At 34.1% G+C, this 487,182-nt stretch overlaps 13 protein-coding genes and 2 non-coding genes across 40 annotated transcripts; 6 read left to right on the plus strand and 9 right to left on the minus strand.

Moving 5' to 3' along the window:
- Positions 1-18,938: 18,938 nt before the first annotated feature.
- On the minus strand, positions 18,939-20,037 carry LOC125059237 (serine protease snake-like). Its single transcript, XM_047663563.1, has one exon. It carries the CDS (start codon positions 19,960-19,962, stop codon positions 19,045-19,047), a length of 918 nt encoding a protein of 305 aa, XP_047519519.1. The 5' UTR covers positions 19,963-20,037; the 3' UTR covers positions 18,939-19,044.
- A 56,464-nt stretch (positions 20,038-76,501) lies between these two features.
- On the plus strand, positions 76,502-104,846 carry LOC125059139. Its single transcript, XM_047663375.1, has 6 exons — positions 76,502-76,955; positions 90,733-90,868; positions 99,503-99,642; positions 100,145-100,245; positions 100,487-100,594; positions 100,948-104,846. Exons 1-6 carry the CDS (start codon positions 76,913-76,915, stop codon positions 103,426-103,428), a joined length of 3,009 nt encoding a protein of 1,002 aa, XP_047519331.1. The 5' UTR covers positions 76,502-76,912; the 3' UTR covers positions 103,429-104,846.
- An 853-nt stretch (positions 104,847-105,699) lies between these two features.
- Positions 105,700-109,954, minus strand: LOC125059345 (germ cell nuclear acidic protein). The gene is made up of 8 exons (XM_047663727.1): positions 109,625-109,954; positions 109,415-109,545; positions 109,189-109,296; positions 108,230-109,082; positions 107,632-107,809; positions 107,288-107,479; positions 106,403-106,510; positions 105,700-106,329 (listed from the first exon to the last, which is right to left on the minus strand). Exons 1-8 carry the CDS (start codon positions 109,755-109,757, stop codon positions 106,059-106,061), a joined length of 1,974 nt encoding a protein of 657 aa, XP_047519683.1. The 5' UTR covers positions 109,758-109,954; the 3' UTR covers positions 105,700-106,058.
- An 8,900-nt stretch (positions 109,955-118,854) lies between these two features.
- Positions 118,855-155,959, plus strand: LOC125059156 (solute carrier family 41 member 1-like). Of its 3 annotated transcripts, XM_047663438.1 has the most exons (13): positions 118,856-119,075; positions 127,637-127,837; positions 142,972-143,064; positions 146,880-147,010; positions 148,995-149,099; positions 149,701-149,767; positions 151,483-151,595; positions 151,957-152,101; positions 152,226-152,372; positions 152,543-152,690; positions 153,032-153,237; positions 153,723-153,871; positions 154,116-155,959. In XM_047663438.1, the coding sequence occupies exons 3-13, from the start codon at positions 142,974-142,976 to the stop codon at positions 154,311-154,313; spliced, it is 1,500 nt and encodes a 499-aa protein (XP_047519394.1). In that variant the 5' UTR covers positions 118,856-119,075; positions 127,637-127,837; positions 142,972-142,973; the 3' UTR covers positions 154,314-155,959. The 3 variants fall into 3 exon arrangements, with proteins under 3 accessions (XP_047519396.1, XP_047519394.1, XP_047519397.1); XM_047663440.1 differs by lacking the exon at positions 127,637-127,837 and having other exon boundaries at positions 118,855-119,075; XM_047663441.1 differs by lacking the exons at positions 118,856-119,075; positions 127,637-127,837; positions 142,972-143,064 and adding an exon at positions 145,457-145,720.
- On the minus strand, positions 123,044-123,125 carry Trnal-aag. The gene has a single exon. It is a non-coding gene; the product is annotated as a tRNA-Leu (tRNA).
- A 1,360-nt stretch (positions 155,960-157,319) lies between the features above and the next one.
- Positions 157,320-247,199, plus strand: LOC125059038 (plasma membrane calcium-transporting ATPase 3). 17 transcript variants are annotated; one of them, XM_047663194.1, is made up of 26 exons: positions 157,320-157,461; positions 168,041-168,304; positions 197,219-197,283; positions 205,455-205,662; positions 223,115-223,315; positions 224,078-224,086; positions 228,436-228,556; positions 228,769-228,934; positions 230,073-230,166; positions 230,439-230,555; positions 231,536-231,580; positions 231,944-232,104; positions 232,185-232,400; positions 232,636-232,878; positions 232,949-233,187; positions 233,263-233,425; positions 233,827-233,928; positions 234,005-234,184; positions 234,326-234,520; positions 234,589-234,795; positions 234,874-235,072; positions 235,202-235,413; positions 235,486-235,637; positions 235,978-236,104; positions 244,350-244,418; positions 245,589-247,199. In XM_047663194.1, exons 4-26 carry the CDS (start codon positions 205,506-205,508, stop codon positions 245,793-245,795), a joined length of 3,582 nt encoding a protein of 1,193 aa, XP_047519150.1. In that variant the 5' UTR covers positions 157,320-157,461; positions 168,041-168,304; positions 197,219-197,283; positions 205,455-205,505; the 3' UTR covers positions 245,796-247,199. The 17 variants fall into 17 exon arrangements, with proteins under 17 accessions (XP_047519150.1, XP_047519152.1, XP_047519157.1 ...); XM_047663196.1 differs by lacking the exon at positions 157,320-157,461 and adding an exon at positions 157,554-157,656; XM_047663195.1 differs by lacking the exons at positions 157,320-157,461; positions 168,041-168,304 and adding exons at positions 178,234-178,620; positions 186,302-186,325.
- Positions 247,200-248,500: 1,301 nt separating this feature from the next.
- On the minus strand, positions 248,501-258,650 carry LOC125059037 (transcriptional regulator ATRX-like). 2 transcript variants are annotated; one of them, XM_047663190.1, is made up of 20 exons: positions 258,440-258,650; positions 258,037-258,211; positions 257,647-257,775; positions 257,181-257,345; positions 255,270-256,371; positions 255,058-255,195; positions 253,863-254,048; positions 253,560-253,754; positions 253,018-253,132; positions 252,363-252,483; positions 251,808-252,289; positions 251,660-251,719; positions 251,076-251,171; positions 250,789-250,995; positions 250,577-250,712; positions 250,015-250,120; positions 249,372-249,535; positions 249,185-249,251; positions 248,853-249,076; positions 248,501-248,679 (listed from the first exon to the last, which is right to left on the minus strand). In XM_047663190.1, the coding sequence occupies exons 1-20, from the start codon at positions 258,488-258,490 to the stop codon at positions 248,576-248,578; spliced, it is 4,023 nt and encodes a 1,340-aa protein (XP_047519146.1). In that variant the 5' UTR covers positions 258,491-258,650; the 3' UTR covers positions 248,501-248,575. The 2 variants fall into 2 exon arrangements, with proteins under 2 accessions (XP_047519146.1, XP_047519147.1); XM_047663191.1 differs by lacking the exon at positions 251,660-251,719.
- Positions 258,651-260,735: 2,085 nt separating this feature from the next.
- Positions 260,736-263,167, minus strand: LOC125059132. Of its 2 annotated transcripts, none has more exons than XM_047663361.1 (5): positions 262,951-263,167; positions 262,539-262,711; positions 262,245-262,423; positions 261,574-262,003; positions 260,736-261,349 (listed from the first exon to the last, which is right to left on the minus strand). In XM_047663361.1, the coding sequence occupies exons 1-5, from the start codon at positions 263,040-263,042 to the stop codon at positions 261,243-261,245; spliced, it is 981 nt and encodes a 326-aa protein (XP_047519317.1). In that variant the 5' UTR covers positions 263,043-263,167; the 3' UTR covers positions 260,736-261,242. The 2 variants fall into 2 exon arrangements, with proteins under 2 accessions (XP_047519317.1, XP_047519318.1); XM_047663362.1 differs by having other exon boundaries at positions 263,122-263,146.
- A 290-nt stretch (positions 263,168-263,457) lies between these two features.
- LOC125059133 (protein lethal(2)essential for life-like) lies at positions 263,458-264,206 on the minus strand. The gene has a single exon (XM_047663363.1). It carries the CDS (start codon positions 264,112-264,114, stop codon positions 263,515-263,517), a length of 600 nt encoding a protein of 199 aa, XP_047519319.1. The 5' UTR covers positions 264,115-264,206; the 3' UTR covers positions 263,458-263,514.
- A 1,438-nt stretch (positions 264,207-265,644) lies between these two features.
- Positions 265,645-266,379, plus strand: LOC125059134 (protein lethal(2)essential for life-like). Its single transcript, XM_047663364.1, has one exon. It carries the CDS (start codon positions 265,719-265,721, stop codon positions 266,259-266,261), a length of 543 nt encoding a protein of 180 aa, XP_047519320.1. The 5' UTR covers positions 265,645-265,718; the 3' UTR covers positions 266,262-266,379.
- A 4,391-nt stretch (positions 266,380-270,770) lies between these two features.
- Positions 270,771-291,597, minus strand: LOC125059089 (tyrosine-protein phosphatase 69D). 4 transcript variants are annotated; one of them, XM_047663291.1, is made up of 27 exons: positions 291,328-291,597; positions 288,605-288,743; positions 286,260-286,531; positions 283,529-284,271; positions 282,821-283,000; positions 282,186-282,292; positions 281,792-281,936; positions 281,598-281,677; positions 281,204-281,341; positions 280,674-280,937; positions 280,170-280,297; positions 279,981-280,090; positions 279,360-279,496; positions 279,133-279,274; positions 278,174-278,350; positions 277,577-277,597; positions 276,946-277,157; positions 276,401-276,504; positions 275,572-275,711; positions 274,927-275,118; positions 274,596-274,745; positions 274,253-274,430; positions 274,030-274,145; positions 273,703-273,834; positions 273,121-273,275; positions 272,323-272,458; positions 270,771-271,696 (listed from the first exon to the last, which is right to left on the minus strand). In XM_047663291.1, the coding sequence occupies exons 1-27, from the start codon at positions 291,410-291,412 to the stop codon at positions 271,625-271,627; spliced, it is 4,455 nt and encodes a 1,484-aa protein (XP_047519247.1). In that variant the 5' UTR covers positions 291,413-291,597; the 3' UTR covers positions 270,771-271,624. The 4 variants fall into 4 exon arrangements, with proteins under 4 accessions (XP_047519247.1, XP_047519246.1, XP_047519249.1 ...); XM_047663290.1 differs by having other exon boundaries at positions 278,174-278,359; XM_047663293.1 differs by lacking the exon at positions 277,577-277,597.
- A 297-nt stretch (positions 291,598-291,894) lies between these two features.
- Positions 291,895-317,670, plus strand: LOC125059416. Of its 2 annotated transcripts, none has more exons than XM_047663833.1 (21): positions 291,895-292,175; positions 299,509-300,153; positions 300,429-300,608; positions 304,698-304,849; positions 305,979-306,086; positions 306,290-306,441; positions 306,575-306,678; positions 307,230-307,398; positions 307,804-307,913; positions 308,064-308,250; positions 308,497-308,666; positions 309,037-309,200; positions 309,311-309,442; positions 309,521-309,681; positions 309,868-310,440; positions 310,521-310,632; positions 310,916-311,048; positions 311,545-311,699; positions 311,794-312,656; positions 312,873-313,148; positions 313,267-317,670. In XM_047663833.1, exons 1-20 carry the CDS (start codon positions 292,076-292,078, stop codon positions 313,141-313,143), a joined length of 4,641 nt encoding a protein of 1,546 aa, XP_047519789.1. In that variant the 5' UTR covers positions 291,895-292,075; the 3' UTR covers positions 313,144-313,148; positions 313,267-317,670. The 2 variants fall into 2 exon arrangements, with proteins under 2 accessions (XP_047519789.1, XP_047519790.1); XM_047663834.1 differs by having other exon boundaries at positions 306,581-306,678.
- Positions 317,671-322,446: 4,776 nt separating this feature from the next.
- On the minus strand, positions 322,447-376,437 carry LOC125059417. The gene is made up of 8 exons (XM_047663835.1): positions 376,255-376,437; positions 343,970-344,131; positions 339,938-340,054; positions 334,740-334,836; positions 326,655-326,764; positions 326,104-326,211; positions 324,255-324,353; positions 322,447-324,097 (listed from the first exon to the last, which is right to left on the minus strand). The coding sequence occupies exons 2-8, from the start codon at positions 344,128-344,130 to the stop codon at positions 323,968-323,970; spliced, it is 822 nt and encodes a 273-aa protein (XP_047519791.1). The 5' UTR covers position 344,131; positions 376,255-376,437; the 3' UTR covers positions 322,447-323,967.
- Positions 331,515-331,587, plus strand: Trnar-acg. Its single transcript has one exon. It is a non-coding gene; the product is annotated as a tRNA-Arg (tRNA).
- A 15,919-nt stretch (positions 376,438-392,356) lies between the features above and the next one.
- On the minus strand, positions 392,357-467,391 carry LOC125059229. Of its 2 annotated transcripts, none has more exons than XM_047663550.1 (27): positions 467,138-467,391; positions 420,840-420,938; positions 419,578-420,390; positions 419,316-419,475; positions 418,868-419,003; positions 418,439-418,543; positions 418,303-418,369; positions 402,294-402,378; positions 401,954-402,080; positions 401,305-401,445; positions 400,972-401,173; positions 400,250-400,472; positions 399,787-399,913; positions 399,329-399,471; positions 399,096-399,246; positions 398,422-398,820; positions 398,236-398,337; positions 397,642-398,137; positions 396,927-397,222; positions 396,705-396,818; positions 396,483-396,619; positions 396,038-396,163; positions 395,796-395,915; positions 395,459-395,554; positions 395,133-395,221; positions 394,432-394,575; positions 392,357-394,087 (listed from the first exon to the last, which is right to left on the minus strand). In XM_047663550.1, the coding sequence occupies exons 3-27, from the start codon at positions 420,359-420,361 to the stop codon at positions 393,930-393,932; spliced, it is 4,728 nt and encodes a 1,575-aa protein (XP_047519506.1). In that variant the 5' UTR covers positions 420,362-420,390; positions 420,840-420,938; positions 467,138-467,391; the 3' UTR covers positions 392,357-393,929. The 2 variants fall into 2 exon arrangements, with proteins under 2 accessions (XP_047519506.1, XP_047519505.1); XM_047663549.1 differs by having other exon boundaries at positions 396,927-397,225.
- Between the last annotated feature and the right edge of the window lie 19,791 nt (positions 467,392-487,182).

A 487,182-nucleotide genomic window follows, 5' to 3' on the forward strand; every position in this document is an offset into this window, starting at 1 on the left:
CTCAACGTCGTGTATTTAGAAAGTGGCACTTTGAAGAACTTTTGAACAGTGTCCAAATATTAAGTGCAGTCGACGTTCAAAATCCCGTAAGTTGTCAAGTAGGGATGCCAAATATTCGGGAATAAGTGTACGCATAACTTAATCCAAACAAAAAAAATACAAAACCTTTTTAGCGAGTAATGATTTAGGATGCAGCAGTCACACAACAATCGTTTTCTTATCGTGAAAACAGGCCAAAAATATACAAAATAAATTAATAAAACTTGCACATCACCCACAACGAAGCTTTTAAAGTATTCTGATCTATTTTGTATGTCTCGGTGGTCCTGGGATGTGAGTTGTGCGAAGAATGCTCAAGAGTGGAACTATTCCTAGCAAGTTCGCAAATCTTTGAAAGTCATCAGGGCGAAGGTAATTATTGAATTCCACGAGATCCTGGGGCCACTAAATTTCACTTTCGTTCAGGTGCGGTTTTGAATTTTGGTTAACTGGTAATTAAGTGATATTACGAAGCAAACAATTTCTGTCAGTTTTTTTATTGAAGTAAAAAATTGGCTTTACGGTTGATATATTGAACAATCCCAAAAATAATTATTCTCTTCATTTTAAATACATTCTCAAAATAAAAAATTACACGTCAATCACACACTTATTGGGAAATGTAGTGCGAACAAACTCACGAGCCAGCAATTTGTTATATCAATTTTTCACTCCCGTCTTATTAAATACGGGATCGACATTAGCAGTTTTCTGACATCATTCCTTCACCTCGCTTTGTAATAAGCTTTGTAGTGTGAGTGTAATCTCCGCTTAAGGCCAGCGGTACATTTTAAAATATTCATACATTGCTGGTTTTTTCAAGTAATCTAACAGAAAATTGTATGCACACGCAGCAATGAACGCGCCGTAGATCGATAAATCAGCGAAGGTAGAGCCGTGTTTACGTAGTGGCGTAGTATTCAGAGAGTTGATTGTGTTTACCCACTACGGTTCTATATAAAAGCTAATTTTCAGCAGTCCGTCCTCGTGTTACTTAATTCCAAGATTCCGTTAATAGAACGGCAAATAGATTTTAGGAAATTCAGTACTTGATGTAAGAAATAGTTGATTCGAATGTTGCGCAAAATAAAATTGAAATACACCTTATTATTTAAAATTGTACGCTAGAGAATAACTCTCTAGTTAGTAAAGACAGTTTAATATTTATTTTTTTAAAGACATATGTAAACTAAAGTTACCTAATGTAGGAAAAAAATTATAGAGTTTAGAAATGGTAGGTACTTTAACGTCTCTTTACTAAGTTAGTTACGAAACCTATAACCCATAATATTTTATTGACTAAGACAGTACGATGAGGTGTAGCAGCAGTACAGTTAAAACTGGTGTTACTACAATTGAGTAAAAGAAGATACCCGGCAACATCCAACAAATCACGTGAACATCATCCTCGATCAGCTCGCAGCCAATAAGCAGGAATCTAACCGGCTATATTACTTCCACGAAACTATTATTTCCCTATACGCTAGTTTGTTTTTCTTGTCTTCTTTTCTCGACGAAGGTAAAACTGTACTTACTGTACATTGATGCTTTAGTTAAAAATATTTGCATTCAGTAATTACAATTTATTTGAATATAGGTGCTTAACATTTTATACACACTATATTACAAATATAGTAAATATAACCTATTTATGTTATTAGTTTTCTTAGATGATCTACACTCTCCCTTATCTTACCTGCTATGGACCTTTTGAAAATGCGAGTTAATAGTTGACTAAAAATAAACCAGCAATGTATGGATAAAAGTAAATAGTTTCGTTGCCGAGAATATTTAGTGTGGCGGATATCGGGAAAGGATTGATTCACGGTTTCAATTACCTACATCCAGCAATGTTGTTCCCGGCTCCGATTTGATCTTATAAAGTAGCCATTGTGCTCCTAAAATACAATCCAAGTTTTCTTTCCTAATTTGGCTCGGGACGAATACTTTGACATACATTTGTAGGTCGGCTGCACAATACCACGGCTCAAATATATTTTACAGTTTCAGTTTTCGATTTTGTAACCCCCCCACCGGGGCATGGGGCAGATTTATGTCTGCGTATTTCATTATTTGTTGCAAATCAAAACATTTATTTTTTCCCTTCAATAATTGTTATGTGCGTTTGCTGATGATACTTCAGCTGTCACGATGTTATGTACCAAATGGAAACGTGTCATCTACCTTTGAATTATCTGATTAACTTAGTTTTAAAAACATAAGACAGCAAAGCAAAGCAACGTAAAATCTGTTACGCTGCTTTATATAACAAACTGTTCATTGAAAAAGCAATATACGTCTAAACAATGTAGACACGACCTTAGCCTTATTCGCGATGTTTCCGAGAAAATAGTAGTTTTAGAATGTGATGGAAGTTTGATTAGGTATCCCCTGATCGATGTTTGGTCGAGGGGAGAGTTGCATTTGTTGACCGCATTCCGGTTTCAAGATATTTACTAGATATTTTCTTGAAAGGTTCAAGGAATCATTAAGCTTTTAATATATGTATATAGCTAGCAGGCTAATTATGCCTGAGTTTCGATATACGTAAATCATTTTACTGCAACATGAAACATTTGGATTGTGCAAACAAGTGATTTAAAGCGAATTCGTCTCAAAAAGAGTTTGGAGTCATTATGAGTATCAAAACTAAAGTTAGATAATGAGAGGCGCATTAGCGGAGTGCGGCGAGCGATCCCCGGGGCGCCGGGGCTACCGAACAATAAATACCTCGTCCCGAACCGATCCGGCATTCAATTGGCGGGTTTAGTGCCGATAAATATCTTGTTAAATAGCATTTCCTTATGCTCCGTAGCTAGGAACAGATTTAAGTTTATCGTTGAAGATGATTTCACAGATATATATAAATTCTTCAAAAATTGTTAAGTTATATTACTACCTATTTGATATGTTTTGGTGATACAATTGCCAGTGTTATTCGGTGGAAAATGGCCAGTTTGGGCGGAGAGCGGGAGTGGTGGCAATTGAGAGGAAGCGGGCTCTTTTTGTCAGCAAGCGAGGCCAGTTCAAACAGGAAAGTTGTTCGTTAGCACAACTGGTGCCGCCGAATTCAATTTGGCGAGCGGAGCCGTCTTATTCTCTTATTGTATTACGATGTCCGCGCGATGACCTGAGAGACTCGCCTTCAATTGGGATTTTTAAATTCCAACAAGTTTACTCTTTTGAATTTCTTTCAACTTCAATTTCTCCCCGTACGGTGAAAATAAAACTACGATATTGTTTCATCGTTTCAATTGTTTTCTTAAGTTGAGCACGCCTTACGTCGATCTTTGCCGCTAATGACGTTGTATATATTTTGAATAAATACATTTCATAGATTATATTAAATTTATTTTTACAAAGACCTTCAAAATTTAATTGATTCATTCCCGCATATCGTCAGTAAGAAAATGGCAATTCATCAAAAATGTTGTTATTAGTTCGGAATTGCGGAACTGACCACAAACAACGATATTCAGCTACTGTGTTTCCGGCTTGACCGATTTTCGCTCGCCGCTAACTTTGCATCGACCACCGCATAATCATTTTAGTACTACGACTGCTGAATATCGCTTAACTACTTTAACTATCGAAAAGTGTTTACTACTTTGATTGCAGCATTGCAACGTTAAAGGCAAAATAGATGCATAATTCGAAGGAAAAAAGTAGGATAGCCATTATTTACTTTTTATTCAGAGTAAGGTGATCCTATTTAAGATAAATTAGTGGTAGAAGCTGTTTTTGTAAAAATGCTCTAGCACAAAAGGTGGATTTAGGTCGAGACAGTCGTTAATTAACGGCGCAAACTTAAATAGGAATACTTCGGGCACTCGTGTGAATGAGGATTTAGTACAAAGTTAAAAGTCATCGTATTATAGAGGAGACAATTTGCAAGTTACACGGGAATTACCCAATTTTCATTTAAACTTTCATAGCGCTGTCTCATTCTTCAAACGGATTTTCCGACGCTCGAGGGTCCTTCATTTAAATACAATCTCAAAAGTATTACGTACTAGCTTCCGCCTGCGGCTCCGTCACCCACAGAATCTGAAAAGTTTTTTTTGCTCTCTCTGTTCAAGGGCGTTTTTCATCGAGTCTTAAAATTAATGTTTTATTTGGTGCTAGAAATCGGAGTTGAAATCTAATCAAAAATAGTTTAAGGTTGTCGGGCGGCAGATAGCGCTTAAATATGTGAATATTGCAAGTCAGCCTGAAAGTATTTCGATGTTAACATTTTCCGCTCGTGCTATATTGAGTATGAAATTGAAATTATTGCAAATATATATTTAAAAAATAATTCACAAATTTCATTTGATACATTGCTTTTTATATCTTCAAACTTTAGTACTTAACTACCTAACTTTATTAATCTGTCAGACCTTGTGTGTATGTTCAATTTCAAAACACAATTTCATCGTAGATTGTTCGTTGAAGTTGTGTCGTTTTTTACGGTCTTGAATATAAATTAAAGTTTAGAAAACGGAGTGATGTATTACTTAGGGTTCGATTGATCTGTATTAATTTATATATATTAGATAGATAACAACTTTGAAAAGGCAGGTCAATTGAAGTGTAGAAAAGGTGTCGCATAGATGCAGGCTTGCGAGATAGGGCGGGCGGAGGATCGGGAACGTTCGAACCGGGATTGCGGATTCAATAGGTATTTTCGCGTAATTGACAGCTCTGTGTCGACTTACCGCCTCAATGCGATCTCATTCTCAGCCAACTGAGCAGTCTGATTGATTGATGGACTTGGAATATGTATTTTGAGGTGCATCATTTTAAAAATAAGGGTCAAGCATAAACGACTTTGTATGTGAGTTCATAAATTACAGTTAAACCAGTAAAAATTGAATGTTTGTGGACACAATACTATTAATAATACTTAATGAGAACGAAAACCCTAGAAAAAATACTTAAATAGACATTTGCTTACTTTTAAACGAATGATTCTTGTTTATATGGAAAATGCTGTAGGTACAGTATCGCCACAAGATTCTTTATTAAAAAAAATATTATTAATTCACAAAAAACTGAAATAGCATATAATGTTTTGCATGAATTAACGTTAATGTTCCAAAGCTTTGTTTTACTTCGCCAACGCGTTTGAAAAGATTATTCGGTTGTGGCAAAAGAATAATAATTGTTTTGGATTATTATTTATCTTTATGAGCTGTTTTGCGTTCACAAGAAAAACAAGGTGTATTAATGAAAGCGGTTGATTAAACGAACAGGCTAAATGGTTATCTGCACAAACAACGCCAGGGAAAATTGGATAACGGCTAAACGTTGAGCTTATTTGTTTCGTATTCCTCACACACAGTGCAGGCGGCAATTAATTTCGCAGTTTTTGCCGTTTTTTGGGCCAGGAATGATTGGAATGGTTTTATGACAAGCCTTTTGTGGAAGGAATATATAGAAGATATAGACGACCTTTGCCGTGCGCATTTGAACTTCAATTTATAGAACTGTTTGCACTGCTTGGTCAAATTCTCGCAACGTATTTATTGTTATGTAGCATTAATATTTGTAAGCTATTCTCGGTCTTCTCCTGCCTTCTATCTTCCCCACCAAGATGGTCTTAAAGAAGTTCTCGTGTCGCACCAGGTGTCCAACCATCTTCCCTCTCCCGTTTTCTATGGTACTCAGCAGATTTCGTTTCTCACCGACCATACCCAGCACCTCTTCATTGGTCTTCTTTTCGGTCCAGCTTATCTTCATCATTCTCCTATCCATCAAGATGATCCAACAAGAGATGATCTCCACCATCAAGTTTTGGTCGTGACATAACAGAAGGTCAAGACACTTGCGCAGAACCGCACTGAGTGGCGTTTAATCCACAGACAAGAGCCCGGCTCTTAAATTTGAAAGAAGAAGAGAGCATTAATCTTTACATCTAATAATTATAGTGTTATTGATAAACTAGGCGTTTTTGTTAAAAATAGCAGTAGGTACTAGTCGTTTTCACCTAAGTACATAATATGTTTACTTTTTTAAGATGGCATATTCTATGTAGTTACGGGCAGAAAGAGCTCAACTATAAACGCATTTCCCGAGAAATATAAAGCCATTAACGTAAAACTGTCTCAGCAGACATTAAAACAATAGAGTTGATGAATACGAGCGACGTTGTCGCACCGCACTTGCGGCGCCGAGAGCTCGGCTAAATATTTGAATTTCGGATATTCGCACTCAATTCCATAAACAATGCGGATAATAATTAAAATTGGGATTTAAACAAGATTTATGTTATCACTCTGAAACCATTTAAAACGTTTACGTGTTACCAGTTTAGTTCCTTCCTCCGCGATTTACTAGTCTTGAGCTAAGATGTAAAGATGTATTAGTGCTCATTAATCTTTTTTAGTCAGATCTGTTAATTATTTCGAAATATCATTCTGCTAGAGACTAAGGAAATGCGGAGAAATTTTGCCAGTGAGCCAACCCCAAGACTGTAAAATAAATAAAACGAAAATAAACATAAGGTGTGAGGAAGCTGTATTGTGTTAAGGGGATCGCGCAAAACGCCTATGATATTTGGATCGGCTTTGCGGTTGTAACTTGTGAACTGTAATTGCGACAATCTGCCGAATAAGCGCTTACATTGCTGCTTACTATTACTTAACACGATAAAGTGTCATACAAATATAGTTTAATTGTTTATTTCTCTACTCTACGTGCCCGCACAACTTTTACATGGCGCTTCATAAGCCCTGCATTATTTAAGTTTCGTTTTTATTTAATACGCAATGTATAGCTTACCATGTATGAAGTCGAACGCGATGAGGCACGAGTGTCGCAGTATGTGCCCGTTGGAATCGCACGAGATTAGGGAAAAAACAAAAGGATTGTGTTGGTTATGCTATCAAAATATGTTTATCTATACCGCAACTAGTGTTGCCCAAATGCAAGACCAAGACGAGACTTAGCCCAGTCTTGGTATTGTCTTGCGACAATACACCTGGTCTTGATCTTGGTCTTGGTATTGCGCTCTCAGTCTTGGTCTTGGTATTGGTCTTGCAGCAAGAGTCTTGCAAGTCTTGCGAGACTTACAAATACCTATTAGCCTATTGCTATTTATTGAACACGTTAGTTTAAATTAGTTTTATTTATTTAGTAAATTTTTTTTTTTTTTTTTTTTTTTTTTTTTTTTATAGAACGGGGGGCAAACGGGCAGGAGGCTCACCTGATGTTAAGTGATACCGCCGCCCATGGACACTCTCAATGCCAGAGGGCTCGCGAGTGCGTTGCCGGCCTTTTAAGAATAGGTACGCTCTTTTCTTGAAGGACCCTAAGTCGAATTGGTTCGGAAATACTTCAGTGGGCAGCTGGTTCCACATAGTGGTTGTGCGCGGCAAAAACTGCCTTAAAAAACGCTCAGTTGTGGAACGGCGGACGTCGAGGTGATACGGGTGGAATTTCGTATTCTGTCTCGACGTCCGATGATGAAATTCAGCTGCAGGTATTAATCCGAACAACTCCTCTGAACACTCTCCATGGTAAATGCGGTAGAAGATGCAGAGTGACCCCACATCTCTACGCAACGCCAAAGGATCAAGCCGCTCGGAGAGGGATTGGTCGTCGACAATTCGAACCGCTCTGCGTTGTATACGGTCAAGTGGAAGGAGCTGGTACTGGGGAGCCCCCGCCCAGAGGTGAGAGCAGTACTCCATGTGGGGCCGAATTTGCGCTTTATATAGTTGCATGCGGTGGCCCGGAGTGAAGTACCGCCTCGCCTTGCTGAGCACACCAAGCTTTTTGGAGGCTAATTTAGCCTTTCCCTCCAAGTGACCGCGAAACTGAACGTCGTTCGATATGTCAACGCCAAGTATTCCAATGCTGGCTGTGGCTTTAAGAAGAGTGTTTTCGAAAAGAGGAGTAGCGACAAAGGGTGTTTTTTTAGCGGAAAACGCGCAAACTTGTGTCTTCTTGGGGTTAAATTGGACTAGGTTTTGTCTGCCCCAGTCTGAGACTCCACGTAGTAGAGTTTCGACTTCAGACACAAGTTTGTTCCGGTACTCATCAACAACTGCCCGAGAAATACCTGCCCGGCCAGTGTAAAGAATATCCCCAGTGCTGTCATCCGCATAGCAGTGAATGTTGCTAAGTTGCAACATATCATTGATATGCAGAAGAAATAGGGTCGGGGATAGAACACAGCCTTGTGGGACCCCAGCGTTCACGGGTTTAAGGTCGGAACATGCTCCGTCGATGACGACCTTGATGCTCCGATCGGCCAGAAAGCTGGAGATCCAATCGCATAATTTCTCGGGAAGCCCATAGGCTGGAAGCTTCGAGAGCAGTGCTCTGTGCCACACCCGATCGAAGGCTTTCGCTATGTCCAAACTTACCGCCAACGCCTCCCCCTTGGACTCAATTGCTTCCGCCCACCTATGGGTAAGGTATACAAGGAGGTCACCAGCTGAGCGACCACGACGAAAGCCGTACTGAGAATCGCTAATCAACTGGTGACCTTCTAGATAACTCAAGAGCTGGCAATTAATAATGGTTTCCATTATTTTGGAGAACAAGGAGGTTATAGCTATTGGGCGATAGTTGGACGGATCAGAGCGATCGCCTTTTTTCGGGATCGGATGTATCGAAGCGGTCTTCCAGCACTTCGGGACAGTGCCGAGCGAGTACAGGTACCGGAAAAGGCGCGTTAAGACCGGAGCCAACTCAGGAGCACAAGTACGCAGCACAATTGGGGGGATACCATCCGGCCCGCTCGACTTATGAATGTCCAAGGAAGATAGTGCTTTGCGGACAGCACGTTGCCGGAATGTGATTTCCGGCATCGAGGAATCACACCGCGAAATGGTCGGTGGTGATCTCCCTCGGTCATCCAAAGTCGAGTTGGACGCGAAGAGACAGCCCAAAAGGTCGGCCTTCTCCTTCGCAGTGTGGGCCAGAGAGTCATCCTCCCTGTGCAGTGGCGGAATGGAGGGCTGACAAAAATTCCCCTGGACAGCTTTGGCGAGAGACCAGAAGGCTCGAGTCCCTGAAGGGAGTTGGGCCAATCTCTCGCCAAATCTGGCAATGTGCTCTGACTTTGCCTTAGTGATTTCTCGTTTGAAGGACCTGGAGGCTGAGTTATATGCTGTTTTAAGTTCGCTGGTATTGGCATCACGAGATTTCGCCGCTTCCGCCCATGCCTTAAAGCATTCTCGCTTTCGACGCGAGGCCGCCTTGCAAGAACGTTTAAACCAGGGCTGAGACTTGCCGCCGATCGGCACCGCAGAAAATGGAATAAAGAGTTCCATGCCCTGCAGAACCACTTCGGCGACAGAGGCGGCGACGGAATCTGGAGCTTCCGGCGAAAAGCACATAGGCCCCCAAGGGTAGGACGCAAAGAAAGACCGCATCCCGTCCCAATCTGCTGACTTATAGTGCCAAATACGGCGACAACCCATAAAGCGGGGCCGTGAAGGGCGCGTAGATGGCACAGTACTCCGGACCACACAATGATCTGATGAACCCAATGGCGGGTCAACAGAGACTTGATAGTTCTCCGGATGTGAAGTCAGCAGAAGGTCCAACAAAGAGGGTTTATGACCATCCACATCTGGTATTCGCGTAATCGCAGGGACCATTTGTGTCAGGTCGTAGGCTAAAGCAAAGTCGTGAAAGGATCTTCCCGCGTGATCGGTAGTTTCAGAGCCGAGCCAATCGGCATGGTGGGCGTTAAAATCGCCAAGTATCACGATTTCAGCGGTAGGAACCCTTTCGAGCAGGGAATCTGTAGCCATTTGGATGTGCTCAATGAGTCGGTCAGTTTCGATATTTCCGCTATGGGACCTATACAGGCATGCGTAGAATCGCGGATGGTCATCGCAGTCTACGCGCAGCCAGAGGTTAGATAGGTCCCTTCCTTCAAGCGTCCCGAGGCGACGAGAACAGATATCCTCTCTGACGTACACGCAAACTCCCGCCCGCGGCACAAATGAATGTTCCAATTTGTACCCCGGGTAGGAGAGGTAGGAAGTATCAGCCGGGGAGGAAATCTGAGTCTCGGTAAGAAAGAGCAAGGCCGGCTTCGCAGTCTCTAAATGGTAGTGGACTGCGTTGATATTGGTATTGAGCCCCCTAACATTTGTGAAGTCCACGGCGAGTGTGGACGGGGGTGCCTTTGTAGGTTTGCTCCGTTTGCCCCGAGAACGAATTATGTTATTTTTTCCGAGCGCAGAATTGCCCCCCCCAGAATACGAAGGGCAGCCTGTGCGTCCACCACCGGGCGCAGAGTGTCCCGGTGTTGGACGCCCAGAGGGGGATTCTCCACCGCGAGCGCGTGTGGTACCCCCCTGGGGTAGATTCTGTCTTTTTTTCTGCACCTTCATATTTCTTGTAGAGGGGGGGGGGGGGGAATGGGCTCCGGGAGTCTCTCTCACCGCACGAAACGCGAGTACAATAAGGCAAACTTATTGCATCACTTCACGCCGGTTTTCTGAGAGACAGTGGTACTGCCCCGGTCGTGCCTGCCCATTTGGCTGAAGCCCGAAGGCAACAGCATGGCACTCCCACTAGTAGCATGAATTTATTTAATTATTTAGTAAAGACTATTGTCTTCAGCGATGATTTACTAACTAATAATAATTAATTTGTTTAATGGAATGGGATGGAAGAGTTGTAGAATAAAGACAATCTATGCAATTTAACATTTATTTAAATAAAAAAATTGCAGTACAGTACAGAATAGCATCGACATAATTAACTTCCAGTAGACTTGCAAACGTTATACAAAACGAGTTCAAAAAGTTATAAGTACAAGTCAAAGCGTTTCCTTACACAAAAATTCTCCTAATGTACCTATGTAAATACCTATGTATTATTGTATCTACCTATAAATTGGTAAAGAAATGATATGAACGGCTCGCCAACATGCAGATATAAACCCCGAGAGGTTTTTGTTGTGTGGCTAAAACTAAATATGAATATGGTTGTTTTCGAATTAAAAAAAATTGGTTACTTTATATTAATTCTTTTGACCAAGAATTAATACAAAGTAACCACCTCGCTGATTCATCACTTAATCTATTTCTATGTTTTCTAATTACTAGCGATGCTTTAGAAAATAATCTCTCAGCAGGTACTGAAGTTGCAGGTATCGAAAGAAAATCACGAGCCATCTTGGATAAAATCGGATATTCCGTCTCATGCGTCCTCCACCACTCTAAAATGTCTTCCGAGCTGGCGGCTCTCGGTTTACTTAGATACTCCTCCAACTCGTCAGAAACTAAGCCTTGAAGACAAGATCCAGATGACGACGTAGAGGGACATGCATACAGTTTCTCAAAGTCTATTACATCTTCATATTCCTCATCCTCACATACTTTGTTTTCATTTCTTGTTAATTCTGGAGATTTAGACACCGAGTGTTGCTGTACGTGTAGACTTTTATATTCTTTATAAAGTTCATTAAATTTGTGCAGGCTTTCTGTTTTAATTTGCTGCCCCCATAATGTAATATCAAAAGTCTGAGCTTTGTGCCTTGGGTCTAAAATTAAAGTGGTACAGTAAATCCAGTTGCTCTTCTTATAATGTTTAAGCATTTTATCTCGGGCTGCTTGGAAACCTAAAATGAGCCTTTCATCCACTTCAGTTCGATTTGGTTTCTCATCTAATTGTTTTACCATTGATTCAATTTTATCAAGCAATAGATTGAATGATACAATGACTAGCGGTAATGTAACATATTTTTCTCCACCAAGTTTCGTTGATAAAAGTTTAAAGTTTATTAAAAACTTATGTATTTTTTCGAGTATTTGCCATTCCGTTTCTGTGATTTGAAAATCATTCAATTCGGTTACTGAAACGCATAATATGTTAATGCCAGGTCTCACTTTTAAACCAAATCCAATCATATCATGTGTGGAATTCCATCTTGTTGGACAGTCGAGTATAGGATTGAGATTTGATGGCACGCCAACTGCTTCACAAGCAGACTGGAACTTCCTCTTCAATATCTCGCTTCTTTTTATTTTACTGGAAATACTGCGTAATTTTGTAATACCTGTACGTGAGTCAGCAATATTTGGCACATATTCTTCATCTTCCTCAGTTTCGTCTTCATAGTCTTCATACTGCTGTTCTTGTTCTTTATTGTCAGTTTCAATGTGTAAAGCTAAGGTCTTTAGTAAATCTTGTACACCAAGGTTCAAAATGTGAGCAAAGCACCGGAAATGTTGATTGTCTGAATCAAAATGCAGCAGTTGTTTGCCAAGTTCACACATAAATTTGGTATTTGCAGTTGCGTTGTCCACCGTGATACCCTGTATTTTATTAATTATGCCATATTCCAATAAACATTCGTGGAAAATCGTTGCAATATCTAACCCAGTATGTCGACCGCGCGATGGTATAAAATCAAGGACTACAGATCGATACTTCCAGTCATTGTCTATAAAATGAATTGTGACCCCGTAGTAACTCCTACCAGCAATGGACGTCCATCCATCAATGGTAAATGACATTTTACATGAATATTGTTGTAGTCGATTTTTAACATTCGATTGTAGTTCTTCAAATCGCTCTTTAACTTTCCTTCTTAGTGTCGACCTTTTAGGAAATATCGTATTCGGGCATATCGATCGAAAATATTCCTGTGTATCTTCATCATCGAAAAATGAGAAAGGAAGATATTTTTTTACAATCCAATCAACTGTAGCTGTCATGAAGTTGTCACTTCGGTTTTCAGATACTGACTGAAATAAAATATTAAAATATGTGTTAATAATAGTAATAATAGGTACCTATTAAAATTTAAAACTATGAACATAGCATGATATCTATAAAAATATAATATAGGTACTAGAAAACCTAAACTATACCTAAACTAGCTTCGCATTTGAATAAATTACCTAGGTATAGGTCTGTACCTATATCTAGGTATCCTAGGTATACCTATAATCTGTATTATAATCGTGTTACGGAAAGGATATACTTAATGTACATACATATCAAAGGCACGGATTCCTATGGTGATAAGTGATAAGAAACCAATAAGGCAACATTTTTCAATACCTATAATTACCTACATAATTATTAATGTTTGTAAGTCTATACGTACACAAATCATTCATTACATAGGTACCTACGTCAGCTGATCGGTGTCAAATAGTGTCAATCAATTAATAATCGTCCCCGTAGAGCGAAAACACATTAGGTTGAAAAATGCCCAAATCGAGTTAACAATGCCAATAAAACTATAGTTTTTTCCCCTATTTAACTGTCTAACCGTCAATTTTGTAGGTATCCTAGTTTCCGATTTACAAAAAGTGAAAATTAAATAAATCTATTCTTTGGTCCTAATAGAAAATAAGAGAAATTACGAAATCATGTTAACTATTTTTTTATTTATCAAAAACTTACATAGCTTATAAAATAAAAGATTACCTAAGTTACTTTTATATTAACATTTTTAATTCATAGGAAGTGTAGAAGATTTTTTTTATATAAAAGTAGTTAGATTTTATACTATTATAAAACAAAATGTCTTTTAACTCTTAAGTTTTTTTTCATTATGTATATTTTGTATATCTACCAGTTAGTCGTAAATTACCCAAATCAAGTACATATAACATAAAAATAAACTCGATCTGAGTGAAAAATCACTAACTAGGGGCAAATATTAACTAATTCATAACTACATCGGATATTCTACAGAGAACAAATAACTAATTGGTTTTTTTTTTAGGTTTTCTCAGTAATAACTTAATCATCACTTTGGGTAGCTAACATTTTAACTTAATTTGATTTCCTTCAAAATGAAACTAAAAACATTAAAATATGGCATGACATGCTAAAGTTATGGCAATTTATATTTTTCAAAACTTTAACCCTCATTATCTCAAAACAGGTTTTTTGGACTTAATGAATTTTCGCTCTACGGGGACATATATTCATCCAAGAAACAACTCCGTATAACATTTGTTTTTCTGGTATTTTTATTATTATATTGATAGTTTTATGCCACAAAATAACAAATAATTGAACACATATTAGTTAGTACAAAATCGAAGTAGGTTTTGTAGCTTGGGAAATTGTTTTTTGTTTGTAGTAAAATAAACTTAAGTAGTGCCGCGGCTGCCTCAGTAATTAAGTAACTATGTACCTGCTTAAGTAGAGTACTTTATTTAGCTCACGGTTCAAATGAATGCAGATTCTAAACCAGATACCTACCTACCCTTTCTGTAACACGTAATACAAGGATACCTATACAAACACCCGTTTGTAGAAATAGAGATTAAAATCGTAAAAAAATTTAATAACTACGAACTACTAGAACGTCCACTGCTGGACAAAGGCTTCCCATTCGGGGTGTAGTTGCCCATAATTGCCACGCTGAGGACTACGTACTACTAAATAATTTATAAAAAAAAAATTTAAACTATAAAAAGTAAAGTAGGTATTTATGAAACACCCTAATTTGCATTGTTTTTTTTTTCATAAATTTACAAAAATAAAGTACCTACGAGAAACAGCTAGGTACTTTACTCTGGAAATTACTGTAATTATTAATTGGGTACCTAGTATTTACGTAACATATTTTTTTCTTACCTGTCTACTTATTGCAGTGGTTGTTAAAAACCTTGTGATATCTCCACTTTGACTTTGACTTAATGTTGGTTTTCTTACAGGAACAAATATTTGCGATTCCTTCCCGTGAAAAGATACTAGATGCTTTCTTAAGCCTGAAGTGTTTCTGTTTTTCATTTTTATTTCGACTTTCTTATGTTGGCACAATTTACACATACCAATTTGGGACGCATGAGTTATTTCGAAAAACTCGTCATATTTGCTTTTAAGTCTTTTAGATCTAATTCTGCAACTCTCACTACTCCGACTAGAGCTATTTGAATCTTCGTCACTCATGTCAAATTGTAAACATTCACTCCGAAAGTAATAAGGATTTAGAGTATCTAGCTAGGTAAATCGGCGAGAACAATAAATAAGATAGACTCGAAGCGGAACTCAATTGGAAATGACTGAAAATTATTTAAAAACTCATATTTATAAGCACAAGCCGAAGACCGACAAAGAAAAATGCGGCGTTCTTTGATAGATAGAATAAATCTTTGAAAGATTAAAAAACAGAAGTATCAGAATCAGAATCAGATAGGTTTTGTGCCTACGCAAAAATATAGTGCAGATAATAAATGCAAATAATATTGTTTATCACGTTCCTTTTTTATTGGAACTAGGCATGTTCCGTTAGGTCATGCCTCACGTCATGTAGGTACGATAGAAGTTGATAAACCGACACTTTAAATCTCGATTTTTGGAAGTGTGTGATTTTAAAACAAAACCCACGACGTCACTCATATTTGGAGTTTTTCCACGTTTCAAGTTTGTTTAAATTAACCCACTTCCAAATTTGCAGTGCAATGTCCTTTAAAAAGGTATAATAATAATATAAACTAGGTATATTGTTATTACAAATTTTTTTATAATATGCTTACGACTACAATCTTCCTTGCGAGGACAACATAATCTATTGGCGTCCGTTCTGAGCACCCGGAAACCTATTTTATTCTTTGGAACATGGGCAGTGGCGGCGACCTTTGACATGAAAGCGACGCGACGGCGGCAACACAAAGTCTAGGACTAAGGCGGACTAAATTTTTACCTATTTTGGTAGGGTTGTCAATGCTGGCATTAGCACAGAAAAATAAAATTAAGTAAACACAACGTTTTAACTAGGTATCTACGATAGAATATTTTTTCTACTAATTCCCTAAGTACTCAGTCTAAATATATTTTTCATAATTTGTTGTGTGTAATAGTGAACTCTAAATCTTACTTAAGAGCTTTTTTTAAAATAAACTTATGGAAAGCACTGACATGGCATATACAATTTTCAATCTTGCTGCTCACATTTTAGTACCTAGGTATATCACTCACTATCTATCATTTACCGATATTAACAATGATTAGGTATTTCGAAATTAAAATATTCGAAATTCAATAGATGCAATACCTACTTAGTTATTAATTATGATCTCGCCGGACAGCCAGTGTGAGAATGTATTTGTACAAGAAACTCAGAGCATTCAATTTATACCTACCTACTGCTGAGACATTTAATTTTATCCCCCTATACCAACCCTACCAAAATAGGTAACAATTTTGTGTGCCTCTGTCCGTACTCTTTGTCGGCAAATGCGGCGCTCAAACAGTGTCAAATGCTGTGATACACTTGTTGCAAACCGCGGCGTCTTTGTCGGTAAATTATCAAATAATTAGGTATATAATACACCGACCGACCAACAGTTTATTCGCAGAACGTCACATTTTCCCAATTAACCTTGAACCTTAATACTCTAGCGATAAAGTTGAAAATCTGTTAAAGAAATTTGACAGATTGTAGGAGCTCAATGTGCTGGCGTCTGTACCATAACATTGGCTGCCGTAGAAACTGTTACTAGACCTACTCGACTCGCTAGCTTGTTAGTTTTAAATTTTTCTGAATAGAAGAATAATATAAACTTTGAAACATAAGTAGCTACCTACATAATGTTTATATAATTTTGTTGGATATAATTTTAAGCACATACCAACCTACGAGTACTAACGTAAAATCTGCACATTAGACATAAACAAGCATAATATATTATTATAGGTAGATCCCAGCGTTGCCATACGTCCCGATTTTTTAATGAACATGAAATGCCCCGCGCGGGACATTTTTCCCGCTTTTTGGGGTTACTCAAGACACCACTGCCATGCTCAGAAATTGCACCAGCTCTTTTAACAGCTACCAAAAAAAGATACCAGGTATATCATATACTCATTCCTCAGATTTCTGACAATTATTTGAAACGCCATTTGTCTAATGATATGAATACTTTTTTTGGTTTAGTTTTGTTTTGTTTTTTTTTTTTTTATTAAGAAGACAAGTGTTTAACGATAGGGTAACTCTGATTTAAAATATCACCTTTAGTTACTATGTCCCGCTATTGACGAGAGATTCCCACTTTTTTAACTGAAAAAGTTCCAAAATCCCGCCTTGACAATAAAAAATCTGGCAACGCTGGCAGATCTGTGGTAGATCAACAAGGTATGAACTTTGCTAGAAAGTTATTCTAGGTACATTTACATCACATGGGATGATGGGAACAGATTTGTGAGTATTAACACGCTACCTACTTAATAAATAGTTGAAATATAATAAGTACTTACCTACCTAATCAATACAATACCTTTCAGGGTTCTTTCAGACGAGCGGCACGTTGCCAACTGCAGATACAACTGCAGCCCTTAGTTTAGTGTTATGACGATACCTACGGTTTTGATACTGGGGAACGTTTCTCAAAATCGGGATTTAATACAAATACCTACTTAATAATGCCCAAATCTCAGTTTGACTTAACTGCAAGACGCAAGAGTCTTGCAGGTTTAAGTATTGTCTTGCTCAAGTCTTGCAGGCTTCAGTCTTGGTATTGGTCTTGCTACAATAAGGCGGTCTTGGTATTGGTCTTGGTCTTGCAAAAGTGCAAGAACAAGACCAAGACTGCAAGACCAAGACCGATTTTGGGCAACACTAACCGCAACGTGTTACGTCTATTTGATGAAACTAATCCTAACTCATCGTGAAGATAAAAATATTGCAAAAGTTGAAAGAATCGGATTTTATTGTTTGTAAAACACGAATACGGTTTCCAAGTAGTCAACATATTATACACTATATTCTTACTATTGAGTAATAAAAATGATTGGTGAGTTAAATAATTAGAAAAATGTTTCGAGAGTGGACTGAAATTACACTTTTAATAAATGTTGCAATTCATTATAGTTGCCTTTACCCTCGTTTCACGTAACGTGTTTTGTGTGTATTCATCCTTTAAACTCATAAATGAATGCATAATTTGGGGAAGTTCAATGGGTAATAGTTTTTTTGTAGGAAAATACGATAAAAAATGTAACATATATGTTTTTAAACGAAAGCAGAAAGCTTCCCATCAAAAAGTAAATCTTAAGAAAATCCTTGCTCATTCCAAAAATAAATATTGTAAGATAACTGGCTGAAACACATTACGTGCGAGGGTGCGCATACATTTTCTCGCACCCCCATTACTCGAGCACCGCACCTTGACAAGCACATAGCTGATAAGTGATAACATTGCCTCCTTGTGTTTCAGGTAAGTCGAAACCAACGTCGCCTTTAGGACGGAGTACGTAAGCTTATTTTCTTTGAATGAGATTATTGTAGTTGAAAGTATCGATTGCCTGTGGTCCCGTGACTACCCCTGGTGCAGTGGAATTTAGTGGTGCTCCTCCCTCAAAGGCCGGCAACGCACCCACTAAAAATGCTCTTTTTATGCGGCCCGGAGGCTCGTTTCCCCCTATACTAAAAAAAATATGGCAGATACACTTCTGTGTCTTTTACATTAATTGTTTTGTTTAGCCACTGATCAGCGTAATGGAACTTGAAAATCGAGCACAGAATCTCTCTATTATACGTTACCTCATAACAACTATACGCAAGGCGTAAACAAGGACACACTCGTATAGATTAGATATTGAATATAAAGTATATAATGCCAGTCGCTTCTTTTGTTACCTATATTTATGTTTATTTTTCACAGAAATCCATTAGTGATGTTCTTTGTCAACAGGTTTTAATTATTATTCACTCGGGCTTTTTAATCAACTTGTGTACTATTAAAACTTTTATGTGCAACAATAAGCGGGCTGAGACAAGGATGACTCCAACCTGTGTTTTAGGTTCGTTATTGCGACGATTTATCACTATTACTGGTGTTAAAAGATTATTTTATTGAATCATTTAAACGGTAATATTAAAATGTTTAAGTAAAGCAACCTTTACAATTACATCATATCACAAAATCTTAATCTTGTGTTTTCTTATTACAAGTGTATTTTAGAAATAAATACACGCGCATTTATTTATGCATAAATCGGTTTCTAAGCGATTCGTAAAATTCAATAACTTTTTATTGTACTGAATTTTATAAACTTTTCCGTGAATGAAGATTTATTTATAATTTAAGATATATAAACCCCAGGCCAGACAACACTTTCGATCCACTCAATGTAGCGAGAAACCCTCGTGTATACACCTGGAGCCATTTTCCTTCCACAATCCCTTCCAAAGGACGTCACTCCGACCAACACGTGAAGAGGGAATGTCCTGATGCAGTCCACATGCTCCTCCATGTACTGAAGAGGGCCCCCCGAATCACCCTGACACGTATCCTTTCCCCCGTTCTCGTAGTCGCCGGCGCACATTTGCTCATCCGTAATTCCATTCGCAAGAACTCTTCTTCGAATTAAAATCCTCATCGATCGATTGCACACTGTGCCGTTGATGGAATCGACATCTACCTTCATTAAAGTCTGACTACCCGCTGCTGCACCCGACCTTGTCGTCCCGAAGCCTATGGCTGTCAATTTAACAGGTGGAATATTGTCATCTACTTGCAAGCATGCGATGCGGACGTTTCTACTTAGTATAAATGGTGGTTCGGCTTTCATCAACGCTATGTCGTGGTATTTAGAAGGTGGCCTATATCCGGGATGTGGAACAATTGCAGATATAATTCTTTCTTGTGCCAACTCATCGACCTCGTCAAACTCAAACGTGGCAGTTCCGATTCTCATGACTTTTGCGGGTCCGTACATGGGATCTTCAATACAGTGCGCAGCGCTGACCACCCATCTGTCGCTTATCAGTGTTCCACCGCATTTCCAAGTCGGTTCCTGGTTGTCGTTTTGAAAGCCAATTAAAACCATGTGCGGATAGAGCAGAAGGTCTACTGGAACTCTCACTTTCGAGTTGGGATATAAAACGTTATGACACTCGAGCATAGATTGGCCGTGGCTCGTACAGGCCAAGATGGCCTTTTCGCCGACTGAGGCCGCAGGAGCGAAGTTTAGCGCGACGAGCACAAAGCATATTATCATTTCCCATGAAAAACGTAAAGGTAGTTGGTGGCGGTGCGCGCGGAGCACTGAGGTCGCCGCCGGTAGTGGCAGTTATCAATAATTCGTCTCGCTGAGTTAATGGTATGTGAATATTAGCCATTAAGGTAATCTCAGCGTTTCGAATGGATTTACTGCGCCGCGGTTATGTAGTAATGTGTTTTTTCCTTACGGTTTGCTTGTTTTTTATTTGTTTTATCGAATTAAGTAAGTGTCACTAGGGAGATTTTTCTGGGATTTCATAACCCATTTTGAAATACAACATGAAATTGTTCCGAAAGAAAAGCCAAAAAAATTATACATATATAGGTATATACTAAAACAGAACCACAAACTTGTCTGTCGTCCTACTTGACATGATTCGCATCGAAGTATTGAATCTTTTACGTAGTAATTGTAAAGTAAGAACGGAATGTTCTCACATTTCACTTCAATAAACTACTTAAGACAATTAACATGACGGCAATTTGTCTGCTCTTTAATTAAGTTGTAGTTCACATTACAATTATTGTCACTCATGAGTGACAATAATTCGGTATATTAATAGTGTGACTGCGGAGGAAACAGGCTCGTAATTATAGAGACTGTCTGTTTCACAGCGACGCCCTTTAGAGTCCGTACGCACGTATTGTATCGTAATTCAGTTTGGCGCAAGTGTTTCCAACAGAAAAGTTATAAGGCGGTAATCGGAAGACGTGCCTTCGACATACCATCCTTCCGAAAAACTTCTCTTCGAGCAAAAGTTATGTAATTTTTTCGAAAAACCCTAGTTAAATAGTAAATAAAGCTCATAATTTCTGAAAAAGATATGACTGATTACCATTTCTCGTTTACATTAGTATTTCTAAATAATGTTGTATATAGTAGACTAATAAATTTAAGGTCCGTCCTATATTTCTAGAGATGTGACGTTTGTCTCATAAAGTAATTAAATATATATTTTTTATGACATAATTTATATATGTTATTTTACACTTGTTTTATTATTTAATATATAACCAGTTATCAAATTTTCATGACGATTGAGACCGCTTGAGGTTTTGTGCAATAAAAGAAAACATCTCAAACAACTCTCTCACAAATGCTTCATGCGTGTATGTGTGTGTTTAACGTCTAAATTATCATAAGCTATATGAAATTGCTCCAAACTAGATACATAGAGATGAAGAAAAAGTAGGTGAGAGTAGCTGAATGACAATGAGGTCAGTGTAAAAGTTTTAATAATTCCGGGAACCTTGAAACTCGCCTAATGAGACTCGTAAGATTCTTGAATGTCGACATCGACTTATCGACATTTAAGTTGCGGTTAAGTAGGTCGGAAAAATTACTCATTCAAAATATATATCTACCATTCTTAGATGCCAATTAGAGCTAAATCTATATAGATTTACACGTTTAAGATAATTGTGACTCATGCTGCACGTTAAACCAGACTGCAACTTATAAGAAGAAAAGATAGAGTTAGAGTACATGTACCGTACTTTCTTCTTTAAAGCCACAGTCAGTCATTTTGTGTACTGAGCACATTATTTAATGAAAGCTTAATAAAAAGCAAAAAGGCGAATGTCATCAATTCGGAGATTAGCAGCAAAACGACCTTAACTCGGGGTATAAAGCTCGTCACAGATTACATTAGGAGCGGTTGGTCTGCTGCCAACTTGCACTATCTCGCGGGTGAAGCTAAAAACTTTAATTTTCGCATTTGGCTTAATTGTCGCTTTTGTGTGCTAACTTCGAGTACACACACGATATTCCTATTGGAACTTGTGCTATAGCGTTCCTTGGCGTCGTTAAAATTGTCAACGACAGTAGCATTTCGCCGGGCTTAATTAAAAAACTCTCCCAAATGATTCACCTTTCTGCATCCGATAGCGAGTAATAGGTTTACCGAGGAGGAGCGGCCTTTTATAATTTCGATTAGAATTTTTTTCTGCCGCCAAAAAGATTCTTTATAAACGGGAACCCGAATGGAAATAATCTAATTTGCAAAAGTCGGTTTTTGTTTTGCCGAATCCAATATAACGGTTGAATAAGTTGATAAAACGATACCCGTTCGAATCTTATATTCATGGGACAGTCGCGCAGAGAAGCGGCCTTTCCCCCGGGGGGGCGAGGGGGGCATGTCTCGCACTTTGTATGCTGAGTGTACTTTGAGAGTTTAGCGATCGTTGACTTCGGGACATGTGTGGCGAATGCTTTTTTGAAAAGTCACTTTTTCTGCCGGAAAAAACAAGTTGAGTTTGTCTAAGTGTCGTGCTTGAACTAATTTTTACCCGCTTAGTTATTCGATTATTATTTATTCAATTAACCGTGAAGGTGTAAATGGCATACGCTACTTAATAACTACATTCTGTATTATTTAACGATGATGTTTTTATTGTTTCTTGCTACACTGTCAGTTTCTCAAACAAAGTTTTTCCATTAGTAGGTATAGTCCAATGAAGTTTTGTACGAACTAAACATTTGTTGCATTTACTAAGTGCATATATTAATACACAGTATGTATAATATTTAAACGTAGACAAGAGACATAAAAATTGCACGCACTTGATTAATTAACAACGGAACAATGGGGTTTAGTATCCGTACTATAAACTTCGGCGCCGAGATTCAATTCAACCCTTGAGGTGTAGGATTTCTACCCTTTTGTGGTTTGGTGGCAGGTATGGTTTGCATGTGTGTGTGTTTGCGGGGACGAGAGATGTCAAGTGAACAATGGTTTTACAAGGATAAAAGTTTACTCACCTAAGCAAAGACGAAATTACAAGGTTCGACATTTTGAGAATTAGTATTGGACTCAATGCATGAAGAAGTAAACATTTTCATGTAATTGTACACTTTTTGAAGTTATACTTCTTTTGGCGCGTAAGGGAAAAATGATGAGAGTAAATATTTACGATGCGCGCGCACACCGTCACAAAAAACCCGATACCCTGAAGTTAGCTATAGTCAACATTTTAGTTTTTTCTATTGTTAGTGTCGTTATTTCTACAAACGTAGAATAAGGCGAAAGATAAAAATATTAAAAATATTTATATCTTGTTACGACAAAGAAGTATAACTTCTAACTCGTGTACATAAATAAGTACACACACGTTTTTTTTACATATAATTTCGTTCGTTCGTTTTTACCTATGTCAGTCAGTTATTTCAGCAAAATTATAAATTGAATTCACGTGATGACCTGATTAGGTAAATGAATTTGATAAATATCGGAAGAATTAGAAGTGATTTCAGAAGTTGTAAACTTGGTGAGGGGTTTCAAACTTATCATAGTCATGTTGAAACAAATACAGTTGCGGGAGACAAATCGCTCATTTTAATAATGTATAGGAAGCCATTTAATTCTATAGAATTCGTTAATTTTAGAAAAAAATATTTGATATTAGTTATTTGGTGTATTTTGTTAACATATCATATTTAAGAGCACAATGATTTAATCCTATTGGCAACTCATTACGGCTATTAGCTTTTTAGAAAAATGACCGCATTGCTTCAGAAACTTACATACATTAGTACATCACATTGAAATGATTATGTGTCAGCGAAATTTACGACTAATTAATTAATTAAACCTTTTTAGCTTTTATTATCGCTTGTTACTGTACATAACATTCTGTGCCCTCAACTTATTGAAATTTGAAACTTTATTTGGATAAATTAATCGTCCTATTTATTATTTATTAAGAAGCAGGGTTCCATAAAATTGTAACTCTTAAAAGTTTCCCTAAAGATTCAGTCGTATGGAAATGTATGAGGGATAATACTAAGAAGGAAATAATATCTTACAAGTCTTCCAATAATAATGGCTCGTTATATGAATAGTGAATGGAAAAACGATGCTTCTCAAGAGGAACATAATAATGCCAAAATCGATTGTTAACAAATCTAATTACGATTGTGTAGGATCGCAATTAGATCGGGAATTTGTGTCGGCTAATTTGTCATGGCGGGGCGCGGTTAGGCTGCTCATGCACGATGCGCTTAGTAGTACTGCCAAGCAACAGCACTGAATTATTATCAGTAGATATAAATGTATTGTTTTATATGTATTTAGGATTTAGTATTGTTTGATGGTTGAAACAATAATAAATGATTTAAATTTCTTCCTTAATTTTATTTTTAATTTACATCTTATACAAATACAGAAATATAGAATATTTACAATGTATACGACGAAGATTATGTATTAATAATTTGCATGTAGATTTGTGTGTGCACAAAGTGAGGTGTGAAAGCACAAGGTATGGGTTCACCGGTACTGTCTACCAACTGCACTGGAACCCCACGGCCCTAACATCTACTCCAAAGGGAACGAAATCCAAGTTAAAACTATCATTATCTTCTGTACTTTTGTTTAAAGGCAAATAAAAGCTAGGCGCTGAAACAACCTACACGCGACACCGCCCCATTGTTTTATGGGAATCTTGACAGGAAATGAATCGTCGGAGGCGGCTTCCTGTCGATCGGGTCTGTGTTTTGGTCTACCAATTAATTTATTAGATTAACGACATTGTTCGGGAGTAGGAGGACCTCGGCGTTCAAATTTAAATTTCTAGTAATATTTAACTATGAGGATATATTGATGTAACAATGGAGTTTCTTAAACACTTATACTTTTTTATGAAGCTCTATAATGAAATTATACGATTGCATACTGATGATTGATAAAATGTACTATACTGTTACTACTAAAAACAAGATACGTATAAAATAAACAAAATGTAGAAACTCTGATCATTCAAACTTCGTGGAACTGAATCGTAACTGTAAAGTAATTATTAATACATATCACATTACTTTGTTTGAACAACATTTGTTAGTGTTATAAAATTAAATTTAAACAATTATTTACTTCGTATAATTCGAACCCCCATAAAATAACTGAGCAATTTTACGTATTACAAATACGTCATTCCTGCGGTATTTGTTGGTTCATGTTTCGGAAACTATAGCAGTGATGATATTTTCACGCTCTCTAAAACTCCGTGAGTAAGAATTTCAAAATACTCGCTTTTCTAAATATTTTCACTGTTTTTCGAAAGTAATGACAGACGGACACGTGTAATTTGTCGATGTACGTAATTACGAAACAACAATACATGGGAATGGACAGACGCTGCATTTATTATTTAATTCCGCCACGTAGAAAACAAAATGAATAGGAATTTGTGAAATTAACATAATACAATTGCAATGGATAAACGCTCGTCGTTTTAACGAATCCTATGTATTGAAACCAAATCAAAGGTTTTTTCCATTTGTTTCAAGAGATAATATACTCGTATGACTTGAATCATCGCTTTGTATTAAAATCATAGTGATAAGTACATTCTTTAATGTGAGTCAACAATACGTATTTCACTACGCTAAGCGATTTTCTTTTTCCTTCCATTAGTTTAACTTATTTTTACCACAATCAATTCGTCGACATACACACAATCATGTAATAATATAAGATTGGCTAAATGCCTACTATAGGTTGTGTTAGAATACACAACCTATATATGGTACCCAAAGTGAATATGTCGTAAGACGGCCGACTAAACTAGTACGAAGAATCAACGGATCCTTAGTTGTAAATAATAGAGTTTTTACGGGAATTGTGTTTCGCGACACTTTTCATAAAGGTGAGAACTGCACCATATGTCGTCAACAACACTTGAAATTATTAACTTAACAAATCATACACTTCCGATTTCTTTGTTCCTTTGTCTTTCGTTATTCACATGAAAATAAGTAGCAATTGGAGTTATTTAGACTGTTAGGTAAGTTATCGTAGCAACTGTCACATTTAAGCAGAAAAGCTTTTGTTTGTTAACAGTTTTTCTATAACAAATAAGAATCAAACAGCGTGACCACATCGCGTGCTAGCGTTGAACAAATTACCTGTCAAATTAATTCCACTAGACAAATAAAGCCAACGTTTGCCTATCTAGCCCTCGGCATCTGCCACCGCGCACCTGGTCAAGATTTTCTAGTTTAATTATAAGCATATTTTATTTCTGAATAAATGCTTTTATTCTGGTAGGACCCATTAATGAACCCACATGACGGCGATGAACGTAAGCTTTGAGTTAAACAAAGTCTAAAGTAGACAGTAGTATAGTGTGCGTCGTTACGTGAGGGAGCCTTCGCGCGGAAAATGAAAACTAAATAAAAGCGGCTTCTCAAATATTGGCGAACATCTGCTATCAAAACTTTACGCGAACCGATCTTTTCGAGATACGGATACTGGATGTGAACTGTGTGTATGTGTGATGTGGGAACTGGCAGTAAATGTATATTTAGAAGCATTTAATATTTCTTTATTGACGTTCATACGTGTTCGTTGTTTACCTAAATGAATAAATGATTTAGATTTGATTTGATTACTTAATGTTGACTAACTGACTTTATTACTATTTTAAACAAAATATTCGTATATTACGAAACGTATCATATAATCACGAACGACATTGTAGTAATCATGACCGAACTTCGGACCTATTCCATGGAAATAAAAATAATAAATACAAATTATAGTCGATACTACCTTCCATTGCCTTAGAAGAAATAATTGTGTAAAAGGAAGGTATGTTCATCCCTTTCGGTCACATCCATTATGATTAGATCCACGTGCTTTGGTCGTCTGGGGCCTATCGTACAGTTATTGCTTCTCAGAGTTGGACGATTTTTTTCATATATATATTCTGTCGGTTACGAGCTGTTATATTGAGCCTCTGTGACAGACAATTTTCATGAAATTGCTTCTGTATCAAAGTTATGTACTTATGAATATTGAATCATTTATCTTACATTTTATCAAACGTTATCGAAATGTGGCTACTTAAGTCCATCGTTTTATATTTTGTCTCTACTGTATAGGCTTTATAACTGATGTAGTACATAGTAGGTCCATATAGCACTATCTATCCAGCCTGTAGACAAAATTCCTTTGGGATAACATTAATTTGTACGTTTGTCTTAACAACAAAAGTTTTGGTACATGCAAGTATTTTATGATACAAAATGTACGTATTAAAAAAGCAGTTTTCAATAATAATTCAATAAATAAATCCACGCGAATCAAAAACCTATATGGCATTTTGTATATTTACGCCGTATTACCAGCCAATAATTGATTTATCCCACATTAACTTATACGGAATAATTAATTCAAATGAGTACGAATAATTCAAATAGAGAGGTATTCCGTAATAACGAGGCTGTAATCTGCAAAACAATGAACACATCTACATAGCCGACACTAGTTTATTTCATAATAATGGGGTTTTCACAGAAAAATCGCTCTACTTCTTGTTACAGGTCCAACCGAATACCTAGTACTGAAACAGGCTTTTAAATACTTAACATATTGCATGTTATAGCAAGAGCGATTTCGGCGTTGTAATAAAATGCAAGTAAATGAAGAATTTTAACTACATATATATACTATTATACTATGTACTTTATATTTTATATTTGTACTATATAAAACAAATATCCTAGAAATGATTGTTAATAAAATCGATGACAAGTAGTCAGCCGAAAATGGTGGATAAATCTATTCATTATTAGATCGCGGCACGTGCGCCTCACTCCCCTATTTTTATACCCCATGAATTATTCTTATAATGGCCTCCGTTTTTACTAAATTGATTGAATAATAAAGTAACAGTATTGGTATGTATTGCTCATAACAATTGCTAATATCATCCGCCATTTTGAATTTTTTCGCTGTGATACAATGTAGTGTTTTGACTTACTACTTTGCATATTTTTTTTGTTTTTAGTAATTAACAATTTAAAACGTTTTTTTGGGCGGGAATAATGTAAGGAATAAGCCAATAAAAATGTATATTTACATGGTAAATGTAACCGCAATCACAGTCAAGTTAATGAAGCTCTCTGTGCGAAAATAGCGGCACAACTTAGTATTAATAATCAAATATCACACCTTCGTAAATTGCTACACTAATGATACAGGGGGACGAGGGGGAGGGATTTTATTAACCATCATGCCGAAATGTTATTAGAAGTGATGAATTTCATTATCACTCGTTCGTAGTTTTTGACATAGCAACGAACTAATTAGTTATCGTGGCGGTATGGATCTATAAGCTTTCGCCGTCGCTGTTAAGACAAGGTTTAATTTGCGGTTTTACGGTGCTGAAACTTGTATTCTAATATACACCGATGCAGACAACTTTTATTCGACTCCTACGCAGGTAGAAAAAGCGTTTCAGGCTTCAGGAGCTGCCAAATTAATGGTATAGATTCTTGTCTATCGAACCTCATTCCCGAACCTTAGTTGCACAAAGGAAGTAAAATGGTATTTCTTAACGATAAAATAATAAGTTTACCTTTATTTCTAATAACACTCCTGATCTAGGTTTATTAGGCGTAAGTTTCAGCTGCAAACGGAATACGATATGAATCTCGTCACTCAGATTGAGTGCTTATAAATATTTTATTGTTTTGTTTCAAGTAAACATAGGGCTGATAATGAATTGAGATGTCAGATAATAAAGAGTGGAACATTCCTCCATTTTAATGGGTTACCTAATGAAATATCACTTTGTACCTACTTGTAAGTGTCGCAATTCCGTAGTGGGTTGCTAGTTTATTCTATAAATATAAATAGCTATAAAATTTCCTCAAAACGGTTTTTAATCTCGGTATGATTTAGATCAATATGAAATGAATCAGCCGAAATCTCGGCCTACATCTGCCGTTGAAAGTGGAACAATGCGCGGGGAATGCGGGTTCGGTGCAGCACACATGTCGTAATGAAATATAAACAATGCCCAATAGAGGTCTTAGTTGATTTAGGGTCTGCAAACATATAATAGTGGAGTGGCTGCGACCCCTAGATTAGGATAAAGGGGATAAAAGGGTACGTTTTGTTGACCTTGCGCTCGGGGGTATTAGCTGCACAATATATTGCATCACCACAGTCGATGCACAGACGACAAGTAGGAAATTTATTTTTTTCTTTGCCTCATGTTTATTTACTATAATGTTAACGATTTTCTAGTTGATAAAAGGGCCTGGGACTAGTGCTAGACAGGCTAATAACTAAAATAATCTAATAACTAAAATATATATTGCCATTGTAAAAATGTTATCAATTGTGCCGTTTTTCTTGTAGCCGTTTCGAAGATTCGGTCGGTCTGTTGGTTGTCTATGGCGGCGGTGTATTTTTCGTGTCTGCAATTTGCGTAGACTGTGACAATACAGCATCGTGGAGGCAAATCGGCGGCAATTTGTTGCGGTAGCGATTTTTACGGATCGAGCGAAATCGGGATTGATTTATAGGAATAAGCTTATTGCTGTTTTAGCTTTAACAATTTCTACAAATATTTGCGCGAATTTACGGGACTGCGACTGGCTTTTGTGGTTTATTGATAATACAAAGCAAATTACTCTTATTGAGTAGTTATTTAAATTAATTCGTTTCGTTTTAGGTAATTGCTAATTATCGAAGATACGATTGGCATTGTTCGCTTATAGTAATTATTGAATGGAGTGGAACCTTTCGCCTTTGCATAAAAGTATATAAATGTTTATTTATAATTTAACAATTCATTTAAAAAATGTGTATATAAAATAATCCAGTAAACGATTAAATTTAATATCTCTGAGTCGTATGTAAGCAGTGACCAAGTGCATTGGTTAACTCAAAGAATGAACACAATATATATCTTAGTGTTCCAGGCCGTAAATGTTAACTCTCACATTTTATTATGTTTGAAAGCTTAATGTTATCACGACTATATTACTCATAAACTTTTATTGGGTCTAGTCATAGCGCTGCGCTTTGGAATCTAAATTATGTGTAGTCCAAGAAATAAGCGCGTTAAATGTACAAAAACATAATTATAATACATTTTTAAAGTAACGAAATAAAGTACCAATTAATAAATGTTAATACATGTGACAGAAGTTGTTAAATAAGTTAATTTATTTTGAGGTGAAACGTGTTCTCATGCCAAATTTTACAGATTGTTTGAGTCTTTAGATATTTTACAAAGTAATATGAAGTAATTCGTTTCGCTAGGCGATGTCCAGTTTTGTAAAATATATGTAAAGTTATTCATGAAAACGTGACCTTGCACTTTCCCCGCCAATGTTTTCCGTTCCAAATTTTCACCACACGTCGTGGTCATCAACTCATGTATGTACATAAATTTTGATTACACATAGCTTAGCATAAAACACTAGGAATGTGACTTGGATTTGCACCAATGGGATACATTTTTAAATTAGATTTACCAAACTAATTGATAAAAAACATGGTAAACGCAACTAAAAATTTTTTTAATCGATCTTTGTAGTAATATTGTAGTCAAATTTTTATCACCCCAATGCTTGGGTTACAAATGCAGTCTCTCAATTTCAACATAACCTTAATTCAAAATTGTTCTGTCAGAATCAATAGTAAATTTAACTATTGTTCCCACACCAGATCAAAATTGCGAACGCATACCATACTTTATTGTTTGTGTCTATCCCGCAAAATCTATTACAATAAGAAATAACGTAACGGTAAGACTGAAGTGTATCATCGCCTACTTGAACAATATCGATGTACTTGAGGCTATGTTTACTGAAATAATGCCATGACTTGTGTTTCTTGAAGTTGAGATTCGATAGACTCAGAACTGATTTCTTATTTCATATTTTTTCTATCTAAACATATTATGTTTAGTTGTACTAAGTAGTAATTGTAATTCTTAGTTTTGGTTGCCATATAAATAATATTAGCACTACATACTTATGCCAATTTCTTAAACATACAGTTATAGCGGAATTCTTTTACTCTCTGTAAAGGTAACATGGGCTTATATGCTAATCTCCAAAAATAGTTGCATTGATGCTGTAGGTAGGCCGGAGAGTGGTCAGATGATAGCTCGGTGGATGCCGCAATCTCAGTAATTGACGGACATTACTTCGTATCGCAATATGAATTGATCTGCGGTATGGAACTGACCTAGAATGTCAGTTTATAATACAAGATTTACCGTTTCTCTTTAACAAATGCAAGACCTAGAAAACGTTTCTATATTTTATTTTAAAGATATCTCTCGGACGACAACTAACATATATATATACCTAAAACAACCTTGAATTAATCACAGTAAAACAATACAGCATTTATGTACTCATATTTTGTCAGTTGATTCCATGTGTTTAAATGGGTATTTAGTAACTAGATTATTAAAATCACGAGTCTTGGGGCGAAAGTTTTAATGAAATTAAAATGAGAAAATAAAAGTATAGTGTAGTAAATAAACTGGTAGCGTATCGGTGGCTACTGACACTCGCCATATCGAGAACAATAAAATATGCTCCCTTTGTTGTTTAAAATCATTGCTCTTGGGAATCGCATATAAAATTTTATTACACGAAAGCCGTTTTGCTATAATATTAATTTATTTTTATAAAAATGTGTCAGAATAGGTAAACTTAAAAACTGATGCGATTTATTTCCGCTCGAGGAGATGTTAGAATCTATCAGTGAGGTTGTGGTGGTTGAGAATACCATTTAACTAACGATGCTAAATCGTTATTATATAATATAAAATGAACAATTATGATTTTCAAAGAGTGAAAATATCGCTTTCAAAGCGATGCTTTATAAAGCGTTTCAAGTTAGAATTTCCGAGTGGAAGTTGGAATTCGCCACTAGTTGTGTTTATTTAGCGCTGCGTCGTGTTGAAGTGAGTCAGTTAAAAGGATTTCGTACTCGCGTCCAATCACGGCCCGATGCCTGTCCGGAGGCTGAGCTGTGTTTGAGTGAGGCCTTAACTGGCGCTAGTGATCCAAGGGAGTGAGAAGGTTGATAATCTCTAATCGGCACGAAGTCAAAATGTTCACAGTAAGAAAAGTTCACTTACCACACTAGCAAGAAAACACGCTTTGTCTATTTGAATAGTTATATAAATGTCGCAATATGTTTTACTTTATTAAAATTAATTATGAATTATTAAATTACATTTGGACTTATTTATAATTCATACACATTTGTAGTTTTGGAAGAAATAATGGGACGTCTAACTCTCCCGTTCAAAGGTGGCTCTAAATGTCTGTCAAGAGACGAAATGCGATTTGGCGACTGAATCCTCTCGCCGGATTGACTATTGTTTGAGCGTTAATGAGATGCGCTTCCCTCCCCTCACCCCCTACTCGCCCCCTTGCCCCCGCCCCGCCGCACTATAAACAAAACTCACCGCTTGCGTATCAAAGCGAAAGCTAGTGAATTCTGCCCTATTCTCTGCGATTCGTTTGATTCGAGTTTCTATTTCGATTTTGTTGTGCTCTTACATTGTTTGTGCACTACTTACGAAAGAGAATAAGGAGCCGTCGCCGATGATTGCAGTTTATTCTTATTGCGTTCTCATTAAAGATAGAGCGTTGATCGTGTAGCGATCCTCTTTACTACACTTTCCAAATAGATTTTTAACTAATTAGAATATAAATAATAATAACAATTAATACCAAAAGAGATAATGAAAAAGTGAACATGATATAGGATTCCGAACGAACTGCATAACAATAATATAATAATAATATAATATAATAATCTGTAAAGTAGGTACACGAGAATATTTCAAATAATAAAGTTTGCTAGACGAATATAGCTAATAGTGATTTTCGGTGTTATCATAATTGGTTACGCGATATAAATAGAGCTGTCTTGTAACTTGTTGGAAATGTTAAAGGATTTTTACACGAATATTGTCACGTCGCGATCGTGATTTTCGTGATGTCATAAAAACAGCCAACGGAGTGCTGTTTCGTTCTTTTTACTACCGAACAAACAACTATATTGAATATCGTTAAATTTGTTTGAGGTCCATACAATATCATATGAATAGTAACATTCAAGTTGGCAGGTATCAAACAAAGGTGGCGAGGTCTCCTAAATAGGTTTTCAGAGGTTTTTTTATAAATTAATTTTAATACCTATATTAAACAATATCACTATAGTATTAACACGAGTATAATTAGTTTGTCAGATCGAACTCATTGCAAATCCAGCTTCTAAAGCATATCTATTGAACAGTGTATTATGACGTCATCAATAATTCATGTAGTTCGCTTTAATTAAGGCTAATTAATTCAATTTATCGAACCCTCACGCATGGGTGACCTATTGGGTCACGTGACTCTGTTCGTTCGAGCATACGTTTATGTCTCCATATTACTGCCATCTAAATTGGCTATAGTGGCGTAGCTCTACGTAGCATCGCCTACGACGTAGGTCTTTCAAGTTAGCCAGTTGTCTATTATTAATTAGTTATACATTATGCAAGTGTTAGTAGGTTGCTACGCACTCTCGCTTAAATTGTTTTGTGTTATCGTGTTCAACCCGGATATAGGTTAACTCCGAAAACGAAAAAGGCTACTTTTAAATTTATATTTAAGCAGTAAGTCCGTAAGTAAGTTTTAATTTTCTTTGACTCTAATACAAGATGCCCGCAAGCTAATATATTTCAACTATATTTACCCGAGAGACAGAAGAACAAGGTCAAACAGTATCGCGTAGGAACTATTAATTATTTAACATTGTAAGAAATCTCAAAGTCGCTTGTATAGGGTGTTATTACCTGCCTTGATTTCTTTTAAAATACGCAGTCAACCAGAAAAGCCTTTATAAGACAAATTTTCGGAGGAAAAAGTGTCGATATTGGAAACCTAGTTACTCAGTGAAAGGAGAGCTTTAGAGGCTTTTAATCTGAAAGCTATCGAATTACTCGCCTCTTCCTGTAGCTTTTGTGAACTGATTTTTGACCCAAATGCACGTAGTGATTTTCTGATGCCATGTCTTTTCCAGCGTGTATGTTGATCTACTAATTTGGCGATTGATTTTTCCTCCGGTTTCTTAAACTTATAGGGTCATAAAAATATATTTAAAATGAAATAGTGTGTACAATTGATATCAGTCATAGAAACTCGTGAAATTTTTATCATATACAACATCATAAAAGTTGTATGCATGTACCACAAAGAACGGTTCGGTGGCTGTCGATACTCTAGAATAAGTCCTGAGTAGATACCTCGTTGTACTGCTCCTTACTAGGAAGAAAGACACACAATAACGTCAGCAGTAAGGATATGGAGAATTTGTTAGTGTGGTAACAAAGAGAGTTGAGACTGATGCTGTATCTTGCCTTACTTATAAAAGTCTAAATGGAGGACGTAACTATTGACAAGAAATTAACAAACAGTAGATATAAAAATGCATCTAACGTTACCCGAGTGAATCTCAACAAAGACTAAAGACAAAAAATGTGAGGATCGGCCGAGTAAAAAGATTTTTGATGTCACCCTCATCAAATTTAATAAAATTAAATATATGTATTTCGAACAGAAGTTTTTACTTAAATTTTATTAACTTGATAATGGGAAACGCCTCGCCATAATTTAACTCTACTTATTTTCCCTAACTACGAAGGGTACCAAGACGTCACGCAACAAAACAAAATTACCTTGTTGCCAAATATGACTTTACCTAGCAATTTTGTTGCTAATTATACGCTACACCTAACACAACTGTCGCACTACAAAGAATATGTCTTGATATTCTGAAACAATCTTTAATGTCTTAGGATAGGACACAAAATCCTCTAAAACTATCGTCAGGACCTTTCTGAACAGAATGAATGAGTTTGTAAGGGATGCTCAGATGCAACTTTCAACTTCGTATTACGGCTACCAAAAACGCTTTCACGTTTTACACTTTTCAATCTTATATCCATACAGTAAAGCCGCATTCTCGTTGTATGTTTTTGGAGTTTATGATTCTTGGAAATCGCAGATTGATGCCTTAAGGGTCCATCTCTATTGAACTCTGTTTGCCATATCCGCCCTTTTTTTAAAGCACCAGATGTATAAAGGCGCCTTTGTACGCGCAACGTGAACGAGTGCCCAATTATATTGTTAATTTTGAAAATATTATATCAGGAATTCTCAAATGGTAGACGTCGCGCTATTGGGGTTGAACATGCGATAAAATTAAAAACCTTGCCAAAATTATGGTTGTTAAAAAAAGACTTCAATAACCGATATTGTGACCAATGCGAAACCTTCAGAATCAAAAATCGAAGACATTTTTAAAGTGATAGTGTGTAAAGAGAAAGCTCGCCGCTTGACTCACCGTTTACCTCGCAACCCGTGTTTAGATCGGCAGCATAGATCACAGTTTTGACGGCAACATTACTTCGGTAACGTCAGCTAATTCGTCATTGTCCCAACGTAAACAGGATCAGCAGCAGATAAGCAAACTTTGGGAAACGCTAACATTGAAATACGACACGTAGCCATTAAATAATAAGCTATTATGATTTGGCAAATGGCGGCCATTCACTGAAACTCGTCTCGGGTTTCGCGCGAGGTGTGACGGAATTTCGTATTCGTTTTAATGGGAAAAAAGTAGTTGTTAATAAGCTTTAGTGGGCTTTTGCTAATGGACACACAAAGGGATTTATTGACGCCCTTTTTACCCTTTTAATAATTTATCTACGTAAATAAAAGAGATAGAATTTAAGTATTCAAAACGTGCGTTTGTGCGTGGAAAAAATAAACATGTTTAGATTTTTGTGAAAAATTTAACAGAATTCCCAATGTAATCCTAACTGTCTTTAGTAATTAAATTATTAAATTTAATAGATATAAACTGTTAACTCGCTCAGACAAGTGTAGAAAGTTAAGCAATTCCTCCACTTTATTTAGGTCTCATAAACTCTTAGGTAAATCTCTGTCGTTGCCGAGCGATTGAGCCTTGCTGGATTTAATGAAACCTGGCAAGGACCCTCGCTTCCACGAAGTTTATTACAATTTAAAGAGGTTCCAAGTATTTGTTTAATATTGATGAGCGCACAATGTAAAGTCACACTGAACATGGATTGATCGCGCTGTCTGCATACAAACACACGCCTTGGCTTCGTCGATATTCAATAGGGGCTATCAATTGATTTACATTTATAAAATATTTACATATTCAACGAAATCATTGTACAAACAATATATGCAACTCAATAAATGTGAATTTAAATTGATTTAAAGTTTACAAGTGTAATATATGTTTTTGATGACATATACTAAAAAATAACTGTTTTCGTATGTCAAACTGGCCACCAATTCTCTACAGTCGGTTAAAAATCTGAAGAAGTCTATAGCGACATTATGTCGAGTCGCCCTTTGAGACACAATAGCAGATCTTACCCTGAAATTCCTTAACGAAATTGAACGTAAGTTAGTGTGAATTTAGTGTGAGATGTTATGCCGGGTACAGGCGCGCCCGCACGCTTCGATAACCGGGAATTTCATCCGGAATAAACCGGGTGACGCCCGGGACAATCCTGAGATTCTTTGATACTATGGATCTAAATATATCGAACAAAAGGATTTCTTAACCGTTCACGCGATAACGCTAAGAAAAATCTACAAAAAGATATACAAAACTTTATCAAGTTAGGTTATAAAGATTCGGTAGATGTGTGCACCTTTCAAGACTGGTATGGAATATTGTAGATTTACACAAACATTCAACAATTTCTTAAAAGGTGTGACAATCACACGGGTTCCTTGGTTTCGTTGTCTTAAAAACCGAAATAAAATCTGAATCTGACAATCTTCAACCGTAAAAATTTTAGATATTCCGACAACTATTGTACAAATTTACTTAACACTTATTACTTAAAATTGTTTACTTTATTAATTAAAATTTAATAATTAGAATAAAATGAGAAACTTTAAAACAGTGTTTGTTGGTTTCTAAACGTTTCGACACAAAACACTGATAACAGATGAAAAGGTCCAGATTGTCCCTTTTACCGAAACTTAATCAATAACCCTAGTAGTCCTACTTACAACAGTGGAGAAATCATTTTGTTTATCTTTTATAATTACTGGACAAGTAATTAAATTGTTTAATAATAAAAACAGGTATTTATTTTAAGTTATTTTTTTTAATAACGTAACTTTTCCAATTACAAGAAATAGAAATAAAAAAAATACTGTAACGGAACTAATTATTGAGTAATTCTCTGTATATGTAAATTTTAGTCAATGAAACCGTGATTATCATATCATCATAATGATTTATTTAACATAGATATTGCTGTGCGTTTTCACCACTGTACAAGTACAAACTGCTACGCACGCAGCAGATGTTGCCGATAAATTAATCTTGTAAGTACAAAAAATGTAGGATGTAGCGAGGTCACATCGATCACCTGCCGAGCACAATACACTAATGTGTATTGTGTTCGCTGTTCAACTAAAATATTAGGTACTAGTACTAGATCACTGTTATAAGGAATTAAATGGTAACATTCGCTCTACTCTTTTTAAATATTTTTTATACTAAGCTACGTATTTACCATAAATAAAATATTTGCCTCATTCTTGTCTATCAAGATCAATTTCCGGTTAAGTCGCTTCGCAGACATTCGTAAGTTGGATAAATCTAAAATAGGGGTAACCATGCCGATAGGAGACGCTGCACTAGCATGTCCAGTGTTGGCAATACAACACTGCTCTGAGAAAAATATTAAAATCACTTAATAGTGCAAAGTGCACCTATTAAAATCAACAGTAATATTTTTTTTTACATTATTTTTGTTGTATATAATATTGACAAAATTCAAATTCTGATTTTAATTACACCAATATTAATAACGTATTCAAATGGCTTCACTACTTGTGCTACATTCGAAAACTGATTGAACGATGCATACCCACCCGGCTCTAAGAAAGATATAACGGTTAGTTCGTAGATGTTAAATACCAGAGTCGCAGCGGGCGGTCGGAGATGGGATCGTTCAGTGCAGGTCGGGTCATAGCTCCGTTGCTTTATGAGAGCTTGGTAAAGCGTACACACGTACGATCTCGAATACGATTGTATAAAAACTGAGATGAGGAAGAAATTGTACTTCTACTTCTTCTGTGTTGCGAACATTAAATTTGCTTCAAAATGCAAACCGTTGATTTATTCATTTATAAGTCCACACTTCATCAATGACAAGTATGCACGACATATAAAAAGAGACAAAGAAAATCAATCTTTTTTATTAAAACATATTTAAAGTTTCCGGAAAAATTGCTGCACCATCTTACACTTGAAGACATGGATACTATCGGAAAAAGGCTTCGCTTCGCCTGTCCTCAAAGTATCGTTCACAACAGAGAGAGATCTACTTAGAGGTGCGTTGGAACCAACGTTTGTTCTCACTACCCGGACGTTTGAAAAGGTTTGGCATATCTATCAGGTTAAACAACATACATGGAGATGAAACGACGCCTTTCATAAAATGTTTTCCAGAGGGTTCCAGACAACGCTACTATATTCCAATATACTAGGGATCAAGGAATTAAATAATATATTTTTAGGCTTTGCATTTTGAAACAATTACTCGATCGTCCTAGACGATTGAATAACTTTGTCATTGTAATGTGAAGAAGTCTATCTAGAATAACTTCTAAATCCCTTATCTCGTCGATCTGGAGTAGTAGTGCCTCTTATCTTATGGTATATTTAGAAGGAACACGCCGTCACTTTTTACTAAAAGTGTTTGGCATTGATAGTCAACATTTCGATTGCCATTTATTACTTCAAAAATATTTCGGCCTATAGAAAGAAACACAAACTAATATATGTATATATCATTCATAAACAACGTAAAAAAACAGGGCCAAGATAGCCTTGTGGAATTCTTGAGGTAGAAGTCGATAATCCTGATTCTATACTGCTAACTGCTAGTCTTTTTGAATAACTTAATAAGTAACTTTGTCGAAAGCACAAGAAAAATCTATATTAATACAATAGTCTCATACCTTTTAAATATCGGTATAACTCTTGCTTCTTTTCAGTGTAGGAAACGTAGCCTACTTCTAGTGATTTATTGTATATTAAGTTTAAAGAAACCTTTTAAACTTTTTAATAAAAACAGGTAGACCTCTGGACCACACCCTTTACAAATATGTAGATCCTTAATTATATTTCTTTTATAGTAAATTTAACATTGCATTGGACATTATAAATTGATGCATTTTGTATTTGATAAATCGAACTGTTAATATCGCAACTGAAAACTGACCTGAACTGCTCCGCGAATAAATTAGCAAATTCGCAAATTTCTGTAGCTTTATTATTACATCGCTTCATTTCGTATTATAATATATAATTTTATCAAACACGTCGGGTAATTAGATTTTAAGATTATAAAATAGGTTCTTTAGCGGCGTTGTACACTTTTTTTGGAATGGGTAAAAAAATTTAAACTCGCGTCATGTTGTTAAATGTTCCACAGAGGCAATACGTTGGTTAGCCTTCTCCCTTACGGAGAGAAGGATTGCTTCCCATCCCAGACTGGTATTTAATTTACCTACGAAATTTTGTCTTTGTAGAAACTAAAGCTAGCAGCCAACAAATTTTCACGGTAACAGCTTCTAAACAGTTTAACTACACTACTGACCTTGACAGTCCATCAGAACAACACAGTCTCAATTATTACTGGAGAGTATTTCACTAATTCTGTCAACGGTTTTGACCAGGATTTCATTTCTAAATTCTGGTAGGCCATGAATCTCAACTCGACTCTCTTGAGTGTTATTCAAGATTTGATAACTAGAAAGTTAGAGGGTTAGAGTTTGGACATTTCCCTTCCATTCACTTTTCCCTCAAGTAAAGAATTCGACGCTGACCGTCTTTTTTACCAGTCTCGCTTTACAAGCATTGATTTCAATGTCTAATGTCTATTTGTTGCAAATTGCACAGCTTCATTGAAAGCATTTCCTTTTTAAGCGGCGCTATGTATAGTAATAATCTTGCAGCTTTCGCAATAAGTTATTTTTAATTGGTATACGGAATAATAATATAATATAATATAATTACCATTATCGACCTACAATAAATTAATGTTCTAGTTGTTGTAATTGTTAAAGTTAATATTGTGACTTGGTGCAATATGTTTTCACGCAACTTGCAAGATCGGTCATAAATTGTATCATCGCTGCAGAAAAACTGTTTGTCTTGATTCTAAATTCACTTGCACAAGTATTCTTCTATAGTCTATGAAGTAAGTAAATATACTTTCCTGAGTCAGACAATCCACTGGTAGTGCCTAATGATTACTTTTAACTGTATAATTCTACTATTAACAGATTATTAACCACATATTCTTCCTTTCGATAGTGAACTACGGCCAAAAACAAACAATATTATTTTAAAGCCTTTTCAAGATAAAACTTTAGGCAGTAACAGAATAGGAGAGTGTTCAATAGAAATTGTTGTCTTGTTTTAAAATGAGCACTTGGTAAACAATGTGTACGGGCTAAAGAAATCAAAGTTTATCCGCTGTTGGTCGGAATCCTTTTGTTATAAGTTGGCGCTAACTTCCTGACTCAACTATGCCGCTACCTTGCAACTTATTAAAATACCTAACTGTTATTGCTATTAAACGGGAAACTGTCGTGTCGTACCTACAAGGCTTCAAGGAACCGTTTTAACTAAATTCAACATCTTACATCCAAAGTATATTTATAAAATGTAAAAAATTCATAATAATAACTCTTTGATTATTTTACGACTGTCGACGCTAACGAACCGTTACCTTAAAAACTTCCCAAAACAATTTTTTGCTTTCACCGCGATCGAACCCACGTCCTGTTTTTTCAATTCACGTGCTAGGCCACATTGCGCGTCATGTGCGGAGTCCCCTCAAGTGCGGTAACTCGATACGGAAGCCCGATGGGCAGGTGATTGCGTGCCACTGCACCTATGCACTATTTTTTACCTCTGTACAAAAAAGGCCAGTTATAAGGTCGACCGTTAATCGTTTGTCAAATTAGTTTGTGTTAATTAAAGAGTCCCAAATATTTGTTCGTTGCGTGTAGTTAATTTTTTACTTAACGATTTATGTCTCGAAACAGTATTGAACTTGTTAATAGGCCTGTTGACGTAGCCATTAAATTTTGTATATTAACATAACATAAAATATTACAGTTTATAAAACAAACGGGAAATGGAGTGTAAAGCGTCAGTTTCAACGCTGGATAAGTTATTAAAGCTCGTGAATCGTTGAAAGCTTTTAATATATTCAAAAATGTGTCGCGCGTACATAACAGAATCGCATATGATTAGCATACATATGCATATGCGTGTCTCTGCGATTACAGTCATCGACCCAGTGCATGTTAACGCCGACATGGCTCACACAACGCTTTAGCGTCCTAACCACAGCGAATGGGACTGTAGAGATGCCAAACATTTACTTCCACGAGTATTTTGTTTATTCCTAACTTTAAAGTAACATTAATAACTAAATGATCCTTAAGAATATGAGATTGCGGTGGAGATATGCGGATGAAATGCGGTTATTTTGGGTGTTTCACGAATCTAGGGAAAACATTTATTTCACTTCTGTGATTATTATGTTACTCTGTGGCACGTGTAATATGCATATTGCATATTGATAAACGTTTACGTAATCTGTACATTAGTTTGAAGCTTGTAGACCAGTGCAGATAGCCTTTAAAATAAATAAAAAGTGAAAAAAATTACAGTAGGATGAAACCCATTAGAAAAGGAGGGGAATATGATCAAAATGAAAGGAAAAATAAATTACGGTCGATCTGAGGTCGGGAAGGGGCAGGGGGGGGAGTTTTAAGGGTAAAAAACGGTTTATCTCGATTTCCGGCAAAACTAAAAGCCCTATCGAAGAAAGTTAAATGGCAAAGTTGTAGGCAATAAAAAGATCTACAACTTTTGTATTTGCAGATTTTTCACATAACCTCAAAATTTAGATGAAAAATTCAAAAAACCAAGTTTTTGGTTTTTTATTTCTATCTTAGAAGTAGGGAAGGGGATGACGGGTCTGGGCGTTACTGCATACGATTTTTTGCAATTTCCGAGAAGATTTACTATGGTAATATATATATATTTTTTTACCATAGGAAAGTAGAGATTTCAACGCACTGAAAGCACATCAACTTTTTGAAAAAAGCTGAAATTTTGACGTCAGAATTTTCGATTAAAAATTAGGGTGTTTTTTCGATATTAATTCAATATAAGGTGAAAAAATAAATATTTTTAATCAAATAAATTACAGTATATTTGGGACATAATAAGGTAAGTTTTCACCAAATTTCGTTTAAAAAAATAATTTTTTGTAAAAGATAGAAATAAAAAACCAAAAAGTTGGTTTTTTGAATTTTTCACATAAATTTTGAGGTTATGGGAAAAATGTGTGAATACAAAAGTTGTAGATCTTTTTATGACCTACAACTTTGCCATTTAATTTTCTTCGATAGGACTTTTAGTTTTGCCGGAAATCGAGATAAACCGTTTTTTACCCTTAAAACTCCCCCCCCCCCCTGCCCCTTCCCGACCTCAGATCGACCGTAATTTATTTTTCCTTTCATTTTGATCATATTCCCCTGCTTTTCTAATGGGTTTCATCCTACTGTAATTTTTTTTGGTTTCAAAAATTATCGGCACTGGTCTATTGCGCTTAGCACCTCTCTCGCTGCATTACCTGAATTAGGTTGTGAAGAGAACTTAATTCTATAATGGCTATGTGCTATATCTAAACACATATAAAAAGTAAACTATACTAAAGACGAATGCAATGAAAATAAATAATATAGAAAACTTTTCACTCGAAAATTGTAATTCTAATTGTAATTTATAACCAGTGTCGAACAAGCGTATAAAAAATGAAAAGCGGTTAAAGTGGGATAAAAACAACGTGGAAACTTCAATAAATCAAAGATTAATGCTCATTTTTAAAGTGCGCTCCGCCGCAGTATTTTATGTAAGAGCGAACTAAACCAACTCTTTAAAAAGATGTCTTAAGGAAAGATAGCAGAGCTAAAAGAAAAATCGCAGCTAAAAGAATGAATAATGTCTAAATTGCGAACTTTGTTCCTTCATTACGAAATGCACCTCAATGTTTTAGATTTGAAATAACCTCATTAAAATGCAACTCCAGTACAGTCTGTTCCTTTGATACCGACTAGCTGTTAATTTTAACTGCTACATTTTTCATTTGAAAACTGATCAGATAGAACGACACAAGCGTATTACACAAGTATTTAACCACCTCGAAAGGCATTTGCCTCTTTAGTGCGGATGCGGCTTCAAATGGTAGCTTTGTAGGGAGAACAGAGAGATAGGTAAAAAATATGAAAATCTTTTGACCCGGAGTTGAAAGAATGTCTAGTGGAAAGCGACAAAAACCAAGGCAAAACGGAAAATACAACTTTACAGCTAATTTATTACGCTAGCCAATTTAACAAAGAAGTTCATTTGAAAATTTAAAAATGTCTACAAAATTAGTTTACTACAAAGTGAGCTTTTAGTAAACTTATCCTGTTATGATGCTACAGTACCAGTTTTACTGCTTTATGAAATATCAAACGTCGTGGAGCGTCAGATCAAAGCTAACCAGTTCGGATGAATCTTGTCTATTACTTCTATATCAAGTATTTACTATTTTACTTAAAAGGAAAGCATGAAGATGTTTAAGAAAGTGATCGATTTGCGTCAAATGCATCCATGATTCCATGTCTGGAACTTACCAGGTCCTCCTGGTAAACATTTGAATGCCGAGACATCGAGACAAACAGACCAAAACTCGCCCAAAACGTTGCTATAACAAGGCTAAGTCTAAATTAATAGTCTCGGGCTAACTACCTCGGCGGTGCCGCTTCGATGCTCGGCTAAATTAATTAAGATCGGCTTTGACGGCTCCGGCTCCGTGTCATTTAGCTGAGGCCGACTTAACCGACTTATAAGTTAAGAGGTTATGCTGATAACTATTAGGAAGTTGCAAGATCCCATTCGAATTTCATTTAACTTGAGTAATCAAATTTCGGTGCATGGTTTTAGTGTTGTTCGCTGTTGGAGTAGAGTTGGCCGTTTATTGTTGAGCTACCATCACACACAAACAAACTAAAATCTTAGAAGTAATTTGTTATACACTGTTAATATTATCCCTAGTGAAATAAAATTACAAACCAATATTGCAGGTAGGTATACGAAGATCGCGTGTGTGCCCGATTGGACCGTGCATCGTAGTGACGTTTTCCTGCCAATATCAATATCATACGCAACTTTTAACTGTTTTTATTATTTCCATAGGCTTGCTATTAGAGTAAATATATACCATGTAAAAGTGTAATCGAAATAAATAGCGCATATGTCGTATAATTTGTCAATATTGTTCAATTAGTAGTGTTTGCTATGGTTGCATTATTGATGTTAACTCTTTAGGGTTTCGTTTGTGCCCTGGCAATGACTTGAATGTGCCAATAGAGAAGTGAGAATTGTTTAATGTAATATGATCTTGACATATATAGTACAAAAAATCGTCTTTATGCCGGGTAATAATGATATTTATTTTTTAGTTTTTCACACGAATATCTAGCATCGTACTGTTTCAGTATATTAAAACTAATATTAACAGGTTTTTTGTTAAGCAGAAACACTCGAAAAATTAATATCACTTCCCCTCACCAATGCTAAACCAATTTCGACTATCACTTTGTCAAACGATTTTAAACTTTAGTCCCGAGACATAAGAGTCTGTTTTCGGTTATGTTTTTAAGTAAAAAGTGCGTTCTGAGATTGATTTTTCATTCGGCCTTTCAGAAACGTCAAAGGGAAACCAAAATATTGGCAAATGGGGGAATTAATGGTAATCTAACCATGTCGAACCTTGGATTTATTTTGTAATTGAGTGAAATCATATGATTGATTATTTTCTCCATTGCAAGAGAAGTTGGAAATTTTAAAATTTAATTTAATTTATTTTTTAGGAATCAAATCAATCAATATTAATATGTTTTCTTATATATAAAAAATCTTAGATTTGGTCTGCATGGTATCCAGTCTAGGTGACGTAATCAAGTGATAATAGAGACTGTGTGTGGCGTCGCGTCGTTCCGATGCATTCCAATTCAATATCACGAGCTGCAAAACCTCTAATGTGCATTTAACGTCGTACACCTAATGCTCTGGCCTCAATGGAGCTTAATTTCACCGATACCTCATTCGAATCCCGGAGATTGCAAATCAATTACCTGCTGTTGAGGTCAAATCTAGTCGAATTAAATTAAAATAAGAGTGTACAGATCTTAACAGGGTATGTAGAAAGTTTAAAAACCGCGTTACCACACATGTATTTGTTCACAATGTATTTCAAGGGAAATATGATTTGTCCCAGTTAAATGTAGGATAGAGAAGTCATTAGCAAACATCCATTTGTTAAGGCGGGTTAAATCTGCAGGAGAGCGAGTAGCGACGCTCGATAACTTTTCTTGGCGTCGAATAAAAGAGGATGCAAATGTGGCCTCTCGTCTGTTATTTTAAAAACATGTATAATTAGCCAGTTATGCCCCTACAGACAATAATTCCTTATGTAGGCGGTAAAGGACTCGGAACATCGGGGGATAAATAACATACAAAAGAAAAATGTATCGAACGAAGGTCCGAGGATTCGACAAAACAATAATTGTTTCTAATTGTGTAGTTAGCACACGTGCTCTATTAAGGGACTTGAACTATTCGTAATCATTCTTTTAAAATTGCATTCCTATTATTTCATTTAAATATAAAGTTTCTATATTAAAAATTCTAAATGGTTTAGTTAAAGTAGTACCTACACAAAACCGTCGGGCAATGGGATATAAAGGAATCTCTGGTTCTTCTCTCTCTCTCTCTCTCAGCCTAAAAATGTTACCGATAGGCAGTTGTTTTGATTACTGTTGGATTTAACGATAGAAATCCTCATATCACAATTTTATTATTTTTGTTCTTATAAAAAACATGCCATAAATTACCTAAACGTATTTTTGAAAACCAGTAAAATATTCCAAATTACCAATCCGTTCTCCCATAATACGATTCATATAATAAGCATTTATGTATTTCAAAATATCTCTATATGTAGTTGTATAGTAAATTTATTTACTTTTACCTTTATAACATATAACAAAATAATGAGCAAAATGAAGGGTTTTCGCGAATTTTCTGCATTTACATTTATTTGTACATGATCCGTAATTATACCTTGCGGCCTTTATAAATATATACGGCTTTTTTCATGTAACATTCGGATATTAAATCAGATTTAATATGCCTACCAATAATAAATAGGTATATTGTTTAACAAATAGTAATAACATGAAAATTTTTATAATTAAATTTATTACTGCTGAAAATATTAAAAGAATTTCACATTTTAAGTTACAACTTTTTAGTTAGTAGGTAATACATTTATGAAAAAAATATATTTTAACAATAGCTTCCATAACTATAATATAATATTCGTACTAAAGACATAATTAGTGCGCCAACCACAATGCTGCATAAACTGAGTAATTCTTTCCAAGGAAATTACATTTATCTTTTGTTAATAAAATCCCCAGTGAGGTTTGATGTAAAAATATATAGAATATACCTATATCACGGCTAAATACCAAACATAGGGGCAATCGTCAACATCAGCCTCTACTAAGCTAACTAAGAAAGCAAACCATGATCATTTTTTTTCTAACATCCATATCATAAAAAGCAGTAAGGGATTATTCTATTACATGTTATTTGAATACCTATACAAAACTCATATTTTTTGTCATAACAATTTAATATTAATATTATTAAAATTCTCTCAACGGTGTTATGCTTAGGTATTCTTTTTGCAAATATTAGATACACAAGTAATGATTTATGTATATTATAAATTACGTTCACAACAATATACATAAACATAATTAAGCTCTTATAATCTTATATCATGTATTTTGTACTTCTTACAGTGTTTTTCCACTTCGGTACAATACAATACTTGGAAGAAGATTTTTTTTTGCTTTTTCCATGATAAAGGACATGAACACGAGTCGTGTCGTCGTAATTAATTAAATATATTAATAAGTTTTCTGTTTACATTTTGGGAGACTCTTTGTATTTAAGATTTAAAATTACAAATTATTTTCTTCTTAAGTTACATTTTTGTACCGACAATGTGTAAATTTCTCTTTAACAAAATTAATAAAATTCGCTCCGAGTTAAATTAATAACGAGATTATTCCACATCAAAAACGTATCAGATTACGCGTAAAAATCAATTTGAAAATGTTAAATTCGGGCACTTTGATAATCAGAGGCCGACGCGCGACAATATTTTAGACGAGTGAAAATGTTTCACAAAATACAAGGCTCTGGATTTTAAGCTAAACCAAGGTTTGCTTTAAAAGGGAACTTCATGTTTCAAATCGTGTGGGTTTCAATAGATTTTATTTCTATGAAAGCAATCGAACGGTATGTGTTAATAGATAGGTTCAATTCATGTCAACATGCGTCATTATGTCACAAAATAAATATAGGGCCTCTATTAGAGTTACTGATCGCATCTGTCCAATAAAGTTTCACTTCACGGAAATTGCTTAAAACCATTATTCGTACATATCAGTAATAAAAAAACTATCATTTAAACTAGAATCGTACTCCACTTTTACAGAATCATAAAACGTTCCCTGGTGTCCTCGTAAAGTTAACATTCTTCGCGTTATGAAGAACCTGGTCACGTCCATTATTTGTTTTAATGAAGAATTCGTAGATTGTGTCAAATATTGTACTCTTAGGATTAGAATTAATTAAGTTTGTGAATCGCACGTAAAAGAAAAGGGTGGTCTGAGGAAGCAAGGCATGAATTATGACAGGATGCAATAACGATAGCATAATACACCGCAACGCGACCGCGTAACGTCTACAACGGTTCCGATACTTGTAAAATGTCGGGTTTCGTAACGAGTTTATTTTCATTATATTACATTGTTGGGAAGTTAATCGTTAAAACGGTTGCATAAGATATTCATAAAATAATTTAAAAGAAGGATTTAAGTAAATAAATTAGCGCAGAGATTGAAAGCGCCTGACAAAACTAACTATTAAAATTTAATTATGTTTTCATCTCATTTGTGAATTTTGTTTTAATTAAATATAATTTTAACACTACAAAAACAGAGCACGCTCCCTAGCCATTGTGCCAAGGCGATAATTCCCTTTTGTTTCAGACCATAAATTAATAATTTGTAACGTTGATGATTTTGTCAACTATAAAAACAACTAAACAGCCATAAATAAGTGTCGAGTGCACACAAAAACGTTGTAAATTAGCCTCAACAATAGCATTAAATAATTATCACTTTTTTAACAAAAGGCACCTTCCGAGAACATTATACAGCGTGTTCTTGCGGTGTCACTGTTTTAGGAACACAAATCGTCTTATGAATGAAACAAACGCATTTAACGGAAAACCAGCGTTGTCGTATGCCAATACGGTGGCTATTGCTATGGACTTGTTGTACCTACATTTAGAAGGTATTGTTTTAAGAATTCAATGTTCAAATTGTTAGAACTCTCGTCCACATTGTTATTTATACAACTCTTGTTAGTTACGCTTTAGTGAGCTTTCAATGGGAGTTAGAATATTTCTCAATGTTTTAGATACCTATGCTTTTCATTAGCATGATTAACTTAAATTGTTGTAAAAATGTAATTTATACTTGCTCCAGTTTATCTAAAAAAATAATACAAATAAATACATTTTGTATATTCAGTCCTTACATGAATGATGCTGGTCTATTGTTTAAGCGGCTCGTGAATTCAAATCTTAGCTGTAAACCACTCTCTGTGTACCATTAATACTCGCTCTTATATTGAAGGAATACATAGTTGGGGAATGGCTAATGACCATGTCTTAGACACAAAAAGTCACAAGCATTGATACTACGAAAAATTATTATCGACGGTATTTTTCAGTACATTTTATAATAAATATCTACATTTAAAATTACGCTTCAGACAATTTCAATTGCAACTTTTAACTCAACCAATATAACTCCGCAATATCGCTCTAAATCCAAAAATGGGCAGACCCAGCACTGAGCGGATGCCTCTCACGTAGTCACTTAAAACGTACTTATCTGTCTAATGGCCGGTCGCTTAATGGAAATGGCTGATCGGTCAATCGGACGGTCAGTTAACCGACGCTTATTGTCTTCCACGCTTCCATTACGATTTGTCTTCCCGCTCTACGCTGAGATATTTCTGGCAATTGTAGATTATGATTGGCACCTCTCTTTAAAATAGTCCACTGTAATCTAGAAATATTTTGTTTTATATCTGAGCGAATTGTACTTCACGGAAGATACAAATAATGTTTATTTCGTACTCAAATAGACCGTCTCTCGAGTGAGGTGGCTCTTCGTCGACCTCGACACAAACTTCGTATCAACCCAATCCTCATTTGGTATTTTCCATAAAAAATATTTCGTTCGGTGTTCTTGTCTCGAAGATTATCATATTTTACTACACCGAGATGAGATCGAAGATAAACTTAATTAGAAGCTTATATTGAACGTTTTATTATCGTTCGAGATCACCAGACATAATAAAAATGATTTGTCTAACCGACTGCGTCGGAGTGAGTGATTCGGATTTTGATTATGTGGTTTCTCTATGTTGTGGTTTCGAATCCGCCAATCTGCCGTGTAGTTATATTTTGTATGACGGTCTGCGATCTCTACAAAATCAAAGATACTTGTATTGTTAAGTTTAGTTTTAGATTTAGAAATCCTAGGATATTAATTAACAACGCAGCTTCTTATTGAATATATAATTTACACGACGACTCAACAATGCGTCTACACCGTGTCCCAGTACCATTCATTAAGAGTAGGAACGTAATTACTAAGTCTACGTTGAGAGTAATTAACACGTCTATTAGCGACTAATCAATACGGCCACTAAAGGCATTAGCCTAAACGCGATAATGTATCGATCACGGCCGATCGAGTTGAGAGAATATTGAAAGTGATGTAAATAGGGATAGTTAGCAATCAATGTCGAGCAGAAAACCGTCCTCTGGTTAATGCAAATGACCCTCTACGTGCCCAATTACTGGCTTGACCTGCGGCTAACTGGCAGGCCGCTTGCACACCGACCGACGCTACGAAATGTCAAAATATAACCAAATAAAACGTCACTTCTACGTAAGATACATTAAATCATGACAATGACAATCCTTTTTCCAACGGCGATGTGTATAAATCTTCTAACGCAGGTTCTGTGTTAATTACGGCGGATTTGATTCCTCGAGAGTGTGAGACGCAGACTAGAGGGGCGACAGACGACGCGACGAAGATTACCCCGTCTTAGGGGAAGCTTCGATGCAATTAATGTCGGAGCTTATTACACAATACTTAATTTATTAGTTCGGCATCTCGTACACTGTAATTGTATTTACGAAACTTTAGCTGATTATTTTCATTAAGCTCTGCATGTATTTTTGTGATACCAGCCTGTATTATATATATGTATTCCACAAAATGTACCATGAACCAGGCGATACATGCAAAACTTTTTCTTACGTTATTAAATAAGTGTGCTTGTTATATTAAATAAATAACATTTATTTTTATAGAAGAACATTTACCTAGTGTGTATACAGCCTATTTTCATTCGGTACCATTCCTAATTATGTAGCTAGATTTTGATTTCACATCCTATGTGGTTTCAATTTTATAACATACCTGTGTACCTCAGTAGTACCACAGTTCAAATAAGGTAGCAGTAGGTACTTTACTTATCCAGCTCCATACTAAATAATGATAATTATCCAGTGGCGCTATAACCCTACAACCTCAGGGATGGAAGTTGCACGCTGAAGCCATGCTATGCTGAAGGTCACAAAGGCAATTTATTATTTTTCGACCTCGGCTCTAGACTCTTAAGAGTAACATAGTGTACCTACCTACTTTTTAAATTTTCTGTATTGGGTCCTATTGGTTCCAGTGGAAGGTACCAAGGTCAGGACTAATTAAATGAATTATTTACTGCTTACCTACTTCCACTGTGCCAACAAAAGCCGGAGACAGGATATTGTGCTGCCACAAGTGCCGGCAACCACTCTGCGTGGCTCACGTCTTGTATGCAATTCCCTCACGAAGCAATCACAAATAATATCCAGGTACAAAGAACACGATTTGATTGTAATATTATATCGTGAATATGACAAAATTGAAGGCTCGGAAAATGAGGAAATGAGATTTTAAAACAACTTCGTTACCACGTTTTCATATTTTGGTGTTATGATATTTATTTTTTCACCTACTTAAGAGGCTTTCGATGTCATTAGAATATTTTCAAACTAATTCTTAAATCGTACGAATCTATTTAGTTAATCTGTCAAAAAACTTAGACATTTTAACTTCTAAATTCAATGAATTTAAATAACTAGTCACGTTTATTTCATCATATTTATTAAACCCCGTTACTTTATTCGTGCTTTATGGAGAAAAGCTCTAATTTAAATTTAAATTAAACTTTTCAATACGAATTCAATTTCATGACGGAACACTTATAACGTTTAAAACGCTTTCAATTATCTATAATACATAGATTACGTCCATTTTGTTATATTATTAGATACATAATAGTCTGTTTTGCTCTAATCTTATAAACAATATATTTATATTAATCTCGCGAGACGGGCATTGTATGCCGAAATAATTTCACTAATTAATTCCTTCAAGTTTGTGTGGGGAGCTGGAATGCCTGTCCTTGACTTGGCAACAAAGGACTCTGGTCTTTTGTCTAAGCTTCGTCGGCCACCGAAAGCTTTGCTACGTTTTGCTTCATACCTACTTTGATACAATCGATAGCATGCTCCTCAGCTACGATATTATATCTTTGCAAGTGCACTGGACGGCAACATCGTGTATATAACTAACCTTAGTTTTTTGGACCCTTAGAAAAAATTTAAGTTCAGAAAATTTAAAACAAAAAATGACGGTGTTCCTAAATTATTTATTGTCGACGCCGACAGAGACAGTGAATAAATTATTATAAGTTTTTAATTCAATTCGGGTTAACTTGAATGACATTTTTTGTATAATTTATGAGTTAGTTTCGATATTTAGTATGCATTGTTATTTATATGGTAATATTAAATTAAGTTTAGATCTCTATTACGATAAGGAGAGTCGTTAAATGATATAAGACATGCTTCTTTGACAATTTAACTTTCGTCTTGGTTTTTTAATACTATAATTTATTTTAAACTAATGTCAATAAAGTTTATTAATTTCTTTTTTAATCGGACAATTTAGCTTAATTTAGTGACTATAAGATTGTATTATTTTTAGTTAGGCTCTGTGAATTATGTATGTATTGTGTCCATTGGCATTTGACGTTTTAATAGAAGAAAAACAAGAAAATATATTTGTTTAGGAAGACAAACACTCGCATACTTATGTTATTAGTATACGACATACGTAGGTATAATTGTCCTTGGTCGACATTCCTGTTCTATAGAAATATCGAATACAATAACGCTTCGTTCCGAAGTATTTTTTGTGTGTTTAGTGATTCCATTGTGCTCGCGAGTAGATCTTTTTGATTTCGTTAGCAATTATAATGTTCTAAGAACAATCAGAAACTGCGGTTAATATAAACATAAAACATTCTAAGTTTTATTATTAGATATCAGCTAAACTTTGAATTTTGTGAGTGATTTTTTATTTTTAACAGTCGAGCAAGCTTACCCTATAAGTTCACTACCAATTTAATAATTCACACCATGAGTAAAATAATCATCGTCATATAAATACCGAATCAAATCGCTTTTAAAGCTACGTATGCAGTAGTCGCTAAAAATACAATAAACCTTGTCCACATTTTTTAATTTTCATTTATTAGAACCTAATTAATCATTAACCTATCTTGATGTGGTTCATTAATGTGCAAGATTAATTCAGCCGGCGAAGCAGATGCCTAAGCCCTAGAACAATATTCCCACCTGAATCCTAATTGCAACAATGTTTTGAGCAATCGAGGCGAATGAAGAGTCATCTCAACTTGCGCGGTAGCAGTATTTGCTTCTAATTTGTAACATACAAACTATCCGCCGCGAAATAAACTCAATTTTGTAAGCTATTTTTCAATTAAAGCGCCATCAAAGGATTGCTAATAGAATTAGACAGGGCGCGCCGTGTTGAAACGGTTAATTACGGACTTTTTAGTTCGATACCTGTACAACGTGGCGTCCTCTGAAGGATATTGAGTACTAGCTTCCTAATAATTTCAGTCAGCTTGCAAGTAAAATGGTGACCTGACCGATGCGTGCGAAAAATTAATCAGCGAAGTTAGCGAGAACAGATTCATAAAATGTCGGTGCACACGGCACGGCCGCGGACAAACACCGATCCTATGAATAGTAAATTTCATGAATATTTTAGAACAATTGCGAATGATGTTCGATTTGATTCTGTATGTAGGTCGACGGAAATAGTTCAGGGATTGTTAGATCTAATTATCTGGGAGAATCTCGACTAATTGAATTAGCTAATCAACTGTGCCAGGGACGTGTACAAGTTTCACTACAAACTCAATACCTTTCGAATGACAAAAGTTTCTATTGTTATGTCAGCCACTTAAAAATGTTCGTGAAATAGAAATGTTTGTTCATTTCTAGACTCTACATTGAACTTGTAGTCACTAGGTAGCTTTATCGAGGCTTTGATTTCTAGATTTCGATTCTAAACTCTAGTATGCTTTCATTTTATGATAAATTTTATGAACTAATCTTGTATAGACCACCTACAACTTCCAAATCGGTAAAGGTGTAACCTCTGGATCTACTAAACTGAAGTTAAAAATTATTATACTAATTGAAAGCCACGTTATTTGTGAGTGTCATATTAACCCGATAAAGTCAAATAGTCTTACCTGATGCAAAAAAAAAACCTTAATTAACGTTGGCAATAGGAAATGTCTAACTTTTATATTAAATAAAAAAAGTCTTCGGCCGCGTTTATCCGTCTGTCTGTTCGCACTTCGCGATAAACTTAAAAATTACTGCACGGAATTTTTAGCAGTTTTATCTATTATTCGTAAGTAAGGTTTAGGCATATAATTTTTCAAGTTTTACAAGCTTTATAAGCTTACTTTATACAAATATTCACGCCCACGCGACCCTTGAATAATATGTCTAACTCACTGTAGAGCAACTTTGTCTTACTAATCATTAACAAATTTCCGGCTTCGACATTCCCTTCGAATGCCTCGAATGTATTAAAATTTATAGTAATTATTCATTAATGAACCACGTACCCACAGTGTATTGTCTTACCTGAAGTTAATCCTTTCAGGATCGACGCCGCGTACGAGTGTGAATTCTATTAAAACTTATCTAATATAACGCATAACTAGTTCCCGGATCATTCGCTATAAGTTTAACTGCAAATCGTATACTGCATACTCAATAAAGACATTGTCTGTATGGATTGTCCAAAGAAACTGTAATGTCTATACAGTTAATGTAATTTCATGGAAATTGTGTATTAAACAAACGTTTCACTCTATTTTTCGTATGCGTTGCTCTGTTAAACTTCGCAACTGTAAGTAACGACGTAGAATTCGTACATTGCAAAATTCAATAGCTCAGTGATTCATACGAATATTAAGTCATTAATAACACCCAGCTCACTGATACAATATTCAAGAACTCGTCCGTCTCTATCAATCGATATCTCATTGCATATTCACATTTTAAATCGGCTCGCTTCAATCCAATAAAATGCCTCCGAGACGTTTACTCGGTGCGCCGTATCGCACAATAGTGATAATGAAACATGCATTACCTCCTTCTTGCATTTCCTCCTCCACGTCACCCGCCAATCATCGCTCTTTTAAAGCGCCGTTCGAAATTTAAACTTATTTGAATTCTATATTACACGACGCAAATTAGAAAACTTTTGTAAACGAAATGTCTGAATAATAAGCCCGTAAAAGTATGTGCCTAGTTAGTTGAATGAGATCAAATATTATAATACAATATTATATTATCTTATGTTAGCAGATATACGATTTGATAGATCAATTCATCGTTGTGAAGGTTTAACAAATTGTTTACGCAAGCCTGAGTTGTGCTCATTTCGATGTTTAGTTTATTCTGCGTGCGTTTATCCTTTTAGTGCTTAGCCGGGAATGCTCTGAGCGAACTCAAAGGAATATTATATTCACATATAAGCGAATATGTTGCTAATGTATGAAGTGCGCTCTTAGCAGTGCTAGGATTATGCTTCGGGAAACCTCTGACTATAAAGCGTGCTGAGTGCCATGAAATAACCAACATGAAGACAACACAAGCAGCACACATTTTAGAGACAGCAGACGTCATTTCGATTTTGTTAATTCTAATACAGGCGTGTGGAGTTCCATGACCATATTTGCTTGCAATAAAGTACGCAACACGTCAGTTGTTTATTTTATAAAGCAAAAATCTGTAATAGGTCATAAGTTACAACTAAATGTAAGGTGTAGAAATTTATGGAAGGCTGTCGAGTTTTGATATAAATAAATACTCGTATAAAAATACCCTTTAATATGAGAAAAATATTTCAGGGATTCTAAAATGTATTATATTCAATTTCGTATTATAAACTCTTGTACCAATTGAAAACTGATGTATATTACATTCGTAGACTGCTTTAGAAAATAACGTCTATTCGGTATTGAAATACGTCAAAGAGTCCAGGCTGGAGTCGAAGCTCGATGAGGGTAGTCGTTGAAAGCCGTTACCAATTTATAGAGCGCTAATACTGCCGAGTTAACAGCATAATCTGCAATCAATACACCACTGGAGTGTGCCTTTGGATCATTTGTGGCGGCTTAAACCCGGCATCTACTCATGACTACTCTGAGATATAGGAAATACGATTTTCAGCTACATTGCGTGTTGACAATTTGGCAATTAAATATTGAATAAATACTAAATATTTAAAATAAAATACCGATCTGCACTTGGTACCTAACGTGCTTTACTTATTATATATAGTAGGTCTACGTTTAAAGCGAGTAATGTATATGCTCCATAGCGATGCCACAAAAGGGTCAGAAGCGGTTCAGTAATGTATTTCGTGAGAGCGATTTCAATATGACCACAATCGTCTGCGCCTTGTACTACAAATTGGTACTATACCTGGGATTACTGTTAGCTATAGAGCGCAGTTTGTAGCGTATTAGCGATGTACGTAGGTAAAAAAGGGCTGATATTCCTATTTAAAGGGAAAAAAGTAATTGGTGAATAAATTTTATTTCAGTACTAATCACAACAAATGATATATAAAACACGGTAACTCTCCTTACGTTGCTTCGTTGTTTGGTTATGTCATTTTGATTAATGGTTGAAGGTGACTAATGTTCACTCAACTTAAGTCTAATACCGTAATGGTACTTTTTGTGATACCTCTTACTGAGTGAAATAAAGAGGAGGTTGAGTAGGAAAGAGGAATCCGCGCTCTATAGCTAATGAATAGGTATTATAGCTTTACCAAAATTCAGCGTTAGCTTATTGAATAGAGGTAAATTATTCAAATTTCAATTGTACCTTATCGCCGGGTATCGATATAATTTGGTTGGGCACACAGTCTTCGCTGAATTTACCGAATTCTATGATCACTAGTATATTATTCAACAGCCTACGAAATATTTGATGCTATGACCTGTGGAATCTTACCAAGGTCTTATTATTGGCTTGCGAAATATAGATTATCATACAATCTTGGAAGTGTTTCATATATTAATAAATTACTTATTCTTTCTATAAGAATATAATTTCACCTCTCTATATATTTAAAAGTACCTACTGTTTATACTTTATAACATTTCTTAATTTATGTAAATTCAAATTTGCCGGTTTAATTAAATACGATGAGTAAATGTAATATACCAACGGCTAGGATAAAGTAGTGGAAAGTCCCACAACAGTTTAGCTAACCTCTCGACGTCGATCGTCAACTCGTTTTACCGCCTACCCTCATTACGAGCCGACAATTTCCCCGGTGTACCCACTGTTACAATCTATTCACGTTGTATCGAACCTCCCTCGGGGATTATAGTCTGTTTACCAATTACAGTTAGGAAATAAGCTTGCAAAAAAATTGAGTGTAAAAGAAAGTTGAATAAATACGGAACGTGGCTAAGGCTGTGTTTGTTTGGTGTGTGTTTGATTTGCTTAGATAGTGGGTAGCTTACACTTTAGTTTTCTCTTAATACTTAAACTTTGTGAAAAGTTTTAAGATACAGTTGCTATGAAATATGAAGCTACAGTCAGGAGACAAAATGTATAACATGGACTTTTATTCTCACATTTTGATAAATCTACTTAACGATCAGAAAAATAATTATGTCAACTGATTTACGTCCCTTAAACTAAACCGACCACTGTCAGTCACCTGAACTGTGGTATGTACGACTAAGTGATTGCCACTATATCTACGGATCTACGGGGATAGCTGAATAAATAACCTATCTGTCATTTGTACGAGCTATTGTTCGGATCGCTTATTCGTCGGATGAGATTGCAGTTCGCTATCGCCATATAACCCACCCAGGTGCTTAGCCTCAATTCTTTGAGTGTGCTTATATTTGTTCACGATACAGTTGACAGTTTGTCGAAAAGGTTTGATTTTAAAGTTGAAGTAGAACTTATAGGTATTCAATCGAATTTTTTACCCTAAAAGTAGGAAATTTTTCTCTCTTTGGTCTTTCACGGGTTTCCTCAGTTATGGTTGATATACATTGATGATATATTAATATATCGACAACCACCACCAACGGATTGAGGCACCTGAAGTTGTGAATAGCAAACACTGCTATTCTGTGTCAAAAATTATGTATTATGTTGTCATACTAAACTTTTTAACATTATGTCGTTACTTTTACTTTCAGTAGATTAATTTCAATAATACAAGTTGTAAGATAAACCTTAGAAAGGTAAGAACACACGTTTTCCGTGCTCACAAGTACATAAAATAAATCCGTGTTCTCAGGAGGTAGGCTCAAGTTAGTAATAACGCGAGTGATACCGGTGTGTCGTGATGATAACGCGAAGTGACGTGTTATCGGCGTTCATATTGAGGTATCGAGTTACGACTCACATGTTTACTTCAATAACTGTAAAAGAGCTTTATTCATTATTTTCGGAGATTATCTCAAACTAAACACGTCATCCCTCCACGCCATATATAGTGTTAAAGTGGGATATTGCTATTTAAATCTAAATCCAATCCAATATAGGATGGCCAGCCTTGACAGTAAAAGGATCATTTTTTAAATCTCATATTTTACAAAAAAGTATTTCATAAAATTAATAGTGACCAGTTTATTTGTGATGATTTTTTGTTAATTAAAAAAAAATACGTTCAAGTACCTTATGTCTTGCATTGGGTATGTGATTTTGTTAGGCTCTACATTGGATAATTAATGGCATATATCACATTTACATAGTAAGTAATAACACTTGAAACCTTGCCTCAGGGCATATCCGACACCTTATTGAGCTGAAACTAATCCACAATGCTACAATATTGACTCAGCAGATTGGTGTATCCTATCAGCCAGTTAATACACGACACGAGCCGTATTTACTTTGAATTAGTCTCTGTTAAACACATTCCCGGTGATAAGACGGTTATGGGATCATAAGGATTTCATATTGATGAGGGCGGAGTGGGTTCACTATAATACTTACTTACTCGTGTAGCTAATGACTAAAATAAGCAGCATGTTTGACCTGATATTTGGGAAAAATTCAAAATAAAATATATTTTTTATTCTAATTCTACTACTCTCTTTGAGAAAATCACGTTATTTACATGCGCATTTCGATTTTCTTGTTAACATTCGTTGACTTAATTCATAATATGGGAGTACAGGACTCCCAAGGTAGTGAGTGCCGCATTGAGCTTATAATAAACCATTAACACATTCCACTGATTATAACAGATTTGCATAATTTTAAGCCTTAATACATGAAACGCATTAGCTTAATAACTTTAATTAGAAAATTGCCAGATAACAACGGCTATAGAGGCAGATTGGAAAATGTATGGAATTAAAGATATAATTTTATAATGTATTGTAATGTATTGATAAAATTTTAATTGATTAATATTAAAGTGCTATACATATCTTAGAAGTCTTCTTGAATGGTTGCTCGGTTTGGTCACACAAAGAGAGAATTTAATATATTCAAAACGACTTTATAAATTCATCTCCTTTAAGACATATAATAAGTTCAATACGTATGAAGAAACGCGTGAACATGACATGACATCCTCTCAGATAAAATTATTTGTAGCTCACTACCAACTAGGAAAATTGCCCTTCCATGTTCCTGCCTACCAAAATCGTAATCGTGCTTTGTTTCCAAAGTTCCTATGCAAATGTGCAAAATACTCAGTTTTCTATCGCGCAGCCAAGACATGCAACAACTACTATTTAAGCACTTGTCTAAGCTATCGCGGAATATGCTCAAAAGGAGTATTAATAATATCCGCTATTATATAGCCAAAGCTAAAGAATATAGCGCCAAATATCCTGCATGATGAACACATCATCTACCCACCCACTAACACAGCCGCATAAGTAATTAGGTATTGCTTAGTTAAATGTTTTTAATATTTTTTATTTATTGATTCCTTTCAAAGTGTCGCAAATGTTTGAACCTTTTTGTATATATTACGTATTCCATCTTTGGCTTATATATCATTCAAGTGAGCTGTAGAGTACAAAATAAATATATAATATGAAAACATGATACTTATTTGCACAAATACCATCCAGTCATAATGTGTATTATATTATCCATTGTGAGTGAAATGTTAAGAATTTATATGAAAGTTTTCATTACGCGCTTCTCTGCTCAGGTGTAACAGCCTTGTCTTTCTAGGCTTGATTGGATTAATATGAGTATTTTGCCAAAGACATTTATTAATTTTTCATGTATTAATAAACTATTTTCATTTATTACTGGTACGTGGGTCTGCTTTGTAAATAACTTGTTGTAACTTGTAACCTTCAGTTTGACCAGTTGGACATACAATACTATACGTCTTGTAATTCATTAAATAAGTACTTTCATATATATATGCACTATGAATGTAAAAATCAGACAGGGAAAATGGCATATAATTTTTAAATTTTTCGGTTGCGTGCGAGGTGAATAATTAATAAAAATAATATAATTAGACAACCGGGGCTCTGCTCATTTGTTTCAATCGGATGAGCCGACATAAGCGCATTACATTCGGTCGAGATTTGCGAAGTGCGCCTTTTATAAATATTATTTTAATTATCAATTAATAATTGTTATTGTCTTTTGTTTCAGGTACGTTCAATACAAGATTTCAGTCTGAGGTTACATTCTTCAGTAAAGATTTGATTACATCAAGCTGCGTAACTTATTGAAGGAACACCACACATTTGTCATTCGTCTTAAGTGTACAGCGACTCCGATGAAATCTCTCTGTTACTTCTATTTCTTTATACCTCATGCCGAATATCTTGGCTGGGACACGTGATGTAGTCATTAAATTATTTAACGATGGCTGCCATTATTTGGGACGGATTTCCAGTTCCCTAGCTCAATGGCAAATGGATTTTTAATGCACATGCGACTATTTTGATAATAACTTTTCACTTCCGCGATAGGTATAGTATAAGTTTAGAATAAATTCACTGTAGACTTTAAGCACTGATGATTTTTTTTCGGTCTAGTGGTTTCTTGTTTGAGATTTGTCTTTGGTGACAAACAGCGGTCTGTCTGTATTTGAAGCTTGTAGCAACGAAGCAAATAAACGTGAATTTGTCGCTGAAAAGAATTTTAGTAATTTTAGTAAGCCCTGACCCTTGTCAAGAAAAGTAAAAAGAAGAAAGTAGTCTGGCCTAATTTGTTTAGCTTCGGTAATGATGCGCCGGCGTCACATAAACAATGCCTTTATTGTACAAGGCTTTCAACTCGTTACTCGATGACCTCACGATAACTTATTGATATTTAAATGTACGTCATAGTTTTATGTTAAGTGAAGTAACTTGCCTTCGGGGCTATTGAGGCATTTACGAACTTATTGTTTCTCTGTATTCTTCGCTTTGGACTTTGCTTTTAATAAGAAATGTGGAAAGATAATCGTTTTGTGCACTCCTTGGTTGTGTAATCTCTATTCATAATCTATTTCAATGTAATGTGATTATTGATTATTCACTTAGGTACATTTAAATAAGTAAGCAATTTGCGTCGTCCCTATACGTTAATATCTATCGTTACTCGTCTCGGGGCTCACCTGGCTAAGTCGGCCGTACATTAGGGCGGGTCTAATGCGGCGTATAACGGTTTCCGTCGAGGCCTTCGCTTGTACAGAGATCCACTATCGGGACGAGATGCTGACGGAATGACATGCGCATTTGGATTACTGATTATTTGGCTTATATAAGTACTGGCGAGACAGATGTTAATGTTGAATGTGGTGGTCAAATTCAAGGTCAAGTTGAATAATTTTAGTCATATTGAACCGATTATGAAATTACGCAAACCTGCCAAACTACTACTATATACGTAATATATCTGATACTCGCACCAGCGCACATATTGAACATGGAAGCTATATTGCTATATTTTGTAAGTGTCTAACTGTTGAAACAGAACAGAAATGAATTGACACGTCAGTAGCGTCTCCGTACAAACGAGGCACAAAAGCATAAACTCGGAAGAGACCTTTTGACCTCGTTCAAATATTTAACTTAATACATTTAACGGACAGATTGTCCCGAAACGAGAGAGCACCATCGTCGGAATTATAAAATTCCCGCCAAAATTGCCAATTCACGCCAAATTTCATAACTTTTGTCTTCACCCGCCTCTCGAAGCCCGATTAGATGAATCTTATAAATGTTGAGAAGAGATTTCCGTTTTAAATACCATTACGTGCATCATTTTTACTAAACAACCAAATAAATATATTTAGCAAATTAATATTTCTTATATTATTTAAATTGCTTCATTTCAAAGTAGATCTTGTCTTTAGTGTAATATTATGTAATATAGAGTACGAACTTGGGGTTTTTTACGGGATTTCAGAAGACTACTTTAATATAAACTTAGTATAATGTCTAGTTTACAGAGAACTCAAAAGCGAAGATCTTAAATGAATCTAAGAGTTAGGAACAAAGGGGAAAGCCAATATCTCAAAAGTAAAAGACAAACAGTGTCGGCTAACAGACGGTCAGTCGCTACCAGCTACGATTAGTTGTACACGATGTGAGCGCAGTGGATAAGCGAGCGAGGACTAACTTGGTAACGTTATTATAAAAAAATCAACTCAAAAAAGTGAACAATATTCCATGAAAAACACTTGTTTTTGTTCCCAGCGAAGTTTGAAATATAATCATTAATAATATTTCAAATTGTATTACAGTTAGCATATACAATAACTATGTAAGAGGATATAAATGTGAATGTAGTTATCAACAAAAAAAAATTTAGTTATCCCGCTTATTTCCACTTAAAGGGCGCCTACAGTTTGGTTGACACAACATCTTCTCGCCTTTGTCCGCTCTTGATAGTGTTGATAAGGGGTATATTAGGCCTTCCTTGTTTAGTTTAAAACTAACTTCGACACAAAAGGTCCTTAGGGTTTGTCACTCGTCGAACTACTTGAACCATATTAATTGGTAACTTGATTCTATGAGTGGTCACCATATGTTTATTACACATAATAACAAATATTTTTCAACATTAATTAAAAACTTTGTTAGTCGTAAAACCTTAAAAAGTATCAACTTATCTTTAAGGATTTTCCGATAGACGATTATTTAAATTATGGTAAAAACGTAGATAAATGGAAAATCTCTTTTAAATTTTAAAGGATAAGGCATAAATATTCAAATATTTCAAGTAGAAGCGATAGCAGTAAGTTTGTCGCTAAAAAATCATAGCAATTTATCTCATAATACTTTTAGTTGGAGAAGTGCAGACGAGTTACGACTCTGTTTTTACTCGCAGCTTAATACGTTTATGCTCAAATAAAAGGTTTTAAAACTTGTGAATAGTTAATCTAATTTACGCTTCACTGCTCCTTTGTATTGAATACAAATATATTTCTTAATGTATAAGGAATTTATATGAGACAATTTAAATGATTTATCCGGCCAATTTGCAATTGAGTTGCGGCTATTTCAGAAGCCGTTATTATTATTGTATAGAGCCGCAGACGAAGCCATGGCAACGTTTAGATTTAGCAAACAATTAGCATCGTGTATCGGATGAGTATAAGCCGATTTTAATTTCCCCTCTCGGATCGTATCACCGGCTTTCCACTGATATCTCTTTGTGCCCGGATTAACTCAAACGCATGAGAAACACTTCCAATTATTAAAAAAATAAAATTATATTTTACGCTTTATTTCTGAGGTACAAAAATATATGTATTGAATTTATATAGTCACATAAATTTTTAAGCAGTTAATGTACCTTTCGTGTGTCATTATAATGGAACCTATTAGTTCTTAAATAGGTATTAGGTATGAAACTTATTTTTATTTGAATTTGTAGTGTCTTTAAACCTGCATTCACAAGTGTGTCTATATTTGTACCTGGCTAGGAAAATCATATTTGAAAAGTGTAACATTTTATTTATTTATTATATACATGATCTTAAATAGAAAGAAGTTGGTGTGGTGGAAACATAAACAAGACACACAATTACGCTTTGTACAATACATTCACTTATGCTCAAAACTCCTTTGACATTTTCAAATGCGTTTTGATATCCCATAACGTTTTAAACGTTAAAGTAAGCAAATACAGGTATTATCAACCAAAGACCGACATTAACAGTCAATATGGATATTTTTAGAGAATGGTCGCTGAGTCAATAAAAAACAAATAAGCTCTTAAAATCGAAGACGTCAAGTGATGCGTATAATTTGATGCGACGTTGCCTTCTTAAATACACTAGCGGACACAAATCTCGAAACCCACCCTTAGTAACGATTGAGATACAGTAGGTTCCTTTGCTCATTGGCTTATTGAATCTAATTAATAATTCAAACTCTAATAGCCAAATACACCACATATTTACTTCTATAGGTGTTAGGATATTATTAGCTCGTTACAACATACCTATCAATCGAGCCGTGGGCAGTAATTACCTATTATTTATCCAGCATTAAAAGCAAAACATCACTTTTACAATGTGGTCTATACTCTATATTGAATTGAATAAAATATGTGAAGGCTAAAATGTGTGATTTTATATGCTGGTGGGTGTACAGTGTATTTGTGTGTATACATAATGTGTTTGCGCAGGCCGCGTCTCCGGCCGGTCAGGTAGAGAAGGTTTAGAATAACATTACTTTGATGCATCGCATTGCCGATACCCTAGCCTTACTGTGCGTTTACTTACTGTACTAAGCCACGTTTAGCCTTTGTTTAGATACAAATTGTTAGTACATTTTTATTGGTTAGTTTCGCCGTCAAAAAAGGTGTTCGTTTGCCTTTTTTCCGGAAAACTCCCTCGACTTCCTGAATTTCGCTTTGTCCCGTGTTTTCCGGCTCCACGGGCTCCCAGGTCTAACCTTGATTTTGCCTTCCCATCTTTGTCTTCCTTCTTGGTTCTCCACATACATGACACATATATATAGAGAAAATCTGTCTACATTGTAAATTTTATTGTTAATAGTGATTTAGAAGTATCTACTAGGTAGATACTTTAGGTCTTTAAATCTAAAGTAATTAATACATAAACCTATTCTTCTTGAATTGTTCATCGGTCGTGTAGTGGCTTTATCACGTCCAAGCAGACAGCTGTCGGACGTCGCGCAAGGACTTTTTTCCCTAAACATATAATATTTAAAGATTTTTTAATGCTTGCTTCTATTAACTATATGTAAGATAAAAAACCTGAGTAAGTAACTGTATTTTAGGTATAAATGCGGTCTTTTAAAATAGACAAGTTGATGAAATGAGTGTTGCACAGTGCGTCAACGTCGTCGTTCAAACACTTTATCGGCGTTGAATCGGTAAAAAGCACGGATAGGGTATATCGGTTTGTTTTGGATAAAAAACATGGATATTTTTCTCGGGATTCGAACTTTCTTAAATAATATTGACATACCTCACACGAACATAAACAATAAATGTTGAGCAGAAATAAAGTGCTTTATAATTTCTAGATGTTTGTTATTAATAGAATTCTACACTTTTCATGTCTGACAAAAGGAACCATTAAAGGTAAGTGAATTAATTATATAGAAACACTTGTATAATGTATTTGCAATGTTTACCTTTTTAGATGTGACATGGGAAAGGCTAGTACTTTCAGTAAGTGGAAGAAGGATGATGGAAAATTAGTACCTGAGTATATTAATTAATAAAAATTTGTGTATAGAATCTTTCTCCTGACTATGTTTGCATACGCAAACGCAGCGTCTTGATTATAATATTCTTCACCTAGTATTTTTGAAGTGATGGCAGCAAAAAACATAAACGGATTTTATTGTAGTGTCTTACTTACTTACACGAGTAACACAAGATAGATAGAAACTATATTTTAATAGTCTTAGCAAGCACAATAGGTACAGTGATTTTCTTTTTTTATAGTACTGCAATAACATTTCCAGAATTTCCAATGCCTCTGTTTGCCTTATTCATGTTCTCTCTAAACCCCATAATGTTCACAGTCTCCTCAATTCAAAATAGAAGCGAACTTGCAACTCATGCGCCACAGAAATAGGTAATTCATACAAATTTTTGGTCCATTTATCTATGACACATTAAGGAGAATAAATGACCAGCAAGTCATTTGATATGATAACATACGGTGCTATTGTTATATGGCACCTATCTCGTTCACTATTCTGAACTTTATCTTTGTTTTTATATAATGTCTAATAGTAATTCTTCAAATATATCAATTCTACTATTGCCAAATACTTACTTTGCGACAGAGCCATATAAAAGCTGGCTGGCTTTTAGGCAGCATAAAGTTAGACCAAAGTACAACTTTAAAAGCCACATCAAATTCAGTTTCCACTTCACACCTTGAAGTTTCAAACATATAGGCAAATTTAAAATGATATAGGTACCTCTATATTCCTGTGATATGTTTTGTTAATATTTTAATTATTCTAGCTAGTTTATACATATATTTTTGCCTTCTTACGTTAGGAGGGTGTATTTGAATCTAGCGTGCTTCAACCTATTGTCATATGGGTTAGTTCCGTGAAAGAAGCCAAGTCACGGGCAAAACTGCTATGTCATCGTATGATTTAATTATGTGAGGCATTCTTAGGGTCACATGTTAATTTCAAGTTTAAACCCTCTTTGTATGGCTTAATTTGATTAACTTCTCTTGTTGGTTGTGGGTAGTTTCGAACGCCATGACATAAATAGTATTCAAAATTTAAGGTCGCATTTTTTTGGACTTTGAAAATTACATAATACTCAGTTAAGGTGATTCTGGTCCGGAATCCTCTTCGGAAATAGTTACAGATAGTTCGCAACCCTATGCCAGGACTAAATCCATCTAAAATGTTAATGCGTACCTAGTAATAAATAGCTACCGTTTTGACCTATCAAAAAAGCTAATCACCAGTGTCGAAGCTGCTCCGTAAAACGACCAATTAGGACATTTTCCTTTCCAAACTCATTGGCAAGTGCACAACCAAAAAAAGGTAGATTAGTATCTTCTTTTTTCAATTGGCAACTCTTTCTGTATAAAATGGAGAGAGGGGCCGTATTTTTATTTTTTGGACAGAAATGCCCGAGAACTTTTAGAAGTTTTGGGTCTGTCTGGACTTTTTCAGACTTTTAAATGTTATATTTGAAGAGAAAATTTAGGATGCTGCTTATTGAATATTTTTGTATTACGTTCTTAACGACTAAAGAGTTTTAATGAAATGATAATAAAATTCCATCGCCGTAACGAATGATTGTATAATTGTATATGCCTAAAAAATGGTTGTCGAGGCGTCATTTAACGTCAATTAATTTTTTGATTAATAATAGATATAAACTATGGTGTTCTTTAAATACAGGCTCAAAGGGCTTCATAATAATTTTGTTACGTTGGAAATATGTCCATAAATAGATTTAGCCCAGAGCAGACGCGTCCGTCAAGCCCGAATCACGAACGTTTACGAAAATGTCATATTTAACGTCTTCAATTAAAAGGAAAATACCAAACATATTCGAATTCGTTTTATCAAGATGAGAAATTCCATAAAATATAATATTTCATTATTTTAATTAACATTCAATTAATTGGACGCTATTTTCAGTATTAATTACGAAAATTGGCGTAATTACTCCCAAAAGTGAAGAAGTGGGGTTAAATTACTCGTTAAACGGCTGCTTTTATCAATTCGAATATTTTTACTCTTTCCGACTCTTAAGGTTCCGTAGGGGAAGATTGGGTTAATAGTGAGCGGGAAAAATATGTAAACAATAAGCAATTATGGAATGAACTCCACTTACCGAGTGTCGTTTTAAATTCCTGCAAAATTGTAAACGTAAAAGTTTTATTATGCAATAAAGGGCAGCGAACGGAACTCTTGATAAATTTAATTAATTCAACTCGATACAGCGAATATTCGAATTTCCAGGGAGAAAAAATAAAAACGGATAGATTTAAAAATTGTTAGTCTTTATCGACGCGAGCGGATAAACGCAAACATCAAGGCTTTAAAACATATTTATTTTGTGTACCTATATAAATGGTTCTTGTTTATTTGTATTTAAAAAGTACTCGAAGCAATGTATTTAGAAGTAGTAATATCATTAATAAGTACATATTGGTAATTTAAAGTAATTAATCTAACTTTTACCTTCTTAATTTAAAAATACACAAATAAAATGTATAAGAATTTTGTATAATGTGAAATAAGGATGGCTTCGAAGAACCAGAGAATTCCCCTCCGTGTTTAACCCGCCTTAAGCTTCATTGGACCCGACACAGTAGGAGTGAAATGAAATGCAAGAATTGTTTGCTCGCGTTTGTTGCGAAGCTCTGCTTAATATACCTTTATAGGATTTGGTTAACGATGATATTAGATATGACGGGAATTATTAAAGAACAATTCGAATATTGAAATTGTCAAGTTGTATCTTAATCCAAAAAGGTCGGTTAATCCATAGCGTGCAACTTGTGAACAACTTTTAAATACGTTTTTACTTTGGTATATTACAATACTTGTGCTGCTTTTGTGAAACATTTCATTTCCTGACTGACAGATATAAGTTATTATTAATATCACGCTCTTTTCCCGAAAGGGTAGGCAGACACCACGGGTCTCCACTTGTTACGATCTTGGCATATTATTTCACTTCATCCACATTCACCATGCATGCTCGTCAGTTATGGGTACTTTTAACTTGTCTCTCCTCTAGTACCTCCTGGATTTGGTTAGGTTAGGTTATGTTACAAGGCCCACCCAATCCGATCACACCAGAAATAATCATAAATAAATGAGCGGACGACTCTACGTAGGTACAACTGTTATTTGATAAAGTTTTTTTTTTAATCACAAACATTAATAAGAATAAGAATACAAAATACCTATAACTATATATATTATATATGATTGGTGTCTTTTCACTAAGTAGGTTTAATTGAAGTAACGCTCCATAGTGATGAATGTTCCGCGAATGCCTGAGCATACAAAGATAACCTGTTGTAATGAATTCGTGTTTCCCCTCATTGTTAGCGTAGCACTACACTGAGTGTGAACTGGAGTTATTAAGATAAGAAATTATAAAAACTCAACGCTTTTGACGCTGAATAGGTACGCATAGTACGGTATGTGATAAAAGTACAATAACATAACATAAATTTGTTTACCTGTATACGTTTTTCAGCCTTAGCGAGTCAAGGGCCGAGTAAATTAGCTTATTATAATTATTTTAATAGTTATAAACACTACAATTTGCTAGATTGCGGCCCGCGCCGGCTACACTAATTAAATATTTAATGGGACATTTAAATAACCGGTTCCGATGCGTCTCGGAATATAATGCAAAGCAGAAATGCCACACATTTCGTAGTTTAAAAACACAAGAAAGAATTTCAATCGCTATTGAGAGTAAACATGCAAGCTTCATATATTACATTTAATGTGCATATTCTGAGATATGCGGATTATATTACAAATTAACTTCTAAGAATTGGTGTCTTAGAGTATGCCTTCCCAAGAAAACTACATAAGACCCTATGCTTAATGCTAGCGACTCTTGACTGTCATTAAAGTTGGAATTGAATCGTAATGATTAACAGGAGTGAGTTTCAAGATCAATTCCGATATCCTGTGGGCGTTGTTACAATTTCATAAATTGCCATATTACCATCGAGCCGACCGCAAATCGTCCAGATATGCCCACCTGCTCGGGGTGACCATTACTTGTGTTGAATTTTCCCCTTTTATATTATTGTGCTACCCTTGGAAGAATATTTAAGAGATAGCTATTATATCTGTTTTAGTATAAGTGCTTCTTAGTACAGGTAATCTTTTGCGAACTAGCTTTAAATTATATTTTAAGACATTGAAAGCTACTTGGCATCAGTAATAGCTAATTGCCAAAGTTAAAGATTTTTTTAAATGAAATTCAAATAATAAATATGAAAACAAATAAATAATATATTCTACTGTAATTAAATTTGTTGCTGTAGATAAATATGCTGCAACACAAAAATAAAAAATCTTATAAAACGCAGCCCCATAAATATAAAATGTTTTCATAGACGTGGCCTAGCACTGAGATGGGTGCAATTTGCGGCCAGCTTTCCCATTACGCACACGCCACCACTGATTGCACTATATACAACATATACATATACTATATGTACTGAACGAGCAATGAACAATGGGTCACGAGGAAATATCGTCCGATCGGCTTCCAACTATTTGTTACATGGAAAAACTGTGTGAACAAACATGAATGCAATGGGCGCGGTTTCGATTTCTAAACGATTACAATAAAAAACGCAAACTTATTTTAACGAAGTTTAAAGCCTTGATGCAAAAGTAAAGTAACGCATAATATTAATTTCTTATGTCTCGATTCTTAATCAGTGACGTTAAGAGAAAGTCGAGATCTCAAGAAACTTAACAGAAATATATAAATAACTATGCTAGGCCTTTTCTTAAATACTTATTTTATTATATGCTTTTGCATGTCTTGCCTGTATTCTATAAAAATGGCATTAAAATTAATACTATACATCGCTTTCGCAGCAAAGAATTTTAATTAAAGAATGTTATCTCAACATGAAACCCGTCCGATAGTGTCATTAAAGAGGCGCGTAATGTAGGGGGGCGGGACTTGTCTTAATTATACAAATAAACAATCCCAACCAGAAACGTCGCAATACCGTTGATGACACCAAACCCACTCCTTATAAAAGCAGAAATTGTACATGCGTTAGACATTGCTAAATTAGGCAGAACTCCAGGTCCAGATTACATCCCAGTAGAGGTCGTTAAGTTCTTGAATAACATAGAAATGCTCAAACGACTATTCAATCACATTTATGACACAGGTGACCTCCCAACTGAGTGGTAAAGATCTTCGTTTATTACCCTCCCTAAAAAATCTCTAAACGTCTTCGTACATTAAAGCGAATTGAAACAATATAAGCAGAAATTCCTTGATGTTCATAAGTGTACATTGTGTTACCTAAATGAATAAGTGATTTTGAGTTTTGAATTTTTCGGTTTTTTGACAAGGTGAAGCACGACGTTCTCATAAATCGTTTAGTTGATACCGGTCTCGATGAGAAAGATCTAAGAGTAATCAGAAATCTATACGGAGACGAAACAGCAACCTTGACCATACATCACTAATAAACCGATAAAATTAATATTTATTGGGGTTTTCGTCAAGGCTGTATTTGAAAACATTAAATTCCGAGTCTGAATTCTCCTGTTCCATGCGGCCAGGTTAATGTTGGGACAGTGGACATTAAAAGTCCGCTAGTAACTCGTCGGCGCTTAGAAGCATTGAAGATGTGGTACTATCGTGGCATGCTTCGTATTAGTTGGATGCGGAAAGTCTCTAACGAGAAACTTCTTGATTGAATGTCTAGAAAACTTATGCAGAACATGAAGCAACGAAGTTACGTATGCAGGTGTTGCGCCATCGCCCATCACCGCTATCACCTCCTTCAATCAATTATAACGGGTAAAATCGAGGGTAGGTAAACGGCGTTTTGGTAGAAGGAATAAATCTGGGCAACTACCTATTCTCTTACAAGATTCAATCGTTTCCACAATGTGATTAATAAAGACAATAGAAATTTAATTATTTTAAATTATACCGATAAATAATTTAATAATAAAGTACAAACAAATAAAAAGTGTATTGTGAGAGGCCGTCACGATCTGATTATAAAATATTTTAATCAATTTCTTTTTCAATGAAGTCATAAACCTTCGAAGGTTAATAAAAAACGACCTCAGCAAGGCGAAAAGTTCGCGTATTGTTTTTTAATTCAGTTTTTTACGAGTTCACTATAAGGAATATTATACACTTAGCTCAATATAATATATTGATTTTAACAAGTCCGGTCCTCGCGCAGTGGGCCGTAGGGCACACACATTGTGTTCGTGTTCCGTTAGCATATCCTTCATTATTTTCTTAACAAGACAAATAATGTGTTGATGTCAATACATTAATAACAGTAGTTGTGGAATAAATACGACGTCAAAATTGGTTCGGCAATTGCAATAAAAAAGTCGGTTTGTATAAAGCCTTAGCAAACCCACTCGTTCTTACTTTATTGATGTCAATGTCTACGAATAGCGTTATTAGGCTTTATGGGTACTTATTCGGGCTAATTTCGCCCGATTCCAAGTAATTTTGACAAGGTTTAGTGAGTAATAAACGGTTCGTCGCTTGTAACTCTATATTTGTTTGAGAGTTTTTTATTGGAAGACCGAAACTTGATAGCGTGATAACTGATAAGTGTTTTGAGAACGATATTTATGGTTATGTTCGTTGGGAGATAGAGGGATTGGGCTAATATTATTTCATTACCTTTGTCTCTGAGTAAACCAGCCCTTGGATTGGATTTCAGTTAAATACGTAAGAGATGAATCACAATCCGATGAAGTCGTTCACTTGTTGCGTTCTCTTGCCAGTTTTACACTCTTAGGTAGTACTGAATCAGCTACTATAATTTTAAACAATTTGAATATTCCATTGGAACAGCTGTGGAACAGTCTGCTCCTCAGCATAATGCTGAGCCAGGGCCAAGCACACATGCATTACACACTCTGAACTGAAACGAACTGAATGGGAAAAGGTAGTTAATTTTTTTATCTTTTGTATATCTCTCATTATATTTTACATTAATTTTTTTCTTTGATTAATGTTTATTTGTGTGTTTTTTGTTTGTAATAAATGATATGTCTATGTCATTATATTAATTGAATGGGCTTATTACAAAAACCTTTCGATAATTTTAAGTTTCTTATTTAATATCTCTCATTACAAAAGTACCTATGTTTTTTTTATTACACTATATAGAATTTGCTACTGTCCTATATATCAAGGCATTTTAAAATATATAACAAGTGTTTAATACAGCAGTGGTCAACGACATGTGGCCAGCGATGGTCGGCAGATGGAGTGGCTCATGGCGTGCGCGCACTCAATGCTTACTTTGCAATTACTTGCAATTTATAAAAAATACTGCGATTCGGACATCTGCTAAATGTAAAGTAGAAGAGAACAAGTGGACACGGGATACTGTATTTTCCTTTGTTAACAAAATAATGCTGCAAATAATATAATAAAAAAATATTTGCAAAATGTCACAATATACTTGACGTTAACTCTGTGTCGAATCCGTAAAATAGTCAAAACTGTGTTTAAATAATGGGTTCTATATTTTATGGTTCTCTGTAGTCTGTGTTAGTTTATATCTATATCTATTAGATCTATTAGTAATGATCTATTCTTTGCACTTTCGGGCTTTTAATTGATTTCACCCTAGCCATGTTTGTGCAGACGTTGTTAAATTGTGTCTGGTTCTAATATTAAATTATTAATAGTAAATAAAAACCTTTTCAATATTAAACTCATAGTAATTAAATACTGAACAAAATGAATTTTTACCTGAGAGTGTAAGTATAACGCAGGGTTTGCGTTCAGAGTTCTTGTTTTAATAAACAACTCGCAGGTGTATCGGCACACAATACATAGTATAGTCTACCAGTTACTACAGTGATTCAAAATTATAATTACTAACTTTATTGTGTTCTTTTAATAGTGACTTCTTACTTTTATCTATCAGTGGAACAATTCTTGAACAGTAATGATCAAGGAAGGATTTCGAAGGATGATTTTATTTCCAGAAGCACCACAAGGAGAAAAACAGTAAAGCTATAATTGTTTGATCATCTCATTTCTTAACTGTGCCGTTGTATATGCTGTGCGGTAGGTGTAACTCTGTGTATCAAATGAGCGAATCATTAATCTTGATAACAGGCTTAACTCGTTCGCTATTTTTTTTAATTTGAACCGCGCACACAAGGGTTGAGGGGGGAAAGGCGGTTTAAACGGAACAGAAAAATTGCTTTATTAACTAATTAAACACTTGTAAGATTTTTAATTTTATATCATATTTAACTATACGCAAATTTGCACAAACACACACTTCTGTGTCTGCTTTACATTAAATTACAACTAAAAATATTCATGAATCTTACCAAATTGTAGAAACTAAGCCGCTCAAAAGGCGCACAGCTGTTTCAGTGAACCACATGAAAGACTAATTAGTAACATACATATTTAATTAAACTTATAAAATGTATGAACTATGTTGTATGTGTCTGAAACGCATCGTCTCTCGACCTATATTAGGTATGGTATGAATACATCCTAATTACTTCGTACGCAAACTCAAGTGAAAATTTGTAAAAAAAAAACTCAGTACAGATATTCTAATATTATTCCTACCACTGCTAGATTAGGCACGGAGATTTCACGTAGAGCAAGCTAATTTTATGCCCGTTACGATGGATATTCTATTAGCAAGGGACTGCTACCTGCTATTGTACTTTTTGCTTTTTTGCCCCCCGAGGACTAAGGAACTCGTTTGCGAGTTTAGAAACTGTGGTTAGTGTGGTGTAAATACTTTTCGAAATTATTGTAAAAAAGCGTATTTGATTAATTAATTTACAAGTATCAAATTATGTCCTCGCTTTATAATTATAAAAATAACTTAAAATTCATATTCCAGTTAATTTGTTGATATTAAAACAGCCAATTAACTAATTGAAGCAATTTAGCGCTTTACGTTCGAAAACCATTCTTTATTTTGAATATTTATTTACAAAAAAATAACCCATTTGGAAAGCGTTAAAATATGCGCAACGAATTAAAAGCAAATCGTTTTCGGATATTATTCGTATTCAATGTTTTTGACATTATGCATTTTATATTTACAAAAACTAAATGGTTCCGAACGAGTGATCTCGCTTTTTATAAAACGAAAACTAAATATCTCGCTGGATTACGATGTGATTATCAAAACGCCAATCACCCCCATCTTGCAGCACTGAAACTTCAAACGAATAATTCACGTGAATATAAAATACTATGAATAAAATAAAAAATAATAATTACTATACATATATGTAACGTTGTACTCAACAATATTGCATAAAGGAATGCAATAAATAGGTAAATATATTGAGCTGTGCTTGGTAGAATTGCTAAAGAAAATTTACATGAGCAGACGAATATTCAGCATATTTTGTCACAAGAATATAAAAAGCATTGAAGAATGCGTTGTATTTATGTTTGAAAGGAAAGTTTTTCGGAATGAGATGCTTTGTGGTTTTATCTCGCAGCAAATTGTCTTAAAAAGGGTTTCAAATAGTTATTTTAAAAAGAAAACTCTTTATTATTTGAATGGGTAAGCGTCCCAACATTTTTTAGATAAAGTTTTATGTCGGAAAAGTGGCAAAGGAATTGTTTTTGAACTTAGACCAAGAGTGTTGTTTGTTGTTTCTTGTAAAGTTTACCTCTTAATCGTATTACAACATTAAATATGCTAAAATAATATTGATGGGTCTAGCCGAGTGAAAGGAGCTCTCGACCATTTCTAACAGACATTGATAATAATAAGCTGTAGTCCTAGAATTCATTCGCTTGGGGATGTTTGGGCAATTATATTATGTACGAAACTTATGACATACCCAATTTATTTATTTGACGGATAATTCTAAGGAGGACGTTAAATACGTATTTAATTAATATATTGATTTGTTTGATTTCTTTAATATTGTATATTAAGAGTAGTCTCTGTCCTTTAAAATCGATTCAATATTTGATATTTTTTGAGTCTTTTGAAAATTAACTTTTGAAATTGAGAAGTTATTTTGTGATGTATCATTTGTCGTAATCCGAATTTAATGAATAGTAATTAACTGTCAGAAATATATTTGTTTTAGTAATAAGAGTATATCTCCTGAACTAAGACGTGACGCGAAATGGTTGTCCCGTCAACAAGTTTAATATTCAGTGTGTCCCAAAGTGTTTCGAATATATCGGTCCTGGATTCGGCACAATTTATAGATGAAGATACCCTCGCATTTGCTTACAAAATATTTCTTTTGTTATCTGCAGTTTAGGGGCGGGCCCACGTTTCGAGTTTCGACCCTTTTTTGCTCGATTTTAGTGTGTAATTGTATTAAAGTAATTCATATAGTGTACATGTCTGAAATTTTTAATTCCTAATATTCCTTTATCTAATTTTTCATTGCATTGATAATATCATCTCAAAAAAAAATCTTTTAAACGTTTCAGTATGTAATATTTGAAAAAGTAAGTAAGTATATCCAACGCTTAGAGTAGTTATAATGTTGCAGTACGGCGAAATAACATTTAATGGTGTATTCGAAAATGCAGATGTAATCAATAATATTATGCAGGCAGTTATTAAACAGTAAATTATCCTTTCAAATTGACCGATAATTTGAATAATCGGCGCTATTTTTGTTTCCCATCTCTACGCTATTAATTTAGTCTGGATTTAAACCAATTGCCAATTGGCGTGTTAAATAAAATCGCCATTTTGCCAACACTCATTTAAACGATTACAACGCAAACAATACAAATCGAAACGCGAATAAAAGCAGCGAAACGTGGTCATTATGGAAATTTATTGCGCTCGTACGTGGAAATTCATTTTTTCGTTCATCATGCATTGTTCTATTGACCGCGGTTTGTGGCTCGCCACTCCTAACGGGAACTTTGATAACGTCAATTTTACATCTCAAATTATTCGATCAAAATGTGTTTCGTTTTGTCGCTAGGCCCTCGCCGTGGGCATCTTTACCTGTTTTCTTTGAACTCGCTAGAAAGGGACGGCCGATCGGAATCCGTATGGAGAATGCATTTCGACAATGCGTATACCTACCTACCTAACGTGAAATGAAAGCGGCCGGGACGGAGGGCGACGCCACCGCCAATGCAAGACTGTCTTACTGGTTATGCAACTCGCCAGCTTTCGGAAGGCCGTCTGCGTTTAGTGAACGGTCGCGGCGCTCCGACTCCCCGATTTCGCTGGTTATTCGGCCGACCGTGGCCGATGAAGCGACTGTGCGCCGCGCATTCTTGCTTCTTCACCAATCGCGACAAACTTCACGCCAGTTGTGCCCCAAACGTCGAGCGGGAGGGAGCTGTGCCAGTCGTCGCTTCAAAATCATCGTCATTACATTACTTCATTAATTTCGAGTGACTCTAATCAGCTTCTAAGTTTGTTATATTGACTGAGTGGTGAATTAAACAGTGATGGATAAAGTTTTGTCGAGAGGAAACGGCTCACGCGATGACTAAAAGTTTTAGTTGTGAAGAAAAAAGTTGTCTGCATGCATTCGAGGACAAAAAATATTGTGTTCGCCTAGTGATGGCCTGATGGGATCGCAGTGCGGCCGACACCGTGTAGCTAGTGATGTGTACTGTGATATAAATTATCGACAACCGATGATTGTCGTGTGTGATAAGTGTAGTTTAGTTACCAAAGATTCCTGATGATCTTGTACATTAGTTTGTGTTTCATACTAGTAGTTTTAGGTGAGTACCAATGGGACGAGCTCTCGTTGCGATTTATTGCAGTATCAGAGTTCAGAGTATTCAGAGTAGTTTATATTTAATATGTAGTGATGTAGGGAAACAGATATTTGCATTCATTGCAGCGGACGCATGATCATAAATCTTAAGAGCACAATGCGTGCTCTGTGCATGTAAATTGAAGTCGCGGAGAAAATGTTTATGTGCCGAGATAAAATTAAAATGAATAAGTTATAATTAGGAAGACAGTGGTTGTAATTAAAACAATCTCGTACATGTATTTACTCTGCTCGTGCGATAAAAACTTAGTTAATTGTAATACCCTTGGTTTTTAATACATTATGCCGTTATAACGAAATTACTTCACTCACTTGAACATTATGACAACGTCTTACTGGTAGTTATCGATCAAAATGATCGATTCTCGTATTTTATTGAGGGAAAAGCTAAAAGCACTCAAGTCCAGTTATAATGCAGTAGATAAGTTCAACGCGTCGCGTCATTCGACACGTAATATTTAAAAGCGATAAATAACGTCGTTTAAAATAATGTAAAAGTCAATATAAAAGGCCCGCATCGTTACAAACTGAATTTAGGAGAAATACGTGAGTCGGCCCCGTTTCATGTCAATTAGCACTGCATTTTAGTAGTTTACAAACCTGACGGCTCTGAATATCCACAATTATTTCAGTCAGACGTTCGACCGTTAAACAAGATTAATAATCCACTCATTCGGGTGGAATCGAGATCTATGATAGGCGTCTTTAATTTATTATATCTGTCAATCTGTCACCTATACGAGCTGTGTTTTTATTTTGAGTTCTCGTTACAACAATATAGATTATATAAGGATGTATTTAAATGTAATACACAAATTCAATCAATCAAATCAAAATACGTTTATTCAGTTTAGATGCATCTTAGGGCATGCTTTTGAATGTCAAAAACGTTTACAAAATTGGCGAAAGAGCAAAACCACGCCATCCGTTCGTAAAACTAACAGGAGTAGTATGGATTCCCGGCGACTGCCTCACTTTAAAGTTCCCCAACCGGTTGCCCGCTCCTGGTTGACCAAACCTAAAAATTATGGCTGACCAAGCCTAAAAAACCCCCACTAAACAGGCCGTGCGGAGTCGAGAGTACTCACTCCCGAAGCGATAGCTCTTACCGTTCCAGAGATAGCTTTCTCAAAACTATTCAAAGGAAAATGTCATAAACCGCATGACACCATATAACGACTAATAATAAATATACCGACTAATTAAACATTCCGAAACCAAATCGAGCGGAACTAGTCGCGGCTTCTCTGTTTACATATTGTAAATGTTTATAATAAAAATATTGATTCTCATTTAAACTCGTAATAATTAATTATTCACCTAAGCGAAATGATACGCTTAAACTTTCCAGTTAATTAAAATTTCTCTCTAATTAGTTTTCTCGAAATAAATTAATTTTGTTATTAACTAAGTAAGCTACGTTGTTCAATTATAACCACCTCGGATAGTTTAAAGAATGGAAACAATAAATAATGCGATATCATATTTCGGCTTTGGTGTAGGTGTAGATAAAATCAAATAATTATGATCAAATAAAATTTTATACGTGGAATTAATGGTTGTTATGAACGCGACTTGGCGAGATATAAATCCATAAGGCTGTCTATTCACGAAGGGTTATTATGTAGAGAAGCTACTATCATATGATATAAAATATAATCCTGGATGCGTTTTAAACCTTTCGTGAAAAGCTTTCATATAAGATTCCAAGAAAGATTACCTATTCACCGTCACTCAAATGTTAAGGCTAAGCTGCTTTTACATTTTCCTCAGCTTTTGTATTGTAAATGTAAGATTATTTTCACTATCACAGTTTTTTATACCTACTTACAAGCACATGCCTTTAAAGCTAAGATTTCACTACAATAAATGCCCACTGCCTATACATGATCAAATATCATGTACACCAGCCCTAAAGCGTGGTTCTAAATAAACGAATTATCGCTGTCATAAGATTTTAAAAAGATATGCAAATTACACCGTGTATTTATCTAATGCCACGAAATTAATTAAGTCCGGAGATTGAACTCGATTCGGGCCGTTATTTAGTCCAAGTTGTGGGTTCACGACCTTTGTTGGTATGCGTAATAAATAATATTATTCAAATTATAATCCCTGCTTAGCTTTTGTACCCGTAGAATATGATAAACTTAAAGCATTCGGCATACGTGACCGCTAACCCAATAAACTGATGGTGCTGCTCTTTGCCACAATTGTCAAAGAGGAGTACTTTACCAGTTTAGGATTGTATAATGTACTATGTCAAATAAAATATGTAACACAGAGATTCAATCTGACATAAATTATATCTAGAATTGGCCATAAGTTGCAAAATTAACTTGAAAATATAAACATTTTATAATATGAATTAAATGTACTGATTCAACAAAATATAACGAAATAATGCATATGAGCCACGACCGCAATGTATGGTCGGTTAAATTGCATATTAAAATAATTAAAAAATAAAAGAGAATTTGCAATTTCGTTGAAGTTAATTATGCAAGGTTTACCGAGGTTTGTAAATGGATGGGCGGTCGAAATGTCATAAGGTTGTCAGATTTCCTAACGCAGTTACGTCCTGATAAATTCTAAATAGTAATAATAATAAATGTATACTGAGTTTTTGTCAGTTTTCTTCTTCGTTCCAATGAAGTTGAATGCTACTCAGAGAACTGAGGGAGACGTCAAGATAATCGGTCTCAGGAGCTTTTTAGATCGTCATAAACCACACATCATACATCAGTAACATACATAAATAATGTTTCGATATTTTAAAATTGAATGACCTGACCTAAAGCGTATTCAATTTAAATAGCCTTTTGAAGTTAGATTAAAAATAATGATACTCTCAATATTTAAAACAAAGCTCTACAGAGCTCTATACAAGACGCATTTCCTTTGAAAGGGAGTCCTTTAATAAACCGGCGTTGCATTCTTTACAGGCAGTCTCAATAGTTTTAAAACTCATTTCAAATTAAAAACAGAAATAAAACAATTTACACAGAAATACATACAATGTCACAACATTCATGTTTTTAAATGAAACAACTTTGGCATTAATACTTAAATTCATATTAATTCTGTCGATATTATGAAACAGAATTAAAACGTTTTCCTAATTATTTATTTCTTGATTCCTATAGGTAGGTACTCATTTATTATATACACAGCTAGCTTATTTACCGAAAAAAGTGCACGTCATGCGTTGTATTGTACTTTTATATTTTAAGCCGACCAGAAGTCGAAAGCACAGATATTATATTTTTATAGAAAATGGTATTTCTATGGGTCGATATTTAAGTGGTGTTATTGTAGTGTATAGAAAGTGGTCCGGGCCCAAGCCGTGGCGAACCAAATTACATAGACGTGACTCGAAAACACGACTTCGATTCCGTTTTAAGACGCTTTTTATTTTATACTGTAAACACTTTTTTCATTATTCTTTAATTTGTCCGCTGCTCCCGAAATTTACTCGAAACGTTTTTCAATTTTCGCGACTTTGGCCCCACGACTTATTTTTTTGTCAGGTACCCAGAATCGAAGGAACGCTTGTACAGATGACATCACTTCTTAAATAGTAATAGCTAAAAATGCTTTTAACATTATTATGCGTACAAATATCGAGTTAGTATATATTTTAAATTGTCTAGATAATAGAATATATTTTTTTTGTTATAACGCAATTTTATGCCTATTTTAGTACAAACAATCCTACAAACTCCATATTATATATTCTATTGAAATCTTAAAATTGATAATCCTTAAATTAGACAAATTGCTGCTCAGGGGTTAATGGATGTTCAGTTATTAGGTTTGATGTGAAAGGGAACGGATTTTAGATATTTTGTCTTTTGACTGATGAATGCTCGCCGTGTGCCGTTTTCAAATTATTTATTAATTGAGAAAAGAGTAAAGATTAAAGGATTGGTATTTTTTAGCTTGTCATATCAATAGAAACAGAGGTTTAAATATATTTATCTACAGTTTAAAGCTATTACAGAGAGTATTATCTTGAGTTTATATCCTATTAAAGTGAGATTTTCCAACAATCGGAGCTGTTGTGGCTTGAATGTTAAAAATAATAATTCACTTACCTATTAAGATCACGGATTACTTGTCAGGTCTACGTGAACAAAATATGCTGATATTTCAGAAAAATGCCCATCGGTCAACTAAAATACCTCAATTTTAATTAATTCCTTATTGAATATTAGCCGAAATTGTCGACAACGGCCGACAGGAATTTGTTAATAACTGTTAGGCTGAATACCGAACAGGTAATATTCAATTTTAAAGCGTAAGCCTTTGATTGCGGCCTACTTCATGGAAATCAGCTTTTATTAGTGGTCTTTTGGGATCAGTATGTTAAAGATTTCTCGGATGAGCAGAAATAGCAAATAGTTTATCCGGTTTTAACATTATACCTATAACCAAATATAATATCTTTAAACACAATTCGTAAAACTCCTGATTCCCCAGCCTTAAAAATAAGCACGAGGAATATTTAATTTCGATTTAATGAAATAATTGAGCGTTCGCTATGTAATTATCATCCTAACGTTTTAAATCTTACACCTCGTTGTGGAAATTTAAATATCACCGAAAAAGTTAAGAAAATATGTATGTACTTATAAATATTTATTTTTTCCAAAGTAGCATGACTCAATGGACCGGTTACCCACATTAAATATTATTCAAAATGGCCAAGATCCCCACAGAGGATATTAATTATTCTAATAGCTTTAACTTAAGCCGATAACGTCTTCCCAGGACTTATTTAATTATTCTTTAGCCATGTCAGCGACATCTAGTGAAGAGTGAAATACTTGATTTTTCTCAGTTTTAGACCAACTTTAAACATTCTAAAAGCATCAAAATCTAATAACGAATGCGAATAATGTAAAAAAAATAAAAGAAACATTAAAGTTAACTCAATTTATAGCGAATATATTTTTACGGGCGACCAGGCAACAATGCTATTTAAGCATTCTATTGAGCAATGCGAAAATGTTTTCCTTATAAGCGTTATATTCGGGAAACCGATATATTATTTAGGGAATATAAACGTCCCCGCCGTACATCAAAGACTCGGGTCGGAAGGACGATCGTTGCCATGGACACTTCGTCTTTTGCTTATTGTTTTTCACATAGGCATATGTTGATTGTTGATAGGTAAATTAATATTTAAATGAAACCCGGTGTCAATGATTCTGTTTGCCCTAGAAGTAGCGTGAGTTCTAATTAATTCCTTATATTATGGGTTGTATGTTTACCAACTGTTACATGTAAATAAACAAGTCGTTTTACAAAGCAATTGTACACATAAGGGCTTCCCGGTAAAACAGTTACAAGTTTGTTTCTGCGGAAGACAGCTGACGTCAAAACAGCTACTCTTCGTGAGGGCTAAGTATAACTCTTGTTTAAACCTGAATAGTGTTTATTTTATGTATTATTATTACGTTTAGAAACATGATGATTATCTGCCCGTGTAGTTATTAGAGAAATATTCAAATAAAGTATATAGAAATGGTACTACCGAGAAGAGCTTGAGCGAATAAAATAATAATTTTTCAAAAACAAGTATCCATATTCAGTTTACGAATAAAATGGCTATGTTGTATGATATATCATTAATAAATTATGTGGAAACTGCGTCGGTTACTGTACGAGCCAAGGCTGTACATTTTGTTCACTCAGGCTTTCTTAGTTTTATAAGCGTGGCGATTTCCTAAATAGTCGGAGTTACGCCCCGAGAATATAGCCAGTCGTAGGCACTGTCTTCAACTGTTATTTTGCATTCATGCGTTACATAGCAATTAACATTTCATTAGTTCACTTATATTCTATTGTTGTACCCGAGTGGTTAATATAGAGTAAAAATAAAATCCTCTATTATTTAAAGCACCCCGATGACCCAGGAACCGTATCACATTGGAATTTTTGTTTCATACCGTGTTAGATATCCAGGATATGTTTCCAATACGTGCAATATTTGTAGTTTAGCTACTTCATGTATGATATTTTGCTCATTTATTATGTATTAAGAATACAAAGAACCCACTTACGTTCACATGACCCAACGTAAATGACTACGAGGAACTAATCATTGTGAACAAGGCTCGGGGAATCAAAACCTACGCGTAATATTTTATCGATGATTACAGCATTCGATAGCAATAAATATTCTTAGTATGCACAATTTTCTTGGAAACCGAATGCAAGCAGCAATTTAAGCGAGCTAGGGCTGCCGACGCGTGTAATCTTAATGTGATCTTGATTAAGGCACGCTGTTTATTTTGAATTTAGCATATACATTAATTTCTGTGGAATGTTATTAACAACTCTGCAAAATGTACAGCTATAACAAATAGTGTTCGCTTTATAGTCACTTAATTGATATCCTGGTATTTTTATTGAAATATTTTCTACTACCTACCTATAACAGCTACACTAAACAATACAAACATATGTATATCGTTTTTATCGTGGCCTAATAAAATATTGTGATAGCCCTAGCAATAGCAATAAATATCTAGCCGTAATGGCGGAGGGCAATCAATTTTTAATTCGAAACTAAACAATACGTTATGGGTGTTTAAAGTAACCAACACATGTTAAACCGGCAGTTTATCTCCCAGTTAAATTTAACCGCTCCCAGCTCTATGCCGAGAAATGGTTCTATCCTAAGTTTATTTGACTATTCAATATGTTGAATTTAGTCTGGGCAAGCGGGTAAAATTCTTATACTTATAATTGTGATGTTTTGAATAGTAAAATTAATGTTATCAGCCCAGCGATCACGCACTGCTTTAATTAACGAGATATATTAAAATAAAATTGCTCTAAACTTAATTTCTGGGTGGTCTTTGATTCATAGATTTCTTTAAATAACCCAGGACAGCCTTAAAACTAAGCATAAAATAAAATATTAAAATTATCTAGCTATTGCTTGAAAACAGGTTTATATGAAGATATTTCTATATTTGTTTGCTTATAATTTTATAATCTAAATGTGTGAGTCTTTTAATCTCGGATAGCGTTAATGCATGTTTGTCCCGTTTCCGTTACTTTTAACTATTTTATTGCTCTCTTAAATCCTCTACGGTTACCACTTTCATAATTGTGTCATCTTTTATGACGTCTCATTAAATTGACAAAGTTGTAAGCAAACGGAATTGATATTAGCCGAGGCTTAGGCGAAGTGGCCTTCCTCGGCCAGTCACAGGATAGGCTGGTAACACACGCTACCTTCTTCAAGTTGAAGGTACAAAATGTGCAAGTAAAACTGATTTTAGTAGTAATGTTAGTTAGTGTGTTTTGTTTTTAAAAGGGTTAATTATATTTACAAGCTGTCCTCCTACAAAGTCTACGAAGGTGCCTACAACCTCAATTCACATCTGATTCCTTAATGGCAAATATATATTGAAATAAGATTCCGGAGCTGATATTATTAAAATATCTCGAGCGATCTAATCCCTGAAGTAGCACTTAGAGATATAACTTATGAAGTGCCGAGTATTTTTAGCAACGGATGCCGCTCTTCCCTCTTGCCCTAGTCGGTACACCTGGCTTTATGTCACTTAGTTATTTGTGTAAGTTATATTTTGAATGACGTGCTATGAGAGAAAACAATTATTGATCTGTGAAAAAGTAATATGAATTTTACGTATATTTTTTTCTTTTAATACTTGTAGTTTGTACTACAAGTTAATTTCTAAAGTTAAAGTTTTTCCGTTTAAAAAATTACAAGTTTTCGTAACGTTACCTGTTAAACATTAAACGAGCTTTAAGTCAAGATTAGTTGATCCAAGTTATTTAAAAACACAATCTCGCTAAAGTTACGAACTGCGCTATTTAAAAGTTTTAATAAATGGTTCTGATGAATCGAGGGCGGAATCCTCGCGAACTCGTTATAATGTTGATAAAACTCTTTTTTACTTTATCGGACAATAAATAAGGATTTTACGAATGATCGAGCCGACAGAGTTCAAGCAGAGATACTTTATCATTTTCTCAACTTTTCAAATTCATTTGAGTAGGTAACCTTTGATTTGGATTAATTTGCTTAGATAAAACTGTGTTTCGTAGCTTTATGTTTCATATTAAAACGATTCATAAAAATCGTCGAACATTCATAAATTCTTCAAATAAATCCATCAGAACAGGATTTTTTAACGAAAGGCCTTGAATGATACAATTATTTAATCTTAATTCCTTAAATAGCGAAAGTGAATACACCTGTAAATCTTAGTCTTCACATTTTCTAGTATTTTGTAAGTGCAAATTGAATAAAAATCCTGCTCCATTTCTTTCACCGAAGAGCAACCCTAATGAAAGCAGATGGTTGCGGTAAACCGTATCCAAACTTCGGATTTTCTTTAGCCGAGAACGCAAACTTTGAGTAGCAGAAACCACATTTACTTCATACGTTATTATATTATATGATAACCGTATGTTAAAACTTCTTATGTACACGGATAAAGGTGTTGAAATATACGTTGAGTGTTGTCAAATGTACTGTAACAGTACTAGTCTAGTTGACAAGTTGAAAATGGAACAAAATAGAGATACTGCTCTTAAAATTATGTGCGATAGCTCATTGGATCCGGAATGACGTCTAGAAAAATGTGCTAAAAGCGTGTATTAGCACATAAAAAATTGCAAAAGTTATAGACCATTAAAGATGAAAAAAAAATGGCATTTAGTTTTTTGCCAATATTTAATAAACTATTACTATTTAAGAAATTTCAATTTCTGAAAGAAGAGGAAATTTCCAATAAAAAACTCCTGACTCCCGGAACTCTATCTCCATTATTTATAATTTTAATTTAACGCTGAAAATAGGTCTGCGGGTGACATTTTTAGGATTCGCGCGTGGCGTCAAAAGCGACTACGGCACATTAATTAATTAATTTAAGGTATTGAATATTTTTTTTTAAATTTGAAAAAATTATGGTGTGTTCTGAACACTATAATTAATTTATTCCCGTTGAAAATTTTACTTAAAGTTAATTTTTCAACAAGTTAAATAATTGTTAACTAACGAAATTTTCTCGAACGACCGTCTTAATTGTAAGTGAAAAAAAATGTTTAAATAATGGTCGTAAAAATATTTCGCTTCGTAGAGCCTTTCTTACATACTTAACAAGATCGTGCCATAAAAGTAAAAAAAATATTTACACTTTGTTTATAACAATTTTTTTACTTAAACAAAAACTTAAAAATCCATGTAATGTTGTTAAAAAAATTTTTTTTTTCTAAATCATCATATAATCGTTTTTTTATTAATACAAGATATTTATTGATTTGCAAAAAAAAAATTCCCGCCATTTGTTGTTAATTTTTTTTTAAACAAATTGATTAAATCAATATTTTTTTTTTAAATTTTAACACAACTTTATTACATTAAAAATTTTATGATTTTAAAAAAAAAATTTTCCTTAATAACAATTTTTAATTGTATATAATCGTTTTTTTTTAAATTTTCTATTGTTTAAATAATTAGTTAATATATTTTTTTTTTAAATCATAATTGACAGTCCTCTATAAAGTAACAGAAAAAAATTTTTTTTATCAACAATTCTATTGTTTATTAACTTACCAATTTGTTATAAACAAATATTCAACTTTTTTTTATTTTTTTTCTAAAACTTCTAAAATTAACAAAAACAACCATATATAACGAAGTATAGAATTTTTTTTTTTTTTATTTTCAAATATTCATGATAAAAAATTTTCAAAAAAAAATTTTCTATACTTTTTTTTTTCATCTTTAATGGTCTATAACTTTTGCAATTTTTTATGTGCTAATACACGCTTTTAGCACATTTTTCTAGACGTCATTCCGGATCCAATGAGCTATCGCACATAATTTTAAGAGCAGTATCTCTATTTTGTTCCATTTTCAACTTGTCGACTAGACTATACGTAATTAACTCCATTTTGCAACAAACTTAATAACGACCCACAATATTTCCGAAATCCCTAACAATAAATCGCGAATGTTCATAAGGAAAACTCGTAGAGATAACAGAAAAACATTATTTAATACCAAGAATATCAACACGAAATCACACAGTATAAATAAAAGGATAAAATATGAGTTCAAATGAAGGGACTCTACTAATAGCGAAACCTTGTTAAGTGGTTCAGAAAGATACGGAATAGGGACTTGACGAAGAAAAGATATTTACCTTAAGCTAAAGGGCAAATTGAATAAAATCATCGAAGAAAAATACAATAAGCCGACTGTCGATTCGTAAGGAAAATTAATGTTCGAATTTTGTCGGAAGGACAAACGGAGGGAACTGTTATTTAATTTTGATGTAGAGATTTATGTAAAAGTGGCCGAAACGGATACGGGTAAGCAAGAGCCTATAAAGTTTAATTTTGTTTCAATTAAAAGTTTATTCATCAGATTTACGTCCAATGAACTTAACTTTATTCTTCTTAAATATACGGTACATCAATGGTGTTAAAAATTCTATCCGAAGTAGGAAAGTTGGTCATCAGCTTTCAGAAAGGCTTTTATTCCTGCCTGAGATATTTGATTTTCGCTTTCAGCTTTACGTTGCGCTTAAAAGGTTCGTCGTTAACAAGCTTAAGTTGTAAGAAATTCGGTGAAATATTGAATCCAAAATTATTCGTATTCGTTATGATTTCGGCTCATTTGAATAAGGGTCAAGTTGTTATTGTATTTCTGTTTGTTCTGTAACTTAGCTGCTGACAATTGCGCCTTGTAATTGTATTATGTAAAAGGACAAAACATTGTTCGTAAACTTTTGAAAATTTATGTTTCTTTTACAGTAAATATTAGCGCTTACGCATGATCTACAAATTTCTCTGAATTCATTTATAATTGTATTATAGGTACACATTAATTTTTTAAATTAATGTAACTTGAAAAATACCCTTTTTTAATATTATATGCGTCATTAATTTTAGTACTTCCGCTCCCGCTTTAAATATTTCCGTCAAGGTTGCATTACACCTTTTAAAAAGTAGTAAGTAACTTGGAAAACAACCAACACGTCGCCACAGTAGATTTGGTGAAAATGTGGAAAGTTCACAAATAATTTATGTGTCGATTTCAGCGGGCAAATAGTCGCCGAATATTTCAGTGGGTTTCAGCCGAATTTGCATTTGTTGATAGCGCCTTGTTTACGGGAAACATCCACATTTTAGTGCCTTTCTTAATAAGGTTTACTAGTAAACAGGTTGATAAATTAAATAAATGATGATATAGTTTTTATGTTTGTTTAACATAACAAAGGCATGTCAGATTAGCTGATGAGATCCGTGCGTAGGAAGGCCGACAGAGCACGGAGGAAAGTTAATAAGCAATCAATTCCGGAGCAGATTATTCAATTATTCGTAAGTCAGTTCAATTAGTGAGTAAGGAAGAAGCAAAAACAGTGGTTTCTGGCTGCGCTTTAATTGAAGTGTTCCGTTAGGCGCTGCGGGCTGACCGCCCTGTGGTCACCCAGGGATGCCTTTGCGTTATTAATTCCTAATCAACGCTATGCAATTATCAGTTTGCAATTTTGCAATACCATGTTTTGTTGATTATATGTGTACCTACTGTATTATAAGTTAAGATAAATATTTCTCAGTACTAGTGGTCTACTACCCCTTATACTAGTACTAGTAGGTTTTGTACCAAGTTCTTAATAATTATAATTTTTTTTAGAAACTACGATATTCTACTAATTACTACTCTGATTTTTTATTCCGTAGAATTCTGACATTTCATAAGTTCTCCACCGAAAAAGGGACAAATTTGACTTATTTGTGGGCAATAACAAAATGCTACATTTACATTTCACCTACAAAAAGGTAAATTTTAATACTTTCTTACTGAAAAGACTAATTCAAAAATAACAAATATTTCAATATCACGAACAATATATCGAATTTCAGGTTTCGTAAACCCTTTGAAAAAATATAATGTTATCTTTACTAGTGCGTGTTTTACTGTTTGTGATGAAAAGGAACGTAATTATCACTCGCCGTTGATAATTGAAATTGAATAATGTGCCCGGCCAAAAAGGTTTGCCATCTATGACATGTAAAAAAATGAAAGCTGTCAGAATTCTACGGAATTAAAAATCAGAGTATATATATATAATAAATGTTTAATATTGCGACGTTTTAAAGTTGGTTTGTGGCAGCCCTTTAAATCATGAGTCAGCACTAAAATTAATTGATATTCGATAGTTAATGCAAACCGCGAGAGTTCCGTAATTAGTTTTATTAATATTAATTCTCAGAATGTGACTAAGCTCTTGTCTGCTTCGAGATACAAATAGTGAAGGTGGGTCATTTTTTGTGTCATAGCTATTTTGGAAACAAAGATCTTCTTCAGAACATAGTCACCACTTTTTCGGTTTTCCCAAATACATAATTTGAAAGTAAAATAATGTAAACCACATTTTTCCCAGAATAGTCACAACGTGTGTGTATGCATACAGTATACCTGTATGTAAAAAATAAATATCTGAGTCAGCTCGTGATTCACCGATTACCAATAGTACCGCAACCAATTGTACCAGTTTTGTGTTAATTTAATGTTAAATATAAAGTTTTTCTCTTTCAAAGTAATTAGCGGCGTTGTTAGTGGGGTAAGACTATTTGATTAGTTGATTGCTCTTAATTTGTCGTTGCGGCCGTTGACATAGAAAATAAAAGTTGCTTCGGTAATTTAATCAGGAAGTTGGGACGATAAAAAGACTGTCAAGCATGATTTAATATCGAAGACGTGGCTTGATTTGGGTAAAATAGATTATAGAGAAAACGTTGATTCTGTCTGCGATGGATATTTTAGTTTGGACTGGGGGATACCCTAACTCAGCTAAAATATGTATGTGATAACATAACGAATATATTTCTCATAGACTTCTACAAACTTCATTGATTGTTTTGATTTATAAGCGAGTAGATCAAATTTAAGTCTCCCACAAATCTAGGGCTTGTCGGTTGACTTGCTCACTGTCCGAAAAAGTGTATGGTATATAAAAACATTAAACTGCCAAGGCACATCAAAATTATATAACAGTAAAAGCATTCCAATCGTTGTAAAGCTCGTAAATCCACCAAATAGTAACGGATTAAAAGCTTATCAAACACTGGGTCTAGTAACGTTTAAAACTTTGCGTGGCTCGACAGCTGCGCGCCATTACCTAACCTGTCTAATTGTGATTTTCCCAATATATGGATGCATTTTCTATGTGCTTTTACGTGGTTTCAGAATTGTAACACACGCTTTAAAGTTGTATGAGTTTTATCGTTAGCTCGCTAGGGAGCTCGCAGCCGAAGCGAAGTCGAGAGCTCGTTTAAGAGCGAAAAGCCCTCAGAACTTTCCATATCAACAAACGTATCAAGTAATCATAACAATAAATGGTATCTAGAGCGTACTTAATCAAAACTGACCCAGCCGTTATTTACTGTTCCCACGGGTTATCAGACAGTTAGCGATAAAGGCGATTGTTCATTGCGCGACCTGACGCGTGTTTTGTTGGATGCATTTAGTGGAACTCTTTGTTTATCGACCTACTTCACGGTGCGATAAACAAAATTTCATATCTCTCATCGTTTGCTTAGATTATGATTATTTAGTTATTTCCCTACAGGAAACAAAGGCTTGTCAGCTTTAGTATTTCATGGAAATCACTACCACTTTGAAATGAAGAATTTCTTAAATAAGATCAAAATTGTTTCAGCGGACCCCTTGCCCGGCAAGCACGTCCCACTAGAGAGCTATGAGAGCGAGCTGGAGCGAGAACATGCCCTGCCCACGTCCGTCCCCAACGCCGACATACTCAAGACAAACAGCAACCCCACATACCACAAGCCCAGGTGAGTTGACAACAACATTTATTCGAGATGAACGTCACTATGTTATTGCAGAATAAGTCTTATATCTGGGATTGAATTTTAGCAAAAATAGCATGTTTTAATTAAATTATACGAAGAATAAATAGAACTCACGTTAATTACACGATAGTAACTTCAAAAGTAGTTTTATAAAATCCCGAGAGGCCGAGCGACAGTACTTCAAAATGAGTTTAATCAAATGCCTTTAGAAAAAAGTCATTTCATGACATTACTGGCTTTTATAAGTTTTCTTTTATTTAAAATTAGCTCACTTACAATAAAGACATCCTTGACACATTAACCGAAGTAAAGTGATTATGAATTCAGTGAAAACTCGTTGAAGCCGAAAAGTTAATCAATAGGAAACTTTGAGATGGACCGATATTTAAATGCGAATGTCCGTTTTGAGTATAATTTTTGGAGGAGCAATTTTAATAATTGGCTCGGGCACTCTTCGCCAATTCCGCGAATTAATCCTTATCGTAAATTTTAGTTAGTGCCTCTTAAAGTTAAATAATCGTTTACGTAAAAGTTTCCCTTCCGAGCTGTTTAATTCGTTTGTAATAAAAACTCGTGGATCGGATGGTACCGGTTTATCCGAATTGTTATGTGAACATGGCGTAAGAGAATATGGTGTCTGTCTTTCGTCTGAAGAGGAAACTCTAAAAGATAAAGTTTTGACTATTTTAACAGTTGTTATTGTCGTACGTCACTTGAGGTCAAAACGTTGACATTGGTAGGAGGCCTTTATTTCAGTTTCGATATTTATAACTAAAGTCGTAAAAGACAAGTAACTGGTGATAACAACAATACTTGGTCAGTTGGTTAGGTTAGTTTTCTTCGTGTCTTTCGTGCCACGTAGGCATTCCTTATATAACTGTGCTATACTGCAAACATAAACGTTGATGCTGTAAAATCAGTGTTTTCAATGATCCAGTAAGTTGGTGTTTATTTCTTTACAACTAACTTTATGGCTCCCATTCTGTTCTCGTTGCCCACCCGTGTCGTTGTCTATTTATTGATATCTTTCTAGAAAATACCAACCTGGTATATTATATAGCTTTAACACGCAGATGATATAGCAAAATCTAAATGGGTGTATAAAATCGGTTGCAGCTCACTAATTAGCAAATACTGCACATTAGCCATTTGAGCTTTAATCATTGTCAATCAGTGACCTTCTGATTGCTTTTTAATAATTCTTTAATAATAATATTTAATATTTAATTTGTTTTAAGTAAGTCAGAAGTTTAAGTAAGTAAGTCAGAAATTATGATGCATTCAAACTCAAACTCAAAATAACTTTATTCATATAGGCAACCAAGTACACTTATGAAGTATGAACGTCAACAGAAAAGATGTTAAATTGATTGACGAATCAGTAATATACATCTACTCTTTGCAAGCTCATATAGCTTTTTGTATAAAATAATTTTTAATCATTTTCGATAACATTAATGCAAATTGTTGCTCCATCGAGTTGTCGATTATAATCGAGAAATAAGCGATATAATCGCAGTTAAATCTCACGGCAGTCCGATTCTATTAGTTGATAGCGATTTATCTCGACAGCGGTTGAAGCTTTGTGAGAATAATTCTGATTATCGGAGGAACGGACAATTATAATAATTGCTTCGATATTCGCCTTAATCAAATTAAAAATGGTTATTAATCTTGTTATTAAAATATAGTAAGGCTCAATTTTGTAACCTATGTGTAAGTTATGTGGTATATATACACAAGACAAATGATACAAGTTTGTTCGATATATTAAGAATTAGAAAGCTATTTTTTTCTCTTGCGTTGATTCGATTGTTAGTGGGATAATATAATGATTCCGGCAATATGTTAAATAATTAAGGCTTTGTTATTCCATGCAAGTTCAAAGTAAGTTTAACGTAATACTAAAAAATTACAATAAAAATGTGTAAAATATCATGGACCAAACAACGGACTCTTGTCTGTAAAAACTAAAAAGAAAAGTGCTAAAATGCTTAATAACTCCTCTAGGGCTATACATGTGCTAATACTTTGGAAACACTAAAAGAAATACATTAGTAAAGTTCTTAAACTCGCATCTTGACGAACAAAAGAACCGCAAAAGTTTTGAATCGTTCATTCTTTTATTCACTTTTTATTTAGTTCCCGATGTGAGCCCATCACTAACACAATGCCGAACTTTGTCTCAGTTCCAGTAAGATGCCACAGTTGATAGAACTCGCAGTGCAAAAGTCATTGTTAAAAGTCAATGAAAAACTGTCTCGTTGTTGTCTAATTATTATAGCGTTTAAACTGTAACAGCAACTAGCACGGAATTATAAAAATATTGTATAACTGCAAGTTAGTAAACTGGAAATAGTTCATTCAAATTAGATGGGTATATGGTTATATATAATAAAGTTATCAATACTTCCGACTGGTTCATTGTGCAGGAAAAGCCTGCCTATGTAAAATAAATGATGCAGCTTTTTATCATTTCTTAGAGATGCCTAAATCAGACGTTTCATGATACTAAAATGTTTTTAAAACTGTCTTTATTACAAAATTTTACAAAAAACTTTGACTCGGCTATGTCTCCCTTTCCTTCGAACCTTTTACAGTGATTAATTTCAACATATAAGTACATGAGCGTTATGTAAGAGCGTATGTATCGTATCAGTTGGCAGGCATCCCGGGTATGTAGGGCATATCGAACATGACATTCCAATGTACTATGTCGCTTTCGATCTAAGTCTCAAACCTAATTTGGTGCTTAAGCCAATAATATAGTATATACAGGCTGATTTAATATGTTATTGGTTAATTCCCTTTAATCATGCAACTTAGTCGTAAGTAAAAATTAAGTATAACTTTACTACCAGAAACGCTTTTTAATATATTCGTTTTTTTGTGTTATTGCAAGGAAATTCTTTGTATTAAAGGGTTACCTACTCTTTAAAATTATAGTTGCTTTATTGTGAGACAGCCTGTACGTCCAATATATTAGCCAATTTAATATGGTTGAGATATTGAGGGCGAGTGTTTATGGCTACAACCATTAATGTTTATAGACTTTCGTACTAATGAGCCGTTATTAAATTTTTACTTTTTCCTATAACTCGCGGTGGTTAGGAAATGCACTCGTTTTATGGAACAATAGGTTTAAGCAGCTGAAATCTTTAAAAATTTAATTTAAAAAAACTGTTGTTATATTTAATTGTCAGTGTAAAGTTCTATGAGAACGGAAGAGTATTTGATTAACACCATTATTTTCTTTCAACAAATCCAACAGTCACGAGTCGTATTGTAAAAACTGAATGGCACTCGAAATTCCAGGCACCATCGTTCGTTACATCCAATTAAATCAATTTAACCCTATTATTACTCGCCTTAAACTCATTGTTAACTATTAATTTTAACCTTCGGTGTTTTTGATTTGAAATCTCACGGGCCTTACAAACAATTAAGCAGTGGTAAATCGTGACCAAACAGAGTTCTGCAATCGATCCTATTGACGTCCTAATTAGAAATTATTCATGCGACTCCACCAACAAACTTAGAATAAAAATATTGAATCAAAATATTACACATTACACGTGGTTCAACAAAAAAGGAAGTGTATAATTTATATCGCTCGAAATAGAAGTGCTCTACGAAAATAAGCCGTGGAAGTTACAAAAAGTTGTTTTTATTGAATAATTCCACCGCCATTATCCGTAAAGGATTGCTGACTCGGCTTTAGGGTTAACTAAGAATCTGTGAGTGTCCGTACGATGATTTCTTTAATCAAGTACAAAGGAACTGCTTCGGGCGTTTCTTTATTATATTCATTACAGTACGGTAGAAGAAGTTTAATAACTTATTAAATATTAACGAGGTTTTTGCAGTTTTCCGCTTACGGACGAAAACTGACGGATCTTATTACAAAAATTAATGAGCTAGTATAATCTCATCCCTGCATTGTTGTGCTTCTGTAATACACTTAACTATTTTAAATTGGTTTGCGAATGGAAAATAAAAAAAGGTTCTAAACGAACCAAGATGTATTTCTTTATTATACAAAAATCCAAATCCTTGCTTTAATTCATATTGTATATAACATCAGGTTAACCCCAAAAATCCTATAAAAATCAACGATGTTTGCGTTTAACCCCAGGCTCAGCAAACGTTACGATCCGTTACGTAATATTACCGATTAGGACATTTGATTACATTCACTGTGCGATTATGCAAATCTCTATTGCCTGACGATGCGTCACGATTCACCAGAGCCGTGCCTTGCCTTCGTGAAACAGGCGGTATTAATTAAGCAAAAATTATGCAAAGAAGTTTATTTCATCAGAACACAGAGATCGGGTTGCGATTATGCGAAGATGGTTAGAAAGTCTCACGTTACGAGAAATGGCATCGTAATACCTGTTTGGAAGACGAAGCTCTTATAACGACCTTATATTGGATAGGAATTATTGAGTTATCTAGGTAATTACTGTTTCAGTTAGCCTTTGTCACGATTTGCCGTATGGAAATGTCGTGTTATACAAATTTCTATATAAACACGCAGACTTTGATCGGAATAATTATTTAAAGATTGATATAGAATGAATAGTTTGCAACATTTAATTTACTGGGAGCTCTCCGCAACAGTTATGAAATACATGGCAATTTCAAATAACAGCGAAGGCGGGCTCAAACTTCGTTATTACGTTTTTTCTTGTCCCTGGTGCTGAGCCATAAATAAATCACACTGACGGCACGGACTTGCTTATTTTTCCTTTTATATAAAAATATTGCGTTTCGGAAGTACTCTTTAAGGCTACGTAATTTTTGGTGTCCCGCTGATATTGGGGTGTTATAATAACCGGAATTTATATAATTCAGAGGGAAAGAGTTTAGTAATTGAGTAAAGTGACAGTACATCGATGAAAGAAAAACCCTACCTCCAGATTATAAATCTGTCCCAAAGGACCCGATGACGCATTTTTAAACGCGTTATGCAGTGAGAAGTTTCCAAAACGATTTGTTGAGGAAGCAAATATGTGTTAAGGTGAATACATATACCTTAGTATTTGTTCATATTATTCCAAATGCAGTTGAAATATAGCATAGCATACATATAGTCTTAAATTCTTTCCACACGTAAATTGTTTATAAAAGATTAGAATCTAATTTAAAATGTATGCATTATGTATAAATAAGCAGCACATCTGCGATCTCTACAACTGTATCTAATAATATGTTGCAGTTCTTTGATTTCGACAGAAGGGAGGGGTGGACTCACAAAAGCAACCCCATGTCTCGGCGAGTTTGAATTTTTAATCGCGAAGCTTAAAGTTGCACCTTCCTTTTACTCCTTTTTGGAGCACTCAAACGAGAGTTGTTTGATGATTGATGACTATGTCTTGTTCTAGGTAAAAAACTTAGGCATGTAGTCTCATGGTGTTTAAGCTTTGATAAAAAAAAGGCCAATTAGTCCTTTTGACTGATAAAGAAAGGGGGTATAATTATTCTATAAACCTTTAGATTTTTTACTAAATTTAATTTTAAATAAAATTGTATAAAATCTCAAAGCAATATTGTATCGTAGTATACAATAAACTTATGTAAGCATAAATTGTGTCTGTACATAATGTGAGATGTAGAGATTAGCAGAGTCGAATTTATAAATCCGAGCTTTAGCTGAGTGATGCATTAATCTTGCCTCGTCAAAATGTATTCACTCGTGTGGCTCCAGCGAGTTATTGGAATAAGATGTTTAGGATCTTATATACATAATAAATCGGCATAAAAAGCAATTAAATTATCTCGTAAATAATAACCGTCTTATATATTTTTGTAGATTTTAATCTAGCGCGTCAGACGCTAAAATTTATAACATAATCAAATTTTTATATACACCGGTATAGGTAGCACACACAAAACTTCAAAGCAGGCAAATAGTAGTATTAGCAAAAGTACAAAAAACGCAGACAAGCGCTTGTTTGATTGAAGCCGTGAAATTATAAGTTGCACCAGCCGGTAATCGGATATTTTACAAAAGTGGGGATACTTGCAGCGCTGCAATTCTCGAGACCACTATTAATCTAAACCGGCATTGTTTCTCCCCATTGTTGGACGGCATCGAACCCCGACCCGCTTTTAACCGCTTAACTACTTGACAATTGCTTTCTTTCGCTTTTCGGATGCAATTTCTAGGGTTTAATCATTTTGCCCTTCGTTTTTATTGTTCTTTTTAATTTTCATTAATGAAGAGAAAGAAATGGGACAGGTCAGTTAAAATAGAGCTTTCTTCTATTGAAAGTTTTCTATGTTATATTTGTTTCCCTATAGTCAAATCCTACAATTTTAGATGACATCTTTTAATGCGATCTACTCAATTCGGGGTAATACACGTCGGGTGAATGTACAATGTACTTCCTCGGAGAGAAATTTCATATCTTTAAGGTTTTCCTTCACGGGTCATAAAAAGTTTCCTCTGGTATACAATCTCATATAGGAGTAATAACATAATGCCGAATCCGAACAAAGATAATATCATGTAGATGGAAATTATACATTTCATGGTTGCACGACTTTGTGTGAACCGACCACGACTCTACGCGTGTAAATTATAATAACTACAATGTAATCTTTGTGTGTTATTCGGGTAATTATTTGCTACCAGAGATTTACGAAATTGCTTATGTTTTTGAAAAATAATCTTTAATGTATCAACCCTAATCTAGCCGAAAATGTATCCTATTAATACAACCATACGATGTTGGAAACACGAAGACCCCGCCCTTGGCTCAGCATACCGTTGAAATAAAGTTATGCCGAGCTTATGTTACTTAAAATTTCCACATTCAAGTCAACCTTCAAAACGCTGTTTAATATTCTGGCATCATCGCAAAAGCTGCCGCTTGAAAATATGACGTTAATTCGGAAAGCGTCCAGTCCGAGTACACTACACTCACGCGACAGACAAAACCTTGTTTTGAGCAGATTACATTTTTTCGCGTGGGATTCATTAAAATGCGGTTAGCGTTTGTAAAATAAACCGAATAGCCGCGGCTTTGGGCGCTTTGCCAATCCTCGCCAGACTGAATCACTGAACCGGCCAGCTCCAGGGTGACTGCCTTTTCGAGGTATTGGGATACTCTGCTGGAATACTTATACGCCTATAAAACATTCTTCGAAGGTCTTTTGATTACCATTTCATGAAAAGGGATTATATTTCTATTTATTAGCTACTATGAAATTTGGTAAATGTTTTAGTTTCGTGTCTGGGATGGCGTGTGAGAGGTCAGTCTAATCTGGTCGCCGACATTTGGTTCAAGTCTAATATTATTGTTATCTGTTCGTTGGTCTCTTATTTTATACTATAGCATTAAAAGGAAAAACAGTCTGCTCCGAGTGTATGATATGATCGTTTTGGAATCGTCACATTCACCCTATGTTTACGTGCATTGCGTTTATCCTTGGGAAAACTCTCCATTAAGAATACCTCAAAGAATAACATAGGTCAGATGAAGAATACCTCATCTGACCTATGTTAATATATGTCAACGTGGCAAAATTATAATATTTTATTCATTAACATTAAAAGTATATGTAAATTGAGATAAAACAAACTTCTAAATTAACTACTAACTGGGTACTTAATTAAAACTTTGAATTAGAGACTAAAGTGATTGGCTTGGCATTAAAGTGGAACCTTTTCATACTGTCGGGTATAATTTATTACCCTCAAGGTAGACATAGACATAACATTTATTACTAACAAACACACACACACACACATAAACACACAAAATAACAATAATCAAAGAAAAAAATATAATGGGAGGTACATATATTGAAAAAAAAATGTATCCCGAATTTGAATTTTCTTTAGTGCCTATCTTATATGTAGTAAAATAAAAAAATAAATCTCTATTTGAAAAGGCAGACTTATGAAGGCAGGCAGACAGAAAAACTAATATGAAACGTTATGGGTAATGAATATATGTTGTATTCTATTATGTGTTTAATACAAAACTTTAAATTTTCCTAACAACATATCATATATTATATCACATAACAACATATCAAGTGCAAACCGAAACACCCAAACACATATCGTACGTTGGCAGATTTGTGCAATAATGGACCTCCGCTTTAATAGAAAGCTGCAAAGCATTTTCACAATTTAATATCACACGAACACACATCCGGCCGCATTCCAAAGTTAAAATAACTTTAACGCTATTCGTGATATTCGGGGGGAACCCCCCGTATTGAAAATTCACTCGAACGTGCTTTTGCGAAACTGTCCGAGATTTAAGCTAGGATTTGAATAAACAGATACGTTTGACTTGGTTCTAGGAAATGTGCGAGCTAGAAATGACTAGAATGTAGTCGGTGTTAGTTTTCGTGTAGCTATCGGTATTCTGTGGGTGCCATTGTTGGTGGCTCGGTTTGAGGTGAAACTTTTGTGTACTTGAATAAAAGAATCAATTTTATTGTTGTGGACGCATTGTGTGCACGGGTGTGGTTGTAGATGTTATCTATTTTTAGTATTGCGCCTACTTACCACTGAGATGACGTTGGCAAAGCGTGCTATACCAATAAAATTCTTATAAACGGTCGATAATTATTAAATAATTTATTTGTTTACAGGCCGCCGGCTCACCACGGCGCCGCGCTGTTGGCGGGAGTGGGCGCGGTGCCGTCCTATGCGCCGCCCGGACGGGCCTTCTTTACGCCGCCCTTGCCGCCCGAGTATAAGAATCCATTCGCCGATAAGCCGACACTCAGAGGTAACTGAAAACATTACATGTGAAAATAGCACTTCATGCTAAATTTGGAAAAGATTTTTCTTCACTGTGTATTTTTTACTTTATATTTTAGAAGATTAATAATTTTGTTGCTAAAGTAACAAAGAAAGGCTGCATCATTCACAGATAAGTGGGGTATAGTGAGTGGGCGCTGAAAGGGACAAAGTTCAATTCACTAACAATGTCAAAGTTTCAAAAGTACTAGATACTTTTTGTCAGAAATTTTCGACAAACCATTTCGAGTGGGCTCCAAACAATCAAGTTTTTTAGGAGTTTTGAAGTTAAATTAATTGTAGCTTTAGTTTTGAGCGCTTTATCGACCTATATTGTTCGTTGTTTTAATATTTAACAATGCTTAAATATAAAACAGTGTCGGCGATATTAAAGCGTTATCCAATTAAAATTTACAAATATAAAATATATTATGATATAATTCTATCGAATCGGTTCTTAAGTAACGGGACCTCTTTTATGTACCTCTCAGGCACCAACACTGACGGGAACAGCTACCTCAACCGGCGGCCTATTCCCCCACCCTCCCTCGGACCCGGACACGAGAGGATCCCCATCAGACCTCCTGGACAGGTAACAAATAACAAATGACGTATCAATACAATTCGCAATCCGAATCCATTACACAGTAATTGGACTCTTACGACTCCCGTGCGAGCACATTGTCTAGTGCGATAAACTCGAGTAGCGTGGCATCTGTGTAGTATCAAACAGAGTCGTCTAACACGTAATTTGCATAAACAGGTGTCGGATGCGAGTTAGCCGATTGGCCCATTTGCAGATGCAGTGAAACGTTGAATTGTACAATTTTCAGGAGACGTCTTCGCCGCAAGTGCCCGCCCCGCCCCCCGCACCGCCCGCGCCTCCGCCCGCCCTTCCCGACGTCTCCAGGAAGAAGGCCCTAAATACGCCCAGCCATAAGGTTCGTATTCCTCTCCACCCGACTCGAAACAGATGCGATATTGCAATAAAAATTCGGCAATATTGCAAATAGAAATACACTGTCTCTTCCAGCCGTTTTTGCGAATTTATCGATAGCGTTTCTAGTTGTTTGCCAAATATGTAAGAATTTCGTTTAGTTAACTGGAAAAGTTTAATAGAAATGAGGTCGTAGTGAAATTACTCTCGGTTCATTTAATGTTTGGCTACGGTGTATAAAAAAGTTTTAATTGGATATTATTTAGTAGGATACGCTAGCCGTAGCCGTTGGTATTATATTATGTTACTCCAATACCACGACAATATAACAAGAACTATTGTTATTATTTTTTTCAGCCGGACGAGCTCGATGGCGACAAGCATGGTTCGGATCAGGCTAACTTCACCGACTTTGTTCCCAATTCCCTCAACATTCCCACTATATCCAGGATCCTGTCGGGCTCCAACGGGAGAAAAGAGGACATCCCGGACGTCCTCCTCAGGACCGTCACGGCGAAACCGCAACACTCTCCGGAGAAAACGTCCAAAAATGAAATCTTTGTCACCAAAGACGCAGGAGTCACGCTCAGTGACAACAGAGATGCGTCCACAGAAGGTGTTTTAGCCGTTTTAGATCCAGACATGAACAATCTGGACAGACCCCTCATCGTAGACCAAAACGGGGAGACGAACACGCGAAGAAACCTCCAGTATGCGACGAAAGAAAGAAATGACAGCAGAAAAGAATACACTCCCGCGACGACCGTCGGCTTTGAACTGAAAGATCCGGAAATGTCGACGGAAAGATACCACAACCTGGCGAATGTGAATTCCGACAAAAAGGTCTTGAAACAGGACGTAAACAACATGATCGGGCCTCAAAGGGCCGGCGTCACGTGGCCCTTCGCTTGGAACCTGCACATTTATTTGGCCACCGGCATGTTTACTATCTTAGCCATTTACTCAATCTTTAAGATAATCTGCTACAATAAGTTCACGCATCTCTTCACCCAATATTACTTCATCATCTTGCACCTGATCCTGGTGTTCGTGTGTCTCTTGCGGATATTCTACATGTGCTACGACCCTTACAACATCAACAACTCGCTCCCGATATTCATCAGCGAAATCTTACTCCACGTGCCCGAAATATTCCTCAGCGTGGCATTCGCCAGCACGATTCTATTCCTTCTCACGAACAGCATCAACTTCAAGACGACGTGCTGCGCGTTTTTGTTCAGGTCTCGGACGATAGTGATCGCGGGCGGCCTTCATCTGTTGTCGTGTGTGACGTTGCATATCTTTGAAAATAGCAGTACTATTTACAGGACTCGGCAGGGCGTCGAAAAAAGGGTACTAGGTCTAACGTGTCAAATTATATTTATCATGGCGTGCCTTACCCTCGGTCTGTGCTACTTGTACGTATACAGAATGCTCAAAACGGTGCTCCAGAAAAAGAGCCACACTTACATTCACGGGTTTCAGAATTTGTATCAAGCGATACACATAAACTTGGCCACGGCCCTGCTCTTTGTTCTCATGGCGGCTCTCCAAATATTCGGAATCTTCGGAATAAATCAAGTGAATATGACAAAATTCGATTGGCTCCAGTGGGGCTATCAGTTCTCGTTGCGACTCATAGAGATCAGTGTCGTAGCTCTCATTTCGTGGGTCATAAGTTTGAAAGTGGGCATCGTTGCGTCCCTACAGCACGAGAAGGCCGACGGGCAAAAGATATCGGGGCTGGGTCTATTCCCTTGCGCGGGCGGATCCAGCAACGAACAGTTCGAATCGGACTATCCCGCGATCTGTAACACCAACACGAATCTGCACACGTACACCCTAAGAACGGGAAAGCCCATTTACGAGACCGCCGGCAATCATCACGCGCCCGACCAGTGCTGCGTGGGACCCGTTGACCACCAGAGGTTCCACTTGACCACGCTCGCGGCCAACTGCGACAATAATTCCGGCACCGAGAACTATTCGGGACACAGCTCTATCGCGAACGCCGGCCACAGCAGCTCCACCGAGTCCAGCAACGCCACCTCGAGCCAAGGCGCCAATCTCATCAAGCATCACCCGAGCGTGGCCGGGTACAACGGCATCGAGTCCGCCTCCGACGACCACTACTCCAACTGCGACCCCGCGATGCACTCGCTGCAGGGCGACGACCCGCTCGACCACGAGTACAACGTCATCCAGTACGGCAGCAACAACGACTTCATCAGAGACATCAAAAACCAGACCTACACGGGCGGCTCGAACCGCAGCTCGCACAACTTCAAGCACGCGTCCTACGACCGAGCGTCTTCCAGGACGAACAGCAACCCGCGTAGGAAACACCGGCCCAAGAACAAAAACGTCCAAAACTGCATGACGATGGGCTACGACCCCGCCATGAGCCATCACTATCATCGGCCGCACTCCCCGGACGAGTACGGCGCCTACGACGCCGAGAACGCGTCCTACCACGCGTCCGGCATCCAGACCCTGAACCCCGGCAGAACTTTCGAGGGTTGCCAGGCGAGGAGTTCGCAGCGACGGAACTCGCCGTCTCTGGCCAACTCGGCCGGCGGCAGTCAGCGGAGGGGCAAGGTCAACCCGTACCCGGACCGACCCAAGTCGACGGACTTGTACGGATTTAGCGAAGACCCCGACGAGAGAAACTACCCCCGGACGTCCGGATCTCCGCAACAGGCACCCGGAAACTGCGGCTACGAGTACGCTCGGCCTCAGGACGAAATAAGCTCAAACGACGCGGCCGGCACGATGCTCGTAGCGCAGGACGGCTTCGTCAGATTCAGGCCTCTGGAGGACGGGCCCCCGCAGACCTGACTCTCGTCAGAGGACCTCGGCTTCTGAAGGCGCGCTTCGACGGCGCATGTAAAATATAATGTCGGTGTATAGTAGATATAAGCGGTGTGGACCGCCGGCCTCTTGTACATAGCGTAAGTTAATCGAGATCTCGCCTGAGACGATGCCATTATTTTTAAAGACGCGACTTCGACGATGCGATGAATGTGTTATCCGTTGAAATCCGAATCTGTTGTCCCGTTTGTGGAGTATTAGTGTTGCCATTAAAACCGAATAATTTATTTATAGTTAAATGTTTAGGGAATTTTTATTTAAACGACAAACTGCCATAGTTTTAATTTTTGCAATTATTGTGAAGGACCGGTGCGACCGACCTCTTTATTATGTGATAAGTTCGATTCGGTTCGTACGTAATTCTGTCCAACCCTTAAGCGAAGATTATCAGTTTACCCTTTACGTTTCTGTTTTAGTTTCTTTGCATTTAACGCGATGTTCTTGTAATATTTCAGATAAATGTTATATTAATAGTATACATGAATGTTATTATAATGGTATATGAGCGTGAAATATCAAATAATCATAATATTTATTTTATGCACGAAGATCGTAGTACTTACATGTTTAATATAGTCTGTGTCCTATTTAAGTGTTACCAGGTTTAGATGTTTTTTCTTACGTTTAGAAAGTATCTGGCGATCGGTGTCTACATTTTCAAAATATATTGTGTTGGATGTACAGAATAGTCGGCACAGAGTCGGTCGATTTAGGATCGTAATGAAAAAATATCATTTCTACTTTCAAAATTATCGTAACCTAGTCAAAACGGATGTAATATGGTTATCGTAATCCTGCCTTTGACGTGAGAATAAAGGAACCCTAGTAAAATCAGAATTTATTGTGGATAGCACGGGACTATCCTAATGTTATGTCGAAATATTACGTTGAACATATAATGTGCGTTATCAATTAGATAGGTGAAAATATAATTGTATAAATTAGGACGAAGAGTTATATTCGAAAAGATATTCTTGGTCGAAAGATTGGTGTCTTCGAGGCTTAAGCGCGAGTGAGTGAAATGCGTTGTTACGCGTAAAGTTAAATAAATGGTAAGTTTACACTTTCTTGAGTTTTCTACGAAACTGCACATTTAATTGATAGTAACCCTGCATTTTGCCCGTTCGTAAAAGTCCTCGAGGCGTTATTTGTGCTCACTTTAAAGTTCTATGTACATAATATAATCATCATATTGTATGGTGTATTTACCCTTGTGATGAGTCACTTTTTATTTGTAAGAGTGTATATATTAAACAGCTACAAAAGTAGCTAATATTGGCAATTTCAGTTTTTTGTAAATTATATCATTTAAATGTTCCAAGACTGTACCTATGTTTATCATTTATGAAACAACTGACATTTAATATGTATAATAAATAAAATGATACATACTTGGTGTTTGATTATTCTTAGACGAAGGCTGGTGACGCTGACTTAATTCGAAGTCAAAACGATGGGAAACAAAAATAACAACCTCTTGCCGAATGCGCAAACGTATATCACAATGTCAAATGAACCGCATTTAAAATTAAAGCATCACAACTTAAAGCAAATCATAAGCATCCGACTTCTTGATTTTTAAATTTGTCAATGAAAAAAAAAACGAGTTGGTGCCCACGACATATGTTATAAATTATAATAGTATTATCATCTGATAAAAATGGGCCAAATAAGTAAGCTTATAATTTTTGTGCATTTTTGAAGCTTACCTTTTGCCGCGAGCCATAAGCCATCAATTGCTTAATAAAATTATCAACAGCCACAAAGATTCCAACAGATATAATATTTGAATATTCTGTACGGATGAATAAAATTCACATGTAGAGTAAAATAGGAAATTGTATTCGCTACTCAAGTACAGATGGCATTATAATCACTAATCGTCATGTCAGGTGGCGTACGTATATGTGGCTTTTAGAAGCCATTTCATTCTTAGATAGATGGCGCTCATTTAAAAATTATCAATTAAACTTGTAATTCTATCCAAACATAGATAGCGTAATTATCATATAATTTTAAGTTAAATGTATTTTTTGATGTGCGAATACAACTCTTACAATAAATTTATATTTGTAATTATATTGTGCGTTCACGCTGATTTTTGCTATCTTTTATTTAAACTTGAATTTGCAACTAAACATAAATAACAACATGTAGAAATAATAACATCCATTTTTATTTAATTATTGTATATATATTATTAAATATAACATGTATATTATAAACATAGTACAATCGTCCTTAATTATATACAACTGCATTACCTACTTAGCTGAAGACCTGCTGTCAAACCTGTAGTAAAAAAATCTTGTATCTTGCCTATAAACAGTTTTAATATAAATTAACCTTGATAAGTAATAAAAAAGTCGTAAACAAATTAGTGTAAAGATACTTAACTTCAGAGCTGCGTTATTAAATGAATTTAAAAAATAATATTTTACTTTAAAATATTCTGTCATTTCTACTAAAAACTCGCAAAACGTGATAATTCATAATATAACGCTAAATGTACACTTACTCAAAACTGTATTATATATTTTGTATTATAAAAATAATTGATTTAAATAATATTCTACTCTCAGACCATTATGGAATCGTCATAGATTATCGGAACCTTTTGACTTTTTCTTAACGGAAAATTGTTCCCCTAAAAGCTTCATAACCTGCGCGTGAGTTTGTCCAGATTTCTTAATAGATCCATAATTCTCCTTAACGTAAAGTGCGAATTCGTTGGTGTTACCGGAACGTGCCGGAGTAGATACGACGACGCCATCTTTATTTTTTTTATTTACAATGATTTCAAAAGTACCGCGACAGTAACCGCAGCACTTTTTCGTTACGTCTATTGATTTTGAGTGGCGTTTTATACTGTAAACAGGTAAACATTTTATTTATAAATATTTTTATAAACTGACAATACTTCTGGGATAAAAGAACAGACCTGTATCCACATTGTTGGCATTTGTAGCTGTATTTGTAGTGGATTTCTAGTTCGTGGCATCGAGATATTTCTTCTAATTCGGGAAAAACTCGCAGCGCCACTTTGCACCTACAATTTATGGAAATTAGAATGGTTTCTTGTCTGTACAATAAATACAGGGTAAACTCCATGAAACATCCCTCTATTTAACGACAAATCCCTAAAGCGTCGAAATCACTCGGCACAACCAACCAAGGTTTAGCTCTATTTCCATACAATGATACACTCTACATAGTATACACCCTCATAACGACATCAAATAAAAAATAAAAAGTACTTTTTAAGTTGTTTACGAAATTAGTTAAAACTGCAGAGCTGTATACATTCTTATGTCGTTTATTGTCCTAGCCCGGAACAAACTCGACTGTCGGCATCATACGTACAGAGCTTTCTAAGAAATCCGTTCTTTTATTTACTAATTGAGATTGCTTGCACGTGCTTTATCCCGAAGATGCCTCAATATCGGAAGGTATAAATAAAATAAGTAAATAATACGTCAGGCGAAAATAACAGACTATACGCAATAGCGTTCAAATAATTGTTTTTTTATGTAATTACTAACACTACCCAGTCTGAAATAAACTTTTTCTTTTTCTAATTCAGAATTTGCTTTTCAATTAACATTTCTTTGTAGCGTCAAAATAGGCACAGTTCCTCGGGTGTCATTATATAGATTTTACACTGTATATTAGAATCACAAAGACTAAAGATAATTGTATTTTACCGAATTTACCATAGTAATGTAGAATTATAATGTAAAAATTCTACAATTTCAATTAAATGTTGTCTAAATAATATTTTATCAGACAATCTGTTTACTATTTCTTTGAACATTGATATACAAACCATTTGACCCACAACGGCCCATGGCCAGCCTTGAGTTCGCCGTCCAAGATCCAAGTGGCCGCGTGACACATTTCGTGGATTAGCGTGTCTCGAGCTCTTTGAGCCGAATCCAACACTTTCGTCGACAACTTGACGCTCGACACGCGCAATTTCTCACCCGTTGACTTCTTTATCAGGCGGTTTGTCGTTGTCCTGGAATTCAATACAAGAATTATGAGACAAAAGGAGCAGATTTATTTATCTTATGAACATATAAATATGTAAACGTACAATAATTAATCAAGTCATGTCATTTTTGACAGTATGAACAATTTCATCATTTAAGATTTATAAAATATTTTTACCCAGCCGTACTCCTCAACTTTGTGTCCCAAATCAAGGGCATGTCTTTGTCCAACTTGTTTCCAAACACCTCTCTGTTAAATTCTGAGTACAGTCGTCTTGCTAATTGTTCCCTGAGAGTCTTGTATTTGTCATGGTACTGCAAAGCTTCGGGGTGACACCGCCATGAAGGTACATTATCTGAAAGTATGGAAAAATAAAATAATTTGAGTTGTAAATTAGAGGGTCCAGAAGCTTCTGTAATGTGTAAAACCATCTAATCACTGATATTTCATCAAAATTGGTCAGTTCAAAAGAGTTGCATATTGTAAATATAGATAATTATGATAATATATCATCTATCTTTTAATCTGAAGTCACACATAAGGAATAAATTTATCAAATGTATTATTAATTTAATAATTTCAATCTAAAAATCACAATTTTTAACTACAGTCAACTGAGTCACCACCCAGTAGGGGCTAGCGGCGGAGACATTGCTGCTTCTGTTCCATTAATTACATAAAGCAAGTGACCAGAATTGTGGGCCTTCTAATTAAAATAATTTTTATAAGATACTGTAAATAAATGGATAAATGAAAAAGTAACATAAAAATTTACCAGCTAAAGATGCTACAAAACTCAACCGTTTTGTCTCAGGTGTGTGGCAAACATCCAAAAGTTTGAGCCTATTTGTCAGAACATTAATATTCCCTTTCTTTTTATTAATATCTACTTTTTCTTTCTTAGTAGATGTTTGATTCGGTCTTTCAGTCAAACCATTGCTACTAGTTTTTTCTGATATGTTTTCCTTAACTTTGTTCAAACAAGCATCTACCAATTCTGAAACTTTTTTATCTTTAACATTACAGCCTCTAGTTAAATCTTCATCTTTCAGAAGTTTATTCTTTTTAATATTGCTATCAAGTCTGACTTTATCTCTTAAATCATCATCCATTATCTGTACCAATTCTGTAACCGTCATTGCTTTTGAATTTTTCTTTACAGTTGTTTTAACATCACATGGGATATTGATTTTTGCTTTTGGCACCTCAGGAGTACTTACCATTTCTGTATACAATTTCTTTCTAGATTTTTTGTCTGAACTTTCTGCATCACTTTTCTTTTTTCTTTCTGAATCTGTTAAATATAACTCTTTGTTTTTTTTAATTACTGATCGGATGTTTTCTTTATCCTCATCCTCATACAAAAGTTTTTTTGACACACCATTGGGTGCTCTAAAGTTATTCCATATATCATCTCCATATAATTCAGAAAGCAGCTTATGATGAGATTTTGTAATTTTTTCCTTTGAACATTGCTCTTGTGATTCATTAAGAATATCAGCTGGTGTAGATGGTTGAGGTTCAGTTCTAGGTCTAGCACAAAAGAAGTCCTGAGCAGGAGACCATCCATTGCATCTAGGATGTGAACTATTGTGTGTTGGAGAACATGCTGATAAGTCAAGAGATACCTGTAAAAGATTTTGCATTAATAACATAATAGTAAATTAATGATTAGTTTCATAGATATTGATGTAATAACACATAAAGAGCCAAAAAACCATATTATACACATACCTCTCCTGACTTGCTTGAGTTATTATCTTTATCTAACAATAGTTCTTCATTTGTCAAATCATTGGACTCTTCTAATATTATGGGTGAGTATATTTTCTGAGGTACACACTGGAATTTGAAAAAATATTAATATTTTCAAAAAACTTTTTATTCTAGAAATGCAGTGTAGGTAAATTATTAGTTTTTCTACTTGTAGTTATTTTTCCAATATCGCATTATAACTTACGGGTTTTGGAAAGTCTGACCGTAGTCTTTCAAACGACTCATCGATAATAATAACATCAGAACTATTATTTAGTTTCTCTAATTTCTTCTCTTTATGTATTTTATTTTTCTTTAAAGATAGAGCTAGGAAACCTAAAAACATCAGTAACATTTCAGTCAAAAAAATATCATATTAAAGTAAATCATAATAAGTGTCTGTGGTTTTACTCACGTGTTTTCTGGTTTACATGATCTTTTTTTGTATCCATTATCATAAATTTTGCAATATTTGAAGCGTGGACATCTATGACTAAAGTTAAACTCGGAAAAATAATCAAATTTAAATTATCAGCCGTTACATACATCTACTGAGAGCCCCACACACGCCAATGTGTTTGAAGTTTGAACTTTGAGACTTTGAGCCAGGGTTGCCAACTCCTACAAAATGTTCCCCCTAGGACCAACTTCAAATACCCCTAAATGTCGATCAAAAACCCCTGAAGTTGTTGTTGTACACTTGGTTTGAGAGGTAAATTCAAATATGAATTAAAAATACAGTGAAGTAGTAAAAATAGCTGTTGTATTTATGTGAGTATATTTTACATATTTATATGTATAATATGTTAATCAATGACCGAATAATATTAATGATAATAACAATGAGATGAAACGATTCTTATTTCTTAACTTTTCTTTCTTCGAATTCAGTTTTTCTTAACGTTTCTTGGCAGACAATTTTGGCGTTTTCGTCATTTTCTTTTTATACATTATTTTTAAGCTTTTTGTACTTTTTCTTTTTGAAGTTATACTTCTTTAGGCGCGTTATGAAAAATTGATGAGAGTGAAATTTTTAGATGCGCGCGCACCGTGACACAAAATTAACAGAATGAAGTTGCCTATGGAAGATGCTACGGCATTGGACATAATTTAAAAACAACATTCGAATAATAATAGAATCTATGTTACACTTAATGTAAGAGAATAATAATAAATATTTATTTATTTAATTTTTGAAATGTAAACTAAACTTTACTGACTATAATCACTCCTTTTCCAGTCTTTGATTATTTAATTGTAATTAATTATTTGCATGCAATCAAAAACTATTTTTAATAATACCAAAGAAGTATAACTTCTTACGCGCGATCATAAGTACACGCACCCTTTTTTTATCTGTTCTGTTACACTTAAACGAGACAGAATTAAAATAAAATAAGAATAATTGCTTCAATGTGCTTTTTTCCTTCTAATACAATATTATTAAATGTCATTGGGATAAGATTCTAATATTTCGTCGAAGGCATCGGCCTGAATATCGCGCTGCGATTTGGTGTTGCTGATAATTTTGAAATCGTACATATTGACGTTGAATGATTTGATCATACGGTCAGAAGGAACAAATTTGACGCATGAAATTATTGTTTTTCGATATTTAAGCTGTAGCCAGGCTTGGAGTTTATACTTGGTTTAGTTTGTTGATTGCGTTCGAAGCTTAATATAAATTTTATAGAATCGTGTGTTTGTAGAGAATTTTTGTTGGAATAAAGTACCCTCTAAAAAATCCCCCTTAAATAAATGTACCCCTGGACATCTTGATTACCCCTAAATTTGGGGGGGGGGGGAAACCCCCAAGTTGGCAACACTGGTTTGAGCAATGAGCGTGTCAAATATTGTTTAGGGGTGCTCTGTGCTAATGAGCACTGCTGGGGGTCTAGCCATATTGGTGTCGAAAAGTATTCTACATACACTACCGCTTTTGCGTAATTGTACTGTCGAAAACGCTTCGTTCGTAGCCAAGAGGCATGTCGATACATTACCGCAAAGTCGACAGCGTAGATGCGAGCTGCTGTTCGTAGCACCTTATTCCGTCATATTGTCTCTGGATTTAATGTATTCCTAATGTCACTTTTATAAACAAATAGAAGTTAAAGCTTTACAATATTTTTGTAAATTTGCAATTGGAAGCTGCAAAAGGGACATTAGAATGTCAGCAAGGTTGGAACAATTTTCGATTTAAGTGGAATTTACGGAAGGTGCAAAGTGAATATATGAATTTTAATTGCATGTTTAATTTAATTGTTTTGCTTCATGTTTTCTCAGAAATTTAAGGCTACAAATAAATACAATATTTTGAAATTGCAAAATCGCGATATATAATAATAATTAGTAGTACTCATACTTTGATATTTTTAGGATTTGACCTCACAACTAATCTGCAAAATGAAGAAGCAACATATTTTGTTACCGCTTAGAAGAAACAATAGAAATAGTACTTTGGATTGATAAATAAAGAGTGAAAATAAGGTTGACTAGAAGTTGATAAAGTCCAAGGAATTAAAAAACAATAGAAAAAAAACGTAGACTAGTGTGAACACTGAAATAAGAAATTAGAGTTTGATTTAAGCTTTAATTAGGTTTGGTGTTTGTGCTTGAACATTTTTAATGTCAATTTGAAAGCAGATTTTTATATAAGTGTAGATTTTATTAGTGATTTGCTACTAGTTGGAATTATCTCTGTTTATGTCCATCAAACAATTTCAGTTTAAGTTAGAGTCATAAAGGTTGATTGTTTATAATATATTTATAAAAAAGAGGGATTAATTAAAATTATAAAATAGAAACTTAGTCTTAAATTATAACCCTTAATCAACCTTTGACTCCATATTGATGCTCCAACATCTTAGAAATAAATTTAAGTTTGATGCTTATTTTAAGTTAATATTTATTATGTCAATTAACTTTTGGTTATATCAGTGATTTGCTACTAGTGAATATGTAAATGCAAAATCTGTTTAAGTAAGAAATGAATAAACATTGTATGTTATGTATTTGTCAGTTTTATTATTGGTAATTTACCTTTCTTTAGTAGGAAAAGTCAATAAAGTGGTTCACAATATTAGTTTATTTTACAAGAATATACAGATAATGCATATATGAATGACCCGTACCTACTAATAGTTAGGAATATTAAACAAACAGGTAGCAAAATAAAAATGTTTCAGTTATGGTTATTTTTTATTAAAATAAGGCACCAAATATCTTCCTTAACATAATGCAGTCTACATAGAAAAATAAGCATAAGTAACAACTTATTAAACAAAACAGAACACACACAGGTGCATCAAATTAAATGCATTACTACCTAATGTAGATGTATTCATATTTATATATGTAGATAATTAACTAATAAATGTAAGTGTTAGTTTGCAGCAATGTCAATATCTTGTTTGTGTGCTGTTATATACAAAAAATTGTTCAATTCATAAAACCTAATGTTAGATGTTGTGATGATTTCATAAAATTACTATGATACCTACAGTTACTATGAATACATCCTGGGCGATTAAAAAAATAGTGATTGTTTCCTTAACACAACAATTGTAAATAATAATAGTTATTGTAAAGATATAATTCTTCCCAAAATCTACAAATGCAGTTTGTTTATGATAATGTCTCATTAACATTCAAACTGCTGAACTTATTAAGATTAAATGTAGAAGAACATAGTTTCAGTTACTGTTTCCTGTTCTTGAGGTAATGTTACTTAACCAACCATTATTTCATACTCCATAGCTTCTCTTTTTCTGAAAAGAAAATATTTTAGTTAGTAGTTTGATCAAATAGAAAACTGACAAACTAAACTGTAAGATCGGTCCAAGGTTTGTTCAATAGGTAACTTTAGTATTAAAACTCTTTACTTAATTCTAAACTTAAAAATATACTTAATTTGTCACTGCTGCTTATTGTCAATTAAAGTTCTTAATAACCAAACAATGTCAGTAACTCCCAAAGGACTTGAATTCAAACTTCTCATTCATTAACAATATTATAATAACTCCTCTAGTATATTAACTTAGTAAATAATTAAAGAAAATATCTACTTACCATTCCTTAGTAATGCTCACTAGATTTTATATTTCCAAAGTTTATGAAGTATAAATCCACTTTATTTGATTAATATAATCAATATTATATCATTAGCTTCTATTATAATTACAATAAAATATATTTAGAACTTCTAATTATGTTCATTAGTGACTGCTTTATCATCTGAAATATACAAATAAAATGTACAATAATTTTACTTTGTGATTACATAATATATGCAATATTAAATGGTATATGTATTTTTTAAATTAAACAACAACTTACATGCAATATAAATATCAATAAGAGATATCCAATATAACTAGGATTTACCTCTACTAATTTGCTGATTTTCTTGATATTTTCATATTTATCTGTGTCTATTATGTTATCCTCGCATTGATTCATAGAAAAACTAAAACTCTTAACTTAAAAATATGAAGTCTAGTTTAAATTATTATAATTACACGAGAACGTTAAAAAAAGACAGATAAAAAATTAAAACCATTTCGTTTAAAACGTCCAAAATATGAGATGTTTTTAAAACGGTAGTCATTAAAGATGGCAATAGTTGTACTGAATTATTGCAAACAGCAGCTTTTGAGATCACGCTAAAACATGGCGGAAAAACGCCGTTTTTTCTACACTGCCGAAACATTAATTGGCCGTTGGCTACCGAATAGCGTAAGCGTTAATGTGTGTCTTTTCGTAGCACTGTCATGGCGTCGCTTATTGTATCCCGACTCACGCCTTTAGGGCCTAGGCTACCGACTGTCGACACGAGCTGTCATTTTCATACAAATTTAGTTTTCGACTTTCTACATACACTACTGTTAAGCCATCTTGGCTAGACCCCCAGAACACTAAAGGCGGAAACATACTACCAAAACGCGACGCTACACCACGCCATCCGACGCATGTCAGTACTTATCAATCCCATATATTTAATATGGTCAGATGCACATAGACAACACGCCATGTGATCACACGCGGTAACATCCAATCGATTTGGATCGGCGTGTTGTGGATGTTGTGATGATGACGTCATGCGTCAGTCTTTCGAGTTTTTGACACGAATGTCAAATTATATACTTAGATATTTTTGGATTTATTTGGCGAAATGAACGACGAACAATTAATTGAGTTGGTGAAACAATATTCTGTTTTATATGACATGAGATTACCTCAATACAAGGACAAAAACAGGGAGTTAGGATGTTGTTAGTTTATTACAAATAACCTGCTAATTAATTCAGTTAATTAAAAAATATAATAAAAAAACTAAATACAATACACATGCAATTTTTTATTTCAATTAAAATAGACATCTGGGAAATTTATTTCTTAAAAATAACATCATCCAGGTGTGCACCATTGCGCTGCAAACATTCCTCGAATCTGAACCTCAAATTGGTAAAAACTTGCTGGCACATTGCGCGGGGAATAAATCAGCTAAATGACTTCTGAATTCGCAAGCGTGTCGTGGTGTCGCGTGTTGGTAATGTGCACGATGGACATCGGGTGTCGACACGACACGTCGCGTCGCGTTTCAGTAGTATGTTTCCGCCTTTATGAGTGTTCGATGATCATCGAGGTTAGAATAAATGTTGCTATACGAAAAATATCGTAATATCGATGTTCGAATCGATCATCAATGTTAACTCACGGCCTCACGCAGGACCAATTCAACTTACGAAATACAACCAGCACAAAGTCATTCCCAAAATACGAATGCTAACCCTATTGACAGTATACACCCTAAAACTCCACGCCACCGCATAGTGATCTCGAAATGACGTCCGAGTTGAGCTACTTTTTTTAAAAATCCAGTGTCTGATGTTAAACAAGATTCTATCAAAGTTTGGAATAATGTAATCGGTTCCACTTACCCGAAATTACAAAAACTAGCGTTGAAATATTTGAGTATAATGGCGAAATCAACGCCATCCAAAAGACACTGTTTTCAAATGCTGGCTCTACTCTTTATAAACAAAGAAATAGATTAAAAGGTTCTTCTTTATCAAAATTACTTTTCCTTCAGTAAGTTAATAAAAAATATTGGAATATGTGATAATTTGTTCTGTTTCTTAATAAGTTTCGTACCATTTCACTGTATTTTATTTCTTTCTCAATTATTAATGCAAACATCATCGATGTTGGATAGTGGTTTTCGATAAATAGTTGTTGGGCTTTCGATTATGACATCGATGTTTTTCGAATATCAACCATCCCTATTGTTGTTTTCATGTGGCAGTTGGCAGTTGGCACATGCAGGGGTTTGAGCGGTTTCATTGCTATCACTGGAATTGATACTGACACAAACACGTCGATAATATTATTTAAAAACTACCAAGATAAACAAATTGTGTATTATGATGGTTTATAGTTTCAATTTAAAACAATCTAATTGAAAAGAGTTATTCAAAATGTTGTATTGTCACTTCTGTGTACTTAGTAAGTAGCCGATAATCAATAATAGATGGCGTGATATACAATAGCAAAAGTATTTCTTAAAGTAAACATATTATTCAACGATATACCTAATTGTATAAAATTTTACATAGAACACGATTATATAATATGTTCTATATATTATGTCAAGTGTCAACCTATTCCACACTTTCTCATTTTAAACCGACGCATTATTTAATGATCTTCTAATATATTTATTACCCTGTAAAGTTTATTTAATTAAAAGAGATCTATTTAGAATCATGAACAACATTATTTGTGCAAGATTTTGAATCAGTTAAAAAGTGACAGTAAACCAACTTATCTCATCACACAAAAATTCAAAACCATTGGACTATAGTGACGTATGATACAAACTTTTAACAATAAATTCATTTTCACAGTTTCACTGGCCTTTTTAAGTGCCTACTTTATGTTTTGTTAACATAAATTTCGAGATAATATTAAGTTAAAGGGGTTTTACATTAGTAGGTATCTAAACTATCTATTATACGAAAAGGAAATAGGGCAAAAACACTCATCGTAAATTGAAAAAAAAAGTGCGTGCGTACAAAGTACACATGTCAGAAGTGAAACTTCTTTGGCAAACTAATTTTTAACTCTAAGAAAGATATTTTAGGAATTTAATTGTCATTAAAATAGTCGAAAATAAATACAAATAATCAATTTAATTTTTTAAATTTATTTCTTTGGTGATAAAAATTGCATTGTGGCATTTTAATTTACAATTCGTCATTTGAGATTTCAATCAATTATTTTGAATACTTACTAATATTTCATAAATTCTCTTAACGAAATTTTAATTTTAAAAATATAATTTCTATAAGGTAATTCACCCTTCGCACTCTCTTTCTCAATCAATCTCAATCACTCTCTCCTTTTTCTTCGACAAAAACGCTGCACATCTTGGTGATATTCCCTCATTCGCCTAAAGAAGTTTCACTTCAAAAAAAATTAAATAATAATATTGATTGGATGAATCTACGGACTTAAACGTTGTAGTCTACCTATGCTTTAAATATTTAAAGTGATGACAATTCTGTGCCTACAAGCCAAGCGATTACATATTTTAAGATTTTCAAAGTATTTCATTTGAAAAGTATCCACGGACCTTCAGATTTGTTGTGCCTTTCATTTCGTTTACGCAATCGCAATTGGTCTCGAACTGGGTCGAGAATCGTGCTAGATGTTCACGGTGTATACTTATTATTGCTCATTAAACACCGAAAGTATAAGTATATGGTTTTTTTTCTGGCTACTCTATCCTAATGCCAGTACGTAAGTACAAAGTAACATACAACGCTTCTTTCAAATATAGATCTTTATTCAAATAATTAAAATAATACGACCGATAATGATTCTTCAGATGAATGAAGAAACTAGAAATTTCCAGGACAATCGTAAGTTGTCTAATACACATTTTTTGAATTGATCGATGTTTTGCTGTTCATTACTACAGAAGATATGTTGTCATGAGTCGAAATATAAAATCAGAAACTTCCTTTTTCATTATAAATAAACACGTTTATTCCTGCCGTTCTGAATATGTAAATTTATTGATAGGGTTATGCTTTTTGTCTATTTCTTTTCTCGATAAATAGATAATCCAAAACATTTTTCAATTCGCTTTATAATGTGGAAATAATTCGTATGGATTTAAAAACCTATACGATTTTTATGGAAATTTCGTTTGAACAACGGCCCATACGTTATGATAACTATTCATATTTGATAATTATAATGAAATCATACTTAATGTTGCGGCTTTTGGTATACAAATTATCTATTTTATTATACAAAATAATTGCGGAAATATTTTGAGAAGGACGGTAGGTAATTGAATATACAATTCACACATTCAAGGCTCCTATTTTGAAATGAAGAGTGAGGTTATTATGAACAATTTGTTCATCATTTTTTAAATATCTGTCATATTAAATATAAAAATTAAAAAAAATATCTAATAAAAATTACGCATACAGATTATATCATTGAATGGCCGAAGTGTAATAAAAAGATTAGATGTTTTGTACGTATTTTTTGTTGATCGGTTGCTGTTGCTGTAAGGCTCTTAGGCTAGTTTACTTTACTTTAATAAAGTACCACATTTATCGCTTTACTGTAAGGTATATTATATTTATAATAAAAAAAATTTACCTCACAATACGGTATTAAATTATTTCCTCAGTATCACATAAAAGAAGAGAGATGACCGCGTCTTCATTCAGAAAGGCATGATCTCATGCTTCATTATATGTATTACATTCACGATTGCTTTTAATAAGTAATAGTCTATACCATACTTACAATAAGTACATAGAAAACCCAATTGTTTTAACAATAGTAATACTTAAGTAGTAACACATAAGTAGCATTTTTATTCGTACACAATCTTTTGCTATTCTTTATTTATTAATTATTACATACTCGTATACATTTCTGTCCGTGTGTCTAATAACACGATTTTCGTTTAACCATACAACTGATACAAAAGTATGCTTAGTCTAAGTAAGTTAATCAATGACCGGAAGAGCGTGATTTTGTAGATAGCCCACGTCCCTTAACAGTAATTTCATCCTAAGTCTAAAAAAATAGTGAGAATGTGGCTCGCGCACTGTTCATATCCATGTCGTTAGAAAATCTATATTAGATTACGATCTTTGTCATAATAAATTTCGTTCGTAATAATAATAAACATAATTTCCTGTTTATTAACGTTCTATCTCCATTTGGGCATTTTTCAAAATCATCAAAACGAAAAAAATTGCATTAGGTACAGGGTTTATAGTTTGGGAACCTTGTTTAGCATCATTTATAAGAAACTATATATTGTAATGCCGTGAATCAATATTATAGGAGATTTGAAAATCTATGTTTAAATAATATTTTCTATTGAGAAAAGTATACTTAGATTCGTGAAGCTTATTAACTTTCTAGTCCAGAAGTTTTTTCCATAATTCAGATTAGATTATACGTAGGTACGTTATTAGCTAGCTAGTGCTTTATTATATTATTCAGTCTAGTCTAGAGACCGAAAATGTCATTGCCAGCTCTCACCCTTGCCCTATCAAGACGCATGCGCACCATCACGCAAAATGGCGACAGTTTTTCATAAAAGCTATTTGTGTTGTATTCATATTTTGAAATCTATTCATTGAGTTTTTGTCTGACCTCAAATTGAGGTCAACAAACAGAAAGTCATAAGGTTTTTTATAACAATGTAGATTTGTTGGTTAACCTGAGGTCAAACTCAGTTGTTTTTGAAAAAATCGAAAATTCAGAATTGTTTCAGTTTTACGTATACTGTGAGAGAGCGCGGTCGTGTTATATTCAACTATGTAATGGTGAGTTAGTGAATAGTGTATCGTAGTAGTTTATTTCGGAATGCGAAGTGTTTGGTGTCTAGTTAGTGACTGTACTAGTGCATCGCTGTAATTAGATGCTTACAAAATTAATAGCAGCCCCACGTGTCGGAGTAGCTCAATCGTATTTGTTAAATTGCACAATAGATCGTAATTTTTATCGATTTGCGTCTACAATTTATGTGTTATTATTTATACGTAGTGTGACAAATGCTCTTTGCTGCAATTTACATGAACATCGTAAAAAATATATTACGATAAGACGTAACTGTGTCTAATAAATAATTAATTAATATATATGTGGTTAATGGCTTTTAATAGACTAGTAATAAATATCTTAGTAGTAGCTTAGGGAATTGTTATTAAAATAGCCTTGCTGCGTAATCGTCTTCGTATGAACATGGTTTGAGAAAATTGCAATTTTCTATGCAGAGAATTAAAGTGATATTTATTTTTATAAACTCAATCTGAATTCTAAAACAAAGCCATTTAGGACTTTTGCATTGAACATCATCTTGGTTATCGATAATTTTATTATAATTTCATTCATGGAAGGAAAAGGCTTTAAAGATTTAAACTAATAATTGATAACACATGCCTACATTTTTTTATTGTAGAAAAAGTGTTTCATATTTAACAGGTACCCTATAGTAAATGGAGTGTGCGAATCAGGAATCTGTGACAGTTTTTTCTAGCACGTCAGATTTTCAGGAAAAGTGTGTTTGAAAGTTTTTATAGAAACAGCCAAAAATATTGAGAAAATATTTATTACAAATTTACACTGGCAAATTGAGGTGTTATAAACAACCAATTGAACCAATGGAGTATAAATAATAATCTACATTAGACAATCGTTCTCTTTTTCCCTGAAAACTAGCGTTTCTTTTTGTGGATTTTTGTAAACGAGTCCCTCTTCAAGGTAGTAATCAGCCATCATGCTAATATCCCATCTTCCTTGGTAATGTTTCTCCATCTCCTTTATGTCTTGATGGATCCTCTCTCCCTGTTCCTCGCTGACTGGTCCAAGGTTTTGAAAAAAAAGAGTCAATGTGGGATGGTAATAAAGGTAATGAAGTTTGCCGCTCATATTGCATCCCAGTTTTTTATAATTTTTGACCATGTTGCCTACAATTGCTTTGTACAATCTGTCCGATTTTAAGGTTCGAATTTGAGCTCCTACAAAAATTCCTTCTTTGCTCGTGCAGGAAATTTGTCGCACAGGCACATTTAAAGCAGTCACCTTTAAAGCTTTGATGAACTGTTACATCAATCCTAACTTTATGTGAAGGGGAGGCAAAAGAACTTATTTTGGTCCAACTAATGCATCACGCTGCACATTCTTCAAGTCTTTCTCTGAGTGGCCATTCTTTCTTAACATAATGTAAATTTCGTCCTCGACTGTCCCACTCGCATAGAAAACATGGATACTTTGTTAATCCAGACTGCTGACCAAAAGCTTGGATATTATGCTTGGAACATTAACTATACTTTATTTTATTTAGACATGTCAAGATTCTCACACGTTTCTTTGAGATGCACAGAGAGAGCAATAGGCATAAGTAATACCTTTGTGCAACAATACCTACACCCTTCAAACTTCACTTAGAAGAAATAATAAATAATCTCCATGATATGGAATCATAATGATCAGATCCCATTGAACCCTCTAGAAAGAAATATTCCGCGAACACTTTTTCACGATGCATATACCACGAAAATGTGGTTCCTGGAGCCAACAGATTTTTGTCTTTCTATCGTGATCCTAAGACAGTGCAGCATCCTTTGATAGGCCCAAGTCTCTCACTAAGTCATTTGGTTCAGCATGAATAAACTGGTTGGCCTATATCAGGATTGAATTCGTCTTCATCGGTTTTTTCGTTTGAACTTTCGTCTGATGATTGCTGTTGGATGGTATGAAGAAAAGGTGGAGGATTGGGAATTCCTGGTACATGAGGTAAGTATGAGAAAGTTCGTTAGGCAGACGATATATATCGGGATACTAAAATATAGTATGTTTATTTTAAAGAAATATTTTTAATGCTATTTAGGAAATATCAATAAGGTGCTTCTTTGCTCTAGTACAAAATATCTCACAAGGTTCTTTTAATTTTGTGAAAAATCTTGACGCGATGAGCTGAAACCAAATCATCATGATCAGAATCAGCATACCCGTATTAGCTAAGGACACTTATCAAATCCAAAACACCAAAAATCATGTCGGCCTGTGTAAATAACTGCGTTTTTCATTATATTTTAATACGCATTAAGTATGAATGTATTCAATAAACGAAAGTCAGTTTCTCTGAAATACATATATTGTTGCGTCGATTCAATTATAATTTATAATAATTATTACAATTGAAAATAACTTGCTATATTTTATTCTAGATGGAAGTATATTTCATTAAAATTAAGTTGTGATAGCGTGATAAATGAATTATTTTTATCGCATATATGTACACAATCGATTCGACGCATTATATGAAAAATATATTTAATTAACACATTATTTTTCTCTTTTTCTCTTTCTACAAGTACAAGGTACCATAAAATAGGTAGGTAGGTAGAATATCATGTCGTGATTTTCCAATTATTTCAATTTTTATTATTTCTCAGTAATAGCAACTCTAATAAGCATTTTGATTTGAAAAAGACGACCCTTTATTCTATTTGAAGATAAGGTCGTTGACGTTTTAAAGTTTGTAGTTTTATTAAGTACTAGACTTTTACAATAAAAAGTAATTTTTTATCTACAACTAAAATAATCTTAATGCGTAGGACACATATTAAAGTTATAATAATAAATATTGCATTAAGATCCGCTGTCTAGTCGTGACATATCATATAAATAAATCGTCACCTGATTATAAAAACATATTATTTTTAGCATTTAGGAATCGTTTATATAATTTATTACGTTACAAATGTATTGTACGATAAACAATTGATGAATGTGCGGATTAAATATGCAGACTATAAAAGTCATCAAGAATTTACAGATTTTATCATCATCTAATTAAGTGATAAAATCTCAAATTTTATAATGAAAATAATCCCGTATATGTCTCTTAGAGCGTGACCAAACAGATGCGCGACACCAACGTGCGGCATTCGAATCTTGCTCAATGCGAATTAGGGATGTTCGATGAGCATCGATCTTGAATGCAAAAACATCGATATTGCCCTACGAAAAATATCGTAACATCGATGTTAACGGAATCGAACATCAATGTTAGCTCACGGCCTCGGCACGACCAAGGCAAACTACGAAAAAATTTAATTCTGCTATGAACGCATCCACAAATCACTTTGTTCGTTCGTTCTTCGTAGTCTCGCTCGCTCTTTCTCTCTCACACTTCCTCACTACTCTTTATCAACAAAGAAATAGATTAAAAGGTTCTTCTTATGATATTAATGTCAATATAACTAGAACTAGACAAATTAAATACTTTTATTGTATATAAATAATACGCAGTTTGGCGGAAATTTAAAGAAAGAATCTAGTCGTAAAACAAGAAAATATTAATATTAGAATTACTGTTATAATTATTGTACATATTATAGATTGTATTCTTGTTATACTCTAGTTATTAAAAAAATAACAATGTGTTATTTTATCTCGCAAATTGTAATACATACACTTATTTAAATATAAATTAATAATTATTATATTTAAACGGAACCCACCTCATGTTGCCATGTCCTCTTCCTAGGTAAACCTAGGAACGCATTAGAGAAAGTATATCTGAAAACAGTGTTTTACAACTATTTTTTAATTTTGTCTCTTAAAGTATTTTCGTGTATTGAGTTGTTTTTTTTTTAAATTAGTTATTAATAACACTTTTTTTTAACAAGAATCGATTAACAATAAGCAATTTTTATAAATTATAATGTAACATTATTACTTAAAACAATATTATTGTTAATAATAAATGGGCTATAAAAAGAAATGGCAGCGGTGGGATTCGAACCCACGCCTCCGAGGAGACTGGTGCCTTAAACCAGCGCCTTAGACCGCTCGGCCACGCTACCTTTGAATGAGACATTGAATTTAACAAACCATTCCCACGTCTATTCAACGAATAATTAAAACGTTTTTTATAATACCAATTCGTTTTTATAACCATTATAGTTAAAAGTGATTATTGTCATACATAGGACTCTCCACCTTAATTTTTATTATACACACGTATAAAATATAAATAACAAATACTTAAATCACATTTGTATTGAAATTACCGTATTTTTTTTCCAGGCGCTTCTCTTAATTCTAGTCTTACTACGGTACATCAACGATATATTAAAAATAAAAGTAAGTGTGGACTTACCTTTGTTTTAATTATTGCTACATATATTTTCTAATGAGAGTGACTCAGTTCAATTTCCGGTTAATTCTTTTATCTTTTAATTACAATTATAGAAATACGTATTAATTTTGAAAGGTACACTGCGTGTATTTTTCGATATATTTATGTTTTATATTATATTTACTGATCGAATTGTTCTAGCTGTAATGTTCACCACTATGAGATTTTGAGATCGAACCTCATAAATATATACATATATAATTCTTCTGTGAGTGTGTATGTCACTGAACTTCTCTCAAACGACTGGACCGATTTTGATGAAATTTTTTGTGTGTGTTCAAGGCGCTGCAGTCGGTACTTTCATACTTTGCTTTACTAATCGCTTGAAATATCATGCAGGACAACGTCTGTCGGGTCCACTAGTATTACATATAAACCACTATTGCGATCTATTTAAGAAAAGAAGAAGTTGTTATTTGGATTGATTGGTCCATCGGAGTACGACAGTTACGCAATAGTCCACTAACTTGTATCTGCTCGTATACACTTAAATACTTCGTAGTTCAGTAATCGTAGCAAGTGACAGACTCGTCTTTCGAAATACCTCAGAAACGCAAAAGTACCGCCGAGTTGTGTAAACAACTAAACAATCGAACTCTTATCTTCCATAATGTAACGGGTATTTGAGAAATGGGTGAGGAAGTTAACTGGTGCAAAGAAGATAACAATCAATAGTATTCGGATCAAGTGTTCGCGTCGGGGCTTTACCCCGGGTCTTGTCACAAAGTCAACATCGGTAGAACCGTTCATGATTTATTCTTCAAATATAATTTAAAAAATTCACAAGCGACAGGGAGTGGAAAAAATTGTTTTAACAGTATAAAAACTAACGAAAAAGTGAGACTGCAGATCCAAGAGGGGGTCATGACCCCTATGATGTTTTTGTGAAATCATCGAGTGGTTTTAAAACTTTAAAGATACCCTCACAGGGGAGGCCCCTTTACCTGTGACTCAGAGAAATGCTAATGAGTTTTCTTTCTTTAAAAGCATATTCATTTAAAGTCGAAGGTTGTTCGATTTCCGTCAGAGAAACACCGGCTTTATTATTAGAATGCCTTGAGTGATGTATTCGCAATATAATTGGATGTGAGAAATAATTTAAAACGCTATCTCAATTACAATGTTCTTTCTAAGTCATAATTTCGTATTTTAGCTAGGCCACGGGAAATTGAAAACCTTTTTCTCTGAATCTTTGAAGTCTGAAGTTACTTTATTTCTATAAATTGCTACTGCACAAAGACACGTTTTAACATAGCGATCTAACTTAAGCGGGCCATAGACGGACCGCATGTTGCAGTCAAGACCGACTGCAATATGCGGTCGCCGCACGGCGATCTGCAGTTTCCATACTAAATTAATATTCGCAATACACGGACCGCTCGAGCAGTTCCTGAGCAAACCGCATATTGCAGTCGGTCTTGACTGCAACATGCGGTCCGTCTATGGCCCGCTTTAGGAATAATAAGTTTTTAAAACCAAATTTACTAAAAAGCATAAAAAGTCTGAAGATAAAAATTCTTTCAAACTTAAAGGTTTCTTAGTACTCTTGTATTTAATTATAATGTGTATATCTCTCTTTGTGAATATTTTTTTACAATAAAATATTTTTTTATTTTACAAAAAAAATCGTACTCAAATGGAAAGAAGGAAGAACACAGCGATGTTTGACGAAACGTTTAATTTCTAAGCTAAAAACTTAAATGCGGGGATTCCGATATACCTGGTATCGCCCAACAAAAATTATGGATTCTGGTCACGATCATCTGGTCGTGGCGGAGGAGGAAAACGCTACGGGAATTACCTTCGATCTAGTATTGTATTTTCATAAGGCACGTAGCACTTTATAATTTATTAAAGATAATAAATTACTCATTGTAACCACTTAACTTATTAGTATATAAATAACACACTTAATATGCGATATAGAAGAAACATTTTTGAATCGGTTTTTGCATCTGTACACACACCTCGAATTGTGTGGTTTTCTCAATTTATAACAACATAATATACAAGATAATAATATACAGATATTCCGCTCTTTTATGTATTCAATTTAACGTATAAGCTCAAATACTTAGAAAGGGTTCCAAAACATTACAGGTAGATTGCTAGTAGCTGCTAGTAATAAAGCTTCTAGGAATTGTCATTTGTAGATTCATGGATAATGGCATAGTAAATATGACTTTTAAATTAGTTTTAAGTATCGATTTCTCGTCTATTAATTATTATACTTTTACTTTGATTGTTCTAATCTCGGTACTCCAGTTAACTATGTCATGGCTTAGGTTTAGATAATAGTAATACCTAGTGCTCTTAACAAACACAGTTGAGTTGTTGGTAAACATCATATGGTTTAAAGAAAACAATATGTGTTCGAGTTTATTATATGTACAATTGTCTTGGATATGGCGGTTGAAAAGTTTAAACGCTTAAATTAAATCATTGTTTTTAAATTCACTTTACGAACAAACTATAAAAACTCCTAAATAAATAAAAATGCTTTATACCGGTTTTGTGATACAAAAATATATATAGAATGTATCTATAAAATATGATCTAAGTCGCTTAGAAAAAGCAGATGTACAATGATTAAACATCGGATATCTTATGTTGTCGATTTTTTTGAGCATAAATTGCAATCTTCCTTTAATATATCTTAAATTCATTTTCATTTTAATATAATATACAGCTAACGAAATAATATTTTTTTTATTGCATTACTGTCAATAAATAGAGCACGGTCTAGTTGATACAGAAATAACAAAGCATTGCATTATCCGAAGGGTTGTGTTGTCTTTATCGTTGATTTATTATTTAAAATAATCCTTACGTTGAACTAAGAGGAACTTCTTAAAAAGTTGTTTGTTTTGAAGATTGAAATCATACCTGAAGTACAGTTATTATAATAACTAGTGAATTTATTGAAATCATTCTATTGTTAACTATTTCGTAAGTGGCGATAATGTTTCAAGTGCTTGATAATACCGACTAAACCACACATCGTTATATCAATAACAATTGAAGTAATTGTCTTTGGTTATAATCAATTCAATAATCAGTTAGAGAAATATTTAAAAGATAAATAATAATATAAATGAATACACAAGTCTTATGTCAATAAATTTGTTTGTTTTAAAACACGCGTTATTTACCATGTGAACATTATTAATGTGTTATGAAGAATATATTTTCTAAATAATCAAAATAAATACAGCATCATACGGGCATTAATTACTTTCGTTTATAAACTTAAGCCACGATGGTTTTTAAATATGTAGTGTAGTTCTTTTTTAATTTGGGCCTAGTGCTGAATCGTATGATTATGAGGTTGGCCGAAAACTAGAAATAAAACAAATGATTAAGCACAGTCGCGGCATTACAATGTCAACAAGGCTATCGGTTTTTTTTACACAAAGCCTTTAGACATGAGTCTGGCTGAAGTCAGAAGGCTGCTTCTGGAAATCCTTAAAAAACGCTTGGTAAGTTTTCAGTTTTCTCATTACGAAACCGTCTATTTAAAGAGAAAGCTTTGTTTAAATTTTGTGAATACAGCATGTGTTCTAATCGTGTAATCTTTATTCACAAATGGCGACGTTGATATATTGAGTTGTGACGCCCAGACTACGTATTTGGGTATAACTTAGTCCAATAGCAACTGCATAAATCAGTACAAGAAATTTATTGGTAAATGTTATCTTATAAAAATCGTACGAAAGTACCTAGGATGTGAAAACTTGAACGATAATAGTTATTATCGAATAGGAGTTTGTGAAATAATTTTAAATAAAACAAAGAAAATATACCATAAATAAAATATTTCTCTCGGTGTCTAACCACGGACTTGCGACGCTCCACTCAAACCACTAAGTCACAAAGCCGGTTTGTAATGAACTTAGATGAACCGGAAAATAGTTATTTTAATCGTACAATCTAAGACGCAAAAAAATATCTAATATCGTCTAGATATCAGTAAAATCTTCAATCGTTAAGGTCAAGGCCCTTAAGGTTAACGACCCGTAACCTACCTTAACTTGCCATCTGCATAAAATCTAGACATCTGGCAGCCCTGATATTTTCGGATGATTAAAAATTCACACGCGCTTGGGGCCGAACCAGTCGCGGCAGACAACCCTCCTTTATTATCAACCATTGAGCTACTCCTCACCTGATTTTAAGACACGCCGCACACCTTACTAACAGTCAGTATTTACATGGAGGTGAAGTCGTACGGACGCGAGTGTCGGTCAGAAATGTAACTGTTTTCGCTCAATATAGACTGCATGGGGTAATTTGGCCAGTGTATATACCTTGTAAATATTTTTTTAAGTGTTTGTAAAAATCCTGTGATATTAGTTATAAGAAGAAGCGACGAAGCAAGTAAGTTATTTTTATTTTACTAAAATATTTTGTCGATCATTAATTACTATAATAATTTGACAAGATATTTTAAATGTTATTTCTAATTAAGGTTTTTTTTTAAATATTTTATAGAACAATTAATGCATCAGTTTATAATTTTTTCATAGTTAAACTAAGCAACAATTTCGTTATCTATAAAACTTCGTCAATGTGTAAGTTAAATACAATATTAAAGGAAAAAAAGCTCAGGTACTCCTGGGTTAGGGATGCTACAATTATCAGTTTAGGATTTTTAATTTTACTTGGCGTGATCCTGTTATAAGTTTAAAGAGGTTTAATTGACACCAATGGTTTGTGACATGTGTAGTTTTTCTATTAAACCATGTTTATACTAGTTTACAGTTTAAGTAAATAACAGTAAATAAAGTGTATTAGGCGCAATTCAAATCAGTTATGCCGGTTTCAATATTTTTTAGTATAAATTGTATTCTTCATGTTGTTTCTTTAGGTAGTAGCCTACCATTTTAAATGTATTTATTTAGAAGATAGACGGATCACATTATAATAATCAAAGGGACAGCCCTGAGTCCAATACAATGGAATAAAGGTTTTTTTAACAAAAGCCTCATTCATGTTTGAAAAATGTTTGATAATAAAAATGTTTAGAATACGAAGAATGTTCTCACATACCTCTATTTAGTTTGAAATTATTTTTGAACACATTGCCCATTTGCATTCCATCGCCGATTAAAATATATCCTCTCAAGGTCACAATTTCCTTTGAAATTAAAAACTATATGGATATAGTATAAAAATATCCCATAAAGAATTTATAATTATTTTTATCAAGACTTAGCATGCATTCACAATTCGCAATCGAAGTCGCTGTCATAGTGACAATTATTATACTATAATCTAAAAATAAATTATTTTTGTTTATCTCTGAGTAGTTAATTATACAATTTTTTTAAGGCGTGACATAAACACGCCACATCCTAATAATTTATTATGTTTATTTTACCATAGTTTATTAGGTATTATTTATGAAGTTCGATCTCTTCGGTCTGCTTTAAAAAAAAATGTGTTAAGATCTGACACAAATATAATATACAGGTGATTCTAAGATGACCCGGTGAACTTAGTATCACCTACTTATTGGAAAATTCAATTAGAAGTTTTTTAGTATTTTTCTTTACTTATTATTTATAATTCCCATTTAAACCTTCTCTGAACTTCCACAAACATTCAAAATCTTTATTAGCCAAATCGGTCCAGCCATTCTCGAGTTTTACCGAGACAACAAACAGTAATTCATTTTATATATAGATTAATAATTAATCTAATATAATATGTTCAGAATTTTACTAAAATCTCTTGTTGAACTTTTAACTATTAAACTAGTGATATTTTCAGTCCGGGAGTAATTAAGGAATTAACTGACCTACATATTTTCTCACTTTTGAGGCTTCGTTCGTAATTTAGTGCTGAAGCTGAATGAGACCACTTCTAATTACTTGTAATCTCATTTTTATATTTTACTAACTGTTCCCTGCCACGCTTCGCTGTGGCACGTTGTGATTGAATGGTAGAGAAATGAGAAACAAAACAAAGAAACATTTCATACAAGTTTAATTTTGCAATACTTGTGGGAAACTAAATGAAAAAAATAGATAAAAACAATATTTGATGCGGATTATATATATATATATATATATTATATATATATATGCTAAAATATCAGCTCGATCGGTGCAGAACTTTTTCTTCAGAAGTTCATAACATTTATATATTATGTATAATACCTATATAGATTGTAAATAAAAAAAATATATCCAATCGTTATTCATCATCTACCTACTAGGAGATCAGTTTTCTCCGTCTGTATCTACTTGTGATTTTTGAGAGTGTTATGTAGATTTACACACCAAATTAAATATTCTAGAACATAATAAATTCTTGAAAAGCACATTTTACAACAATATGTTAATTAATACCATAGAAAATTTTATATTCACAATCACGTTAGACAATGAACCGATATTTTTTTTTCTTTAGCTTCATGTATTTAACGCCTAATTTTACAAGTTAATTAAATTAAATTGTATTCATTTACATACCAAAAGCAATTTAGGCAAATTTCTCTTTTTAAAGAAATCTCACATATTTGCGTTGTCGATAATTTACAAAAAATCTTGAGTTTACTAATTTTATTGAGTCAGTTTTCGACGTCCTTCAGACATATTGATTTGATAACGAAAAAATTTCCAACAATAAAATAAAAGTTTTATTGCTCATACTATGTAAATTACAACAAATATTATTGTGTCACCCTTCGAAGTCCCTTATCGGCCCAATAGAGCCGACATTTTTCTGCATCGGTTTTATTGACTTTTATTTCACTATAGTTACTATGAAATAGGTATTGTTATCAATGGGCTGTATGATTGACATTTGTTAACATTTCGCTCGACTGTGTCGCGTAATAGGATAAAGTTTAGTCTGCAAGTTCTAATGACCAGATTAAGTGCAAACATCAGCCGTTGGTCAAATTTATGCAGCCATTTTACGCAGACTTAATATTGATAAGATTAATATATTATGTAGATGATTTTCTGGCTTTTCTCGATGTTTTGTTATCCGATGCTCTCGTTTGGAACTAACGGGAATCGAAAGGGATGTCGTTGATACCAAAAATAATAAATGCCGTCGACAGATAATTATATAATGACAAATCATCCATGGTACTATTATGTGTTCACATGATCGAATTATCACATAAGCAGGTTCAGGATCTACAAAGTTACTAATCTTAATCTAAGTCTACCATTGAAATGTTTTCTAGGTTTGACCTTTTAGAGAAGATGTGAACGAATTTTGGATTTAAACATTAGTAGATAAGAAGAAAGGACTTTATAAGTATAAATCATAAGGTAAAAATTGCATGCAATTGTTTTTTTAAGTGCTCCGGCCTGATCAAGGCCAGTATATAGATAATACTGACAAGATACATATGTCTGCTAACGTCAAAAATTACTTTTTTATCGAAATATTCAAGTGATTATTAAATCACGCCTTTGAAATACATTTTACACTGTCAGTCAGTCTCAGACATATTGATTTGATAACGACAAAATTTACAACAATGAAATAAAAGAGTTTTATTGCGCATACTTTAAACTACTGTAAATTAAATATATTTTAATCATAATATCTTCAGGTATATCAGCATTTCTTTGAATTAACTATAGAATTTGATAAAACCCTCATAAAATATATTAGTTTAAAACGCAATAAATAATGTTATATATGTGTATTCCTTACATTCTTGAGAACGTAGTTTGAAGTTTAAAACCTTAGATTGCCATCAAATAAATTTAAATGCAAGCAATGCAATTTAATAGAAATTATGCATAAACTGTAGTCTTTCACCTTTCCTAAACAAGGAACCGTGGACTCGAAACAAAGCAAAGAAAACAGAACGAAGGTATTCCATACATCGCCATTATTGTACGACAGCAACTTCGACTTCGATACATCAGAATGCAATAAAGTTATGGAGATATCTAGTTGAGCCTCATGAAAATCACAAGGCTTCATAAAGTCTACCTTAGTTTTATTTAAAGTTATGTAACCTAACTTCAGTTAAGTTGCATATAAATATTTCAGATAATAATTATAAGCGTAAACCAAATGTAAACAATCATCGTACACTCGAAACCAATATTGAGCCCTTTACTTTTTGCCACATTTATAAATTGTATTTTAAATTTCTCGTTTCCGATAATGTCCAATAACATAAGTGTTATTTACATTTATGAATCCTTAGATAAGCCATTGTTTTTGTTAGGGTCGCAACCCCTCTACCCTCATTTTGTGTTATCTATAAGCTCATATTTTAAACCATTAAAGTCAGTTGTTACCTAGCTTCAAAGAGTTTTATTTAAACATCTCCATATCCGTACTGTATCATCCCATAGCAACAACCGCCCTGCGCGCGAGAGTTCTCTTCTTACAACAAACTACATAATGTCTATGAAATGTAACGCCGAGCATTAGTCTCCTTGTAACATTAGTTTGTCCAATAAAGAAATTAAGAAATCATAATGTAAAACCGGATTACATTGAATTATATAAAAGTTATTTCCGTTTGTCATTTGTTAAAAGAAAACGTGAATTGATGATTAATCATTTTAAAAATTACGTGTTTTTTAATGATTTCTTTTGAGATTCATAATAACATTTCACTAGTATTTTATGAACAAATTTTCTTTAATTATGACACCTAAATGTAAAAGCTAGATGTTATGCCACCTGTTTACGTTTTAATTATGTTACAATTATAACAACTTATAGTATAAAGTGTTTTTTAAAGTCAAGAAAATATATAAAAAATATGTTGTATTCATATCAATAAGTAATTTGTCTAGGTATTTAGGATTACTTTAATCTCATAATTTATAATACAACATTTAGATAACTCTGAGTGCACGTGTTTTCATATTATACCTTAATTTGTCAATTTCCAAGATAAAATGCTTTGCATAACAGAGATAGAAGTATTTTTATCAGTATTTCTACAAGTAGCGCAATATTAAACGATTTCATTATGGCACAATTAGACATGCGATATGGAGTTCGAAAACGTAACAATTTTTGTCGTAATAACTAAGTAGGAGGCTTTTAGTCGAAATTGTAATAATTTTGGACATGTGTAATTCGACTAGAGATAACCGTTGATCAACGAGACTCGGTATAGTTTCGGGGTAAAATATTGTATTCATATACGTACGTAAAGTCTTAATACTAAATAAATAAATATTAATGGTATTTTACACTGCGCGTTTCAAAAAAATATAATTTCGAGGAATACTCGTTAGTCTCACAACGCTTTTCATAAAACGACGCTGTAACGTATTTTCCCCACTTTTTGTCAAGTAAGTTATCACTTTTCCTTAATCGTTCAATAAGTATAAATAATCATTTATCCGGTAATGGGATTACGTTTATCAGATTGTATATCATATTAATTCTCATGGTTTTAAAGTCAGACTAATCGGCCGACTCGGAGTCGGCCTGGAGATCTTTATTATTACGTGCATTAAATTGACCGTCTTTTAATATAACGATTCCCTGACCGAAGAACAGAACAATGAGATTAAAATTTTAACCGCGTGACTACAATATCTCATTAATTGTCAATCAAAATAAAATATTAAATTTAGGCGAAATGATTCGAGTATTTATTGTATTAAAAAAGGCAATTTTGCAATTATTGATGAAAAATGATTTATCCACCACGGCCACGGTTACAGATGCCCATTATTTTGTTGTTTAAAAAATCACGTCACGAATTGTCTATCTAAGGCAATCAAAGACAGATTGTTGACAATCCTTTACACATTATATTCACGATAGAAACATTACCAGCTCAGAAACGGAACTTGACAGTCGGCGTGTCTTTCACGTGTTTATATCAAAATCCCAGACAAGATAAGCCATGAAATTCACGAGCTACTTAAAATAGCATACACAACATAGCGTTTTAGAAAAAATCTTATAAACTAAGCGCCACGTTTAAAGACTTTATTTATTTGTAAAGTGTAACTTTATAAATGAGGGGTAAACTATTTAGTAATAATAGGTATATGATATCCATGTTGTCGTAAAAAGAAAGTAATACTTGGTATTAATAGAATAGGATAAGCTAACCACAAGCACATTAAAGAAGTAACTTAAACCGGAAAATACGTAGGTATTAAATTATGTCCTCGAGAAAAGCCACGCATAATTCTATATGTCTATGAAAGGCTAATAACATGTGTTATTTTTTTAAATATCATCAATATGTTATGACTAAGGATCCAAAATATAAAAAGGAAAAAAAATAATTATTATTATTTCTAGTCCTGATTTCTTGTATCCTACTTCTCTGGTGTAATATAGAATGTGAAACTTAGACTTACTAAACACTTTGCACTATCATAAAGTTTAGGCGTGAAATCTGAAATTTTTTGTTAATTTTAAGATGTTTGTTTTCCATCATTATTCTGAAACCGTACAACCACGTATTGTCTTCAACTCGAAAGATAAGTTGAATAGAAAATTTGCCAGATATTCTAAATTATTTGCATAATAATATAAAGAGATTAATATTTTACTTTGACGAAACACCAATAGACAAACGTTGAATAGCCAGACTTAATCACATTGTACGCCTAGACAATTGAGTATAATAAAATATAAATGGATTGATAAATACATGGACCCAAATGGATGAATAAGAAATGGTGAATTTTACTTTTGTTTTTGTCCTCATTAGTAAACGATTTACTAATAAGGACAAAAATTTTAATATTTTTATCTCTCGTCTCTTGTTTCCGTCTTTCCTAACCCGCTTCAGACATTTTCTTATGCCTAGTTATTAGATTGGTAGAACATGGCGAGAATGGATGAAAATACAAGTAATAAATGATTTCGCTTTTAACCCCAGTTATGACAATGAAAATGAACTTATTTAAATATGTTATTACGTTATAGAAATCGTAAAACTTCAAATACTTTACTCCAGAAGATATAATAAAGCTAATACGGATTAAAAGAACATGATATTAAATTGAACCACAACAGGAAAATATCTTTAGCAAACAAACACATCCGCAGAATAAATTTAACTGCTTGGGTTTACCTGTACAATATTTATAGATAGAAAATAATTTATTACCCTTAGTAGGACATTTTATTATTTGTTTGCCCGTGAACTACGAAGCATCATTTAAAAAGTGTTGAACTGAATTCATGTGAACCTACTGTGTATTTTAAATTGTAAAAATCTGCTACTAAAACAAAAAAACAATTATTATTTCGTTTTTCTATAATATAACGGTATTTAATATATTTACTTAATGCTCCATTTTAAATTTATTTGTTATTGTTAAGCGAAAGTTTACCAATTTGTAGGTATTATTTATAAATATAAGTACATATATTGAACGTATACTTTAGGATTAACATATGTTATTTTTACAGAGATTTTATCTTGTTATTACAAAAAGCATATGAAGATAAGATATATTACGCCTGTGTCGGACAAGTACCGATAGATCTAATGACATATCTTATTTTATTATCATTTATATATTTTTAGTTATATGATTTATTACTTTCCAATAAAATTATTCCCAAACTTTATCTTTCAAACCCATAGTAACTCTTATCTAAAATGTACCGTATTTTTTAAATAATCTTTTCCTCATTTCTATATAAAACTGAGATTCAAAAGTTATTTGAAGGTTTCTTTGACTTTGAATCAACGTGTAAAGTGCCTCCTGAGACCTGAACATTACCTAAAGTTTCAATTTCATAGTTACTTTAATCACATCTTTGTTTAAAGATTATAATACAGTAATGAATAAGTATGTTTATAGAGGGAGCCGATGTTTTGTAAGCATTTCAAATCGAATCACGCATGTTAACACGATTAATTTTCAAGCCTTATTAAGATTATATGGATATTTAATATTCACTATAACTTAAGAGTTAAGTAGTTTGGTCAGTCTAATTTCCTCACTTTTTAAATGGGCGTCTCTATTTAAAAAAAAAACAATCAGTGGTGATACAACCTTTTTATGTCTGGGCCTCAGATTTCTGTATCTGTTTTATGATCATTTGTTAATCTAATAGGCAAGTAGGTGATCAGCATCCTGTGCCTGACGCACGCCGTCGACTTTTTGGGTCCAAGGCAAGCCGGTATCCTCACGATATTTTCCTTCACCGTTCGAGCGAATGTTAAATGCGCACATAGAAAGAAAGTCCATTGGTGCACAGCCGGGGATCGAACCTACAACCTCAAGGATGAGAGTCGCACGCTGAAGCCACTAGGCCAACACTGCTCGTCTCTATTTTATGTATGTATAAATATGCCCTATAGTAAACTTCAGGTTAGAACCTTTTAATTAGATAAAACACTTAGTGACATTCTTACACGCGCGATATTAAATCTAGCCCACTTTTTATTTTAAATTTATCTAAGTCTTTTCTAAGGTGAATAAACAACAAATCATTTTAACTGTTAAAATAGAAACTTTCAAAAGAAAATTAGGCTAAGGGCAATTGACCTCAAATCGTAACAATGGTTATTACAAAACCAATTAGAGCAAAGGAAAATTATCAATTTTAAGAGTCTATTACATAATATTAATAAGAATTGTACCAGACTTTAATAATAATTTTATAGATTCCATAAATGTTACTGAAAAGATTTAGATACGGTCGTATTGACAGTTTCTTTAATTGTTGAATAATGTACCTAAAGAAAGCTTTATAAAACTTATTTTTACGCTATCAGGGTGTCTTCTAGTAATTTATTCTAATGATAAATAATAATAATAACGCCCCATTCCAAATAAGACATCAAGGTATTATTCTATTTTTGTTTAATTATCTGAATGTGATATTAATATCTTGACTGATCTTTTCATTATATATAAAATAACGCAAGGTATTTATAATTAAAATGATATAACTTTCATCAATTATGATATTATACATTTGTAAAAATAATAAATCGTTTTATCGTATTATAATTAACTGATCACAATTGCTATCTAAACATTCCCATCATAAAAAGTTGCGACATCTGATAAAATAATACCATTGTTTTTTTTATATTTATTAATTATAATTTATCACTTACATACCTATAGTCGTATCACATAGTCATACCGATTTTGGAGTATCTTTTTAAGGCGCATAATTCCGGTAAAATATGACCTATGTGTATGGACTAAGATCCTATTACATCCTAAGCTATCTGTGTTTGGGATAGGTCTATAAAAAAAATGCCGCAATTACCTACTTATATCTAATTAATTTGCTGATATAAATTGCTACTATAATAGCAAATTAATATTTTATATTTCCTGTTTACGATGGTTGTCAGTTATGCCGCAACCAGAGTTTGCCATGCTTTCAATTCAATAATTGATTCTCTCTCCATGTGTGAATTCATTGAAAAATCATCTGTAGAATTGAACCTGTAAAATGAACAGATATGATCCATGCTTTTAGTAAAAAACCTGTCACGATGACAGCCGTCAAATCGGAACAATTATTGTAAGGTCACAGATAATTGTAAAGCATTAAGTTACAGAATCATAAGACAAAGGTTACTAATAACTATCTGTGGTTAGATATTTATGCACAACCATAGAAAAACTAATAATAATACGTTGATGAAATACCTATCGTTGCTTGAACCACAATTACACAGGAGATGATGAAGTACGTATTTTAGTACACGATGGTATTAGTATGTAGTGTAGTGGTAACAAAACGGGGGCAAACGGGCAGGAGGCTCATCTGATATTAAGTGATAGACCTCTGCCCATGGAAACTCAATGCTAGAGGGCTCCCGAGTGCGTTGCCGGTCTTTTGAGAATAAAATATAGTATTGCTGTTAAATCAATTCTAAGTTAATTATATGTTCCAACGGAGCTTACCATTTGTACCTATCACCAACGAATTAATAAAAAACATAATTAATATGAATTTGTGAAATTTTGCTGTAACGAGAATGTCATTCAAACAAACACACTACAAAAGTTATTAATCCTTTTTAAATCGATTGTATACTCAAATTTCAAAATCAAGGAAAATCATCTTGTTTTAAAACAGGTAAAATAAGGAAAAGTATTAAAAGTAATTATAAACAATTTTCTTCTTATTTTCCCGGTCATAATTAATAGGTACTTCAAACTACGATGCAATTAGTCTAGACACGCTAATTCGTCTGGAGATTTAGTCTAGACTTTAAACGACCCCTAAAAGTAACAATATTACATAATTTTTGATTTATACACTAATCGCCGTTAGTAAGCGGCAAAGTTTAATTTAGATATATTAGCCCCAGATTGTGACATTCTAAACATTATTGAGATGGTACGTAAAATATAATATGTATACATATTTACTAGCTGACCCGACAAACGTTGTTTTACCATGTATGTATATTATTTCTAGGAAATATTTTTTTAGTTCAATAAAAATTACTATAGTAAAAAATAGGGGTTGATTGTAGAGGGGTGAAAATTAGGGGTTGTATGTATTTTTGTATGCTGTATCATAAAAATTAAAACAAAAAAATTTTTTCTGAAAAATAAAAAATAAAATTTTTGGGTGGAAGCACTCTGTATCACTTAGGAGTTATGAAAGATAGATAGTAGCCGATTCTCGGACTTACTGAATATGCATAAAAAATTTCATAAGAATCGTTCGAGCCGTTACGGAGGAGTATGGGATTGAACATTGCGACACGAGAATTTTATATACATAGAGATAATGGCTACTAGAAGACCCGATAGCCCTTAACAGCATCAAATTTATTTCCTGAATTTGTAACGCACAACTTACTTATTTTTTCTTTCATAAGAACCTTCTGAAAATAATAAACACAACCAAAAGAGAATTAGGGAAAGGGGTATCGAAGATAATTTTCTCAGGATTTTTATAATTGTCACACAAGGTAAATTTGAGTTTTCCATTGCGGATCAGGAAAACCTTATTACTCACTGAACGTGGATTAAATGATGCATTTACTATGGTAATACCTGTGTGAGGCACTTAATGGTTTAATATTACATGATGCAGTTACAACCTTTTTACCTTATACGATAAAAGAAAATTAAGATTGTTTAATTCGATTTTAATTTTATTAAATACACACACATACTCTTTCAATTTTATCATGGAGACTGTTCAGAGGAGTTGTACGGATTAATATCTGCAGCTAAGTTTTATGATCTGACGTCGAGGCAGAATACGAAATTCTACCCGTATCACCTCGATATCCGTCGTCGCAAAACTGAGCGTTTCTTAAGGCAGTTTTGCCGCGCACCACCGCTATCTGGAACCAGCTGCCCTCTTAAGTATTTCCGAACCAATTCGGCTTAGGGTACTTCAAGAATAGGCCAATTTTTAAAAGGGCGACAACGCTCTTGCGAGGCTTCTAGCAATGTGAGTGTGCATGGGCGGCGGTATCACTTAACATCAGGTGAGCCTCCTGCTCGTTTGCTATATAAAAAAATATGTTTTAACAATTTAATGAAAACTTAAGAATTGATTTAAAATACCTAGTGTGAATTTTGGTGGGATTTCATATCTCTCTTACAAAGTTCAAAATGACCTGTGAAATGAAATATTTAGAAAATGGTTATAATAGATATAAATAGTCCGTGTAACAAATAAATTCCCTGTTACTGCAGAGATATAATAAAATAATTAAGAAGTTGTTGCAATCGACGCGGTTCGTTGACGCTTTCACAATACATTTCAAAAGGGCCACGTTTTTGTGCAGACTTTTTCGTTCTTTACTTGAATTTTATTGTTATCAGGATCAACTTAATTAGCTCCCTTACTGACCTAAACCAAGTTTAATGTTGGAGTTTATACTTAGCTGTAAAAGCTAAACTTCTAAGAAAATATCCCAATTTCGACACAGTTCTCTTAATATCTGAAGAGCTGTGTTGCTTGGAATTACGAGTCAACATGACTTTTATTCCCCCTATAAGTACTACACAGAAAGTTATAGTAAACATGTGTGTATAACTCACATCTACACATACATTTTACAAAGTTGAGGAAACTCTTTAAATTAATGTGACAAATTCTAGCATAGGTATAAAATTGCCGACTTCTCACCTAAAGTGTAAATGTAATTTTATGAAAAAAAGCTATTAAATATGGCATTGAATAGATGATTAAAATGTTACATATGTACCTACATTGATAAACAAAGTTTTAAATGTTTGCTGGAGTTTCTTATTATAAAGTTCTTTTATTTTATGTATTCAATCTGCCATAGATAAGAAAAGACTTTTCAAGTAAAGATTGAAAGAAATGCAATAATTGATTGCAAAACGTATGGTAATTACAATTGTTTTGTTCTTACTTAGGGTCCTCCAAGAGTGTAATTCTTTAAGGTCGGTAACGCCCTTTCACCTCACCTTATTGTGTCCATCATGGACCGATCGCTTAATTTTATCACAAAGTTCGAATTAAAAACCCATTTAAATGTTGTCAAATGGGCCTTTAGACGCTGCAAACACGCAGGTAAAGGCCTTAAAATCCGACAATATTTTTATATATTCCTTTACTATGCAGTGTGTATTCAGCAAGGGATAGGGATAGTTAGAGATATGTTTCACTCAGTCGGTTAACATATCTCAGTGGTAACAAGGAAGTGTCGGTCGGTGTTCGGTTTCGGCTGAACCAGACGTCTCAACCTTGGCTTCATTAATGCACTTAAGGGAATTTCGAAACGTTGCAGCAATTTGCAAGCGCTTTTTGTCAATCGTCGAAAAAATACAGTAATGCAATAATGAACAGTGGTGACCGACTGGCTTAGCAGTGTGACTCCTATGCCTAAGAACGCGTGTTCGTATCACCATATATCGTGTTGCTCCTATGGTGAAAGCTAACATCTAGAAGAAACTAATATAAAAAAAAATAACGCGAAATTCGTCATGTGTCAGACACAAAAGGGCGATTTATCACAAAGATGTATGAGGTCTATAAAAAAAAATCAAACTGACAGAGGCTATCTGAGGACAACACATATAGGGTTGTAACGCTATATGTTTATTCCATAACTAACTAACTAACATTTCTGTAAAAAATATAATAGGTCAATTGTAAATGCGTCAATATCTAATTATATTTACGACTGTTAATATAATAATATAGCCATCGTATGGATTTAAAATACCAAAGGGACGAGGTGAAAATAACATCTGAGGCAGGTATTTTAGTAGATTAATTGTATAATCACAAAATACATGCCGAGTTGTTTAGTTTTATGCAAAACCTCTGATATTTATACACAAATATCCAGATATTTCTATCATTATTACGATTCCCACGTTCTTTGTTGCAAAAATATCCATGTAGTGACGTCAATATGATTGTATGCCTTTCCTAGTAATTACTTTTATTAACGAGTGCCGCATTCTAGAAAGAAGGAAGGAATATACTCTGACGCTTTAGAGGTACGGATCAAAGTTTTCAAACAAAACATTTGGGTCCAGAACTAAATCGAATTTGATAGATGTACCAATAGCTTAAAAGGTTCTCAGGTGTGATCAGGCGAATTCTGCTAACACAACAAAAGAAGGAAATCAAACTTCTAAAAATTAAAAAAAAATTCACTTCGTTTTTCCATGAATTTTAACCTTATCGATTGAATGGGTAATAAAATTCTTAAATTATCATAGTTTTATTAACATTATCGGTAAATTACACGCCGTAAACAATATTACTTTGTAATATATATCTGGCGCCTGACTTGGTCTACTTGCAATAATGATATTTATTTTATTTGTCAGTTTTTCCTCTCATTTTCGTTAACTAGTCTAGTTAAAAGTTCACGTTAATAATAAACGTTAATTTTGAAGTTAACTGGTGTAAGAATATACGGGCAGGCCGTATTCTCCGAAGCTTTTGTCCTTTCGTTGTCTGATTGATTCATTTTCATTTTAGTTAAATCATGGTGAACTAATTGCTAGAACAATTCAGACGAAGTTATTACGTAATAAGTTACGTAATGTACGTATGTTGATAAGGAGAGAAATTACTTGACTTATTTCTTTACGCTAATACGATACTATTAATACACTAATTCATTTTATTACTGATAAAATTTGACTTTTTTCTTTTAATACCCTGTACCTAATCATTCCCACTCACAAAAACAATAAATGTGTCGGTCCCTAGAAAACACATGGTTCTGTTACTTGGCTTTGTCTTAACCGAGTGTTACGTTAGCTGCTGAAAATATTATTCCCTCTCCACCATGACAACTAGCGTACCAAGTTAATCCACTTATATCTGACCTGAATACAGCGGCCCTTTTATCAATTTTTATGGTATCATTTGCGAAGTGCGCTCCTTATAACCAATAAAAATATTATTTTTTGATTTCACTTCATTCTCATAAGTGTTATTACGCGTTTCTATGTATGTTTTTTATTTAATTGATAAAGATAAGTTAGTCTGGTCTGCACTTATAAATGTTAATCTTATAGGTTTACGTAACTATTTGCCATTATTTTATAATATGTCATACAAAGCATATAATAAAGTTATTAAGTTCATTTGCTCGCTGTTCATGGCAGAAGAGTAGAACTTTGATGATTATAAACGAGCTGCTATACCTTGTATATTCAATACAACTCGGAAATCGGAACCTTTATTTGTCTTTGAACTGACCGTGCATAGAAAACCGCGAAAGAACAAAGTCAGGGGCATATACTAGTGTCGTAATCTCGGGTTACAGTAATTATGTCTCAATGGCCAAGTCAAATTATAATAATCCCTCGTAATCAGACGCGTGAGTTAATATTTATTATGGTTATATTATTGTTATATGTGTAATAAATCCTTATCTTGATTTGCTCGAATATTTATTTTGTTAAATAAATCTGTCATTACATGTAATTGTTTCCACTTACCTCTAGGTGGCGCATTACTAAAAAACTTTTATAAGTATTTTTTACATTAATCATTTTGTAATACATACATAATTATAACTTTTCATTATAATAAGTGTGACACATTATACTTGTGCTGTCTTATTTTAATAAGTTATACACAAATCGTGACACAGAAATCGCTAATTAATGACAAAATTTAACGATTCAAACAATGTCATTATTGTAAAACTTCGTATTATTCTGTTCTAAATCACGACGTATTTCAAAAGTAACTAATTATCACACATAGTACACAAAATTGTAGCAATGTATGAGTATAATTAAAATCGCCCACATATTCCCCTTGCTATTGCCATCATGTATGGGACCATAAAGTAGCCATGTAGATTAAATAATAAGTTATATTGTCTTTTACACATTTAAAGAAAACACTTTTTTACCGGATTGAAGTTATGTATTGTTAATTATACCTAAGTTTATAACAATGCATAACTTCAATCCGGTAAAAAAGTGTTTTCTTTAATAAGTTATTTTATAAATTTATGGGACGCTTCTCTCTCCACTCTTCTTAAAATAAACAATAACTTAATTTAAAGATCGCTTTTATTTTATTTCAAGCTACGTATTAAGTGTTCTTAAACCCTCTAAACGAAATTTGCATCTTTCCAGGCATGGTCGGAGTGCCCGATGTCATCAAGCCATCAGAGAAAGTCGAAGATTACTCCCCGCACATCAACGGGAACCCTGTCTTCACCATCAGCGGTACGTTTTTTTGCTTCTCACATATTTTTGATTAAATCAAGATCATCAATCAATTAAATCTTATTAATGTTTAATCTTCCGCTATAATATTTTCACTAAAGGTCACTTATCAGAACTATCGTCAGGATAGAATAGAATGTTCTTATATAATTGTAGTGTTTTACCATTTCATCTTTCCTTCATAAGAGAGAGTCCCAATCCTTGAAAGTAAGCAACGCACTCACAAGCCTCCTCCTGCACGTTTGCCTTTCTTTAAAAAAAAAAAAATGAAAGTTTTAATTGAGTTTGTGAAACTGATCGCAATTTCATAAATCTTGAAACTTTGTGAAACTAAATGGAATACAAGTTTTAATTCTGTACGATATACCTTGAAAAATAAACATTTAAAACAATAAAATTAGCAATGGCCACGTTTTCCGATGAATAATATTATGAAAAGAACTATACAATGAAAATTCCGTATTAGTCAGACGTGTGTATGTTTGCGCGTCAGTTTGTTTAAACATTGTTACAGGTAATATAGTTGTCTTAAGATACAGACGACGCGTGTACAAATATAAAAAATTGACTATTAGATAATATCTTAAAGTCATAAATTAAGTGCAAATTTATATATAAGGTAATTCTTTAATTTTAGAAACTGTCTAATTAAGTAATAGTCAAAGGGGTTATTCACAATTCCACTAGCCAAACATTGCTTGTACTTAAAGATATAATTGTAAATCAAATCAAAATAATTTTATTTATTCTGGTAACTTTGCACACTTGTTAGGTGCATGTGGATATGGACCCCTCTTGGGTGAAAGCCAAGAAACCCCCTTTCAGGCGTCCCTATAGCCAATAGTCTGTCAGTCTTTTCCTGCTATTTCTATCAAATCACTCTTCTTTTCCCGGGTGGTCCATTCCATTCGTTGTCTTTTATGTCCATCTGTCGTCTAGGTATCGTGTTACATGACCAGCCCATTGCCATTTTAGTTTTGAACCTTGTGATGGTTATAACCATAAAGCAACCCATGTCCTGAACCATAAGGCTATGCACACTTATCATCAAAAGAAGCAAAAAAATTGATGGAAAAAGTTTGACTACAATTTGTAATTAAAAACTATTTAAATGTACTATTGATTTATTAGGTTTTGACTCCGTATAGAGAATTTTCACGACTATGCATGAAAAATATCAAACCGCGTTCAATGAAACAAAAACTAAATTATAAAAAATAATATACAAATAATATAATATACCTAAATATTTGTTATTCTTCTAAATAATATTTTCTTAAGGAGTTTGCATTCACTCACACTGATTGTCACTGTTGACTTCATAGACTGCGTCAAACAAATTTATTACGAGCGTATTAACAATAGTTGGATAAAAGATAACCGCTCGAGAATCGCACGTTTCCATCTCGCTTAAGAAAGTTCTAAAACAAAAAATAGGAATATAAATTGCTAAATATAAATTTGAAATATTTCATAAAATGTTGTACTTATGAAATACTACTAATATGCTACTAACTTTATAACAAGTATGTTGAATTTATATTGGCTTATACACATATGCTGAATAATCATCAATCATCAACAAACGTCTAAGTACAATGCGATTCAAACCATATTATGACTTTTACGTTTGACAATTTAATGATTGGGCTTTACCGCAGATCGCTTTATACGATTAAGATTAGTGATTTTTTTATATATTTGATTCATCCTATTATAAATTGCGACATTAATTATCTTTTTATTGATTAAACCCAACTGCTTATTATCCCTACTGTAATATAATAATTATAGTATAGCGATTACCGTGACATTAAAGTGATAAAATTAATAAGATAACGGGAAATGAAAGAAACGTGTTTATTCATCTTATATGTTGAACGGAAACTATATTATTGGCAATGTACACGGATGAATTGTATATAGTATACAATTCATCCGTGTACTTTTACGTACACCAACAATAAATTCATACAACATTTAAAAAAAAATACATTACAGCGTTAATTTTGTATCGTTTTGCAATTATTTGACTGACAATTAACGCCCGGAAATTAATTTGCGATCACGGCCACGAATTCACTGATCTGTTAATGCCAGTGAAAATTTAAGTTAAACCACACTTAGATACATTAGTTCTCATTGCTCATAATCACATCTACGTCTAATTGTTTCTAGATTTCAGAGATTCAAAACTAATAATTATGCCATACGCCCCACTACAACCCCTTATCATTTTATCGGTAATAAAATCATAGCTGACTTAACTAATTACTGTACGTGACTTCCGCACACATACACAAAACAAAACATTGATAAAATTGTTAGTTACAATCGTCTCTTTGACACATTTACGCGGTCTGAACAACTGTTGTAATTCGACTGTGACCCCTTTGCACGTTGTGTCATTCGAGAAAAATTATCATTTTTAATGTGTGAAGATGCTGATAAATGATAAAAGACTTAGCTCTCTGGTACAAAAACGAATGGCATTGCCGATGTTTTTTTTAAAGTGATTAGTGTTTCCGCTACTAAACAGTGCTATTTTGTTATCGGTTGAGTGCAGTGTTTTATTAGTTTTTAGTAATAATGGGTGTTAATATAGAAATGGCTGTACATAAAATGTGGAGGAAATTTAATGGTTATACCATTTTAGGTATGTTCATTATAATTATTTAATCATAAAGGGTGAATTAGTTTTATTACACTGTTTTGACTAAGGTACTCATTAGTTTCTTTCTGAGACAAAAATATAATAAAACAGTGATAAGAGTGAATCGTTTTAATGAATAAAAGGGGTTACATTGTACAAATTAGTTTTCTGTGTGCTTTAAATTTATTTGAGCAGATTTTGGTGAAAAAATTAATTGTACCTACTCTTTTTAAACATATTGCTTCCCAGACCAAGAACAAGATTTAAATATATTATTGTATAAAATATTTTTGATACGATTGATACTATTATATATAACTATAGAGACGACATTTTCCCATTTTGATAAAATACAGACGGTAGCTTTACTTAAGAAATAATAAACATTTGCAATTTATTTATTAAATCTATGTCTGATTACACATAAATTTTGAAAAGTTTACGTCCTTGTAGGTATTTTCGCACTCGCTATCAATACTATAAGATATAGATAATAAAGGTTGAGTGTTGATTATTTATGTTATATGAGTGACCCGGTAGTATAATTACTTAAATAATAAAGTTTCTGCGAAGTAAATACTACTTCTTGAGTTAATTTGATTTTATAACAGTAAGCTGTCGAGACTAAATACTAATTAGTTAATTATCGTTTGTCAACAAATTATATCCAGTTAGTACAAAAGCGTGAAAATGTCGATGTTATTAAGATAAGATAAGATTTAAAACAATGCGAGCAAATTTTATTAATATTAACTAAAGGGGAACAAGACGTCTACTGTGTTAGTTTAACTCCGCAAGAATTTCATACAAATTATATAAAAGCCTGCGTTGATTGATTGAAAATAACTTAAACAAATCGCAAAATAAACAGAGGGTTTCATTACATATTTTGATGAAGCCGTCAGGGTTTTGGAACACATTTCTGCGTCTGTTCTATTGATTATTGTTATAGGCTTTGGAGATGATCAGTCTACTTTATCTGACAGTTGTCGTCGCTTTTTTTGTCTCCGGTTCCTTCATATCCTGTCCTTTACAGTTTTCTGTCCCTTACTGTACATACAAACACATCATTTCCTTTATAAAACCCTTAAACCGTGAATATTTTATATTTACAATCTAAACCTTAATTGGACAGCCAGACAATGATGATGAATTGTTTTAGATGAAATTGGCAGTCCAGACAGCGGATACACGATGGCGTCCATAAACACGAATGGGGAACTGAAAAGCCCCGTGGATCTGCCCGAAAAGAAGTTACCTGATGATGATGCTGAGAAACAGCCCTTATCCGGGGTAAGACAATATTCTGATTAAAATATTCGTAATAAGAGATCATCATTTTGATATGATAATATTTTAGTTTCTTAATTTAGTCACTTTTACGTACAAGTGACATACATACAAATGCCTTATTTTAATATCACTTTTTAGCAAAAGACTTCATCATGTTTGCAATGAGTAAGTATTAAAATATATTAAGTTTTTAGATGCCCTTTCCACTCAATTATAATTTTGGACCACGCCTCTACTTAAATTGCTCATAACGAATATCTATCAAATTAGTTTCGCGTATAAAATAATAATAAAAGAGGTTTTTGACATAATGAGCACAATAAATTCAAACTAAATTACAATACACAAAGAGCTGTGACGTCAGCAAACGGAAATGGCCGATAGCTAACATTTTATTACAATAGGACCAAATATAGTGCAATCACCCAGATATTGTACTTCTTGTGAGGACTCCTTTCCTATTAAAGCCTAATGCTCCCATTTATTCTGGATGATACAGCCTTTTCATTATGATATTGTAAAGGTTAAGTGTATTTTATTTATATAGATTAAAAACACTTTATACCACAATGATAACTGTGGATTAGTGATTACCTCAAAAGAAAAATTATTACGTCAATGTCATTACAACATCTGCGTCAGCTTAATTTGAGAAAATTGGTTTTTAAATGCCCTTTGAGATAAAACATGCGAGAATGTATAAATAACTCACGAATTCCAAATTAAATTGTTGATAAAGTCAAGGGATACCAAGGAACTGGGCGTTTCATATGTTATATCTTTAATTCCGATGTCTTTCCGTCTGTACTTTTGTCAGAAGAAATATAATAACAACGCCACAAAATTACTTAATATATTATAATTTTCAGAATTGTGGAAATATTTTAAATTATATTTCAGACAATCAAGATTACATTTAAATAGAAAATAAACGTGAAGGACTTGACTCAATCAGTGAAGAAATCGATTGTCATAGCGATTAAAGTGCTCGTATCGAACAATAGGATATGTAACTGAAGAATATAACAAAAGAATGATTAATACGTTTTTATACAATTAGTACTTTTTGCTAGCTGAGTTTCAAGATATCCTTTTTAATTATGATGTTCTATTTGACCACTTTCCAATCGAACCGATTTCGAAATACATTTCGTAGTTTTTGCTAATCGTGCACAAAGCTCATTAGTCTCAATGTGTTTTCTAATTGAAAACATAAATTTTCCAAGGGGAAAATTTATAAAAATTGTACCGCGACTTAGCACGATTATTTATAAACGAAAATCCAAAATTCTTATTGATCATGGAAATAATCTGTTTAAGAAATGCGATTTTAGTTCTATGGAAAGCATTCTGTAATTTAAGTTTTTAATTTCAACATTAATTAAGAGAAATTAGGCGATCAAAGTTACGGATTTTTAAAGTTATAGATAAATACTTTGTTTTGTTATAACAAACTATGTTTTATTAATTTTTGGTTAACGTCGCCTTCGTTCTCATTTTCAAGTAAATTACTCAAGAATAAAAAAAAGACAAATAGGTGACTTCCATCATTTTTTTGTCGCTTTACACACTATTTCATGTAATGTCGTAACTAGGTAATTAACTTTTTATCGTAAAAGACGGAACATAAACTTGTTGATTAGAATAAACGCGTGTAAAATATAGTTCTTTGTTAAAGATTGCAATTGTAAAAGTATTGACAAAGAATGAATAGGGAAATACTTTAAAAAATTAAGATATGTGTTTTAGTTTGTTTATAGAAATAATGTCGTCATAAAATATATTAGGGGTTTGACTGCTCAAAAATATTTTTGCTTTTAAACGTACCGAACATACAGCGATAATATAATACTGCAGTATTAACGGCGTATTGCCTTGTATTTTCAAATAACCAACACGTTTTCATGCCTTTCAATATATAGCTTGTTTTTTAATAATTATATTAATCATATACTAGATGATAACTTATTGGTTTCTTTGGCAGAAAAAGGAAGAGAGATGGTGGAACACGTTGATGCAAGTGGCCGTGCCGTTCTTCATAGCGGGATGTGGCACCATCGGAGCTGGGTTGGTTCTCGGCAGCGTCAGAGTTAGTATAATATGACTTCTATAATAAGCGAAAATAGGCTGATTTTAAATTATAATGTCTCTTAAGGCCGTAAGATTATTTTTCCACAGTACCCGTAAAAGAAATAAAGGGTTTTTATAAACACCCCATAAACGGAGCACATGTTTTATTATATTATATATACTATATTATCAATACATTACCACGCTCGGTTGGAAATTTTAAAGTATTAGAAATCGTTATAAGATAACGTTTGTTAACCGCATGCGCAGGTGATTCCCAGTTTAACAACTTGTGGTTGATAGCATTGTTGTTTTACCTACAGATTTATATGGATAATATAATAAATATGTTGGGTTGGCGAATTAGTTTCGTCACAAAAAAATCCATAATAATATAAAGAAATGAAAATAAAATAAAATCCTCTAATGTCCCGAATACAATAAAAAAGTTGCTTTAAGTATTTTTATCATAGCACTACGCTATTTCATTAAAAATAAAATAGTAAATGACGCATAATGAATATTCTTGAATTTATAGATGACTATCAATTTGAATGTACCACATTCTTTGCAAATAAACGATTTATTATTTATTTTTTCAAATTAAAAATAATTTTCAGGAATGGGACGTGTTCGTGGAAGTGTCAGCCATATTTGTTTTAGTACCATCGCTATCGGGATTGAAGGGTGAGTAAAAATATCATACTTAATCAGCAAGTGAAACAAAAAGTTGATCTGAACTCTCTGGTTTCAATCATAAAGGAGAGATAATAAATTGTATTAAGTACATATTATTGCGCTAGTAAAAAGCAATTTTCAGCCAATTTTTGTAGTTATATTCTATAAAAACGATATGTGTTAAGCCCAATAATTTTGCCAAGTTTAAAAATAATGCATCTATCAAGCCATTAACAATAATATTATGCTAAATAATACCTAAACGTTATACAAGTGTAAAAAACAGTGTTATCAAAGCAATCAGAAGACATTAGAGCGATTTTAAAATTATGTCCGCGATAAAAATCTGTCATATACGTCTATTACTTTGTAATTTTCCAGCTAACTGTGGTTATACTAGGTGCACACTTTTATTAGAATCAAACGTCATCCTTTGTTATATTTATGATTTGATTTTGAGGCCTCAAACCCCAAATGGTCCTATTATTCGTATATGATTAAAGTAACCTCAAGTCTAACCTAATCCCTAAGTGACTAATTGTCGTCACTTCAGCACCTTATTATTTTCAAAAGCTTTATAATTCGCAATTAATTCTAGGATTGCTAATAAAATGTTAAATTAAAACAATTATTACTATTACTAGATTTCTTTCGTTTCTGTGTACGCAGCATACACTAGCGGTTAAACAATGAATGATGCTACAGCCTACACGTTTTTTCTCTAATTTTTAGAAAACAATACGATTATTACTGTGAAAACAAAAAATGTAAGACTAGAGTTATGTAACCATACATTAGTTAAGTTACATATATATATATTTTAGTAAATACTTAGAAGCGTAAACCAAATGTTAGCAATCATCGCAACCCCACTATCCTTAATTTTATGTTAGTTATAAGCTAATATTTTAAACGATTAAAACAATTACGATAGCTTCAAACAAAGTGTTTAATTTAACATATATTTGAACATATCTACAATAACCTTCACTAAAATTAACTCTAAGCACATATTATTATTAATACTGTAGTGTTAATCGTTTGGGTGATTTTTCACCACGAGTGGAAATTTTATATCATAAATTTAACTGAATTCTTAATATGTATTTACAGAATAAAAATATTTATAATACTTTTTGCAGTTACAATTTAACTTTGTTTAACCTTCCAGTTAATTCCTTAATTTACATAAAAATGCCTTAGAAGAGTAACTTGAAATGCAAAACTGTGGATTTGGTATACCTCCTTATTGTGATCAAGATATTGTTTTGAAAGCGTATATATATGTTTAAATAATCTGACGCCTTTTGTCTGCGTGCCGATATCAACACACCATGTTCGTAACGAGCGTAGTGTAAACATTGTTTTGTTTTAACTTTCAACCAATTCGTTAAATACTATTCGCAATTCGCATGACATATACTAGTTCATAGAATAAATATAGACCGACAACGAAATATAATAAAAATGCTCTTTTCTGGGTAATATTATGCATACGTTCGTCTATTTATATCATAGATTGATATCCGAATATGATAGTATTGTGATTATCTGCCACGTGACAAATATACTGAATTGTAAAACACGTTTTGAAATATAAGTTTGATTATTTTCAACTATAGTACAGTTTAGTTCTAAAAAATGTCGTACTTGCCATATGCAAATCCGGCTTGTAGGATTCTGTGATAATATTTGATGTTTATTTACTAGTTTTTATATAACAGGTAATCTGGACATGTGCCTGGCGTCGCGTCTGTCGACACAGGCTAACTTGGGAAACATGGATTCTCCGAGGGAAGTCATCTCTATGGTCGTCGGGAACATATCACTCGTACAGGTTGGTAGATCATGTCTCCACAATTTACTTCCTCCTAGTGCAATCCTTAGTGATGCTTAAGAGCTATATTGTTGCCCCTAAGTCTATATTAAAAAGCCAGTCCAGAGTATCACTATTCCTATACTATCTTTCAGAAATTGTGGGGTGTGGTGACTGCAATTATTGCTATTAACGTTATTATTTCATTTGGTGAAATTCAGCTGTGTTTTAAAACATACAGTAGAACAACACCTTAATAAGACCTTGAATTGTACTTTTAGTAATAACAATTTATCATTCATACGAATAGATTACGTTAATGAGTATTCTATCTGGTTTTAGAATGTTATAACTTTAAACATAATATTTTTGCAAATTTCAGGTTCAAGCAATAGTAGCAGCGACCGTGGTCTCACTGTTCGCGATTGTAGTCAACACAATCACCGATCGGGAACTGAACGGAAACTATGTTCTTCTCATCATTTCTTCAGCTATCTTCACTGCAACTACTACATGTTTTGTGTTGGGTAAGGAATCATTTTGTTAAATCAATGATATAAGGTCGATATTTAATTGGAATTTCTATGTTATATTCTGACTCATAAATGAGCATTAAGCAAACTAATCAGCTAATTAAATGTTTATTTTTAGATTTCGTGATGGTGATGGTGATCTTTGGCTCTCAAAAGTTCAAAGTTAACCCAGACAACGTAGCTACACCGTTAGCGGCCTCTATCGGAGACATCGTCAGCAACTCAGTGCTGGCTGTCACAGCGCAGTATATGTTTGAACAAATAAGTGAGTATGCTGAGATTTCTTACCTAGTGAATATTCATTAAACCGAAGTCTGTTTTCAATAGTTTTTATGAAAAAGTATAAATGAAGGCAGGTAATCTTAATAGTAATTCTTTTAGTTTTATTTATCCTGACACCAAAATATATTCTTAAATATCCGAATTCCTTTTCAGAAAAGTCTTTGTGGCAGCCAATAACGTTGCTGTGCGTGTACTACTGCCTTCTTCCGGTGTGGGTGTTTATTGTTTGGCGAAACAAATATACCAAGACAGTTCTCACCACCGGGTGGACTCCAGTCATTTCTGCTCTCTTTATTAGCGGGTTAGTTTCCATGTTGGTGGAATCGTGTAAAATTTCCCTCGACATTGATCAAAAGTATATAAAGTTTATAGCTTCTGTGTTGTCTGGAAGAAACTGCTTTTACGTACATGTTAATGATGACCACATTAACATCCATTGTTTGTTATTTGTGTTCTTGTTTGTTATTTCAATACTTATTATTATTAATAAACATTCAAACGAAATTGAATAAAGGTTTATTCAAAGCCGACCTTTAGTGCAAACTGTGACTGGTCATATTCTATATTAGATATATGTATGTGTATATCTAATATTAGTACATATGTACTATTATTTTAGTAAAAGAATATTTATTTCCACAGTATCGGAGGCATTGTTCTGGACCAGGCAGTAGACAGGTACCCGGCGTATGAGGTATTCCAACCAATCGTCAACGGCATCGGTGGTAACTTGGTGTGTGTGCAATCCTCTCGTCTGGCAACACATCTACACCAGACAGCAATACCAGGAGTACTCCCGGAGAACACGAGGATTATCGAGTGGCCTTGGAAGACATTGTTCTTTGGAAGTAAGTTAAATAACACTTACCCGTACGATATATATATATATTCATATTAATTACTCTCTCGATTGATATAATGATTTCATACTCATTATATTAATCCAGATTCCGGATACTCAAAATGTTCTCTTATTTAAAATAAAATCTTATAAGGTTTTGTTAAGACTTAACTAACCAGAGCAGTGTTGTCTTCAGCCTGTGACTCTCATCGCTGAGGTAGTGTGTTCGATCCCCGGCTGTGTACCAATGGACTTTCTTTCTATGTACATTAACTCGAACATTGAAGGAAAAAATTGTGAGGAAACCGGCTTGCCTTAGACCCAAAAAGTCGACGGCGTGTGTCAGGCACAGGAGGCCTGCACTTGTCTATTAGATTGACAAATTATCATGAAATAAATTCAGAAATCTGAGGGCCAAACCTAAAAAGGTGGTAGCGCCACTGACTAATGCTATTTTTAACTAACCATTACTAATCAGTCTATACTTTGCAGCACCCGCCGCGAAAGTCGCTCGAATGTTGCTGGTTCTTGCCGTTTGTGGCCAGATCGTTTTTATGATCGTAGCTGACTTCGTCTACCAGGGATTCGTTACCATTCAAGTGTTCTTTGGCGTCACTTATGTTATGTGCAGCGTAGTACAGGTGAAATATTTAAAACTTTAAAACTTTACAATAGCATTTTCAATGCAGATTTTATATGAACTTAAAGGCGCTTTGCCACCAACCAAAATACTGCTATTTTTCTACAATAGTTGCCATTATCCATACAGTCTATTATACACTATATTCTCCATACAGTCTTAGTAAAATAAAATAAATAGATAACATTGAAAGTTCCTCAACTTCTGGAGCTGGGAATGCCTTAGTTATTTTATTGTTTTTTCAGGTTATGGTGTTGCTATATCTAGCATACATTCTCGTTCATTTTATGTGGCAGAAGAAGAAAGACCCTGACAACGCAGCTATTCCATATCTGACTGCCCTGGGAGATCTTTTAGGCTCTGTTTTCTTAGGATTAGCATTCGTTATCCTCTCTATATTTGGCTTACAATATGGTAATAATGTTCCGGGTTCAGGCACCTAATCCCAAGCGAAGAACGTGTGAAGAATACTTTTTCCGCTGATCATGAAAAAGACCTTGGGATATCAGGCTTCTTAATGCTTCGCAATTTAGCTGTCATTTTAGAAAGTATTTTACATTTTGATCTGTAAATTAATATATGATCAGCGAATGCCTTTTTAGAAGACTAGAATTGTTATGCCAAAGGTTATAACGAAAAGTTTTAACGGATTAGACTTAGATTTGCGTAATTTAAGCTGCTATAGATTGTTTTTTATTTTTATACAAAATCAATTACATAACATCACAGTATTAATATTTATTACAATTGTAGTGCCAATTATTTGTGGTTTTAGTAAATGTTAACAACTATGTCACACAAATTCGTGTTCGGAACGTTTTAGTGATATCTGTGATAAGTTCCAATTATGTGATCGTAACCAAAACAAATTTTAGCCTCGCTGACTTTGTTCTGGGTGGACGAAATGGATTTCAATAAATTTAACGAATTTTACTGTCTCTCTTTTATGTATTCGCCTCCTTATCTCTTTATTCTTCCTTGGACTTCAGAAAATAAATATCTTTTGGAGTGAACGGATATAAATATCACTGGACATCTTCCATGTATTATAAACATTCCATTATGCCATCGTGCTTTGTTCTTATATGTGTTACAACTAACCATGAATTAATATAGCTACTTGTAATCCGTTTTTGTTACTAAAAATCTTCCATATCTTAGATTTCATCTCCATCGTTAACACCGTTTTCAGCGTTAGTTGTTCGAGTTAGTTTTAGTTTAGACGAATCAGTACAATAAAGCAATTGATAGTATTAAGAAATTTAAGATAATGCCGTCAATATACCGTATTCGATTAGCCATACTGTAGTGTGCGTATGTGTGAACCAATTATTGAGAGTAAAAATTGTAGATATAATATTTTGTTTAACGATCTTAGTGCCTGACTTGCCAACAGTTTTAAGATATTTTACTAGTGGGTTTTACAAGTTTAAATAAAATTGTCTCGACACCATGACGTATCTGATCCAGTGAATAAAGATTGTTGGTGACAGCAAATAGCTGATTCTAATATCAACTAAAAATGCAGCAGTATCAGATAAGTTCGTGGCATTAATTAGATTAAAAAGTAATGAGTGAGTTTTAAATGTAATTCTTATGATTTTAAGCATTTTTAGGTATATAATATGCATATCTACGATTTTTATTCTCATCATGAATTGCGACAATATTGTAAGATCTCTGAATTCAACATTATTATAACCCGTTTGTTTCGAGCTACCTCTAAATAGTTACTATTAACAAAATTTGTTGGAAGAATAGATTTAAGATTTCAAGAATATCTGATTTAAAACATGCAGGTAGATTAGAAATTTTGTCAAACAGTTGTACTGTCAATAAAGTCACAAACGTGACGGGGATATAATGTTAAGCTATATTTTTGAATGAATGATGTGATATACGAGATTTTAACATGTATATAGTTATAATTGTTATATAGTTTGTAGGAAAACGTCGCTAGCACATCACTTATGAAATAGAAAACCGTTGAATTCTGAAAATTTAATATGAAGCGGATTTTAGTTTAAGACATCAGTAAAAGATATTGTTTCGTGTACAAATTTGTTTTAAAATAAATATGTTCAATTATCTTGTTTTTTTATACAAACAACCCTTCAGTTACTTTGCAGATAAATACTACTTATACATCTTTCTTGAACATAGTTCAAAATATATAAAAACATAATGATACTTAATGTCGGAAAGATCTTTTAACTCAAATTATTTCTCATGTACCGTTGTAAATTTGAAATAACTTCGTGTGCGGGAAGTAATAACATCGATTATGAAAACATTAATCACTCTATCGAATTGAAATGGCAGCTTCAATTTAACATAATTTATGATTACTGAATGACAAGTAAAAAATTTAACGGCATTATATAACATTATAAACGTATAATGTAATAACTCACCGTTGTGGTGAATATTCAAGACGGACCTATGTAATTGAAGAATCTAAAGGGAGTTAGGATGAATAACCTTCAAATATTTAATATTGAAGTTCATAAGTGTGTAGTTACGTATTTATTGTAGGTAAATTAAAAACACGTGGCAACCGTGAAAGAAAAGATTTGATTGCTATTGATTTTTCTACATTAAAAATGATACTTTAACTATATTGTGTTATCTATTTATTTATTTATTTTCTTCAGTTTTTGGCGCCAACACCATCGAATGTCAAAATATAAAATTTGCATAGAGCAAATGTTTTCATAATTAAGATAAAGATTTTTAATTTTTAACATTCATAATTTTTGTTCTGAGAGCCGATTTGCCATCTCGGCCGTATTATATTCAAAGAATTTTGTGAAGCTTTCTTAACCTAACGTATTTTAGCACGTTCAATGACTTTCAATTATCATAACCTAGGTGAGTCAAATCTACAGTACGTTTTACAATGATAAATTTTATTGACTAATGTACTCAAAGATGCCATAGTAAAGGTCATCATCAGTAAAGTTGGTTAGTTATACGCTAACACCTGTTCTTACAAGATCAGCGTGGATCGTTACGACAACGCGCGTGCGCGGTTCGGTCTCGATCTCCCTGAAAATAACGCATATTATAATTCACTGTGATTTTTCAAAACAGGGTTTTCCTGAAAAAATATCGAGAGCCTAATACAATTATCCTGCGGCAACGCGACAAGTGTTACACGATCGATATATTTATTGTCTATTCATTATTTTACGATATACCAGTACAAACAAATTTAGTAAGTTCAATTTTGTTATAATCTATGGGTCTGCTACGTACAATTACTACGCGTGAGGTCTACAAGCTACGGGTTATGAGCTACGCGTAAAAAAGAAGTAGATTTTCTTCAATAATTATTATATTGGTTTTGTTTTTCGATACACCCAAGGCGATTAATAATAGCGAATGAGTAAATCACAGTGAAAACTGTTCCAGCTGCTGTTAGCAGCAAGATAGCAGCGATTTAGCAGTTGAAGAGGTTAGGGCGAGCGAGAGTCCCAGTCGGTCGCGGTCCGCCGCTCCTCACGCTCGTATCGCGCTCGAAGTGCGCAGGCGAATATCGATCGCACTCGAAATGGTTCCCGTATCTAGGTTATCCGGCTAAAATTAAAGGTGCGTTCCCAATTCAAGGTTGCAAGCGCCGCCGGCGCAGCGCCGAAATAGCCATTGTGCATGGGAATTCTTTCCATCTCAGAGCAAGTTTTACGGGCGTTTTTCGCGTGTCGCCAGCAATTATGTAATTGTGGTACCGGTTTGGGGTCCTTTTCAGATCGATAGTGTGTGATTGGGAGTGCCTGTGCCTATAACGTAAGATTATGCTTACGCCTTTTCAGCTTTCAGGAAGCTTTCATTGCACTAATTTCATTGTACGCTTCATAACCTATTTCATCACTGAAAACTTTTACAACCTCATCCATAAAGAAATATTATAGTACCAAATATTATTATAGAAAACCTAGTTAATTTATCAGATTCATATGCTAGGTGTAAATTTAGTTCAATAAGTTACGGAAAAACTCTGATAGATGTCGCCAGCTGCTAGCATATTGACTGCGTACAATGAATTAAATGCTGATGTATATATTTTTGTAGTATCCTTGATTTTGACATATTATTCTAGCCTTCCTGTTTGGCTGAATTATCAGTTTAATTATCATCGAAAATAGTTGGCGGACGGTACCAATTTAGATAATATTTCAAAGGGCGTGCCTAAAAGTGATCTACAAGAATGTCTGAATTTTATACAAACTAGTATAATTTATATAATATTACATTTTCATATTAAAATCTGCAAATATTAAGATTAAATGGTTACTATATAAGAGGCAACTTTGACACAGAACTTATTTTTTAACAACATAGTTACGGTTTTTTATTAGATAATATAATAATTATTAGCCAAGCAATTTTTCGAGAAAACTTTACATATTTCTGATGGTAAGATCAGAGTATTTTAAAATTTATACAATTTGAATTATGATGACAAAATGTATATAAATAATTACATAAATTACTAACAAAAATAATTATTTACAGTGTACAAATATATACATTCGTACATAAATGTATGTATGAATATTCCACATTTCCTTTTTTTTTACAAAAAGTCTACAACTCGTAGTAATCTCGACTCATAATTTTAATATAGGTAGAATCCGTTCGTTACAATTTAAATATGTAAATACAATAAACTTTTAGGTCGAAAAAACTTTTAGCGAAAGTATAAGAACTAGAGACTGAAGTATTGCAAAATATTTGTTTTGTATAAATGATCAGGCTGTCAGGTCAATGTTACAGTAATCAGTGCGGGAAAAAATATTTTTAGTCAGTTGTACAAACAATTACATTGACGGCCTAAAAATAAACTCACCCAAGTTTTAATTACCATATTTATAACTTCTCTCCTCTACAGGAATAAATAAAAGTCCCTGTAAATCGAAATCCATCTTTATAAATGCATTCTACAAGATATATTATATACATTTAGGACTTTTTATAACATACATAGCTTTTGTATGGCATTTCCATCCACAGTTCTTATAAAATAATCAGTTTACGTAACATGCTGTTTGCGGGATCTGGCAGGAGGCTGGGGTCGTTGGTTCAGTGCCCTGCTGACCCACCACACGCCAAATGTCAGAGGTCAACTTCAACAAATATTAATATTAGGATTGCATTCGTATTGCAGAATTCACGAGCCTCACACGCTGTACAATTTTTAGTAAATTATTTTATATGTTTCTGTTTTTTTTTTTCCAATAAGTCATTACTTTAGTGAATATTTAAAATACGGCTGCAGAAAAAATTTACAAGAGAACCGTTATTAGTTAATATATAAACGATCATACACCATCAAACTAAATCTACCAAGATTACAAATAAAATATTACAATTATTTTCTCGTTTTATAGAGTGGCATATTTAGATATGTTGTAATCAGAATATTTCCAAATCAAAATACCAATAATAGCTCGCTATTCAGATGTTATTTAATTAGGTTACGACATGTGAAAAGAATTAGTACATTTTCTGTTAAATAAATAAAACCTTTTGTATGTTGCCAATAAACAGATATTGATTCTATTTATTTTTTCAAGTCGGTTAACGGCGCCTTTGTGCGCAATGTGTAATTAAAAATATATTTAACTCAGTTTGAAGTAAACTAGATTTTTAAGCCTCATTACAAATTAAATAATTCGGTTTGAACATATCCCTGCTAAGTGCCTCAAAGTATTTTACAGTTTATTACTCTATTTTATTCTCAGTTTTGCCAGCAGCGTTTCTACTATAGGAAGATAGAATCGACCATTTTACATAGATCCCGATCAGCGTCGCCCTTATCATAGTACAGTAGAAAAAGCCGATCACTCGTTAACTAGGTGGGGCTCCTGTTATAATGGTCTTCCAACAATACAGGCCTTACTGTATCTAGTCTAGATTTCTAGGCTTCGATGTAGGTCGGAGGTCTTTAATTAGATTATTAACTTATATATAACACCCACGTTGGATTAGTTTTGATTACTATTAAATAATATGAAAGTATAGAAAGGTGAATATACTAAACCTAAGTTTATGGTTTATTATTAAAATTTACTAAATACGTAACGGAGCGTGTCGAAAAAGCTTGGTTGGTATTTTTATTATAAGGTCTATTTCAATTATATAAAATCTACAAATCAATAGTCAACCAATAGTATTGATAGTAGGTACTATTCAGAAAAATATTTTTTGCATTGTCAAATTAACTAAGATTTTTTACAGGGGTAAATTATGACATATGACCGCCCATGGGCGTGGAAGGCTCGTAAATGCCAGCCTTTCCAGAATTCGTACAATTTGATATAATTCATTTAATTCAAAGTAAACTGATATGCGGCATATTTAATATAAATTTATAATTCTGGGATCACCCCGTCAATTATTGTGACTAATAGAAAGTTATCTCTATGGTTAGTCAAGGTGACACGAGCCTGCCACTCGTCATAAATTAGTAACTTCTTTTAAAGGTTAAAAGTTTTATATCAAATACATAACTACATTTCTGTCGACATAGAGAGCTATCTGATAAATTAGTGTCAAAGCTAAACTTTGAGGATGTAGTGTACGGTGCTGTCATATTGTGCCCATACTTGGGCAATTGTCCCGGAGAGCACATGTGATGCACCGACAAAAAGCCGAAAATGGAAAAAGGCGTTTACATTTCGCGACATTGCCTTTTGGGATCGTTGAAATAAATAAGCCTCGTTACCTCTTCGATAAGATTAGGTCTCCGAAGTAAATGAAACATATCCGGCTACCTTGCAAAATATGATGAGAATTCCTATTCCTTATAAGACGGCGGCTTTCAGAAGGTTTTGTACAACAAAATGTTGGCAAAACCTCGCTTAATCATCGGAATATTCAATTAACCTTTAAAGATAAGTACAAAAAATATGTATATCGGCTGCAGGTGGAAGGGAGGGATCACGATTTGTTGGACAGTAATGTTGACTAAAAATCAGCGGTTTGGGGCTTGCCCGAATGTCAAAGTCAAATCATTTATTTCATTTATTAGCAATTTATTTAAAATGGCACTTTTGAACGTCAAAGAAAATTCAAAGAAGTTTCTAGTTGCCCCTTCCAAAAGGTAGTTTCGTGTGACGAAGAATGGGCAAGAAACTCCACACTTACTCTTTTAAAATAGGTTTACAATATTTTGTTTACATTTGTTAAATAATTATATGTGAAGACAATGTACTCTTAGAATAAACTACTATACTAAAAAGTTATTATATATGTTCCTCACATAATATGTCCACAGTGAACGTACTGAGTGAGTCCAAATTAAAACTAGTATGTCTTTTTTTGTTATATATACTGTAAATATTAAATGTTAGCATCATATAGATTTGCAAAGATAATAAGATACGGTGTAAATAAAAATAAATTATTGACTTTTGAAATTCTTTTACTTTTTAAACAGAATCGGGAATAACACAAATGCGTGTATGGGGATTTGTAGGATAATTTCACACTCAAATAAAACATCCAACGAAATGTAGTCATAAATAATACATTCGTTTAGGTCATGCAATCTAATAGATTTGTCCCTCGGGGCTCTCTGGCCAAACGACTCTTCATATTAGATCTGAATGTACAAACCATCCTCTACAACTTTTGAATAAGTATTTGTTAGATAAGGCATTAAAAGTCGTAAATGTATTGATTTTAGTCAACTATTGTTGATTTGTTTGAACGCCATCTTATATTATTGAATTTTTCATATTTTCGTTCTCTAAATCTAAAAAAAACTATTGTACGTGAGGCGGTATATGTAAACTAGTAAAATCAATAAACGATACAATATAACGTGAAGTCAATTAAAAAGTTGTGTCCGTGTGTCTATTTGCGTCTGGTTGGCGTGACGCCAGAACGGCTCGACGCTAAACGATTTGACTTACGTTAGATACGTCCTTAGTACAAGCGCCTTCTATAACGGACTGTGTTCTTGATCAATTAAATAAGTATCATTAAATATCAAAAAGTTCGTTACGTTTTAAGATTGAAAATGTTTATTTAAATCCCAAATTTTCAATTAACATAGACCACGATTAGTTGAAAACATGCACACATTCGTACTCCTGTATTATGTACAGACCCAGAAATGTGCCTGATCTGTTGAGTAAAGAAATAATTGATAATTTAAGAAAATAAGTATATGCAAAATTTATTTATTTAGGCACGCAAGTACTTGCTGCTTTTTTAATATATTTTTTTGACAATAATATATAGCGTATCTTACTAATAATGTAGCACTATATATAGTGAAAGAATTTTTGAAACCAGCCTTGCGATTCTGTAACTCACTTTTCGAACGATTTGGCATTCTGATAAACAATAAACTACAAGCTCCCTCCTTATCAGAATGCCAAATCATAAAATGATTGCTTCACGACTGATTTGAGAGCGACCGCCGCTGTGAAAACCGCTGTGTCAGTTCGAAAAGTGAGTTACAGAATCGCAAGGCAGCTCAGCGGTAACATGAGCTTTTATTCCAACCTAATGACAACCTACAACTAAACTGCATCGCTTATTCATACCATGACGTCCAATAAACCACCCAGATTAGGTTTCCATGTGACCTCACCGGTAATCAAATTTCGTTCATTTAATTTGTATAAATATTCGTACCACGACCTCGCGACGGAACCTGAATTGATCCCTCAAACTATAACAGAATAAGCGATAAAAACAGTAGTAATTTAAAAAATAAACCAAATGTAGATATAGATATATCATATTTATTTCCAACACACAAATATACAGTAATAAAAATAATAATTAATAATTGATGAAGACAAAATCGAAACAAATTTAATAAGTTTGCCCCTATGACAGTGTACCTTCCTTCTTCTTGTAACAGCAGAAGCATTTCCTCGCTGTCGCCATACTTATTCGTTGAGTGAAGCACCAGCTCTGGGGTCACCGGTACTAACTTCCAGGCGCCAACATAATCTCGTCCAAGGGGAACAAAAACGAAGTTGAAGGAAATACATGATACATATTCGAGCCGTTTAGTATTTTCCTATTTTTAAGTATTAATTAACTACTTATATTATAACTTCACTAAGTTTATATTACTACTTATAAGTTTTTCATTCGCTGCGACTGGTCGTAAGAGAACTTAATGTCTGACGCAAATCGCAAGCAATAAAGAGTCGTAACTCTGTCGCAGTACTATTCGAAACACGCAAACTGTTTAAATGGCTAAAGTGCGTTTCCATTATACGATAGAAAATAAGTATCAAATTTAAAATGGTATTTCCTAGGTTTAATTTTTATTAATACGCGCTTACAATAAATAATACATATATGAAAAAACTCAAAACGAAAAATAATACAAAATATTCCATTTTTTTGATGACTTATAATTAAATATGTCTCACAATGTTATTAATTTACAATTTTATTTAGTCTTAATACAAAATCTCTTAGCGAATCGTGTCGTTAGTAACATTGGAACCAAAGCCAGCATGTGTCGTTCAGGAAACGGGCAATTGCGGGTTAGCGCGTGCCACTTCCTGCCGCATTAATGTTTTAGGGCCACCGCATATACCGCTTTTATTGCTTTTTATACGAATAAAACGAAAATATTGAAATGTATTTTAACTTGAACGCAAAATAATTATTTTACTGATAAAAATGGAGTAATACTAAATATAAACTCGATCTTCCTAAAAAGCAAAATCTGCATGTCATTGGCAAAAGTAATTTGTATGGTAATGGTCCGTCACCTTCTGAGCGGTTTAACGAAGCCCTACGGAACTCGGTCAGCCCCGCGTACGCCCACTGTACGGTCGACATGTCAAGCCTTCCAAATATGTATTACATGCATTATATAAAAATAGCCCGCAATTTTGACTACAAGATATCACTGTAGAAACTGACGCAAAAAGGAGATATTAAAACCATCCATCAATCCTCGTACCGTGCACGTCATGAATAACTCGTCTATTAACAGAAATCCAAAGTTAAATCTCAGGTTAAGGTATTAGACCGACCTTCATGACTTTGTTGACTTTGAAATCATCTTTTCAAAGAATAAAGTTAATTTCCTTTTGATTCGGTAAACATCAGACAAAACATATCGTAATTTCTTCTTTTAAATGACAAAGCAAAGTTCTAATGGAGTCGATTCCTAAGTTTACCTACTAGTTTTAATTTCAGTGCCAAACAATTTCATAATTCTTAGAATAAAAATAGTCTCTGAAATAAACTGAACAAAATGCGGATGAAGTGGGCACTTAGTAATATGTACGTAAATAAGAACTTATTATTATTGTTCACTGCACAAATAAATCCGAATATAAAAAACAAATTCTTCAAATAAATAATAAAAACGTCATAATGTCCAATAATTTGTGACCTCTCGATCTTCATAAACGTAATAGATGTATGAACGTATTTATATATAACAACAATCCAAATTAGCGTAATCCACCAAAAGCTTGAGGAAGTAATGTTTGACCAGTACAGCTAAGATCAACTCTCAATCCATTACATTTATGCCGATCGAGAGGTCACAAATGATTGGACACGTACGTCATTGAATTCTAGCCAACAAGTCGATAGTATGGCCAAAATAAACATATTGAATTCAATTATTGCTATAGATAAATTATTAATTAAAACTACACACTTACTGTTGAAATTAAACACCGGGGACTTAATGAGTATTGTACAAGGTTAGTTATCACATTCATAATAATAAATAATATTATAAATTGAATGATATGAACAAATTCATTTGTAGCTCTAAACATGACTGCTGTCAAAAGAAATATATCTTTCTCAGTCTATATCGATATTAAAGTATGAAAATTTCTATTATATATTATTTATGACCTAATAAAGTATAACATATAAATGTAGTTATGTACCATGCACACCACTAAAACTGCTTACGTCTGTATATCGATCAACCTTTATAGGTGCATAATTTATTTAATGGATTGATTGATAATTCGGTATTTTCTCTAGATCAATTGAGGATAATTTTGTAATATTATTATATAGCAACACAGTGATTTATTAGTCATATTTGAAACGGAATAGTTTTAATTTAAGTATCAATTAATGATATTCGAATCAATGTCAAGCTTATTTATAATAATTAAAGTAAAATAAACAGTTTTTTTAGTTTGATTATAGTAAGGTTGAGATTCAAATCGTTTGGCCAGGACTTTTATTGTTTTTGGTTATGGGAAACTTTTTAACTTATCTAAAACATTTTTAAGCATATTAATATAATCTGTAACATCAAGAAACATCATTTTGAGAGTGTGGAACATGAATTTGGCATCAAGTCTCAGAATCTCGTCCTAAAAGTTGCACGTATTTATTCAATCTTAAGGATTCGTGCGCCTTGCACTTTTATTCAAACTTTGTTTGTATGTCACATTGCCTTTTAATAATCACCAGCAAAGAACGTACCCATTCTTAAAAGGCCGGCAACGCACTTGCGAACCTTGGAAATCTGAGTGTCCATGGGCGGTATCACTTAACATCAGATGAGCCTCCAGCTTCCTGTTACATAAAAATAACTCCCACACTAATCTTAGTATCGTAATTACTTACTAAAGGATTTGGCATTAGAATTAAGAAATAAATTAAGATTTTTCACACTTATTAATCTTCCTATAAAAAAATAGTCTTAATTTTTTGAGATTCCTTTTTTTAATTAAAAATAAATAATTGTTTCTTGTGATGCGTAATTGCGTGTGTCCTTCAATACTCCTAACATTAATGTCAAGGCTTTATCGGGTGGGGGGAGGCTCAAGGGCGATCAGACGCCGTTCAGGCGCCAAACGCGAATAAATGCGTTTTAGGTATCTTTGTCGCAGAAAATGGCAATATTGTTCTTCGTTTGTATTCTTATGAAAGTAATATGTTATTGCTTGCCGCAATTTTGTCTGTATAAATGAGAACAAAAGCATTGGTTTTAGAACAGATCATTTGCTATGTTTAAAAAAACCCCTTTAAAAATATTTTGAAATCTTTAGCGCCGGAAGGAAGAAGTTGTCATAACGGTCCATGGAATTATTAAAGTTAGGATTATCTTCCAGGGGCACTGCAATTATAATCTAAGATGGAAGTTATAATACAAAAGATACTTATAAAAAACACGTCTTTATTAATTAATCAAACTAAATGTCGAAACTCGTAAGAAAAGCCAAGAAACGTGGAAGTTTTATCGCGTTGTTCGACCTAGTTTCGACAATAAGTAGCTTTTAGTGCAAACGTCATCTCAGCCCCGAAGGCTTTTGTGCTTGCCTACAATGGCCACAGACTGAGACAACAAGGAGAGGATTAATTGCTTTTATGGCTTTCAAAATCATTTAAAAAAAATAACTCTTCTTACTTAGAAAAAAAAAACATTTTATTTAAAACTACCACGAAAAAAGCTAACAACATATTATAATTTCGTTGTTATTCAAAACTAAAAGTTCATAGATAATTGTTATCATTTTATGGCAGTTTCCAAAAGGTTCTACCATCGATGACGTCACACAGAAGGCGCCAATATTCCTTATTAGATTTTGATTACTCATAAGCAAAATGGTCCAGGCTCATCTGCATAATATTAATTGCTAGCAATTTTACGACTATTCCTACTTCCAGGTCATAAAATGCTGACCTAAAATGCTCTGAGTACGTCATAATAAATAAGTTGACTTCTTGATTAAAGCATGGAAGATCGGAATTTAATTTTTAAATTAATTTCTATCCGTCAATAGAGGGCGCTTAAATTATCAATAGTAATATTTATTGCAATAGTATAGATATATCTAATAACAATTGACGATAAATTTACAACATTTCAATATACACTGCTCCAAATTTAATTTGGTATTCAAAGTTAACGTTTAAGAATAGGGTGATCCAAGATTTACAGCTACCCTCCAACGTTAATTCCCAATCGCGGTGACAAAGTTATTGCAAATATGACACTATATTAAAGAGCGGGCAGTTAGTACCAACGGTGGTCCCTTTCTACGCAGTAAGTCAGTTTACGAGAAGCTGGTCTAAGTTCTCTACTCATTTAACACTTCTTCTTTCTCTGTGTTCGAAACATCCCAGAAAAAAAAAATGTGGTACTTGACCGTTTAGAGATGTTCTCAACACCACTGTGTAGAAGCTTCGACCGCCATTTTAATTTTTTGTTTCGAAACATTTTCTACATTATTTTTAACTGTCTTTTTTTGTTTCGTTTTATTACAATTATATAAATCAGAAATTTTGAAAATTATAATTGCCTGAACAAAACCGAAATTAATGAAAAAACAACTAAATATTACTTAATTATTTATATTTTTAAAATTCTATCACTCGTTTGTGAATAAATGCTCTCATTAAAATTGTAGGCGTTAATTTCTTGCGGTCAAACACGGTACATCGAATAAGATTTATTATTTACGTGACTAATTTATCATTATTATTTTTTATATATCAGTGGGCAAACGGGCAGGAGGCGCATCTGATGTTGAGTGATACCGCCCATGGACAGCCACACGGCCAGAAAGAAGGCTCGCAAGTGCGTTGTCGGTTTAAGAATTGGTACACTATTTTCTTGAAGGTCGATAAGTCGTTTGGTTCAGAAATACTAAGGTATTTCTTATTATAATAACAGCTGGTGTTCCGTGACAAAATTAATATATTCATTGTTTTATTTTATTTTAATCTACTACATTCATAAGTTGTATGTACGTAAACTGTATAAAGGTATTAAAAATATATCGATGAAAGTAATGACGGCTAACCAATCACACGCTACAAAAAGAGTTATCCAGCTTAAAGGCTTTAAACCTCAAGAATACACCTGAGATCGGACCCTGATTACAACGTCTAATAAACATCAGACCCATGTCAACTTATTAATTAATATTATTATTAAATCTAGCTTTTCTCGGATGTCTTTCTCTAATGTTAGTGGAAATCACTTTTTGTCCCACATTTCATAGAAAAGTGCAATTAAATAAATTTAAAATAAGTTTGGAATATTCTATTTGTACCACTATAGTTTGACCTCACTAAATACTTCTAGCTCATTTCTAGCAAAGGAAATTCAATGCGACAGTTGTCATTTGTTTAAATCTTGGGGAATAATTTGGATGACTCTGATAAAAATATATAACTCGATGTTTTGTTACAGACTGCAATCGCGCGAAAAAGACAACTGTATTCAATCGCCTTATATGGAGCGGGACGGGTATACGGCGCGTGCGTCGTCACGTATTAAAACACACAAAAACCGCTTTAGGTAACCGCACTTTTTTGAACTTTCGGACAATCGGTGTTTAAAATGTATTTTTAGTATAGTGACTGGGATTGTATAGTGATTTCAATAAAACATTCTGTGATGCGGGGGCTAGTTACGGCAGAATCACGACTTGTGCTCGTCTGACGACGCGTTAAGGTAAGATTTAATCTTATTAATCCTAGTGATGTTGTATAGCAAGTGTTGCTTTACAACAGCACTGCTTTAAATGTCAAATATTCTTATTCTTATTTTTAATTTAATTTACTATATACTTTTACACAAGACTTCATTACTTACACTGCTAACTTTTACTAATATTATTTTTTTCTACTAAGTATTAGTATTATTACATTATTTTTCTTTTTATGCGACTGAGGCGCAAACTAGCCGATGTGGTCTCTGGCAGAATGACCAGCGCTGTGAAACAGTCTGCTCCTCAGCATAATGCTGAGCCAGGGCCAATTACAACCACAGCACACACGCATTACACACATAAAACGTTTTTTTTTATTATTGTTATTTTGTGTGTTTTGTTACTAATAAATGTTATGTCTATGTCGAAATAATAATTATTTTGTTGCAAGAATGTGGTACAATGTGGTGGTGGTACATCTAAACTTCGCATATTCTGCCACATACAATGGTGTGCAAATTTGTCTTAAAAGGTAGAGTTTTACATATTAGGTACATTACATTATCATGAAAGCCAATTCTTATATTATTTTATCACTACAAAATCCCATTGTTAAAATATATAATACCGTAATCTAATTAATATTAATTATAATGTTTCACCCTATCTACTAATTTTCCAAAAGTAGTTAAGTCGATTTTTAGAAACTCTAGTAAGAGATCTTTGAATGTTTTAAAAAAAATATTATACACCTTGATTGTCATACAAAAGTTGTTTTTCCTATACAATTCCAGATAATATTTTGGCATAAACAATTTCTTCCCATGTCTACTTCTGCAGCTGTCCATTTCCGTTGACTTGAAAATATTTATGTTTTTGTGAACGAATAATAACTGGAAATTAAGGAAGGTAAATTAAATAATGCAAGATTACTTTATATTAATTATGATTTTACTCTTATTTTATAAGTTTTACTTTATTAAAACAAGTAGGTCAAAAGCTACGATACGGTGATACGGTGCTACGCGCCTACGTCACACCTCGTAGCATGACGTCATATTGTAGTCTTATTATATCATATAAATTCACAGTTAGAGAAGTAAAAAATCTCTATTACTCCCACTAGAAAGACATTTTCTTTCCTGAATAATTGTCTAATTATTTATTAACTTAATAATATATAAATATTATTATTCCGGTTCGAAATTTGTGGGCGTTTACCAAAATATATTGATGGACTGCACGACTCAGAAGCGTAAAGTTCTGTCCCTTTATTTATATCTTTCCCTTTGATATAAATTAATTATACAAAAGTATTCGATTAAGTATTCAGTAATGAGTAGCCAAAATATCAGTATTATATTAGTTAAATACTTCTACGGTATTTCTCTTTTAAATACAAATAGAAAGCTTACTTCATAATAATCTGAGATTATATACGTACAATAAACAAACCAACTTTTCAAAATATTTATATAAATTGAGACTGACACATAAGCCTAGGGATTTAGATATGATTCGTGATCTGCTAAAATTTTTTTTGTCCCCACGCAATATGTAATCTGTTAGTATTCGGAACGTATCGGCCCATCGTAAACGAGAATGATGACTTTCAGAGAACTGGAATAAAGGCAAGCCTGATCATAAATCAAATCAACGTCAAACAATACTCGCAAACAAGGTGCAAGCGAGAGCGAGTCAGGTGAAAACCATCACACACATTTGTTACAAAAACTTTTGTATGAAACAATATTTTCTCTCATATAAAACAATAATATATTTTACATAAAATATGTATGAAAAATCATTAAAACCTTGGAATATTCATGAAACAGTCCAGTGCAGACTCTCAGGCCCCGTCTACTATCTTAAGCATTCAATTGCGGATATTAGCTTTGTATTAGAATAGCTTTTCCCTTGTTGAGTACGTCCCAGTTTGGATAAAGTAGGTGCATTACGTCACTTGCGTGCCTTTTACGTTAGTGGCTTGTGAGCACGGAAATGCCTTGAGTACTGATGCGTTAGTGGAATTTTGTGCTCTCTTTCAGGTTACTTTAGTAGCAAAGATTTGTGTATAGTCTTAATAAAAGGAAAAAATTAATAATTTGCGCACATGAAACGAATATGAAATTGCAAATATTTGTAATAGTATTTATTTATTAATAGAAATCGACTTAACTCGAAAAGGCTAGCCCTAATTAAAACGATTTTTAATACTGTTAATATTTCCTTGAAAAATAACATGTTTAATTACTGCAAATAAACATACACTGAATCTGTCTGTTTGTTTTTCCTATTTAGAATAGTAAAAACAGCTATAAAATAAGTCGAATCGAAGTTAAATATTAACATAAGATCTTTACAGATTGTTTGGAGGCTGCCATACTTCCGCTTAATATCTAAATATCTATTGAAATGTTCAAGAAAATTGTGTTGAGTATTTACTATTTAGGTCAATGGCTACAGGCCAAAAACGAGAAAACTTCATGTTAGGAATTTCACAAAATTCTTTTTGTGATCTATGTAATGGACCAATGTTACATTATCATTTATTTAGTACAACAAATTGTGAGTTTATTAACTCAACCCTTAAATATTACAGTATTTTTTATATATCTTAATTGTTTAATAAGAATTTTTCATGATAGTAATATAATCAACCATTAATAGCAATGTGTACTTATAAGATAACAGTTTTTTGCATAATCAAATTGATAAATTATGTATGAATAGAAATAATAATGTAGGAATGTAAATTGGTAAAATTCTAACAAATATAGCGCTTTATTGTGTCTATCTTGATTAATGAGAGCGCTGTAGCTGCTAAAGAGGTTGTGTTCGATCGATGGCGGATCATGCGCGCGCAGGCTGTGACGTCATCGTCGCCGGGTAGCCCGGTATATGGGCAAATACAATACATTTTCATCCAGATACGCTAGTTCTAAATAAATCATTTATGTTTTATTTTAGCTGAAAACAGTAGATATATTGCTTAAAATGCAGTTGCCAACTTTCGTTCTGAGTAATATTTGTAACGGGACTATTCAAATTCAAAAATAGTTTGTTTTCTATCGAATCATAGATAGGTATATGTTTATAATTGCTAATGGAATCAACCTATTTTTGAATGTTTCATTTTAAAAATTGTAGGTATTTTCTTGATTTTCGTTCTACTTTTAAACTTATAGTTTTATGTATTGCGACAACTGTTTTTCACACAAAAAGATATTTAGTTAAAAATAACACCTGAGTTATCTAGTACTTATCTAGTTATTAGTAGTATCTATTAATTCTTGAAATATTTATATTTAGCGTCTTATACAAAATTTAGAACGACAGAGTCTTTTTTTTATTTATATCGTGTTAGGCATTTCTATTAGCATGGTTGTGTTAAATTAGTTAACAAACCGTTTGTTTTTTATAAGAGTAATTAGAGTAATTAAATACCGTTAAAACTAATTTAAACTATACAAATATTCTTGGTTCAAATGAAGATAATCAATATTTTGATTAAGGTTATAGATTTTTAATGTTTGTAATAATTCCGTTTTGAAACTATAGTTATTAGTTTTTATTTGCAAAAACAAAATGAAAGCCAACATTTTGATTTACCAAAGAAATAATTTTGATTTACGTAAATGGTGATAAGAAGAAATATCTATATTTAAATACAACTTGAGTCTTATCTCGTACAATTCTGTTGATTATTTTTACTTACTTGAAATAAGGATGATGTGTTTCATTTGATTTAAATTGGTCAACTATTTCTCTAGTTCAATATCTCAATCAGACACGCGACACGATCCGTCCTTCCGTTTACCTACCAATCACAGTCTAACAAAGAATTAAGTTTTTATCCTTACTAGGGTTGTCTGGAAGAGATCGCTTGTTAGCGATAAGGCCACCCGTTGCATCCCAATTTTTTTTTTAATTTTTAGACAATTTTTTTGTTTTTATTTTTTTATGATACAGCATACAAAAATACACACAACCCTTAATTTTCATCTACCCTCTGCTTAGTTTTCATTCCAGAAAACCGAACAGTCTTTCGGGTAGCATAGCAAAATGTTCCATGTTGGTATGTACTAAAAAGGTAGGCTAAGTAAAAGCACATTTTATGATATAAGGTTAGACTAATAGATAAAGGTTTAAGGTTTTAATCTTTCTTATTGCATCTTTAATTTCGGATTGAAGTATGTGGGTTCTATACCCTGTTCATCTATGGATTGAATATTTGCAGTTCTTGTTGCATCGTCAGTATATAGAGCTTCCCTATATGATCGCCACCTGTTTGTAACTTCGTCTATCTCGGTTAGAATTCCATCTTGCCATCTTGTTTCACGCATGTTCTTCATTACCTTGGCATATTGGCTAAAATGTTCGTTATAGTCGCTGCGACACAAAAATTTTTACTTTGGCTGAGCTTGAGGTATTTTATAAGGTCATAATCTATGGCATAAGGTGCATTACTATTAGCAGTTTGTTTCTATCTTTGTTGCTTCAGTTATCCATGTTTTCCTTGGAGCATTAACCTTAATCCAGCTTTCCTTATGAGTCGTTAGTATTAGGTGTTTGAATTTTTTCCACTTCGTGTCCATGTTCGCTTCAGCCACTTTTGATTTTAAGCAGTCTCTGAACATCTGTAGTTCGACTTGATTAGGTCTTCTTTGTGGCGGTTAAATAATTCGCTGGCATGACTTCAGCTTGATGTTCATCACTGCCACCTAAAGTTTATGGTCATTTCCATAGTCAGCACCAATGTAGGTTGTCGTGCAATCCTTTAAGATGTGTTTCGGTAATTCCTACTAAGTTTTTGCCCCTTCTCTATGATCTCCTCTTTTCCTTGTTCTAGCAAACCCCGAACATGCCAAGTTCCTAAAGCTACCTTCTTGCGAAGTGACTGGTGAGTAGGTCTGGTGCTACCTGGACTCGTCATGGCGCCGGGCTTAAGTCAGATCACATATATTTACATTCTCGTTAGTGTTACCGTCCATGTGAGTTCCTTCTACACCGCAATGGTATTATGAGTCACAACGTCCTGCTGCCAACGTTCGACATTCGGGTTAAAATATTGTCACCCGACCCCCCCTGTTTTCACATTACTGAGCTGCTATACCCAGCGATAAAGGTACAGAAATGCCAATATTAGCCAAGTATGGCGACTACCTTCTTTTTGAGCTTTTGGACTAAAGCTTCCACATCTCCGAATTGCCACTAGTTCTTAACCCAAAACCGCTAAGCGTCACCGTTAAAAAAATCGAATCTTCAGACTGCTATACTCATTTTTAGACTCTCAATACGAAACCCAAAAAAAAAACATTATTTTATCGGGGAATTCTCCTCGTAATAAAAGGCAATGATGTAATTAGTTAAATGAGGTAATTCAGCACTGTATAGTATAATATAAATAACATCAACATGTACAATAAAGTACAACGAATACTTTTATGAAGTCTTGTTTGCAAATAGTATTGCTATTTTAAATTAATTGAATTTTAAACAATTAATTGATCATATAAACTTTCTTATAAATAACTATGTATTACATAAGCCAGGTGCTTAAGATTACCAATAATCATACCTGATAATTTGATCAATCGATAACTCCAAGAATTTACGTCAAAAATAACAGACCGTGCGTCAATGCGGTACTATTATCATGAATTACGCTGCAGTATTTTTCTATTTACTTACGTGAACATCAAAAATGCGTTTACAAGTTATATAACTACTTATTTAAAGCGTTTTTGTAGTAAGTTCTGCTAATTATTACTGGCCTTCTACAAGCGTGTAGAAGTCAACATTCTCAAGAATAGTCAGGGCAATTTTCATAGCTCTCTCCCATTAAACAATAACGCCGCTACTAATCTAGGAATGATAATTTCCACAGAATAAGAGCATAGTCTCTTTGTACAGTATTTTTAATTTATTACGCGTCTAAGTAATTAAGAGCAGTGTTGGCCAAGTGGCGGAGTGCGTGCTTAAGGCCGGGTTCCCACTATGCCGGACCGGCAGATATCCCGGTCCGGTAAAATTGCCGGAAGGCCTAGTGGCTGTACAAATTGTATGAAGCTATTCACATTATCCCGAATCCGGCTTTTTCGCCGAGCCCGGCATTTTTACCGAGCGTTTTGTCACTACAAAATGCCGGTAAAATCACCGGACCGGAGTAATGTGAACCTGCCCTGCGATTCTGTAACTCACTTTTCGAACTCACACAGCGGTTTTCGCATCGGCGGTCGCTCTCAAATCAGTCGTGAAGCAGTCATTTTATGATTTGGCATTCTGAAAAGGTGGGAGCTTGTAGTTTATTGTTTATTAGAATGCCAAATCATAAAATGACTGCTTCACGACTGATTTGAGAGCGACGGCCGATCCGAAAACCGCTGTGTGAGTTCGAAAAGTGAGTTACAGAATCACAGGGCAGTTCCGGAACGTGTTCCCTGCCCCGCCCGTGCTCGGTTCTACCCGCACTTCATTCGGCTCGCATTTTCTGAGTACAGTAGACGTGTAGCATAATGAACGACATTCAAATAGAAACTTTAATTAAATAGTTGAAGAACTTTGCTCCATCACTTCCAAGTTCACCCATCAATGTTTCAAATGTCCCAAGTGAAAATCTTTCCCGTAAAATAGGATGTACCCAATACTTTCGTCTTTTATTTTGCTTTCTGTACCACCACCACCACAACACAACAATTTCGTCGTCCATTGTGGGCACTGGTCCAAATTCAACTGAGTTGCTTGTCCGATTTTCTTGTGGGGTCCGGTGTAATGTGAACACTCTGTCCGGTGTCCGGTTACCGGCAGATCTGCCGGTCCGGTATAGTGGGAACCCGGCCTAACGCAACTCCTTACAAACGGGTTCGAACCCCGGCTGTGCCCCTAGGGGCTTTACTGACTATATGCTCATGCGGTAGACACAAAAAGTCGAATGCATGTGTCAGACGCAAAAGGCTAATCGCTTACTTGACTTGTTGAAAAAAGTTATGACAAGACATAGATACATAAATCGGAGGCTAAGACCAAGGGTTGTAACGAAACTGATTTTTTTAATATAATTACATGTCTAAGCATTGAGTGAGTCGTGTGTTTACCCAATGGTATCCAGGGAATACACCATCAATAGATTGTGATGTGACAATTGTGATTTTCAACCGGTTAAATTCGCGAACTGCTTAAAAACTGGTATAATAGTTTCAAAATATGTTTTCTATACTTTTTAATGGTCGCCCATTTTATGTTATAAAATATTTTATTGGTTTTTTAATAAAAACTAAATCTAAAAAGTAGCTTACGTTTAAACCTCATTTGAAATGTTTAGTGAAATTTGACAAACAGAGAAAAACGGGAATAAAATCAGTTCGATATAGTTTAGTCCATTTCAAAACTGCTTGTGTTTTCAAGGAATTTGCATATTTACTTACATAAAATTTGCAATTCAATTTCTGATTCTACCCTTATCAAGAGAACGTCGCAATAATTAATTAATCCTTTATGATAAATATGTTATTCGTTAGACTTTATTTCTATCTGTCAGTATGTGCTATTTAATTTAATAATCTGATTAGTTGAACTTAACTATTTATGATTTTATGAACACAATATATAAGTATTCACTACTATCACCCAGTGGTATTAGTCAGCATTTTGTACCTTGATTTGTTGTATATTTAAGTAGCTTGATTTATTTTCCTTACACAAAATAAATTTCTGAACGCACGCATAAATATTTGAGAGATTTTTACCGTATTTATAAACCGTTTGACAGTTACGAATCCCATGAACATTTTGGATTGGATTTTTTTCTTTCATAATATATATCCTACCTAAACATAATTAATTACCAATAATATATATTTTCATAATTTACTACTATGATACTGACTTACATTAGGATAGAAAATACTTTAAATTTTCGATGAAGTCAGATATGTGGAAAACAAATCTCACGCGAGCAGACAATGAAGTAATCACTATTTATTTGTTTCAATTCTTTATAGTCCAGATGGTATAGCCATCAAAAGTTTACTGTTTCGGACTTCGATTTCATTTTAGTTTAACATTTTTTGCTTATTTTTATTGTAATCCCGCCTAATGAAGATATAGGTAAAGCAAATATATTATGATACCAATGTATTTTATTCGATTAAGGTTCAGTTCACTACGGTTACTAAGTTGTAATTGTCATATGCAATACTTTTAATTATTATTTTTTTGTGATTTCAGTTATAAATTATTATATACGATGTACGGATTTATAAGTAGTAATAATAAATGTAATTATCTACCATTTAAAATTGTAAGTACATCTAAATTGTTTTAAGTCACGAAAACAGTCATAAATTCACAAGTCACTAAAAAAAATTCAAAAATTCAAAAAACCATATTTTTTATTTTATTTTTTTTATGGCTCTGGCACGATTTGTGCATTAGCCAGCGTCAAGAATAGGATTTTTTATAATTCGTGCTTGTCTTTAGAAATTCGACCCTGTCCTCCATGTACGGTTTAAGCACTCGCCCGGTACCGCACAGCCCTCCCAAAGGCCGAGAACAAATTTAAATTAAATTAAAACTTGCCCTCGAACCGGGAATCGAACCCGGTACCCCTCACCTAGCTGCCACTTATAAGACCGCTAGGCTATGAGGCCCCTGAAAACCATATTTATGCAGCAAAAAATTGCAGTTGATAGATAAGAAACATAAGAGAAGTGACTGCTTATATGAAAGTTTTCATCAATTGAAAACCAGTAGGTATTACAGATAGAGTATTGGTTATTATGGCAACACTAACTACCTACTAAAATATCTATGGTTGCTTATTAAATATACGTAATAAGTAAACGTATCATCTGACTGCGTGTAACTACACTCAACTTTAGTTTTTGTTATAGGTAACCTTATTTTATCCATTTGGCAAAATTGCAATTCAATTAATATTTAATATATTAATTGAATCGCAAAAGTTGCCGATACCTGATAATAATAATATTGATTAAGTATATTCCTGATAAAGCATTGACGCACGCTCTTATCATAATTTGCATCAAACTCTAAATAATAATAAAAATATTTGAATTTATTGGTATTTATTACCAAATTTTTATTAATATTTTAATTTAATTACACTTGGTAATATGTAAAACTAATTGTTAAAATTTGGTGTTGATATATTGACTAGAATAAAACAATTTTCGTGAATTAAATTTTTGTGTGTGGTTTTGTAGGATTTGAAGAGTTTGAAGTCGAATTTCTACTTGACTACTTCTAGTCGCCTACAGATACTTATATAGATATTTGTGACACGACTTCACTAGATGGCGCTTTCTATACGCTTTTTTCAATTCTTGAACAGAATTATTCCCATGCGCTATTCAAACATTATAAAATACACCAAATATTATTTAAATTATCTAACTTACGAAAGCTCAATTTCGCTCAAGATTTCTTTAAAATCGATCTTCTTATACAAACGCAGAGCTTGTCATTCACTGACGTAGTACGACCGTTCTCGGATTGACGCATGCGCGTCTACCGCCTGTCTACCCCGCACAAATTTGAACGACATCACGGATGCGAGATTTTGTATGACAATCCGATCTTTTTAAATTAGTCGCATAACCTTATCGCCTCAATATGTAGTTAACTCATTTTGTCGCAACGAGGTATAGATAAGAACAACGTTAGTAAAATATTCTGTCAATTATGTGATAAGGAAGTTGCTGCTGTTTAATTTTATAAAATAAATATAAGTCTTATGCAAATTGCGACAAATTATGCTGTAGAAGAGCGATAAAGATAACGTTTATCAAGGCTATGTATACCTAATTTAAATGTCTATCGAATAAAGAGTACTACTATAATATGAGTTATCGTTAAAGCATCATATATAATAAATCATATTATCGTATTGTGTGACTCGCGAGTCGTGAGCTTTGACTCGAGGAGGCGTTACAGAGAGTCGTCTTGTGAGTCGCGAATTGCGATTTGTGATCTGTGGACTGTGACTGTCAGTCAGTTGAGCGGACTCGGACCGCGCGGTGGCGCGTAGTGTTGGTGCTTGTAGGTTTTTAGTTTGACAGTTGGCGCGTTTTTTCGTTCCTGTTCAATTAAGTCTTTCTGTGAAAAATAGATGTAAAGTTAGTGTACTCGGTGATTTTAAATTTACCGTTTGTGTTCCGACAATACCCTGTGTATTACTCATCGCCGGCTGTGAAAAAGTGCTTGCACGCCCAAGTGTACTCTTGCGTATAAGTGCAGGATTTTGTGAATTTTTCCACCTTCAAACTGTATTCCAGTGCCTTTTTCTAGTGTCAAGCTATTAGCGATAAAGCAACAGGTAAGAATTTGGGTATATCGTTCATAATACTATTGAGCACGGCTATTTAGAGCGTTGATTTTGTGTCGGGTTAGAAAAGTTCCAAATATAGCAAATAATGATCATGGATCATTTATACAGTTACAACCATAAGAAGTTATGTAAAGGTAGATTTATTGAATTGTTGAAAATCACGCTGTCCCTTGTCCGGGCGAGAGGCAGACAGCTGTGTGCGTAATGGGTAAAAATAAATACTCGAGTATTATCTAAAGCAAGACAAACCGGCTTCGTGAATAAGCCGCGTAGGTATTATTAGTGCATAATTTACAATATTGTGATTTTTTAGGTTATGAGGTCTTATACAAAATCAAAATATTCAGTGACAAATGACCTAAAGGTTAGAGTTTTATAATTTATAGCCTTAATTTAAATGCAACAAGGCTTATTTTGTATGTAATACTTAAAGCCAAATAATGTAGGTAATACACTGGAGTATGATGTATATATGTATTTTGTAATATGTTATAAATAAGTACATATATTAAGGTTTCTCATATATATAACATATCAATAAATACCCTTACTCTAATTGAAAGTATTAGATAGGTGATTACTAGAACTTAATTTACTGCATATGACTTACAAGTCTATTTTCAGAATGTATTTAGATTCTGAATGTAAAACATATTTATTCATTAATAACTAAAGAATTAAATATATTTATTAATTAATAAACTAAAATAATAATTAATTAAATTTTTCCCTTTTATTATCTATGTTATTTACAATGACTTAAAAGCTTTGTAGTTAACTTATGGTTATTGTTTATATAATAATTTTAGATTAAACACTTGCTTATCCCAAAATAGTGTTGAAATATTTTTTTACTATAATCATGACTTACTAGGAGCTACTACAACTATTGTTGTAATAATAGCAATTATTGAAATATACTTAAAAATGATATACTTTGTGCAAGATAAAATAGGAGCATCATTTTATGATCAATACTGTATTAAAACAACCACATCAGCCAAAAGATGAATTTAGATTTTTTAAATATTTTAAGTCTAGCTTTCATTCAGACTATTTGTTTTTTTTACATTTACAACTATTTAATATGCTTGTCAAATATAATATTTATGGATAACATTATATATTTATAATGGTTTTCATCTTATCAAAACATTCTCACATAATTGAAAAAAAATTATCAGAAGATGAAAGACTAAGACCCTTGAGCATACAAAGTGTCTCATAAGTGGCTACACTTAATTAGGCAGCTGACCGAGCAATGTAGGCTACATGGTTTTGTTCCCCTAGAAACCTTATTTGTAACAATGGGCAATCTGCCAGAAATATAATATAGATGTCAGAATCACAACCACAATTAACTATTCAATGTTGGCAATAAAACTTTTCTATTTCATGTAAGAATGGTGTATGTCATTTTAATGGCAATTTTATTGTATGAAAAATATATGATTTATATATAATACATACTTTAACCTAATTCTTTGTCAGTTTCAAAGTTTTAATTGCAATACACTAGGGACATTTGCTTTTTGCTAAATGTTCAACTTGGGAAAGTCATGGTAAATAGAAATTTAAAAATCTTTACTACTGCTGTGTTGGGAAGAATGTTTAGAAAATAAATGTGACAATGAGCACTTACATTTAATTTTTGTACCTTGTTATGGTTGTAGTGAAATGTTAAGTTCTGAGAAATTACACACAATACATGGAACAATTGAAAATTATTTACAAGTATTGGAAAATTTCAAATAGAAATTTTTATACTTACTGATCTAATAAGTTAGCCATTTTCTATGTTTAATAAATATTCTAAGGTTTAATTAACTGTCAATAATAAAGGCTTCAAAGAATTAAAATTTTAACCTGTCTAGTAGAATATAAGAAAAGTAAAAAGTATTATTACAAGTATGAATAAATAATGATATGTACTTGTAAACTTACTATTTAAATTTATTGCTATATAACTGCAAGCATCGGCAACACCACTGGAGCTGAGGTAGAGGATTTATTTGGCAATACATTTCATGCAATTTGGCACAGCACCACATAAAGCTTGTTTCACACTAGTATTTTTTATATTGAGCAAAACACATTTAGCAAAGCATAGTTTTTGCTTTTGTTAGTCCAAAAGTCCAAAGTATTTTTTGTTAGTCCAGAACTCACACACACATATAGTCATACTATTGTTCTACATTTACATTTATTGTAATTTTTTTATGGTTTATTAAGTCAAATGTAAAACTGTTTGTTTCTACCCTGTTACCTTGGCTTACCTTTCAGGGCGTACAAAATTATGTCGCGCACACGCTTTTACCTAGTGACGGAGTGCAATATAGTATTAATCTTAGTCGGTAGGAGCGGGCAAGCCCCAACAGGTGAAACCTCTGGTGGCCTGGGGGAGGCCCAGCGATGCGACCAGTATTAATTACGCTGTAGGAGTGAGGTATAAATATACGCGACAGGAGCATCGTCAGTCGTCACTGCGCGTGCGTCACGCTCGCGAATAGACCGTGTGACGTCACGTGACAGATTATTTGCAGGATTCCGATTATTAGTCTTCAGAACTCAATAATTGGCATAATGGTGAAGATCCTTTACGCCTTAGGAAACTTTAAGGAAATTATTATTTTTGTACCACACAAAACTAAACCCTCAAATCTTTCAAAGCCTGTGAAGGTCAAGGTTTGCCGATTGGTCGGTCCATATTATTGGGCTCAATCAGTGCATTAAAGTCACGCCATACACTAAGCTAGAAATCGTCAGAGATGTAAGTAGCTTTGTCAATTAAATGTAAGTAAATGTGATTTTTTTATCGTTTATAAAGACATACGTAAAACTGTTTGTCTCTACCCTGTTACCTAAATTATGTCGCGCACACTGGGCTTTACCCCATGACGGAGTTCCATATCGGTAGGAGCTGGCCAGCTCCCGGCGGGATCGGCTAGACCCACCGGGTGGTCGCCCGGGGGAGGTTCAGCGGTTTGTCAAAGATATTTCAAAGTATTGTTTCTTTTCGCTATATTTTTAAATTGGTAATGCAAATATAATATTTCTTATTTTTAATATTTGAATAGATACATAAAATTAAATACATATATATCAAGAGTAAAAGTTAGAAATGCATCTTATATGGAACCCAATTCAACAGTCAAATATTGAGACTACATAAAGTTACGAGCCTATTTACTCATTAGCCATTCCAATACGTAATCGCGTAATGAATGAATGTAGATAATAGTTATTCCTAGCATATTTATGACTCATAACCGAGGTCGAGGGTTAAGAAAAATGACATCAGTGCCTCAACGAGTGGTTATTTGGGTCGGCATTTTTAATTAATCTAAGACCTTCGTCTATGATAGCGTCTAGGAGCAATTGAGGGTAATAAGATTTTAGATTGAGACGTTTAAATTTGTTTGAGATTTTATGTAAAATAATTTACATCTTTACGTTTTTGCTCTGCCATATTTTTATTTGTACAATACATTTAAATCGGCTAAACAATGTTTTTAAATATTTAAAAATATCTTCTGAACTCGAATTAGCGCCTAGGATCGTTTGTTCTGCTCATTAAACCAGATAAGCGCCAACATTGTCAATTTTCGCATTAAATTGTTGTGAAGTTAGTTTTTACAGTTTAGAGAACATCAGTGTAAACTATGAAGTTATATAGTTAAAATGCTGGATTTTCGTTACGATCCATGCGATTCCTCAGCTAGCGAATTCTCTTCTTTACGAGATATTTTTAGCAACTACTAGGACTCGAAAATAAAGTTAAACTTACGACTTATCATGGGAAGTTTACATTTATGTTCAAGATAATACTTTGCGTACAACAAACAAACTCCCGTGTCGATAATTACCGATTGTAGTCAGCCATCTTGTATGACTCATGCGCCTACGCACCAGACACGGCCAGATATAGCTAACTGAGCTTCATAAATTCCATTTTTATGTGTACTTAATTTTAGAGCCAAGTGGATCATGCAATCAGAAAATTTTTCCAATGACATTTAATAACTTCGCCAATATCCATGTTGTACACATGCCTGTATACCAGTACTTTTAACCTTGCCTAAAGGGACTCCTTTTAATGATATATTTTAGTTTATGTTAAGTTTAGTTATTTATTTCAATGTATAGTACTTTTTATTCATTGTATAATTCCATGTCAAGCATTTTAAATCAAAATATTTGGCGATTAAAAGGGTTTTTGTCTGTATGGCCTTAATTTGAGTATTGACGGTAAATGTAAATTTAGAAAAAAAAAAAGTTAATAAAGTGAATGGCCGTTCAAGTATTACGTAAGCAGATTTACTGCAAATTATCCCCCCCCCCCCCCCTTCCTCTTGTCAGAAAAAGTAAGCAAAGCTCTCAATTTTTTTTTTTAGGAATCTTCGAAAATGCTTTTCGTTTTCAAGCATGGATAATTCCTTAGCAATTGATATCAGACGAGCTGTCTTTAAATTTATTTTTAAAAAATCTTCTTTTTGGTAAATTTTCTTCTGCCTCGTAATTAGCTAATAATGATATATGTATTATATATATTAATTGTGACTCAATTAACCTTTGGATTAGCTTTTACATTTTTGTTTAATCATATTATTATTTATATTTTTTCTTTAGATTTTATTTTAGTTATAGTAACATGTTATTTTGATTTTTTTTTTGTTAATTATTTATGCACTTCTTGTACTTTCCCTCTGTAGGTGGGTTCTTTTTTTATTATTCCATATCCCTAATATGCCTGGAAGAAATCGCTTGTTAGCGATAATGCCGCCCGTTGCCTAATAACTTATGTAACCTGTTTTTTTTAATATGTATCTTTTTGTATAAGGTAACGAAGTGTAAATAAATAAATAAATAAATGTGTAGTTAATATGTGGAAAAAAGTAACTAATTACTGGTGACGTAATCACCAAATAAGAAAATCAAAGACCCCCTCAATCAAAGTATAGTGCTTACGTAATACTTGAACGGCCCCTAAGTGATACTTAAAATTATTATTGTTTTAATTTGCTGCACTAACTAAAAATATTTGAATTAGTAAGAATAAGCAACGTTTGTGTGACACTTATTATTATTTTTTGTATTTAATATAAATAATAATTGCGTTACCATACACAGTTTTTGTCAGTATTCTCATGTGTGAGTCATATTCACAGAAAAGTATAAACTTTATTTTGCTAATTTTATTTATTTTTCTTCATTTAAATATTTCTTGTCTATGAATTAGCCGATGAATCGTGCAGATACGTGAATCATCAAGACCTTTTAAATTGAATGACTCGAGTACAACCTACCGTTTATAGTAAAAACACAGTGACGTAATACATGCGACCTCGTCGTAATATTGCCACGTGGGCAGGGCGACCAAACAAAAAAAAACACATAAAATATGCGCGTACGCAAATTTTAACATTAGGTTAATAATAGCAGACTAAAATAAAAGTATTAATTATGTATTTTATAGAAGGGATAAAGTCACAGAATTACCGTTTGCAATGTGTTATATTATGGCTTGTATGACAAAAGAACTTAAATGAAAAAAGAGTGGCGGAGAGTTTATTGCCAGTTCTCTTCCGTTCTACGCCCTCGATTTGAGAACTGGTAGTAAATGTAAAATTAGAAGCATTTGTATATTCTTTTTTGAACTTCATAAGTGTACATTGTGTTACCTATATTAATAAATTATTTTGATTTTGAAATCATTGGGCGTACGAAGAACGGGCAAGACACTCTGTTCCACTCCTTTTAACCGTCAAATATTATGATTGTAATATAGAATTTTTACTTCTTAATCTCACAGTCAAGCAAACAATACACACATTGTCTTATATTTCGCCTGACAATGAAACTAACAGAAATTCGAATACAATCATATTTCATGCAAAGAGCACATTCGAGGCTTAATACGTACAAAAGGAAAAACTGCATTGTTTGTAGTGGTTTTCTCTCAGTTCGCTCCAATTTATATTTTCATTTTGTATGCAGCATCGGCTTTGTAACTATACACAGCTTATTGCAATCATATTTTACTGATATTAAAACATAAGTTTTTTTTCCTATTTTAATCAGAAGTTTGAACTTATAAAGATTTCTATATTTAAAAAAAAATACTGCATGAAAAGGCTAATATTTTCATTAAAAGAACGATGACAAAGCGAAAGAGTATTCCAAGACCGTAACAAGTGGAGATCCGAGAAGGTGATGATACATAATTATATAAATTATTAAATAATAAATTTAAAGAAATTCCTTATTATATATGTATAATAAATGCGAGTATTTTAATTGGCACGTTGTCTGATTTTCCGTGAAAATTTATTGTTTGTTTATAAATTAAAAAAGATTTAAATGAATACTTTAAATTCTTTATATATATAAACTTAATAATCTTAAATTACTTTTGTGAATAACTTTCGTTTTGCCCCACCTACAGCGAATTCCACACTTGACTAAGAAAGCGTAAACTCACTATCGGGCTCATCTTTAGTGATTACTTTACCAATGTTAAATGTTTGTTTCTAATCAAGGTGATTCACAGTTGCGTAACCGTAATTTACAGACTGTTGAAGGATAATTTGCAATATATCGTCTTTAACACCTTTCTAATGTTTCAATAGCTTCGGCGTTGTCTGGTCTTGTCAAATTAACACTGTAAATGACGTGTGCGTCGTAGATTTTTTTATATCTATAGGAACAGCAATTCATAAACAGGTTATTAATTTTTTGAATAATGCTATAATCTTTACTTACTTAGATTCGATACTAATAGTATATGAGATTATTAAAATTAACATACTATGAGTTAATTCCTATTTTAATATACTGACTGATGAAAATGCGAGCATAAAATATACTTCAATAGATAACTTTCTGTAAATTGTATTTCGAAATGATCTATTATGTTGGGGCGATTTAAAAATTCTAATATACCATATGGCAAAATAAAGCAGTTACTCAAATTGTCTCCAGCTCTCACGATCATACTTGACGTAAAACTGCAGTAAAAACTGTATCTTAACGATTTTATGAAATCCATTATTTGGAGTGACATACTTACCAGTTACAACCATTTTGTTGGCAAAGTTTTAATAAGAGCAATGCATGGCTTGCACAGACTTCCAAGAAAGTTTTACTCGGCGATTATACGTCGAAAATTGATGGATTTTTATAATATATTGTCATTCTCTGTAACGTAGCTTTTTAACCAACTGCAAAGAAGGCGAAGATAGAGTCAATGATTAAGAAGGTCAAATGATATTTTTTGTTTCTGAGACATTTCACTTAATATCCTATAATCTAAACAAATATATTCTGAGAAAACTAAAACACTCGCCGTTGCGTCGTGATTAGTCGATGGTTTAAATACCTGTGTTGATAAATTAAACGGTTTTAGATTTAATCATCAGCCTCTGTACACAATAAATAATGGCATGATGACCATTCAGAAGCACAAGCATAGTCTTAGTACTTCCGAAATCCTAATAGGAAGGACCCTTGCCACTTTTATTTTTAATTATAAAAAAATAAATAAGTTCATTATATATATGCAATTTTCTAAGTAATACAACTCAATTCTTCTTTAATACTACATTTGCATTTTGGGATTCGTTATATTTTTTGTAAAAAGCAATTTATCTAATAAAGTTTTCTTTTTCAGGTTCGTACCAGCAGTACAAGTTTTGTAAGTATGTTTTGAGAAGTGTTTGACACCTCAAATGAGACTTTTCTCGAATCTCTTCTCTCATCTTCCAATGCATGAATTTAATATTTAAATACAAGCTACATTATCTTTACTGTTATAAAATGTGGCCTCGATATCGATAGAAATTCTTCGGTACGGGAAGAACAAAGCGTCTAATCTCACCTATAGCAAGCTAAAAAGCGTAAACATTGAGAAACATCCGTGTTCAACATCAATCGAGCTGTCCAAACAGTGGCTAAAACAATTCGCCAAGGCGAGAGATGATGAATATGAAATTCAGGAGAATTTCACGAAATTAATTTATATAAGCAGTTGTTGGTCGAACACCTAGCAAGTTTGTTAAAACTGTAAATCTTACATCGTCTTTGTAAGAAATACTAAATCTGATGTATGATAAGAATCTACTCTTAAATCTCCTCTTGACTTCTTTCTCGAGAGTATGACTAGAAACTGTAAGTAAGTGACGATCACAAACGATTATATTTTACATAAATTGAAATAATTGTATTAGTTAATTCAATTAATGCTAAGAAAAGCTTATGTGTAATACGTGCTGAAACAAGTATCTCCAATGAAACATTTCTAGTATTTACGAATGCACGAAAGCCGTGAATTGAGGTGCTGTAAGTGCACTAACTTGTTAACAAGTCGAAGGTTTTAGTGTGAAATAGTTCGCGTGCAATTTGCTAATGAAATGCAAGAATCGATGGTCTCGTGGCGGTAAAATAACAGTCTGTAAGCAAGTACTTGCGAAAAATAAAACCACATTTTTAATGGTTTTGTCGCAATGTTTGATCTGTTCAAGTTTTAAGTTTAAAATTAACGAAATCGTAAAACAGACGATGTGTGTCTTAGTCAAAGCTAAACAATATAATATGTAATATAACTGCAATTTTGCCTTTTTTGTTTTGCTTAATTCAAATACTTTAAAAATAATTAAGGGCTCTTCCAACATCATTTAAAATAGTTGAAAAAAACATTTGACAAACGATTTTTAGAAGACAATTTATTGTTACTTATATTTATAGAGGTATTTTATTATTCCCCGTTCTTTAATCGGCTGTATAAGGAGTATAAATTTGATACACCTACCTTATCAGGTCAGGTCAATTATTAATAATAATAATAATCAAAACAGTTCACTGTGAGTTATGCATTGTGGTTATAAATAGATGCCGTGCTATATTAAATAAAAACCATACATAAGAAATGTCTGGGAATTTAACACTTGCATAATTTAATTTATTTTCTCGTGGAATTATTTCTAAGTGCATACAATGACCCAGTAAGTGGCTGGCTTATGCGGCGAAGCGATTGCATTTATGACCACGTGTGGTTTAATATGAAGCTAGGAATGTTTCTATTAAAATAGAATATATTCTAGGTTTTATATAATATTTAATTTTGGTTTTCGTTGATATTTATAGATAAATCCATATTAAATCCTCTGTCTTTAACCAAACAATGAAATTACTAAAACTTAAGACCTTGGGGCTTGACTAATCAAGCTGCACAGTTACATCCTGTATATATGTATTCAAATTTAATCAAACGGCTATCTGTTATTATGAAGAGCTGACACTCTATTCAATAACTTCAGCGCAATGTCATTCATGTCGAGTTAGAGGGGAGCTGTGCGTCTATTCAATTTGACTCTGGAGCATTAAATTATGACTAAAATACAGTAGCTTATCTCTTTTGTTCGCAAAGATCACTAAACTCACAAAATAAATAATTTAAATACAATTCGGCACCATTTAAATTTTCTACTATAAGACAATCTTATTCGATTGTTGCTGAAGCTGTTATACTTTGTTTGCCATTTAAACTAGTTTAGTTGTACAGTAATAAATAGCTTAAAATAATTTTAATCTAAGGACTAATATTTGTTCAAAAAGCTTAGATCATCCCATCAAAATGCGTGGTGTGTCTTGTACAATAATATTGAAGGTCGTCAAGTTATTACAAAGTACACAATGTAAAACTAAAGCTGAACGCCTATTAATATTAGCAAATAGGAAGTACGAGAATTACACGTTTAAATAAAACTACTTTAACGGATATAAACGGGAATGAATTACATTACTTATTTCTCTACTTTTATTAAATAGTAGTATTATTTAGTAAACCACCGAACATAGTAATGTGCGGCGATTTCTCTTGTGTTAATTTCGAAGTCGAAGCATTATATTAAGCCTTCCCCGTAAATGGCTACGATTTAACACAAAAGGAAATAAATTGAAACTATCCTTTTCTTTATCAAAGGAAATATCTATATGTTATTGTATTGTATACAGTATTAATATACAATGATCGTATATTTTTTTTATAAATCAATATTAAATAATATAGGGAACGCTAAACATCAATAATAAAATTGCGATAAAATAAAGCCCTTTTTTCTAAATATAACATTGAAACTGTAAGTTAACGCTTAAATTCGTAAGTCTGCCAATTTGAATACAGATTTATGTAATCAGAAATAACGAGAGGTCCTGTAGATGTATCCAACATAGTTAAATTTAATGCATACCCAATGATTAGGCTAAAAATTAAATAACCAATTACCAAATCCAATAAAATTAAACTAAAATGTGAACTTTCGTAATTCGTAAATACATATTAAATAAAGTTTTATATAACACTAGCGACTTTGTCTGAGGATTAAAATAATATTTGACCAAATGATGTAGCGTAAAAGACATATTTTATCTACTTTAAATACCAGAAGCGATAAAAGTATCTATTTTCGTTTAGAAATCAATTTGTTACTACCAAATCACAAATGTGCATTTGAAATAAATTATCAATTTCTATTGTAGTAGTAAATAGTGAACTATTTCGTCTATAATGGCTTACACATATTAGACATAGATATATACTGTGGCAGGCTTTTTTGTAGGACTATATAAGATAAATATTTCCATATTTTTTGTTTTTGGCAGCGCACGCCAGAATAGCTCGCAGATGATAGATTTTTTCCTACTTACTTGATATTTTGGAAAATACACACAATATCTTTTTTAATTGTGTGCCTATGTGTTGTTCTGATGAATAGGCTACATTATTGTAAAGTTTCATTAAAATGCATTCAGTAGTTTTTACGTGATAGAGTAACAAACATCCATCCATACTTATAAACTTTTGCATTTATAATATTAGTAGGATAGTTTGATATTTTACATCCCAGGTATAATTCAACCTAAATTCACAAACGTTAGTAAATATTTGTATGCAATTGCGGAGGCCTTGTCAGCGATTGAAGTCTTGATAACATTGTTATTGGCCAATATCCATATAATATACCTACTACTTATATAAAATAATACATCATGATTGCGCTTGTAACTTCACTATGCTACTAAATCCACCTCTTCAATACACGTCTGATTATAAATATCCTTATTTGCATTTTGTGTCCAAAAAATGCATACGCGACAATGATTTAATACAATTATTAACTAACAGCATTCTAAGTATTTGTTGATTTTAATAAAATATGTATAAGACTTTTTTTAATCTACAGGGGTTGTTTTTCAACATTACTGACGAAGCCGTGCTCACTATATGTACATACGTACAATGTATATATATATATACTAACTCGGTAAGAATAGACTCTAAAAGGAATTGAAAATTTCCTACTAAGTTTTAACTTCCCTTTACTACTAGTACCATTAAAAATAGCATAGAACAAATTGAGGAACAATCCAATTCGAACCAATTTGAGGAGCAAAACTAATAGTCGTAATACAATATGCTAATAAAAACCCAAATGCGGTAAGGAAGGAAGCGACACCGGAAGCTATTTAATATTTATTATGATAATATTAATTTATGTATCAGGGTCAAAACATTGTTACGGTAAGAGGGAAACTATGTTCGTTTATTGTTTTTTTGTCTCTCGTGCACTTGCTGTAAAGAGCCATTACTTTTAAAATGTCTGAGATTCTATGTCCCTAACTTCAGGGAAGCTCTTTCTCTTTTGAGCAGATAGATAATGAGTAATTGTGAAAACCCTTTTGCCGTATAATATATAGTTACCATAGACATCTGCTCTTACATATATATATGTATATATTTTGGCTAAGATCCTAGAGGTAATTTGAACAAATTGTTTTACCTTTAGACAGCTACATAAACGGTTTTGTCTATATTTTTCAGTTATTTCATGGTGAATTAATGATTTTCTACTTTAGTAAAGGAGAGGTGAAAGGTAAAGGCAAGCTTTGTAGCTATAGACGGAAAAATCAATGTTGCCGATCCATCCATCCACATGCTTCGTACTTATCTTATTATTTAAGATTTGACCAACAGTATATACCATATGTATTCAAGAGAATTGCATTTGTTGATTTACTGCAGTTACATATTCAGGTTTTAAAACAACTTCGGCCCTAATTAGTTCTTAGATAAACTTACAATGTTCTATATTATGTGTACAAGTGGAATACACCCAGAATAATATTTTTCTAAATCGTAGTAATGTTTGTCGAATAAGATAAAAAAGGTACATTCAAAAGCCACAGGCTCAAAGTGTCGTGTCATCGTGCATGATGTATGCGATTTAATGATGCGAATTAATTATAAGAGGCTTATCCAAAAAGGCGCAAATGAATTGCCCAATTTTAAGAACCGAAAGCCCTTCGTGACGAGCGGTTTATATTTTTTTAAAGCCCAACATTTTTAAAATTTTACATTTTTTGACTACAAATTTTTTATCCTATTCTCTGAACGTGATAGTTGAAGGAAACCTAAACAACACTTAAAAGCTCAAACTACAAATACTTATCACGATACAAAAGCAATATGTGTGAAATAAATCCCCTAACTTTGAAGAAATAACACCTTTCGGCAGTGCTCCGCTTTTTCCGCCCAAAGAGAGTTTTAGCTTGTTTAACAAACATTTACTCCGATTGTAATTAAAAATAAGAAAGCGTTATTTCACCTTCACAATTTCCAATCGTCTGTAACCTTTTGCAGTTTTAGAAGCAGTATTTACTGTACCTAAATGTCGCTGTATGCTAAAACTGTAATTCGTGTTAATGTACTCAAGTACCTGGGTGTATTTTCATAGCAATCTACATTAGTACTATTATACATTCCGTGGTAAAAGTCCATATGTCCATTAGGATACCCTATGTCTGGGGATGTCAGTTTATAAAACAAGCAAAGGGTAATTGGATTTTCAGTCAACTAGGCTAGGCTACAGTGCCAAGTAATTTGAGTGTGACAAAACAGTTTTCACTATAGAGTCAGGACGTTGTGACGTTGAAGCATATTGGTATATTATGAAATATGTTTAATAAAAATCGATCTCTGTTGTAATTTTTACTTAACGGAATTGTATTAAACTAAAACTTCCCTCAGTGAAAATAGCTTCAAATAGAGAACTTAAAAGAGAATAACTGTCACCAAACGCGATAATAAATAATGTTTGCATTTTAACAAATTAATTTTGAACTGAAATATGGGCGTAATACATCTGCCTTTCAAGTATTTAGACGTAGCATTGCAAGAACAATCAGCAGTGCATAGCAATCGACTCCATTCGATGCCAAGTTTACACTTGTTCGACGGGTATTTACTAATGTTGTAACTCATACAACGCGTGTTGGAATGGCTTTAGCTCAAATATTTGAGCTTAATCTTTTTAATTCATCTAATTAAATCCTGGACTGATCGAAGTGCAATGATAATTGTTTTTTTATTGTTAATATTAAGAGAGGAACCATAGTTTCTTTAATGTTTTAGTAGTAACATCAACATCCGATTCCAGAAAGGGGTGTGTAGGAATTTTATAGAATTACGATGCGTTACGTCATCGTGCTAGGCGGAGTTTTACGCTACTATGTTTATCAATTAGGTCTGCATAGTTCTGTTTCCACTAATGGCCTGGTAATTGACCTTGCTTTCTTGGCATGAATTTCATGAAATAATATTTTCTAACTCTTATATTATTCTTGTCTAGAATAGTCTTTTCGTAATTTACTAAATCTCGTGACTACAGCGAACGGATAAACGTTACGTAACGAAAATAATGTTGCTTACATTTTTCGATAGGTTTCAAAAGAAAGAAAATTGGTTACCGCCATTCCATTTACGGTCTCGCATCTTTGGCAAAGGCGTATCATTTTTAGACGCGATTACGAGGCAAGATACAGAACGGGTCTCCCTTTAAGAAGATTAAATCGCTGCAGCAGGGACCCTAAATTGAATGAAATAATGTTGAGTGTATCCCTGGTAATTTCCAAGGGAAATGTGAATGTTAACGCTCGCTTTACTCCTATATCATTAACATATTTCAGTATGAAGTGATAGGCTGTACTAATTAAACTTATATTTCCGTATTGAACGGGGTTTTACTATTGAATGAAGTGGTTCAGCATGAATGCTTTAGATTTTATAGGTTGCGTAAATGTTCCGAAGGTTACACGCTGGTGTCGCATTTCAAAGTTCGAGTATTACATTGTAGGGGCTGGCCGAGGCAGGCAGCACAACGTGAAACTTACAAATAAGACTATATATAACGGTAATTTTTATTCAGAGCTGCAAGCAATGGTCTGACCTACTTACTAAAGTCTTTATACCCAGTTTAAGGGTCTGTATCGCAACTCAGAGTGAATTACAGGAAGTGCAGAATAATTCCTATGTAACCTTGATGCAGATGCTGAATCGCGTCTGCCCGGGCCGACGTTCGATTTTCACTTGGAGGATCGGAGCACCCCCTTGCCCGGGTGGGCGTGGTCTGCAAGCCGGTCAATAGCACGGCATTGCGCATCTCGCTCTTGCCAGCGCAGGCCGCCATATCAACGTCTCCCTCCCCCCAGGGATGATTGAAACGTCTGATGCCGCAGGCGCCCCCTCCTCCCGCGCGCCAAGGACGTTCAGTGAATCCGTCCCTCTCTGTCGATAGCACGTGTGCCCGCTACTACTCCATAATATGTGTGACCCCCTGGTGCCGCGAAATTCACAAGCAATTATGACTCAAGTGTCAAACGAATTCAGTAAAAAATTAGTTTTGTGAAAGGATTGATGACGAGCGATGTGCGCTCTTTAGTGGACAATTAGATGCTCGTGTTGTGATATGGAGATAAGGGACGGTTCAAAAACCAGCACTCATTTTCCGTCCTCACTCTTCCCCTGTACTCGACGTTCCTTCAGGTATGCCAACTTTGCTTTAGATTGAATTCGCCACTTATTTATCTAGTCCACTTAAACTTTTAACCTAAGAGCATGGTTTAAATTTTGAATATAGAAATAAAAAAGGAATAATAAAAATTAAAAAAAAACCGTAATTCTGCATATGGTATATGTACTCTTAGTTGTTACAGAAAATATGAAATAGGCACATCCTATTATTATACAACAGTAGGGTGTGTCCTCCAGTTCCACCTCTAGATTTTTGTGGTTTTATTTCCGCTGAAAGAGTGCGACATCTGCGTCCCACTTTCACGATACTCATGGCAAAGTGACTGCAGCATCGTTATATTACCATGGACGGCGCCGGGTCGCCGCCGGTTGTCTAGACGCGAAATAATTATATATCGCGCCAAGAGCCGCCTCTCTGACTCAGCCCGAAGTCGTCTCAGAATCGATTCTCGTCGATTTGCCGTGGAAGGTCACATCCAATACCTTGTTTGCTCCAGAAGCCTGAATTCGATACTTTCGAGTATTGATTGGTCCTCGAAGATTTATGAATACTGTTCTTAAAAGGAACGGGCAAATGAATTGAAATATAATACGATATTCTATCGTGGAACTGACAAGTTGTGTACAATTCTAATCTTTCTACATTTACTTAACCTTCATAAATGTATCATTGAAAATGGGGTTCTAATATTAATATTATTATAAATTTATATATAACCTTGTTTATCCATAACATTTTTATTAACCCTTTAGGTTGACTGTAAGAAGCACTCGATACTTTACTGGTAACATTAATCGATCATACCATATAAATAACGGTTGCCATGTGTGCGTTGCGTAACGATATCGATACTGTAATTTCCGCTTCCGCTGATACTTGTAAATTTTTGTTTGCCGTATTGGCAATGTTGGGTTCCGATATTAATTTTATCATGAACTTTAAGAAATTATTACCGACTGCACTCGTAATAGTCCTTTTTTCATCTTTAATTGTGTAATCCAGTAATAGCAATAATTATTAAATCACGCAGAACGTGTACCATTTTGTTTTAAGGGGATACTGTACTCATGGCTTGTCTGCGTAAAGCTGATAAAATCGTTATGGTCTATAGGTAATAGGTCCACGTCTTATTTATACAACTATTGATAAACTTACTATTAATAATAGAGAGATTAAATAGATATTCTACAAATAAAAGATGTCTATGAATAAAGTACGTAAGTAAGTAAGTATTTCCTTAGTAGGTACTAAAGAAATACCTAACGTTAACAATGTTTGGTCACTAGTACCCACTAATAAGTAGTGAGCAATAAAGTCACGATTGTAGCTTTGCTAGGAAATAAAGTAATTCATTTCTATGAACTGTTTTATGACCAAGCAGTCGATAAAAACGTGGACGAAAATTACAATTTTAGCTTTATATGAGTTCAAAATATTGTAAATATTGGTTAATTTATACATTCAATTCCTTTATAAAACCTTCCTAAAATGTCTGACCACTTGGCTCTGCGTGACGATCAATAGTTCGTGTATATAATTTATGTCAAGTATAAAAAAGAGTATACTACATAGCTATAGAAATTGCGAGTTCATTTCTAAGCATAGAACATCACAACCCACGAGAACAGATGACCGTAAAACAATAATAGCATTCAGTTGTCCATCAAAATATCATTTTAATTCATTGTGGTGGGCGTAATCTGCTCGATTATGTTGGCTGCTGATATGGGGAACTATGAGTCAATTTGTAGTTGGTACATTTAGTTATAATAACGCAATATAAATGCGCAAGTATTATTTGTAGTATATCGGGTGTATGATAGATTGGATCTCGAATAGATCTTATAATCGGTCGCATAGAAGTTTGTCAATTTCCTCTAACCGCACGCGTTTTTATGAGAATCAAAGGGTTTAAATTGGTAATCAAAAAACCTTAGAACCCTACTAAAAATCAATGGAACAGGCGAAAAGAATGTGTTCTTCTCATCCAATTCAGGGCTAAGGTGATTTCGTTCAACGAAGTTGAAGGCATCAGTCAGTAGTAAATGTATAAGGATGTGCTTATGGACTCGGGAGACACAAAACCATTGAAGCAAATGTCCATTACAAATGAATTGAGACGCGTCAAATCGAAACGGAAGAAGCCACTTACATGAATTGGTTTGGTTATCGCCAGATGAACGAAAAAAGGGGAGTTCGCTTAAGTTTCAATTAATAATTCCTAGTGCGTGAGTTTTAATTGTAAAATCCATACAGTAGTCTATGTTTTTTTACATAGTACGTATAGTTAGATACTTATATGATACCTCTTATTGTAATTTAAAATATTTTGTATAAAAAACTATACAAAGTATATATTGCAAGTAAAGTATAATATATTGTATTGCAAGTCTGCGTTACAGAATAGACGCAGTGTCTATGGCTCAGATTATCGCGCGTTTTGTCTTTTCCGAGGAGATAAGGCCAAGTTTCTCAATCGTCATGAAGCGCTAAGTTTGTGACTCCCGTATGTCATAAACCGATTGGGTATTGAGATACGGGAATCATAGTTCGCGCTGGGTCTCCTTTCAGAATCTAACCTTAACAAAATACTGTCTCTTTACCTATAAAAAACAGTTGAAGAATCTCAAAATGGGACATTTCGCCTTCAAGGTTGTTTATGAAACTAGTGCAAACAGGACTTTTATAACGATGCGGATAAAACAAATAACTGTAGGAATTAATTAAGATTCATATAGTTATCTTTGTGATAAATAGACAGTGATAAAAATGCGCCGTTGTCGTATTTGATTAGTATTAATTTCAATGCCAGTGGGTAATAAACGTACGTGTACAAATTTATCTTAACATTTGGTTAAATTTAAATAACAGTTTGTGCGTGACCGTCTGTGAGTTCAGTTTTGTAAAACAGTAGAGTAAACTCCCAGGTGAGAATTAAAGCTGTTTTATATAATTTAATTTAAATAGAATACATACAATATTACATCGGTACATCGAGAAACATAATACATCGTTATTTAAATCAGTCCTAAGACATAACATTTATTACTATTCTGTTTGTGATTCTGGTCTGTTTAGTGAGATTAAAAAATCCTTTTTCTAGATTACTTTTAGGTTTATACTCGGCGCAGGTGTTTATAACTTAGGCGTGGGTGGCGCTACAGCTCTGAATAAACCTGACAACACCACTTTAGTTTTCTACGATAGTAGCTGAAAATATAATACTGTAAAAATAATTCTGGTTAAATTTTGAAGATAGGAGCACTGATTAGATACTAGAAACGAATAATTTTAAGACCCAAGAAGCTATTGACTAGTCTGGCACAATCCAAATATTTACGAGTAGCAAGACGCCGCCCTAATTGACTATTTGTTCTGGTGTGGGCGTTTTTCCTCACTTGATGTGCGCTTAAACGTACATATAGTGATGGCAAATAATAGAATAAGGAACTTAACTTACATTCAACTAATCTGTAAACGACGGGGAAATGGGTCACGATTACCATCCATTTCATTGATTATTTTTCTTAGCAAGTGATCAGCCATCAGGACACACATTGTCGATTTTACTTCAACTTAGTTAAAAATCACACTCCCCCATCAATACTTAAGATACTAATAGATTCTACGGTCCCTATGTGTCACGGATACGGCGTTATTATTGATACATGGTATAGAAATTATCAGAACCTATTTGAATAATGTTTTTTGGTTTTCAGGTCGCCATCTGCATAATAGGGAGCCATACCCCGCGGCGGAAAGACGGGTGCGCTACGCACTCGTGGTACGTATAGTACACAATACTGATTAGATAATACCTCTCAGCTTTTAAAAGAATATTAAATATTTTTTTTACCGCTACCAAATTCTGCGATAAGAGGGGATTAAACCTCTTGACATATGTTTCTGCAGTAATATTTATAATTAATACGATATTATTGGTAAATACTTTTTTTACTGGTTTTAATAGTTAAGCATTTTTATCGTTAAAGATGTTACAAGCTTGCCATTACTAAAGCGCACTATCGTTAACTCTCAACATATCCGATAAAGCTTTTTAGTCGCCCGCATCCCGTCAGATTGATATTGGACGTGCAATCAGACGTCACTGTCACCCATTGATGCCACTCGCAACCGATTGCAATTTCTGTGTCCTATTTTAAACAGAAATTTAAACTTCCAAGCAAAAATGATTTAAGAATATCACTATCAAAAAGCTTTCATAACATTACTTTGATTTATCACTTGTTTTAATTTTTTTATTTAACTTTCGAGTGTGTTAATATATCGATGAATTGTCTTTGTGTTATTCAAATTCACACAGACAAACAAATCGCTTTTTCGTTGGGCTTTAAAAACACTGGATTATGATTGCATGTGATACAATGTAAATGGTAGTTTAAATTCAATTTCCGTGCACCACGTAACACAGACTAGGCGAAGCTCATACGAATTATGTATCACACCTGTGTCTTGCACTTAATTAGAAAGCTAGAATTGCCGTCCTCCATGCTCGTGTTTGCTTTGATTTCAATTAAATGTAATTAAGCTTCTACAACCTGTTGTGTCGTGGTATTGCAGGTGCCGTGATATTATTTAGTGCTCATCTCGTAATTGAAATTTTAAATATGAACGAGTTTTTATTTTTGAACCAATAAGTTTCTTAATGCTAAACCGATTTTCACTTGCAATTCAATATATTTACTTTACAATGAAAGCGGAGTCAATCATCAAAGAAGAAAGGAAGAAATCTGACATTTAATAGGATTCTTTTTTAAATTACACAAGGTACAAAGTGACAGCTTTGTAGGGAAAAACTCATTGTAAAATATGTAGATTTAGTTGTTTCAGGGCACAGGGAATCTGTAATGACTTGCTTTGATAACAAAAGATTGTTTGGAGTGTTTGTGCTTTCCTTGCATATATTTTCAGGCTTTTTGCGGTGGGCTGGGCAACCCGCCAACATTAGTATTAATAATTGAGTAAATTTTGTAGATTCAGTTATCGCATCTTTAATTAGGAACAGAAATCATTCATGTTTGCTTTGAAGATTTCATAGTCTTGCTTCTCAAATATGATTTTTTTAAGGTCACTCCAGTACTTTTAAATAGATAATGTAGAATGATATTTAGCGTCCGTAAGGGTTAAACTGATGTCAGTTGTCTTTAAATGATACCTATACTAATATTATAAAGAGGAAACATTTGTATGTAAGTATGTTGGTTAAGAATTGGCTTAAAAAGTACTGGACCGATTTTAAAAATTCTTTCACCATTTGAATGCTACATTATCCCTGATTAATATAGGCAAGAATAATAAGGATCCCTACTAAAACTACAATAATGGTACCCAAGGTGTAAAAAAATGCCTATAAAATATCTTTCATCGCATGCGCTTCGAATACTATTGATGTTAGAACAAAATAATGTTTAACAATATTAAAGAACATATCAATATCTACAAAAATATTTTAAAACTAAATGTCCACCCGAGCGAAGCCGGGACGGGCCGCTAGTATTAGAATATTTAATATTTCGTACGTGAAAATAGTTGACATAAACATTCTAAGTAAAGATCGACGACAGCGAACGATTGAGCACAAAATAAATTTTATATTTTTCTCGCTATAATTCTCTTTGTAAGAATATTTTTCAAATCAAATTCTTTAAGGAAATGCTAAAGTGAGTTTATTCACTTGACTTAACAAATTCCAGTTGAGTTATCCTCGTGTTGGCGTCACTCTTTGTGGTCAGAATACATTAGTAGCGCTCACTCGGAATACTAATGAAAAATATAGATTACGCCTTCATAATGCCCGCATACTTTAGTAAGGCGCAGTGGTGAATTAGCACGAAGGGCTTATGTCTAAATTTGTTGTGTAATTAATCATATCTACATTTATGCTTGTGTAATGAAAGTTGCATCATTCCTTATTAAATAAAATAATTAGATTAAAATCTCTAATTCCTCATAAATGAAGATAATATAGAAATTTCAGTTCTCAGTACCCTTTCAACCTATTCACCAACACGGGTGCTCTCTTGAGGGTTCTGCCTTTTTATTTACCAACATTCGGGGCAGCTCCCAAGAGCACCATTGTTTAAGTGAGGCGAGGTTCCAACAAAAGAAAATAAAAATTTATACAATTTAATGTAGTATTTCCACGGCAAAGTTAATTTGAGTAATTGTAGTTTACCACTTTTTGCAACAATTCTTTTTTATAATTTGTTCATGATACTTCGAATTTAATTGCACGAGCTCTGGGTGTGATATACCAAAAATATTAAAGCGAGATAATGTCAAACATTGATAAAGTTGAATTATTACATTAATTATTGAATAACTTAAATTTATTGGATGACATTTGATTTTTAAATTTACTTATTCATTAATACAGAAATTAATAATTCATTCGTATGTTAGAAATCAAAACTGTGTCTTTAAAATGAGAATGAATCCGAACACAATTGTGATGGTTGCATACTAATATAGTGTTCACATTTTACACTATATAATTATATATATTACAAGACTATACACATGTCCTTGCCTTCTTAAAATAGTACTGCACCTTCTAAGAAACTAGTTTATGAACCTGCTTATACATCGATAAGACCTAAGCGGTAACGTAAAGTTGCTCGTCAAACTTTTAACGAACTTGAAGCGAATTAGATGGTTATCTTGGCAAGCGTTTGGTCCAAAGATTTATCAGCTCAACTCATTATTCTAACTCCTTCGTTGCATGCCGTCTTGGGGCTGAAATATCAAACAAACTTGCTTAAGAGTAGAACGGCTTAATTTACAGATATAATTTGTTTCAACACAATTTGGAAAAAGTTATTTTAATATTTCAATGATTAAAAATTTTCATAACCTGTTAATTAACATAGTAAAAAAGCCTTTAATATGCAGAAGTTCCGGTGTATTCCATCTATGGGTGTACTTTTTCTTAGTGTCATCGGCCGCATACTTACCAACTAGATTTTCCACTTGATACGTGCTATGATTTATAACTTCACGTATATGGAGTGTGGAACCACGGTGACTGAATTCCAGTTAGCTTTCTTTTCTTAATTGACGGCTTAAAAGGAAAACCAACTACATACAAATGCTAACAATTTAAATTGTGTATTTTATCTTAAAAGATACCATTTCAATTTTAATTTTTAACTCGGTTGCTTAGACTAAAACCTAAAGCACTTGAATTCTATATCTTAAATAGTTTTAAAAGACATTACCACTCGTAGAAATTACGACTATTACTATTCCTGTTAAAGTAGTTTTTAATCTGACATTGAAAACTCAAATGTTTGTAGCTATTTAAATCTTCCCTCTTTTATTGTATTGCTTTATTTACTGTTTCGATTTTTTTAGGAACTATAAATAAACTAAATGATTTTTAGTAGAAGAACAAGTAGAGTATAAATAATAGTAACGATATTTGTTCATAACAGTTGTCGAAGAGATTTATTGGTTGGTTTATTGTGTCAGTTGAGCCACAATATAGTGTGACTAGCGAATGGGTTGCAGCGCATGAACTGAATACGTTATCGGCGTTATTCAACCTTCTTGCCAATTGAATGTGGCACGTGGATTTTAGGTAAATTCGCTTTACTTTTGGTATATCCTATCGCTTACTAATCCAACAGGCTATGTAATCGAGTAAATGTATGTAAAATGACACAGGATATAAAACTTCGATAGGGGTCGGCACCACGCGATGTGATCGCTTATCAGACTATCTCGTAGTCTGCGGCTTTAGCTCGAAATAACCTGATAAATCTCTTTGACGACGCGATAGATTTTCGATTAAATTGCCAGGATAGCAGGACGAAATAATACTAGTGGTGTCTGCGTACGTTTAGGTAGGTACTGTTTTTTCTTGTAGATAAATTTAAGCACGATTTGTTGTTGCTGTGGACCTACAGTTTTGTATGTCTCTTGATTTTATTTCGTTGATTTATACAGTATTAGGGCTTTTTTCCTGATTATATTACTTTACTGAAATATTAAGACAGTTCCTTATTGAAATATTAGATGTCGGATCGGATGAAACTTTTTTCATGAAAGAAAGTTCCGTTTTTTTAGATTTTCCGTCATAGTTTTATGGCCATTCGATATGGACTTGGATGCAATCCAATTACATTGTCTTTCAATATAAGCCTTGAGGTTTCATTTCAAAGTGTAAGTTATGAAATTAAGTGCTGGTCCTTTGATTTGAAACAGACCTTCTATGTTAAATGCGAATATTTTTCATTGGTTAATAATTTAAATATATAAATGATTAATTACATTGTACGTTGGCTTGTTATCTTAAAACGTGAACAAAGTAGGATGTTGGGACTAAAAAACTAATATTCGTTGTCTCACAAGGAATAATAAAAAGTATATAGATCTCGTCTAGTAGAATAGTTCATTCTGAGCACTCTAACCGCACTTAGCGCTTCCCAAGAGACCTAATCAGGCCACTGTCTATCACAGATACTGTGTTGTGTACGATGGTTTTGTATTTGTTTCAAAATGTTTTTGTCATTATAAACAATTACAAATGTAATATTAACATGATATGAAACATTTAATAGTGTTTGAAAGGTCATAATTTCAGAATAAATCGTTTTTAAATTTTTTACAATATTCACTTTGGATGTAGTTTAATTACATCATTTTAATATATGCTTGTTAACATTTGTCGTGTTTTATTGACATATCTTTAGTAAGTAATCTCCTTAGTATCCCTAGTTGTTATATTTAACTTAGCGCTTAAAGTATTACTTAAGTTTAAACCAACCCTAACTTCAGGATATATCCAGTAAACTTCTCTGTCAGTTAGTGCTAACTGTAATCTCGTTACAAGTTCTCGCCTCCAATAAAAGCAGAGTTAGCTATTGATTATCGAATGCGTTTAACTTGGTCTATTAGATTCTAGATACACCTTGGAACTTCAATATATGTAGGTGCTTCTTACTGAGGCCCTACCTGTTTCTGAAATTTGTATGAGCCAAGTCAGCATTTTTGATTACTTAACTTGACGCAACGTTACTTATAGTCCATTCCAATCACTGTATTTTCCTTTTTTTGAAAAGTGTTTCTTGTGATTTTCTTCTTCGTACGCGTGAGTGTTAATTGCACTTATGGAATTATTGATCCACAGTCGGGGTTTGAACGCAAGATCGAGGGAGTTACCTAGTTAGTTACAATTTTTTTTTAGCTGAGGTTCAGATTTGTGGCACGATATCAGTCTTACAAATATACTCGCTGGTCTGACACTTATGGAGACATTTTTCATTTGTTAGTTTCGTAGTAAGGTGGTTAAAAATGGTCTAGGTGCGGTTAAGGCGTACTTGTCACGCGATCGTACGCTCTATCATGCTAACTTTAGGATGCTTGAATCCACAAGATAAAAGTTTAATGTATCAGCTGATTGTACATTAACCTTATAATATTTTTCATAAGAAAAAACTAATAAATATAAACAACATTTTGATGTAATATTTAGGAAAAATTTATGTAAGTTACTACTTGCACTTTTATTTATAATTTAATAATTAAAATGTAATTGTTTGTTCTATAGTATAGTAAAATGATAATAATATACAAATAATGTTTAAATATTTTGGCAATCAATCGGTTATATTTGTACTTATAAATAGAATTTCACAAATCCACGTTGAATAGCTAGTTATTGTCAATATGCTGCAGGTTACCAAATGAATCAAGTCGAGTAGAATCAGTGATTTGTGGCTGAAACCGACAATAAAATATTAATTGTGCACTGCCTTTTGTATGAACTGTAATGGACGGAATGGTTTTAAATCGATTAGTCAATAATAAGCAGCACACATATCTAGTGAAATAAAAAAATATTTAATGCTGATTATTCATTATATTTCACACGATTCATGCAACTTATGATGAATTTAATGCATAGGAAGATAAAGATAACTATTCAACGAACTCATTATATTAAATTCTCGTGTCACAATGTTCGTTCCCATACCCCTCCGAAACGGTTCGACCGATTCTTATGATTTTTTTATGCATATTCAATAAGTCTGAGAATCGGCTACTGATATCTTTAACCGAACAGTCTCTGGGGTAGCAAAGCAAAATGTTCCATGTTGGTATGTACTAAAAAGATAGGCTAAGTAAAATAGGAGAAACGAAGTTCGCGGGGTAGCTAGTTTTGTATGAAAATTTAGAAAAAGCATGTCCATTAAAAATGTAATAAATACATTGACGCTGAGCTGTCAAAGATATAAATTCGTTTTCGCGTGATAAATAGGTTTATAGGTCAATAGTAGCGGGCCAAAGTTGGCACGTTGCGAACATGATTGTCTCCCTCACGAGAGGAATCTACTAATGATCGTTAGTAATTGAGCACAGTAGTTTTTTAGAAATCGGCTTACTCTCAAGGGATCTACAAGGTACAAAGTTAAATTAGCGGTTAAAATAATATAAAAAATTACATTTGTTCACATCCAGTCGATTTTAGTTAAAAAAATACCAAGGTTTCTTATAGTTATACTTAAATTGTATGGCGCAACTTATGAATTAAGAATACTTTCCCTACATACATTTTTGATAGGTTGTCTAGTTTTTATTTGGTTTCCAACATTTCTGTTTCCTTTTACAAAGTTATAAGGCATTGAAATGAACCAAACTTGGATCCAGTATTGGATTGCGGTGGTGCAGAGTGGCTCATGAATTATTTACATGTCGTCAACAGGACGTGCTGGAGTTGGTTAGATTTTCATGAAACGCAGACACAGCTCGGCCAATTTAAGCAGATTCAAATAGATTTGACTCAACTTGAAACTAGCTAGTTCCGTGGAATTTGTATCATCGGAGTTTATTTATTTTAATAAGTAACAATCTTTTATTAAACGCTTGAAGTAGGGCAGGTTTGTTATAAAACTTATTTGATTGTTTGTGTATGTCAATAAAGGAAAGCCTACTTGTGTCAACTGACTTTATGATATATCGAAAATTGGTTTCAAATTTATTCGAATTTAGTCGCATGCATTTCCTAGAGCTTGCAGAGCCTGAAATATCATAGGAAGTTTTAAGAGTATTAGAACAAGTTCGCTTTATTTGAATACCAAGTTTTAGTTGCATCAACTTTAAGCATTCAAATAAGTTACCTAACTTAACCAACGATAATTGCTGTAAGGTAGTTTTATTGTGGTGATTATGCTATTTTCGATAGCCGAGTGGTATGAATAATAAAGCTGGTTTAATTAGCGCAGCATGAAAATATTTGCATAATAATTGATATGAGAAAAATAAGTATTTTTCTCTATGAATATATTAATATTTTAGGTTTCAAGATATTTTTGTCGAAGCAAAAACAAAACACAAGTCTATACAAGTATATTATCCTAACCTAACAACGTTGTGCCTTTCGTGTCGCTTAGAGGGCAATGCTTGTCATGTTGTTTGCTTTTCATGAGTGCCTGCTATCGAATAGCCTTCGATTTGACGTTTTTCATAATTCTTATTGACGTGTAGGAGGGTTTACAAATAAACTCTTACCCGTATTACTCACATTACAACTAATTTGTGTGGTTAAAGTTACCGATTATAGGCTATAAGATTATTAGTGAAATGAATTAGATATACAGTCAAAACTGTTTACGACGACGCCGTTTAGAGCAACATACCGGTTATATTGGCCAAAATCAAAGGTCCCGGCTGAATTCTATTATTATCATTTTATATCATTAGTATTAGGATCTTAATAACAACGTCATCGGCTGTTACGACTATCGGATTTTACGACCAAATATTAGTAGATCCTTCGATATCGTTATATGTAACAGTTTTGACTGTAACTAGAAGAAGCGACACAGACATGTGGCAACGTGTGCGTATTATGGATATAGAGGAAGGGTTGAAAGAAACAAAGATGGTATTTTCTACATTCCAGTTTTTATTAACGTATATAAATTGTTCCAGATCTAGTGGGTGGTCGGGCGTGGTGGCGGCAGGAGCCGCGAGCCCGGCACCATGGCGACGGTGGAGGGGCGGCCCGCCCAATATGGGGTGACGCTGCGGCAGCTGCGCGAGCTGATGGAGACGCGCGGCGCGGAAGGAATAGCGAAGATCAACGCGCTCGGCGGCCCACAGGAACTCTGCAAGAAACTTTACACCTCACCCACGGATGGTAAGTAGCATAATTATAACCGGCAAATTAGTTATTCACAATGGACTACGACATCCACATTCCAGAAGACGAAGGAGAGCTTTTTATCGTTTTGACCTAATTAGATATTCCACAGCAAAGTTTGTGAATCGCTTTTCCTGACTTACGTAATTTATTTTAAAATTAAATAATGAGCGGTTGATTCCAGTTTAATACAATAGAGTCAGTAATTAGAGTCCATTGAGTATATCGTATTATTGTATTACAAAGCTGCTTGAAATAGCTAATGCTCGTCACTTTATCTAGCTACTACCTTTGCTAAAGCTTGTATATATTTACCACGATATTCACACTCAAGGGTATTCTAAAATTCGCTCACACAAATACGAGCTAATTATGTATTCTCGTTCAAAGAGATGTATAACTTCAGTTTCGGGACTTTGTTAATGAACTAAACTTATACAATTCGCGATTTCTGTATCGCAATTAATTCTAAAGTTTGGCCAAATGTCAAAAATAGCACTCTGAGGTCGTGAACTTTCAGCGCTCAACTCCTGTACATATATATTCTATATATACAAGGTAAACATAATATATTACACGTATGTTCAGGATTGAATACATTAGGAAATTATATTATCATTTTTTTTATTGGAACGTGAACTTTATCAAGTGGAAAAATCTATGTTCAAAGTATTCTGTATGTACATTTCAGTATACTCGTAGTAGCAGTTTTCTATTTAGTTTTTCGAGTTTGTTTAAAGTTGTTAGAAAAAGTTTTGGAGTTTTTACAGTACCGTAGTCGGCTTGTTTTGTTGTTCGTTATTACAACTGTTATTTCACGTAGTGGAGATTTTAAATGAACTTTTTTACTTTATCGTAGTTTTTGTTGAGAGTTGTCTTGCTCCAAATTTGATTTTGCACGTTCGCTTGCCCCACGCTGATAATATTTCGATCGTTATAACCGATAATTTGTTTTAAAATTAAAAATTCATTCTGAGGTACATTTCCCTTATTTCGGGCTTGCTCATTTCGTAATACAAATGAATGTTCTGCCTCATTGGAACTATTGTAAGTGAAAAATGACTGTAAGGTTCATTCATCATTCTGACACAAAGAATTTTTGTAATTATTATCAGATAGAATATTTTTTCAAGTTTTAGTATCTGTACTAACATCAGTTTCAAAAAAAGTTTAATAATACAATATAAAATATAATAAACCTTGGCATGTAAACTTAATTCCTGGATCTTAAGTGAAATGGGATACTCAATCATGACAGTCTCAACCAGGTTGCACCGACGAGAATAGGCGAATGCAACTAATTCAATATCACTATATTAACATCTTTATATCTATACCATTACAAAATATAACTCTTTTTTATATTTATTCCTTTTTATAAAAAATATCGAATCTGTTTAGATCTTCGACAAAACTTTCGCTCACTACGCTTATTGTGAGATTCAAAATACGCTGGAATTTTAGAAAATAAATTTTCCTATCGTAAACAAAGTGAAGCCTGCCTAATCTAGTGGATTGATCAGGGCTCCATAGTAGTTGGTGATAGGCATCGTGACATGATGGCACGATAATGTCTGAGGGTACGTCGAACATTATTGCCATGGATTAGACTTCATAAAAAACTTTACTCTGAGTATACTCTGAGAAAACACTGTTATATCTTTTAAATTACAGAAACACTTGTTAATTTCTTACATGAGGCAACAAATTGAAACTCAACAAAACCGTTTTTCTCAAGGCTCTGTTTAGACATGACGTATCGAAATGAATAAAACAACGAATTACTTTGATCTCTAAAATGAACGGAGATAATCAAACGAACTCTCGTGCCCAAATTAGATATTTCGGTTCGCGTGAAAATTTGATCATTCAAACGTTCGCTCGCTCTATCGATCGAAGTTCACTGAACCGTTCTCGTTCGCAATACGAAAATCATATTGAATGGCTTGGATTAATCACTGGCTTTTCCGTTTGCGTTTTAAAAAGGTCCTGTAAGCTTTTTTGTATAAACTGAATTTGCAATGAGCGAATGGATTTAGTGTTAAAATTTCTAATTAAAAACAGTCTAACATCTATTGTTTTAGCGTTTGCCTTGGTTACCTTAAACATAGTATTGTCTTTGATTGACATAACTTTTATTCATTTAAATAAAACACTATTTTGACCGGATTGAAGTTATGTATTATTATAAATAATAATACCTTAAACATGATTGTATAAGCAGAATCAAACTTTAATTACTTTAAAGTTGATACCCATTTTGGGTCCTAGCATGTAGTGTAATTGTAGGATGTTAAACAGGAACGCCATGAAGATGTTCTACGAATAACTTTACAATGCTATCTAGTGATTGACCTAAATTAAAAGAAAAACTAATGTTATTGTCGTAAAGCAGTGGCGTGTGGCTGGCGGTTAAATTACGATTCCAATGAAAATCGCTACTAAAACCGTATTAATGTTTCATTAATGCTATAGAAACCAGATTAACACGGCTTTATTACTTCAACTAACTTCACGCGCGGATTCGTTCACAATACATTCGTTTGCGTCTTAAATCTTAATATACATATAGCACTCGCATAGTACAAGTAATCTACATACGACATATACTGACATTATCAGCCTATAGCTATAGAAGCAATATTGCCAGTGTTTACGCCGTAATATTTGTTGGAAATTACCTGCTTGCCTGTCAATAAATGTTTTAGAAAAGGATGTCCCTTCTTACCATTGGGTTGTACTGTACTTACAAACTCTTGAGAATAAGCCATGTCATAATTTTAATCAGAAGGAAGGAGTAGGCTTGTGCGCTTTTCAGTAAATATGAAAATACTGGTAACACTTTTAATAAGAAGATCTAAGTAGTCAAATAAACTATATCGCTTTTGCATCTTTTTGGCAAATTGTGTTCGTCTGTAATGGAAATATAAAGGCTTTATTGTAATTAACCTAATTGTTGTTACCTAATTTACTTTTTATTAATAAGATTTCACATTTCTTTTGAAAAGTGGGGTATCTGCTGATAACGTCGAGTTAATTTCCACAGAGCCGTACGAAGGCATCGATCAAACTTCATATGTAGGCCAAGTTCGTATTGTGATAGCGGATTGTGGATTTTGTATTAGTTGAGAAAACTAGATTACGTAGGTATATGATAGTATGATATAGTTTGCAGTAAAGTCTATAAATAATATAGAAATTTTTAAGAAAGTGTTATCTGATTTCCCATTACAATAATGTTATCATATATTTGGTCACATCACCACGGAGCGATGAGGGAACATTATCTTTTACTGCGGACTATTTTATCTACTATCAAGGTTAATTGGCTTTCCAAAAACATTACATCATTGCACACTCAGCGTCGTAAACCTTGCGAATTCAAATCTTGTTGATACAAGTGACATAAGTCTGATCTCATCATTAATTCCTGTTTTGTATGTTTATGTCTACTGATTAGCCCGTCAATCTATTTGTTTTTTTTTTGGTTATTAGGTGGATTAGATTATTTACAACTGTTCGTTCATTACTGGTTTTCCTCTACGTAAATGTCAATTTCCATTTGTATATGCCCCGACTCTGCGATTATAATTAAAAAAAAAACAACTTTTCCAAGAGATCTCGCACACCTATTGATTATAATTAATCGATCTAAATGAACCACTTTCTTTGCAAATAAACGATGCATTTATAAACTTATCTGAATTGCAGAATATCGTAGCTATCTACTATGAAATATGAACAATAGCTTGAAAGATTATCCAGAAGCCTTACCTTTTGACGTGTTGATAGATGAGCCCCGACGCTTTTCACGAGAAATGATCTTAACAAAATAGTATGCAGGCGTACTCGGCTGCATTTTTGATATGGCACGATGCCAATGCCTCGTATGCCATTACGGGCCTTACATATTCATTTATCATCTTTTTAAATGGTTTAATTCAATCTGTGACCTTTTTGAGTGTTATTCCATTGAAATTACAATATTTTACATTTTATGAATTCATTCGAACAAAATAAATTCATTTATTTCTGAGCCAAGCAATTTTCTTGTGATGGAGTATGTTAATTCGTATATCATATCATTAATCATTGAAAAAAAAATTATACAATTATCACACCATCACGCATATGTGTTAAGCTAAAGCTATGTGTTAAGCTAAGCTAAAGAATTAATTAAAAAGTTATAAAAACTAAGAAATTATTAGCTATATACTTTTAGCTGATAAGTTTTAAAAACACCCCTTTTTGTTTATATGAACTAATAATAATAATAACTCCATGAAAGTTTTACATAAGATGATTACAAAAAACAGCATAATTAGTAAAGTCAAATGAGCATGCAAATGTCAAAATATAATTAAAAACAGGCCAGTGGCCCCAGAGCTGGTCCTTTCCTCGCTTAACGAATAAGTATCACAATACAGCGAGGAAATGCTGCCAGCGTTATGTATGTACTGCAACAGGGACCAAACTTTTTAAATTTTATATTTAATAGTATATTTGTATGTTGGAAATAAATATTTGAAATTTATTCAATAAAATTATATATAAAATCATAATATTTTCTACGTCACTATGTCGAAACTTATAATCAAAGAACTCCACTGAGTGCGAAAGAAGTATGTCTATTGTTGTGTTCGCGTAGTTTAAGATAAATTATTTTAATACAACCACTTTTTAACATAGATCCAATTACATTATCAATGTTAATTATAAACATTTATGTTTTCCTCGTTAGCAATTAATGACCCAGATGGTGTGATGTTGAATCAAGTAGTCCTTGTACCAATTGAAATAAGGAGTTCTCGCCCTCAATGAAACTTAATCTTACTATTTAAGAATGGCTACATACAAAGCTTAGGTTTCTTTTTCATGTCATTAATGATATTAATAAACTGCACTAGCTAAAATAATATCTAAATTATATTTATTTTAGATAAATATCACCAAAAGCAATTTGTTATCTTTATAGAAATTAGGATTAAACTTATATTTGAATCAAGTTCGAACTGATAAACTAGTAGCTGACAACCTTGGTAAATAAAGATTTTGTATTTTGATAATTATAAAGATAAAATGTCGTTTTAATTGGAGACAATCAAATTTTGGTCACGTAACAGCTCACGCTTTTATTATAATTGGAGAATTCGGTAATTGGCCTTCCCCCAAGTAAATAATATAACCAATTCTATTTACTAGGCGTGAAAGTGTTACACTGTAGTTACACAGATTCAGATGCTTCGACTGAAGTTGGAAAGTCCTGTCTTTTGTCCGTGTTGTTTAACACTAGATTGTAAGAAACCCATGATCTTGTATTACCCTAATTCCATAAATGTATCAACCATTTGCGTCCATCAGAGCAAGACGAGGCCGGCGGACAATGTACATCAGAAATTCAATTTCATGCCAACTGCTCGCCATCTATTTTTCAATTCCTAAAACTATATTAGAATTGTATGTCAAAGGTATTTTAATGGATACTGTTTTACAAGGTTTTTGTATTTTAGAATTAAATTACAATAATTAGAGGGATTTGGTAAGTTATCTTGTAATCAATATAATCACGTAGTACAATATCGAACGGAAGCTATAGACACAATTGCTCTTGGTGTTAATTGTATTTATATTAATTTTAAATTACCCATTGCACCAAAGAATATATTTAGACTTGTCAAAATATAAACATTATTTTAGTAAATACTAATGCTTAGTTTCATAAAAGATCAACAACTGAACAATTATAAGTTACTGCTCATAACAACACGCCTGCGTAGTATAGGGGTTAAAAATAGCCTATATTTCTTCCAAGGTTTTATATTCGTTAAGGCCAGCTTTATGCCTGCGCATTTATTAGATTAATCACATGTCCATAGGTGACAACTTAGCATTAATGCTCCTTGTCAGAGCCCACTGGGATCAAAATATATCAATTATGTATGAAAGCGTCAAACGTTTTGTTAATTTTATTATAACTTTACAAGCTGCCCCCGCGAACTTCGTTTCTCCTTAATGTGATTTTACTTATCCTACCTTATGTATACCAACATTTTGCTATGCTACCCCAGAGACTGTTCGGTTTTCTGGAATGAAAACTTTTTAGGTTTTTCTGTGAATTTTTCTCTATATAAAACTCAGAGTTCAAGTTATTAGTTCTTAACTAACAAATAAAAAATAGGGTTTGATCGTAGAGGGTAGGTGAAAATTAAGGGTTGTATGTATTTTTGTATGCTGTATCATAAAAAAATAAAAACAAAAAATGTCTTCTAACAAATAATAATTGTTTTTTGGGGTGGACACCCGATTCTCAGACTTACTGAATATGCATTAAAAAATTCATAAGAATCGGTCGAGCCGTTTCGGAGGAGTATGGGAACGAACATATATTAGATTTAAAATTTTAGATCCATTTAAAATGTCCAAACAGATAACTAACAATCAAGATTACTACACTTGTACGACTGAATCCGGGAAGCCCTACATTATTATAGGCTTATAGACTGCGCCTTGGGTGCACATACCTAAACCAATTTACGGCGTGGGTTTGCAAAACTAATATTTTGGACAAAGGCTTTATTGACTAGACTTTTCGAAAGCCTAAATAAATACAGCAATATTATTATAACGTTATTTTTTGCGTACTCAACGGAATAACAGTTTTTGAATTTCTATATCAGCCCTTCAAGGTTTTTACTCAGTAAATTTCCGATGCACTTATTACAAGTCGATCACATCCAATTGAAGCTATCTGAAGATGTGAGGGTCAACCTTTTTTCATAATCATAATAATTGTTTCGCGCATATAACGGCATTGTTCACTAATTCGATTTGCCTAACCTCGCTCCATTCCGCTTCTATCGAGATCTGCACGTTGTCATATTAAATCTCTATCAGGGTTACTAACCTGGTTCTGAACTGGTCTTTCAGGGTTCCACCCTGCCACCATAGGCTTATATGGCTTTACAAATTTCTTTCAGGCAGACGGTCAATATGTTGTATCTTAAACAAAAAATAAAAAAGTCTTAATATTAATCTGGCCATTATATTATAAACTTCATAAATGGTTCGAAAGAAAGCCCTTAAGGAATTGTGAGGTTCAAATACTTAGCTATTCGAATTTGTAACCATTTACTAACCCGTAATTTACAGTAATGACATATCAATTACATTTCGAAATAATTTATTGATTAATAGATGACGTTGTTCATTAATAATAATTTAATTGCATTGTTTATAACGTTTTCACACTAAAAGAAAATGGTGACGATACATTCCATAGACATTATTATATAGAGGCTTAAAATACATATAAATATATACATATATTGGGCCTGAAGCAACGCAAAACGAGGGCATCGACGATTACCTTATAGTTACGTAAGCTGATGTCATTGCCTCAAGGATTATGACATCATATAATTTCATAAAGGACTACTACATATATTATTATGTGCTTTAATATCGTTAAGTTTCATATCGAATATGTATCTTTTTGCTTTCTTAAAGAATGCGGTTATGAGACGAGTATATTTATTCAGTTTAAGGTGATACAGCACATAACTTTATGTACATAATTTATTACTTGATTGTGGCACTTTGGAGACATTTTTGCATGTACATTATGCAAATCTTATCTGTGACGTCATGCTGTTACTATCTCCCATTATCAATCCTTCAATTGAAATAATTCTACCACTTTTAACGATTTAACTTTAAAGTAGTTCTTGCGAAACAACTTCAACTACAACTACTAAACAATTTAAAAAGGCGTTAAAATTTTGACAGCAAAAGGCACATTAGGCTGAAGAGATAAACGCTAAATAGGTCTACACCCAAGTGGGTGAAACTAACAGCTACTATAAAAGACACGTCATTAGGTTCCCCCCACTCTGACGTCACCCCCCTCGACCTAGAATTCCATTTCCGCCCAATGCCTTCGACTCAAAGCTATAAGTTATCTTTGCTTTATAGATTGTATTGTATGATAGGACAATAATACTTCGAGAGCCACATATATAAATCATTACTGTGATTTTGAAAAATGATGAGTTTCGAAAATGTACCTGCCTTAGTTCTCACCTTTATATATAGTGTGTTCAGAAGAAAGCCAGCTAAATAAGAACGGTTAGGGCGAAGATTGATAGGTGTCTTTAAATTACTAGAACATCTAGCAGAGAGGTTTTCGTGAACTATAGCGTTTATTCAGTTCGATTTTTGAACATTTTCGTAATTGAAAATGTCAAGTGACAGAAACGTACTTGAAACTGCCCTTTTAAGTTATTTCGCAAACGAAAACGGGTTGGCAAGAATTCAAATTGATTGAGTGTGCGTTTTCATGTATTATGCATCATATTGCTTAAGTTTACATATATTGTCCTTGCAAAGTTTTATTGAAAGCAACTTGGCGATTGTTCGTTCTCGACTAATAAATTTGTTTCAATGCTATGGAAATTATTTATATACTCGATACTATTTCTTATATGTCATTTATTGTTTAATAGTCAAAGTATGTTTACTATGCCTTATAAAAATCCTAGTGGAAATAATACTTTAATTTTCCTTTAAAAATGTATTCATTCGTTAAGCGAATGAGTCCAATCGAAGGGTACAAAAAGTGTTAAAACATTCCCGTTAGTAACAGTTGAATACACAAACTTGTTGACGTGGACAAATTGAGTCTATTTCGCTTCCGTATTGTTCTCATATTGCACTTCTTTCACTAGGAAAAATGCTATTTATAAATGCACTTTGCTAAATATACGATATATAAACAAACTCTATATCGAGTTTTTCTTTCTAAAAACTGTGGCTTTTAGTTATTAATGTTTACGGATGTTTTGAACGGCAAAATCGGCACCGAGGTGCTAATTAAAACTTTGCTCTTTACGTGTTTCGAATTTCATAGACAAACAATTTTGGTTATTTAATTATTATGTGGCATTTGTGGCCATCCGCTCTCAAAATCCCTTGTTGGATTCGCGCTTTCGGGTACAAAAGGCTAGTTACTATTCACGTATACGTTCTGCTACTCATTATATTTTTTAAAACGTGTTGTATTATAAATGAACATTCAATGACAAGAGATGTTTGTATAAAAAGAACTAAACAGCAGTAAAGTTGAATCATTAAAACCTCTGATGGTAGACCGTGTGCAAGAGAAACAAACCAGGTACGAGCCAGTTATGATTGAACACTCGCAGGTATTTCTGCCGCCTATATTAATATTGAGATTAAAATAAATCCGGGCCTGCTCTCACTGACTGGAGTTATTAATGAACTGTACCAAAGCGGGATTTGACTTGTTCAATATTCAGAAGCTTTCATTCGTCGATATTTATATTTAACGTTACATTTTAGTCTTTGATAAAGTATAAACTGCTGATAAAAACGTCTAATATTTTTATCATTTATTTTATTTTAAACAGTTAAATGACATTATCACAGATTTGTCTTATCACTGCCTTCTACCTTCATACCGTTTATTTGATTTCCTGATTTGATATTAAAAAGTAATTGTAGTCAGTTCCTTAATCGATAACCGAATGTGAAAATGTTTGCGAAATTATATAATTGCATAGTATGGAGTCATATGTTATTATTTGATTAATCTACCTAAACCTGAACTAAAGTACCTGTCGATCATTCGCACACTCAATATGTATACTACCTCGCACAAAACAAAGACGAACGGCCGGTGCGGTGTACGTCTAAAACAAACAACCGAAATGTTCCCAACACACGTTACCCACACTCGTTATTTAGGTGCTACATCATATTATTTACAGATCCCGCAGGTTAATGCTAGTGCCTTACTAACAACAACACTCTATTGTTAGCAGTACGTAGCTGTCAGATAAATAAGTCAACGCCTCAGTGGCTGCTGGCTGCTATTAACTCGACCGATTACGACAAACCTGAGGGATTATCATGATATTACAATGTAACATTGATTTTTCCAGAAATTTGGATTACTATTAACTCGATTTTACCTTGGGAATACGCAATGGAATAGGTTCAGGAATTCAGTGATGACATACTGATTGATTTATTCGCCAATTTTGGCAGTCACCTGCCGTGTACGCGTAAGTCACATAACGTTATGATGTCATTCCAAGGCAGTAGCCCCGCTCACCTTGCGTCATTGTATTTGCTGGAATACTAAACGATTATTTTATTGATTCTGCTTTCGTCCATCGTCCCAACATCATCCGAGTGTTGACTGACCGAAAATTTGGACAGTTTTCACTTTGAGATCATTAATCACATGATTTCTGATGGTCCCAGACATATAGAACCGAATTCCGAGACATGTTTTGCGACGAGCAGAAATAGCTCAGAGCGGGTACTATGTGATCTCCCTGCGTGACGCCAGCGGGCAGTTTCCGTCCCGCTCGAGCTTGCGACGTAAAAAATATACCTTTCCTGTTCTTGCGCACTCACTTCATTGTTTTAAAACGAAGCTGTGTTGGCCGGCGGACTGAAATAGGTCGGGAGCGTCCGAAACAGACCGTTCATGATATCGAAAGCTATTGCGAGGTCACTGCCGGAGAATCATGAACAACGGGTGTTGAATGATATCCTATACACATTGTAGAAAAGCTTTTCTCATAACTTATTTAGACGCAAACAGCGTGCTGTAGAAGTGATCTCAAACATCTTAATTCTATTGCCGTAGGGACTGTAATTGTTACTCTAGAACAATTGAAGTCTTATGAGTCTGTAGTTTTACTTATTTTGTCGTGTTATATTCAGTATATATTTAAATTTTCCTGTATTAATTAACTGCGTGTAAGACCAACTAGGAATGAATTACGTCACAGCGGAATAGAGTTATAACATTAGCGTTGTTTCATTTGGCTGCAATAACCGATTAGCCGATTGTTTCCATAAGCACGGGTCTCGTGTTGTACAACTATAAGACTAATATACACTTTCGTTCTAAGTTTCATTACACAATGCTAATAAAAGCCATTCATGAGTAATTTCATCGCTTGCTATATTTTGCACTCCTTTATTGTGAGTGCCAGTTCCGCGGTCGTTTGCCGAGAAACAATTACCTGAATTCTTTGATACTCAAGAATTTGGCTTCGGTATTTCCTAAATGTATACCGTTAAGAATTTGCATTAGTTTGAAATGTTCTTTTTTATTGTTATTAAATTGCTTACGTCGTTAGAGAAAATGAAAATAAGATGATCAATGGGAACACCGAGATCAAACGATGACATTTATTTTGTAAACGTTTTAATTGACTATAAATATCAAAAGTTCATGAAGGTAACGTTTTAGACGTCATTGCTGCCCTGTAATATAAGTAATAATGTAATTTATAATACTGTTGTATATAACTTGGCAAGACTGGACGCGTTGACGAAATTGCACGATCTTATTTGGACGAATTCACGTGACCTCGTATCACGAACGGTAGTTTTGATACATCATTGTTTTTAATATCTATTTCAGAACATTCTATATTCGTCAAACCCACGTATCATATTGTGACATAATTTCGAAATGTCATAAGCGTATAGAGTATAGAAATTCAAGCGTTGCCAAGTTAATGCCTCCATACTTTAGCCTACTGTGTACCGTACCATGCCTAGCCGCCCTTTGGCAACAGTCAGTGCCGTAAAGAACCATTCACGGAGACCTCTGTTAGTTCATTGGCTTTCATTTCATTAAACAGTTGACAATAATGCGCAGGGGTGCGTGGTAGATCTCTATCGCTGGTTTCCTTGATGTTGGCACAGACGCACACGTCTACATCGATTAATATTTCGTGCTCCACGTTTCAGTTCCTAGCTATACTGGTATCGAATACGTATTACTAATAGATTGTGGCGATCTATCATTCATTATAGGAACGTTGCCAAATATCCCAGTTGTTCTTTCGGGTGTTGGTGAACCGGTCATGTGATGACAATGGTATCAATACAGCATTGATGAAGCACATATTGTTAACCTTCTTTTATTCAATTCAAGAGAAGTATTGGAAGTCTCTCATTCCGGGTTTCCACAAATTTCTATTTAAAATGATTTTACTGAAAACTAAAATAGCCCTGTCTCGTGATGTCGTATGTCGCAGAGAGATTTACAAATTTCGTCTGTGACGTCAGGATTTTTGACGCTAAGCAGACGTCAAATGCTGTTTGTGACGATAAACCCTCCAGATCCACTTCGTCTACTATTATTCCAATAATATTAATTACGAATTTTGCTTGTAAGCTGTGACGCCCAAGGCAGACTTGTTTATTTTAGTCACACGGTATTATCTATTTGTGTTTATTTAGGCCCATTGCATAACAGCATTAATTTGTTGACTCAATTTAGATTCGATTTTTTCTTATTTCAGGTAGATAGCTTTCCAGAATCCGTTTCGTTTCATTCTATCGTGCAGTCTAATAGGTTTCTTAATCTTTAATTATTTGTGTACTGTAATAAAATAGTCCGAGCTGAATAACTAGCGGCTTTTATAATGTGAAAACGAGCTATTTCAGAAGTAACATTGAAAACACAATAGTTTTTCCGTTGATTCATGGACTGGCATTTATAGGGCATACTGAAACAATCCGGCTCGTTTGTTTTATTTAACCGACGGTCTTTCATCAGTAACAACGGGCCTCGAAAGCAATTTAGTTTCGTAACCCTTCTCATATAGCCTGCGATGTAGGGCTGCCACTTGCTTAGAAGTGGAACTTTCAAGATAACGTTATTGCAACTTCAAGTTATCGGGTTTTATCAACCTTTTTCCAGAATAATTCTGGCAATATGGATTAAGTTTAAGAATAAATAAAGGTTTAATAAGTTAGTTATCCGTTCTATCAATCGTACATTGAGTGATTATAATTTTAAAAAGTTTTTTATTCATATTTCTACATTAAATGTATCTTCGACCAACCCTATATTATCCCGTAAGTTCCCTCTTGATTCCGCTAAAGTTTATATACCTCTGGAGATCTACTTGAACGCCTCGTGTTTTGAATTCTTAGTTTAGCCGGTTCCAGCGTTGTTCCCAATTTAATTGGCTGTTGATGCTTTTAAGGAAGATTTGAAAGTGACAAATTTTTGCTTCCTATATATCGAAGTGCTTGTTTTTATTTTATTGTATGTTTTATTAATAAATTAATGTTACAATACATTTTACATTCTGAGAAAATTTAACTTTAAGGTAGGTTAGTTGTGTTATTAAATTATAAGAAAATAATCTATATAAGATAAAAATATTAGTTTCTCTTAAAATATTAAATAAAAACTTGTTCACATCGACCTTATTAGTACCTACGTTTAAACTTAATTGTACTAAAGCAGTTTAATTTAGCTAAAATTATTTAGTTACGTAGTACAATAGTAAAATCTTGCGGTGATTAACAAATATCTAATTTCCCGACATAAATCGCTTTTTCCTTACCGCACTATGAGTATCTGCATTGGCATTTATATTTGGTTTCACGTCTTCCGCAATCTCGTCTTCTGCTACGCGATTTTCAATGTTAACAGTTTATTTTAAAGGCTCAAATGGTTTGTATTTGTGTAGTGTTATATTCGTATCGTTGAGACTTGCATTAACCGATTAAATTTCATTTAAGTTCAGTGCATAAGCGCTTAGTTTCTATATTTAGGGATTTCCAATTTGGGTGAGTGAAGTAATTTATTACCCGTACATACTTCAACCACTTCTATAGCTTAGTGGATATTATAGCAATTAAATCAATATAAATTTCAAGCAAAATTCGCAATAGATTTAGCGTGAATACAATGATATAAAAAACTGATTGTTTATGTAGATTTGATGACGCTGACCTCATAGGTTTAAATGGCTTGAAATGTTTGTAATACTCTGAGTCAGCTATGATGAATTTGTCATTTTAATACACACGTCCTGTAACATACGCTGCACTTCCGCGAGACAGTGACGTTGGGTCTAATTATACACATTACGTGTAACTATGATGATACAAATTGGGCCACAGAATTAACATATTCACTAATATTATGCGACAGGTATACAAATGATTTTGACAGCCCCCACGGCAATAACATTAAAACTCACTAAAAATACTAAATTCATGAACACCTTCCATAAAATTATGCTTGTCGTACTCATAGGTAGGTCAAGTAAGTAATAATTCCTGCAATGATGATGCCAACGTTTAGGTCTCTTAAATATTATTTCTTTTGAAGTCTTGTCAATTTTAATTAAGTTATTTTTTAATTAAACACGTTTAATTCGCAAAAAACTTACGTAACTCGCTTCGATATGACAGCAAAACAGACGAGATGTTTTATGTATGATGACATGTAACTAAATAAAACAATAAATTAACGACCATTTATTGTTTACTCCTTGCTGTACTGTGCATACATTCTACAAACTTTGCTTAGTTTATTTCCGTAAATGTTTATTTGTCAGTGAAAATTATGAAAAACAAAAATAATGAACGTCTGTTTCGCGTTTAGTTTATACGCGGTCATTACACTTTCGGGTATTTATTTGTTTATACTCAGAAAATAGCACTTAAAAACATGTTTTAAGTTCATTTTAGTTATATTGTATATTATCGACTGCGGCTTCACACGCGAGAAAATTAGAAATGATAAGTAATAACAAAATTTAATTTTCAAAAATGTTTCCTTTGTTTTGACTAAAGCAAAAAGTTTTAAGTCTAGACTGCTAAGATCAATATTTTGAATAATAATTTAAATAGATTGTATTTTATAAGCACGTGTGGATTTTAAAACGTATAATGATTTCAAAGGAAATATTTACTAGCGAAGAAAAGGGTAGTAAATATTTGTTTGTCTCTGCTGAAATTTATTAAAGTTGTAATATTTAGTTGTACCGGTTTTTAAAATATCAAGTCCTATGTTAAGAAAAGAAGCCTTGGAGTTGAATATAGCCTTTTTAAATCCAGAAGTAAGATACCTAGAGAATAAGCTAAATAATGCGCATGTCAAAAACATATTGGATTTTTACATACGGTCCAGCCATTGTTCGCGTTTAATCTTACCCTAGTAAACCTAGAAACCGCGGATGCCAGAATATAACGTAATCCCAAATTTCCGGCCTGAGCTGATAAGAAAGGACGCGGGCATCGACCTACAGATTATTTTAAACATCATCTTAAGTTTCGTTATATATATATATATATATGTATATATATATAATATATATATTGGTAATATCTATAAGAAAATTATATAAACTGATAATAGTTACCAATGTTGGTTTAAAATTTGCATATATAATACCAACATTTGAATTGTTGGATCGTAAAATAAAATTTCGATAAAATAAAGTCGTTTTGTATATTAACCAATTTCATAATTTAATTATATTAAAGTTTTCATTCATCAACTATTGTTATACAAGTTAAATATATACAGCAGGAACGGGAATCTGTTAACATGTCCTCCGGGGCACAGCCTTATCAGAATACGTGTAATTATGGAAGCTGCCTTCGCTGTTTATGGGTTTAAGGGAACTATGCAACGTTACGTATTCCTTTAAGTAATATGTCTATATATATAATATATACTATGAAACATGCATTTTCACACGATATTTTATTTCTAAAAAGACATCCTAATGGAAAAATACCGTTTTAAAACAGTAGTTTTTAGGAACCTTTTGCGATAAGAGTGAAAGTTGTCTGCAATTTAAATAATTATTATCAGTCTTGGAGTTGTTTTACGAGGATTATAAAACGTAATCAATGTGATCTCAAGTCGGATCTTGAGTTCGGGTTAAGTGTGCCGTTAAATTTATTGTTTCCTCTTCCGGAGTGCGAACAAGTCCCTAATGTGTTGTATTTTCTTATCCATCGCTGTCATGTTTTAAATTAAAAAAACTACAATGAATAGTTAGTAATGAATAGTTGAAGGTAACTTAACATATTTAAGAGAAAGTATTTAATTGTATTAATTCGTCACAATAGTTTAAAACTCACCAAAATAATGTACAATTGATCAGATTTCCGTACATTGTCCATATGGGACATGTTAAGCGTTTACTGCCAATAAAACGCTCTCTGGCGTTTTATACGTTTGCGAAAATATCGTTAAAAAGGTGATTTGATTATAATTAACCCGATCAGTTTACGAGTTAAAGGGATTACTGAGTCACTTTTTATTTTCCATTCAAATATATTTTTAGTTAAAAGTTTTCCTAGACGAGTGTGTGTTAGTGTATTGAATTTAAGATGTTGAAGAAAGATTATAAGTATTTCATGATATACGTGATCGTACTTTAGAATTTTATTACAGAAGCTACTTTATGATAAACAAAGAAGCGAATGTAGTCGAAATATTATATAACGAAGCGTACGAGGCGGAAGGTGTAAATATAGATCGATAATCGTAAAACATGCCATTGAGTGTAACGAGGCAGCGAGCGAACTGCCGGGACATACTCGCGTATCTTGTGCATGTGGTTTTGGAATTAAACTACAATAACTTAACTTAAGTTAACTTAAATTTGATTCTATAAAAGGCTGTAAAGCTTTCGTAATGAACTACTGCCTTTTTATAAAAAATCATATTTAAACATGGTTTACAAACTATGATTAAAAACTGCGTAATTCGGCAGTCGTATTAATAGAATTAGTCTGACCTTTACGAAATGTGAAAGAAATTTACGAAAAAGGGACCTTTTCAATGTATGAAAATGTTATTTCAAGCTATCTTTACTCGATCGAATTATAATCACGATTAACAAGTATGTCAGTCGAGCAAATTATCAGAATCTGAAAAATTGGAACGGTTTTCTTATCAGAAATCAAATCATTATCATTCTTTAAAATCATTTACAATTAACTAATCAAGTAATCAAATAAATATTATTTAATGTTATATTTTAATGGTTGTTGATTTTTTTATCGATATAGCTTTATTGATTTACATCCTTTACACGATCTCTGATCAACTGACTTTATTTTATAGGATCTTAAACATTGCACGCACGAAGAGAATACAAATTTTAATCAAATAATTACCTATGTCAGGATGCTAAGAAACGATCCGGATAATCCTGGCTTGAGTAAAGAGCGATAACGTAGAAATTTAGTGGTTACGTAATGTTCACCCTTATTTTAGTAGGTATACGGACGCAATGGTATCTTTGATGTTGCTTTCCAATGCAGCTTTGATGTTTTATGATATTTGTTAACAATCGAAAATGGATTTTATTTCTATTTTGTTAATGTTGGTTTTGCAGCGATTTGAAACTTCTTTATTGAATTATTAGTGCTAAGTTTATTTGTTTCCACAATATTTTTAATATTGAAGATTTATTTTATATTCTTACTAAAAAATACTAATGCATATAGAGTTCATATATCTATTGTGTTTAGACAGATAACAGAACTTTAATATTGCTGCTTAAATTTGAAAATGAAAAGTGAACCACGCAACAACCTCAAAAAGAGTTTATCTAAAGTTTAACATTGGTTCCAGGTCTTAGCGGGTCGAAAGCCGACCAGCAGCACAGGCGGGAAGTGTTCGGTTCCAACTTGATTCCGCCCAAGCCGCCCAAGACCTTCCTAACGCTCGTGTGGGAAGCTTTGCAGGACGTCACGCTCATTATTCTGGAGGTAGCTGCTGTGGTCTCGTTGGGCTTGAGTTTCTACAAACCGTCCGAAGACGAAAGTGATATTGGTGAGTGATTTAGCTGTTATTTAGAGTTAAATTAACAGTAAAATAATATCCGAATACTCGAAAAGCACATACATTTAATGCCTTTTTGTGCTTTTGTTTGTTATAATTTATAAATACGATAGGAAGATTCATACTGATAGGGTGAAACATTTGCTGAAAAAGCTTTTTAGGACTGCGTTTTCGATTTTATATTTAGGTAATACTTTAATAAAATTTAAAGATTATTTACTTGGTTTGCATAATGGTTATATAATTAAAACCTTTTCGCAACTTTATTCTGTTGTGTCATTTTAAATGTAGCTAAAACAAAGAACACATTGCTATCATTCAAATGGTACGCAACGCATAGAAATTAGCCCTAGCCCATACTAATGGATATGAAATATTGGCACAATGCAGCAAAACTAATCAAACTTTATAGGCACGAATCGATTCTAACGATTCAACTCGATTTGCTGCTTCAATTTATATTGTAATAGTGTTCAATTTTATCGTTTTCGAGATGCGACCCTTTTATTGCAAATCGTAAAAACATGTGTTTTATGAATTTGTGTAATATGTAAGGTGAATCTTATCTACATTACTCCTACGGTTTTCATATGCCAGGGTTTTATCAGTAAATTATTGGAGTGTTATAGAATATTGTAAGATACAAGTAAAATCTGTTTCTTATGTTTCATAGACTCATATTGTATATAAATTATGTTTTATAAGAGTATATAATGTTATATGTGTTCTTTTATATGTCTATTGGATCATTAGACAGTATTGGTAAGATATCGGTGTAAATTTTGTGCTGTCCTGCACTCCCCCGGTCCTTTAGTTTGGTGTACGTTTAGCATGAATGTATATTGTATATTATATAATATATAAACTGACATATAATATGTAAAGTAACATGACCTGATTTGAAAGTTCCTTTTTCTGATATTACTTTGATTAGGACAGGTAATTTGACCGATTGAGTTTTTATAAATATCGGTTAAAAATAGCTTAATTTATGTTCAATGTACGCCATTTTAATGCTTGCTCTGACAAGGTGTTTTGTGATTAGAAAGTGAGGATATACATCAAAGATAAAGCGGGTATCACCTCCTCGGCCTTTGAAAGATTTGCCTAAGGGCACTAAATATTAACGATACTATTCGAAGTGATGCAGGCTTGTTCCTTTGATGTATGTATCTACTCGTAGTTGTGTTTAGCACATGGTTATTTTAGCATTAAAGGACGTTTATAGTTTTCTTAGTGCCTTGGAATATTCCTGGGTATAAAAAACAAAACATTGAATACTTCACACTATGTCAGTATTGTTAGATTTCTTAACCCAAAATATATTCTTTATCTACATATTAAATACAAAACATTTTATACTGTAATATCCACATCTTTATACACTGTACACTCGCACTTTCAAAATCAAGAATAGACACTAATGTCTCACTCAATGACCTTAAACTTTTAAATTATACATCTTCAAGTGTTCTCAACTGATGACCGATGTTACAAATAAATTTCGTTTTTCCTTTATATTAAAATATAATAGCTTAATAAGTTCTTAAAGTCGGGCGGAATGTATATTTAATTCCCCGGTATAAACCCTAATACACGTGTATTTACAGGCAAATTCTTTGTATCGGAATATCTCACAGCCACTGGTTATGTTAAATCAGTCTCGTGGTTGAACTGTAATCATACGAAGAACCAATGATCCGAGATATTGCGTTTGGTTAAATGTTTAAATTTGTTGGTTAGTTTTAATGGATTAAAAAAATTATCATTATTCATTTTAATGATTAAAACCTTTTCATGAATAACATTCCCAATTCATCCATCCATAAGTATATATGTATTTTTACCGTTACTGTATACTAGAGGTACTGATTATAGGTACTTATCTAGACCAATTCCTTATATGCCGAACGCGGTGTAAAGAAAGCAATATATATATCTTTATGAAATTTCCTTAGCGCCGTGACTTTATTGTAATATCAATAAACGGTGTCGTGAATTCGTGAGAATATGAACAAATGTCCCAAATTACTTAAGGCAATGACCCCGAACTAAAATTAATATTTAGTCCTTCATGACATTGCCCTATTCTAATAATCAAATTAATTGAAACCGAGAGTTTATATAGTATTTTATTTTAGAGATATTTATACATATATATGCCGAATAAATAACCTACTGTGCCATGGAAAACCTGTTTTATAATAAAACAATAAAACTCACTTTGCATAATTAGATTTTCATTTCGCGAATTGAAAAACATGTTTATTTTCACATAAAAAAAACTACACAAATGTTGCACAACGGAACACTTAGAGTATCTTTTATACAAATTAATTTTAACTGTAGCCTGTAATGAAATCCGAGTCACAATTCCGGTGAAAGTGGTTGCATAAAGCTCTGTTATAACGATGCCACCCTAAGCCGGGAACAATATGTTGGTACATATGCTTATAAGTGTTTGTTATGACAGAAATGAGCAATTTTTTCCACAATTATATTAGATGGCCTTTTGGGGTTGTTCAGAGATTGTTTTGTATTTAATTTTGACCGCAAAATAGAAATACATAGAAATAAATTGAGGTTAATGGTAAGCATTACACATTCTAGCCTTGTAAAAATGGCCTGTTTTCAGTTTCAAAAAGTCATTCATTAAGACTTGACGTTTAAAAACGAAACGCTTGATTACAACAGCTAGGTACTTTAGATTGTTTAAATAGTCTAGTCGACAAGTTGAAAATGGAACAAAATAGAGATACTACTCTTAAAATTATGTGCGATAGCTCATTGGATCCGGAATGACGTCTAGAAAAATGTGCTAAAAGCGTGTATTAGCACATAAAAAATTGCAAAAGTTATAGACCATTAAAGATGAAAAAATAATGGCATTTAGTTTTTTGCCAATATTTAATAAACTATTAATATTTAAGAAATTTCAAATAAAGATTCTGAAAGAGGAGGAAATTTCTAATAAAAAACTGCTCACTCCCAGAACTCTATCTCCATTATTTATAATGTTAATTTAACGCTGAAAATAGGTCTGCGGTTGACATTTTTAGGATTCGCGCGTGGCGTCAAAAGCGACTACGGCACATTAATTAATTTATTTAAGGTATTGAATATTTTTTTTTAAATTTGAAAAAAATATGGTGTGTTCTGAACACTATAATCAATTTATTCCCGTTGAAAATTTTACTTAAAGTTAATTTTTCAACAAGTTAAATAATTGTTAACTAACGAAATTTTCTCGAACGACCGTCTTAATTGTAAGTGAAAAAAAATGTTTAAATAATGGTCGTAAAAATATTTCGCTTCGTAGAGCCTTTCTTACATACATACTTAACAAGATCGTGCCATAAAAGTTAAAAAAAATATTTATACTTTGTTTATAACAATTTTTTTACTTAAACAAAAACTTAAAAATCCATGTAATGATGTTAAAAAATTTTTTTTTTTCTAAATCATCATATAATCGTTTTTTATTAATACAAGATATTTATTGATTTGCAAAAAAAAAAATTCCCGCCATTTGTTGATAAATTTTTTTTAAACAAATTGATTAAATCAATATTTTTTAAAAAAAATTTAACACAACTTTATTACATTAAAAATTTTATGATTTTTAAAAAAAAAAATTTTCCTTAATAACAATTTTTAATTGTTTATAATCGTTTTTTTTAATTTTCTATTGTTTAAATAATTAGTTAAGAAATTTTTCTTTTCCTAAAAATCATAATTGACAGTCTTCTATAAAGTAACAGAAAAAAAATTTTTTTTAATCAACAATTCTATTGTTTATTAACTTACCAATTTGTTATAAACAAATATTCAACTTTTGTTAATTTTTTTTCTAAAACTTCTAAAATTAACAAAAACAACCATATATAACAAAGTATAAAGTTGTGTTAAATTTTTTTTAAAAAATATTTTAAATATTAATAGTTTATTAAATATTGGCAAAAAACTAAATGCCATTATTTTTTCATCTTTAATGGTCTATACCTTTTGCAATTTTTTATGTGCTAATACACGCTTTTAGCACATTTTTCTAGACGTCAATCCGGATCCAATGAGCTATCGCACATAATTTTAAGAGTAGTATCTCTATTTTGTTCCATTTTCAACTTGTCGACTAGACTAAAAGGCATGATCCGACCGGTACACCCTTTTGCCGTTTTCCCACTTAATCCGTCTTAGATGAATTCTTATCATTTAAAACATAACTTATGAAAGAACCTAATGGTCATCATTATACACTTAAATAATTAGTCATTAATTTCTACAAATTTAGCTTTTTTCAACAGCAAGCAATATTTCATACTTATGTTTTTGTTTGCCACCGAAGTTAAAACGTGTTATTTCAACTCATAAATTACATTACACACGCAAACGGAAAATACCCTTATTAATTACAAGGGTATTTAAAATAGTTTTTATACGAATAATTACTTTATTGAAGGGTTCAAGAAATGGGTGAACCACGATAAAAAATTATGTAAATTCATTATTGAGTTAAATTTAATTTTTGTCGCTAAAAATATATTGTACATATTGCTACGTTGCCCTAAACCTATATTAAATTTTCATTCATGTTCAATAAACTAGACAAATTCAATAATGCGAAATTCAGGTCACTGTATAGTAAAATCCTTCTAAACACTTTCTTATGCTCTAACCTTTGCCTCACACTTCACCTATATTTCAAGTTGCAAGTTAAAATTATTAAGACACCTTTAACATTCAAAATGTACGCCTCATTTGAATGGATTTTGATAGATCTCTGAATCTTAGCTATCGACATGCTTGACCAAGCACAGTCTTAGCCTGATTACCCAATATTAAATTAAAAATCACAGCTTGGAATATAGATCGAAGTTCTTTTTTTATGTCTGTATGTACACTTTACAAATGAGCGTTGTTACGCTAGTTCACGTGTGTTTTATATTAGTGTAGCTCATATTGCGCCATTAAGGTGGATATGTGTCAACTATTCACGCAGAGGAAAAAAGATTAACTCTCCTCACAATATATTAGATCACAATAAGCAAATTAGGTTATGACGAACACTCTAAATGTTGATTGAAATTACTCCATTTTTATATGTTTTTCAGGACACATTGATGAAGAGGAGGGTCACTACCAGTGGATCGAGGGTCTCGCTATCTTAATATCAGTTATAGTTGTCGTCATAGTAACAGCGTTTAATGATTACACGAAAGAAAGACAGTTTAGGTGAGTTATTTAATACTTTTTATGAAGACTATATTAATTTTATTCTGACCATTCTTCCCATATCAAGTATCTTAAATATTCTCCAAAAAATACTGTTAAATTAATGATTTTTTAATAATAGCAATGAAGGATAGAAATAGGACTGTGTGAATACTTAAATTACCATCTATTATATTATTATTCGTGTCTAATCTACGTAATTCACACTCCAGAGGTCTCCAGTCTCGGATAGAAGGTGAGCACAAGTTCGCGGTGATACGAAGCAGCGAAGTAAATCAGGTACCGATAAGTGAAATAGTGGTGGGGGACATCTGCCAGATCAAGTATGGAGACCTTCTACCCGCTGATGGCGTACTGCTGCAGAGTAACGACTTAAAGGTATATAACCGTTATGCTTATGTTATATTTAGAAAACATGTTTTTTATTGTAAATTTCTTAATATCCCCTCGGCTCTTGTGGTGCGGGACACATTTTATACATATATTTTGTTAAGAAAATTCCTAATATATATCCATAGGCGAGTAGTGTCGCCTAATAGCGGACTAATTTACTCAACACATTTTTATTTATTTTACACATTTCCCTGAAACCCCTATTTAATTAAAAGATTGATTTAAAGGAAACATACAAGTAAATACCAAGTCTTGAATTGAATTAATTTAACATACTAAACCGTGATCTTGGAAAAACTCTTTTTTTTATTACAAAACTATATTTAATCAATAACTAAATTATAATCTATACTTAAGACAATATCAACAATCAATTGGCCTAGTAACATATCTGACACAATTATAAAAGATAAAAATGCCGCATAGCTGTTATCAAATCACTGTAGCGTTATCTTATATCAATTTGCGTCAATTGTCACTGCACGTCGCGTGATTCACAGAATGCGACAAATTTATCAAATAATATTCAATGAATCATTTATCTGCGCTTATATTAAGAGGAATTTTTATTTTATCGCAATATCCTAAAATACAGTCAAATTTATTCATTTACAGAAATACATACATTATTCTAACAGTACTAAACCAATACGATAATGTCGAACCTAAAGTTATATCACTAAATACATAATATACACAAAAACGATACTATGAACTCACATACAAACATGTCGAAAGTGTCGGAGACAGCATTGCAACAGATTCTGGCCCCTATTATAGAAAAAATCCTTCCCGGCCTTCGCCGTCGTACATATCCCATAGGTACAAAGAAACTGAGTTCTTGGAGAACACTTGGGTTGCTCTCCACCCCAACAAGACTTTCAGTATATAGTAGGGCAACTGAAAGTCCCAATAATTGAAAACACCCGTAAATTGGCATTCGAGAACTTGCATACATATTATCTTTGAATCAGTATATTTTTGATCCCGTAAACACGACCGACCACATATTATCACTAACTTCCTTAATTGTTTAGGCACAGATGTCTGATGAGTTATATTAAATGACACTAAGAAACTATTTTTTGGTCGATAGTAGTATATATGAATGTATGTATTCCAGATCGACGAGTCTTCGTTAACGGGTGAATCGGACCATGTGAAGAAGGGAGAATCGTTTGATCCCATGGTGCTATCCGGTACACACGTTATGGAAGGTAATAAATATATAGGAATTGTCACTAATGTTTCTCTTAGTAATTGATTTCTCCTAACATAAATATTCACATAGAAATACTAGTAAAAAATTGTGAAAAGTTGTATGAGACCTTATCTATATGTACCTATATAGGTAACTATACTTATTATAGACTTGAGAATTAAATCTTGGTTTGTTTCAACTCGGATTATTTAAAAACTCGTAAAAGGACATTCACTGGTGTGAATTTGTTATTTGTCTAAATTAAAATATAATAACACTGAATTCCAGGCTCAGGAAAAATGCTGGTAACCGCAGTGGGAGTGAACTCGCAAGCCGGAATTATTTTCACCCTTTTGGGTGCAGCCGTCGACAAGCAAGAGAAGGAGATCAAGCAGATGAAGAAAGGTCAGAAACCTCTCCGCTTAATCCTCTAGTTCTTTCTGGTAGTCATTTGAATAAATTGTCAAAATTTAAAGTTAAATGCCAGAAAGAATAAAATATAATCGCTAATAGCTATCTAGATAATGCTCATTTAGAGAACACGAACCAGTGACTGAGCTTTTAGAATCTTAGTTTGCTTTGACAGGTGATATCGATTATCACAAAAAAAATCAAAAAATCTTCTTCGACGACATTTTAAAACGTTTTTTTTTCTTTGAATTTGTTACATATCAACGTTTTTATTGCTTAGATATCAAATGTCAAAGAGTTTGCGTGCATTAGCGACATGATTGCGATGCTCATTCACGACGCACCTGTGTCGAATTAATTTTAGATTAAATTGGTGAAATGACTCTAGTACCGAAAACGATCTTTTTGAATTAATTAATATGAGATCAATTTCACCAGTTTCATCCCGCATATGAGATTATTTTATGTTTTGAGAACCCATTATTTAAATACGGTGCAACGTTGTCGTCAGTTCGTGTATGTGTTTGACTAATGCCCGAAACTGTCTCGTCAGCATGGTCCCGTGCCCCAACCCCGTAGTCGTTAGATTAGATGTCATCCCCTATCTGTTTAAATTGTTCCCATATAAAATAATCTCGTTTCCAGTTTAAATAAATGAAATAAACGCATCGAAGGTTTTGCTCGAACACTTTTGACCCATGTTACGAGGAATTAAGTTTCGTCACACTCAAAAGTGTTGGAGCGAGACGACCCTAGAGTTACCCCACTAGTGAGCCATACAATGACATCCGGTTTCTCTTTTCGTTTTTCTCCACCCCGTCCCGGCCCGCCACACCCGCCGCACCCGCTGACGAATAAACGATAAACATACACATTTACCCGCATCGTGTACTGTCGTGTTGGCATGACGTTAATCCGATATTCCTCTCGTGCGAATGCTCGTATCGGATACGTTTGACAATTTGGGCCGCTAGAAGCTAAAAAGCAGCGCAAGGAGACGCAGCGCAAGAGCCTCACGGGTAAGTCTCCTCGCCTCAGCCCCGCTTGCCCCGCTTGCCCCACCTCTCGCTCTGCTTCCCGCATTACGCTTTATTACATCGCTCGCGACGCTTCCGAATTAAATATTTCGAAACTGTTCAATATGTAAAGATTAAAACTAGTTTTAAACTATATTTTTTAACAATTTAATGTGCACTTTAAAATATTTCCTTGTGATAGTTCCGGTCAAAGCACGACGTACGGAATTAGTCTATTTTGGATTAACATTGATGTTTGCCACGCTTCGTGTGTCGAATGAATTTCGGGCTTCCGCTACGGGTTCGGTTCGCCTCGCTCGACGATAGCGGAAGCCCCAAAGATTGAACGCAGTCTAAGATGAGTAGACGGTGGTTTAGGTGACGACGACGCGTTGCCGGCCGCCGCGAACCACGCCCACCCCGACGACAACCACGTGGCTCCCTCCGGAGACAAACCGGCGCCGGAAGCCTCTCACAAAAAGGAGAAGTCCGTGCTGCAGGCCAAGCTCACCAAGTTGGCCATTCAGGTCAGAATCGCTTCACTTTCACGTTTATCACGACGTTCATAGAAAAAGAGGAACAGAAGAGATATTCTGAACGATTACAGATCGGGTACGCCGGGTCGACGATAGCAGTGCTGACCGTGATAATCCTCATCATCCAATTCTGCGTGCAAACATTCGTGATAGAGCAGAAGGTGTGGAAGGCCACGTACATCAACAACCTGGTCAAGCACCTCATCATCGGAGTGACCGTGCTGGTGGTGGCCGTTCCTGAAGGTCTACCGCTGGCCGTCACGCTGTCGCTCGCTTATTCGGTCAAGGTATGGTTTCAACAAATCACTTCCAAAGGCAAACATTTCACTTCACAAAACATTCTTTATAGCCCACACTGACTTGGCAGGAATAACGCAGGTAGCATTCCTGAGGAAACCACTCACTGCTTACCAGAATGTAGTTCCACAAGAGTATATTACATTATCTACAATAATAGTTATATAGTTATAGTACAATATGGTTCTAAAACAATTCAACATTTGACATTGACGATGATTCCAGAAAATGATGAAAGATAACAACCTGGTGCGGCACTTGGACGCCTGCGAGACCATGGGCAACGCCACGGCCATTTGCTCCGACAAGACCGGAACCCTCACCACCAACAGGATGACGGTGGTCCAGTCGTACATCTGCGAGAAGCTGTGCAAGGTCACCCCTCACTTCAGGGACATCCCGGCCGACGTCGGAGAGACGATGATCGAGGGCATATCCGTCAACAGCGCTTTCACCTCCAGGATCATGGTGCGTAGAGGCGCCGGCTTCTTTGTTTCTCAATAGGACAGGTTTCATATCGAAGTAATTCTCGTTCCAGCCCTCCCAGGACCCGACGGGCCCTCCGATGCAAGTGGGAAACAAGACGGAGTGCGCCCTCCTAGGGTTCGTGTTAGGCTTGGGGCAGAGCTACGAAGCGGTTCGCGAACGACACCCGGAAGAGTCGTTCACGCGCGTGTACACGTTCAACTCGGTTCGGAAAAGTATGTCCACGGTCGTCCCGCACAAGGGCGGATATCGGCTCTACACCAAGGGTGCTTCCGAAATTGTACTTAAGAAGTGAGTCTCTTATTCAAATCGGTCGCCGTTCCTCTCGTGTTTCCCTTTTATACATTTCCGTTTGTCGCGCTTCAGATGTGCGTTCATCTACGGTCACGAGGGTCGCTTAGAGAAATTCACGAGAGACATGCAGGACCGGCTCGTGCGACAGGTCATCGAACCCATGGCCTGCGACGGACTTCGGACCATTTCCGTGGCCTACCGGGACTTCGTGCCCGGAAAGGCTGAGATCAACCAGGTATCGTGTTCTGTTAATTCGTTTAAAGAAAATAGTTTAATCCCGGAGAAATAAATATTAAATTTATATATTTATGTAGAGCCGTGTCGGCCTAGTGACGTTGAATCACATACAGAAATCTGAGGCCCAGACCTAAAGAGGTTTGGCGCCACTGTTTTGTTTTATTTTATACTAACGATTTACTTCATGGCAAAGCTTACGTAATGATGTATTTTATTGACTACTTTTTAAGAAGGACACTTAGTGATAATAAAATCACTTTCCGCCCTATACTAGTATTTTAAATTGTTATAGGTTTCGTTTCAATGTTTCAAGTTATTTTTTTACATTATTTTCGGAATTGTCATGTTGAAATATGTCTGAAGGCCAAATATGATTTCACAACGAACGATGACCCTCAGGTGCACATAGACCAGGAGCCGAACTGGGAGGACGAAGACAACATCGTCAACAACCTCACTTGCCTCTGCGTCGTCGGCATCGAAGACCCCGTCAGACCCGAGGTAGGGTTCTCCGCCGCCGCTAAGTATTCGATTGACGTCGCAGAAACGATCGTACTGTACTCTCCGTCTCCCACAGGTGCCCGAAGCCATCCGCAAATGTCAGAAGGCGGGCATAACGGTCCGCATGGTCACCGGCGACAACGTGAACACGGCTCGCTCGATCGCCGTCAAGTGCGGCATCCTCAAGCCCACCGACGACTTCCTCATACTCGAGGGCAAAGAGTTCAACACTCGGGTGCGGGACGCCAACGGAGAGGTGATTATGTGCTTACCTCCCGTGGGTTTAAACGCACGCGCGAACAATACTCTGACTCCAACACTTTCGTACAATTAACTCGGGGTTGATTTAATGGCATTTCATCGAAATTAAAATCTCATTCACCTCGTCCAAATGCAGGTCCAGCAGCACCTGCTGGACAAAGTGTGGCCGAAGCTGCGCGTGCTGGCCCGCTCGTCTCCCACGGACAAGTACACCCTGGTGAAGGGCATGATCGAATCCAAGGCCTTCGACAAACGGGAGGTGGTGGCCGTGACGGGCGACGGCACCAACGACGGGCCCGCGCTCAAGAAGGCCGACGTCGGATTCGCCATGGTGAGTATCTTCGTTTGCCTTTCACTTCTCTTCATTCGGAGACCTTCACCCTCGCCTCCTCCCTCCAGGGCATCGCGGGCACGGACGTGGCCAAGGAGGCCTCGGACATCATCCTGACGGACGACAACTTCTCCTCGATCGTGAAAGCCGTGATGTGGGGTCGTAACGTGTACGATTCCATCGCCAAGTTCTTGCAGTTCCAACTCACCGTCAACGTGGTGGCCGTCATCGTGGCCTTCATCGGCGCCTGCGCCATTCAGGACAGTCCGCTCAAGGTGAGACTCTCGCGACGTTAGAGATCCACATTTCTTTATCTCCGATCGAACTTCCGTGACGTCGAAATATTCTTCCAGGCGGTCCAGATGCTGTGGGTGAATCTCATAATGGACACCTTGGCGTCTCTGGCGCTGGCCACGGAGATGCCGACCCCTGACCTGCTCCAGCGAAAGCCTTACGGCAGAACCAAGCCTCTCATCTCCCGCACTATGATGAAGAACATCCTCGGACAGGCGGTCTACCAGCTCTTTATCATCTTCTCTCTGCTCTTTGTCGGTGAGATATTACGGTCGCCGAACATATCAATAAATCAATCCGATAGTTTTTTTTTCATTTCATAAACGCTTAAGTTCCGGCGCTAAAGTGTATCTACTGTTAATTTATCGTAAACAATCCGCGATCCAGGCGACAGGATGCTGAACATCCCGTCCGGGCGCGGCCAGGCCTTGGGCACGGAGCCCACTCAGCACTTCACCATCATCTTCAACACCTTCGTGATGATGACGCTCTTCAACGAGATAAACGCCCGAAAGATCCACGGCCAGAGAAACGTCTTCGAGGGCCTCTTCACCAACCCCATCTTCTACTCCATCTGGATCGGCACCGCCTTCTCACAGGTGATCTCGGTTACGAACTTGAACTCGTTTCGTGAACGACGAGATTAATGCAATCGTCCGCTCGCATTCCAGGTCATAATAATCCAGTTCGGCGGAATGGCCTTCAGCACGGCGGGTCTGACCTTGGAGCAGTGGCTCTGGTGCCTGTTCTTCGGAGCCGGAACCCTCGTCTGGGGACAGCTCGTCACCAGCATCCCCACCAGGAAGATACCCAAGAAACTCTCGTTAGTACCGCCGTTCGCCTTCGAACTCAGCTCGTTCCTAAATTTTCCATTTCTTTTAATAATTCGGTTTAAGCTGGGCCGAGATGCGCAAGCGCCCATCCGAACCGCCGACCAGACAATCCTCCAATGTCCCCACCACTAGCGCTAGAGTTAAGCGTCGGGATCTACTGTGAGTGCACGTTATCGATTTCCGAATCATTCAGAAGTAGAAGTCGGGTTCGTAGCGTCGAGTAGTTCGGACTTCAGACAGTTCGACAGATCTCTAGTTCATTTCATTTTAGCGTTAGCGGATTCCCTCACTCGCTTTCTACGGCGCTCTGACCTCGCTCCTCTTTCCCAGTTGGGGCCGCGGCCAGCCGGACCCCGAGTCGCTCCAACCGGGGCCGGACTACGACTCCGACCTCGACAAGAAGCCCCGAGCGGGACAGATCCTCTGGATCCGGGGCCTCACGCGCCTTCAGACACAGGTACGCACTCCGGGCGACCGCGGGGCCTTAGGTGACGGGACGGGGGTCCCGGGGTTTGATTAATTTTTAAAGAAATCAGTATTGTCGTTAATTAAATTACAATTTTGTTCCTATGAAGACTGATAGCGATAAGGATAGAAAATAGTCATTCGATAGCATAATTATTATTTTTACTTACGTTTTGAAACCCGTCACTTATCGCCATTTGGGAAGATGTAGGGTTGTGAGTCTGTCCGCTTTTGATTTCTAAATTTATGTGAAACTGAGATAAATAGGGTAATTGGGGGATTATATGTTGGGATTTGTCTTTTAAAATTTTATTCGACTGCTATTTAATGTTTTATCAAAATTATGAGGGTAACGAAACCGTTAGAGGAAAGTCACATTATGTCCGCGGGCTGTGAAATTTAAAAGTCATAATGTGGTTTTCTCATATCGCCGTACTGGACTTTGACCGTGGAGCCAAAGTCCCGTCCGACGAGAGCGTTTTCACGTCGCACGACATTCGCAAAAACTGAGTCGGAGGACGTGAAGACGCTCCGAGAGGAAGGAACGGTTAGGAATGGTAATGCTAAGAAAGAGGGATAAGTTTTAGTTTACAGCGAATAGTTTGTGGAGCGCAGCCTCCGAGGACATAGTTGGGCATCCGGACGTCGAGTCCGAACGAAATCAGTTCACTTTTCCCGTCTCTGCATACAGAGCAAACCATTGCATCCAAATATCCAAAGAATATCTTAGACGAAACTTCATTTCTGTTACACATTCATACAGTGAGCCGGATTATTCACAGTTCGCAATGTTTAACGTCGACACGACTTATTGCGATTCTCGTAACTTTAAATATTTTTAGATTTATTTTATTTAATTTTGTTTGTTTTATTTCGTTTCTCGGTTCAGTTAATTCTCCTACACCTAAGTTTTTTCTATGCCTACACAGAGAAACACTTTACATATTATGAGAGTAGTGATGCTATTATTTTTGGCCCATTAACGTAGCGACTCGTTCGTTCGCTCGCCGACGCCTCGTTCGCCGGAGACGCGACCGGTCGGCGAGCGAACGAATCGGGATTGGATTGTTTTTTAATTAATTTTATTTACGTCCTGGTTTCATGACACTCTTCAGCTATCTCTCCACGTTTCCGCCTTTACCTTTCGTCTCGCTCTCGAGTAGTACTGTCCCTGTCATGAGACCCGGGGTAAACCCGTAGACGTCGGTGCCGGCCGTGCATGGTCGGCGGCACCGAAGAGCGTACGCTTCCCGAACTATCTATTTATCTCCCGCCTTTTACCCGTCGGCATGCGATCTGTAGGCTGTGACGTCGTTACTTATCCCTCAGTGCGACCCCAAACAGTGACTATGACTAGCGATAGAGATAGTTTAGCCACATTACGAAACACGAGCGACTTCCTTCCGTCTATCTTTTATTTAGTCGTACTGACTGTTTGTTTTTATATTTATTTGTCTGTTTATTTGAGTTTGGTTTAAGATAGTGTTCGCTTGTGATCGCCATCCCGCCCCTCGCCCGAAGGGTGCTCCCGAACCGACTCGCGACCCGCGCACGGCCCACTAACACGCGTACACGTGTTCCGAGCAGTAACGTTCGTTTGATACATTTATTTCGATTCATTTGTTCGATGTTTATTATTTTATACCGAATTTTTTGAGTTACTGCTGCCGAGGAACGTTTTATTTGAGTGTGGAGTGGATTTTCTCAGACCTGTAGAGCATGCCGTGAATTTGCGACGTACTAACGACTCGTTCGACCCCACCCCTCTCCCCTAGTGTCAATGTTTTGTGTTTTTAATTTGTTTTGTTCCGTTTGTTTGTTTTGTTTTGTCCGTGTGTCGTCCCGAGGAGGTAGCGGCCGACGGTCGCGCGTAGTTGCCTGCCTTGGAAGCATTCATTGTGTTATGTTGCGTTGCGTGTCGGGCTTGTGTAGTGTCTCTCAGTAGTGTACATAGCGAGCCGACGGCGAGGGTAAGTAGCGTTAGTGTTACTCATACGATAAAGTTAACCTAGTAAGTTGTGTAGCTTATTAACTACTGACCTCGTGCGTCCGCGCAAACTCCGAGGCGTTTGCGCGCCGTACCGATCGTACCGTAGGGAAATCCTGGGCTCCTCCGCTAACATAGCATGGTAGATTAAGATGACTGCGTGCATAGCGAGCCGTTCGACATGTATAGACCGTGTTAGGCGACGTAGTCCCCTCCTTGCACTGGGTGGCAGCTGCGGCGTTGTCTGGGCCTAGAGTAGACGTCGGGAAAGCTAAGGCCTCGTTCGACCTCCCCTAGCTCCTCAGTACGTTTTGGTTTGTTTTTCTTTAGTTGGCACTTTCATTTACAAAGACACCGGTGTCGACACACACGCGCACACACACCACACACGACTTCGGTTACACACGCTCTGAAGCTGTCCTATTTTCAGCCCGTTTGGTTTGTTTTCCATACATTGAACACTCGACTGTGATAAGCCGGTAACTCGAGCTCGCATCCCTTTCACGTCCCTCCATGTACAGACACACATAAATAAATGTATTTTTTAAAGGTGTCTGCTTCGGCTGCGACAGATTGGGGAAAGTCATGACGTCATCTGCTTCTTTACGCTGTTGATTTCGATGTTATTTTGTTTTATTGGTTCAATCTTCAAATTGCATCCCTCCTTGTTCGTCGTCGCTTTAGATTGGTCTCTGTTCTGGCCCTTAAATTCGCCAACGTTGGAGATGACGTCATGTCACCCGCTGGCTGCTTTCCTCATAATTTCACGTCTTCAAGTTCAAAGATTACCTACTTTACGATACAAAATGAAATTACTCGTATCAAATAAATTGTTGTAAAATCAAGACTAGGCTCACCTCGACTGCATTTAGTGTACCCAGCAAAAATGTCAAAATCGGTTTAATACACATCACAGTTAAATTTTAAAGTTGGTTTTGTAAAAAAATTACATCTTTGGTAACCTATTTCTTGAATACGATTAATCATTTATATTCTAAACGAGTAGTTTCATACGTATCGCTGTGACGGGAGCGGCCAGAGGGCGGTAGGGCTGTCCCCGGCCTGTCGAGCTAAGCTAGGGCTGCGTATAGGACGGTGTGGAATGGGGCGAGGCGCGCGTGGTAGAGCGATGTTGTTGGCAGCCCCGACCCGTGCTCGAGACTGAGGTGTAGTGGCGGCCGCGGCGAGTGCCGGCACGCTGCGTGCGACGGACGCTCACGGTACCCCTAGCGTGCCCCTAGCCAGCCCTAGCGTGCCCCTAGTGCCCCAGCGCCTCTAGCGTACTCCAGCCTCCTAGCGCGGCTAGCGCCGTCCCTCATCCGGCCGATGGACGCTTCTCTCCGACGACGTTTCAGGTGGCTCGTTGACGTTCTTTCGATAGGAGAGAAGCGTCTCGTCGGCTCCACCCGTCGTCCTCTAGTGGGTAGCGTAGTTTCTTCTCTCGACGCTCGCGGCAAGCCGTTTGACGTTCCGGTCGCAACCGCAGTCTGTCGTCGGCGGCGACGCCTCGTTCCGCGAGTCAAAGTCTTGCCGAGAGCCGCGCACGGTCCTCACACTTCCGGCACGCGGTCTTTAGCTCGGTCCCGGGTCACTGCACGTGGTCGATTCACTCGGCACAGGTCTGCATGCATCCACGCCACACTCGCGGGCGGCGCGGGGCGGGCGGACGGTTCGGCGGCGCAGGGCGGGATGAGAGCGCCTTTCGGTTGCAGCTCCGCGTGGTGCGCGCGTTCAAGTCTACGCTCGAGGACCTCGAAGAGCGCTTGTCGGCGCACTCGGCGGCCGGCCTTCGCTCGAGGCTGCGCGCGCCGGCGCAGGACATCGCCTACATCGACGCCGATGACGTACCCGCCGCCGACCGTACTTAACCGCACCCAGGGTTGCCACCGAACACTCGAACCCGACGCCGGATCGCGACGCGCCCGGACGGAGACCGGACCGACGCGCAGGGTTTGCGACTCGGTCCGTTCTCGGTCTGTGTCGCTACGCGTTTGAACCTTCGTTTGAGTTGTGAGACGTTCCGAAGCCCAAAGGTTCAAACTCGTAATCGACGATTGCCGAGTCGCATATCTTGTGTTTGTGGTGTATTTTTATATTCCACTTTTTAAATTATGAATGGTTCGTAACGCCTCCTGCATTATTGTTAAAGACGACCTTTGGGAAGCCGACTCGTACGTAAGCGGTCTGCAGTTAAAATATTTTACTAAAACGTATTAAAACAGTTTAAAATTTCGTTATTTATGATAAAATTAGGTTAAGTATACTAGAGTTGGCAACCCTATCGAACGGCGTTTTTCTCGAGCGGTAGTGCACAGCGACTACGGCTCCCTCCCTCTCCCTCACGTTTTCGAAACTTTACTCGACCGCGTCTGCGGCTAACGAACACTGCTATTTTAGAGGACTTATTTGTAAATAGGTTAGCTACTCGACGTACACCTTGTTTGTATTGTGAGTGCGGTTGATACGGCTCTACAGCGTTAGACCTTTACTTAATAGCCGAACGATTCGTTATGTTTGATAGAAATTTTTGGGACCACTTTACCCATATCTACCTGTCCGAAATAGCTACCTAGGTCTAAAGTTTACGGCGGCACGAATGAGACGCTATACGACTTAATGTTAAAGTATATTTACAGTAATAAAAGTTTAAGATAAAAGAGAGTTTTAATTGAGGGTAGTTGATGTTTAGAGCTCGTTCTATTTCAGATGATGACGGTAAGTGTAGGGTGACGTAGGAGCCACGCAGCGGTTACGGTCCGTACTAACAGTTAGTAGATAGATACGGGGTAGATGCGTAACGTCGGTCAGCGATAGATTTGCATTTTTCATTGACAAAGGTTAGGAACAGACTAGTAGTGCCGTCTCCAGCAGAACGCGAAAATAAGTTTCATATAATACATATCCGTTGCTGACCGTACAGTGAGCATGTCGTCTTGCACGTTGTTTGCCTTCGGTACATACTCTAACGAAACACGACAGTACGTAAACTACCCGCCAGAACCGAGCTCCCCTACGTAGCTTGTTCACACATGAGTTATTCAGAGTCGTATAAATCATACATGACGAGAAACAGACGAAAGGATCTTGAAACTTAAAACCGAGTGCCGGACGACTCCGACGCATGTGTGAAGAAGGCTCGAGTGACACTTTGAACGTGTGCGTCAAAAGTTAGCTTGTAAGTACAGAGTATATATTGAAGAACATGTTATGTGGTACAAAACGTTGTTTTTACTTTCGTTTTATATTTTTTTAATTCGCTTCGCATTTAAAGTGTGATCATGCTTATGTTACAGCGATGTGCATGACCGATGTATGTGAGTATGCACAATTGTATTTTATTAGATGTTTGGTAGAGTTAATATTTATGCGCTTAGAATGTTAATTTATTTAGTCTCAAAAGTGATAAGATTAAACCGTATTGTTCAGATCTGTCCTACCAAACCTCTAAATTTAGTTTAAGCAGCTAAAACGAATAAACAAATGTATGTATGTCTCCACTACACCAAATCTAGAAAGATAAGAAACTAATTTACCATTTTAATATGCTTTTAATTTTTTTGTTTATTTTTTTTATGTTTTAACGTTGACTTGGTTGTGTAAGTACTTATTCATTAAGTTTTTTTCCGTTTTGATTTAATTGTAACGACTAACTTTACCGGCATATAAGCGACCAGTTAAAAACTCATTTTAATAAATATTTATTTGAACATTAGCGATATTTTATTTTGGACCTCGGAGTGAACCGCACTTCACCGCGATGCTCACATACCGGATTTATCTCGTAACTTTCTTTCGTAGTTGTAGTTTTTTTCACGGTAATTTTTAACTTTTTGTAATTGCTACTGGATGCCCTTGAACCCCAACCCAGCTAGTGAATGACCCCTAACTTAGTCTAGGCACCTAGGGTAGATACGAACTGCTAAGTATTGTAACGATTAACAAGCAAGCTCACTTCTAGATTTTTCGGAGTTCTAAAACCAATCGGCCGGCAACGCGGGTGATTGCTTGGTTTTAGAAGGCCGCCTATCCGTTGTAGTGGCCGGCTGACTCGTTCGAGCCGAGCGAGACTCACTCGGCCGTGTCATTGTTTTCCAGCAAAAGGCGGACATATTGGCTGGCCGCAGGATTTTTGTCAATAATTATTTGGCGGAGCACAGGAGAATCAGCGTGCAATCTGGGGGCAGTTCCATACCAGCGCTCAGCCCCGTTTCGCATCAGAGCGTTGAATAAACGAACCTATAAATAAATAAAATAATGTCGTATCGTAACTGAAATCGTACCGCGTAATAAAGCTTACATATAGTGAGTTAAACAACTGCCAATGAAAAATACGCCTTTTAAATTATAATCTCGTATAACTTTTTCTGAAATCTTTAGTAGATTAAAAATATTACTAAAAGTATTAGAATAAGTTGCAAAATATAGTCTAGTAAATAATGGTGCACCAATTTTTAAATTGAATTTTTCGCGTTTTTTTTAATAAGTCGTTATAAACGTATTTATTTTTCTACGAAATAATATAAAAACGTGATTATTTGTTATAATTTTCTGTAAATAATAATTCTTTAAACAATTTTCTCTAATTGTGATGTTGTTGTGTGTTTGAAAGTTAAAATTTTATATAAAAATTATAATGTGCCATTTTTATATAAAAATTATTTATGAATTTCGCTGACAAGTGCTTTTTAATGATAGGATATTTGAATTTGCTTGATATTTTCATTTTATATTTTGGTGAATGTCTGTAGTTTGTGTATTGTGTATGGTCGATATGTGCTCACTGTGTTTGCCCGTAGTGTGCAGGCAGTGGTGGCTTCTCATGAAGAATGAAGGCGACCTTTGCCTATCGTTTTGATGCATGGTATCTTGCTCCACCACCTATAATATGTATTAGAAGTGCATGCACTTAGTCAATAGTCACAGACAATATATACTTCCACCTACATATATATATATATATCTATATTATATTTTACACTACATATTAATATACCTTCCTTTCCGATATTATAGTTTAGTTTGGAACACTTTCGTTTCTTCTTTCGACAAGTTTGGTTTCAAGCAAATTTAACTATCCATCTTACATATTCTAAGATATAAACTATTTATATAGACTTAGAGTAATTTAAAATTTCTGCACTTCGTGTAGTGAAAATTAATCAATGCCTGCTTATATTAAGATTTAGATTATCTCCTAAGGAAATTAAGGGAAATACGTGTCTCGGTGTACACCAACATTAGGGATACAATTTTGAAACGGAACCGATCTTATAAACGCTTAAATATTCACGCGAATAGTCTTATACACTGAATATAGCATGAACGGAAACCGCGTAGCCGCGTGGAAACTTCATGTTTTAGTAATAAAATATCTGTACTCGAAAATTAACTTTTATTTCAACCGTTGCTTCGTGTTGGAGAGCCGCATTGATAAGGTAATTCAACGATGGGATTATTGCCGTTGTGATATCGTCAAACGTGCGAGAATGTTTGTCGTTATATCTAGACGTGTAGACTACGCTTGCTTGCTGTCACTGTTTGCGCATGACTAGACTAGTACCTAGTTACATCGACAGCCACGACTAGCTTTACATAGATGTTATTTAGATGTATGACATGTAGGTCTCACACTAGCTTTTATGTTAGATGTAGGGTACAGATCTGGTATGTGAGCGAATCGATGTGAGCTTCTAGAACGCATGGACACACGAACGTGTGAACACGGAACACAGTCACAACACACGCAAACAGCGTAATTGGTTTAAACTCACCTTACGAGAGAGGAGATGAATCTTAACTCCAATTGGTTCTACCTTCAAATTGTAAATTAAACGGAGCCCTGGATAAAAACAATGTTAATAGTTTTAAGTGCACACCCCCATGAATGTGCTTCTTACGGTGTAGGAAGACCCTGCGTTATTTTTTTTTATCTGTTTTTATTTTAGTCTCTCCTGATCTTGACGCTTCGAGGTGCACTGCTTATGTCAGTCCCTCTGAGTCTATTTCTACACTGCAGAAACTGTCACTGCTATCGCATCGAACGCTATTCTAAACATTCTCTTATTCAACATCCTCTCTGTAGATATAATTATTTGTAAATAGCCCTCACAGCTACAGGAAAGCACATTGCGAGTTTAGAATAGCGTTGGAGCCGCCGTCCACACGGCTCGTCGTGACTCTTTTAAGAGTCGTGATCTTTCATATTCTTGTTTTTATTTTCTTTTCCATGAATCCCCATTGCACACGGAAGGTCATAGGTGGCGAGTTACAAGAGCGCTTGATTCCTGTGCCCTACAGCAAGACTTCAACTGATCAAGCTGTAAGATTTGAACAAACGCCTGCTCTTTCACTCACCTCGTTTGTTTTTATTTTTCCCTCAATGTTCTGTTCGACTTTACTGTACTCTAAACTCAAGTGTTTCCGTTGTTACTGTATCCTTCTTGTTGTGAGCTGACCCTTTAACTTCACTCCTTGCTGTGGCTGTTGAACTTAATCGGTCAGTGTTGCTTGCATGCCTCCATCGCCACCGCACGCCGCATGAGATCACTCGCATCACGTCAGTGTTGTTCACTGTATTTAGTTCGATCCATTCAACGTGCAATACGTTTGCGCCTTCGAACTTATACATGATACTTAGGACGTTTTATTCGAAATTTAGTTATCATGAAACATTTATTCATAAAAAAGTGAGCCTGGATTCTATTCAGTAGTCGCTTAGCGATAGGGATCATCCAGCGCTAAAATTAGCTTAGTCACAAAAAATCGTACCGCCAGCTAGTACGTAGGACATTTCAGTAAAATGATATTGCATCACTAGAGTTAGTTGTATATATTTTGTTGCCACACATTTTGCACCCGATAAGTACCATTATGCCAGGGGTCCGTCACGGACCTATCATACGTTAGCTTTTAGTGATATCGAGCGCTTAGGTGGTTAGGGTCAGCTTTGCCTCTAGCATGAGTCATTAAAACTTGTAGATTCCGCTTACTACCTTCCGGCCACTTCGGGTCGGTACGAGTGGCAGTTAAATTAACAGAGTGGTCTCGATGATAAAAAGCTCATACTAGAGGTGGCTTTCGCGGGACGAGGGCGTTGCTTTTAAGCAGGATGACCCTGCAGACGGCGAGTGACCACGAGTGTGTATTTGGGGGTAGCGACACTGCATGCGCGGAAGCAACGTCACGGGCGCCCGCCCGAGCCCGGTCGAGTGTGGAGTGTGATCTACTTCCTTCGATGTCGTGGACCGATGTGACTCAAGTTTTATTCCGCTTTCGCCTCTCTTATGGCTCGATGTGCTTTTATTTGTTTCTTTAATTAAATAACGAACCTCTCGATTTGCCGCAAAATGACATGCATAAAATTTCCGATTTCGCTTCGCGGTAAGTCGAGAGGTGGCTCTGGGACACGCGACCTCCGGCCGACGCTCTCGGTGGAGAGGGGCCGGAGGGCGCGTGAGGGACGGCGGCGTGAGCGGACTGTTGTGCGCAGATCCGCGTGGTGAACGCGTTCCGGCAGGGGTTGGACGGGCGCGGCTCCCTCGCCGACGCGGCGCTGGCGGAGGCGCTGCGCAAACAGACGGCGCTGTCGAAGCGCTACTCGCACTCGTCCAGCGTGGACTACGAGCAGCACCTGGCGCCGCCGGATCTGGACGTGGAGCGGCTGTCGAGCCACAGCCACACCGAGACCGCCGTCTAACGCCCGCACCGAACGTTACTTATTGTTAACTAGTGTGTTTAATTCGATTGTTTTGAAAATATTTTATTATTATACGCGTGCCCCGGCGCGCGTCTGTTGAACAAATGAAATATTGTAATAATTAATTTTAGTGTTAAGCGCGAGAACGAGCGAATGGGCGTGTGTTTTTTGAAACAAAATAAATAAAAATTCGCGTAGCGTCGTGTCATCACGGAATGAAATGTTTTATATCGCTTTTGTCGAAGACGTAGTCGCGCGGCGGCGGGCCGCAGGCGAACTCGCCTTTTGTATAAACCGTTTCATTAATTAACTGATTAATTATCGCAGACGAGTCTCGCCTTCCGCCCGCCCCGACCTGCGACCCCCGCGCGCGCCTTATATATATATATTATATATATACATACTTAACACTAAATTATTGAAATATTAGTTAAGGTGTTTGTTATAAATTTCAATAACTTTTCTTTTTGTTTTGACGACCTTTTCCCTAAATCTAAGTATACATTTAAGTCATATCTCGAACGTAGACGCATCGACAGTTGGTAAACAAGAAGCGTGCGCGCCTTCTTGTCTACGAACCGACCTAGTCCACTTTGAACATCTTCAAAATGTTTAAATAGATAAAATTGTATAGCTGAAGGTATTTATTTGTAATGCTAGTCTCTTATGAACACATACTAACTATTCAATTATTGTAATGTACTTATTGATTATTGATAAATACTTCAAGTTTATTAAACAAAGTATAGTCTACGATGTAACGAATTGATTTTGGAATTTCTTCTCTATGAGCAATAGCTAGAGGCCCGCTTCGGCCGCCGGGCGCAGTCCTTCTCTAGCGCCGCGGCCGCTCATAGGGTCGTAGGATGCAAGTGGCATTTCGATATAAGTAAAGATGGAGTCGGCGAGAGCCGGACCGCTCGCTGCCCACTTGTTTAGTAATAAATATAAATAAATGAAACGACGTAGCGATCGGCAAGTTCAATTTTGTATAGAACGTTTCGTAGTAGAGTTATCCCGCTGCCCGCGACGCGACGTAGCACGAGAAACGCGACCATTACACTATTAACGATCTTGTAAGTAATCGAGTATTAGCTTCGGTAAAAGCCTTTTTAAGAGAACCTAGTTAAATGAATCTATTGAGAGTTCATATGTTTATGGTAATTCTAGATACGGTTTCAGCGCATAGGGCATGGTATCGTTTCGTGTTAATTGCTGTTTCGTTATATTCGTTACCACGTGGTTTCCGATGAAAGACATTACCTTACGTTAGGAATGGACTGCCACTTCCTAACAAACAATTGTTTTGACATGACAATCTGCCACTAATCATTTTAGATAATAAGTACCATTGTTGTATTTTTCGTCTCACAATAAATGAAAATCTATTTTATTGTTTTTAAAGCTGTAGTTTCATTTTCCCTCAGAATGCCTCTACATTCCAAAACGTGGCTATTCGACTATAAAAGTTGGTGTAGAATTTTGTCATCAAATTATATAAACTGCTCAATACTAGTTAATATTTTTTTATAAAATATTATGCATTATCTATTGGGACATAGAAATCGCGTGTCTGTAAAAAGATACCAAAGATGATTGTACCGATTGCCAGCTAGTGGACTATGAAATGTCTATTTAAATTCATATAGATACTAACTGTCATAGGTAGTGTAGCAAACTGCTCTAAATAACTAAAGGCTTCGTCACTTTGAGAGGAAGCGCGAAATGAATAAGGCAGACAGAGCAATATTCAAGTCTGGTTTATTGTTAAAGGATAATATCTTAAATTACTACTTACACCTATTCACATTTCACACATACAATACTATCTCGTGAGCTGTCTGTGTATCGCGCACCTACAGCTATTAGCATTAAGAAAAACAACGTGAGCCGTTCAGGATGCCTTTCCCGCCTTTTGTGTCGATTATGTATGGTAAATTCAAATTTTGGCGGTTGAGATGACATTTTTCGTATTACTGAGCAAGACATGATTTAAATTCAATTTGATTTGATGAGTAAAATTGTATTGAAATGTGATGCAGATCTAAATAAAGAAATACTATGTGGAAACAATATTGTTTTATTTACGAGCCAGTCCTTTTCCTTTTTTCACGACTGAAATGCAAAATCAGGTGGTAATTAACTATTAATTAGGTACGAGATTAATTGAGGGTTTATTTTATTCTGAGCATTTCACCCTCATTATGATGTGATTAACAAATTATCTGATCGGCCATTTCTTGAAAAAGCTAAAAGGGAGTGAGTGCAAACGACTCAGCTTGGTCGCTTTAGTAGGAAGAGTACAAATTCTTTTTTTCCGGACACTATTGAGTTACAGCCACACTCCAGCCGTTAGTTCGATCGGCAACGAGTGAGCCAAACTCCGGGAATCCCTACTATTAATCTTATTTAATGTTATAAAACAACTTACACCTATACAAACATACAAAAAATTACTCTCGTGAGATGTGGATAAACCGCATCTTCGGCTATTAAAGTATGGAACATCCACCGGAGACGTGCTCGATTTGTGTCCGGTATACGAATATAAAAAATATGTGTGCAAATATAATTTTAGAGCTATTTATGTATGGAGTTCCTTGTCAGGACAAAACCATTAAATACTCAGTCATATGTAAAAAAAACTTGAATCGCAAATCGACTTAAACCAGTATCTGCGAGTTGTAAGGCATACAAAATACAAAAACAATCAATATCCATTTATTTACAATATTATTTCTTAAAATACTTATAAATTACAATATCGTCATTTATATCCTTCAATGCAGGGCTATAAGTCCGGGCGGAGGTTCCGGCGGCATGAACCCGCCCACGCCCACGCCAACGCCCCCGCCCATGCCTACACCCAGCAGTGCCTCTGGAACTAATTAAAAAAAGAAATATTCATTATTTCATTTCTAATGTAAACTAAAATTATTTCGTTAATTCAATTAATTTAGTCTTCGTCTTTTGCGGTTATACTATTTTGCGGTTCTATAAATCTTATTTTACTTCGCTTATTTGTAACGTTTGTTATGACACGTGCTCGTAATGTACCTCTGGGCCTCGCTCTCCTGAGGGGCGGGTCCCCCGGGGGCGGCGGAGGCGGCGGCAAGGCGTCCCAGAGAGACACGTGGTCTGGGTGAGTCGAGGGACACGGCCAGGCGCAGCCCGAACGACGGACTCGTCTCTTCTTGACGGGGGGAGGCTCCGTGTCCGAGTCCTGTCCGGGAGTGTACCCGTCCGCGAATCGAACCCGCTTACTCGGCACGCGGGACTCGCTGGAATAATTTACCATTACTTTTACTTCCCGCCGAGTAATCGAGACCTTCCTGACGTATTTTCATTTAAATAATTAAAATAAACTAATTTTTGGTGAAACAACTCACCCTGTTCCAGTCTTTTCACCGGTCCCACGCTCATCCCCGGGGAGCTCCTTCGCGACATCGCCCAACACTGAAATGATTATAGACAAACTTAAAAAAAAATAATAACTTTGAATCACCATTTCACTCAGACAATTTCTGACAATTGACACTTTCAAGTGAAAATGAAACAATAAACATTAAAATCGACCTGTCTCTCTGAGAGCCTGGCTGATCCTGTCGTCGAGGGTGCTCCGTTTGTCCTCCTGGGGCTGGACGGGCTCCCCTTTGGCGGGTTTGATTTCTGTGGCAAAACAGTCTCCGTACTGCAGCCGATCGGATGCACCGTACGTGTCCATGTAGGCTTCGTCGTAGCTGAGGAGAAATCATTTTAATAAATAATAAATAGCAGGAAAGGATTGGCAGACTATTGGCAATGATAGAGATCTGGAAAGGGTTGGAGGCCTCCTTCACCCAATAGGGGTTAATTCATATCCAGTATCCAAGTAAATACTAACAACATTTGAAATAGAAATTAAGGATATGGAAATAAAACAAAGCTAAAAAAATGAATAATAATGAATAGGACAAAAAAATAGCTTCATAATGGAGGTATACGGGTACCAGAACATATATATTATACGTTTCGCCTTCGGACATGCGTAAATTCATAAACGACTGACTCAATTTTGATGACATTTTTTGACAATTTCTTTCGTTGGAATATAGTTAATTTAAATCATGATAATATGACTTTATTTCCGAGAAGAATAGATCGTCACGTTTAATTCCATAAATATCAATAATGTTTATTAAATGTCCTCGCTTCCTCTCCACTCTCGAGCTGGACTTACCTTATGGGCGTATTGTTGTCATTTCTGTTGGCAAGGCTCTGGATCTTGTAGACGGGCTGAGGGTCGCCGCCCGTCAGCACTATGTTTACTTCGCCGGGCTTCAAACCTGTAAACGACAACATTTTTTTTTGTAACAGTATAATAATATTTACAATTACATATGGCTTGCCCCTTGAAAAAGTAGTAAGAGCAAAATCTATTTTTTTTTTTCAGAAAAAATAAACAATTTTATTACTAAGTATATTACATATATAAATATATATATCAAATGAAAGATATTTTTCCTATTTGACGATTGAAACATTGTTGTTATGTATTTAATGTAAATGGATAAAAAATAACTAAATGTATATTACACTAATTCATCAAATTAAAGAGCAAAAGCGTTTTAGATTGTTTCACTGTCAAACATAACGACGGACGGCCGTCACAGTAAGACGAATGTCTTGAAGGTAATAATGAATATTATGACCTCGGTGAAACAGAGATACATATATTATTATCACTCTCTATTTGTTTTGTTTAAAATAAATGTAAACTAAGTTCATCTCGGGCAACTCACCCCACCGCGAAGGCCTGTGGGGCGAGGGGTCGGCGGGGTCGCGACCGGGTCTCCAATCGCAAGTGATCTCTCCGCAGCTGCGCACGCGCACCACGGTCTCTATGCGGGACACGCTCGTGTCGATCGGGGATCTGGCCTGGAAAGGAAATCATCACCCTGAAACGTCTGATCGGAGTGAATCTGCATCATCGGTGACTCGGTGAATCCCTGACCTGACCGGCCACGTCGCTCTGGTAGGCCATCGCCATCTGCTCGTAGACGTCGTACTCGGCCGGTTCGTAGCTCTCGAACTTCTCCTCCTTGTAGCCTCTGGCGTCTATGACGTCCTTGAAAGTGTAGTTGGAGTTCTGAGAGGACGGACGCAGGTGGCTCTCGTCCTTCTCGTAGTCCTGGACGTCCGTCGATTTGGAGTCTTCGTTCTGAAAAGCGGTTTCGGGTAGTTCTTACTTTCTATGTGACGGAGAGCAATAAACATCTTTAAAATCATTTTCATGTAAACCTTCGCACTGTAAACGGATTCCTGGGAGGAGCATTGCGAGTTCTCGTCTGGCTTCACCGGTTCAATTGGCTTCAGCTCCTTCTCTGTTGGTGATTCCTGAAACGTGGAAAGGGTCGTGACATCAACGCAGTTATAAAACCTCGTTAAAGTAAAAAATCGCCAGAAAATCAAGACTCATTTGCTCTATGTCGTAGAATGGTGAACCCATGCAGGGTCCCTTAAATACGAGTGTTTACTTTAATTATTATTTATTTATTCTTTATTTTATTTTTTATTCTTTATTTATTCTGTGAGAAAAGACTGTTTAACGTGCAACATGATATGCCCTTTAAGTAGCACATAACATATACACATATACATATCTTATTGCCCTAAATTAATATTTAGGTTTAATGTCAAACTTATTATAGGTGTTTTGTTCAGAGACATAGAATTGTCTGAGGTATATAGAATGAGGTTTCCTTTCATTTGAAAATCTTCCAAAAAGTAGAAAAATCTAGCGTCGAAATACACATACAGCTCGGATGAGCGTATCAATGCGAGCCCTAGGCCCCAAAGCGTTAACCAAAGCAGTTAATGTTAACCTGATTCTCTCCAACTTCGTCTACCGTACTGGTCTCTGTGTCTGCATCATCCGAGTCATCCTACGCAGCGTGAAAAAAGGGCACAAAAATATTATTTTAATGAATTTTGGTACTTTTTAGTTTTAGTCTCGAACTATATAAAACTGACCTTTAAACAGCATTCACTTTTCTTACTCTCGACGATTGGGCTTTTAGACTCTTCTACTTCTTCCGCCTCTTTCTCTTTTTCATCTCTTACTTTCTCAATCTTTTCTTCGATCTCCTCTTTGACATGTGTATTCCCAACGAAATCGTTCTGTAACTCTTTGACGTTGATGATTTCTCGTGGTTTCTGTCGTCTCGGTGAAAATTCCATCAATTTTGATTCCTCGTCGTCTGTTGTTTTTTCAGTTTTAATGTTATTTAATATGTTCGCGTCGACCTGATGAATGATTTCGTTTTGCGTTTCCGATGAAGTCTTCCCTCTTTTTCGGTTCTTTTCTCTGTTCTTCTTGCTCGTCTTCCGTTCGCTTTCACTATCTGAAGAGGAACTACTGCTGCTACTGCTGCTCACTTTTTTTGTCTTTTTCCTCTTTTTGTCTTTCTTTTTATCCTTTTCCGATTTTCTTTTCTTAGATTTCTTGGATTTTTCTGAAAATGGAATGGAATGTAATTAATTATACAATAGAAGGACGGAAATGTATATACATCATACAAAACTCACCACTGTCAGAGTCGTCTTCAATTTTCTTTTTACTTTTCTTCTGTTTTTCTTTTAATTTCTTCAAAAGTTTTCTACCTATGCGCCGACGCTTAGCCGATTTGGATTTCGCCTTTTTCATTGCCTGAAATATTATACACAATCATTTGATTGACAATCATTATATTTGTTTTCGAGAAAGAACTTTTTTATTAATGAGGGGACTTTGTATTTCGGTAATAAAATTCTCGTGTCAAGGTGTTTGTAATTAAACTCTTCCGAAATGGCTCGACAGATTTTTGTGAAATTTTGTGTGCATATCGGTTAAGCCTGTCATCTATTTTTCATCCCCCAAAATGTTAAGGGCGACCCCTACATTTTATTTTTTTGGGCAATTTTTTTGTATTTTTTTATTATGATACAGTATACAATACAACCCTTAATTTTCACCCCTCTACGATCAACCCCTATTTTATATTATAGTAGATAGTTATTTTTATTGAAATAAAAGAATGTTTCCTAGAAATAATATACATGGCAAAACAACGTTTGCCGTTTGCTAGTATATAATATAATTTATTTGAAATATAATTGCAATTTATTCAATTAAATAAACATATCACTTATACAAGTGAAACTCCATCATCATCATTCATCATTCAAGTTTATATAATCCTACCTTCTTTTTAAGTGCTTTCTTTTTCTTTTTCGAATCTTCTTCGCTGTCCGACGAAGACGATATTGACGTGGAGTGTTTTCTCTTTCTGCTCTTCGCTTTCTCATTTTTCTTCTTGCTAACAATTAAACACATACTCGAGTAAAATCCTACACAATTTTATTAAGAAAGTCAATATCGTCAATCAATTATATTCGTATTTTTCTATCTGCAAAGCAACTTATTTTCATGAGGTTTAGACGAAAATAAACTATAAATAGTTCTGATTTTTCGCAAAAAAAAATCTGATGTTAAATTTAAACCTACTTCATCTTCAGAAAAGATTGCTGATTTTTCTTAAAGAAGTAAATGAAATCTTCAGCCAAAAAAAGGTATTTGAGTAAAGTCTGATGGTCTGAGTAAATTGGTTAAATTTTACTACACATTTGTAGCACGAATCGAATCTAAAATATGTAAGGGAGAAATATTTCGTCTGTTTAGAAACCTCAGTATTTTGATATCTTTAAATATGTAAAGTCAGGATTTAAAGAAGAAGAGATACGAACCTCCTATCATCCTCTTCCACTTCAGACTCTTGACTCCACCCTTCACTGCTCAACTTCATCTTCTTCGTTCTCTTTTCTTCTTCCCTCGTATCGTTATCTTCCTTTCTCTTCTTTCTATTTTCTTGCACTGGTGTGGTACTTCCCGACGTTTCCTTTTTGGTCTCTATCACATCTGGCCACACAGCTTCCATAAATCTAGGAGCAAGCACAAGCCTTCATTTAAAACGTATGTACATGATGCAAAACTTAGAAAGCTAATCTATAGGAAGCATAAAGCCTGAAGCGCGTCTTCTAATAGCATACCTATGGTACTCTCTATCCAGGTCCAACTCTTCTGTCTTAGGAGTGAGAGACCTCCTCTCTTTTCCGAGTGACTGTTGACTGTCATCTGCCTCCCATTCACTCGAGAGTTGCAGTTTACTCTCGACAAGACAATTATTACTCGATGGATACCAGTTGCGACACTTGGATGTTGTCACTTCCGATATTCTGAAAAGTTGGCAAGTTTAAGTATATTCTTTATCCCTATTTAACTTGAAAAGTAGATCGAATGCGAAAAACGGTTAATCTGGAACACAAAAAAGAAAAATCCTACCTTGCCGCATCGGGTAATCAACGAAACGGTGCCACAACTCTGACAGAATCAGTCTGTTCCAAATATTCAAACAAAAACTAGAACTTAAATTTACGTTCCAATAAAACAATTTATACAAAATTCTGGATAAACAATCCTAAAAATATGCATAAATAACACCCAATTTTCAGCATTAAAACAATTAAAATAAATGACACTGATTTGACTTTTTATGAAATATTAATGACTGTCGTTAGATTCGTGGAAACTCTATGCATAATCATATTATTTTCCCCATTAAATAAAATATCACACATTTCACAAGAAATCATTATAATTGCAAAATACAAAGAGAAACTTAAGTATAATGTGTAAAAATCTGCTCAATATATTTTTCTGACATCTTTTGATTTAGTGACATAGTTGTCGAAAAATTAATTGTTATGAATAATTGTAGATTATACTACATTTCTTCAAAACCCAGTATCGCACGTGAAGCAGCCAGGATTTTTATAGTTTCAATTTGAGTTTTTTAAGAAACAAATTTGAATAAAAATTTATAATTTAAAAATCTATTAAACAATAATTCAGATTGTCTTAGTTAATATGAATAATATCACTAATAATATTTGATTTAGAACTTTATAAATTTTTAAATATTTTACAATAAACAAAATTAAATACCAGATAAGTCAGCAGATTTGCAGTACAGAGATATTATGTAGAAATTTTGTACGGTATCATGATACGCTTTCCGTGAAATTTCTAACGATATTTCTTTAAAACTAAACCATGAAGGTTGTCATGGTAACAATAATATAACGCATTCAGTGTCCTAAGCTAATCTATAAACGAAAATTGTCTATTCCAAGAGACAGCTGCAGCTGGGCCACAGTAAGGAAGTATTAATAAGAGTAAACTCACTGATCACATCCGTAAACCCGGTCAACTAAGTTCATCTTGTTGATCTCCAGTTCTTCATAAACGACATCCCTTTCTTTCACACAAGAACATAATTTTGGATTTGTAGAATACCATAGCTTTGGTGTTGATAGTGTCTCTCTGAAACGTGCAATTTTGTTGAATTACGTTTAAAGAAACGATTATATAATATTGAGGAGGACCACGATACTCACTTGTAGCACTTGTTCTTGTCATGCCGAAATAACAACGGCTGACATATTTTCAAAACAAACGTCCATGATTCAAGAGAATCTAAATTGACCTTCGACATTTTATCTGCATTCAACGCATCGTCTAGCTCCTTTTCAATTGAAAGACGAAATTCTACCCCTGACTTGAAACTTTCGACCGTATCACTTGTTTTATAGCCACTTTCAGTTGACCTATACCCGTCTGAGTACTCGTTTTTCTTTTCTTTCTGTACTATTTCAGGTGTAACAGACTCACTGACGGATGTATTTGGTGTATCATCGTTATTTGGTGATTCGTATTCAACCAGCCCCTTATCTTGACTATCGTCTTCGTTTAGCTCCTCAACCTTGATTTCATTTATCACCGATTCTAAAAACGTATCATCCAATGATAAATCTCTTGAAGTATCGTCTAAATCTATGGATTTTTTGTTAGGCGAATCATACAACGACAGCTTTGTGGATCGTACTGTTGCAAATTTATCAATATTTGTCTCTGCATCAAAAATATTCAATACGTCTTCATTATTATCGTCAGTTTCATATTTAAACGTGTCTATTATCGGCTGAATTTTTATTCTATTGTCGGTTGTAACCCTTTTAATAATTTCATTCTTTTTGGCAGCGCTGGCTCTTAGCAACTCTGACGGTTCTTTATAATTCTTTCTTTCTGGTGCTGAACTCTGAGAATCAGATTTATCTGTTTTCGGGCTAGATATATTGGTATCTTCATTATCGAGTGACCAACTATCACAAACTACAAAATCACCAAAGTGAACATCTTCTTTAGCATTAAGTTCAACTTTTTTTGAAACTACTTTTTGTTTTCTATCTTTGGTGCGTTCTTTAATTTTGCTATCTTTTCTGTAATCCGAATAGCGCCTTGAACCGTATTTGTCCTTTCTATCTTTAAAGTCACCTTTCCGCCGATTGTGTTTCTTATCCTTCTCTTCTTTTTCGTCTTTTTTTCTTTGAAATGGATTATCATAGTCAGGCAGTAACTTTCTGTAGTCAAATTTGAAAGGCTTTCCCTCCAGTTTGGCTTTTTTAGCTTCACGAATTAATTCATCTACTTTGGTTGGATCTAAAAAGTTACAAGTAACAATATATGACTACTAATATACTACTATAATTTACTACTATTTACTATAATTGTACATAATGTATGTCAACCTGCTATTAATATTGTACTACCATTTACTAACACCTACACTAAGAGCATATACCTAAGTTAACATTAATATATACTTTAATTACTATCTAAAATCTACCTTGATATTACATAGTTATTGCAAACTCACAAAGTATAGACTTTTTTCTAGCACATGGAGAAACATGCAGTCCAGAATAGATGCGGTACCGGCCTATGTATGTCATAAAGTCATTTAACTATAGTAATTATTTCAGCTTTCAATAAATTTTCCTAACTTAATAATAAACTCTTACATCTGACACAACATCACAGACAATAATCACTTGTTGTCTTTTAGGTGCTTGTAGCATTGGTTATAGTAATATATACTTTATTAAAAAGTACCAATAATGACAATAGTCTAATGTTGTAGTGGAAATTGGTCTTTTACTAGAGTGCAAATTACTTTTACTTTCTTCATGCAGCTGAAATTCTTTAAGATATTAAGACTAAGCCCCATCTTAATGAAGATACTAAAGGATTTGTAAACAAGATTTTAAAAGAAACTAAAACTGCATACTTCATACAAAACCAACCTGTCTTGAATCACAGGTTTATATGCTGATTAATAGAAAATTTGGAAAAGCAACGCTAAAGAAAAATTTTAGGAAACATAGAGCATGATGTTTGCAGAGTATATCCCACTTTATCCCAACATTAAATTCCTTTAAAAATTATCTTTAAGCTGTTATTAAACTTACCTATAAAAGACTTAATGGGTGGCATAGCCTTTGTGGGCATTGCAGTATCACTAGTAGATGATGGACATATCAGGCCCAATGGGATCCCAAGATCAACTAACTCCATCTTTCTCTTCATATCTTCAATATCCGCTTGTGTCCGTCGTTGCAACTCTGAATAGGTATCTGTAAATTGGTATAAAGATGTTGATTATTGCATTTTTTTCTTGCTTATCAATAAAATTGCAATATGTTAGTAACAAATAAATTTCTAATTTTTCATTAAAGTGAAACAAATCTATAATATAATATTACTAGCAAAATAAAATGAATTGTTTCCTCGCAAACAATCATTCTAGGTTATATGAACTATACAAGCAGATGCACAAAGGAAGTATAATAAAAATGTTTCATTTTACCTTTATTAATAGCTGGAAACAAGTACAAAGTTAATGAACAAATGTGCCATACACTGTAATTGCGTTACCTTGCCAAGCCTTTCTTTCTGAACCAGGTTTTGGTGGTTTAGGAAGTTTGGGAACTTTAGGGTCAGGGTCTTCTTCGCGTTTTAGAGTTGGCTTTACTCCACTCAGCTTCCCAATTAACACCATTGTATCTGCAAGTGCAACAAATAAATTTTATATGCAATTAAAAAAAAGACGGTGAATAATCTTCAATGGATTAATCTCAATTTTTACATGTTTAGCTCGAATGTAAAATGTATTCTTCTTTGTTAATACCAATTAAATTTAAAGGAACAGAAAACTAATTTATTTCATATATTGTCAAGAATATATCATGTATATATACATTATTGCTACTGCATTATAAATACATTATTTATATATTGATACAAAAATGATTAATTGATACTCACTGCCGGACCCAGCAGGCCTGGGTGCTATAATTGGAGTAATAGGAGTCTTTTTTTGAATAGAAAATGCTCGCAGGCGTTTCTTTGCATTTTCCACACCTTTAGGAGTTGGAAGCATATTGGAGAAAGAAGTTCTTGGAGGAGTGTTAATTTTGGATTCATCGCTTTTACATTGAAACTAGAAAGGTAAAATAACATGTTAAGCAACAATTCTAAACTCCGAAATCAATAGGCTAGCCAGAGACATATTTTTTTTAAAATCAAAACGAAACTTAATGTATTTCTACAAAACAACATAATATCCAAGTTAGCAAATACGAAAAAGAAAGATTTTTATAGAGTGAAGTACATTTTATTTAAGAATAACATTTTCCAGATTTTAGATGAAACAAAATGATCTTTTTACCGCAGTATTCCTCACGCCTGGAGGTGATGGTTGACTTGTATCATATTCCATAACTGATAATGATAAATTTTTAATATAGTATTATATCGTAAACAATAAATTAAAACTCAATGCAGCGGCTAAAACAATTTTTATCTCTAAATTCAATGTTTTGAAATTTGTTGTTAACAAAAATGCGATTCAATGACGACGATCACCACAGATATAAGATGACAGATCATACATTAGCCAGACTCTAGCAATAGTTTTTAAAAATATACCGTGGACTTTCCAGCAGACGAACTACCCAAGCCTGGCTTGAAACCAACGTTTCGGACTTTATATGAGCTGAAGACCGGCCCAGACCTCAACCCTTTAGACTTAAAATTCTGGTCAGTTCTAGAGGACATGGCCTGCTCTAAACGACACGGTGACATTGAGTCTTTTAAAAAATCTTTGGTGCAAGCAGTGGCGAATTTTCTCTAGTCCACATAAACGCTAGGGAGGTGAGCCCATGGGACCCTTGAAATAAAGAAAGCGCTTCCGATTATAATGACTTGGCTCTTGGCAGGATTAATTTTAAGACCAGTCGTTATTCTAATTGGCTATATTATGAAGTTCATCATTCATGGCCTGAATCGCCAGAGGAAGTTCATCCAGTTTAGACTGAACGTAAATTTGGTGGTCGTCAGCGTAAAGGTGATAATTAGCCGATATCCGCGCTATCAGGAAGTAGATAAAGAAAAAAAATAGAAGAGGCGAAAGTACGCAACCCTGCGGAACACCATTACTTTCATTATTCCACTGACAGTGGGTATCATTGATTTTAATACACTGGCGACGACCATAAAGATAGCTTTCAAACCAGTAAATAGCAGGTGAAACGATTTTTATAGAGTGAAGCAACCCAAGCAGAATTTGAATTGAAAGCATTGCTAATGTCAAGCAGAGTGAGAGCAGTGAGCTGCCAATCTCTCGGTGGATTTCGTTTTCGTCAGAAACCTTAACTAATGCAGTCGTGCTATGCTCCGGGCGGAAACCAGATTGGAGAAGGTCTAGAATGAAGTTCTTATTCAGAAATCCACTAAGCTGCGGTTGTTTAAGTCGCTCTAGAGCTTTAGATAGGAATGGTAGAATAGAAATGGGCCTTAAGTCAGAAAAGTTAAATAAATCAGGCCGTTTGGGAAAAGGAATAACTAAACTATCCTTCCAAGTAGTAGGGAATTTACCAGTAGTAACTGAAAAAATGAAGATATGAGTAATGACTTGAAGAACAGCTGGCAAGATAAGTAAGATTATAGCACGACTAACTTTAACTTGGTCACAGCCGACGAGATGGACAGAGTGCAACCCTCCACTTCGCGCTCTGTGAATTCAGTGAACTGAAAAGGTATGAAGATAGCAGTTGGTAGAGATGTACCTTATTGAGTTTCTTCCTAAGAGAAGGTGCTTATCGTGAGCAGTAGAGGAGGTGAAGTGAGAGTTAAGGTTGTTTATATAAATTTCTGAAGGTAGGTATAATATTTTGTGCCGATCTGCCAACTCCCAAGGTTTTGAGGAACTTCCAGATTTTCGTCGTGGATAATAAATCTGCCTTTGACCATCACGACAGCGAGTATTACAACGATTACGAATTACTTTATATTTTTCGCGCTCGGCATCAGATTTGGCAGTTCTTATTTTAGCTATGGCTCTGTTTCTTTTGTGAATTGATCTTTTTATCCCATCAAAGAGCCAGGGAGTAGGTAAATGTCTCAAAGGGGCGTGCTTATCATAGAGGTTCGTGATGGAAGAAGTGAACAACTCAACTACAAAGAAATTGTTTTTAGTTTTGACGGTAACACTTGTCACGCACAGTCGTTTCACAACTGAGCGTTTTTCAAGGCAGTTTTTGCCGCGCACCACCACTTTATGTAACCAGCTGTCCACTGAAGAAATTCCGAACCAATTCGACTTAGGGTCCTTCAAGAAAAGAGCGTACCAATTCCTAAAAGGCCGGCAACGCACTCGCGAGCCCTCTGGCATTGAGTGTCCATGGGCGGCGGTATCACTTACCATACCCGTATGCTGCCCGTTTGCCCCCTGTTCATTAAAAAAAAACAATTAATTTAAAAAAAGTCTAGCAACTGATTATATATTAATCTTCCTCATCTTGAATTTCAAAATATTTGGGATTTTATTAGTTACAATAATTTGTATTTTGTGTGTATATATGTACCAAATAGTGATGTATGTGATTTGCAATATATTGTCTGATCTTTTATTATTCAGGGCAGTTTTTAACATATTTTTATAAGGTACAAATAAAAATTATAAGTAATTCAATATTTCATATTTTTATATTTTATAATAAAAAACACTTATACTACAATACTTTTTTAACTTAACTTATATCCAGGCTGTGTAAAATATTAGGTATATATAAAAGTATAAAATATTATATTTAAATATACCTATTATAGTATTTAAACTTTCATTTTAGCAGTTCATAAAATCAATCATTATCAATAGCATTCAGTCCATGTATTTCTATATATGTGTGTGACATTCCTTATTCAACACGCGAGCTCCTTAAATGCAGCAATGAGATAATGTAATTAAGCAATGAGATATTGTAAAAGAGCCTATAAAGTAATTGTAATCCAGTTTTATTAAGGAAAATTATTCATAATCCAATAAAACAGGCTGCTTATGAAAAAGGACCATTAAATTTAGCGATTAACTGAATTTCAAAATAGACCCAGGTAAAATTGTTTCTAATTAATTAACCTAAATAAATTAATAAGAGAATATATATAACATGTAATTTATAATGTTAATTTCCTTAAAATATATTGCTGTCATTAATCTGTGCAGTCTGATCACTTGGTGTAATCATAAGTTGAGTGAGAACATCATTTAGCTTCAAATATATAACTGGCTGAATTTGTCCTGCAAATATAAAATGGTTATTTTTTTATATCAAATCTAATAACATACACACATTTATAAAGTAGTAAATGAATAATTTATCAAAGATTATATGAAGATTACATCATATATGTATTTGACTCTGGCAGATGGCCTAATCAGGTATTACAGCCCAATAAAATTAATATGATTTTAATATTGAGTAGAATGACTCAAAAGACATCACTATTAAATGTCAAACATACCTGACTCTGTGCTTGTATTAACAACAGATAAGGCGGCCATAGCTTCACTTTTATCATCTTCACATTTCATATTATTTACATCTGCAAACACAATTTGTGTTGGTATTTCTGATCCATTTTCAATTACATTGTTTTCATATTCAGATTCCACCGCTGGCTTTAAACTTATGTTGTTTGTTACATTAATTACGTCAACTGAACTTTCAGTTGTCCGAGCCTCTTTCTCCGTATTCCTTAATGACTTGATTGCTCTTTGTATTTCATTTCTTATTTCACATTTAACATTTTCTGGAAGGTTGACTATACCTGATGTTTTTCTATATTTAGTAATTGGTTCATCATCACTAGAATCTTCAACTTTTAAAGCACTAGTCTTATTTTCAGATTCAATTAGTTCTCTCCATTTATTTATAAACGTGTCTGCTATTTTCTGAAAACAAGTAAGGTCACAAAGGATTTATGTTTAAGTACCATTATTAAGCAGCGAAAGATAAAATGTATATGAAATTTAAAATAGCAAGTACAGGTTTGTCAGTGTACATACTTGAATTAAAACTGTTTTACTTAAACATTGTGATATAAAGGATGCAACTAATTAATTTTAAATGGTAATGATTTAAATTGTTGTAATTGGATTTTTGACAAAATTACTTTTATGACTTCATACTTACAAACTTAATAGACTTTGGTATTCTCAACATATAGTGGTCCTCATGTAGCTCAAGCATCTCACACTTTTGACAAAGATCATAGTTGTTGCACATAACACATTTATATCGGAAACCAATAATTTGTTCTGAACATACATTGCACATAATACCTTCGTGTACAGTAGGGAGGATATCTTGTTCTAGAAAAGAAAATAATGATTAAGTAAAATATCAAATAAATGGTATTGAATTTAGACAATCTAGATCAAGATCTATTTTAAATATATTCTAACAGATGTATAAATGACCAATTACCTGGTACTGATCCAGGTAGTCTTACTGATGGAACTGCATCAATATTTAGATGTTTATTCTTTATAGAAGAAGGGGGAAAATGCCTTGAACAGAATCTTAAATTTCTTCTCAATTTTTCCATATCTTGATTTAGAAGATCTTCTTTACCAGCTGCTTTCAACCATTGTTTCTGACTAAAAATATACAATTTATGGAATATTTACTATAGTTGTACTGCCCTAGCTTTATAAGATTATACATAATATTTATTTCCTTAAGTATTTTGATTTTGAACTTCGCTAAATATAAAGAATTAGGTGAAAGGTGTCACAAATGAAATCTTTTTGAAAAAAAAATGTTTTGCAGCTTTTAAAAGATTTTATGCACTTTATAATAATGTTTAAGCTAGAAATAAAACATGTAATATAACTACCGGTGTTTTTGCTTTGGTAAACTGTAGAAATTTAAATGTCTGTTACTTTTGCTATTACGTCCGCATCCAACCACACAACAATAGTTAACCATTTTTATTACGGCGTTATTCCTTAAATGATTAAACACAATTATGTTTTAGCTTTATTTGAAATCTAAAAATAATATTTACATTTTACGCCTCAAGGCTCAAGGCAGTTATACCCGTAACCACAGAGTATGTATTTACTTTAGAATAGCTTATAATATAGGATATTAAATATCGTCAGTCACAGATATTTTTGTCAAATTAATTATTTTTATGAATTTATTACAATTATGGTAACGAATATGAAATATTAAAGAAAATGTAGTGGTTACATTTAACATTAACGTACATAATATACAAAATATCAAGCTTTATATTCTGACGCGTGCAGTGTCCACGAGACAAAAATAACCATATCACCTTAATACACTTTCTATTAAAATAAGGCATCGCAACGTGAAATGAAATGAAAGGCTTTAAAAAAGATTATATTAGTTTATTACATAATTCAGTCTGATAAGAAAATATTTAAAAAATTTATGAACCACACTTTCCATCTTGCGCTTGACAGGTTCCTTCGGAAGCAGTTTTTGTCTCTTTCTTATCCTTCTTGATAGGCCCAGTCTGTGTAATGGGAACGATTCTTTCACCTTTTGAATCCACTTCTTTTCTAGGCGCCGTAATCGTTAAGATACCATCACTAGAAAGTTGAGATACCACATCTTCCGACTCTACCCCATCCGGTAAAGAGTATTTCCTTACGAATTGGCGTGAAATTGATCCATGTTCATCTCTTTTTTCATCATGTTTTGCTTCAATCATTACATAGCCATCACCAGTTTTGACGTTTATTTCATCTGGAGCAAAATGTTGTACATCCAAATTAATCTGAAATTTCTGCTTGTCGTTAACAATAGTTGATCCAAAATCCCGAGTGATTTCATCGAGGTATCTCCACGGGCGAAAGTAATCTCTGAGCATCCAGGGCGTCATCATGCTTGTTATTAAAGCATCAGGTGTAAGTGCCATACCAAATTCTTGATCATGCAAATGATGTTTCTTCTTTTCCTCGCAATTTTCTTCACTTAGAACTGTTGTGAAGAGTATAGTAATAAAAAGCAATGTTATCGACTTCATTTTGTATAGTTTAGTAAATTTTCTTGAAAAATTCCGTATTACAGATGTTATGTATCGCGCACTTCGATTGTTCAAATTCAAAATACATGCACTAATCGCGCGCTTCTTGCTTATATAGCCTGACTGCCATCTACCGTCGAATAGATAATTCTCGAATTCTGACGTGTCCTTTACATTTTATCAACATGTTTTATCTCCACAATGCGATAAGACGTTGATATTGAGTTAAATTAATAAATCTATAAATGTAATGAATATTGTTATAATTTTATTTATAATTAATTATTGTACTTAAGGAAATGTGACATTCTAAAGTCTAAACTATGGCTATACTTTGTATTTTCCTGCCATCTACCGGAGAGTAGCTTTCTTAAAAACTGGTCTATACCACTGTATATAATATTGTGGTAGGTTTAACAAGTTCGAGGACGATCAATACATGTTCCAGGGTTATCTAGAGTCTAGACTGAATATTAGTGGTTCTCAACATTACTTAGCATAAGAGAAATAACAATTACAATAAACACATATATTTAAATTATTATAATTATATAGATTTTATTGTAATAAAAAGATAACGAATTTTAGGGAATTTTTAAAGACAACTTTTATTTTACTGTCCACCCTAAAGTATTCCGTTTAGTCTACGTGTCTTACTAGTCTACTTTGTATTCGATGTAAACAATGATTTCTGTTTCGAGATCATTCGGCTTTAAAAGAAGCCAACATGCTCATGCCTTAGTTAAGACTTTTGGAACCACTGATTCACGTTATTATTACTCATTGCTCTCACACATTGTGCGGCCGGACATGCAGATAATATTATTTTCTTTATAGGTACTTTAAGTATTTTTTACATAGATAGATCTATCGAGAACTTTATGTACCTAATCCGAATGAATCTACAAAATTATAACCAACTATTATAGAACTTGTTCCACTTGCTATAGGATTTAATTAGTAGGTAGGCTAGTTAATTTTTAAGGTTTCTAAGTAAGGTAATTATATATATTGGTTTGCAATTTTAAATTGATTTTTATCGAACAGTTAAAACTTACCTTAGAAGTGAATCGCATTTTTGTAATAATAAATTTATATCTATTTCTTAATAAACATTGAAAAATTTAAAATATAGTTATAGTTAGTTTATTTGATTCAATTTTTATTTTGAAAATAAATAGGTGTGTAGTTTTTTCAAACATGTATTTATTTAGCGATTGACCTTCATGAAGAGCCTATGTAAGTGTAACTGTTATGTACAAATATAAAAAGTAAACAAACATAAGTACCGTACGTATACTTAAATATAAAATCTATAAGAGGGCGTCTGGAAACCGCACACAAACAAATTTTACGTTGAAGTTGCACACTATGACAACAGATGCCGAATAGTCTAGAATGTCCAGGAACATCGCCCGTCGCCTAAGCTTTGTGTGTGTTCTAGACGCGCACACGTAAACAAGTATTTCTAGATTGTTCTACCTGTTACTAGATGGCGCTACGTCCACAGTATATAAGCTGTGCCGGCCGGCGTCTCGACAAGTATTTTTCGGAAAGCGATAGCGAAGACAACTTGTGACAAACGCACTGCGAATATACAAACAATGTCTCTATTACCGTTCATCCTTGGCTGCGAGCGTCCTCACCGAGTGCTGGATCAGGATTTTGGTGTGGCTCTCACGCCTGAAGATTTGCTGACCGCGGCTGTGACACCAATGCTGTCCAGGGACTACTACCGACCCTGGCGTCAGCTGGCGGCCGCAACACGAGACTTCGGTTCAACTATCAAGGCGGATAAGGAGAAATTCCAAGTAAACTTAGACGTTCAGCATTTTGCACCAGAGGACATCACGGTTAAGACCGCTGACGGCTACATTGTGGTTGAGGGAAAGCACGAGGAGAAGAAGGACGAGCACGGCTTCATTTCTCGGCAATTCTCTCGGCGGTACGCACTGCCCGAGGGCTGCAACCCAGATACTGTGGAGTCCCGGCTGTCCTCCGACGGTGTTCTCACTGTGGTAGCTCCAAGAACTGCACCAGCTCTGAAGAATGAGAGATCAGTTCCGATCGCTAAAACCGGTCCAGTCAGGAAGGAGATCAAGGATCAGACATCTCAAGCGAATGCTACTGCTGACGGAGAAAAGTGAAGATAAAAAGCTTTTTCTTGTAAACTCATTTATATTGCAGTGTTTATGTGAACGGCTTAATTTCCTATTTGTATTACGTTAAGTACACAATAAATGTCTTTTTTTGCTAATATTGTAATACCGAGTTTTATTTATTACATATCTGGAGTTTCCATGAATATATCATAAAAATAAATTTATTTGACACTAAATCCTAAAAACTGAATTAACATTTTTATTTTATTTGCATTTATCAAGTATCAATGCTTACAAAATAATTCATCACATTGCTTTAAATTATTTTCAAAAGTAGGTACCTAGTGAAATATTAATTTCAGTCTTAAAAATACTAAATTTTACAATTCTTTCTACCATATATTTAAGATTCTCAGTCATTTAAAATTAATCAAAGAAATAATATGTGTAAAAAAATTAAACCCTGTTTAATAGATCTTGTTAAAGTCAAGTCGGATAAACATTTAAATATAACAAATCCTACACAACTACAGACAAGGCAAATATTTATTTATTTTAACTATACAACTACCCTAGATGCCAAAGCCATAGTTATGTAACATATTTACCGTAACATAAGATATTATGTTACCGTACCCTAACAACGGTAATTAATTTGACATTGCTTTTGCGAATTCGCAATTAAATTTTATTGTAAAATCGATCGTTTCGGATACAGCATTAAATTAAGCCCTCGCAACGCTAGAGGCTTCGCACTCGTTAAGAGGGTTTGGTGCCACAAATTCGTTCTGTCCCAAGGGACTACAAATAACCTTCGTTTCCGCCATCTCGAATAGCCGATTGGTCCAAATAATAGTTCTTGCAAAACAGTAGGATTACTAATAATTCTTAACTTATTGTAAACAACCATTCCTCACACAAAGTTGGACAATAAATGATATGTACCAAAAAGCCGTGTAAATTTATTCTGAATGCGCTCCAACGTGACAGTAGGTACTTCGTCTCATGCGGGGCCCAGACTGACGAGTGATCAGTGAAACTTCTGGTCAGCTTCTGGTGATTATACAGGGGTGAAATAGCTTGGTTGTTCGTGAACGTTGATTTAGGCAATTCAATAATAACTCTCAATAAGCACGCATGCTACTGAACAAATTTTAATTAATTAAGATAGTGATGTTTATAAATTATAAAAGCTTGCCAACGCTCGGCACACTGATACAATGGTACAAGAAAAATTAAATACAATATTTATTGTGACAAGCACTTATAGGCAAACAATATACACAAAGAGATAATAACAAGAAATTAAACAAAACAATTAAATTATAAAACTAAAATCGATTTTAAAATGTGAGATGAGCAATTATGCATATCCAGACCCAGCTCGTTTATCAGAATGCTAATCTGGACATCGGTGAATTTTGGTACACGAAATTTAAATTTTGTTAAAAGTTTGGGGAAATCAACGTGTTTGTTAAGTATCTCAAACGATACTCCGCACGAGACTATTGTATAATATAATTTTTGTTTTGCTGTTTCGGTATCCTTTAGTGTTTCTCGTGTTGTAAATTAACAAAGTTTCAAAAAATAACCAACACAATTGGTTTTAAAACGTTTTTTGTAATGTCCTGGTGTTCGGTAAACGTTAGTTTATTGTGAAAAAGTACCCCCAAATCACGAATTACTGTTTCTTCCTGATCTATGCGACCTGTTTGATAGTTGTAAATTATAATGTCCCTTTTGAAAACCTCTTAGTTGTATTAAAAGTACAAGCAAACAAAATATACTTACAATACTTACGTGCACGAATTCTGGAAAATATCAATTTCTTTGCGAATTATTTTCTAGCTTACTGTTTTAGATTCTAGCTTTTTATTAAAACACATGATAAATTAAAAAAAAACAATTTCTAAATATTGGTATATTTTCAAAAATATCATATTACATGACCTGCATTAATCTATTTACAAAAATAAAAAAAAACATAACTTATTTCAATAGAACTGCGTTGAATACAATTATTGATACAAATAAAAATGTCTACATTACAATTTTTCGACTTTGCGCGAACTACTTAATATATACAAAGCGATTTCGATATAAAATTATCAAAAGGATTTTTTTCTTAACCTAACTTAAAATATAGGCTGCGCTTCTCAAGTTTTTGAACTATTTTCAACAAATTTAAAACTAAAAAAGATTATAAACATTAAATTTGATATTTTAGTTACTCTTCAGTTTATTTTGGGTTATGCATACCCTTCTATTAAACTATAAAACGTCGACGTGTCATTAAACAAAGAAATAGTAAGAGAGTTAAGACTAGAAATACAATATTTAAGCACGCATAGAGGAATAAAAGTAAACATTTGTTGTTCGTAGTTTTGACAGAAATTGCGGCTTAACGAAATCATGCCAGACATGGGAAACACAACTTCACAAAATAATTATTTTAAAAGTAATAGAAATAGGATTGTGCCAGAACTTGGTTTTAGCTGTAATAGAAAAAATAAAGCTACCATTTTTTTAAAGATTGTATAAGCATACCACAGTAATGCGATATTAATTTGAACTCCTAAGACGCGAATTACGTAAAATAGTATACATTAATTAACCTAATTAAGGTATTTTATAGGTGGGCTAGTTTGGTACATGAGACATAATTTAGTACCTGTCATTTTTAAACTTTTTTTAGGTATCTATAAATTGTTATTTTAAGATCTATTATTAGCAACTTTCAGCGAAGTTGTACTTTTCGTAAATTAATTTAATGTCCTGTTTTTTAGTAAATTTGTTTAAAATATCCAATAATTACGTCGTGTCAAACATATACGTGTATATATACTGATGGCAACACACATTTGACGGTGTGTTAGGGCTTAATCTTTTTATCTAGAAGTAATAGTATGTGAATCTGGCAACAAAACACATGCCGTATTAGGCCGTCGAGGTATACCATTTTACGCATTCACGCAATCTTCGTACGAAATCTAACTTATCTTCTATATTCATACAAAAACCTACAGCGTTCTTAAAAGCTAACACACTTCAGTCGCTCACCTGGCTTGTATCAGGCTTTTCTTGAACACAATTAAGAGATCATTTAGCGTCAAATATTAATGGCAATACTACACTGTGTCTGTTTGGTTTATAGCAATGATCGTTTAATAGCGCCATCTCCTTTCGAAGGTCGGCGGTCATCACGGCTACTTTAATTTTGGATGCCGAGCTTCTGAACAGTGACTTGGTGCTTCGACCAAACCAAAAAATAGCAACAATGGATGATTAATGTTTTTTAGCTTACAATTTATATTTTATTCTCTATCTCAACGATTAATTTTGGCGCTATGTCATAATTTCTTGTACGTCTACTTTATAATTTTCGAAAACCACTCTCGGGCGTGAATGTACTGCCAATATTGATTGAGTATTAAAACCGAGCCTCAGCCTGCAGATACAAGCCAGCCACGTCCTTAAGGACTCATTGAGATATTTATAAAACATGCGGCAATATAAAGCCAACGTATACGTGTATACGCGAACACGTACGTATCTTAACGTATTAAGAATTTGACTATGTACTTAAATAGGACACGTTAAATTATAAAAATCCATATATTTTAACTACATTTTTTAATAACCGTTAGCAGCCAATTCAACTTTATTATGAGTAATTTTGTGCATTGTCTTTACCGCGTTTTATAAAAATCTTTCCCGAATTGTCGTCTCAAACGTAGCAGCTACTTCGGAGAGCTGATCGAGTAGCTCCTGCATTTGATTGTTTTAATACCTATTTGTCTATACAAGTGTGCAACTGTGATGTTATCGAGACTTAAAATCTATTGCGTGCTTACGTGAGATAACTTATATAAATAATACTAATTTATTGGATTATCTATGTGCTCGCTCTATACTGTATTAATATATCGATATAATTTTAACCAGATCAAAAAGAATCTATAATAATTTACCTACTGGCTGGTATTGTCCTACTATATATTTAAAATACTCTTTAAATATTTTCAAAACGTTGTATGCTAGGTGAATAAAATTTCAATAAAATTTTCCTTATCGTCCGATGTCCGAATGTTACAATTTCTTATAACACCACAGTTACACAAAATAACATACGAAAACTTAATTAACTTAGCCTATTTAAAAATATAAACAGTCACTCGTGGCCCTCCTTTAATTAAAACGGTAAATTCACCGAGGTTCATAAGCCGTGCACACTGACGCGATATTCCCCAATTTCCAACCGAATTATAGATCAACAGTTATCTCTTTCGCATTATTATTAAGCTCCTAAAGGGTAGATTGCCGTTTCGTACCATTACTTAATACAACAATAGTGGAGATTTAATTATTAAAAAAAATAAAACTAACATTAAAAAAATTGTCGTCAAATTCAACTGTTTCATGTTCAGGAGCTCATTGTACTTAAACGAGTTGATGTTTTAATAATTTCTCGAAAGGTCTCAAAAACTTGAAATTGGGGATCATGTTTGAGAAGTTCATATTGAATTTGGTACCCAATGATTTGATTTTGTTCAAAATAAAATTGCATGCATTATACTTTTTAATGTGATATTTACAATGACTTTCAGCATGCACGCGTCGGGGCATAGATTTTGGCCAGGTTTCATAAACCCTAAAAAGAAACAAAAAATGCTTCGTCCGGCCGCTCCTTTACCAAAAATAAATACAATTTTTCTCTTTGGACATAGTTGCAATTGGTAGAAGACCAGGGTAATAAAATGGGAATTTAGGATAGATTTGATCACAAAAATGCCAAAAGCAAAAAATACAAACTCCTCGCTCGACATTTCGAAAGTATTAAACATTGTGAAGTAACCATTTTATTACCCAGCCCGTTGATTAATACCAATATAAATAAACGCTCGCAAAGCGGATACATCAAGCGTGTACTTAATACTAAACCTTAATATCTGGAAACTAAAAACAAAAAGTATAACAAAACCGTCAGATCTCCTCGCTTCGAGACAAACTTACAACTCTACCTGCCAATTGTCGCTGAGGGTGATTTCGTGATTTTTATAGGAAAAGTCCAAAATCTCAATCGAACTTAGCACCCATAATTTGTGTAAAAACAGTACTAAAAGTACACGATAGGGGGCCGTCATCGACAAAAACGCCCCACCGAACGCACAAAGTATGAACCAAAGAATTCCTTTCTCACTGACGATATAAAAAATATCTTTGTTTTTTGGAAATCATAACCTAATTAGGAAAAAGGACAACGTACATCGAGGACATAATCGTCAGTGAGAAATGTAACAAAAGTATAAAAAAATAGATCGATTTCGTTAATCAGTACAAAAGGTCATTAGAAAAGATTACACCTATATTTGTGTCTCACAAATCGCCCCGAATTCATCATTTTCTGTTTAGCTGTCGTCCAGTAGATTGTGGAGCTCCGCGTAGTTCAGTATGGCACGGTGGAGGAATTCGTATTGGAGCTGAAAAAAGAAATGGTGGCGTCATTATGAACGAGGAGAACGCGTTAGCAGGCGACGAGATATTAAAAAAAAAGTGTGGCACTCGGGGACTGCCGTGGTAAAGCTATTGCACAGCATTTTTTATGAATAGATGCAATTATATTTATTTATCTTTTATTTGAGAGATGTGAGACGCAGTATGCGTTCTGTCCCGCTCTAACGCGTATTGGTCGCACCTATATTACGTCATCGTGTATTAAGTTTTTATTTTCGTTATGGAATTTCTTGATTCGGTCGCCGCGCTCTAAGCCCGCGTTAAAATCTATGCAATAGCTTAAATTTTTTTAAACGAATATAAATGCTTTTCGGCAATGTTAGTCAGTAAAAGTTTGTCTCTAAAAGATTTATTTACATTTAATTGGTAAAACGTTATGTTAAGAGACTTGAAGACAAGTGATAGCATAAAGAAGATATAAAAAAGATACTGATATTGTGTTTCTTATGTATTATTTAATAATGTTTTATTATATTTTATTTTTCTGCTTTTCACATTATCGTATTGGTTTATTACTATAAGGATAGTGTATTTTTGTGAATAAATATCTAAAGGTATGAAAAGTGTAGTTAAATAGCACCAGCGGTCTCACCACAGTGTCGATGGTGTTGGTCCGTTGCGAGCGCAGCTTCCGGGCGACGGCGCTCACGTCCACGCGTCTCTCGACTCGGAGCTGCCACGTCAGGATGCACAGCGCCACGAACAGGGCCGACCGCTCCGTGCCGTATCTGAACATTGTGCGTGTTTACGAATCTATATACTAATACTTATGTACACGCGTTAGAAGTTACAAAAATTATTGGAACGAAGTTCCTTATCGCGCGTTGTGAAAGGGGGCTCGACGGAATAAATTCTTACGAAAAGTTGTCACGACACTTTTTTGCTATTTGCTATTGTAATCCACTGGTTCTCGTCCGATCACCGAAGTTAAGCAACGTCGGGCGAGGTCAGTACTTGGATGGGTTGCCGCCTGGGAACACCTCGTGATGTTGGCTTTTTTTTCGTCGTAAGATTGGTGTCGAGAAAATCTATCATACTGTTATGATACCAATTAACATATAAATTAATCGAAAGGAATTTCGTTCTATCCGGGTGTCCCTTGACACCTCTACAGTTTTATTATACGTTTGTAGGAAAACGACACTAACAATAGAAAAAAGGTATTTAATACATCGAAAGTTTTATTATAACACAATATCTAATTAAATAAAGTTTATTTAAATATTACAAAAAAAATATTCTAACTTCAGGTGTCGGTTTTTTTGTGACGATATGTAGGTGTCGGTTTTTGTGACGGTGTGCTCACGCATCGTGAAAATTTCCTCTCATCATTTTTCCCTAACGCGGCAAAAGAAGTATAACTGCAAAAAGCATCAAGACCACCACTCACTGGCAATGCACCAAGACGGGCCGCGTGTTGTCGTGGTCGGATGGCTGCGTGCGCTCGGCCAGCTCGCACAGGCCCCGCGTGACTTCGGGCACGTGACCCGCCGCCGTCGGCCAGCCGTGGTACTGCAGCTGCCGCACGGCGCACCAGTCGCCGCTCTGAGGCACAAACATTCACAACAATAGTTAGTAATTCTTGACTACCTCCAAAATATACATAAATGTATTGTGTATTAGTTTACTTTATATTTAATGCTCTTTTTGATAATTTTCAGACAGACAGACAATATCCTGAAAAAAAAACCCTACTTTTTGAAACACAAACTCAACTGTACTTCTTTAAGATATTATGAATAAAAATTGTAATTTAATTTATTCGATTTAAATAATAATAAACGAAATGATCATAAAAGTGTAAATACGTAGCGCGATCTGGTAATAGTGTTTAAAGTTACAATTAAATTTTCCTTATACTCTGATTTTGTTCCTTTTTTCATGTAAAAGTGCTTGTAATTTGCCTAACAGTTAAAGTAAAAATGAAAGTCTTAAATTTGATTACATCCTGATAAAACGTGATCGGCCTCACCTTGTTATTGGTAATGGTGAAGTGTCTCCTGGTGTAATAGGGGCAGGACTCGCTCTCCTCGTACTCCACCGAGATGTGCTCGTACTGCACCGTCCCGTCGTCCCAGTACCGCGGACACTTGCCTTCACCCAACTGCAAAGTGGAGTATTTTATTACTGTCACGCCTATTTTCAAGAACCTTTATAATCTTGGGAACAAATATTAATTCTTTTTCTATAAAAAAAAATTGTACACTAAAATGCATTAAATGATTAAACTACTATTCGTACGATACATTCTAGAGTTAAATTACATTTGAAGAGAAGAAGAGCTAAAAGAGAAACTCACCTCGCTGAGCATGACGATAGTGGAGACATTGTGCTCGGAGACCATTCGCCAGAAGTCCATGATGGTGTTGGGGAGTGGGTCTTGTGTGATTATGAAGCCTTCTGAATTGTCGTAACCTTCGTGAAAGTAAAAATTATTAAATTTAAACGTTTTTGTAGAAAAACTCTAGGGTTTTTTTATTTTTAAATTTTACTAGTTTTTTCAAAATAATAAATTTCCTCACCCTCGATAAACGACGCGTTGATGTACGTGGAGTAGTCCCGACCGGGCAAAGGTGCCAGGATGACCCTGTTCCGGTCGTAGGGCAGACAATCGGCGGATCTGTTCCGAGATCTCACTTCCTCTCCGCCTCCCGCCGCACACGACTTGGCGCTCTCGATAACTGGCGGACGGACTAATTTCTGAAAAAAATAAATGTGATAGTTTTTTTTTGAAACATAAAGCAGGTAGGATGAACCATCTCACCAGTTCTTGTCGTCCGTTCTACTCCCTTGATTTGAAAGCAAATTAATAGTACAGGAAAATATAAAATTTGCAAGTTTGAATTGGAGCAAAATGAATTTTACCTCAAACTCCATTTCCATGAGGCTCTTGTCGCTGCCCTCGGGCGTGTTCCGGAGTCTGTCGATGGCGCTCTTGAGCCGCGAGGCCGGGATCTCCGTATCCCCGAAGTGAGCGTACTCCACTAACGCACGGTATACGAACACGTATTGTTTCTGCAATTGTATGTATGTATACCCCATTAATTGTGATTGTCTAACACAGACCAAACATTTATGTTTCCATATAAATTTGTGAAATTTTACCAAAAAATTTTACGTACAATTATGTACGTAACGTAACGTACTAATAATATAAAATTAAATATTTTTTTAAAGTATTGAATGAATGACTGACCAGTGATTGCACAAGGAAATTCCTCTGCGCCCGCAGCTCAGCCACACAGTTGAAGACGGACACGCAGTTGGTATCGCGTAGTTGCTCCAAGAGGCAGTCGAGAGCCACCAATGTCCCGGTTCGACCCACCCCGGCCGAGCAATGGACCACTACTTCTCGGGACACTGCTACCGACCACGCCTCGTTCACGCGCTGAAACGAGCGTCAGTTGTTCTCAACAAGTGCAAGGTACAAGGAGCCATTATACCAGCTCAGGTACTTTATTGATAATATGTTCGTGGCAGAGTGCGCCGAGAATTTACGCATACGATGTATCTGATAGGAAAACAATCCGCCAATGCTCCAGTGCCTAGGCCTCAGATATTTAAGTTCGAAGGAGATATCGACCGCCATTACTATTAGTACCCGCAAAGACTATCTCTCGAAAAGGCACACATGACACAATGTATGAAAATAATTTATGAAATGCATAGATTAAAAGACGTAACTGTCAGTTAAACTAATAAAAGGTCTGCTTCATGTCAGTTCCTTATGTGTGTGTGGTATAAATGGGAATAGTTGTAGCATCTATAATGTGTAATGGTAGATAATTTAATGGAATAAATAAAACATTTTCGTGTCCGTAACCGATCGTGTCAACTATACCTTGATGAACTTGAGTATAGAGTGAGGGTGCTCGGGCGCGGCGAAGTCCTTCCACATGAGGAAGTGGTACTGACGCACGAGACGGCTTTCGCTCTTCGTCTGGGGAGACGTCGGGGCGCTCAGCTCGCCCATGCCGCAATCTGTCATTTTTGGCATGTTTAAGTATATTATAATTAATAATCAGCTACCTCTAAATTATTTATATTAAAAAATAAATCAGTGGCGCTACAACCTCTTTAGGTCTTGGCCTCAGATTTCTGAATCTGTTTCATGATCATTTTTTAAATCGAATAGGCAAAGTAGGTGAATCAGTAAAGTAGGTGATCAGCCTCCAGTGCCTGACACACGCCGTCCAAGACATGTCGGTTTCCTTACGATGTTTACCTTCACCGTTCGAGCAAACGTTAAATGCGCACAAAGAAAGAAAGTCAATTGGTGCACAGCCGGGGATCGAACGACCTCAGGTATGAGAGTCGCACGCTGAAGCCATTAGACCAACATTGATCTTTATATATATTTATATTATCCTTCCTGGGGGTACTATGGGGCAGACAGACAGGATGCTCAATGATATGGACAATCATATTGCCAGAGAACTCGCAAGTGCTTTGCCGGCGGGAATAACCCGAAGGGGTAGGCAGAGACCACAGATCTCCACTTGCTTCATTCACTTTCATGACATTCACCATGTGTGTGTGTTGTCCCTTCTCTAGTACCTCCTGGATTTGGTCCAGGTATGTAGGACAAGAACCCAATCTACTTGTTAACCGCTTCTCATTCATCAGTTCTTGTGCTCTTTTAACCCACTAAATAAAAATGGAATTCTGACCTCCGTTTCGTTTCGCGTTTCCATTATTCTCAACCACCGGTTGGCCATCAGAGTTCAAAGCCTGCTTCGATATCCTCAGCTCCCGGACTATGTAGTCCGAATATCTGCAATATTGATGATTATCAACAATTAACAGTAATACTGTATAGCAATTCTTAAACAATCATTTTTTAATGGGTTTATTAGCGAGTTACAAACTGTGATTACCCAAATAAAGCAGTAAACTTATGTTTATTATATTAATTATATTTTGTAAAATACTTGTTTAGTAATATATTTTTATGTCAATTTCGACAATCAATTTTATAATATAATATGCGTAGTAAAACTAAATATATCCAATATCCATCTTACATTGTAAAGGTCTTTTTAATTATAATGGCTTGTCTTCAACAATCCACTTCACAAGACACTTTCCTTTGCTAACTAGCGAGCTCTGGAACCGACTCCCAGTTGAGGTCTTTCCCGGGAGATACGACCTCCAATTGTTCAAAGAAAGAGTATACTCCTCCCTAAAAGGCCTAGGTCAATAAAAAAGCACGTACCTCTTCTCGGAAACATGATGAACCGTGATATTCCCGAAGGCCCGACTCCCGCGGACCTCGTCCGGCCAGTACTTGCTGCACTTCACCTTGGAGTACTCCTCCAGGTTGGTCAGCATCACGATCAGTTCCAAGCCGTGTTCCCATATCATCCGCCAGAAGTCGTTCACCGTGGTCTCCGTTGGGCCTTGGGCGCAGATGAACTTCTTCCGCTCCTGGGATAAGACTTTTCTTTAGAACAGATTGTGCTAATTTATTTCAATATTGGCATAACTCGATTTTCGACAGCTTTTTAGAAATATTATATTTGTCTCCCAAATAAGAAATGTTAATTTACTTCTTATAAATGCAATATATTCTAAAAATAACTACATATAATGTTTTCAAAGCAAAAGCTTATTTGCCTGTTTTCATGCTGTCTAGATTATACAATTATACATATTAATAAAGTGTCCATAATCTTAATAATGAAATTTAATAATATATTCTTTTTTATAATTAGGATAATCGTGAAGAATATAAAAGCTGCATTACAAACTATGACTAATCTGATATATATAATTAGAAAAAAAGCGTATACTGAAAATCTGACGGTTGGATAAGAAAAAAACGTAGCGAGCGATTCGTGCAGTACCTGGTTGTGGTCCGAGGGGTCCTGAGTAAGCAAGAGACAAACACACAGGTTAGATATTGTGCTTTTAGTGGGAACTCATGCGCCGTGCAAGGATTTTTTTTAAGTAGAAGGTTTAAATCATATTTCCTAGATCTATTTACTAAACAAATAATATCACACATTTTCTATCAAAACTTCATATTCAAGCCCAAGAAAGACGGACATCCGGGTGAGGTTCAGAAAGACTTAGCGCCAAGTCAGACTTCCGTATGTCAAAAGTGTAATTTTGACATACAGATACATACATCTATTTATTCATTTATTAAAGTTCACCACATCTTATGTAATGCTATATCTACAGTATATGTTACAAGCTATCTTTTCTAAAATACATGACAATTATGGTAAACATAAGTGTTATAAAAAAACATTACACTTACAATTTTAGATTTTCAAATTAAAATAGCAGATTAGGTACCAGATAGGCACTTAACAACGCTTTCTTTCTTAATGAGCCCACTACCGAATATATCAACCTCTAGAAATGTAGTGTTTGTTAAGAGATTGTTTCCCATTCCCGGATGACCCGGTTCAACATTACCCGGGTTAAGAACTGACCTTATATCCCATCACATAGTTGGCGTTGATGTAGTCACTGCCACTAATTCCGTCGATCTGGGCGAGTTTCACCCGGGTCTGATCGTAAGCCTTGATGTCCGGGTATCTGTTCTTCGGCTGGTTCTCCCGGGCTTCGGAGGCGTGGCTGGTCCTGTCCGGGAAACACTCGGGCAGCATCTGCAACAACTTGTCCCGGTTTGGTCCTGATTAGGGATTACACTCAAAGCGATAAGCGATAGGGTTGAATGTTAGACGCTGGTTAGTCGATAGATATGTACCCCGATATTGGACTGAACAAACCAAGTTTTAATTAAATAAAAAAAATGTTGTTATTCAGATTACACAATCTATTTGTGACTCATCGCCAAAGAATTAATGATTTGAGTACGTACAGTAGAAACAAATTAAAACCAACTGTAAAACTAAAAGAACAATGGATATACAATATACATATATCTATATTTATATACAAAAGTCTACCAACGCTGGGCACACTGATATTATGTTATATTGGTACTTAAGAAAAAAAAATACAAGATTTAATTTTACAAGCAATAGATAGGCAAACAAAACACAAAGAGATAAATAAAACTAAAGGAAAATTGATTTCAAAGTGTGAAGGGATATGATCTATGGATGTCCAGACCTAGCTCATTCGACCCATACAATCTAATATAAAATATTAAAAATACAATTGTAACCCCAATAAAAAAGGAACGTGAGAAGCCATACCATAAATATCTCCATTGTTAAAAATAACCAAACCCACCAAACACACCACACGCACTTCAAGAACAATCATTATTTTAAAATACTTACATTTCCAGCAAGAAAGAAGAACCCATAATATAAGTTGACTATAACATTTGTTCTTTGAGATTAAAACCATACATTTGAAATTCCCTTGTTTAGTAAAGTTGCATAAAATTCTGATAAATAGATGTTTTCTCCATATCTACCTCGAATTCCTTTTGGAAGCCATAGTCAGAGTCAGCCTGACGTTCGGCGTATGCGGCGGGAAGCTGATCTCTCGGTATCGGAGGCAAGTCGGGGGGCGTGGCACTTCCGGTCGTCTGACGTCCGATATGACCGACTACGTATCTGTAGATACATGTTTTATTTTACATTGAACACATTTTTCCGTTAACTAAATTTTTCTAATAATCAGATTATCATATGTACTGACCGCAACGCCGCCTGTATGGGATTCATTTCGAGATTGGCGTGATGCGGATGAGGCGGCAGTTTCCTCGCAGATCGGCTCTGCACCACGCACACTCCCACCATCACCACAATCACCAGGCCGGCCACCGCACACGTCACCTGGCACGCAATAAACACATTTAAAATATTAATTTATTTATTTACGCACTAGTTGTACTATGACCTGACGAAATCTAGGTTGGATGAACGCTCCCGAACCAAACGAAAGCACAATCTGCGAAAGTTAATAACTTTGTCTAAGAGAGTCTCTTCCAGTGAAACTTGGGTTTGGTTGATATTGTTTTGATTTTTTTCAACTATTGTTCAATGTTTCAAGATTCTTTTCTTTTTGCTGTCAAACTGTGTTTACGCTGCGATGAAAAGAAACAGATGAGTACTTTGTGAGCCATAAATATTTAATATCTTGATAAATCGGCCTAAACTGACACCAATATGATATTGGTAGAACCAATATTTTTGAGTTTGACTTCTTTTTATATAATATAAAAATTAGACGTATCAAGGTTTACAACTTTTCTCTAGAACACAATTATAGTATAGTAACATCTCCGGTTAGTAGATACTAGCTAGTATATTTATTCACCAGTAGAGCAATTTCCAAGGTGGCGTTGTGCGTAGACGGACGGGGCGTGGCAGCGGGCATCAGCACGTTCACGTATTCGCTGTAGATGGCCTCGTCTTGTTCGTTGCCAGCTGAAAAAAGAATTATTGCAGATGCACAAAACATAATATACATACAAATAATTAATCGATTCCGAAAGATAAATCTTACGTATGAGCTCGACGAATAACGTGTAGTTAGCGGCGAGATCCAAGATGCCATCCCTCACGATCACCTCTTCCCAATCCTGCTCCTCATCCACCAATTTGTCCATCATCATTGGGTTCTTCATGTAGTCTCTAAAATACAAGCCTTACATAATAATCATGTTTATCGCATTAACCATATTCAGAAAAAAAATTCAAAAATTTACCAAGAGGCAATAACTGGACTTTTGCAGTAAGTAATACTCCACAATGAAGGATCTCATCTATCATTGTCTTATGTGCCTGTTTCTACAGACCTTTTTGGATTATATCATTGATGTTAAGATGCTAAGCTTCTCTAATCTTTAGAAGAAGATAGAAGAGATAGCTTGTTAGTTTTAATTAAGATTATATTTTTAATATTATCGTAGGAACATAGGCATTTGCAGTTAAATGGGAAATACAACATGTACCTTGGCTTAAAACATTTTAAAATAATCAATTTAATTTGTTTCTTTTTTGTTTATACCTTTCAATCTCCACGTACGATCTTCTCTCTCTTTTCTCCTCTTCTAAATCTGGTTCGGCAGTAGTATCGATCTCCTCCTCGAACAGGTCATCTCTAGTTGTCGGGACAGTGGTAGTTGTCTTAGGAACTGCAGGGGCGTCTAAGAACCGACGCGGTTTACGGAGACATCTTTTGCAAGACGGCAGAACGATGCCCGGATCTTCCTTGTCGAAAATGGATTTCCCGTCGCCCAGAATAACTTCTGAGTCTGGAGGGAATCTATCACTGGAATTAAATATAATTCTCATTTGAGAAACAACAAATTCCGACAAAATTTTTATAAATTGTAAAAAAAAATATAATTGAACATGGAATTTTTTACACCAATTTTTTTTAATTCAACAAGAACTACTAGAAATAACAATTGAAGAAAAACAAATAATTATTATTTTATGACTTATATAATATAATATTGTTCAAAATTTTAACAACTTAATCAAATTATATGGTTTCGTAAGTATTTTCCTATGGTGATTATTCAAGAGACTCACTTGGAGAAGACATCGGTGATATAAGCCCCCAAAACGGGCTGCACGGCATGAGCTTCCTCGTACTGGATCACACTGATGTCTCGGGCAGGAGGCAGGTTTGACCAATCAGAGCGCGGCAGAAGACGCACCATGTACACTCTGTGGACATTGATTTTGAGAATAGTTTGACATAACATAGAATATAAATAAATAAAAGCAGATATATGAACAAGGTTTGTTTATAACTTTTACCTAAATTCTTTTGATGTGGTCAGTTTTGAAATAACCTGATTTTTTTACTATCAGCACAATAAATTTACAAAATAATTCATAAATACTTCATTAAAAAATCTCAAAAATTACTGCTTAATCAATATTTATAATTTAATTTAAAAAAAAAAACCAAATTAGTCACCTATAACAACAGATGGGTCCATTCCTTTCCGATATCCTTGGGAGATACATGGTAAACATATACCTATCGTTCTCCAGTATCTGTAAAAAAGTGTGTAATAAAAACAACGCGCTTTTTTGAAAAATGACGCTCAAATTTGTGAACAAATTAATTTTGATTTGTTTGTCAGTTAAATGTTGGGTTGATGATATTACCTTCCTCCACCTAGGTCTCGGTGGTGAATCAGGCGGCGCCGGCGCAGTGGAGCAATACCTTGTCTCTTCTTCACCTCGTCTACGGGTTCGAGTCATCGCACTCAAGCGTACCGTGTAGTTTGTGTTCGGTTGGAGATCTTCGAACCTAAAATCATTCTCATTCAGTAAACTTCATAAATTTCATTCAACTTTAGAATTGGAAATAAACCTTTTTATTAGATAAACATATTTAACTGCTATGATTAACATAGATATTAAATACAAAAGTACTTGTTGTATTGCTAGGTTAGTTTTATATTAGACTAAATCGTAATGTTCCATGATGACTCAGTCAAGACACATAAAATAGATAGTTCGTTATTTAATTAGTTGTCATTGAAAAGTGAAATCTCACCGAACACTCCTGGAATCATTAGCTTTGAACTTGGTAAGTGGGCCCCACATGGCTTCCTTGACGGAGCCATACCGGTCTCTGTATGTGGCGTTTCCTGTCAACTCCATCTGAAAGACATAGTTCATTTAATCAACATAACAATAATTCCTGCTTCCTGCAAAACCTTTGTTTGTCTGTTCGTGATGAACACAATAGCTACTGCACAGATTTTTACCAATAGATAATAAATGATATATGTCAGCAGTTTATTTTTTATATAACTGGGGTCAAACGGGCAGGAGGCTCATCTGATGTTAAGTGATAGCAAGTAAGGGCTCACCGTCCTTTTAAGACACAGTAGTAAAATGTATGCTCTTCTCTTTAAGAGCCATAAGTCGAATTGGTTCGCAATACTTTAGTGGGCATCTGGAACGACGGACGTGTTGGAAAGTCATCCGCCTGGGAACCTTCACGGACACTGCCTCAATCCCTTTCAGGTATAACAAATGCAAATATTCTTAACAATGCAAAGCCGGGTTGCTAGTACTTTATACGACAAATTTTCACTTGAGACTTTCTTTTTTCATCAGTTCAACGCTTTTGTTTTTTAGAACGTGTTTAAATATTAATTTAATTGTTCTTTGTTTTCTACATACCGTATATCCTTTAATTTCAGCATTGGGCTTCAAAGGAGGCTGCCAGGTGAGATTGATCCAGCTGCTCGCGCAATGGACGGTCACATTGGCAGCTCGACCGGGTATCCCGTCCAGGGTGGCTGCCTGCATTTCACTGGACCAGTTGCCGCACCGCTTTGTGAAGTCTGAACAGGCGCAAACCTAAAAATATTGAAAAAAAAAAAAAGTTGTCTGTAATAACGTCATAACAAAACATTGATGAAGCTATTGCATACTTAAATGAATCATTTTGAACAATTTTTATTGAATTATCACTATTTTGTATGGATATAAAGGAGTGAATCCTTGGAGGCATAGACCAATCGAGAGGAAGAGAGATAGATACGGTGCAAGCGTAAAATGAGCATAACGGCACAACGAGTAGTGCGTGCAGACGACGTTCATCGATATTTTAGACGTTGTCAAAAATAGTAATGTATATCAGGTTCACAGAAATTCACAAATTTGAAGATATTTAATAATTTACTCTACTGACAAACGAAATCGCGACTAGCGAGATTTTCTTATTATACCGAATAAAGAGATATTTCTTTGGTATATAAAATAAATATAATAGCATACAGGGAGTAAGAGAAAATATTATATACCTTAAATTTTGCGTTTATATTAATTTTATAAGGAATTTATAAAATTAATCAAAATAATGTATATTGTATAAATTTTACTTACCCTGAAAACATACGTGCTATGTGGCTCCAAGTTATCAAACATATACGGCAGGTTACGGCTATCCCTCGAGTGATAAGCCCTTCGTGGAGCCACTTCGCCCATCTTCCTCGCTTCGAGGAGGTAATAGTGTATCAGCTCAGCTATATCCTCCGGCGGAGGAGCCCAACCGATAGTCACCGATGTCGCCGAAAATCCATTGATGGAAATATTCGGGACGAATATAGGATCTCTGTCCAAAGTCCGAACGGTCGATTCATATATGTGTGGCTTGCTCTGACCGTGCACAGTGGTCACTTCCAACTTTAATTGGTATTTCGTTGACTTCTCTAAGCCTTCCATGACAAACGATATATTCTTGACTCCAATTTTCTCTCTTGTGTAAAGACTGAAATCCGTCGAGGGTAATTTCCTATACATTAGGTTGTAGAACCTTATTGGCGAGTTGTACGACCTCACTGTCCAGTTAACGAAAAGTTGTGAAGCGCTGATGGGTATCACCGTGTCTATCACGACTTGGGGTGGAGCGAAGACTATGACGTCAACGTTTCCGGTGATATTTAGTGACGTCACATTGTCGAATATTTGACAGATGTAGGTCCCGTTGTCTTCGGGACTGTGTATCCGAAGGTCGTAGTTACTTTGGATTTCTTTTAGACTAATTTTGTTAGGCGGCTTCGTTGTAAGATCTGTTATTTCGTCATCTTTGCCCTGTTTCCACCATTTCACTTCGCTGGGTTTATATACTGAAAATAATTAAAATTAGGTTGGTTTAATATTTATTCTTCTGGTTTAAAAAAACGACTCGGTTCTGTGACTATCAAAGAGGATTGACATAGCTTAATGTTCACAAATTGCACAAAGGACATCAATAAAAAAATGTTGGGGATAGAATCATCATCATCACACTGGCTGACTTTACAAGAATTGCATTATTTATAATTAACAATTTTCTTAACCTACAAAGAAATAATTAAAATTATTAAAAAGAAAATCAAAACAAATTTAAAAAGTTTGGTCCCTGGAAAGGTTCACTGCCACAGGGACCAAACCTTTTTAATTTGTTTTGATTTTCTTTTTATTTATAATTAGTTTTTTTTTAAATTTATTTATATTACAGAATAATACAATTAAATCATAATGTGTTACATTAGAAAGCCGCTGTAGTTTGTATAAATGTAACCATAGCAGTCTTGTTAAGGAACGCGACAAATGAATATAAAAGTAGTTTTTTAATTTATCTTTTATGTTGGTTAAGCTAACTAATAACTGACTGGACTTGCCGCGGTAGCAAATACTCTCGCCATATACGTTGTTTTCTCTCGATGTACTGAGGTGAACTTGTGTTACCGCTCGGGTCTGTACGTCATGATCTACTCTTTTTTTATGTCATCTCGAAAAAAGTGCTCCACTAGAAGACATTTATTTACTTTTTCTGTTATGGACAGTATCTGGCAGTGTTTAAAAATTCCTCTTTCTTCATTTTTAAATGAGTCGAGCACATTTCTCGAGACAATGTGTTTGTTATAAAAAGGTTTAGGTTTTATGTTTTCTTGTTTCGTTTACATTATGTTCTTAGTTTAATTTTTATATTAATAAGTTTTCTATTCTATTAGTATTAAGTTACCAAGTATATAATAGAAAATAAGTAAATAAATCGTGCTTTAGTATTTTATACCTAGGAAGTAGGAACCGATAAAAAAGTTAAGATATTTTACGTGTTTCAACACGGAACGGACTGACTTTTAGGTCAGTCCGGACATAATTTCAAAATTGTACAGCTCTTTAGCAAATGTTTCAAACAAATTATGTGACCTTAGCAACGTAAAACTTAAACTGTTAAAAATTTTATAACATTTCTTAGAAACGAGTGCACTTTCGTTAAAATTGTCAACACGGCGAATATTTTTATGAAAGATGCAGTAAACCCTGTCGAGTGCAGGTATTTATTCAATTCCATATTTTTCTACATTTAAACTTTATATTACGTATACTTGTACTTATACAATTTATAAGTATTTATTTATAACCGATAGTCGTAACAGCCGATGACGTTGTTATTAAGTACCTAATACAATAGAATATAGCTGTATGTATTTTTCTACCCTAAACCTAAATTGAGGTATATATAAACTAGAATTTGACAGGGGAACAGTTCGATAAACATCATTGTACCTATATTTACAAGGATTTGAATGAAAAGAAGAACTAAGATCTCTTCTGTAAGGGTTTCACTGAAAGGTTATAGATATTTATATATTAACTAGCTGACCCGGCAAACGTCGTTTTGCCATGTATATTATTTCTGGGAAACATTTTTTAGTTCAATAAAAATAACTATCTACTATAATAAAAAATAGTGGTTGATCGTAGAGGGGTAAAAATTAAGGGTTGTATGTATTTCTGTATGTTGTATCATAAAAAGTAAACAAAAAAAAACTAGTCTAGAAATAAAAAAAAACTATTTGCGATGGACACCCCTTATAACTTAAGGGTTTGAAAATAGATAGTAGCCGATTCTTAGACTTACTGAATATGAATAAAAAATTTCATAAGAATCGGTCGAGCCTTTTCGGAGGAGTAGGTAAGGGAACGAACATTGTGACACGAGAATTTTATATATATAGATGCCCAAGCCCGCTAAACAAATTTGTATACGCCGAGAGATTACAGTTACAAGTAGGAAACTACAGCGATCGTCGGCATTAAACAATATAATATACATAGACTTTACCTTCAAAAACACACTCCAACGTGACATTGACCTGGTCGGACGCATTCTGCTTGATAGGACCGGCCGTGTTCCTCACCAATTTTCCGGGAAAACTTAGATCCAGTATGACCATTTTATCTGACCTCTTCTCCCCCAGTTTCGCTACACACGTGTAGTTCCCATCATCGCTGGCTGTTGTGTTTGTTATCGACACGTTACTGAGTCTATATTTCTGCTGGTTCCCGTCTAAGTCTTTTTTGTGCAATAGTTTCTCTTCAGTGTTTTCTTTGATTCTGTAATGTTATATTAATTTTTACACAAGTCGTGTGTACATATAAACGCAGGAAAAGCTATTTCCTCCGTGTGACAATAGGCAACACGATACTTAGTAATAGTCTGCTTAAGACTAACATATAGTTCGCACTTTTACGGGTAATAACTGGCCGTCATTAGTAAAAATTTATTTTCTAGTAACCATTAGTTACGTTATGTTTGAACTATGTCAAGGTAACTTTTATTTTAACCGTCGCAATTTATGTGCATAATTTTGTGGATTATTTTTTTAATTAAAGAAATTATTTATGTAAATATTTCTCTTTTGCGAAGAAGGGTCAAGTCTTAGCGTGAACGATTATCTCGTATGTGAATAACGAATAGGATTTTGTCATACGTAGTTATTTTAATATAGTACATAGTTTCGTAAACATTGTATATTAAAACAACAAAAAATATAAGGAAATTCTGGAACTAAAATAGACAAATACATCTACAAATTGTATTTATTCAGATAAATATATAATCTTATTATAAATGTTATTTATGGAGTAAAGGACAAACCAATAAATAAGAAATAGGATGGCGTAGGCGCATATTTTCTCATACATTTAGGTCAACAATGTCAACGGGGTCAGACCACAGCATAGGTAATATCAATTACAATACAACAACGAAAGAACACTTGCCAAGTTTGTTCAGTTATTCGTCAAACAAAAACAGTCTGGGTTACATAAAGATTTTAATTAGCGCTTAGGTCTCTCTGAGACTACTTTAATTTAAAACAAAACTGTTTTTAATTACGCTTTAACGCCCACAAGCAATATTTTTCAGGCATCTATTATTTTATAAAATTAAATTACAAATAATATAATATAGAAAAACGTAAAATTGAATTTTAATGTAAAGAATACAATAAAATATAGGAAATCATTTAAAATAAATATATTTTTTTAGTACCAAAATCAGTGTATCGGCCAAAAATCTATGATTAATAGTTGAATAGCGACGAAGCACCAAACGTAGTGGGAAATTGAAAGATCAATATTAGCTTCGTTAAAAGTTTAAAGCTTTATCCTTTAAAAGCAAACCTATCAGGAGCTGACTGATAACCCGACCTACTTGCAGTGCAATTCAATTAGTTTTTTTATCGTATGACAGCGAATATTAATCCAAGCTTATACGATGAATGCGACATTAAAAAATGAAACCATAACCTAAGTAGGTTAGATTTACTGAAAATATTATCAATGGAAATGCATAGTTGATATTGCTTTTATAATCTTGTCTTAAATTGTAATTCTCATGATAGAAACGACCTGCCCCTAAATCGGTATAGCTGATACAGATGAAAGAAGAAGCCGAGTATTTTCGAAGTATTATTTTTTACATTTCTATTATATCATAACAACGTAGGCGTGAATAAATGATTAATAATAGGTCCATTGCTATTGATTCAAGGTCTCACTCAACCCCCATCAAGATACGTGACACTTGACCAACGATGAGACCACTTCAACGAAAAATGTCACTCATCGGATGAACTCAGTTTATTTAATATGACAATTTGTGGTAGTAAAATAAATAAGATAGGATTTGTTTATGCACTTCTTGCTAAGTCCATCATATTCCTTTTTTTAGTTTTTCTCTTACTAGGGTTACCTGGAAGAGATCGCTTGTTAGTGATAAGGCCGCCTGTTGCATCCCTTATACTTAGTTTTTATGTATTATGTTATTCGTTTTGTATAAAAGTAACGAAGTGTGAAAAAATAAATACTAAATTAAATGCCTTTATAATAATTGAAGTAGGTAATGCTAACAAAGTAGTAGACGAAAATTTGTTAATGCGTTTACGAGATCAACAGACAGATATGTCCCTTCCCGCCTCTTTTACGCGTCGGTGCCTTAAAAAGGTACTTATAAGCTTTCATTAGGGACGGAAAAAACATAAATATAGATATATATCTTGTTAGAAATCAAGGAGGACTGTAAGCTATTAAGCAAAATACAAATAAAATTATTACTTAAAGTTACAGTAAAAGATATAAGTCGAATTTGATTAAAAAATAATTGCTAAAATCATTAATATGTACCTCTCATTAAATTTCACAGGTGCCCCATTATAAAGCCATTCCACCTGAACCTCACTCGGAGCAACACTGCAGCTTATGTTAGATGACCCACCAAGCTCACCCTTTGATGATAAGTCCAGAATCTCTGCCACATCTTGAGCTGTAAGATGAGTTACAATCACGTTATTGTATACAGACTCTTTGTGAGAGCATCTAGAACATTTGTAGATTTCCTAATATACATAAGTAATTTGCAAAACTAGTGTAAAACATATGAAAAATATTTTAAAAGACAACAGTAATTTTATTCTTGTTCTGTGAACTTGACTGAAAAATATACAAAATTATTTATTGTATCTGCTCTATTTCTTTTCTAGTTCAAGTTCATTATTATTGAATGAAAGTTATACACAATATTTCTTATAACATATTATAATAATCAGTTAACTTATTATAAAAATCTTTAAAACTTCAATTGAAAGTTTTTATAACATAATGTGAATTTAAGAATGTACTCATATTATATTGATATAAAAAATTTCAAGGGTTTTTCATGTTTAGTTATTTAAATAAACCATACAATTAAATTAAATCTCTGATAGTTACAGGTTTAAAACACCCCGAGTTTAGTTCCATGTGTGAGTACACTCCCACAAGTATTGAAAGCTGAAAGTCAAATACTTCACACCTACGAGAGGCTCTCATGTGCACCCCTGGTGTAACGTTGAAAACAACTACTTAAAACAATAGCTTACCCAAAACAAAGTTTTGTGTATATTATTTCTGTTTAGTAGATACTACTAAACAGAAATAAGTATATTTATGATTGTCTGTGTGTAATAAATGAAGATGAATCAAATGACTGCTTTTCTAAATAAATTGACTTTATAAACCTTTTTATTTTGTTCCAGTAGATAATATGTTTCATATTAAAAAAATAGGTAGATTTAGTTTCCCTTTATAATAAATAATATAAATTACTTTAATACCTTTAGTGCTTATAAGTTGCCAAAAAGTTGATATAAGATGCTATAAATATCAAACTTCTGTTGTTGTCAAGTCTGATACATTTTAGACATTATAAGTGTGAATGAGCATTTTGTCATATTACAAATTATCTATCCTATAATAATTCAATATCTTAAATAAATTATTTTATATTATCATAAAACATTTTTATAAAAATGTGAGTTTTCAGGTTTCTATACATGCCTAAAATTTAACCACTTAGCCACTGTGGTAGTACACTAAAGTTATTTACACAAATACCGAGGATACATATTTACTAATTAAAAGGAGGAAAGATTTGTATAGTTGTAATAAATAAATTAACTACTAGACTAATTTAAAACTCCCTCTCACTGTTAAAATTGGACAATTTCCCTTAGTATAGGTATAGTATATTTTTATCTTAAAAACAAACAAACAAAGTCTATTATAGCAGAACCGGGACAGACCGCTAGTTAAGATGAAATAGAATTTAAAGCCTAAGAAAAAAAGAAACTTATTTTGAGACTTAATTTAATGTAGGATAAGATACTATACTCTTTCATATTACAAATTAGATGATTATATTCAAGATAAGAATGCTTGGAAACATGCTGGTCCTGCTCCATAGGACAGTCCTATGATTGGCTCTATAGCCTGGACAAAATCAAATTGGTTGCTGATTTTTTGCTTTAGCATATTTTTGTTATTATTATTATTATTTTTTTTTAATTTATATAATGCTACAAATGTAATTATTATTTTTTTTTGTATCTCACACACTGTTTTGTTGTGTTTTTTTAATATTTTTATTACTCTTTAATGTTAATATTCTACGGTTTCGATATTTGTAAATATGTGAGGAACATGTATACTAACTTTTTTAGTATAGTAGTTTATTCTAAGAGTACATTGTCTTCACATATAATTATTTAACAAATGTAACAAAATATTGTAAACCTATTTTAAAAGAGTAAGTGTGGAGTTTCTTGCCCATTCTTCTCCACACGAAACTACCTTTTGGAAGGGGCAACTAGAATCATCTTTATATATTTTTTTTTTGACGTTCAAAAGTGCCATTTTAGATGGTCTAATTGAAATAAACGATTTGACTTTTTGACTTTTCTTTTCTATCACTGACCACAAGTACTTTAAATCATTTAAAATAATAGATTGTGTAAATAATGCATTAAGTTGGCTTTGTATCTTATAAAAGTAGTATAAATTAGGATGTAACATAGAGTATCTAAAATATATTCCCAACAAAACAATGCATCTGCTTTATCTGTATGTTTATAGTTAGTTATTAGTTAAAGTAGATGGTAGTGTGAAATTATAGCAGGTACATTAATTCTCATTTCTTAGTCATACACAGCATTTAAATACAATATCGTAGAACCATCAGTCATCAGATAATTAGTGAATTGCATCTCTTGAGCCAGCAAGAATTTATTCATAAACAATAATAAATTATGAAGTTTAGAAAGCCCATAATAAATGCCGCCTACACATATTAGACAAGGGTACGGTTTAGTAAAAATATAGTCATCTTTCCGTATATACTAATAAGCTTATAGTAACTATATTTCTTGCAAAAACTCCATCTGGGGTAAAGCAATACCTCATTGCGAGTATGTTTGTGAAAAAATATAGATTCCCACAAGCTACGAAACTTGAAAAACAGTAATTACAGAAATAATGTGACAATATGCTTCACTTACAGTTTGTTTTATTTATACATATTGTTTACAACTTACCTAAAACCGGATAACAAAGTGCAATACACCCGAAATAAAGCGCAAATGTTACGGGGCACTTCCTCACCAAGTGAACTACAGTCATGGCGGAAGAAGCTATCTTTCACATAAAATACACGAGGAGCCACAATAGTAAACTCATTGCATGTTTGTTATTTCATGTTCTATTCACTTACACGACGATATCACTGATTAATTCTATATTTATCACAATAAAATTTTTACAAAGCGGCTGACACCCAAAGCCGAACAAACAATCTTCTTTTTTTATTGGTGTTACTAGCATAAATAACTATTAAAACCATGTACTCTATGCTTGTTAGGGTTGCTATTCCTATTTTTGTAAAAAGTAAAATAATATGTGTTTTTCAAATATGTACCTAGTTATATAATATGTTGTAGTTTTAAACAAAAACAATGTTACGAAAATAATTTCTTATTTATGTTATTTTTTAAATATTGTGAATACCATTCAAAACAATCACTACAACTTATTTTGGTAACATGCAACATTACAGTTAAATGTTAAATTTTGATCTTCAGGCAACATCTGTTGTTTATTGACAAGATGAATGACAGACGGCGGGGTCCTAGTTCGATGGCATTTTGATGGAAACAATTTAGTGGAAATAAATGACTTGTTGACGAGATTAAAACTGCCTGCATGAAATATTGTAGTGAAAATGTGGCGTACGAACAATAATTAGACGTTTTCTACGGGTGGACACCGTTATTTTGTGATACAAAGATGTATTTTCAGTACACGTTAGGAGCCATTTTTATTGTATTTATTTTGTGCGTTCATTGTGATAATGCTGGTATTAACAACGAAATATTGGAGATTTACGGTAAGTGGCAATATTTATATTTAGAAGTTAGTGTTGTAATATAAATTTAAATTTTAAACGTTATGACTCACAGGATGTAACGCCTATCCTTTGGACGATTCCGATATCTCCCTCGAAATCCTATTAAAAGCGGCAAATATATTATAGTACGTACAAACGTATAATACGGATTAGTTTTAATTCTACGATTTGTTACAATTGTTTAATTAATTAATTATGTCTTTATTTGCATATTTTTGTTGTAAATTTTCTTATAAGAAAATAGTCTTTAATTAAATCTAGGGCTAGGATTTCGCTTAGATAAAAACTATCACCGACGTTATTGAAGGTTTTGTAAGATCATGTTTCTCAGAATATTTTACTTTTTCTGACACATAAGGGTGTTATTACCATCTCACATTCATAATTTAATATCTATGTACTGGAACCAGCACTCTATGCATGTTTCCAGTTGAAGACGCCTTCCAGAACATTTCAAAAGTGGCCTACTGCAGCCTAGTTATTTACAATTATTGCAAACAACTTCAGTTCAAATTAAATATCATTTATCCAATTATAAATGAATGTGTGTTTTAAATTTGCTTAGTAATAGTATTATGCAGTAAATTCATAAAATAATAGATTAAAATTAAAATATTATTTGTTTAGTAGTACATACTATGTATAAAAAAACCTTGTTATTAACTTAATTTTCATATAAAAGAAAACATTGTTAAATTATCTTAGTATGTTGTATATTAAGCTGGCTGTGAGACATCAGTTAATTGCTTTAAATCTTGACCTTGATCTTCTAATGACTAAATTTCAAGATATGTAGTTGTTTTATTTATGTCTACCAGTGTGGTTTACTAGGTAATGGATAGGTAAACTTAATGTACAATATTTAAGAATGAAAAAAATAATTATTTGATTGTAAAATCACATTCCTCTTCTTACAACCACAACACCTTGCTCCTCATGACATTGTGAAGCAATGATTCATAGTGATAATATAAATAAAAAACAAATGTTTAGCCTCTATCAGCAGTAGACATGGTGAATAACAGTGGAAAAAATTAATATTACCACACACATGAAGTCATATCCAACCATACACCACCATGGTCTGGATGGACCATAGCCTGGTCATATTTTCCAGAGTAGAAAGACTAGAGATTAATGAAATAAGACTACTCTAAAGCATAAGACTAATAGTTACGCAGTTCTTTAAAAGTTATTGGCTTCAAATACCGATAAAAATAATTGGTTTATCTAAAATATGTGCAGTGCAGTGAATCCTAGCAGTCCAAATACAGAACAGAAATATTAAGTTTAGTGTAAGCATAAACACAGCCATAATATAAATACAGAAAAATGCTCCATTTCACTTATTTCATGCAATGAAAAGGCTAATTAGATAAAAAACAAAATGTTTTCATTGTTAACGGAGGCTTTTCACAAACATTTTTATTTTTCTTTGAGAGTCGTTTGAATAGAAAAATATAGGCCGACAAATTAAGATTGCACGATTATAACCTAGAAACCCCATTATAGTTGCAATTGCATCTCTTGAACCTTTTAATGGAAAAAGCCATATTGCATATTAGGCTGTTGATACAATAATGATGAGGGTTTTATTCAAAGTATTTAAACACAATGTTGGAACAATAGAATACTCTCATTTAATGCCTTGTTTTTTATCATGGATTTATTTATTTTTACTCTAATATTACACTGATAAAAATATCGAATGTCGTTATTTAAATAGAATACTTTTTTTAGATAAACACAAACAACATTTCATGCCTATGAAGAAAACAGGCAAAACAAAAGTACATATAACAACACTAAATATCTAGTAGAATTCTTTAACAAGCGTATATTCGTCTGTAATCCACCTTACCGAAATAAAATATTAAACACTTGTAGATTCGGAAACATTTTTTAATTACGCCGCTCAAAAGCCCGCCTCGAGAATATTTTTGAGGAATAAATAAACTTCTTATTCATTCGTATATTCCTGCCGCTGTTTTCAAGTCTTCCAATAAACTGCTAGAACGCAGAGCCGTGTGTGCCTCGGTGAAGAAGTTTTATTTTTTTGCAATAGGAATTTGAATAAATCCTAATCATTTAACAACACCAGAGCCAGGCTTTGACGCAGCTAAACAAATCTATTGCACTTGTATTATTTATATATTATTTGATTCATGATTCGGCTAAATGCGCTTTTAATAGTGACTGTTTTATAGTCAATCACCTTTTTGTTTCATTTATTTAGACAGCCGACGGGAATACATGTACCTATAAATTCTTCTTAATCGTTTTACAATTTGCTTGGGCATTATTTGTCTACTAGATGAGGCTGGCGGAAACCATCAGGTTTAAGACAAAAATCAAATTGAAACAGATAAGTAAATGAGACCAGGTGACCAAGGGATGTAGTGTAGTGCCACTGGACCAGATGACTTTTTCATAGGCAATTAATCCGCGACCTGGTTTTGAAGCAAATGTGTCGTGCCAAGTCGGCGAAGATTCGCGCTCAATACCAATCAAGCTAGATCCAATTTTCGTCGGTTAGTTCGTGAAAATTACTGAGCCAAAAACGTTTTATTCCACTTATAAGAAGCCAACATTGAACTATATTTTATTTTTTCCGACACTTGCTTGAATGTAACTAAAATGTACGACGTAAATTTTGGACGGTAAGGTAATAATTATAGTAAAAATGGGTATTCAAACACCCGATATTCAAATTTATTTTAAGTAATAAAAATGAGTTGTTCTGAATCAATTCTATATATCTTAATAGACTTCATCATAATACATATTAGAATTCGAGCGCACCAACTCACAAAGACAACGTGCTGTAGCAATTAAAATATTAAGTTACAGAGAATGTTCAACTACAAATTCACGTAAATTAGTTGAGCATAATTGTTTGTACCGTAAGCATTCCCTCGTAGCTGTCACCATCAATTGTGAGGTCAGTCCTTAGTTCCTGTCCGTGTCGTTACGAATATCTATAGCGATCTCTTTAAATGGTAGGACTGAAAATGAATAGAGTAATTTAGGTACGTAAAAACATTGTTAGACGAATTAAACAATTAAAGTACAGTTATACTGTTGGTTGACCTTTAGAAATATAAACTACTTCTTATCCCTTAAGGATAACAACATATCCTTTCTAAAACATCTTTTCATCAGTAGGTATCTGATTGTCCTGCCTGTTACATGTGTGATGTTTGAGAGCAGAAATAAAAGTAAAAGCTTATAAAAGTGCTAAAAAAAACAATATTAAAACAATTTCAAAAATAGTCAAATACACGAGGAGACTCTTATTATTTAGATGGCAATCTCTAGAGAATTTATTTGTAACGTTGTCTTCAAATCACATAAAGTATTTTTTCTATTATACGTGTGATGTCAGAACGAGTCACCAGTAAAGTAAAACGTAGATAAACTACTGAGCTTCACAATATTGTTATAACTGACTTATCCAGCACGCATTCATGATTCTCATTAAAAGTTTTGCGAACGAGTACCAGTTAACTATTGTAGTTTCGTATCGTATTATTTTACACGCTCGTTTACTGCTAGTAATTACGACCGTAACCTACATATGTTACGTCACAAATAAGTTCATTTAGCTTTTTTAACGGAATTACCACGAATATGGTAATTATAGTACTGGTAAAGTAGTTACGCTCGCGATTTCGGAAACACAAAGGAGGAAACACTTGGTCTGCGACATAATCAGTTCCAAATATCGTCTAGAGGAGAATGAAGATTCATTTGTATGGTCGTGCCGTTGACTGCGCAAGAGTTAAAATAAAAAGAAACACCTGAGGTTCGTTCTTTTTAGTATAAATAAAAAAGAAAAGTGGTCTAAATTGTGCGAAAGCGTAAGAAACTAAAGCGCGTAAACACGATAGATTTTTAGAGGCATTCGAAAAATGCATTTCTGATTCAGTGTTTATAAAAGCGTAATTCGAATGTATTTTAACAATTTAGTACATTTTAAAAATTTGTTTGTGACGTAACTTTGATTAAATTAAATCGAGATAAATTAGGTACTATTCAAAGAACTTAAACACGTATGATACGTGGGAGCAAGTCCAGAATAATACAATTTAAATAGACATAAAAGTGTCAAGACTATGAGGGTGCACTCGCTAAGGTCAGATCCATCAGTGATTCACTGTATGGTCACAGCTTAGAATATTTGTAGTTGAGAAACTGTGAATATTGTTAAATTATCTCACATATATATAAAGGATACGTTGTTAGGTACGAGGATGTTATGATCGATTTTAAGTAAATTAAATTCAGATTTTGCTCATTTGCATGATTTTATATACAAGTGAAGCCATAGGCGTTCATGTAAATTCCAACGTTGACATTGATTAAATAGACACAGTAGTACATTTATTTTTATAATTAATTCGATAAATAAGCGACGGTACTGCACTACTAGTCCTTTTAGCAATCTATATATTAGAGCTTCTGTTGTACAAGTAACACAAGCGTTTCGTAATGAGAGTCATTTCTATAATAGAAATAGAGTACATGCAACACTCTGTGGCCAATCTCAATTTAGCGCAGTTGACGCGTCGCCATTCACTTTGATTACTGTCAAGAGCGAGTACACTACAGTGGTGCTACATACAATAGCCATATGCGATGAGCTCAAGGGATTCGCAGCTTTCTGTATTTGGTATTAAGAAGGATTTTACCTCGTAATTGATAGAGCATCAATAGTGAGCTTTATGGATTTTCGTTTTTCACCTTTGTTACAGTTTTTGCTGTGTATTTTTTTCTATTGAAACTTAGCTGTCTTTTTTCAGCTATAAAAACGAAATGCTCCATTTTTCTCAATTGTAGCTGAATGCAACATATCGTCCATTAATATTAGATATTAAAAGGTGTGACTTTTATTATGATTAAAAGAGTGTTTGGCATGAAAAGAATTGAATTGTATAACTGAGTAGCCATTCGAACATTTTTAACTTTAAATACGTGTGGTTCTTATGGCTTCAGCGTGCGACTCTCATCCCTGAGGTTGTAGGTTCGACTGTGCACTAATGGATATTCTTTCTATGTGCGCATTTAACATACGCTCGAACGGTGAAGGAAAACATCATGAGAAAACCGGCTTGCCTTAGAACCAAGCGTGTGTCACCCAGCAGGCTATTTGCTTATTAGATTGACAAATGAAACAGATACAGAAATCTGAGGCCCAGACCTAAAAAGGTTGTAGCGCTACTGATTTTTTTAAAACATTAAATACGGAGGCCATCATCTTCCATTCACGCGCTCAATGTGACAAACAAAACTTCAACATTACTAGATGTTGCGCTTGTCAAAATTGTTTCTGCGTTTATGAATCATTTACGATAATCAATTGTTATATAAAATATATTATTATCCAATATATTCTTACAAGAAGGTGATTTTGTAAGCAAACTAGATGTAGGGTTACAAAATCTATAAAATAAAAACTAACAAAAGCAGAATAATAGGTCAACGACATAAACGGGTTGAGGTTTTTGCTTGAAAGAAAATGTTGAGAGTTTCTTGAGATTCAGGGAGCTCGTATTGTATTTATATCTTGATTGTAGATTAAAATTAATATATTCTTCTGCCTGACCTGGTTATAGCAGTGCTATAGTTCGGTAAAGATATATTTACAAGGTTCTAATATACAGATATAGCTTTTGACTTTACCTAATTGTTCTTTCGTACTTTGAGGAGTCAATTGCTCCTGAATTTCACCTTCAATACTCTGATGACAATTGGACCATTTAGAAAGTACACCGTTTCAAAAGATTTTGTCAATATCGTTTAGTTATTAGATATATATAGATCAAGATCGTAGGAGAGCTTAACGAAAAAGGTCCTTGAAATAGTTAGATAAATTAATAGTAAATATATGTAGTTATGTATACTACTTACTCAGTTCACTGGCGAAGCGACCCAAAGTGAACCTTGGCCCCCGAAACTAGAGAATCGGGCACTTGGAGCCGTCTTTCCAGCAATTCCTGTTGACGGGTCGGCGGCCGGTCGGTTGTAGTAATGTATATTTCAAGGGAAAATTGTGATTTTAATATTATTATCTGTTAACTCGTATCCTCAGAATAGTTGTGGATCATAGTCACTTTCGCATTTGAAATTTTAGCTTGGACTTTTAGATAGGCAATTAGAAATCCACTTCCTTGTACAAAATAACTTCCGTAGGTAATAATGTTGGGCAATCTATGCCCATTGTACGTTTTTTATTTCAGTTTCCTTTGATTAGACAGATTGCAGTGAATTCTTCTTGTAATAATAGTAGTTATTTAATTTCGCTGATTTAGTCACTAATATTTAGTTTTAGGTGCTATAGTATAGTATAGTAAATAGTAAAAAGAACAAAAGTATCCTGTAAATTTCTTTTTAGTCACAATATTTTTTGTACGTTAAAATGTTTTATTATAAATTAAATCTGCCACACATAATTGCACACATATGTATATGCGAACATTAGATTGTACCACAATAACATTTTTGTACCATATTCTTGGAAATAGATTGTTAATATTATTATATATAGTTAAAATAGTCATGTAGGATATTGGCTAATGGCAAAGTAATAACGGCACATAGAAACGAAATACGTAACGGAACTTGATAATACTACTATGTAACTAATATCGACAGTCTGATTAACAATTGTATGAGCTGATAAATTTAAAATAACTGGTTTATCAGAATAAAGCAAGCAACGGTACGTATGAACTAATTAGGAGCCCTTATTATAAATGGTGTTTGCCCTTATCGCATCGAAAACAGTTATTGATGGAGTAACTTAGGGAAAAACCACATATTATTATTCCGTTTGCAGGGATTATATAGGTTCAAAGATTTTTAAATTTTGAGAGCCGTTAAAATAGTTTTTATACAACTTTAATATTGTATGTACAGTTAATTTTATATGTGTAGATTTCCATCTTATTAAGCTTTTTTGTATCCGGCCCCAACAAGTTTTGTTCAATATTGTAACGGTTGGCTCAAGTTCAATAACCACTTCGATTTTTTTAAATATAATTATAACGTAATAGAAGTTACGTGTTTTTTACGATACTTCGTTTTACGATAATTTCTAGTATTTTTCAAGTGAAAGTTAATTAGTTAATTTTTATTATAACAATTTATTATATCTTATTTATTATTATACTTGCCTTTCTAGCGAGATCCTCCTACGATTTTTTAAATGGTTTTACTCCGGAGAAGATAATATTCAGCCATTTTTAATAACTTAGGGATTAGAACTTTTAGAAATGAAGAGACATTTTTTAACCCTTTTATTTATTTTCAGTTCCGTCCGCTCCGCAAAACCTCACAGCGAATAGAGTTATATCAGACGAAATACATCTGTCATGGGCCCCGCCATCCGAATACACAGTACACATTTTGGATTCCACCGTAGATCGAACCACAAAACACGACGAGTTGCAAGTCATACCCAGAACTCAGGCCGATGCCCCAATAGAAGAGCCGCAACCAGAAAAACTCAAAGACTATGCGTACACACTATACAACAACGACAGGCTCAAATACAACGATGACTTCGCATCAGACGACTATAGAAATAAGAGAGACATAAGATCACACAGACACAGAAAACGAAGGCAGGATAACGTAACTCATGAGAAAATTGAGGTTGAAACTCACCAAGCTTTTGAATTACCAATCGAAGTTGTCAAGAAGTCACCTCCGGCTAAAATTGATATAACTCAAATAGCGTACGTCCTGTATTACGAAGAAGGTGTCGCTATTCGGAAAGGGTCCAGCGATTCAATATTCGTAGCTGGTGTTCCGACGTCGGACGAGATTAAACGACGGAATGTGTTTAGAAGCGATCTTGGTATGGAGGATTATTTAAATGCGACGAAGAATCTTACGCTGTTGAATACGTCCGGTGTTCCCACTAAAGTTGTTGGGTTTCGATTGAAGAATTTGAGTAAGTAATTTATGATGTTGTATGGGCAAGTAATAAAACTAATTGGAGGCGTGAGAGTTTCAGAAGCCTCTGTTACAATTATAGTATTCATACAAGGTTTTATTAGTGTCAAGAATCAGGTTTTGCATGTCGAATCAAACAGGAGTCTGTCAATTTAAATAGTGATATTATGCACACAGACGAGATTTGTATTTTGATTACTATAACTTTAAAAAACTTAATTAATATAATTCCTTATGTGAAGATAGGAATCTGAATGTAAGTTTTTTCTCCAGAGGCCTTCACTCCATACAAGATATGGGTCCGTGCGTTCTACAACTTCCAACTGACTGGAGTCAAGTCTCAAGATCTCCTTCAACGCTTGGGTCCCCAGTCGACTCCGCTGTATGTCCTATCTGATGTGAATCCACCCTCAGCGCCCATTATACTAAATCTTACGTGTGATTTACCAAATGGTAAGTATTTACTATTTATCAAACGACGCAACCTGTATTACAGTTTTCTTTTGAATTAATTAGTCTGGAAGAAACAGCTTTTAGCAATAAGAAAGCCCACATCTTTTGCCTTCATTTATTTATTTTTCTCCTGTTTTGTGTTATTGTGATATAAATTAAGTGTTTTTATTATTTATACTATTTATTTGTGACGCTTAGTTAGATAAATACTTTCAAATTATAAAAATAATGTTTACATACAGAATATTAATGCGTTTAATTAGATTGCTGACCAATTTCACTCCCAAGTAATGGCAACTATGATAATATGATTGATATACATATATATGTCGTGGGCTTATCGTTAGATTGGCCAGATCGAGATATGCCCAGGCAGAACGTGATACTCCGGCACATCATGATCTGGCCATCCAACACAGGGCATATCGTTCAACACTTAACGTTTGGCGATTTGGCCAGAGATACTTTAGGCATATCGATTATGTAGGGTGTCCAAGGTTTTAGCAAATAAAAATAAAGTTAAGAATTAAAATGTTTATTAAAATTGAAAATAATTATTGTTATGAAGCTCTAACTTAACATTATTTTTTAAAATTCCAAATGTGGCACATAGAATCACAGTTCTTTGGAGAGAAAATAACAAAACGCCTATTTGAGGCAAATAAAATATGTAAATAAACAGTAAGGTTTAATAAAATGTTAACACAGCCATCACGTAGAAAACGGCACGTACGAGCAACAGCTAGAATTAAATGAAAATGTTAAAAAATAATGAATAACATTAAAAATGAGTTATTTAAATAATAAAGTGTAACTAAATAATCAGACTCATTAATCAGTTGAAAACAAACTTATATTAATAGGAACGTCAAATAGTTTTTCAAAGAATAGTTACCTATTATTTGTTATTAAATATGACAAACATTAATAACATCGTCAAAAAATTCTAAAAATGGCACATTCAATCACAGCCCTTTGGTAATAAAATAAGATAACAAACCAAACGTTCGTAACATTTAAATACCTAAAAAATCTTTAGAAATAGGTAATACAACCCGACAACCGCCATGCAGAAAGAGAAATTAAATTAAAAAATGTTTATAAACATTAAATAGGTACCTACTTAAAAAATGTTCCTCAATCAGACTAACAACAGACTTAATCAGTTGAAAATAAACTTTGTATTGAATATTAAAGGAAAGTCAAATATTTTTTGAGATATCTATCATTTGTTGATGCATGATATACTTTGATGACATTTTGAAGTGCAGAGAACATTATTCTTATAACATGCACACCTTTTGGTGTGACATTGATTTCTGGCAGGCCTGCAGGAGCATTTCTGGAAACCTTGACCTCCAAACATGGACTGACATGTGACTGCATGACGCAATGTTATAAATGATTCAGAAATGTCTCCATTATAATCTTTGGCTGAAATTTGTAATTCTTGTCTCGGGAACCAGTTTTTTATTGTTCCAGAAGTAGTACCAATTTTAAATACATCATTCCTAATGTCAACAATTTTACCTGCGATGTTCTTGGTATCAAGTGGCCAACGATCAAATTTTGGAACATTTATCAAGACGCTATTACCAACTTCTAATAACGGAAGCTTTTTGACTGTTTGGTCAATCATTTTTTCTGCAGCCCGTTTGGTACCTTTAAGAGTTTGTGCTCTTTCTTTTGCAATGTCTTGTTCTCTTTTGCATATGAAACATAAAATCTGAGACCCGTAACCTTCTTCACCGTCAGTGAGACCACATATAACGTGAACTGGTTTAAAGCACGATCTACAACTATGAGCTCCAGTTGTTTCTTTGGTACAAACCAAACAAATCTGCGTATTGCAGTCGGCTTTCTTAGTCGTTAGTGACGTGTCGCTACTGGCTGAAACCCCTTGAATTGAAACGACAAAAACATCTTTGCTAGTAGAAGCTCTGTTAACAGTTTGCAAAGCTAAATCTTCTATACAGGACGTATCATTTCTGGGTGAACAATTAGTTGCTTCAAGTTTTTGTTCGGCGGTTTCAATATTTTCTATTTTCAGATCTTGATTGGCAAGCGCCGTTGCCGAATTTACACTTGTTAGGACGTTCTGTACACTTAATGCTTTAGGAACATTTATTTCGGCCGAAACCATCTCAACATCAAGCGTTAGTGCTTTACTACTTAAGCCATCAACATTTGTCCCTTCAGGCAAGATTATCTCCATCGAGGTTGTCGTAATATTCTTCTTTTCAGTTTCAATAGATGAAATAACACTGTCTGCGATATTGGCAGGCGCCGGTGCCGCATTTATACATGTTGGGGCATCCTGTACACTTAATGCTTCAGAAATATTCACTTTGGCCGAAACCATCTCATCATCAAGCGTTAGTGCTTTACTACTTAAGCCATCAACATTTGTCCCTTCAGGCAAGATTATCTCCATCGAGGTTGTCGTAGTATTCTTCTTTTCAGTTTGAATAGATGAAATAACACTGTCCGGGATATTAGTACCTTTCAGTAATGTTTTGGGGTCAGAACCGAACAAGGCACGATAGGGTGATCTACCAATTATACGATGAAAAGATGAATTTTTATAATACTGTACGAAGTAGCAACCCACAGACCAATTAGCAGAATCATTATCTTTCATCCAACAACGCAACATGTTTTCTACGTCTTGGTTGCTACGTTCGACGCTTCCTTGCGTTTGAGGACGTCTAGGGCCTCCATGAACGATCTTGCATTCTGGCCACAACTGCACAAGTTCTTCAATGACATGAGCTGTAAACTCTTTCCCATTATCAGATTGTAAAATTAATGGTGCACCAAACTCCAAAAATATTTTAAATAGTTCAAACGCCACCTCCACAGCCCTCTTAGATTTCAATGGCCTCAAGTGTAGAAACTTGGTAGCATGGTCCTGATAATTCATTAACCACTTGTATTCCCCGTCCGGAGCTGATTGTAAATCAATAAGGTCTACCTGACCTCGTGAGTTGAAATCTGGTGATATAATTGGTTTTGTCACTATACCTTTTTTTGGCATGGAACGTTTCATTTCACACACTGCACACAATTTAATGTATATTTCTATAGCTTTTTTCGGTATGTGAAATTTGTTTTTAATACTATATATCATTTTTTCTCTGCCACCATGCCCAACAGCTTTGTGAACTTCTGTTAATATATCAAAATATTCATCTACGGCGACTATGCGCACTGTAGGATCATCGGCAGTTTTTCTTTTGAAAATTAAGTAATCTTTGTCAGAAGTTTCCATGACATCATATTTTGCACTCCAATAATAGTCCGAAGAGACCCGCTGCATGGTCACCCTACTTCTTTTTATTTGTTCAATAACCTAAAAAATAAAATGGAACTTTAGCGTACAAACATTAGTTACTTAATCAATCTAAGAATTTTAATACATAATGACATGAGAGAAACGCATCACCTACACATTATTATGCAAAAATAAACACTTGTTTATCAACTAAATACTAACCTCTAAAATACGTTGAGAAGTCCATGGTTTTTTTACATTGTGCGAAGAATCTTTATGTCCCTCATAGAAATCAAGTAACTGATGGTAATATTGTTCTTTAAATGCACTTTTTGTTTCGTTTTCACTGTTCATTTTGATAATATCAACACCACATTCACTTGTTTGTAACGCCGCCATCTTCCGCTCGCGTAAACAAAGCCGAGCGCGCGAAGACAGCGCCACTATCGGCGCGAAATGCAACTATTTCACGATCCGCCGTGTTGTTAGCTCGGAATATCGACAAATACGTTATTCTCGTCGATCTGCCCAACCTTTTACTTGGCGCATCGCGATATGCCCGGCCGAATCATGATGTGCCGGCGTTTCAAGAAGTGCCCGGGCATATCTCGATCTGGCCAATCTAACGATAAGCCCACGACATATATAATAATGTTTCAAAATAAAAATATAGAATCGGTAACACTCCCGAATCCTGTATTCAGAACATGTAAAAGTAAACTCATATATCATTTTTAAAACAGCAAATAATTGTTAGTCTAAGAAAAACATTTTCAAAAATTTTGTAGTTTTGATATCTATAACTGTTTACCCAGGCATACTTTACCTCCAATGGCGTCAACCCCTGGAGTACAATAACTCCCTGGATCTGTATGTGGTGACCCTCAGGAAGTTACCCGAGCAACAGCCTCGCACGAGACTCAAGTTACCCACCAACAAGGATGATATTGAGACCACGATCAGTGTTGTGAGTATCAGTGTCTACTTTGTCTTCACAAAATATGTACGAGAGAATATATTTGACTTACACTTAGTATCAAAATCCAGAAATTACAAGAGCACATAATGATATGAGAAATGTAAATAGGGAATAATGAATTAATGATTAATAAAACTACTAATCGACAAAGTAAACGTAATATGACATTTTTTTTACTTAGACCCATCTAAGTAAAACAATGTCATATTAGAAAAATATTAGCTTTAGTGCACTGAGACAAGGGAAACTAACATTCATGTAAAGCCTACTTATACTGATATATTTTTCCCTATACGCGCTAACTTATGCCAAATTGGTGTAAAGATTCTTAAACTGATCACGAAATGCTAAAGATTTACAAAAGGAAAAAACAATAAAAATACATTTAACTAAGTAATTCCTAATTCGGCTGTGTTGTGTGATGGTGTAAAATTGAGTGTTTGTATGAGAGGTGATTTAGCGCTATGGATATTTACTGATATTCTAAAACTATGTTTTCCTATACTTTTTAACTATATTTTAACTATACTTTTTACGTTCTCTTATTGTGAATAGGGGAGCGTACAGACAAAACTATAAAATGAATTGTAGCACGCGTAGTTCCACCCTAAGAAAGATAAAGCATACTTACTCGTGTAATCGGATTAGACAGTTTGCCGTCAATTTACATGTTCAATGCTCCGTGAAATGTCTACATTAAGGAAAAACTTTTATGGTAATTTGATGACGAGTTGACACGCTTTTTACCGGATTGAAAGAGTCGACGGTTCAAAGACTTTAAACTGAATAATAGATGTGATTTTGTAAGGTAAACTCAACTGACAAAAACAAATTAATAACAAAGTAGTCGTGAATTTACTTTTGTTGCCGTGGTGCAAATTCTAATGATTGTTCTTGAAAAACATATTACTCGTTGCCCAATTATAGATTTTATCACTTGAGATGGACATACCACGGAAAGGCTGTGTACCGTGAAGTCGTTAGCTAAACGAAAGGGCTAGGTCAGATCAATTAAACAATTTAAATATCTACCGACGATAAAATATGGTTGAATAAGCGATCACATAGATATTTTTCATTAAGTAACCACAATACAATCAATACTTCCATTTTGCAGAATGTGCAGCTATGGAACGTAACACAGTACGAAGTGAAGATCTACGCGGTGACGCTGTCAGTCGCGCGTCCGGACACTTTCATCAATGGCACTGAATCACCGCCAGAGGTAAAATTAATGTAAACAGTATTATTTTACCTTATTGTTTTAAGGTCTTATCAGTCCTGTTTATAATGTTTATAAATATAATTGTAAATAGAACTGGGGTCTAACGGATTATGGTTAAACTACAAGATTAATATTATACACATTTTTCTTATTTTATTTAGCATAACATTATAGAAATAATAAAATTGATTCTTATTTTATAGCAAGTATCGAGTGAGTGGTGTACTGCCCATTCTGAAGCCATGTCTCCCGAGGTGGGAAAGGCTATGCGCGGGGCTAATGCGTCCGTGGCACTACTCGCAGCCGCCCTCATGACAGTGTTAGCTGCCGGTACTGCTGGCGTGCTTTATTGGAGGTAAAACTGTTTTACTTTGACTAGTTTCCGATAAAAGGGAACCGACGAGTATTCATTTGTCCCATACTCCAAATTATTAATTAATAATCTGAATCTGAATAACGTTAAACTAAGGTATGATACTTTGTATCAGATGCAGAACTCGTCTCAGCAAATGCATAAGTGCTGCTTACAATTACTTGGAGGAAGGGGGCGAAAGGGCAGCTCGGGCCCCACTCAATACTTATAAGAAACCAGGTATGTATAGACTTTGGCTATAGGATTTAATACTTATGGAATGTTTAGTTCTTATGCTTCTTTATTTTTCCATACCTAATGTAGCCCTTTTATATATAAGACCGGTAATTGTTCGTGTAAAAGACCTGCGTTTTTATTGCCTATGTACGGAAATCGAAGGAAATTGGTTACCATTTTATCGAATTCAAAAGAACACCAGGGGAAAGTATTCTTACAACTGTAACTTAAAAAAAAAATCGTAACCATGATACTACATACAGAACATCGAGACGACCTAACTCGAGACATATTTTTTCGTGTGTTTACATGTAAAACTCAAGGGTTAGGTTCCACACGAACTCAAAATTAAACAAAAATGCCTTTATAAAAAAGGTAAGTTCTTAAAATAATTATATAAAATGCACTTATGAAATTGCTAGTTATTTCAGTATTTGTGTGTTATTAATTTTAATACTAATTATAAAACTTGATGAATGAAAACTTTGAGTGATGGTTTTTTAACACTATTTATTTTATTTGATATAATTCTTACCTATATATGTATTTTTCAGTATCCCGTTCGTCCCCTCCAACAGGGAACAATACGGGCACCGGGATCACGGCAGAGAGCGTATGCGGACGTCCGCCTCGAATGGCGGGCGCACATTGTCCCTTAGTACGTGCACAGCATTTTCCCAGTCATGTGGCCTCGTTACATGCCGATGGAGATATCGGGTTTAGGTGCGTATACGCGTGTGAAAGTATGTACGCATTCGTGAACGTTAATTGAATGTTTAAAGTGTGGTATATTTATTTCTGTCTATGTACAAATGATATGAAAGTAGAATAGAACGTGTTTTCGTTTTCCTTGATCTGATGGGTTAACGAAGTATATTCCATTCCTATCACCTGGATATGAGTTAGGGTCCTTCAACAAAAGAGCGTACCAATTCTTTAAAAGATCGGCAACGCACTTGCGAGCCAGTGTTTGTGTCCATGAGTCGCATTTTCACTTAAAATTAGATGAGCCTTCTGTCCGTTTGCCCCCTGTTTTATAGAAAAAAAGAAGACACAAGGCATTATGAAATTAAAAAAAAAATAACATATCGAAATACAATGTTCAAGAACCATTTTTTGTATTTTCAGTAAAGAGTATGAGATCGTGGTAGCTAAATCCGCGGCTTTAGGCCACACTAGTCATCACAGCTACAGACCAGAAAACAGACTCAAAAATAGATATTTGAACATCACAGCCTGTGAGTATCCAAAAATATATAGTTTTTAATATAATATAATTTTTATATTATTTTTAAATACCCTCAGTAAACCAATTTATAAAGAATGCCGTTTTTAACATTATACCTCCCTCTCTTTCTACCCTCATTAAAAACGTGCATCTCTTTCAGACGACCATTCGCGCGTATGCGTGTCGGCCGGCGGGCGTTGTGGGGCGGCGGGGTGCGTGGGCGCAGGTCGCGGAGCTGTTTGCGATTACGTCAACGCCAACTTCATCGATGGGATATTGCCTCAATTGGACGAAGACACAATAAGGCGGATCGAACGACGTCTGGAGAGGCGGAATAGACCTACCAGGTACTACTTATATTCTCAGCGTGACAAGATTAAATAATATTATTGAAACATCAATTCATCAATTCTACGTTTATGACATAAATTAAATAAATTTTTCTTGTCTTAATCTGCCAAAACTTATGTAATTTTACGTTTGACTGTAGTAAGTGACAAGTTATTATTTATTGAAGTATTAGAAAATTTAGCGAGTACTCTATAAAACTAGTATTATAAGTATACTTATGCGTAATGGATATTTAATTTCAGACAACCATCAGTAAAAGCGTCAAAACCACCACCGAACCTGGCTGAGGGAATCGAGTCTGCCTTCCTAAATATTGAGTTCTCGGGCATTGTGGAGTCTGACGATCAAAGGGACTCTGACTCGGAGACCAGCGATGACGAAGAACAACTGGATGATGTTTTTGTTAATATTAGTGAGTATATAAATAGACCTTATAATTATTCAATTATAAAATTGTGGATGCTTTACATATGTATATAAAAAATTTTCGTTTATTGGAAATGTATATAAATACTTTTATTATCTTTGACATAATATTACTTCAGCTTCTAAACTAGCAAACAGTGTGTAAAACGTTTGTCTCTGACAATTCAAATATGTCAGTTATTACGGAAAAAACTAGATGAATTTACAAATGTGAGATTGTAAATAAAAAACAATTTTTTTTTATAACTCAGTATACACACTAAGTAAAGTTTGAGTTTCAATGAGAGTATTAAAACGTGCCACACATTGAAATTATTATACAAAAAAATATATAAAAATCCTAAAACCACCAACAGATGGCGCGATACGACAAATAAAGCTGGAGTGGGTCGTCTGGAAGCGGCGCTACATCGCCACTCAAGGGCCGACTCCGGCCACTCTGGATGCCTTTTGGAGGATGATATGGCAGCACAAAGTCAGAACTCTGGTTATGATTACGAATCTCGTAGAGAGGGGCAGGGTCAGTGGTGTACTTTATAATTAAGATTCATTCATCATCAATATAAATATTATTCATAAAAAAATATATTATTTTTAACTGTCGTAAAATAAATTAAAATTTCTTAACAGCGAAAATGCGATATGTACTGGCCATCCGGGGGTCGGGGAAGTTCAGCAGAGTTTGGAGGAGTGCACGTTACGCTCCTGTATGAGGACGTACGCGCAGCGTATACTATACGGCATTTACGAGCAACGCCCGTGGTAAGATATTATGATTATTATTACTTAGATGGATAAATAACAAAAGTATGAACTTCTCAAAATGTCTTCGTATAACAGGTGACCGAGCCGGGAACGGAAGACAGTCCGGACAGACAGAGACACATAGTGCAGTACCATTACACGGTGTGGCCAGACCACGGTACGCCCAGACACCCGCTGGCCGTTTTGCCATTTGTTAAGGCCGCCGCAGATCCGCACACGGTGCTAGTCCATTGCAGGTGAGCCCTACTTGAGCCTTAAACATAATACTGGTGACAGATTGTGTGAAACCCCACTGCCACTGAACTCCTATGATATAAACAATTTGAAATCAGCTAAATGTGAAATACAGTTTTTAGAAGTTCATGGACTAAAAATGACTCCCTTAGAGTATTTCTTTATGTTTTTGAATTCTATTTTCACAGCGCGGGCGTGGGCCGAACGGGCACGTACATAGTGATAGACGCACAATTGAACCAATTGAAGCTAACGGGAACTCTGTCCCCGCTGGGCTTCCTCTGCCGCGCACGCACACAACGAAACCATCTCGTACAAACGGAAGAGCAGTACGTATTCGTACACGACGCGCTCCTGGAGTACGTCCGGTCCGGCGACACCGAAGTCGAATTCTCGAAAGCCAGGGAATATCTCATCAAACTCCTGGAACCCATATCGGACGAGGAACTGGCGGTCATGGATCTAAATTCTACTAAAACCAAGAGCGTTCACGATTTGACCGTCGAAAACGACGTCACCAGCGTCAAATCGAATAGTGAAAATAAGACAGAAATTCTAGAGAATGGCAGCGAAATGTCTTTGAAAACTGACGAAATCAGCGAGCCGAGTAAATCGTCAGATGGCCAGGAGAAGGAGGTGCTGGTGAACGGGGACGAGAGCGAGGGAGTGTACGACTTGGCTCCGCGATCCACGGACACGTATAGTAAGAAAATGGCGGCTTACAATAGTATGAGTGACGAAGAGAAAGAGGAAATTAGGAGGTTAGTCAAAAAGTCAATTTCAGTGTTTTATATCTTTATAGATATGCAGATAATATAAGAAAAATGTATTCTTATTCTAGGGCGAATCGAGTGGAAAACTATGCACTGTTGGAACGAATGCGGTCGTTATCAAACCGGCAACCGACGTACCGAGGCCCACCTCCTGTCAATTTGTTGGAGAAACAGTATCAGGTTCTTATCCTAAAATTAAGATACATATTATTTATTTATTTAATTATAAGTAATCTTACAGCTAACATACATAATATTACTAAACAAACACTTAGACAGTACAAAAAGCCAAAACAGATTACATAGATAAACAATATTATATACGAAAAATTAAACAAATAAGCGCATCAAATAGACAAAATATAATAATATTTGAAATTGATTGAGAATATTTAAACATCTATATGTTTGAAAAAATTGATTAAATCTGCCAATTATTAAATTTTTCTGATTGTCTTTCCAGCTTATAACCCGATCTTGTGTGGAACCAAGTGTATGCGCACGCGCAGCTCACAACGCTGAGAAGAATAGACCCGGTGGCTTTCTTCCTTCGGATTCGGCTAGAGTTATGCTCGTGCCCAAACCTGGGGTTGAAGGTATATTTTTTTTTTTAATTTACTACGAATTCATATTAGTATATTGTAAACACAAAACCAGGAAAATTGTTTGAATAAACATGACACCTAAATGCAAGGAATGTTAAGGCCCTTAACATCTTTGGGTAGAATGCCCGGCGAACCCCGAGGGAGTGTGAAGGGCTGAGGTATTTTTAGTAGGTGGGGTCTCGCTACCCATCTGAGTAGCAGAAGGCTTTGAGAGTAGACCCACCCGCGTCAATTTCGACATCCATGGCGCGGGACTGCGCAAGCGCATTTTCACCTCATTAAAAATAAAATTAACATGTGTGTAGATTTTATTTGTTAAATAACTTGCATATATTATTCATTGTTGTGGTTTCTTTGCATTTTTTTTTTGCGTTGTGTAAACGTTAATAGTAAACAAACATTAAAAAAAAATAAAGTTGTAACTAAATAAACAGAAAATATTAAACGAGCGTAAAATATGAATTTATTTAAAAATCCTCATCTACAGGCAGTGACTACGTGAATGCGTCGTGGGTTTGCGGCAGACGACGCATGCGGGAGTACGCAGTCGCCCAACATCCCGGGCTCGGCGGAGAGCTCTGGCGGCTTCTGTGGGACCACACCGGGCAGCTGGTGTTGATGCTGCCGGATGAAAATTCCTCGGTAAGGACAACCATAAAAGTTGATTTCTGCTTTTTACTAATTTCATATTTTTTATGCATAAGCTCTGATGACTTTGTTTTCGTATTCTTTACAGGACTGCGAAGTATTTTGGCCAACTGAAGATGATCGAGAATTGTTCATTGCTAACTTCCGAGCCAGTTTTGTGTCCAAGGAGACGTATGTGGCGCATCGACGAACAGAGAAAAAGGCAGAAACGCCGTCGGAACCGGAGATCAATGGATACCGGAGGCAAGAAGGGTCGGAATGCGCCGACGACGAACGATTAATCCCGGAGAATTCACCGATACAAGATGGAGAACACCGCTACGACAGAGCCGAATTACGCCTCGACTCGCTCAACGGAAGCAGAGATCTATCCGCAAGAAAGTCGATAGCCAATGGAGATCTGTTCTCGTCATTAGCGGAAAAGAAAAACGGCCCTAAATCCCCTCGCAGCCCTTCCAAAATGTCCCTAAAGAACTTCAAGTTGAGCTCCCCGACGAAGTTCAAGTTTCCCGAATGGGGGGCGAGAGCCGGCTCTCCGCCCGACGAAGCCCCTCCTCCTCCTCCGATTCAGCCTTCCCTCACGGTGCAGGAGGAGATGGAACTCCACAGGCCGCTTTACTACTTCGAAAGAACGGAAAACACCAGTCACGTGCCATCGGACAGAGTGATAGAAGTGACTAACGTTAGTGTGCACTCGTTGCAGGACGATTATCAACTAAGTGTGAAGTTTATTAAGTGTTGTGGTTGGTTAAGCGGGGATACGACGGACTACAGTGTTAACGCCCCGGACGATAACGAACACGTGCGCGGAGTGAGAGAGACGAGCGGGAGCGAAAGGGAGGGAGCGTTGGATAGGTTGATAGCGCCTTACAAGGATTCCTTCGGGTTGATTGAATTCGTTGCCGGATGCCAGATGGAGTATAAGAATGGGCCCGTTATTGTTGTTGACAAGTGAGTATTGCCTATAAAATTCATTTTTTATATAAATTTACTACCCTGAAAATTATTTAGGCGTATTTGAAAATTAAAAAAGTTTTGGTGCTTTCCAGAATAATGTATACCTTTTTTTCTCAGTATAAAATGTTATTAACACTTAAGTATACACGGTTTATACTAGACAATGTCTGCCGATTACATGACAGGTTTTCAAACGTTTGTTTCTCATAGGTTCGGGGGTTGGCGGGCGTTAAGCTTTTGCGCTCTGAGTGCAGCCGGTGGCGGCGCTCGGAATCCAAATATACACGAACCGGGGGCAGAACACGCGACCCCTTGCTCGTCTGCCGATCTATACTGTGCGTGTGCGCTTCAAGCGCACGCACGATGCGTACACCATCACACCTATACGTCTACGTCCTCGCCCTTACCGCCGAGCGCGTTGCTGGCGTGCTATTGCGCGCTGGCTGCGTATACGCCCGGCTTGCACGATCGTAATAGCTGAACCGGGTATGTTTTAGTGTATATTGTTTATTATCATGTGACTTTTCTCTTAGATAAAGATTTCAAAATATATGAAATTAGTAAAAAGTTATATTCAGCCACTCACAAGGATGTTCTTCGACAGGTGGTGGTCACGAGTGGACGGTATTGTACATTGAATACTCAGCGCGTTGTGCGATCCAGCGAAGTATTATTTGACCAAACGTTGGATAAGATTAGGTTTTACGTTTTCAACGCGACGCTCAAATATTTGAAGTTTGAACCGATGTTGGTCTCCAGATTATGTTGGTGCTAAAGTATTAATTTATTTAGGATGTGTATTGAGGCTTCTCAGATTCAGTATTTTGCGTATTGGCTTGGATTTGTACTAACATTGGTTCATCGGTGGTTGATGCGGTGTGTCATGTCTGATTAAATCAAATTTAAGAGCTGCTCAAAATTTGCCCTTTCGAAAACGACTTAAGTAGCTTTCTTCTCTTTGAACTTCCATTGAGGCCAGTAACATTTCGGGATAAGGTTCAAACAAATGAATATAGATGTACTTTGCTTCAAATTAATTTGGCCTCAAAGTGCGAGGGAGATATCATCCAGTTCACACCGACCTCTTTGTATAACTGTCATATTTCAGTACAGTTTCTGTAATCTCAACTTTGTCGAGACCATTTCAAAAGCTGCTTCTAACAATTATTAAACTAAATACTCACTGGAGTAACTTAGCTGAGAGGTTTATAAGCTTTTTTACTTGTCCTATACGAGGTTGATCAATCAAATATAAAATTAAGAATTATAAATATTCCATAAGGATAAATGTTTATGAATGCTTCATTGGTGTAATTGGTATATGGAAAGTTATTTAGTGCGGTTAATGTCTAATCAAATATTTCCGATTTTCTATTGGATTTTTCGGTATTATATCAAATTTAAAGGCTATGAAATGTACAGGCTGTTTAGGCTTAACCTGCCTGTGTATAGTTTTAAGGGTATATTGATGAAGGATTCTTTGTGTCGATTTATTAAGAGTAGCGTATCTGGTAAATAAGAACTTGAATTTACATCCGATATCATAGATATTTAAAGATAAATCTTTTAATACTAATTTATAAAGACTGAAATTGGTTTTACAGCGAAATCATTCAATTGTATTTTGGAGATTCTCTAATTACAAAGTTGTCTCATTTGCTCAGTTATACAAATAGTGACAACGAACAACGAGCTTTTGCTGTTTTTACGTATGTTGTTTTAATCTAATAAAGAAATACGCCGTTGATTAAATATTTAACATATATATATCGTATCGGATGATTTCAGAAGTTCTTCTTTACCAAATTAGATTTGAGGGCATAACTCCTATTAAATGTATGGTCCACTATTTGTTAATGTTAGTATTGTATAGTTTGTCAATTACGCTAGAAATTTTAACATTGATGCCGGATTCTACATACCGCGAAAACTCAAAGAAAATACAGTGTTTACGAAATCAGTTAAAAAGCCCACTAAAACTTTAATGACCATAAGAATTCACGAGGTGATCGACTCAGGATAATTTATCGTAATAGTCTTGAATTCTAGTATATTTGGAGTTTATAGTATTTTTGTGATAAACAGCGTTAGTTATTTTGTTTTGATTCAAAATTTGATAACTGACATTTAACTGGATGACTGTGTGACACTAGCAAACTATATAGACTTGACAGTTGACAGTCACTTTGAATAATTTCCCAGTATATTCTGTATATAGATTATTATAGAATATGTTTACTATCACACCTTGTAAATTACAAGGTGTAATACACAGCATTTTTACTCAATATTTAAATAGGTATTAATCAATGTGATGTATAAATTATACCATAAACGCAAAGTATCACAATCAAAATGACGACAATGTAACTATATAAATGAGTAATAAAAAAATAGAATAATTACAAATAGAAAATAGTAACAATTTAGTTCCTAGGCTTTCTAGAGAAATATAAAAATCCATAAATGATATGCCTAATACTCAGTAGAATTAGATAAAGTGAGAAATTGTTCAAGTGACTAGTTATAATTTTCGTACAACGTTGCTCCGCTAACTGTTACTTGTAAAGTGTATATTCATTTTGAAGCACAAAGTATTTATAGGATCATTTCATATCAGGTTCATTTGCTGTGGGCTTAACCAGTGACCAGGTTGTCAAAATAAAAACTTCGCACATTCTCTGTCTTAACAACTTATAAAAATTTATTTAATCGATCGATTAACGATAATTTTTAATATTTTGTGTGTCGTTTAATCATTATGTCTGTGACTACTGAACGAACGAGCTGACAAACTTGTTTCTATAATAGGTTATTTCTGCTATATGTTCTGTTAATAGATGCGTTGTAATTTCTCAGGGCGCGGCCTTTTATTTTGACAACTTTGGACGTACGATATCGGTTAGCGAAAGGAGGGTTCGGAAGCTCGTATGTGCCATTTTAAGCTTAGTACCTATGTAGTTAGTATTAATTATATACCCTGTATACAATATACCTTGCTTAGTTCAATTTTTATATACCTTTTTTATACGGTGTGACATCTTGTCGTTTTAACTTAAAAACTCGGCTATAAATCTGATTTCGGTTAAACCGCATTGAACAAATAATTCGTAGATAAATTAAGCGTAATGTTCAGCTATTATTATAAGTGATGATTATAAAATCTACTAATTAAAAATGAATGTCATTTAGCGTGAATAATGAAAGTATTTCTTTTGATGTTCCTTAAAATTAGTATTTGGCGGTCCCTAATATATTTGAAAAGTCACAGTTGCTTCACTTATGATTTGTTTATTATTATTTCCTTGAATAAAATAGACATTTGACCTGACTTATTAACAATAAAAGCCAGTATTTTTATAAATGCTTGTAATATAAAATAGATTCTTTTTTAGAATTTTTCAATTTTTCTAGTTTTTCTGCACTGATTAATAATATAATTTGTAATAAATAAAAGTTAGACCGGTAAAAATATAACTGAAGCACCATATACCATATTTATAATAGTTTTTCCAAACAAACTTATTCGATTTTTTTTTCTTGTAGGTTCGTTGACACTAAGATTTTAAAGCAACGAGCTCTTGCGATTTTTGTATTGAAGCACAATTTTTCTAATAGGTACAATGACGTATTGCATTTCGGAATACCAACGATAATTAAACGTTAATATATATATTTAAAAACTTATGCGGTTTTTACAATAAAACGTAAAAGTTGATCAAATTTAATTAGTCAAGTAAAAGTTTAGCAATGTAAAAGTATACTTACGCAATGAGTTTCAACTTCAACTTTGCTTGATTGTGGAATAAAAAGTTCTTTAGTACTTTGATCATGATATTACTTAATTTCAAAATCAATCATTACTCGTTCATTCATAAGGTGTTATATGTTTGAACACCAAATTTAGACTTGACAATTTGTTTATAGTTGCCAATTGCACAGATTATAATGAAAGATAATCAAGAATTCTGTGGTTTTACGTTATCTAAATGTTAACCCTAAACTAACTAACCAATACGTTTTATTTAATAAGTATTTAAGAAAATCACGACTTTACTAATAATTTAGACACAATATATTTTAAGTAGTTTACTCATTTTTCTACTTTTTTATTTTTACACAAGGCTGACTCCATATAGTGCAATATATAAAATAAGCGTATACTGTTTTGTTCTACATGTTTATTGTATACAGACTTTCTTGTAATGAGCGTTTTCTGGTATTACTTACACAAGATGGCGGCGTTGATATGCGCGCCAAAACATCTGTCATAAAGTTGCAAGTGTTTAGTAGATTTTTTGTGAAAACTCTTATATTAACAGCATGGGGCCGTTCAAGTATTACGTAAGCAGATTTACTAAAATTTATCCCCCCCCCACTTCCTCTTCTCAGCAAAAGTAAGCAAAACTGTCAAAAATAATAGTACATAATTTTATTAATTCTTTGTAGGAATCCTCGAAAATGCATTTAGTTTTCAATCATAGACAATGTGTAATATGTGTAAAAAAGTTAATAATTGACTGTTGACTGTTGACTGTTGACTTAATCACCAAATAAGATAATCAAAGACCCCCTCCCCCTATAATAATACTTGAACGGTCTCCATAAAGCAGTTATTTGATTGTTAAAAAGTTAAGGGAAACTATCGCGTCTAAAACTTAATTGACGTGCAAGAAACCATAACGGAAATGTTTCACAATTAATATTTCAAGGGTTTGGTGATGCGCGATATTTTCGTTTATTCAAATCTAAACCTAGCTACCTATTCCATTTATACTAAAAATATTTTATTAAAATGTTTAGAAGTGTTTCCAGACTTGATAAATATACTTAGGTGAAACGCACGTAGTTTTTAATTTGTAACTCCATGTACAGTATTATCCTAGAAATGTTTAAAAGTTTTGTACATCACATTCGACTATTTAAATCGTGTGAAGACTATTTATTTTATGTAACCGCCTCTATTATTTGAAATGTATAAATAGATTAATAAGAATTTGTATATGTATATTGTGTTTTTATTTTTATCACTTAATTACATATAACCAAAATCAATCATTTTAGATTTGATTTGATCTAAGTATGTGATGTAGGAATTAATTACAAACAATAAATATGTATTGATTCTTTAGTATAATTTAATGGTTGACTCTTATTAAAAACACAATACAATATTAATTTCTCGATACAAAAAAAAAAACACAAAGTTACCTCTTACTTTTGTCTAATTTGTTTTTAATGGTTACTGAGATGGTTGAAGTATTCGGTAAGGAAAATATTAATAGCTAAAATTTCAATGCTGTATTTTTATCACTATTTTAAGAGCGCCCTTCATACCTACAAACTCTGTTGAAATAAATTCAGTTTCGCGTGTAAAAGAAGTTTCGAAACGATCACCACACACAATTACAAGTTCCGCGGCGAAGTTTTGCGTAACTCCCAAAACTTTGTAATATTTCCTAATTTCTTGAAAGAAGACCCGAGTAAAAGAAAGTTTTCCCGCAAACTTTCTTACCATAACTACATACTTTTTTGGTTATATCGTTTATTTTAAAAATATCTTAGTTCTACAGTTGTATTGTTAACTAGGTTTTAAAGGAGGTTGTATGTTCACTTAAGCAAATGCCGGCTTTCTTTATTTAATTACTGGCTAGTTCAATGCCCAGAAATTGTAATAATTCAGTAGGGGGAAGCGGGGTAGATTCGTACAAGGGGCACCTTCATACACTAAATACATCTGATAGGCGCGGATCAACATATTAACTTATGCATGTATGAGTAGCTTACCGATGGGTGTGGTTTCTGACAAAGTCAGACAGCAGTCGGGAACGTGATTCGGCCAGGCGTAACTTATTTTATAACCTCACTTTTAACGTCTTTTTTTAATAAAAGCTTGCTCTCTAAATTATTCAGTTTGATTTTATTTAAAAAGATAACACGGGCCATGTCAACTTTGTGTACTGATCTGTGAATAATGCTATATACGGTTCGCTTTTTTCTAGCAATATTTTTTTCTTGTTATGCGGTAGGTTTATACAGTAGCTTACAGGGCACGTAAATGTCTCATGTGAAGAAAATTATATTACTTTAGTAAAAACACTGAATGGTCGGACAAGAAGAAAGGAACTAGGGGTGGACGCAGTGCCGGATTAAGCCAGTGCGGGGCCTGTAGCAAATTCTAGACCTTGGTTTGCTTAAGATTTTCAAGTTAAGGGTATTAAATAAAACAAAACTGTTTCAAATAAACTTTTCTGGATTTAATATGGGCAAATTTAGAGATAACACTATCGATATCAACTTCTTTAAGCAAATCATGCTCTATATTGAACAAAGTGAGATGATAAAGACGTTCTTGGCCCATCGTGTTCCTTAATTCATTTTTAATACCATTTAATATTGAAAATGAACGTTCGCCATTGCAATTAGTGATCGTGAGAGACAAGTAAATGCGCAAGGCAATATCAAAGTTGGGAAACACGATTCTAAAGAATCGTATAATAAAAGTTTATAAAATTGCTGTTCCAGAGGTTCCTATTTCTTGCTGTCAATAACAGTAGCCACAACTAACTGCACACGTTGCTTGAGCACAGATCGCAGCTAGAAAAATTCTGCGATTGAGATTGTCAGATATGTCACTCACAAAAATAGCACGAGAGTTAACGCAGGTGGCGCCAGGCAGCGGGCCCCGACTCGCCTATAAATATTATGACGATATTTTCGGAGTAGTTGTCGCCCGGGCCCGGCGGGAGACGCCAACCCTTTAAGAGAGGGGAGATTTTGACACTCCCCTGCTGCTTGGCCACTCGGTCACAAATCTGCCTGATTGCGTGGCTGATAGGCTAGGATGTAGGGGTCCCTGTTTAAAAAAAAAAAATAACTGCACTAATTCGCCAACTAGGCTGTTGTCCAAATATCTTCGTCAGCCCTCACCATACTTGTGGAATTTTCCAAAATCTCTTCTGTTGTAAGAGATTATAGCTATCGAACTACTTCAAAAACACTAAATCTTATGATATACTTTCATACGTTTAGTTAAAGCAGACAGGGCGATATCAATAATAACATTAAAAACCTGATTTGATTTTAAACAAAGTAATCGAGTGTAAAAATGGTCGTACTTTGTATTTAGCTTGATTCATCTTGATGTATGTTGCTGGTAATCGTCACAGTTGGTCGGCTCTTGCTTTAATATCTGAAAATGTGGATCGCATTGTTTGGACGTAGCCATTTAATGATTCATAAATGGCATATCCCGTATTAAGGTCATGATCAGACGACTGCAGCGAAACACTAGTCGCTTGCAAGCGTTCTAGGATTCCGTTCCACGTAATTGTCATTATTCCTGTTTCTAACTTATTCATCGTTGAAATTAGTCCGTAAGCTTCGATAGGTAGAAGCCTGATTGTTAATGAAGGAAATATATATTGATATGTTCAGTTATGGGCTATTAATTCTAACAAGCGTAAATAATTTCCATTGTGAGGTGAACCAACAATTTTGCCGCTACCCCAAGACCACTTTCTGCTAAAAACTCGATTACTGAAATGATTCGTTTAAGAAGTAGCCTCCAATACTTTTGCTCAGTCTCAATTTGGCTCACTAGTTGGGAATCAGCACGCGCACCTAATATGGTTTTTGAGGTTTAACAGCGAAATTATATCAAGTATCTACTTAATAATATGCCATCGACTTCTTTATGGTTAGAACACGACGACCGAGGTAACCGGCGATTAGAAAACCGCCTTGACGAGTGAGTGTATGTGATCAATTTATTTCAGTTCCTTTGAAATAAGTTCCTAAATGCTAGGCATTGTTGGAGAGCTAAGAAAAATGGTTGTTTTTAAATTCTGCAAGCCAAGTTTAACAATTTTTTTTATAAATGAGAAAAAGGATTTAAAATGGTACTTTTTAATAAATTTTTGATGTCGCATTTTTGGCTTATTTTGAAAAACAAAACAAAACTTTAAAATACATTAATAGACCAGTGCAGATAGCCTTCAAAATAAATAAAAAGTGAAAAAAATTACAGTAGGATGAAACCCATTAGAAAGGCAGGGGAATATGATCAAAATGAAAGGAAAAATAAATTACGGTCGATCTGAGGTCGGGAAGGGGGGGGGGGGGGGGGGAGTTTTAAGGGTAAAAAACGGTTTATCTCGATTTCCGGCAAAACTACAAGTCCTATCGAAGAAAGTTAAATGGCAAAGTTGTAGGTAATAAAAAGATCTAAAACTTTTGTATTCACACATTTTTCACATAACCTCAAAATTGGTGTGAAAAATTCAAAAAACCAAGTTCTTGGTTTTTTATTTTTATCTTTAACAAAAATATTTTTTTTTTAACGAAATTTGGTGAAAACTTACCTTTCTATGTCCCAAATACACTGTAATTTATTTGATTAAAAATACTTATTTGTTCGCCTTATTTTGAATTAATATCGAAAAAACACCCTAATTTTCAATCGAAAATTCTGACGTCAAAATTTCAGCTTTTTTCAAAAAGTTGGTGTGCTTTCAGTTCGTTGAAATCTCTACTTTCCTATGGTAAAAATATATATATATATTACCATAGTAAATCTTCTCAGAAAACGCAAAAAATCGTATGCAGTAACGCCCAGACCTGTCATCCCCTTCCTTACTTCTGTATGAAATACGAAAATTTTAGCCCATATAAAGGCTAAACTTTTTTTTTAGGTCACTCAGGTATATATAAGTTATCTTAAAATAGTAATAAATAGGCATAGAGAAGTAGGGAAGGGTATGACGGGTCTGGGCGTTACTGCATACGATGTTTTGCATTTTCTGAGAAGATTTTCTATGGTAATATATATATATTTTTTTACCATAGAAAAGTAGAGATTTCAACGAACTGAAAACACACCAACTTATTGAAAAAAGCTGAAATTTTGACGTCAGAATTTTCGATTGAAAATTAGGGTGTTTTTTCGATATTAATTCAAAATAAGGCGAACAAATAAATATTTTTAATCAAATAAATTACAGTGTATTTGGGACATAGAAAGGTAAGTTTTCACCAAATTTCGTTAAAAAAAAAATATTTTTGTTAAAGATAAAAATAAAAAACCAAAAACTTGGTTTTTTGAATTTTTCACACCAATTTTGAGGTTATGTGAAAAATGTGTGAATACAAAAGTTTTAGATCTTTTTATTACCTACAACTTTGCCATTTAACTTTCTTCGATAGGACTTTTAGTTTTGCCGGAAATCGAGGTAAACCGTTTTTTACCCTTAAAACTCCCCCCCCTACCCCTTCCCGACCTCAGATCGACCGTAATTTATTTTTCCTTTCATTTTGATCATATTCCCCTGCTTTTCTAATGGGTTTCATCCTACTGTAATTTTTTTTGGTTTCAAAAATTATCGGCACTGGTCTATAAATCCTAACTCACTGCTTATAATGGCCCGTTTCCGAAATTTGATATTATAAATAGCGACTTTCGGTTCTAAAACCATAGTAAAATAACATAAATACCTATTAGTAACCTAAGTAATCTAGTAATGTAAATAGGTATAATCCGAACCCCTTACAATTATATCTATTATAATATTTTTTTAAAAGAATACAAATTTCCGAGATGCCTTGATGACGGATGTTAATTCGCAAGCCGAAGCCAGCAATGGCGAGAGGCAAGAGGCTTATAAAAACGTTAAAAGGACTTAATAGTCCTATTTTTTTATTTATTATCTATCAAGAAACAAGCCAGCAGCCTGTTTAGTTTGACGCATGAAGAGGAATTAGGTATATAAATAAAAAAACTTTGTGCTCAGGAGTATGTAACTATCTTTATTTCAAAAAATTGAAACACCAATTAAAATTTAAACATTAAATTCTATAGATAATTACATCTTAATACAATTACACTCATTCTAAACATTTTATTGTCAAGAGATATAATTTATTGTCATAATTTACAATATCAGCATATTATTGTCATTTATTAGTTATATATACTTAACTCACAAAAATTATTTTTCAAAATTTTAGTTTCGATATGATAAGAAATGTCGCACTGACAGGATATGTTATGCACATCTAAGTACACCAATTACAATTATAACACCTAATTATTGATCAGAATATGAATGACATGCTCAATTTCAACTATCGATCCATAGATATTAAAATAAGTTTGTAAATCTCTACAGAATATTGTTAAAATATTGTATATAAATAAACGATTGTATACATTAGTAATGTAGGAAAGGACGACTGTCCATTTTAAATAGAAGGATAACGAATATTGACTAGCTTAAAGCTGTAATAAGTAATACAATATTTTAAAGCCAAATTTCATAGTCTGTAAGTTATGCCGACGGTTCGTCGTAATACAAGTCGAAAGATTTGACACAATACATAATACACAAATAGTTAACAACGTTACGCAGCCTATATATATATATATAGTTTTAAAATAAAAAAATATTATACGCTGTAAAGCGCCCTCTGGTTTCACTCTATTGTTGTGTATGGACTTGCATCAGGCTGCTTTACCTAATCCTATGTATTAATCAATACATAAGCGCGTGTCGCACTTCTGCTAATTTACAAATAATCTATAAACATGAAACATTTAAATGTAGTTAAAGCATTTTTGTCGGTGTCCAGTTGTGCCTACCCATGTAACGTCAATCGAAAACAGCACAGCCGACACCGACTGCCGTCTCGAAGGCTTTTGAAAGTTTTAGTAAGTACTTAGCGTCTAATCATATTATAATACGATATTTATATGGTATTCAAACGATCTACTAACTTTAAAATAAATGCGATTAAATTGATTTAGCTGAGGTGAAACAAATATCGACTAGATATCCTGTTATGGCCAGGTACACAAATATACTTGAGTAGCACAGCTGTATAGTTTTATTCCACGTTTTCGTCGGGCTCAGACTGAACGCCGCGGAACATACAATTGTGGGATTCCACAGAAGATTCCAAGGTTCAATTATCACTAACAAACATCTTACACTAAACATCGATTGTAGATTATTATTGTCGTTCGCCGAATTGACGGGAAATTAATTGATCTTGTATATTAATAAAAAACAATTATTGTCATATGGAAGTCCTAAAACATCTAATCTTACACTATAAAAATATTAGATAAAATTCGAATCTACGTAATAAATTTCACTTATAAAAAAATAACGCAAAGCTCGCGTCGAGAAGCGAAAGCGATATGGTATAGATATGACCATTAATACTGATATAAATGGGTTTTAAAGCCTGAAGAGTTGTACGAGGGTTGCCCCTGGGAATGTCTGATGCCTCTGATCGAGGGAGGGGCTCAGTAGTAGGGGATATATTCAGGGATAGGGTAGTCCATGAACGGGTAAACGGTACGGCGAACTGGTGGAAGCATCACATCGGAGTAACGCGAGAACTGGGATACTTGACGGCTGCCGGCAGTTGGTTTCCTGAAAGTATCCATTATTGTTCACTCCAATACATCTAAATATTTTTCATTGTCATAAATTATGTAACTAATGAACATTTGATAATGCAGCTTGACATAAGAATTAGCTTGATTTGTTTTTTTTTTATAAAAAGGCTGAAAAGCTTCAATCGACTTACTTGTTGTGCCTAGCGGTGGGGTCATCAGCTGCGTACTCAAGGGGCTGCAGGCCTCGAGGTTCCTGCTCACCATACGCCCCATACGGATACTCCTCATTGCTGAAGAGCAGAAAATATTTAATCACTGAATTAAAATTACTCCCTAAGAGACTTCAGTAGGCAGAAGTGACCTTCGTCTACAGTTTTATTACTTGATTGAGGCGGCTTTCACATATTATTAAAATACACCCCACCCCACCTACCTAGCTTTAATAAAAGTTTCTATTTGTGTATTGTTTACTTTACCCGCACAAAACATATTATATTTATTAAGGATATTATGTTATACTTTCCTGTATACATTTATTTGTCTCTAATGGAAATGTTTTAACATTTCGTTGCACATTATTATACATTTTTAATCAATTTCCTTAATAATCCGCACAGCGCATAAAAGTGTCTGTAGCAAACTCAGCTAATACACTCCTTAAACTTTACGAGGCGTTGTAACCAAGTTTTAAAATTTAATAACATCTTTTGCGGTAGCTGAAGTGGATTTATGAACATTCTAACTTTCAATTTCACAAGTGTGCCGTCTTTGTAGTTTGTAACTTGCTAAACAATAATGAAATACCTCGCTTTGAATCGTTCTCTGAGAATATTTGGGCGATTAATATCTCCTATGCTATTATTAATCTACTTTGGTTCTACACAGCGTTTAGTATGTTTAATAATTATAACCCCTTAAATAAACTTGAATTAATATGACAGTTAAGACCACAGAGACAAAATTTACGACAGAGATTAAGTATATATGTCAAATAAATTTATAAAGCTTCTTTGCTGAGTAAACTGTAGTGGAAATTATTTTTTGTCTCATTGGATACTTTAACATTACGTATCGCTTATATACAAAAGGACATTCTATTATTTAGAAGTGCTACGAAACCTATTTCACTTCTAAACTGTATTTTATATTTACGTCTGACAGTTCTTTGCCACAAATCCGATATCAAATACAATATGACATCTACTAAGCCTCACATATAAAATAATCGTCAAAAGTCTTGTGTTAATTAATGAACAAAGGGGATTTGAAAATGCTATAAAAATTTAGCGAAAAGCCCGCTCTATGCGAATTCGTAATTACGAGCAGCTGGGGATTAAGATTTTTGACGTCAATGAATTTAATTTTCACTTGGTATTACGGAAGAGAAAGAAATTAGAAAATTCTTTCAAACGCTTACGTTGGTATCCTAAAATTCGACTTAAATTTTATACTCAGGAGCGTAATGGTTTTGGGTTCGTTTGTGGCAACTGTGAATGGTTTAATATAGCAAATGAAATGTGTTATTAAGCGAGAATAGTTTATATTAAATAAATTAACATGCTTACTATGTAACTACCAAAAAAAGTTACAACGCATAGTGTTTAAATCGTTTGATGGCTGCAAACGCACTCTCCATTTTCAAGTACTTGATCCTGATTACTAGTAACATAAAAAATACATACTAATTAAAAAAAAACCTGTGGCCTTACACACGGTTTCGACTTTTAGGCTCCAAGGCAAGCCTCACGATGTTTCCTTCACCGTTAGAGCGAATGTCAAATTCGCACATAGACAAAAAGTCCAATAGTGCACAGCCGGGGATCGAACCTATGACCTGAGGGATGAAACCACTAGGCCAACACTGCTCTCTAAATGTTTTATTTACTTCCCGTACCCGCATGGAAATCAAATTAATTTGGCTAAATATTCGAATGCTTTCACCGAAAAACAAGAATTTTTCGCTGTACCGGGGCACTGTAGGTACAAAGTTCTTCAAACCATTCTATAATATTAATAAAACAAATTTATGTATTTTCTTACCCTCTACCCGCAACGATTTCCTTCAGTTCATGTTTCTGCTCTGTTTCATATTTCCTCTGTAGTTCGCGGATATGTTCTTGTCTTATAAGCTTCTTCAGTGCCTCAAATCTACCAAAATATAACTAGGTTTAATATATTTGATTAATAATTTTCTTATACTGAAGTCGTCTAACGTCGTTCCACGACTGAGCGTTTCTTAAATCAGTTTTTGCCGCGCACCACCACTATGTGGAACTACTACTATCAATCTTCTAGGATGCACTATGTAGTTCCAAAAGTATAAAATCGTTTATACATGTTTATTTATGGTAATACACCTAAAAAAGAGAGGACGCCCACCAGTAACCTGGACATATGGAATAAAAGGGATAGCGGGGAAGAATTGGAAAATGATGGCGACAATGAGAGAAAAGTGGAACATTTTTTTATTATATTTAATATACCAAATTTCAATAATTACCGTTCTCATGAGCGTCAATCCTCTAGATTATGACGCAAATATCATTGATCTTTAATCTGTGGTAAGGTGTAATATGTCGTCAATCGCTTACCTGTCCCGTTGAGGTGGCACCATGAAAGTGGACCCGCCTCGAGGTCTTGAAGGTCCCGGGAACCGCAGGATTTTGCCAGATGTATGGGGAACGTTCAGCATTCCGAACATCTGTAACAAAATAATTTATACTGAAACACAATAAGAGACATTACTTATTTATTAACAGCCATGGCCAAATTTTAACTAAAAATATTGTAAAACTGTTATACAATTAAGTAATTTTTATAAAATTAACCGAAAACCTTTATGCTAAAAGGTTTAAGGTTACCAAATATATATATATATATATATATAGGTATATTTGCCATCTCCGAGATTACGCCGGAATTCTGCTTGCACGCGTTTGATTTTTTAAATTGCTCTTTTTTAGTTCTTGTAACCGAATAAAACTTGAAATATATTGAAAATATCCCAGTAATCATCGAGGCGCAGTTTCTGCCCATCGGTTCGGAACTGACGGCACAGTTTTCGCTCCCAGAATAACTAAATTGAATTTCAAGCAAACAATTCAACGCCGTATTCAGAATGAATACCCATATTGCATATTTTATTGCTCATTAAAATATTATTTTATATTAGATACAGCCATATTAGACATAGAGGTGAGCAGGGATCTTTCTATTGCACTATATTATTTTAAGGTCCTTAGAGTATTTTTCCAAGCTTTAGAATATAACTTGATGCTTTGCATCGCCGAAGGTTTTTAACCATGACGTCTGCGGCAAAGTCTCCTTTTACCCGCCACTTTATCCTTACACAAGTTCGAGATTTATCAAAAATTAATCGCTATTGAGCGATTCTTTTGAATTCCGTATCAGCTATTTTGTAGTCAATCTAAGTAAAAGTCTACCATTAAATCACGTGGCCGCGTATATTATAAAAAAAAAACATTTGACCTCCTCATTACTAAAAATCTATAGAAATGTCTGAGATTGATAGATCTGGAGATCAAAGTCCCAGCCTCAATTGATACTAAGTTATATTTTTATATGAATAATGTGTTTATTGAACAAACACACATTTCGGTCTTATTTATAACGGCAAAGAACTCTTAGGTATAGTTGGGATTTCACACCCATTTCACATTTGTTTTTGATGGGATGACATTTCACAATCTTTAGTTATATACATTTTACGAAGAAATCATTAAACCTCCATGCTTCACAAAGATTAATTATTAATGTCGTATATAAAATTATTTATTTACACTTATATAGTAAATAACAAGCGATTTCTATATAAATAAATGTTATAAGAAAGAAAAAAATGCCAAATCACCAAATTGGACGAGCATGGTATGCACGCAGAACTGAAAATTCATAATTGTAAAATAAAAATACTTGTGATATCCTGTTAATTAAGAGCGCATTAATCCAAAAAGTACACCCTTTTAGCAAAATATTTAAATTACAAAATACTAATTATTATTCATTCATATGTTCTGTAATTAACATTTACTTTTACAATTTCAATTTCAGAATTCTGTTGAACAGGTATTTTACCACATACATGTACACGATGATCTGAACCTTTGATCTGAATAATTAATAATAGCCTCGACACGGTAGCCATACTGGAAACTCGATAAAATGCATACTTTACAATAGGTGACGTATACTTATTCATAATATCGATACAATGATGTATAAATTAATAAAATAAGTATCATAAAATAACAATATTATTATTTTATTTATTAAGAATATTTATAGCTTATAAGTAAATTACGTACTAAATAACTTTGTACACCATTAAAACATAATTATAAGTGGGTTATCAATTACAATAAACCTGTTTGTGCTAAATCGGTGTCAGTCAAAGAAGCATGTCAATTGTTGGTTTTGACATTGATACAGAAACCGGAAATTGTATGTGGTGTTCCGGCGTAATGGCAGAAGTATGCAGGTGAGTAAAATTTTAACCGCTGTCGCGTACGCACTATGTATAGACCGCATACCGTACCGCATTTTATTTACCATAATTATTTAAGGATCCAGTGCTTGGAGTGGGTTGACACACCACCGTTGATGGTGATGCCTAGCATGGGAGATGGAAGGAGGCCTCTACTGGGCGTGCTACAGGGCGAGGACGCTACTCTCGATAACATTGTGAGAGTAGCAGTTACAAGCTCGGACAGTGACGGCATGTGGGAAATCTTCCAGAGATTCTGTGAAGCCGTCATGCACCATAAGGAAGAGGTGGAGAGGGCCAGGGAGGATGATCCTGCAGCCCACCCGCGTCGCCGTAGGAGACCACAGCGTCGCAGTTGCACCGTATTAACTCCACTTTTTCGCAAAAATAAAGCAACCTTTCGAATTACCTGTCAAATTGTGTTTTCGCTGTGATAAAAAGACATATTTTTTTAGGAAAAGCCGTGAAATTTGAGTTTAATTTTTTTACAGAGAAATAAATAATTTTATTCATAAAGAAATACAGATTTATTATCACGTTATGGAAAAATAATGTCTGTGTAACAATTGAAATATCAAATTAGATTAGACATTTATCATGTTTAACTACCTCGTCTTTCTCCTTCCCGCTTTTTGAAGACAAAATGGCGGGCTGAGACGCTTATCCATGAAATTGTGAAGTTTTTTTTTACTTAAAAGCGGTGTGGCTTAAAGACAGTCGGAAGAAAAATAATAACAATTTTGCTTGCTGTTATGCTTCAGCTATAGAAGAAATCTTAGAAGATACACTTAATATGAATAATTGTGGTGTATTTCTAATGAATGACACTTGCGTAAATAAAATATGTATATCGGAATTGTTAACATGTTACAATACATCACAAACCCTTTTAGGCTAACAATCTAAACAACAGTTTAAAATGTAAATTTAGCCGCATAATGTATGCAGTGGTAGAGCTGCGGTAATGACCTTCCTCGTTTGTTGCATTTGATTTTAGCATATTAGATTTAGATCAGCTTTAAGTTAAATAAAGCTATTTATCGTAAAAGACGATGTATATTTGTTTAGGTAACCTTTGTACTCTTATAAACGTCAAATTATGATATGACTCTAAATTTATATTAAATTAAACATAAAAGTATTTAATTTTTTATTTATAATTATAAGTGTAATAGAACCAAAACAATTAAATACCTGTGAGTGCTCCTAGATGAAAAATTAACATCAACTTACTAGCGAAGAGAACAAGGAGACTTATGGTAGGGGAGCCCAAGAGGGGATTTCGGGATTTACTAAAGCGCGGCAGATTAATATATAGGGGGATACCTTGTACCCGGTTAAGTACCTCCACAAAATATGAGGCCCATATATAAGGCCGCGCGTGAAGGAGACAGGATCAGATTAGTAAAAAAAAATTGACCATCAGAAATTCCCGAGCGCGTCAGATTAAGGTAGGGTGAGTTAATTACATCCTAAAAAGTGTATATTCCACTAATCTGACAATTTGAGAGTGACGGAAAAAAGGGGAGGGCAACAAAGTTGTAAAAAAAAACGTCATCTCGACATTCTCGAGCGTAGCTAATTTTTTTTTTATTTTGAAGGAAATAATTCCAGAATAATGAAAAATATATAATCTGACGATTTCCGCAAGCCGACATAACAAAAATTCGTCGATAAAGTTAAATGCGTGCAGCTGCGTGATGCCTCCATTTCCTTAAACCGATCGGAATCTACTAAACGGCGTTCTAAATATTTCCCTCAAAATTACATTTCCTGTGAATTTGAACCGATTCGGACCGATAGATTTTGAGAAATTTTGAAAAATCTTAAAAAAATAAGAAATATTTTTTTTAAAAGTGGTTTCTTTATCGATCAACTTCAAAAACTAATCCGCCTTTGAGCTTGAAAAAACCACGTCGATCGCCACCAAGCTGGTCAAAAGCGGTTGATTAGTTCGAGAGATATCGTGAACGAAAGAAACCCGAAAAAGTGTTTTTTCGGGTTTACTCCGAAATTTGTGTTTCGATCAATTAAAATTGCAAAATTACTTATGATGATGATAAAACTGCGTCGAATGCCGCCAACCGCGTGAAAATTGCTTGATCCATTCAAAAGTTATTGCGGTTTGAAAATTCCAAAAATAGTGTTCTATGAAACTTCTATCAGACTTTCGAGCTGGGAGAGCTCAAATGCATAGAAATGTTATTTCTTTGAACTCAGCGAGCTCAAAATATCAATTTTAAGCGCCCAGGAATGGAATTAGCGGGAAGTTGCAGGGATGGCCCTTTAGATGAACCGTTTTTCTAAAAAAAATTTGTCAGATCAGGCGAATCCCTCTAGATAATCGTCAGATTATGAGACAGTACGTTTAGAACATAAAGATGAACCACATATATCTTAATCTGACGCGCTTGAGTATTTCAAAATTGCGATTTTTTTTTGCAAATTATGAAAATGGCCGTGGGTTTGCGTCCCATCGAAATCGTCAGATTAGTGAATGAGAGCTTTTGTTTGGTGCACTTAACACTCCCTTAGAAAATCTGACGCGCTCGATAATTTTTATTTTTTTTTCATTTTCAACCCTTAAATACAACCACCCGCATCATGCAAACGATCAGATTAACATACGTACATTATTAAAAATACGTAGGGCATTGATGCTATCAATATCTGACGCGCTCGAGGATGTCGATGCAACAGTTGTTTTTTACATATTTAACACTCTATAGCCGCTTCCCCCACCGATGAAAAGGTATATATCATATAACATTTTTTTCTTCTTATTATCTAAGCTTTGCATCCCAATAGGTCTCTACGACGCTCGAGTAAATCCCCATTTAGCATCGTGGGCTCCCCTACCATTATATAATATTTTTTATTTATATAATTAACATACCAATGCAAAAATTAGTGGATATGTGTTTTAAATTATATTCTGACGTCTATGGGCCCTGTGGCGCAACGGATAACGCGTCTGACTACGGATCAGAAGATTCCAGGTTCGAATCCTGGCAGGGTCGGAGCCTATTTTGTAAGTAAAAACGGAATTTTTCAATTTTATTCTGTTTTAAAGTGTAATGTTTTTTGTTTACTTTAGGTAAGGAACGCCACGTCGTTTATAATGTGGTATTTAGTGGTTACTATGTAAATATGTATTAATAATTTTAACACAGACAGTTGACAAACAATTCTTTGATGTCCTCACAAATAAAAGCTACAGCTATTATTCGTCCGTACGTACATTATACGTACTTACACTTGATCCATAAGATGTTATAAATATTACTTTGTATCAATATAAATACTTCGAAACTCTAACCTAATCACTAAGTATAAACGAAAAATTAATACCTAAACTTTTCAAAGTTAAATACATTGAAAGTCCTTTGGTTACTCGATTGAAAAGTCACTTCAGTGAACAAAGAACCAATTTACTTTGTACAGAGGAAAACGTTTGTAAAGTATAAGATGCTTTGATTTAAAAAATAGTCTTTAATACATTAAAGTGTGTTTGTTATTTTTATTAGTTTTGCCATTAGAGCATAATCGAGATGATTTTGAGTGAAAATAATGTTTATTTCCATGTTATGTCAATTGTCTTTTGGCTACAATTACTTCTTCGTAGATACTCTTTCCGTAGCTATCATGAACCACTTACTGGGCACGTGCGTAAATGGTTTTTATAATAGCGTCGTTGCACAAAACTTAATCTGCTAAATTATTATATAGCGTACATAATATATTAATTATTAGAGGGTATCAGACTTTAAAATGTCTACAACAGGATCTGTTGTAAATAAAAATAAAATAAATCAGTGGCGCTACAACCTGTTTAGGTCTGGGCCTCAGATTTCTGAATCTGTTTCATGAACAATTTTCAATCTTAAGGCAAGTAGGTGATCAGCATACAGTGCCTAACACACGACTTTTTGGGTCTAAGACATGTCATTTTCCTCACGATGTTTTCCTTCACCGTTCGAGTGAATGTTAAATGCGCACATAGAGAGAAAGTTCATTGATGCGCAGCCGTGGATCGAACCTACCTCAGGGATGAGAGTCGCACGCTGAAGCCACTAGGCCATCTCTGCTTATTTCTGTTGTTCTGTTGTAAACCATATTTAAATAAAAATAGCAAATACTTAGGAACTTAGCTACCAGCTATTATGAAAGATCGCCCCTCACTCCATTTCTTTGCGGTTGTTATTTTCCCTTTGTACGATCTTTCCCTTGTTTCACCCACCCACATTGAATCGACACTAAAAATACATTTGGTGGGAACTGTCTATTGTTTCCAATGAATAATGAATTTCGCGGAAAAACGAAATAGTACTTTATAGTTTATAGTTTATACCAATGAACTACTTACTAATAGTCTTGTAAAGATTTCGTAAATAATTTCGCTGGGTTTAAATGGAAATCGCAGAAGAAGTGTGTGAAAAATTCAGAAGAACTACTTCACTAATCATTCATTATTCGTTCTTCCGACACAAATTTTTTTTTATACAAGGAATCGATCTTGCAGGTTATATATAACGGAGCAAATTGGCAGAAGGCTCACCTGAAGTTAAGTGATAACCGTGCATTGCCGGCCTTTGGAACGACGGACGTCGAGGTGATACGGATGGTATTTCGTATTCTGCCTTGAGGTCCGATGATAAAAATCGGCTGCATTTTCTTTAAACGCTGGTACATGCGGTAAAATGTGCAGAGAGACTCTACGCAACGCCAAGCGAAAAGCATTAAACTCACAGTTAACCACTGAACAGTTAGTGAGTTAAAATAGCAATAAGTATTTAGTACTTGAACAACATTCAATTTTAAATAAGTACTTGTAATCAACGATACTCGTGTAAGTTGTAAAAACTAAAACAAAAGAAAACTCTCAAGAGATTGTGTAATTCTCAAGTTTTTTTGCAATTACCAACTTGGTCAGGGCGTGCCAAGTTTTAAGCAATTTTTCGCCCTTGATCTTGTATTACACAACGGAAACCATACCAAATGAAAACTCGGACAAAATACAAGACTTTCTGTTGTAATCGAAATTCTATATGGTCATGAATGTCGATTTCCGGTGGCCGAGGCAGTCTATTAACGATTCACTTAGATTATTCAAGACAAAGCAAACATTATTGTTTTTGGCCCCTTGCGTGTGGGTGTTTCATCATTACCTTAAAAGCAACGTCAAAAACGATTTGATTTGAGCTTGGTGTTGCGTAATTGTGCCATCTAAATTAGTAAAGGTCTCGGCATTTGTTTCGATCCCTATAAAAGCTTTCACATTTACCGAGATTTTTTGGTAACTTGTGCATTTATTAAAAGAGTATTTTTATCGACGTCTACGAGGGTCTACAACTTTTAGCGGTCTTTTATTATTATATGTCGTATATTAATATAATTTTGTTCTAAATTCTGGTATCTCTTTAATTAATAATACAGTGTTATTGAAATTTTAATGTTTATTAATTTACATTTAAATTATTTGAGAAAGTATGTTTTGGTTGCCACATTTCCCCAAAAATGCTTGATATATTGAAAATATATTTTGTATGTACTGTGTAGGTTAGAGTAGACGTGTTTATTATATTATTTAAATACAGCCTTTGCCAAGCTAGCGAAATATATTGCAAAATAGTATTATTTTCAATTAAGTTTTAAACTAAAAAATAAGATGTATTATACCACACTGGCAATGTGTATACTGTATACGCGCGTAAATAAACACTATAATTTTGTATGCTAAAAACTTAATCAGTTATTGGGCTTTTATAACTTAATTTTTAATAAATATTTCGTCTCTTTCTGTCAATTTATCTTTACGCTATGATGGAAATTGTCAGATGAGCACTTAAACACGGTGTAATTGGACTGATATTTATTTTATAAGTAAGTATATTTATAGTTTTAGCCTAGGAGAGTTCTCGTAGGTCAGATATAAGCCCGGGTTACTAGCAGAATGCCTTGGCGAACCCCGTAGGCCCATCTTAAGGGCGTGTGAAGGGCTGCGATGTTTTTAGTGGGTAGGGTCTCGCTACCCCTCTGAATAGCAGAGGGCTTTGAGTGTAGACCCAGCCCCACAGTCCCCGCGTTAAGCTTGACCTCATTTGAAAAAAAAGGGATAGATTCTATTCCTGTCTAGGCTTATCATATAGTTGGTGAATAGAAATGTACTTACTTCTCCATAGTCGGGTGTGCGGACGACATTCGGTGGTGCCTTCGTAATCACTCGACCATACGCCTCACGTTGCATAGCCGGGTACTGGTAGCGGAATCTGGACAAATAAGTAAATTATTTATCAAATGAAATCAAAATCAATAGGTAACACAATGTACACTTATGGACGTCAAAAAAAGAAATACATATTAAATGCATTTAACTTACATTTACTGCCAGTTCTCAAATCAAGGGCGTATAACGGAAGAGAAGAACTGGCAATAAACTCTCCGCCACTCTTTTTAATCGCCAAGTTTTTTGTTCTACACAATGTTTGTAAGGAGCTGTAACCATTACACCATATTCCATCTTAAGTAATAAGTTGTTAATCAATAATAATAAAATAAATTAAAAACATAGATTTGTCCTCTATCAGCAGGAGGCATGATTATGGTTAGTATTAGGCCAAATAGCAGTTTTTGCGCATTCCTTTTACCTTCGTCAGTGAAAGGACACGTGACTCGCTAGACTTCGACCTAGTTATAGTATCTAACCTCAAAAATACATAACTTAAATAATCATAATTAAAATTAATTATTTTAAATAAAAACATATGCCTAAAAAGTCTACTTAGAAAAAAACAGTGTCTCAGATTTTCTGTGCTCTCCCTTTTCGGTTCCCTCATTATGTTTTCTTTCACGCTACGAATGTTAATAGTGTATAGACTTCGATATGTATAAAGAAGAAGATCACTAAGTCATCTTAATCAAACCAAACAGGCAAATCGTCAAAAGTGTATTAAACACAATTACCGTAGAGCAAATGTAAACAATACTAACATAATTCTCCTACGGAATTACAGCTGCATACTGCTACAATGACGAACACAATTTGTATTCAGTGGACATAGATATGCGTGGAGTGGTATAGTATTAGTGTTGCCCAAATGCAAGACCAAGACGAGACTTAGGCCAGTCTTGGTATTGTCTTGCGTCAATACACCTGGTCTTGGTCTTGGTATTGGTATTGCGCTCTCAGTCTTGGTCTTGGTCTTGATCTTGCGGCAAGAGTCTCGCAAGTCTCGCGAGACTTGCAAATACCTATTAGCCTATTACTATTTGTGGGGGCTTGCGGGCTATCCTGGAGCATTCACCAATGTACAATGTTCATCAACCAATAATAGCAGGCAGGCTACAAGCAGTGTGTTGAGATTAGCAGATTTCAATACAGTGTGCGTAGGTAGGTTTTTTAGGCAATTTGTCGTACTCATGACTGGCGCGCTTTGCTACGTAGGTACTGTCGTTAAAGTATATGTAAGTAAGAAACGATGTAAGTACCTACTACAAAAAAATTGTATTCCTTAGAAAAATAATCGTCGTACCTACACGACGATTATTTTTATTTATTTAGTAAATCATCTCTGAAGACAATAGTCGCTACTAGAGTAGGTACGATAGAAGTTGATAAACCGACACTGCAAATCTTGATTTTTGGAAGTGTGTGATTTTAAAACAAAATGCGTAAAGCAATATGACGTCGCTCATATTTGGAGCTTTTCCACGTTTCAGGTTTGTTAAAATCACCCACTTCCAATTTTGCAGTGCAATGTCCTATAAAAAGGTATAATAGGTAATAATAATATAATCTAGGTATATTTTTATTACTTACAATTTTTTTTATAAAATCTACCTATCCTTACGACTACATTCTTCCTTGCGAGAACAACATAATCTATTTGCGTCCGTTCATAGCACCCGGAAACTTATTTTATTCTTTAGAACATGGGCAGTGGCGGCGACCTTTGACATGAAAGCGACGGCGGCAACACAAAGTCTAGAAGCGGACTAAATTTTTACCTATTTTGATGGATTGTCAATGTTGGCATTAGCACAGAAAAATAAAATTAAGTAAACACAACGTTTATCCACTTTTTAATAACTCGGTATCCACGATAGAATATTTTTTCTACTTATTTCCTAAGTACTCAGTCTAAATATCTTTTTCATAATTTTTGTTTTACAATAATTTGTTGTGTGTAATTGAATGGTAAACTCTAAATCTTACTAGAGAGCTTTTTTAAAATAAACTTATTGATAGCACTGACATGGCATATACACTTTTCAATCTTTCTGCTCACATTTTAGTACCGATATTAACAATGATTATTTCGAAATCAAAATATTCGCAATTCAATAGATGCAATACCTACTTAGTTATTAATTATCATCTCGCCCGACAGCTTTTAACGCTGTAGTGTTCGAATTCAAGAAAGTATGAGAATGTATTTAAATAAAAGAAACTCAGAGCATTCAATTTATACCTACCTAATGCTGGGACATCTTCAAGGTCATTTAAGGCCAACCAACCCTACCAAAATAGGTAACAATTTTAGTGCCTCTGTCCGTACTCTTTGTCGGCGAATGCGGCGCTCAAACAGTGTCAAATGCTGTGATACACTTGTTGCGAACCGCGGCGTCTTTGTCGGTAAATTATCAAATAAGTAGGCATATAATACACCGACCGACCAACAGTTTATTCGCAGAACGTCACATTTCCCCAATCAACTTTGAACCTTAATTCCTTAGCGATAAACTTGAAAATCTGTTGAATAAATTTGATAGATAATTTTTTTAGTAGCTTGATGTGCTGGCGTCTGTACCATAATATTGGGTGCTGTAAAAACTGTTACTAGACCTACTCGACTCGCTGTTAGTTTTAATTTAACCTACATGACGTTTATATAATTTTGTTAGCTATAATTTTAAGCACATACCAACCTACGAGTACTAACGTTAGATCTGCACATAAAGGCCGATTTACATTATCTTAGTGTTTAGGAGAGTGCTTTAGTACAACTTGAAAGGCAAGTTCTTTAGCGTAGCGTTTACTAAAGCAAGTAGCGTTTCAACTAAAGTACTATCCTAAAGCACTCTGCTAAACACTAATGATAATGTAAATCGGCCTTTAGACAAAAACAAGCATAACATATTATGTATTATAGGTAGATACCTACAAGGTATGAACTTTGCTATAAAGTTATTCTAGGTAAATTTTATCACATGGAACAGATTTGTGAGTATTAACACGCTACTTCATAAATTGTTGAAATATAATAAGTACTTACCTACCTAATCAATACAATACGTTTCAGGGTGCTTTCAGACGAGCGGCACGTTGCCAACTGCAGCCCTTAGTTTAGTGTTAGGATATGTGATAGGTACCTACGGTTTTGATACTGGGGAACGTTTTTCAAAATGAGGATTGAAACCAAATACCTACTTAATAACGCCCAAATCTCAGTTTGTCTTAACTGCAAGACGCAAGAGTCTTGCAGGCTTAAGTATTGTCTTGCTCAAGTCTTGCAGGGTTCAGTCTTGGTATTGGTCTTGCTATAATAAGGCGGTCTTGGTATTGGTCTTGGTATTGCGAAAACGCAAGAACAAGACCAAGACTGCAAGACCAAGACCGGTTTTGGGCAACACTATATAGTATAATATAGAGGTATATTAGACGTTTGCGTGGGACGTATAACTCGTATGACATTTATAAAATAAAGAAGCAAGAAAGATTTTTTCGTCCTACGCCTCTTAATATGAGCTTTTAGTGACAAATATGCGTGGGTATTAAAGACCCACTTGATTTGTAAATACCAGTCAAAGTTCAAAGGTAAAAAGGTTGCTTGATATGTATTATTTGTTTTAGACTATATTCGCCTAATATTACAACTATTACTAACTCTTCTACATTGCTTAACCATCGTATGCTGCTCAATCGTGACTTTTGTAATTCTTGTATTTCTTATTCTTTTGTATTGCATCAGAATTCATGAATCTGTGGGATTAGCTTTTTAGTTTATTTTAATAATTTTTTAAGGTTTTAAGGTTGGTGATTCTATTTTTTTTAAAGATTTGGTTATGCACTTCTTGCACTTTACCCATCATAATTATTTTTTGGTTTTTTTCCTTACCCGTTGCGTCCCTTATAATTTTTATGTATTATGTAATTTGTTTTTCTATAAATGTAACAAAGTGTTAATAAATAAATATTATGAAATTTTAGTTAAAAAAATATAAATCGTCTGACTCAGTCTTAACAAAAGCTTTATACAGCTTAAGTATCGTTTGACATATATATACTCGACAAAACTTTCGTAAGGTTTATACTGAGCTTTGATAACTTGTAGAGACAATTGACCGAGTTGCTATTATTAGTTCAAACAATTCTGAGACACTTAAATATTTCTTCTTTAGATTACATAAGGAAGAAAATATGTTCTATAGAACTCATTATCTAATAATATTTCATAAATTACATCTCCATAGGTCTTGTTGTTCATTGTAATACGCTTAGTGAATCTGTGAATGGAAGTCGCAACTTTCATTGTGAACTTTTGATACGGAGACATTATATACGTTTAAACTATTTCACACTTAAATTTCAATTTTTATCACTTCATTCTTGATGATTTCCGGCAAAACAAATCATTTGTGTTGGCAAAGTCTGTTGACATTAATAAAATAGACGAATAATGTGATGGTTTGCAAGTAATTTTGACCCCACAATTTAATTTGAAATATTTTTACTAAAAGCCTCCAAATTTGCGTGTTAGGTGGAGTGGTTTTAATGAGCACTTCCCACCCACCAGACTGCATTGCAGAGAATCTGAAGGGAGTTACATACTTCTCTAACTCGCATCTCTTGAATTGCGCGCAGTGTATTTCTTAAAGATATCTTGGTTCTACTAATTTAAATTCATTAAATCTAAACATTGAAAAAATTAAAACTTTTGATTTTTGAGGTTTCGAACCCTAGTAACTGGTAGTAAAAGTGGAAAATGGTGGAAAAAAATGAAGCACTTGACAATTGAACAACAGCGGCGTGAAGTTAAAATAAAACGCTCGAAATTCTAAGTACAAAAATGCTCAAACAATTCAAAATGTTAAGTTTTGTATGCTGATGAAACGTAAAACTGGATGAGATCGTCACTTATTGTACTCACTGAGGTTTTTTTATAAAGACTCATACTCATTTTTTTATAAAATGAATCCCTTGCCATCCACGGGCATTTGCATGGCCGAGAAGCCAAACTACAGGGGAGTGTCTATTCTCCCGTTTCTAGGAAATTCTATTAACTTAAGCTAGATCTGGTGGACCTGGCGTCAGAGCTTTGCGTTTGTTGCATTATTTCTGTTCTGAGAAGAAGTGATAAATAAAATTACCTTGGGGCAGCCCTAGGCACGGCTGTGTAGACGGGCCATTCATTGTACAGCAACGGATCGCGGTAGGAATTAACCTCGTTCATAATTTCAGGAGCTCGGGCTTGCCTTTTAGAAAACCTGTAAGCAAAGGAAATGTTTAATAGTGAATTTTATTCACAATATTTTTATGACAAAATTATTATATTTTTGAGAATTTAACACCTCTGTAAGCCTGTGTCGTTCCGTGCTATGCAAGAATGCAGACGACGAAGATGAGAGACTAGTGGAACAATGAGGAGTAGTATTTAAGATCAAAATAGTAATAAAATTAAATAAAAAAAACCTTTTACTTCTTGCAAAATAAAAGTAAGCTATTATAATTTTTAAATGAAAATAAATTGTCTGTACTGAATAATATCTATTTTCAAGTTGGTTTGTCACCCCTCAGCAGGTGACAGCCTCCTTCAAGGATTTCTAGGGGTCTCAGTCATGGCACGACACGCTGCATCTAGCTAGAGGCAGCTGTAATGCTAGCAGCTTAGGGCAACGGAAGCTTTAGTAATGCTTCTAATCTTTGAGTGTCTTTTGTTTTATCTTATTAATTTTTTTCGTTCAATTTTTTTTTTGTCTGTACATTTCCAAGTATATGTTAGACATAGCGAGAGACAGCTTAATATAGCTGTGTTTTAAGCTTTACTGCCATATTGCTTTTTAAAATGCCTTTAGACTCCAGCACTTGTTCCAAGTATGTTGAATTCGCCTTTCAATTTCTTAGCAGTTTGTCTTTGTCAAAGCTGATTTGTTTTCTTAGGTAAAGATACTTTTTTTTGAGTGCTCGAATATAGGCTATTCTATTATACTTAAAGTATATTTGTATAAAACAGATATCCTGAAGCAAAAAGAGTTACGCCGTCACAGGGTTATTACACACCATTTTTATATGTTTCCTCGACCTTTCTCCATCTTTGTACCCTTCATGCAAATATATGGAAATAAAGATAACGTTTATATAATAATAAATTAGAAAACTCGGGTCTTATAGAGAACACCATATTTCAAACGTATTCTACGAACCAAGGGTCAATATTTCAGCTCAGTTTTTATAGCCGTGGTCTTAAAACAAATTGTTTGGCTTGTAAAATACGAGAGCTTATTCAATTTCATGCCTGATTGTGCCCTGACGGTCTCCCACTTATTGTAATCCTGCAAAGACCACTGCCACAGTGTTTAGAACATAAAATCCTTGACGTATTCCGTACGGCATGTTTTACTACAAGTATTTGACTGCGAATATTTTTTAGTACTGATTCAATTGTTATAAAATAAAACAGTGGCGCGACCTCTTTAGGTCTTGGCCTCAGATTTTTGAATCTGTTTCATGATCATTTTTAAATCTACTAGGCAAGTAGGTGATCAGCCTCCAGTGCCTGACACACGCCGTCGACTTTTTGGGTCTAAGACATGTCGGTTTCCTCACGATGTTATTTAGCACATATAAAGAAAGTCCATTGGTGCACAGCCAGGAACGCACCTCGACCTCAGGTATGAGAGTCGCACGCTGAAGCCACTAGGCCAACACTGCTCTATACGATTCAAATGTTATACTTCAACTAAAAATAGATGGGTTCCCCACCATCCTCAAACCATCCAACATCATCCCATGAATCCCACTCTATAAAAGACGATGTAATATACAATAGCTTCATGTATAAGTTATACATGTATAGTGTAAATTCGTTAATATCGAATTGGACAACTGTTAATAAGTATACTCTGGTTTGTCCCTAGATTATTACAGATCAATGATTTTAACAACGCCTTTACACGTTGTTGACCGTTTATTTATATAAGTACTTAATCCTCTTGGTATCGTAATTGGCAAATTTAATAGGCAGGCATATTTGGAGACGAATATCAAGCATGGGCTGTTTGAAAGAGTTTTAAAATATTATATACGTGGCCAACGACAATGAAACTGGAATCTAAATGAGTGCCAAGTTCGTTTCATAGACACTTTTTGTGTTTTCTTGATATGTTTTTATAAGCAAGTTGGTCTGGAAGTTAGACATGTCAGACAGCCTGAATGTTATTGCGGACGGATATGTCACCGTAAAATTTTAAACACCGTTAGATTGTAATCTATCTCGCGAGATTATAAACTGTCGAAAGATTGTGAACCTCAACGAACTGCTTACAATTTAACGTATTATTATTCGGTAGTTATATGAAATTGTTGGAAAGTAAAATTAATCTGTAATTGACCAAAGAAGTTTGAATGATAACTAAGTTAGTGTAGTAGTGTGTACAATCTACCGAATAATAATACGTTAAATTGTAAGCAGTAAGCTGAGGTTCACAATCTTTCGACAGTTTATAATCTCGCGAGATAGATTACAATCAAACGGTTTTTACAATTTTACGTTAACAGATATATTAAATTGCACACTGGCTGAATTCACAAGAGTTGCATTATTTATAATTAGCTATAAATACGTTTAGGTTTTTGTTTTGTTTATATTTTAATTTTTATATTATTAAGTATTCTATTATATTAGTATTAAGTCACTATTGATTTACCCTTGATAAGTGCACACATACGAAGTAAAATCCATTGAAGCATAGCCGGGGTTTGAAACCGCGAACTTTGGGTTGAGATTCTATTCCTTAATCATTCGGTTAATGCTGTAAAAATACTTAGCGGAAAATCGTAATAATATAATAAATAATTATAACTGTATTCATAGGTGATTTTGTTTACAAGTGAATCAAACAGAGGCTATGCCAACATTGAGGAACCAATCAGAAGTCGTATATAAATACGTAGACGATATCAAGCCATTATTAAATCCTCATAAAATCGATAAGCCGCCGGCAAAGTATTGAATAGAAAAGGATTCTAAATATTGGGAACCTTTGTGTGAGTTACAGTCAGAATTCAAATACAATGTGTACACGAGAAAATAATGGGAGCCAGGCAACGAAACAATGATTTATTTGTGAAAGAGTAATGAGTTAGTATGACTCGTTTATAGTGGCAAAGAAAAAAGAAACTTGTGACCTCAAATTTGTGTTTGGTGATTGGTTTTTTGTCATAGGTGATCTGTCTGGTTTTAATAAAATAGTAATTAAACACGTTTAAATTAAACTTATTTAAGTGATGCGAATTTATTTTATAATTAATAAGAGCAGTGTTGGCTTAGTAGCACCAGCGTGTGACCCTCATCTTTGAGGTCGTAGGTTCGATCTCCAACTGTGCACCAATGGACTTTCTTTCTATGTGCGTATTTAACATTCGCTCAAACATTGAAGGAAAACATCGTGAGGAAACCGGCTTGCCTTCGATCCAAAAAGTCGACAGCGTGTGTCAGCCACAGGTGGCTGATCACCTACTTGTCTTTTAGACTGACAAATAATCATGAAACAGATACAGAAATCTGAGGCCCAGCCCTAAAACGGTTGTAGCGCCACTGATTTTAATATTTATTCAAAATTTATATGAAAATTCCTTAAAGAATTTAAAATTAGTTATACCCACGAAATCTAAGGATAATATTAAAACGATGTTTATAAATGTTATTATTATATACTTAAAGTAAATTGTATATTATACTCACAAGAATTTCTTATGCAAAACACAAAAAGTACTTAGGCGTTTATTGTACAAATTCCGTTTTGACGTGAAAACCTCAGTACATTTCGTACGACATTCTTGATGTAGAGGAATCCCGATTGTGCTATTTCGTAGTTCACGAGGTATTTCACCTCTTTCGGATAGACATCTCAGACTATAGTCAAGTATTTGTGTGAGACTAGAGCCTTATTTAGGTTTTAGTTCGTAGCCTTTGATGCATTGGCTTACATTATACTCTTCGTTCAAACATATTATGGTATATGTAACATAGGCATAGTATGGCATGTTTAAGTTTAATTTAGCTACTTATTTTACTAATAAAATTATGTGTCTCCTGAGGCTACGGGATTTCAAACAAACATTTCCTAAGCGGTGAATTTATAGATCGTGCTTATAAAAATTTGTCATAAAAAATTCTGTACCTCCACATTGCCTTCAGCTGGTCACAGGTAGGTTCATCAGGTTTCACTTCCCGGTCTCGAACCCGCGACTGGCGTGGAGAAAGCAAGGGCTCCTGGTCGATGCGTTGAGCGCAAGCGCATACGCAAATTGTGATTAACCACGCCGGAAGTGTTGACCACATTCTGAAACATAAATTATACATAGTAAATAAGATAAGGTCCATAAACGAAAGAATAAATTAACGTCTCGTAAAGAATACACAGTTGAACAATAAATTTGTTTAGTAGATATCGTTTTTTTATTTAACCACGAAAAGACAACATATTCTAGTCAAAAAATGGTAATTTTAGAATAATTATTAATATGACTAAAACACTGTAACAAATTTACCATTCCCTTAATATCTTTGTTGATACGCTGTGTGAGAAAAGTCCCAGCTATATTAACTAACAATGCCCAAGATATAAGAAACACGCAAAAATACATTGAATACGTCTATTCTTTAATAATACATGAACTGTAAACTAGATTTTAACCAGTTTGGTTACAGTAGGTTTTTAACGGCCTACTTAATTAGCAAAAATAACCAAAACCAATAAATTTAAGTAATAAAATTAAACATTTTCAGTTCTATGACATTTGTATGCTACGAATTGTTCCTTTATTATTTCATATTAGTCAGATATAATACCCATTGTTTCCATAAACTAATAACAACTTCGATGTGACAGGTAAATGTCAAAACTTATATGACACGAAAGCCCTACAGTGTAATGTGGTCTACAAATGTCAAACTTATTGTTGTTTTGCTTTATAATTAATATCGTATACGCGTTTCTTTTTAGAAAAAAATATGTTTTTAAAGGAATTGAAATTAAAACTTATAGAAAACAAATAAACTAAAATAAAACAAAAAAATACACGTACCAAAATTAAAATATAAATGTATTACTAAACTACAATTCGAACAGATAAACTAAGTATTTCCTTAAACGTAGTAAACTTTAAAAACGAATTCAGTGGAATAAAATTCACAAAACTGTATAAAATATATGTGTTACTAGAATGAAGAAAGCCCTATGTGATCAATACTTTGGATGATTTAGATTTTAATATAGCTGCCTTGAGAGTTTTTTCAGCATTAGTATGTAAAAATATAATAAAACCTAAATGTGGAAACTGATAATTGGTCTTCATCATATTAATTATATAATATTGAACCTTTTTTAGCTGTAAGTAAAAAAAAATATAAGATAATAATACAGTCATATCCATGAAATTATGGTACTTGGAGCGTATCGCGAAGTAAGGCATAAAATAATATTACTCAGTGCCACATGAAAAGATATAGACGAGGACTTATGAGTGATGGGGAAGTATAAGAACTGGAAGAGTGTCCCCAAGGATCAAGACGACGGAGGGTGGAGGGTGACGAAAGACGGACGAAGACAAAAAGGGTTGTAGCGCCACTGTTTAGATAGTGTTAGTGTCAAAGTGTGAGTTACACTTTGTTAGTGTGTCCAAAACATTTAATATTAATATATTTTGCGTTGAGACTCAAACTAAAGCTACAATCAAATTTTAAAATACACTGGTATAAGAAATCTATTTATTCAACGCAGGCGTAAAATTTTTTAATATTTTCATACAACTCACAATGGACAGGTAAAATTTAATTATCCAACCAATTTGCTACGCAATCCAACGTAATTTCCGTTATAATTGCATCGTTGTGTTTTAATTAAACCCTTATCGGGCGTTGGCAAACAGGTAGTTGACGCAAACTCACGGGAATTACGCGAAATTAATTCTGAAACTACGTAAGAGGTTTTTACGTTCATATTACTAAGTATGTTGGTATGCTTGTATTTTACCGCCGAATTGGATGGTTTTATTAAGATATATAATTCGGTTGCCCCGGAGAACAAAGTCGTTACGACTGTTATATTGTTTTCTCATTTTTGACTTCATAGGATCATCGACAATAACTGTAATTTTTTAGATATTTCATTTTATTATAAAATAAATAATAGTTTAAAAAAACTAGAACACACGCTTTTAAAGCACATCAAACTAAAAAGTGAAAAATAATTCCTAATTTAGGCTAAAAATGGTTGCGGGTTGCTTGATAGACGAAAAATATGGCACAGAGCGCCCCACTACTACACGCTTTTTCACAATAATACCAGTATTTTTTGTTCATTACCATTTTCAGCCTAAATTAGGAATTATTTTTCACTTTTTAGTTTGATGTGTTTTAAAAGCGTGTGTTCTAGTTTTTTTAAACTATTATTTATTTATTTTTTTTCGGATTATTGCATTGTCATCGATCTTTGACAGGTGCGCAAAGTTTGAATTAAATCTGTCCGTTAAAAGTGGGTCAAAATCGAGTCCGAAGGTGTCGGTTACATACATACATACAGGTGAAGCTAATATAAAGCGTGTAAAAACACGAGGATGTCTTTATTCTAAGGAAATTATTTTATGCATAATATTAGTCGTTTCCCTTATTTATTTTCCTCAAATAGATCGCATCAACCATATAGATACAAAATAATCATTAAAGTTAATGCGACAGTTTAAAAAGAAATAAAGAGTTGTAATAATATATCTCTGTTTCACCAAGGTCATAATATTTCCGCGAAAAGAGTGGTAATAAATTATTACGTTCTAGAGTCTAGACATTCATAAAAATTACCGTCTTAATGCGCGTTCTGTGTCGTCCGTAATTATGTTTAAGCAGTGAAACAATCGTAAACGCTTTTGCTCTTCAGTCTAATTAGCTAAATTACTGTAATGTACTACAAGAAGCTATTTATGTATAAAATATATACTTATCTGGAGGTCGTGTTAAAATAATCTTTAATTATTTGCAATTAACTCAATTTTTAATTGAAAATGTATTACAAGTTCCTGATAAGATATACCTAAACATGTTTGTTTCGTAGCTTAGGTACAGTACTCATAGAACCACACGTAGCTACGTGAATAATGCAGACGCGTAGCTCGTAGCGGTTCGTAGGCGTCGTACCATGAATGCTTTGATCGTAAACATACATTGAACCTTTGACTGCATACAAAATGCAACAGAATACTCTTAATTTAGCGATTCCAGTCGTTTATTTTTACGTTTGTTTACTATTTAGTTTACGTAAGTAAACATTTGATAAAACTACTTAAACTGATATAAAAGCGAATTTAAAAATAAAATTACTTTATTGACTTATAAACTCACTGATTTTCACACATCAAGTTATTTTTTGTTATTTAATACATTTATTAAAGCATTTGTAAGAAAGTATTATTAGTAAAAAAAATTGTAAATTTTATCAGATGAAATACCAATATTAGCGGGTATTTGTGATAATTGGATACGTCAACAAACAGTCCGCTTTGCCACGATCAATCAATTTGTTTGATTTTCATCTCCGCTGATTGAAATTGAACTGATATTAGCTGCAATTTATCAAAAACGTGAAACATATATGTATTGACGTTTAAAAATAACATTTTGAGTTATTCAAATGTAAAAACGATTAATTTGGTTTTGTTCAAAGTGACATTAATCCTAATAGCGAACGGGACAGCCTTATTTCTACATCTGCTACTAAAATCGTATATTAAGTTTGTTTCTAAACACGTTGCTAGTTTCTAAATTAGTGGAGGCAAACGGGCAAGAAGCTCATCTGATGTTAAGTGACCGACCTTTTAAGAATCGGTACGCTCTTTTCTTGAAGCACCCTAAGTCGAATTTCTCTGCTCTGTTGTGGATGGCAGTTGGAATGGCTGCTGGTGGCATTAAGTGGTCGTGGGTGGCAAGAACTACCTTTAAAAGCGCTTTATCGTGGAACGCCCGACGTCAAGTTAGAACGGGTGGAATTAGGCATTCTGTCTTGATCTCTGATGATGAAATTTAGCCGCAGGTATTGATCTGGAAACTTCGTCGAAACACTCCACATGGTATACAAATATAGCAAGTTCTATCTTGCTATATTTGTTACTGTCACATAACATATCAACCTGTATATTTCTAATATATTCTGTAATACAGGATTTTACCAGGACTAAGGTTTTATGTATCACAAGGGTTACAGTCGTTGTTGTTATAGTCCAGGAGGTACAAATAGGCATCGACATATTTAACATTATATAATGTAGTTATTTCAAATATTATATATTTAGAAAAATCTTAACTGAAAAATCCCATCTTACTCAAACATATTTTTCTAAATAAGACAGATAAATAATTACAATAAAAATCAAAAGAACGGAGCATACGTATGCTATACGAATATGTAACAGAATATATGCTAAATATAACGTAAAAACCTTCTTCCAAGCTCGTATACTTGAATAAGTAAACTCTTCGAATAAACTACAAACTTCTCGAGAGTTTCAGGTTCTATTTTTAGACGGAGCTTTCAGCAATTGATTCTCGCAATATCCGCTTATGTTGTTACTTCCGGTCGTATTCACTTACGGTTTGCTTTCAAAATCACTTTCACACTGACGAAAGAATGCAACTTAAATTAGCAGAACTACTATGAATACATTTTTCGAAGTGGCATTTTATTATAAAGTAATTTTTATTCGTAAACATCTCCAGAATTTACTGAGCGTAACTTGAACCTAGCTGTAGATAACAAAAGATAATCATCTAAAGTACATAAAATATAATTAACTGTCATTGTTGCTTAGTCGTGAGTTAATTAGTTAAGTCTGGGTTCGATCCCAGGCGAAATTCTAAGATATCAAACTTAGATATACATAAATGTAAGTAGAATTATTTTATAGTACGGCTGTATAAATACCAATGTATTAAACTTTAGGTAGTTGTTTCCAAAATATTACACAATTGAGAGTTACCTCCGTGGAAGCATTTAATCGTATGGAAAGAATTGCTTATTACAGCCATTTAATATAAAATGTGACCTTTTTCCTCAACAAACCGCGATTTTATGTCATCAGAATTTAAGGTTTGATATATCGTTTTTCGAACTGAAATTGCCAAACTTTTTGTATAGCAATTAATAATTTGAAGCCAACTTAAACATAACTTAAGTTACACGCACAGATAAAAAATTAAATTAGTATAAGTATCGTCGATTGTAACCCGAGCTTCACGTTTTTCTTAGAAATGCCCACTTACCTTAGCTTTTAATATTATGTCCTGAACGTTTGAAACTGGACTATTTTATTACTGTTGACCTATATACCTGTACTTTTGAGTAAATGTACAGGTATCTATGTTATTTTTATATTTTGATTGACGTTCATAAGTATCCAGGTTGTTAGAAATAATAATATATATATACTCGTATATATAAATGAATTGCTGTTCGTTTGTCTCGCCAAAAGTTGAGAATGTCTGGACCGATTTGGCTAATTATGACCTTGAAATATATCTGGATGTTCAGGGAAGGACTAAACAACGATGGGAGACAAATAAAAACTAAAGAAAAATACTAATTGAATTTTTCAATAAAAACTGTTTCTTATTAAAAATGAAAAATTGACACAAACTCTTTTACATAAAAACCCGACAGTAAAATTTACATTGTAAGATCGATTTTAAATGTAATTTAATTGTCTGACGTACTTATAATCATGTGAATTAATACGGGTGAAGTGAATTCTGGCACTTTAATGAATTCTTTAAAACTGATGTCCACAGCCCAATAATAAGAAGTGGTAGGCAACAAAGAAGATTTTTTTTATTTTTTTCATTAAATTAAGTTACAAATGTAAAAATCGAATAACGAGTGACCTCCTCTTGTCAAAGTCACAGCTTAAATCTTTCTGGGCATGCTTTCCACGTTTTGAGGAATACGTTCCCACTCTTCTGCACTATTCTTTCTGATGTTTTGTGGAGCAGGTTGCACTGATCTTACTCTTTAGTGTTCTGTGCGAAAAGGGTGCGGGCGAGCATTGTTGTCCATAAAAATGGAATCTCTGTCAAGAGCAGTCTAAAGAGTTTATTTATGATATTGCTTTCAGAAATTTTTGTTTCATAGATGGTAATAGTGAGTCCGATCACTTTGGCATGTTTTAAAAATTTTGTATTAATTGACAGAAATAAATGTAGGTAATACGAAATTCACCGAGTCATCTAATACATTAATTATTTTAGTCATCCGCTGTTATTAGCATACTTAATTATAAACATGATTCGCGTGGCATTCAAAGCAATGTTTAATTATATAAATTTATATATTAAAACCTTCATTCTATTTTAGATGCTACGAAGAATTCATAAACGAGAGGAATCTTCAAAGTTATTTTAATAACGCTTATTAAAGCCAATTTCCAAATCTAAAAATGGTTTTTGACTTTGATTTATCCGTGTATATTTAATCTGCGAGAGTAAAGGACGTCTGTAAGACTAATAATTGTTGGTTAATATTGAAGTCCTGATCTGAGTTTAGAACAGACATCCGAGAACGAACGAACCTATTGAATTAATGAAGTGCAAGACAATGGTCGCGGTTAAATTTGAATATTGATACAAAAGTGTGTTTGAGTTAACATGAGTGATGTAAACAATATCAATAAAAATAGTAGCCATCGCCATTGTAATACTCGTACGTGGGTTAAGCATAACCTTTTCAAGTTAACGTTTGTTCAGCAAAAAAAGGGAAAAAACTAAAATCTTTCGCAATAAATAGTTTAATAATTACCAAATTATAAACTTACAACACTATTACAACTTTAATTTTGTTCCCTTTGTAGTAGATACTCTTGGGCTGTGGGGTTCAAGTGCACAGGCGCTAATTAAAGATTTAAGTTGGGGCCTGGTGCGGGTACGCAATGCAGCGAGAAAATGCTGCCAGCATTAAAGGAACACAGCCACGGGAACAAACTTTTTAACTTTCTATTTATAAATTTTTAATATTACTATGTAGGTTACAAATATTGTAAATAATGTATATTTATGTTTTGAGTATATATAGTTGAGTTATATATTATTATAATATGTATAGATATGCTTTAACAATTCCAGTGCTAGTAAATATTTTTTTTCAACTTTAATTATTTATATAATAAAATTGACAGACGAAACATAAGAAATAATTTAGGAAAAGCAAAATTCCATAATAAAAATACAAAAAATACTACTCCTACTTCTTTAACTTGTTAAATAAGTCTTATTATATTTTATCTGAACCGCTCATTTATCTGTATTATTGTAACGTAAATACAAATTGTAAAGAGATAAATATATTAATTAAAATTAAATTAAAAAATAAGCACGTCTTCTCTCTTCACTTCATTTATTGCAACTCAATGACTGACAGTTATGTATAGGTTCTGTAGTTAATAAAAATAAAATTTACTGAATATATTATTGCTTTAACGAATATATTTTATTTATTAATAAAGCTCTACGTTTAAAGTGCAGTTTCGAAATATATTCATAAAGTATTTAGTTTGTATCATTAAAGGATGTTAAACGTATGAGATCGCTAGACTAAAGCCTTTATTTACATTCTGTTTTCCTTGTCAACATCCTCATTCCCATAAACTAATGTCAACTTTGGCCTTTCGTAATTATATCGGAAGTGCTCTGTTGTTGTATCAGCGATCTAATAATAGTCGGGCAAATTGCCAGCATTATTGCTTATCTATTGTACTGATATAGACAAGGTTGAGGTTCTATTAGGCTTTGATAATACGTAATGCAATAACGTAAACGAATATTACAGCTATGTGTCGAATTTGCGCAGTTAATTCGCAGTTACATTTTATAATGTAACTCATAAGTCAATTTTGAAAACTTTTGATACAGTTTTCACTATAAATTAAAAATAAATTAAAAATAGTATACATCATCGCGCGATATTAAACATGAACTAAACTTTTTGATGAGAAAACTCTAATTTATTTTGTAATAGTTTGTATGTAATTTTTGATTATAATAATAATTGTTATGTAAGATTGATTTACCTTTATATAATTTTCGCCGAGTATAAAGTAAAATATGTTACTTATAAAATTACACACTACAATATTTTTTTAGGTCTGGGCTTCAGATATATCTGTTTATGTAATTATAGCTAAGAGGCAAGTATGAGGGATGACTTAAAAGGTCTATAGCATGCCGGTTTAATGCCGGTAAAATGAAATGTCCTGTGTCCTATTTATTTCGAGTTTAACAGTTGCAGGGCTAATTTTCGCCTCAAAGGCAATGGTCACTTGATGTAAGCCAGCGTAATTATTTACAATGCCAGTCATTTTATGATTTGGCATTCTGAAAAGGTAGGAGCTTGTATTTTATTGTTTATCAGAATGCCAAATCGTAAAATAACTGCTTCACGACTGATTTGAGAGCGACCGCCGATGCGAAAACCGCTGTGTGAGTTCGAAAAGTGAGTTACAGAATCGCAGGGCAGGATGTAAAATCGAACAATAGGCGCCTATAAAATATTAATAACAGAGCTATTTATAAAACATATTCGGTAACATATTATATGCAGTCTACGCAGAATTATATTTAAAATGTCGAACTGTAACAAAATCATTGGCGTCAGCCCGAGGTGGTTAAAGCAATGGATGCCATGCTTCATAAAAGATATACACTGTAGAAAATATTTTTCTAAAGCAAGAGAACAATTTAGCAGCAGCAACAAGTGGCTAATGGCTTCAGGCTTCATGTAATTTACGATGAAATTATACAGAAGGATTTAAAAGTTATATAAAATTTAAATCCTTCTGTATAATTTAAGACGACGACGTAGTTTCACTTTACGTTACATTGACATAAATTTGAGAATGGATATTTGAAGAAAATTTTTTTTTTTAAAATGAGATAATGTATTTAGTACAATTTAAGTTTGGTCGTTAATTATAATAAAAAAAATACATACTTAGGACAGTACAGCACACACAGTAGATTATCTCGAAGAGTAATTAGTAATTTTACATACATGATGGCGCCACTATGTATGTTAATACTGTAACAAGATTGGATTTAAAAAAAAAAATAGACTCACGAACAGTGCAAGATTGGTGAGTAAGCGTTAACTTCGGAAGCAAACCTTACTTTATGCCCACGATTAAAATAAATTTGTCAAATTCATATATTTTATGACACTCAAACTCGAACGAAAATATTTTTCATCTCTTTTTGTGAATTCTGTTTACGTTGTGATGAAAAGAGACAGATGAGTACTTTGGTTAAAACAGACTTAGACTATTTTTTTATAAATAAAATTATTACTTTTATTTATTACGATACATCTTTTACACGCATTAAATATTTGAATTTATCACAAAATTAAGACAGTAGAAAAAATACAAGATAATTGTAAAAAGGTTACATGAGAAGAAAGAAAGGTTACACGTACTTTACGTGTAATAATTTTAATATAATAAATTACATAAACCTCACTATTTCTAGACAAATGCATTATATTGTGGGCGAGGGACTAGAATCTAATTTCGCATCTACTCAGTTATATCCAGGGCCGGAACAGTTTACAAATAATTTAGGAACATTTTTTTTTACTATCTTCTTCTTCTTCTTTTAGTGCCTCTCCATTACTGGAGGTTGGCCGTCAGTATCTTGAAGCGTGTCTTGTCCTGTGCCAGATGCAGCAACTCTTCTGCAGTTGCAATACCTGTCCATTCTCTAACGTTGCGGAGCCATGATTTCTTCCTTCTACCAACACGCCGTTTACCCTGGATTTTACCCATTATAATTAATTGAAGGAGGTGGTAGCGGTCATGGCGCAACACGTGGCCCAGGTACGCAACTTTCCGTTGTTTAATGTTCTGCAAAAGTTTTTTCGACATTCCAACTCGTTTCAGAACCTTCTCGTTAGAGACCTTCTGGATCCAGCTTATTCGAAGCATGCGACGATAGCACCACATCTCAAATGCTTCTAAGCGCCGGCGGGTATCTTCTTTAATTGTCTTTTCTATTACACCTGGAGATTCTTCGCACCCCTGTCCCATCAAAGGGACGCCAGGAACTCGGGGCCGTGGTTTTATTAGACTTTTTCATGATTACTGACTACTAGGGAAAAATATTGAGCAGTGGTTTCCCGTTGCCTTCTGGTGTCTTTTTACTATAGTCTTGTGTAAGTACTTAGAAAATAGAGAAGATTTCCTGTCGATGATGGAAATATAAAAATGTACCTGAAGCAACTGAAGGGACAAAATTTCCATGTATATAAATTAATATAACCTGTTCAGGTTCTCTATAACTTTCATTCTCATTACAAAGTAAAGTAGTTCATGAGTTTATCACCTCAAATTGTATGTACCTTAAATTTGGCTTTTTTGCCTCTTGAAGGACCCTAATTCGATTTGGTTCGGAAATACTTTAGTGGACAGCTGTTGCGTTTCGAACCTTACACAACATGAAATGTTTGTATTAACAGTATTAAAGAATACAATACCCACGACTCCGTCCCTGTTTTTCTCAAGACAAATAGTATGAACGTCTACAAGATGAATACAGCCTGACACATTCGCACTTTATTAGTTTATCCGAGCCCTCGAGACTCGCCTCCCCTATAACTATAATCCTATTGCATAAATTGGATGAGACATATGGTAAATGGAGATAAATATTTTATAACTCTGTATTCTTGTCTAGGTTTGTAAGCATGAAGATTTGGAAGTATTTTTGTATGCTTTTCGATATTGACAAAAAAAATGCTGTATACAGTGACATTGAATAGAGGGGAAAATCTTTGTTTTGGCAATTCTTAGTAAGAAACATCTTTCACTAATTCTAGTAGAATGGCTAAAAACTCAAAAATATAATGAAATAGAAAACTTGTTTGTTAATATAAAATAATAAAATGAGCTATTTAAAATTTCTTACTTCAGTCCGTCATATTGTCCAAGATTTAATTTAAATATGAAATCTTAACAATAAATATTAGTTTACTCTGTGATGAAAATAACACAATTTAATTAAAATGGTGCAAAAGGACTTCGTTCGTTTACAAGACCAGGCTTTAGCCAAAGAAGAAAGTAACAAGAAATACAGGACTAAGAACTGACGTAACTCATTTCTAAGAGCTGGAGCTTTTTTGCCTTAGCAAATAGGTTTCGCTTTTTATTAGCGTCATTGACAAAGTACTTTGCTCATCTTTCTACGTAGCACGTATTTTCTCTCAGGTGCAATTTTTGAAGTAAAACTTCTTTAGGCGCATGAAGATAAAAATTTTACGGAACGTCACGAAGATTTGCAGCGTTTTTGAAAATGAAAAGGGAGAGAGCTATTGTCTCAATAGCTCTCTCCTTAGGTAATTCTATTTTTAAAATTAAAATTTCGTAAAGAGAATTTATGAAATATTAGTATTTTACATTTTATGCAAAATAATTTATTAGAATCTCAAATATCGAAGAAATAAATTAAAAAAAACTATTATTATATTTTTTTATTTGTATTGATTTTAGTCACTTAATATTTTAATGACAATTAAATTCGTTAAATTCCTAACATATCTTACCTTTTCCGTCCCTCTAAGTCTCGGAAATCTTAAGTTTTAGATTTGTATAAATATGAACAAGAGTCAAAAATTAGTTTGGCAAAGAAATTTCACTTCTGACATGTGTACTTTGTACGCACACACTTTCTTTTTTGTATACTACGAGTATTTCGTCGTGCCTCTTCCCGACTAACCTTAACCGCCATGCATATTCAATTATTATCAATTAAACACTTGAATTTTCAAGCTTGATAACTCTGCATAAAGGGTGAATTTTGTGTTTATTATTAGACTTATATTTTTTTATTGAGATGAAACGATGCCGTTCTTTTAAGAATCGATACGGTCTTATATTCAAGGACCCTAAGACGAATGGTTCGGTAATGCTTCAGTGGATATCTGGTTCTCGGCAAAAACTGCATTTATGGAACGACGGACGTCGAGTTGATAATGATGCTTAAGAGAGACAGTTATTTCATATACAGTTAATTATACATTTGGAACTTGAGAGTCATTACTCAAATAGACACTTGTGTAACCAACTTGAAATTACTGTTTGTGTCGAAACTTTGTCACTTAAAGTTTTGAGACGTGTAATTAAATCCTAAAACAGTAATATAAATTAAAAAGTGTTGAACATCTTAATAATTTGTTTTATTTATCTTTGTCATAGTATGTTAGCACACCTGCACTACGTTCCATATTTAAATATAATAAAATATTTATACTTACGTTACAAAATAAAATAGAGTCATCTTTCAGAAAAATAGCATATGTGCTTGCTGCATACTATCGATAGACACGAAAACAAAACATTAAAATAAACACAGCAATTTAGATTTCCATACAAAACAATTTACAACAATGATTTTAAATGGCGCTTAAAAGGAGTAGGGGAGCATGAAAACTTATGAACATTGAAAAGTGAGTGTAAAAGGACACATTCTATGAATGGGGGCACGAAACCTGACATTAGTAAGTATAATATATAAGCTGCATGAGCGAAAAGACCTGGTTGGAACATTAAATTTTATTACACCAAGTTCGAAGGTCGTAACTCGGCAGTGCAAATTTTCAACAATTAATTACAACTTCGGCGTTGACTTGGCGTTAGAACATTATTTTTAATATTTAATTGTAATCAGTTTCTATGAATTCGGTAATGAATACGTAAGAACCTTTTTCTTGGACAAATACTTATTCTATTTTAAAAATACTTTTTCTATTTGATACCGATAGAGACCACTTCAGATCTGTAGCATATTTATTATTGAATGTTTCCTTTGCAGTTTTTTCTAAGAGCGTACTGGAGGCCGCTACTCCTACGTATAAAACTCAACTAATTGAAGAAGCAATTAGTGCCGGCGCATTAGTGACATCTGGCGGGAAATGTTTGTGTTTAAACTTGTACTTTATTGTTTATTTTACTGCAACAAATTCTAGCTCAATGTTCTTAACGTTACTAAGATTAGAAATGTTAATTTAATTTATGGTTTAAATATTATTAATGTAGTAACTAGCCGCAAGTATGTTTGCCTGTAATTTAGTGTATTATTTTTTATTTTATGTTTGAACATATGCTTTTTATTTGAGTAACAAACTAAACTCAGACCCCAGAGCTGGTGCTTTCCTTTATCAACGAATAAGTATCGCAATACCGTGAGAAAATGCTGCCATCTTTGAAGCGACAGGGACCAAACTTTTGAAATTGGTTTAAATTTTCTATTTATTATTATTACTATGTAGATTAAGAATATTATAAATACTGTGTGTTGTAAATAAAGTTACAAACTTGGTTTTTAAGTAATGATAAATTATATGAAAAAAATACGTAAAATAAATTACTTTGTATTTTGTAGTGGTACTATAATGGTGATCATATATTCTAGTTATTTAGTAAAATTGTAAATAAAGTAATTAGATATTGCTTTTTTTTCAGAAAAGGGTAGCTATTCTGAAATACAACAAGAAATCGCCAACAATTTTAATGGAACAATAAATTTAAAAAGTGGGATTAATTTTCTCTTCCCTTGTTGAATGGAAAATTCTATAAAAGTCGAGTCGAGTTTCGTGTTCTAAAGAACGTTCAATAATAGTTCGCGTACCATTGTTAACTTATCAAAGGCGTTTTACTTTCAATATTTGAAAGAAATTTTGCAGAAATCTATTAGCTTCATAGAGATTACAGAATTTTTTTTAAATTATCACTTAGATTGTGTAACAAAAGACAACGTATCTAAAACTAAACTGGTTAAGGAATAAATGCTTTTTTCAACCAGATTGTTTGGGTCACAAAATGAGGTAGAAACATTTCTGTGTCTAACTAACACCGTTAAACCCGAAACAACGATTATTACGACCCCAGAGTACCGTCATAGTATCTGTACGATCTTAACCACAGAGGACATAGAACACTAAACGAAACAAACGGGAGCTGGTAGACAGAAAACTCTTCAATACATTATTTTTATTATGTGTTTTTGGTGTACTGAGAATCGCAACGTATCTGAAACTTATTCAATCTTTTTACGAGATCATAAAAGCAAGGTCACTGACCCCATAGCTATATTTCTTGTCTATTTTCTAGTGGGTGGATTCAACAGAGCATAAAACAACCCACAGCACTCAGAATAACGAGTACAAGACGTTCACGTATTATCGAAAACGTTACGGTTCAACGCTTTTGGATTTACATTCCTTCAAGAGAATTTCACGTTATCTACTTTCCAAATAATTCAAACTAATAAGCTTTTAACATTAATAAGAATAGTTTAAATACTGAAAAAAATTGTTTTCAATTTTATATAGCAAACGGGCACGAGGCTTACCCGATGTTAAGTGAGACCGCCACCCATGGACACACACTTGGAGCCAGAAGGCTCGCAAATGCGTTGGAGGCCTTCTAAGAACTGGTACGCTCATTTCTTAAAGGACCCTAATTTGAATTGGTTGGGAAATACTTCAGTGGGCAGCTGGTTCCACATAGCGGTATTGCGCGACAAAAACTGCCTTAAGAAACGCTCAGTTGTGGAATGACGGATGTCGAGGTGATACGGATGGTATTTCGTATTACCTGTAAGTGTCACAAAAACTCGAAACGTCGATCTAAATCGGGTATGTTTCGAAAATATATTCAATACAAAAGGTTTATGAGTAATTGTCAAACATTTAATGTTCATTCCGTCGATACGGTAAACAAATTAAACAACGTATTTCAATAAAGGTTTCGACAAGATATAATAATAATGCCAGCAATGAAAAAGGATTGACTTATATATTACTTGTCAAATAAATCGGTTAAGACGATTATTTCTTTTTGTATTAATTTCTTAATAAAATAAACTTAATATTTATTTTGTGTTCATTACTTTCAAAAAATCATAAATCAACTTAATTAATGAAACACGAAATACGCGCTACGAAGTTAGCCGAGTCAGCTAGTAATAAATTTATATCGCTAAAGTTTATTTAAATGTTACAGTCAGTCTGTTCAATATACTTGTGTAAGTACTTTGATTAAGTAATTATATTCAGCGCCACGGCTAGTACAAATTATGTAAATTGGCGATCCTGTGTGGGCAAAGTCAGTACGTATAATGTACACATTATTATGCAAAACGGACAAATTTAATTCTGGCCAAGTTTTATGCGTCATTTAAGAACCTCTGTTGGAAAATAAAGAGATTAATTTCATGCAATTTTATCTGAATTTATCATGTCCAGTCATGCGTGAGAGCATTTATGTTTGAGAGTTGATGTTTAAGTTTTACTAATGTCACATATTTTTATGTACCTAGACAAACATAATTATGAAAATCATATACTAAACGATTTAAAAAACATATACATTATTGAAGTAATGTTTATATAGAAATCTTAAATGTCACTCTAACAAATTTGGTTACTTAAAAAAATCTGTATACTATACATATATATATTCAATGAGATTAAAATTTGCAAAGTTGGTGTCGCTAACGTCGTCCGACATTTTTATTTGTGCGCACGAACGTAGCAGGCGCCTATCAGAAAGCAACTAAGGAGGGAGTTTGTAGTTTAATGTTTATCAGATTCCTAAATCGAAAAATGACTGCTTTACGACTGATTTGAGCGTGACCGCCGCTGTGAAAACCGCTGTGTGAGTTTGAAAAGTGAGATACAGAATCGCTAGGCTGAACTCGATAATCGATTCTAGAGGCTTAAATTCTAATTTAACATAAGGCAACGCACAAATGTTAAAAAAAATAACATATTATACAAAACGTTAATTGTTAAATATTAAATTTTGTTAAGGATACATTTTTGTTATATTATTTAAAAATAACGTTTGTAAACATTGCTGTTGTAAAAAATGCAATAACAATGTTATAAAAATATTAATTAAGTAAATATATTTTTAACAGTGTTATTGTTAATTTGCATTTAACATAATAAAAAAAAATTATAACTTTTATTACACTCCTATAAACGATTCTTCGGAACTGACTCATTGACATCTTACAACCTGTAAGATGTCTATAATAATTAAACATTCTAATAAAACAAATGACATCGTGTTCTTTTATTACAACTCTGACATATATTATAGAAAAATAATAGCATTGCATTTTTATAAAGCAAGGGGTGAACGGAACTCATCTGATGTTGACTCTACCAAAAGGCTTGAATGCTTTTCCTATTTAGCATAGTTCACACATTAGACGAGATTTTCAATATATATATCGATGTATTTTCATTTATATTATATCAATATAGAAATGGAAAATTAATAACGTAAGACGCTTACGTTTGAATTGAAAATGTGACTCATGTGAGACTCTTTATGAGTGCGGATAATAAAATATTATTCAATGATTTAAAATAATTTCTCTTTTATAACGGCGCGATATATTAAACAATAATACTTGCTATCATAAATATTCTTATGTTTCAGGGTCATTTTGTTTTATAATACAGTGTTAAATAAAATAAACTTAAGCTAATAATTCTCTCATTCAATGGTCTCATAAGATAAGAAAACACAGGCCTAGACAAACAGTGATATGATCTGGAATAATCCGTCAACCAGAGATTAAACAAAAGCATGATTAAAAGTTAATTAACGCTCAAGACCCGATCCATTTAAAAGACAAATTGTTTACGGTATATCTTAAAATGGAGTCTACCCACGAGTTTGTTTACGTATTCTTTTGTTTGTAAGCAAATACATTTTGCGATAGTTACTTAGGTTATATTATATACTAATTATTATGTTAATTAAAGTTGTATGTGTATAATATATAATTAATTAATGTAGTTGATTTCGTTTAATTATTTTTTTGGTGATAAAACATGTCGAATCTTGAATCTCATGGCTTTTCAATGCAACATACATATATCGATAACAGATAATTCATATTATTATTTATAAGCAACCAAAGCACACGAAAACAAAAATTCTTTCGTCGAGAATCGAATTTTGGATTACGTATGTGCGATTCACTAAGACAAGAAATCGATGAATGTGTTTTACTAATGTATATTTCTTGGTTTATTATGTTTTAGAATATATAAACAGTTTGTATGCAGTAGTAAAAACGGCAGATTATAAAAAAGTTCGTCAGATGATATTTTAGCTGTAGCGAGAAAAAAAACATAATGAACTTAAAAATTATAAACACTCTTTGTTTTTCTGCATTCTGTCCAACACGGTTGTTTTTTGTATGCGATATGTCCAAGATATTTTAAACATACGTCGATAAACCAAAATCTCGAACGCTTCCTTTTTTGGACATACTTTCTGTCAGCATCCAAGATTCTACGCCGTAGAGCAGCACAGAGAAGACGTAACATCGCGCGTTCTAAGCTGTAAATTTAGGCGCTCTCAATAGTTCAAGATCATACCAAATAATGAAATTATAATAGTTTATATTTTAAGGTATCTGACATCATCAGCTGTTTTTTATAAGGTTGGAAAAACAATAAAGGCTTATATTGAAAACAAAAGAGGTCTAAATAATAAATGTGAAAAAAGTTCTATTTTCATTTAACTATATCATCCTATCGAGTAAATATAATTTGTCCGACGCGATCGCTCAATTACTCTTGATATTTCAGGCAAATTGAAACTTTATTCGGTTATCGATAAAATACTCTACATAAAATCTCTAGCTTTTAAAATACAAATTGTTATAAATTATTCATAATTTTGCTCATTTTTGGATAACCCATTTAAGTTGTCAGCCATGTACAAATTAAATTAATCTAAAAAAACCTAGTAAAGAAACCGTTATATTAGAACTACGTGAAGTGATACCGCCGCTCATGGACACTCTCAATGCAAGAGGGCTCTCGAGTGCGTTGCCGGCCTTTTAGAATTGGTACGCTCTTTTCTTGAAGGACCCTAAGTGAAATTGGTTTGGGAATACTCCAGTAGGCACCTGGTTCCACTTAGTGGTGGTGCGCGGCAAAAACTGCCTTAAAAAACGCTCAGTTGTGGACATCCGATGATGAAACTCTCTTGGTGTCTTTTAAATAAGTCACATTTAATAAATCGAGTAATATAATCTGTCAAACAGTTCGGAATAGACATTTTTATTTTCTAGGTTTTGTTGATCCATATTTTTTTTACACGAAACACACAAAACAAAATTTTTCTTGTCACTAATCACAATCTAGGTACCCTCAACACATCCCTAGTGCACAACATAAATACGCCCTCAAAAATGTATTGTTTAGTGAGTGTTTCAGCGTAGGGTGATTTGATAAGTACTTGTTATTAATCTAACCTCACTCACTGTTCCTATACTAATTGTTTTCTTATCCCTACAACTGGCAATTGTATTCCTGTATAATGTTTCAGCCACTGCACCGTTATTTTTGGTACAACCATTAATGTTTACGAGTCTTATGAAATGTACTCTGAATATATTGTTCAAGGATTTTAAAAAAACCCTAAGAAATATGTGTTAATAGTTATTATGCATGTGTGTGGTACTACATTATGTTCAAGTGTTAAAAATCGCTCATGTTAATCAGTTAATATTTCAAAAAACTTGGAAAATTTGTTTTGTTCGTGACTCAGAAACATAGATAAATACAGGGTAGAAAGAAAATACGAAATGCTTAACTAAATCAGATATCGCGAATATTAAATCAGCATAAATCAAAATGGAGCTTACATAATATCCTGAATACTCGGCGTTCTTGAGGGCCCTCGTTGCTGATCTATAGACGTATTCAATTTATGTTGGTTTGGGATTATATAACCTTGCGTTCTTATTTGACTGTAATATACAAATACCCGTCAAAATTGTGTTTTTATTTATTTCGTAATCCTATAGCTAACAGAAAATCTCTATATATATAAAATTCTCGTGTCACAATGTTCGTTCCAATACTCCGAAACGGCTCGACCGATTCTTATGAAACTTTTTATACATATTCAGTAAGTCTGAGAATCGGCTTCCATCTATTTTTCAAACCCCTAAGTGGTAAGGGGTGTTCAACCCAAAAAAAATATTTTTATTTTTTAGATTTTTTTTGTTTTTATTTTGTTATGATACAGCATATAAAAATACTATAAATTTTCACCCCTACTTTTTATTATTGTAGATAGTTATTTTTATTAAACTAAAATAATGTTTCCTAATATACATGGCAAAACAAACGTTTGCCGGGTGAGCTAGTATATACATATTATATAAACAAACATATGATCAGATGAGCCTACAGCCAGCTTGCACCCTGTACTATAAAAAAAATGTACGTGATCCTTTTTCGCCATGCCCATTGCTAGTAGAGGCTAAACGTTTAACTTTTTATTAACGTTGTTATTTTAATCAGAGTTAATTATATGTGTAGTAAGGAGTAATGGTAGCAGCTCCTCCAATAACGATGAGGAGGATATCTTACCGTCCTTTCATCACCTTTGACTTGCGAAACATAAATTTTGATTCATTTAAATTTGACATTCATCAGTGTATAGAAGTTACCTATATGAATAAATGATATAAATATCAAAATTAAAATACCCTCTTCTCAGATTACGTTCCTCATCAACCTCGTCTTTAGGGACTGGCCTTCAGGCCCAAGGCTGTGCAGTAATTACATCTAGACTATCACTTAGGTGTTTAATCAACATTATGCAAAGGGTTGCCACATTTAACTAGTTCGTCGGTAAATAAGCGCACTTTATTAAATGTTGCCTCATATTTAAACAGTCTACTTTTAAAGTGACCTACATTGAAAGTAGTGTGATATTGCTTTATCAAAATGTTATTAAACCGAGGATTAAAACTGATTTTATATATATATAAAAATACAGGAATGTAAAAAGTGTTATTTTTTGAAGTTATACTTCTTTAGGCGCGTTATGAAAAATTGATGAGAGTGAAATTTTACGATGCGCGCGCACCGTGACACAAAATTAACAGAATGAAGTTGCCCACGGAAGATGCTACGGCTTTGGACATAATTTAAAAACAACATTCTAATAATAATAGAATTTATGTTACACTTCATGTAAGAGAATAATAATAAATATTTATTTATTTAATTTTTCAAATGTAAACTGAACTTTATTGACTATAATGACTCCTTTTCCAGTCTCTGATTATTTAATTGTAATTAATTATTTGCGTGCAATTAATGTCAAAGAAGTATAACTTCCTTCGCGCGTACGTAAGTACACGCACCCTTTTTTTTCACTAATGATATACCACCATCGTATTAAAATATGTATAATTGTCAATTATAGTATAGCAGGTTTGCTAAACTCTTGATTGACGGGCGAGCGAGTAAGAAAGCTTACCAAGCTGGATGTGGATGGATGAAGCTTAAAAACAGAAAGTTCAAGAGGAGGCCTTTACAAAAAAGGAGTCCATACTGCAATACACAAAATAATAACTAACCTAAACTGAATAATAACAAAACAGACTCTTATGTGATTTGTAAATTTAGCAACAGTATGGTTTATTATTATTAATAATAAATAACCAAGAGAGAAATCGAATTTAATAATTAACCGCTGTTCATTAATAAGTAGATAACAGCTGAGATGTGGCTTAAAAATTGTGGCAATTTCCTCGGTAATCGAACCCAAGACATACAAATAATTCACAAAAATGCAGGCCCTAATCAGAAAAATTGTTTACTTATTAGTAATAAAGTATTTAAATGATTCGTAAACTTTTACTACACAAAAATTAATTGCCAAGGCACTAACCCTACGACCCTCACGAGTACATTAGCAACATTGATTGCGTTAGCATTGTTCATGACCTTACTTCACACACTCCCACTTATCTCCCTCGAGCCTCGGACCTAATGGATCCAATTTACAGCCTCCAACTTTTAGATTAGTACTTCGAATCAATGACCCTTTGAACCCTAAATGTATTAAAAACTCTTTGAAAAATGTCACTATGAAACCAGTGAGAAATAAACGAGCACGCCTTCAAGTTAAAATAATTAAATTACACGGAGGCATTTGAGACATCGTTATATATTCAGAAGGTTATTTTTTGCTTGTATTGTATTAATCTTCAAAATCTAATAAGAATCAAAAAATATTTATTTAATTATAAATAGAATAGGGGTAAATACGAATATTATAGGATTAACGAAACTTTGTCATTTTTACTATCAAATAGTGTTCACGGTGTTATCAAAAGTGTATTAAATATAACTTAGTTTGAACACAAATAAAATTAAAATAAATCAGTGACGCTATAACCTCAGATTTCTGTATTTGTTTCATGATTATTCGTTAATCTTATAGGCAAGAAGGTAATCAGCTTTCTGTGCCACACAATCCGTCGACTTTTTGGGTCTAATGCAAGCCGGTTACCTCACGATGTTTTTCCTTCACCATTTGAGCGAATCCTTTTTTTTATAGAACAGGGAGCAAACGGGCAGGATGCTTATCTGATGGTAAGTAATAGTAATAGCGCCGCCCATGGACACTCTCAATGCCAGAGGACTCGCGAGTGCGTTGCCGGCCTTTTAAGATATATATATATATATATAATTCGGACACAAGATATTATATATTGTTATAAATTTGTTTCGATCCCCGGCTGTGCACCTATGGACTTTCTTTCTACGTGCGCATTTAACATTTGCTCGAATGGTGAAGGAAAACATCGTGAGAAAACCGACATGTCTTAGACCCAAAAAGTCGATGGCGTATGTCAGGCACTGGAGGCTGATCACATACTTGCCTATTAGATTTAAAAATGATCATGAAACAGATTCAGAAATCTGAGGCCAAGACCTAGAGGTTGTAGCGCCACTGATTTTTTTTATATATTTGTTTATGTGCCCTACTTGAATAGTGACTTTGAAACCAAAAACCACGAAAATTAAACAAAATGGCTGTCGTTGTTCTAAATGAGAGTAGGTTTAATGTTAATCCGTCTTAATTCCCGACGCGTCGTCAGCGAGACTTAATTATTATCTTACTTAATAAAATTAGTTAAGCGAGAGTTAAATCAGCTAGTTTTAACCGTTTATTCTTAACGCGTTTTTAAGTTTACAACAATTGTTTCATTCAGAGTTTAGACTTACATATTTTATATTTATTTATTAATAATTACATTATTTTCACAACTGGACGTTTCAAGTGATTTTCAGCGATCATGTTGATGAAATTATTTCGTATATTTGTTTTAATTTAAGTGTGACGACAAACTAAAATAATTTAATTAAAATCATTTATATTATTCACTAAAATAAAACAGTTAAAGAAAAATAATTTTCTAAAAGCGTTTTTTAGCTTAAGGTCGTCCCTGCCTAACCCACAGTTACTGAGTAATTCATCAAATCTGGTTTAGCTAACAGTTGAGAATTAAACTCACGGCTGGTTGTGAGTTTTAGGTGTTACCTATCAGTTTTAGGTGTAGGTAATACCTATACAATATATCTACATAACATACACTAGATAAAAAATATTCCCGATTTACGAGTGAAATAAAAGTCTCCCTAACCGTACTTTAACCAACTTCTAAAAATAGATCAAAGAATATCGAATGCGGTTATAATTTGTAATATTCGATGAGTTGGCTTTTCCCTTGTGTCCGTTCTATAAAATATTTTGCTTGTTCTTGCATATAGCCTGTTTATGATGTCTGTATAGTATTTATTTATTAAAGTACACCACATTTTACATTATATATAATATATATTTCTACATAAATTACCTACTACCTAATATATTCTATAAGATAATTACGGTACACACACAAATAATACACTTCCAAAACAGAGAAGAAAAATATAAGTACTAATTTTAGTTTTTACTTATTTAAAGAGTTATTCGCCTTCGACATTAGGTACCCGATAGATACTTAAGAGCCTTTTTGAAGTGAAACTTCTTAGGCGTATGAGGGTAAAAATTTTACGGATGAAACGCAATAATAATATTATTAGCGTCACGAAGATGTGCAGCGTTTTTGACGAAGAAATTCGAATGGGGCGAAAAGGGCGAATTACCTTATAGAAATTCTATTTTTAAAATTAAAATTTCGTAAAGAGAAATATTAGTATTTGATATTTTATGCAATTTAATATTTTAATGATAATTCAATTCATTAAATTCCTAACATATCTTCCTTTTTCCCTCCTTCTAAGTCTCGGAAATCTAAAGTTTTAGATTTGTATAAATATGCACAAGACTTAAAAATTAGTTTGCCAAAGAAGTTTCACTTCTGACATGTGTACTTTGTACTCTACCGAATATAATAAAGCTCTGATAAGTAGTGTGAATTCTATTATGTTCGAATAACGGGAGCCTGAAGTTCTTAGGTTGGGTTTTACAGACTGGACTTTGAAGATTATGTTTATTTTGAACTTTTATTGTATATGACACGTTCTCAAATTCAAATTGGCCTATCGTTAAAACTGACAAAAGAAACGTTTAAAATTTCTTTTTAACAAATATTTAGTAAGAATACAGGCTGTTTCATTAAAGACCCTTCTTTTAATTAACGAAGACATTCCTGTCAATTAAATGTAAATGTCTGGGAGAAAAGCGAACACAAAGAATTCTCGCTTACGAAACAGGTTATTTAAACTAGGATATTTATTTTATTAAAGAATGGAATTAATATATTTTGTGTAATTACTAATTATTGTAGTATTAATTATTAATTCTATTTCAAAAAATATAATTAATAATTGTAACTTTGGTTTTCAAAATCAATTGGCATATTTAAGTCTATATAAATGGGTAGTATATAAATGGGTGGTGCTATAACATTTTTAGGTCTAGGCCTCAGATTTATGTATCTGTTCCATGATCATTTGTCAACCAAATACAGTGATCAGCCTCCTGTGCCTGACACATGCCGTCGACTTTTTGGGTCTAAGGCAAGCCGGTATCCTGACGATGTTTTCCTTCACCGTTCCATCAAATGTTAAATGCGCAGATAAAAAAAGTCCACAGTCCACAGCTGGGGATCGAACCTACGACGTCATGGATGAGAGTTGCACGCTGAAGCCACTAGGCCATCACTACTCACTGCATAACTATATACTTTACTTATATATATGGTATAAGAATTACACAAGATAAGATACGGACATATAAGATAAGTCCCAAAACCTTAATAATAAATGTTACTCTTATTAAAATACCCGATACCTCAAAAAGTATTTAAGCAAATTTTATTTATGGATGAAAATAACTAGTATCAACTTACCTATTAATAATTTCCAACAAAGTTTCATTTACCTGACAAAAATAGACAAGCTTTTATACCTTCAAATTCGTTAAAGTGAAAATAGTTTTTGAATTTATTATATTTCACTCATTCTTTTGCTTACCCGATATGTTATAACTACGTTTGTTCGAAATGCATTATTTTAATTTTTTTAATCTCAAAAAAATTTTTTACTCGGCCGATCCTCACATTTATTCATTAGTCATTGTTGAGATTCACTCGGTTAACGTTTGATGCATTTTTATATATACTTTCGTTAATTTCTTGTCAATAGTTACGTCCTCCATTTAGAAAATGAAAGAAGATTTAAATTTCGCATTTAGCGAGCGGCAGTAGCCGTGACGAGCGGACGTGCGCGCGGAGCTCACTCGCGCTCCGCGTCTCGAGTAACTCAATATTTTTATAAATTACCCACATTAGTTCGCGTTTATATGAATGTGAATATTTCGGGAGGCCCTTTGGGCCCTCCAGAAAATAGTGAAATGGACACGAACAGTGCAACTGTCAATAATAAAAACAAAAGTTACTATAAATTATCTAGTGTAAGTGAACTTTCCCCGGACAAAGAAGGACAATACGCAGTTACTTGTTGGCATTGCGCAAAAATTAACCTAATTAAAAAATTCCATGAATGGCAAGGACTCCAAAGTAAGATTAAAACATTAACTTGTAGATTTTGTAACAAGAGAAGTGCCGTGAAATGTTTTATAAAAACTTCAGTAAATATTTCAAACGGACACCTAGTGAACAGCGTAAATGAAATAAATATATATTCATGTAATATAAATTTCTGCAAAATAAATAAAACAGACTGCCGCAAGTGCAACGGGCAGTTAAATGTTAAGTACATGCCAATTATAGAACTTGAAAGTGAAGAGAACGTGACCTGTGAATGCGGTACAGTGAACAAAATAGTATCGAACCATAGAGAGGTACCCAGGACCCGAAGTACAAGGGCTGAGCCATCGTTGTGTGGGTCGGACCACCCTACTCGCCGAACACCGCGTTACGCATTTGGTGGCGCGATTTCAGAGACGGCGCCCGGCAGAGTAACCACTGGTGCCACGAAAACGAAAACTAAGGAAGCGAATGTTGTCACGGGAGCTCGCAATGTCACCCTCGTTGCGCGCGAAGACATGACCGTATCGATACCGCCTTTTGCTGACCCCTCGACTCAGTTTGGCCACGCGACAGCGCGGGTGCGCGCCACCAGCCCGACCACCAACTCGAAGCCCAGCATATCAACAAGCAACCGTTTTTCCTCGCTCTCCACCGAAGAGGAGCACAAAGACGAAAGAGAAAATGACTATGCGTCATTTACCTCACCCAAACGCAAGAAGAGAAAGAGAGGTGCCATTACTCCCAACTCGACAGCGACCCAGCGACAACCGAGAGTGATCACATCATCCACTCACATCCCCGACATAATCATAACAGATGTCAAGAAAATCAACGATCCGGAATACCTTAATAAAATTAGAAAAATAACCACAGAGCATGGAGCAAGATACGCTATGGCTGGTAACAAGAGGACCATCACAATCCGCGTTTACACCGCGGACACAAGGAAAATAATTATAGAAGAGTTAAGTAAACTTGACGGCGGGCTCCGCTTCGTGGCACGCGTCCCCAAAGCCCAGCAGACCCATCAGACAAAGGTTGTGCTCATCACGAACATCTACGATGAGACGAATGACTCATGCCTTGAGGAAATGGAGAGGTGCATTGGTGTGAGACCGATCAAAATGAGAACAATTAAGGGTAACCTACAATTATTTATCTTTGATGGTGCCCACACATACGATGAAATCGCCACGCTTATGAAGACAACAAAGCATGCGTACTTTGGAGCCTTCAGCATGAAACCTCAAGAATACAAAGACGACCCCAGGAGAGTAGTACAATGTAAGAAATGTTTCCTCTTCACGCATGCGACATCGGCGTGTCACGGTGAGAAGAAACACCCCACCTTCATAATTAAAAACGAAGAAGGCATAGATATAGAAATATGCATAGCATGCAAAAAACCAGGCCATGGGGCCAACCAAGCAAAATGCGAAAAGTTCCAGAAGGCAGTGAACCGTCAGCTGGCACAACACGAAGAAAGAGAAAGGAAAAAGAGAGATGCAGCAGAATGCAGATACGCAGCACTGAAATACCGACAGGAAAACGTTTCGTATATGAACATAACCTCAAATTCACAATTTCCACCGCTCCCCAAGCAGGTGCCCCAATCACAATCACAGAACCAGACAACAACGCAACTGGATGAACGCACAGAAAACAAAGAAACCAGCATGAAACCGCTAGAGCAAGAGCTACAAAAAACCATGAAACAAATATTACACCAGCTTCAGCTCCAACATGAAATCTTAATAAAAATTCTCAACAAATAATCCAAGAAATCAATATCATAAGTTGCGCATATTGCACCTTAATGCGCAAGGGCTAAAAGGTAAATTCCTCGAGCTAAAATCCTTAGCTGGCCGTTACAAACCTCACATAATCGTAGTCAACGAATGTCGGGTGGATTTTACCAAAATCCACATGAATCTTATAAACTACGATAAGATTACGCACTCGATCGCGTCGCATCTAACTACAGCCATGTACGTGATGCGAGGACTACGCTGGAGTCAGACCGACGTAACCCCAGGTACTGAAGAAAGAGACCGCCTCATCGAAGGCGTCGCTATCAACCTCACTTATGATCACTTGACCGGAGATTCCCTGAAAATTAAGGGGATATACATACCGCACAGATCAGAGCACTTCGATGCTGCAACGCTTAATGATGAGCTAGAAGACATTATAACCGAAGCTCCAAATATCACCATAGGGGATCTCAACCTTAAAATGACCGCACTCCACCAGACGAGAGACGAAGGGGCGGGAATACTAGTCCGCGACCTCTGTAAATCCGACGTCTGCACCATACACCACACTTGCCTACCCTCGCGACCAAACAGTGCGGGCTATGGCATCCTCGATGCAGCCATCTTTTCACACGATGCGCAAGCTTTTGACACCATAACATGCCGACAAATAACACCGGTTGGCTCCGATCATATGCCTTGGCTACTAGACCTAAGCATAGTAGTGGACAGAGAGAAAACACTGGTAAGAAATACTCGCGCTATTGCAAACAATGAAGAAATCAGACAACAATTCCAACAAACCCTTTGGAATAAAACAACGCACCTACCAAAAGAAATCATAACCGACGCTCAATGCGAATTATATATACTTAAACTAGAAAAAGCCATCACAGAAACTTTGGATGAGTATGCGCCACTACATGAAAACAACAGAAGAGGTCAACTTCCAGAAGAGATTAATGAATTAATTGCCAAAAGAAACCAAGCTAAACGTAAAGCATGGCGACTGCGTTTCAACCATAACAGAATAACGGAACAAAAAAGAATCTACAATAGTTTGAAACGCCAGGTCCAACAGGCGCTCGTGGAATATAGCAGCGAAAAATGGACCCGGATAATAAATGATCCACAAAACAACAGAACCCAGATGTGGCGAATTCAACGCAACCTAAAGGCTCCAGTACAGAGACTCCCTCACATTGAGGGTTGCAACAGTGAGAAAGAAACCATCGACGCCCTGGTTGACGCGGCGATCGTCACCGAAGCTGAAATAAACAACGAAGATAAAAGCACAGAGAAGACCACACCGTTCCAGCCTCTCGATCCTACCTCCATAGAGGAAATCAAATTCGCGCTGAGACGCTTTAAGAATAAGAAGGCTCCTGGCCCAGACAAAATCAAAGCAGACGCCCTCAAACTCGGTGGCAAATCTTTCCTCACCAGGTACAAAGTGATAGCTGACTACCTGTTACTGACAGGTTATTATCCCAAGAGATGGAAAATCGGGGAGTGTATCTTCCTTCACAAAGTAGGCAAGAATCACCGTGACGCCAAATCGTACCGACCCATCACTCTTCTAAACATCATGGGTAAACTACACGAACGCCTACTCTTGTCGCGCTTGCGACAGACGGCCGACAGACTACAACCGCCGTTCCAACATGGCTTTACCAAGAACAGAGGAACAGGCACACAGATTCTTCGCACTGGAAAGTTCATTACGGATGCGCTGGAAGCGAGAGAAAGTGTAAGCATGGTCCTGACAGATCTTTCGAAGGCCTTTGACTCAATAAACCACGAAGGTCTAGCGAAGAAACTCCAAATAGCTGACGTCCCGAACAACATCATCAAAATAATAGAGAATTACCTTAACGGTCGCAAAACATACGGACGCTTCAGAACCACTTACAGTGACAAAAAACTGGTACCATACGGGGTTCCCCAGGGCTCTATTCTGGGTCCGGTCCTTTTCAATCTGTACGTACACGACGTCTGGGACCAACGGGACCGTATCGGCGGACTCAAGCTCTCCCAATACGCCGATGATCTTTGCATCCTTAACAGGTCTCCCGACCCAAACTCCGCGACACAACGAGCGGGCTGGGCCGCCGACACTGTCATCGACTACTACCGTCGCTGGGGGTTAAAATGTAACGTGGACAAAACGGAGTGTGCTATGTTCACTCACAAGAAAAAGTACCGCAGAACCATCCGAATTAAAGAGGACATAATTGAATATAAAAGAAGCATCAAATATCTGGGCGTACACTTCGACAAGACAATGAGCATGGGCAAACAGACGGATCATGTCGTGCAGAAGGCGCGACGGGCTCGTGGTGCACTGGCCCCTATCATAGGATGGCACGCCAAAACGGATATGACTGTTAAACTTGCAGTAATACAGGCCTGCCTACTTCCTATTTTGGATTATGGCGTAGTACAATTGCTCTCACGTTACAGTAAGAGCAATTTACTAAAAATTGAACGCCAATATCGAATGGCTCTCAAAACCAGCGGACAATTCCCAAGACGCCTAGAAACCTCGATACTCTGGGATATGCTAGATTGGGATCCATGGCATCTCCGTGCACAAGACCTAAACGAGGATATGCTGCGTCGACTCCGTGAGATGCACATCGAGGATCTAGAGACCCCTGGTGGAGCCTACCTCGGATACGGACAGCACAACCCCCTACTAACTAATACTAGATTAGGTGAAATAGACTATGTATCAAAAAAAGACAGGAGTCGGCTGCTCAGCAAGCGAACGACCGCTCCGCGTCCCCATAGATTATAATTAGCTGTAAGTAGGATAAGACAATATATAACAACATTATAAATTTATTCTGTACAATTTAACAAGCTCACAGCACACACTGCACGACACTTATATAGATCTCTCCGAGACAAACATATGTAGTCTGTAAGTAGCTGACACACCCACAGGCCGAATACACCATCGACCTGTGGACATAATGTAACATAAGAACTAGGGAAATAAACATATTCTATTCTATTCTATTCCATTTAGACTGTTATAGTGAGTGTTTTGTGCGTGTGAACTATTATTGTAAGGCAAGGTACAGCATCAGTCTAACCTCTCTTTGTTCCCAAACTAACAATTTCTCCAAATCCTTACGGCTGACGTAATTATGTGGCTTTCTTCCTAGTAAGGAGACATTACAACGAGGTATGTACTCAGGACTTATTTTAGTATAAGATTATGTATCGACGGCCACCGAACCGTTCTTTGTGGTACAGTACTGATTAGGCATAGAAAGATTTTCTTTGAAGGGAGGATTATATTTAAAAACCTTTACTCCAAATGAACGACTTTGTAGCAGTGGGACTAATTCCTTGTAATCGCAATTAATAGTCGTATATTAAGAAAAAAATGTATATGTTATGTTACGCTCCTCTAATAGATGCATTTTGAAACTCTATCTCACAGCTCATCCTTTTTAGGCAATACGTTTAGGATAGCCACCATTAAGTTGTGGAATAGGCTGCCCGACTCCGTACAATCCCTAACATCTTTTAAAACTCTCCTCCTGCTTAATCGTGACTTTTGTAATTCATGTATTTTCTTATTATTTTCTATTGCATTGTAATTCATGAACTGTGAGATTAGCTTTTAGTTTATTTTTTTATTTTAATTTATTTTTAGATTAAGTTTGTTGTAATTAAATTTTGTTGATTTTGTTATATATACCCTTAATATTACCTTTGTTACACGCTTTATATTAGCTTCACCTGTATGTATGTATGTAACCGACTCTTTCGGACTCGATTTTGACCCACTTTTAACGGACAGATTTAATTCAAACTCTGCGCACCTGTCAAAGATCGATGACAATGCAATAATCCGAAAAAAAAAAAAATATCTCTGTGCCATATTTTTCGTCTATCGAGCAACCCACGCTTTTTCACAATAATACCAGTATTTTTTGTTCATTACCATTTTCAGCCTAAATTAGGAATTATTTTTCACTTTTTAGTTTTTTTTCTTTACTATGTTTGCCTGGAAGAGATAGCTTGTTAGCGATAAGGCCGCCAGTTGTAACCCTAATTTTAATATAACGAAGTTTTAAATAAAATATAATAACGCTGCCAACCCTTAATTTAACTTTTTAATTTTACGTATAAGCCTATGAAGTCCAGACCTTGACGGGTATAGCCTAGTCAGGCTTTGTTTCACTGCAAAACAATAAATTCATGCACAGGTATTTTTTAATTGTCAATAAGCATAATGTAAACTGGATCGATTCTTGTACGGGACGGAAGTGGAAATAAATACGTTAACGTTTGACGTAAATCGTAACAACAACAGACGCACGTCGGTTGCGCACACGCAATAAATTTCGCATAAACCGTTCTCCAACGCGGACATTCCAAATACAAATAGAAGACAGGGCGTGAAGGGCAAAAGTTTCTAAACGCTGCCCGTCGAAGGTAGGAAGAAAGCGTGGTGTGGTAAAAGATTTTCTACCTATAAAAACGCAAAGAAAATTATTGTAAGAAACTTGTTACTTATTTGTGACTAGAAGCTTAATAGACGCCTTACAATTATATATGAAAATTATTGCGCCTGATGTGAAATATGTGCTAGTGCGATGACGCAAAACCATGAAGAACCATCAGAACTATCCAAAAACCATAATCAAAGACAAAGCTAAAAGCTGTATGATACAGGAGTTTTAAGAGTCACGGAGTGGATGACATGGAGGCCCCTATAGTTAAGAGACGTAGGTGTTTCGCTTGATATTTTAATAGTGGAGAGAGACGTTTAAAAATCCTTACAAAGCAAAAGTAGTAACTTAAAAACTTCATTAATAAAGTCCGATTTATATAACCAACCATTAGTAATGTTGATTTTATTAAATGCGCATTCTATATAAATTTATTCCTGTAATAAAATCTTTTTTACAGCTGGTCACCTGTTACGTGTAGATTTTACAATCAAATCACGGAAGTGTTTGTATTTATTTGTCTGGCAACATCGATTAAGAATTATATATGCCAGTCATTAGTTATAGTAGTTAATAATTATTTAAATATAAGAAGGCGCTTAAAAACCTCAAGATCTGTTTAATTGATTAATTTTTATACATTTCTGTGTCCGACATGCGATGTCGATTAAAAAAAAACCGGGTTTCTCATGATATTTCCGCTGTGGTTTGGACATACAGTCTTGAGAGTCCCCCGTTTAGCTACTAGGTCTTCACAGCTTCAATATATAAAGAAGTATTTCAAGGTGATTTGAAACATATAGAACTATTGTAACGTTTAATTTATTGTAAAAATTTGATAACTATAGTAAATAGCATATGGGGGCATATGAGCATTATTTACCGTTTTTATTCGAAAAATATGTTTAGGTTAAGTTAAAAATGGTTTTCCGATAATGTATATATACTCCCATAAAAGTAATAAAAAGCAATTAGTTTTATTATAAAAAAGATATATTTTACGTTTTTATCGTTCATGTGATCGTTAGAATTCAAAATCAATATTATTTTATTTACATAGACATGGGTAATTTTTTATTATAGTAAGGGATCTAGTTTAGTAGTGGTTCTTATGGAAGTCTTGTGCGACGATGAAAACCTTGAAAACATAATTGAGATTTTTTTTATTTTTTATAACAAAAAAATAATAATTTAAATACGAATATATCCAAGTTCTTTATATATTTATAAAGGTTTTATATTTTAAAAATTAAATGTCTTCAATCCGACGATATATCTTAAAGTATGAGATTAGTTGCTTAAGAGATCTTACTCACCTGTTACTCAGCGCTCAGTCACCAACACAAAAGTATTTTATTGTAATATTTTCCAAATTTTCCCTATTTTCTTTTATTGTCAACGTCAAAATTTCATTTCTTATATTCGAATTAAAAGCGATTATTTTATTGTCATGACGTGAGCTCTGTTCCGCGGCGAGGGTTCGACTGGAGGTCTGAAAGCGCTGACACGTAGGAGTGAGCTTGTGAGTGGGTGTCAGAGGGAGCGGGAAAATCACTTTTCTCGTATGCCGGTAAGAGACGGCAAATCACGTAAGAATCATTTCAGCTAGGAAGAGTTTGTAGGCGGCGAAATTTCGCTGAATGGGGTTCCAAATTCAAAGGCTTGTCACTGACGTCAGATATGGATTTGTGATTTTGATTTGTAAATCTAATCCCAAGCGAAACGACATATTCGGCTAAGAGCCTATCTCAATAATAAAACCTTCGACCAAACTGCTAGAACACCTTGATTTACCAGTACAAAATCTCGTTTGTAAAGTCTACTAAGGCAAATTAGCTAAAGACGGAGAAATATACTCTATTTCCAGGGGTTGTTGTGATAACTTCACGAATATTTTATAAGTAAATTAAACTAGAAGCCAGCAAAATAATTTTAAAAACCAAACTAAACCTCATTAGATTATTGTAAAAATAATTTCACCATTAATGTAATACCGTTTAAATTTTAATACTTTAAATATAAATATTGTAGAAAATGTGAATAACAAAGTTTCATTTTAATGTAATAGATGTATTTAGTTATATAGATGATGTTTGTTAGTAAAAAAGGTAATTTTAATGAATTTAATATGAAATATATGGAAATAATAAAGTAAGCTTTTTATTACATTAAAGTCGTGAGCTTAATAAAATATTTCTACGAAGATATTAAATATATTTTCCAACATGAGAAAATATTAGCTAAGTCCTACTTAACCTGACTTCATAACCTGATATTTCAGTCTGAGAACACTGAATGTAAAATCCTTGGTCTATTTATAGCATTTAAGCTTTTGATTGCCTATTTTGGCAAAACTGGTCAAGGATTTATGCTATTCTATCGCCGAACCTATTTCTTATAAATTTCAATATATGTGTTAGTATTTATATATCTCTGTTTATCTGTCTTAGTAAGTCACTTAAAGGTTTTGTTATTAAATTCTACATTTTAATTTTAAAAGAAATACACGTTATTACGATATAAAAATTCGTTAAAGAATTGAAACGATTCATACTGATTATAAAAAACTGTAAAAAACCTATAAAACAAATAAATATGCCCCATGGCCCGTTAAAGGAGAGCCGTATTGCTATCTCTGTCAATACTGACGTCATACATGACCTGACGTAGATAAGGTAATGAAATCAATGTCATCAGCACTTAGAAATAATTTAATTTTGCTCTCAAGTGATGCCCATTAACTTGAGATATATAATTAGATTTACGCTTTAAAGACCTTAAGTGTTTAATAAAACTATGGTAACCAGATATTTATTTATTTCGTAATCCTACAGCTAACATAAATTATATACAACAAAAGACTTAACAAAAGGGTTCAAAAATTTGCAATATGAGAAAGTCAATGGAAATTAATAAATACGTAATACCTAATTCGGCTGTGCTGTGTGATGGTGTAAAAGTAATATACTGGACTTTCATCCGGGAACTAAAATGAAGAAGTACATCACATTAGTGGAACCCCTTTGAAGTTATCTTTGTAAATTCAAACGTGCAGTAACAAAAGCTTTTTGGATCTTAAGTTAACTGTTTTTTGTATGTACACAAAAGTATGGTTAGAATAATTGGATGCCTTATAGTCCAGTCAGTCAAGACAATTAATTCATTATAATTCCAAAAGTTTTCAAATTTTGATGTAAGGTCGGGAGTGGTATTAAAACAAACTATAAAATTTTGCAACCTGCTCTGCGGTCCGGAACATTGTTAAAAATAAGTTTTGGTCGTGAAAAAAATTCCAAAAGTTCTGCAAACTTGGGGAAGTTTTCGATATAATATTTCATATCACGTATAAAATTTGCAACCAACCTAAGTGTAAGGAACATTTTTTGTTATTAAAAATTAATGTTTTTCTTTATTAAACTGAAGGAAAACGTTCCAAAAGTTCTGCAAATTTGACAGATATATCGAAAATAAAATAAATAACAAAAAATGTTCCGTACACTTAGGTTGGTTGCAAATTTTATACGTGATATGAAATATTATATCGAAAACTTCCCCAAGTTTGCAGAACTTTTGGAATTTTTTTCACGACCATACAGCAAAAATTAATTTAATTGCAATTTTAACAATGTTCCGGACTGCGGACAAGGTTGCAAAATGAGATTTATTGTCGTCCCAATGTACCATTCACTTGACCGAAGTTTGAAAACTTTTGGAATTATTATCAAATTTTCGATTTCGAATGTCTATAATGACTGGTCTATTAAATGTGTCGCTGATTTAATTTTAGCTATGTGTTTGTGAAAAAGAGATTGATAGACGTTGCATTACTCAACATCCATCCGAAAATATCTCTACAATTACTAGTTAGAATGATGTAGTAGTATGTAATTGCGTTTGAACCTCCTAGGCACACGGGGCAGACACGTTTCATGATTGATCATATTTCTTGATAGCCAAGTGGGTGGTCACCCTGTATGACACACGTTATTTTTTTATAGAAAAGTGCAAACGGGCAGGATGCTCACCTCATGTAAAGTGATACCATAGACACTGTCGATGTCAGAGGGCTCGCAAGCGCGTAGCCTTTTAAGACTTGGTACGCTCTTTTCTTGAAGGACCCTAAGTTGAATTGGTTCGGAAATACTACAGTGGGCAGCTGGTTCCACATAGTGTCAAAATCTGCCTTAAAAAACGCTCAGTTATGGAACGACGGACGTCCAGGTGATACGGGTAGAATGTTGTGGTGTACGGATGCTCTTCAGTTTTGATTCAATGACTAACATCTTCGATCCTTTCTCCGTACGACAGTATGTCAATTATTAAGAAAGGAGACTCTGATCAATCGCATGACCTAAAGGTTGACAAATACTTAGCTGCTGTTCTACACACTGATAGTGTGTCTTAAAACACTTGTAAGTAGAACAGACATCGAAGTATAACTTTGTATATGAATTGCATTCAATTATGTATAATTCCATATCCGCCCACAAGTTGTAGGTGGACTGAAGTGAATATAAATGAGAACTATTTGAATATGCGGAAAATGTAGATGAAAATACATTAATTTCAGTCTAAGTACTTAATGCGAATTCATTTCAATGTTTAATGAGTTTGCTAACTAGACCCAAGTTGTTTTCGAAGCAGATGCTAGCATTTATCAGATTTTTGTTTAATTTATAATAAGTTTCTTCAATTTTCGAATTGAAATATTGTTTAAATAGATGTATAAGTCATACATGTACAGCTACTATTTTTCTCGTTAAGTCATTCCTGGAATCACCTGAGTTACTCATATTTATTTTTGGATATTGTACGATTACAATATAAATATAAACACAATTCAACTAAGGGTCTTCAAGAAAAGAGCGTACCAAAAAGAAAGTCGATATTAAAGACCGGCATGCGAGTGTCTATGGGCGACTATATCCATGGCCGGCTGTATTATTTAGCGTCAGAGTAGCCTCCTAATCTTATTATAAAAATATTGAAATAGCATTTAAGTTTCGAAGAAATAAAAAACTAGTTATGCTTTTAATAATTTGATTTAAAAACTTACTAAATTTATTATAAGTAGGTATTTCGTGGCCGTATTACATATGATCATTTCATGAAATCGTTGGTCTCTTTATGAAATAGAAACATTGAATGCCATAGCTGGCAATAGTAATGGTCACGCCAAATCAATGTACAATCAACGTTTAACGATATAAACAGCTAAACACATGTCTACTTTATAATATGGTCAGTCATTAGTGTTCATCATGGTAATATATTAGGACTTAATTTTCATATTGCATCATTGTCCAGAAATAAAGATTAAACTCACTGACCGGAAACAATTATTTAAAAATGCTATTAAAAGCCGTTCAAAGTAGCTATAATTCTTGGTTCTACTCGACAGGATGTGCTTAGGGTGAACAAATATGTCCTTTAATTTTTGTAATGTATTAACTTGGCTTTGATTTATAAACTAATATTTTCGTTCGGTCTCTATACTTTACACTTTCACTTCATTTTACCAGATTTTAGTGTACAGCCTTGCGATTCTGTAACTCACTTTTCGAACTCACACAGCGGTGTTCGCTTCGGCGGTCGCTCTCAAATCAGTCAATCAATCTGATAAACAATAAACTACAAGCTCCCACCTTTTCAGAATGCCAAATCATAAAATGACTGCTTCACGACTGATTTGAGAGCGACCGCCGATGCGAAAACCGCTGTGTGAGTTCGAAAAGTGAGTTACAGAATCGGAGGGCTGTGCGAATTATCGCGGTATATATAATAATCGCGGTAACCTGCAATTTTTATTCTGTTCTGTTTGTAATTATTTAATAGTTGAAAAAATATTTTTAACGCAAAGTTAAGTTATTTGACGTTTCAAATGTTTTTCAGCAATCTCGGCTGCCATGATTGTTGCATACGACATCCATTCATTTACTTGGCTCTCTCTCTTACCAAAGGTTATGTATATGTTTAAGTAATTAGATGTTAAAAGGAAATTGAAATTTATGCTGTAAATAAATAGTAATAATACACATTAAAATATAAACATTTTCTTTCCAAACATCCTGTATCTGTTACGGTTCACAAAGCCTTGTGGAAATCGGATAAACGTTTCATTGAAATTCTGTTTCCACTGCACCATTATTACAAGCTTTATTGGATCGTCTCAGACAAAGATAGATGCTTGAATATTGCAGAAAATCTCACAAACTAGTCTTTTGTCCCGGCGACACTTATAAATTATCTTTAACCAACGTACAAATGCACATAAGAATTTGGGAAAATCTTCTTCACCGAAGCTAGAACTTCTTACCAGTATTAAACATCGACTTGGTATCAATAAATAGTAGAACACAATGAAGTATAATCAGTTCGTAACATATGAAGCTGGTGTCACGTTCTTATACAAATGGTTAAATGGTCAAAACAGAACAGTAACCTCTTACAGAACATTGACATTGTCGTCCCTTATTCATTCCCAAGATTCAAATTCAGCAAATTCCAAATTCCGTCTGCAAAAACCAACCTAGGCGTTCGAGCACCTCTCATTCGAATTCTTCGTGAATATAACATACTAAACACAGATCCAGAGCTTAATATATTCGCTAGTGGACTGATCAATTTAAAAAAAAACATTGTTAAGGGCCTATCTGACCCACAATTTTTTTAGTATTGTTAAAGTCTAAAATTGGAAGTGCAATTTTATTTGCAACATTTATGTTTACCATAATTGTCATGTATTTTAGAAAATATATCTTGTTACATATAGCATTATACATGTTGTGGTGAACTTCAATAAGAAACAACGCATCTACGTTCATCGAATGGGATTAATCCCAACTCAATGCTAAGACGTTTATTGAATCGAAACGATTCTGATAGACGTAACGATTTTACGGTTAACCTGCTTTTATCCCTCGTTTACTATTTATAAACTAATTCAAGTATATATAAAAAGTATAGTATATACACTTAATATTATAATGATTAAGTTTTCCTATTTTTAAGTTAAATAAAGATGTATCTGTACCGTGGAAAAAGGAGGATTGAAAACTAAAAGAGATAGACCTAAATATTAACAAAATTAGCACACAGAAGCTTTAATATATCGTCAGACTAAAATATTATGCAATTGAAACAACATATTTATTTAAACATGTCTTAGTAATAGTATAGGTCCTTGCAAAGCCCAGATATGACCTAATTCTAAACTAACGGTATCGGGAGCACCGCTTCATAATCCCTTATAATACGGTTTGTTAGTAGATTAATTCAGAAAACCCTTGCAATAATACATTTTAAACTCTACTTTTTTCTCTACTCTACTTATTTTAACTCTAAAAGCTAAAAGCAACAGTATTAATAAAGAATATTATATATAATAAAGAATAGAAATAATTTTGCATTTAATATTATGTTCTTCTGAATATTGTCTTCGATATTTGCTTTAGTTGAAGGCTACGCCGTAGCGGTTTGCTACGTATAATGCAATCGTAGTATATTTTTATTTTATTTTTTCTCTCAGATACTTATTACAATATGTTATAGAATCCTATACATGTGTTAAAATAACATGTATATTATGTGTGTATGTATATATTAAGATCCATGCAATTTCCTCACAATCGAGTAGCGCGCAATATCGAGGGGATTCTTTGTATCGGTCGCATGGGTCTGCCAAACATTCGCGAATGTACACTTTAATTTATTATGTAGGAGTAAAGAAAATAATAATATTAGAAAATAATTTAATAAATAAGTGATTTAATATTTTTAACCTTTCAATTGTATTTTTCCCAACTAACAGAAAAAATATTTAATCATTTTTAATTATTTAAAAAAAAATCAGTGGCGCTACAACCTCTTTAGGTTTTGGCCTCAGATTTCTGAATCTGTTTCATGATCATTTTTAAATCTAATAGGCAATTAGGTGATTACCCTCCAGTGCCTGACACACGCCCTCGACTTTTTGGGTCTAAGACATGTCGGTTTCCTCACGATATTTACCTCCACCGTTCTAACAAATGTTAAATGCGCACATAGATAGAAAGTCCATAGGTGCACAGCCGGGGTTCGAACCTACGACCTGTATGAGAGTCGCACACTAAAGTTACTAGGCCAACACTGCTCAACTTATTATTAACTTATTGAGTAATAATTATTAATTCGTTTAATTTGTAATATGAAGTGTCTCATTATTTATTACCCAAATTTCGGCAGTCACTGTAAAAACTGAAAGAAAATTATTTACAATATTACCGTAACAGGCTTCAGAAAACGTTGTCGTCCCGTACACTAGTGGCCTTTACATTAAGTTTTATGTTAAAGGTCAAACCACAATCAATACGCAGCCCTGCGATTCTGTAACTCACTTCACGCACTCACACAGCGGTTTTCGCATCGGCGGTCTCTCTCAAATCAGTCGTGAAGCAGTCATTTTGTGATTTGGCATTCTGAAAAGGTGGGAGCTTGTACTTTATTGTTTATCAGAATGCCAAATCATAAAATGACTGCTTCACGACTGATTTGAGAGAGACCGCCGATGCGAAAACCGCTGTGTGAATTCGTGAAGTGAGTTACAGAATCGCAGGGCAGTACTCAATATAAAGTCTGTTATTGAACTTAGGTTATGAATGTTTGTGTGCGCTAATAGTAGGGGAGCCCACGATGCTAAATGGGGATTTACTTGAGCGTCGTAGAGACCTATTGGGATGCAAAGCTTAGATAAAAAGAAGAAAAAAATGTTATATGATAAATTCCTTTTCATCGGTGGGGGAAGCGGCTATAGATTGTTAAATATGTAAAAAAAAAACTGTTGCATGGACATCCTCGAGCGCGTCAGATATTGATAGCATCTATGCCCTACGTATTTTTAATAATGTACGTATGTTAATCTGATCGTTTGCATGATGCGGGTGGTTGTATTTAAGGGTTGAAAATTTAAAAAAAAAAAAAAAATATCGAGCGCGTCAGATTTTCTAAGGGAGTGTTAAGTGCACCAAAAAAAAGCTCTCATTCACTAATCTGACGATTTCGATGGGACGCAAACCCACAGCCATTTTCTTAATTTGCAAAAAAAAATCGCAATTTTGAAATACTCAAGCGCGTCAGATTAAGATATATGTGGTTCATCTTTATGTTCTAAACGTACTGTCTCATAATCTGACGATTATCTAGAGGGATTCGCCTGATCTGACAAAAAAAAAATAGAAAAACGGTTCACCTAAAGGGCCATCCCTGCAACTTCCCGCTAATTCCATTCCTGGGCGCTTAAAATTGATATTTTGAGCTCGCTGAGTTCAAAGAAATAACATTTCTATGCATTTGAGCTCTCCCAGCTCGAAAGTCTGATAGAAGTTTCATAGAACACTATTTTTGGAATTTTCAAACCGCAATAACTTTTGAATGGATCAAGCAATTTTCACGCGGTTGGCGGCATTCGACGCAGTTTTATCATCCTCATAAATAATTTTGCAATTTTAATTGATCGAACCACAAATTTCGGAGTAATCCCGAAAAAACACTTTTTCGGGTTTCTTTCGTGTACGATATCTCTCGAACGAATCAACCGCTTTTGACCAGCTTGGTGGCGATCGATGTGGTTTTTCAAGCTCAAAGGCGGATTAGTTTTTGAAGTTGATCGATAAAGAAACCACTTTAAAAAAAAATATTTCTTATTTTTTTAAGATTTTTCAAAATTTCTCAAAATCTATCGGTCCGAATCGGTTCAAATTCACAGGAAATGTAATTTTGAGGGAAATATTTAGAACGCCGTTTAGTAGATTCCGATCGGTTTAAGGAAATGTAGGCATCACGCAGCTGCACGCATTTAACTTTATCGACGAATTTTTGTTATTTCGGCTTGCGGAAATCGTCAGATTATATATTTTTCATTATTCTTGAATTATTTCCTTCAAAATAAAAAAAAAATTTGCTACGCTCGAGAATGTCGAGATGACGTTTTTTTTTACAACTTTGTTGCCCTCCCCTTTTTTTCCGTCACTCTCAAATTGTCAGATTAGTGGAATATACACTTTTTAGGATGTAATTAACTCACCCTACCTTAATCTGACGCGCTCGGGAATTTCTGATGGTCAATTTTTTTTTTACTAAACTGATCCTGTCTCCTTCACGTGCGGCTTTATATATGGGCCTCATATTTTGTGGAGGTACTTAACCGGGTACAAGGTATCCCCCTATATATTAATCTGCCGCGCTTGAGTAAATCCCGAAATCCCCTCTTGGGCTCCCCTACCATAAGAGTTTATTTTATATTTTGACACACGTACGATGACGTAAAATGACACAAATTAGGCTTACACAGAAAGTTTACAATGCTTGGTTTATAAAGTGCATTTAAAGAGATTGTTAGACAGCAATATTGACCTAGTGGTCATAGGTTCGATCCCCGGCTGTGCACCAATAGACTATATGCACATTTAGTGAAGTTATGAGGAAACCGGCCTGGCTCGACTCAATAAAGTCGATAGGGTGTGTCAGGTACAGGAGGCTCATCACCTACTTGCCTCTTACACAAATAATCATGAAAGAGATTCATCTGAGGCCAGACCTAAAAAGGTTGTGGCACCAACGTCACATTAGCTGCAGAGGTCTAAACACATTAAAAATGTATACATTTTCATTATACAATTCTCAACTATAAGGGCCTGAAATATAGAATAGAAGTGATTACTAGCTCTTAAACTAAAATTGCATTGAGGGTTGATATTATGTTCAACAATAACTAAGTTCATTTCACTCAATATATTGACAATATGTTTAGTTTAGATTAATTTGTAAGTAAGTTTTGATTAGTTATTTTTTCTATATATATATATATATTTCAAAACTTATAGCAAACTAAACTTATTGCAAAGGCCACTTTCAGAAAGGAAACTTCCGACGTTAGTTATAGTTATTAATATCGAGGTTGAGGTTGAGGTTCAGGCTTCACTCGATCGGAAAATTGTATTCCGGGATGAAAATGTATTTTCAGATTAGTTTTATACATTTTCCTTATAGGGAAAATTCATTTAGTAGGTGAAAGATTTAATAGGTAGGTCACAGTGCTTATAATTTGGAATAAAAATTGTGTTGGGTTTATATAACAGATTTTCTTAACAAAGGATTTTTAGTGTGTTGAGATGAAGGGAATGTTGGATGAATTTCTCAAAGATTTTCGGCAAATTAATCGACCATTTCATATAGACTTTCGTCATGTTAAAAATTATTCTATTTAAAATAATTTAATAGACTTCTTATTAATGTGTATTAGTAAATATGAAATATTCTTGCGCTTCTCATTGGTAATATTTACATTGAGAAAATAAACTATCTACAAAGAATTTCTCGAAATAACTTTGTACGTGGGTTTTGAATTTAAAAACATGTATTTAAATATGAAATATCGAACCTTCTTACATATTAGCTAACAACCTTCGCCTAACGTTTTTTCCAACCAGCCCTGCGATTCTGTAACTCACTTCACGAATTCACACAGCGGTTTTCGCATCGGCGGTCAGTTGTTAGTTTTATTAATATGTCAAATGGACTAGCTTCCCACGACACAGGAAATCCTAGAGTGGGGGCTAGTGCACTTTCTCTTTTAACTATACATCCTTTTTTATTATGTGTAATAAAGGTTTTCTTTTACTTTTCTTTCTTTTGCAAAAAAAAATATATTTTGTTAATTTGGTGGATTTTTTGAATTTTTCCTTCACATCTACTACTGAATCGTTAGGCTTAACGTTTTTGTTATTATTGTAATATATTAAATGTAAAGCAAGGTGTGTAAAATAGTCGATTGAAAAGAGTTTTGGTCTCTTCTAGGCTCTGGATGGAACTGCTAGTAAATATAAATATTGTTCAGTAAATATATTTTTAATTTGAGTTGTATAAAGGCTAATTAGTTTAGATTCAAATAGCTGTAGTGTAGTAGTGTTGGCTTTCTAATATGACTATGAGGGCCTTCTAATTACTCACATTAAAAAATTAAATTGACAAATGTTAAAGATTTTCCATGACATATTCAATAAAACTTGTGTGTGAAATAGGTTTCGATATAATTTTTCTATTCCAATAAAATATCTATTCCATCTACGTCAAGTAACTGTTATTATGTGATCGATGGATTATTGATAATAGTTCCCCAAATGGCATATTTTCTTTGTGTTTAGTAAGTTTTAGCTAAAGCACGACTTTAAAAAAAATTGCGTGCGTACAAAGTACACATGTCAGAAGTGAAACTTCTTTGGCAAACTAATTTTTATGTCTTGTTCATATTTATACAAATCTAAAACTTTAGATTTCCGAGACTTAGGGGGAGGGCAAAAGGAAGATATGTTAGGAATTTAATGAATTTAATTGTCATTAAAAAATTAAAAGTGGCATTTTAATTTACAATTGGTCATTTGACATTTCAATAAATTATTTTGCATAAAATATAAAACAATAATCTACTATATAAAAATAAGTTGGGTTTTCCTTCTTGACGCTATAACTCCAGAACTCACGAACCGATTTCCACGGTTTTGCATTCGTTGGAAAGGTCTCGGGCTCCGTGAGGTTGCGTTCTATAGCAAAGAATCTATTCAACAGAAAAGCGGGAAAATCTTACAAAAAAATTTTTTTCTTCATCTTTTAATCACCAAACGAATTGTTCATAAAACGAAGCCATCTGGTGGCGAAACGGAGTTCGCCGGGTTTGCTAGTATTTCATAAATTCTCTTCACGAAATTTTAATTTTAAAAATAGAATGTCTATAAGGTAATTTGCCCTTCTCACTCTCTCAATCGCTCTCTCCCTTTTCTTCGACAAAAACGCTGCACATCTTCGAGACGCTAATATTATTATTATTGCGTTTCATCCGTAAAAATTTTACCCTCCGAAGATTGTAATGCATTTTTTATTTTATCTTCCTTAGTTTCTATAGAATAAGGATATTTTTTCCTTTTCTTTAATTTGCCGTAAGGTATATTTTCGTTAATCTTACCAATGTACTCGGAGTCGTCCATTAAGACTGACGGTAGATTAATAAATATGATTATGCATTCAAAGAACGCAAGAAGTTTAAACACGTTTTCTTTTTTAAACCTTATAGGTCATTTTCACTGCAAAGGCTTTGAAATTTGGGAAGGTTTACAAAAAATGTAAATTGAATTTTCACTAAAACCTTTTTCATCATAAAAAAGTAGCATAAATGCAGATAGTGTCGCACCGCTGTGAATCAAGATGTTTTGAAATTGAATTTCTCATAGAGAGAGGGTACAAATTTTATATCTATAATAATTCACAGAATTTGGGTCTACCGCCTACGTTCATATTATACAACCTTACTATAGCGGTACCACAGTTTATGGATTCTTACAATGGCGTCTTACGTTTTGTATTAGGAGCCGAACCCAGTAAATATAATAAATCAACCTTTATATGTCTAAAATGATTGTTGACTACTCCAGAGCTTTTTTTATATATTCGGTAGTGGGCTGATCAATTTAAAAAAAAAGAATTATTGTTAAATGCCTATCTGATACTTAATCCACTATTTTACTAGTAATTTTGCATTTTGTTAAGCAAAAAATCTTTAATTGTGTTATATTTTTATGCATCGTTTATTAAAACCTAAACATAATAATCAAATATACAGTATTTATAATTTTCAGCAGCATTTCCTCGCTGTATTGCGATACTTATTGGTTGAGCGAGGAAAGCACCAGCTCTGGGGTCAACGCTACCTACCAGATGCCAACTTAAATCTTTAATTAGCGCTTGTGCACTTAAACCCCACGGCCCAAGAGCCTCTAATCCAAAGTCGAAGTTGTAGGAAAGACTCTTTATTTTCTTATTTTTATTTCTTGTAACATTTTATCATAATTGTCATGAATTTTATTAAATATAGCTTGTAACATACTGTTAATATAACATTATATATGATGTGGTGAACTTTAACAAGCTTAATACATTAAATATTGAGAGCATTAAATGACACCTATTTTGTATTTGTGCTGCAAAATTAAATGGATTCAACATCGAAATCTCACTATGCTGTGATTTCCGTGAATTGAATTGGACATAATAGAGACTATTAGCACTACAATCCTTTATCATTCATGCGATCAGGTTTCTGTGTCTGACACACATTGTATATTTGTTGATATGTATGTTAATAAGAAGCAAGTTTTAATTTCATACAAATAAATAAAAATCCATAAGTGTTTGACCGCACGACAGTTGGTAGCCTTGGGTTGGGGAACGCATGTTTATACACCGATCCACCTGGCTCTTATAGAATACTTTTTTTATAGAACGGGGGCAAATGGGCAGGAGGCTCACCTATGTTAAGTGATAATGCCTCCCATGGACACTCTCAATGCCAGAGGGCTCTCGAGTGCGTTGCCGCCCTTATAAGAATTAATACGCTCTGTTTTTTGAAGGACCCTAAGGCGAATTGGTTCGGAAATACTTCAGTGGGCAGCTGTTTCCACATAGTGGTGGTGTGCGGCAAAAACTGCCTTAAAAAACGCTCAGTTTTGGAACTACGGACGTTGAGGTGATGCAGGTGGAATTTCGTATTCTGCCTCTTTTATTTTAATAGTACTCCTGTAGTAGATGTCCTGATAGCATGAGCGTGCGACTCTCAACTCTTGTTCTGGCTGTGCTCGGACATGGACTATTTTATGTGCGCATTTAGCACTCGCTGGTGAAGAAAAACAATGTGTGGAAACCGGTATGCATTAGACCCAAAAATCTAAAGCATGTCATGATAGTCATAATATCTGATCACTTGCGTCTGCGTCTTAGGAAAAACAAATGCTCACGAAACTAGCAACACCGGTTTTTTTTAAGGCATTTAAACGACGTAATGCTTGTATTTAAAAAAATTCAATGGCACTACAACCTTTTTAGGTCTGGGCCTCAGATTTCTGTATCTGTTTCATGATCATTTGTTAATTTAATAGGCTAGTAGGTGATCAGCCTTCTGTGCCTGACGCACGGCCTCGACTTTTTGGGTCCGGGTCAGCGCGTATTTACGTATATAAACAGTTGTAGTGTGTGACCATGTGTGATGGTGAAGTATTCACTCGGCAGACTATGGCACTACGGCATACGACTACGGCAGAATATAGCTAATATTTAAAACCAAGTCTGTGTTCAATAGATAATAATTTTAGGATTACTGATAACATACTAAGCACTGTATTAGTTCGATTCATTCTAAAGGCACCAGTTGCTCCATGAATGGTTCATTCAATACTTAAGGGTGCATTGCGCAAGCGTCATATCGATCTGACGAGGGCAGGGGGAAGGGGGGCAGGGAGTCGGGGGCATGAGGTTTTACAGGGAGGCGTGTTCTATACCGTACTACTTTGATTTTTATATAAATTATAACTCACTTGTTGATGAGAGTAGCATCAATAATTTATGTACAAGAATCAGTTTGACAGAATATGATACTGAAGACTAACTCAACTATTTTAGCTTAAATAAAAAAAATGATACTAAAATGCAGCTGACTTTTAACTATAAATATATGTGCTATTCGTCTGATCTTGATAATACTAACCCTGGAATTTTGCAATATTTTTAAATGCCTTGCTCGCTTGAACAAAATATTAACAGAAGTCTATGTACAGCTTGCCAGCTAGTAGACTGTAATATGTATTTAAATAATTTTATATTTTAAAAAATATCAGAAGTATCTGTATAAAAATAAAAATATAAAACCATTTATTCATATAGGTAACAAAATGTACACTTATGAACGTCAAAAAATAAATATATATGTAATATGAAATGCTTCTAATTTTACATTTACTGCCAGTTCTCAATTCAAGGGCGTAGAACGGAAGAGAAAAACGGGCATTAAACTCTCCTTTATAGGTAGTGTATGTATTAGCTGCACTTATTTTTTTTATATAATAGGGGGGCAAACGAGCTTGCGGGCCCACCAAAAAGGGCAGTCTTCGCAGCCCATAGACACCCATTTTTAGTGGGTGCGTTGCCGGCCTTTATTTGCGACAGGGTGGGACCTAAGAACCTAACAACCCTACGGATCCCTAAGTCCTACAGATATACACTAACACATAAATAGTGAACATATAAATAAGTACGGGATAACTGCACCAAGAGGCTTAAGATAATAGAGCCCTACAGGTAGGATCAAAGGTTCAAGGTGTGATTATCTCATAGTTTGGGCAGGCTCACCACGATAATTAGGGCTTGAAGGAGTCTTCACTTTGAGGGGAATAGAGAAATGAATGAGGTAGCAATATTCTAATCTGAGTTATTGTTACTCAAACTTAAACTCAAAATAACTTTATTCTCATACATACATACATACATAACATACATAACACTTAACCAAATACACTTATGAACAGAAATGATGTTACATTTATTCTAAATTTACATTTACCAGTTCGTAAGTTAGACGTAGAGCGGGCAACAAGAACTGGCAAGAAACTCTCCGCCACTCTTTTTAATCCGCCAAGTTTTGAGTTATACAAATTGTTTGAACGGGAGCAAATCAATCCCAAGGATTAGGATCATTTAAATAATCGTCAAATTTATAAAAAGCTTAATGATTAATTTACGTTTAACGAGAGTTTTGAATTTATTCAGTGATAATTCTCTTATTTCGCTTGGGAGTTTGTTGTATAAACTAATGCAATTTCTATATAAAGAGTAGTTTATCTTCTGGAGTCTGGTTGGTAGTACGCTTAGATTAGTTATGTTTCAAGTATTATACTGGTGTTGGTGGTTATAAAACAATATCTTTAATACTACCTACAACTATTCGCACATACATAACACGTAGATGTTGCGCCTACTGAATGCTGTCTCCGACACTATCGACATATTTACTTAATATATGCTTGCATAGTGAATCACAGTAGCGATATTGTGTATATTATGTTATTTTTCTCGAAATTATCGTTATGACATTGTCTGTAAGGATAATGTATGTATTTCTAAAATAAATAATTAAATTATTCTTATGAGCTGTTGGTGTTTGTGTATACGTGAGCCGGGACAGCAGTAAAATGATCGTAGAATAAATTATACTTAAGACTTGCCAAATATGTATTATGATACTTCAACTCATTGATAGTATCAATGATACTTCAACATCCTTCTATAATTATTAGTATTTAAACTTTTTAACTGTACAGTTGAGTAAATATAATTAATTTATATATTATATTTTGTCTTACTCAATAATCCCATTAACAAAATATATTTAGTTTCTTCTACAATGTATCATCAAATTGTATATGAATGTTACCGTACGTTACCTGAGTTACCGTGTGATACAAAGTGGTACTTTCTATGTACAGTGGGAGCATTTAGTAAAAAAAATATCAATAGAACAAACACAGAAATCTAATTCTTATTATATAAAAGAAACAACGAACATTTTTATATTCTCATTTAATTCCTAGAACTCATGAGGTAAACAACTCTAAACTAACCAATCGATTTAATCTCAAACTCATAAAAATATCCATAAATTTTGTACGTTTACAAATTCAATCTCATTTAATTATAATTAAATTAAGCTAAATATGAAATTAAATAAATGAGTATACACTTACATAAAGAGCGAAAGACGTGAAAAACGTAAAATAAAACAACATAACAATAACAACCAATAAAATTGCAGGAATCTGAGAAAATTATATATTAAATATATTTCGACCAGTATATGTGGTTTAATTAAAATAAAACTCATGTTAACAGGACAAATCAACCGTTGACATCGTTAATTTATGAGTTTCAATTGAATTAAAACATTAAAAGTGATAGTCAATATCGGCATATAAATTAGGTACTTAAATACATAATACAAACAAAATTTCAATGTGTATCATGGGAGTATATAAATTGAGTGAGCGCAAAATTAAATTAATAGTAACTTGGAAGTGACTAAAGATATGGCACGGCCTTAGTGTAATTTAAGTAAAAAGTGAAAAGTGAGTGAATAGGAACAGAGACGGACTTACGCTAAAAGAATACTGTTTTAATCTAGGTTAAGTCTAGGAAACGTTTGGTCGGAGCCGGTTCAAACCAGATGCTAAAACTAAGGAATGGCCAGGATTCAGGAATGCAGGTGAAAATTGTAACTAATACTGTTTAATTATTGTTTTTATTACACTAAATGAATATGGCATTACATGGCTACCTCATGGATCACAAATTAGCACTCTACATCCAATTTTATTCCAATAATGATAACAATTAGTAACATATTTTTTGTCATATATAATCTATTCTTATGTACAAAGTTTATAAAATTGTCATTTTTTTCTCTTCTAAATATGATTTTTATATAATTTTTTGATTCGTATACCTAATGATAGTTTATTGTATTACGTTAAAGATTCGAAAGTGTTTTAATAGTTTAAAGTCTACTATGTTTTATTCGTATAATACATATAAAAACCTCTCTTTTGTCTCCCGAATTGAATTCTAAACGTAATTCAAGAAACTATCATAACAAGATCTTCGTATTGTCAAGATTTCACTCGAGGCACAAAACGGTGTTTCTAACCCAATTTATTGCCATCAAATTTCTACGAGACCTACATTAATAATACTATTCGTAAAAATGTCTTTTCGGGATAATAAATATAAATATTCTATAACTATCAACTACAATTGGTCGGGTTTTAGGAAGTTCACACGCATACTCTGTTCACGTATAAAATGCTAATGTCGACTTTTCACTGTATCGTTCGAGTCTTTTAGTTCATTTTGGCACAATTTCGGCCATTACAAAAAGTTCAGAAACTATTTTGCGACTAAGGCACGGTAGAGGGACTACGCTGTTGACATTTTTTGATAAATATTGACAATTTACATATCTATGCTACGTTCAAAACTTTTAAATACAATCATACAAATGAGTGATCACACTTAGTCCACACTTCTCAAGTGAATCCCACTAAAGTGGCGTTACACTTAGAGTGAAATGTAATTTAAAGTCAGGTCAGTTGAGAGCACTGGTCGATGGACCGAGGTTCGCTTCCTGGTGCTTGTACTTGTGTGACGTCATCTGGGAGAGACCGAGAACAGCAAATCCACACTGAAGACAATGGTAGTGGGTTTGCTTCTTGCTGTGAATGCATTGGGGTTCGTAGCCACAACCTGAAAAAATAAAGATTATGTAAAACATTTTCCTAGAAACACTTTTTCCGATACAAATTAAGCAAAGAACACACGATGACGTAAATAATAATAATAATAAAAACCAATACGCGTTAGAGCGGGACAGAACGCATACTGCTTCTCACATCGGTCTGGAGTGATTGGGGACGTAGCGCAGGTGCGTTAGAGTGGGACTGAACGCATACTGCGTATTCACATCTCACTCACGAGATCAGTGACGTAGCGTAAGCGCGGCCGGTGCAGCCGGTACGCGTTAGAGTGAGACACAGACTATATAGGCGTGTGAAACCTCGATTAGCTCACTTAATAAGACTGTTACTTACTTTTGCTCGGCGGGAACTTCTCGAAACCAGCGGCCTGAATGGAGTCCAGTTTCTGGTGTTGTCTCCGATGTGCGACCACCTTGTTTGTGTCGGTGCACGTGAAGTCACATTTGAGGCAGTGGAAGTGTGATGCCTTGTTTTGACCTGTCGTTGGAAAATGAAAGTGTTTAGACAGGGTTCTACTATTCGGATTGCAATTTTGCAGCACTGATGATGTGCTGAGAGCTATTTATTCAACAATTATTCATGAGACAATTTGCATAAGAAATCTTGAAAATCTAAGCTACGAAAAAAATCATCCGTTTATTTAACTAATTACTACCAAAACTAATATAAAAATAATAATTTATTTGCAAGAATATAGTACAATGTAAAGTTCGCATTTTCTGCCACACATAATGACGTGCAAATTTATTAAAAGGTAAAATTTTACATAGAAGTTATACATTAACATTAAATTACGAATCATATAATTATAGTCAATTCTAAGTCAACTGTCTAATATTACTTTATTTACACATTATAATTATATATATGATTACGTTATCAAATTAATATTAATTATAATGTTTCACGTAAATAATAATATTCTCTCTCCTCGTGTGAAATTGGTAACTACTTGAATCTATTATCATATTACACTGGATTAATTTACAAAATGCATATTAATATATCTATGTACCTAGTAAAATGATAATTACCAAAATTGGACGCGTGAGGGCACTCCGCTCTTTGGCAGTAAACATTAGCGCGGTACTGCTGGAAGTCTCCGCCCATCAGAGTGTCCAATCTGTAAGAAATAAATAAATTCATTAACTTGAAACAATTCCACCTTCTTTCCAATTCCAAGATGTTTATTACATAATTTGTTCTTGAATAAACTAAAATGTGAGAACTATAAAGGTCACAGAAACTTGGGTTCACACTTCTGTTTCCTTGCTTATTTGTCTTTATAGACAAGTATTAGCTCTTTTCATTATATTACTTTTGACTTGACCATAACCAGATAGAAAATAGAAATGCCTACCTCTCGTGTCTAGCCGTGTGTTGAACGAATCTAGTTTTATCGCAGAACGAATATCCGCAGTCTTTTCTCGTGCAGTGGAAGTGGGTTTGATGTTCCCTGAAATTATGTATTCATTAATACTTTAAAATAGATTCTGTGAATCATTTTATTGTTTCCTGTATGTAGATACATATTTGTATATGATTTAATAATATTTTTAAGCTCAAAAGGCTGCCTGACAATCTGTTTAGTGTGTTACGCCAACATTCGAGAACCAATTTCAGAGTTTGGTTAATAGTAGTAGTAACATTTTTTTTTCTTTTTTCTTAATAAACTATATGAAATATGATGTATGTACCTGTAACCGCACTGTTGATAAGCACAGTCCTCATTAAATCTGAATCTCAAGTAGCCCTCAGGAATGGGCTCATCTTTGAGCACGCGCATGTGTGGACCACGTGTGCCCGTACTGCGTCTCCTATTAATCACAGAATTTATTTAATTCATAAGACGATAATTTGACAACAAATCTTTTGAAAAAATATTGTTAAGGGAAAAAAAGTATCTAAAATATCAAATATGTAAACAAAAATCACTCACGATTTAGCAATGAGCTCCGCTTCCTTGTCCATCCCTGGAGGTAGACCGTGAGATTGTAGCAGACTCTGCTCCAGAAGCAGTTCCGGGGGGTACATCATCGTGGGATAGAGAGGGAATGGAGAACCACTGAAATTTTTAAATTATCTGTTAGCACTATTAAAAGGACTATCTAAAATAACACTATGTAAAAAGTAAATCTTTATAGAAATTTTATTTATAATCATTCAAGTAGCTTAAATTTTGCTAGAAAGGCGTTTTATTTTCAAAATTATTTTCTTGAGTTTCGTTGCAAGACGGAGAGACAAGTTTTATGACATAAGTAACGAATAATATTTATATGAATAAATTATGCTCTGTTTAAAGCCACAGTCATCTTAAGTTCAATAAGAAACAAATGCAAGTTCAAAGAAGACTTTTGTCAAACTAAATTCTAAATAAAACTGACCCCTGAGAGAACAAGGCGAGTCCTGGAAGACCCAATGAGGCAGTGTACTGCTGCTGCATTTTAAGCTGTTCTTGAAGACTTCCTTTACGACCTCCTGAAAGGTATTGCTGGAGTAGGAGGCTTTGCACTGCTTGAACCTAAAGAGAAATAGCTTTTATATAGAAATATATTGACAAAAAATTTAAATTCAAACCTAAAATTCTTTATAAAACTACTTCTTACCTGTTCAGCTGGGTTTGGTGGTCTCTGGATAGGAGACGGGGCTTGAGGGGCAGATGACGAAGTCGCAGTTGACGGTAAAATGGATATTTCTGGATACTCTCGCTCAAGGGTCTCCTGAAAATAGAAGTTCATAACTATTTTAAATATGTCTAGAATTTTTACTTTAAATTATTTATGTTTGTTGAGGTGTATAAGAAAATCAAATTAAAAATAATCTCTCACCTTAGTAGCAGCCAATCCGATCGGTCCACCTTCGACATTGCTGTGCTTTTTCACCATGTGGCTGAACAGAAGCTTCAAATCGACGTATGCCTGCCCACAGTGGGGGCAATGGTAGTGAAGGTTCATCCCACCAGATTTATTCAACGGACAGGTCTGGTCGTGGCAGGACGGCGGTATTGTCGGAACTGGCTTGTCCGGCTTCCTTTCCTTCGATGGGGAAGCGTCATAGATGCTGCGTGGAGAAGACGTGTTGCTCCGGAGGTGTGACGATGGATAGAAGGTTCCTGTCGCTTTTACTACTGGAAACAAATGGGGTAAAGAATTACTCTAATGCCAAATAGTAAACGTAGGTTTATATCAAAATCTTTTAAAGATTAACAAGAGCAGTGTTGTCCTAGTGGCTTCAGCGTGCGACTCTCATCCCTGAGGTCTTAGGTTCGATCCCCGGCTGTGCACCAATGAACTTTCTTTCTATGTGCGCAATTAACATTCGCTCGAAGGGTAAAGGAAAACATCGTGAGGAAACCGACATGTCTTAGACCCAAAAAGTCGACGGCGTGTGTCAGGCACTGGAGGCTGATCACCTACTTGCCTATCAGATTTAAAAATGATCATGAAAAAGATTCATAAATCTGAGGCGCAGACCTAAAGAGGTTGTAGCGCCACTGATTTTTTATGTGGAAATATGAAAGATGGATCTCAGAAAAACACGTACCAGAAACGTTATCCTGGTTATCAAACTCGTTCTTGATGACGAAATTTGGCATGAACTCCTCCTTAACTGAACCCACACTATCGGTTGACGCTCGCTCCTTAATCGAGTAGTCTTTGGCCTCTTCGAACTGCTTTTCATCTTCACACTTGATCGGCGTCCCTCTTCCGTGCTTGTGAGTGGCTAAGGCCGAGTATTGGGTCAAAATTGCTGGACAACCGTTTCCTTGGGCGCAGTGGAAGTGAGATCTCAACTGGTTTTTGAAGCAACTCTTCCCACCGCATTGTTCGAAAGAGGAGAAGTAGTCGAAGCCCTCTAGAAGCGGGGACACGGAGTGAGACTCCCGCATGTGCGTTTCCATGGTAACGTGGGCTTCGGCCGTGTAGCTGCAGTTGATGCAGTGCATGTGCAGTCTAGTGTGACGTAAGGGGCAGCTGGCGTAGTACTGGCCACAGATATCTGGGCCGGTGAACACTTCGATGTGCTGGAAGCGAATACGCTGAAAAAAAAAAAATTGTCAAATTAACTATTATAAAAATGTTCAATGCAATTTATCTAAATAATAGTAATTGTAAATTATATACAAAGATTACTTACTGGGAACTCTTCAACGGTAGAAATTACTGGAGATTGAATCGCTGGTGGCATTTGGTTGCTTTTGGGGAGCTTGAATGATGTAAATATGGCTTGGGGTGTCACCTGTAAATAGAAATGAAATGTTATAACTCAGTATTTATTTCAAGTTTTAATCATTAAAACTTGAGGAATAACTAAAAGTATTACATTTATATTGTCGGTCCAAACTTCCACGACTCGATTCTTAGGAGGTCTTCCTCTTTTCCTGCTGAACATCTCATCCAAAGAACTTGAAGGGTTTACGTGGTGTGGCACCGGGCTGGCTCCAAGGTTCAGTTGGGCTTGTAAATTTGGCAGCTGAGGTCCAAGATTTGGTGCCATTTGAGCCAACTGTGCCAAATTTGGTGGAAGATTAGGAAGACTTGGCACTTGCAGTTGAGCTGCAACATTCGGGTGTAGCTGGGCAGATAATTGCGGAGTGAAGTTCGGTGCGAATCTCGCCGCCAAGTTGGGTGACATTGGGCTTAGAATGGCATGCTGCCGGTGATGTTCCAGGCGCCTGAATGGCTGGTCTTCAGATGATAAGATAACAGCTCCACAATTTTCCTGGAAATAAAATAAGACATTACAATAAAAGTTGTCTGCAAGCCCGAGTAAGAGATAATCATTATCATTAATATTATGATTAATAACTTTATGCGTCATAAATTATATTATCAGTTCTTCTCTTGTAACATTAGAACCATTTAATATAAGTATATTTCAGGTTTGACGTGACTTATGAACATTGTGTTACCTACATGAATGATTTTGAATTTTAAGAAATAATTAAAAAGAAACATTTTGAAGCTGGTATACCAATATCATATTTTGATACTTACCCAGGTACAGTGGTAATGGGTGATATCCCGGATGTGTTGACATGCTGAATTGGAGCAAGGGTTATTCCGTGTGTAGGTCACGAAGTAGGCTTCTGTCACCTGGTTCTGTTGTTCATGCTCAAACATGTGCTTAACCATGGTATTATGGCAGCTGAAACATAAGACAGATATTAAAAAAAACTCAAAGGACATACACTACTTAAATAATGTACGAGTTTCTTGATTATTATCACCTGTGAGCCATCTTGCAACCTTCAGCCATGCAGTGATAATGCTTGTTAAGGGCGCTACACTTACTGCACTTATCTTCTGCCTCTTTCCCACCGTTAAACGTATCAATATACTTTCGGGATAGCTCTTCTATTACTGCTGGATTCTGAAATTCAATATTATCTTGTTACCTTAAATACATTATGAAAATAATTTTAACTATACGTAGTCTGTACTTCTGTACTCAAAGTCATCCGCTAAGTGTAGACGACGCTGATTTTTAAAGATTCAAATAGGATATCTGCCGACTCAATTAAAGCCCGAGACCTTCACTGCTCCTATACTTCCATAAAAAACATGTTAACCCAAGCTGTTATAATTAACTTTCGGAGGCGTGGTGGTTTTGGAAAGTTTTCTGTTGCTTACTATTCATCTGTTAAAGGATCTCTCAGAGTGGCTAAACATCGTTTTGTATACTTACATAACTTTGAGGAAATTCATCCATTCCAGACATGTCATCGTCAATCTGTAAATTGGTTGTTGACGAATACATGCTTAAATCAGCTCCTTGCTGCATAAGTGCACTTTGGATTACCGATGTAGGAAGACTGGAAAAGATTTTTTTAATTTATTAAATGTGTATTGTCTGTTGTCTTTGACGATCGATTTGACGCAAGATTTTTATTTGGCTTACATGTCAAGAGTTATTTTAATTTAAGTGTTACAAATTTTACTGTATAATAACTACTATAATTTATAGGATTATTGTATTGTTGAAAAATATTTGCAAAATAGACATGTTGATATTATTTGAACAAAAGTCAAAAGCACAGAAAAAGGGATTAATTAGTTCTGTAATCAAACTCTAAACAATAAGGTCTTAACAGCTAAATAATACTACAATAACACCAAGTATAAAGAGGGTAGAAATAAGAAATAATTACCCAAAATTCATCTCTTGTTCTTTCCTCTCATGCTTTCGCTTGTGCGTGAAGATCTGGCTGCTAGAATGCAGAACGTAGTTGCAGTGAGGCCGAATGCAGTGGATATGGTTGCAAGTACGACTGAAGCGGCACTCGCGGAACGGACATGCCTCATTCTTCATATATTTCTTGAAGCCGTCTTTTGATAGAGCCTCGTCTTTGATGTGGTACGTTTTATGTTTTTCTGAAAAGTATTATATGACGTTTACTATAGGTGTATATTAACAATGCTATAGGCCATCAAAAAACCTCGTACAGTACTTGTGATACCCATGTTATATTATACAGAGTTATTGGCAGTTTGACGTGTTTCTGCTAGGAGATGATAGGTAGCTTGTTTCAAAATAACTCAAAAATTAGAATTGATAATTAGTTTTAATAAATTTTTCGAACTTCCAAATAGTCACCAGAAAAACGTGGTATTACCAATACACTTACACAATACAGGGTGTAAATATATTTAAAATTTTGTCTCAGGTCAGTCAAAGTTGTAATTAAATATTTATTTTATAAATTTTCAGTTCCTACTAAATTGTAACAAATCTAACTTTACTTTTTATAGATCTCAACTGCCACAATACTCCAATGAAGCATTGGCATCGGCAGGAAAAATGAATATTATCCATAAATGTCCACTCGTGGGGACATTACGACACAAGATTTGACATGTTCACAGCACTTACCCATATCAGCCTTATTCTTGAAGGTATATGTGCATCCAGGCCTCCTGCAATGGAAGTGAGTAGTCCGCTGACCAGCGAAAATGCAATGTGGTGCTGCGCAGCTTTCCGTCGCTCGGAAGCGCTGGAAACCCTCTTGGAGGATAGCTGAGTCCTTGCGATGGTAATTGGCGTGCATCTGGACGTCAGACGTCGAAATATATACCTGGAACACATATTAGACAATGCTTTGTGATGATGTCTAAGATTGGTTACGAAAGAACGTGTATCTTGTAAAATCTATTTCAGAAACTGACTCAATTTGACTCTAATAATGTTGTAAGACTGTATATATACCTTATCACATCCATCTTGTATGCAATGGTAGTGGGTTTGGCTCCGATTGTGGGGACAGTCTGAGAAGCGCTCTGAGCAGTCATCCAAAGGAGAATACCGCATGAAACCATGCGCAAGAGATTCGTCGCGTTTCTTGTGCCACTGTAAAATTAGATTAGCTTATTACAATATCTGTAATCATCCACCCTTGTACCTGAAAATTCATGAACTCGTATGGAGTGAATATATCTTTCTACTATATCGTTTGAGTATATTAGTGAATCCTAAACTTAAATTATTTTAGTTATAGTTTGTTCGAAGTTTTCTATTACTTGTCTAAAATTAATAAGAGCAGTGATGGCCTAGTGGCTTCAGCGTGCGACTCTCATCCCTGAGTTCGTAGGTTCGATCAACGGCTGTGAACCAATAGACTTTCTTTCTATGTGCGCATTTAACATTCGCTCGAACGGTGAAGGAAAACATCACGCAACCTTGCTTTAGACCCCAAAAGTCGATGGCGTGTGTCAGGCACAACAGGGTGATCATGTACTTGCATATTAAATTGACAAATGATCATGAAATAGATACATAAATCTGAGGAGCTGACCTAAAAAGGTTGTAGCGATAGTGATTTATTTTAAAGTGTAATAAATCTGGGTATATATATTACCTTAAAATGCCGGATCATCTCCTCCTTCTTGCAGAAGACTCTGGCTGTGCAATCCATGCAATGGAAGTGCTCCCGGTAGCCCAGGTCTTTGCAGTATGATGAGCCGCATTCTAGAGTTGAGCTATATCTAAAAGAAAGAAGATATTTTTACTATGTTTATAAGAAGAAAAATTAATTTTAATATTAGGAAGTTCTTTCAATCTACATATCGTTATAGAATATATCAAAAGCTTTTTCAAACACTATATTTATTTATACCATAGGCTTAGGTTCGGTGTCAAATTTGTACTTAAAGTAGTTTAGAGAAGAGAAACACAATATACAGTAGTTATGAAATTACCTTTTTACGTATCTAGAATAGTCCACGTTGGTTTGTAAAGAGCTTTTGCGAGCCTGATCCAAATGATTTAACGCTGACAGCAAACCTGAAACAATAATTTCTTAAGTCAGAACATAGAAACCCCCAAAAACCTAATCTCATAGTAAATAGCTAAATCAATATTACTTATACGTAAGAAAAAAATTTAAACAATCGAGGAACACTTGAAAGAACAATTCTTTAAAAATCATTCCCAGTAATTAAAGCACTCGGGTCAAAATAATTTGTAACAAAACTCCGACATCTCTCAAACGATTCTTCCAAAACTCATTCCTTTGTTTGAAACAGCCAAATCACGTTCATGCATCATATTCAAACGAACAATGTACTGTTTTCATCGTATACGAAATATTTAATAACTCGAGTATCAACTTTTGTCTATTTAAGACTTTTAGACACGAGCGGGTGAAACGTTCAATCTTTATACGTGGTTGTAGCCGCTCGACTATGTGTTTTTTTTATAGAACAGGGAGAAATGGGCAGGAGGCTCAGCTTATGGTAAGTGTTACCGCCACCCATGGACAGTCTCAATGCCAGAGGGCTCGCGAGTGCGTTGCCGGTCTTTTAAGAATTGGCACGCCCTTTTCTAGAAGGACCCTAAGTCGAATTGGTTCGACTATGGTCGTTGGTTATTTGGATATTAAACTTAAATGATGAGCTGTTAAACAACTAGGAACACTTGAAATAACAATTCTTTAAAAATTATCAAAACATTCATAATTAATATTAATTGCATACACTGTTAATTGAAAGGAAATGACGCAACAGTCAATAAAATTTCAGTGTTTTAATAATGTTTGCCACGTGTAGTGTATGTCTTTTATAAAAAGTAAATCAATCTTATTTTATTTTAATCTATCAAACATAATTTGACAGATATAATAACTGTAGTTAAAACCTAAAGAGTAGATAGATTTATTACCGGTACCGGAATTTTTATAATTGCTTTGAATAAGTGCGTATTATTCAGTAATTAAGTTTAAATTGTGAAGGGTTATGCTTCGCGATAGAAAGTCTATGCGCGTTTAAACTTCTCGGTTCCTCTTCGTGTACAGAAAGCTTATATCGGCGTGTTCTAGTTCAAAAGAGCAACTCGTTCGTAACCGGCCCCTCCCCGTATCAAGTTTTTGAGTATCAAATAAATTATTATGGTAATTAATCAATGTTTTCTCCTAGTCACTCCGTAGAGTGATCGTACATTACATAACAAAAGTGTTTTTGTTGGAAAACTTTTTGTTACGATTGTACATTTTGATAAATACGCTTAAATTGCTTTTGTACAATTCTTTCCTGGATAATTATTCTTCTTTTATATGTATGTTGTTTTAACCTTTTTATATCGTGATTTTACTAAATTGACAAAAGAAGGAAATTCTATTTTCCTTACACTTTTCTATTTGTAATAATATTTCTTAATGCTTATAGATTAGTTGATTAATATTATGAATGCATCAGGAACATTTCACGTAAAGAGTTTTCTCTACGATTTTCGCACAATCAGTTATAAAATCGTGAGCCATTAAAACAAGAACAAGTGATCTCTCTACTTCATTAATAATAAGCTCTCTAAATTCTCGCCTATTATTACATGAGCCAGGGCCGGATTTATGTATTTTAAGCCCGAATTGGCAATATATTTTACAATATTTTATTAATTCATAGCATAACTGATTCTAGTACAAATTCGGACAAAGGCATCTTTTTTTATAAGATAGCAGCAAACGAACCTACGGAACGCCCAAAAAAGATTTTAATGGGTGCGTTGCTGGCCTTAAAGTGTTATACTGTATCCTATTTCCCTGTGTAGTTAGTGTGTCTATGTGTGCCTTAAGTATATAATTACCTGCATAATTTAGATTCTTCGATAACAAGTTTCGGCTCTCAATGAAAGCTCTATAATACTTTTCATTGTCATTTTACGTCCCAAATAAACGAGTTAAATGTTGTTGCTACAAGCTAGTGACCAAGGTTAAAAAATACTGATCTATTATGTATGTAGTTTTAGTTTGTGAGGCCATTTATAGTATAGTTACACATAGGTACAGTTTTTATACAAAAAATGGATTGTTTTGTGGGGTGGATATTTATTTACCACGCACGCTCAAATGCTCGAGAATTCCCAACTAAATCGTCAATCCGGCCCTGTAGCCTTATGTAACGTAAAATTATCTGTCTGTATGTTAACATCTATTGTGTTATCCATAAGTATAGGTATTAATCCGCCTTAGAAAAGCGTTCTTTAAAAATTCGTGTTTCACAATACCCGTTCCTAACTTGTTATATGGAATACAATGAAATGGAATATTGTGACGCGAGTCTAATTGTTTAACCGATTGTGTGAGTGTAATGTGTTTATCATTGTTTCTTTCGTTGCTTAGTGATCCTCGGTTCGCTTTCCGTCGAAACAATTTTTGACGTGACAACGTCTAATAAATCTAGGAACGCCGGCTGCACGAACAAAAAAGAATCACTCAATGTCCCGTTACGCTCACTGTCCCGTTACGCTAATTGTACGCTTGCGCCGCACATATCTCTCTCCTACTCGAAGACTTAAGTATGAAATCATTTCATCAATGTTTTGTTATGACGTTGTCAAGTTAAACTATCGTCCGTAAACCGACTTTACAAAAACCATTTTTTTAGCATCTCGCTTCTCTTATTAATGAATATTAGACAGCTAAGGGTAGGTTTTTTTTAAATAATGTTATAATGATCTGGACAGACGTTAGAAAAGAATCCCACCTGATCTTAAGTGAGATGTGGCCTAATGGAGGGCCAGGAGATGCCTGTTCAACCGCCGCTTGAACAGACCCGTATCATATTGCGTAGGGATGAATGGGGCAAGGAGTTCTACCTACCCAACAAAGTGGATAGATCACTAGTAGGGGAGACACCTCTCAGTGACACGACCTTCAGCTATGAAGAATACGACTGTGAAGGCATATGAATTCCTTTACGTGACTTGGAATATATGGATATAAAAAAGGGTTTATCAAGATTTAAAAGCATTAATAAAACTCAAGGAGGTGGTTAGACATATTTGCTCCGCCTATAGCTAAACGAAATTTACTATTACCTTAACCAGATAAGGTGGACCCCTGCCTTCAATAAGCGGTCTTAATAAACCAATCAATATCATGTATCAACTTAATATAGCTATTTTAAGATGAGCTTTATCGTGAAAGTAATAAGGGCGGTATTTATAAACGTTGAGGTGTATTTTTGTTCGTGGTTTGGTGTGTGTAAGTGCATTTACATTTTAGTATGGGGTGCGCGTGCGTTTGGATGATTTGGGATGTATTTGAAATATCTTCACTCCACTGGCTCAAGAGATTTATTATATGCTAGCGGATCCGACAGACGTTGTCGACACACGTCTTACATACAAAATAATATCTAATAATGTAAATCATTCTCGACTCTTGAACACACAAAAAGTTCATCAAATTCTGTCCAGCCGTTTTGGAGTTTAATGACGAATACATGCACAGAAGATTTATTCTGTTTATTTACTGTATATATAAATAACCTAGATACCGTCTGCAGCACCATCTGCCGGGCTGACTTGTAAATCTTAACCATAGCTACGCCACCCAAATTAGTACCAAAAGTATTGCGATACTTCGTTGAGGAAAGCACCAGAGGGTTAACCGGTACTATCTACCAGATAACAACTTAAATCTTTAATTAGCGCCTGTGCTGACCCACGGGCAAACACATTTCTTTTCTCTTTTTGAGAGATTTTTAAAAATATTATTGTTACATATAGAGAGCTTTATTCTATTCACAAAGACAACAATATATTTTCAAAACAAATGATGCAATTTGCATGAGCAAAAATCAAAAACCTGGTCACCCCAAACCAGAGATACTTGCAAGGAATAAATGTCAATTGAGATGGAAGACGTCGAGGCACGGATGCGAAGAATTGATGATGCAGTTATTGAACTCGGCAATAATCAGATTCTAGATGTTCCGATAAATATCTTTTGCATTTTGTGAACTGACGAAGGCATTTTGAGTCGAGTTTTTTTGGAAAAATATTAATTAAAAATACTGCATCATGTTAAGTATTTACCAAGAAAGGTATCGTAATAAAGCAGTGGAAAGAGCGATACCAAGAGGATGTGGGTTCGAACCCCGGCTAAAAGTTAGTGGTCAAAGTACTATTTTTAATTTTTCATTCTTTAGTAACCCGATCAGTTAATAAGTCCAACTAACCTTGTGGTAAAGTTTTGAGTAAAAGTCTCAACCAACAGGTCACATGTTCAAACCCCAGCTGAATCAATTCTTTTTCTATATATCATCGTAACGCACATCAAAATTGACTCTACTGTATTTTTAAACAAAATTACCTCTTAAGTGAAAAAACCCAAAATTGTATTACGAAGATTCTAAAAACCACAAGAAAACGCCTTCACAAAAACAACAGAATGATCTAATCTTGAGACGGAAAAAACTAAATTACCTCAAAGTCTAATTTATAAAACAATAGATAACTATAATAAAATTGTACTTTTGATGTCTGTACATCCACACTTTGGGTAAGGAAGGTATGTAGCCATTTTGATGATATTTGAATTAAAAAGTATGTGATGTTAGTTGAATTTATTGTACTTTTACTTTCGATTAAATCTCCAATTAGAATATTTGGTTTATAAAAAAAATATCTTTCTTTTCTTCCTACTCGTAGAATCTATATTATACTACTTAAATATTAAATGCGTAAATAAGTTATAAATGCGATAATTTTAAGTCTTTGAAAATGAAAAAATATATTTTGTGGCCCGCGATTTTATTCGCGTAATGAAAATATTTCGAACTTATATTTCTGATTAGCGCGTTAAACCAAACAAAACATTAAATATTATGAGTATCAATATATAATGGAACAGAGCCGGGGTGACCGCTAGTTTTATAGAACAAAACAATGGTCCGACCATCAGATATAAATATGAGGTTTTCGGAAATGTGTTGCGGCTCATTCAAGCAAGACAATGGGAATATAATTTCGTAATTCATTGAACGGAAAGTTAAGAATTGAGGTGTGTTGCATCCTTTTTAACTAATTTGGGTATCAATGGGTGATTTCGTTTGATACGCTTCAAAGAAAATCCATGGAAAGATCAAAAATCAAGTAATTAAATATATTTATTGAAATGAAGAACAGTTGTGATTTTGAATGAATATATTATTCGTATGATTTAAATGTCTTTTAATCTTGAAATTAATATATTGAATTATTAATTAGCGACGTAAATATTGTATATTTAATTATTTAATACGTGTTTAATCAATTTAAAAGGGGGAATTAAGAATAAGCCTCTAACACAAAAATTAGGACAGTTATATATTAAGGTTCTCATATAAAATGTCTAATATATAAAATTCTCGTGTCACAATGCCTATACTCCTCCGAAACGGCTCGACCAATTCTTATGAAATTTGTTATGCATATTCAGTAAGTCTGAGCATCGGCTACTATCTATTTTTCAAACATCTAAATGTTAAGGTTGATCCACCCCAAAATTTTTATTTTTTTGAAAAAAAATTTTGTAAATAAAAAACAATACATTCGACCCTCAATTTTCACTTCTCTACGATCAACCCCTATTTTTTATAATAGTAGATAGTTATTTTTATTGAACTAAAAATTTTTTCCTAGAAATAATATAAATGGCAAAACGCTTGCCGGGTCAGCTAGTATCATATTAAAAAAAAAACCTTATTCGTTATATTCCATTATTAATTCAATCTGGAACATTGAGGTTTATATTAATTTCAATAAGGACCTAAAAAAGATGTTCTTGGGAGGACATTGAGGATTGAAGTTCTTGGAATATTTAAATAACAAGTTATAATATTAACACACAAATTGAAGATAACAAAAAACATATTTCAGTACAATGACAATGTTTAATATTTAGCAAATACTTTGTTAATAATGTAACGATTTCCTGTGTCGATAAGGCTTATTGTTTGTATCGTGGGATTTTGTGAATGGAATTTTACAATTTTATATTAACTGGTCGATTAGTTCATTATTCGTTATTTTATGTTCCAATGGGGCATGGGGCTGGGTTTTTTCTACTTCAATTGACTTTTATCGATACGATGAGACAACCAAAAGACTGTTACTTTCTGTATGTTATAAATTTAACTAAAAAAATTATGAACGAATTATCTGCGTAATTCGATACGTTTCGTTTTGGTTCGTTTTAGGTAACTACAAAACAAATTATGAAAATGTTGAAATTTTTCACCTAATTCCAATATTAAGTTGTCGTTTGTTTAATGTTTAATTTAAAATTTCTTTTTTTATCTATTCATGTACTTAAGGACGTTTGTTACTGTTTGTATTATGTATATTGTTTAAGTGTTTTCTTTTATAATAATATGTTTACTTATGTCAAGTCAAAATCATTTAATCATATAGGTAACACAATGAAATGTACCTTAAAAAAGAAATATATATTAAATGCTTCTAATTTTCATTTATTGCCAGTTCTCAAATCAAGGGCGTAGAACGGAAGAAAAGAACTCTCCGCCACTCTTTTTAATCCATATGTGAAGCTGTACGATTACTTATGTATAAATAAAATAGTTATTTGAGCCAATCTCAAAGAATTGTTTCGTTAATTAACTTAGTTAACCACTGGACTACAGCGTTAAAACACAATCAACTGTATTCAAAGTAAAAAAGCTAGCATTAGTCATACTGCTTTGTTTATTAAGTTCATTAATTACAAGACGACGTTTACATACCGGCGGCAGATGAAAGGGGTAATTATGCGCGTAGATCAAATCAGGATCGATCGAGGATCTACAGCGCGGTTACGTAGATCTATAGCGATAGACACAGTGTCTAAGTTGATATTATAGTTTGAATATAAAGATTGTATTACTTTGGCATTTTGAGCAGTGTTGGTTCAGTCTCATCCCCGAGGTGGTAGGTTCGATCCCCGGCTGTATACCAACACATAGAAAAACTATTTTTCTATGTGCATTTTACATTTGCTCGAACGGTGAAGGAAAACATCATGCGGAAACCGTCTGGTTTTAGACCCAAAAAACAGCGTTTGAGGCACAGGAGGCTGATCACCTACTTGCCTATTAGATTTACATATCATGAAACAGAGAAATCTGAGGCCCAGACCTAAAAATGTTTTAGCGCCACAGATTTTTTTAAATGTTTTTTGGACAAAGTGATCATGATCCAATAACAGTAATCAAGGGAAATTCAGAAATACTTAAAAGGCATTTGCGACCCTGAGAGCCTCCTGCCCGTTTGACCTCTGTTATTTAAATAAAACAGAACCTTTTTTCAGTCACAAATTTATCGGTAAGTTGCTACGCCAAATCATATTTAAATCACTGTTCTGATTGACATAAACATATAAAAACATATAAAAATTGTATGTACTAAACTAGTACTTTAGTTGTCTTTGAGTTTTAAATTCTAAAAACCTATAGCCACCAGTGGATATCGATGTCGATATGAAATAGAACCGCGTCTGCTCTGTATAACTTCGTTTCTCTCCACTTGCGACTTGTAAACGATTCCGCATGCGCTTGTTTAGCTTTTATTTCCTTTGCAACATTTTTACTCTTGTACTTGACAGATTTAAGGTTTCGATAATTTTAATTCTAAAATTTGAATTTGGAACACAATTGTGAAATTTAAATTGTTCTTTTAAACTACTATGCTGTTATCACCGGACTGATGAAATTTTCTCTAAAGCCTACTTTAACCCACTGTTTTGTGTCCCCAGGATTTTCTTAACCATTAAGGTTTTTATAGTCTTCATTCCAATTTGAATTTGGAACACAATTATTGTGAAAATTTGAATTGTTCTTTTAATTACTGTACTGTAATCATTGGACTGATGAGCCTTTAACCTTTAGTATTGTCCTAACGTTAACGGATTAATGATAGTATTAGGAAAATGGTATTAAAACAATTGTATTAGGAAATAATGAATGTGTTGAATTGTAAGTTATTTGTATAACTAACAATTCAGCAAAGGCGGCTAAAGCAAGAAAGTACATACAATTATCCTAATCACAAACATAGTTGGCATCGTAACTCCCTCTTACAAAGACCAATTACAAAGAAGCTTCTGAATGCTAAATAAATTCAACCAATTAAATACTAAGGTCTAAGGACGGACGATTGTATCGAGTTATCGATTCTGATAATCGATTAATCGTAAATTGTGTTCCAAACGATTTTGTTGATGTTCGCGTTTCGCGGATTAATCTTCCTAATAAGCTGCCATTTATGGGGACACTATTATATTAAAATTACGAATTAAATATCGTATTAAGAATCTGGGCAAGTGAATGAAAAATAATGACTTTATATATGCGTGTAGTATTTCTGAGTCTTATATGTGCCAATTTCCTCACCATTTCCTTTACGAACAGCTTGTGTGAAATTTTCCTTTGCACAAAATTGCGAGACGCCAGACCATACAAATGTGCTATTTGTATCGAAGGAATTCCTTTAAAATTCTAATTCAATTTGAATATCAATATCCATATCTAGAATTAAACGCTTATATGCTTACTATTCCAAACATCGCTAGGTAAAGGCATGAGAATTATTTATAGCATCAAAGTAATTGAAAACAATATCCAGGAAGTATTCTGATTTGTATAATATAATTCATAAATGTTCGTGCGTAATCGAAGACATTTTTAAATTCTTTGAGCTCTGCCAAAAATGTTTTCACGTATCATGAGACGACTTGAGCTTAATTACGTTTTGGTCTAAGTAATTTCTTGTTGGCAATTATTTGAAGACAAAAAAGTCTCGTTTATAAATGCATATAGTTAATTTGAAATAAAGCTTTGTTTAAAATAAAACCGTCATCTCTTAAGAATTAACTCTGTTAAGAATAACAATTTAGGCACTTGAAAACACTTTACAGCATCATAAGCCTTATTAAAAGGGAGTAAAGGTAATATTTGTGTGTACAAGTTTCAAGTATTTCTTGGAATAGTGATGATATCAAATAAAAATGTAAACATAACCTATGTTTAATTATTTTCGTTCGAAGAATATTATTAAGAATTTGAGAAACGACTTTTGAATTAATGGAAATATATACAATTATCTATGAAAAACAAACAAAAATGCAAAACATAATTACAATTATTATTCGGAAATTAATATTCATGTTTTCTGTTTAAATCCATCTAAAAAAGCTTTCAGTGTTTTAAATTTTGAATCAATTTAGCTACATTTTATTTGAACCCACGACTAAACATCCGCGACAGATATCTTTATAAAACAACAACTTGACTTACTTAAATTAAAAAATATATGTATATAGATATTGCAAATGAAAAGCGACCTAGAAAAATTTACACTTTTTAAGTTTTGTAAGAATACTGGCGGTATTGTATCAATTGAAACTTTTCAAGGGCACACGATACCAAAATTGAACGTATATCTCTTAAGAGTCCCAGAGTTACTAAAATATAAATACAGTTATAATTTAGTGATTCTCAGCATATATAATTAAAATAGTCGTGTCCTATACCCCATTCCATATCATAAGAGCGTGTTGTAATGCATTATAATTTATACAAAGATATGAACCCAATGAATATGCAAAATGCGCATGTTTGCGATTGAGTTATTGTGTTGTGTATGTCTGTGTGCTTTTGTTCGGGACGGGCCGGTTCACATATGAGGGACTTAGAATGCTTTTGAATGTTATAATTCTATATAAATGATGTGTAAAACTCAAAACGTAGAAATTAAACCTCTATCTTGTCATTTATTAGTTTTTTTACTATCTCTAATAATTGCAAATTATTTACATTTTTGAAATTATATTTATTTCATAATTGCGATTTAAATTGAATTGATATTTATTCATTAATAGCTAAATATCACAGGCCCAGGTGAAGCCGGTCAGTGTGTACACACCGCACACACACGCACAGAAAGAAATGCATATTTTATGATGTCTGCTCATTCTGCGGTGCCACAAAGAAATTATACGCGCATTAAATCCGTAGGTGTTGCTTTTTTACTCCATGATGATAACTGGCATTATTTTTAAAAGGGAATTGTAGGCTTAAAAGCTATTGATAAAACTAAATGTATATATGTTATAGTAAAATATATACGAGACCGTATTAATGTGATTTTATTTGTTTTTCTTAAAAATATGTTTTCTTAATTGGTTGCGCAATAAAACTTATTTTATTTACTAATAAGTATTTAGATTTTTATGTTATAAATAATAAAATATTTTTATAAATAAAAGGTATTTAATCTTTGAAATTCCCATTTTCGCGTGGTTTGTCATTGGATTTTTTGGATTCCCATGTTGATATGAATATGGAAAGAATCGTGTTTAATGCGAGAATTTAAGGCTTTACAAAACATTTTATGTCATAACATTTTTATAATTTGATTGTTGAGTATTTAAAATATTAAAACGAAATCGTAAATGCCAGGATTACTTGCAAAGTGAAACAAGAAACAGAACTATAGCTTCAGAATTACGACTTGCACAAGTGCGTTGCCGACCTTTAAATAGCTATTAAGTTCTCAATTGCCTCTCAGTATCATTAATAAGAACCATTCATTCATTAAGAACCTTTTACAATGTATTTGAAACCTTAATTTTTGGTAATATATTTTACACGTGAATGAAGTATAATGAAAGAATGGTAAAATCGTTGGATTTTATACGAAAGCCTTTTAAATAGACAAAGGACAAACACACGAACACACTCTAGCATCCGAAAAGTAAAAATAAAATAGTAAAAATGTGTTTATTAATTATAAACAATCCATGTGTAAGATTTGGGAACCCTTTAAAGTAATTCAAAATGAATAAATTTCAAGCCAATGTAATGCAAAAACGTAAATAATTAAAATAACATTCTTAACAATCGTATTGAAACACGAAATCTAAAATATTTGAATCCAAATAAAGAATCGAATGACGCATCGATTGTTCACGATTCTCGATTACGATCTTTTCGAACTTCCCACTTATTAATATTCCGTTTTTTTGTCCTTGTTACTCGGTTGTTATTAACATTTTGCGTCCCTTTCCAATGTCTTAAGGCTATAGAGTTATTTAGATGTTAATTATGAGTATTTGAGGCGTTTCTATAATTCTGTTAATTGCATTATGAGAAAATATTCGATTTATTACCAATTTATAGAACAAAAATTTATTAAGGTAATTTATATTTCATTTAAATTCAAAATAATGTACACGTAAATTATTTATTTGAAAAGAATATGCTGTCAGCCTATGTTCTTAATATATTAGACACAACTAAATCACAATTATTCCAGGGTATTCAAATATCAGACCTAATTAGTATGCAAATATCCTGAGTTAAGTCGTATTGGACATAATATGTCCAATACATTGTTTGTCTACGATACATATACGCCAGAAAACGTTAAGGGAGCTTTAATTTAATAAGCTTTTTACAAAGCATTGAATCACATTCTTGATAACCCTCAAGTGGGTTCTACCCTTGTAGAATTAGGCAGTCTCAATCTCACACTCACACACTCATACACTCACTTTAAAGATATTCATATGTAAAAATAAAATAAAATAATGTCTCCTATATACAATCTATCAATACTAATATTAAGGAATGCAAACTAACCAATTGTTGTATGGATTAATAAAGCTTTAATAATAATAAATACAATTACAGTCTAACTCCTTTCACACAATACCCAACAGAATAACAATAGGAATGTAAACGAATTGACCATAATCGATTAATTAGTCGATAAGCAATAAACTTTATAGTCTAATTTAGCAAAAAATATCTCGTTATTCTAATTTATAGACGCTATTAAGTTGTAAAACTGAATTAAATTATTTTGTGACGATTATAAGATTAATGAAACCGGAAAATTGTCAAAGCGCTTTTTATTAGGCAGTTGCGCTACCTGTGTTTTTCCAACCGTGATAGATGGACAAAATATAGAAAAAAACATTTAGTCATGGTAACAATGTCTGTATATAGAGGAATGTCTAAATTTACATTTTCTATCAGTTCCCAAATTATAATAATTAATAATTATAATATATATAATATATGAGAGAGCTGTGTTGGCCTAGTGGCGTCATCGTGCAACTGAGGTCGTAGGTTCGATCCCTGGCTGTGCACTAATGGACTTTCTATATGCGCATTTAACAATCGCTCGAACGGTAAAGACATCGTAAGGAAACCGGCTTGAATTAGACTGAAAATGTCGGCGTTTGTCAAGCACAGGAGGCTGATCATCTACTTGCCTATTATATTTACAAACGACCATGAAACAGATACAGGAATCTGATTTGTTTATGTATTATATTATATACCACTTACCTTACAATTATCAATGAAAGTAATTTGTCTAATAGCCTATTTGAAGGTAGCATTAAGTTACATAAATACTAAAGACTTTCCTAGTAAAATAACTGAAACGATACCCACCATTTTCGTTATTCTTCATAAACTTAAAATACTAAGAAGAATCCCATTTGCTATCACCATTCACAGTATCGCAGACATAACAGAGCAATTAATAAGTTCTTAGTGTTCTAAGAACTAATGGTATGACTAGCTACACGGAATTTGCAACTGAAATTAATTACGAATAATTCTGTATGTAAGACATAAGTGGCCTTATCAGTAAGCTAAAGACATAATGATATCATGAAGAATTATTATTTTTAGAGTTAAATATTTATGTATTCTATAGTGATGCATCTCAATTTGGAATCTCCTGTATTTGGAGCCTCCAGGTGCGATCTGGAGCAACAAATCGATATAAAGGTGAGAGAAGCTTCAGATCGCAACTGGAAGATTTCTGTAGTAAGATAGTGAAATGCGTCACTCACTGCAATAAGAGCGTTGCGGAGGCGAGACGACGCCCCCCCATCCCCCCCCCCCCTCACCTATGAATATAGAATAGGAATAAAAAAAATGGTTTTAATGGCAATATATTGATTAATAATAAGGACGATTATATTTGGAGCCATTAAAAACATTGTGAGGAAAACCAACAAGACGTAGACCAAAAACTGGGCAGACTAATCCCCTACTTGCATATAAATATCATCAGTTTCATCATCGGACGTCGAGGCAGAATATGAAATTCCCCATCACCTCGTCGTCCGTCCTTCCGAGAGTTAAAGGCAGTTTTTTCCGCGCACCACCGCTATGTGGCCCATTACTGAAGTATTTCCGAACCAATTCGACTTAGCGACCTTCAAGAAACGAGTGTACAAATTCTTAAAAGGCCGACAACGCACTAGCGAGACATCTGGCATTCAGACTGTCCATGGACAGCGGTATCACTTAACATCAGATGAGCCTCCTATCCGTTTGCCCCCTGTTCTATATAAAAATATATCAATAAAAGACCACCTATATATGTATTCAAAATCAAATCTATGTTATGACGACGAGAACTTTTCCATTGTGCCAAGTTTAAATGTTTCTAAAAACGTTTCGCGCGATAAAAGAGGAAAACCAGTGCACTCAGGCTATTAAGTGTATCAGCGAGGACAGTGGGGCACAAATAGGCAAATGGTTTCCCATTTATCGTGTAATAGTCTGGTCTCATAGTCCGTCCGGTCGGGGGTTTATTGCCGTGCGAACGAATATTTTTATTACCTTTTCCATTCGACGTTGCTTATAACTTTTGTTTACGTGATTTATTTTAACTTTTATTTTTTTATTGAAAAAGACAAAACCATTAGAGTTAGTGCACTGTGCGTTACGTTTACGTGTTAAATAGTGGTACGTGGAATCAAAATATTACACAATTGCAATGTTTTAATAGACACTGTAAGTGTTGGACATTTTCATTTTAAATATCCTTTTTTAGTAAATTTGGTTAATTTTAAATTACTTATTAGTCTTAAGCTAGATCGTTATGTTATCTTTGTGCAAAGACAACAAAAAAATATAAAACTTGACAGATATATAGTAGTCATGATAATAATTATATGTCTTCAGTTATGAAGTCCAGTGCGAAATTTTCAACATTATCTTATTGTTATTATAAAACATATAAACACAAAATTCATATTTATTAAATATCTTTTTGACATTTTTACCCGTGATGGATGCATTACTGTATATATATATATAATCAAAAGGCAAATAATTTTTATTTTGCACGTTTAAACAACACAAACAAAATAATAACCCAAAATAAACGGACACATTAATATAGATTGATGAGCTGAAGTTATGAAATCTTCGCTCCCAGCAATTGAATGAATTTGCTCTATTGAGAAGATTAGGGCGACCGAGGTTTTCACAATTACCATTTACTGTAGGGGCCGGCTAGGATACTACGTCCCAATGACACTAATATCAAATATTTACAATTTAACTAAGGATTGAGATTAATTTTGTTATAGACGATTTTAAAATTGAATTTACACTTTTTTAATCTTCTCGTTTTTGAAATCTTAGTTTACAAAAGAAATGAAACACTTTCCGACTACCTAAGTAGTTTTAGGTTTAATTTAATCCCATTTAGTATATGTATATAATATATTGAATCAACAACAAATAAATACACAACTGAACTACAATATTAAAATGTTAACTCTTTCAATGTCAAATAGTTAAGTCTTTTACAAAGCATTTCAAATAATTTTAAAGTGAGGCTTCAAAAATAGGTTCTATTGAGAAAAGCCTGTACTCAGTAGCCTTTTATATACTCGTGACGTGGGCGTAATAAGGATTGCTTTTCGAACTGTTCCCAGAAATTATAAACATTTCAAAGTTCAACGCCCAAGATAAACATTTGCCCAATCGATAACTAAAACTATGAAAACCGATCACAGAATAAATTAGTGAGCTGTCATATTTCGCGGGGACGTGTAAAGAATCCACTGTTTTGTGGAGAAATAATTTAGTCTGTCTCCCATTATCTTATTTGTATTGCATCTCATTATTGGGACAGTTAGGTTTTTTGTTTGCTCGAATGGTACGTAGCTGTGTTTTTACGTTCAAAGACTAACACGACACAATGTTAGCGTAGAGAAGCTTTCAATATGGAGGACGCCCGCGCCGGCATGTCTTAGATCCAGAATACTTTTCAGATAAATATATAGATAAATGATCTTTAAATCAAATTCAAAAATATATTTTATACGCATACAGCGAGTAAATTGTTTAAAAACCTTTTTAAATTCAATCATAGCAATACTTTGAATTTATTATTTTAAAAATAGACGTGTGGTGTCCGTCGGATTAATTTGTTTGAAAGCTCTCACGTATAAGCTTTATTGTGTTACGAGTACCAATTTTCGTAAAAAAACGGCCTTTGGCAGTATGTGCAAAAATTTGAAACGTATCGATTATGTCTGGAAAAGCGACTTATTTATAACAGTATCAATATGGTATAGTTTTGTCATTTTCCGAGTATTTTCATTTTCCTTCTTTAATTTGAAGTTACTAAAAACAGCCGTAGACAACAATAATATTAGGAAAAGTTTATGAAGTATTAGTTATTGATGTATATTTTTACGTATTTTTTCCACCTTTTCAAAGTTAATAATTTTATGGGTGAATTTTGCGTAAGTACATACGTAAAGGAAGTTATGAACGTATAAATTTTCATGATAATAAAATAATCTTATAAGGATTTAAACTCATATTCTATTTTTAAAACATTTGACTTCAAACACTTGTGATAAATTCATATTCCGTCGTAAAATTACTGTTCGTTGATTTACAAACATGGTAGTAAGTGAGAGGTGATTAGCGACATCTTGCAAATACTGACAATTAGTAGAGAAACCGTGTCACCGTTAAACGGATTTACAGGGACATTTAAAATCTTCCTAATTATTCTCGAATGTCGTTTTCACTTATCAAGTGCAAGCGTTATACGTGTTTGAGGAATATAAGTTCTGTACACAGGTTTGTCGAAATAAGGTTAAATATTATAAAAACTTACCGCTCGCCTGCAATTTTCTTTCTTGCGAATCATCACCGTCCATCATTGATTGTTTTTGGAAGAAACCCTGGAGTTTTTTTTAAATTAATTTTTGCTATACGGTATTTATTACCTAATTATAGATATTTGAAATTACCTGCATTTGTAAATTGGCTAAGTCCTCTAGGTTTTTTCTCATCAACATATTTTGTTGTTCAAACTCTGAGATACTGTTCCCAGTGCTCGAAGTTGTTGATTGTTCCTGAAATAATAAATACATGTATAACCTCACCGTAGTTATGACCCCCTATATTACAACACAGGTTTCATATCCCGACAAACAATAATTGACAACCTTTAAAAATATCAAAGGAACAGACATATTGTCCTTTTCTCATGACCCCCACTGAGGGTTTTCTTTATATATAGACTAGATATTAACATATTATTGGTTACCTGGAAGATATGGCTCGAAAGCGATAAGGCTGCCTTTTAATTTAATTATGTCAACTGTATTATGTTCCTGTATGCAACGAAGTCTTAATAAAGAAATATTTAAACAGCAATGAATTACTATGTCTCTTACCTGACCATCAGTATCTCTAGATACACTCAAGTCTAGAGTCTGATCTCCGTCATCAGAGCCGCTGCCATCTTCCTCTTGGTTCTGACTTTTATATAATCTCATGGATTGTTGGTTTATTATTTGAAGAGCTCTTTGCCTAAATAAATAATAGACATTTATTAAATATAAATTTACATTTAATTTTACAATAATATAAGTTGACACATTCGTGTCGTTAATTAATTAAAAGTTCTACATTATTATGATTAATATTAATCAAGGTCTTATCTTATTATTAAAACCGGATCAGCAGTTTAAACTACTTCTACTAACTTAATAAACACATTGAATACTTACGCATAGGATACTAATCCCAAGCAATATTATAAAAACAATTACAAAAATTATTATTATATGTAATTCTATATATTAATTAGAACATTGAGACGTTTCTACTAATTAAAGTTACCTTTGAGCTTCAATATCGTTATCAGGTGTCTTCGGTGGTGTTATATTGGTTGAGCTCTCATCTTCTGTTGCTGAAGAAGACCTTCTGGTACTCCTCTCTGTCCCATCACCAGAATCATGTCTACGCTTCAGACTTAGCGGTAGCTGGGTGAATGGTTTACCTAATAAATTATGATTTATTAGATTTGGCAGCGGCTGCTTTTTCGCAGTTTCAGAAATTCCAATTTTTGTGTAAGAAATAATATTTTGGATGAGATACTCACCTTGTAGTGCTTCCAAAGCGCGTATTTGTCCACTTATAGCGTCCGCTACTTCGTCAGACGACAAACCGTAAATCCCCAAAAACTCCTTCATCGTATTCATTGCATAATCCCTCAGAATTCTACTAGCTGTGTCACCATTTTGCTGACCTTCACCTTCCTCAATATTCTCTCTTTCATTGCTATTAATATCCTTTCCCTCATCTTCTGAATCCCTTCGCCGTGTCGGCGAATTGGTTTTAATTAATTGTGAAATCGCAAATGGATTTTTGGCACAAAACGTTTTATTTTGTAAATTGCTAAAGTTTAAAACTGTCCGATCTCTGTCTGTATCATTGATTTGCAAGCTATGTATATATGATCTTTGAAATGTATCAACTTTCTTATCATCTAATCTATTTTCATAATTAGCATCTATGTTCTCATTTGAGTCTGTGCTAAGCCGTCTGCTCAAATCAACAGCACCAGATTTAAGTAGGCTAAAGTTTTTGACAGTAATTTTAGAGTCTTCGTGGTTATCTGTTCTGTCTCCGTTTATGGGAGTCTCGATATCACAGTTTTCCGATTCATCAGAGTAAGTGGTCGCGTTGGGCGCGCATCGTGGCTTGAAGTTCTTTCTTTTATTCCTTTTTGGCATGTTGTAGTAAGGCGACATGTCCGTGCTATGCTCTTCCTGGTTATCGTTAGTCTCTGTCCAAGAGGCTCCATGGAGGTAGATGGGTTCTTCCGGTCCTGGTTGAAGTCGCTCATGTATCGGTTCTTGATGCGCTGCCATCGCAGTAGTCATTGCTCTAACTCAATCGACCTGAGAGCGACCTGGAACAATGCACGAAGATTACAAACAATAAAATTTGAATTCAACACATTTTAGTGTGTACAATAATATGATTCATTTTGTTTCGATATAAATGGAGACAATGTTGAATTAACAATAGTCTTTGTTGGCTGAGATTAGCTGAATACTGTACAATGTTTTGAGTTCCCCTTTAATGTTGTTTGTTAAATATTATATCAATTTTGGTTTGGCTATAAAAAATCTGCTATTGTTTTAATAACATTTTGGATTAGCAGACCAAATTCAACGCCTTTAAGCTATGAATTGACTTATGACAAAGCTTCTGATATCGTTACACCTGTGCGGTGTACTTCAGGAAATAAAGACGATACTTGTTGATTCATACAATCTACTTGTATCAGAAGATTTAACTGATTTATATTCAGATTGGTCGGGATTTTTTTTGATATTTCGACAAAACGTCACTTACCAAACAAAAGTGTTCATGTATACCATTTACATTCTAATTCGCCAAATAAATATATTTTTCAGTCTTCGAACACACCCTTGACGAGCAGGGATGTAGCATCTGAAACAGAACAAATATAAAAATTAATAAATGTACAACACTGTGTTACTTTATTAAATAAGTAAGTTCTAGTTTACAGATTAAAGTACCACATATAACGCACCTACAGTATATGATATAATCTATCTATTCTATGTATAATAGGTACTTGACAATTACGGTGAACATAAATTTTACATTTTTTTTTCTTATAGATTAGGCACCCGATAGGCGCTTAAGAAAGCTTTTTTTTAATTGATGTTGTTATTAAGCTCAAGAAAAAGCTTTTTAGGTAACATTTACATACTTAGGATTCATACTTTAAGCATGTTTTCAATGTAACAATCCGTAAACATACAAATTCCGACTAAATTTATAAATAATTACGAAAACACAAAAAACCTATTGAAGTGACGTAATCCTGTTTGAAACTACAAAAAATACATCGATCATGTTTGTAATTAATTATAAGGTCTATATTTGAGGAAACCAGATCGTATAGCAACTATACACTAGCAAAACCTGTGGCTATGCTTATTCAAAAACTTTTTAGGGCTGGGCCTCAGATTTCTGTCTGTTTCATGCTCATTTGTCAATCTAATAGGCAAGTAGGTGATCAGCCTTTGCCTGACACACGCAGTCGACAGCGTTCGTTTTTGGTCTAAAGCAAGGTTTTCTCTCGATGTTTTCCTTCACCGTTCGAGCGAATGTTAAATGCGCACATAGAAAGAAAATCCATTGGTGCACAGGCGGGGATCGAACCTACGACCTCAGGGATGAGGGCGGCATGTTAAAGCCACTAGGCCAACACTGCTCTCTATTGTATTATCTATTCAAAATCAACAGGAGTTAATTATTTCAATTAAGTCATTTATACAAATAGTTATTTTTTTTAGTAAATATAATTGTGAAGCTAGTGAATGCTTTTAAATTAAGCAAAACACTTAATAAATCGCAAAAAGCAATCGAATAGTTTTTTGTTCGAATCGAGTTTCTCGGAAAGATTTGGGAAAAAAGACGAATTGTGTATGTTTTGTTTGGTTTCTAATATATTATTAAAGTATGTGTGTAGGGTTTGAACACCTGTTAAATAAAAAAACGTTTTCATTTATTAACATATATGCTAATCAATTAAAGTAAGGAAACAATTTGAATTTTCAATTGTTTTTATAGTGTAAAGTAAAAAAATCTTAATTATTTGTTGCTCGCGTAGGTTTATATATGTTCGTTCACGTCGTAACTATATACAAGCGAGATATTTAAATAATAAACAACCCATTGTTTCTGAGAAAAAATATCGACATCTAGTTACGTGACACGTTGACATTTATATATCGACAGTTAGTGATGTTTTATCGATATCTGAACCGGTTGGTGATGAAATCATTAATGTAAAAGCTTCTAAGTTCTTTTGAATATAAGGCTAAGTTGTAATTATAATTTTAGTTAGTCACATTAAATTATAGAGGATTAATACATCGCAATACTTTTCACACTTATAAGAAGACGTTTTCCTGCCTTGTTATTAATCACAGCCATTATCCATGTAAATCTACAGCCATGATAATAATGTTGCCTTTTTCGCGGTAACCTTGCGCATACAATATTCAATAATAACAATAAAACACAATTACATACGCGTATGTTTTATTAAGTTTTTCAATATGGCGGTTGAAGGTTAACGGAAGTGTTTTTTCATAATTTTAAAATTCGAATTTTAACTTTTTGAAAAGCGAACAAATTGTTGCTGTTTAATTTTGTGCTAATATATGATTTTAGAATCGTTGTAACATTTTTAAATTTTGAAATTCGAATTTTAACTTTTTAAAAACCGAAAAAATTGTTGCTGTTTAATTGTATGCTCGTATATGTTTTTAGAATCATTGTAACATGCTTAAAAAGCTTATTTTGAAATTCGAATTTTAAATTATTGAAAAGCGAACAAATTATTACTGTTTAACTTTCTGCTAGTAAATGTTTTAAAATCATTTTACTTCTTAAAAGTTTATTTTAATTTTTTTAATTTCGAAGTTTTTTATTTTGAAAAGCGAACACATTTTACTGTGCATATGTTTATAAAACACCAATCTTATTTAAGAACATTACATGTGCGATAAATTTTGTAAGCTAATGTTTAAAAAACAGTTAGTAACCCTTCAGTATCAAGCAAGTATTTTGTTTACATTATCACTTACATTCCGAGAAGGCTAATTTAGAGTTCTGTTACCTTATCACTTCGTGGATATGCGTAGGTTTTAATTTTAACTGATACGCAGAAACTGATGAATTGAAAAAATCTTTGATAAGGTTTTATTGTAATATTCCTTTGTTTTTTCCTTCGTTTTTGTTTTAATTCTATACATTGTTGACCTTTTATTTTAGTTATAAATCTCCATTCCTATAAGGAGTTCTGGCAGATCACTACATATAATATTGTTGTGTAAAACCGATATATATATTATATAATATACTTGCTAACGTATTCGCACCGTTATAGTCAAACTGAAATATAACAAAAACTTTTTAAATTTTGAAATAACAACGATTTTAAAATCTTACTCGTAACAACAAGTTTTTGTTATAATTATATTAATTTTATATTTAAGCCCACCCAGTTAAATTAAATAAGAAATAAATGATTAGTCAACCGCTGAATACACATATTTCGATATAAAATTACAATAACAAACTCGACGAATTTCGATGAGAATTCCGTTCAAATATTCTAGATCGGATTTCATAAACATACCTCTTATGCGTCATCTTAAATACCCGAGTGATACAAGAGAGTAATAATAATTATTTGAGATAAGCTTCATTCAGAAACTTTCCAGTAAAAAAGCTGCCAAAAAAGACAATTGTTTCATCATCGGACGTTAGAATACGAAATTCCACATCACCTCGACATCGAGTGTTTTTAAGCCTACTATGTGGAACCAGCTACACACTGAAGTATTTCCGATCCAATTCGACTACTTCCTAAAAGGACGGCAACGCAGTCGCGAGCTATCTGGCAATGAGGACATGGGCAGTATCGTATCGAACCGTGTATGACTTCTAGTTAAACCTCACCGTTTCTACAAAAGACACTACTTATATTAATTAGTTTATGGTTTGGAATAATGACCACCTCCCCCTTAACCTTCACTCAAAGACAAGGATCTAGTTCTGTAGTTTTTTACTAACCTATAATTTGAATAGCTATAGAACCAGTCAACAAGATTTCTATGGAAATACAATACCTATAGCGTTAAAAAACAACAGTAGTCTAAAAAACGAATTAAAATTCAAATAAAGAACAGATTCCATAATAATGCTTATTCATTCCATATTTAAAATCAAATTTTCAAATAAAGGTGAGGTTGATCGAGCGTGTTAGAGGAGTACGGATGTATTTATTTTGTATAAGTTAAAGAGAGATAAATAGCTTATTATGATTGACAGCTGAGAACGGTTAGCCTTGAAATATTTGAAACATTATATTATAAAGTACACTATCTTCTCCGGACACACGGACGCTGCGGTCCGCTTGATATTTTAACTTATGAATTCCAGTAAATGTTTTAATTAAATTACTTTTATAGTTCGTATTATAAGTTAAATTAATATATTTAACGCTCGTTCCATAACAATTATATGTTTTGGAATTAAACATGTTCACTTTATAATTTAATAAAAGGGGTACATTGACGCATGAAGGGTACTTATTGTATTAATCATTTCGCAACTTTTTTTTAATAGTCATCAAAGAGTTTCAGCAATCTTAAATATTAAAAATAATACAATAAATATCCGCTCGGCCCGTATGTCCACCCTCATTACCCGTATGTATAATGGCGGTCGCTAGTTCGTTTTTAGAAACGTCAAGTTTCTCCGGAACACGTTTTAAATCATATTTCGAACGTTTTTGATTTAGATCGTTGACTTTTTAATTCTAAGTTTGACGTAACATGTTTTGTGCCAGTTTTTTTTTCACATTCTCGAGGCGGTAATTAAAGAGGTTGTATGTGTAATGACTTTTAAGTATTACTACAGTTGCCTTAGTCACAGTTAGCGTACAATGTACTTATGTTTTAAACGTTTGGTTAAATTAACTATTTTACAATAACTGTTCAAGTAAACAAACTCGACAACATCCACGCACAATACAAAAAGTATCTATGTCTCCATTTGAATTCATCAAAAGTGGTGTATCAGTTTAGACGTCAACAATCAATATATCATTTTTGTAGCTTCAATTTTAATTATAGTGTGAAATGTAAAAAAAACGTTTTAGGAATTACACGTAGACCTAACTTTCGTAGCAATTCGTAGCTAACGTAGCACTTTGCAAAGCTTGCTAATATTATCAAAGGGATTTCAACTGAATTTTGTTATAATCTGTGACTAGTTCAAACTAAAATGAGACAAAGTCATGTTAAAACGTAGATTATAAATATTTGAGAAGATGCCATAGAAAAACCACGATTTCGTTTATAAAAAATCGATTCGAATCAATTACTTTGGGCTGATCACGTACGCTACGGTCAATTTTGTTGGGATTTTATTTCTTTTTGGGACTTCAATCAACATAATATGTAGATGTTCTGTGATAGAACCATGGTGAATGTTTTTGTATCAGATATAATGATATAAAAATAGATAGATAGTACCAGAGCTGGTGTTTTACTCAACAAACAAGTATCGTTAAAGGTACACTGTCACAGGGAACAAACTTTTTAAATTTGTTATTAAAAATTAACGTTTTTATATTTTTTGGGGTCACCGGTACTGTCTACCAGGCGCACAATTTAAATCTTTCAAATTTAAAGGTTTGTGCACTTGAACCCCACGGCCCAAGAGTCTCTACTCCAAAGGGAACAAAATCGAAGTTGGAGGAAAGACTCTTATATTTGAGCCGTTTATTATTTTTCTGCTCTGCGGCCGCGCCAGATTCTTTGCTTGTCCTAAGTTTCTTTTTGTGTATGTGTAATGTGTATGTATATTCTTTATATTGTAAATACTGTATGTAAGGTATTTTAAGAATATAATTAATGCAAATTACTCTGCATAATTGTGATATTTAAACATCATCTGAAAATATTTTTAGTAATAGTTGCTTAAAATATAATTATTTTTATGAATTAAATTATGTTCTTAATTGAGAGTTCTACGTTCTTTATGGTATTGTGATAAATATTGCAGAACTAAAACAAAACAAAGTAATAATTCACTATTTTAATATGTAGATTACATGCGAAGCCAGGACTGTAACAAGTGATGATTATAGGCCGCAAACTCGATAAAGTACTCCTAGTATGGGTTGATATCGCAGTAACGTTATTTTCAAGTTAAATAAAAAAAGCAAAAGTTTTTTAGGTCGAAATCTGCCCACGACATAGGGAATCCTAGTGGGGGTTAGAGCACTTTCTTTTTAACTAAATAAAAAATTTAAATAGCCTTTATTCAAGTGCTACATTAGATAACATTCTAGTCTATGTCATTATGTTTAACTATTTAGTACTCCTCCGACGGAATGAAGGCCTTCTCCAAATTCTTCCACTTATCTCTTATCTTTGCCACAATTTTCTAATCCTTCCCCGCTATCTCTTTTATTCCAACTTCAACAACAATCCTCTCTTTTTTCTTAATGTCCTATTTTATTATGTTTACCTTTTTATCATATATCAATAGAAGATAACATAATTTCTCTTTGCGTATGTACAATCAAAAGAGGTTTCAATTAAAAAACCGTATACAAAATGTTATGTAACTCACTCTCTGTAAGTCGTATAAGTTAAGACACTATGACCGTATTAGCCATAAAGTCGTCAATAAAACTGATTAGAGATATTCAAATCGTATTGAACGATGTGTTGATTTAGTGTTTTCTATTGTAATATTGATTTAAAGTGTGATGTTAATAAAGTCCTTATTCAAACTCGCTTGTGGCTTTGAAAAATAATAAAAACTTTATTCATAATAGAAATAGTTTGTGACAAAATTCATAAGTGGAATAATTGTGGAATTTTTATGTGATTTGGGTTTGTATCTGGATTGACTGTCTCAGAATCCATAGATTGGGATATATAATTATAAAGGAACTGTTAACTGTTATGGGCACTTCGTTTAAGTAGGTAGCCGATATAATATTTCGATACCCTAACGATACCGTGACGATAAATCTCACGCTTGCGTTGATAGATTATGAATCGGGTTTAATAGATACATAATTAAATAGAGCTCGCGTGGGCAGTTTTATCTATTTTCCACACGAATTAATTTGAAAACAACAAATTTTATAATAAATTATATAGCTTCAGGCGTTGTGTAGGCGACGGAATTTTAAAGTTTGATTTATTGCGACACATATTTACGTTTTTGTTTAATTGATTAATTTAATGACAACACTTTATATTTCATTTAAACGTAGCTTTAAATTACTTTCGTTAGTATAGTGAGAATTTTTATAAACCAAAATCTATTTTGAATCAGGGGGGGCTCATCTGATGTTAAGTGAGGACACTCTCAATACCAGAAGGCTCGCATTTGAGTTGCCGGCCTTTAAAGAATCGGTACTTGAAGGAACCTAAGTCGAATCGGTCATATATAAACAAAAATAATTCTACTCAAAAGTAAATTATAACGATCCAAGTGTCCAAGGTCTTGAGAGATTGTCATTTGTTTTATAACAGGGGCAAACGGGCAGGAGGCTCACCTGATGTTAATAGACATAGACATGCCCATAGACATTGCCAGAGGGCTCGCAAGTGCCGGCCTTTTAAGAATTGCTACGTTTATTGGAGGACCCTAAGTCGAATTGAATATCAATCGAATGTCAACTGTCCCCAACGGTGAAATGTCAAAAATCTATTTAAGGAATATTTTTACTAAAACTTTTTTTATAACTCACAGTCCTGTGACGAGCCCACAGGCTCAGGAGCAGCTAGAGCAAGAAATTTCTGTCAGTAATAATATAAGTTAGCTTATAGCATAAAATAGAAAAATATACTTATTTCAAAAGTAGGTTTATTAAGCATTATAACAAACTAGACAATGAATGGGACGTGAAAATTATAATAAGCAGTGACACAATTATACATAACCTCATATTGCAATTAATAAAATATTCTACGTACGTACGTATACGTCGGTCTGTCACTTACGATGCTAGTTTAAACTATTTGAAAAAAACAATTATCTTTATTTCTATAAAATAGAGACAAGACTACCAAATCACTTTTAATTAAAAGTAATAATGAAATAATCTTAATAATGGTCAATGTATACGTACAGTAGAAGATAAGCAGTTCTTCTTCTCTTTCCGATTAGACTTGCGTCTTTGAGAAGAAAAATAAAAGCACTATTATATTCTATCTGCAAAGGCCTCAGGACTTTTATAGTAGGAATGTAGAAGGTGGGAATACAGCCTCTCGCAAAGCTGGTATTGCATCACAATACCTGTAGTATAGTATCCTCTTTTTTTATCTCGGAGTTGCAGGGGTATGTGTGACTCTACCTACACCAAATCTCAGATTTTAAGAGAAGTTCCGGGGTCGCTCTCGCAGCCTTCCAGGGCCTCAACGGCACAACTGTTACGCTTAAAACCTCCGGTGCAGTACACTCTACAGAGGAGGAAGAGAATGAGCATATATTCTCCTATTTACTCTGAGTTTTCTAACCCTAGGAGTCGTCTAAGAGCGCCCTCTATTTTAAAGTATGAAAACGCATGTATGATGCAACAAAATGCAAATTGATGATAGAAATATCTACAAAAACTCTAAATGAAATCAACTTAACAATTGACCAAAGGATGTGTTGACATATAAAATAGTTTGTCTATGCGCGGACCATAAACAATGCTACTCAATATTTATACACACACCAGGAAGGGCGGTTTACTTCGAACTGTCATTAAATTCCTCACACTTTTCTCATTATAATTCATAAATTTCCGGCGTAGTCAATTGTCAAACGGATCACGTGCGCGGTTACTTGGCCATTTCTGATAAATATAACTGCTTTTACCTCTACACATATGCGTTTCTAAACGTGAATTCGAAGAATAGGGTCATAATATTGGATTTAAAATATAGTATAAGTTCATATATCTGACGATTAAACTTTCGAATCTGCATACAGTAAAATGTATTCTTTTGTAAAACTTAATTTTTGTTTTACGTTAGAGTTTATTGCCAGTTCCTTTTTTTCGTCAAAGAAAGAAAGAACTGGCACTAAATTTAAAATTAGAAGCATTTAATGTATTTTTCTTTTTTGACGTTCATAAGTGTACATTGTGTTACCTATATGAATAAATAATTTTAGATTTTTTGATTTTGAGTTCGTACCTATTGCTAACTTAAATTATATAACAAAAAACAATTATACTAAAGATATAACCAAAGATATTTTTTTATTTGTTCTGAATATTATCACGCCTATTTCCCGACGGGGTAGGCAGAGACCTTATCTCCACTGACATAGTCTCTCGTTTCATCCCATTTCATGACATGCTCATCGGTTATGACTACTTTCAACTTGTCTCTTCCCTAGTACCTAACTTACCCGATGTCATTATACACGGTTGCCTTGTATAACCACTTGTTCTTCTATTACATGACCAAACCACCTGAGCATTCCCTTCCGTACCCTTGTCATCTTTAAACCCACACTGCCATAGCCAAATATGTAATACAGAATATTTACAAAAATGTTCAAACATTTACGTATTCAAATCAACAAAAATTATTAAATACTAAGTCATACCTAATTCGACTGTGTTGTGTGATGATGTGTACGTGAGGGTTTGTATGTGTGTGCTCATGATGCAGGTGATTAGGCGCTATGGATATTCTTAATACTAATAAGCATATTCCGCGATAGCTTAAAAATCTATAATATTGCAAGACTATGTAATCGATGAATTGCGTATAAAATATCTATAAAGTCTTGCAAATTGCTTATTAAGTAACGCAAAAACTAATTTCCAATATCATTTACCTTTAAATTGGCAATTTTGCAAAATTTCTAATGTATCTAATTTAAAGAACAAGAATTTTACGCAACTTTAAATTACTTTTAAAACCTGATTGCATGTGACCTACAACGATCAAAGCAAGTACGTAATAACCGAAATTTAACAATTTATAACTTGTACGAATATAAATATGTTCTAGCTGTTTCTATTTATTTATAAGAAAAACAACCACTACTAATACGTACGATTTCTTTCATGTAGCTAAGAAAAAAGTCCTCCCCACGTTCTAAAAACGAAATCCTACTTAACCAAACACTTTGTAATCTTCAACAACGTCTTTATAAAAACCTCGATCCAAACGATGAAGAAATTCCAAGTAGGTTCTAAGATTACAATTTCAAGACTAGATAATTTTCTATTTGCATACAAAGGAGAATTACCGTCTGTGCGTCCGTGTGTCACCGTGTATATAGAGGCCACGCCTTGTAGCTGTCATATGCAGCCTAATTAGGTATTCTGTTGTACGTATATATAGGAAAATGAGCAGTGAATGTACCTAAGGTTAGATAATGCCTCCATGGCTCAGATTTAATGCGTTTAACATATATGTTTGATTCCCGAAAATAGCCCCCGTGTTCTACTTAATTTTGCTTCTTTTTTTTACCGCTAGAATGCTACCAAGCATTTTAATATTCTCACCAGTTGTCAAACAGTAGTAATATACATTTCTATCTAACTTATTGGCTATCTCAAACATATCCAAAACATTCCAACAATAAAATATCGCTATTAGGTACTTCATATTACGTAAATAAAATTCTGTAAGTGGTGCTTGTGTAAGAAAAACACTTCATAAGCAATACTTATACAATAATAGTTATTTTAATTTTTAAGCTTTGAGGCGATGTTGATAGAATGCGTTTTATAATGCTAATGAAATTCGATATTATAAAGGATTGAAAGACAAACAAATACACGTAGATAACTATTAAATCAATATTTGTTAAGTGTCTATCTCGTACGTAACTCGCTGTTTTGCAGGTATTTTTTTTGCTAATAACAATAAGCAAAAAATTACTTGTTTTTTTTGTAACATTTATGTTTACTATAATTGTCAGATATTTTGTGAAAGTTATCTTGTAATACTCTAAATATAGCATTATATTTGATGAGGTGAACTTCAATAAATAAAGTTTGATTGTAAAAACTCTCATAGACGAATCATTTCTGCTGTTAGCGGTTTCGTCATTATACTTGGCAAAATGTCATTGTCTTTAGATGTCAATGCAAGTAGGTCTCAATCAAAATTCTATAATAGTATCTTTTACTGGGAATCATAAAATATAGCATAAAAATAATTGCTTATTGTTTAGTCTGTGGAAACAACACGCGCGCAACAGGAAAGACAACTCGTTCCACATTCAAATATTAATACCCGATTGTCATTGGTTGACAATCAATCATTATAGTTTTTGAAATTCGAATTCCATGACATACGTGATCTATGATATCTATGATTTGGATCGAATATTGTTGATACTGTGGCATTTCGTAATTTTTATACTGAGCGTGAAGTTAATACATACAATGAAAGCATATTATGTGTTCTCTTATATATATAGTAAATTTCAACGAAGAGAGATTCGAATCGTCGACAACCAGTTACTGTCTGAGCAGCTTGATCCCTGGATCCCTTGGCGCTGGGTAGAGATGTGCATCTCTGCATCTTTTACCGCATTTACAGTGTTAAGAAGAGTTGTTCGGCCTAATACCTGCAGCTGTGTTTCATCATCGGAAGGCAGAATACAAAATATCCATCCGTATCACCTCGATCGTTGTTCCACCACTATGTGGAACCAGCTGCCTCTGAAGTATTATGACTTAGGGTTTTTCAAGACTATCATCATCACTTAACATCAGGTGAGACTGTCCGTTTACCTATTGTTACATAAAAAATAGTATACCTAAAAAACGGTTTTTATCAAAGACACAGACCACAACTTTTTTCCATAGAGTAAACAAATAAGTGGTTTGTCATCATCAATTGTTATTTTAGAGACCGTATCGTCGAGAAACACTTCAATTTACATCTTTTCCTCCAATATTGACACAAACGATTTGAGAGATTTTAAGTTTGTTAGTTTTGAAAAATTTACATATTTGAAAAATTTTGTTTACAGTACCACAGTATGATTTTTTATTCTTATTTTCGACTAATTCAATTATGTTTTAATTGTGTAAATCAAATTTTATCAAGTATCAAAATATGTGAAATACACTACAATTAATATGAAATTGCCGATTATAATATCTATAAATATTAGGCAAATTATACACTTGAGTACACGTAATCACAGCTTCGATTCACACGAAACACGTCTTATCTCCATCTACTAACGGTAAATTAATACTAGAACTAATACTTTTGTCTCTTTCCGTCACATTGTATTTAGAGTAAGATAAAAAGAGACAGATGCATTGTTACAGCGAAATTGGACTGATTTAGTTTTATAATATAAAAATACTTTATATAGTTAAAAGTTTCGATGGTACTTTTTAAACTGTGTTAGTAATTATGATATGTTTAACCTACTATAAATAAAACAAAGGTAGGGGTCGCTTTTTTAAGCTTGTACGTGAGCGGGCTTTTAATTTAGTCCTTTAAATACTTGAAATTATATAGGTATTACATGAAATTCAGAAATAAATTTTACATTTATTTATTCTCAAAAATTCATCCATACAAGTACTTATACGATATGTAATGTGATATGATATGTTGAAAAAAACTAAATATAGAATATTAAATACATATCTAATAGACACTATGTTTGAAGCAACAGAAAAAGGGTGGATTCAGTATAAATATATAATATTATATTCACTATTTCTTTGATTCGTTAATTAATTTATTTTGACTAAAGTATTATATTTAGACGAAGAAATTGTGAATTTTGTTTCGCCGTCACTAATTTTTTTTTTTTAAATAAATAAGATTAGAAATAACTAGTTTAATATAGAAACAGATAATGAAGTATGTGAGAGTTTTGTAATAGTTGAAATATGTAGACCCCAACCGCCTCAGGCAAAACTGCTTCATTTTTTGTTTAGCCATTCCGTTTTCTAAAAACGTACAAATTGGTTTCGAATAAAATTGTATTGAAATTTCTATCTACTATTGAAGTAGAAGAGTATTAGAGTCTATATGCAGACGTCTGGAAGTACAGGAGACTCTACAGCTGGCTCTCAATCAGTATCAAAAGTCATTACGAGCGTATATTTGCTTGCCACATTAAATATTATTATTTTTCTTGTACGTGAGTGCGCCGAGCGTTGGCAAACTTTTGTAAATAAATAATTAATCATAGTATAATAGACAATTGTGTGATTTATCTATATCAATATTATCTGTGGTAATTAAATACATAAATTTATGTAAATCTATATTTTACACGTCGACCTTATCGCGGGGACAAAAATCTAAATTCGCCACCGCCGCCGGCGCAGTCGTGTTTCAAACACGTGCTGTGTACGGTCAGCAGAAAAAATTGTTTTTTTGGGGACGCTACATGAATTTGACTGACACACACGTGGAAATTGTGGAGTTTGTTAACCTATTTTTTATGCGTTCTTGTCATTTGTGTCTCCACAATTTTTTTTACAAAACAACTGGTAGAAGGAAGAAGTGGTGGTTGCGGAATGTACGGGAGTGGTCCGGTATCAAATCGGCTGAAGAATTTTTAGACTAGTGCAAGATACCCGGCAATTCAAGTTGTTAACAACCAACAATTAGCAATAAAGTGGCACCAGATTCCAGAAGAAGAAGATATAAAACAAAAGTATACAATACATAATATATTTATATACGAATGCATACCAATTGATTGTGCGATAATAATTACCATAAACAATTGTAAAGTGACAGCTCCAAAAACTTTCGTCACGCGACCACAGATAACTTTCGAAATGGACCATAGATATATCAAAACAGTAATACGTCACATGTCACGTCAACACAGATCTTAAACCTTGATCGATCCACAGACTAGAATTAATTGGTTGCGCAAGCGACTTAAATTTTTGACGTTCATCCGATTTGCTATTGTTTATGGTATTAATTTTTTAATAGTTGGGTAATAACGGGATGTAGTTTTTAAGCTTGTGGCACAATTTAGGACGATTTCCGAAGCTTATCGGTTGATGCTTTTAAGATAATTAGATCGGACTTGTACATTCGTGTATATAAGTCGATATATAAATAATATATACTATTATACATTTGTAGTTTTATTTAATACTCAAAAACTATCGGATTGCATTGTTCCGGAATATATATAGACGATATTTTCGATATTTTCTATAGTGCGTTGTTATATGTATTGGATTGTTTTCTCTCGATTTTTGTCTACACCTGCTCTATTGTCGACACACTATTATTGGTATTTCTTTTACTTCTTTTAAATTCTTCTTCATATGGAGCCAAAGGTTTAAAATTATGGAGCCAATACAAACATACAAACAAACAAAATCTTTATAATATAATACTTTCTCCCAAGTTTTGTCATCCATATTGAATTGATCACGCATTGTCAGTAGACCGGATTTCTTTACATTAACGAAGTAGCTGACCGTACACTATCAGGATCGTGGATCAGACTTAGCATTATTTTGAGAAGTAATTATTAATGTTAGCCGCTTACCGAATTTCGCTGCGTCTACGCAATAGTGAAGTAGCTGATTTGGTATCGATAAATGTTAATTATCGATAAACTGGTCGATAGACTTCTGATCTTTAATTCGTTGAAGCTTCATCGGCTGTCTTTGAGCTTAAAGCTGGCATACGAAGATGTTATTTAGATGTAATATATAACTTATTACAGACAATAATGTGGAAAGGAAGGGGAAAGAGAGGGTGCCCCAATAACAGGTGAATAGAAGATATATATGTATGTTAGCAGGAAGTTAAGGAGAACAAAAGACAGGAATAGAGATACATATTAGGAAAAAGCTGGAGGTGGCCTTTACTAGTGTAGGGGTTCCGAATGGTACTGAAGGAAGTTAGGATATTATACACAAATCAAGGCTGTATATTCTATATTTGTAATTATTGGACATTTTAATTGTCTTTGTCTTCAACATTCCATTGATATCCATATTTGCTATAACACTTTGAAATCGATTTTCCTGTAACTTTTATTTTTTATCTCTTTGTGTTGGTTATGTTTGCCTATTAAGTGTCACAATAAATATTGTATTTCTATAAATGTTGTATTAAGTTCCAATACCAATGCATCAGTGTGCCGAGCGTTGGCAAGCTTTTATAAATTAATAGATGTGATTAAATGGAATTAATTGAATTCACAGTTGCTATAACTCGATTTGACCCTAAATCTAGAGAATGCCACATTGCAAATTGTACGAACATACATCCAACATAATAACTGTCAGAAAAACGAAGATGATTTCGGTAAAGAATGCACCGATCGTCCACTTTATTCGGAACTCCGACGTAAATTTGACAAAAGCATTTTATGAACGTATAAATTCGAAAAGTCTGTACTTTAACTTCGGCGACTTTCGGAGAAGCGGAGACTTTTTGCGATCGCTCGTTCAATTACAGACAAAATTAATGATTGAAACGCACACACGCAGACGCACACATACAATTAAAGCCTGGATCACACAATAGGATTACATCGCCATAAATGGCTGTGTATAACCAGTTATGAGCGCTTATGATCCTATAGTTGCCGTATTTTTGCCCCTTTTGTTTCGAATAGAAATGTGTTCTTGCATTTTAATTCAAGCTTACCGTCTTGCCCATATGCATCCCTTTATTGCCTATTCAATATGTTTTCCGGTACGGATTTTTAACTACATATGCAAAACAGAATGTTTAATCAAGAAATAAAACCCCATTCAACATTTATTGCCACCGATTAAAGCTCATCAAACAGAAGCACAGAACAAACCATATTGATAAGCGTATCGAAAAAAATTAACAAATCTTTGAATTCTCGTTAGAGTAGGTTAATGACCTTAAACGATTCCGTCTCACTCGTTCTCTATATTAATCTATCGTTATCTCGTTCTATGTCGATCTTGATACGTCACATTTTTAATAAACGAACTCCCATATGACAAGGAAATTCGGATGATTAATATGGCCGCCGTGTACGAAACTAATACTTTGTTTTTAAAATTAGAAATATTGATAGTTTCGTGTTCGTGTTGCGATCGTCCGATAAACAATGATAGAAAGTCCGCTTGAATACATTTAACATATCTGTAATCTTGAGTAAAAAATGTTATTGTTAGGAGTTTTTATGCGTACCAATACTCTTTAATTAGGACGTCTCTTGATCGAGACTTTAATAACGTAATAACCTTGTCGCCCGTGGCATTTCGAGCTATTCGGATATTTAATTTTGACATTAATAGCGAACGCAATAAACGTGCGTCCTCATAAGCGTGCACTAGGCAACTGCGGCGTTTCATTACAATTTACAACGTATAAAATCAAATTTGACGTTTAACAAATCGTTCCTTTTTCAAATCTACCAATGAGGCATTGTTCGTAAAGCGCGTTCCATTTTAAAATTCTCTTTTCAAACCTCGTTTCATTCAAATTTGGAATGTAACGTTTTCCCACATTGCGAATGGGTTGATTAATACGTTGTTGAGTTGAGAGACAATTGCACGTTTTTATTAATGTCGTATCTGTCAGCTCATTCAGAGGCTAAATTAAGGCAGTTAACACCGCCATTACATTAACATTCGTTGAGATTAACGATCCAAATGTAACAGATTTCATACTTAGTAGTAGGCGGCTAACTCTTGCCTAAGAAAATTTATAAGAACTAAATAAATCAGCGGCGCTACAACCTTTTCAGGTCTGGGCCTCAGATTTTTGAATCTCATGTCGACTTTTTGGGTCTAAGGTTTCCGAATGATGTTTTCCATCGCCGTTAGAGCGAATGTTGAAGCGAACTTAGAAAGTCCCTTGGTGAACAGCCTGAACCTGTCGGGGATGTATAATGTCTATCTTACAGATGGAGGGACTCTTTAGAGACTAAATAAAGAGTCATATTTAATTAAAATTTAATCGGCCATTTTTAAAGACCATTAATTTAATTTACAACATAGTATCAGTTTCGTAACATTGTTATAATAATTTATAATAGTATAATATTTAATTACATTAGATCGAATCGCCATAATAGTGATGTTGATTAACGATGTATTGTAAATATCGATATTGCGTGGGCAGCACTAGTGTTAGATTTTTTAATCTCAAATATGCAATCATACATGTGTCTGGTAGAGCGAGAGATATTGTAAATGTACATCAAAGGATTTTTTATAAAGAGATTTAAGGGTGATCGTGTTGGGCCATTAGAGGATATGTCCGATTTTAAAGCGACTAAATAGTCGTGAAAAAGTAAAAAATCGTAACTCCAAAAACCTATTAAAGTGTAATACAAAACTAAAACTGTTGCAGTTTTGTTAGTTATTCTTATAAGGATCCTATTTGTTTTAATTCTAATATATTTTTCGATTTTTCTAATAGTATATATACATTATATTTCCTATTGGCTTCATAATGCGGCTCTCATTCCTGACGTCTGGAGTTCTATCCCTGGCTCGTATCGTGGCGGAAAACATAGACAGGAAACCCAAACCTTGACAGCGTATGTCAGGCACAGGCTGATCCCTGATGATCCCGATACAGAAATCTGAGGCCCAGATCTAATAAAGGTTATAGCGCCACTATTTTAACTTCTAAGCTAACTTGAACTTGACTAAAGCAAAAAACTACGTATTCATTTCTGGCCCAGCTGCGAGCGATAATTGCGACTGAAATAGTCGCAAGTTTAGGTGCCGCACACTGTCACCCTTTAAAATTGAAGGGCGCGTCCCCAATGTAGTGGGCAACATGGCGTCCGAGATTATAATAACGATTTTAAAATCCCCTCGAGATTTTTTATTTTTAAACTTTTTCGGAAGGGTTGCTGAGTGGACGGGGGTCCATAATACTGTCAAAATGGGGCGATTCCTGTGTTTGGCGACATTTTTACAATGTTTAAAATATTGAATTACCTATACATATAACTTAAATGTATGTTTATCTGTCAAATTAATTTAACTCGACTCAAACGAAAAAATGTTTCAGTTATAACTTTTACTGATTTCGTAAATACGCCAAACTAATTTATGACTAATTAAATAGTAATATTAATGAGCATATTGGCCTTGTGGCTTCATCATGCGACTCTCATCCCTGACAGGTTGGAGCTGTGCACCAATGGACTTCCTCTCTGCGCTTCAGCATTCACTCGAACGGTGAAGGAAATCGTAAGTAAATCTTGCCTTAGACCTGAAAGTCCTCATGAGTCAGGCAAAGGAGGCTGATCACCTTCTTGCTTATTAGATTAACAAATGCTAAAATACAAAAATCTGAGGCCCAGACCTAAAAAGGTTGTAGCGCCACGCTTTATATTTTATTTATTAAGGTTTGAATTAAAAAAATGCATATATGTAAAATGCTTTTATGACGTCACGGTTAAAACATTCCTAATTCCATAGTAAAACCAACAATAGCGTCCATTTCAACCAATTCATGAACAAATCCGTACCAATTGTGTCCGCGAGACGTTTTATCAATAAAAATAAAATTCCACCAGGAAGACACCAATTTGTGACCATGTTTCATGATTTAGAGGAGTCGAGCTATTATAGACTTTATTTTAATAGCGCTTAGGGCAATTTTAAAATGATAAACTGTGATTTAAACAATTAGATTTATTCTATTAAGGTACAATTGAATTTGTTTATCGAGTTTTTTAGGTACTTATAATTGGTTATTATTAGTATATAGAATTAAAACCAAGTATATGAAACATATACGCATGGAAACAGGAAGCTACCTTGCCCAGCTAATAAACGGATATAACGCGTTCCAATTTCGAATTTCGAAAAAAGAACAATCGTAGAACGCCAACACGTTCGTATCAACGATAAAGCAACGGATTCGAAATTTTAAATAGTTCCATATTCAAACAGCGATTTCAAATATGGAAGGGCAATTGTTTCCCGTTTTCGCTCCGAGTTATGGATGGTACATACCTAATGCGAACGTGTACACTGTACAGTACTACTGTACTGTGTAATATTTACGTAAATTTAGATATTTAAGCAGACAATCCAATGATAAATTTTATAAAATTACAGATTTACCTTCAAGTAAACATAGTTTCTAATTAGAACTTGTTATATATTACAAGCATTATATTTGAAAAAAAAAAAACAAAAAAACGCACTCGCACTTGCGAGTGAGTGAGTTGAGTGTTCATGGGCGGCGGTATCACTTAACATCAGGTGAGCATTCTGCCCCTTTGCCTCCTATTACACAAAAAAAAAGATAGGCGTTGTTCTTTGAAAATCACTCAACTACTTGACAAATTCGTTCGGATTAAATCCTAAGTGTGTACCTAGGTGCTCATTAATATGCAGGCGACGCATACGAGTTTCACAAAAGCAATATGGCTGCTGGTGTTACTCGCCTTATAATTGCGGACTCTTCATAGAAATAATGAATATTATAAAGGACCGTCTAACCCAGTAATGTTAAGAATGAGTAACACCACGAGGGTAACCTTAAAAGATAGTTTTTAGCCAACCTGGGACGTGATTGCTTGGCTCCATAATGTAATGGTATTTGTTGTCATCATTTCGTATTTGTATTAATTGTATCGTTTAACTAATTACAAATAAAAAAACAAATCAGTGGCTCAACCTTTTTAGGTCTGGGCCTCAGATTTATGAATCTGTTTCATAATATGTAAATCTAATACGTGGTGAGCTTCCTGTGTCTCACACGCCATCAAATTTTTGCGTGTAAGGCAAGGTTTCCTCACGATGTTTTCCTTCACCGTTCGAGCGAATGTTAAATGCGCACATAGAAAGAAAGTCTATTACATACAGCCGGGGATCGAATCTACGACCTCAGGGATGAGAGTCGCACACACAAGCCACAAGGCAAAAAAATGGCCACTAGGACAAAATTTGTGGAGTGTTTTTTTGGAGTTTACATATAATATATTAAGCACTAATAAAAAAAAATACGTTTCGCTTGCTTGTGATTGGTCAGAAACATTTTTAGTACTTTATTGCCACATTTAGTGACACACACATTGTTTTGTATTGATACCGTGTATGCTTCTATGTTTTATGTTTACCGTAATTGTCCCATATTTTAGACATGATAGCTTGTAACATATAATAGATATATGTTCAGTTATTTCTTCAATATTTTGTATCGTAAGTAATATAAGTATAGAACAATTTCATTAATCTTTACAGTTATACTGAAGCAGTCTGACTGATATTTTGTTTGCCAAAAGTCTGGCAATAGTCGACGACCCTAACTAAAAAGTTAAATATAACAGTTAAATGTGAAATTACTAATTATCAATTTAGAATTCCTAAACAGTTCTATAACGGACAATTTAAAATGATCGTTACACCAAAACGGGTGTAGAAAGTATTATGAATTGGTACAATTTCATACGTGGTCAATCGGACTACGGACCTGAATACTCAATAGACTTATTTCCGTTTCCATAAGGCTTTTAGGGGTTTATTAAAACGATTATTAAAAGAATTTTTTCTATAAAATTATTATAAAGTAGTGAGCCCCCAGAGCTGGTGCAGTGCAGTATATATCGCAATACAGCAAGGAATTGCCAACATTAAAGGTAAACTGCCACAGGGACCAAACTTTTTGAATTTGTTCTACTTTTAAATTATTATTATTATTATTATGTAGGATAAAAATATTCTAAATGCAGTACCTAATCCCTCCTATAACATGGTAGAATGGTTCCGCGTTATAGGATACGCGTTATGAACGTAACTTTTCTCGTTAAAGAGGATTTAAATCGAATATAATAAAAACTATGGTATGAACGAAATAAGTGTCACAGTACAGAAATGTAACGTGTGCAATGCCCGCGTTATATGGGGGAAATCCGTGTTATACGAGGGACTGAAATCGCGTAATATGACAATGCGTTATATCTGTACTGTTTTGTGTGTTGAAAATAAATACTTAATCAGTAATAAATTACGTATAATTATTTGAATTACGTATAATTATTTGAATTACGTAAAAAAATATTTTACATATAATATTGACATACAATAACATACATTTCATCCGAAAATGGCTGAAACATGCCAAAATGGTAGTTGTTTATGGTATTATAAGTATCGGCGGAGCAGCCAAAAATGGCAATGATAAAATTCTTAACTTTTTCGCAGAAATGTTAAGCGATTTACAATACATTTGAAATGCAATAAAATACTTAAAGAGTTATCAGAATTATGGCTATACTATTCATAATGGTATAGCGGGTAATGTAGTCTTCACACTGATTTAAAACGCAGCTTTTTTTATTTATAAAGATTATATAGATATATTTTGACTGTCGTCAGCATTAAAATGAAACCTTTTTAGGTCAGATTTCTGTATGTTTTATAATCATTTGTCAATCTAATAGGCAAGTAGATCAGCCTCCTGTGCCTGACATACGCCGTCAACCTTTTGCGTCTAAGGCAAGGTTTATTCACGTCTTTTTCTTCACCTAAAGAACTCTATTGGTGCAGCCGGGGACTGAATGACTTCAGGGATGAGAATCGAACGATGCAGCCACTAGGCTAACATGCTGCTGTATTATATCACAAAAAATGCATTAATTATTTTGCATAATGTTACTATACAGACATAAATGCAGTTTTATGAACAGTTTTTATAAATGTTAGTTTTATAAGTTACGCTGGCCATATTGTCAGGAGAGCTGGTGATGGCAGGAAAAGTCGTTGGTCTGACAAAATAGAGACAATTAAGGGTCTCAACATCCCTAATGCACTGAGACAAGCTGAGGATGTGCTGGTGCTGCCAAGCTGGTGTCGAGGCAGCAAGTCATATCAGTTGGGATTTTCAAATCTGGCGCGACCTTTAGTTAGTAGAAGTTTTATAGGGGATTCAAAGCTTAAGAATTTATAATTATCCTGTGTAATAAATATATTAATAACATAATTTGTTGTTAAATAGTGTTAGTTTTGTTTCAATTAAGTATTTTAATATTATAATAATCAGTGTTTAAAAACACACATATCTGTCCTCCTAAATAAATATTTGTTTAATTATTTAAGTACATAGATCTATTTAACTTAAATCCAAAGGCGTTTAAAAGCGCAACTCGTCTGAAATGCTCTTAAATTTTTTGCTCTCAACGCCAGTGTCGTGCAAGTTTAAAGGAATATCGAATAAATAATGTTAAATACGGTATAAAAGGCGTTTTTCGATGAATTTATTGCTAAAAACGTCCGATTTCGATGGCAGTAAGTAAGTTGTGTATTGTTTTGAATTGTTGCACAAAATACTTGACTAAAGTAACGGAATTTGATTGTTTTACGGGATGATAAAGATTAATTTTTTTTATATGAAATGGGTAATCTGGCCTTCCGGACAAATACAGCACCAATGCAGCATAGCCGGCTTTAAAGGGAAAAGTACGCTGTTATTTTCAATACCTGGAGGTTATATCTCCATAGGAAGACCATCATTGGGTGCCGATTCCACAGAGAGACGAAATGCCTACTGGAAGATTTTAAAAGAATATTGTAGTCCCTTAATAAGGGTAAATGTACTCTTACTGATTTTCAGGAGCCTAATAAGAAAATTTGTCAAAATAAAAGAGTCCCTACTGTGCGTTTACAACTCTTGTTGCTACACGAAGAGGAGATAACATTGAGGCTTATAGAGTAACTGTAGGCCGTGATATAATTTAAGAAAGGCATAGACAACGAAAATTATAAACCAACTAAAGTCGATACAAAACGCTAATGACAATTATCTGTTGAAATTAAATCCTATTCGAACAAAGAAATCGATAAATGCAAGTCATTTCATACGAATTATATCTCATTGTTTCAACTAACAAATAAAAAGATTTCTAAGTTAATAACCCGCCATTTTGGATCTTATGTCAACGTCATTGATGCGATAATGGCGCGGATTTGTCTACGGTGTTGCTAGCTGTGAAAATTCGATTGCGATGTGGAGCGCGTAGATGCTCGCCTAATTAAGGTGTTAATAGCATACGTATCGGTTTAAAATTACTGTTTTAAACGCGCCGAGAATTATAAGTAAAGGTCTAAGGACGGAATAGGATCGTAATACTTAATATTTAGAAAGTAGGGTTTAAGAATTTATTTTCTATTAGCATGGAAGTCACTAACAAAAGCTGTACAAGCAACATTTACAAGTTCTAAAGTGCACAAGCCAAGATCTTTTCCAGGCTTTTCCAGGGGCTTTGATAATATTTATAGTAAAAGTTATTTTCGAAAAATAGTAGTTATTCACTAATAACAACGTAACGTTTTTATATGTAACTTGTTTATAAAAACAAAATCTAAAAATATATTATTAAAAGGAGTCCTTTAGGCAAGGTTCCGAAGATACTGGCAGCAGTAGCCTTTGAATAGCTAGACTAAATCTTAGTCCGAGGTAGCTGCCAGCTCTTCGGTCTCCTGTGATGTCGAGTAACCATTTTAATTAATAGTAATAAATCAATACTAAAAGCTTTTTTAGAGGCTTATCTAGATTTGAAAAAAATATATTATTTTTGAAATTTAGATGGGTGTGATTAAATTAAAGGGGGTGAGTCCAGTTTCATTTATTTGTGAGCGCGCTCAGCTTTCCATTTTTTAAATAAACTAAAGGGTAGGGGACTTAATAACATTACGTGGGGACGGTAAAAATAGAAAATAATATAGGAAACATTTGTACGTCGAAATAGTGATGATCTAAAATGAAAGTATTCAAGAACTTAATTAAGAGCTATCAAATAATTTTTTGCATTCGAACTTTGACGTATTTGACAGTGCAGTGCCACTGTAATGCTTTAAACACCGAGAATTATGTTTAAACACCATATTGTAAATATATGTTAAATATAAAAACACAATACAGCGAGGAATTGCTGCCAGCGTTAAAGGTACACAGAGACCATACTTTTTAAATTTGTTTTATTTTCTATAGAGGTCAAGAATATTGTAAATACTACATATTTGTGTGTTGTAATTAAAGATCTTAGAAAGAAACATACAAACATGTTTATAATTTTCTCCCTGGCAACACCGTACCTGAAAACAAAAGAAAAAACATTAATATACGATTAACCGGTTTTCCGATTCTAATCGATTCTAAATTTAAAATCGTTCGCGATACAAAGGAATAGAGCATGACGTTTCAAATATTTTCGAAAATGGAATATTAAAAGCCATTATACGATCGAATGATTGGTAACGTATTATTAAAACCGATGTACACATTAAGACATTCGTGTGATATAGTTATACACGCGACTTCGTCCATATTACAATTAAGTCTTACATCAGATAGCCTGGAAAAGGAGAAGATTCCTCTTCTATTATAGGCATCATCTTCAACTCTAGACAGTAATCCTTACTTAGTAAGACTCTCATACTTAGTGATCTTCAAGAAAAGAGCGTAACAATTCTTATTGAGTGTGTCTAAGGGCGGTATCAGTTAACAACAGCTGAGCTTCCTTGAGTCTATAAAACAAAACGTTTCAGATTTGACATCTGAGGGTAAGATTCAGAGACGAAACCTTGCACTAAAACCGACTCCGGTATGTCAAAATCTAATATATTTTTAAGCTCTAAGTAGTATCGCCACCAGTGTGTTACTGCCCTTTAAATGTTTTCACAATAACATTTAAACAGCTCTTTCACAACCATCATCACTTTCATCACCAGAAAGGCTTCACCATCACCTGAAATTGGCTGTTCAAATGTGACAATGACATGAGAACTGAAGAAGGCGCCAGATCAGATCCACGCAACTTCCTCATAATCTAGTAGGCTGCAATATCGCACACAACTCACGCGGGGACTCTTTGTATTGAAGAAGTCGCATGGCTCCGCCAAGGATGTGCGAATCCACTGTAATTGATTGTGTAGGAAGAAATATTAATAAAAACATAATTATTAAACAAAGTATTTTCTTAAACGAATGTGAAAAGTCTCCAAGGAGTTGCTGAAGATGTCCACAATTTCATCACAATTGTATTGTAAATTCGAATCGGGTTAATAGATAGATATAACCTTTAATGTAAATTCGGTTAAATTGTAATGTCCGTTATAAACAACTCTTAACTGTAAATAAAAATTATTGCTTAAATTAATATTTATCAATTGTCTGATGAAATGTCGATCATAACTCATAACTCGCCATTTGCGTAAGGAGGTCAACGACTTGTGTATGCTGACTGCGTTTGATGCGTCCCTTCGCGACAATATGCCACAGATCATATCACTGAATGATACTTAATAGACTATATTAATGTTAATATATAAAAGCACAGATAATAGATGTGATTCAATATTTACTTTAACAAACGCGTTTTACCCTAGTCCAAGGCTGACAATTGACTTTGTTTCTTATTGTACGTACATTTAGGAAAGACATACTGTTGTGGTCCAGAAAACGTCAATAAATTGAATATTCTGTTTAAAAAGCACTCCATATCTCGGCCATTAATCACCACAACTACCGACCTTCAAGAAGAACATCGGAATAAAATCGCCAATCCGAATAAAGCACTTAAAGCGAAACGTCATTATCGCACAACATAAATAAAAAACGCGGGAAACGAACGCAAAAATTGAATATCGAACTCAATTTAAAACGAATTTTAAAAATACGGGCTCAGCCGAGCGGCATTAATTAAAAATTCTCGGTAGAATATTCAAAAATAGAATTCGCATTCGCTCCTTGTACGGTTGAAGTTTGAATTTGGAACAACAAAAGAAGAGCGGGAGCAACCCTTTTAGCGCTGATAATCTGTTCCACGGCCGTGTTGTTGTTTTTTATCTGTTGTCACTTTTTTGTCCGAACCCGAGATTGTACACAACATTCTTTACTTCGAAACGAAGCTTTTTAAACTCGCTTCGAGATTTATTCCTTTTTTATCCCCTTTAATAACGAGTCGTCCATTTTAATTGATGAATGGTCACGAGGAATATGTTTAAATTGCGGAGGTCAAACTTTTTTATCGCGAGGCACCGTTTTTATGGGCTAATCAGGTTTTGTTTAAGGCTTAGTTTTTTGTATTTTAGCTGTGTGTAAGACACAGCATAGTATTTGAATATAATTTTTTTACTTTGTTGGTTTGTGGTTATTTACTTTTTTATCAATAATTAAACGTTTATAGACAATACTTTTAAACCCATAGACAACATATAAAAACTTTTTCAATGGCTAAAAAGTACTGCCACAAAGAGTCTGGTAGAAATATAAAATTTTAAAAATAGAACTCAATCCTTCCGCCCTCGGTCGGTTAGTGCTTTACATGAAATATTATTTTATGGAATCAACATCTGCGCGCTAGGGTTGCCACACGTCAGAACTTGTTTCGACACTTGGACAACTGTCAGAAAACTTTCAATATTTTTCAGTTTTGTATTCCGTCTACATTGTACTGCGGAAAGATAACTGGCATAGCTGTTATGCAAACAACAAAAATTATATGTTTTGTTATTACATATTAGGTATCTACATAGACGATTACTGTCAAATTATAATCACGTAACAGTGTTGCCAACATAACAAAAGAGGTAATTTAGTACTGCAGTCTATTTCCGCACATACATGTAGAAATCGTTCTCTAAAAAATAAAATAGGAAATAAGATTTGTATTAGATACTCACATGAGTTTTTTTTATTACCAAAAATCCTCTATTATTTATGCCTTTACCAACACCGTCGTGAAATATACGTCATCACACCTATACAAAACATTGTGTCAATATTATTTGTACATGTTGAATGAATTGATAACAACTTGAAATTTGATGACAGGAGTAGGAACAGGAAATTTAATTTAATATTTTTAATGGAGCCCCTCAAACGCCGGCTCATTTAACGTTGATTTTAATATTACATCTGGCAACCCTATCGTGCATGTGTGAGGGGTTCACGTACAAGTGAAATTACTTAAAAGTAATACACTTTCAAGTGGATGGGAACATTTCATTTCTGTTTTTACTCATGTTAAATATAGTTTGAGTGTACCTCATTCGTAAAAAATGTCGATAACTTTTGATGCTCTCATATCGTAATGGAATTCTTTCAAAGTTCTCGAAATAAATCTGTAATTAAGCACTCAAACGCATAAGGCCAGCGCACGAACATTTAAATATTTTTAAAACTTTTATTTAATTTATAAATTTGACAAGTAAATGACAAAAATGACGTATTACCGATTCACTTTTATCAAAAGCAAAACCCTACCATTTAAATTACGTTCGTCATGCCGCTCCCTCATATCCTCTTTTCAATAACAAAAAGTTACTGGTTGTAAAGAAATTTGAATTTGGAATTTTTTATTCTAAATTCAAATCTCGCGCCTTTGTTCGTTTTGTTAACGCGTACTGTGTGATCAAGTATTATTAATTTTTAGCTTCATATAAAATTACGTAAAAAATAGCGACTTAGTAACACCATCTTAATAAATGACTATTGTGTATTGATAGAATTATTAATAATGATTCCAAATCTCACAAACTTGCCTTTGCACGAAGAAATTGCGCCTTTTTATTTGATTATTAACTTTCGCAAATCGTTCCTATTACCTTCAGGACAAGTCAAAATCAAATTAGGAGTTATTAGTATTCGGTAGTGGGCTGATAAATTTTAAGGAAAACTGTTAAGTTTTTTTTGTTTATTGCTAAGCAAAAAAATTACTATATTTTTTGTAAGATTTATGTTTAGGAAAATTGTCATATATTTTAGAAAGTATAGCTTTGTAACATACACTATAGATATATAGATATAGTATGTATGATGTGGTAAACTTCAATAAGTAAATAAAGTAAAACTGGATGAAAAATATTTTCGTTTTAAACTCAGCTGTGTTTGTTGAAGGATTACTATTCCCCTCAATTTTAACTCTTTTGACTATTTTAATATAATTTTAGAAGGGTGTGGGCGAAAGGGTTTTTATGCGGGAACATAGAAATGATTGAATAGTGAGGGTGATGTTACAAAAAAGTTTTTGTCGTTATATTTTTTTGGAATTTCAAAAAGCCTCCGTACGAGGCTTATTCAGTTTAGATATTTTAGTATTGTAAAAGCTTTGTATTTGGTAGAAATTGTTTATTTATTGAAGTTCACCACATCATATATAATGCTACAGTATATGTTACAAGCTTTTCTAACATATATGACAATTTTAGTAAACAAATTGTTTCGACAATTGCACAATTTTAGATTAACTTTGATTACTCCTTTACGATATATTTTATGATTGTCTTTATTCGAATTAGTCTTGTATATATGTAATATAAGTCAAACCTTTCGCCCTGCTACATATATTCCTTTTAAATAGTAACATATAATATCGATATATACTCAGGACATATTTATTCATAGTGTACCTACATTACCGAACCGTTCTATAATATCCAATAAGCTATCATATGGAGATGGTCTGAAAAATGTATAATACGGTACAGTAAACCCGGTAGACCCGAACCGCGTTATAGGAAATCGAGATGCGTTATAAGAGTATTCTGGTAAAACCGTTTTTTCAAAAACTAGGAACACGAATTTAATAAAGTTGTTTAGATTAATTTTGAAACAGGTGCAGAGGTACGCAAAACTATTTATGGAGTTTACAACTCATTATAAATTTCATACTGAAATATACATTGAGAAATCTCCGCGTCTTCCTGTAGGTATATATGCTTTGTATTCATGCATGTAAGCAAGAGTTAACGCAAGCAAAAACCTATGTTGTAAACAAATATATTTCCCTTTTCGACCAAATTTTATTAAATAAATATGTTAAAGTTTTAAAATGATTTCAGGTTGGAAGATTTATTTATTGTCGCTTGGTTAAGACGTAATGCAAATAATGTTTTTAGCACACTTCTGGCAAAGACATCGTAGATAATCTGTGTAAATAATTTAGTTTCTTTTATATACACAGATATACATATAACATGCGAGTGAACTTTGATAGATTTAAGAAATGTTATTAAATGAAAGCAATTAATAAAAATGACTGGTCCCTTTAAAATTGAGGTCAAATGAGAACTATGGAGTAAAAAACCAAAAGGATCAAGGTCGTTGACCTTCACGGGATGTGGGCCCTTGGTTCTGTTTAACATACATTGCGTACTTGCGTTGAGATATTCTTGCTGTCAGTTGGACAGTTAAACGTCACTTGACAATTTAAATATATACAAATATAACTTTATATTTAGTATAGACAACGTTTATTAAGCGCAAAATTCGAAGACGGTAGGACAAATTCGAGTTTTTTTTTTAATGTGGTATACATACCTTGAACTCTGAGGATGGTTATTTGGAGATAAAAATTTTAAAAAAATTGATAGATTTATATGCGGCAGAAGTCTCGATGTGGTATATTAAAATGGTCTATATGTTGGTACATATGTACTAATACAAGTAGGCTAAAAAATCATATTAAGGCGAAACGAAGTTCGCTGAGACAGCTAGTTATTACTTACTGGGAAAATAGTATATTCGACAAACTGTGCTCGAAGACGAGACTGACAATTAAGAGGCTTTATATATAAACACATACATAGCATATAAATCATATTAATAAGTATGTGCCTGTGTTAATGAAAATTGTAATTATATGTAATTTTTTTTCTATAATGTCAAAACGCAATGTACAGGGCACAACATGTTTACCGCTGAGTGTAAAGTTACAGGATGTTACAATACAATATCGTTGTAAAAACGATCAATGAATGCATGTGTGTTTCACAGATGCTGTAATTTCTTTTTCTCAACAGTTCTCGCTTAAAAGGGGTAACTTATTAACTTAATTCATAATATAAATGATATTGCGTTTAAACTATGTATAATAAAAACAATAAATAATCACTTATTCTACCATTACTTCAACTGTACAAAGTACAATTTTTTTTAGGCCGGCATCGTACTTGCGAGCCCTGCCACTTACCCCATGCCCCCTGTTAATAAAAAATATATTTGGATGACATCCCATTTGTGTCTCCTCTCAGAAAAACGTTTTGGCCAAATCTCACCGATTGGAGTGAGCATTCTGATGAACAAGCTTGGTCCGAACATCCATAGTTGCTATCACGCGTTGTAATCGATTTCCCTGTAAATTTTTTTTTAATCTCTTCGTGTTTTGCCTATAAGTGTCACATTATATTGTATTTTATTTTTCTTGTACCAATGTATCAGCGTGCTGAGCGATGGCAAGCTTTTATAAAAAAAAGTAAATCCGGCTGCTACCTTTTAGGTCTGGGCCTTTGATTTCTGTATATGTTTAATGATATGTCAATTTAATAGGCAAGTAGGTGATCAGCCTGCAGTGCCTGACACTCGCCGTCGACTTTTTGGGTCTAAAACAAGGTTTCCTCACGATGTTTTCCTTCACCGTTTAAAAGTTAAATGTGCAGATAGAAAGTCGCACGCTGAAGCCACTAGTCCAAAACTGCTCGATAAGTACACAGACGTAAAATACGCGACAGAATTTGACGTAATCTATATTTAAATGTCATGTAAGACAAATAGCTGCTAAGTGATGTTATTTATCAATTTATGACGTTTCGGGGTAGCCGCTAGCGGACAACGAGACGTCTGGGCTATTTGCGGAGTGCGTTTTGTTTGGTACAGTATTACACTCTGGTTTTGTCACTGTTATGTCATGCGTCATTAATTTCGCTTGTCAATTGTCATTATGCGTCTTATTGCGACTGGTTTAGAGAAAAATTTAAATATGGAATATTGAATTTCTTTCAGCGATATTGTTTCGTATGTAAAGACTTTTCAGTTTTTTTTTGTAAAAGTTGTTTTATAATAAAACCTTTATTTGTAGCAGTGTTGGCCTAGTGGCTTCAGCATGCGACTCTCATCCCTGAGGACGTAGTTCGATCCCCGGCTGTGTACCAATGGACTTTCTTTCTTTGTGCGCTTTTAACATTCACTGAAGGAAATTCGAATGGTGAAGGAAAACATCGTGAGAAAACCTTGCCTTAGACCCAAAAAGTCGACAGCCAGGCACAGGAAGCTGATTACCTACTTGCCTATTAGATTGACATATCATGAAACATACATAAATCTGAGGCCCAGACCTAAAAAGGTAGCGTCACTGATTTTCTTTTTATACTACTGCCTTGTGTCTGACTTATAAATAATTAAACTAATTCTGTTAAGTTCCTGGATAAGTGCGATGCTTGTCGCCTAAATAATGGGCAGACGCATAAATAACAACAATATTTCTCAGTGAGAATAGTGTATAATATTAATTAACCTGCGCGCGCGCATCTCATATTAATCGCGTTTTGCGGGGAATGTGCACCTGCTAACGTTACGTTTCTTTGTCGTTTCAGTTAAAATTAACAGACATTGTATATTTGTAATTGCAGTTAAATTTAAATGGTTTTTGTTAATATTTAACTAAAAATCTCAACTCAACGAATAAGTATCACAATGCGGGGACATTCCAGCATTAAAGATACACTGCCACAGGGACCAAACTTTTTTTATTTAAATTTCTATGTTTAAACTATAAAAATTCTATGTAGGTTAAGAATATTGTAGATACATTATGTTATTAGATAGGTATCTATAAGTACATATGATATTATTAATAAATAAACGGTTTAAATTTATTTTATTAATTCCAGAAAGGCAAGATCTAGAAAAAGACCAATTAAAATCGAATTTCCAAGAAATATTTATTGATATAAAAATAACAAGACACGATATTTTCACACAAATAAAACGTGTAAACTGGTTAAAAGGGATCAATAAATCGTCCATGTAAGAAAATCGACGCACACAGCCCCGCGCGTGCGCACATAATAGTCTACGCGGAAAGCGATCTATCGCATTTTTAGCAAACGCTTATGATAACGCACTATTGCAATGTAGTACCTCCTCTCACTTCCGCCCAATAGGTCTGTCTCATTTATGCGCACGCGCCGATATCGCACTTCGATAAAAACGATACAATAACGACCCACTAATCCCCGATTTTAAATTCTATTCGCTGACTTCACAGTTCATTTTCACGTAACTTTTACAACAAAAATGCGTCCTTTGTATAATCAGCTATGCGATCGCGTGCGGAGCTAACACACTAGATGCTATCTCGCTCCCCCGCGATAGCTCCGTTCCGCTCTTACGCGAGTCAATGCAGTTTATTATAGACATTAATGTCTTTGATTACAAATGTAAATTTTCATCTCGCGACGGCGTTGGTCGGCCTTTTTTCACCGCAATTCTCTATAAGGTATTTAATTGTAGCGATGGGCGATCTTTGCAAAGATGTCGGCTGATCCGCAACCTGTCAGAGGGTTTTGGCTCGCGGAATGATATAGCATGTGGTTAATTCTCAATTGATTTATAGTTAACTAATCCTCTTTGATGACAAAAGTTGATCCTATTATTCGTATAACACTGCAATTTATTTATAAAATTATCCAGCCTGTCTTGACATATCCGTATCGTGAATCCCCTATGTATTGTATAGGATTCGCGGCTCTTTCATCACTGGTCGACACCACAACGGTTTCTCAACCGAATGCCGTTCGCAAAAGATCTCACACGCCTGCCAATTTTCAGAAAGACAGAACTAAAATAATTGCAGCAAACGTGCCCTATTTTGAGCCGCACAACAATTTAGATAGATTTAATTCTAGTACAGTATTCGAGTCTTCATTGACACACGATAAATCTCTCCGCTTCGAGAGAATCGCGCATGCTTATTTCCGCAATATTCCGTTCCCGCGTCTGACGATTCCGTTCTTTTCGTACACTAACAGTTTGCATAACAAAGGCTCTCAAACGTAGATATTAATGGTGATATAAGATCAGTCCTAACTAACATATACAACAGGTAAAGTTGTATATAGTTAACTGCTAAAGTGATTTTAATAGACACTATTATACTATATATTGAAAGCATATTTTAAATTCCTAATTTGTTTTCCTTCAAAGTATAAGTCAACAAGTGGTTTGTTTCACGAAAGTTTTGAATTTTTAAATATGGAACAAATTATTCCATTTTTAAACAGACCCTTATTAAAAAGTATCATAAACAATTTTTTCAGATAATAGATAGGTACAGGCGAATTTCCAAGCAATGTACCTACTTCAGCAAGTAGTTTCATTTATGAAAGTTTTAAATTTTTAAATATCGAACATAAACTTCCATACTTAAAATTGTATCATAGCATTTTATACATATTTGTTTGTATTATCCGAATACAGGCGAAACCTTACGCGATATTCGAATAGAATCTTTATCTAAAACAATGCAATTTCTTGCGAGTAAACAAAATCCATCTTTCGCGTGCCAAGTGGAACTGCCAAATTGTGCTGTGAGTCTAACCTGATATATGGAGACATTTTGAGAACTAGATTAAGATTGTATAAACTAGTCATAGACAAGTCCTGCAACATACATATACGAATGAGATTTATTTAAGAAGTGCTCGTATTATCCAAATAATACAATTAATCTAAATTTTAAGATTATCTTTCTTATTGATTACAGTAATTGCTGTGAACGGCAACAATGAAGTAAAATAAATCAGTGGCGCTACAACCTTTTTAGGTCTGAGCCTCAGATTTCTGTATCTGTATCATTTGTCAATCTAATAAGCAAGTAGTCGATCAGGCTCCAGTGTCACACGCCGTCGACTTTTTGAAGGCAAGGTTTCCTCACCATGTTTTCCTTTACCTTTTAGCGAATGTTAAATGCGCACATAGAAAGTCACAATTGGTGCACAGCCGGTTATCGAACGGACGACCTCAGAGGTGCACGCCTAAGCTACTAGGCCAACACTGCTCAAAACAAATTCTTATAATCACTAAGATAAATCAGAGCACATTAAAAATAAAGGAATCGAAACAAGATGAACATAAAAAGAAACTTCTAAAAATAGATATAATTTAAAAAATCTATGATTATGAGTAATGGCAAATAATGCTCAGTTTGATGAAGAACGAAGAACGATGAACGAAAGAACTGTTATTTGAGTTTTTAAATGTTACACGCGAACCTCAATAAATTGAAGAAATAAAACAAACGGAGGTCAATACATCGAGAGCGTCGTCGAATACGTTTGCAATATAGTCTAAGATCTGACTAGTATTTATTATGTTATTAATATATTTACATATAAATATATGTAATATAATATACACCATACAGATAAATAGAGAATTCACAATAATAATGACAATATATAGTGGTATTTGATACGCCAAGACTTTATTTGACAAATTGTAAAAAAAAATACGTAGTTAAAATCCAGGAAAATGAACTAAGGGAACGATGGAACATCCAGGTCTAACAAAACCTTGGCACTACAGTCTCTATAGTTATTCACCTAGCTGGAGATCGTCAGATATGGAAGTAGCAGTGTAGAATCTGCCACAAAGGGATCGGGAGCAACACGACGCTCAGCAAGAGGAGAAAAATGTATTTAACAATTAATACTTATTGAAATTTCATCAACGGACGTTAAAGTAGAATAAGGAATTCCAACCGTATTACGACATCTTTCGTTTCAACAACTGAGTGTTAAGGCAGTTTTCCCGTGCACCACCAGTTAGCCACAGAAGTATTTCCGAACCAATTAGATTTTCCCCTTCAAGAAAAGAGCGTACCAATTCTTAAAAGGCCGGCACTTGCGGGCCCTTTGGTTGTGTCAGTCTCTGTGGGCGGTATCATTTAACATCAGGTGAGCCCATTTGTTTTGTTATATATAAAAAAACCTTTCGTAAAAGGTAATTAATATATTAATAATACATTTTATCATTATCTTTTTGATATATATGTAATAGTTAACTCTTGGACTAATTTACTTGCAATTCGAACAATTCATAATTCCATGATATTTATGGCGGTTTTACATTATTCCAGTAAGCACTCGAGATGAAACAAGTTATTTATTATCAATCCAGATTCCTGATATTTCTAATTGTGGTAGAACTCGTTTTAGCGAGGTTTTATGCTAGAAAATGTTTTTATTCGTGGAAATATATGTATTTGGAATCATTAATTGCAGGAAAATAGTTGCAGTCGTGTATAAGAACATGACTGTTTAATGACATAGTTAAAAAGTTCAATAATTTTTACTTGACAAAACTTTTTAAAAAAGCTTAGCTCTTATAGAAATTGTTCCATCACTTTCTATGTTAAATACTTTTGTCTACTAGTACAAAACAAATATATACTTACTTCGGTTAAAAGATACTTTTTTAATACACGTATCTTTACTAAGACATCATAGAACATTACTATCTAGCCTAACTTAAGTGTTTTAATATAAGAAAGTGTAGAAACACTACTTACAGTCTCTATTAAAGTAAAGAGACTATGTTCTCGTACTGTATTTTTCACTTACCACTGTTTAGCACTTAAAACTAACGTGCACTAACACTAATTCAGTAGTTCAAATGGTTTTGTCCTTTTCAGTCTGCTGTATTAATTAAGAATTTACCTTAAGACGTGACTTCATTGACCTTGTTTATTTGTATATAATTTAATACTGACCTTCTAAATTTTCCTTTCTTGGTAATCCTAGAGTTACTAGAACTAAAAGTCTTCTTTACCTACGGCTCGCCTATCTGCTACTTTTTATGTTCCAGAATATAGGCTCGCTCATACAACTTACTATCATTAATGTAAATAATGATATATTTTACAACAATCTATTTACCGTAATTTTATCACGCTCTTAATGAGGTTTAAGTTTTTAGTTTGTTGAAATTTGCATGTTCTAATGATGATGTGTATGTGTATGTAAAATATGTGAAGTCATATTTTCTATATTTAAGTATAAAGTATACAGGGATAAAAGCGTAATATTATCCAAAGTAATAAACAAGTTAATTCTAATTTAAATCTATATTTTGGATTTGTAGACAACATACCGATTGTCTGTGGCATTTTGGCATACGCTCTAGTGCATTTGCTTGTTTTCGTGTTTTCATCTCTTTGTATACCAATTTAGAAGAGCTATTTTGTACGAATCAGAAATCGGCGCCCGCGACTCTACTCGCATACAATTTAAAACGAATTTTCAATTATGCATTGTATTTTCTAGCTATTTAAGTCTGGGCCTCAGATTTCTGTATCTGTTTCATGATATGTCAAGTAGGTGATCAGCCTCCTGCGCCTGACTCATGTCGACTTTTTGGGTCTAATGCAAGGTTTACTCACGATGTTTTCCTTCAACGTTCGAGCGAATGTTGAAGCGCACATAGAAAGTCCATTGATGCACAGCCGGGTATCGAACTTATGGCCTCAAGGATGAGAGTCGCACGCTGAAGCTACTTGGGCAACAATGCTCTTGTACTCTTAGCTTTAGCTACTGAAATACGCTTCTAAATCAACATATAAAATGTATGCAACTTCACAGTATTAATTAAAATTCCCGCTATAATATTGCATTAAAATTAGCATGGCGTAAATGTCAAAGGAACAATGAGTCTATTTGAGATTGATGAGTAACGAACGAAATGGAAAGTCACTCACTCACACATGAGCGAACGGTGTTATTTTCTGTAAACGATACTTATCTAAGATTTGATGTGCCGTAAAATGTGAAATTATAAAACTTACTAATCCTGACAGCCGAAGCGAATAGCTGTTTTTCTGTTCTATTAATGGTAATGTCTTGACAGTTTAAAATTGTTTGAATTTATTTTAAATAGTTTTTTAATGACAGTATTTTTTATTTAACCAAAGTACCAAGTTTTGTTTATAAAACTTAAACCGTTTAATTTAATTGATTTATGAATATAAAGGAAGATAATAAATTGAGTTTATAAAGTTGCGCCATGTTTGATTTAACCAATTCCTCTTAGGGTCCTTCAAAGAGCATACAAATTCTTAAAACGCCGGCAACTCACTTGCGAGCCTTCTGGCAATATCCATGTACATATCGTTTGCCCCGTTGCATAAAAAAAACTTTTCTTTTTGTTTTTCATATAACTCTTTGATAATAAAAATGCTTCGATATTTGACAATTAATTGATTAATTACGCCCTTAATTTTATAATATTGTTGTGAAGGAAAGTACATATTAAAATAACAATTTGTCTGTCTTTATTTCTACTATAGGATGATAATCTATTTCACCCAGTAATTAATTTGAAAGGAATAAAAGTCAAATTTTAATCACCATCAAAGGAGCTCGGCGTATTCATAAATAAGAAAATAATTAATACACGTTTCGGAACGCGAAACGGAGCGTTTAGGACCGGCACAGAACAATAAAACAATACGAACGCAACTCGAAACAAAACACAGAAAAATATGAATTCCAATCGAACGGCCGCGGGGTAACAAAAGATGGCGGATTTTAAATGAAATAAAATATAAATACCTTTCGCGAGCGGAGATTCTTACATTTTTAATTCGGAATTGGAATGGCGCTAAAAACGATTCCGATTTTCGAAGACCGGATCGCAGTTCGTTATTTGTAAATTGTAATTGTTGACATTGTAGGCATGTTTTATTATTCGGAAATTCCATTTGCAATTTAATTAAACTGTTATTAACGATTTATTTTTGGGCAGTGTTGGCCTAGTGTCTTCAGCGTGCGACTCTCATTCTTGAGGTCGTAGATTCGAGCCCCTACTGTGCACAAATTGATTTTTTTTTTCTTTGGGCTTGTCTTAAATCCGTTGACGGCGTGTGTCAGGCCCAGGAGACTAATCACCTACTTGCCTATTAGATCGACAAATCATAAAACAGAAATAGAAATCTGAGACCCAGGTGTAAAAAGGTTGTAGCGCCACTGATATATTAATTTTTTTTTTATTAATGATTTTATCTTGTTACTGGCACAGACTGATTAGCAAAAGCCATTTTGAAAATTTCCTGCATATTTAAACATCCAACAACATAGTCGATACTTGACCATCAATAGTTGTGTCTTCATTTAAACCCTTTGTCTGGTTGTCCGTATCTGTCCGAAGCTCAAATAGTTTTTCCAAAGAAATCTAAGATAAGATACATAAACGCCAAAAAAACATGAATCTAAAAACTATATATTTTTTTAAATATAGTTAATATGATTGCAAAATGTGGATCTATCACATAAGTTATAACCCTATATATTTATAATGTAAACATACAAGATCATTATGTTTATATCTCTATCGTCTCATAAAGATTGAAAAAATAAATAAAAAATATATTGGTCGGACGATGCGCCTGCTTCCTATCAAAACACATCTGGATCTTATCAACAAACATACACTCATACTGTGGCTTTGTTAGGAATTTATCATTCAGTCTTGTCAATATATTAATATAGTATAAGTAAAAAGTCTTTATTTTGTAGTAGATTTTTTTATGGCCTCCAAAAAGGGCAGTCACGGCAGCCCATGAACGCCTATTTTAACGGGTGCGTTATCGGCTTTTGTATACTCTTTCATTAATTGGAGGTCGTATCTCACAGGGAAGTCCGGGAGTCTACCCTCGAAAATATTTATTTATATCAATATCAATATTAAATTTTAAAAAATTCTAGAAAAAGCAACGTAAGATGAGCCGACAGCGAAATAGAAATATCCCAATGATATTTCTGGCAATAACAATATTTCCCGAAACTCAAGATGGCAACACAAAAAACGATTTCAAAACATCGAAGCTGGCTATAAAATCAATCATATCGTCCATAACGGCCAATATGAAATTTTTACATTAACCCGGCAAGCACTTTTCGTAAAAATAGAATTTAGTGGGCAACATATTTATGTCATTCAGTTAAGATGTAAAAACTCTTTTATATTCTAAAATATTAAAATAAACTCGTCTGTGGACCGTCGATTTTAAGGCTTTTAAAATAGCTATCTCAACTCTCTAAGGGACAAGTTTAGGTACTGTATTACTTTAATTATTGTATATGCAAAAAAATTTGTGATAACATTATAAAATCCACAGAATGGTAATCATCTCAAATCACTCGTTCATTTCGTTCACCACACCTATATTATAATCTGTGCAAAGAATTCGAAACGTCAACCTAAAATATTCCCATTTCACTATAAATGCCACATCGAACGCACAATTTGTTACAATGGCGGGCGTGGTTGTCGGTCTAGCGGGGAATAATTATTTCCCCTCCCCTCGCCCCGCAAGTTAAGCCTTCATTGAGCATTGTCTTGAGATGTGACCTCTGTCGTGAAGTGTGGAGTGCGACACACGAAGAGCGATTACCTGCTAATCACGTCAAATGGAACGCTTCAAAGAATATTGATAAATTTGGTATGATTTTATGATTAAATCTAAGGCCCTAGAAATCAAACCAACAATATTTCTGCTACGTCAATCAGAGTTTTAACCCACTCAAAGTATTAAATTTAAAATAACAATATCATTTGTACATAAAACCCTCACCCTCATAAAATTACGGAGTCCATTTGACAGATCACAAATAAACAAAAGAAGAATTTTAAACTGAAATATCAAGCTTTTGAAATAAAACGCTACGTTTGTGAAGTTCCCTTTACAATGCGTGTAAATTATCACACATTAAGTTCTGTTAGCGCGTACTAGTGAAGCTCTAGTTCTCGTTTACTTTCAAGTTTTGCAACACGACTCCTTTTGAATGAATGATTGATGAGTTAATCGTTTTTATTGTTTCATTCTTTACGACGAAAAATAATGTTCATATATAAAAGGTTGCGATATTTGGGTATAAGTACGGTTCCAGAATAATAATTTAACCTCAAGACATACAATTTAATAAATTGTCTAGACAATTTTTACTATCTATAAATTTTGGGCCATTGTAATGTCAGTAAAAGGTGATAGAGAAATCGGCTATCAGTGAATTCTAAGCGCGTAGTTTGTTACGTAACACGGTGTATTGTGTATGCTCGGTCCGGCACGCGCCAGGACACGTACCCACTATAACTCGGGGTGGCCCTCGCTGACATTCTTTTACGAACCATAGACACATTGCTATAACAATCCATGAATGGTTAACGAAAGTTTTAATTGCAATCATTCGTTCTTTTTTAAATTAGGAACATGCAAAGAACAAAGCACTTATCTCGTTCTAAATTCAAAATGTGAAGCAATTGACAAACGAAAGTTCTTTTAAGCGCGCCCCAAAAAGTATACGTTCGAGACAGATCACGTGCAGGCGGCTGGAAAATATCATTCGTAAAAAGTAAATAGTATTTAAATTGCAAATGCTTTTAATCTATAACATAACTCAATAGGATATTTATTATTTCACGTGGAGATCATAAAAGCTTAACTAAAACATTCAATCAAGCGAAGATTTGAATAAAATATTACTCAAAAATCATAATGTTGGCCGGAGCTAGTTTCGTTTCGGCGGAGATATGATCCTATTGATTGATGGGTGACCACGCTGCGTGTGAACACGACCAATTTTTTAACGTCCACCTACGGTAGTGTTCGAAAGTCATTCGGGGCTCATGATTGAATGGTTTTCGTTTGATCTAAGAATGTTGACCCCGGGTGTGTGGTACGGGCTACGTGTTTTGGACTTAATTAAAAATGTATAAAGAATGTATTGCATGTCACGGCCGTGTGTCTAACTTTTGAATTTCAACTCAAACATTACAGATAAGTATCTAAAAGTAATTATGTACTAGACAATAAATTTTAAAATCGTAACGAGCAAATTGTCAATTTAAAATGACATTTAAAACACTTGTCGCACAAATCAAAAAGCCAAATTAAATCATTTATCTAATATCCGTCTGTCATATTTAAAACACGATTCCAATTTCAAATCTATTTCCAAATTTGAAATCGGAGTAAACACTCGTTCTTTTATGAATGTAAGGATGCGCATTCGTCTGACGGCTTAACTGATGCATTAATGCCTCGAATGATCGTTAGTTTTTTTTTTGTATGTTCGTCCGGAGATTGGTCATTACATCTGAATATGTTCTTAACATTGAATCACGATCGTGATGTAAGTAGCAACGTGCTCTTTATGTTGAGTTTCTTGTTTCCGGATCTATTTGAAAGTGGCGTGATTAAATATCGAAGTAAGTAATTGGTTTTGTGTCTGAAATGTATGCAATTCGTGTTAGAATAATTTTTATAATAACAGTAATAATACTTACCTAACTGGAACACAATCTGGTTGAGTAAATCATGGACCGTTCAAATTATCAATTAATAGTCAGCAGTCAATAGCTTGTCAAAAATTAAACTCGTTTACATATCCGCTCGTTCTTTCGTTCATTCACTTTAAATTGTGTATTATCTACAAAGAAAAACAAACATTGTGTAACAATAATTTATTAATAAGTATTCCTATAAGAAAAAATCCTTTTGACAAAGAGTTTAAGATTGAAATAAAAATTTCTTTTAACTAGAAATTCTACCACATTCTACGAAACACAAGTAATAATTAACGACTCCCATATTCCTTAAATACGGGAATTAACCCCAATTGAGGGATCGCTCTATTTAAATGACCAACTATTCAACTTTGTGGAAGTCTTGACACGTCATTATATGTCCCACGGTGTATGATATTGAACGATGTTAATTGGTGATCTAAAACTTTGAATGTTCAATTAATAATGAATGAATGAATATTCTGAATCATTTGACAAAGACATCGTTGTAAAAAGTTTCGATAGTACAACGAGAAATTATTTATTGTCTACAATATCGTTTTAAGTAAGCTATAATATATATATAATAAATTCAATCATTGGTCCTTATTATAAGGGCTATTATGTTTCACATTAAGAATAATTTTCAAATAACTAAATTGTAATTGATATTGTAACTTATTCCGTTTTAATAAGGTTTGCTTTGTAAAAGCAGTCTCACAACCAAAGGATAAAATGTGAAATGGATTATTTTTTCAAAAATGGAATTAAGCACAGACAATAACGCTCATTGTCTTCAAAGATGGCGGAGCAGACGGTTTAATATGAGATGTAGGCCTTATTATAATTTTATTATCCTTTCAGAGTTCATTCGTAAGTCGCAACCTTTAACAAACCTTAAGAATTCATGTTTTTAAAAGAGCTTTATTGTAATTCAAGTTCTGGAATGTGTTGAATGAGTGAATTGAACGATTGTTTTTATCGATTAATAGCAATTATAGATGCGGCTAAATATTTTTGAAAATGCCATTTCACAAAAAGGACTAACGTAGAATTTATATTGGTATTTATCCAAAAATAATAAAAGGGTTTTGAGTCTTGTAACAGGAAATAAACGACCATAAAATGTTATACGTTAATTAAACATTGCTTTTTACCAATTTCCTGATTCGGCATTATAAAGCGAGTAATTTTAGATAAATTTGATTACATCTTATGGCCTTTAAGTATTATTATTTATTAGGTACAATTACAACTTTTTAATTATACACCAAGGCCGTTCTGTTTACAAATAAAAGCGCAAAAGTGATTTTTCAATAAGTTCAAATGTGGAACAAGTTTGACAGTTTTATTTTTCGACCTCGATCTTAAACATTAGGCAATAGACAATCGTTTTTTAAAACTGGAACTGAACGAATGAACTGTGAACGTTAACACAATTATATTATAGTAAATGTCAAAATGGATTTTTTTCCACAAAAACCAATGAGGCTCCATCAAAAATAATTAACAGTATGAAGACATAAGCGGAATAAGTAGCTGATCTGCAATTGTAAACAACAATTAATAGATCTGGAGAAATACATCTGCCTATTATGGCTACCTGTTTGACGACTATAAGATAGATTTAGATGCTAAATTACTCAATTTGTTTTTGTAAGTGTGTTCATATATAAAGTCTATTCATTTTATCACTTAATTTTTATTAAATTTATAAAATAAAAGCCTTATTTGAAGTCGTGGGAATTTATCGTAAAAAACTAAATTTTAGGTAAAATTTAGCCATAAGGTGTAAGAAAATAACATTTTTCAACTGAATTTCCATGTTTTATAAAAATGTATGTTTTGTTTTAACATTTTTTTAAGGACATTTCACACCAATTGACCGAGTCCCATGCTAAGCTGGTGAAGCTTGTGTTATGGGTACTAGACGACGGATATACATACATATTATAAATAGATAGACATATAAATACATATTTAAACACCCCAAGACCTAAGCACAACACCAAATGCTCATCACATCGATGTTCGTCTCAGCCGGGGATCGAACCCGGGACCCATGGATTCGCAGTCAGGGGTACTAACCACTAGACCAATGAGTCGTCAAATTGTATTACTACTTTTTATAAATTGTGTCTGCTCAAAGACATTTAATTAGCCTATTACGAATAAGTAATTTAAACCTAACCTAATTTACTAAAAAGAATATTGAACAATACAAGTGTGTGTTGTATTTTTTCATTAACCACTGTTTAGCACTTAAAACTAACGTGCACTAACACTAATTCTAATGGTTTTTTCTTTTTCAATCATTGAAACATTGTTTTATATATACATATGTATATTATTAAGGAAATTTTACTATATCAATAATCAATATATACAATCTGCTAGATATAATTCAACTCTTTGGACTTTTGGACTCTAAACTCTGGATACTTACGAAGGATTACTTTTATAATTAAATTTTCTTATGTCCAAGGGATTGTGATTTCGTGTGAAAAATGTCAGTTTGTATCGACAAATTTTCATATAAATTAAGTTTTCGACTTTCTACATACACTATATTCATACATATAACTAAACCCCCAAGTCATAACATATAATACAAAAATGCGCCACGTACAACTGTTGCAATTCACTGGAATTTGATAATTTAATATTTGGAAAGGGCACCGAGGCTTATATGAATGAATCACGTCAAACCATTGTTAAGTGCCGCAGCTCCGAGTAAATTAGGAAATGTGTTTTTTATTGGAAACCCGCGAGGAATCACAATTGGTATAAAATATTACACGTACAATTCCAGTTAGCACCGTGAGACTATTTAAATATCATGGCTCGTTAAGTCCATGGATGACAATAACGGAATTTTTTATAGTAATGAATCGTTTTTGCGAAGAAATTCCATTTAGATCGATTATATAAGTCCGCACAATCAGCCATATATTATTATGCATGCAAATGTCATATTTAAAGTTATAATCGTTGTCAAAACTTATGGTCTTAATACGCTCCCTTTAAAGGCACCTTTAAAAATTTAATCACCTTCCCCTTGAAAGCATTACACGGCAGTGGTCTATAACTTCTAGGAAGGTGATTAAATAGTTTGATTTCATTACAATTTTTAGAATACATCGTGGTACAACATACACCCACAGCCGCGTTGGATCCCTCGGTATATCTATACAGGCAAATTTCATTAAGTGTTTTGAACAATTTTGGATGCTTTTTACAGTCATAACTGCTTCAAGGATATATAAACTTTATTAACTTCGATATTGCTTTTATAAGGTTTATCTAAATTTTATAAGTAAGCTTTGATTAATCCACGTTTGTTGAGTGCCTATGGAGGTCCTCAATACATTAACTACTTAGCACAAAGTAATTTTTCAAGTACCTAATCAACCAAAATCTGAGGAAAGTTACTTCCCTAATATTTTAAACTTGGTTTAAAATTTCGTTAGTGTTACTTTTTAATATAATCGGCATTCGTACATTATATTTTAAATATAATACCTTTCTTGGAATTAAACGTTTTAGCGTATCAATAGAAATTAAGTTAAGTACAAAAAATTAATTATCTGACCAATTTTATGTTATTTACTATGAATGTTTTTTTTTTATAACTTACTAGTGACATATTGTTTAAGTTTTTGTAATTTATTTTCTACGATCTACAGAAATCATCCCCTTAAGTTAAATAAGATAATGTTAAATTTATTATTAATTGTTTTAACATTTAAGGAAAACAGATAAAACAGTGCTACAATTATTTAATACAACTAATTTAGTTTCTATACATAATTAAACCAGTAAACTCATGAAATAATAAAAAATCTTACAAGCTTTCCTAAATTTAACAATCGTTTAATGAAATATGGTTCGCCAACTCATTGTTTTGTGGTTTTATTTATAATAACGATCACGTTCTTGATTGTTTTGTGTTGTGGCGTCATTCGCCTGATAAGGCTGTTCCGGTCGAAATCCCTTCAGCACAAGACCGTTCTACAAACGTGTAAGAATTGTGACCCCCCGGCGGGGCGTGGGACATATTCAGCTTAATAGTCTTTGGTTTACGCTATAATTAAATTTTTACGTTTAACTCAACTCGTACAATGGTTTTCAGTTATTTTAGTAAATTCCCGTTTTAAATGTTTGATATATAAGGGATAATACAAGAACATATTGATCTCAAATTTAATTATTAATTTAAATTATGTATTAACACTTCGTTGCATACAAAAAATATAATAATAACGAAGCTTATTGATTTAGAGTGATCTCTTCTAGGCAACCATTGTGAGAAAAGAAGAAATTAAATTAGATGAAGTGCAAAAACACAAGACATATAATTATTTAGACAAAAGTAATGGAACAAAACAAAGCAATTACATATGTAAACTGCGAACAGGACAAAAATTACTTATTGAACTAATAAAATATGTTATATTATATATTAACTAACACTAACAAAAAGTAGTTTTAATATATAATGTTAATAACGTTATACGAACTTTGGACAATGTTTTTTACGAGGGAGTATGAAATAATTATTTCACCTATATTTAGATATTTAGAAGAGATTTAAATGTTTATACATGCAATAAGAAACTATATATGTATATAACTCTGTCGTTAACGGTAAATAGATGATTCTGGGTCTGCTAAGTATATAAACATATGTCTTTTAGGAAGAATGACTCAGAGATATTTGTTTTAATAGTCTTGCTATATGTTTTAATAGCATATTATATCATACTATGACAACTAATTATAAAATGGAGTAATTTAAAGTGTATGAACAAGTTTAATTTAGTTTTAATTAAAAGTTTGGTTTGCGAAATTGAAATTCCAAAGCTTCGTATCAATATCTTTCAATTGTTGATAATAAATAATTTAATAATTTACACTACAGTCGTAATTACAATTATAATTAGATATGATTTACCTTGTTAAGCAGAACAAAACATTATTTAAAATTATTTCTGGATTTCCAGTCCAGATTTTTTTTTCATAGAACATACAGCTCTAAAGCGATCCGCCGCACATGGAAACTCACGCAAAAGCTCGCTAGTGCGTTGCCGGCCTTTTAAGACACTATTGAAATAGTTAAAAATACATAATTATTTTTTAAATAGCTTTGATTATTGTAAAGCTGGAAAAACACAACAACTTCAAATTTAATTCTAATAGGCAGTTTGAGGCTCTAAAGGTATTTAGCAAACGTCATAATCGAACCTCGACCCCGAACGGGAACATCGAACACACAACCTTCGACCTTATAATCGAAATGATCTAGTACAGTTTCTTATAGTATAGTATAATAGTTGGGCTTTGATTGGGTTTATTTAAAAAAAACTAAATTGAGCAAAGGTTTTGGACGCAATCTCTGAAACTAATGAGCCGATTTCAAAATTTATAATGCTGTACTGTAATTATATTTAATTGTGATTAACAATTGTTCTTATTTACACAAGCAAAATCACTTGGGAAAATGCTAGTTTAATAATATACATGTTTTCGGACGGAAAGTAACTGGTTGACAAATCGAATCGCTTTAAATGTTATGTACAACTGAAACGCTCCTTTTTTATGTAATAGGAGGCAAACGGGCAGGAGGCTCATCTGATCTTAAGTGATACCGCTGCCCATGGACACTCTCAATTCCGGAGGGCTCGAGAGTGCGTTGCCGTCCTTTTAAGAATTGGTACGCTCTTTCCTTCAATTTGTTCAGAAATTCTCCATATAAATAATAATATAATATTATTTCTTTTATTAATATATTAATATACCAACAATAACGTAATAAAAATCCTGTTTTTGGCATTTGTTTGTTAAAAATGACTTGAATTAACTTTAAGTTTCATTAAATCTTATTTACACTATACGTAATTAGGTTTAAATAAATCTCTCAGTTAAAAAAGTTTACAATTCATGGTAAAAGTTCAAAAAAGTTTTGAAGTCCTTGTTTAGTCTAAATGAAAGCTTTAAAGTTAAAGCGAATAATAAAGTAAATATTACCTTATAATAATATCCAACAGGAATAATAAACACAATGTTCATACACTTATTGTCACAAAGTTTCACAACACAGTTAAATAATACACAGTTTTAAAGTTTGACGCGGGAACGGACGCCGTTTCGAATTTCGAACCGCGGGAAAACAAGTCGCGCGCGCATACAACACGCGACTGAAAAAATTACCACAACTACGTAAGACTTCGAAACTAAATCAAAATACTCGATAGAGAGGGACGAGTCAAACGTGGCCCCACCCTTCCCCCACCCATACGCAAAAACATTCGTAAAAACGCGCCAACGCCGCGAAAACGTATTTTCTAAAACTATATAAATACTCTTTAGAACAATAATTCTAATTTTAAATGCCTATAGACAACCGTTTCGAACGATTTGATTTTGACGGATGTCAACTTTCCCGCGCTCCTGTAATGACATAAAGTCGACCGCGCGCTGCAGCCGCCGGGCTACGAATAAGACACAGATGCAAGGGAGCGTGTCTCAGCCAAAATAAAGGGTTTAGGGTTAATCGTGAGGTCGGACGGAGTTTTTATGAGTTCTGAGATGGAAATTGGAGCGAATTGCGATGACCTTCGACTTAGCTTTTTGTTGGCGATACAATTGACATTCCACAGATTAAGTTCAGGTGTTCGCTGTTTATAAAACCTCCGTGGTTTTGATTCTCAGGAAAACTATAATTATTTCGGCTTGCATCTTTAAAAGGGTTTCAAAACTTAACTTTTTAGTTAACCAATACAAAAAAGCAATTAGCTAAATAAGATTAGATTCGGCTCTAACAAATTATATTCCAGTCTTTTCCGGTTCAGACTTTAAAGTATTAACAAGTATTTTAAATGATTAAACAAATAGTACTCTCTCTCTTTTTTACTCATTTGCATAATAGCATGAGTGTGATAAAGGCAACACATGCATTTATAGCTCTAGGAAATGTCTCAATTTTTTACGTTTTTTCTAATATATTTTACTTATTTTAAAGCGTTATATTACAGTTAAATTTAAGACAATATACAATTGTTTATACCTAATGGCGAGTAAAATGATGTACCTTGTTATTAATTTTCATTAACTTTTCAACAGTACAGTACAGTTATAGTATATAGTACTGATGATATTAAAAATGACAAAAAATCAACTAGATATATCAAGAATAAGTTTTCTTGACAAAGTGTTTTTTTGGTTTTTCCTGCATTTTATTTAGTTTCAAGCAAGTCTCTTAAACTGTAGTATTTAAGACATTACTTACTTTATTTCTAAATAATAACCAAATTTGATTAATTAGTAGGGGTTTTTTGTCTTTCGCTACTATCACAAATATATGTGTAATACGTATACAACTTTCTTTCGTCCAACTTCGATTTTGTTCCCTTTGGGGTAGAGACTCTTGGGCCATGGGGTTCAAGTGCATAGGCGCTAATCAAAGTTTTAAGTTGGCGCCTGGTAGATCCATTGATCCTAGAGCTGGTGCGTTCCTCAACGAATAGGTATCGCAATACAGCGAGGAAATTCTGCCAGGTACACTGTCACAGAGACCAATCTTTTTAAATTTGTTTTAATTAATTTTTAATTATTATTACTATATAGGTAAAGAAAATTGTGAATACTGAATATTTGATTGTTATATTTAAAATTAAAAGAACGAAACATTTAATTGAATAACATTAAAAATTCGTAACAATTGTGCCAGAAGTATGTCTTAAGACGTCGCGCGTGCGCTGACAGACACGAGACGCTATACAGCGAAAATAAACCTGACATTTTCACATTCAAATCGAACCATTATAAATAAGAGGAAATCGGAATGTGCTCTAAAACTAGTGATATATTACTGAACCTTTCATTTCTTTGTTTGTATTAACTTTGTTTAATTATACTCTGTTACTTCGCTGTGTGTGTGTGTATGAGTTAGAGAGAGTTAAAAGTTAAGACGCTAACTATAAAAGATTGCCAAAACGTTGAATTATTTCCAACACACACCAATGACATGGGTTTTCAAGAAGAGTGTACCAATTCTTAAAAGGCCGGCAACGCACTCGCGAGCCCTCTGGCATTGAGAGTGTCCATGGGCGGCGGTATCACTTAGCTGAGCCTCCTGCCCGTTTGCCTCCTATTACGTAAAAAAGGAGTTTTTCAGTTGTACATAAGTTTTAAAGCGATTCGAATTGTCAACCAGTCACTTTTCGAGCTTCTTCCCTTGACGTTGCGTAGAAATGTGGGAAATCTCTCCTTCTACCGGATTTTTCTATGGAGAGTGTTCGGAGTTGATGGAGTTTTGGACGAATTCGACTCAGGGTCGTCATTAATGTAGCAATTCTTAAAAAGGCAACGCACTTGCCTGGCAGTGTTTTTGTCAATAATAAATAAATAATATCATGTACCTAATTGACTTATGTCTTCTGTATCGTATATTTTGTATAGCAATGTTTTTGCTTTGTATGTCTAAGTGTTTTCGTGTCATATTTATAATATGGATAGTAGCTGTAAGATTACTTATAAATAATTATTATGAAAAAAAAGTTTTTTTTATATTTTTTTTTAGTATTTGGAATGAGGTGTTTAAAAGTTATGCTTTAATCGAAACGTAATAATAATATGTGTTTTAACATTGTTCTTTGAGCTTTTTAAAAATGTGCTTCCTCAGTTAAAAATATAACTCCGCGCAATAGTTAAATTTCCAACTCGATTAACTTCGAATCGATCCAAGCTGTCATCGCATAGCGAAACTTAACTAATATATGAACTGCATCGATCGCATTCTCAATAATAATTGTGTGTATGTGTGCAACACACAAACGCAATACGTGGTCGTGTTAACAATAAATCATATCAATGTATTTGTGATCGGATGGCGAGTAGGGATATGTGCGTTTTTATTATTGTTGTCGATAATTTATGTGACTAATCAAATTTGGTTATTATTTAGAAATAAGCTAAGTAGTGTCTTAAATACTACAAACACTTCGTCAAGAATAATCTTGGTTCAAAATATATGTCAAGTTGATTATTTTTAGTTTTAATATATATATATCTATACTATATCTGTACTATACTATTGTAAAGTTAGTGAAAATAAACAATAATTAACTAACTACGTAATTAGGTATCACTTAACAGGTGAGCCCCCTGCCTATTTGCTCTCAGTTCTGCAATTAAACATCACTGCTGTGCACAAGCATAAGCTAGTCTCTTACGCTTGTGCACAGCAGCAATTTTCACGAGCATTCATTCCTTTCCTACATCGCAAAGGGACTAGAAAATACATATTTCTGCACTTTTTACTCATAATTGTCTTAAAGCAATCTAAAAAATTATTGATTCGCCGAGAATCTAATCCCTACGCTTCGCTTTGTGCGTATACATATATACATAAAATAAAACAGTAGCGCTACAGGTTTTTTAGGTCTAGGCCTGAGATTTCTGTATCTGTGTCATGATCATTTATCAATCTAATAGGTTAACCTCCTGTGCCTGACACGCCGTCAACTTTTGGGTCTAAGGCAAGCCGGTTTACTCGCGATGTTTTCCTTTGCTAAAGCTAATTATAATTCATCGATATCGACAATTTTCCCGCATCACTACGGATCTTTGTATCTGCACAACAGTGTTACAGTGTGCCCGGTATTGCATTTCTTTTCGTATTGTAATTTATTGGTCTGTAACGATGTTAATTATTGCGATTTTTGTATTAAACGATGGAAATTATTTTTAGCGAGACACAGCGGTACTGGGAATCGGACTTCGTTTTTGTTACTTGAATTAATATTTTTCATAAACTTGTATCGGCCAATTTATCGACTAGCTTGTGGCTTTTTTTGTTTCTACCTTCACTTTTGAGTAGAATTATTCGTGAATTCATATATTATGACCGATTCGACTTAGGCTCGAATCAAGGTCGAGAAAATTAAAGTCTAGTGTCTATGGGCATGTCTATGTCTATTAACATCGGGTGAGCGTCCTGCCCGTTTGCCTCTGTTATAAAAAAATACAATCTCTCAAGATCTTGGAATCTTGGATCTTTATAAATTACTTTTGATTAGAATTATTTTTGTTTATTGGTGATTCGACTAAGGGGCCTTAAAGTACCGACTCTTAAAAGGCCGGCAACGCAGTAGCGAGCCCTCGGCAATGTGCGTGTCTATGGGCGGTATGACTTAACAGGTGAGCCTCCTGCCTATTTGCTACCTGTTCTTTAAAAAAAATCACAATCTCTCAAGATCTTGGATCTATTTACTGATTTTATGTCTTTATAAAATAATTGTATCAGGCGCACACGTTTTTCATACGACGTTCTAACCTTGGCTGTGCTGTGGATGTTCCCGATTTTTAAGCATCGTGAGGAAATATATTATGGGCATTAGACCGGCGACGCACTCGCGAGCCCACTGGCAATGTGAGTGTCAGTGAGAAAATAAAAAAAAAAATGTGGAAAAATACTATAAATTTGTAAGAACAGTTCTCTCGTCACCTGTCATAAGTCTAATTAATTAATTATGAATTATTTATATGACGACTATTATGTATCTTTCTGGTTAAGTTATAATTAGTATCGACTACGATACGTAAGGCAATGCTTAGGTGGTTTGGCCAAGAATTAATGAGTAGCGGTAGATATACAAGGCATGGATGGTGAAATCGAGTTGGGCAGGGCTTGTCATAACCTGGACCAAATCCAGGGGGTACTAGAGAAGGGACAACACACACACACACATGACCGTAGCAAGTGGTGATCCGTGGTCTCTGTCTACCCCTTCGGGAAAAGGGAGGGATGTAAATAAATAAAATATGTATATAATCAATTTCTGCTGCTGTTCCTTCGAATTAAATCATGATTCCACATTTTAGCTAAGTTTCATTTAAAACTTCAATAGTTTGTTAGTTATTTATTTATTTATTAAAGTTTACCACATCATACATAATACTATATCTATGGTATATGTTACAAACTCTTTTATCCAAAAAAAAATACGAGCAAAACAGCGGATTAGGTACGAGATAGGCACTTAACAACGCCTTCTTTAAAACTGATCAGCCCACTACCGAATAGCTCCGTCACTCAATTATTTTAAATTATTGTTAAGTTACTTATAAGTATAAAATTGTATAAATCGTTTAAAAACTGGAATATGTTCGATTATGTTTCATTTATATCACATATTCCAATAAAAACGTAAGAATGTATAATTTAATACATTTTGACCTTTCTGTGGCGATGTTTTTGTTATTTTATCGATCAATTGTAAAAATGTCAGACGCGCGTGTAATTAAACTTAGTTGAGAATTTTTATTGCCTTAAAAAAAGGCAGATGCGATTCTAAAACTTGGATGAACGGATGCAGAATTGTGGCTGGGTCACGATTGAGTCGGTTTATATGTACCATTAAGGCATTTGTGTTTGTTTCATTGATAGAAGTTAAAGTATCTCAGTTATTTTCATTTTGTTATAATAATTATAAAAACCCGCAAATTTCTACAAAATAAAGAAACTTTTACTTGGCTTAGGTCAGTGTGCAACAGTGTACCAGGATCATGAATCGTCCAAATAAACAATTACCAACTATAATAATAATATGTACTATCCTTTTAATTCAGATACTTTTACATTTAAACAGGTTTCTATTTCATATTCTTTTAAATATCTGTCTGCCACTCTGCCATGTACTTGCCTGTTTCTTAAATCTGAAATATTCATCTTCTTGTATTGTTTCTCTTTTGCCTTAATAGTACTTTAACATATAAAAACTAAAACAGTCTTCATACTTTGAACTAAAGTTCTTTTTCTCTTTATGTCTTTTGTGTTTACGCTGTAATGAAAAGGGAATACACGATATTATATGAATCTATATTTTAAACGCAAATATATTTGTTGTAAATAAAATTTTATTTGGTGATATAGTCATTCTTAACATTATCAAAAACAAATACGAAAATTACTTTTTTCCTTAAACTCTTTAACATTTCACACGCGAATATCCAAAAAACCGGATCAAATTTCAAAATACGGGCTAAAGATCGGGACCTATCACAAAATGGGGTCACACAGTTCAAACATTTTTATCTATTTTATGAAATGACAAAAAAATGGCAATTTTAAACGATCCTCTTTGAAATTTAAGATAACCCTAAAATTGGGGTGAACGTGGGAATAGGGGTCGAAGATACCAAAGGTTAATCCATATTAAAGCAGTTTCTTCTGTTTATGTTTAATTTATTGCTGATGTGAAATTTTTGTCGTATAAAAAATATTAATTAATAGCGTTGATATTGTTAACTCCAAACATATTGCGTATTCGCTTTTTAGGTCTGGGCCTCAGATTCCCGTATATGTTTCATGATATGTCAATCTAATAGGCAAGTGATCAGCCTTCTATGCCAGACACACATCGTCGACTTTTTGGGTTTAAAGCAAGTCGGTTTCCTCGCGATGGTCCTTCACCGTTCGATCGAATGTTAAATGTGCACAATGCACATAGAAAGAAAGTCCAATGATGCACAGTCGGGGATCGAACCTGTGATCTCAGAGATGAAAGGCGCACGCTAAAGCCACTAGGCGAACACTGATCTAACAGCATATAAAAAAAAATTAGTTATAATAAAAATGCTAAAATAAAATACATATAATAAATATACTTTGGAACTTAACGCGTCGGAAAATTAAAAAAAAACAATAAATCAATGCAGAATAATTCCAAAACGGTTCACATTGATTCCAGTTATAACTGTTTCCTGCAATTATTTCTTTATAAATTTAACCCTTTGACCTGCGGTCACACAAATATCACATTACTCGATATTCGTAAATATGGAATTCTATGACCTTGGGGTAAAAAGGACCGCAAACAAAAAACTGTCGCTTTCTTAAGGTCCTGACCTTTCTGACCCTTCTTAGTGGTCAAATCCATTGACAATAGACTCTGATTGAATAAAAAACGCGTCCATTGTGAAAAAGTATGGACTTAAATTGTATAATATGATCTTATGTGTAAATAATATGTGACGTTTCTTAAGCTTTGGCTTCGTTTTAAAAAGAAATCGCTTTGTTAACAAGGATATTTTATACCTAATTTAATTTATCACATAAGCATAATAGGTATACTGTTTTAAATAATAGTTTTAAAATACACGTGCTTACTTCAGCTATATCTGATTTAATTTATTTTTAACTATAAGTCTAACCCGTTAAAGTTAAAACTTTCAAAATAAATCATTCCGGTATGAAAAACCGTTACCAAATGCGGAAACGCAACAAAAGTTTAAAAGTCTATAAAAATCTTAAATTACTGCAAACAGTTATAAATCAAACGAAAAAATATAAAAAGTTATCTCACGGTTCGCATCAGATGCTTCAAAAGGGGTGAATTTTGTACGGTACCCTTCAAACAGTTACGCGAAAAAAACGGAAGATATCGCATTTCGGGAAATATTCTTGAATCGCAACTCTTTCCCAGGGGTCTTAACCTTCGCGGATTTTTTTAAATTGAGACACCTTTGCCATCTTTACGGGTTTTTTTAATAGTTTTTTTGTTGCGGGCGAAGGGCGAGCCCTTTTGTGCCCCGCGCTTTGTCTGTTTCGAGATTTAGCAGGTGGGTCAGATGTGCCCTAGCAAAGCATTCGACGCGGTATTTATTGAGAAACTAATATTTTTACTAAACGTTTTCTTGCGTGATATAGTTTTTGGTATTTACTTATTAACTGCTTTGCGCTTTGCGCTGCTTTGCGCTTTCCTAACTGGACATATACTTATACAGTAGAACCAGCAGTCCAACAGTCAGCATGATACTAAAATCAGCCCAGAGGTAGAACTGAACGGCGTCTTTATGATCATCGCAATAAATACATGTTTCATAACATATGAAATAGATAAGGAACTATATTTCTAGTATTATAGTTTTTTCAAAACCAGTTTTTTATTCGATTGGAATTGTTGTTTAAAGTCCCATACCTCCAAATCTGTGTCAGACACGCGTCCGTTCATTGATAATTTTTAAGAGAAATAAGTGATATGTCATGTGTGTTAAACTGACGTTAAAAATTTACAGTACTTTGCATGAAAGTTTTTTAATAATTACGAATGAACAAAGATCTCGTCCGTGCGCATATCACAAGCTCATTAAAGCCGATCAAAAACTTCGGCATCTCAGCATACACGCCCCGGAATCCTCGCTCAGAAATTCAAAGGAAATACAATGATTTGGAAAAAGTGTGGTCGATCGAAATAGGTATAATTATATCGAGTTAGTCGCGGCGCGGAGCAGTGCGAATTTTCCCTAAATTGCGTCGAGTAAAAACGACCTTTGTCGCAAGCGTTTGACGGTTAAATTTAATGTCGAAATGACATATTATGTGTACTTATACGATAGTTACAGTTATGTATATATAAATATGTAAACAGTACATATGTAACTTAGTCACAAACAGCTAGGTTTGATTATTCGTTTTAAAAAGTTCAATTCTTCAAGAAAAATCGTGCGGATTCTTAAAATGCGTTATGGTCCTTCCGGCAGCGTCCATAAGCGTATAAAGTAATTTTTATCCATTACATTATACGCATCATATAGTTATTAGTGTCAGTCTCTTTTGTATTCTATAGAATAATTATAATTTATATTGATAATTAGTAAAAAAGGTTAAAATTCAATCGAAACAATGCAAAAATATGTCTCCCTCGGTACCAGGATTTTTGACTTTATTAAAAATGATTTTTTACTTTTAAACATGCGTTCTTTACGCCACTTCATTTTGTAATTGAATTGTGGATAACCTAACTACTCACCGATATTACTGGTAAAGATTGAGTTATCAAAGCTTTTGTTAACAAAAACTAAATAATTATAGCTATAATGTGTTATTATTATTATATGTCAAATATAATTCTAAACCTACCCAAAAATACAATAAGTATAACAGAATCCACATTAGCAACTAGTCCACGAAATAACAACGCATCCCAACTCTTTTCCCGCGTTTTTAAATAGCATTCAGACATTTTTGGCGCGCTTTACCGACATATTTGTCGAACTGAAAAATGTGAGGTTTGTTAACATTTTGAAAATTAATAAACGCTCGGATTTTCGCATACCGAAAGTTGGTTTAATTAGAAATATTTCGACGGATTTGGTCAACTTTTGCGCGATATTAGAGTTACAACAAACAATTATTTGCATAGCAAATGCTTTAGTTTAGGTATTAAATATTCAATGTTATTAGTTAAGTATCGCATTTATTTGCGTATAGTGCCTGCGTTCGATTCTCAAGAACTTAACTGTTGCCGATAGGGGACCTTTTCACAGAAGCGTAATTTAATAAAAATTCATGTACTGATTTACTACTTAAGTAAATAATAATATTATATTAAATTAATATAGATGTTTCGGCTAGTTACTAGAATATTTTCGTATCTTTATAAACTTCTGCGAGCAGTTGTTACGGGTTTAATTTTCAATACGAGTCGTTTTTGCAACGGAACGTATTTTTCTATTTATCAGCCGTATTTATGCTACACATCGTAGTAATTACGAATAGTTTCCGATTTAAAAATTAATGTTGATCTTGCAGTTATTCAGTTTTTTCGCCGAAAAAGACACCCATTGTAGTAGATTGCACGTTGTGGCCGGCCTTTAGTGGGTGCGTTGCCGGGCTTTATATATTTATTAACAAGACGATTATAACGCAACGAATGAATAGAAAAAGTGAAGAAATGTAATTAGGTTTTTCACGAATTTGACATTACTATTAAACAAAAAATCACTTCCCGCGCTTTTGACAACATTCTTAAAAAAACCTATTGACAACGGCTGTAACATGACTCCGCATTTTTGTCAAAATATTACTATAACGAACACTTTTTTCACAATTCTCGACAAAGGGTTATTTTTGAGGCATCTGACATTTTTTTCTGAATCACGTTGAAGTTACAATTACCTTAAAAATTGCCTCAACGGTGACGAAAAGGATTTGAGGGGTGTAATCCTTTTCTTTATTCGTTGCAAGCTGCAACCTATTTATACCAATATCATGCAATATTTTAATATTTTCTTTGTATAACTTACTATATTATATACATAAAATAAAACCTTTTTAGGTCTGGGCCTCAGATTTCTATATCTGTTTCATCAAATGTCAATCTAGTCAGCCTCATGTGCCTGACACACGCCGTCGACTTTTTGGATCTAAGTCATGTTCCTCACGTTGTTTTCCTTCACTGAGTGAATGTTAAATGCCAGGGATCGAACCAACGACCCTAGGGATGAGAGTCGCTCGAGAAGCCAACAGTGCTCTATATTATTATATTGTATAGAGCACTCGACGGAATAATATACTTGAATTTCGACAGTGGAACATATACTATATTACTAGCCGTCTAATTATACAATACCTGAAGATCCTGTGAGGAAACCTTCAACTGAAAGGGTTCCTGCAAACTAATTAGATGAAAAGTGTAATTTTTTTTAAATTATAATAGGTTGAAGTTTACTTTAATTTTGGAAGAAATAAAAGGCTCGGTTTTATTTTTTACCAAAATATTGATAAAGTAGCCCAAATTTAATCATATTTGAAGTGTCTATAAAAATCAATATGTATATCATCAACTATATATATATATATATATACGTTTATTTTAGACTAAAAGCTCACAAGGGAGCTATTTTAGGATTATATGTTTAAAGATTGAAATAAAAATTAAAGTTTTTATAAACGTAAAGAAAACATTTACAAAACAGTATTTCTAAATTCAAAAGAACCAAATCTCTATTCCGGCCGCGTTGCGTTCTAAATTTAAAAACCGTTTTTTGTCAAATATGGAAGGGTTAAGTTAAAAACGTTCTATTTTTGAATTGTTCAAAAGTTCACATTGTATGGAATACATCTAAACTCTAAGCCATAGTTAAGGTAGTATAGGCATAATCGTGAGATAAAACCGTTTTTTTTTCAATTAAAAAAAATATATATATTTCGCCTCTATGCCGCCTATGTATGTGTATGTAGTTAGTACCACTATAATAATATAATTTTATAGTATAATTAAATCAAACGCCAATAGTAAATAATATGTTTTATTTGTTAAATGTTATTCTAATTATAAAATAATACGATTCCATATTAAAAGTATACTACAATAATATAACTTAAATCTAAGAAATGTTCAAATTCGAAACCTTAACTCTTTTTATTCAAATGAACAAAACTGAAACTTCATTAAAAAATCATAATTGAATAATTTATGTCTTAAAAAACATCTCCGCATCTGCCTATTATTTAGATACTACAAAATCATTATTCCTTTTTCAAATGATACCAAAGACACAGGAAGCGTGAGTTTTTTGTCACTTCCACATCTCGGAGTTGATTCATTGTTTTTGTCTCTTTCGCGCATAACAAAAAATCTCTCGTTAGACAAAGATGGTAACACCATTCAGGTGTGTTGACAATAACAGATGTTGGGCGAGCGTATATTACACAATTACATTTATATTTAATTATTTTTTCTGGTATTATGTGTAGGCGTCGTTACTCAGCTAATTCGAAGAAGACAATGTTTAGTCACTCAAAAGATTCTATTTTTAAACGTTTAACTTTCTGATACGTTTTAAATGCATTGAGATAAATTATGACATAGTTCTTAAAACCGATATTTGTTTAATTTTTATATTTATTACGTTATATTAATGATCACTTCTCTTCTATAGAATATATATTAACTTGTTTTTTACTTATGTTTAATGGATTTCATGGGTTAATCGAAATACAGCGTGACTGGTGCATAGCAGTTAGGCTGTATTTCTAAAATACCAACTAACAAAATACATTAAAAAATATCTCTTATGCGCGATTTGGTATTAAGAGTATTCTATTGTAATTATTGTTGTAGCTCCTTACAAACATTGTGTAAAAAAAACTTGGCGATTAAAAAGAGTGGCGGAGAGTTTATTGCCAGTTCTTCTCTTCCGTTATACGTCCTTGATTTGGGAACTGGCAGTAAATGTAAAATTAGAAGCAAAAGTGTAAATTGTATAAATGTATAAATTATTTTGACTTTGACTTTTTTATACGCTAATTAATTTATTTATTATTTTTCCCGATTTCTACATTACGATATTTTTTGATTCTGATTGCAAGATATAACTTTCTAACCCAAAATGTGTTCAGAACACACAGTTAAAATCCTTTTTAGACCTACATAAGCTGTGCAAACTATAAAAAACTCTAACGATGCATTTAACTCCAAATCCATTCAAATTGTATTTAACAAAGAATATCACACAAAGCGTAATATCTCATTATATGAACCGTTCAATGAGAAAAAGCCAAATTTGACCCAAAAAACTCAAAAAGGGTTATAGAGCGAGACACGCGACAAATGTATGTAACAAGAAAGGGACAGCGAGCAACCCTTTAGCTACACCTGGTCGTTTTTTGTGTTTGAAATTTAAAAAACTGCAAAATTTTGCTTTGTTGGGGTCAATATTGATTTTTGGGACATAATAGAAGTTCGTTATCTGACATGCCATTTCTCAAAGCGTTGAATGTGATCTAATTTTTCGAAAACGCTTGTGTCTTGACTTAATGACCTATAACCCCAAGATGGGGCAGAGGGCGTCAACAGTGAGTCTCCATCGCCTTCCGTCTTGAGCCTCCTAGTTCCCGCTCCAAGTCTTTCCGGTTCTCTTTCCCTCATCTGCAACTGTACGACGCCAGTTCCTTCGGACTTTTATAATAAAAATAAATCAGTGGCGCTACAACCTTTTTAGGTCTGGACCTCAGATTTCTGTATCTGTTTCCTGATCATTTGTCAATAGGCAAGTAGGTGATCAGCCTCCTGTGCCGATATACGCCGTCGACTTTTTGGGTCCAAGGCAAGCCGGTTTCCTCACGATGTTTTACTTCACTGTTCGAGCAAATGTGAAATAAAAAGAAAGTCTATTGGTGAACAGTCGGGGATTGAACCTACGACCTTAGGGATGAGAGGCGCACGCTGAAGCCGCTGATTGCCGTTATAGGTTTTATAAATTCAAGACAAAAATAAATATGATTCGAACAACTATGGACACACATTGCCAGAATGCCGTTGCCGGCCTTTTTTTAGAATGCTCTTCAGGAGATACTACTGAGACAGTTGATTACAATAGAAAATGGTTAAATCTCAAACAGTTTAATAAATAACTCGACTTAATTAAAACCTGGATTAATCCGCGACTAGATAAATTTCTTACGATACGGAATACAGACTATAAATAGCGGGCAATGACAAAGGGCTGTACGGACAGACAATGTTCTTATTTATATTTATACGTAAAATATAATGCATCCGCGCGCCTTCACTCGCTACATATGAATTTTATGAATCGAAGACACGAATGGCGAGGAGTCGCAATATTTTAAAATTTTTAGTAGTACCAACATATGGAACATTTTGTTATGCTACCCCATAGTGTTCGATTTTCCGGAATAAAAACTGTTTTTCCATGAAATTTTTCTCGTCATAAAACCTTCCTCAAAGTCCAAGGAATAAATCAAAAAAAATAATCCAATTGGCCGTCTTCAAGTTTAGCGATTCATTTTTATTTATAAAGATTGCTGTGACGTTTGATGTAAAATATTGTAACAAATATGTTTAATTGTTTTAATAAATAGTTTCTATAAAATCTTTTAATAAAAGTAGTTTTTATTCGATTAATTCTAAAAATAAAAGCGGATTGATTGACAAGCATCTTTACCATTATTCACAAACTAATCTGTCTCTTTTCATCATAGCGTTAACACAATTTGAGAGAAAGAGCCAAAAAAGTTTATTTAAAAGCTTACAATTAGACTATTTTTGTTCCTAATAAGGCCGGGTTAGCTTCAACTAAGCAATATAAAAGAAAAATTCACTTTCAAAAAAATTCAATTAAATCGCAAAATATGATGCTAAGCGCGAAATTTGAAGACGGCTGGACCAATTGGAGTATTATTTTTCATTTATTCATTAGACTTTGAGGAAGGTTTTTATCACGAAAAAAATTTCATGAAAAACAGTTTCTACTCCGGAATATCGAATTCTCTCTATGGGGTAGCTTAAGAAAATGTTCCATATTTTGGTACTACTAAAAAGGTAGGCTCATATCATATTAAGGCGAAACGAAGTTCGCGGGCAGCTAGCTAACAATAGAACATCGTGTTCGATCACTGGTAAAACAACACATGACACAGGACATACTTTTATAGCCTATATATATTTATATTTATTTATATCTATATATATTTTTAATTCAGATACTTTTATATTTTAACACGTTTCTTCTTTTTTTAGGTATCTATGGGCCCCTTTTTGGCAAAGGCCTCCTCCAAATCACGCTATTCCTCACTCCACTGTGGCACGCTCTGCCTTGTACCACCTGCTGTTTCTTCAATTTGGTCTATCTACCTTCTAAGTTGTCTCCCTCTTCTCGTTTGCTGTACCTTAGCCACTAGTTTAGTACTTTTTCACTTTTCTGTTTAGCACTTTAGTTTATTTATGTACCTGTAGTATCTAATTCCTATTGGAAAATATGAACAAATCCGATTCCACTTCCCAAGGCCTTGTAATGTCCTAGCAAGAATTAATTGGATTACAAAAAATCCATTGAAATGCATTGAAACAAATTAAAATAAGAGAACGCATGTCTACTCGACGCACGCGCACGGCGGGCCCGGCTTCGATTTATGCCGATACTTGGTAATTAAAAACAATCCGCCATTTTGTTTTTTTATCTCTTTTCACCCGGTTTTTGTGCACTCATTTGATTGTCTTATATTTCTTGTAAGATCAAGAATTGTTTAATTTGACTGTTTTTTTCTGATAATGCGTGTAACTGCTTAAACAGGTATTGTATCGGGTTTTTGTTATTATAGTATAACGAACCTACAGACCAAAGGTTACCGCAGCCAATGGACATATCGGGTACACAAAGATCAAAGCCAAAATATGTAGTCTAGCTATTCAAAGGGGGAACGCTGCCAGTATCTTCGGAACCTTGCCTAAAGGGACTCTGTTTAATAATATATTTTAGTTATTACATTTTAAGGTTAGTTATTGTTTATATTCTTCTTTTTTTTTGTATTTATAAGATAGGTTAAATTATCATCTTGTGTTATAATAATTAAAGTTAGTATATTATTGTTGCTGTTGTCGCTTATTTAGCCTAGTGGCTTCAGCGTGCGGCTCTCAACCCTAAGATCGTAGGTTCGAAACCCAGATGTGCACCGATGGAGTTTGTATCTATGTGCGTATTTAACATTCCCTCGAACGGTGAAGAAAACATTGTGAGTATATCTTGCCTTAGACCCAAACATTCGACGGCATGTGTCAGGCACAGGAGGCTACAAATGATCGTGAATTAGATAGAGAAATCTGAGGCTCAGACCTAAAAAGCTTGTAGCAGCACTGATTTATATATAATTCCAATAACTGTGAAAGTTTTGCGGTTTACAATGAGTAATTGTTATTATTATTAAATAAAATTTTCCTATTTTTAAAGTTAGGAAAATGAAATCATAAATAACATTCAAAACATACAAAGGAAACCAATTTAATCCGGAATTCGAGGTTTTTGAGAAATGATCAATGACAGAGCCACAATGACGGAATATAGAGCCTTTTTTGGCTTTTTGGGTCTTTTTTTGGCTGTTTTTTCAAACCCCGTCTGAGACAATAGGCCGCGGGGTCGCCGACCCGGGATTATAAAGTTTTGAACACCTTTTACTAGGGCTGGTACCAATTAAAACTTATTTAATTCATCCGCCAATAATTCCTTATAAAAACAATATACGAAATCGTCATAATTTTGTTTAAAGTCGTAATTATACCTAAATTCATCAAAAATGGCGCAAATTATTACACCTAGGTTTTTGTTTTCAATTCGATTAGATTTTCATCAGTAGAACAGCTGTTTGGTTTAAATTTTCATTAAACTATTATGAATTAAATACTTATAAAAATACTATATTTAATATATCTTCCCCGAAGACATACAAGTAATTTGAGTAGTAACTGACAGCCCTAAGTTGACTAAAATGTTTTACTGCGCCGGCGCAGACGAGTTATTAGTTTATGATTATTTCCAAATTCAAAGTATTGCAAATAGCTGAACGTATAACAAAGGGTTTACCTATAAACCTTATTAAGCAATACACTTTTTGCACTGTACATGCAAATTACCAAGACCGAACACGGTTTAAATAAAAAGCGTAGACCAATTTATCATTAATTACATTTATCAAACATGAATTAACAGCAATTAGCATACGTCCAGAGATAAAATATTTTAATGTCCCGCATAGCGTGCTCTGCCTTGCTTGCCTTGCTTGTAAATTAAACTTCTATCAAAACGAAAGTTTTACTAAAGATAAAATAGATATTATTTTTACATTCATAATTCATATACATTTATTTTAAATACAAATATAGAGTACTTACAATATTCTTAACCTACATAGTAATAATAATATTAATAAATAGAAAATTAAAACAAATTTAAAAAGTTTGGTCCCTATGTACCTTTAAGGCAGAATTACCTCGCTGTATTGCGATATATATTGTATATATATTCGTTGAGGAAAAGCACCAGCTCTGGGGTCACCGGTATTATCTACCAGGCGCCAACTTAAATCTTTAATTAGCGTCTGTGCACTTGAACCCCACGGCCCAAGTGTCTCTACTCCAAAGAGAACAAAATCAAAGTTGAAGAAAAGACTCTTATATTTGAGCCGTTTGATATTTTCCATCTGCTCTGCGGCCGCGCCAGCTTTTAGGAGCAAGCCTAGTAGCTTCAGTGTGGGACTTTCATCCCTAAGGCGGTAGGTTCGATCCCCTTCTGTGCACCAATGGACTTTCTGTCTAAGCGCGCATTTAACATTCGTTCGAACGGTGAAGGAAAACATCGTGAGTAAACCTTGCCTTAGCGCAAAAAGTCGCCATGAGTTTGGCACAGTAGGCTGATCTACTTGCCTATTAGATTGACATATCATGAAACAGATACAGAAATCTGAGGCCCAGACCTAAAAGGTTGTAGCACCACTGATTTATTTATTATTAAAGTGTACACTAAGATTGGTTTAAGATTCCCATACAATTAATATGTAAATACAGATTGTCGATATCCTTGAGAGAGGCCTAAGATTCGAATATATGAAAAACAATTGATTCCACTCGACGCCGCGGGCCGAGTCTACACAATCGAACTATACTCCATACTAAAACGTGACTTAGCACTAACCGCTTATTCAAAACTCAAACACTACGGGAATTTATAGAGCGCTTCTTATTGTCATGGACTGACTAAAAATATGGAGTCTATCTGCATCTTCTACCCCATTTACCATGGAGAGTGTTCAGAGGAGTTGTTCGGACCTGCAGCTGAGTTTCATTATCGGACGTCAAGGCAGAATACAATCACCTTGACTTTCGTCGTTCCACAACTGAGCGATTCTTAATGCAGTGCACCACCACTATGTGGAACCAGCTGCCCACTGAGGAATTTCCAAACCATTTCGACTTAGGGTCCTATAAGAAAAGAGCGTACCCATTCTTAAAGGGCCGACAACGCTTTGCGAGCCTTCTGGTAATGTGAGTGTCCATGGGCGGCGGTATCACATCAGGTGAGCCTCCTGCCCGTTTGTCTATTACATAAAAAATACTTAAGATTCAAACTAAATTAGTCTAACTATAACCAAAATAAATTGTGCTTACGCTTTGATGAAAAGAGACAAATGAGCAGATTAAACTGATTTAGTTTTTATAAAGTGGGTAAATTTTAATGAAATTATAGCTTTCTAAGTAACTATTAATTACTATCACTGTGTCTTTGTCCCAGTCTTGTGATGACTCAATTACCTAATCATCACAAAACAATTTATCTATATATCTATTTCACGTCATAGGGTATTTTACGTGATTAATACTTATCTGAGGAAAACAGTTTAAATTCTTTTAACTTTTCTTAGACAAGGCACGTGTAAAATTTGCCTCAATAGGTAGAACGGGTAGGGTAGAATTTGAATTAAAACCGCACTTTTAGCCATATAAAAATAGGCATGCAAATGTCATATTAATTATAATAATATCATAATTATGACTCTTCAATTAAAAGCACCTTGCCTATAAAAAATGTAATCACCTTCCCCTTACACAGTGATCTCTAAGTGGGAAGGTGATTGAATAGTTTAATAGCTACATACATTCCTTTTCTTTTTTTTGCGTCTGAGGCGCAAACTAACAGTTGTGGTCTGAATGACCAGCGCTGTGGAAAAATTTGCTCCACAGCATAATGCAGAGCCAGGGCCAGTTACAACCACAACAAACACTTAAAATGTACCTTATTTCGTAAAAAAAAATGTTGTTATATTTTTATTGTTATTATTATTTTGTGCTTCGTTAGAAATAAATGTTATGTCTATGTCTACATATATAACCAAAATCTTTCTCAATTATTCGGTTCATACTCGTTGGCCGCGCTCTACATTAACGCACTCGAGACGAGCACATTTTAAAATATGAAATCCTCGAACGCGTTATATTTTTATTGTTTGATCCGATGAGTGAAATGACGCGGCGGATTGGATTTGTTTCTTTTTGTTCGTGTTCTCTATTTTGTTTATCAGAAATGAGGAATTATATAATCGTGTGCTTATTACAAGTTGATTTATACCAAGCTAATGACTTTTGACCTTAAATAAAGATTATTATAATAATAAACGGCTCAAATATAAGTATTTCCCCCCTCTTCGATTTTGTTCCATTTGGAGTAGAGACTCTTGGGCCGTGGGGTTCATAAGATGGCGCCTGGTAGATGGTACCTGTGACCCCAGAGCTGGTGCTTTCCTCAACGAATAAGTATCGCAAGGAAATGTTACGTTAAAGGTACACTGCCACAGGAACCAAACTTTTTAAATTTGTTTTAATTTTCTTTCTATTTATTTTTTTATTAAGAAAATTGTAAAACCTGTATATTTGTGTTGGAAATAATAAATTAGATTGAATATGTATTAAAATTAGGAATAATTTTTGGAACGATCCAAATTGTGCGTTGCCGGCCTTTTAAAAAGCCGTGCCGGAATGGATGGCCTGTTAGCATATAATGAGTGTTAATCGAGTTCGGAAGCTCCTTTAAACTGTGCTTCATAACTTAAATGGTGAATATTTATAAATAAATGAAAAGCTAACATATTATTGAATTTATTATTAATTATTTAAATCCGTTTAATGGCGGACGGTTTAAAAAGATAAATTCTTTTATCTAGAACAAAGAAAGGCTGAATTAAAAATATGATAAAAAGCCAAGATTAAAAACGATCCTATTGAAGGAAAAAGTTTATTACGATGAAGGACAACCTCTTAACAGCGTTAGAGTAGTATGGATACGTCACATTTATTTTTAATCACCAATATTTTATAATCAAAATTTCCTTGTTTACTTAATTAAGTTTTTCCTCTTTGGAGATATATTATTAATATATGTGAAATAAATACCGCAACATTGTATTGTTCCTGGGTCGAGGTAGGCTTAAAAAACCTTAACCCAGATATTTCAACAATATATTTACAATGTACAATATATATTTTGCTCCATGTCCAAATAGTGGTTACTAATTTGTACTTTTATTCTTTATAATTACAGACTCTGTATTTGTAATATTACTTATATAGTAGAAGGAAAACATCGTAAGGCAACAGGAGGGTTCGAAAGCGAGAAATTGGCGCGTGTCAGGCTGAACACCTACTTGCCTATTTAAATAAAAAAAGCAATGCAATCTGTGGCTATAACCAATATAATAGTTTCACTTATAATACGTGATTGCTACGTATATTTTATTTGTACGTTATTAAAATTGTAAAACGTAATTCATGTTTCCAAATAAAGTCATATCCACGCAATGTTAACGCTAACCAGAATTAAAGAATCGAGTTAAATTCAAAAACGGATGATTTTTAAAAAATGTATTCGAGTGAACGCATTCATTTATAATAAGAAACCGAACTGACTGGAGAAAAAAAAACAAGCATACCCTTTTCGAG

This window comes from Pieris napi, chromosome 19, assembly GCF_905475465.1.
Source record: "Pieris napi chromosome 19, ilPieNapi1.2, whole genome shotgun sequence".
In the NCBI taxonomy this organism is placed as follows: domain Eukaryota; kingdom Metazoa; phylum Arthropoda; class Insecta; order Lepidoptera; family Pieridae; genus Pieris; species Pieris napi.

Coding starts and splice junctions, on each gene's coding strand:
- LOC125059416 (XM_047663833.1), top strand. CDS start 292,076: ATGTATTTTCAGTACACGTTAGGAGCCATTTTTATTGTATTTATTTTG. Junction 309,201..309,310: donor ATCTCGTAGAGAGGGGCAGG/GTCAGTGGTGTA, acceptor ATTTCTTAACAG/CGAAAATGCGATATGTACTG. Junction 312,657..312,872: donor CCCGTTATTGTTGTTGACAA/GTGAGTATTGCC, acceptor TGTTTCTCATAG/GTTCGGGGGTTGGCGGGCGT.
- LOC125059156 (XM_047663440.1), top strand. CDS start 142,974: ATGGTCGGAGTGCCCGATGTCATCAAGCCATCAGAGAAAGTCGAAGAT. Junction 147,011..148,994: donor AGAAACAGCCCTTATCCGGG/GTAAGACAATAT, acceptor TTTCTTTGGCAG/AAAAAGGAAGAGAGATGGTG. Junction 149,768..151,482: donor ATCGCTATCGGGATTGAAGG/GTGAGTAAAAAT, acceptor TTTATATAACAG/GTAATCTGGACATGTGCCTG.
- LOC125059345 (XM_047663727.1), bottom strand. CDS start 109,757: ATGTATGTAACGGCTGATAATTTAAATTTGATTATTTTTCCGAGTTTA. Junction 109,297..109,414: donor GGTCAGACTTTCCAAAACCC/GTAAGTTATAAT, acceptor TTCAAATTCCAG/TGTGTACCTCAGAAAATATA. Junction 106,330..106,402: donor TGCCAACAATGTGGATACAG/GTCTGTTCTTTT, acceptor ACCTGTTTACAG/TATAAAACGCCACTCAAAAT.
- LOC125059134 (XM_047663364.1), top strand. CDS start 265,719: ATGTCTCTATTACCGTTCATCCTTGGCTGCGAGCGTCCTCACCGAGTG.
- LOC125059037 (XM_047663190.1), bottom strand. CDS start 258,490: ATGGAATATGATACAAGTCAACCATCACCTCCAGGCGTGAGGAATACT. Junction 258,212..258,439: donor CAGGCGTGAGGAATACTGCG/GTAAAAAGATCA, acceptor TTACCTTTCTAG/TTTCAATGTAAAAGCGATGA. Junction 251,172..251,659: donor ACGAAGTTGGAGAGAATCAG/GTTAACATTAAC, acceptor TCCACGTTTCAG/GAATCACCAACAGAGAAGGA.
- LOC125059132 (XM_047663361.1), bottom strand. CDS start 263,042: ATGGTTAACTATTGTTGTGTGGTTGGATGCGGACGTAATAGCAAAAGT. Junction 262,424..262,538: donor ACTACCTGGATCAGTACCAG/GTAATTGGTCAT, acceptor TTTCTTTTCTAG/AACAAGATATCCTCCCTACT. Junction 262,004..262,244: donor TACCAAAGTCTATTAAGTTT/GTAAGTATGAAG, acceptor ACTTGTTTTCAG/AAAATAGCAGACACGTTTAT.
- LOC125059133 (XM_047663363.1), bottom strand. CDS start 264,114: ATGAAGTCGATAACATTGCTTTTTATTACTATACTCTTCACAACAGTT.
- LOC125059089 (XM_047663290.1), bottom strand. CDS start 291,412: ATGACTGTAGTTCACTTGGTGAGGAAGTGCCCCGTAACATTTGCGCTT. Junction 280,938..281,203: donor ATCACCGATGTCTTCTCCAA/GTGAGTCTCTTG, acceptor ATTTAATTCCAG/TGATAGATTCCCTCCAGACT. Junction 272,459..273,120: donor CCCGTCTTGGTGCATTGCCA/GTGAGTGGTGGT, acceptor CACAATGTTCAG/ATACGGCACGGAGCGGTCGG.
- LOC125059038 (XM_047663194.1), top strand. CDS start 205,506: ATGGCGACGGTGGAGGGGCGGCCCGCCCAATATGGGGTGACGCTGCGG. Junction 233,929..234,004: donor AAGACCCCGTCAGACCCGAG/GTAGGGTTCTCC, acceptor CGTCTCCCACAG/GTGCCCGAAGCCATCCGCAA. Junction 234,185..234,325: donor TGCGGGACGCCAACGGAGAG/GTGATTATGTGC, acceptor GTCCAAATGCAG/GTCCAGCAGCACCTGCTGGA.
- LOC125059237 (XM_047663563.1), bottom strand. CDS start 19,962: ATGATAATATGCTTTGTGCTCGTCGCGCTAAACTTCGCTCCTGCGGCC.
- LOC125059417 (XM_047663835.1), bottom strand. CDS start 344,130: ATGTGGTCAACACTTCCGGCGTGGTTAATCACAATTTGCGTATGCGCT. Junction 334,837..339,937: donor GTGCCTAGGGCTGCCCCAAG/GTAATTTTATTT, acceptor TTATTTGTCCAG/ATTCCGCTACCAGTACCCGG. Junction 326,765..334,739: donor GCACACCCGACTATGGAGAA/GTAAGTACATTT, acceptor ATTTTGTTACAG/ATGTTCGGAATGCTGAACGT.
- LOC125059139 (XM_047663375.1), top strand. CDS start 76,913: ATGATCTTGTACATTAGTTTGTGTTTCATACTAGTAGTTTTAG. Junction 76,956..90,732: donor TTTCATACTAGTAGTTTTAG/GTGAGTACCAAT, acceptor AAATTGTTTCAG/CGGACCCCTTGCCCGGCAAG. Junction 100,595..100,947: donor TAAATACGCCCAGCCATAAG/GTTCGTATTCCT, acceptor TATTTTTTTCAG/CCGGACGAGCTCGATGGCGA.
- LOC125059229 (XM_047663549.1), bottom strand. CDS start 420,361: ATGACTACTGCGATGGCAGCGCATCAAGAACCGATACATGAGCGACTT. Junction 419,476..419,577: donor CGCTTTGGAAGCACTACAAG/GTGAGTATCTCA, acceptor ATAATTTATTAG/GTAAACCATTCACCCAGCTA. Junction 396,164..396,482: donor CTCGCCTTGTTCTCTCAGGG/GTCAGTTTTATT, acceptor TAAAAATTTCAG/TGGTTCTCCATTCCCTCTCT.